Below are 576,716 nucleotides of genomic sequence, written 5' to 3'. Positions count from 1 at the left end.
GCAGCTTCCCCACAAATTCCACTAGCAACCCAGAGGGCAGCTTCTCAACAGCATTTTCAAAGAACCCCGTGGGCAACTTCCTGAGTCCCATCAGCACCCCAGCAAGTAGCTTCCTAGTAAGTTCAGTTGGCATCTGGCCAGTGGCTTCCTGTTTGCTAGCCCCTGTCCAAAGCATCTCGGCAAATTTCTGCAACAACAAGTGGGCCACACCAACACCCTCTCCACTGAAGTCTGGTACTCTGCTTTACCTCTGGAGGTAGTGGCTGCTCCCTACATCAGCTAATCTGAATTATTTAGAATTACCCTTTACTCTTTAGTAGTTCATCCCCTTTGATTGGTTAATAATTCTTTATATTAAACTCCCCCTGTTCTAATTACTGTGTGGTTTTAGCTTCCTAACTGAAGACAGGCTGATACAAAAGATAAGAGAATATAAGTACAAAACTGGGGGATCACAGTAAGAAATCCTAGAGGCATTTAGAAATTGTAGAGTTCAATATGGACTGTTGTAGAGTCAAGGGAGGACTTCATGGAATGCTGTAACTTGAATTGGATACACTCTGGCAGAGAAAGAGAATTCTAAATTCAGAAAGGTTGTGTGTTGGATGTGTATGTGTATGAAAGAGAGAGAGAGAGAGACTGGAAGATAAAGAATAGAAAACATAGGACCATGGTTCAGATTAGTTGATTCATTTTAAGTGGTAGGAAGTAATTTCACAGGGCTAGAGTTGATTATGGACTAACTAACCAATTAATTAATTCAACAAATGTTTATTGAGTACATATTATGTATCAAGTTCTAAGTGCAGGTTTACACATGAGGATGCCTGCCCTTGTAGGGTTTATATTCTAGAGGGGGACAGAGAACAAGGCAAGAGAGAGACAGTAAACAATAGACAGGAAGAACATATTGTCTGACACAATAAAGGTTGATAAGTGATGTGAAAAAAAAGTAAAGTGGGGGGATATATTAGTCTACTCTTGCTGCTATAACAAATTACTGCAAGTAATGGCCTAAAACAAAACAAATTTATTATCTTATGGTTTAGAGGCCAGATGTTCTAAAATCAAGTTATAAGCAAGACTGCATTCTTTCTGGAAGTTTTTTAAAATATCTATTTGTTTATTTGACAGAGAGAGAGAAAGGACAAGCAGGGGGAGCAACAAGTAGAGGGAGAGGGAGTAGTAGGCTCCCTACTGAGTATGGAGCCTGATGCAGAACTCGATCCCAGGACCCTAGGATCATGACCTGAGCCAAATACAGATGCCTAACTGACTGAGCCACCCAGGTACCCCTCTTTCTGGGAGTTGTAAGGGAGATTCGTTTCCTTGTCTTTTCCAGCTTTTAGAGGACACCTGCAATTACTTGGCTCATCATCTCTCTCTATCTTCAAAGCTAGCAGAATAGCATCTGCCAACCTCTTTTCTCTCTTTTGTTTCCATGTTACATCTTCTCTGATCCTTAACTTAATCACATCTGTAAAGATCACATCTGTAAAGATCCTTAACTTAATCACACCTGTAAAGTCCCCTTTGTCATGTGAGGTAACATATTCACAAATTCTGGGGAATGAGATATGAATATTTGGGGGGAGAACACTATTCTGCCTACCAAAAGGGGGCTGCAATTTTAAATTGGTGGTCAGGCCTCATTAAAAAGGTAGGGTTTGAACAAAAATTTAAGTTACACATGGAGAATGTTACAGAAAGAGATAACAGTCAGTGCAAAGTACTTGAGGCTGAGAGTTTCCTAGTATGTTGAAAGAACAAGGCGGCCAGCACAGCTGGCACATAGTTAGTCAGGGAGAATGCCAGGAGATAAAGTAGGAGAGAGAAAGATCATTTGGGGTGAATGATTGGTGTGAGCACATTGATCAGAGGGGGGACAGTGATCTGCCTTGCTGGCCAAAGGTTCTCTGGCTGCCATATTGGAGTAGATTGTAGGGAAGTAAATGATCCATTGGTAACAACTGCTTGGAATGCTGCACAAAGAATGCTGAGACTGAATTCACCATGTATGTGAGAGGAAGAAAAAACACAACCAGGGTCTTGGTCCAGTATTTTCTACCTCTAGAGTGGATATGGGGTTCCTAGAATGTTAGACTAATGGAACATATTTCATGTATTTTATAGAGAATCATAAAAAATATTTTAGCAGAACAGAGATATGTTAATACATGTCTAAAACTTTCCATTGAGGCAGCATTAAGGAAAGTTGTTTCACTGAACTAAAATTCAAATTTGCACATTCCTCATATTCTGGATACCTCTTGCAATATATTTGGCAGAATCTGAAATGTCTGTCATGCGCAGGATTTATGATAATGGTTTCTTGGCTGTGCATTTTTATATTTAATTGCAAACACCTGACAGTTCAGATGGTCCCTTTCTTCAGTCAACCTAATGCTATTTAAATCTACAGATGTGATGCTTGTGATAAAAAGAGATGATTTTCAGCTAGTCTCAAGCTGATCCGCATTACAGACCTGCCTCTTATGGGGGGAGGGTCATTAAAGGTTTGATTTCTCCTCTGCAGGTCTGAAAACCCAGAAAATTAACTTTACCAAATATTAAAGATGTTCAGTCCTGGGGAGGCAAGACAGGGGGAGTACATTTGATTGACTTGAACTGTGAGATTTAGGACAGCCAGTTTTTTACAGAGAAAACTTACTCCTGGCAATAACCACTTGAAAGGCTCAATTACAGGTTACAGAAAATCATTTAACAAAAGTTTAAATTTATATATTTCTTCATGCCAAGCACTGTTTGAAGCAAATTTTTATTAGTTTACTCAACAAATAATTATTGAGCACCTACTTTATGCCAAACATCATCCTTGGTACTTGGAAATCATCAGTTTAAAAAAAGGTTCATGAGACTTTCCAGGAAGACAGTAGAGTAGGAGGAACCTAAGCTCACCTCATCCCACAGATACAACTAAACAACACCCATATCCATGAAAATAACTCAGAAAATGACCTGAAGACTGGCAGAATAGACTCTCCACAGCTAAATGTAGGGAAGAGGCCATGTCAAAGAGGGTAGGAAGGGTGGCCACACAGTCTAGAGGCAAACAGACCCAGAGGACTGTCCATGGAAGGGAGAGAGATAATGGATGTGGAGAGGGGAGAGGAACAGATCCCCACCCCAGGCACAGGAGATACATATGGGGCAGATAAATCCCCATAACATTGGCTTTGAAAACCAGAGGGCCCCCATAATCAGTGGGTCTTAATATCTGGAATTTAAAGAAATCAATGGGCTTGGTTCTGGGAGAATCTGGAGGGTGATAGGAAACTGAGTCCCTACCCTTAAAGAGACAGCACAACAAACAGCCCTGCTGAGACACAGCTTAGAAGCAGCAGTTCAAAAAATGCCTGAGGTATACAGGAGGGAGATGTATTTACTAATATCAGAGCATGTGCTAGAGTGGCAGGGAGACCTCTTTAAGAACAAAAGAGCTAGCAGGAGCCATTTGCCTCTCCCACCACCTTGCCTAGACACTCGGACACCTGCCATAACCAGTACAGTGGAAAACTCTTCACCTGGCTTGTTAGCAGTGCACCCCATTCTTGCATTCTCCTGCAGCAATATCCCCTTTATCCAAGCCTGGGCAGGAGTTTTCTTGGGGACTGCAATCCCTCTCCTGCAGCTGACCAGCTTGGACCTTGCTAATATCAAGTGACCTGCCCCAGCATGCTCTTATGGACCCACCCCCCTCCAATACGTCCTTGGTAGAGCCCATCTAGAGTAGTGCCATAAATCTGGCAGTGTGAAACCAGCCCCTGTAAGGACCAGCACCACTCCAAAGTGACTCCTATCCAGGGAGAGGAGAAGATAACCACACACACCATCCAAGACATCTGGTCTGACTACAGGCCCCACCCACCAATGAAAGCTTCTCAGGGGGCAATACAGGGAAAGTGCCCTGCAGTTTGGTGCTACTATATCTCTGGTCTGATGCAGCCACCTGGTCTGACTCAACTCAAGACCAAGACAGCCCAAACTGTCCCACTAAAAACACAGGGACCAAACCTTGTTCACAACATGCAAAGAGAGCCATTGCAGATGACTGGACTGCAAGCAAATGCAGCTCAGTCATGACAGTAGGGTGCATGCAACACACATAGGAAACACCCCTGAAAAGTCAGGTTCTGGTGAACAGGGAACATTACACTGCAGGGCACTACAGGACCTCTTGTTCATAAGGGCACTACTTTCAAGAGCAGGAGATGTAACTGACTTTCCTAACACACAGAAACAGACACAAAGAGGTATACAAAATGAGGAGACAGAGTAAGGTGTCCCAAATGAAAGAACAGGACAAAAATCACAGTAAGTGAGCTAAATGAAGTGGAGATAAGTAACATGCCTGATAAAGAATGTAAGGTAGTATGAGAAAAGAGTGGAGTTTTCAATGAGACACTCAACAAAGAAATAGAACACATAAAAAAGAACCAATCTAAGGTGAAAAACTCAAAAACTGAAATTAAAAATAGACAAGAAGGAATGAACAGTAGACTAGAGGAAGCAAATGAACAGGTCAATGACCTGGAGGACAGAGTAACAAAGCAACTGAGCTGAAGAGCAGAGAGAGAAAGAAAATAATAATAATAAATGAGAATAGACTAAGGGAACACCATCAAACATAATAACATTCACATTATAGGGAACCAAGAAGGAGAAGAGAGAGATAACAGGGACAGAACATTTATTTAAAGAAATAATAGCTGAAAATCTCCTGAATCTATGGAAAGAAACAGAAATCCAAATCCAGGAGACACAGAGATTCCCCCAACAAAATCAACACAAGGAAGTGCACACAAATACACAGAATAATTAAAATGGCAAAAAGGGATAATAAAGAGAATTTTAAGAGTGGGAAGAGAAAAGAAAACCATTATGTACCAGGGAAAACCCATGACTATCAGCTGATCTTTCAACATAAATATTGCAGGCTAGAAAACAGTGGCATGATATCTTCAAAGTGCTGAAAGGGTAAAAACTACACTAATCAGCAAGACTACCATTCAGAATAGAAGGAGAGATCAAAAGTTTCCCAGACAAACAAAACTTAAAGGAATTCATGACCACTAAACTAGTCTTAACAAGAAATGTTAAAGGGGACTCCTTGAGTGGAAAGGAAAGACCATAAGTAGGAGTAAGAAAATTAGGAAGCAAAAAAAGCAATAAAATTAAGTGTCTGTCTAAAAATCAGTCAAAGGGGGGGTGCCTGGGTGGCTCAGTGGGTTAGGCCGCTGCCTTCAGCTCAGGTCATGATCTCGGGGTCCTGGGATCGAGTCCTGCATCAGGCTCTCTGCTCAGCAGGGAGCCTGCTTCTCTCTCTCTCTCTCTCTCTCTCTCTCTCTCCCTGCCTGCCTCTCCATCTACTTGTGATCTCTCTCTGTCAAATAAATAAATAAAATCTTTAAGAAAAATAAAAAAATAAAAATCAATCAAAGGATTCACAATACAAAAGGCTGTAAAGTATGATACCATATACCTTAAATGTGGGAGTGAGAGAAGAATGGGTTCAAACTTAGGCAACCATCAACTTAATATAAACTGCTATATGCAGAAAATGTTATATACAAACCAAGTGGTAATCACAAACCAAAAACCAGTAATAGATATGCAAAAAATAAAGAGAAATGAATCCAAGCATATCACTAAAAGAAGCCAGCCAACCAATAGAGAAGAGAGCAAGAGAAAAAATAGAACAAAGCAACCATAAAACAAGTAACAAAATGGCAATAATTACATAGCTATCAATAATTGGTTTGAATATAAATATATATACAAATATATATGCCACATCTTCTATTTATATATATATACATATACATCTTCATTCTGTACACACATACACACACCTACATACACAATAGAATATTACTCAGCTATAAAAATGAATAAAATCTTGCCATTTGTAACAACATGGATGGATTGAGAGAGTATAATGCTAAGTGAAATAAGTCAGTCAGAGAAAGGCAAATAGCATATCATTTCACTCATATGTGAAATAAAGAAACAAAAAAAGAACATAGAAGAAAGAGACAAACCAAAAAACACTCTTAGTTATAAAGAGGAAAATAATGGTTACCAGAGGGGAGGTGGGTAGGAGGATGGATGAAATAGGTGAAGGGGATTAAGAATATACTTATGCGGGGTTTTTTTTTTATTTTTTATTAACATATAATGTATCACTTATTTCAGGGGTACAGGTCTGTGATTCATCAGTCTAACACAATTCACGGGGTTCACCATAGCACATACCCTCCCTTATATCCATCACCCTGCGACCCCATCCCTCCCAGCCCCCTCCAATCCAGCTACCCTCAGTTTGTTTCCTGAGATTAAGAGTGTCTTATGGTTTGTCTCCCTCCCCAGCCCCATCTTGTTTCACTTTTCCCTCCCTTCCCCTATGATCCTCTGTCTTGTTTCTCAAAGTCCTCATATCAGTGAGATCACATGATGATTGTCTTTCTCTGATTGACTTATTTTACTTAGCATAATATTCTCTAGTTCCATCCATGTCATTGCAAATGGCAAGATTTCAGGTTTTTGATGACTGCATCATATTCCATTGTGTATATATACACCACATCTTCTTTATCCATTCATCTGTTGATGGACATCTAGTCTCTTTCCATAGTTAAGCTATTGTGGACATTGCTGCTATAAACATCGGGGTGCACGTGACCCTTTAGATCACAACATTTTTATCTTTGGGGTAAATACCCAGTAATGAAATTGCTGGGTTGTAGGGTAGCTCTATTTTCAACTTTTTGAGTAACCTCCATGTTGTTTTCCAGAGTGGCTGCACCAGCTTGCATTCCCACCAACAGTGTAGGAGGGTTCCCCTTTCTCCACAACCCCTCCAACATCTGTCGTTTCCTGGCTTGTTCATTTTAGCCATTCTGACTAGTATGAGGTGGTATCTCATTGTGGTTTTGATCTGTATTTCCCTGATGCCAAGTGACATGGAGCACTTTTTCATGTGTCTATTGGCCATTTGTACATCTTCTTTGCAGAAATGTCTGTTCATGTCTTCTACCCATTTCTTGATTGGATTCTTTGTTCTTTGGGTGTCGAGTCTGATAAGTTCTTTATAGATTTTGGATCCTAGCCCTTCAGCTGATAGGTCATCTGCGAATATCTTCTCCCAATCTGTCAGTTGTCTTTTGGTTTTGTTGACCATTTCTTTTGCTATTTCAAAAACTTTTGATCTTGATGAAATCCCAATAGTTCATTTTTGCCCTTGTTTCCCTTTCCTTTGGTGATATTCCTAGGAAAAAAATAAAATTAAAAAAAAAAGAATACACTTATGGTGATGAGCACTGAGTAATGTATAGAATTGTTGAATCACTGTATTGCGCACCTGAAGCAAATATAACAGTGTATGTTAACTATACTGGAATTAAAATTTTTAAAAATAAAATTTTTTTAAAGTTCATGCTTTATAGGGGCACCTGGGTGGCTTGGTGGGTTAAAGCCTCTGCCTTCGGCTCAAGTCATGGTCTCAGGGTCCTAGGATCGAGCCCCGCATCGGGCTCTCTGCTCAGCGGGGAGCCTGCTTCCTCCTCTCTCCCTGTCTGCCTCTCTGCCTACTTGTGATCTCTCTCTCTCTGTGTCAAATAATAAATAAAATCTTTAAAAAAATAAATAAAGTTCATGCTTTATACATTTTGAAGGTAAAGCCAAGAGAATTACCTGATGGATTGGATATGAAGAGTAATATAAAGAGAACTTAGGGCAGAAGCCAAGTTTGGGGAAAGGGAAAGTGGCCAGTAAGGAGTTCTCCATGAAGAGAGTACTCCTGTTCTGGGCAATGCCCTGGGCTCCCTTGGTTGTCTCCAAATATTCTATCACAATCTATTGCACTCAACAGCCCTGTTTTAGTGATGTGTGAAGGTAATTAAGGTAAAAATGGAGGTGTCTATCCATGGGATAAGTTGTAAGAGACAACATGGTGAGAACAGATCGAGGATTTGCAAGGAGGACGAATTCAGTTGCTCAGGAAATTGTAAGTCTCCCCACCTCAAGAATCTTTATAAATGCTGTGACAGATCCTGGGCATTCCACAGCATAAAGATGAGAGCTTGAGAAGTTTGAGAAAGTTTGCTTGGCACTTATATAAAAAGAGGGGCTCAAGAAAGTTAGAAGACTTGAAAGTATTGAGTCATTCAGAATGTAATACCTTTTATTGAATAATTACAAATATTATTATTCTGAGTTAGTAACTAAGATAAATATATTAACCCTCATCACAACCTTGTAATATAGGTACTCAGATTATTCTCACTTTATAAGTGAAAAAATTGGGACCTAGAGAGGATAAGCAAACTGCTCACCCTCATCCAGTAAGGAAGAGGGAGAGGTCTTAGACCATAAGCCTATACCTGGGTCTTTTGGACCCCATGAAATGTACTCTCTTTGGACTGACAGCAAACAAAGACCCTGCGTATGTGTGATATACTTGTATACATTTTAGCCATTGTAGTGTTTTGATAAATCTCAACAGATTTTTTTCTTCACTTATAAAACTGTAAATAAAAAAGCCTTGAGCTGTAGTGTATTAAGTGTCATTAACATGATATAAGTTTCAAACAGCAGGGATTTTCTCTGCCTTATGATGCCTCCTTAGCACCTAGAACAGCTCCTGGCCCATAGTAGGTACTCAACAAGTGTTTGTGGAGTGAAAAATTGGCAGATCCATCCAACGATCTGGTTTGGTAGGGATGGCCACAGAATGTCATCCTTAACTGGGATGGTGGGTCAAACAGTACCCAAAAGGGACCTTTCTCATTTAGAAGTGCTCAAGGAGATGCCAAGATAAACAAGTTTGAATCTCAGAGGACATGTTCTGGGAACCAATGTTTTCTGTGTAATTGACAATTCCACCTTCTAAATGAGTACTAAGTCCTATTCAAGAGCCTGGCAAGGATCTCTGCCACTTTCTGAATTGGGAAGAAGAGACCCACTCCTACTTCCTCTGATGCCCAGATCTATGCTAATTCCTGCTGCACACATTTTAGCAATAGTCTATGATCCGGGCAAACTTGGCTCCTGGTTGGCTTTCTGTTTTAACTCCCTTTGAGTTCTAGCATCCTGATTCACAATCCCTCTCCCCACCATTATCTACCATTTCTATCTCCCCTCCAGCCCTCTTAGACTTTTCTCCAGAAACTCTGGCTACTGACATGGTCAAGCCCATTTAATGTACCCTCTTGCCATTTCAGGTTACATTTTCCTAACCTGGCCTTCACCATGGTTTACCTTCCTGATACCCTGGACCACCTTCATAAACTACGTGTTTGGGTTTTTCGTTTGTTTGTTATTTTTCATTGAAAAATACATCAAGAAAAATGCACTGATAATAAGTACATAATGATAAAGTTTCACAAACTAAACATGCCTATGTTATCAGCAAACAGATCAGAAAGAGAACATTACCAGCTTTGCAAAAGCTGTCAGTACACTGTTTTCCATCACTGCCATCACCTCACTGCTGTTCTGCCCCCTTTCCCTTTAATCTCTCATTGATTGACATGTTCTAGCAAGAGATTTTGTTTTGGAGGATTTTTAAACTCTTCTCTGAAGCTTCTGCTTTAGAGACCTGACTGAAAACGGGATTTTCTAATCTCGTATGTCTTATGAAACAGGTTCAAAAGATAGAAATGACCACTGTTATTTATTATTACTATTATTGCTACTACTACTACTACTATTGTTTATTTAAAACCCCATATTCAAATGACAGTTTAGTCTGTGGCAATGTCAAATGGACAAAACAGGTAAAGAACCCCTAGAAAAGAGGTTATTAAAATCATGACTAGTTGACATGCCACAACTTGGGCATATTCAACCCAGATTTCTGTTATTTCAGAAAGGTTTCAATAAGATTTATCCACACTACCTATCCTATGTAAAGATGAGCATGCATCTTGCTCACAACCACTCAACAGCAATAAAGATAATTTCTCTATAAACCAGATTTCATACTGGCTCTAAGACAGATGTCTCTATTTCCATACCTATACCCACGACTCCCCCAAGGTCTGAGTTTGCATATTGAAAGATAAATGTGTGTGTGTGTGTGTGTGTGTGTGTGTGTGTGTAGATAGATATCAATGGATTTCTGAGATTACCTTTGAGAGAATTTTATTTGGCTTAGAGCCTCTGAGAAGTTTTAAGTCAGGAAGAGTTAATTAAATACAATGCATCCTGGGGCCCAAGAGCTGAAAGCCTAATGAGATCCAATGTTTCATGAGAGACTACTTAAATTGAAACAGTAGCAGAATTATCTAGAAGCTCCTGGTAAACCTTTAAGCTTGATATGTTCTTCATTTCATTTTTGGTCTGATACAACACACATCCCATTGCAGTGCACATTTCTGCGTTTATGGGTGCCAGAATATCCTCAATTCACTTCAGGAAGGCAATTTGAGAGGAGATTTATTTTGGTGGTATTTTAGATGTTGTTGTGTCTAATAATGATAATGACAGTATATAGAAGCTGCCACAATAGAAGTACGTAATCTGCTGGGGAGAGAAAGGCCCCAAATTTCATAAGAAAATGCTCATTATCCTTCACCAGTGGCAGATAAACTTGAAATTTATTTCTTCTAGTGGCTTGCAGCCCAAAACACCCGACCATTTCCAAGGCACATAGATTACAGAACTTTGGAAATCACCCAATATAGAAGGGCATAGGAATGTTTTTGTTTTCTTGTTAGAAAGCATGAGTTCTTTATCTACCTCAAGTTTTACAGTTCTATCAAGTTTTCTGGGATCTACTTGGTTTCAGTAGGCAGCAGGAATGAAAGGCTAGGGAGAGTTGGCAGGAGCTACAGAGGGAAAAGTGACAGTGACAATAAATTTGGCAAGCAAGCATGAATATGTACTTTACATCACTTGCACACCTCACCTTCTGGCCTTCTTGCCAGAAAACTAGATACCCACCCTTTTCTCCTTCCCTTGGGGTGGGGACAGGATGAAAAATGGGAGGAATGAAAATCAGAGGCAGTCATCTGATGATGGCTCAAATGCTCCTGAGATAGCATAGGAGCAGTCTCCACTTTTGCTCCTCATGCTTGGGTTTCTGAGGGAAACAGGGTTTGCTATCTCCTGGTCTACAGGTCCAATTGATTGATTGATTGATTGATTGATTGATATTAACATATAATGTATTCTTTGCCCCAGGGGTACAGTTCTATGAATTGTCAGGCTTACACACTTCACAACACTCACCATATCACATACCCTCCCCAATGTCCACAATCCAACCACCGTCTCCACATACCCCTACCCCCAGCAACCCTCAGTTTGCTTTGTGAGATTAAGAGGGTCTTATGGCTTGTCTGTCTCCCAATCTCATCTTGTTTATCATATAATCTCCCTGATATGTGGAACTTGAGAGGCAGAGTGGGGGTTTTGGGGAGCAGGGAAGGAAAAAATTAACCAATTTTTTAATAAGGAAGTGCACTTAATTGAAATGTGTCCTCCTCTAACACCATTCAATTTTATTGTAACTTCACTTTCAGTCTCAGCCTGTGAATGTCAGCTAAGTGTATAAAACATTAGAGTTATCATATCTAGATATATGTAAATAAATATATATTATAGATATCAGAACTATAGTATGCCATAGCTAAGATTGCAAGTGTGTTCTCCCCCTGTCTGTAAGTTACAAAGGGGGTGGAACACACTTTATTACTTTTTCAAAGCACTGATACTCTTCATTCTTAACTTGTAAATTGCAAATATGATACAAATCATTAACCATAACATCAGTTTAATGAAAAGATCATATATTATAAAATCAGATCATTTGAGAAACTATAAATAAACTCAATGATATGTAAATTACTTAAAGGAAAGGGAAATAGATTTCTCATTGATTAAACATGCTTCCCTCTGTCACCTTTTTAGCCTATTAATAGACCCATTTCTGATTTAAAAAGGTGAGCTTCTAATGTGCCAGGGACAGAGAGAACATTCCAGCACTTCTCAAATCTTAATGTGCATATGAATCACCTAGAGATCTTGTTAAAATACAGATCCTAATTCAGCAGGCCCAGAGTGGGGCCTGAGATTCTGCCTTTTTAACAAGCTCTGGGTGGTGTTGCTGGCCTGTGGGCTATACTATGAGTACTGAAGACAGAAAACCTTCCACCTTGTAAAGAGATTTCATAAAGGACTAAAGTACCCCCAGAAATTTCGACACACATAAAAATTTTTTGGTTGTTGTTGAGATTCCCTCTTGTGATTTTTTTTTTTTTGCAATCGCATGAAACAGAATAAATATATTTGAAGTATCAACTGATGGAGTTTCTCTCCATTAGTTCACCTTTTCCTTCCCTCACCTCTATATCTATTCAAATAACTGACACTGTGTCCTCTGGCACATAAAAGGAAGGAGACAAGTAAGAATGGAAGTGGTTTCTTTCTAGATTTGAGTGCTTCAAGGACTTAAGGCCAGTTCTATGCTACCCTATTAGCCCATTACTATTTTCTGCCTGTCATTGAAGCCAGTTGTTGACTTGAAATTGCTACCATACTTGCTCTCTTGCACTTGGAATAGAGGAAGAAGGATCAGTAAATATTTCTTAAACCTGATGTAAGAAAGATGTTAGGATTCAAAGCTGATGGCCAAGAAAGAATTCTTAAGGCATCTTTGTTCCAAAAAGGTAGTTTTATGATAGCACAGGGACAGGATCATGGGCAAAAAGAGCTCTACGGGGTCATGAGGAATGGCCCATTATATACTTTCCAGTCAGGAGGGGGTTAGGAATAGCATATGCCTCCCAGGTATTTCGGAAACAAGTGTTCCAGGATCCTCAGGGGGTCTAGCTATTGTTAGGAAAGGTCATTTATTACTGTTTAGTAAAAACTCAGTCACAAGACCCTTTCAGTGTATATCAGTGGGTCATATGCTTGGAGGATGATTGCCAACATGTTTGGGGGGTAGAGATAAAGGAAGTTTCCAAAGGAATTTTTATATGTTAAAGTAGACTTACAGGGTCCTGGGGGTTGGGCTAAGATTGTCTTTTTCCCTTAACAAAGTATTAACATTCAGGCAGCTGAGTTCCTAGAGGAATGTCACTCTGCCTGTTTCAAGGACTTGTCAATGGGCTGTAGGTAGTAAGGAAATTTAATAATTTTTCTTTTACCTTTGTTTCCACATCAGTACCCACTATCTCTACAAAAGATTAAGAGGGTAGCCTATTGCAAGACAAATGAGAGAGTATATTTCTCTGTGGAAATTAAGACTGTAACTTTTTTATTTTGTAAAGAAAGTATACCTGTGTCAACAGTATACAGTTGATTAATTATATGTCCATTAAAAAAAGAAAAAAGCATATAGCTAAAGACATAATTATGAAACAGAACATAGTAAGAACTGTCAATAATATACAACAGGGTTTCTCAACCTTGGTATTATTGGTGTTTAGGGCCAAATAATTCTTTGTTGTGGGGCCTGTCCTGAGCGCACACACACACACACACACACACACACACACACACCTGTCTCTAAACATTGCTAAATGTCTCTGAAGGGTGAAATAACTCCCACTGAAAAGCACTAGCACACAATATTAGTAGCACAGACTTGTGGAGTGTATATCATACACCTGGCAAGGTTCTAGGTATTTACATATATTCACACTTTTGATATTCAATGCAATTATGAGATAAGTACTATCATTTTTCTTATTATATAGATGAGGAAGGTGGAATGCAAGGCAGTTAAGTAACTGGCTCAAAGTCACAGAGCCAGCAGGTAGAAGAGCTAGGATTTCTAAGCATTCTAGCTTTAGAATCTGCTCTTAACCAACATACTACATGATGAAACATTTAGTAAACTTGAAAGGGAGTACAAGGTCATTAGAATTTATTTTGAATGTGAATAAAATTAGCAATGCTGCTATGAAATACATATTACTTTAATTGCCTGACACCAAATTATTTACATTTAGAGATTTTATGAAAGAATATGTATTAAATATAAAAGGCCCTGAGCATTAGGGCTGCCTACCCGGAAATTTTTTAAGTTCCCCTCTAGCACCAGTGCTGGACCAACAAGCAATGTTTCCCAGGCAGTGTATGCTTTGCTCAGAATGCAACCAGGATGTGATCCAATCACCGGGTGTCATTCTTCCTTCCAGATGTTTTTTTTTTAATTATTTTTATTAACATATAATGTATTATTTGCCCCAGGGGTACAGGTCTATGAATCGTCAGACTTACACACTTCACAGCACTCACCATATCACATAACATCCTCAATGTACATTCCAGTTGCTTTCTGAACCGCTACCCTACCCCTTGCATGAGGTTAACCACATGCCCCCAAAGAGCTCCAGGAATCATATCTATGGGCTGGTCTTGAGGTTCTAGTTGCAGGAGGCCAGCCTGGTGAGCCCAAGGTTCCCACCATCCAGTATGGTATTCCTTTCATGAAATTGCATAAGACTAGTTAGTGCTGACTTGCTGATTTGGAATGGCTCTCACTCATATCATACAGAGGATAAGTATCTCTAACCTATGAATGGTTCATTACTGACCCTTGGGCCCCTCATCTATCCTCCACTCCCCTCCCCACTGGTGGCTGTGAGTACAGAACAAGGGTATAGTCAACACTGAGAGATCAAATTCTAGGAATGCAGTGGTGAAGGCCTAATGAGTTCAAGAGAAGATATGGTTGACTGATGAGCTGTTCTGCCTTTGTGCTATAAAATTCTGAGTGATTAATTTAACCTGACCAGAAAGTGGCTTATTTACATTTTTCTGCATACTCTGAATAACACTTGCATTTGTGATGATCATCAACAAAACACAGTTACAAAGTCTGAGTCATAGGCAGCAGGATGAATGATGCATTGTTAATATATAATTATGTCACTAGCATTATGTAAATGTTATTAGGGAACTGCAGGGGCAAAAAGATCTATATTGCTTCAATAATTTCCTATTTTGCTGGGAGGTTTTTTTTTAAATCATGAATGGATGTTGAATGATTTTTTTTAACAGTTATATAAACATGTAATAACTACATAGAAGATAAATGAGTCCATGAACCTTATTTATAGTAGTTACAAGCTAGATACATATTTAAGGATAAACAAAAGGAGAAATGTTCAAAGCCATTATGCCAAAAACTATAAAATACCCCTAGAGACAAAGCTGACTTGAATAGCTATGTTCTCTCTTATTGAATGATTTTTTTAAATGATGAGATCCTCTGATTCATGTTACTCAAGGAAAAATGCCCATCACAACTTAGCAGCAAAAATCGGATCAAAGACTTAACATTATGACCCCTATAAATATTTTGAATATTTTGCATTAAGGACATTAGCAAAGAGCAATTTTTTATTCATTAATCACAAAAAAAGTGGATCTTTAGAAATTCCATTTGTCAGAAAGTAATCTTACCTATTTTCCTTTATTAAAAGATGTGAAAGCCACAGCCAATTTTACATTTCCAAGAATGTGAAATTGAATCCCAAATTCCAAGTATATTTTCTTGATCTGCAACTTTATGGAGAATAAACTAGCATTATTCAGTTCATCTTCCTCATCTATCACTGGCAGTATGAATTGGGAGCTCCAAATAGAAGTTATTGAACTACAGTGTTATATAATACTAAAAGTGAAATAATGATATTTATTTATCCTAAATATAAAAACACTCTGCCATGATCATTTCCATGTTTAAAATGAACTATCAATTTATGAAGAGCTTCTTTCTGTTTTGAAACTGAATTCAATTGAATATCAAAATCAGATAGAAGACTCAAGGATGAATTCTACCCTGTACCTCACACGATGAAATACAAGACCTGACACTTCATGTTCTCGTAGAAGTATCTGTTTTCCAGTTCTGAATCAAAAGAGTATTAAACATGAAAGAATATAGTTAATAATTTATTATATCTATTTTCAATTTGCATTTACCCATATATGTGGTAAAATATGATCTCCATCAGTTTATCTGTGTTTGTTATGTTGTACCTTCACACTACATTTCAGTAAAAACAAAGGAATTTTAACTATATTTTTGGCAACTGATTTTCCATACACCTGCCCTGCTTCACTAATTTATCTGCTTGGTCTATAGATGCACTTAAATTCATGACTCATACATACAGTAAGTATTCACCAAATGATGACTGAACTGGATACACTGCAAACACTACTGATGTTATGCTTTTTCATTGAATTTTCTTTTGATTTCTGTGTTGCTTCAATCCATAAGTAGAGCAATGGCAAAAAATTAGGTGCAAAGCAAGCACTGAATAAAGATTCATATGACAGAATTTCAAATGTTGGTACAGAGCATTAAAATAATACTGGATTCAGAGGTAATATTTAGAATATTTAGAATGCTAATTCTCAGAAAGCTAATAAAAATATTACCAATTGATCTATATAAAATAAGTAAATAAAAATACCTAAAACTCCATTGAAAGGCCCAATATTTCTCAAGCATTTTTTTTAATCAGTCTACTACAATCATGGCTTAATGTATAAGAACATAAATAGATATATTTCTATCATTGTCTTTCTCCATGATTAAAACACCCAAATGTAACTTTTGCAATTAAAAAAATATTCCTATTGCAAACTTCTCTTTTTTCACATTTTAATGTAACAACTGGCATATTTCTATGGGGGTGAGGGAATATTTACTTCACTTTTTGGAACCTTATTTTTGCCTTGCCACAATTTACTAATTTTCTCCAATTATGAATATAGTCTGCTTCAAATCCTTTTCTGGAATGAAGTAGGATATAAATGTACACATTCTTTCCTAGTATTCTTCAGGTAAGAAAAAGCATTTGCTATAACAGGGCCTAAGGCAACTTAAGTAAAACTAACATAGTCTTATGTAAGCAATTTCTGTAAGGTTTCATTTTTGTAAATATATTTCTAGTGAAAAATTTAAGAGTCATTTTCAGGTTTTTACTTTGGCACATAGAAAACAGAAACTATTATCTAGCCTGGGCTTAATAAATAGGCACACACACACACACACACACACATACACACACAGAGTGCCAAAAAAAAAAATCAAAGACCAGAGAAATGAACCCTCAAATCTAGTATTTGTCCAAAAGTTTAATGATTGCATCAAAAGGCTTTCAAAATCAAATGACTGCCAGTTGATAGAGTCACCATTGGTAGAAAATTACCCCCAAAGACAAGAGACTAGAAATGCATTTTCTCTTCAGAGTGAAATGAAAAAGAAGGATTATAAATGGGAATGGAAAACATGGAAGTGAATTCAATCACTCATTTAACAGGAATGATGGAGCAGCTTTATGTGTTGGTTTCTATTCAAGGTGCTAGAGACACAATTGAACACATCACTCCAAGTTCTTGTCCTTATAATACCTATATACTGATGAGTGAGACACTGATAGGCAGCTTAAAAGGTAAATAAATGTGATACAGGGTTGGGTGTGTCTGTAAAGAAAATAAGAGGGTAAGAAGATGAAATCATTGAGGGGAGGGTACTATTTATTTCAGACCACTATTTCAGAGTGGCCAGGGAAGGCTCTAACAGAAGGGAACATTTGACCAGAGACCTGAATGAAATGAAGGAGTAAGGTATGCAAGGATCGGAAGGAAAAGCATTCAAGACAGAGAAAACTGCAAGAGCAAAGGCTCTAAGGCACAAGAAAGATTGGAGTGTTCCAGTGTGACTCAAACAGAGTGAACAAAGCAGAGAGAAGCTGGAGATGAGGTGAGTAATATCATAGGAGCTAGGCTATGCATGGCAATGGCAGTTTTTTTTTAATAGCCACAAAATCTTTGACATTCCTCTTATCAAGAAGTGGGCTCTAAATTACCTCCTCTTGGATCTAGTAGGCTTTGGACTGCTTCAACCAATAGAGAACTATGACACTAAACACCTTCCAAGACAGGGTCTCAAAATGACCTTGAAGATTTCACTTGGTTTCTTGGATACTTGCTTCAACTATCCTGAGATTGTCATGCTGGGGAGGTCACAGTCAAGAGTTCCAGCTAAACCGAGATTTCCCTTCATCCCACCAAGGAGCCAGACATGTGAATGAAACTTAGACCGTGGAGATCAGCCTATTCACTGGCTGAGTCCCCTGAGTGACTTCAATTGACTCCATCATGAGGCAGGAGAACCAACCAGTCAACACCTGCCCCGAGTTTCTAAAGTATCATAAAATAGTTGTGTTTTACGTCACTTAGTTTTGAAGTGATTTATTATACAGCAGTAGTAACTGAAACCAAGGTCCTTGGGCCACAGTAAGAATTTGTTTTCTATTCTGATTATGACAGCAAGCCTTTGAAGTTTTGAGCAAGGAAACAATGTGAATAGATTTACAGTTTTAAAAAGTCATTTTGGCTAATTAGTAAAAGATGAGCTATAGGATTGTAATGGTGAATGCAGGAATACCATTATGAGGTTCCTGCAGAATCCTGGCAAGAGAAGAAGAGGTCTTGAACTAGGGAGATCACAGCAGAGTAGTGAGAGATAGTTGGATTTAGATTATATTTGGAAAGTGGAGCCCAGAGGATTTGCCGATGTGGGATGTGAAAGAGGGAAGTAAGGACTGCATCTTAGTTTTTGGCACAAGCTACTGGGAGAATGATGGTAGACTAGGGCAGAGGCATATTGGCACATAAGTAGAGTCATAAGTTAATTTTTGGACATGTTAACAGACTTTTTAAAATTTAAGTATAGTTGACATATTAGTTTCAGGTGTACAACATAGTGATTTGACAGTTCTATACATTAGACAGTGCTCACTATAATAATGTAGTTACCAACTGTCACCATACAAAGTTATTATAATCTTATTGACTATATACCATCTGCTATACTTTTCATCTCCATGACATTTATTTTATAACTGCAAGTTTGTACCTCAAAATCCCCTTTATCTATTTCACCTATCACTCTATACCTCTCCCCTCTGGCAACCACCAGTTTGTTCTCTGTATCTATGAGTCTGCTTTTGGTTTTTATTATTGCTCATTTGTCTTGTTTTGTTTTATCTTATTCCACATATAAGTGAAATCATTGGTATTTGTCTTTCTCTGACTTACTTAGTGTATTATCTTCTAGGTCCATCCTTGTTGTCAAAAATGGCAAGATTTCATTTTTTATAGCTGAGCAATATTCCATATTGTATGTATATCGCATCTTTATCCATTCGTCTATTAAGGACACTCAGGTTGCTTCTATATCTTTGCTGTTGTAAATAATGCTGCAATAAACATAGGGATACATATGTCTTTTTGAATTAGTGTTTTGGTTTCTTTAGATAAATGCTCAGAAGTAGAATTGCTGGATCACATGTCATTTCCATTTTAATTTCTTGAGGACACTCTATACTATTTTCCATCATGGCCACACCAATTTATATTTCCACCAAAAGTGCACAATGGTTCCCTTTTCTCCACATCCTCACCAACACTTGTTAGTTCTGATCTTTTTGATATTAGCCATTCTGACTGGTGTGAAGTGATATCTCCTTATGGTTTAGATTTGAATTTCCCTGGTGATGAGGGATGTTGAGAATATTTTCATGTGTCTGTTGGCCATCTGTATGTCTTATTTGGAAAAATTTCTATTCAGGTCTTCTGCCAATTTTGTAACCAGATAATTTGGGGTTTTTTTAGTGTTGAGTTGTATGAGTTCTTGATATATATTGGATATTAACCCCTTATTGGATATAGCATTTACAAATATATTCTCCCATTCAGTAGGCTACTTTTTGTTTTGCTGATGGGTTTCCTTTGTTGTGCAAAAGGTTTTTAGTTTGATGTAGTGCTAGCAGGTTGGTTTTTTGTTTGATTGTTTGTTTGTTTTGTTTTGTTTTGTTTTGCCTTTGTCTCCTTTGCCTGGGGAGAAACATATCCAGAGAAATACCGCTAAGCCAATGTTCAAGAATTTACTGCCTATGTTTTCTTTTAAGAACACCATGGTTTCAGGTCTTACATTTTGGTCTTTAATCCACTTTGATTTTCTTTTTGTGTTTGATGTAAGAAAGTGAACACATTAAGAATTACTATGCCCAAACTAGAAGTGTAGAATTTGTATATGAGTCTAGACTTGTAGGGGATAATATGTGTAACAACTGAGATGTATGAATCTGGAGTTCAAGAGAAGAGATCTAGGTTGGGGATATAATCCAAGAAATGCCAGTATGCAGGTGCTTTTAAAGCCATAAGACTGAATGAGATCACTAAGGGAGGTCATCTAGATATCAAGGATATAGAGGAACAGTGGATCAAATAATCCATGCTGTAATATTTTTAAAATATTAAATTAAATTAAAAATATTTAAAAAATCAAAAAGATGCTGGTAAAACTGAATATCCACATGTAAAAGAATGAAGTAGGATGCTTACCTTATACCATAAACAAAAGTTAACTCAAAATTGATCAATGACCTAAACTTAAGAGGTAGAACCATAAAACACTTAGAAGAAAACATAGGGGGGAAACTTTACGGCATTGGATCTGACAATGATTTCTTGGATAGGACACCAAATGTACAAGCAATAAAAGATAAAATTGGACTTAATCAAATTAAAAACTTTTGTGCACTGAAGGACACTATCAAGAGAGTGAAAAGACAACCCACAGAAAGGAAAAAATATTTACAAATCATGCATCTGATAAGATTAATATCCAGGGGGAAAAAAGAACTCCTACAACTCAATAACCAAAAAACAACCAAATTTTCAAAAATGGGCAAAGGACTTGAATAAACATTTCTCCAAAGGAAATATAAAATAACCAGTAAGTACATGAAAAATTCTGAATGTTATTAGTCATTGGGGAATACAAATCAAAACTACAATGAGATACCACTTTACACCTATTAGGTGGCTATATTTTAAAAGTGGGAAAATAACAAGTGTTGACAATAATGTGGAGAAGATGAAAACCTCGTGCATTGGTGTTGGGAATGAAATGTAAAATGGTGCAGCCATTGTGGAAAACCATTGGTCAGTTCCTCAAGAAGTTATGCAAAGTGTTATTATATGATCCAACAATTTGACTCTTGGGCATATACTCAAACAAATTGAAAGAAGAGACTCAAATAGATATTTATAAACCAATATTCATAGCAGTGGTTTTCATAATAGCCCAAAGGTAGGAACAACTCAAATGCAAATGTCCATCAACAGATGAATGAGTAAACAAAATGTGATGAATGGATAAACAAAATATATAGTGGTGAAATATTTGACCGTAAAAAGGAATGAAACTCTTGATACATGCTACAACATGGATGAAGCTTAAAGACATTATGCTTAAGTGAAAGAAGCCAGACACAAGAAGACAAATACTGTATGATTCCACTTATATGAGGTACCCAGAATAGGCAAATTCATGTGGACAGAAAGTAGATTAGAAGGTACCAGGGGTAGGGGGAAGCAGAAATGAGGAGTTAGCTCTTAATGAGCACAAAATTTCTGTTTAGAATGATAAAAAATGTTCTGGAAATGGATAGTGGTGATGGTTGCACAACACTGTGAACATATATAATGTCACTGAATTGTACACTTTAAAATGGTAAATTTTATGTTGTATATATTTTACCATGATTTTTTTAAAGTCATGAAGTGGAGGAGAACAAATGAGACTGAGGGGGGGCACCTGGTGGCTCAGTGGGTTAAGTGTCTGCCTTTGGCTCAGGTCATGATCCCAGGGTCCTGGGATTGAGCGCTGCATAGGGCTTCCTACTCTGCAGGGAGTCTGCTGGTTCCTCTTCTTCTACCCCTACCCCCACCCCCGCTTGTACTCTCTCTCTCTCTCTCTCTCTCACTCACACTCTCTCTCTCAAGTAAATAAATAAAATCTTAAAGAAACTGAGAAGGACTAGCAAGGGAGAGTGGGCAGGACAAAATCTAGAAGAGTGTGTGGCACACTTGAAGCAACTGAGAAGGAAAGAATGACCACAGTTTTCAGTGCCACTGAAACAGTGGGTAGCATGAGTAGGATGAGGGCTGAAAATTGACCACTGGGTTCAACAGTGTGGAGGTGATGGGGTCCTTGATAAGAACAGGTTCAGTAGCATGATGGGGATTAAAGATTTAACCCAGACTTAAGTGGGTTAAAGAGAACATATGAGCTAAAAAAGTGGAGACAGGGTAAAAACTAAATTTTGAGAAGTTTTGTTGTGAAGGGCTCTATCTCAGGGCTCTAGACTTGTGTCTCCTGCATCAGGATCTTCTACTCGGGCCCTCCTACCCTGTTCAGAGCCAGCTGGGTGCTCACAAGAAGCACTGTGTGGCACTTGGCAGATGGGAGAAGCCGATCTGGGCTCCGGACCCCCAGGGAAGCTGGAAGGAGATGCTGACAGAATCGTTTTCCTTGCAACCACCAGCAAGATATCAGGACAATCTCCCCAGTTCGTGTTCTGCCTCCCATGGGCCTGCTCTCCACATGTCATCCTGAGCCCCTGCGGGGCAGGTTCTGTGCCAGAGCTGCTTCCAGGACCCCTTTCTACCTCAGGAGGCCACCCGCCCCGGGGGTGTCCATTGGCGTGACCAAAAACAAACACGAACTTTCTCCACAATCCAGAAATTGGGTACAACGTACCAGAGAGGGAAGCAGACGCAGCTGCGGGCCAGCCCCACAGCACGCCACCCAAAGAAGAAGTGGGGTAAGAGAGGGTCAGTAGGTCTAAGGAGGCCTTTTTGGTAATGAGCTGTTTACTACTGGGAAGTAAATATCAGTTGAACCACTTGTATATTTTATGTCAGATAGAGACCTAATTTCCATAACAAAAGGCTGAGCACTGCACACTAGAAAGCAAAATACTAAAATTATAACTAATAAGAAATGTGAACCCGTCCTTCCAATTACTCACAACATTCAACCTCTTTCTAAAAGTTGGAGTCTACATCCGCATTCCATAATTTAAAAACAAATAAGAAAATCTGGAAATGGCCCAGGGAAAATCACAACTATGAGAAGTTTCAATAAACAAGAAATAGAGAAGTAAGAGGAAAAAGAAGAGAAAAATGAGGAAATATTTTCATATGACTGTAGGGCTTTTTCACAGAAAACTTGTGAATATTTTTCACCATATACTCAAAAGAATAATAAAGTTAGCAAAATGACATAAACAACATGATTGGCCTTGGGAAAGGCAAAACAACATATTACCTATTACATACTTATTACATATTACAGCATAAAATTTGAAACATTGGAATGAGTTTCTGTTTATAAAACCTCCTTGCTATTGCTTGTAAAACCAGAAAAGTCCCATCTGACATTGTTCTAGAATTTCTGGCCAATACAATAAGACATTAAACAAAAAAAAAGAGATACAATTATTGGCAGGCAGAAGAAAGAATTCTTATTATTTTCAGACGTTAAGATTGCACAACTAGTTAAGGCAAGAGAATCAATAGGAAAACTATTAGAATTGATAAGCACATTTTAAGAAGTGGCTGGATGCAGGGTAATTATCAAGAAATCAATAGTTTAGGTAATAAGCAGCTAGAAATATAATGAAAACACAATAACACAGTCTTTAAAAACACCCTAAAAGTAACTTATAAAAAATATTTGGATCCTGTATATATAAAAGCTTCTTTTATTAAAAGAAATAAAAGAAGATTTGAATATCTATCATATTCCTGGTTGGGCAGACTTAATCTTGTAAAGATATCAATTCTTGGGGCACCTGGGTGGCTCAGTGGGTTAAGCTGCTGCCTTTGGCTCAGGTCATGATCTCAGGGTCCTGGGATCGAGTCCCGCATCGGGCTCTCTGCTCTGCAAGGAGCCTGCTTCCTCTTCTTTCTCTCTGCTTGCCTCTCTGCCCACTTGTGATCTCTCTCTGTCAAATAAATAAATAAAATCTTAAAAAAAAAAGCTAGAAGAATAGGCATTTGATTTTTGAGTAAAGAAAGGTTTCCCAAGTTTCAACATAATTTTAAAATGACAAAGAAAAGGATATACAACATGAAAAGTAAATCAAATTGAGAAAAATATTTGCAACAAATATGATACACTAAAATTAATATCTGTAAGATATAAGTTCTTTCTTTTTGCATTTTTTTATTTTTTTAATTTCTTTTCAGTGTACCAGAATTCATTGTTTATGTACCACACCCAGTGTTCCGTGCAATACATGCCCTCTATAATACCCACCACCAGGCTCCCCCAACCTCCTACCCTCACCCCTTCAAAACCCTCAGATTGTTTTTCAGAGTCCATAGTCTCTCATGGTTCATCTCCCCCTCCAATTTCCCCCAACTCCCTTCTCCTCCCCATCTCCCCATGTCCTCTGTGTTATTTCTCATGCTCCACAAATAAGTGAAATCATATGATAATTGACTCTCTCTGCTTGACTTATTTCACTCAGCATAATCTTTTCCAGTCCTGTCCATGTTGATACAAAGGTTGGGTATTCATCCTTTCTGATGGAGGCATAATACTCCATTGTATAAATGGACCACATCTTCCTTATCCATTCGTCCGTTGAAGGGCATCTTGGTTCTTTCCACAGTTTGGAGACCATGGCCATTGCTGCTATGAACATTGGGGTACAGATGGCCCTTCTTTTCACTACATCTGTATCTTTAGGGTAAATACCCAGTAGTGCAATTGCAGGGTCATAGGGAAGCTCTATTTTTAATTTCTTAAGGAATCTCCACACTGTTCCCCGAAGTGGCTATACCAACTTGCATTCCCACCAATAGTGTAAGAGAGTTCCCCTTTCTCCACATCCTCTTCAACACACATTATTTACTGTCTTGTTAATTTTGGCCATTCTAACTGGAGTAAGGTGGTATCTCTATGTGGTTTTTATTTGAATCTCCCTGATGGCTAGTGATGATGAACTTTTTTCCATGTGTCTGTTAGCCATTTGTGTATCTTCATTGGAGAATTGCCTGTTCATGTCTTCTGCCCATTTTTTTGACATGATTATCTTTTTTGTGTGTGTTGAGTTTAAGGAGTTCTTTATAGATCCTGGGTATCAGCCTTTTGTCTGTACTGTCATTTGCGAATATCTTCTCCCATTCCATGGTTGCCTCTTTGTTTTGTTGACTGTTTCCTTTGCTGTGCAGAAGCTTTTGATTTTGATGAAGTCCCAAAAGTTCATTTTCACTTTTGTTTCCTTTGCCTTTGGAGACATATCTTGAAAGAAGTTGCTGTGGCTGATATTGAAGAGGTTACTGCTTATGTTCTCCTCTATGATTCTGATGGATTCCTGCCTCATGTTGAGGTCTTTTATCCATTTCGAGTTTATCTTTGTGTATGGTGTAAGATATAAGTTCTTAAAATTGGTAGGATAACTCTAAGCATGATATAAAAATGTCCAAAGGACAATCTAAAAAAGAAGAAATGCAAATGGCTAGAAAAATAACCTTGTTCACAATTGAAAATAATCAAATTGAATAACAATGATGATAGAGAGTAATAATAATGGCCCCCCCAATGAATCACAAATGCCCCGTTTGCAATGTGGTTTTGATACTCTTTTCATGAAGAAATGAAATCTATGTCTTTATCCCTTGAAGCTGGGATGGCCTTATGGTTTGCTTAGACCAAAGGAATCTGATAGAAATTACTCGGTGCTAGTTCTGGAGCTTAGGCTTTATGGGGCCTTGCTTCTCTATATTGCCATTGATTTGGAGCACTGAGACTGTGAAGAAGCTCAGTCTAACATGTATTTCAGGACTAGAAACCATGATGGGAAGAAAAAAGGTGATTCAGCCAACAGCTAGAAATAACTTCCACATATTTAAGTAAAGCCGTCCTAGCCTCTTCAGCCCAAGTTGAGCTGTCACAGAACTGCAGATGCATAAATGATCTAAGACGAGGAGAAGAAACACATAGCCTTGGATTGCTGGCCCATAGAATCAAAAGACATAATAAGTCATTGTTTAAATTACTATGCTTTGGAGTAGTTTACTGATAAAACAAGTGTCCATTTTTATCTACCAAATTAGCAAGGAATTGAAAGGAAAAGGGAGACACTAATTACTAATGAAGGAACAGTTAGCAAAATATAATACTGGAGCATAAATCGGAATCTGTATATATATTTTCTTTGATCAGGTAATTCTCCTTCTAGAGTTTTATCCTCCAGAAAAGATTAAAACTGAACAAGATTTATACCTAAAGATGTTTATCTATAATTTTTTAAAAATCAGGACAAATGTCTAATAAACAATAGAATGATATAGTTGAGAAATTAAAGTATATCCATGTAATGAACTATCATTTCATGGAACCTGATCCCTGTTGTCAGAAATCATGGATATAGACCTAAATAAACAGTGTGATCTGTCTGGTTTTGTGTTTGGGTGAGGCAAGTAACAGAGTCTAAAAGGAAGTATATACTAAAACCATTATTATTTTCATCTTTAGTTGTCCTCTTATTTCCCAAATTCTCAACAATAAGAATGTGTACCTTTTGTTATAAGAAAAAATACATATTTCTTTGAAACTCGGACAAGTTCTTTATTGTCTAAGAAGATTAAATCATGGTCCTGCCTTAAAGAGATAATAAATTAACAAGCGGTTATTTATCACCTGCCCTGTGTCAAATGTTGAGGTGGGCTAATTGAAAGGGTCTTAAAATCATAAACTTGTAACAGATAAGTCTCCAAAGACCAACTAACTTAAAACTGTCTCTACCATTAGTTTACAGATTGTGTCAGGTCAATCAGAACAACCAGGGGAAACTGCAGATGTACTAATCTATGGTCATTATAAGCATGAGCTATCTTAGAAGCAAGCTTTAGCCATCAGAGCAGATTCAACACCCCCACTGGCAGGCTCTTATAAACTGCCTATAATCCAGTGGGATTGGCATGTCTTCAGGACCCTGCAGTAACCGTGGTCCACAAATTCCTTTTTACTGCCTATTCCTATGCTGGAGTTTCCAGCACTAGATGAAGAGAATGTTTTCTCTTAAATACCTTCATCCAGCAATCAGAGCCCAGGCTCAATTTCAAATGGACGATTCCAACTACAGTGTTAAAGAGGCTCTAGATGTGTGGATTGTTTAAAGGCTAGGAATTGAAAGAGAATCCCATACTCTCTAACATTATGACTCAATCTCTGTTCACCAGGCAAAAAAGATTCTAGATGATATAGATCAGGAACAATTTTAGTGAACTGTTGTTTATTTCAGTCCCAGAGACACCATCATCAATTATCCTCCACCAAAGATCTCTGTGGGTTAAGCCATTCTGACAAGCATTGGGTTTGTTGCCTATTTTGGTAGCCACACCCAGTGGCATCTAGCAGCAAAGTGCTATTATCACTCACCACTCTGCCTCAACCACTCCATTTCAATGGTTGCATCTCCTGTCTTTGTCCCCTGCCTATAGAGAACCTACAGAAAAGTAATACAGTGCTTTTCAAGGATGCTGTTTTCACCTTCACCAATTTATTTTTTATTGCCATGATGAACAGAATATTTTCTAGGCCTCCTCAGAGGACAGAGTTGGTAAATCCTCTCCAACATTCTTATTTCTCTAAGCCTTTGAATTCCTTACTTCACATTATGCCAAGGTATTTCTGGTATCCCAACTTCAATTCAGATAGGCTGCTGTTAAGAACAAATTTTGGTCAAACAACTGAGCAAACAGAACCAGCTGCTTGAATCCCTGTTAATTAATTCAGCTCAAATTAAAATTACTTTGGTGCCTATTTTGTTGTTGCCTTTTTTCTGCTTTTGGTTATTGTTGTTATTCCTATTCCCCCCAAAAATCAGGGCACACTCAATCAGTCACCTTATTAATGACTTCAGGAATTATAAGAAGGATCTCAGGACTGCTACACAATCTTCCACTATTCTCCTGCCCTCCCCTTTATACTCCAGATATTTTCCAGAAACCTATGTTCCCAGAAATTAGATAAATAAAATAGACAAACTCCTATAAAAACTCAGGAAAGAAAATCTGAACAGACATATAACAAGAAAAGAGGGGCGCCTGGGTGGCTCAGTGGGTTAAGCCGCTGCCTTCGGCTCAGGTCATGATCTCGGAGTCCTGGGATGGAGCCCCGCATCGGGCTCTCTGCTCGGCGGGGAGCCTGCTTCCTCCTCTCTCTCTGCCTGCCTCTCTGCCTGCTTGTGATCTCTCTATCAAATAAATAAATAAAATCTTAAAAAAAAAAAAGAGAGAGACTGAGTTAGTAATCAAAATACTACCTACATTCCGCACAAGAACTTATACACAAATTTTCATAGCAACATTATTCATAATAGCCAAAAGTACAAACAATACAAATGTCCATGAAACAGTGAATAGATAAATAAAATGTGGATATCTATTCAGTGTAATATTATTCAGCAGTATTAATATTAATATACTAGTGAATAAAATGAATAATGATATTCAGCAATAAAAGTGCCTGTAGCCCTCATACATTCTACATCGTAGATGAGCCTTGAAAACATTATGCTAAATGAAAGAAGCCAGTCACAACGGACCACATATTGTATGGTTCCATTCATATGATATTTCCAGAATAGGCAAATCTATAGAGTGTTGACATAGAGGTGGAAGAATTGGGGGAAATGGAGGTTGATTGCTAAGAGTATGGGGTTTATATTTAAAGTGATTAAAATGTTCTAAAATTTATTATGGTGGTAGTTGTACAATTCTCTGGCTATACTAAGATCTCTTGAATTATTTGCTTTAAATGGGTGAATTGCATGGTATGTGAATTACATCTCAATTAAGTTATTACAGAAAAAGAGTGCATGTTCCCACAGATGACTTTTTCAGCTTCAGTCAGCCTCTGAGGAAGTATAATCCTGACCTCTGTTCTAATTGCTACTCTTGCTCCTTCCAATATTATTAAAATGTCAAATGTCAGAGAGATAAATATATTGGTCATAAGAATGAGATAGAGGTAAAACTGACAGCCAGAGGAAATACTAAGTCTATGTAAAACATAAGACTTTCTTGACACAATATTTATGTCAATTTTAAAAATAAAATCAGCTGGACTTGAGAAAAACCTCAACTTGAGAAATACCACAAGCATTTCAATATTAGATATATAGGAACTTAGTAATTGAAACATATAACTTAAAATTTTTGAAAATATTCCTTTATTATTCAAGTTACACAACTTCATTGTACACTAAATAGGTAATACAGATAAACAAAAAGAAAACTTTTTAAGGGGCGCCTGGGTGGCTCAGTTGGTTAAGCGTCTGCCTTCGGCTCACATCATGATCTCTGGGTCCTGGGAGCAGCCCCAAGTCGGGCTCCTTGCTCAGTGCAGAGTCTGCTTCTCCCTTTGCCCCTCCCCCTGCTCCTGTGTACTCTCTCTCTCTCCTTCCCTCTGAAATAAATAAAGTATTTTGTTTTTTTAAAAATCACACATAGTTACATAACTCAGGAAGAATATCATTCCCATTTTATCACTTTTTCTATGCAAGTATATACACGTAAACACATGGGATTGTACTGCAATCCGCTCCACAATCCCACTCCACAAATTGGAGATTTGTGAGTTGTATCTTCTACTCACATTATATAAAGAAAACTTTTCATATAATATACACCTTTATCATATTCTTAATTACTGCATAGTATCCCATTTTAAAGGCACCTTAATTTATGTGTCATTTTATTGCTAGACATTTAGATTATTCCCTGTTTCTATTCAGCATAAACAGTATAAAAATAACATTCTTGTCTACCCATCTTTATGTGTATATTGAATCATTGCCTCGGGGTAATGATTAGAAGTGGAATTTTTGAGCTAAATAATATATACGTGGATATGACGTATATTGCCAAATTTCTCAGCAGGATAGTTCTACCAGTAACAACCTTCGGTATGTGAAAAAGTGCCTGCTTTCCCACATCTCAGCCAAGACCCATGTGTCTGCAATCTTTTTATCCTTGCTATTCTAAGAAAGGATATCTCATTATTATTTTAATTTGCATTTATTTGTTTTCACATGTTTTAATGTTTCATCTGTCTCTTCATTAGTAAGTTTACTATTCACAACCTTAATCCATTTTTATTAGTTTTTATTTTTCTTATTTATTTATAAGAAAGCTCTTTAAATGCTAAGAATATTAATCTTTTCTCTATCATGGATATTACAAATATATTTTTCCAATTTTACAGATATCTTTACAGTCCTTTTGCCATAGAAAACTTCTAAACCTCTTTATGATCAAATTTTTTTTGTCTTTTTCCTTCTGGTTTCTCCTGAGGTAATGCTTAGAAAGTCCTTTCTAGCCTAAGATATGTACCTATAGTTTCTCCAATACTTTTTACTTCAAATATTCAAATATTTAATCTATCTATATTTAAATAGAGCTCCAAATGAATTTTTCTACATCGTTAACCAAGTATCTTAGCATCATTTAATTATTTCTTCTTTCACACAAATTTGAGATGTCATTTTTCTCATATATTCCAATTCCTATAAACACAGCAGTCTGTTTCTCCACTCTTATTTCTCCCCTGGGTTATCTGATTCTTTTTTTAAAAAAAGATTTTTATTGGGCGCCTGGGTGGCTCAGTTGTTTAAGCCTCTGCCTTCAACTCAGGTCATGATCCCAGGGTCCTGGGATCGAGTCCCACATCGGGCTCTCTGCTCAGTGGGGAGTCTGCTTCTCTCTCTGCCCTTCTACCTCTTCCCCTACTTGTGCTGTCTCTTGTTCTCTCTCTCTCTCAAGTAAATAAATAAAATCTTTAAAAAAAAGATTTTTATTTATTTATTTGACACAGAGAGAGAGAGATCACAAGTAGGCAGAGAGGCAGGCAGAAGGAGAGGGGGAAGCAGGCTCCCTGCTGAGCAGAGAGCCCAATGTGGGGCTTGATCCCAGGACCCTGAGACCATGACCTGAGCCAAAGGCAGAGGCTTAACCCATTGAGCCACCCAGGTGCCCCAGGGTTATCTGATTCTTTATGCAACAAGATCCATGCATTTACTGGGCTGGTCCTCTACAAAAGACTGTTTCTGTTTTTGTTTCGGCCAATTATCACAGTCCTCTGTTCTTTCTAGAATAGACTATATTCATTCATTCAACAAAAGACCACAAGGGTACTTGGATCAGGACATTGTCAAGTAAGGGCTACCATGCCATCTATACCTAAACTCACTGCTCCTCACCCAAACTTTAAAGGTTGTAGCGTCCGATTTTCCATGTCTCTTGTTGTAGAAAGCAATGTTCTTACAATGCCATAAGAGGCCTAGAAGGCCACACATGACCTGGCCCACCTTTTTCTATTTAATCTCATTTCCTACAACTCCCTTGACAATCCCCACTTCACTCACACTGACGTCCTCACTATTTCTTCAGTGCTCCTGTCAGGGCAGTCAGGTCCTGTCAGGACATTTGTAGTAGTTGTTCCTTCCCCCTGGAATTGTCTTCCCTCAGTTATCCACATAGATAACTTGCTCACTTCCTTCACATTTTTGCTGACACGTCACCTTATAAAAGATGTACAGTCAAACTACCTGTTATGGACTGAATTATGACCACCTAAATTCATCTGTTGAAGCCTTAACCCCCAATGTGACTATATTTGAAGAGAGGGACTATAAGAAAGTAATAAATGTTAAAGGAGGTCATAAGGGTGGGACTTTAATGTGACAGGGCTTGTGTTCCTTAGAAAAAGAGGAAGAGAGGGGCTCCTGGGTGGCTCAGTGGGTTAAAGCCTCTGCCTTCGGCTCAGGTCATGATCTCAGGGTCCTGGGATCGAGCCCCACATCAGGCTCTCTGCTCAGCAGGGAACCTGCTTCCTCCCACCCCCTCCCCGCCCACCCCGCCTCTCTGCCTGCCTCTCTGCCTACTTGTGATCTGTCTGTCAAATAAATAAGTAAAATCTTTAAAAAAAAAAAAAAGAAGAGGAAGAGAGCACAGCTCACTCATGTGCTCTTGCTCGTCCTCTCTCCTCTCTCTCTCTCTCACCACCCATGTGCAAAGAGTAAAGGTCATATGAGGACATAGCAAAAAGATAGCCATTATTCAACAGGAAAAGAGTTCTCATTAGAAACCAAATGTTCCAGCACCTTGATCATGGATTTTTGGCTTCCATAACTGTGAGAAAATAAATATCTATTGTTTAAGCCACCCAGTGTGTGGTATTTTGTTATGACAGCCCAAGCAGACCAAGCTACCACCCCACCCATATGTTAACACCATCACCGTTTGCGTATACTGTTTATCTCTCTTACTTATCCTACCTTAGCCCTTAAGATCTCCTAAAATAATCTAAAATTCACTTTTTATTATTTTAATTGTTTATTGTCTATCTTTTCCTACTAGAGTATAAATTTATGGGTGCAAATAGTTCTATTCTTTTTATTCATTGATGTATCCCTAGCATATAGAACTGTACCTACAAAATAAAAGACTCTCAACAAATATCCACTGAATAAATAAATTAATTAGACCAGACTCCTTCTTTTAAGGTAAATTTTCTCTCAGAAGCCCTATTCCCTATCCCGGTCTATCAGATGTCATTGCAGTAAGACCATCCTACCTTGAGGACACAATTTGATTCTTTGCTCAGGTGGGTCCTCACCTCCCATGACAACTAGAGCAAGGCAATAGATACTAGGGTTGGAATGAGGGGACTTCTTCCCTGGAGGACATCTGAATTTCAGGTTTAACTCAGCCAGGACACTTGGTGTTTTAATTTGGGGCTCCCTCAAAGCAGAACCTGAAAAAAAAGATATGGACTCACTTGGGAGGTGATCCCAGGGATCAGGAATGAAGGAGCAGGGAGGTTAAGGCAGAGAAGAAGGGAAGCTAATGAAGGGTATGTTACTGAACTGATTACTGCTGTAGGCAACTGGAATTGACCCTGCCTAAGTCCCACTGGAAACCAGCATGGAATGTGCCTTGGAATTATTCCTCCATTAGACAAGAAGCATTTATGGGTCCACTCCTGTACCTCTTTGTTTCAGAGTAACATCCAGAGATGTTAACTTCCATGCCCCACTCTGTGCCATACTCTCAGGTTGCCATATGTGTGGACTGAGCAAGACTTAACAGTAACTTGAGATAATCCTTCAACATCCACAGGAAATGGCCATGACTGCTACTACTGAAATCACAGGAAGGCAGAGGGAATGGGTTTGGGGACACAAAAGCATCAACTACATTTGGTTTTAAGAACAGCTGTAGTATTTCAAGGTCAAATTATCTCTACATATTATATTACTAACTTTTCACTTTTCATTATGTAAAATGAACTTTGCTAGAAGGATGTGATCTACAATATGCCACACAGAACCCATAACTAAAAAGAATACAGTCATTCCATGGACAGAAAGTTTGCAGTTCTCAATCCACCTTTTCATCAGCAATGTCACTTGTTGAATTGTGAGAATTCTCCTTCATCCACACTGTCTCTTCCTCCTGGTAATCTTCAGTATATATGTAAAGGTATTACCCAGGGTTGCTGTTCCTTGGGGCAAGATATGTGTGATATTACACCATGAAGTGTTTTCTGTCATATCTGACTCTCTTGAGAGCCTCCTCAGAAGACTCATCCTTCTCTTTTATTAATTAAAAGCTGTTGTACCAACCCACCAAAATGGTACGGTATCCAGAAACCACTGTTACTTGCTCAGAGAAAAACATCTCCAAATGAGGACGTCACCTGAGCACAGAGAGTTCATAACTTTTCCAGAAAATTTTAACTAAATCAATCCCATATTTTAAGGATACAAGAAGCTTAATAGATGCAAAAATGGAAAAAATAAAATACCTGCAAAAGGTGCAGAGAGAGGAAGAACTCAAGAATGCACAAAGAAATCTTCAAAAGTTCATTTCTGGACAGTATTTATGGTTGGAGGAAGGAGAAGATGCTTAGAAAATATTTGTGTCCATAACCATCTAAAATATCATGTCTGATATTTTTAGATGCAAGTCTAAATCTTGAATAAGGAACATTCCTGGTTAGGGGGAAATATCTGGCATGAAGTAGATATTTAACAGGTGTGTCTTTGTTAAAAGTACAATATAATCCCTGATTCTACGCCTGAGAAAATAACCCTTACTTTAGACTTGGTATTCTCCAAGATTTCTTCAGATTTAGACTCAAGCAATATTGAACATATCATGTTCTAGGCAATGTGCTAGATGCTTCAGTATAAGTTTATCACGTTTAGCCCTCACCTAAACCTACTATTTGGTAGATGAGAATATTAGAGGTCAGAGAAGTTTAGTCTTTTACTCAAGGTCACATAGCTAGAAAATGTACAGCCAAGATGTCAACTGCAAGTTCAGGGAGTGAGTGTTCATTTGTTTGTTAAGGCCTTAAGTTCTTTTACACTCCTTCCATCAAGAGGGGGCTGCTCTAAAACTCCTTGCCTTGAATCAAGGCAGACTTTTAACTGCTTTGACCACAGGAGAAAGATGAAAATGATGCTGTGTTATTATTTCTGAGGCTAGATCATAAATGCAGCTTTCCCTGGCTCTCTGGGAGCACTTGTATCATTCAGAGGCTCCCTCTTGGGACTATCCCTCTCAGGACTCAGCTATTATATTGTGAGAAGCCCAAGCCACATGGAGAGCCATGTGTTGGTCCTCTGGTCAACAATCCTGCTGAACTGAGTCATTGAGTCACCCTAGCCCAAACCCCAGATATATAAGGGAAGAAACTTCCAGATGATTCCAGCCCCCAGCCACTCAAGTTACCCCAAGCTAGCTGAGGACCCACACATCATGTATCAGAGACAAGCCATCCCTACTGTCCCTTGTTGGAATTCCTGAACCCCAGAAGCTGTGAGCATAATAAAATAGTGGTTGTTATTTACACCACTAATTTGGGATGGTTTGTTAAGTGGCAATACTAACTGTAACAGAAACATTTCCCCAAACTTTAAATATTCAGTGTCCTTATAATGATACACAACCCCATAGAGTCTCACAAACTCATGGAAAAGCCATGACTGCCACCCAGATCCCTCTAAGCTATTGGGGAACAGAAAGCAAGGTTTGCAGCCGAACTTTGATCTGGGTTTTGTTTCTAAAACTCTGGCCCAGCAATTTCTCCCTCACTCCTTCTTAGACTTTTCTAGTGTCTTTTTCTACCTGGTACTTTGTCTTGGTCACAGAAAGCTTCTTCTTTCCCAGTGACCCTTCCTAGGACTGAGACTTCTATGTTCTTCACATTTCTCCTTCTATGTCCTTAAAAGCAGGGTATCCCCCCTAGTTTCTCTTGCTGTCAGTCTCAAGACCAGATTACCAACCCTACTTCATTTGAAATCACTATTTTCTACACACATCTAAGCCTACTCACCTTGGAGGTCTGCCTCACATTCTCTCAACACTCAGCACGAGGCCAGGAAGGCATCCATCTTCTCTCCTCTAGGGTCTTCTTCCCTAAAGAAAGCATAAGTGCCAGAGCAAGGGTTTGTCCAGAGAATAAAAGCAGACCATCCTTAGTAATTACTGAGGTTAGTAAAATTTTGATTTTTATTAAGCCCTTACATTAAATACAAGTCATTTTTAAAAATGAAGTATGTATGGATTGCATTAGAATCTCGATCAGATCAAAACAATTAATTGGCCATAGAAAACACAATTCAAGATAACTATTCTAACACTTTCCCAAAATAAAAGCAAGGATTTGGGAGGATCTTTCTGTTTTAGAGACTCTGATTAGGAACATCACTTTCCCAAGCACAGCTGGGGCTGAGCCAGGTGGATTTAAGCTTCACATTGGGAGTGTGTGGTTTCTTATCTAAGCAGGCTCCAACTTAAACACAGACAGAGCAGGCATGTATTCTATATAGCGAGAGCTGAGAGGCAATAGAATTTCTCATCCGTAGACACAGAGACTAAGTACACAGTACCTAAGACCTGAAATTCTCCTATCCGAGGTTTATTTTTTTGACTTAAGGCTTTGTTCCTTTTTAAAATGCAAATATCTTATGAGTTACTTACAACTCAGTGATAGTAGTAGGCCTTGCTAACTGCCCACCTAATATCCATTTTCCCCTTCTTTCATAGTTATAAAATCCCAATTTGGATGTCAGGGGTAGCAGTGTGCCCACGTTCCATTTCATCTAGGGGTGGTCATGTGACCCATCGCTGGTTTCTGAGTTGTGAGTGGAAATCATTGGGAGGGGCTACCCAGATAACTTGCTAAAAAAGGAAGACTTCTTTAAAAAACGGCTCTTTGCCTTTTCCATTCTTCCTTCATAAAAGATAAATACAATTAGTGGAGGCACAGCAGCCATACTGTAAACCCAAATACAAGATATATACATTACAAATGGCAGAGCAAGAAGATAGGAGTCTTATTTGTTGAGGGCATTACAAAGCCACCATACTGGTGCTGTAGTCAACCTACCCCATCCCAGATGGGGGGAACCCTTTTGGGTTATGGCTCTAGCGATAGGTTTCTTTCTCTAATGGATGCAATGTTACAAAGGTTTAGGAAATCATACAGGGAGTGAGTTTTGAAATAAGCAAGAAGGCACAGAGAAGTTATCAGCTCTAAGAACTGAAAAGGTGTCCTTGAAGGAGAAAACCATGGAAGTGGAATGTATAGAGCCCTGAAGATCACCTTATCATGAAAAACTTGGGTTTTACCCTGCAACAAAACTAAATGGAGAGATAATTCCATGATCTTCTATTAGTGGGAGAAAAGAAAGTATTTCTTTATAGTATCTTTATGAAACAATAACCTGAATGCTCAACATGCTTATGCTTAAGAATGAGTTTTCTGGGACAAATTAAGGTGAATCACAATTCTAGTCAAGGGACTTTCATAAACAACATAGAAGGTCAAAATTTTCCCTGGTGTCTCCACATGAACAGGTGCAAGGAATGAGTTCACTAATAAAAATGATGTTGAATTGCTACTTTTCTTCTCCTGAAATGCAGTTGTTATTGGCTGGATATTGGCAGTGCATAAGTTGGTAGAAACATTACCTAGGACCACTTAAATTTTTTGCCAAGCGCTTTGTTATTTAAGAGCTAAGACATCAAATCACTCTAAAGAGAAGAATATGGTCCAATTTTAATCTTTAACCTAAAATACTCAAGCAATCTTGACTACTTTCATGAGGATTTCATCCATAAAATTAAAGACAAGCCAAGGTTCAAAATGTTGGACAGTTTCCTTTAACTTGGAATTATCTGTACTATTTACTACATCTCTTTTAGGAAAACACTGGTGAAAGTTGTAGGTCTCTTTTTTTGAAATCCCACCAGCCAATCACTCAGTGGGAATCAAGTAAGTCAGTGTTTTCACTTTAACTCCACAAAGAGTTTTCCCATTCTACGGCACTGGAGTTGAGCAGTGCTTCTCAAACTCTAATGTACAATACAACTCATCCAGGGATCTTGCTAAAAATACAGGTTCTGATTCAGTACATCCAGAGTGAGGCCTGAGATTCTGTATTTCTAACAGGCAATGATGATGATACTGATGCTGGTCCATGAACCACACGTTGAGTATCCAGGAAGTAGAGCATGGGCTAACCTGGTTGCTCCTCAGGCCCATTTAGGGATCTTGTTTTAAAAACATAAAACAAACCCAAAGTCTTGGGCCACATCCGGCTTTACAAAATCAGAATCTCTGGGAATGAGGTACAGGAGTTTGTATTATTAACCATCTCCCCAGGTGATTCCTATTCAGCCATAAGCTGCACCTGGTCTGCAATGAGTAGAGCAGCATGTCTCAAAGAGGAGCTGTGCACCCCCTAAATCAGAATGGCCTGAGGAGCTTGATGATTGTGCAGATACCTCTCTGCAAATACCTCCCTTCTGCTGCCTAGGAAGGAGGCAAAGGGTGGAGAGAGTATAGAAAATAAGGAGATGGTATAAAAAGGGAAATTGACGTCATTTCAACTCCCACCTGGCAGGAGTAGAGAGGGCCAATTCTCCTGGAAGTGACAGCATGGAACGCGTCTCCTGCTGCCTGACCACCTGCACCTCCTTCCTTCTCTTCCTCTCCCTGGCAACTGCCCCAGCCAAAGCTGCCCCCCAGGGGCTGCTGGGAGGCCTGGTTAGAGAGGAAGGAGAGGAATGAAGAGGAAAGAAATAGGGGAGAGTGCCTTGAAAAATAAGGTGAAAGTAAAGGAATTACAAATAGCCTTTAGCTTCTGTTCATATTGCAATTCAATCCAATGCAAATAAATACCTATTTCAATATCTGTACTTGCTGAAATGATAACAATGTATTATCTGGCCAAAAGAGCACATTCCAGTTGCATAAAATTGTGTCCATATGTAGAAAAAGGTCTGGAAGATTGTGAACTATATTAATCTCCAAGTGGTAGAATTCAAGGTACTCTTTTCCTTCAGTATACTAATCTGTCTTATTTGAATGTTTTACACTAAGCATGAATTATTTTTATACTGACATAAATAATAAAGCCATTTTCATTTGGGGAAACAAAAACAAGGGTTCACCATGCCAACATAGCAAAGGAGAGAAATCGAGGAGAATACAGGTCCTTTCTTTGGGAAGCTCACAAACTCAGTAGTCTGACTCCTGAATTTTCTTTCTGAGTCGCAGAGATATGCAGCTGGGTGGCCCCACAATAGACATCAGGGCTGGACCCTCTTGTAAAATGTGGCATTTTCCCCCAAAGTCCAAGATGGATTCCAAATGTATGTTATTGGATGCAGATCTGAGTAGGAGTTTTAATGTATTAAAGGAGAAAAACGAATCAAGGTTAATTAGTGTAAGTAAAGTAGCCTGGGGGGGGGCGGGGAATGTGTGGGTCAGAGGGTTCTAGAAAAAGCAACAGAAAGATTGCACTCTTGTGGCTTTTACAATAAGATGAGCCAAGAACTTCATTGGAGATTAAGCAAGTAAACCTGAGACCTTATCAAAGACGGAACCACTCCTGATTGCCCTGGGACTTAATCTTCATGGTACTGATATTATAATAGGATTGCCACATGAAAATGAATTAAACAGCAACTAGGCAGGGAACAGTGATCTCAGCATTAGTTTCATGCATCAGATAAAAGATGAGCTCATGAGGAGAAGAACTGGGCTTGAGCTGGGTCTGCTCACTTGGGAATTCATTGGGTACTGCAGCACTGTGGTACCTCCCACTGGCTTAACCATGGTGATAGAAAATAATAAACCAAATGTTTGTGTGTCCAGATTACCCCAGTCTCCTGCTTAAAGCATGGGGAGAAAAAGAAAAACAGAAAGCAGCCTGGAGGGAGAGGAGAAGGTAAAGAATTAAATCACCCCTAGGATTTTGAAAGCTGGGTCAGCAAAACTCCCTGAAACTCCAAGTTTCTGAACTTGTGCTTTAGCTTTCCACTACCTACAGAGATTTTTCTCTCTTCATTCGCTGTACCTATTGCTTTCTGTGAGTTCAAGCGTCAGCAGGGAGCACTAGTTCATTAAATGATAAGTATGAATCTAAATATGAGAACAAAAATGTTTACACCATTCCAAGGCATCTCTTAACAGGAGTAGATAATGCAGAAAAAACAGGGAGGACGTTCCACTTTGGGGCTGCAAAATACACTTTCACGTCAGAACATCTTAGTCACCTTCATCAGTGAGTTGGGAGGAAAAGCTATCTGCTAAGTCTCAGGATGAAAGAGAAATGTTTCTGGAACTTGGGAACAGAATGAGGAAAGTGGGAGGAGGCAGATCAATGTTGAGACAATTGCTTATAATACAACGTCATGACAGATGGGCCCTGTGGCCATCTCTGGGTCATTTTCTGCCTTCTCCTGATGTTCCCATTGCTTTATCCTGAATATTCAGCAGGTAGAGGGTTGCAAAGACAGTTATGCCTAAGGCTAATTTTCCTGCTAGAAAAAGGTAGGATTGGGGCGCCTGGGTGGCTCAGTGGGTTAAGCCGCTGCCTTCGGCTCAGGTCATGATCTCAGGGTCCTGGGATCGAGTCCCACATCGGGCTCTCTGCTCAGCAGGGAGCCTGCTTCTCTCTCTCTCTGCCTGCCTCTCTGTCTACTTGTGATCTCTCTCTGTCAAATAAATAAATAAAATCTTAAAAAAAAAAAAAAGGTAGGATTTACTAGGTTCTCTGCTGTGACTTTGAAAATATCTGTGATACAGCATCAACAGGTGAAATCAAAAGAAGTATCTCCAGGTGGGGGGAAATGAGTGATCAAAAATAGGAGATGAGAAATAGTCACTGCCTTGTTTGCCACCAGTGTTAATTACACAGGGACTTTTATGGTTTGAAAGAATGCTGCATTTCAGAAGGTTCAACTGGTATTAATTACTTCTGTATCTCACAGGGTCTCAGATCCAGAACACCTAAATGCCTCCCGTGAGAAAGCTGCTAGTTCAGCTCTAACTCTCCAGGCAACCATCAACCTAAAGTGCCCGTGCAGACAAAAATAGTTCCGGATCAAGATTGTGATCGTCTTTCCTCATTCTCAAAGTCATCAGAAGAGATCTCTGAGAAGATGGGCAAGGAAATTTGCCACTTGACCATTATCTGCTTGCAGATCCAAAGATATACCAGATACCTTCTGAAATGAGGTATGTAGGGTATCCGTGCTTGTGGAAAATCCTGGGTGTTAAATGCAACCGTCGTAAACTGAATTATTGTTCATTAATCATGGCGGCAAAGTCTGACATCAAAAGACACGTATATCCTGGTTCTTGAACCAGCAGCAGCAGCATCTGGGGTCTAAATGGAAATGCCATCTCGGGCCCCAACCCAGACCTACTAAATCAGAATCTGCATTTTTTAAATTATTTATTTATTTATTTGACAGAGATCACAAGTAGACAGAGAGGTAAGCAGAGAGAGAGAGGAGGAAGCAGGCTCCCGGCTGAGCAGAGAGCCTGATGCAGGGCTCGATCCCAGGACCCTGGGATCATGACCTGAGCTGAAGGCAGAGGCTTAACCCACTGAGCCACCCAGGGGCCCAGAATCTGCATTTTAACAAAACCCTCAGGAGCTCTATGTGGGTTGCTAAGTGTGAGAAGCACTACTAAATGTTCTCTCTTGAGGTAATATTCACCAGGTCCTAATAGGAAACAGGTTGAGAAGTAAATATTCAGCAGAGCTACAAATACTAACAAGGCAAAAAAAAGTTTTTAGCCAATATTGAAAGCAAGCCAGCAATGCCAGTTATAAAAGCTAATCAACCCTGCGCTGAGAGGTCAAAAGGCAGGTGCTACAGGAGAGTGGCTGGAATTATGAAACTGGGTATTTCAACATGGCCGGTCATACACACTACCGCCTTCCTCTCATGCTGCCAGTCTTTCACTAAAATGCCACATGGCTCTTTTGGCAGAATTAGCTCCCAGATTTGCAGTGGGAACTAGACAAGAACATCTTCTCCTTTCTTTCCTTCGAGATGCAGGGTTGGGGGCTAGAGCAGGCGACAGGAAGCATTTTGGAGGGCAATAGTAAGCAAAACTGAAACTGGAAAAGGGGTGCCAGGAAATCAATGCCACTGGGAACACAAAGGCACGAAACTACAAGAGGGGGAGGACAGTGATGCATTGCCAGCTCTCTGGGACCAGAGAGGCAAGAAGTGGTGGGGACTTGATAAGAAACTAAGAGTGAGGTGGGGTGGGTAGCTGCTCTAGATTAAAGCCACTATTTTTGTTTTTATTAGCCAGTGCCGTATAGATGGGCCCAGCTAAAGAACCGGGGGAACATCACAGTTAACATGGGAATGAACTGATGAAAAGGTTTGAAAGAAATATGGAGATAAACCAGTCCAACATCTCTGGACAGGCTGATGGACTTATTTGAAAGGATAGAAGGATGTGATCTTGAAAAGGACAAGTCGGGGTGGAAGGTTACACAAGGAACTAGACCTCATCAAAATAGTGAAATAGATATTTTGCTACCAATATCCTATCTCTGCTCCTACCTTTCTTCTTCCTGTTCCCTCCACCAACCTACATTCGAACTTCTGTTTTAGTATCTGTCCAAGCAATTCCTTTAAGCCTGGAGGTGTCAAGCAATAGATTTGGCATCCTCTTTCAAGGAGATTGAATTGTGCATTAGTGAAGATCAAACCACCTCCCAAACCCAAAATTATGTCCCCTGAACTCTTTAAAGCCGTGTTAATAGATATCTTTTCAAAGGCCAGATCTGTTTACATGACATTTTGAAGGAATAAGAAAGAGGACCTCCATTACTAGATAGAGGGGTTAAAAGAGATGGATAACTTCAGAATTTCAACCCTGAGTTCTTGAGAAATGGACAAGGTCACTAATAGACTGGGGGCAAAGGAGATAATGGATTTTTACTAAATGTAGTGTTTTATCAAAATTCTTTAACAATATTTTAATTTATTTTAGGTCTAGTCTTATATTTCTCTTTCAAACTTCTTAGTCTTTCCTTATTAAGATATTTATAATTTTTCCCAGATAATTATCATACCTCCTTTCATCCTCCTTGAAATCATGCCATTCAGATGCCCACCAGTTACCCCCAGTTGGTTCAAATGCCTTGAATTCCAAGAGAACAGAATTGGCCAGAAACAGACATCTCCGTATTTGAGATCAGAGGGTGAAGTTTGTTTTTTTTAAACAATGGTAATTAGAATTCCATTCTCCTTGTGGATACGGTACTTTAACCAATTATACCGAACTATCAATTTGATGGGAGAAGGTGAGAAATACTACTCTCTCATTATTTTCTGAAAATCTGTCATCTTCATAAGGTTTTGTTTGGCACACACAGATGGTCTTGGTGGCAGTGTGAAACTGAACTCTGCAGCAGGGGACGTATTGGCCAAATGGTACAACTCCCGTTTCATGTATGCCCTCTACGTTAGTTGTCAAATTAAACATGCTAGCAACATCCATAATTACATGTTGCAAGCAGCTGAGTTGTAGTTTGAAGTGTACTTAGATGCTAATCAGACTTCAGGGAATCCCTACGAACCATGCATTCAAGCCTCCTCTAGCCTCCGGCTTGGATGCCAGGCATAGGTGCTTTTATAATGCCAACATTTTACCCATAATTTCTAATTGCCCCTGATAGTTTAGAATGCTTCTTGAAAGAAAAATAGCAGAAAGCTAATCCACAGGAGGTCTGGAAAACCATTTTCCAGTATTGCCAAGTTTATTTTATGTTACTGGTGTCTGTGCAGGCCACACCAAACATAGCAGGGTGGGGGGTGTGCAGTTAGATAAAACTTAGACAAAACCTAAGCTATCCTCAAAAATCCATGTACCTCAACTTTCCATCCAGCCTTTCTGAGACTCCGTTTCAGCCACTCCCCTTCCCAATCCCAACTACTTCCCTTTGTGTCGTCCTCACCTGTCTCCTCTCTTAAGCTTTTAACCTATACATGTTTATTGAGCATCTGTTGTGTGCCTGGAACTGTACTGCAAGGACGAATGATTCCTATCCTCAAGGTGATCACAGCAAAAGGAAGGACACTGATACGTGAAGAAATGATTCTAAAACCTGGCGTAACAGCACTGATGGTGATAAAGCCCATATAGAAATCTGAAGAGGGGAACCCAAACCAGCATGAAGGGTGTGTGTTGTGTGATGTGTGTGCGTGTATGTGTGTGCACACACGCACAAGCATGTATCCCCTTATATATGTGTATGTGTGTTTTGCACTGTGGGAGAGATGACAGGCACTGCCAGTGCCCCCACCCATATCTCCTGGAACACCTTTGCCATTTTCGTGCACATCAGTTTCAGGCTGCTTTCACTCCTAGAAGCCAGCACTGTGTCTCTTTGTTGAAGGACAGTTCTCAGGCTGTAGGAGCCCATATTGCCTGCGTGCATGCACAGGGAGCTGAACTGTCTGGGAATTTAATTCCCCAGAGGCAGCCCTGTGACCAGCAGGAGTGGGGATACAAGTATACCAGCCCCTTGCGCCTGATCAAGATAACTCTGATGTGTACCCTAACTTGTCTCCAAAAGTCCCCTGTGGGATGGAGCCAAAGTTAATCTCCATGGTGATTTTGCAGACTTCTTTGTCCTCCTTCCCTTCCTAGTCCCCCTTCCCTATCCCTCTATTAGTTTTTCCTGGGAACCTACTAATAAATGATCATGACACTTCATCTCTTGGCCTATACCTGGGATACCTAGATTAAGACAGAAAGAGTAGAGAAGTCCTCCTTGAGGGTCCGTGTAAACCAGTCCTGAAGGAATGGAAGAATTTAGCAAGATGAAAGAGATAAGAGTTTCACCCCAAGAGAGGGTAAAAAGGTGGCACCATGGAAGGACTTTGAAGACAACATGAATGAAAGAATGCACATGGAAAACAGCCTGGAATACACAGGCAACTACAACCACAACCCAGAGCATAAAGTTTTAGCAAAGAACAGGGCAGTAGCAAGTTGGCAAGCGGCACATATTCAAGAGTCTGATGCCCTTGGGGTGGTAGAGCCAACTAGCAACCACTTGTCAAATATTCAGAAATTTTCTGATCAGGGTGTTAAACTCTGATAACTTGAAAGTGGTCGTGATAGGAGTATTTACACTAGAGAAATTGCAATCACTATGAATCATGGCTTGTTTATTTATTTATTTTAGAGGTGTAGGGAAGGGGAGAGCAAGAGAGAGAGAGAGAATCTTAATCAGGCTCCACACCCACCACAGAGCTCAATGGCAGGGCTTGAGCTCATGACCCTGAGCCAAAATCAAGAGGCAGATGCTTAACTGACTGAGCCATCGAGGCACCAGAGTGTTTTTGTTTGTTTGTTTTTAAATAGAACTGGTTTACCAACCCACTACTTTGCTATGCAAAGGAGACTGCTTTTTACTACATAGGCAGTAATGGGGAGGCCACTGACTTTTTAAGGGTTGAGTAATATAGTCAGATTTGTATAGCTCTGTAGACTTTAGAGAAAGAAAAGGGCCTGACCCTAGGCAGCAGTAACAGACATGGAGTCTGGGGAATGGAAAGATTAAGGAGTTGGTCCGATTGGATGCAAGAACTGATAGACAGGTTGACTGGGCAGATGGCTGAGCTAGCCTCCGACAGAGCTGGAGAATACAGAAAGAAAAGTTAATTTGGGCAACAAGTTCATTTCTGGAAATGTTGAATTTCAGAATTCTGAGAGATGAGGCATTCGTATATATGGATGTGGAGCACCGGCATGCGGCCCAGACAGATCTGGGAATCTCCACGGCTGCATTCACTTAAGTGAGCCCTGTCTAGGCGCTGCTGGCCAAATCTATTCTCTGCTCCTAGATGAGGCAGTCTCTGGTGCTCAGCCCCTATTCTGTCAGTTTTTACCCACGCTCATAATGCCTTATGCCTCGAGTAGAAAGATACCTCCTCTGAAGGCAGGGCTGCTCTGGCCAGCAGGCCCTAGGCGATTCCACCTCTTCTGGATTTCTCTCTCTCTCTCTGTCAGGACTTCAAGCTAAGGGTCTTAAGATGTCACCTGGAATGCTATTCATGTGGCCCAGCTTGTCTCCTTAGTTGATGACCCTCCTTCCCCAAACACGAGCTTGGGTCATAGAGTCACACATTTATTTTTCAACTCTCGCCCCACTCAGGTGAATTTTCACACCTGGCGCAACAGAGGGAAGGCAACTTTAGTCTCCCTTCTTCAAGTGAGGGGTATGATAATTCCACGGTCTGGAGCATTAACCTCCATCTCCCAAGTACCTAAGCTGTTTCCTTTCTAGGACCTAGGGAATCTAAGGAAAATGGTACTCTTGGAGGCTGACCATGACATTCCAGTTTCCTGAGGAAGCTTTGACCTTTACCAACTTCCTTCAGTTCACAACAGGTTATTAACATTTGTTCACAGATGTAGATTTCAACCAAATTCCATAGACATTTCAAGTCATTTTCAAATGAAGTAGCATACTAATATGCTTAATTCCTGTCGGGTCTATCACCTCCAGGCCCCTACCTCAAAAGAATAGGAAATTATAAACCAAACACAGACATTTTGAGAATGGATTTTTAAGGCAAGCTTTAGTGCCTGCTTACTCTAAATATATTCATCAAAAGACTTCTGGAACCTGTCATAAATTGATGCTGTTATACTTACGTATGAAATTGATCAATTTTCCTAAACTAATAGAGTCCAGACACATTATCATTTGTTAGACAGAATAAAAATGTGAGTTTGCAAAAGTATGTAGGTGACTAGATAAGTTCCAATAATGGTTTCACTGTAAATCTTGAGTTTTATCTTTAATGCTCCTTTTCAGTGTAGCACTGACATTAGGTCGACCGAAGTAAAGCATAAAGGGAAAAATACTCTAAGAAATGCTTTGTAATGTAGAAAGCTTTCAATTAAAAATCCAAAATCCTCTCACTAAGCATATCTATATAAAGAATTTTTCCATTTGAATTTCTACATTGTTTTTAAACATCTAGAGAAAATATTTTTAAAAATTCAACACCTAGCTAGCTTTCAAATGGTAGACATTGTTTACTTTCATCTCCATACTTAGCTCTAAAATAACTGGATTATTTTTTGCCAACATTTCTCAATACTCTTACATGGGAGCTAAGATAAATCAAGGCAGATTTAATCTCAAAGGGTTCTTCTGGCATTTAGAAGTGGTGAGGAGACTTATTTATGAATCATTATCAACATAAATGCAGATTGCTCTTGGGATACAATCACCTACACAGGATTCACTTAGATAAACATGAAAACTTCAACATATTTGGAGTTTTTCTATATAAGTATACATTACATTAATTTCTAGACTTGTAATATAAGAAGGTAACTTGGATTGGAATGATTCTCAAAAATATAATAGCTAAATATTTGAACTTGAATGAAAGGAACTTATTGATCAACTACAAACTGACTTTGGCTTTAGCTTAAGAATGTTTATTTTAAGTAAGGAATAAATTACTGTTTTATCATCACATTATATATACCAGCTTGATGAAGATGTAAGTCTCCTTTTATTCAAAAATAAAATGAAAAGTCACAAACCAATCCAATACATAAGGTGAATCATTTCACATTGGGTAAATTATATCTTATTTTTTCATATGTAGAGAATGTTTGAAGAAAAGTGGTAGCTGTGGCATAGTAAAAAGATCATTGGTTTCAGAGCAAACATAGCTGGACTTGAGGGCTGGCACGTTCATTTGTTAAATAAATGGACAAATTAATCTTGCATTTAATTTTGAGCAAGTTTCTTTATATTATCTTTAAAATTTTTTATATGTAAAATCTGTGAAGTTTAATATTTATGTTAATATATTTAAAGTTTCTGGCATGATGCCTAAAACATAGTAGATGCTTAATAAACAGTAGCTTCCCTGCTTGAACAAAACCATGGCTCCCCATTGCACTCAAATTAATTAGCATGGCTCCAAAGATCTTTCATGATCTGGTGCCTCTTATATCTGATGGCTTTATCTTATAACAAGTCCCTTTTATACACTTTACCAGTGGTCTCCAAAGGAAGGTACACATACACCAGGGGAGATATAATAGACCATTTTTGTGGCCTACCTATATCCTTCAGACCTTACTACTTTAGTGTACACTAGCCAATTCTAAAAGGCAGTGTCTACCCCTCTTTGGGTACTTTCTCCAAAGTTGCAGGTCACTCAGCCCATTCATGCAAAAAGCTGGAAATGAAGATTTATTGCCTCCTTGGAGCAGTCTTCAACCAGTGACTGAAGGTTGTTAAATACCCCAGCTTCATCCTCCCTTAGGAGCAACTAGTCTGAGACACCTGTCAAGGACTGTGAAGGGTCTGAGATTTTATCCTGCCTGCAAGCTAGCAGGTTAGCCTGCCACAGTTTCCTGGATGCTAAGAGAAGACGTGAGTCTGTTGGGCCAGAGACAAATGACTTTATGACAGCACAGCAGGCAGCTTGAGCTTCATGTTTCCATTGGTTTCCCTTGATACCCAAATCCCATGAGGGTGATGTGGAGTGTTCCAGGTAGATGCTATGCACAAAATGTGTCTGTGTTGTAGCTGAAGGACCCCAAGCTTAGGAACCCCCAATCTTGTAAGGGGTTGCTAGCAAGCCTGCCAAGAGAAAGACATTTTCTTTGTTATCCAGTCAGGAAAAAAATGTGTCCTGTATCCCTGGACTAAGACATTATCTCTATATTCCAAGGCTGTTTGCAATGCAAGCATCCTTGAAGACCTAGAACAGGACAAAAGTTGTTACAAGATGTGTAGAAAATCATGGAGAATTGTCTCCCAACATCATGCTCAAATCATCACACTGCCCCAGCAGGACTGAGCTCCATAGTGGAGCTTGATAATGTTCCCTTGATTGGCTTCCTTCCCTCTTATAATTTCTCCACTAACACTGTTTTCTGAGATTGCCTTCCAAACAAATGATTTGCAGATACCTGAACAAAATTAGAATGCTACTGGGAAGGAAGAAAAGAGAAAATGGATGATGGATCCATCACCAACAGAACCCACTAAGCCTTACTTAAATTTCTCCTTCAGGTGTTAGAAGCATTTGCTTTAGGCATTGTAGTTGAGCTATCTTAAGAAAGCAAACAGAACCATCTTGCATTAATTCAAGATACACAGTTTTAATTGAAATGCATCTTCCAAAGTTGCCTGAGCAACTGATTAAATTACCTCATTGGCATAAAATTGTGAGGGAATTCATTTGTCCCAATCATTACCCAGTGAGAGGACCCTGTCAGGGAAGAGAGTAGACTTTATGACATATTCTATTTTATATGTTCAGAATAGAATTCAGTGACCCTGCCATCCCTCAAGAGAAAAGATTTATTTATTCATTCTAAACAGTAGGATGTTCTTTATTTTTGAGCCACAGTGGTAGGTTCACTTAAATTGCACCTATGTAAAATCCAGAAACACCATATTTTTAGGGGATAGCTCTACTTGTAGCCACAACGAAAATAAGGATGCTTTCAGTTTGTTTCCCCAGAAGACATCTACCTTTCTCAACTTCCAGTTTTCATCCCTTTTACAATCTTCAGGTTTAGTCGAGGCGTTCTAAATGAAAGTTGTCTGGGAAGAGCTGCATTACTGCATCTATAAAATTACTGGAGGACAATGGTCTTCTAGTTCATTCTTTCTCCAAGTGTGGTATCTTAACCAGCAGCATGAGCATCACCTGGAGGGAGATCCACAGGTCCCACCCGAGACCTACAAATTTGGAAGCTCTGGCGGTGAGGCTCAGCCTCTCTTTAACAAGTCTTCCAGATGATTCTAAGACACACTGAAGTGTGAGAACCACTGCTTTAGAGTCTACCCCCAAATCCTAATTCCAGTTAGGAATTCCATAACTTCTAAGTCAAGGAAAACAGGTACCAGCAGCTTGGTCATACAAAACCAGACTTCCATTGTGGAGAGGGTAGTTTATCTCAGAGATTATATATTAAAGTCTGTGAACTAGAACATGGACATTGAATCATCCAGTTTTTACTTACTCCTTTTAGCAAGCACTTCAAGTTGTTTTATTTTGAGTTTTTGCTGTTTTGGGGGGCCTTTTTTGTATTTTAGAAAAGTGACATTATTCTCATTTCATAAAGTGACATTCACATCTTCAAAAAGGTCTTTCCTGATTAACCCCATTCTGCTTTGATGTGACATTTTACTCTTACCTGATCTCCTTTTAAGATTTGCATATCTGTTTTGCATGGCATTATTCTTCATTCAAACCACATGCTTTGAAAATCTCTCTGAGTAGGTTACATCCATCTGTCAGGCTAGAGCTCATGGGCACAGACCATGATTTTGTCTCATCTCCTTGGAATTTATTTGGTCTCCCTGCCTATGTAGGTCAATGCTATGCCAACCAAACAGTGATGTGTGTGTGTGTGTGTGTGTGTTGGCACTACAAGTCTTAAAAAAGGAAAGAAAAAGAATGAAGATAAACTATCCAAGCTGTCCTTAAGGCATGCATTCAGGATCAAGTTGCTCTGAATTTCCCACCATCTTCACAGTGCCCAGCCCTCATCATCAGCAATGAATGAAATACACTTAAGGAGTCAATGAGGCAAATTATCTTCCAACTGACCAGCCAGAAGAAATAGCCAGCTCCTGTGTCATGACCACACACACCAATATCTGAATCATGGCTGCATTGGTGAGGCTAGGGTGATGCTCATGTGCACCCAGGCATGAGCACTTTTCTGGGATGCATGCAGGCCTTTTAGTGCTAAAACTGGGCAGTTCCGGGTAAACCGGGATAGTTGGTCACCTTAGCTGAGGCATCTAAGTCAGAGAACAATTACAGTTAGTAGGCACAACTTTCACATCATACTCTCCCCACTACTCAGGCCAACTATCCAAAAAGACAAGACCATGGTAAGACTTCCTCAGTCCTCTAATGCCAATACCATCCAGGGTAGCCCTGGAAAAAAACTGTACAGTGTATAAAATATTCAGCCTCCTTACCATCCCCATTTTATAGCTTTCCTCACATTGCAGCCCTTCAAGTGGCCTCCAGCTCTCTGAGCCTTCCACCTGCTGCTTCCTTGCCCCCTGCTACCACCAATCTTGCCCATAAGAGATTTCATCCACATGAAGTTACAAAGACTGATTAACAGAGCAGTGGTTCTCAAACCTCACCACAGGTTAAAAACATTCAGGGTGTTTTTTGAAAGCACTAATGCCTGAATCCTACCGAGTAAAATGTAGATTAAATTGATCTTGGGCAGATCCAGGCATTGGTATTTTTTAAAAGTTCCCTTGATGACTTCAATCAGCAGCTAGGGTCCAGAACCACTGGTTTGAAACAGGTGTTCGCAAATGTGGCTGTACATTGGAATCACCTGGGAAGGGTTAAAAACTGTATCTGGGTCCCACCCCCAGAGACTCTTATTTAACTGGTCTTGGGCGTGGTATAGACTTCTGGATTGGTAATACAAAACAAAACAAAACAAAACAAAAACTCTCCAGGAGATTCTAATGTGCAGCCAAGTTTGAGAACCACTGATCTGGCCTTGCCACTCTAAGTGTGGACTACCCACCAGCCACTCTACCTGGAATCTAACTAGAATGTTGACCCATGTCGGGGTGCCTGGGTGGCTCGGTCAGCTGAGCCTCTGACTCTTGATTTTGGCTCAGGTCATGGTCTCAGGGTTGTAGGATCCAGCCCTGCATTGGGCTCCATGCTTGTCCCTCTCCCTCTGCTCCTTCCCCTGCTCGAGCTTGCTCTTTCTCTCTCTCTCTCTACTAAAAAAAAAAAATTTTAAAGAATTCAGACCCATGGGCCCCACCCTAGGTCTCTTGAAACCAAATCTGCAGTTTCACAAGATCCCAGGTAATTCATGCACATGTTAAAGTTTGAGAAGCTCTGGTTTGGAGCGTTACCCTCTCCCAGAGCATTTCACAAGAAACTAGACTCTTAACCAAAAGAATTCTCCTGCAAGAATTTCAGGCATCAGACAAAAGGTAGAAAAGCATTTTGGTGAAAGGAGGGTTTCCCCAGTCCTCTGAGTCATGTCCCCAGAAGCAGATACCTACTCCTCCTCCTCCTAAGAACATTCTGGTATTATTAAATGTCAGCTGCAGATATACATCTGGCTATGAATCAACCAAGGGGAAAATAGACACTGTGGAGGGTTGTCGCTGGTCTGTGTGCTTCCTGGAAATGGCCAGCAGAGTTCAGGAACTGGAACCGATATGAAAGTTATCCAGGAGCACTGTTACTTTAAAAAGAAAGAAAGAAAGATTTGAGGAGAATGGGCCCTGTGCCCTATGGAAAGCAAAGAGTATGAGTGCGAGGAGGTGGTAGGGGGTGTGACATGAAGGAATAACATTATAGAGATGGAAATTAACCCAAATTTGAAATTTTATGTGTATCAGTGGGCAAGTTAGCAAACGCTTCTAACACTAAATACTACAAAGGATACTAAAACAAGAACCAAAGCAGAAAATGGTAGTGACCCTACTTAAATAATGATTAAACATTATTTAATGTAATTCCTTTGTTTCGTGCTGAGCAGTCGGAGTTGAAGGGTTCCCAAACGTCTAAGCTGCACCTCCATTATAATGCGCTCCCATTCACTCCCTCTCTGTTTGGACATATTCAGAATTACAGCCCATTACCCATATGGACTGGTGAGGGGTGAAAATGAAGAGGACTGCTCTGAATCACCCCCCAGTAGCTTTTGTCTAAAAGACCCCATTAAGAAGCAAGGGGTAGCCAAAGTCCTCTACAGAACCAGGAGCTGGGAAGGAGATGTCTACACAACTGGATACACCCCGTTTGGTCTTCTGCAGAGGCCTTCTTCTGGGCCAAGTATACCAATTCTTATACCCAAGATCCAATCACAGGATAGTTAACACAATTCATTCCAGGTTCTTAAGTATCTCAGTAATAGCCAAGAAGAAAAGGCTGCCTCTGAGACAATTAGTCAAACAGGAGGCCAGCATACTGAATCCCAGCAGTGTGGGCAGTGAGTTTCACAAGGATCAAGAGCAAAATCAACTTTGTGTATGCAAGAATCCAAAGGAGAGTAGACACCACACTGGAGCTACCACTGATAACCCATCAATTTAAACATATCTGAGAAAGCAATACTTCTGACTAGCCCCATCACCTAGGTACTCAGCCGTTACTATGAATTTTTATAGCAACACAATAATGCAATCATTTTATAGTAGCATGGGCATCCCTAGGGAGCTCGTTAGCAATGTACACTCTAGGCCCTACCCCATACCCGCTGAATCAGAATCTGCATTTTACCAAAGTCCCTAGGTGATTCATTTGCTCGTGGATGTTTAAGAAACACAGATCTTAAAAAAGGAAAGAAAGGAAGGAAGGAAGGAAGGAAGGAAGGAAGGAAGGAAGGAAGGAAGGAAGGAAGGAAGGAAGGAAGATCTAGAACAGTGAGTATCACTTCCAGCTGTGCATTTGAATTACCTAGGGAGGTTCTCAAAGGTGTAGCTCTCCAGGCCCTACCCTAAACTAATTAAAGCCGCCTTTGGGAGTGGAACTGAGCGGTGCCTCCACCTTGTGTTTTAAAAAGCTCCCCAGTTGGGTGCCTGGGTGGCTTAGTTGGTTAAAGCCTCTGCCTTGGGCTTAGGTCATTATCCCAGCTCCTAGGATCCAGCCCCACATCCTGCTTCCCCCTCTCTCTCTGCCTGCCTCTCTGCCTACTTGTGATCGCTGTCAAGTAAATAAATAAAATCTTAAAAAAAAAAAAAAAGCTCCCCAGTTGTCTCTGATAGTTTTAAAAGCTGTTGACGGGATATGTAGGTTAAGGAGCAGGGCCTGTTTCAAGGTCTCTCTTTCTCCACTTCCTCCCTCCCTCCCTTCCTCCTTCTCTTCTCTTTCTTCCCATAAAATATTGGCCTCATAAGTATGTTAATTAAATTCACAATTAAAAATTAAAATGTTTTTCCTTAAGCAGCCACATGGGTATGACATGAACCTGTGTCCCTGCACATTATTGCTTCATGCCCCTTCAGTAGATAGAAACAAAAAACTGTCTTATTGGCTCTACCCAGAAATCCCCTGTTTCTTCCCTTCTAGAAATATATATATAATACACACACACAGTCAGCCATAAAAAAGAAATCTTTCATTTTGGGACAACATTGATGGACCTAGAGGGCCTTACGCTTAGAGAAATAAGTCAGACATAGAAAGACAAATAACATGATTTTCCTTATATCTGGGATCTAAAAAAACAAAATGAATAAACAAACAAAATAAACTCATGGATACAGAGAATAGAACGATAGTTGCCAGAGGGGAGGGTTATTGAGGGGTGAGCTAAATGGGCAAAAGGGTTAAGAGGTGCAAAGTTCCTATCATAAAACACCTAAGTAATGGGGATGTAATGTACCACAAGGTGACTACAGTCAATAATATCGTTGTGCATATTCAGACTTGTCAAGAGAGTAAATCTTTAAAGATCTCATCACAAGAAAAAAATTGTATGGTAAGGGATGGTAACTAGATTTATTGTGGTGATCATTTCACAATGTACACAAATATCAAATCATTATATTATATACCTGAAACTAATAAAATGTTGTATGAAAATTTTTTATATTTAATTTTTTCATCATGGTAAGTGTACTTTTTAAAAAATGTATTCACTCTTTTTTTTCTTTATTTTTTTCTATTTTTTTATTTATTTGACAGACAGAGATCACAAGTAGGCAGAGAGGCAGGCAGAGAGAGGAGGAAGAAGGCTCCCTGCTGAGCAGAGAGCCGGATGCAGGGCTTGATCCCAGGACCCTGGGATCATGACCTGAGCTGAAGGCAGAGTCTTTAACCCACTGAGCCACCCAAGCGCCCATAAGTGTACTTTTTAATAACCATCCTCAGTTTGTTTTCTACAGTTAAGAATCTCTCTTTTGGTTTGTCTCTTTTTTTTTTCTTTGCTCATTTGTTTTGTTTCTTAAATTCCACATATAAATGAGACCCTATGATATTTGTCTATTTATGACTGACTTACTTCACACAGCGTTATATTCCTTACCTCTATCCAAGTTGTTGCAAATGGCAAGATTTCCTTCTTTTTTATGGCTGAATAATATTCTAATTGTATATAAGCCACTTCTTATTCATCCATTCACCTATTGATGAACACTTGGGCTGCTTCATAGTTTAGCTATTATAAATAATGCTGCAGTAAACATAGCAGAGCATGTATCCCTTTGAATAACTGTTTTTGTATTCTTTGGATAAATACTCAGTGGTAAGATTGCTGTATCGTGGGGTAGCTCTATTTTTAACTTATTGAGGAACCTCTATACTGTTTTCCACAGTGGGCTGCACCAGTTTGCATTCCCACCAACAGTACATCTATATTCATGAGAGATATTGGCCTGTAGTTCTTTTTTTGTTGTTGTATCTTTATCTGCTTTTGGTCTCAAGGTAATACTGGCCTCACAGAATGAATTTGGAAGTTTTCCTTCCTCTTCTATTTTTTGGAATCCTTTGAGAAGACTATGTATTAACTCTTCTTCAAATGTCTAGTAGAATTCACTTGTGAAACCGTCTGGTCCTGGACTTTTGTTTTCTAGGAATTTTTATTTGCTGATTCAATTTCATTGCTAGTGATTGGTCTGTTCAAATTCTCTGTGTCTTCCTGCTTTAATTTTGGTAGGCTATATGGTTCTAGGAATTTATCCATTTCTTCTAGGTTGTCCAGTTTGTTGGCATATAGGTTTTCATAATATTCTGTGACAATCATTTGTATTTCTGCGGTATTTGTTGTTATTTCTCCTCTTTCATTAGTAATTTTGTTTGAGCCCTCTTTCTTTTTTATGAGTCTTGATAGAGGTTTATCAATGTTCTTGAGCTTTTCAAAGAACCAGCTCCAGGTTTCATTGATCTGTTCTATTGGTTTTTAGTTTCTCTATCATTTATTTCTGTTCTAATCTTTATTATTTCATTCCTTTTGCTAGGTTTGGGTTTTGGGTTTTGTTCTTCTTTTTTTAGTTCCTTAGGTATAAGGTTAAGTTGTTTATTTGAAGTTTTTCTTGTTTCTTGAGGAAGGCATGTGCTGTTCTAAACTTCTGTCTTAGAACTGCATTTGCTTCTTCCCAAAGATTTTGGATAGTTGTGTTTTCATTTTCATTTGTTTCCAAGTAACTTTTTATTTCTTCTTTAATTTCTTGGTTGACCCATTCATCGTTTAATACCATGTTATTTAGCTTCCATGTATTTGTGCTCTTTCCAGATTTTTTCTTGTGGCTAAGTCCTAGTTTCATAGCGTTGTGGTGGGAAGAAGATGCATGGTATGACTTTGGTTTTTTAATTTGTTGAGACTTGTTTTGTGTCCTAACGCGATCTATTCTGGAAATTGTTCCATGTGCACTTGAAAGGAATGTGTGTTCTGCTGTTTTAGGATGGAAAGTTCTGATTACGTCTGTTAAATCCATCTGGTCCAGTGTGTCGTTCAAAGCCACTGTTTCCTTGTTGACTTTCTGTTTGGATGCTCTGTCCATCAATGTAAGTGGGGTGATAAAGTCCCCTACTATTATTGTATTCCTATGGATTATTTATGTTTGTTATTAACTGTTCTATGTATTTGGGTGCTCCCACGCAGGGTGCACAAATATTTACAACTGTTGTATCCTCTTGTTGGATTGTCCCATTTATTATTATATAGTGTCCTTCTTTTCCCTTATTACAGTCTTTGTTTTAAAGTGCATTTTGTTCACTGGTATTGTTACCCTGGCTTTCTTTTGGCATCCATTTACATGATAGATGCTTCTCCAACCCCTCACTTTCAATCTGTAGGTGTCTTTTGGTATGAAATAAACCTCTTGTAGGCAGCATATAGATAGGTCTTATTTTTTATCCACTCTGTCACTTTTATCTTTTGAGTGAAACAATTAATCCATTTACATTCAAATTACTTATTGATAGGTATGTATTTATTCCCACTTTTTCTCCTTTTTTTAAGATTTTATTTATTTATTTGACACACACACACACAGAGAGAGAGAGAGAGAGGGAGAAAGCAAGCACAAGCAGGGGGAACAGCAGGCAGGGGAGAAGCAGACTCCCCTCTGAGCAAGGACCCTGATGTGGGGCTCCATCCCTGGACCCTGGGATCATGACCAGAGCTGAAGGCAGACACTTTACCAACTGAGCCAGCCAGGCACTCTCCCGCCCCATTTTGTTACTTGTTTTGTGGTTGTTTCTATACATTGTCCCTGATCCTTTATTTTTGCTTTTGTGTTTTTTACTTTTCATACTCTCCCTTATGGCCTTCCTTTCCAGTCCCCTTTAATATTTCTTCTGAGGCTGATTTAATGGCCATGAATTCTTTAACTTTTATTTGTCTGAGAAACCCTTTATCTTTCCTCCTATTCTGAATGAACGATAGCCTTGCTGGACAGAATAATTTTGCCTATAGATTCTTCCCTCTCAGCACTTTGACTATGTCATGCCATTCTCTTGTGACCTGCAAAGTTTCTGCTGAAAAATCAGCTAATAGTCTTATGGGGGAGTGGGATTTCCTTTGTATGTGCCTATCTTATTTACTTTTGCTACTTTTGAAATTTTCTTTGTTGCTACTTTTTGCCATTTTAATTATTATGTGACTTGGTGTGGATATCCTTGGGCTGAATTGGTCAGGGCGGGGGGTGGGTTCTCTGGATCTAGATATTTGTTTCTTTCCCCAGGTTAGAGAAATTTTGAGCTATTATTTCTTCAAATAAATTTTCTGAGATCCCTATAATGTGGATGTCAATATATTTGATGAAGTCACTGAGTTCCCTAAGACTATTCTAAATCTGCCTAATTTTCTTTCCTCTCCTTTTCTCAGCTTGGTTACTTTCCATCACTCTGTCTTCCAGGTCATTAATTCATTCCTCTTCATCTAGCATGCTATTTATTCCATCGAGTGTATTTTTTATTTCATTTATTGTGTTCTTGATCTCTGATTAGTTCTTTTTTTATCTCTGTGTTAAAAGATTCACTGGTGTCCTCCGCTCTTTTATCCAGTCCAGTGAGTATCTTCATGATCATTACTTTAAATTCTCCATCAGACATGTTACTTATATCTGTTTTTACTTTGGTCTCTTGCTGTGGTTTGGTCCTATTCCTTCATTCGGGAGATGTTTCTCTGTCTCTTCATTTTGTCTGACCTTGTATATCTGTTTCTGTGTGTTAGAAAAGTCAGCTACTTCTCTTGCTCTTAAGATTAATAGGCTTATGAAGAAGAGCTCCTATAGTGCCCTGCATTACAGTGTCCCTTATTTCCCAGGATCTATTGCTTCAAGGAGTGTCTTCTAGAGAGTGTGTTGCATGTGCTCTACTGTTGAGTCTTGGCCTCTTTCTCCTTCAGTCCAGTTGTTTGCAGAGTCTCTCTTTGCCTATTGTGGGCAGCAAGGTGTAGGGTGGTCAGCTTGTGAATGGAGACCTGCCCCCATAGCTTTTGGAACTGAGGTCTCACAAAATGCACAAGTCAGGAGATGTGGTGTTGGCAAGGTTTGCACCAGCCTTCTGGGGAAGGGGCCCAAAGAGCTGGGACTCAGGACAGCATGACTAGGAAGGACAGATTCACCGAATCACAGGGGCAGGGCTTGGTATAAGCAAGTTAAGAAAGGAGTGTGGCTGCCCCACTGGTTCCCACAGGTGGCCTTTTCTTACGCTGGAACAGGGAGGGAAATCGTGCCTGTCAGTTCCTTTGTTCCTGGAGGAGTCTCGCCATGATCCCTGTCTCTCCTGGCCAGGTTCTGGGATGAGCAAATCATTCTCCCTCCTGTCTGCCCCCTGGTGTTTTCCAAACTACTGGTTCTACACTGTATCTACATGGGCTGTTTTTCATGTCTCTTAAGGGCATGGACTCTGCTTCCTAAGGCCTTCCAGGCTCTCCCAGAGCAGAGCTGACTGATTTTTAAAATTCCAGGGTTTTAGTCCTCCTGGTTTTAAGAACTCATGGAATTCAGCCCCTCTCACTTTCAAAGGCAAATATTACAGAGAATCATCCTCCTCATTCATGGGCTACCAAGTATGAAATTCTGTTTTCCACCTTTTCTACACCACAGTCTCCCACCCCACCATGGATAGCCATAGTCTATTCTGCTCCCAGGCTCCATCTTCACCCTTCCTACTTTCTTCAGTGTGGCCTCTTCCCCGTCTTTAGTTGTGAAGTTTGTTCTGCCAGTTTGGGGACCATTCCTGGTTTATTTATGCTGGTATGAGTGTTATCTAGTTGTATCTATGGGATGAAGCAAACTTAGGGTGATCCTACTCTGTCATCTTCCCTGTTACGTGGCAATTATACCTCAAAAAAATTAAGAGTTATGCTGCCAAAAGCTAAGGAACTACCAGAAGCTAGGAGAGAAGCCCTAGAGCAAATCCTTCCCTAGCATTGTCACAGGGAGCATGGCTTTGCCAGCACCTTGATCTTAGACTTCCAGTCTTCAGACAATAAATTCCTGTTGAAGCCACCCAGTTTGTGGTACATTGTTATAGCAGCCCTAGTAAATGAATACATATTTATAATTATTTTTGGCAGCCTCATTCCTGACAACCATGCAGTTAACTTAGTGGTATGACTAAATAAATGATAGGAATAGAACCATGGGAGGCACCCAAACTGGAAACATTCTGTCACATGTCCACACAGGAATTATGGGGTTATATTTCTGGCAAATCATCACCTTCAAAAAGCTTACACTTCCTGTTTTGGTCAGCCTCTATGCACAGTATTGACTACCCCATAGGTTTTCAATAAATCCGTATTGGCTACCTGCACAGCCATGCCCACAGCAATTGCAAAAAACTGAAGAACAAGCCAGGATAGGGACTGTGTAAGAATGACTCAAGTTACAAATTGCTGTCAATTAAAAGTATGAGTAAAGGTACAGCAAAGTAATGTTCATATACTCCCCACCTTTTGGTGTTATTATATAATCATAGACTTTTAGACCATACTTCCAAAATATTTGTTACAGTCCTACAAAAGCTTCAGGTGAACCCAGGTCCAAGCAATTTAACCACAATTATTCTGTAGTGAATTAAGCTCCTTGAAGATTTGTTTGTGATAAGTCAAAAGAATATAATTTTACAGCCATTTATACCTACCTGCCAGAATTCATTCTTTCATGTGCTTTAATAATAAATTAAAATTATTTTAAAAGCTATTTGAGCTACCCATTTTTAAATGACAACTAGCTAACAATCCTCTCTAGAGACAGCATTCTCTAGGCTCCCATGAAAATGTCTGTGAAGACAAAATATACACTCAATCCTTTCTTAGTTGTTTTTTCCCCTTTTTCCTAGCCTGCTTCCCTCACTTCCTTTCTATATAAATTGTGTAAAGAACCGTGCCTGTCACAGTTCAATAATTCCTGTGAAGAACAATCTACAGTGAGCGTATATTATTTTAATGATACTTGCATTTCAAAAGTTAAGGCTTATCTTTTCAGAAAGGATAGAGCACCAAATATGGAAGGCAAGAGGATAGACAGACACAAAAGTACCCCTGAAATAATAATAATAAGTACTGGCTAGACCTAAACTGTCCTCTTTGTCTTATTAAAATTCAAAAATTCATGAATATCTAAAGGACTTGTGTTAACAACTCATGCTTAAATTTTAATTGAATTAACAGTGGAAAAAAAAAACAGTTCATTCCCACCACCCCAAATAGTTGTTTTTAATAAATATCAATTCACTGATTGTTTTCACAATTCCAAAACATAAAAACTACATAAAATTGTTGAAGATAACAGCAGCCCAGTAGGATGTGTTTGAGAAGCTTCTCCTTGGGTCTGCCCATGTTGTTTTTCTGGCTTTTGCCAAAGTCACTAAGGAGATTCTCTTGTCATCTCAGCAGCAGCCAGGGTCTCGTAAGATTTTAATTTTAAAACACCTGTATGGAAAAGAATAAAATAAAATCCAGACACCTTAATTAGGTTTACATTTGCAAAACTCCCTTGTTAGTTTTCCATTTAAAAACTTTGTGGAAATATTTTTAGTCATGTACAAAATGAAAAGAACTAGGAGAGTAATTAGCATGAAATTCCAGGTTGTCTCTAGGTTGAATACAAGGTGACTTGATCTAAAGCAATTCAAAAGAAGGTCATCCAGTGTTATGCAGGCTGTCTTTATCAGACATTCTGTCCTATATTTCCATCATTCTATTTCCAAAAGATATTTTATAAAATAATCATAAAAGGGTGGTATCTAGGGAAACAATATTGCATCTGTTTTTAAAAATATGAGAATGAGCAAACTCATTTCAATTAGTTTGGAGAACAAATGCATTGAAATTATATTCACTTAAGTTTGACTTTAGGGGGACACCTAGGTGGCTCAGTCAGTTAAGCATCTGCCTTTGGCTCAGGTCATGGTCCCAGGGTCCTGGGATCAACTCCCACATCGGGCTCCTTGCTCAGCAGAGAGTATGCTTCTCCCTCTGCCTGCCATTCCCCCTGCTTGTGCTCTCTCTCTCTCCAACAAATAAATAAATAAAATCTTTTTTAAAAAGTTTGACTTTAGAACCATGTATATATTCTATAAAACAAAATTAAATTTAAAAGCAATTCCTTTAAAATTTTCAAAAGTAAAATGACATGAATGAACATAACTATGTACCCAATTGGTATTATAACTGAACAAAAAAGAAATATTTCAAGTAAATTTAAGGCACAATAATCTGATTCTACATCCCTAGCTAGATAGAGCTTAATTCCCCCCCCAAAAAAAACCTAGTTAAATTCAAATTTCAGATAAGCAACATATCATTTGTAGTATAAGTCTGTCCCAAATATTGGATCGGACATACATACACTAAAAATACTTATACTAATATAAATAATCATTGTTTTTCTGAATTTCCAATGTAACTGGGCATCCTGTTTATTTATCTTGCAACCCTACCAACATTGGGGGAAACTGGGTAAAGGATATGCAGGATTTCTCTGCACCACTTTTGCAACTCCTGTGAATCTATAAAAATTTCGAATTTTTTTAATTTAGAGAATAGAGTTTGAGAAATAGTTAATTCATGAAATGGAAATCTACATCATCTCAAACTACCTATAGCTGAAAAAAAAATGATACCTAGAATATTTTTTTAAAGAGTAAATACAAAGAGACAGTAGTCCCAGGGTAAGACCTGACATGAAATTATTTAACATAAAGGTAAGATGAACTGTGAGCTTAAGAAACTGTTATTTACAGGTGAATGTGCCACTGCTAGCTAACTGAGAAAGTGGGGAGAGAGAAAGAAGTCATTTCTCTGTCCCTGGTGCTAAATTAACAATAAAGAAAACTTTATTTCAATCCAATACAAATATATCTTAGTTTAAATCACACCTTACATCATTGTGAAAAGCATGAATTGATCATTTTTTTTTCCTGTAGAAAATCCTACAGACCTAAATTGCATAAAAGCCAGTAACAGCAGAAAGTGAAAGTTGGGAATATAAAAAAAAAAAATCTCTTCCAGGAAAACAAACATTGTTTCTTATCATTGATATGGTTTTTTCTTCAATTGAGGAGTTGTTTTTACAGAATATCAGGCTGTTTACTCTGAGTCATTTTGACACCAACCTGAAGTGGAGAAGAAAAAATAGCAATGCCCTCATTCCTAGTCTCAGTCACATTTTCAATTTGTGAAAAAAAAAAAAAAGAAGAATCAACTTTCTTTTTCGAGGGTTTGGGGGAGGGAGATAAGGTAAGAAGGAGAGAGTACTATGAGAGTGGACAAAAATATCACAGCACCAGAACACATGGTGAGTGGGTAGAGTGGGAGAACACTACAGAAATGGATATGTATGACCTCACCATGAGCATCCCTAAAATATCATGTAAAGATGGAAGGATTAACAGCTTATTCAACACTGTGTGTACAGATGCACAGACCAGACAAGAGCTCAGTAATCATTCCTTGCCTGTCAGATTCTTCATTGAAAACTGGTGCTTAAAATTTAAGATAGTTTTGCTCAGATAATTAAGTATATGTTTTTAAAGTATATGTTCCACTTAGCAATATGCCTTAAACACTTAAACAATAGGCCTTTAAAAATATGCCTAAAACAGGTTTCTCCTCTTGAAACCAATGTAGCCAAATCCCCCACTGCATATATGGGTACTACTTTGCAGAAAACCAGCAGAGAGGGAAAGAGTCAACAGCTTTCATGGTAAACATCATGCAAAAATTTAAACCATAAAAGTTTATGGTAAAGAACGCACACCTCAGCTACAAAAACCTTATACTCAATTTGGAGAGAAGAGAAAATCATACAAAATTAAAAACTTCATTTAAGAACTTTGAGATCTGAAAGTTGATATCTTCATGAACATTTGCTCTATACTTTCAAATGTACATAGCAATTCTACATGCTGCATTTGATCTGCACAGTAGCCCTGTGAGGGAAGGGATTTTTTTTAACCCTTGAAACCTATGGGAATTCAGCTCTGGAGAAGAAACCAACACATTCTTAAACAATTCTTCAAACTGGTGTTAAATGATTTGATCTGCTGACTTATAGGGGCATGGAAAGTAATTTACTTCTTTGGGGGCATATTCATATACCCAAAATTAAATTGCCAAATCTGTGATATACATTAGATGCTCAATAAATGCCACTGAAGACAAGTTGCATCCATGCATTAACAAATGTTACCTTTAAGGAAACTGTGAGAATAGCATATCCTTCCCTGTGATAACTACTGCACAAGCCCAGTGCTTGACAAAGTTAGGAATTCAGTGTACAGAATTAAGCCAAACTGGTAGGAGATTGACCCTACTAATAGTGTTTACTATATGCCAGATAAAGTTCTAAGTATTCTGCATTTCTTGCTCCATCTAAATCTCATGACAGTTTTATGAGGCATGGGCTATTGTTATGCCCTTTTTTCAGGAAAAGCAAAGTGACCTCAGGGAGGCTAAGTAATCTATCCAAAGTAACACAGGTATTAAGAGCTTAGGGTCTTTTCATTATTCACCCAGTAGACCATAAAGCTAATAGTCACTTCAGAAATTTGGAGACAGAGATTGCCTCAAGCTCAGATGGTCAGAAAAAAATAGAAAACAGGTCATCAAAGTACCTGTCAAACTTGATAAAGTGAGAAGAGGACACTCCAAGAGAGTGAGTGAGGCAGAATGAAAAATCACACAATGAATATGTATTAGTTAGAGTCAGTAACATCAGCAACTGTAACAAACAGACCCCAAAAGCTTAATGGCTTATTAAGTTGATTTCTTGCTCATGTGAAGTTCAAAGAGTGCATTTTTAGGAATAAGATTTCCTTCCACATTGTCTTCAGAAACCCGGACTCCTTTCATCTCATGGATATACCAGCTCCAAAATCTTGGCAGGTACTGTTGGATCCTGAGCACCTTTCTGGAATGTGAGGAAAAAGAGACCATAGAGAAGCATTCTAGAAGTTTTTAGAGGTCAAGCCTGGAAGTTGCTCATTTGACTTCTATTTTTTTTTAAGTTTTTATATAAATTCTAATTAGGTAACGGACAGTGTAATATTAGTTTCAGGTGTATAATTTGGTACTTCAACATTGCCATACAACACCCACTCCTCATAAGTGCCCTCCTTAATCCCCATCATCTATTTAACCCATCCCCTACCCCTCCCCTCTGGTAACCATCAGTTTGTTCTCTAGGGTTAAGAGTCTGTTTCTTGGTTTGCCTCTCTTTTTTCCCCCTTTGATAATTTGCTTTATTTCCTAAATTCCACATATAAGTGAAATCATATGGTATTTGCCTTTCTCTGACTGACTTATTTTGCCTAGGATAATACTCTCTAGTTCCATCCATGCAAATGGCAAGATTTCATTCTTTTTTATGGCTGAGTAATATTCCATTGTGTGTGCGTGTGTGTGTGTGTGTGTGTGTGTGTGTGTATGCCACATCTTCTTTATCCATTCATCACTTCTACTCTTATTCCACTGGCCTAAATTCAGTGCCATGGCCACATACAGCTGCAAGGGAGACTTAGTTATGTAATCCAGAAGTGTTCCTGGGAAGATGAGAAGGCATAGCAATCTCAACTACATTATGCAAACTGTACTTTCCTCCATGTCCCACAGAATGCTCTATTCACTTCTTACAGTCTGATCTAGTCTTAGATGTCATTTATCACTGACCATAATAATAAGAGTTAACTGAAAGGAAACCAATCAAACATAATACTCACTCTAGAGTTAGCAACCACCTACAATCTGTTCCATGAATATCTACCTTCTTCCAGGACTGTGTTCTCATTTGGGGAAAATGTGACCATTTTAGCAATATAATGGACATGCAAAAATTACCTAGCCAAAGTAACTATGTACAAAACCCAAGAGAAAAAAAAGGCAGGAAAAGAAAAAGTAATGGGCACATGGGATATAACTACAAAAAAGAGAATGTCATTTAGGTTTATGAAAGGAGAGGAAAATGGAAGAACTAAAAGGCAATATGTTAGTTGTGTATGGAGCACATACAGAATGAACACGCAAACAAATATTTCCTTCGAGGGAGAAATGGGAAAAATTAGGAGAGAAGAGAGACAAGGGTTAAAGACAAGATTCACCTGTCACCCTAAAAACAAAGTCAAGAGACCACCTAATACAAATATATTGACAAAGACACTTGAATTAGTGTTTTATGAAAAATACTGCTCAAATAGAGAACACAAATTCTTCCATTCCTCCATACTGTTGCCCATCCCCAGGATTGCTCCGAGGCAATCCAACAAACTTTAAATAGATAATGACACTAAGGCTGCAAAAGCCAAAACTGGTGTCTATATCTGTTTACCTCGTTTCTTCCTCTCCCATTCACTCTTTTACAAAGTGGTTTCTTTCCCCACCACATCACTGGAACCACTCCAGCCAAATTCACCAACCAGCTCCATCTTACCAGAGCCAATGGTCCCCTCTCTGTCCTCAAATCTAATGTCCTCCCAGCTGCACTCAACACAGTTGATCACTCCCTCCTTTTTGAATAATTTTTTTGTGGTTTTGGTGACCTAACTGGTTCCTCCTTCACCAACTGATCTCTGGAAGTTTATAAGCCCCAGAATCCTCTTCTCTGTCTTACATCAGTGGGCTCATTCGGTCCAATAGCTTGAAATACCATTGATATTCTAATACTCCTAAAGTGTATCTCCTGCTAACAAGACATATCCCCTTGGAAATTAGATAGGCTGCTCTAAAAGGTCCTCTAAATTACTGACTTAGACCAAAAATCCATAACATTCTCCCTCTACAAAATCCATTTCTCCATCTGTCTTTCTCATTTTGGTAGATGGCACCATCAGTCACGCCGCTGGTCAAGCCAAACCTTAGGATCACCTAAGTTTCTTTTCTCTCCTTCAACCCCCCAGCCAATCTGACAACTTCTCCTTCCAACCCTACCTCTAAAACATCCCAAATCTGTCCATCAGCATTGTTCCCCATGGTCCATGCCATCATCACCTCTCATGATGAACATTTCCTAAAAGATCTCCCTTCTAACATTCTGGGCCTCTTCTAAAAATTCAGAAGTCAGAGTAATCTTTAAACCATAAATCAAACCATGTATTGCCATCATTAAAAACCCTCTCATGATTTCCCATTGTTCTTAAAATCTAAAGTCCTAAGTATCACTGAAAAGTGTCTACCTCCGTAAACTCATTTAATGAAAGCCTGCCCCACCTTGCCATGTTCCTGTCACACTAGCCTTCTTGTATTCCTCAACCACACCAAGTCCCCACTTCTTCTAAACTAGCTCTTATTACATTCTGCCTTGGTATCCTGTTTATTTCATTCTTAGTACTTATGGTAAACTTAATTATCTAATTTACATATTAGTTTCCTTATTTACTATTTGTCTCTTTCTCTAAACCATAAGATTCAGAAGGCAGAAGCTATATCTTGGTTGTTCATTGCTCTATCTTTAATGTCTAGCACCAATAGCTTACTGAAATGGTCCTCGGTTAAAAAAAATTGTTAAGTGAATGATTCAAAGGAAGAAATGTGTCTCCTTTGCCACCTGAATCTTCCACCAGTACCATCTTCTGACCAAGGTTTGAAATCTGCTGAGATTTGATCAGGGAAAATAGCACAATAGTATTCTAAATCGCTGTTATGCAGTGGTGATGCAAATAAAAGTTTAAATACAGCTGTTTTGGTGTGGGGAGGGGGTATGGGAGGAGAAGTGGAAGGAAGCAGAAAATTGTTGTTATGTGCCTCTGGGGCTCAGGGAAGCCAGAGGGGGTGAGGCATGGAAATCACAAAGTAAAAGTTTCAGAACCACCACTCTTGGCTTTCACTTTCCAGCCCACAATAACTACCAAAGTACAGTCATTCTATTTCCAGGTTTCTATTTCTAAGCTGTAAGAATAGAGCAAATTTTAGAGTATTACAGACTTTCACGGGGGGAAAAAAAAGATTACCTAAAAATATTTTCACCTTTGCCAAGAACTGCTTCCAAACACAAACCTTAGCTTGTCACACCTGCCCCATTTCCCCCTTTTCCCTTCCTTGCTACTACCTATTCCCTCACCATGCCAGATACATCTGCTACCATTAAGAATTAGCTAACATGTCCCAAGTAATTTGAGCTTTTCAAATGGAAAGCGTTCCAGAAATAAAAATAAGGTGTTAAATAGTTACAAGTCGTTTCTACCAGAATTATTGTTGAGATTTTCCATTTTTCTATTTTTAAGTCTTCACCCTTATGTTTTACCGAAGATAATGCCAAAGCATGTGATATTTCACCATATGATTAGTTCTCAAATAAGGGACACAAAGCTAGTATTAGCTGAAGCCACATTTCCTATTTTCTCTTAAAAATATGCACCAGCCTAAAAGAAGAATAAAAACTTACCCTCTGGAATTTGAGAAACAAGAGAGGATCATAGGAGAAGGGAGGGGAAAATGAAACAAGACAAAACCAGAGAAGGAGACAAACCATAAGAGACTCTTAACAAACTGAGGGTTGCTGGAGGGGAGAGGGTGGGAGGGATGGGGTGGCTGGGTGATGGGCATTGGGGAGGGTATGTGTTATGGTGAGTGCTGTGAATTGTTTAAGACGGATGATTCACAGACCTGTACCCCTGAAACAAATAATGCATTATATGTTAATTTTTTTAAAATTTCCCTTTGTCCAGAGTCTGACAAGTTGGATTCGAGCTCTCTTCAGTGTACAGGTTTCAGATATTAGATTTAAGTTTTCTTTAATACCAGATTTATTTTTTAGAGAAGTTTTAGGTTTACATAGAAAGTGAAGAGCAAATAGGACAGAGTTCCCAAGTACCTCTTCCTTCTACCTCAGCATGGCCCTCCTCCCACTTTCCTCTATTGTTAACATGTTGCATGAGCAAGGTATACTGGTTAAAGTTAAAATTGATCAATCCAAGTTGACACACTATAAATTTTCATTCAGCTGACATTTATGAAGTACCTACTATATGCCAGGTAGGGTGGTAAATGCTTGCACACTCACTCATTATTTAATCTTGATAACCATCATCCCAGTGAGAGATTGTCCCATTTTTAGGATGGAAAGTTTGTGAATTAGACTTTAACTTGACCATGTTTGTAAGGGCCATGGCCAGTGATAGACAAATAAATAAAAATAAAGACCATGGCAATTGTTGTGTGCTTATAATATGTGGCAGGCAGAATAATGACCCCCTTAAAATGCCCACATCTTAATCCCTGGAACCTCTGAATGTGTTGCCTGAATGGTAAAAGAGACTTTCCAGATGTGACTGATTAAAGAATATTCTAGACTATCCAAGTGAGTCCAGTATAATACCAAGGGCCTTTATATAAGAGAGAGGCAGGGGAGACCATCAGAGTAAAAGATGTGATGATGGGAGAAAAGATTGCAGTGATATAATGGCCAAAAGGGGGCCACAGCCAAAGAAGGCAGGAAACCTCTAGAATCTGGAAAAGGCAAGGAAACAGATTCTCCCCTAGAGCTTCCAGAAAGAATGCAACCCTGCCAACAACTTAATATTATTCACTGAGACCCATTCTAGACTTCTGACATCCAGAACTGTGTGTCTGAAGCCGCCAAGCCTGTAGTAAGTTTTTACAGCAGCAATACAGAGCTGATATATTATACACCCTTTAAACATCTACATGTGCTGTTATGTTTAAGTATGGTACGTGTCATGTTCGCTTCCACATCTTCAGCATCCGTCACAGTGCCTGTTGTGTGTAGTGGTTATTAATGATAATTTAAATCCCACAGAAAGCGTAACAGTAATTCAAACCATATCTGACATCATTCATTTTCATGACAAAAGAAGGAATTGAACTATTATTACTCGAATCAATTAAGCTGTTTTCTTTAATCACCTATGTAAATATTTCTACCACTTTTTCCAAAACTGGAGATTCGTAACATCTTTTATTTTTCAAAAGTCAGATGATTTAGCTGGGATTAGAAACTGATTCCAAGATGTTAGCAGGCCTTTCTCAAAGCTCTTCCAGTTCCGTCGTTCGGTTAAGCTAACTCATCAGAAAACCTACGTGCTTAGCCTACTTTCCCCTCACTCGAGAACTGTCTTTACCAAACAGTATTTTAACACTAAACATTGGCTTTCACTGAGGGCCAAGAAGAGAGAACTCCAGAAATCCTAGTACTTTTTCTGGTAAAGCACTTAAACAAATGTTTCCAATGTTACTAAAAACCCCTAACACAAAGAACTCAGTCAACAGTTTCTCTAGGGTGTCCTCATAAAGATGTTGTTAGTTTCTCTAGAGAAGCTGAGTGATTATAGCTGGAGAAAATGCAAGTTACAAAGACTGTTCAGTTTCTCTCAATCTTGTTTCCCCCCCTAGCCGCCAAGTAGGTAGAATCTGTGGCTTCTTAGAGCGAGGAGCTCTGGCTTGAGTGTTTCTCCATTTGAGAATTATTTTTATTTTGTGGTCCTTGTTTTATAATATCACTTGCCCTGCCTCAAAGCGGTTTTGAAAATTGGAAGAATGAACATGAATCCATAAATAATACGTTGAGCCACATTCTACCTTTAGTATTTATTAATACTAAATTAACATGCAAGGGTTTCAGGAGACATGCCTGCCAAATGCTGTGCAACGATCAGCTAGCAAACCCCACACACCCGCAAAGGGGACCATTTGCTGTTCAAAATCCTGGGGCTAAGCATGGAGAAGATGACTTCTACACAGTACGAAAGACTTTTTCAGGTAACACTCGACCCAGAAGATGTCCATTTTCTGCTGCGAAGCAGGATAGCTTGAAAACTATTTGGGAAGAACCATGGAGATCTAATAAGAACAAATGCTTGAAACAAAATCAAGGATTCTGTCCCTTAAAGTTTGGACTTTGAGCAATTCAGACAGGAACTGAGAGATCTCCAGAGCTTTAACATCAGGCCGGGTAGGAGGCACTGGCCAGGCTGTAATGTCATTACACGACAGACAGTGAGGGATAGTAATTAGCCAGTTGTATAAAAGGAGGCAATCAAACACACAGAAACCTGAGACATTTCAAGTGGCCATTCGTACATAAGGGCCTCACTGAGTCTCCTGAGATGAGACAGACCAGGCAGGAACCTCAGCAGCAAATCAGACTTTCAGTCACCCTTGTTCTTGTAGCCCCAACTCATTTTGGCCCAAGAAACGTTTCTCTGATGCCTCTTTGGTGCTAAATACTGCCGCAGGCAGCTGGAAATAAAAAAGATGAATGATACACGGTCGGGGCCCAAAAAAGTCTCGCATTCTAGCAAAGCAAACAGACATAGGAACAAATAATTATAAGGTTGCTTGAGAGTTACAGTTAAAATAGTGTGTATGAAATAAGAGGCCAAACACAAAGAGAGTCTGAGGAAGGAGATAAAACAGAACTCAGGTTATGAAGGAAAGAGATGTTTTTGAGGCGGGAGGAGTGGCGAAGGGGGCAGGGACAGAAGAGAACAGCAGGCAGAGGGCAAAATATAGGAAACTCATGGAAGCATAAGACCGGTTCAGGAAGAAAAAGCGAAAATAAAGGAAGGAGTGGGGAGTGGGTAGAGATTAGGATATAATAAAGGTTTCTGGGGAGAGACAAGGTACAATCAGGCTTCTATTCTTTAAAGTTTCCTCTGGAGCAATAGCTGACTAGATCGTTTTGCACCAACAATCCCGCTGAAAACAATTAGAAAAGCTTGGCGGGTGGGCAGTGGGGAATGATTTGAAAAACAAACGAACAAACAAACCTAAGCTTGAACGAGTCAAAAGGACTACTAAGGCAGTGAGGATCTGCAGAGTCAGGATCCAGAAGATGGTGGAAGCCAAGAGACTTGAGAAGGGCATTTGGGAATACATCCCCTCCCTACCCCAGGCGATTGCCAATTACAATCCTGAAAGCAGCAACCGAGAGGCTGAAAAGCCAAGCATACCAGAGCATAAGGGGACAGAATTTGGCCCAGAAAAAGGGGCCCAGCAAATATCTCAACTGCCAGTCAGGACCACAAAGGGCTACACTGTAGGAGGAAGGATGAACTGGAAATAAAACAGCGCTCGAAAAGATTAAAACACGGCTTTAAGTCACTTTGATTCCTAACTGGGAAAAGGTGATCATCCTCAAACCTAGTTACCTAACAAAAGTGAAAATAAATCCTCTCTGGAGCGAGTTTGTATGATGTACAGCATCAAAACACCCAGAACATTTTTAGTGCAGATATGTGGCTTTCAGTCAGAAATAATCGGACAGGGGTGTCTAGGTGGCTCTGTCCGTTGCGTGTCTGCCTTTGGCTCAGGTCATGATCCCAGGGTCCTGGGATCGAGCCCCATGTTGGGTTCTCTCCTTGGCAGGGAGTCTTCTTCTCCCTCTTCCTCTGTGATCCCTCTCTCTCTTGTTCTCTCTCAAATAAATAAAGAAAATCATTTTAAAAATTTGAAAAAAATAATCAGACATTTAAGGAGGTAATATATAACTGAAAACCATGATTTTTAACAAAGACAGAAAAAGACCCACAGGGAATCCAGAGTTCTAAGACACAGATTTTGAAATGGCCCAGATAACATGTTTAAGAAATCAAATTACAAATGGAAAATTTGGGCAGAAAACTGGAAACTAGAGAAAAGAAACTATATACTACACTCTGCATAAATTGGACTACATTACAATGAAGAGCTTGTGTGGCATTAAAAAAGAGAAGAGAAATCCCACATAACAGGGGAAAATATTTCAACATGTATAAACAGGAAGGATTTATACCCAGAGTATATTGTTAAAGGAAGAAGAAACTCCAAGGAAGGGTGGAGGGGAGAAAGAAAGAAAGAGAAATAGAGAAAAATGATCCAATGAAAAATGGGCCAAAAGATTTAAATTAGCATTTCTAAGAAGTAGATATTCAAATCGGCAATAAACATAAAAAGGTACTCAGTTGTACTGGTCACCAGGAAAATACAAGTTAAAACCCCAGTGGGATACAGCTACATACCTAATAAAAAGGCTGAAGTATAAAAGACTAACAATATCAAGTACTGGCAAAAATGTGAGTAACTAAAACTCTCATACATTGCTGGCAAAAATATCGATTGGTACAGTGACTTTGGGAAACTATTTGGTATCTACTGTTGCTAAGCATATGTATTCCTATAACCCAGAGCTCTCACCTTTAGGTATATAACCAACGGAAGTGTGCATGTATGTGCATCAAAAGACAGCTCAAGAATAGTTATAATAGCACTGTTTTTTAATCACCAAAAACTGGAAATAACCCAAATATTCATCAACATTAGAAGGATAAACTGTACTGTGCTCATACAGTGGAATCCAATACAGTAATAGGAAATTAGTGAACTATATCTACCCAAGTGACACAGAAAAATCTCACAAACATAATGTCTAATGAAAGAAACCAGACAGAAAAGAAGAGTCTGTATTGTTTGGTCCCATTTATTTGAAGTTCAGAAATAGGCAAAACGAATCCAAGGTTTAAAAAGTTGGTTGGGATACTGGCCACCTTGACAAGAGGACTAAGTGAACGGGGCGGGGGAGGGGGTGTCATGTGGGGGACCCTTTTATGGTGTTAGTAAAGCCTATTTCATGATCTACTGGGTGATTACTCATGGATCTATTTACTCTGAAAATTCATCAAGCTGTGTGCTTATGAATTGTGCACTTTTAAAAATGTTATATTTCCATTAAAAATTTAATTCTAAAAAACTACATTTAAAAGCACAGTAGCAATAAGATTAAAATAATCAACAAGTTTAGAAAATTCTCAGAATTTAGAAAAGTAGATGTGTCAATATTAGCAGTTAATGCATAAATAAATCACCACTTTTATGCATTTTTGCTTTCTTTTCTTTATTGATTTATGAATTTAATTTCACTTCAAGTACTAAAGCAATTTAAAGATAGCTTAGTGTTCTCAAATCTGTACTCAGGATGTTGAGCGTGAGGGCATATTAAAAACCCACAAACAGTAGATCTGTCTAAACTTGTTGGAGTTCTGAATTTAAAGCAATTTTCTCAGAAGCCCAACTTAAAATATTTAAGATAGCTATTCCAACAACCCTGGGTTTGAAATTTAGATTAGGAGTGGTGAAGCACAAAATTAAAAAGTAAATAATAAATCTTTCAGACTTATGATTAAAAATAATTGAGTGAACACAGACATTTACCTCTCCTTCTTACAAAACCATTGAAGAAAATGTGTAAAAATAATCATTCCACAGTCTATTGGGAGTCTGTGATCAGTGTCAGCAACAGACCAGAAAAGAAAGAAATATCTGGTAGCTATAAATTCAATCGGATCAGCCTGACAGTGACACCCAAAAGAGCTGAGAAGTGAAGGAAATCCTACCCTTTCACAATACAGGCAAAAGCAAGGACATTTCAAAGAGACTTTTTCCCAGCAAAAGCTCAGCATTGCAACGTCAGTGAGGCTGAGAGAAGATGGCAGTGGGCATTCAGCAAAGGACGCTGGGTGGCAGAAGATTGAGTTCATTATCCCCTTTGTGACATGTTGTCTTCATTGGTCCATGCAAGGTCTTGCTCTTGTTGTATTATATTGATTCTTCCAGTCCCGTCCCTCATTCTCATTTACATGCCCTCAGTGTTTTTCCTCACTCAGCGCTATGTTTTTAAGTTATCCGTGTGCCTGTGTACAACTGGTCAGATGCTTCTGATTACTGCCCGGGGTTCCATGAGCTGCACCTTTGACGTGTGATTAAGGGCTTTCCAGTGGTGTGCATCTGGATGACGCCTGACTCCCCACTCCCACAAATAACACTGTGATGAGCACGTCTCAATGCAACCATCTTACAGACCTCTATGAGAACTCTCTGGGACATGAAACCAAAAAAGTGCAACTTCTGGTTGTAAGATATACAGATTTCTAATTTGCTTAAGAGGTGCCCTATTTCTCCCTAGAAGAGCTGCGGCAATCTATACCCCATACTCCCTCCAGCAATGTATAATGGTTCTTATTTTCCCATAGGCTGTTATCCACTCTTCTGATGTTTGCCAAACTGATAGGTGCAAAATGATAGTTCTTGTTTTAATATGCATTTCTCTAATTACTAATTACTAATGATTTAGAGCATATGTTCATATCCCTTATACTCATTTGCTTTCTTCTGTGAATTCCTAGTTCTCCAGCCCCCCCCCTTTTTTTTTTTTTCTAACCAAGGAACATTTTCTTATTTGCAGGAGTTTCTTGTAGTTTGACACTGCAAATATTTTTCTCCCGGTTTGTCATCTGACTGTTTACTTTGTCCACATTTTCTTCATTGGACAGAAATCCTTAACTTTTATAAAATCAAATTTCTCTCTCTCCCCCGCACCTTTTCTCCCCCTCTGCTTTTGTTTTTGATTTGGAGATTTATTTAAGAAGTCCCATTCCCTGTGGACACAAATCTCCAACATTATTGTAGTTTAGTTTTATAGCTTTATCTTTCACCTTTAGTTGTTTTATGCACCTGCAATCCACTTTTGAACATGGTACTATGTAGGGTTCTCTTCTTCTCCATACAGTGAGTTTGTTTTCCCAGTACCCTGTCTCCTTTTCCCATTGATTTCTGGGGCCACTTTGATCATGTATTAAATTCCCTTATACACAATGTCTGTCCCTGAATTCTCTGTTCCATTCCATTGATTTGTTCTTACACCAGTATCACATATATTTTTCTTGCGATGACTTTGTAATCTGCCTTATTATCTAAATGGGTAACTCTCCTCTTTGTTCCTCCTTTTCAAAATTTAGATATTTGCAGAAATTTCTTCCTTATTAATTTTAGAGTAAAATTATTGAGTATCTCAAAAAACCCAAATTGTATATACGGACCACATCTTTATCCATTCATCTGTTGAAGGCCATCTTGGCTCTTTCTACGGTTTGGTGATTATGGACATTGCTGCTATGAACTTTGGGATACATAAGGCCTTTCTTTTCCCTGCATCTGTATCTTTAGGGTAAATACCCAGTAGTACAATTCCCAGGTCATAGGGTAGTTCTATTTTCAACTTTTTGAGGAACCTCCACACTGTTTTCCAAACTGGCTACACCAACCTGCATTCCCACCAACAGTGCAAAAGGGTTCCCCTTTCTCCACATCCTCTCCAACATTTGTTGTTTCTTGCCTTGTTTTTTTGCCATTCTAACTGGTGTAAGGTAGCAGAGAAAGTAGATCATCATATGGTTTCACTTATTTGTGAAACATAAGGAATAGCATGGAGGACATTATAAGAATGAAGGGGAAAATGAAGGGGGGGAAATCGGAGGGGGAGATGAACCATGAGAGACTGTGGACTCTGAGAAACAAATTGAGGGTTTCAGAGAGGAGGGGCCTGGGGGGATGGATGAGCCAGGTGATGGGTCTAAGGGGGTCAAGAATTGCATGGAGCAGTGGGTGTCATAGGTAAACAATGAATCTTGAAACACTGCATCAAAAACTAATGACATACTGTATGGTGACTAACATAATATAATAAAAATAAAAATAATCAAAAAGAAATCCAAATTGATTTTGGATTTGGGTTACATTTTGTAATTATTTTAAACAATTGTCTCACATCAATTAAATGATTGACTTAAACTAACTTAGAGGTAATGACATTTTAATAAAATTTAGTCATCTATTTTAAGAGCACGGAATGTTTCTCTGTTTATTATGATCTTTTCTGTCCTTTAATAGAGCTTAAACTTCTTTCCCATACAGGTGTGGTATACCTTTGGTTATTTTAATTCCTGGATACACTGGAGCAGGGGTCAGCAAATTTGTAAAGGACCAGATAGCAAATACTTTAGGCTTTGTGGGCCATATAGTTTTGTTGAAAACCACACAACTCTCCCACCATTGCATGAAAGCAGCCATAAAGAATATTTAATGTGTGTGTCTCTGTTCCAATAAAATTTTATTTATAAAAACAGGTGGTTGGCTGGAGTAGCCCATAAGCCATAGTTTGTCAGCCCCAGCTTTAGAGGTATTTTGGGGGTTCTTGTTTTGTTGTGTTGTGCATTTTTGGAATTTTGTTTTTGAGTTTGTTTTGGTTTTGCTGTTCTAAGTGGTATCTTTTTATGAAAGTTATTTTGAGACACTTATTGCTACTGTAGAGAAACACTATTGATTTCATAAGTTGACCTTGTGTTTAGCAAGCTTGTTTCCTGATTCTATTGGATTTTCTAGGTAGATGTTTCTATCATCTGCAGATACTGGTAGCCTCATGGCTTACCTTCCAGTTTTGATAAACTGATATTTTCTTTCTTACAACTTCGTCGGTCCAAAGTTGTTGGATGGAGGCATCTTTGCCTTGTTCCTGATTTTTAAGGTTTCTCCAAGATTTCTCAATTAAATATAGTATTTGCTTTAGGGATTTGGCATATAACCTTTCCCATAATAGAGAAAATTCTTTTTTATTCCTGGTTTGTGGGGACTTGTAAAAGATTTCTGAATTATCAAATGCATTTTCTGCATCAATTGAGAAAAGAGTATTATTTTCCTCCATTAGAATTTTGGCATTGACATTCATAAGTGAGCCTGTAAAGAATTTTTATTTTCCTCTGTTGCCCATGTCCAGTTTTGGAAACCAGGGTTCATTAGCCTCATAATATAAAATGGACATATTTTTTATCTTCCAGAACAACTTATCTAAATAAAAATGAACTATTCCTTTAAGACTTTGGTAGAAATTACCTATAAAAACATATAGTCCTGGAAACGTATAGGGAGTTTTTAATTGCCATAAGTTTTTTAATTTTTTTTAAGATTTTATTTATTTGTTTGACAGAGATCACAAGTAGACAGAGAAGCAGGCAGAGAGAGAGAGAAGCAGGCAGAGAGAGGGAGAAGCAGGCTCCCCGCCGAGCAGAGAGCTCGATGCAGGGCTCGATCCCAGGACCCTGAGATCATGACCTGAGCAGAAGGCAGAGGCTTAACCCTCTGAGCCACCCAGGTCCCCCTGCCATAAGGTTTTTTAATGCTTCCTGTTCTTTTTCACCAATCTTTTAGGTGAATTTTAGCATTTTAAAATTTTTTTTCAGAAAATAATCTAGTCATTTAGGTTTTCAAATTTAATTGCTAAGAGTTATTCATTATGCTCTTTTATTTTTAGCCTCTATTTTATCCATAGTTTTAAACCTTTTTGACTTAACAGTGTAGCTCATTTCATTTCAACATTTCTTGTTTCTAGATAAATGCATTGAAAGCTATAAATTTCCCTCTAAGTAAGGACATTGCTCTGTGTCCCACAAAATTTGACAAGTAGTGTTTTCATTGTAATTCATTTGAATTTCATTTCAATCCTTTACTTATTAACCAAGGAGGTTTTAGTATGCTATTCAGTTTCTAGTCTCACAGGAATTTTAAGCAATTATTTTATTTTATATTCTCATTTTATTATATTATTGTAGGTGAACATGGGTTTTTAATATTGATACTTTGAAATTTATTGAAGCTTCCTTTGTGGCCTATTACAATGTCAGTTTTTGAAAATGTGCTCAAAAAGAATGTGTCGAGTTGAATTTAATTAATATCTAATGGCTGAAGATTATTAGTTTGTATATTTAGACCTCCCATGTCTCAGGTTGTTTTTATTGCTTGGTCTATAAATTTTAGAAAGGGGTGTATTTAAACAAATTATTGCTAAATAACTTATTTTCCACCATAATGTTATGAGTAGTTTGTGGCTATATTCTTAGATACAAATATATTCATGATTTCTTTTTCCTTCTGATTCTGTTTTAATTTTTGCATCTATACAAAGACTTTTTATCCCCTAGACTTTTTGCTTAATTCTGTTTTATAAGATATTGAGAATGCTGTCCCAGATTCTGTTGGCTCATAGCTACTTGGTATGTCTTTCCATTTTTTAAATTTTCAGTCTTTCTGTACCCTTTTGTTTTGTTTTAGGTAGGTCCTATATTGTTTAATCTTATTTTTAAATTCAATTTAATGTTCTCTGGGTTTTTTTAATTGAAGTATAGTTGACACTCAATGTTACATTAGTTTCAGGTGTACAACAGAGTGATTCAACAAATCCCTACATGTCTCAGCATTCACTATGGTAAGTGTAGTCACCATCTGTCAATACAATGTTATTACAATATTATTGACTACAGTTTTCATCTCTGTGACTTATTTATTTTGTAACTGAAAGTTTGTAACTCTTAATCCCCTTCATCTATTTTGCCCATCCCCTACCCCCACCCCTCTGGCAACCACCAGTTTGTTCTCTGGATTTATGAGTCTGTTTCTGATTTGTTTGTTTTGTTTTGTTTTGTTTTGTTTTGTTTTGTTTTGTTTTAGATTCCACATATAAGTGAAATCATATGGAATTTGTCTTTCTTTGCGTGACTTATTTCACTTAGCATAATATCCTCCAGCTCCATCCACGTTTTGCAAATGGCAAGATCTCATTCTTTCTGGGAAAAAAATGAAAATGTTGTTTTGAAAAAAACAATGTTCTTTAGCTTTTAATAGTGACTGTAGAACATTTACATTGATTACAATTACTCTTGTATTAAGACTTAACTTCTGCTATCATATCTTATGTTATCCCTCTAGGACCTTTCTTTCCTTTTCCCCTTTTTTCCTTCTCAGTTACCAACGATAGGTCAAGTTTTCTTCTGGAGGAGGGACTAATGTAGCTATTACACATCCCTTAATTGATTATTTAGCCAAACAGGTCTTTAAGTGAGTATAAAAGTTAGCTTCAGAGAGGTTTTGGTCATTGACAAGGTGAACAGCTAACAGGCTGCTGGCCCCATGCCCTGACAGTCAACCACTGAGAAACCTCACAAATGATAGGAAAGGATGGAACTAAGGACTTAACAACAACAAAATCCTCTTCGGACTGCTTTGGGAGGCTAGAAACGGTCATGAATCTGTGCCTCAGGAATGGTGGCAGCCTGGGTCAGTGGACAGCAGGAATTAGATTGAGGAAGAGCCTTTAAGTTATCCTAACCTTTTTCCACATTTTCCCAATATGATCATATCCCTTTACACAGAAAAGGTAGAAACAGCCTAGAATGCCAATGTCAATGGGGTTCTCTCGAGGTAGCCCAAAAGCATTCTTGCAATCAGGAGTTGATAAACAGGTATGGATTGGCCAGGGCCACACAGGGAGTTACTCCTCTCCTCTTCCGCCCTAAATTCCCAGGCCCAGTATTTTAGGAGACCATCACCTCCCAGTGTGGCTTCCTTAAGTATTTCTTAAAGGATTTAGAAGGATTAAAAGAGTTGCCTTGTGGAGTGGTAGCAAATGGAGGTGATCAGCATTAGTTCTGTGGTTTCTGAGGTTTTCCAGACTTGGGCTCATCTACTTTTCTCTCTTTATGGTGATCACAAGGGACATAAACACCTCGAGCCTGGGCTTCATCTATTCCAAATATACATTACTAGACACAGTAGCTGGCACCAAAGGAACATGAGCACATTGGTCAAAATAATTTTATCTCTGAGTAACACAACATTTACAAAAGAAAGAGCAAATTAAACAATGTATACCATATGAACCAAGACTACTGGAACAGACAGCTTATTAAATATCTTCGAATAGATAAGGAAGGTTATTTGAATTATGAAGCAATAAAAGAAGACTTTAAAAAGAACCAAGTGAAAATGTTAAGTGTCAAAAATATAATCATAGCAATAAAGATCTTAATAGCTAGGATATGTAACGGATGGACCCAGCCAAAGACCAAATTACTAAGCTAGAAATCAGATTGGAGTACTTTGCCATAAAACAACAGGAAAGGACAAGGAAAAAAAATTGTGAAATAAAAGTCAAGTGATATTGAGACTTAAAGTGACAGAATCCTGATAACAGGAGTCTCAGAATAGAAAGCAAAATGTGTGTGGAGGCAGCAAACTATAGCTTGTAGGAAAAATTGAGCCTGTTTTTTAAATAAAGTTTATTGGCAAATAGCCACACCCATTACATGTGGTCTATGGCTGCTTTCATGCTATCGTGGCATATTGAGTAGTTGCTACAGAAACCACATGGCCCACAAAACTTCAATATTAACTATCTGACCTTTTGCAGAAAAGTTTGCTGACCTTCTCTGACTACGTAGGAATTAACACCCTAACTGGTGGAATGAGACAGGATCACCGTAATAGACATTCTCATTCAGAAAGAGGAAGAATGAAAAATACATGGCATTTACCAGTCCATAGCAACCCTGAAACTCCTAGGACTGTGAGGGTCACCTGCTTTGGACATGCTCATGGCAGGGAATGGGTGTCAATCTCATCTAAATCTGAAAGGTAGCAGGGAAACTCCATCTAATCTGGTAATTATTTTGGGAAACATTTCTGTGGCATCTGATTTCATAATTAAGGAACCTAGATTATGAAGCTATCTGAATGATTCTGAAGCTGATTGATACTTGCATACTCTATTAAGAGAATGTGGGGTGGGGGGGCCTGGGTGGCTCAGTGGGTTAAAGCCTCTGCCTTCAGCTCAGGTCATGATCTCAGAGTCCTGGGATCGAGCCCTGCATCGGGCTCTTGCTCAGTAGGGAGCCTGCTTCCCTCTCTCTCTCAGCCTGCCTCTCTGCCTACTTGTGATCTCTATTGTCAAATAAATAAAATCTTTAAAAAAGAGAGAGAATGTGGGTGAAGGAAGTTTGAGAAGAGACTAGGACTAAAGAGAAAGAAGAGAGAGAGCTGTAGAAGAGAGGCATGGCAGGAAACAAAAACAGTGAGCGCATTCCAGGGACCTGGGGCTGGGTTCCGTCTGACATCACAGGGTAGGGACTTAAAGGCAAACATGACACCAGTAGGCTCTAGATTGTTCCTTACAGGCCTTTGTGCAAGGTGCACTAGATATCTTGTTGCTCCCAATTCCTTACCCTGATGATTTTAGGAACACTGGGTCCCCACACCCCACCTCAGGTTTTTCACCTACTATGAAACCCACAAAACCAGAAGTTCATTACTAACTGGTGAACATTCAGAGCCCTGAACTGTCTAAACTGGTGCATTTGTCAGATTCTTGCTTTATAAGTATTCAGTAAGTATTCACCAGAACACACAACCACCTCATTCATTAGCATTTGGGACTACAGGGGTGACAATAGGCTGTCTTGAAAGACAACTTACAAAATTATAGCTCCTTAAATATATGCTTGTGACTAACAACAAAATCCAAAGCTATATTTTGGGGCACAAGTCTGGTAAGCTTTGGAAATTTCAGGAAAGAGTAAAAAATAATTGAAGTCTCTCCTACTTTATCTAAAATGAAGTAAATCAATGTGAGTTTCCTAAGTGTTTTTAAATCAGCTGCAGTTTTCCTTTTCTGAATGGAGGAACAGTTGCCTTCCATCAGCGTTGAGTCCTTGACCTAAGAACTATCGAGTTCGAGCTTTCTGGGTGTGGAAGAACTGGAAGGAAAAGAGAAGGCATGCACACTTGCAAATTGACTCTACACTTGCAAAGCTCCTCTGCCTTCTCTAATGGCTTCCGGAACTTTCCAGACTCCTAGAAGTTCGTTCAAGATTTTGGCACTCTACAAATTTATCCCAGATCCCAGAAAAGGAAATCTAACTTCAGCTGAATTTTTGATGAAACTAATTCTGCCTTCAAGGGGTGTGTGTGTGTGTGTTTTCAAGAAAGAGACAAAGAATAGTAAATTGTGAGGGAAACTCCATATCCCCCAAAGTAATGTCAGTCAAACTAAGAAATGAGGGCAGAATTCCACAGAGTCACTCAGGACACCATTCTTTTTCCTTCTGCCATTCCTACAATCTGAGTACAAAAGCAGGCAGTTAGCTCTGAGTTTCCAACTGGAGAAATATTATACTAGAGAATCACATTAGCATCTCAAATTAGAATCAGTTAAAAGAATTACAGATGTAGAAAAATTCGTGTTTGTCTGCATTTTTTTAGCATAAATATTTAGTAACCTAGGGTCTGGAAAGATTCTTCTACATGGCATTTTAAAAAGAACCAGCCATTTTATTTTCAGAGCAAAATCTGAAAAAAAAAGAAGGGAAATAACAATTTAAAAAAAAAAATTCCTACCTATAGATTCCCCACCGTTTAACAAGAAAAACTTCATGTGCATTATTTATGGTATAAAATTTTTCCACCAAGATCTGTTTTTACTTTAAGGGGGAGGATGAGTGCTTGCTTTCAGTTTAATGTAAATTTTCTCTCCAATTATAGCTCACTTATGGAGACTTTGTCCTATGGCTGAGCTGACATGCTGACTCATTTCACCAACAGTGACTTAATCCCCAAATAAGCTGCCCCTTCTCTCTCTGTCTTCCTTTCTCTCCTAGCCCTGGAGAACAAGGGAGAATTCACCCATAGCACGGTAAGTTAACAAGGTAGTCAACCAAAGTTCAGAGCAAGTTTTCCCACTCCCAGCTGGCGGTCAGCCACTCCATTCTGCTAGTGCTCAAAGTTGGCTTCTCAGAAAATCTATTCCAAAACTGGCACTTTACCTCAGGAGAATTTAGTCAAAGCATTTGGCACATCAGACTGTCTAAAACACAAGGTTAAGAGCTCAAAATAGCCACCCTATTCCAAGACTATCTTAAATTAAGGAACAAAATTATTAAAAGATTCTGCTACCATTGGACATGAAAACCAGACCCTTCCACGAGGTAGCTAGGCAAGACTGCATTTCTTCTTGATACGTGAACAAATATTTAATAAGTACACACGCTATTCCTCCACTGCAGGAATACAGAGAAAAACAGGACATGGTCATCCCTATCAAAGATCTTAAAATTTAATTAGAGAAACAAGACATAAGCACATAAAATTAAACCCATTTAGAAAGTACAATATAAGGCTTAGATTGTGGCTGCATTAATTATTCCACACACTCAATGTCCAGTTTGCAAAATGTGAAAAGTTACCTATGTTCCTTCTTTAAAATGTTCATCAAGGGCTCCTGGGTGGCTCAGTGGGTTAAAGCCTCTGTCTTCAGCTCAGGTCATGATCCCAGGGTCCTGGGATCGAGCCCTGCATCGGGCTCTCTGCTCAGCAGGGAGCCTGCTCCCCCCTCTCTCTGCATGCCTCCTCTGCCTAATTGTGATCTCTGTCTGTCAAATGAATGAATAATTTAAAAAAAATGTTTGTCGAAGTCTAATATAAATATAGAAAAGTACACATATCGTACGCATATTGCTCCAAGAATTTTCACAAACTGAACACACCCCAGGAACCAACACCTAGGTCAAGGACAAGGATATTACCAGCATTCTGGAAGCCTTTCCTTTTGTTCCTGTCAGTCACTAGTCTCCTCTGAGGGTAACCTTTATCCTGACTCACAGCGTGATAGATTCGCTTGCCTGTTTTTATACTTCATCTAAATGGAATAATGCAGGATGTATTCTTGTGTGTCTGGCTTCTTTTGCTCAACATAATGTTTGTTACAGATATTGTGGTGCCGAGTTGTAGTTCATTCTCATCACTCTTTGGTATTCCCTTGTATGAATATTATAAAATGCATTTATCCACTTCCCAGTTCACAGGCATCTGGGTATAATGAGTGGTATTGTCATGAACATTCAAGTTCATGACTTTTAGTGACCCCATGTACACATTTCTGTCGGAAGCATAGACACCCGTGAGTGGGATTGCTGGCCTACAGGACAGGCATCTGCTCAGCTTTAGCAGAGGCTACCAGACAGGTTCACAAAGTGGTTGTACCATTTGACCCTCCCCCACAGCAGTGTATGAGTGTTCCAGCCAGCCCACACTTTGGCCAGCTTTCAGTATTTTCCACAGGACAACCCTCTGACAACACACTGATAAAGAAGAGCGTGTCTAGAGCAGAGGCTAACAGAGATTTGCGACACAGCCTCCAGATGGCTGAGAGAGAGAGAGCACACTGGAACTGTGGGGGCTCAAGTCTGACTCCAGAAACATAATTCCCCTCCTTATCCCCCATGCCCCATCTTGCATGAAGTTAGCAGCAGCATACACATCTGCAATCTTCTCCATTGCAAAAGAAGTTACTTTTATCCTAAAGCAAAGAAACAAATAAGCCAACAAAGAAACACAGATATCCTTTAACACAGAGACCAGGTAACAAAAGCACAAATTCTTTCTGGGTGAGGCCAGTTGTATCAAGGAAAGACACAGGGTTTCTCTCTCAATTTATCTACTGATCTATCTAATACATAGGTTCTTACAATATACCAGGCCCTCTTACAAGAACATTTGAGATAAACGTTATTATTATTATTATTATTATTATTTTACAGGTGAGGACATTGAGGCATGAGGAAATTGAGTAAGATACCCAACCTCATAGAGCTGGTAAGTGACAAAGCAGAGATTCCAACCCAACCAAGCCTGTCCTGAAATCCATGCTCTTGACCTCACATTATGCTGTCTTTGTTTTTCTAGAATACTCAGGCCTTGAATAACTGCTCATCTCAACTAGTGTCCTGTGTTCCTTTATATCTTCCCCTTAATATACCAAGATGTTTCCTTACTTCATATGCCCAAATGTAAAGCAATTCCCTAGTATTCCAAAGAGAAAATTCTGTCTCCCACAGATTGGAGCCTATCTAAATAACAAACTTGTAGCCCCGTAGATTAAGTAATCGGATTGTCTACTTATAATACTGTACTTTTATAATTTCATACACACATTTAACATAACAAATTAAATAAAATAATGTATTGTTAAAATAGTGCTTTTTTTCTGAACTCATGAGTCAGGAAATTATTTCTCTTGGGCAGGCTCATTTAGCTGTACCTTAGTGTCTACACTCTCACTGTAGTTATTTTTTTTACTTTTATTTATTTATTTTATTTTATTTAAATTCAGTTAATTAATATATAGTATATTATTAGTTTCAGGGGTAAAGTCCAGTTATTCTTCAGTTGTATATAGCACCCAGTGCTCATTATGTCCCATACCCTCCCTAATGTACATCAACCAATTACCCCATCCCCCCACCTCCCTCCCCTCCAGCAACCCTCAGTTTGTTTCCTATGATTAAGAGTCTCTTAAGCTTTGTCTCCCTCTCTGATTTTGCCTGTTTTAGTTTTCTTTCCCTTCCCCTATGATCCTCTGTTTTGTTTCTTAAATTCTACATATAAAGTGAGATCATATGATAACTGTCTTTCTCTGATTGACCTGCTTCACTCAGCATAATACCCTCCAGTTCCAGCCACATAGTTACAAATGTCAAGATTTCATTTTTTTGATGGCTGAGTAGTATTCCATTGTGTGTGTGTGTGCATGTGTGTGTATATATATATATATGTATATGTATATGTGTGTGTGTGTGTGTGTATATATATATGTATATGTATATGTGTGTGTGTGTGTGTGTGTGTATATATATATATATATATACCACAACTTCTTTATCCATTTGTCTGTCAGTGGAAATCTGGGCTCTTTTTTGGCTATTGCAGACATTGCTGCTATAAACATTGGGGTGCAGGTGCCCCCTTTGGATCACTGCATTTGTATCTTTGGGGTAAATCCCTAGTAGTGCAATTGCTGGGTCATGGGGTAGCTCTATTTTCACCTTTCTGAGGAACCTCCATACTGTTTTCCAAGGTGGCAGCACCAGTTTGCATTCCCACCAACAGTGTAAAAGGGTTCCCCTTTCTCCACATCCTTGCCAACATCTGTCATTTCCTGAGTGGTTAATTTTAGGCATTCTGACCTGTGTGAGGTGGTACCTCATTTTGGTCTTGTTTTGTATTTCCCTGATGCCGAGTGATGTGGAGCACTTTTTCATGTGTCTGTTGGCCACCTGGATGTCTTCTTTGGAGAAATGTCTGTTCATGTCTTCTGCCCATTTCTTGATTGGATTATTTGTTCTTTAGGTGTTGAGTTTGATAAGTTCTTTATAGATTTTGGATACTAGCCCTGTAACTGATAAGACATTTGCAAATATCTTCTCTCATTTTGTCAGTTGTCTTTTGGTTTTGTCAACTGGTTCCTTTGCTTACAAAAATGTTTATCTTGATGAAGTCCCAGTGGTTCATTTTTGCCTTTGTTTCCCTCGCCTTTGGAGACCTGTCTAGCAAGAGATTGCTATGGCTGAAGTCACAAGAGTTGCTACATGTGTTCTCCACTAGGATTTTGATGGATTCCTGTCTCACATTGAGGTCTTTCATCCATTTTGAGTCTATTTTTGTGTGTGATGTAAGGAAATGGTCCAGTTTCATTTTTTCGCATGTGGCTGTCTAATTTTCCCAGTACCATTTGTTGAAGAGGCTGTCTTTTTTGCACTGGACATTCTTTCCTGCTTTGTCGAAGGTTAGTTGACCACAGAGTTGAGGGTCCATTTCTCGGTTCTCTATTCTGTTCCATTGATCTATGTGTCTGTTTTTGTGCCTACACCATACTATCTTGATGATTACAGCTTTTTAATATAGCCTGAAGTCCAAAATTGTGATGCCACCAGTTTTGGGTCTCTTTTTCAACATTCCTATGGCTATTTGGGGTCTGTTCTAGTTCCTAAATCCTAAAATACAAATTTTAGGATTATTTGTCCCAGCTCTGTGAAAAAAGTTGATGGTATTTTGATAGGGATTGCATTGAATGTATAGACTGCTCTATGTAGCATAGACATTTTAACTCTTTAGTTATTTTTTGCAACATCAGCTTCAATTCACACTGAGCTACTGATGTACAGCATCTTTTGATTTCAGATATGATGAGATTGTTGGAAATTTTATCCCAAATCAAAGTACTCATTTGTACACTTTTTAAAAAGTTTTATTTATCCTATGGGTATTATAATCAGTACCTCTTCAGTGGTGCATGTTAAAGATGTATTTTCTTATTTATTTATTTATTTATTTGAGAGAGAGAGAGAATGCACAAGTGGGGGAAAGGGGCAGAGGGAAAGAGAGGACAGAAGCAGACTCCCCACTGAGCATGGAGCCTAATGCAAGGCTTCATCTCTCGACCCTGAGACCATGACCTAAGCAGAAATCAAGAGCAGATGCTTAACTGATGGAGCCGCTCAGGTGCCTCCAATGGAGCATCTTAATATATTTCTCTATAAAACAATGACTAAAATATTTATTTATTACAATCTCAAGTGATTGCAATGGAGTCATAACCCCAGTTATAATTGCTAAATCTGTGTTATATATCTTTTCTTTCACTTTACTCAATCTGTAAAGAGACCTGTATAAACTTCTCAAATTAATATTGATTTAGGTTGTTTTAATGTTCCTCCTCAAATAGCACTTTATCATTCAAACTGAATGAATTCAGACTATATAAAGACTCAAATGGTGGCAGCTGGGTGGCTCAGTTGGTTAAGTGACTGCCTTTGGCTCAGGTTATGATCCCAGGCTCCTCTAGTCCCACATCAGTCTGCTCAGTGGGGAGTCTGCTTCTCCCTCTCCCTCTGCCTGCTGCTCCTCCTGCTCGTGCTCTCTCTCTCTCTCTCTCTCTCTCTAATAAATAAATAAATAAATAAAATCTTTAAAAAAATAAAGACTCAAATAGAGGGTGGCAGTTCCTACTTTCCTAAGGAATAGCTTAGAAAGAAGGGAGAGAACTTCACCTCTGAATTGGCTCTCTTTGGCTAAATCCAAATCCACGATGTTAGTGAACTACGCTTTTTAAAATTAACCTTTCTCTTAAATTTATCTTCATCCTTTCCCCTCTTCACTTCCCCCAACCCTGTCCTCCATCCCCAGACCTGACATCTGGCCATTTGGCTCTTTACACAGAGAGAGTTCTCAAACTTAAAGTCATTGGCCAGAAGCCAAGGAAATAACAAACAGAATACTAAAGAGTAACACTAAAGCCAACAAGGGCAGCCATATATTGAGTTCATACTATGTGTTTGGTGCCATGCTGTGTCCTTTCAGCTTCACAACAATAATGCACTAGACTGTTGTCTCCATTATACAGATAAACTGACTAAACCCCAGAAAAGTTTAATACTTTGCTCAAGGCCATAGACCTATTAAGTTGTCTGTATTAACCAGACCTGTCTAATTCCAAAGCCCCCATTCTAAACTCTGTCATTGCCACCAGGCACATTTTATACAGGATCACTCTAATGAGAACATACTAGATTTATTCTATAAACATAAGTATGTAAAATGTTGTCACAGATTCAAATGCAGGTGATGGGGGACAATTTTGCACAACAGAGGTACCCAGTATCTTGATAATTCTGTACCCATTTAGATCTGGCCAGATTTCCAAAGGCTGGACACTGTGAGCAGACCACCAACTCACAAGTTTCTCCAGAGGAGTGAGCCGCATCCTGGGATAAGGACAAGTTTGGAAAATTCACATCCGAAGGGCAAGCTATGTGTGCTATGTGTGCACCAGACAGAACTTCTGGAGGCTTCTGGCCAAAGAGCCAGGGTCCGTACTGAAATAGCATTTGGAGAACTCATAAATAATATAAAGTAGAAAAATGAGAACAACGGTGACCTGAATCTGTTGGATTGTCATCATCAGAAGTCCTAAGATATAGAAAAGAAAGGGTAAGAGGCATATGGTGTTGTAGTAAAGAGCAAAAGCTTTGGAGTTTAGAAACCTGGCTCTGCCACCAGCAGTATGGCCCTGCACAGAACACTTGTCCTCTTCAAGTGTATTAGATGTTAATAATAATAACTGTCATAATATCTACAGAGTTTTGAGAGGAATGAACTAGACTCTATGTGTAAAATATTTAGCACATTCTAGTGTGTGGGAAATCACTTAATAAATGATCATCATTACTATTATTTTGTAAACATCTTCAGCCCAAGATTAAGTGGCTGGAATGTCCCTTCTCACTGTATTTAAAGGATCTAATGGTCTCCCAGGAAAAGGGGGTGAGAGGAAGGAAGAGTATCCTCCCTTCTCCTCATACTCCCTGTTTCTGAGTTTGTTTTGTCATACAGTAACACTGCTCTCAGCCCACTCAATGCCAAAATTCACATCACCATCTGAAGTAACATCTTCAAGATGAAAGGAAAAACAGATAAAAGGATGCCAGTGATGTCTCAATTCAAGCCATGGGAAATGCAGTTAAGTTTGTCATCCTTCCCATCCCATGTGAGGAAATGTGCCTTCTACCTGCCACATAGTAGCTCTATAACTAGTATGTTGATTGGGAAAATGGTCTAAATTTAATCATCTTGAATGATGCTAGACCTATTTTTCTTTAAAAACTTTTTACTATGGAAAATTTTTAAACAAACAGAAGTTAAAAGGTACCCCCCTGCACCTATAACCTAGTTTAAAAAGTTATCAACTCATGTGTTTCATACCCCTATTCATATCCTCTCTCCTTTTAGATTATTTTGAAATAAATAACACTAAAAACTTAATAATTATTCCTTAATATGATCAAATATCCAATAAATATTCAAATTCCCCCATCTTGTATTTTTTTTTACAATTTTCGTTAGTATCAAAATAAGGTCCATACTTTGTAATTAGTAGTGTCAAAAGTTCAAAAATAACAAAAGCAAAAGCAGTAAATCACTGAGGTAGCAATTAGTAAAAGATTATCGTGCACACACCAAAAAGTTTGTAAACTGGGAACACTCAAACCAGAACATGGAATGAGGTTCTGGGGTATATTGTTACAAAGCAGATTATATAGTGAGAAAGCAGACTACTCTTCACAGTGATTGCTTATGAGACTAGAATTTTCTTGAATGATAGGGGAACTTGTCAGTGGTTACCTCGTATCAACTTGGGAAATAGTTTAAGCTTTGCTTATGGTTTCCAGAGGCATAAGCAAGAAATGAGTGGGGTCAAGTTCACCTTGCAAAATAAGCTAAATTAAGCTTTGTTTATATGAATGAACTGCTTTTGTCTGCTCAGGGAATTCTCAAGGCTGGTCTCCATTTCTTTTTTATTTTAACAATAGATAGGTCTTTTGAGACATAATTTCTAGCTTCTAATTCTGTCTCTCTCTTCCCCTCTCCCTCTCTCTCTCTCTCTCTCACACACACACACACACACACACATTTTTCAATGCACTTTTGTTGTTGAAGAAAGCCTGTTGCTTGTCCTTAGAGATTTGATATTCTGGATTTTGCTAATTGCATCCCTATGGTATCATTTAATGGGTTTCTCTGTCCCCTGTAAATTGGTAGTTAAATCTAGAGGCTTGATCAGATTCTGGTTTGATATTTGACAAGGAAACTGCATATATGGTATTTTGTACTCTCATCAGGGGTGGCATATAGCCAGTTGCTGCTCTTTTTGCTGTGCTAGCCATTGATTATCATTGTCCAGGTGCAATTTTTTTAAGACAAGATTTGACCTTGATTTATTCCAAGACTTTTTAGAAACTAGATTTGACTTGATTAGGACCTAGACATCAAGGGCAAGGATCTATCCATTTTAGAAAAGAGACTGTATCTTATTCTTCTTTATGCCCCTGGTGTTAATAACATGGTGACATCACAGGCACCCTAAAACTGTGGGTCAAATTAAATATATTATAAATAAATAAATAAATATATATATATATATATATATATATATAAAATAAATATATTAACCAATATTTCCTCTAGAATGTAATGTATCCAAAGAAGTGTGTACTTTTCTACTCTCATCATTAGCTCTTAAAGAGTCAAAGACTTCCCTACTACCCCAACACCTAACCCGCCTGTTTTTTAAAATTTAGTCATTAAATTCTCTTCACATATATAAAAGAAGAAATTGCCACACCTGCAATTGAGTGATTGCAAAAGGCTAACATGAGTTTCAATTCTTTCATCACATCTGCTTAAATTTCCTCATTAAGGCTTCAGGTGTAATTTTCCCAGCAGCATTACCTGGGCTGTGTATGCAAATGACATCCCTGCTCACACAATTGAGCATTTTGGACAAGATTATATTTTCTTCCCCTCTGTGATGAGAAAAAAAAAAGGAAATGTGGTTCACACAATGTAGATTGGATTCTCTTGTTCTGCTTGTTTAAGCAATTCATTGTAACAGTACCTGGTAGGACTCATGTCTGGGGGGTTCTTGATCCTATTTTTGCCACACTCCAGCCTCTCTCTGGATCTTGCCAGATTTAGACAAAAGGACCACATCAGCATTTAGCAAAGGTCAAAATAGAAGCTGGTTCTACACATAGAAGCAATCCTGGTTTGTTTCTAGCTTGGGTTCAGCTGTGACCCCTCATTATCAAAGTCCTCTGACAGGTTGTTCACTCCACTCTCTCCCCCTTCTCCCATTGCATCCCCTCTTTAGCCTTCTGCAATCTGATTTCTACACTGACCCCTACCCAGCCACTCTTGCTGGTAACCAACACGTCACCTCCAGTAGGCTTTCACGACTGGTTCTTATCTCACGTGATGGTTTTGCCATTCTTGTGCTGTTCAGCAGCTCTTTCCTTTTAAAACACCTCTTCTCTGAGTCTACACCCATTCTCTTTCGACCTCTCAGAGTGCTTCTCAGTCTCATCTGCAGCCTTTTAAATACTGGATTTTCCTATTGATTTTGCCAAAACCTCTCCTTTTCTTACTCACTCCCTCTCCCAACAATTTCATTACCAAGTCTAGGGGGAAGACTACCAGATCTACAGCACTTCCTCTGTCCTTGTCTGGAAGTTCAGACTCACATCTCTGGTTGTACACTGGGATAGCTGAAAAAAATGGCCAAGTGGCACACATCCAGATAGAATTATTACCTCTTCCACCCCCACTCCTTGCTTTCTATTTCTGCCCTCTGTAATCTGTGGCCATCTCAAGCCCCTCAGGGTAACACTTACCCTCTCTTCTTCCCATTCCCCACATCCAACTGGTGATCGGGTTCTCTCAAGTTAGTACTGCAGACATCTCTGAGTCATCCCTTCTGCCCCTGTGCCTCTACTGTGCCTAGTTTATATTCTGGCCTACTTGCACCTAAGCTATCACAGCAGCTTGGGCCAGTTTCTTCTCTGAATCTGTCATTCACAGTGATGCCACTGTTAAAATATAATAATAATATCTTCCTGAGACAAACAGTATGTAATATGACTGTCCTCCTGAAAGACTCCCACTGACTTCTTCTATAGGCTGTAAAGACAATAACATCAAAAGCACTTGGTAATGTGGACCCAATTTCTCTTTCTAGCCCCAGAAGTCAAAGTAAAGAGTTTCTGGGGCTTCCAGTAGTAGAAGAAATAATTCCTCCTCCTTCCTGCAGGAGGAAAGTAAGCAGAAAAAATGCTACTCTATTAAAGGGAAGCCAAAGAAGAGACAAGCAAGGAAGGCTGGTAGTGTCATGTAAGGGGGTGATACGGTTCAATCAATAGGATGGAGAAAAATCATTAGTACGAGTTAAGACAAAATTAAACATGAATTTAATAACAATGCTATGTTATTTTCCATGTATATTACCTATCCTTGCATACGGCTTCTCTAAACCTAACATTCTACAGCAGACCCAACAAAATCGTCCCAAGTTGGCTAAGTGTTCTTATTTCTATTTTAGGCTTTCAATCCCAATTGTTAACAACTCTATTAAATATAAGACTTCCTTTCAGAGCTACTTGGAAATGTGTTACGGAAATGCTGCATATTTCCCCTCTTACTTCTTCCCCAGCATTTCTCCAGCTTCTAAAAATAACACCTCAGATGCTGCTTTGTTCACTGTTCTAGTTCCCACTTGAACACCTATCATGTTCAGAGCCCAACTGGGACATATCATTTTCACTGGTACTGTGTGTGTGGGTCTCCATTTCTTCCTGCTCATGTAGCATTTTTTTTAAATGAAGCTTAATGGTCCTGAGGAAATTCTTTTCTGCCATGAGAATGAAAAGGCTACAAATCATTTTTCTCCTCTGATTTCCACAGTAGCCTTAGGAGACATCTTTGGCAGCCAGCGTAAGAGCTCTCTTATGTACACGAGGAGGGAAAATGAGAACAATAACAGTCAGCGGTTGACAATATTTCTTTGAAAACTAAGACTTGCTGTGTGCCAGGCACTTCATGTGCATAATCAAATCCATCATCAGATCACTCCACCAACGAGGCATTCTTACACTCCTCATTTTTCAGACAAGCAAATCAAAACTTGAAGGGGTTAAAGAACTTGAACTGAGGTAACAAAATCAGCAAAAGGACCCACTTTCAGAGCTAGAGGTGCATGGCACCATAACGCATGTTCTGTATGCAGAAAATCCCACATAAATTTTGAAATAGAAGCCCATACCTGGTATAGTAGGTTGGGTTCTCTCAGAAGCAGACCCAGAAACAAGGATTAGAGTGCCAGTGCTCTTATACAGGGAAGGGAAGGAAGCCAATGAGAGATGTGCATCCTCTGAGGAACTCTAGGAGACAGCCTAGAGCATGCCTCAGACTTAATCCAACCAGTAGGCAAGGCAACTGAGACGTTTCTGCACAAACTCTTACATTAGTTATTGGTTAAGAGCTGCTGTCGGCAGTACTCGTAGATTGCTCTGAGCACAGACAAAGCATGCTCCCCAGTCAGAAAAAGCCTTCAGACAGAGTCACAGATGTTCAACAGAAAGCAGCCTATAGCAGGCAGAGGAAAGTACTGAAGGATGTGGGCAGGACACCAAGAGCCTACATGCATATGGCCCTGGGGCCAAAAAAAAGGGGGGGGGAGAGCAAAAACCCCATTCCCTGGACGCATTCTTTCAGTTACACTGCTTTCACCATCCTCCGGACCTAGCTTAACCAACTGGGATTTCTCAGCCCTGGTTTTCACCATTTTTTTCTCAGTAATTCTCTCTTTTCTATCTCCAGCTGAGCACTATGAACTTTCAAGGAGATACAGAAATGACCCCTTTGGGGCCACTACTTCCAGAAACAATGGGACCCACCATGGCACACCAGAACTTTCTACCTGCCAGCACTACCCCACACTATGGAAATCTGTAACCTGCCCCAAGATAAAAGATTTTTCATACTATCTCCCTAGGAGTTCAGAAACTAGATACTCAGTCTCCAGATTCCAACTTTTGGAGACCAACATGAGGTCATTTTCAAAGGCAGGATCCTACGTCTGAAAAGAAAGAAAAAAAAAACCTTGAGGAGGGAAAATAAGAATAATAGTCAGTGGTTGACAATATTTCTTTGCAAGCTAAGATTTTGAATCTTCATTCAAGATTTTGCAATTCTAAATTCCTAAATGAAAAAACATAACCAAGACTGCTAAAAACCCCCTAGTTCTTTGGGGTTAATAACTCTCTAAATAATGTTATAGGTTGGATGTTTTAGTAGTGATGATAAATAGTAATAACAGTCAAGAGTTCCAGTGTGTTAATGGAACACAGTATACCCAGCCATCAGGCTAGCTCAGTAGTTCTCACTATAACCCTAAGAGAGTCTTGCAGATTAAAAATCAAAAGCCCATGGGTATGTCCATCAGCATTGCAGAAGCACCCATTCTTACATGTCCCAAGTTTTACAGGCTTTAGACACCACTCACACAGATAGAATGGCAAGTGGCTCAGATTGACAATAGCCAGGTCTGGGAAAGAGGGTTCTAGACTGGCTCAGACAGGTAGGGGAGATTCAAATTAGTTCTCTTCTCTTTCCTGTAACTCCCAAGTTATTGTCACATCAGCTTTCATCATTTTCTTCAAAATTGCCTTCCAACGTTTTTCCTCCTTCCATCCATTTGCCCCCCCCCCAATAAGAAAAAAAATCAAAAGCCTACATGGTTAAACAACTTGTCCAAGGTCACAACGCAACTAAAAAGCCAACCCAGGACCCAAACCTAAGCCTGGTGCCTTTCTAGCATTCCCAATGCCCCAGGACCCATTGCCATATAAACAGTAAAGAAATTCTTGGTAAATAATAGGCTACTTTCATAAATGTGAAATAGAGGGTACTTCAGAAAGCCTGATATATGAAAATACCATGCAAAATGGTTGATTTATTAGTGGGTGCTGCTGTATTTGCCATCAGAAGGCAAACTGATAATGTCATCTATAATTGTTCTTAGAAGGATATCTGGTTAGAATGGAAGGAAATCTGAGATCATCTAATCACCAGCTTGCAGAACTGGGGTCCGGAGAAGTGCAGTAACTAACTTAAGGACACTCGGCTCACTAGTTAGCCACCAGCTATGATGAGATCCTGGTTTCTCTGACTTTAGATCCGTAGCTTTTTCACTCACCCCACCAGACTGCGTCCTTTCATTCAAACTGCCCCCTTGGGCAATCACAGCTGGTCACAGTTTTTAGCACTGATGCAGATTTTGATCAGTTCCACTGTGCTGCATTTCTGACAATTCTCAGAAATGTTTTTCTCACAGGCATTTAGGAGAGTGCTATAATAACAGTTTTTTTTTTTTTTAATGTCTTTCTCCGAAAGAAATAACAAGCCAAAGCTCCAGGCTCTGTTTCATCATTACATAATACTTGTCTGGGATGGCAAATCACTTGCAAAAGGACAAGGCCTGGGGGAGGCGAGGGTGGGTGTGAATCTTCTGTGGCTTCTTGAGTAACATGAGGCGATTTGTCATTTTACTGAGGCCAGTGCCTATGCTCTCAGATCCATACCCAGTCAGGCTCATTTTGATTGTCTTTGAAAACTTACCGTTTCTGAGGCTATCCCCGAATTGGGGTGGAACACAATGGTTGCAGACAGACCTGTTTTTCTCTCTTCCCTTCCACCCAAGTAAGAGAACAGTCTAATAATAAACCAAAGTTCTAGAACTTGAATTTGAACTGAAAAAACCTCCGAATATAAAACCAGCTTCTTAGTCCTGCAAATGGGAGGGGAAGGGAGAAGTCAGAGCAGGGGACTGGTGTATTTTCTGTGAAAGTGCGCCCTCTGGTGATAGAGTTAGGTAAAGATGGGCTCTCAGGGGAAGTAAACAAAATTTATCATACCAAAAAGAATTTTTTATTGGAGGGAGAGCAGGTCTATAGATAACTCATTAATGTTCAACTTTATAGTCATAAGTTAGCGGTTATGGAGGACCCACTGAGAGATGTTACTTATGTTACAAGAGAGATTGAAAATACTTCTGTTACTCGGGGAGCTCTCCAAATACCTTGTTGCTGGGCATATTTATGGAGAGGCGAAAATAAAGCAACTCCACAGGGCAGTAGTGTAAAGATTCGGGCTATGTATGTTAAGCTCTTAACAAAATAGTCAAAAGTAGCGTGAGGCCCCTTTAATTTGGAAAAATGGACAAGAATTCCAGAACAAATAGAGATACTTCTAAAAAGTGATTTGACTAAATACGAATGAGGAATTTTTTTTTTTTAAGACAGCACAATAAGCTATGCCTTACTGTGGAAAATCCTCCATTGAAGAGTCTTGTCTTTCTGCCTTTTTGCCTCCTTGTAAAAGCCTGCAATCTGGTGCGTATCTTTCCTTCCGTATTTAGATGGAAAGGGCAGGAGAGAAAGCCAACTCCTTTATTAGGCATTCCACTCAGCAATATTCTGTCCCCTGGCTCCTGCTTGCATTTGATAAGGAACGAATTCCAATGATCTATGGTTAGCTGCTGGTAGCAAGAGAATTTTCCCTCACAATTCCCTTTCTTCCTTCTTACTCTCCCCACCGACCCACCCACTCCTAATTCAGACCACCTCAACTGCCTCCATTATTCATGCAAATCATTCCTCACCACGCTGTGCACCAGCACCCACGTTTATTTCCTTAGCGATGCTCAGTTTAACCTCTTGGTGCAGGAGAAATACAAAATCAGATCAGCTGCCTGAGTCTAGCGCTCACGGGGCTGCACCCAGGTTTTGCAGTTCCCACTCTGAGCCAATCCAGCAGGAGCCCATCAGCAAACAGACCATATTACATAAGGCAGCAGCCAGGCCAGCAATGAGACCAGGAAGGAAGATCACACCACCACTTCACCCACCTCCCTGGAGAATCTCCACCAGCCCCTTGGGAGAAGCAAAGGTAGCCGTCTGTAGCTGTGCGTCCATTTTGAGCCAGGCGGTGAGAACACGGCTAGGGAATAGAATCTGTCTCTCCGTCTCTGTATTCTGAAACCGAAATACGTCGCAGAATTCATGTTGCCTCAGGGGAATACAGAAACGTGCTTTGCCCTCCTTTGAGATTCATTAAACTCTTCCTTAAGGATAACCGTGTGCTGGGGATGGCTTCAGCTCATTTGTCTTACTACCTGGTCAGCGCGTGTTTGTTCAGTGACTGGGGCGAACAGAACAGCTGTGATCACAGGAGGGTAACCCAAATTCGTTCTTTCTGCTCCTTGCCTGAGCGTTTCTCGGTTGGCCGCTCTGTGGGAAGAAAAGAGGGCATCGCGAGAAATGGAATTCCTCTGCGATAACCTGAATCCTAGCTTGCTAAGGCTCTGCGCTACATTTAGGGAAGTCTAATCTCGGACAGAGATCCGGTTTGAGAAATGAGCGGGCCGGTGCAACCTCTTTGCACTTGGAAAGAGACTGTGATAAGAAAAATAGAGACCAGAACCGAAGCCGTTTTTTCATCCCTGTGATTTGAGCGGATCCTAAGTGGGTCTTTGCTCTTTGTCTCTGCTGTGCAATCGGCTGATGCTCATTCAATTTGGGGCGGGTGATAGCAATAACAGAGCTTTGCTTTGAAGTAGAAATAATATTTTCCTACAAAGATATCACACATTTAGTATGCAACAAAACTCCCTTCTCTCACTTTTGAGATCAATTTATATTCTAAGGATGTTCTCTCGTTAGATGTTTAAGATAGTACTGCGTCGTAGCACAGACATCATTTGAATTTTAAGGCGGAGAGGAAACAGGGATGAGAGAGAACGGGAGATGGGGAAGGGAGGACAAGGAAAGGGGAGGGGGGGAAGAAAAGTAGGAAAGTGAAAGAGTCCAGGAATATTTACAAGTATGTGGGAGAGCAAGTCCTTCTCTAAGAGAGTATCAGTTCATTACTGCTAATGGGCCGTGAGACAGGGCTAATTAGAGAAAGCTAAGGGCTCATGGGATCTCAACAGAATCTGAGGTTAGGGCCATTTCATCTATGCACAGCCCCCTCCCCACTGAAAATCTGAGCTGACAATAATGTAATGACAATAATGACTGATGTAATGGGAGATGTCACTGATGGGACGATGTCATACATGACAATTGTGTGGGAAGAGAAAAGGCTGAGGACCCCTGGAAATAAGCAGGGGAGAAAGAAATGAAATCCCTTCACTGCAAATGAAAGCAGATCCTTATGTGAAGATGAAATACAGAAACCCTCGAAGAAGAAAGTAAATCCAGTAATTGCCATTGTATACCCACAATCCCTCCATCCCAAACAAGATAGTAAGACAACAACTCTTTGTTCATCCACGGCGTTGTGTCATTCACAGGGACAGTTGGTCATTATGCGGCTGTCACTGGGCACAGAGGTGGCAGTCTACATCTTTCCCCTGATGAGCCTTCAGAGAGTCTTACTATGTAAGTGTGGCTGGATGGAAGCTGGCTTTGGTTCAGTGATGATATCTTCAGCATTTTTTGACTAATAATATCTAAATTCTGCAGCAAAGGTTTTCCAAAATCTTAATTCTAAGTTGAGTTCACTTTACAAAGTTTTGGACCTTTTTATTAGCAACACTTGTTGCAGCTCTTGTTATCCAGGAGGAAGAGGATGGTATTTTGTTGTTGGCAACAATGAGGTCGTGCAAATAAGGAGATAAAAGGGGTAGATCTTCGTACACTGCAGCAATTTTTGGTTAAGAATTGATTTTATAAAAGGTTTTGCTTCCATCTAGTGGTTATTGTGTACAACTGTCTTATTCTGACAAGTGAAATTAATTGAACTAGATTTTGAAATGCCCCTATTCTGTGCAGAGAGCTAGTAATTAAAATACTAAAAACACTGCTAATGGTGATAGGACTCTGCTGTTGATGAGCGCCCAGCATAGTGCAGGAATCCGCCACTTAAAGTGCTGTAAACAAAAGCAATACCAATAAAAATAATAGTAGTTAAAAATTCTTCTGGTTGCTCACTACTAGATATTGATCTAAGCGCTTTACGTGTTTTATCTCACATAATGTTCTCAATAACCCTATGAGGTGCTCTTTTTAACCTCATTTTATAGAAGAGGGAGCTGAGGCTCAGAGAGGTCACATAACTCTTAGAGAGTCACACAGTGAGTGTGGGAGCTAGGTTTTGAATGAGGCCAACTGGCTGCAGCCCATTCTCTTACCATCATATGTTCACATGACAAGCACAATAGAAGAGATATGCGGTCAAGTAACTATAGGAATTGAGCCATGACACTGAAGATGGGAGTAAAAATTGAGAGCAGGGGAGAAATCTAAAATGTGTCTAGGGAGTAGAACTAATGGATGTGGTGGACAATTGGATGGGGAGGAGAGAAGGAAGGAAGGTGGTAGAGTTTCTGGCTAAGAAAAATGGGAGACAGTAATTCATCAAAACGGAATTTTGAAGTAGACATAAGTGGGAGGAGAAGGGATCAAGTTAAGACTCTCATTTATTATTTAGAACCTTAGAAGTGATGTGAAGCAAACATATTTCAACCAAAAAAAAAGAACTTTAGGAAAAGACCTGTGCATAATTAGGAAAATTATTCCTTCATATCATGAATCACTGACCTGAAGAAAACATACAAGAATACAGTCATCCAATATGACCTTGTAAAACTTTTGACATTTCTGCAATTGAAAACCTCTATTGTGAACTATACCTACATATAACTATTCAAATGTTTTACTATAGAGTATATTAAAAAAAAACACTTCCTGTAGCACCCCACATGATATGTTCCCGTGGAATTTTTCATAAAACATTATTAAAGCTGGACACAGCCTGAATTCAAGTATTCCCACCTCCTCGTTTCACAAATAAAGTTATATTAAGAGAAATTAATAAATATTTTTGAGCACCTTCACTATAATAAGGAACTGAAGTAGTCATTGTGTGAGATAAAAAGAAGTACAACACAGAGCTCTTATTCTCAAGGTATTTACACTTTAGTTGGGGAAATAACAAAATAGTGTACAAAATAGGGGCTCCACTGGTCTGCTCAGGATCCATTCCCCTTCCTTTGGTCACAGCACCCTGAATTTCTTTGGGGGCGGTCACTTCTCCTCCACTTTCAGGGATTTGTTGTGGGGCTGACCCCAACCCTGGTGCCATGTGATACAGTCTTGCCAGTAAGAATAGTAGCCTACTTATATGGTGATGATAATTGATCCAGTGATGAATGGGCTCATTCATTAGTCCAGCCAACAAAAGCAAATGAGGATCAGGCCTAGTGTTTTTCTGAAATGCTTTGCAGAAAAAGCATCTTCTTGCCACAGAGGTTGCCAAGCTGGTAGAAGGTCAGTCTAGAGCTTCTGGAGGTCACAATGTGAAGAAATTGTCCTGAGGTCGATGCTACCAGTGGAAGGTAGACTGAGAGAGGAAGAGACTTTGAAAGTGGATGGCAATGTGTGATCTGCTAAATCAAACTGCCTTAGAACTTTCCAGATTCAGCATTCTTTTTACTGTGGCTTCTCTATTCCCAAGTTCTTTATTTTGATCATCCACGTGGTTAACAGAATTTCCTCATTGAGTAGTTCTATTCCCTGATTGTCTCAAATCTGCCTGTTGCCTATTTAATTGAATGATCAGCTAGCTGGGTATAATAGTCTTGAGAACCATTTTCTTTCCTGCAGAAATTTGCAGACATTGTTCCATTGTTTTCTGACATTAAACACGGCTTATGACTATCAGATAAAATTACAGGATACCCAGTTAAATTTGAATTTTAGATGAACAATGAATTTTTTAGAAGTCTGTTCCAAATGTTGCATCTAAAATTTAAAATTTAACTGGGCATTCTGTTTTTTGTTTTTTGTGTTTGTTTTGTTTTTTGTTTGTTTGGGGTTTTTTTGTTGTTTTATTTTGTTGGTGGTGGTTTGTTTTTTGTTTTTTGTTTTTTTGCTGCATTTGGGCAACCCTAATGAAGCTATAGAAAAGTGAAGGAAAATCTGATTACTCTCCCCTCTCCTTACTGTGTAGAAGACTGGCTTTTTAAAAAAAAAAATTATCTGCATACCTGAAATTTCTTCTTTAAACTTGAAATTTAAGATTGGATATTAGTTCTGTGTCTTTTTCCCATGGTACAAAGGAATCCCTTTTGATCTTAAAATTTCCTTTTACCCTCATTTACCTTCATTTTAAAAAATACATTTCCCTTATTCTAACTCTGTCTTTCTACACTTCAGGAACACAGTTGTCTAGCATGTTTAATTATCTTGTCTGTCTTCCATATCTATCATCTCTCTTATTCATCTTTTTACCTTTGCATATTCTGAGACTCTCTCAAATATTTTTCCATGCTTATTTTTAGCCCTAAATATTCTTCTCTTTGCTGTCTCAAATTGATTTGTTTAAAGTACAAGGATAAGCAAATTTCTTAGCCTCTACGATCTCCCTTCTCTGTCGTCTTATCATCTTGTCTCCTACTTGTTTTGTTGAATTTATATTCTTTAGTCTTTTATAACTTTTAGTACACTTGAGAATTATCTTCCTTGTTTTTCCAGATTTAAGGGGTCTTCTGCCTTTTATTCATTCATTCATTTGTTACTGTGTTGCTTTGTTTCTAGCTACCTTCCTTCTATTATTTATGTATCCACCCACTTACTTAGCTATAATATGATTGCATTATTTCCCTGCCATTTAATTTCATCTTGCTAATGCTGAATGTGAGTAGCTTTTTGCAAATCTGTCTGCTCAGAAGTTGTGTGGATAAATTTTAATTGACATGTTACCCACTTTGTGTAGGGTAAATCTCTTTCTCCCTGTTGCAGGGCTAGGTGATGCCTTCTGTTGTATAGGTGGAAGCCAGGTGAAGAGGGCAATGGAGATAATTTACCTGGAACGGAGTTTCTCCTTTGCTAGGGAATCTGAAATTTGCTTTTTCCTCTGAGGCCTTATTAAATTTCCACTGCTGGGATCCACTTTACCATCACATTTGAAAGGGATTTAAAGATAACAAAGCCTTCTATACTTCAGAGGATTAATTTAAGGAGATAACATAAAGCCTTTTTTTTTTTTTTAAGAGAAAAAGTGTTATAGACTGCTTAGCACCATTCTCAGCCTGGCACAGCTACGGTTTTCATGGACTTTCTCTTTTCATTCAGATTGAAACCTTGAAAGCTTTTGAAATGTACCTCTGTGTGGAGTGAGGGAAGGCAAGGAGGAAGGTAAGTTCAGGACCCCTCCATTTTAAGTAATTATGCACAACACATGCTCAATGGAGGGAGGCTAGCCAAGCTGGCATGTTTCATGTCAAAAGGACCATGATGTCAGCATAGCATATATTACATGTCTGCTTTGGTCTTAAACAAATTAATATTATGTAATTATTGCCATATTTTCTGTGTGGTTTTAGAAATGGGCCCTAACTTTCCAAGTCAGCCCTTATCTCTTTCGACCTCCCTATACAAACTCTCCCTTTCAGCCAAAGTGGCCAACCCACTGTGACCTAAATAAGTTTCGAATGTAGTCTCTGAAATGTGGCTCATGCCATGCCACTCCCATGAAATACCTTCATTTGCCTAACCCTACATGGCCTTTGAGATTCAGCTAAAATTCTATCTCCTTCACAGTGCTTCCTCTGATTATGCCAATCTAAAGTGATTGCACCCACACTCCCAGAACACGTTATATTCTGAGTAAATTCTTCAGCTCTTTCATTTCACTAATTTACTATTTAGTTCTGTCTAATCTGTGATTTAATCTATCCACTGTGTATTTTAAGACTACATTTTTCATTTCAAAGCAGATCTTTGGATTTATTTTTAAGCCTTCCTGGTCATTTTGGTATTATCATATTTCATTATATTTTTCTCCTTTTTTAAATATGTTTGGTCATACCTCAAAGCACATCTTTAATAATCTCATCATTTGAAGGACGTGAGGGTCTAATCAAAGTGTTGATTGTGTTGGCTGCCAATGTATCTCAATGCCTTTTTATTTTGTCCTTGGAGGTGAGCTCATGTTTAGTGGGGCTTTATCTTCAGGAGTCCCTTGTGGTCTGGGTGGAGGGTGTGACTGTCCAGACATGATTGGCATTTATTTCTAACGGGGAATGACTGGATGGGCACCACTTTTTCCTTTCATTTTATGGGTCTGGGTTTACTGAATTACACAGGAAATATGTATTTGAACCAGAAATTTAACTGAGGGAAAACCTAAGTTCCCACCTTTTGAGGGGTGAGGGGACCTGGAGAACGGGATGGTTGTCTTGCTGGCAGTGCATAGATTTTGTTTCTGCTCTATCCTTTCATTGTGGCATAGCCCTTTGAGAATTATAGCTTAATGTGGTCATTCCTTTCTGGTTTGTTCTAGCCTGAAGTGTTCCCACCTGGTAGTTAAAACCTGATCCCCTTAGTTATGGAAACCAGCAAACTGCCCCCCAAGCACTGAGCAGCAAGTGCTCCAAGCCCCCATATAACTTTGCTTTTTCAGTTTTCCTCTTCAGTTTCAATTCTTTCAATTCTTTGGGAGAATTCTCTTAGTTTCCTGTTATCTCAGCTAGTATAAAAAAAAGGATATTTATTATGTTTCACTCATTATTTCTTAGTGCTTTGTATCATCATGGTACTAACACCTATACATCACATAAGAAACAGAAGTTTACAAATGATTCAATAATTAATCGTAGAGAGCCTTGTCACAAGTTCCCTACTGGTGTCTTGATGTATTATTTAAATCTTAAGAAATTTTTTCATATGTTTTCTCCTCAAATAAATTACAAAAATGAAGCTAGGAATTATATCTTATGGTCCTTTTCATTTATGATACTATGTTGCCTAGTTATTTGATAGTAAATTGGTTGAAAATGTCGGCATTGAGCACAATTAGTCAAAGAAACAAATTGATTAAAATTAAACTGAATATTCCAAGTTCGTATCTTTAAATATTGATAATTTAGATACACCATTAATAATTACAGAAATGCTTATCACGTAGAGATAGACTATTGAACAAGACAGTGTGGGGTGGGTTTACAGCTCTTTAAGTGTTTTAAGTATATTTATCCACTTTCTCTCCAGAAGTTTGAATCCTCATGCAAACACTACTCTTTTTGTTTTTTATTTATAAATCATTCTCCTCCACTTATTCCTGCTCAGCTGGTTTGTAAATACTTTAATAAACTGTTATGTTTGCCTCTAGCTCTAAATGAATTGTCCAAGCAAATTCATGTGAGAGTTAATATTTGCAATATCCAGTTCATGTTTTTATAATTTCTGTGCCACCTAGGATAATTGCACAAATCTTAAACACACTTATAAAAGTAATTTTGTCTACCTTCTTCTTTGCCTTTTCATCCTTTCCATTTTCAACCATCTCTGTTCACTTAGTTTTTGCTTTCTTTGCATAAACATTTTATTTTATATTTTAAATTTTAAATTTTATTCACTGGATTTGACATTATGTGGCCAGCATTTGTACAGTGCTTGCTGTCAGGATGGAAACTGTAAGACAAAGCACATTCAACCACAATGTGAATGCAAGGACAAGCTTAAGGTTGCTTACACTGCTGGCCTGAAGGCAGATTGATCTGACATTTGCCTTGCTGTTGCACAAAAGACAGAAATCTTTTCCCAGATTTGAAGAAAGATTGGAAAAAAAAAACTCTATCTAAACATTGATCCTCATATAATTTTCATGGGCTTTGGACCACCAGGAATCAATGTAGCTAGTTGTATTTTGAGTTCAATGAAAAATAAACCTTAACGTCTTTGATAGAAGGCCACCTTTTTAGCTGACAGCTGAGGCCCTCAAATAATTAGAAATTTTTAAAAAAGAGTAAAAATCACTCTAATTCTGGAAAGTGAACAAAAATGCTTAAAGGCATATAAAAGTTGAAAATATCATCCCATGGTGCTTTAAAATGTTCAAAAAGCGAAAAATCAATCATTGGGAATAATTATTTCAACAATTTGCATTTTATAAAACAGTCTAGGACTTCCTTTTTTTAAAGATTTTATTTATTAGATTGAGAGAGACAGAGAGTAAGCACAAGCAGGGGGAACAGCAAGCAGAGAGACAAGCAGACTTTCTGCTGAGCAGGGAGCCTGAGGCAGGGCTGGACCCCAGGACCTTGGGATCATGACCTGAGCCGAAGGCAGACACATAACTGACTGAGCCACCCCGGTGCCCCTAGGACTTCCTATTGATAACAGCTAGTGTTTATGAGTAACAATAATATTGCCCATCCCACATACTCCTTTTATGATGTGCCCTTGACATGCCTCTCATTGAGAAGTGGGGAATCTGTGTTCCTTCCCTTGAATCTGGGACAGCTTGTTTCTACAGCATAAGTGATACTTTTTGACCTCTGAGGCTAGGACGTAAAAGAGCTTCTACCTAGTTCTCTTGAGTTGCTCATGTTGTGAGGAAACAGACCACTGTACACTGAGAGACCACATGGGGAGGCCATGTCTAGATGTTCTAGCCAATTGCCTGGATGTGATCCCACCAATAGCCACCAGAAACCATGGGACATATAAGTGAAGATGGCCTCAAAAGATTATAGACCCCAACTGTGGAGTCAACTCCAACCTTTGAGTATTCTAAGTGAGGCCCCAGACATTGCGGTGCCATCTTGGCTGTCCCCATCTGAATTCCTGACCCACAAAATCCATAAGCAGGATAATGTAGTCGTTTGACACTGCTGTTTGGGATCATTTGTTACACATCAATAGATAACCAGAACATTGCCTCACTCAATTATAGCCCAAAAAGATGGTGAAAAAGAGAAATCTTCTCACAGTAGAATATCAAGCATCGTCTCTTTGTCTGCTTTGTCTGGAAAGGGAGGTCAGCGTCTACCCGAATTCCTTGGCAGTGGCTAAAGATCTGAGTGGGTAAACATGACCTAAAGGAAATTAAAATCAGAAGATTGGTGACAAGGTTTGGGGAAATGATATGCGGATGAATTTCTCTGAGGGAACTAAGAGATTGAGAATATTTCTATCCAGGGTGAATGGACACTGGAAGACCCCCCCACACAGCCTTATTCGTTGCTGTCTGCTATACTTCCTTTCCATCCCAGAGCTTGCTCAGAGGACCCATAATGGTCAGGATGGAGACTATGGATGGATGGGGACAAGAACAAGAGCAAGCTCCTTTCACCAAGGCTAAGTGCCTTATTTTCCAGAAATATGTTTATTTTGGAACCCATAAACCTTGCTTCTTTTTTAAGGAATTGATTGTTTTCTGAAGGGAGGAAGAAACTAATTATATTTAATTTGAATATGAAACATAATAAACATAAAAAATGGTTAAAAAGATAAATAATTTAAAAAGAAAAGAAATATTCAATTTACTAGCAAAAAAAGAAATTGCTGTTTTGTAAATCAAACTGGTTGAATGACTATTTGGCTTAATATTTAAGAAAGAGATTAGTTTTTTGAGGATAGAGGAATAGAAAACACAATAAAGATTCAAGGCAATCTATTGATCTTTATGCATATCGCCCAAGATCAATTCAAGACCTAAATCAGTGAAGAAGTTAGCTTGTGTCATTATTCAATGGTATAATTCTAGTTATATAAAAATGCTGACTCTAATGTCAGTCAAACAATGCCTGGTTAAAGGTTGGTACCGTAGGAGGATTGAGAAAAATGAAGGGAGAAGGAGGATAAAGTGACTGATAGAATTAAAAGGGAATCAACTGCCATCATAAAAGACACACCTAACTGCTTTACTAAATTTGAAGACAATGAAGTACAGAGGAAGCACTTACCTGTCTGAGTCATGGGTGACATGGAAGACAGTAATTGCAAATACGATTTTTTATTTCCTTCCTGAAACTTGCCTCTGAAGACAATGGCAAGTTTATTAGAAAAAGATAACATTTTATTTCAGCCCATCTGGAAATAAAGGGAAACATGAAATGTCTCAAGCCCAACATGCTTTGCTGCATTTTGACCAAGAAAAGTCTTTGGAATGTGCCAAGCAATATTTCATATGTGTATGCCACACCCTAAGCAAAATGCACTTGGGGGAAAGTGGGGGCTGTACAGTCATGCCACATTATCTTAATTTCTTCTTCTCCCTCGCCCACCACATTCAAATTCAAAATTCAAATAGTATTTGTTGGCAGCTGTTTTAGACTCTTGGGGGACATTAGTGAACACAACACACAAAGAGGGGGCTCCTTAAGAACTGGCTTTAGGTGATTGGGGGAAGCTAAATAACAAAATAAGGAATACAATACATGAGTAAATTTTTAAAGTGTGTTAAAAGGTCATAAAATCTATGCAAAAGACAAAACAAAGGACAGAAGAGTGAGATAAAGGTTTCAGGAGTGCAGGACCCAGGGTTGGAAACGACAGAGGACAGGTTGCAATATTAAATCTGGTGTTCAGGGTGAAGCCCACTGAAAAGGTGAGAATGGAGTGAAGATGTGAAGAAAGAAAGTGAGAGTCCAACAAGTGGATGTCTAGGGCAAAAGCATTCCAGGCAAAAGGAAGAGCTAATGCACAGGCCCTAAGGCAAGAGAACATTTCTGTCATGTTCTTTGAGCAGAAGAGTGGCCAGTAGGGTTGGAGTTGGAACAGCAAGGAGAACAGGAACAGGTGATGGGAAGCCAGACCAAGGAGAGCCTCACTACTCAGAGAGGAACCCAAGGACCAGCAGCACCAGCTTCACTTGCACGTTGGGTAGAAATGGAAAATCTTAGTCCCAGTCCCCAACTCGTTGGATCATGGTTTGCTTTTAAACAAGATCCCCGGGGTAATTCATGTGCACATGAAAGTTTGAGAAGTACTGAGGTCAAGCTTTAAAGACCCTTATGAGCCCTTGGATTTTGACTGCCAGGGAGATGGGAATCATCACAGGGTTTTGAGCAGAGGAGTCCCATGATCTACCTTATGTTTAAAAGTATCGCTGTGGCCTGTCTGTTGGGAAGGGCCTGTAGGATGGAAGCAGAGCGAGCAGTCAGGAGGTGATCGCTGTGATCTAGGGGTAAGTTGATGGGGCTGGGACCAGCCTATGCTAGGCAGAGGCGGGGAGCCCTGGGCAAATCACGTGGTCCTGCTACCTTTCCATCTCCCTGGCTTCTGCTTCTATCAGACACATGGGTCAATTACATATCTAAGGTTTAGAACATGCTTCAGAAGGAAATGACTTTCAAATCAACTACCTTAAAGAGAGCCCTGGGTGCCACAGGGTCAAACAAGGGTGGCCTAACTCAGTCCCCACTGTGGCCAGAGGAGACTTCGAGAAAGAAGAGATGCTTGCACTGAGCTTAGGAGTAGGAATTAAGCCAGGAGAGGAAAAAATAAAAGAGGAAAAGGACATTCTGGGATGAAACAACAACATATGTGAAGACGCAGATGTGAGGAACCGTATGACACACTTTGCCTGAACAAAGTAGGGGGGCGGGTCACTGGCAGGAAGTAAAACCAGAGAACTAACCAGATCCTCAAGTGCCTGATGCACTGCAGTAAGGAGATCAAAATATCCAGAAGACTCTGAAGACATCATGTCAGATTGCAAGGCAGGAGTAGAGCATTTGCAAAAACAATGGGAATGATAGATGAGAAGGGGATGAGTCTAGAATCAGGGAGAGCGTCCCCAACCAACAAAGGAAGAGTAATTCATTCCAGGACCCAAAGCTCAGGATTGGTAGTCAGAAACGTTGAGCCCAGATCTATCTGCCACCCACAACCTTTACAATGGAGGCAAGTTTCCAAACTTCGTGAACCTCAATTTTTCCTCCATGAAACTGGGCATTCCTCATTTTTGTAATGAGGTCTCCAACTACTGTTGAGAGACTCAAACGAGATGCTGTCCAGAAAGCACTTGGCATACAGTAAATATTCAACAGGATTAATTACATTCTAGCTATTGTTATTAGCTATGCTCTGACTCTCAGATCAGCATTCTTTTCATATCTCTGCCAGATCGTATAAACCTCTCATGAATTTTAATCATTGTTTGCCTCATCCCTCATAGCGACGCTCACGGGAATAGATTTTTAGATATTGAACTGGAAAAAAAAATTAAAGAGTTGCCTGGAGTTTTAATCACAGGAACCAAATATAACTGTGTACCAAACCCCCGTGCTCACGCATCAGCCCGGGCCAGGTGCTTCTGTGCTGTCTCTGGGGTTTTGATGTCACTGTTTCCTGTGTGTAATCAGTAATCGACACCAAAGCTCTGACAAAATGACCATTTTTAGAGCACCATTAGCTGTCTCCCTGGGCTTGGCTGGAAATGTAACATAAGTAGGATCTTTAGCACAGCAATTTCTTACTGCAGTCGTGTGTATCTTCCTGAAGTAAAGAGCTCCGGGAAGGGCTGAGTGGGTGGGTATTTGACTTGTTTTTCTGGTAAAGGATGGCTTTGATGTTCCTTTACTATTACTTGAAATCTGGGTGCTATTGCAGAAAGTGTTCTTCTCAGGGGAAGAACACGGGCACTGCCGGTACTCAAGTACTGGCTTTGTCATGTTCTGAAAGAGACAATAGGTTTATATACTTTCTTCTCAAAGAGACGTTGCCCTTGCGATTTGTTTTGTAGTATTTCTAAATATCCTAACCCCTAAATAAACACTATAGGCCATCTTTCACTTGTTTCCTATAGAACACAGAGCTTTCAAATTTGAGCAGTAGGAGAAAAATGTGTCTTTTGTATATATAAAAATTGTAATTGCCACCAGAAGCAAGGTAGTTCTGTAATTGCCAGTGCCAAAACAAGATGTTTCTGAAGTTGTGTTAATTAGAGTTTGTTTCACAATGTTTCTTATGAAAGTGAAAATACCAACCCTGAAAACTCTCTGTGGATAAGCTTTCTTCATGTTTTGTTACATGCTTTGGTAAAGATTTTTGTAAACCAAAATTATAGATTCAATAGAATTATTGATTTAAGAAATATAAACTCACTAATTTGAATGACCATGAGGGAAACTGACTTAAACAAGAAAAAGATCAGTTAAAACATTTCAAAGATTTTGGTTATCATGTGTTTCTGACTGAACAAATTCTGAAGTCTGTAGAAAAGCTAATCCAGTTAATTTACCAATTAGGACTTTGCAAGGTTTGGGATTTCAAGCTATACCCATTTCTTTGCACAAGTAAGTTAATTTCTTTTGCATTACCCAGTGTGGGGGAGGAGGGAGTGGGAGGAATGCAATACAAAAACAGGTCCCTCTTTGATCTCTCTTAAGATGCATTTACTTGAACATAGCAAATTTTAGTGTCCACCATTGTGATCCTCCCAGAAATTGTAAGGACTTAATGAATGAGCATTTGGAGAAAATGAGTACATTGCAACTAACGTCATTCAAAAAGTCGTTCTCACTTTCACATCAACAGAGTTATTTCTCTGTGGTCAAATTTTCCACGTTCTCAGAAATTGTAATTCTGATGAAGTGCGTTATTAGCTCTAAGTTTTCATTCCTCCCTGTAGCATACCTTTTGTCATGTGACTTTGGAATTCCTTCATAAAGGTGGAGTATATATATAGCCACCCCCTTGTCTTTGAGCTAGGCCATGTAACATCCTTTGGTCAAAGGATGTGGACAGAAGTGTCAGGGTAGCCGTCAAAACCTCAGCCTTAAGAGACTTGCATTTTTCTGCTTGCCCGCTTGTGGGTCTGCCATTCCGTAAGAACGTGCCTGAGGATGAGAGACTTTTGGAGCTGAGCCTGCCAAGCAGAACCCAGCTCAAATCAGCCAGCCACCAGGCAGCTGCGGACTTTTGCACAATAAATACTTGCTGTTTAAACCACAGTCGTAGTTAAGTAGATGTAGTTAAGTCACATAATACCGGGACAAGCTACTGACGTAAGCTGCTCTGGGCTGTCATCTGTAAATACATAAAATATAGGGACGCCTGGGTGGCTCAGTTGGTTGGGCGGCTGCCTTCGGCTCAGGTCATGATCCCAGCGTCCTGGGATCGAGTCCCACATCGGGCTCCTTGCTCGGCGGGGAGCCTGCTTCTCCCTCTGCCTCTGCCTGCCACTCTGTCTGCCTGTGCTCATGCTCTCTCGCTCTCTCTCTCTCTCTCTCTCTCTAACAAGTAAATAAATAAAATCTTTAAAAAAATACATAAAATATAGAGCTGGTCTAGTTTCTAAGATGAGGAAGTTCTTATCCAACTATTACCTGAATGACGGATTATCAAAAAATAGTTTACCAACTATCTGTGGTGGGCTCGAGACTGCTGGGTGCTGATACATAAGACAGAATACAGAGCCGTAGTCCCCTACATCTCAGACATTGGCGTATGCCTTCTAGTAAATGAAAACCCAGAACCACAGCTCCAAAGGCCAAACTGGAGGCTAAAAAATTTTCCCTTTTCAGGGTTCACTTTCCTATAGCCAGGTATTGTAACATCTGCGCCTTTGTTTGAACACTGAACCTGATGTGGCAAGTGCTCTCTCTGGCCTGATTCACTGGAAGTCCAGGAAGTACCTCTTGTCCTGATTGCTATGGAGGTAACTTGTTTAACCGAGGTGTGTGACCCAAGGAGGAATTGGGGAATTCCCACAGGCCATAAGCCTCTCAGTATGTATAAATGTGAGAGAGAGACTGGACTAGCGTGTAGTCAGATGGTAGGCTGGGAGTAGAACTTGGAAGCAAGCACTCACCATTAGAATGACAGAGGTATGATCCCGGCGAACAGGGTCCCCTGGGCAGATGTGACAAAGAGGAGATCAAGGGGAAAGGAGGAGGAAAGGTGGAACGCCAAGCTGGAATTGAGACAACAACCAGGACTGTTTCTCACAGGACCTTTATATGTTTGTTTGTTTGGCTGTATTTTAGCTCCCAAGTGGGAGACATTATCTTGTGGGGACTTTCAGCTCTGGCATCTTGGATGTTCTTTATTCTGCAGTTCCCTTTCTCTGACATCAGGGACCAGAGCCGTTTGGGGAGAATACTGAGCCTCTAGATTGGAAGTGAGATCTTTTTCTGCCCATGAAGTCTTCATGTTTGTCAAAAGACTCATACCTCCTTTGGACACATGGGAACCTCATTCAGGGGACAAATGGAAGTTGAGTTCTCTGCAAACCAGGGATGTTGCTTTCTGGGTCCTTCTCCTGGGTCCTGGGTTGCAGATCTTGGCCCCTAGGTGCTGCCCTGTTGCACCAGAGGAAGCCCTTGGCCTCTCTGCCTTCTCCTTATCAACCCCTACAGGGTGTTCTGGCCCATCCAGATAGCAGCAGAGGCTGACTCATCAGTGGCCTGCCTCTGAATCATGGCTTGGTCGTGATGTGGAAGGGCAGGGTGAACGCAGCGCTTGAAAATTAATGCGAATTAGGATTCATGTGGGATTTGTACTTAAATATTAGTGTAATTTGATTCAATGTTAACCCTCCTTTGAGTTTAATGAAATAATGATGGCAGGACATTCAAAGCTGCTCTGATGACTTCATTCCTGATTCAGAATCAGCCTGAATACCCAGCATTTTTTATATTGAACATTAATTTCAAATTAGCTGCTGATCCCAAATGATGACTAGCTGAATTGATGAGATTCCATAATTCTTGATGCCAAAAAGTCTTCAAAATCAGTGCTATTGACCATTTTCTTTTAGAGAAAGGAGCAGATCTACTCATGGGATCAGCCTCTAAAGTTACTGCTAGTTTCAACATATTGATCATTCTGATTGATCTCTCCTATTCTGCTAGTTTGTCAGTGATTTGCCTACTCCTCAACTTGTTCCATAAATTATTTCAGATGACAAAATAATCACTTTATCCTGTGAACAACAAAGTGGCCAGCTCTTAAACATAATTTGTTTTAGCTCTTTCCTTGCTGAATTGTGTCCCTTCATAAAGATCTAAAGTCACATCATCTATTTATTTCATTTAATTCTTGCAATACCTCCCTATTGCCCTCCCTATTTCTCCTGTGAGGAATTTACATCAGCATTTCAGAGAGATCCAGTAACTCAACTGTGATATAAAGTTGTAGAGTCAGGATTTGAACCCGGGCAGACTGACTCCAAAGTCCTTGCTCTTAGAATATAATATGGAGATAGAGTCTTTCTTTCAGATATATTCTAGAAGGGTCAGTGTTTTCAAACACCTTTGAATCCTTATTGTCAATATTTACTACAACTTGCATTGTAGTTGTAGTAAGTACAGCTTTTATCCTTGGTGAATTGAGGTTCTTGTGTTAATACTATATTTATCTTGGAGAATTAAGGTTCCCATATTAACTCTACAATTTAAAAGCAGCATTTTCCTGTTATATAAACAAGCTTCAACTTTTCCTTCTGATCTGTCTGCCTCATGGTTATATATAGTAACCATCAATTAACAGTAATGTCAATAAAATAAGCTTAGCAAAGTGATGGTGGGGGAAGCAGAATGAAGAACATTATGCCAGGAAATACTTTAATGTAAGTGGAGTCCTGCCAACTTTTATTATTATAAGAAAACAAAGCAACTTTATTAACCCAACAGACATTATACTTTGGCTTCTATTTTTATGTTACTTTTGAGCATGCAGTAGCATTCTTTGCCCTTGGTTTTTCCTTATTGTTGTGTGCTGCTTGGTTCATATAGAAGGAAGTTTATTTTAGTGGCAAGATATGTATGTCTTTCCATTTGTATTCATTCATTCTTCTCAAATATCTGCAAAATTCTCTTATCTGTGATGTCTGAGAAGCAGAAAGTCTACTGAAGTAGAACCAATCTGGCTCCTTGCTTCCTTTGGCTAGGGCAAAATCTGTTGCAGAAGAAATATTTGCTTCCTGAGCTACCTCCAGAGTGACAAAATCCTCTGAAAGGATTATGAACAGTGACCATTTTTATATATAAATTTGCTCCATTAATAATACCTGTTGCCAGAGAAAGTCAAAACAAAACAAAGAGGAAGCTCCGAGCAGTAAGAGATTCTGTCGCTGAGATTGCAGCTCGGCTCCAGAGAGCACACAAGACGCAGGCTGCAGGAACTCGAGCTTAGGATTTGTGGCCCTTCAGGGCCCTCCACTTTCCCCAGACCCTCTTCACTGTCCCTCCCTCTGCAGATGCTCATGGGTAGATTGACAGAATGTGGCGACTCTCTGAACACCTAAAGAGGAAAAAAAATCATATCCAATAAAAGTATGCAGCTTTCTCATCAATTCTTCTCCACAGGAAAAGAATAAAGTGTAGGAACATCGTTATTTTGCCATGCTTTCAACATACCCTTAAAGTCCTCATTTGCTGCAAATCCAGATTTTGTGCATCTGTCTCTCAAATGAAAAACTGCAAACAAGATCTCATCTAAGAAAGAAATAAGAGATATTGGTTTCTCTGGTTTAACATCCTGTTATAGAAATTTTCAGTTGTTCTGACAATCAAGAAACTAGTATCATGAACCTTCATGTACACCTCACCCTGTTCCAGTCATCAACAATTGGATAACCTTGTTTCATCTACCCACCTCCACTTTTTTCTTCCCTCCTCCCTCCCCACTGACCCACTCTCCAGTGCAGTATGTTTAAAACAATTCACAGGCATATTATTTCCTCAATTAATTCTTCAGTATGTATAAGTAGTAAGGGTTTTTTTGTTGTTGTTACATAACCACTATGCCATTAACACACCTCATAAAATTAACAATGACTCATTAATAGCTTTTAGTATTTACTTCCTATTCAAAATTTCTCCATTGTCTCCAAAGTAAGTGATTTGCTCCAATGAGGATCTGTATGGATCCCATCAAGACACAGCACTCTCAGATTAGGATGATTCTGGAGAGTTTATTTATAAAAGCACTGTGGGGTATGGAGGGATCACAGAGGATGGTGCAGTCATCTTTGTAATGGCAGAGCTGTTACCACTACTAGGTGTGAAGGAGTAAGGGGGACAAGGTCAAGTTGACTGAACCTGGAAGGAAAGAGGCTGTAAAGAAGGCCTCCTTGAGAGCAATAGTGTCCTTCTGTGGAAGGATCCAGCCAGCCCAGGTGACCTCACAGACAGAAAGCCAGTGGAATACAGCCCCAGACGCCCTTTCTTCCCCCACTCTGATCTCCTACTGGGGCTTCCCATTGGCCAAATCTGCCAGAAGCCAGAGCCCAAGAGAGCCCAAAGTCACAGCCCCTACAGATCAACTTCCCAGGCCAGAAAGAAGGGTAGAGTCATCTGGAGGAGAAAAGAAAAGACCTCTGGCCTATGATCCAACAAGGTCTACACATTGGATTTGATTGTTATGTTTCTTAAGGTTCTTCAAGTCTTTAACAGTCCCCACCTTTCTTTTTTTGGGTGTCTTTATATGGCATTAATGGAGAAACAGAATTTTCGGGCTCGTAGAATGTCACACATTTGGGATTTGGTTGATTATTTTGGTGCCATTTGAGTTGTTCCTTTACCTGCTATATAATTTATGTATAACAATGATTCACATATCTACAGATGCTTTTAAATGCTATTTGTGATTTCTATTAGACTGCTATTTCTGGTAAAATGGGAGTTCTAGCTAGAGACTTGATTAGATTTAGGTTCAATAATGTTTCATCAGGAAGACTTCCTATGTGGTGCTGGAAACATTCCACTGCACCACTTTGTGAGACATATAATCTAACATACAACCTATTTACCTAACCTTGGCTACACTATACATTAGAATCACATGTGGGTGGGACACCTGGCCAGTTTAGTCAGTAGAGCATATGACTCTTTTTTTTTAAGATTTTATTTATTTATTTGACAGACAGAGGTCACAAGTAGGCAGAGAGGCAGGCAGAGAGAGAGAGGGAAGCAGGCTCCCCGCTGAGCAGAGAGCCTGACTCGATCCCAGGACCCTGAGACCACGACCTGAGCAGAAGGCAGAGGCTTAACCCACTGAGCCACCCAGGTGCCCCAAGCATGTGACTCTTGATCTCAGGATCATTGAGTTTGAGCCAGACGTTGGGTGTAGACATTACTCTAAAAACAAAAAATCACCTGTGAAGATTTATAAAACCGTGGTGCCACACCCATAACCATCACATTTAAATCAGAATCACTGGGAGTGTGATATGGACCTTCATTTTTTTTTTTAATCTTCAAAGTAATTCCAGTGAGCAACCAAAGTTGAGAACCTCGGACCTAAAGGTTTCAGCATCCATTGATTGTCATTTTTTCTAGATCCGTTTTTTCATTTGAATTTGAAAATTGGTAACTTTCTCATTCTATTCTTTCTGCATTTATCATCTATGAAACAGTGCAGCATAAACTTGCACTCAATAAAGGGGTGGCTGATTTGATCTGGAGTTCATATTTAATGACTAATTTTCATCAAAAAGTTTTATGAAATTTCTCTCTTAAAAAAGTTAAGTATTTACAAATGGATTTAAATAGAATTTCATTATTTCTATTGGGTTTATGTTTATTTATACAAATGATAATTCTGGATCATGTCTAAAGTTAAAATCTCCCTCAAAAAGGTTTTCCCTCTAAAATCCCAACTAGATGTATCTGTTACATATTATTCATGGTATGTTTAATTGTTGTCTCACACAAAGACCATATGACATAAATATATCATGAGGGTTTTCTTTTTTTTTTTTTTTAAGATTTGTTTGAGAGAGAGAGAGAGATCACAAGCAGGCAGAGAGGCAGGCAGAGAGAGGGGGAAGCAGGATCCCCACCAAGCAGAGAGCCCGATGCGGGGCTCGATCCCAGGACCCTGAGATCATGACCTGAGCAGAAGGCAGAGGCTTAACCCACTGAGCCACCCAGGCGCCCCTCATGAGGGTTTTCGAAGGAAAACTTACATCAGAGAAGTAGAGAGTACACACAATTCCTAAACCTCTCATTACCCCGTAGAGAGACTCATGGGTTGGCCATTGCAGGATTGGACAGACAGGATTCCATCTCCCATTATACTGTATGCATCTGTAAAACATGGGGAGTTGGGAATTCTCAGAAACTAGGCAACAACAGAAGGTTGAGTCCAGGGAAGTGGCCTAGTTAGAAAGGTAGAGCCTCCGGAACTTAACAACTAACATTTGTTGACTCAGACATGCTGGGCTAGCTCTCTGCTAAACTACCAAAAGGGTGAAGGGTTTCTGGATTTGTCTCCTTTCAATAATATAAATATATAAGATAAATATCTTAACTATATAATGAACATAAATCTATAAGATAAGCATGATATATATCATAAATAGAAAGGACTACAATTTATAAATATATAAGGTTATACTCACTGACACTCACTAGGTGTCAGTCAACTTAATCAATGACACTATTGTTTCTTTGCTCTGTGGGAAACCCTCCTCCTCCACCCCCCCAGCCCTCCCCTCCCATCCCCCAACCCTGCTCCCTAGCACTTTTGGAAAACCTCAGTTCTTCTTTGATTTCTTTTTCCTCCAGAATCCACTTGGTAATTATCTCTTGTTATGTTCTTTTGATGTGCATGTATTTATTCATCTATGACTTCATTTAGTCAATTGTTCAGGCATTTGCACATAATAGCCCTTTTTTGAGGCATGATATGGGCTCCAGTGGCTCCAGTGATGACCAAGGCACAGTACAGGAGGCCTATACTAAAAGATGTAATAAGGCAAACCTAATATACAAAATATAAAAAGTCCCTTGTCTGTCCCTTCCCTCCATTCTCCCCTAACCTGGTCTGAGCTTGATTCTCATCCCTACTCAGCTAGGGATCTATGAGGTGCTAGGTGACCTCTTCGTTTTCTTTTCCAAAACATGCTGCACACCTTTTTCAAATTACTTTATCCAAGATACTGCTTTTCACTCTGTTCACAAACTCAAAATGGCTCCTTTTTTTGCATACTAAGTGAACTCCAAGTTTTTAAATTTAGTTAACATTCAAACCCCTTCCAGATCTGTTGTTACCAATGTCTACCTCTCTCTTAAGTTTCCCCCTTTGAACCCTTCTCCCCAGTGAGTTTTTCTGCCAAATCATCCATACCACAAACCCAAGAAGCTTTCCCCGCCTGTCGTATCTTCCTCTGAATCACTAAAGTAATTAACTACCCCTCTTGTATTATCATCATCATGGCCTTATATTTTTAATAACCTTTTCATATGTTGATATGTCACTTCCCCTACTAGAGTCTCATTTCTTTGAGGTCAAGAATTTTGTCTTATACTTCTTTGTTTTCAGTATTGAGCAGAGCTGTTCAAACAGTAGGTGCTCAATAAAAAGGGTGCTGATGAAGATGAGAATATATATATTTTTTAAGATTTTATTTATTTATTTGACAGAGAGAGCACACAAGCAGGGGGAATGGCAAAGGGAGAGGGAGAGGGAGAAACAGGCTCCCCACTTAAGCAGAGAGCCTGTTGTGGAGCTTGATTCCAGAATCCCAAGATCTGACCTGAGCCGAAGGCAGACACTTAACCAACTGAGCCACGCAGATGCCCCGAAGATGGCAATATTGGGAAACTCTTGGAATATGGTGATGGTTAAAGCATTATACCAAGAATGATATGGTTTTTCAACTACATTTCAGTTGATTCTTTTTCTCTCACCATCAAACTAGAGTATACCCAAGTTCTCCATCTTAAAGATGGGAGATTTCTTTCTGTGTCTCTAGTTATCTACCCCCATCTCTTTCTCCCCCACCCCCCTTCACAGCCTAAATGAATAGCCTACACTTGCTGCCTCTGCTTTTCACCTCCCATTCACTTCCTCAACCCACTGCCATCTGGTTTCTTCCACCACTATACCAAAAATCTCCTGGCAGAGGTCACCTAGCACCTCATAGATGCCAACTCAGATGGACAGTTTCCAGTTCTTTTTACATCTCATCTCCATAGTGTTTGATGCTTTCCTCCTACCTCACTTGGGAGATTCTCCTTTACTTTGGGTTTTTAGACCATACTTTCCAAAGTTTTCCAGTGCCTCTCCCAACCTATTCCTTCTCTAGTTTTGTCATGGGCTTCTCTTCTGCTGATCACCCCTTCAGTGTTTTTGTAGACCAGGTTTCATCCTTGGCTGTCCTGATTTTAGTTCTCCCAGAAGCAGACCCTGAGACAAAGATTTACATGCAAATAATTCATTAGGGAGATGATCCTAGTAGGGGCGTAGGGAGGTGATATGAACGGGTAAGGGAAGACTGCCAACAAAGAGAGCCCTATCAAGTCAGTTACCACCGTGGGCAACGGGGGCATAATCCCACTGTGGAACACATGCCCTGTTTGTAGAGTGAGAGAGCTAAAGCTCTATCTACCTATCCCATCAGTTATTGGTTGAGGGCCATACTAATTCCATGGCACCTCTCGAGTGCCTGCCAGCAAAGAGTTGCAGGTGCCAATAGGGGGGAGTCAGGCTGGTATTCGCAGGATGTGAAAGGCTGAGGGATATGGGCAGGACAGCGACAGCAGCTGCTACCTTCTTTCCTCACCTTACCCATTATCTCAGGGTTACTCTCATCAGTGAGAATAAAATTAGCATTGATTATAACAAACATTTATGTCCCAGGTTAGGTGGTATACCTCTATTAGCTCATTTCATCCTTACAACAACCCCATTATTGTCTACATTTTATTGAAGAGGAAACAGAATCAGAGGAGCTAAATTGTTTAAGGTTACATGTATATGCTGTCTCTGCCCTTATTTACAATCCATGTTTCTCCTCCAAGCTCTAACTAGTATTTCTATTTGCCAGCTGGCTGTGCTCCCCAAGCTTCTACTAGCATCTCAAATGCAACATGTTCAAATGAACCTGTCAGAAAGTGTGAAAAACCTTGATACGTTATGATTCTTATCATTTTCCTTTTGACAGCTTTTTAAATCATTGAAAAATAATACTTATCTTAAAATATTTTCTGATAATAAGAAATAAATATATGAATTGTAAGGATTTTGGAAAAAATGTGGAAATATAAAGATTGCAACAAAATACTCAATAGTTCTGCTACACTATTGACAGAGTTGACACTGTGGGCATCTTTTGCCTAATTGTCTATGTCATTTTAAGATGTTTGAAAATATACTCTGTGTCTATATATATTAATTTGCATCTCGTTTTTCTTTTACATTATAAGCATTTCCCTACACCATTAAAAAAATCTTTATAAACACATTTTAAAGGCTACATAATGTTCCTGTCATATGGATGTACAAAAATTTGCTTAACTCTTCCCTTGTTATTGAACAAGGGAATTATTGCTTCCTTTCTTTACCCTTAGGATGGATGCTGAAATCAATACTTCTTTACCTAAGTCTGGGGCAGCTGGGTGCCTCAGTCGGTTAAGCTTCTCCCTTTGGCACAGGTCATGATCTCAGGGTTGTGGGATCCCTGCTCAGTGAGGAGTCAGCTTCTCCCTCTACTTCTGCCCCTCCCCCGATTGTGCTCTCTCATTTGCTCTCTTTCTCTCTCTCTCAAATAAATAAATAAAATCTTTTAAAAAATACTTCTGTACCTAACTCTTTATCTGCATTTTGGACTGTTTCTAGAAGAAGAATCACTTTTTCAAAGGACAACAACATTTTTAGGGTTTTAATATGTCTTGTTTCCAGAAAGGTTCTACATACTCATAGCAGGAGAATGCAAGAGTGTTGGACAACACTCTACACCCTTCCACTACACCCTTGCTGACAACGAGTATTTTCATCCTTTTAGAAACTTGTTAAATCCCTAGAGAAAATTGCACTTACTGGTTCCATTTTCATTACCCTCAATTTCCAGCGAGGTTAACTTTTTCTACCTCTTTGCTGACCGCTTCTCTTGCCTTTTTGTAAACTCTCCACACCATTTACCACTTTTTCTTCTGGTTCTTGTGGTATTTCTTATCACTTTAATAAATTAACAAATCTGATAAGTCTCTTATTATATTTATGAGAAAAATTCTCATCCTGCCATCTGTCTTTTCAATTTTTGACCTAAAACAGCTTAAATGATGTAGCAGAGCAGCTCCCTTGTTGTGAGCTATTGAATGTCAGCTCCCCACACAAGGGTTTTAAAAAATGAGAAAAGAAAAAAAAAAAAACAGTTTCCATGTTTTCTGAAATCAAATCTAAACTTTCTCCCTTTGAGATTATTCCTGTTACATTTGAGCTTTGAAAGTCTTTCCCCATCTACGGATTAGGTATTTCCCCATCTAAATTTTCTTCTACGGCAAATTAAAAAAAAAAATAATAAAATCTCTCAATTTTCTTCTAGTATCTTATGGTTTGTATTCCTGCATTACATTTCTTTTTTTATTGTGCTATATTAGTCACCATAAAACACATCATTAGTTTTTTTTTGAATTTTCTTTTTTTGAATTTTCTTTTTTTTTCAGTGTTCCAAAATTAGTTGTTTACGCACCTCACCCAGTGCTCCATGCAATATGTGCTCTCCTTAACACCAACCACCAGGCTCACCCAACCCCCCCATTTCACTCCCTTCCAAAACCCTCAGTTTGTTTCTCAGAGTCCATAGTCTCTCATGGTTCATCTACCCCTCCAATTTCCCCCAACTGACTTCTCCTCTCCATCTCACAGTGTCCTCTGTGTTATTCCTTATGCTCCACAAGTAAGTGAAACCATACACATCATTAGTTTTTGATGCGGTGTTCCAAGATTCATTATTTATGTTCCACACCCAGTGCTCCATGCAATACATGCCCTCCTTAGTACCCACCACCAGGCTCACCCAACCTCCCACCCCTCCAAGACCCTCAGTTTGTTTCTCGGAGTCCACAGCCTCTCGTGGCTCATCGCCCCCTCCAATTTCCCCCAATTCACTTTTCCTTTCCTTCTCCTAATGTCCTCAATCCAGTAAAGTATGACATGAAACTGATGTCCCCACTTCCCCAAATGCAGTCTCTATTAGCCAACTTTTTTATTTATGGAGTTCCTTTCCCCATTGTCATATGATGTCTTGTTTGTAACGGATCACAATGTTTTAAGTAATTGAAGCTTTGCAATAGGTTTTAACACTGTCATGGGTATGGTACTATAATCCTGCCCCTCGAATATTTTCTCAGCTCTTCTCATCATTTATTATTCTGTGTGAGCTTTAGAATCACCTTATCAGATTACAAAAAAAATTCCAATGTGTGTTTATTGTGTTTATATCAAATTTAAATATTAATTAGAAAAGATATGTTTAAAATATTTAGTGTTTAAGATGATGGTCTCTCAATTCATTAATCTCTTCTTTTATATCCTACAAAATCTCCTAAACTTTTCTTAAGTTTATGCTAGTATTTATATTCTTCCTATTTCTTTTTTTTTTTAAAGATTTTTTATTTATTTATTTGACACAGAGAGAGAGATCACAAGCAGGCAGAGAGGCAGGCAGAGAGAGAGGAGGAAGCAGGCTCCCTGTTGAGCAGAGAGCCCGATGCGGGCCTCCATCCCAGGACCCTGAGATCATGACCTGAGCTGAAGGCAGAGGCTTAACCCACTGAGCCACCCAGGTGTCCCTATTCTTCCTATTTCGAGTGAATTCTTTTGTTCCATAATCTCTTCTGACTGGTTATTTCTGTTTGAGAGTAGATCTATTTATTTTTGCACATTTGTGCTTTTATCTAGCCATTATGCTGATTATAGTAATTTTTAGTTGATTCATTTGGGTTCTTCCTTTCTTTCACATCGATTTCTACTACCTTTCTTTTGTATTTGTTGTTTTGGGGGTTTTGGTTTTGGTTTTCCAGCTTACTAAAACAAAGTTAAATAATAACTCTTTTAGTACCACAATTAACAGGATATTTACTGCTATTTTCAGATAGTATTGTTATGAACACTATGTTAGTTTTTCTTTCAAGTTTTTTTTTAAATCAGAGATGGCTATTGAATTATCAACTCCTTTTTCCAGCATCTATTATAATAGTCAAGTGAGTTTCTTATTTGTCATCCTGATATGATGCATTATATTAATATATTTGCTAATATCATATTACCCTTATATCCCTGAGATAATGTTACCTGGTAAATTATTCTTTTACTATGCTATTAAATTTGGTTTACTACTTTATTATTTTGTTGCATTATATTCATACTGGGGTGAGGCTATAATTTTTGTTTTTGAGTTTTTGTCAGGTTTTAGTATCAGTTTAATGCTAACTTCATAAAATAAATTTGGTAATAATAAATGGGAAAGATTTTCTCTTTTGTTTTCTATTCCTGAACAGTTTATATAACATGAAAATGATCTGTTTCTTGCTAGATAGAAAGAACTCACCAGAAAAGCCATATGGCAAGAATTTGTTTGTTTGTTTGTTTGTTTTTAGGTAGGCCTATACCCAGCATGGAGCCCAGTGCAGGGCTTGAACTCATGACGCTGAGATCAAGACCTGAGCTGAGATCAAGAGTCAGATGCTGGGTACCTGGGTTGTTCAGTGGGTTAAATGTCTGCTTTGGGGTCCTGGGTTTGAGCCCCACACTAGGCTCCCTGCTCCCTCTCTCTCTCCCCTCCACCCCCCAGCTTATGCTCTTACTCACCCTCTCTCTAATAAATAAGTAAATAAAATCTTTCAAAAAAAAAAGTGTTTATCTTCAAACCAGTTTAATAGCTGGAGTACTGTTTCTTATGTCTTCTAGTAGCTTCTCCCAAACCATAATTCTAACCCTCAAAGCCATACAGTGAGTCTGATTCCTTTTATGTGAGATAGTCCCTCAGAGTTTTGAAGACCGCTGTAACCATACCCTCCCAAACCCACTATAAGTCCTTTCAACCCAGACAAGAATCTCCAGTTCTTTCCAGTGTCTTCATATAACAGACCTGAACAACCACCATTGCAAACCCTTTCCTCTGTATGTTCAGTTTGTGTTGCTTCAGAATTCCATCCAATACTCTACATGTGCTCTAAGCAAAACAGGCTAGAGAAGAAATACTACTTTTTCATTTGGACATTACATTTATTACTATAGTCCTATATCAGCTTGGTTTCTTTGGTAGTATGACTGTCAACTGACATTGAAGCTATTATCCACTGAAAATTTCAATTTTTTTTTTACACATATGCTACTGAGTCACGTTTCCTTCACTCTGAATTTGGACAGTTTTTTCTTGGCAATCATAACCACTACCTCCCATTTATCCCTGTCAAATTTAATTTTAGTTGTTTAAAAGCATTACTTACTCATCATAAGATTTTTCTGGAGCCTGAATCTGCTATTGATGAGCTAATCCTTCTAGCTTCACAGAATTATATAAATTTTATGATCCTGGACCTATAAGTCATGATGAGAATACTGAATACAAGAATGCTGAGGATAGAACCCTGTGCCATAGCAGAAACCTCTCGTTGTGTTGGGATTAACCCATTAATTAGCACTCTCTAAGTATAGTCACTTGCAAAGTGAGTACACACACACACACACACAATTCTTATACTTGGCTCACATATCTCTGTCTTCTTCACAGTTGCATATAAGACCTGTTAAAATGTCTTTGGCATTGAGATCATTGCTTACTAAGAGAAATTAAAACATACATCCACGCAAAACTTACAGATGAATGTTCTTGGTAGCTTTATTCATAATACCTCAAAATGAAAAACAATCTCAAATGTCCATCAACAGGTGAATAGATGTTGGTGTATCCACACAATGGACAATGACTTGAAATAAAAGTAACTTCCAAAAGCGTGGACAAATCTCAAAAACAATAGGGTGAGTAATGGAAGCCTGACACAAAAATTCATATACCATGGAGTTATGTTTATATGTAATTCTAGAAAAAATGAAACCAATCTGTAGTGATAAAAACAGATTAATGTTTGCCTTGGACAAGAGTTAGGGGAGATTTGACTGCAAAGAGACACAAAGGAACCTTTGGAGGATAGAATGTTCTATATCTTGATCATGGTGATGGCTACAAGGGGATACACATTTGTCAAAATTCATCAGACTATATACTTTATTATTTTTTCATTTTGTTTTTATTTTAATTCCAGTTAGTTAGTATACAGCCTTATATTAGTTTCAGGTGTACACTCTCGTGATTCAATACTTCCATACATCCATCACCCAGTGCTCATCTGACAAGGGCCCTCCTTAGTCCCCATCACCTGTTTCACCCATCCCCCAACCCACCTCCCATCTGGTAACCAGCAGTTTGTTCTCTAGAGTTAGGAGTCTGTTTCTTGGTTACTCTCCCCCTCCCCCTTATTTTTTCCCTTTGCTCGTATGTCATGCACCCTTATACTAATAGCAACATTATTTACAAGAGCCGAGATATAGAAGCAGCCCAATCATCCATCAATTGATGAATGGATAAAGAAGATGTGGTATACACACACACACAGGAATATTATTCAGCCATTAAAAAAGAACGAAATCTTAAAAAACTAAAAAAAAAAAAAAGAATGAAATCTTGCTATTTGCAATGACATGGATGGAGCTAGAGAATATAATGCCAAGCAAAATAAGTCAGTCAGAGAAAGACAAATAAATACCATATAATTTCACTCATGTGGAATTTAACAGGCTATATACTTGAAAAGGGTGTGGTTTATTTTATGTAAATTATACCTCCATAGAAATGTGTTTTTAAAAATATGGATTTTTGCTTATCTCATTCCTTGCTTTATCATTCTGACTTGATTAAAGAAAGAATTAAATTTGTCTCACTCGACTTCTTCATGACCCCCTGCTTGGTCCTAGGAACTGTTACATCATTTTCTAAGTACATACAGATTATCCTTTTAATAATGTGTTCTAGAACGTTCCTGCAAATCAGTATCAAGTTCACCCAACCATACTGTGTGAAAGCTATCCTCTTCCGTCCTTTGAAAATGGGAACTCTTCATTCCTGTCTTAGTTTTCTGTGACTTTTTATGTTGCCAATTCCCCAAAGAAATAAACAATGATTCTGTCATCTCATTTGCATGCTCTTAGTTCTCAGGAATGTAATTCACCCAAATCAGGGAATTTAAAACTTGTTTGGAAATATTGAGTGTTCCTTCATCTCAGGCTTCCTCTGCAAAGGGGCTTCTGAGCTGGAGATATTGTGGGAGAATTTAGGCTACAATTTAAGGAGCCATTCACCGCTTATGAGCCATTATGTTAGCCTGTGTCAGGATGTCTGGCTCCAAGTCTGGTGCGGGCGAGGTCTGAGGAGCTTTCTGTGTGAGAGTGCCACGATTTCCTGCCTGAGAGTTCAGTATTGATCTGTCTCAGACCACTAAAGGATTTTTAGCCTCCTTCACTTCTTGGGTGGCAGGAGACAAGGTTACTTAGGCCTTTGATATTGTGCTGATTCCATAAACTCACATGCAACAATTACACATCAAAGACCTGTTGTGCTTGACATTCTATGTTAATGTTACAGATAAGATGTATAGTTTCCGTTTCTGCAAAAATATTTGGAGCCTGGAGGAGAAGGGAGAGTCAGGCCTCAGTCTGGATCCTGAGCTGACAGCCTCTGGCCCCTGTTTCATCCAGTCCTTCCTGGCCCATTGTAGATCAAGTTGTAGATCAGAAGGGAACGCCATACATCTGTGACAGGGAGGTATGAGCCAGGCAGTAAGATATGGAAACCCTCTTCAGAGCACAGAGCAGCAGGCAGAAAAGTGCACATGGCAAAGTGAGTGGTGGATGGAAGAAATCCTGGGTTTCTTGGCATGCACGCCTTTGGAACTGTGACTTTGACCTTGATGTCTCTGGATCGCATAATAAAGAGGAACACTTACCAAAAACTCATCAAAACAGAGTAGCCCTTCTTAAAGGGCTCTGGGTACTTCAGTAAGAGAGCTTATTTGTGCTACTAGAATACAATAACCCTGACAGTAATCCTCTAAAATCCTCAAAGCCTGAAATGTACAAAAAACAAAGGCATATCATTATGGCTTCTAGCTCGGATTTAGATTTAGAGATGTTTTCTTTCTGAATTTGGAAAGTCAGACTCACCCAGCGCTGTGAGTGTTAGAATCAATCCAGGGCTGGAAGAGATGTTTAGATTAATCTATTCTATCCTCCCACCTAATGCAATATCCCTGACAGATGATCACCATGCCTCGAGATGGATATTTAATACACAGGAATTCATTTCTTGTGAGGCTGCTCATTTCCTTGTTGGAACAGTTTCTTCTTACTCTGAACTGAATGCCCTCCCTGGGCAACTTGTATTCATTGGTCTTACTTCTGACCTTTGAAGCAATGTACAGTAAAACCGTTTCTTTTGAGCCTGAGAGCCATTTAACTCTCTGAAGACAGTGATCGTATTTCCTGTTAGTTTCTGCTTCCCTAGTTTAAACATCCCTACTTTCTTCAAACACTGCTTCTTGATGCAGTTTTTGGATCCTGCTCTGGATACATTCAAAATGACCCACCCAACCCTCAAAGACAGTGTAATTTATTGGCGTGACAGACACATGGAACAGAACATGCACTCTAATGACACTTCCATTAGAGCAGCTTAACGGTGTTTAGCTTGTGGCTGACCACAGATAGCAGCTCTGGCATACTTGTTCTTTACCGTGGAAGGATTATGTAGTTCACAGCCCAGAGATGCAATTCTTTAGCCATGGGAAACTTTGTCAAGACTGTTCAAAATTATAAATCTATTTTAATCATTTAACAACAACACCATCAGCGAATATTTGTCCCTTAAAATGCATAGCAAGCTTATCTCCTGAACTGTGATATGGAATAAGATTACATTAATAGAGGGGTGCCTTAGTGGCTCAGCCCATTAAGCATCTGCCTTTGGGTGGGGTCTCAATCCCAAGGGCCTGGGATGGAGTCCTGTGTTGGGTTCCCCACTGAGGGAAGTGCTTCTCCCTCTTCTTCTCCCCCTCCCCCTTGTTTGTGTGTGCTCTCTCTCTCAGATGAATAAATCTTTTTAAAAGATTAGTGGAAATGTAAAAATACATGGAACTTAGAAATGGTCAAGTATCTTACTAAGCAGTCTAGGTAAGTTTTCATGTGCATTTAAGTATAGAACACATTGCTGAGGATCAAAGCCTTTGGGGCCATTTCAAAGCTCATGTTAATTTTTTGGTTTGCCTAGACAGTGTTCTTCTGTCAATCCATTCATCGTCATTCTCAAAAATGCATAGAAGCTGCTCAGGATTGTTTGTTGCCTTAACTTGGGTACTATATTTTGTCATATTTGTTAGACCCAGTTTTGTTAGAAACTGAGGTCTATATCATTTGCTGGAAATTTCTGAACTTCACAGAAGTTCTCTGAGCCCATTTGGGGTCAGCACATTCATCACCATCAGGTGAACAGTTTCTACATGTCATCAAAACACACAGAGACCAGACATTGCGGGAGAGATGCTATTGCCATTTCGTTATGTCTCATTACTTAATTGACTTCACACGACATGAAAATGTAAACTAAGAGGTGAATTGCTTTGCTTTATCTAAATTGTCTCTTGTTTATGGGCTGCTGATAAATTTGCTCTCCACTTTGAAAGCATGAGAGTGTGCCTGCTGGGGTCTGTGTGCTGGGATTTGTAATGTAGCGGAATGGAGGAAAGGCATTGTAAAAACATGATTTCATTTGATCCTTAAATAGCCTTCTCCTGTAGGCATGAGAAATGTACTCCAGAGAAAACAGAAACAAAATGATCTATTCAAGGTCACAGTTGATAACAAGCCAAGCTAAGATTCAAATATACATGTTCCATAGTCTAAAGCCTTAGTTCTAGACATGATGCATTATACTGCTCTGCATGTCTCCCCAGAGTTGTAGCGAATGTGTCCAAGGTCTCTCTTTTGACCTTCCTAATTTGTAGACATAGGACAGATACTGTCTTAACTTTTTTGCCAGATGCTGATAGCTGTCGTTCCACTCTGTGTGTTTTTTTACAGATGGGAGTCTGTTGTTGTTCGGGGCTATAATGTGTCCCATTAAAAATACCTCCCTAGACTCCTTACAGCTAGTGTCCATGTATCCCAGTTTTGTCCAGGGAAATGTAAGCAGATGTCAACTGAGTGAGTCTTCTCCAAAAGCTATTGCTCTTCTGATAGATAGGGGTGAACTCAGTGCCTTCCCCTCACCCTTCACATTCTTCCTCCCTGGAATGGGGACATGATGTCTGCAGGTGGAACAGCCATCTTGCAGCCTTCAAGATGGCAGCTACAGAGCAAGGATGGCAGAATGGAGAGATAAAAGAAACCTGTGTTCCTGGGGACACCTTGCTCTGCTGCTTCTAGAGTTACTATTTTTCTTACATTATAAAAAGTTACTATTATGTACAGTCCAATGTAGTCCTAACTGATACAACTATTTTCTCCTTATTTCCCTTTAATTTGTCTATAAGCTCCGGGCCATGGTTAAGAAGAGTGCATTCGCTGGCTAATTGAACATAATAAAAATTTTTTTAAAAGGGTGGATTCAAAACCTTAATTTGGGAATTCACAACAGAGTTACTCACAAGATACTATAAATTAAGATAGTTGCCCTGGGTCTTGTGCTTTCCCTTTACCCACTCAATACAAAATGAAATTGTGCCTCCCACCACCCCAGTGCTGTGGGTGACCATGTGCCTGAGCTGGAGAAAGGCAAACTGGGATGAGTGAAGATGAGGATGGGATCCTGTACTCGTGATTATTGAGCAAGAGTGATATTTCTGGAGCCTCGGGTGGAATGCCCTGATGTCTCCTATTATCTCATCTGTATTAGATTTTAGTAGAAAAAAGGTATGTAGTATGATTTGTTCCAAAATCTCATTCTTATGGTGCTGACCCTGGATAGCTTAGTGCATTTTTTCAGGTGGATCTATTTAAGTCAAATTTATTTTAGTGTCCCTCCATTCTAGGAAGAGCAAGCGTATCCTATTTTCAACCACAGGGGAATTATCACATTAAAATGAATGTAGAATATGTAGAATAAATCCACAAAAATAGATCAGAATAAAGCTTCTTGACAGACTCTTATCCAGTGTGACCCTCCTATAAGAGGGAATATTTATTCAGCATATTTATGTACCAAGAGGGGATATTTACATGCCTTATAAACTCTAAGAAAATGTTATCAGAGATGAGTAATACTTGAAGTTGCATATAAAAGGAAAGTTATCCATTATGGTCTTTTAAAATGTTTTCTTGCTTTAGGACTAAAGATGAGCAAATGATACAGAGAAGCATGTCTTCTTTGAAAATTAAAATAGAAATTGCTGCTACATTATCTTTGGTTCCTCTTATATCGCAATGATAAAGGAAGTTAATGAAATATTCTGTTTGAAGATGAAGGAGAAAAGGAAATCACAGAAAGTAGGCCTTTCTTTTCTTTTCTTTCTTTCTTTCTTTCTTTCTTTCTTTCTTTCTTTTTGAGATATAGTTTAGAAGATAACTGAGAGTAATAAACAGCTTAGTGGCATAAAGTTAGTCAGCCACGTGTCCGCCAGCTGGGCTTGATATGGTTACATGAACTCATCCATGAGCTAGGATGTGGAGGGAAGACTAGAAAAGAAAGATGGCGAAGATAGCGCACCAGAAGTACGATCCCATTCATGTTTCTGTCTGGGGGCCGGGGGAGAATCTCTTTTCCCCAATGGGAATGAAATAAAATACCCCTCTCTTCCCTGCTCCTGAAGGAGAGCATGCGCCTGGTGCACAGTGGCAGGAAGCTGTGGGGCAGAGCACAGTGACTGACCCACGGTCTCCATCTTTTCTCAACTCTCCTTACTTCCGGGCTCTCTTCTTCTTTCCGGAAGGAAGCAGTCCCATCCTTGCCACTTCCTCTTCACCCCCAGTTGCCCCCTTGTCTCTTTCCTCCCCGATAATGAAACAATTTTTTCATTTACTATAAAAGTTAATACAGAAAGAAGGAAATCCTGCCATTTATGACAACATGGATGGACCTCAAGGGTATCAGGCTATGTGAAGTCAGGCAGAGAGAGATAGATACTGCTTGACATCACTTACGTGTGCAATCTAAGAAACGTCAAACTCATAGGAATGGAATAGAAAAGTGGCTTCCAGGGGCTGGGGGATGAGGGAAATAGGGAGAGGTTGGTCAAAGGATACAAACTTTCAGCTATAAAATGAAATCTGAGGATCTAATGTGAGACACAGTAACTGTCACTGATAACACTGTATCCTATAACTGTGATTAGCCAAGAGAGGAGAACGTACATGCCCTCACCAAGAAAGAAAAAAGATAAATACGTGAGGTGATGGATGTGATACTTAACAAGATGAAGGGAATCCTTCCACTATGTTCAGGTATATCAAATCACCATGTGAAAAAAAGAAAAAACTTATTTTTAAAAGGTGAACACAACTGTACTGTAGTTTTGGAAGACACACCATCAAGGAAATTAGGTGAAGGGCACACAGGATTTCTGTATTATTTCATGCAATGCATGTGAATCTGCAATTATCTCAAAATAATAAGTTCAATTTAAAAAAAAATTTTATTTATTTGACAGAGAGAGACACAACGAGAGAGGGAACACAAGCAGAGGGAATGGGAGAGGGAGAAGCAGGCTCCCGCTGGGCAGGGAGCCCGATGTGGAGCTCGATCCCAGGACCCCAGAATCCTGACCTGAGCCGAAGGCAGATGCCCAATGACTGAGCCACCCAGGCACCCCAATAAATTCAATTAAAAAAAAATATGTGTTCAGGGTAAAAAAAATTTAAACACTACCTACTTCTAGAGCATGTAGTGTCCCACTGTCTATGGCATGGTTTACCTATATTGAAGAAAAACCCAGAGATATTTCATTCTTTTGCATGCAGATTATTTTCTTACGTGTGAGGAAATCTGTTGGTGTTCAGAGCCAAGAAGTCCTCGACAGGATTTATAAGCGATTGGAGGGAGGGGTGCCTGGGTGGCTCAGTGGGTTAAGCCTCTGCCTTCGTTTGGCTCAGGTCATGATCTCAGGGTCCTGGGATCGAGCCCGGCATCGGGCTTTCTGCTCAGCTGGGAGCCTGCTTCCACCCTCTCTCTGCCTGCCTCTCTGCCTACTTGTGATCTCTCTGTGTCAAATGAATGAATAAAATCTTTTTTAAAAAAAGAGAGATTGGAGGGACAGGAGGAAAAAAACTGTGGCTGGTCTGGGACTGGTGGGGGGGGTCTCATTTGCACGTGGACGGGGTAAATCCATTGGCTAGCCCTAAGAGAGCAGCCACTCCAGGCATCTGGCCTTGGTAAGGGCTTCAAAGAAAGCAACATCCTTAGTTTATGGACTCTGTAACGTTTTGAAGCTTGAGTTGAGGAGCACGCAGGCTGGGCTCTCTGGGTCTGCCCATGGCCTTCACCAGCGCCGGCACCAAAATCAGGCCTGGTCTGCAGCCCTGCCCACAGTAGAATCTGTCCCCCCGCGTGGAAGAGCAGCCCAGGGCTGGCGTGGAGTCGGGAGTAAGACTCGGATCGCAGCCTGCTTCTCCCACCCATTTACCCAGAGACTCGGCCAAATCGGCCTCCTCGAGGCCCTGTTTCCCCACCTCTCCAAGAAGCACAGCATGGTTGTGAGACGTGAGCGGCAGCGTCATGATGCGTCAAGCACTCTCTGCCCGGGCTCCCCACTCGGGCTGCTGGAGTGTGCGTATTTGGCGTGAGAGAGACAAACGCACACGTGGCCAAGCTCTGCTTTATCTTCCCACAAGGAAGTTGTCAAGTTAACATAGCTCCTACCTCTTTAATGCAGGCCCCATAATGAGATCTATATTATTGATTACAAAGAGCTTTCAGGGGCTGTTTTAAACCCCAGCTGAAGAGGATATTACTTTTACTTTTTTTTTTTTTTTTTTTTTTTTTTTTTGCTAGAACACCATGCATCATTTTTTAGAAGGAAGCAAAAAAACCTGCTTTTCCTAGCCTCGAGACCTTTGACTCTGCAGCAAGAGCTAGCATCAGAGGCACCAGCTGGGTTTCTGGGCTCTGTTGGCAGAGCTGACAAAATGTCAGTGCCCATCATTTCTTCTGGGAGCTCTTGAGAGCTGACTGAGCAGATAGCTCGGTCTTTTCCAGAAGCGGTTCTCCCCTACTGCTTTATTGATCCCTGCCAGGTACCTCATTTTTGATCCTTTAGCTTGATGTGGCCAATTCTCTGCTGAGTTACAGTGAAGAACTGTTGTGTTAAATTGTCCAGCTGGAAACACTCCCGGTCCCACTCCCTTCGCCTCCCCAGCTTGCTTTCAGCTGGCTCCAAAACAGGTCTCAAAAATAAAGAATTGTCTGTGGTGTACAGATAACATTTCTTTAAATCCTGGTGTCTCAAGATTAAATTAGCTATTTTGATGGCCTCATATTCTGAGAACACTGTGTTTTTGAAAAGTAACCTTTTATCATGCTGGGAGCCATTTGAAAGCTTTGAGGGAATCTTTGCCAGGCCTAAGTATTGATCTTTGTGGCAAGGGCAGGTGGTAGAGAAAGAAATAGAGCAGACAAGGCAAATGAATGGGAACTAAGAGGTCAGAGAACACCGCGGCGTTCCTCTGTGTGAGGAGAGTGCTGTTGTGAGAAGCAAAATGGTCAAGGGGAGTGAAACAGGAAACCCTGGGCTTCCTTGGCTTTCTCAAGAACAGCCCTGATGACTCTGTGACCACCATGGAAGGGACCTTGGAAATATTAGAAAAAAATTTCTCTTTGCTGACTTCAGCTGACAGTGATACACAGTCTGAACTGAGCTTTGTCTTCAAAGGCTGATTTAATTCAGAGTGATCGGCTCCTTTGATGTTTTGGTCAATGATGTCACATCTGCATTGTGTTATTGGGGCATCTTAATAATAATTCCCTCCGTAATGGTTAACAATCCTGTTATCTAGAATAAGGGCCAGCAAACAATGGCTCACCACCCCTTTGCACAGTGCCATTAAATAAGAATGGTTTTATACATTCAAACAGTTGGGGAGAAAAAAAAACAAAGGAAGAATAATATATATCGTGATGTGTGAAAACTGCATGAAATTCAAATTTCAGGGTCCATAAAGTTCTTTTGGGACACAGCCATGCTCATTCATTTACATGTTGTCTGTGGCTACTTTCACACTACAAGAGCAGAGTTGAGTAGTTGTATTGGAGATCCTATAACTAACAACGTCTAACATGCTATCTGGCCCTTTACAGAAAAACTTTTCCACACCAGTGCTGCCCAGTAGAACTTTCTGCAATGATGACAGTGTTCCATGATCTGCACTGTCCAGTGCAGTAGCCACTAGCCATGTATGGCTGTTTAAATGTAAGCTAATTAAAATGAAATAAAATTTTAAATTTATTTCCTAAGTTGCTCTAGCTACATCTCAAGTGCTCAGCGGCCACGTGTGGCTAAGGGCCGCCATATTGGACAGCACAAGTCTAGAATAATAAATCATCTCTGGCATGGAGCTCCATTGTTTATTCCATGGAAGACCCATGGAAGACACAGACTCTGTCATTGCTTCTTCCTTCTTTTGCTAACTTTTTGGGAGTAATTTCTCTGCTTCATCGTATGATTCGAAAAGAACAGATTTCTCAGTTGGGTACTTCTGAAAGCAGACCCTGAGACAAGGATTTGGGTGTGAGGGGTTTATTTGGAAGGTGATCCCAGGAAGCATCACTGGGAGGGTAGGGAAGTGAGAGAAACAAGGGAAGAAAGCAAGTTAATGGTGTGTTAACAAGCCAGTTGCCACTGTGGGCAACCGGAGTTCAGTCCTACTGGGAAACTCTAGACAACCATGTAAAATATGCTTCAGGGTCCGTCCCCTTGAGGGTTAAGGAAGCTGGGGCACTTCACCACCACGTCCACAATAGTTGTGGGTTGCAGGCTACTTTGGGGCTCATTAACCCTTAAGCATTTCAGACTGTGTTTGCCTTGCAACCATAAAATGTGCCCTCGGGCAGGGAGTCACAGGTGTTCACAGTGAAAAGCAGCAGCACCAAGGTGATATGGGCAGGGCACCAGGAGCATCTGCTAGAGCAATGCATGGTAAGGCTTCACACGGGACACTTGAACTGCGGCTCTGCTCATCTGTAATAGCATCGGTAAAGGCGGGTGATGGCTGCTGGCTAAAGTTAGGAGCCAAAATTGAGACCTGGGCCTATCTGTAAACAACAAGTGTCCTGTACACTGCAATGTAGCTCGGGTCGCACAGCCTGACCATGCTCTTCAAGCTTATGGTAACCAGAATCACTGCCATATGTTCTGCTGTGACCACGTAGAAACATCCCTACTGGCCAGTCCATGTTCTGACTTGGACAGTTGAATATTAGCTGACAATTGAGCATTATCTTAGGATCGTGCCAGAGGCCAGGAGCATAGTCAATGACCAACCCAAGACAGCTAGGGAGAGAGTGGGAACTGAGAAATTAAATTTAAAAGTGATCAAGAAACCAAGAAAACGGATGAGGAGGTATGATAGACCAATCTCAGTGGCCTGAAGAAGTTCCAAAAGGGCTATAGATGCCTTGGGTATCTGCTGATGCCATTCATAGCAGCTGGCCTTGACCTGCTGGCTCCCTGAAGCAGGATGGACAAGTGAGTCTGAATCCCACGGTTCAGAGCTGCGGACTCCAGTTTGTCACAGATGGTGTGAGATGTAGAAATATACTATATACCAGAAACTTCCTGGGAATCCAATACAAAGCCTCAGTACTAAATATCAGCCTAATTTTGGAGAAGATCAGTCAAGATCATATGTTTCTAATTATGTACCTTTTAAAAGACCTTTTTAAAAATATATGTTTTTCAGGCTTTCTAAACATAGGCCACTTCAGTTGGGAATGGGGAATGATCTTTTTAAAAATTTTAAGAAGTTACCACCCTTTCTTCCCACATCTCAGTAATCAGGAGAAATGAGGTCATCTTTTGTCTTCTTTCTTTCTGGCATGTTTCTGTGCTCAAAGGAACTCTGCCCATTCTTCAGGTGCTTAGGCTCTGGGCCTAGCCTGTGTCTGAAATCCCGTCTTCCTGGGGAGTCATAAGTCTTTAAAATGATGTCATCACAGTGGAAAACTAGGGGAAAAAAATCTAAACAGGTGTACAAGGAAATGTGAATAATAATTTCAACAGCCATACAGAAGTGTTTCTTCTATTATGTTGAATTCTGCCCCCATTAAGTTCAAGCTAGTTCTTATAATAGATCAACCCCATGATCCGGATGGCTTTAAAACACAGAAGTTTATTTCTTAATCATAAAAAGTACAGTCAGTACAGGAAGTCGGGGTGGGGGCCTCTGTCCTCACCACCATTCAGGACCTGAAGCAGAAAAGACTAAAAATCTTCAAAATGTGGCTTCCAAGAGTACTCTGAGCACCAATTTGATCAGCAGATGGTGGGGAGGGGTAAAATAGAAGGAGAGAAAAAGAGAGTAACAGAAATTGCTTACACAGGAGGTTTCAAAAAGCCCAGACGTGGAAGTGACATATGTGGCTTTTCTACCCACATTGCATTGGCCAGAACTCAGTCACATGGCATGACCTAACTGCAGAGGAGGCTGGGAAATGTAGTCTAGTAAGGGGCCAGGAGAAGAAGAAGAAGGTCTGTTGCACAGCTAGTTAGTTTCTGCTGCAAATGCCCATTTAAGGTCCACTTCTTTTCCTCTTCTCTATGGACCTTTCTCCACCACAACTAAAGTATGGAGAAGTCCCTGTGACCTGGTTGAGGCACTGTGTCCTGAATGGATCCCTTTAAGACCCAAGTTCTAATCTCTTTGCCTTTTCTCTTGCTTTTTTAATTCTGCCAATCTCTCTGGCTTCTGGGAAGAGCCTGAAGACAGGCCAATGATAAGGAACAGAAAGCAAACCCTGTGGATCCTACCCACGGTCCTGCTACCAGAGCCTTTCGTGATCCCGAGCATTGTACTCAAAAGCACAGATTCCCATGGGCCCAAGACCTCAAGCCTGTATTGATGTGTACTTCCTGTTCCTGGCATCCTTGAAAGAACTGGAGGTTTTGTCTGAAATGACCTGCTCCACTGATAATGCACCTCCTCTTGCAGAGATGGGAAGAAGATTCATTCTTCAGAGGGCACCAACAGCAAATTCTTTTTTCATCTCCTACGATACAGAGTAGGAGTGCTGTAAATGCCAAGCAGTATGGATTTTTAGAATGATGAGTCATTGCTTCTGTTTTTTCAAGGCAATTATTCATCCCGTCTGAATCTCTTAAAGATGAGCCAGTAAGTCTGTTCTATAGATGAAGAGAATGGCTGAGATCCCCAAAATCCAGAAGATTGATTTAGGTCAAATAGTAAAGCTGGGGCAAATGGCTTAGAAATAGTGTATCTGTTTTAAGAAAAGCAACAAAATTCAGAACTCCTTTTCAAGGGCTGAAACTGCTTACCAGTGTAACCCTGGCTTTGCTGATCCTCTGGTGCCCAGAGGTCTGGGTTATTTTTGTGGGAGAAGGAGTCTAGCTTATGCTTTACTTTCTCCAGACAGGTGCCCAGCTCCCAGAAAATGCCTCTTCAGTTCCAAGCTACTGAGAGAGTTAATTCACAGACAAAAATATCATAAACTTTAAATCTGCAAATTGTCTAAGGATCAGATCCCTTCACCCCCAGTCTTGTAAATACCTCCACCTCTTACAGTTTTCCCATCTGTTGTACACCCCCTCCCCCACTCCCACCCTCACCCTAGTTTCCTGCCTGCAGCATTCCTCTGCCTTGAACCACCATCTTTTGGCTCCAAACTTATGACTCCAAGCTTAAGCGGTTCCCTTAGCTTCTTGAAATGCTCAGAAAATTACTGCTTATTGCCCTGTCCACACCCTTAATCCTGGTGGGAAGAAATTCTCCTCTTTTACTTCTAAACACTCAGATTGCTTCCATTTTTCAACTCCATTTGTCAAAGATGTAATGATAAGCTGGCTCGCCACTGGAAGGAGAGGACAAAACTTTCCCATCCTAATTCCTCTGGAGGCAGGCCTGTTGGCTAGCTCACCCGAAGGTGTGGGCCATGCCAGCCACCCAAAACTATCATGGCCTCATGTGGATCTGTGAGACCAGGAGACTGAACTTCTTTCATGAGGTACTCTATGCTGATTTGGGTGTTAGGAAGTCTGGGATACTTTATATTTTGGGGGCCTACTGTGTGCCGGGTGGCACAATCCTAAATTCTAGTCTGCGTGCATCCAAGGGAAACGTTATTCTGCACAGATAGTTTGGATCACTGATGCCTTTATTTTGTAACGATCAAGAAGAAAATGTGTTGCAATGAAGGAATTGTAGAAAATGTCAATTTTAAATCTCCAGCATCATCTTTTGAAGACTTCAGAAATATTAAATATTCCATTTTGCAAGGATAAACTAATTTAGAAAATGAGTTTGGGAAAGACAAAACAACAATTGCACAGATGTTGCAATTCCAGTTACATAGTTAATACTTTGCCAATCAGGGTTACCAACTGAAGGTCTAACCCCAAGATTGGCAGGATATATCCAGGCTGGGCACACATGTGGAGGAGAGGGGGTGGGAGAACATGACATCCTAATGTCATGGCATCAAGTACTTGCCTGCCTTGCAGATCAGTGGGTCAAGTGTTGGCCCACCGAGCCTGGGTTTTGAGTCCAGGAGGCTTGGAATCAGTCTCATTCTTCATTCCAGTAGTACTTAGCCAGATGTCATCTGTCAATAAACATCTAGCTCCAGAATTCCACACTGTGAATCAACTTCTTTAAGTCATGGAGCGTTTCTCATCCTGCATACTAAGCACTGACTTACATTCAAAGCTTGGTTAAAAATGGCTTCATGGGCTATCTTCTCAGACATTGATTCATGCCACACTTCTCCATGCAGGTTTCACTTTCGGTATACTAAAAATGAGCAGAAGTTCTTCGTTTATAAAGCATATGGAGTGTCTGGGGTTTGGAGGAACAAAGCATCTTAGAAGGGCTATTTTATGCCTCCTCTAACACCTAGGGAATGCTTCTTTCCCCTCTAATTTTTCAGTACTTTTTTTTTCCTGTATAAGTAAGCAAAAGCTTTAAAGTCAAAACATCATTTGCCTTGGATTTCAAAACCATAATTTCTGTTTTGCTCTATTGTGCCTAGCTAAAACCCTGTGGGTTAGTCTTTGTTTTGCTGTTAAAAAAAAAAAAGAACACTTTGATAAATATGATGAGGAGAGCACCCAACTGTAAATTCTAACATTGCTTTTGGGTAAGAAGTTTTCCCTATTCTGCCCTTCCTCTCCTATTTAAAGCAGGAGTCACCTTCATCTAGATATTTATTGGCAGATAACAACTTAGTAAGTACTGTTGAAACAAAGATAATTAGACAGATTCCAAGCCTTCTGGACTCACAGTCCAGGCTTTGTGGCCCACTGAACTGGAAGGTGGGCAAACACTTGATGACATGCTTTTGTTGGCTCCTGAGGTGTTCAACGCATCTCTACTGAATCACAGCTTTGTGGGCTAGGAACCTGAAACTGAAGACGCTGAAGACAACTAAAATTATTCACAGTTCCAATGGCCAGAATTTTTGGAAGCATCTATGGGAGAATTGTGCAATGAAAACTCCCATGGATACATTTCAGTAAATGATTATGGGTTTAAGGCAAAGCAAAAGGACTGTTGCAACACTGTGGTATTGAGTGGCCACCAGTGGGCTTATTTGGACTGCTAATATCTTTGATAGGGTCCAGGAGTGGTGCTTTCCTATTACACAGGACTCTAAATAACCACTTCCAGTCTTTCCCTGCCTCACCCTAGATACCCTGTTACACCCCTAGATCTTGTGTTTTTATTTTTGTTTATTTTTGTTGTTACTGTTCTATCTGCACAGGTTTGCCCACCCAGCTGGGAGAACCCAGCAGGTTTCCCACACCAGCCAGGATGATCATTCAAAAATACCAACAGGAAATTGAAAAGGATGGAACCCTTCCAGACTCTTACCAGGTCAGCAGTACCCTGATACCAAAGTCAGACAAGGCCACTACAAGAAAAGAAAATGATAGGTCACTATCCGTATTGAACATTGATATGAAAATCCTCAACAAAATATTAACAAACTGAATGCGACAGTACATTATAAGGCTCATACACCATGATCAAATGAGACTTATTCCTGGGATGCAAGGACAGTTCAACATATGCACAGTGAATATGATATGCCACATTAACAAAATGAAAGATAAAAATCTTAAGACTGCCTCAACAGATGCAGAAAAAGCATTTGACAAAATTCAACACCCTTTCTTGATTAAAAAAAAAAACTCAACAAATTAGGTTTAGATGGAATGTACCTCAACATAATAAAAGCTACACATGAGGGGCGCCTGGGTGGCTCAGTGGGTTTATGCTCAACACCTGCTTTCTTTCTGAGAGTCTGATATTTGCATATGTACCTGGCACAGGGTACCAATGTGACCAGCCTCCAGTAAAAAGTCTGGGCACTGGGGTGCCTGGGTGGCTCAGTGGGTTAAGCCTCTGCCTTCAGCTCAGGTCATGATCTCAGGGTCCTGGGATTTGAGCCCCACATCAGGCTCTCTGCTCAGCTGGGAGCCTGCTTCCCCCTCTCTCTCTGCCTGCCTCTCTGCTTACTTGTGATCTCTCTCTGTCAAATAAATAAATAAAATCTTTTTTTAAAAAAAGGCCACACATGACAAGCCCACAGCTAACATCATACATGATAGTGAAAAGATGAAAGTTTTTCCGCTAAGGTCAAGAACAAAACAGGCATGCCTATTCTCACCATTTTTATTCAACATAGTACTTCAAGTCCAAACAAGAACAATTAAACAAGAAAAGGAAATAAAAAGCATCTAAATTGGAAAGGAAGAAGTAAAATTGTCTCTGTTTGCAGATGACATGATTTTATATATAGAAAATCCTAAAAATTCCACACCAAAAAAAAAAAAACCACACACGAATTAATAAATGAATTTAGCAAAGTTGCAGGATACAAGATCAGCAGAGAAAAACATGTTGCATTCCTATACACTAACAATGAACTATCGAAGGGAAATTAAGAAAACAATCCCATTTACAGTAGCATCAAAAAGAATAAAATATTTAGGGATAAATTTAACCAAGACAAAAGATCTGTACATTGAAAACTATAAGACAATGATGAAAGAAATTGAAACGGAAACAAATAAATGGAAGACTATTCTGTGTTCATGAACTGGAAGAATTAATTCTTTTAAAATGTCCATACTCTCCAAAGCCATCTATAGATTCAATGTAATCATGATCAAAATTCCAGTGGCATTTTTCACAGAAATAGAAAATGTGTATAGAACCACAAAAGATCACAAGTAACCAATGCAATCTTGGAAAGACAAAGCTGGAGGCATCCATAACATTTCCAAATTTCAAGCTATATTACAAAGCTATAATAATAATTAAAGCAACATGGTATTGGCATTAAAAACAGGCACATAGATCAGTGGAACAGAACTGTGAGCCCAGAAGTATACCTATGCATAAAATCTTTTTTAAGATTGATTGGTTGATTGATTGATTGATTTTAGGGTGGGGGAGCATGTGCAAGGAGAGGGGCAGAGGGAGAGGGAGAAGAGAAGCAGACTACCCACTGAGCAGGGAGCCCAATGTGGAGCTCAATCTCATGACTTTGAGATCATGACCTGAGTGGAAATTAAGAGTCAGATGCTTAGCCGACTGAGCAATATACCCATACATGGTCAATTAATTTTCAACAAAAAAGTGCCAAGAACATACAGTATGGAAAGGATAGTGTCTTCAATAAATAATGCTGGGAAAACTGGACCCGTCTTATACCATACACAAAAATCAACTCAAAATTGATTACAGACTTGGACATAAGACCTAAAACCATAAAACTCCTATAAGAAAACATAGGGGAAAAGCTCCTTGACATTGGTCTTGGCAATGATTTTTTGAATCCGACGTCAAAGGTAACAAAAGCAAAAATAAGTTGGGCTACATCAAACCGAAAAGCTTTTGCACAGCAAAGGAAACCATCAACAAAATAAAAAGGCAACCTATGGAATGTGAGAACATAGTTGCAAGCCACATATCCAATAAAGGGTTAATATAAAAAATATACAACAAACTCCTACAACTCAAAAGCAAAACAACAATAACCACAAGCCAACAAATAACCCAAATTTTAAAATGGACAAAGGACCTGAATAGACGTTTTTCCAAAGAAGATATACAGATGGCAACAGGTATATGAAAAGGTATTCAACATCACCAGCCATTAGGGAAATGCAAATCAAAATCATTATGAGTTATAACTTCACACCTGTTAGGATGGCTATTATCAAAATGACAAGAGATTAGTGTTGGCAAGACTGTGGAGAAAAAGGAATCCTTGTACTCTGTCGGTGGGAAGGTAAATTGGTGCAGCTACTGTGGAAAACATTATGGAGATGCCTCAAGAATTAAAAAATAGAACAACCATGTGATCCAGCAAGTCCACTTTGGGGTATATATTCAAAGAAAAAAAAATAAATCATTATCTTGAAGAGATATCTGCCCTCCATGTTCATTGAAGTATTATTTGTAATAGCCAAGGTATGGAAAAAGCCAAAGTGTCTGTTGGTGGATGAATGGATAAAGAAGATGTGATACATACATATATCTTGTTATTTGCAACACAGATGAAACTAGAGGGCATTATGCAAAATGAAATAAGCCAGTCAGAGAAAAGTCAAATACTGCATGGTATCATTTATAAGTGAAATCTATAAAAATAAAATGTCAAACTCATAGAAACAAAGAGTAGAATGGTGGCGGCCAGAGGCTGGATGCTGGGGGAGAAATGAGGTGAGGTTGGTAAAATGATACAAACTTTCGGTTATAAGATGGAAAAGGTCTGAGTGTTTAATGTACAGAATGGTGATTACAGTTGATAATACCTTATTGTGTGGGTTTTTTATTGAGATGTAATTGACACATAACATTGTGCAAGTTTAAGGTGTACAGTGCATTGATGTGACACATTTATATGTTGCATTAAGATTACCACCAAAGCGTTAGCCTCCACCTCTATCATGTCACATAATTATCTTTTTTTTCTTTTTGTGGAAAGAACATATATTTAAGATCCAGTCTCAGCAATTTTGAAGTATATGCCAAAATAGAGTGTTCTCACCAAAAAAAAAAAAAAAAAAAAAAAAAAGGTAAATACGTGAGGTGATAGATGTGTTTGTTAACTCAATTTTGGGAGTTCTTTCACAATGTATACATAGTATACATATATCAAATCACCACATTGTACATTAAATGTATTTCAAGTTTATCTGTTAATTATATCTCAGTAAAACTGACGAAATACAAATAGGACCACAACAGTCACAGCATCCCCTTGCTTAAAACCTTTCAATGACTTCCTATTGATCCCAGAATAAAGTCCAAACTCCCCTAGCTCATGAGCACAGGGATCAGGTCCCTGCTTATTCTTTGCTACTTTATTTGTATGCTGCACTCACACCATACCAATTACAGGCACGTTCTTTTATGATTTACCCATTGAAAATTCCTCCCTCTAAGATCTTTCTTTGCGCCCTTCCCTGCCTGGCTAATGCCTATGCAATCTTTAAGAGGTGGCTCAAGCATCACCTCTTACTGGAAGCCTTCTGTGACCCCTCCCATCTCCAGAATGAGAGAAGTACCCACCTCTACCATCTGAGAACCCTCTGCTTCTGTCATGCACCCTGTGTCAGAGCCACTCCCTCATCATACCTTGAGATCTTGAGGACAGTCTCTTTCTCAGCTTAACATTCCCAGTGTCTAGCATCTTTCCTGGATCTGAACAACTAACCAAATTCATTTGCAAAGTAGAGAAAATGCTATTGAAAATAGAGATTTCATATTACACAGGGTATTAAAAATATTGATTGTAGGGTAGTGTTTAGAAAAATACTCAAATAGACCTAAAATTCAAGAAATAGAGAAATAGCAGCTCTCCAGAACAGGCTTGGTGTGCCCGCTCTCGGGCATGACTGACCCAAGATAAACACTACCCTGTCACTATAAATTATTTTTGCCTGTTTTTGAACTTTAAATGAATGAAAGCAAATCATATGTTGTCTTTGTCTGGCTTCTTTCTCTCAACATTTTATTTATGAGCTCCAGCTATGCTATTGTCTCTGTAGTTTGTTCATTCTCATTTCCGTGGAATAATCCACTGTGTAATTACGCCACAGTATATTCAAACTACCATCGTCATGCACTATTTGGATAGTTTCCGGTTTGGGGCTTTTGTAGAGTGCTGTGATTTGTATTCATATTTTAACGTTCTTCTGTGAAGTCACTTATTTTGTTGGCGGAATCACTTTTCCCGAGGAATGCCTTCAGCTAAGGCCTTACTTCAAGCTAATTGCACAATCTCCTTTTTACTTGTCGAGTTAATTAGAGCTGAATCGGTGAGGTCAAAAATGGCAGATCAATTATCAAAGGTTTGAGGAGTAAAATCAACCATCTAGGAAAAATGTAGTTTACAAGTTGAAGCAAACAAGTACAATTTTCTACCCCAAACGTTCTAACAGGCAGTTTCCTGTCATAAACATTCCGTCTCAGAGTTACAAGTCAACGGTCTTTAGAGTTAGTAAAACCAACATTGCAAGAGTATAGAAATGTTCTTTGCTCTTCCTTAGTCAATAGCCTTAGAAGTTCACCTTTATACTGACAATATATAGAAGTCAAGATTTAGCTTTAAGGTTGTGAAAACTGATAAGTAAATATTTGCTAAATTTCTTATCTGTCTAAGCAAAGGGTTATGGTTAATCCAATGAAATACATTGTCAAAGTGCTTGTGTCAGCGTCGGAACCTTTGTCCCCAGGTTTTTCCACATACAGCTATTTGCAGCTCCAAGCCTCTGGTTTCAATGTTTATGTTAGCTGAGGCTGAATCAAATCAAAGATACTCATGACTTATTTTACTGTCCATCATGGTGTATATCTAAATTCATCTGATAATTACTAAAAGTTTCACCAAATTGAACTGAATGAAATAATGTTTTAGAAAATAGTTAAGAAGTAAATACACCACTGGGTGGGTGTTCTGGTGGCTTCATTGTATTCCCTCTTTTACATTTCTGTATTTTGGAGATGTAAACTGGGGAAAAGTGGTATGATTAATAATGACTTGACTGTTAAATTAAGGTCAAGTCATGCATGTCCTCGAGATAGCTTGAGCAAGCACCCTTACGTAGAAGAGATAGAGACAAAAAGTATGGAAAAAAAAAACAAGTGATGTTTCTCTAACATGTTGAATTACAGACAAGTAGCTAGACAAGCCACCACCAATAAACAACTTAGGAAAATTAGCAGCATATTTGAGAAACCCTGAAAGGATCCCGAGTTAAAACAGGGACAATGGGAAGGAACTCTATGAACAGGAACATATTAAAAACAAATAATTAGGGGCACCTGGATGGCTCAGTGGGTTAAAGCCTCTGCCTTCGGCTCCAGTCATGATCCCAGGGTTCTGGGATCGAGCCCCACGTTGGGTTCTCTGCTTGGCAGGGAGCCTGCTTCACGCCCATCCCCCTCCCCCGCAACCCCTGCCTGCCTCTCTGTCTACTTGTGATCTCTGTCAAATACATAAGTAAAATCTTTTAAAAAAAACAAATAAGTAAACATTTCTGTAGTGCACGTGCGTGGAGGAGAGACATGAATCTGTGAAAAGATGCCTACTTTCATTAAAAAAAAAAAAGGGGGGAAGAAAAACCAATTTACGACAAATGGTGAGGAGCTAAGGGCCCAGATGAAGCTTGTTGTAGATTGGGTTTCCCAGATGTAAACCCTGAGGTGAGAATTCACGTGAAAGTGTTTTATGAGGAGGTATTCCCAAGCAGGAGGGTCAGAAGGAGGCCTGGGAAGGAAAGAAAACCAGGCAGGGGTGCGGCAGCCAGCAGAGCCCCAGAGAGGGTAACTTGGTCTCCATCCTGAGGATGCTCTGGGGATAGTGCAGGACACACCTCAGAGTGGTCCCCATCGGGAGCGCGGGGACTGGAGAGTTGGCCACTCCTGGACTGTCAGTCATTGGTCAAGGGCTACCCGTGAGGGTCCCTCCAGCTCTTTCTCTGCACAAGCAAACCAAGAGCCAGCAGGCTGGGTGGTCCGCCCGCAAGGAGGTGCACCCTGGGAGCGGGCATGCGCAGCAATGCTGAGGCAACCCAGGCGGGTGAGAGGCCGCGCTCCAACAGCGTGCGCTACGGGGCCTGGAAGCGTCATGACTAAAACTGGGGCGACATCTCCACAATTGACAGAGCAAGCAGGATCAGAGAGTGACAAATGAGATGCACCGCAGCTGCGGCCCGGAGCAGAGACACAGAGAGAAACCCTTCTCCCTCTGGATGTGCAGCTGAGACGAGGTAAACTGAAGCGTCAAAGGCGCCATGATGGGCAACATCAAGAGAACGAAAGGGACGTGGGTCCCTCATTCTAGTTATTCCTCTGTTTTGCTATGATTTTAGATTCAGACGCCAGTTGATTTTCCTTTTGGCTTTATTCTACAAACACTTCCGGAGCATCCACTGTATACCAAGCCCTCCTGCTCGAGGGCTGAGGCGGTGGAAGTTAATAGGACAAAGCCCTCTGCCCTTCCGCAGCTTACAGTCCCGCGGGGCCGACCGCCAGCTCTATTTGCGAATTCCTCATCTCCCTCGCGCTAGACTGTACGCTCCATTTTTAACATATATGTAAAAAAAAATGCACTGTCCCATAAGGACAAGTGCTAGGGTGGGAAAAAAAAAAAAAAAAAAGCAAATCTGAGTAAGCAGTGTGAAGAGTGGGGAGATGTCTGTAGTAATAGGACTGACAAGGGAGGCCTTTCTGCAGGGGGGCCTTTGAGCCGAGACCTGAATGACCCGAGGGTGTGGGCAAGGCAAGGACCCGGGCAGCAGTGGAATTTCTGTCGGTCACGACCGAAAGAGTCTTGAAATCAAAATGTCTCTTTTGAAAACATCGTGTTTCGTGGGATTGTGTTTGAGCAGACCTTACCACGGCCCCCGTGGTGTGTCTCCCCTCGCCCAGAAGGTTCTAGCGGAGGGCCCTCGTATTGTGCTTTGCCTCGCCAGTCAGGGCCATGTGTGCACGGAGCTGTGGCCGATTCCCCGGGGCTAAAGTGTGGTGGGCCAGGGGAGTCTCCTTTGTGCGAGTTTCGATTACCACGCCGCAGCTTTTCTTTCCTGATTCACTCATAAAATGAAGGGTTTTTTAATTTGCTTCTGTGCCGTCTTCAGACTTTGTGTCCTAGGGGATGTTCTTTGTTTTGGCTTTTGTTGAAATCAGGTTTATGGAGGTATCATTCTCACCGAGTAAAATGCACCCTTTCTCCATGTACAGTTTTTGCTTTTTAACAAACGCAGTCGGGCTACCTCCACCACCATCAGCACCCAGATCGTTTCTTTTACCACAAAGATGCGTCCTTGAGAACTCCTTATTAGATCCTTTTTTCTCTCTTTGCTGGCCAGTCAGGGATGCTGAGATACCCAAGCATGAGAATAAAGTCAATACTTGAAAACTGAAACTGAATCTTTGCCGGGGAGTTTCAGTTATAGTAGATAAATCAACTACTATATAATGATCGTTATCAAACATAATGTCTCGATATTAACTGAGTGGTTTCCTGTAGGTACAAAACCAAAAAAATGGCTAATATTTGAAAATTGCAATCTTTACCTGGAAGTTTGAACTGCCGGGGATTGACAAATTTTATTACATAATAATCTGAACACACACGTTTTAACAATAACTGTTTCTTCTTGGTAAACAACTGCTATTTAGTTAAGGTGGGCTATTCCTTCAGAAGTCATCTTTTTCATAGTGCATTCAGGATGCTAGCTTTAAGATGGAACGTGGAAACCTTGTTCCTTCCATCACGCCAGACTGCCTCCTGCAGCTTCCATCCATGACCTTTGCTACCCGAAGTGATATTTCTTCATTTCTATTTTCAACATGCCAGGTCTCACCTATCTGGGGGAAAAATTTATTGAATCCTTTTTTTCTTAAATCCAGCTGGGTTCCCAGTAGCTAACATTGGTTGAGTGCCAGCAAATTGATAGTTGCTTTATGGTGATTATCCCATTTTATTCTCACAAACCCTAGGATGCAGGCCCCCCATCAAATCAGAAGGACATTAGCAAACTTGTTTGGTGCATTCGCCATGAGACATTCACTAGAAAATCCATTAGAATGAGAGCTCCATGAAGCAAAGACACACTTTGTTACACCTGTGCCCTTAGCAGCTAGAACCAGCCCTGACACATGGTAGACACTTGTTAGATACTCTCTGAAAAAATTTTAAAAGCCTAAGAAAAAGTGCCACAGTACAAATGGGTGGAATACAGACGGTGATTCACTGGCTCACCATGCTGTGATGCTTGACCTTGCTTCAGTAGACAATGCTGTAAAGATGCACTCCATGGGAATTCACTAGTTAGGATGGACTAACTGCCAACCAGATAGGCGTGAAACTGGACAGTGGCTCAAATACAGTGGTACTGTATTTCTTGCTCACTTACTAGCACTCTGCAGGTAAACAGATCAATAGGGTGTTGTCCTCCATGCAGTCATTCAAGACCCAGGCTGATGGAGGCATTACTGCCTTCAACATGTGAGTCCCAGGTTGCCCTTGGAGTCATTCTCTTTCAGCCAGCTGGAAGGGGAAAGAGACTGAAGGGGCACTTAGGAGTCTTGCCTGTACCCAGTGTGAAAGTAGCAGGCCTCAGTTTCCATGGTAGCAAGCCTCCAGGATAACACCGACTGGCCCTGCCACCTGGTAGTCATGATCAGGGGTAGCCCCCTCCCACACTGAAGGGGGTTGATCTATGTAACAAATAAGATACTGCAGAAACAACAGTGTGTGACTTCCAAAGTTGAGTCTTACTCTGTTGACTCACTCATTCTGAAGGAAGCTAGCTGCCATATTAAGAGGCCATTCATGTATGCCCGTGGAAAGGCCCATGGGTCTCCCACCAACAGCCATGTGAGTGAGCCAGCTTGGAACTGGAAACCAGCCTTGAGCAAGCCTTCAGATGGCTTTAGTCCCAGCCCATATCTCCACTGCAGCCTTGCAAGAAAGCCAGAGTCAGACCACCTAATTAATATGCTCCTGACTGCTTGACCCTCAAGAACTATGAGATAACAAATGTCTCTTGTTTATAGCTGCTAAGTTTCAGGGTAATTTGTTAAGCAATAACAGATTATGAATACATTTCCTCTTGTTAGCTAGAAATCAGCCACATGCAAAGGAAGATGGGAAATGTACTCTAGACCATCAAGAAGAGAAGAACATGGATTTTGCTAAGCAGTCAGCAGACCATTCCACAGGAATAGATAGACCAATAACCGAGTAAAATCAAGCAGAAATAGAATTGAGAACCCAGGTTCAAAGCATAGTGCTACTGGACATACTTGTTCTTCTTTCCATCTTTGCCAAGTTCACCCACCCTAATGGGCCATCTCTCGTCCTTGCCTCCCTCATGACATTGTCTCTGTGCCCCTCAGGCCACGTCCCCCCCCCCCTCTGAACACCTGTATGCTTCCTGGCTTGATCTCTTCTGTATGCAGCAGTAAATGTCACTGTTCAGAAACAGGAAGCATCATTTCATATTGAATCGTGTATTTCCTTTTGATGGCTCTTAGATCACTGTCTAGGATGATTATTTGACTTTTCATGATCTATATATTTTGTCTTCCCAATTATATTTAAGATCCTGAAGGGCAGAGACCGGTGGAGGTAGATGATATGTGATTTGTGACCACATTAGCTCAATAATATGTAAAGTGATTTATTGGAACTACCAAATTAATCTTAATGGAAATTTTAATTTTAATAGGAACTCAGTCCCTTCCCTAGATCACTAAATCTGGGATCCCAGTCGTGTGTTTAAGATTCTCTTTGTGAAGCATTAGATCATATCCTCAGTGGTACCTAGCACAAGGGTAGTCAATGAATATTATTATTATTATTAGAATATCATTTTAACAGCAACTGTAAAACATTGATAACATTTTGTATAAAAGATAGATAATACGTACAAAAAATTTAGTAAAAATCATTTTTAATGTGGATTTATTTTGACATCACTTGCTCACCTCTGGTTTAGTAGATCTCAAGCAACTTCAAATTTTAACCACTTCTTGCTTTGATAAAAGCAGCTATCATATTGCCAGCAAATCTTTATTCCATTTACTCTCATTAACTGCTCCTCATGATATATATTAGTCATTTAAAATAATTGCAGAGGCTCTATGTTCACCTTCCATTTGAGTCTTAGCTTGATGTTGAAAGTAATGGCTCAAAGACTGGCAAGTAGATATTGCTTATAAAAATTTATGAAGAGTTTATGAAGTGTGTACACTGTTCTTCGTCAGGCATCTTGTAGCTAAACATAGCAAGCAGCCCATTTAAAGTAACAATGCTCACAGTAGAAGCTTCTAAGAGTGATCACAGAAAGCAACTCCTCGAAAAGGCCGTGATTAAAAAGTCTCCTTGTATCCAATTATTTCTGCTAACAAATACTTTGGTGACAACTTTGATATTTTCTGTTCTTAAACAAAACATGATTTTCACATCATATGTTAAGTGTTTTTCAGACCTCTGAACTATTAGATGCATATTGGCTGAACTCAAGAAATACATCGTCTAACTGTATACATCCTTGAAATCAATTATTTACACGCTATATAAGGATTGTTCAAGGAAATTCAGGAATTTAGATTTTAATATGCTGGACCTTTCGTTATGAAAAGAAAGGAACATTACTATGGGCTTTTTCACAAAGACGGATGTTCTAATCTGACTTGAATCCCCACAATGTTAACCACACATTTTTCCTCTTTGCTGATTTAAATTATGGAATTGATTTGTTTTACAAATTCCATGGAAATCGCAATGGCTTTGAGCACCAGGCAAACTTACTGAAAGTACAGAGATCATTGGTTAAAAGAAAAGATTCTTTGTGCTGTGGCTTCATGTGTTCAGATCCCAGAGTCCCTGAAGCAATATTAGCTAAGTAGGCCTCACTCTGATCTTGTAAATAAAACATGACAAGCTGAAGGTCAGAAACTGTTTTACTAGGGGGCTGTAACTACTAAAAGTGGGACCAGTGATTGACATACATCTTCTATACAATTGTGTCCTTTATTCTGATGAGTCACCAGAGTTCATTGTATAACCCCTTTTTATATGTTCCTATCCAGAGAATTTTTAAAAATATGTCCATGGACTCTTAGCAGTTTGAACTGTTTATAAAACACTACAGGTACCACAGTATTAGTTAATTTGCTCATGTCCTATAAATTTACCATGATCGCATCATTAAAAGGTTAATAGAGACTAGAAATCTGGTTAGAAAGGATTATAATGAAAACATACCCTGCAAAATTAGACTGTTATCATTCATAAGAAACAATAAATAAATCGTATACTACTTTCAGAAAAATGTCTATTTTGAAATAATGCTATTATCACTGATAAAAGCTAATTCCGTGTCAATTGATCATCAATTTTTTTAGTTAAGAAACATACATGTTGGGGCGCCTGGGTAGCTCAGTCATTAAGCATCTGCCTTCAGTTCAGATCATGATCCCAGGGTCCTGGGATCCAGCCCTACATCAGGCTCCCTGCTCAGCGGGAGGCCTGCTTCTCCCTCTCCCACTCCCCCAGCTTGTGTTCCCTCTCACACTGTCTCTCTCTCTCTGTGTCAAATAAGTAAATAAATCTTAGGAAGAAAGAAAGAAAAAAAAAGAAAGGAACATAGGTGTTTAGTTAGAAAACACTGAAGGGACTAATAGGTTTACAAGGGGAGGGATCACCCCCCTCAGACCAGACAGGGACAAGGATTGAAGGTGAGTGGGGATTGAAGAAGGGGTGGTTGTGGCTTCTGGATAATGCCCTACAATGGGTTCCAGGTCAAGAAATACCCCTACAGGGGTGCCTGGGTGGCTCAGTCAGTTAAGTGTCCAACTCGTGATTTTGGTTCAGGTCATGACCTCAGGGTCATGAGATCGAACACCCTGTTGGACTCTGCACTCAGTGCGGAGTCTGCCTAAGATTCTCTGTCTCTCCCTCTGCCCCTCCCCCTTCTCACGCATGTTCTCTACCTCTCTCAAATAAATAAATAAAATCTTTAAAAAAGAGAGAGCAAAGAAAAGAAAGAAAGAAAAAAAGAAATACTCCTCCATGCACAGAACCTGATTGCTTACTTTCAATAATAACAAACAGAAAGCCAGGGAGACCCCATTCAACCCCTCAGCTAGTTTGGGAGAGACCCCCTCAAAAGGCTGCTAGCTTTATAAAAAAAAGTCCTTTAAAAGAAGAAGTGGGATGAGGTATTGTGTCCCTTAGAAGTGGCCCAGAGGTAGAACTAGCAGAGGATCCATGGCCTTGCTAGGCATCTTCGTAATTGGAGGAGAACCACCACAGGGCTTGCTGTGACCCAGTGGCCTGTGGGTGAGCCATTTTCCTCAGCCTCCGCCCTGGATTGGCCCTCTCACTGACAGAACAGCACAGCAGCCAAGAATTCTAGAATTTTATGAAAAGAAAAATGGTTGATGCTAGGCCCTTCAATGGTGCAGATATTTTAGAACAACATCTGAGATTTTTAACCTAATAAGGGACCACTTGGCTATGGGTTGAAATAAACATTTGAAATCAAATTCTCTGTTACAGTTGAGCAGCAAGGGGGCCTCATTTGTGGAAACTGAGATCATTCATTGGTACATGAGAAATTAGAGAAGTAAATACGAAGTATGTATAGGCAGACTTGAGATAAAAATAAAAATCATTTTACAAATTTAAGGGAAATGTACTAACACATTCAAGGCATTTAACAAAGAGCTGTTTAAGAGTCAGAATATTCAAGTATTACTATACTTTTTTTTCTACTTTTATAAAGTATTTTTATTTTCTGTTTTTTATAACCTTAAAATAGTTGAATTTATTCTATACACATTACACCACAATAAAGCTTTTTAAAACTTGTGAGTTTTCTGGGTTGAAAAGTTTAGCTTTGTTTTTTTGTTTGGTTTGGTTGGGCTGGGTTGGGTGTTTTGTTTAGGTTTTTTGTTGTTGTTGTTTCAAGTTTTTATTTAAATTCTAGTTAGTTAACGTATAGTATATTATTGGTTTCAGGAGTAGAATTTAGCAATTCATCATTTACATATAACCCCGAAGGCTCATCCCAACAAGTGCCCTCTTTAATCCCTGTCACTCATTTAGCCCATCCCCCCCCATCCACCTCCCCTCAAGCTACCCTCACTTTGTTCCCTTTGTTCCCTATAGTTAAGACTCTCTTGTGGTTTGCTTCCTCTCCTTTTTTTTCCCTTCCCATATGTTCATCTGTTTTGTTTCTTAAATTCCACATATGAGTGAAATCATATGGTATTTGTCTTTCTCTGACTGATTTATTTCACTTAGTATAATACATTCTAGCTCTATCCACATCGTTGCCAATGGCAAGATTTCATTCTTTTTGATGCCTGAGCAGTATTCCAGTGTGTGTGTGTGTGTGTGTGTGTGTGTATGTGTATACATACCACAACTTCTTTATCCATTCACCAGTCGATGGACACTTGGGGGTCTTTCCATAGTTTGGCTATTATTAATGCTGCTGTAAACATTGGGGTGCATGTGCTCCCTTGTCATCTATACTTTTATATCCTTTGGGTAAATACTGAGTTGTGAAATTGCTGGGTCATAGGGTAGCTCTATTTTTAACTTTTCGAGGACCCTACATGCTGTTCTCCAGAGTGGTTGCGGCAGTTTGCATTCCCACCAACAGTATAAGAGGGTTCCCCTCTCTCTGCAGCCTTGCCAACACCTGTAGTTTCCTGTGTTGTTAATTTTACCCATTCTGACAGGTGTGAAGGGATAGCTCATTGTAGTTTTTTTTTTTTAAAGATTTTATTTATTTATTTGACAGATCACAAGTAGGCAGAGAGGCAGGCAGAGAGAGAGAGGAGGAAGCAGGCTCCCCGCTGAGCAGAGAGCCCAATGCGGGGCTCGATCCCAAGACCCCGGGATCATGACCTGAGCTGAAGGCAGAGGCTTTAACCCACTGAGCCACCCAGGCGCCCCCTCATTGTAGTTTTGATGTGCGTTTCCCTGATGGTGAGTGATGTTGAGTTTCTTTTCATTTGTTTGTTTGCCATCTGTAGGTCTTCTTTGGAAAAATATCTCTTGAGGTCTCCTGCCCATTTCTTAACTAGGGTTATTTGGTTTTTGGGTGTTGAGTTTGATAAGTTGTTTTTTTTTTTAATAGATTTTGGATACTAGCCCTTTATCAGATATGTCATTTGCAAATATCTTCTCCCATTCTGTGGGCTGCCTTTTAGTTGTGTTGATTGTTTCCTTTGCTGTGCAGAAGCTTTTTATCTTGATGAAGTCCTGATAGTTTATTTTTTTATTTTGTTTCCCTTGCAAGTATTATTGTATTTCTTAAATTAAAGCTATCATGACTCTATCCATTAAAATATGCACAGAGCTGTTACTTCTCTTTTCTGAAACACACTGAGCCACCCATAGAGTACCAATTTACCTATCATGGCTGTACTTGTTTATCACTGAAAACTGAATCAATCAACAAAAAAGTGTATAAGATCCCTCATTTTTCTTAAAAGAATAAAGTAAACTAACCATTAAAAGCAAAATGAAAGAACAAAAATTCAAACAGAAGCCAAGCATGTTCCTACAGTTTAACGTGCACTAGAACTGAACTTAATATCCTCTTAATTTACCTGTTACCTAGATCATTGCTTGTCAAGTTATTATTACCACAGACCAACACCTTTATAAAACACAATGAAAATAAATTATTTGAAAAAAATGTAAAACCATACAAAATGCAAGCCCACTGATCATATGACATTACAGTAGTGTCAAATTTTTGTAGACATTTCTCTGTGCTTATTGTCAATCCCTGTACTTAATACAGACCGGTGACAGCTTGTGGACTCGGGATGCTCTAGGGACCACACAATGAGTACCCATGGTTGGTCTAAGTCACACTTACTGCACATGCCATAGGCAAAATTATTTTTTATTTAAATTTTGTGGCAAATGTTCCTTGAAATAAGAGAGCCATTGGCAGTGACTTAGAAGTCACCACCCCTTTTCCATTAACCTGTACAATATCATCTAAGGTATGTTCAAAATTGGACATGTCATTCTGCACTAAATAACTTCAGTGAAATGAAAGCTGTCTTCTCTCATTTGCCTACGTATGTTTCTTAAACCACCAGCCCCTATCTAGTTGCTTCAAGAATTTAAGAAAGGGGGGCGCCTGGGTGGCTCAGTGGGTTAAGCCTCTGCCTTCAGCTCAGGTCATGATCTCAGGGTCCTGGGATCGAGCCCTGCATTGGGCTCTCTGCTCAGCAGGGAGCCTGCTTCCTCCTCTCTCTCTCCCTCTGCCTGCCTCTCTGCCTACCTCTCTGCCTACTTGTGATCTCTCTCTGTCAAATATATACAATCTTTAAAAAAAAAAAAAAGAATTTAAGAAAGGAAGTATTGGACGTGGCATATACCTGTGTGTGTGAGTTTTCTTCTGCCCTTATTTGCAGACGTGGCACGCTCATCCTTGGTGCCAGGTCAGCTCTGCAGATTGGTTCAGTTTCACCTCAGTGGTGTTCTTAAAGCATCAGACTTTAGATGCCTTTAGGTGAGGCATTGACACCAGCCCAGCCCCAGATATCCTTTACCCAGCTCTCTGCCTTCCCCTTCTTCCCCAGAGCAGCCTGCCATAATGGAAGACGGGGTACTGGAGACCAGGTCCACCTTGGTTAGAATTTTGAATCTGCAGCAGATTCTCCTGATGCCTCCTGTGTGACCTAGACAAAGTGTTTAAGTGCTCTGAGACTCATTTCCCTCATCTGTAAAATGTAGATAATATCTAGGTGCCAGGGTCTTGGGAAGACTAAACTGGGCAAAGGAAATGCAATGCCTGGTGTCTAGAGTTGAGCCCACAGTAATCTTACTTCCCCTCCATGTTTCCTGCCCAGGCCTTGGTTCCCCTCACCCCACCTCTGCTCCTGCTCTTTGCACCTTTGCTGTTTTCCCTTTGGTGCATCTCCGGCTTCACTCTGCTGAAGAGAAGGATAAACTCCGCAAAAACACACATGCACTACGCAGAGAGAAAAGGCGATGCTGGTATTTAGCTTTGCCACCTGGAAAAAAAAAAAGGATGACTCAAAATTGCTATGAAGTGAAAAGGAAAGCTCTGAGGAGCAGTGCTGTTTGAAAGCAACTCTCTCAGAATATCCAAAAAGGCAGCAAAACTGAGCAGTGTGGGCTCATCCATGGGTAGTGCCACCGCGCCCCATTCCCTCCCTATCTCGCTGTCAAGCATCATTGCCTGAACCACGCTGCACTTTCAGGGGACTGTTTGGTCTCTGCATTATTTCTGATTCTTCTTTGGAAAACTATTTGCTTGTCTATTAAATTTGAAGGTCTCAATGATCTTGGGAAATTCTTTTAGTGGAAGTTTGCTTTCTTGGGTGTTTTGTTTTCTGTGAAAACTGATTGGTAAGATAATAAATAGCTCAGTACTAGAACAATTCCGCTCATAATCATTTAATTTAAATGTGTGTTTGAGAGAATACATTTAACAAATCAAATCAGTGTGCTCAGAGTGCCTTATTACCTATTGTAAGGCACAGTCTGTGCTTTCTGAGCAATTGCCTACACCATTACTGCCATGCTAAACCCAGTACAATCATTCTGTCCCACACTGTGGGTCTGCTGGGTTCACAAGTTCATGTATATTTTTCAGTCCATTTCATTAAATAGGACTACTAAGTGTTTAATTAACTTCAGTTATAAAATTAATGTAGATCATTACTAGAAGTCTCAAACAATTTAGAAGTAAATGAAAATAAAAATTAAAATTGTCCATTCCTTGGTATCTACCCAGAAGGGTTGAAAACTGAGGTCCACAACTAACCCTGCCCACGTACATTTATAGCAGCTTTATTTATAGCTGCCAGGACTTGGATGCAACAGACACGTAGGTGAATGGATAAATAGATAGTGGTTTATCCAGACAATGGATTACTCAGCACTAAAAACAAATGAGCTATCAAGCCATGAAGAGACATGGGGGAACCTTAAGTGTACACTACTAAGTGAAAGAAGACATCTAAAAAGGCCACACGCTGTATGGTTCCAACTATATGACAGTATGGAAAAGGCAAAACTCTGAAGGTGATAAAACAGGTCAGTGGTTGCCAGGGGCTGCAGCTGGGGTGGGAGGCACTGGGGAGGGGTGACTAGGCAAGAGGATTTTTAGGGCAGTGAAAATTCTCTATGATACCATAATGATGGATACATGTCACTATTTATTTTTCTGAGTCCATAATATGTACAACACCAAGAGTGAACCTTATTATAAACTCTGGATTCTGGATGACAATGTGTCAGTATAGGTCCATCATTTATAACCAACATTCCACTCTTATAGGGAATATTGGTAATGGAGGAGGCTGTGAATGTGTGGGGACGGGATGGGAAATCTCGTTTTTGCTGTGAACCAAAAACTGCTCTTAAAAGCTGTCTTAATTTAAAAAATTAAAGTTGCCCCTACCCCACACCACATCCCCAGTCATACCCACAAACACAACACTCTCCTACATCTCCACCAAGGTCTTTCCAGCCCTTAAGTTGTTTCCATGTCTTGACTCTTGTAGATAACGCTGCAGTGAACGTGGGGGCGTGGATATCTGTTCCAGTTAGTGTTTTCTCTTTCTTCAGATACTGAAAGGTAGAATTGCTGGGTCATAAGGTAGTTCAATTTTTAATATTTTTTAGAAACTTCCATACTGTTTTCTAACGGCTATACCAATTTACATTCCCACCAGCAGGGCACCAGGGTTCCCTTTTCTTCACATCCTCACCAATCCTTGTTATTTCTTGCTTTTTAATAATAGCCATTCTAATGGGTGTGAAGTGCTATCTCATTGTGGTTTTGGTTTGCATTTCCCTGGTTTGTGATGTTGAGCATCTTGTAATAGACCCATTGGCCATCTATATGACCTCTTTGGAAAAATGTCTAGTCAGATTTACCCATTTTTAATTGGATTTTTTTTTCTTGCTATTGAGTTGTATGAGTTCTTTATATATTTTGGATGTTAACACCTTATCAGATACATGGTCTGCAAATATTTTCTCCCATTCAGTAGGCTGCATTTTCATTTTGGTCATAGTTTCCTTTGCTGCACCAAAGCTTTTTAGTTTGAAATAGTGCCATCTGTTTGTTTTTGCTTTCGTTACCTTTGTGTTTGGTGTCCAATTCAAAAAATGATCACCAAGACTCATGTCAGGGGGCTGTGTAAGATTTCTTTTCAGAGTTTTATGATTTCAGGTCTTACATTCAAGTCTTTAATCCTTTCTAATTTTTATGTGTGGTTTTAGAGGGTGGTCCATTTTCATTCTCCTGCATGTGGCTGTCCAGTTTTCCCCACACCATTTATTCAAGAGACCGCCCTCCCCCTGCATTATATACTCACGGCTCCTTTGTCAGAAATTAATTGACCATATATGCGTGGGTTTATTTCTGGGATCGCTCCTCTGTTTCATTGGTCTGCATGTCTGTTTTTATGCCAATACTATACTGTTTTGATTATAATAGGTTTGTAATATAGTTTGAAATCAGGGAGCATGGTACTTCCAACTTTGTTCTTCTTTCTTAGGAATGCTTTAGATCTTCAGTCTTTTGTGGTTCTATACAAATTTTAGGATCGTTTGTTCTGTTTCTGTGAAAAATGCCTTTGGAATTTTGATAAGGATTGCATTGAAACTGTGTATTGCTTTGGGTAGTATGGATATTTTAACAATATTAATTCTTTATTTCCATGAGGATGGAATGTCTTTCCATTCATTTGTGTCATCTTCAGTTTCTTAATGTTTTGAATTACTGCTCTGACACATGTAGAATTGTATCACAATTGCTTTATATTATATCCAAGCATGAGTACAGCTAAGGGCACAGTTTGCCTCCAAAGTGAAGGTAGATTAGAAGTTCACTTACAAGTCTTCTGCTTAACAGATGAATTGACCCTATCGTTTCCTCTGTGAAACAAGGCAACCAAAGCTCATGACACTTGGAATACCTACAGATACCAGGCTCCCTTCCAGTCCACCCACACAACTCAGCTTCTGTCTTTTAAGTTGTATGCTTTAAAAATATCATTTGGGTTTTTGTTCTCAAATATGATTATTCCCGTTGGAATTGTAGGTATGTTAGTTAATTTTACATATTACACAAACTAATGAGATGTGATTCCTAGGGAGAGAAGGAAGCAGAATTAGAGAGAAAAGTTGAATGATAAGGAGATTATCACAAGGACACTACTTAATAAATATCTTGCCCCCTAAACTCCATCTCAGGATCTGCTTCCTGGGAATCCCAACCTGCAATAGTGGTGCTATGCATTACAGCACTTCACATAAGGAAATAAAACTGTTTATGCCCATTCAGCTTAAGTATGATTTCATCTGAGCACGGTCAGACCTTAGGCTCAGGGAGATTTAATCCAAAATACCCACTAGCCAAGAAGAGCACAATGGCCTTTATGATTATAACCATATAATAACCACCTCTTCTCATTGGCTACACTGTCTGATAACCAGAAAAGATGGGAAAACTGGATTTAAAAAAAAAACAAACATAAAATCCTAACAATCAAATCTTCTAAGAAAGGATGGTCAATGTAGTAAACATATTTAGGTTTAGAAAATCTAGACCTTCCCATTTAATGTTAAGATTAGAGTTTCTGACTAAATTAGAAACTGGGAAATGTCAAAAAGAAGAAGAGAATAAGATACCAGGAACTCATTGCAACACAAATCTCTACATCTTTTTCCAAGATGATAAATTTAGGCAAAGTAAGGATCATTTCTCATTACTGATGAAAAAAGAAATATGCTTGACAATAGCTGTGGGTGGACTTGTGACTTGGTCCCCAAAGCATTCAAGACTGAAAAAGAAAAAATTGTCATTATTTGAAATATTCCGTAGTGGTGACAGCTATCACACTGTGCTGTCTTTGGACCTAACAATCCAATCTAGCTGATCTGCTGCTAGAAGAGTTTTACTGATGACTAAAATGTTTATTTAGCTGCTAAAATTATTCAACTCACTAGATATAATGATAGAGATATATTTTAATGTGAAGAGTGACAAGAAAAGTGTCATCAATGGTTTCATTTGCAAGGAGAGGCAAACAAAGAGAATAGACAGGAAATAAAAACACTGTAATGCATCACATGTCAAGAATTTTTGAGTCCCTTTATTTTTCCTCATTGTGTGTAGGGACTTCAGATATATTCATTTCCCATATTCTATCAAGGTGAAAAATGACATCTTTCCTATCTATAAATAGAAAATTATGGCCTGCTAAAATTACACTATATATCCAAATTCTACATGAAAGGAATTATAAATAGAAGGAAAGTTATGAATCGAAATGCTGTTGTGCTGAGAAATCTTTCTAACCAAGAATAAAGAGGTTAACTCTTTTCCCCTCCATCTGCTCTGTACCATCCACACTTCTTTTATCAGAATTCTCTGATGGTGAGTTCTGATTGCTTTCCTCCTCTGGGTCTAGGATCTAGCACTAGCTTTGATGATTTCTCATCAGAACCATTTAAATCAAGCATCCCTAAATCTTTTCTAAGGTTTTTTTTTTAATTTATTTTTTTGACAGAGAGAGAGATCACAAGTAGACAGAGAGGCAGGCAGAGAGAGAGGAAGGAAAGCAGGCTCTCTGCTGAGCAGAGAGCCCGATGCAGGACTCGATTCCAGGACCCTGGGATCATGACCTGAGCCAAAGGCAGAGGCTTTAACCCACTGAGCCACCCAGGCGCCCCTCTAAGGTATGTTTTTAATGAATTCTAATGAAAAGGTGGGAAGGCATTGATTCTGAAAAGGAATGCAAATTTCTGGTGGGATGGATAGGGCAGTCATGGCAGAAGCAAAAATCTGTATGCTCCATACTCCTAGTGCTTCTTGGGAAGAAAGAGGATGTGCCATTTAATTATGGCTTGCAATAATGATGTGTAACAACCAATCACAAAATCCCATTGGTAAACAACAATAAGCATTTATTTAGCCTGTGGGCCCAAGAGTCAACAAGAGTCCAGCTGATAGAGGCAGGGTTTTGGCTGAGTGGTTCTGGTGATCTCTGCTGGGCTTACTCATATATCTCTAAGGGTTCACTGAAGATCAGTGGATCTAGTCTGGGCTTGACTTGTGGAGCAGAGCCAAGTCACTCATGTTTCTCATCCTCTTTTGGGGACCAGTGGGCTAGCCTGGGCACATGATTCTCAAGGTGTTGCCAGAGGTATAAGAGGGCAAGCCGAGTCATGCAAGTGCTTCTTTTGGGTCATCTCACATTTTTTAACATTCTGTTGGCCAAAGGTCATGACATAGCCAAACTCAAAGTCAAGCATCAGAGAAATTAAGTCCTCCTCTTTAGTGGGAAGAACTGAAAAGTCATATGGCAAAGGGTGTGAGTACAGGAAGAAGTTAAAGAAAATAAACAACAGGGTCATTAATTCAGTCTCCCACAGGGAAGGAGCGTATGTAGTTGCTCTGATATCAGGACTGCCACGAATCAATGCCCGGATGTATCATGCACAATGGTACATGGTGAAAGGTGTGGTAGGGGCTAGAATCCAGCCCACAGTGCACTGCCCACAGCCATGCACCCTGCCATGGGGCTGTAGCCTTTTTTAACAGAACTGCTGCAGGGATTAGTAGAGCCCTGTTAGCAATTCACCATTGAAGTCTTCAAAACCTGTATCACTGTACTCCCACTGGAGGCAATTTTAAATTTTCTTATCAGGTTTCTCAATTCCATGCTCTTTCACTTCAGTTACCCACTTCCACTCCAAAACCACCTCCTCCAGATAGCATTCCAAACACATGAAGTATGTAGGATCTCAGGACACAAACCCAAGTTGAAAAGTATTTAACTTATTTTCTATAGTTAAACTTAATTTCCTTTTTTAGGCCCCTGTTCAGTCAGTGGCAGAAAATCCCTGTCTGTTCCACACAGCCCCTTCCCCACATTTGAGTCAAAAGCATGGGGGACCTACATACTATCACGTGGCCCATGGAAGATCGGGTGTACAGTCATCATAGACCCAGTGAAATGTGATAATGATGTCCCCCAACACATGATCCTCCCTGCTCCTTCCCCAAGCTGCAACCTTGACAAGCAAGAGACAAAGATGGCAAGGTGACAAGAGGGTGAGAGTCTGGGCTCCCTGAACCATCACCTAGAGTTAGAGCCACCTGCCGATCAGGAATACTCATTCGGGATTCAGGTCAGAAGAAAGAAAGAAACTGTTAACGGATTAAGCCAGTGCTGTCAGGAGTTATCTTTTCAATAGGTGAATAACATAAATGAGGATAGTCAATTCAGATAGCAAGTGTGCTGGGCGATGTAGTGAGATGGCCAGGCTGCATGCAGAATTGACAGGACTTTTGCGATCACTCACTCAAAGTGCACATCATTGGTGATACTGGGTTTCTTTCCAACCGTGTTCAGCTTCTCAGTGCAGATGTGGAGTAAACAGAGTCCTGTTTTGAGCCTCAGGTCTCTTGGCCTCAGCCTCAGTGATTATAATACCCAGGTAACTGTCTTTGCCTCCAGCGTGACTCCTGTCATAATTCTTGGAAGTTTCAGTATCCACGTGGATGATGGCTCTCCCACCCTGTCGTGCCAGCTCATTTAGTCAGAAGCGTGGGGCTTAGGTTGGTTTCTTTAGAAACAGAACATGAAATGGAGATTTTTGTACAAGTGAGTTCCTGAAGAAGGATTCTCATGAGTAAGGAGGAGAGGGAAACAGGAAAGGACAAAAAAAGCCAAGCAGAGGTGTAGTTTCAGCTGAAGTCTGGCCTCCACTTGAAAATGGTTTCCTATAGTTGTCCCAATTTGTGGCAAGTCGGGGGACAGAATTTTGTACCCTCCCCCTGAAGCAGACTATGTAAACCCTCAGAGGAAGGGCATAATCTCCCAGGCAGTTCCCAGGAAAGCAGCTCCAGCTGACCAACGATAATTCTTCAAGGAAGAGTTCAGCTATGAGCCATTAAGCAGCGACTTCTCACAGTACACCACCCCAGCCTGGCAAAAAGCATCTGAGTGGAGTACCAACAGCCTGTCACAGCGTGCCACCTGGACTCATCCTCCAATAAGAAAAGCTGCTTTTCTGCATGTGGCTTACCACTTCTCTCCAGGACGGTTTGGCCACCTGCCTGGCATAGCTCCCCATGAAGCCTCACCAACAGTCTAAGGTCATTATCATACCAATGTCTGAATCGTAGCAAGCCACCCGGGAAGACTGCTAAAAGCTAAATCTCCACCTAAAAGGTTACTGCTCCCACCTCCTTTCAGCCGAAATAATTTGACATAGCCCTTAGCACTTTTAACTCATTAGGAATTTTGTGAACTTGTTCTGCAAAATAAAACTGAAGGCAATTTGATTTGCACTGCTAGCCTCACTGGGGTCCGTAGTTTTCATGCAGCGTTTCCCATGTAGGGAGCTTTTCCGTCACTTTATAGAGTGGTTTCAAGTTATGGTCACAGGATTACTTTTGCAATTTGAAAAGCTATTTTATGAAGACATTTGGCTCAATGTATGGTCAGAGAGCTCTTGAAATCGAGCTAACAGAGTGAGTTGGGGCCCTTGTCTTTAAAAACTGATCAAAGACCTGCTTCGCTTCTATAATAAAATATTCCAAAACTTTTTCTCTTGCTGATGATTTATCAGCCCAATAAAAAATAAAAAATCCACCTGCCCAGTCTGTACAACTCCAGGGAAGATCTTTGTTTTTGTTCAGTTATACCATCTATGAATATGAATATGAATATATATTTATTCATATATATGTATTTGTGATATAGATATCACATATATATCACATTTGTGATATCTATATCACAAATACATACATGCATATATAAATACATGAAAAACCTGAAGTGGGGGTGCCTGGGTGGCTCAGTCAGTTAAGCATCTGCCTCCAGCTCAGATAATGATCCCAACATCCTGGGATCAAGCCCCACATCGGGCTCCTGTTCGGGGTGGGGGGGGCTGCTTCTCCCTTTCCCACTCACCCTGCTTATGTTCCCTCTCTCGCTGTGTCTCTCTCTGTCAAGTAAATAAATAAAATCTTAAAAAAAGAAAAGCTGAGGGGCACCTGGGTGGCTCAGTGGGTTAAAGCCTCTGCCTTCAGCTCAGGTCATGATCCCAGGGTCCTGGGATCAAGCCCCGCATGGGGCTCTCTGCTCAGCGGGGAGCCTGCTTCCTCCTCTCTCTCTCTCTCTGCCTGCCTCTCTGCCTACTTGTGATCTCTGTCAAATAAATAAATAAAATCTTTTTTAAAAAAAGCTAAAATGGTAGCTATGGTTATCATTATAGCTCAGGTATCTTACTCAATGTGACAGATACTTATTTAGCACAAATGTGCCAGACACTGTGCTAAATGCTGAGATTGCAAAGAAGAATGAGACATGGGTCCTGTTCTCAAGTTGCTCACAGACCGTTGGCAGAGATAGATCTACCAGTATGTCAAAAGTGACAATAGAACTGTGGCATGTGGCTAACAGAACAATTTTGCATGGGGCGGTGTGGGATAATGTCATTGAGAAAGTGGCATTTTATCTGGAGTTGAAAGGATGAGTATGCATTTTCTGCTAACTGGAGTAGTTAACATCCCAACTTATAGAATAATTGGTGAATTCATCTTTGAAAATTCAGAGGGGTCACTCTTTCCTAGACAAATGAGTTCTGAAGTTTCCAATATAAAAACATAGTTAATAAGCATTTTTTGACATCTAAAGCCAATTCTTGCTCAGAAAAAAAAAAGTTTGATACAGTATAGTGATAAAAGTAGGAAGAAAATTATTATGTAGACCTTATTGTTGCCCATCAAATTATTTTCTCATTCAATTCAACAAACAGTACCAAACAGTTAACATAAGCCACACGTGGTGATTATATTTAAGATGAAGAATAGTTTCATGTGTAAATTCTGGATTTTAGGGGCACCTGGGTGGCTCAGTTGGTTAAGCATCTGCCTTCAGCTCAGGTCATGATCCCAGATTCCTGGGATCGAGTCCCACATCTGGCTCTCTGCTCAGCAGGGAGCCTGCTTCTTCCTCTCCCTCTGCCTGCCACTCCCCCTGCTTGTGCTCTCTCTCTCTATCAAATAAATAAAATCTTTTTTTAAAAAATCTGAATTTTAGGGCTTTACAACAAAACTGCTGGCAGTGAAAGCTATTTTTAAAAAAAGAAAAATAAAGAATTGCTTGATGCATTGCTTTTCTTTCAGCAAAGATTTCTTGCAGCAAAAATTAAAATTAAATAATTCTCGAGGATATACAAACTGTAGCCCCCCCAAGGATGGCAGGTACATTAGTGAACACAAGGGGCACTCCCACCTCCAGGGAGTCTGCCGCTTGAGTAGCTCCAGACTATGGAAGATGGGTTAGGCATTGCTGACAACCATGAAATTGATGTAGCTAGAGAATGATTCAAGCATAAGAGTTGCAGTCATAGTCACGGGATTTAGAGATGGAAGGAAATCCACTCATCAGGAACAGACGGTTGTTTGTCAAACAGTCATCCAATTTAAATAGCTCTTCCTCTATGATACCATAGGTCAGGATTAAAGCATTTGGAAGCAAAATTGGCATGTCGACCCACAAGTACAATGTGGACAAGAAGAGGCTACCCATCTGAGCTAACATGATTTTGGGGCTCCCAACCTTTTACATGCCCAGCGTGTGCACTCACACACTCATATACACTCACTCATTCACATACACAGTCTTACTCTAAATCTCAAAATCACAGCCTGAAATCCCACACTTAAAGAATTATTGCGGGACACCTGGGTGGCTCTGTTGTTTAAGCGTCTGCCTTCGGCTCAGGTCGTGATCGTAGGGTCCTGGGATCTAGCGCCACGTTGGCCTCCCTGCTCAGCGGCAAGTCTGCTTCTCCCTCGCCCTCTGTGATCTCCCTTGCTCACACTCTCTCAAATAAATAAAAATCTGGTTTTTTTTTAAAGAATTATTACAATTTAAATGTGGAATTCATTCCTGAACCCAATTAAAGTAAAAATTCCACTAGAAAATAAAAAGACCTATTTACTGTATGATCCAGCAGTGCCATTCTTAGAGAAATGAAAAAGACCTATATAGGAATGTTTATAGCAGGTCTACTCATAACTGCCAAGAGCTCAAACAACCCAAATTTTCTCCAACAGCTGAATGGATAAACAGGTTATAATTCATCTACCGCATGGAATACTACCCAGCAAGAAAAAGAAATTACTAACAATGCAAACAAGAGCATGGCTGAATCTCAGGGTTGTTATCCTGAGTGAAAGTAGTCGCTCTAAAAGGTCACATCATGTATAATTCTATTTACGTGACCTTCTGGAAAAGGAAAAGTATAGTGATGGATAACAGGTCTGTGATTGCCAGGGTTCAGGAGTGAGGGCAGAGTTTTTGCAAAGGAACAGTTCAGAGGTGGTTTTTGTTGTTGTGTTGGTGGGGGGGGTTGTTTTTTAAGTGATGGAACTGTTCTATATCCTGACTGAGGTGGTGGTTACACAAACCTATACCCATGTTAAGACTCAGAACTGTGTATCAAATAAATTTACAATCAATTTTAAAAAAAAAAGACCATGCATGCCAGTCTCAAAATGAAAAACCGAGGTTATATTTAGCTACAATGTGGAAGGTAATCCACTCCTCCCCCCTAGATCTGATGTATATAGAGTGAGAAGGAAGGAGATTAAGAAGGCATTTAGGGCACCCTGTGGCGAATTTGCACAGGATGTAATGTGCTGGATGAGTGCTGAAGGAAAGGAGCGGGCAAAGAAGGAAGGGTAAAGGACAAAGAACATGGAGTCTAGGAAACTACGTCCGTAGGACTCAGACCCCTAACAGTACCAATTCCAAAAGTGGAGCAGGGAAAGTAAGACCTCTTAAATCTGATTGCACAGCCCCCAATATTTGTTCTTCAAGAGATAGAGGCTGAAAAGAAGACAGAGGTGACTGAAAATGGGAGGTGGGGGAGATGAACAAATGGAAAAGAGACTTTATTCCCCTAAGTACTTCCACCCTGAACTCAGCTTTCTGCCTGGAGCCTGGAGCAGAGGGGAGTTTGTACTCTCTTAAAGGGTTTGATCACCTGCTTAACCAAATGACGTCCAGCCCTTGCGAACCATATGGCGTTTTGTCAATTCTCAGCCCTTGAAAAAAAATCGTCTATTTACTGACACTTTGGCAAGAAGCTGGTTTTGGCAAAGACAAGTGATCATCGGTTAACAAGCCTTCCAAACTCCACGTCTGTCAGGTGACTCATTGCCTTTGGGAGCACACATTTATTCCATATCAAATCTAAATCCGTAGTTCTCAACCAGGGACAGTTATACCCTCCGCGGGACACTGGAGATAGTTTTGGTTGTCACAACTCGGGATTGTCACAGCTGGGGGGGGAGCGTGTGTGGAGGCCCGGGTTGCTGCTAAACACCCTGCATCGCCCAAAACAGCCCCCCACAACAAAGAAGTACCCAGTCCCAAATGTCCCAAGTGCCAGGATTGAAACACCCTGTTCCAAATGTTCTAATAATACTTGAAATTTTCCATTACTTAATTTACATACCACCTTTGCCTGAAATAACTTTTACTCATCAGAAGTTTTTTTTTTCTAACACATGTGTGTTGTGGCTGGGATCTGGTTGGGCTTCTTGACTTCACAAATGAGGCTGCCGATCACCACAGGAAGCCATGAACCAGATACGGTTGCTCTGACTGGAAAACCAAGGCCCTGCAAGACAGGCATGCTTATCCGCATATGCTAAGTACATTCTCCACATTTGGTACTTTTTATGGGGCAAATAAAACCCACGCTGCTTTCTCAAGATCACACAAAGATCAATCAGTGTTCTCCATGGAAACATCACCCAGCTCGAGGCAAAGCAGAGCAAATGTGCCATCTCTCTGAAGGGACAGGACTTCTTGCTTCAAAGGCTAATGACAGGTTAAGATGAGGAGTATTTGCATGCCTCCTCAATGTTTAAAAAGTATGATTTTTTTTTCCTTTTCAGTGTAATAGCCAGAAAAGTCTATTAATTTTCACTTTTTCTCTATAGAGCAGAATTTGAACAGATCCATCTAAATCATCAAGCCCCACTTGTACTCACCCCACCCCCAGCAAATTCCCTGCATACTCTGACACAAGGAACAGAAAGCCAAGTAAGCCCAAGTCACATCTCTTTCAGTGAAGGTTTAATAGAAACGTTAAGTTGGCATTTGTGCTCAAGTGAATTCTCCCTATACATGCAGAACCTTCTTTCTTACATCACAGACACTTGGGTTTTTCAGACATTTGACTCCTGTCTCTCATCTCCTGCCCCATCCAGGCTCAAAGCTTCAGCACAAAGGTATATTATGCTGCTGTCTTGGTTCATTGTTCAGCTTCTTGTGAAGAAAGCAAGCAGTGAGCGGTGTCACACATAAAAGGAGGCAGGTGTACCACACCTTGCCTTCTAGCTCGTGTCTGACATTTTCAAACACCTAATAGAAAAATCGTGCACTAGCAGGCCGCAATTTGTTGCCATTTCTAAAATGCCTAGAGCATTAAATGGATGACTAAGAGCATTCACCCATTTTTTCCATTTCCGCATTATTATGAAAGCAATACATTCACTGGGGATGACAAGGACATTTATTCAAAGACCACCTGCCCCAAAGGCCTAATTTTCTGCACAGAGATTGTTTTCTGTAAAAGGAGTAACAATTCAGCCTGTACTTAATAGCCACCTTACTCTGATGAGCTCAGTACGCTGCTTTCGTATGTCCTAGCAAAGTTTCATCAGGAGGCAGTGACTGCCTAAAACACAGATCTGGCTGGAAATTTCACTCACTGAGGATTTGTGGATGGAGCGTAGGGACTGAAAAATATACATATTATATCAGTAAACAATTAATCTACCATTCTAGATTTCATGGCAGGTCCAAAATGACCCACCTTCAAGGAGTTTAAGATTTAACTGAAAACACAAGACAAATATATTTTAAAAAATAAAAAACCACCAAAACTAAATAAGGACACTACTGATGTTCATATTCTACTTACAGCAAATTCTGTATGATGGTGGTTAGCCCTCAAATCATAAAAAGCCCAACTTCCTTTTGGATGATTCAAAGAATATGATATCATACGATATCCAGATGACATCAAACACAAATCAAGTGTGGATTTTTCTGAAGACATCAAGGTATGGCAGCCATATGTGGACAATTTCTAGAGTAGTCCCAATTTCAAATTTTTTTTATCATCTTGCCAGATCCGGTGCTGATTTTTCATTGAGGAAATATGGTCACAATACGTAGCGAAGTGTTGGATGGAGTCTCAGCTGTAGGTCATGTCCAAATCTCACTGCACGATGGGTTTCCTGAAGAAATCGGGAATCCACCGTGAGTGGATCGGGAGATCAGGAATTCCACCTTGAGTGAACAATTGTCTCAAGGAAAGAAGGAAGTCAAGGTAGCACTCAGTCTTTTTCTACCCTTACATTTTGACAGATGCCTGTCATTTTGAGCCTTTGGACCTGGGAAAGTGGACTGCATCACCTGCCAGCAAACTATGGACTCAGAAAGCATGAAGACAGAGTTCCTACCTTTGACAAGTAATAAAGACATTGTTTAAAAAAAAAAAAAAAAGCAATGGGTATTTTTATCCTTGAAAGGCTCTGACATTTATGCCAGGATACGTAACATGAATTCTTCTTCTCCAATTAGCCACATGGCTCCTGACCCAAGGTTATGCTCATAAAGGAGGCGAAGAGAGTTGAACTTTGCAGAGCGATGGATGCTTCAAGCCCGCAAATCCACAAAAAGCATCCCGATGTGAAAGAGCCTCTGTATTGACTCCATGAACAATTTCTTTTTCGTGTCTCCCTATTTTCTCTTGCTGTGTGGAGGGTTTTCAAAAGAACCATCGGGTCAATAATAAATTGACCAAAAAAATGCCTCAAGCCATTTGTCCTGTCAGCTGGTATAGACTCCTTTAATTCCCAAATGAGTGTCTTCGGTAACCTTCCTATTGTTAGGAGTGAGGAGTACTGATGTGTGATGAATAAATTGCACCCATTGGTTATTGTCAGGAACAGAGTTAAATTACATGTTTCAATTGGCATTTCTTTCTCAAACTTCATCGCCAAATGAAGCATGTGTGATATGACTATGAAAGTCTTCCCTGACTCAGAACAGAGTAAAATAAAAAACAATTTCTAGGGGCACCTGAGTGGCTCAGTGGGTTAAGCCTCTGCTTTCAGCTCAGGTCACGATCTCAGGGTCCTGGAATCGAGCCCCGCATCGGGCTCTCTGCTCAGCCGGGAGCCTGGTTCCCTGCTCTCTCCCTCTGCCTGCCTCTCTGCCTACTCGTGATCTCTGTCTGTCAAATAAATAAAACCTTAAAAAAAAACAATTTCTAGATTACTGACCCCTTCTAGGATAGGAAGAAAAATCCCCAACAGCCCAGCAGTATCAGAAGAGCTCCTGGAGATTTTTTTTTCTCATAAGGCCATTTCTCTCTGCTTCTTGTCTATCACATGCAAGCCAATATTTCAGTGTAAGGCTACTGATGAAATGCTTGAAATCCATTTGAGAGGAGGGTGAAGATGAGAATGAACTCATTTTTTTTTAAAGAATTGCATTTATTTATTTGACAGAGACACAGTGAGAGAGGGAACATAAGCAGGGGGAGTGGGAGAAGGAGAAGCAGGCTGTCTGCTGAGCAGGGAGCCAGATGCAGGGCTCCATCCCAGGATCCTGGGATCACGACCTGAGCTGAAGGCACACACGTAATGACTGAGCCACCCAGGCGCCCCAAGAGTGAACTCATTTCTGAGGTCACAGAAGGATAACTGAAGCATATGCAGGCTGGGCATCATTCACAACATTAATACTTTGATGAGGCAAACCCCACCCTAATCTTTCACAACCTCCCATGATTCCCTGCTCTTTTCCTCCTGACTTTTAATGGTAACAGAAAAGAGGAAGAAAAAAATCCTAATAATGAGGATTTGGCCCAAATTCAGGACTCTATATAAACCATCTTCTTAAATTCCATCCATGTATTTGAAATGGGAAATGCAAATTTTATGCAAACAGGATCATGGATTTTAAATAGCTACTGATTACTTACCAAATGAACTTGACTTTAAAAACTCTATTACAAAGCCATAATCATCAAGACAGTATGGTATTGGCACAAAAACAGACATATAGATCCATGGAACAGAATAGAGAGCCCAGAAAGGGACCCTCAACTCTATGGCCAACTAATCTTCAACAAAGCAGGAAAGAATGTCCAATGGAAAAAAGACAGTCTCTTCAACAAGTGGTGTCAGAAAAATTGGACAGCCGCATGCAGAAGAATGAAACTGGACCATTTCCTTACACCACACACAAAAATAGACTCAAAATGGATGGAAGACCTCAATGTGATACAGGAATTCATCAGAATCCTTGAGGACAACACAGGCAGCAACCTCTTCTATCTCAGCCACAGCAACTTCTTCCTAGAAACATTGCCAAAGGCAAGGGAAGCAAGGGCAAAAATGAACTATTGGGACTTCATCAAGATCAAAAGCTTTTGCACAGCAAAGGAAATAGCAAAACCAAAAGACAACTGACAGAATGGGAGAAGATAATTGCAAATGACATATCAGATAAAGGGCTAGTATCCAAAATCTATAAAGAACTTCTCAAACTCAACACCCAAAGAACAAATAATCCAATAAAGAAATGGGCAGAAGACATGAACAGGCATTTCGGCAAAGAAGATGGCCAGATGGCCAACAGACACATGAAAAAGTGCTCCACATCACTCGGCATCAGGGAAATACAAATCAAAACCACAGTGAGATACCACCTTACACCAGTCAGAACCACTAAAATTAACAAGTCAGGAAATGACAGATGCTGGCGAGGATACAGAGAAAGAGGAACCCTCCTACACTGTTGGTGGGAATGCAAGGTGGTGCAGCCACTCTGAAAAACAGCATGGAGGTTCCTCAAAGAGTTGGAAATAGATCTACCCTACGACCTAGCCATCACACCACTGGGTATTTACCCTAAAGATACAAATGTAGGGATCCGGAGGGGCACAAGCACCTGAATGTTTATACTAGCAATGTCCACAACAGCCAAACTATGGAAAAAGCCTAGATGTCCATCAACAGATGAATGGATAAAGAAGATGTGTGTGTGTGTGTGTGTGTGTGTGTGTGTGTGTATACACATATATACATACATATACACAATGGAATACTATGCAGCCATCAAAAGAAACGAAATCTTGCCATTTGCAATGACGTGAATGGAACCAGAGTGTATTATGCTGAGCAAAATAACTCAATCAGAGAAAGACAATTATCATATGATCTCTTTGATATGAGGAATTTGAGATGCTGGGCTGGAGGTCATGGTGGGTAGGGAAAGAAAAAATGAAAAGAGATTGGGAGGGAGAAAAACCATAAAAGACTCTTAATCTCATGAAACAAACTGAGGGTTGCTGGGGGCTGGGGGGTAGGGATAGGGTGGCTGGGTTATGGACATTGGGGAGGGAATGTGCTATGGTGAGTGCTGTGAAATGTGTAAGCCTGATGATTCACAGACATGTACCCCTGGGGCAAATAATACATTATATGTTAATTAAAAAAATAAGTCCACTTAATAACTCACCTGTGTCCTCCCACATTTTGTTCTATTGTATGGAATATTACAAGAATTGAAACTTTTTTTTCTTTTACTCAATAAGCTATTTTTTCAAGTAACATTTACAGAGTTTATAATATCTAACTAAGATGTGGCTTTTAGTCTTGAACTTAGTTTAACGCAGAAATTTTTATCTTAAGTGATAAAGAAATTTTAAATCCGTAATATTGTTATACATAATAGAGGTATCCTTATTCAGAAACCATTTTTTAAATATTGTAAGATAAAACAAGTAATGATATTAAGAATCAAGATTTTGAGAATAAAAGAATTATAAAATCAAAAGAAATTAAGTAAAAATAGTGATGTTAAAATTAATTGACAATATCAATATGAAGTCATTGATTTGAAAAAGTATATATATATTTATACAAATATATATATAAATTTTTTTCTAGCTCTGATTTAAAATGCCCTAGAAACAATGTCACCCCAATCATAATATATAACCTTGAATTTTTTTTCCTCTGATACTTCGCATTCCATGGAACCAGGGCTCCTTGGAAAATGGCAGATTCCAGGCCTGGGGCAGAGAAGGTACAATTACAGTCAGAGACACCTTGTGGGCAAGAAAATAAGGGAGCCTTTCAAGATTAATTGGGTCATGTCAAAAGGATACAGGAGCCAGATTAAAAGTGCCCCTCCTACTGGTCAAAATTGTGACAAACGAACATCAAAAAGAACAGTGTAGTTTTTTGAAATGTATTACATCTCTGAAAATCCATAAATTAAAAAAAAAAAAAAGAAAACCAGGGAAAACTCACTTGGCACTATTCAGGGCAGCTCTTAAAGTGACTCCTTCCTTTGCAAGTTGGTGATTAAAGGAAAAGAGTTAAATATTTATCCCGGAAAGGTAACCAAATAGCTCTTCATTCCAGAACAATGCCAGTTAGTAACTATAAAAAGAATGGTAGAATTATACAGTCATCATTTTGCAACCCCCAGAGAAATTATTGATGCAGGCCAGGATTATCAGTCAGTGAAGAAAGAAAAGAAAAGAAAGGGAAGGGAAGAGGGAAGGGGGAAAAGAAGGATACAACTGCTAGGGGAATTGTAGATGAAGAATGAGGCATTCACAGTGGGTCCAAAGAAAAACCAGTCTTAGAACTGTGGTCTCAAAGACTCAAACTCAAGTGTATGGCAGAGAGGTCAAGCTGTTACCACCCTAATCCAGGGCTCAATCTTTGCATCACTAATGGTAGAACAAGCAGATATCACATGTCACCCGTTGTAACGCATTATAATGTATCCAACATCTGTGACCAATTCTAGTGGCAAATATTTAATGAGTACCCATCAAGCTTTTAGAGCCAACTTCCAGTTTACAGGCAATCGAACTAAATATAGCAAAGGGACACCACAAGGAATCAACCACACAAATCTAGAAAGTGAAATAATTTTTTTTATGGATGATTTGCCTATCTGTAAGTCAGGGTCATGAAAAAGACACTCTTTTGGAAGAAAAGGGACTTAAGGGAAATAACCACCTGCAGTCGATGGTCCTAGAGCACATTCTGGTTTATTAGGGGCATTTTGGAAACAATTGGGGAAATCTGAATACCAACTGGATATTAGATCTTATCTTAAATAAGCATAATGGTAACTTCAAGTGTGATAATGTTATTTTGCCAAAGGCATTTTTTAAAGGTGCATAGTTGGTAGCTTCTTTTGAGTGGTGTGCAGCAGAAGCCAAGCTTAGAACTAAATGTGCTCCATGGACCAGCAACTCTTGTCAGCATCATCTGGGAACGTGTCGGAGATACAGAATCTGTCAACACCCCAGACCTACTGAATCACAGTGTGCGTGTCCATGAGATCCCCTTGGGATTCCTCTGTACACGCAGTTTGAGAAGCATGGTTGTAGGGCTGGATCTTGCAACAAGGAAACACTGAAGAATGTTGTAACAAAGTTGTCAATTGCTTCTGCCTCCAGCTCCCTGTGTGCCCTGGGATGTGCATGATTGTGCCCCAAAATGGATTGAGACTTAACCCCTGAGCCCAGAGGATGCAGCCTCTATTTAGTCCATCTGCCATCATCACTCCCCTAACTGCTCCTGGCAGTTCCCAATTTTCAACTCCAGAGTTGAACAGCCCCTCTAAATATGCACAGTTCTCCTGGAGGGGAGGAAGAGAGATAGTGCCCCCTGGGACCCATCCCAGCTGCATCCCTTCTTGACCAGATTCTGCCTTGTTCAGAGTGAACTCTTAATCTTTTGCAGGACTTTGTACCTGCCCATACCAGGTATACTGGTGTAGATAGTGTCCCTCCAAAGTTCATGTCCACCCAGAACCTCAAAATCCAACCATATTTAGAAATAGGGTCTTTGCAGATGCCATCAGGTTAAAAATAGAAGTCATGCTGGAATAGGGTGAACCCCAAACCCATTAGGACTGGTGTCCCTGTAAGGCCAGAGAACTGTGGACACAGACCTGCACCCAGGGAGAGGGCCTTGTGAAGATGAAGGCAGAGATAGGAGTGAGGTGTCTACAAGCCAAAAGCTAGGAAGAGATCAGGAGGGATTCTCCTCTAGAGCTTTCAGAGCCTCACCAATACCTTGATTTCAGAATTTTAACCTTCAGAAATATGCAAGAATAAATTTTTATTGTTTTAAAATACCAAGTCTGTGGAGCTTTGTTATAACAGTCCTGAGAAAGTACTCTACTGGGCAGCCCTCCCATCCTAAATTCAAAAGGAATAACATGATGATGATGATTAGTTCATATTTCTCGAGTATTACGTGTGAGTCGCTGGACTGAGGACTTTGCAAGACTTTTAGGACTTAATCCAGTCCTAAAACAATCCTCTAAATTAGATAACTTCATCCCCCCACTCTACAGATCAAAAACTGAAGCACAGGAACATAAATTGTATAAATTGATCAAGTTAGTAAGTAGCAGAGTGGGACAAATGCCTCTGTCTGATTCCATAGCCAGGCACTTAGACTCCATGCTACAAAGCTCAGGATGAAAGTAGCATCATATTTTGACCAGAATTTTCACTGGTGCATGTCCCACTGTCACTGCTCATGTGGACTTATATCATTTCCCAGCCAGAAGGCAGCAGAAGCCGGGACCAATTGGAAGTCCACAACTCACTCACTGGTATCTTGTCATTGTCTCTGGATGCAGCTCACATCCCAGGAGAACGTAAAATAGCTTGGAGTCAGCTCTATCCCATTAGATATTCAACATTCTCAGTCTTTCATCCTTATGAGGACAGATAGAAGGCCAAAAAATAGGATCCAAAACACACAGTTCTATTGCCCAGGTGAAGAATGGCTGAGGTAAATGGTCATTAGCCACCTGTACTAGCTGCAGGCCAGAAAGCTTGCTTGAAAGTATGTCAAGGAGTTTTACTCAATTGTCTCTTTGGATCTCCTGCAAAACCCAGAGCCAAAACCTTCATTGTACATCCCCCTCATGGTCCATCAGGGGAAAGAGATGGCAAAGGAACAGGTCAGGAGTTAACTCTGAGTGCTTAGCAACCTAAATGTGAATTGAGTATTTCAGGAGTCTCAATCTCTTATGAGGTGTTTAGGCATTGGAATTGTTGCTATTTAAAATAACCAGTTGACTTATTCTCTGAAATCCTCAAATGATTCAAGTGGTTTCTTTGAGGGGCAGCCATGCTAAAGTCCAGTGAGGGAAGTAGATTAGTCAGAACGCAAAGGAGGAAGTACTTGGGTTTTCCTTTCTTTAATTCATTTCTTTTTACCATTTTAACAACTATCTTATTAACCTCAAGTTCCTGCCACTTCTCTATTTTGTTTTCAATCCCTGCGTTGTATCTCAAGTAGCCCGTGAAAGCAGTCGTGGTGAGGGCAGAAGCCGGTGGGATAAGAGAGTCCTCACCTGTGTTGTTTTCTCTGTATTTCTTTCCACTTACACAGAGCTACTGAGTGTCAGGTCTATGACTGTATTTTATTTGTGCCATACTTACAAGAGGTGGGCAGAAAGGGCATTCCTGTGGTGGTCCCTCGTGAAAGAGAGCTGGCTTGAGGTTCCAGCAAGCATGCGTCAGGACTCAGATACTCCTGACCAAAGAAGAGGAAGACGCCATTCCACCCACAGGCTTTGGGAGGGACTGACATAAGGAGGAAAGGGACTCCCACTTAGCCAGTCAGATCAGTGGAAACAATCCTGGCAACCAGTTCAGTAACAGATGCTCTGGCCAGATGGCCCTCTCATTCATTTTACACATGAGGAAACTGAGTCCCTTCACTCAAATATTTATTGAACACTGTGCTTGCACTGCAGTATCGAGAGTTGCATTCTAATGAGGAATTAGACAATAACCATGTAACTGCTCTGAAGAAAAACAAAGAAAGGGGATAGGGAGGGATAGGGGCGCTGTTTTAGAGACAGCAGTGAAGGAAGACATCTGTAGGATGCCTTCAGCTAGCCCAGGAGGTGGGGAGGGAGTTAGCTCATGGATACCCCGGGAAAATATAATCCAGTTAGAGGGAGCCGCAAGTGCAAAGGCTCTGAGGCAGGAACTCACTGGCACTAGCAGAGGTAGGCAGCAGGGAGACTGGATGGCTGAGCAGAGATAAGGGAAGAGTGGAAGGAGATGAGTCACGTAATGGGGGCAGGCTGGGGACCGGGCAAATAATGTAGGGCCTTGGAGGCCACGCTACGAATTCTCTCCATCTCATTCTGAATTCAGTGGGCAGCCATCTTAGGCTTTAGACAAGACAGTGACACAGTTTGGCATTTTTAAAGGCTCACTCTACCTGCTATGTTGAGAACAGACTGGAAACAAGGCAAAACTAAAAGCTGACCTACTGATCCAGGCAAGGGATGAAGGAGGAAATGAGAGCTGACGGTGACTTGGACGAGTGGTGATAATGAGAAGACACCAGAATCTTTCTCTAGGAGAGAGCGGCGAGGATGGTGTGTGTGTGTGTGAGAGAGAGAGAGAGAGAGATAAAGAGAAGAGTCAGGGATGGCTCTGGTTTGGGGCCTGAATAATTGAGTGGACTGTCATCCCATTAACTGAGATCAGGGGCCAGTACACTTTTTATGTAAAGGGCCAAATGATAAAATATCTTCAACTTTACAGGCCAGACAATCTCTTAAAACCACTCAGCTCTGCTGGTGGCGTGTAAAAGCAGCTATCAATAATAAGTAGACGAATGGGGCATGCCTGTGTTCCTATAAAACTTTATTTAGAAAACCGGATTTGCTCATGTTCACATTGCTGATAGGGAGCCAGGATGAGAATTAGCCTCTCCTAATACAATTCCTCCTACTGTTGACAGTATGTGAGGATCACAGTGCCCAAGGCCACCATTAGCTTCAGTGCCACCAGGTGCTCAGTGAGTGCCATCCCCAGGGCATCCGCCAAGGGCTGCAGAGAGGTTCGGCAATGCACATCCTGGGGAGGGGACAGAGGCTCACGTTACATCCCTGCTCTAAGTGGTATGTTTGCTTGTGGGCTTTTCTAAGGTGTTCCGTCTTGTCCTACTTACATCAACCTTCAGTAAGGTTACTGCGGTGAACTTGGGGCGTGCTCTTCTTTGTCAGAGGAAATTTGCAAAATACTGCCAGTTATGTCTTCCAGAAGCAAGAAAGAAGAAAAATACCCTACTGCATCATTTCAATAGCTCTAACAAGACGAATCTAAAATCGGGTTTTGGTTTTCCTTTTTGTCTTGTGCCAAGAAATAAAAAAGGAAGAGAGGGATCCTGGCTGTATTCACTGTAATAACCTTTAATTACCGTGGTGATTAACAGCCGCCAGTTTTTCAGTTACCTCAGGTCTTTCTGTTAGTTCTCGATTATGGGTCCTAGAGGTTAGCAGCCTTGTGGCTTTAAGAGGAGGTAAGTGATTGTCAACTGTTCCTGGCTTTTGTCCTTGTTGGCACCCTCCACATTTGCATCTGTAGCCCGTTTCTCTGTCCGCAACAGCAACAACAATCAGTCATTCAAAGCTCTCCATGACTTTCTCATCCTAACCTCAAGGCCCCTTGAGCTCTTCCAGCCTATGTCCAGCCACTTCCATAACACTCTCAGCGGTATAGGAAAGTCTTGTTCTCTCTTGCCACCAGGAGGTGACAGGAAACATGGGAGCTGGTCTTCTGTTCTTGCTACCTAGACCGTCCTGGATATGTTCCTGTTTCTACTCTAGATGACACATTCTGGGGAAACCTTAGGCTCTTTCTCCTCATTTCTGGTTCGAGTCTAGAAATAAAGCACGTGACTCTCTGACCTCAGATCCCCAAACTTATATGAAGGATTTCTCACACTCCTCGCCTCTTGGCTAACATGCTGAAGTCAGCTCATATACACTCGCTAGAGCCAGGGGTATATATCTCTTTCCAACTCCACCAGCAGTGATGCTGTGTGTGTTGGTGACTTGAACTTGGCCATGTATGGTGGGAATATTGGTACCACAGAAAGTGGCAGACACTAAGAATCAGGGCTTCTTTTCTTGGAGAGCCATCTGTTCAACCTTTAGCAGCACATCACTGGCCATTACACTTTGCACCTTGATGGGAATGGGGGTGTAGGGCACACATGTCACAGAGCCCCTTCTCAAGGACACACCACCGGCTCAGCTCCTCTCTGTCTCCTCTTTACCTCCCTTCTCACTTGCCAGTCTGTGTAAACTTCCAGGTAAAATGCACTAGAACTCTCAACAGGAATTCTTCCCAAATCTGCTATGGAAGGCACCAAATTCCCACCTCCACACATTGTAATTTCATTGGTATGAGTGCGCCCTCGGCATTGGGGATTTTAAAAGCTCCCTAGGTAATTTTCACAGGCAGAAAAGTTTGGGAACGACTATTTTAATGCTTTTGTTCTCCACCTGCTTGCACGTTAGTGTTATTAGAAGTTTGTGTGTAGACATACGTGTGTGTGTATGTAAAATAAATGAATGCCACCAAAAATCAACTAAAACCGAGTCTTCGCAGGGAAGGTCCAGACACTGGTAGGTTTTAAAACACCCCAAGGTGGCGGTGATACAAGGAGGAGTTTGAGAACTACTAGTTTACATCCTAACTTTTGGCTCTACTAGTGTTAAAAGCTATGCTGGTGAACCTCAAAGCCTTTTCTCTGAGTCTGTGTAGAAACTCAAAATCTGTAACATGCATGTCTTTCTCTCTCTTTTCCTGCTATACCCGTCCTCCCTTGTGGCAATCTGTATAGGAAGGTTTCACTGCTGCCTGAATGGTGGGAGATACAGAGAGGGAAATGGGCGTTCCTGTGGAAGAATAACACAGAGGTTACTATGTAAATAATACTTCGCTATAAGGATTTTAAAAAAGCCTTAAAAACCAGTCACTAGTTTTCTTCAAGAGAAAAGGGGAAACGGGTAACACCTAGGTGTGTTAGTTCAGACTTCTAGAACAGAATACCATAGCTTGGGAGGCTTAAAAACAGCACACACTTATTTCTCACAGCTCTGGAGACTGGGAAGTCTAAGGTCAAGGCACCAGTAGATTCTGTGTCTGATAAGGACCCATTTCCTGGGTCATATAGGGGGATCCTCTCGCTGTATCATCACATGGATGAAAGGGTGAGGGAGCTGTCTGGGTCTCTCTTATAAGGGCATAAATCCCATTCGTAAGGATGCCACCGACATGACCCAAGCCCTTCCCAGAGGTCTCATCTCCTAATACCATGACATTAGGTGTTAGGATTCCAACGTAGGAATGTGTGGGGGGGGGGCATAAACATCCAGACCATAGCACTTGACTTCTGTTCTTGTTAGTACTGGTGGCGGTAGTGGTGACAGTTTGTTTTTATAGAGTTCAGGTTGATTTTTTATTCTTCTTTTTTTCTCCCAGAAGCTCAGATCACCATAGCAGTGGTGTGGCAATGAGTCTCTCTGTGGAGGTTAGTACAGTTACTCTGTAGCCACAATATTGCACATTCTGGAAGCTCGAACCTCTAGGAATGCACAATTAAATCCTGTCCTATGTTTTTTTAATTAAAAATCCAGTTAGATACTTTATAGTTCTCATTATTTTTATAATCTCACGGCCCATTGAATTATCAAATGACTTCTCCCTGCAAGCCATCTCCCCCTTCCACTGAGGCTCATTCAAGAGTTCATCCCCCAGGGGCGCCTGGGTGGCTCAGTGGGTTAAGCCACTCACTGCCTTCAGCTCAGGTCATGATCTCAGAGTCCTGGGATCGAGTCCTGCATTGGGCTCTCTGCTCAGCAGGGAGCCTGCTTCTCTCTCTCTCTCTCTCTGCCTGCCTCTCGATCTACTTGTGATCTCTGTCAAATAAATAAATAAAATCTTTAAAAAAAAAAAGAGTTCATCCCCCAGATCCATATACCCAGGGATGACGGTGATGGTAACAATACTGAATTCATGGCCAGCTCCACCGGGTCAGTTTGATATTGAGATGAATCCCATAAATACATCAACATTCTCACCTCAGCGAAGTCATTTGGCAGGTATAACAAGCTGGAAGGCAACACAGAAAGAGGCCCTTTCCACTCAGATGGACATGGATTTGGATCCCACCTCTGTCGTCAAAAAGACATACTGCTTTGGCAAGTTAGTCCTGCTCTCTGAGCAGGTTTCCTCATCTGTTAACCAGCGATAATCATACTTTCTTCTTTTTTCTTTTTTTAGTTAACATATAATGTATTATTTGTTTCAGGGGTATAGGTCTGTGAATCATCAGTCTTATACAATTCACAACACTCACCATAGCACATACCCTCCCCAGTGTCTATCACCCAGCTCCCCATCCCTCCTAACCCCCTCTCCCCTGCAGCAACCCTCAGTTTGTTTCCTGAGGATAATCATACTTCCTTAGAGGGTGTTACAAGGATCACAGTTAATGTATTTAGAGCTAGAAACTGAATACATTAAGTGGTTCCTTTATATTGTTATTTTCAGGTAGGCTTAGCCATAAGACCACAGCGCATACTGTAATAAGGGGTTTGTTTTGTTTTGTTTTTCACAAGCAGAGAGAAACAACAAGCTTTCATTTTCCTTTTTCATTTTAATAAGTTAGCAACCGCTAACCCGTCTGTAGCATTCAGCATACTCTGTATGTGTATAAAGAAAGGACAAGGAGGCCAGAAGGAGGAGTAGGGAGTGTACTGCACAAATGGTCAACTCTCATTTTCAAATCCCCAGAGTCAGATTAATACAGATTAATACAGATTAATACAGATTAATCTGCAGAGGAGAATTTGTTCCATCAGAAAGCAATTCAGAGGCCACCCTTGTACTTTTTTTTCTTTTATTATGTTACATTAGTCACCATACAGTACATTATTAGTTTTTGATGTAGTGTTCCATGATTCACTGCGTATAACACCCAATGCTCCATGCAACACGTGCCCTCCTTAATACCCATCACCCTCATTCTTATCTCCAGAGTTCTCCGTTTGTGGGTGCTCTTCTAGCTCTGATGACGTGAAGAGCAGCTCTTGTGTGTGAGAAGTAGCTTCTTCTCCTCTGCGTTCCTCCAGCTGCACTCTGTTTGTATCTCTTCAGAACACTTGTCATGTTTTCATCTAAAATTTTCTTTACAGATTGGCCTCTCTCCCCCTTCTCTAGTGTTTCTTAGCTTCAGCTATCTGGGATCAACTTGGGAGTTTTTAAAGATCTGAAGTTTGGGTTCTACCCCCCCAGACATCCCGATTTTATGGACCTTGGTGCAACGTGGGCATTTTTAAAAGCTCTTCTGGTGACTGTAATCTGAAACCAAGGTTCAGACCCTTGGGCCGACTCCCTCCCTAGACTGTGAACACTATGAAGGCAGTGTCTTCCTCGCTCTCATGTCCTGGGTGCATAGCACGGTGGCTGGCACGAGACTTGCTCAATACGTGTAGGTAGGTATTTAAGATCTTGTCATTTCCGATTCTCTCCTAACTCAGGAAGGAAATGGTCAGGATATCCCTAACATCTGATCCTAAAGTCTTGGTCTGGTGATCGCAGAGGCTCTTGTAATTAGATTCCCATGATCAACAGTTGGGTCAGTCACTGGACGACAATGATGTTCATGGTGGTCCCCCGAGCCCTTCCTTTAGAAATTGAAAAGCCATCAAATAATTACATGTCATTCGGTAGCCTGGGGGACAGTGCTCACCAATCCTGTTTACAAAGGAAAATAACTCCCTCTCAGGAAATGCTTAATGGAAACAAAAAGAATACTGCAGCAGGATTTCCTTCTCTGTCTGACTTGAGACACACCAGCCCATCAATACATATGGCAGCCTGAGATCTTATTCTATAATCCCCACTGCAACTCTCATGTCTAATCATTTGTTTCATTTGGGACATGTTTATTGAATGGATATTTTGTATAAGGTTCTGAAATAAGTGCTATGAAAAATGCTAGGAAGGTTTGGTGTAATAATAATACGTCAAAATTGCATAGAGCAAAATTGCATGGAGTGTTAAAGTTGACCACGTGCATGGTACGTTCTAAACTTGATACTTCAAAAGAGTCTTGTTCAGCCCAGTGATATGCCAGTGAACTCACAAAGGTATCCAGTCTCCCCTTCACTCTCTTTGCCATGGTTACAGCAAATTCTAACACTTCAGTTTCCACATCTAAAGCCAGCCTCACAGGAAAATAAGTTATTACTTGCCCAGGAATAATTTAAGAAGTTCTAGAAATACCTCACAGCCAAAAACACCTACCTACCTCCCCCACATCTGAAATTCCAGCATTTGCGATTCTTCCCTTCCTGGTATCCTGCTAGGAGGAGCAAGAGAAAACTCTCACAACTTAATGAATTTATCAGCTGCTTCCCTTATCCCAAGAAGCATGGAAGAAGAAGGGCGGGATCAGTGAAAGTCTGGAGGAGAGTAAAGAAAAAATGTTGGGGAGGCTGGAATACCAATCTCTCCACCTCCATATCCCGCTTAAGGTCATTGCTCACTACTGCTCCTCTTCCGCTTTAGATAAAGTGGTCATACAGTCAGAATGTCCAAAACCAGACAGCTCCAGTCCTTCTGTCTCCATAAGCTCCTTAAGTCTGCTAACTTTCACTTACTTGACATATTTTGTTTGTGTTGTTAAACCTTCTGAATATAAATTGCACATAAACGTCTCCAGATCGCCTGAGGGGGAAAGAAAAAGTATTTCTCAGCAGGGGCCCTAGTGGCATGTTGGATGGGACAACTCTTCCTCGTGCTAGACATTTTCGTTCTCTCCCCCACTTCAGCAAATGGAAGTAGCACGCCCCCCAGTCATTGTGACAATCAAAAATGCTCCCACACACTTCCAAATGCTCGCTGGAAGCGTGGTACTGGCGTGGGTTCAGAATCGCTCATTTTACACCCTGAGCCAGCAAGACACAAAAGGCTCACAGCCATCTTGTAGAGGCATTTTGCCTACAGAATTTTGAAGATGAAGTTGTCATCTTACCTTACCACCTTCATTAACAAAGCAAAAATTAGAACTCATCCAATCACGTGATGCCCTTCTACCAGAAACAAGAAAGAAAAACCAGAGAGGATTTGTTCTCACCTTCATGAGAGCTTAAACATTATATATGTTCCTCTTAAGCCTTCTCTGAATTGTATTGCTCCCAATAAATCCCCAGTATACTTTACATTTATTTCAAAACCTACGAAGAGGGTTACTGAGGTAGTGATGTCTGAGACATTATTCAACACAACTCGAACTTGACCTCAGCCGGGGAAGTTATGTCCTGTAAGGAGGAACATTTCAGTGTCCCTCAGGGGGGCGCCATAACCCCTTCGCAGGCCTACCAGCTCTCTCTTCTGTGGTCAGGCTGGTCTGCAACCCAGTTCCATTATCAGAGGATTGGTAACAAAGAGTAACCCTCAAATGTGATTCCATGGGGAGCAACCAGGACAACTCTGGTAGCCCCATAGCCCTTTGTCTCTACTGAGGTCTCATAATCCAACCTGCTTAAATTCCTTCCCCCAACACAGTTTGATTATCTACAGCCATGGGTGATTCCAAGGTGAACCAAACTATCCTGTTTCCAGGCAGTGAGTCCCAACTTAACCCAATTTCCAAGGTACTAAGCAGTCCTTTGCAAGGGCTCCTGGACACTTCGATCTATTCAGACACACAGGACCTGTATTCATCTCACCAAGAAAGAATCTGAGTTCTTTTTCTCCAATTCCCTATAGCTAAGCCATCACTTGAAGTGTTCCAAGCCTAATTGCTGAAATAATGCCATCAGACAGTACAAGATTGTGTCCTCACTTTGCTGAGAACAGATATTAAGCAAATAGTCACTTTCTCTGCACTCTTCTGATTGGGGTGTGTGGGTGTGTGTGTGATTTTTTTGGTAAATTCTGAAGACAGACCCAGCAGTGCTACCCTTAGGTACATATCCAAGAGGAATAAGTGCCCAAAACAGCCCTTTTGTTGTACGTTGTCCTCAAAAATACCTATATAAGAATGTTTATATCAGCTTTTCTCATAGGAGGCAAAAAGTGCAGAGAAACTCACCAAAAAGATATTGGGTAAACAAACTGTGGCTCGCCCATGCGATCGGCTACTCCCTAGCAGTACAACAGAATGAAGGGTTGATGTGTTCTGCAGCCTTCTCAGATGTATTGCGCGGAGCAAAAGAAGCCAGACCAGAAAAAAAGAATCCATCTAATTGGATGGATTTCAGGAACAGGTGAAACTAATGTGTGGTGTAGGAAATCAGAATAGTGGTTACCTCTGGGAGAGGGTATCGCTTGTGTGGGAGCATGAGGGGATTTTCCAGGGTGATGGAATTATTCTGTATCTTTATTTGGGTGGTAGTTATACAAGTATATAGGTAAAAATTCACGGGGCAGCCTGGGTTGAGCATCTGATTCTTGGTTTTGGCTCAGGTCATGATCTCTAGGTCATGGGATGGAGCCCTGTGTACAGCTCCACGCTCAGTGGGGAGTCTGCTTGAGATTCTCCCTCTCTCTCTACCCCTCCCCCTGACTCATGCACATGTGCGCATGTGCTCTCTCTCTCTTTCTCTCTCTGAAATAGATAAATAAATCTTTTAAAAAATTTATCAGATGGTACACTTAAGATTTGTGTATTCTAGTGTAGGCAAATTATTCCTCAAAAAAACTCCTAGGGCAAATGCAAAATGATGTATTTAGAAGTCTCAGTGAAGAATTTCTCTTGTATGCCATAATACGTGTGATGCCCAGTGTTTATACTAATATTTCTCTCACCTATGTCATACTTTGTGCTATCATGTTATTATACTTTCCTCTAAAATTATGTAAGTGAGCACAAGTTGATGGGAACTCTTTCTTCTCTGGGGCTGTTTGAGCCAGAGCAGTGTCCAAGAGAGGAAGCAAAAGCCCTCCAGTCAGTGAGTGGTCTCAGTTTAAAAGCAGATTTGCTAGGAAGGCACTTCATCCTTATCCCCAAAACCTTGCCAGGAATCTTCGAGACAGGCTTCCTTTCATGCGGCCTACTGAACTCTCCAATGACTGTTGGAACAATAAGAGCCCTATGCCCCAAGTTTCTTCCTTTTCAAATTCACTCTTTGCCCGTGTGAATAATTTATGACAAGTCTGGTTTAGAAGACAAACACACAGGCTCTACCTGATTGAATGGCCCTTTCAGCTTTTCAGAATGCAGTAAAGCAATTCAGTGATCTAAAATTGTTTTCCCAAGCAAGCATTTAATTACTGCACAATTACTAGACCATGCATCTGAACTGGCACTTGCTAACTCCAGAGCAAGAATAATTCGAAAATAAAGAAACTATTTAGAAAATCATATTCCAGTTGTAGACAACAGCACAGTGGACTTCTTGACTACTTATCACATTTTTTTATCATGGTAAAACGAATTAGAATTTCAAAGGAAGTTGTTGCAGCATTGCTTATAGGGTGTTTGTTTCCCAACAGGCTAAGAAGAACTTGATGAAAGCTTGATTTATTATTGCATGTCAGAGTTCAGGGCCACAAGCCGAGCTCAGCAGAGGCAAACCCACCAACCAGCTAGGCTGAGTAAAGGACATTCCAGTAATCCAGTCGGTTTTATCAGAATGTGAATGCGTTAAGCACCTAAGTTGCAACTGTAAAACCCAGAGAACTTTTCATTCACACCTGTTTACAGGTTCTGAGAACATAAAAATGGAAGGATAAAACTAGAGATCATTGCCTTCTTAAGGAGGAGTTAGAACCAGAAAATCAAGACCTACTAATAGCTCTTGGGGACCAGTCTGAGATACCCACACACTCATCGCTGACCCCATGACTTTCTTCTCAGGTTTTTCGGGTGTATGTACACAGGATGATGTATCAAGGAAGAGCTCCCTGGAGAAACCAGTAAGGGCAAGAGGAAAGCACAACAGGGAAGGGGAGGAAGCCTAACAAGGGTATGACTGCAGGGATCTGGAGATCTCACTTCTGTGGATCCTCTCCCACCCCACCCCACCCCCGACCGAGGGAGCTCTGGAATATAAATGCCACTTCAAGCCATAAGAGCACCAGTCAGTCATTGGCTAGGCTAAGGGCCCTGGGGTGGAGGTAGGAGAAACAAAATTCCTAACAACTTGCTTCCCTCCTGGTACCTGAGAGTTGGCTCCAGCAGCACAAAGATAGGTCCCTAAAGAATGTTGAAGGCAGTTGTGTTCTGGTGAATGTTTAACAACTGGTTGGGGGCTGAGGTGGGGGAGCCTTGATTTGTAGCATTTGCTGATCTCTGTCGTGTAAATACTCCCACCGTGGTCAATGTCCAACTACCAGCTTGTCATCACTGACCATGTACCCTCCACTGTATCATATTTCTACTCTGCAATTATAATACACATAAATAATCTCAAGAACATAGGTGATAGTAATATGTAGCAAAATAATTAGAAAGTAAGGATTTTTGAGTCTTTAATGCCTTTTGTGTAATAGAACTCATTTTTATTATAAGTGTATATAGTCAATTCTCATTATTCACGATAGTAATGTTCTGTAAAGTTGTTGCAAACACTCAATTAGCAAATATTGAATTGTTGCTTCTAGAGGAAGTACAGGGTTAGTTACCTGCAAGCCTTTGGTCAAAATATTTTGCCAACTAATCAATGCATGACCTTGTTTTATGTATGTTTCTGTTTAAAGACAACTTACTTATTATATGCTGCTGATTCATTAGTGTTGAACTTGTGACCAACAGCACTACAAATCATGCCTGGACAAAGCTTATTTAACACATGTATTTTCTCCATAAAGCACATCATAACCCTTTTGTGCAAGGAACAGGAGTCAGCATTTGAATACTACACTTAGGAGTCATTTTCAACAGTGAAATCACCCACAAAAAGCACAAAAATGTGAAAAACCTGGCACTAAATATACCACGAAGAAGAAACTCATTTACAGTATGAGAGCTGGAACAAGAAGGTCTTGTTTGACCTCAGTTGGGAGAGTGTACATTGGGCAACTTGAATTTTTCCAACTCTGCACGTGCACATGTTTGCAAATGACCACAAAACTTTCCCCACTATTGATTTGGGGCTTACAAATAAATTTTAGCGAGAAAGCGAATTCACGAATATGGAATCCGTGAATAATGGGAGTCAACTATATATGTAATTTTAAGCAATGACTGTGTTTAACAGCCCACTCACAGAATTCCTGAGAATTTAGCAGTCTGAATGAGCTAGCTTCAACACAACCGTGACTGGACTGGACTGGACTGGACGTTATCTTGACCGTCATCTCCTCTGATCTGTAAACCACAACCCAGGAACCAAGTCCTGTTTATTTCATCATTCTGGCACTTAGCTTAATGCCTGGCTCATGGAAGGTAATCAGAAACTGCTGATGGTTGGATGGATGGATGCAGTTCCCCTCTTTATGTTATTATGGCAAAATAAAAAAAAAATTCACATTGGAAGAGCATTTTTATGTTTAGAGTACCTTCCCATCCAAAGGTTTTTTTTGGTGTTCACAAAATTCAGTGGCCAGCATTAATAATTTTATAAGTAAGAAAATGAAGCTCTACGATTTAGGTGACTTCCCCAAAGTGACAATCCATTAGGAAGAAAGGACTCAAATCAATTCTTCCTGCTTCAAATCCCATGTTCCTGCTTCTTATGTGTCCCTCTGATTAATGAGCAGCAACAGCAAGTTCACCCATGCTACATATGGGCAGGGGACCCACATTTGTTTCAAAGGTTTCACCTCAACAAGTCACCAGTCTACCCAACAAACCAGAACAGAAATGACCTGCAGTAATAACGACTGAGTCACTCATGGTACAAAATTTAGTGTCCTCGATTTTGAAAGGCTTCAGATAACTGACATGCAAATCATCTAAGCACAACTGTTCCTGTAGGAATGGCTTTTAATAAAATGTGTCAAACACGTATGCTAAGGCAATTTCTAAATTCTCAAATGACAAGAGGGTACGAGCTCCTAGATATCTCATAAATCATATTTCCTTTAAGAGTAGTGTATTTCGGGGCACCTGGGTGGCTCAGTGGGTTAAGCCTCTGCTTAAGCTTCGGCTTAGGTCATGATCTCAGGGTCCTGGGATCCAGCCCCACATCGGGTTCTCTGCTCAGCAGTGAGCCTGCTTCCTCCTCTCTCTGCCTGCCTCTCTGCCTACTTGTGATCTATCTCTCTCTCTCTCTGTCAAATAAATAAATAAAATCTTTAAAAAAAAAAAAAGAGTAGTATATTTCCTGTGCATGTCCACACACAAATTATCTGCTTTTTCAACTTTTGCTAATGTTTTCTCTTTCAGTTACAGCTATATCTAACAAAGCAACATTTCTAACTGCCTGTGTACCTGCTCTAAGTGGAGAACATAAGAACCACACTGGGGTTCAGAGACCAGTCAGCTAAACTTAGCGGTTTAGGAAGTTCTATAACCCAGCCCTCATGAAGCTCACAGTTCAAGTCTCACACACACACACACACACACACACACACACACACACACACAATCTGGAACTGTAAATGCCCTCCTCGACTATACTGCCATATCAGAAATTTAACTCATCCTTAGAGATTCCAGATTATAATACTAGGCAGTAAGGCCAAAAACAAGAGCCTTTTTCATAGGAGGTACTCAGCAAATGGCTCAGTGACAAGCTGGAGTCTGTTTTCCACCTAAATCTTCAGGAAAAAGAGAAAATGTAAAGTCATTGAATGAAAGATCTTAGCTCTTGTCCTGGCCAGTGAGCCACCTATCAGCTCAGCTACATTAAGGAAGAAGTTTGCTAATTAGGGGCGCTTAGGTGGCTCAGTCAGTTAAACATCTGCCTTTGGCTCAGGTCATGATCCCACGGTCCTGGAATCAAGCCCCACATCGGGCTCCCTGCTCAGTGGGGAGCCTGCTTCTCCACCTTCCCCACCTCATTCTCTCTCTCTCTTTCTCAAATAACATCTTTTTTAAAAAGTATGCTAATTCTACGTAAGGTACTTTGGCACAGCTGGACACCAGTAGCCGTAGAACGTATTAGTGTACAGTTCTCCTTTTTTATTTCCTCTATACAGGGAGCTTGTGTAGTGAGGAAGAACGATACTCAACTTATCAATGTGGCAGGATGAGTCCCTTCCAAGAGTACAATCTGCAGGAAGACTGGAGAAATCCTTTGACCTAGCAATTCCACATCTGGGAATTTAGCTTTAGGAAACAGCAAAAGATTGATATGTGATGAGCTCCCCCAAATATTTAGCGAAAACATAAAGAGCATACTTTTTTACTTGGCAAATGACTTTAACAGAAGATGTTTCAGAGGAAGAAATAAAAGGAATAAGTAGTTTTAGGAATGAAGTGCAATGGTAAGATAACATTTTCATCCTTCCATCAGCCTGGAAAAATGAAAAACAGTAACAGCCTGCGTCATCAAGGTTAAGGGAAAATACTGGAGGAGTGCGCTCTACATTTTGAGGGTCAGCTCTCTACATCTGTTGAAATTGTAAGCACCCATACTCTGACCCAGCTCTTCCACTTCCAGGCATCTACCTTATAAAGACATGTGCACATGTGCAGAAAGGTATATATGCAAGAATAGTTATTTCAATTCCACTTACTGTCATTGGAAAACAATTACAAACAGCTAAAGGTCCATTACCAGGGGAGTTATTGTGTTAATTATGCCATGTCATTCCAATGAACTAATACACAGCAGGTTCAAAGAAATAAGTGGGTCAATAAATGAATATAGAACCATCACCATGACATATTGTTAGATGGAAAAAGCAACTTACAGAATAACACATAGTATTAGATCTCATTTAAGGAACAAAACACTCTTAGTCAACATACATATACTTGAATATATATGTATGGACAGGGTATAAAGAGAAGCACAATGAACTGTAGTTGCTACTTGTCCAGAAGTGAGTAGATGGAGAGTCAAAGTAAAGGAGTGTTTTTGTGTTTTACTGTGTGTGCTATAGTATTGTCATAAATTTGCAGGTGAAAATGTAATTATGTACCGCTTCAGTGTTGTTTATAAAACGAAAAATACACCATAGAAGATTTTTTAAAACACTTCATCTAGAAAGAACTAGGTGTTGGAAGGCAGAAGAGCAAAATGGAAGTTCTGAGAAATGAAAAGACTGAGCAGTTGTGTGTGACTGAAGGTTCAAAGACCACTCGTGGACTCTCTACCCCAAAGTTAAAAATTGGCCAGTGGGAGGAGGCCAGGAATCACAGCGACTTCTGTTAGCTGCTTGGGCTTGACTTAATCTGATCAGAACCTGGATAGAACATTAATTAAAAAATGTTCTTTCCACTTCTCTCTCTGTGGTAGACTAAAGATAGCCACAAATTATTTGCTGTTGCTCCCATCCAAGAAATGGAGTCTCTGTCCCATCTTGAATCTAGGCATGTCCTATGACTTGCTTAGATGAGTAGAACATGGCAGAAACGACAGAGGGCTTCCTCTAGGCCAAGACTTGGAGAAGGCTGGCACCTCCCACCATGTAAGGGGAAGGCAGCTAGCAGTGAAGAAGTCTAACTATTCTGAGACTCCCATGCGAGGGACCCAGCTAGCCATGTGGACAAGCCACCTGTCAAAGAACTGAGGGCCCAAACGTATGAGCCCAACTGACGGTCCCCACCAATATTCCCAGTCATTTCAAGCCACCCAGCTAAGCACCCAGACACTGTGGAGCGGACAAGCCCTCCCCACTGTGCCTCTCCAAATTCCTGTATCACAAAATCGTAAGCAAGTAAAATAGTCATTGCTTCAAATCACGAAGTTCTGGGGTAGTTTCTTTCTCAGCACTAGGTAACCAAAACTCTCTACGCTGTTCTTTTTCTCCCATTCTCTCAACTGTAAGAAGATGTAAAAGAGATTATAGTCTGACAGAGCTGGTTTTTATTACAAATCCTGTAGCCACAGTGCTGACCATGCAAACTAACATTCTGACCCAAAAGACACACTGTGCCAAACACTCAGAAAGCTATCTTCCTAGAAACTTCCAACTAAGTTTTGTCAGAGAGCCAGTAGTGCATGGGTGTTTTTGAGCTGGAAATAATCAGGTCACTGTTGAATTTGGAAAACCAAATTGCCAGCCCCTGACATCACAAAAGGATTGCTCTTCTCTGGAACTTGCTCTGCATGAGTTCATCCAGAGGCTTGACCCTCCGAGGGATACATCCTGGGTTATCCACCTGGTCCTTCTGTATGCCCATCTCAGCCCTGACTACCACGAATAGGGAGCGGAGTGTCTAGGAGTCACTGAAGGTCTGATGGAGCTGGCAAGTGAGAGGGGCCACAGGTGTGAGTGGGAAAAAAGCCACAGATGTGACCTTTAGAGATCATCTGGGTGGGCCCTGGGACTGAGTGTGCAGCAGGAGTGAGACCCAAGGAAATCTGGCTACTTGACTTCTCCCAGCAGGAAATGGGCAGTCCCTGTCAACCCTGGCCCACAGCTTCTCCAAATGCAGCCTTTCTGGCACACTGAGGCAGGAAGTTTCTTGGTTTCCCTAAACCTTACAGTTAGTTTGTCCCTACGAATCATGGCTTCTGACATGCTCGTCTCCACTGGTCACCACAGCCCAGCAATTAGAAAACACTGTATTCATCCAAATGAATGTGCACAGATGTTTCTGACTTCACTGTCACATGAAAAACGTCACTGAATTGCTCTTTCTCATCTTGGGATGCTCTGGCTTAGTTTACTGGGACTTTTTTCCAGCCAATATGCAGTCAAAGTTTTGAAACATCCCAAGACTGACCATTTTTAGTTGTTTTGGGTAAACCTAGAACTTCACTTCTACGCGGACCAGCATCATTAGCAGCACCTGGGACTTTGCTAGAAATGCAGACTGTCAGGCCCCACCCCAGATCTACTGCACCAGCACCTGGTGTGTAATGAGATCCTCAAGGGATATGTATGCACCATAACACTTGAAAAGTGCTGGGCTGGGGGACCACATCCTTTGGCGGCTGCTCCAGAAACATCCAGTTCTTCCCCCTCATCCTCCTCCTCCAGATTCCTTGCAAGCAGAATCATTTTTCAAGAAAGAGGCAAGTGGCTTGAAGAAGAAAAGCAGGCCCAAATAGACCAACACACCACTTTGTATAGCAAGAACTCGATTAAGTAGCTGTAAGCCTTGCCTAGATAGGGATTCTTGAGGCTTGAATTGTGTCCCTCAAATGGATATGTTGAAGTCCTAACCCCCCCACCGGTACCTCAGAACGTGATCGTAGGTGGAAATAGGGTCCTTGCAGTTGTAATTTGTTAAGATGAGGGCCTAGTGGAGTGGAGTAGGCCCTTAGTCCGATATGACTGGTGCCCCTATAGGAAGAGAAGACACGTTGAGGGAGAAGATGGCCACATGACTATGGCGAAAGAGATTGAAGTGAGGCTTCTACAAGCCAAGGAATGCTGAGGACTGCTGACAACCACCAGAAACTGGAAGAGGCAAGGGAGGATTCTCCGCCACAGGTTGCAGAGGGAGCACGGCCCTGCCAACACCTCAGCTTTGAGCTTTAGCCTCCACAACTGTGAGACAATAAGACTTCTGTCGCTTCAGCACCACCCCCGCCCCCGTTTGTGGCGCTTGTTTATGGCAGCCCTAGGAAACTACTAAGATGGGGAAGGGGGTGGATGGGGCTTGCCAACTGTCTGTCCGAGTCATCCCCAGCCTCCTTTCTTAGCCCCAGGCCAGGGCCTGCCAGCGTCTCCTGCAAGCGATTCCCTCCCTGCTGATTTGTAACTGAAGATTGTCTGAGCGCAATGGCTGTCTTGGGTGATACCACCATGGAAGCAACTTTCTAGCAATAAGAAGGGGACAAAAGTAAAGTATTTTAAAGTGCCTGGCACACCATGTCCTGTTCTGTTTTAAGCACCTTAAGAATTCAAAGGAAGTGAAAGCACAAATGCCCTTCAGAACCTAACTCTTCATCAGAAACTCAGCGATCCAGCTGGCTGGATTGTTGAGGAGGACACTGCAGAAAATATCCTTCCTCTGGCCTCTTCTTAGCTCTGTTCCTTTCACCATAGCGAGAACTCTTATCTGGCTTTGGCTTATCCTGCTCAGTGCCACATGGAACCTTCTGTTGTTCTTCAGCAACTTCACTGATGCTTTGTAACCCTGAACCTCAGGGTGAGAGGGGAAATCCTGCCCAGCACCCTTTCTCAAGATACCGAATGTATGTTATTTATTTTCTCTTATCCCTCCCTGTGGTTTACCAAGCATTTCGAAAGATCTTAGAACCAAAAAGAACCTCAGTAAACATCTGGTCCGACTGTCTTACACATGATGAAATGGAGGTTCAGAAAGGTCAAATGTTGGGCAGCAAAGCCAACATAAAAAAAAAAAAAAACAAACAAAACAAAAAACTCAGGCTGTCCAACTCCCAGGCTCTGCAAGCCTCGTGGCCACAATGGAAACACTGCCTTTTGACCTTTTTTTATCTGAGGTGAGGTTGAAGAGACCAAGCAACAACTGGAGCACAGCCTTTGAAGTCAAACAGAGCTCAGTCCGAGCTCTAAATCCTCCATCTACATGGTGGGTGACCCTAAGCAATTACACCTATTGGTTTCCTCAACCCATGTAACGGGGTCACAACCACTACCTCAAAGACAGCTGTGATGATTTCTGTGATAACATATGGGAAGTTCTGTGTCAGTGGGGGTGGTTTCAGCTCACAAATTCTGCAACTCCACTCCCCAGCTTCCCACCCACGTCCACCCCTTAGCATCTCTGTTCCTCACTGTTGGCCCCAGCGTCAGGCAAGCAGCAAATGGTGGCAACTGTTCCAGGTATCTCCTCTGGGCACAGCAACTCCAAGGAAGAAGAGGGACTGTCTCTTTTTGTGGCTCTCTCTTGGGAATGAGAAAACATTTTCCAGAAGCCTCCCAGGAGATTGTCCTAGTCTCACTGGCCAGATTAGGTCACATGGCCATTTAAGAGGAATGGGAATAATCTTAAACCAACCAGGCTATCCCTGAAGATGGGATCAGCTTCCTCTGGGATGCATGGCTGAAAAAATATAGGGTTCTCTTAGAAAAGAAAGTAGACTAGATGCTAAGGTAGCCAAGAAGCAGTGGCAATTAAAGTGGATGTTTCCCATTAACTTATTTTATTGTGAGTGAAGAAGACACTTCTGAAATATTCTAGATAACCCTTCTGACAAGATTTGAATGGTAAATTACGTCCCCTCCCCCGCCATGCCATTTCGCCCAAAGGGAGTTTCCTGACATTCCTGCTACAGCATCCCCCACCCCCACCCCTCTGGGAAGTATGTCAACTCTTAGCTGTTCCTCTCCAGTGACTCACCAAATATGTGGGCTGCCCCTCACAGTTGTACTGGAATTGAGTATCTAAGGATAAAACCATCCATATGAGTAGTGCTCTCAAGTTTACAAAGCTTTTTGATACATATTATCTCATGTGAGCCTCTACATCTGAGAAAAATGAGCAACAGGGAGAGGTGGTACAACTTGCCCACAGTCCTTAACTAATAAGTAGCGGTACTATCTAGAAAGAGACCACAAATGCAATGGGCTTTCTGCTGTTCTGCTTTGCCACTAGCAATTCCCGGTAGAAATTCAGCCTACATGGCAGTGGTGAGAGGTTATTGGAGCCAGCTGAATGGTGGGGTTCTGCATTCTACATCCTGTATACCCTTTCTTTCAAGATCCACCCATTTTCTTTTTTTTTTTTTTTAATAAATGTGATTTGGTTCCGTTCCATTATTTTTTTTTTAGATTTTATTTATTTATTTGACAGAGAGAGAGATCACAAGTAGGCAGAGAGTCAGGCAGAGAGAGAGGGGGAAGCAGGCTCCCAGGACACTGAGATCATGACCTGAGCCGAAGGCAGCAGCTTAATCCACTGAGCCACCCAGGCACCCCAAGATCCACCCATTTTCTAACCCAAAATCTTCCTAGAAGCACAAATGAAACCTTCCTTAGTTCAAAGTAGAGCTTCTCATTTATCACTGATACAGCACGTGCTGTGTACCAGGCATTATGCAACATGCTTTACAGATATTAATTCATTTAATCCCACTTAGTTCTGTCTGCTTAGTGAAGTCCAATGTCCTTAGGTCATACCTGTTTCACAAAAGCCCTGTACGATTTATTCTGTTGGAAATCCACTGAAGGATGAGACCCCAAAATGGCCCAGAATTCAGGAACAGATCAAACTTCTGGACAAAGATCTTTCCAGAGCTAGCCATCTTTCCTCTTACTCTTGTGTTAGAAGTGACCTATGCCCAAATTACCCAGTCAGAGCTGGATATGTAAACAAATCATGCTACAGTCCGCAATTGCTTGAGGAAAAATCTGGATTGTCCTAAACTTATTATAGAACATAATCCTTTCATAACCTCCTTTTCTATCTTGGCAGATTATAATCTTCCTTAAAAGGCAAGGGAACTTTCTGGTTCAAGTTTGAAAGGGCCAAAGGGCATTCGTTGGTGCTGCTTTTCTGTCGACACATTCTTAATCTTTCTGTTGGCGTTTTAAAATAACAGCTCACCCATGGAAATTATAAACTGTACCTTATAAAAGTCCCTGTGAAGTGCTGCCATTTGCAAGAAGGGCTTTCTGACAGCCCAAGAAGTCGCAATATGTCTCCTGCTTTTCATGTGACAGTAATTACTATCTCAGCTCTGAAGTGTTTACTCCCGCCGCCCAGAAGACAACATTTATAAGAGGTTCCAGCCGTGAACCATTACTGTTTGCAATATGGGAGGATAAAGCCTTCAAAGTATAAAAGGAGAAAACCCAAGATATTTTGTCTCCTTTAACAGTTTGGGATAAGCCTTTTAAGGAGGAGATGGTCAACAGCCTCACGTGTACAACTGTGACTTGTGTTTGCAGGCACACACACACACACACACACAAAAAAAAAAAAAAAAAAAAAAACTTTGCACACAAAGTACCAGCAGCTGTCAGGTGTGATTTTTTCCTCTTACACTATTTTTCTTTTTTAAATTAAAGTTTGCTGCAGAAAAAAAATAAACCAATAAAAATTACTGCTTCTCACACCTTGGGGAACTAGAGAAAACACTTTCAGATTCTAAGAAATTTGCTTATTTGAAAACATGGTTCACTTTGCTAGAAATAAATTGCCTTTGGTTGAACAGGCTGGATAGGTATTCCTCTTGTAAAATGTCAAATGAACAAAATGAAGATTTCCTCCTTCAAATATCTACACCAGGGCTTCCTAGACCTTAGCATGTGTAAGACTTCAGCAGCTTGTCGAAATGCAAATTCCTACCTACCCACCCACCACCAGCGAATCTGATTCAGTAGATCTGGGGTGGAGACCAAGATGCTTGAACCGCAACAAGTGACCAGTATGTACGGATACTGCTGGTCTGGAAACCAACCAACCAACCACCCTTTGACCAGCACTGGTCTCCACCAGTAGCCTCTTCAGTGAAGGCTGGCATTTCACCTTTGGAGATTTCTTTCCTCGGGTAAAGAAATGTACAAATTAAATATACCAGCCCATGTGACCAACTAAAGAAAGCTGTGTTATTATTTTGGGTTTCATTTCATTTCGGCCAACTTACTTGCACTCTGCCTGCTGAAGACATCAGTTTTACTCTTAAGAAGATTCCTATCTCTACATGTACATAAATGCCAAGGTAAATTATAATGAGACTGTGATATGACAAATACCAAAAATGAAGCCCACACTCCTGTTAGATGCTAGCATTCAGGGAATGTCAAAGGAAAGAGGATTAGGTAGGCAGTGGTCAAAGAGAGCTTACAGAGAAGGTTTGCAAGATGCTTTGTACTTTGCCATAGAGCTTTTGTATAAGCTCACGTATCCTGTAGAACTGGAACAATCCTGGTGAAGCACATATGACTTTCTCCAATTTGTAGATGAAGAAATGAAGGCCAAGAGATCTAACATAATTTGCCAAAGTTACATTAAAAACAAATGAGTAACATTTTAAATGGTAGAACGAAGGTGAAGCATATCCCCGTATGGAGAAGCAGCAAGAAAAGAGCAAGAAAATTAGAAGATTCTAATTGTCACAAAAATATTAGTAGTAAATAGCAGACATTTCTTGACCACTTAATAGTGCCAGACACAATCCTTAGAGCTCAGTATACATTATCTCACATAATCCTAAAGAGCAATCCCATAAAATAAGTATTATTATTTTCCCCTTTTACAAAGGAGAAGAACTGAAGCACAGAGAGGTTAAGTAACATGTCGAAGGTCACATAACTAAAAAGTGGTTCTGTCAGAATTTGAGCCTAGGTTTCTTAGAGTTTTAGTAGAGAGCAAGGGGTGGGCTGTATGACTAGAACTTTGGTGCTGGAGGTGAAGGGCAGAGGAGGTCAGGAAAAACTCTTGAATGTCCACCTAAGAACAGTTGGACTTGATGTAGTAAGAAAAAGGGAATTAATGCAAGTTTTATTTTAAATATGGGAGTGAAAAAAATCAAAGATCTATTTTAGAATGGTATCTGTAGCAGCGGTGTCTAGGATGGTCTGGAGGGGGACAGAGAAGGGAGGCAGGTAAATCAGTTATGGCTGTCAGGATTCACCTGAGAGCCAGAGCCAAATGAGTGTGGTAAGCCCAGGTGAGTGTTGAGTCACAGAAAGGTGAAGAAATGGCTCCATGACTGGAACTCTGCCCAAGAGGGTCTGCTGCAGAGAAGCATCCAGAACAACCTTCAGAGTTAGGGACCTCAAACAGACCTTTGAGAAGCCTGGGTTCTTTATGTTTGTAGGGTACTTTACTGTTTGCCACAGAGTTTTCATGCTATCTCATTTAGTCTTTAGAATAAGTCTGTGAAGTAGATATAACTTGTCCCATTTTGTAGATGAAGAAATAAAGGCTCAGAGAGTGAAAAAGAATTTGCCAAAGTTAGAAAGCAAGGAAAGCTGGAGCCAAAGAATCAAATTCAGAGCTAACATTATGCTTCTGTGAAAGAACATTTGGAAAATGTGGCTGGGATGGCTCTCATGGTGACTTCCCATGGCAGCATAGGGCCCCTAGCTATCAGTGAAAAGAGACTTCCGGGATGAAAAAAGATGAGGTGAACTTGGGCTGCCTCCTGCAGAACTTTTCAAAAACTCTAATGTATGTGTGCCCTGCAGAGGCTCAAAGAGAGGCTGGCTAGCATGGTGGCTACAGGGAATGATACTCTGTTGTATACTTGCAAGTTGCTAAGACCGGAGATCTTAAAATTTCTCACCGCAGAAACAGATGATAACTATGTGAGGATGGATATGTTGACTAACTTTTTTGTGGTCATCAGTTTGCAATATGCATGTGTACCACATCATTGCGCTGCATATGTATCTTACACAATGTTGTGTATCAGTTATATCTCAGTAAACTGGAGAAAACAGAATCAGTACAAAGGCCGTGAAGTAGGCTGGGATCTATGCCATTTACCAAAAAGAAAGTATTGACCCATAGAAAGTTTGTTTTTTGGTAGAATACATATTAACCGTAGGGTACAGTATGTAAAACCCTTCTCTAAGGAAATTCTTCTCAAGAGGGCTATCACAGGATTGCTTGCTGGACCTAGAAGGGGATCCAGTCGGTGTCTTTGGCACTTCCATGCTTCTGTGTATGACGCTTGATACTTAGCATTTAATAAAGACTGGTCACTAAAAAAAAAAGTTATCCCCCTCACTATCTGGACTTGTTATCCAAACTCACTATCTGAACTCAATACCCGAATAGATTTGGGAAAGCAAGAAATACTTGTATTTACTTCTCTGAAATGAGACATACGCCCTAACTTCCATGGGGAAGAAATACAAGGAAATACTTCATGGAAATACTTTATGTTAATAATAACATAACAGGTTGTGGCCCCTCAGTTCCCTGATTGCACCATTCCCACCCTTCTGGCTACCTGCTAACCACCTTTCCCAGACTCCCTTGCATGTTGGCTTCTAGTTGGGTTCTGCTGATGGGAGACAATGACAGGAGACTGGAAGGGGGAAGAAAGGGAGAAGACATTTTTCCCCAGCTTCTGTTGGTGTCTGTGGCACAGAGCTGGCCTTCTATCTTTCCAGCCCTTGTAGTGATGGGCAGTGGGTGGTAGCTGCCAGCAAGTGAGGGCGACCGTGATGGTAGCAGCTCTGGCGTCACGTGCAGCTGCAGTCTCTGGTGGCCTTTGGTGTTTTCGGGAGTGACAGGATTCTCGAAGCACCAGCAGCGTGGGGACAATTTCTGTGAAGAGCACGCTCCTTGGCTTTGGGAACAGCACCTCTTCCCTTTGGCTCCTCCAGTCCTAGCAGTGGTTTCTCCAGTCTCTCAAGTAGCTTCCAGCCATTACTACTCTTGGGGTCTCCTCCCTGCCCTTTGTGCTCCCTGGGTGTGACCAACACTCTTGTAAACCATTTCCTGGTTTCAGTTCCCTCTGAAAGACTTACAGTGCCTGTGCCTTCCTGACTGATACCTCCGCCACTGAGTTTTCTCACCCTCCTGCAGTATTTCTGAAGCTTTCCTACAGAAGCCCTCCTAAAGGTAGAAAAGGATGGATGTGATTGCTTTTTTCTGTGTACCTGGCATCTGACGGTTCAGCCCCAAGCAGTTTCCCAAAGCAGGAGATATATTTTCAGTATCTTGTTTCAAGTTAACATTTTTATTTTTATAAAAATATGCATCATGAATGACTTGACATTAAAGACTCATCTAGTTTATCACGTGGTTCAGCTTACCCTGGAATGTCACCACTTATGCCTTTGTGGTGCAAATAACTCAGTTTGAAAAGCAAGAAACCCAGGTGCTATCTGAAACTATCTTAACAGTAGGTTACCAAAGCACTAGCACCTGTCCTTGGAGAGCAAATCTTGGGAGGTCGCTCGGCTAAGTGGAGAACATGACCTTGGAGGTAGGCAGGCTGGATTCCAATCCTACGAGTCATCTGCAAGCTGTGTGACTTAGAGCCAATTTCTTAACTTCTCTGAGCCTTTCCCTGTTTATAAATTAAACCTAGGAATCTCTAACATACCAGGTTGTTATGAGGGTGTGCTATAATATAGTTAAAGTGCTTGGGACCACCTAGATGCTTAATAAATGCTAAGTTGTTGGTGTCATTATCTGCTAATGGGCATGCAGCCTTTCCTGGTTGGTATCCAAGTGCATCCTCTCTGTAGCTCTTGGGAATGAAGAGAAGTTAATAGCCCACTCCCATATGCGTCAGCCGAAAGAGAACTTGATAGAAATCGATTGTTGCTTCTCATCAGGAAGAGCATAGGACTCCTTGATCCAGTGACTGACTTGTAGTCAGCCTTCATCTCACCTGCCAGGGACCTGCTTCATAGAACGGGGTCACTAACGACGACACCTCTACTATGTGTGCCGCCTCTCTCATTCTCTCCTATCCCACAGCGCCAAGTAACGTCTGGAAATCTAGGCACAGCTTCTGCCCAGTAACTTATAGTATAAATACATTTTTCTATAATTGTAGGTTGTATAAATCCAATGCTGAAATCACCCTGGATGTGCCACATTTAACTCAAGACAAAAAATTTCATAAGATGGGTGGCCTGAGCTTTAAATTTGGGGGAGGGAGGTGTCCTTTGAGACGAATGATGTTTATTTCTATCCCTAAGTGAAACCTCCATGTATTATTAGAAGCTCTAATAGTCATAAGAAGCTGTGTCACTATCAAGAAATGGATAAGTCTAAGATACTGTATTTAAAGGACATTTTCTGTAAGGTGTTTGCATTTGTGAGACAGTGTGGTTCCTAGCTGTTAGCATCGCAGTCCTGTCACTCCTTTTCTCTTCTTGCTGTCCCCAAGCTTCTCTCTTCAACATGAATGCTAACTGGACTGGTGTAAACAGACCCTGTTTTAAATTTTAAATGAATGATACTAAACCAGAAGAAATTTGATCTTAGATCTTAAAGCTTTATTTTAAAGAATTATGGGGGCATTTGGCTGGCTCATTCGGAAGAGCACATGACTCTTGATCTCAGGGTGGTGAGTTCGAGCCCCACACTGGGTGTAGAGATTACCTGAATATTTTAAAAAAGAATTATGAAGTGGGCAGCCAACTGATTTGAAAAGAGGGCTTGGGGGTACCTGGGTGGCTCAGTCGGTTGAGTGGCTGCCTTCAGCTCATGATCCCAGGGTCCTGGAATCGAACCCCTCATCTCGGGCTCCTTACTCAGTGGGGAGCCTGCCTCTCCCTCTCCCTCTGCTTGTCTCTCTGCCTGCTTGTGTGCTAATCTTATATTCTCTCTCTCTCGCTCTCTCCCCCTCTCCCCCTCTCTCTGCCAAATAAATAAACCTTTAAAAAAAAAAAGAGGGGTTGGTACATTTACAAAGTAGCAGGTACTTACTTTGCAGAGCAATAGAATTTTTTATATAGATGAATGAATTCTGTTTACTAAAAATGTGATCAGCTTATCTACATCAGCCTGTCAGTAATCCAACACTACCATTAGAGACTACACAGAGGATCCACTTATCCTTTCAAAGCATAAATATTTGTTGAGGATCCACTGTAAGTGCGGAATTGCAATAGGCAAAGACTGATACAATTTCTGCCATTGTGAAACTTAGAGTCTAGTGTGGCAAGTAGATCCACGGGGTCGAATAGCGGTCCCCAAAAGCTATGTCCCCCTGAAACTTGTGAATATGTCCTAAATCCAATAAGTGTTCTTCTGAGAGACCAGAGGGAGACTCTGAGACACAGGGAAGAAGGCATGTGAAGACAGAGGCAGAGATTGGAACAATGCAGCCATAGGCCAATGAAGGCCAGGAGCCACCAGAAGCTGGAAGCAGCAAGGAAGGGCTCTCTCTTAGAACCTTCGGAGGGCGCATGGTCCTGCCAACACCTTGCTTGGACTTCTGGCCTCCAGAGCTATGAGAGAATACAATTCCATACAATTCCACTGTTTTAAGCCCCCAAAATTGTGGTAATTTGTTCAGCAGTCCTAGGAAACTAATACAGCAGACTCTGGTCAAGTAACCATAAAATAAATATAAAATTGCAACTGCGATAAAAGCTATGATGAAAAATTAAGTGATGTAGCCAAAGCACTCACCTCGGGGATTTGATCTTGTTGGGGAGGGAATGATCTGAGGCATGAAGAGTGGAGGGAACAGCACATGGGAAGTCCCTGCAAGAAAAGGCAGCACCAGCTAGTACCAGGTGCAGGGAGTGAGAAGGGACTTCCAAGATGACCTTCAGGTTTTAAGATGAGGTCAGCCCAGTTCGCCCCAGTCAGACCTCACTGGCCATTTTAAGGACTTCGGTGTATAATGTAAGAACAACAGAGAAGAATCCGCATATATTAAGTTCAAAGTACGGTATGTAACCCAACAGAAAAGTGGGCAGTTGATTGAAAAAGCTCCAGAAAATGAAAATCATCAAAAATGACACATAGATACCTTTAACATTCTAAATTGAAATGTGCCTTCATGCCCCAGTCCCTCCATGTAGATTTAAGACGTCGTCTTCAAGTATGGGTTAGATGAGTGTCTTTGTTTGGCCTCTTTCTTGTATGTAAGATGTTGTCTATGGCTTTCCATTTCAGTTTCTTCTACGAAAGAACTAAAAGACACTGGCAAAGCGTTCTGAGCACAGGTTCCTTCTAGAGTTTTATTTTATGAGATCTTTTGCAGATTTCTCATTCATACTTAATTAAACAACATTCTTTATAACCATCTGCCTTTAGTGAGTCTTCCCAAAGCGTTCAACCTGGTTTTCAGAGGAAAACATTCTCTGGACTATAAATGTGTTCATGTTTCATCAACTTACATAATACTTCATTAAATTGGGTCATTATTTCACAAATTGACAAAAACAGGTTAGAGACTCTTAGTAAACACAATAAAACATCTCAACGGGTAGGAGCAGAAATATGTGAGCATCCTGGAGAGTAGTCTACTAGCGATGAGTAATCAGTACGCGTGGGCATGGATTGTGTATTTTTACAGAGGGCATAAATGGGGCACACTGGTCACTCCAGCTGATTGATTAAGTGGATTTCAGTTAGAAGAATAAACTGAATCTGGATTTTATGAAGAATGGATTTAATGGAGCAAAGAATAGGTGGTTGCAGGCCAATTGGCTAACAATAGTCTATGTGAGGTATTTATAACTTTGTTCTCTAGAATGGTAATGGAAAGATATGCCCACCTTTGGGAGAGGTTTGGGAGAGATTTGAATAAAATTGGGAGAGATTTGAATAAAATTGGCAAGATGGTAGGTTAGATATGAGAGAGAGGGAAGAGTCAAGGATGACTCCAAGTTCCTAGTTTGCAAAACTGGACAGATAATGATACATCCACTGAGTTGGGTTGTGCTGGAATTGGACCAAGGTTGAGATGAGTTTGGGATACTTTGAGTTTGAGGTACCTTTAACGTTCAAAAGGGGTCTAGAGCTGGGAGGAGATATCTGGGCAAAAGTTCAACATTTAAATACAATCATTTTAACCAGTATGTTAATGTCATGGCAACTTTCAATCAGCAGTAATTGTGTTTTGATTAAAATCTCATTAGGGGTAATATTGCCTCTGCACAAAAATTGTCAGGGCTATTTTGCATTACACTTGTACATTATAAAGCCACATATTGCCAATATTAAACAGCCTGCTTGGAAAAAAGAAAAGGAAACCACACATACCATTCCATAGGAATGAACTTTCAAAGGAAAATCCGATCCATTACAGTTTTTCTCTATCCCTCATCAGTAGTAACATATATTGTCTGCTTTCTGTAAGCGTCTTCCTAAGTGTTCACATATCATTTTAATTCTTTCAGTCTTTGAAGAGATTCTTCAAGGTAGATACTGATACTTGTTTAAGGTAGATATTTCTTTAAGGTAGATACTGATATTGTCCACACCATTGGCAGAGCTGTGAATCAAGCCATGGGGGTCTGTCTCCAAAGCCAGTGTCCATAACCCCCGGGCCTTGCTGCCCCTGGTGAAAGGAGGCATCAACAGCCATAGGACTTCCAGGCACATGGCATGTTCCAGAATTCTAACGCCAAATGGGGAGAATAGCGCGACCATCATCAAGTCCTCTTTGGTTCACCTCGCTGTCCATAGTCATGCAGCTTCCCAGCCCCCAGCTACCTGTGTTTTTAGAAAAACACATTCTCTAAAGTAACAACACGAATTGCTTCTTCAAGTGTTTTTAAGTCTTTGTGCTCCTGGCTCAGATAGCTTTCTTACTGGCACAGGAAAACAATAAAGCCAATAAGGAATCTATGAAGAAGAAAGCTCCTTTTAAAGCTGATCTGAAATCAGCTTTCAAAGTATGTACAAGGAGGATATGTTTGCAAAACAGTAAGAACTGTCTCCAAGACTTTCTGAGAGCTTTAGCAATACTGGGCACTTGACATCTGCAAAAAAGAAAAAAGAAAAAAAAAACCTTTTTATCTCTGAAATAGTAAAGATATCATAAAATCAGATCAGCGTATTAATAACAAAGGAGTTGTTTTGCTATCGGCCAGCTAAAACATATGTCTTTGCTAGGAAATATTTTCTAGATTTCATCATGCCTGGTCATAAATTATGTATTCCTAAATTGTTGTTAGCCAGCTAACAGTCAGTTGGACAATCCTTTTTATAGAGACGTAAGTTGACAGTGATTTAATATTGCAAACTTCATTGTGCCTGCTTTGCTTAAGTTTGTCGATTGAAAATAAAATGGTTTGAGGGAAATAAATTCGTCTTACACAGAAAAACTATGATAAAATTTCATTGGCTTTCCCACAGCTCTGGGTGAGGCTCAAATGCACTTTTATTTTATCATACTGATCTCCAAAAATCGAAGTTGTTTTAATAGCTATCCCTTCTTTTTGTCCTTCTTTTCAGTGGTTGTGTCCTTCCATCGACTTTATCTATCTGTGTCCCATTCCTTCTTCTCACCTGGCTCTCCTATCCCCACTTGCCTGTGTCTCCCCAGCACTTCCCTCTTCCTTTCTGTTTTATATTCTTAACCCTTCTCTATTCCTATGAGTTAAATGTTTTCCACTTTTGCCATTGGCCCAAAACAGGAGTTGAAAACATACAGCTTTCTGGCCCAATCTAACCCTCTCTGCCTGTTTTCATAAATAAAGTTTTGATGGAACACGCCCAAATGTATGTGTTGCACACTGTCTATGGCTGTCCTCCTGCCACGGTGGTGGAGTTGAGTGATTGCAACTGAAGCCATGTGGCCCACAAAGGCAAAAATACTTACACTCTTTGGCCCTTTACAGAACAAGTTTGCTGAGCCCGGGTTTAAAGGATAGGCCCTAGAATTGAGCAGCTGTATCTCCAGGATCTTCAGAGTTGAGCACTTACGTCTCCAGGCCTGGGGACTATATCACAATTTTTTGCTACCTTGGGACCCTGGAAAGTCATTGACATCTCGGCCAGTTCTCTCATTTTGCAAAATCAACCCCACGAAAAGTCCCTGTGCTCCTATTTCACAAGTCTGTGCGGGTCATCTGTAAAATCATATTGCTGATATATGAATGGGGAAAGGTACTGAAACCCAGGAACTTAAGATGCCGTGACGAAGGCTTTCCTGGGGACACCATCGTGAAGAGCATAAATGACCTCCATGAAAAATGGCTTCTCTTTTGCAGCTTGAGTTATGTGAATCGCAGTATTTATCTTCAACTGCCTGCTCACCTTTGTATCCACTCTCCTGTGGAAGCTCATTTGCAGTAAGGAAGCCAAAGGCCAGCTTCAGATACCTGCCATAGAGGGAACTGGGGAGCCAGGTGCTCCCGTAGAGCCGCTAACTTGCCGCCAACCCGAGCTCCCTTAGCAGGCTGCCAGGAGCCCGTGCTGGCCCGGCTGCTCTGAGTTCATCCTTTGGCTCCTGTTTGCGCAGGATGTTCCCAGATTCCCATTTGTTTTGCCTGAGGCCACCACCCTGTTTGTCATACCTTCAATTTATGAAGCATGGCCTTGTAATGCAAGCTGTTCGAGGACAATCTGCTTTCTCCTCAAACTAATTTGGCAACATGATCTCCTTAGAAAAACACAGATATGGAACTGAGAGGCTGTATAGAGACAGTGTGTGTGTGTGTGTGTGTGTGTGTTGGGGCTTCTTCCTTACCTCCTCAACAGATAAGAGAGCTCCAGAGCAAGCAAGGCGAGGAAGGAGGGCCTGCCGCAGGCCACACCACTGGGGCCCACTAGTTTTCACTGTTGAGCTTCCTCCTCAGCATCTCTGTGCCTCCATCGAGTCACTCTCTGAGAGAAGAGGCCCCGCCTTCAGCAAAAAGAAAACTCCCTTCTTGGGATGGAGTTGAGAGGACTCCCCCAACAATGGCAGGCATTTCAAACAAGGAGCTGAAGGGGGAGGCTGTGCATTATGCCAGAGCAGAGGTGGGCAAGGCGGAGAGTGCAGCCCCCCAACACACACATACTCGCATGCGCTCTCACACACACGCACACACACACACAAAGATAGGAAGGCACAGGGTTGTTTCTGGCAGTGTGTCACCTCAGCATGAAGTCACGGTTCCTTCCTATGGTAGAGGCACACCTGAAATGATAGACTTGACTTGCTCCTCTCAGCTCTTCAAAAGCAAGACATTGTCAGGAATATTTCATTAAAAGGAGACCCAGAAAACCAAAACAAAACAAAGAAGAACCAGAGTGTTTAAATGGCAAAAGCCATTTGCAAAAACAGAATGTAACAACAATACAGAAAAAATAACAATCGACAATAAACACCAAATGGAGCAAGAATCCTGCAACGTGCCGTAAGCCGGCATAATGAGGAGCAATGGAATAAAACACAAGAAAATACAGACTTATAAGGAAATCAGAACCAAAGTTTAGAATACTTTATTTCCTCCTAAGTTCTGAAACTACTTTAAAGTATTCTGACTATAAGTCATCTCGCTACACGTTATTTAGATAAAGAGAAAGAAGAGACCACATTGTATTGTCTAACCCCTACTACATGCCCGGAACTGTAGTGCTTGTATGGAGCACTTCCGAGAATTTTTTCCCCACTGTCAAATAAACCTGTAGCTATGACTATCCCCATTTTAGGAGAAAAATGGAGCCCAGCGGTCCTGAATCGTACTGAAATCTGGGTATGTGGACAAATGGAATTGGGCCACAGGCTTGATGTTCTGTCTTCCCTACCATGTGGGTCCCTCTCAACAATCCACTTGTGGATTGTTGAAGTCTCTCCTTGTCTTGGTATGTTTGGGCCACTATAACAAAACACCAGAGACCTGGCGGCTTATAAATGACACAAATTTATTTTTCACAATTCCTCTGGGAAGTCCAAGATCAAGGCACCAACAGATTTGGTGTCTGATGAGAACCAGCTTCCGGGTTCATAGGTGGCACCTTGAAGCTGTAACCTCACTCAGGCTTTTTCTAGAAGGGCATTAATCCCTTTGGTGGGATTAAGCTCTGCCTTCATGACCTCATCACCTCCCAAAGGCCCCACCGCCCTAACCACCGTTAGGTTTCAACTTATGAATTTGGTGAAGGGGACACAAACATTCAGATCCTAGCACCCATTTTTGGTTGCCTGCCCTCATTGTTTCTTGAGTTTTGAAGAAAATATTCAGCTTTGCTGGAGTCAGTTATTTAGGTGGTCCTTTACATATCACTGCTACGTTTCTAGCATTTAGATATGGCACTTCTAGCCACCAAGAATCTATAGTTCTTTTCTCATCATAAAGGGAACTTCATTCATGATCTGCTTTGCTTTATTTGTACAATGGAGCTTATTACTTGATAAAATTCCATGCAGTCTCAAGATGAACACAACAAAATGAATTGTACTTAGAGACTGCCCACCTTGTTTTTCAAAGCCTCCTATTTCATGATTGATACTAAAGACAACCAGTTGTTCTTGTAAACAAATTAGGTTTTATTAACACATCCGTATGAATGTCAGGTAAACTGTCTTCTGAAGCACTGACACTTGAACCTGCATTAGAATCCCCGGAGAGCTTGCTCACACATCACCAAGCTCCATCCCGAGTTTCTGAGCCAGTAGGTCTGGAGGGGGGACCTGATCATTTGCCTTTGTAACCAGTTCCCAGGTGATGCTGATGCTGATGGTCAGGAGGCCAGACTTTGAGAAAAGTCTGTAGAAAGGCTATAGAAAATGATCTAATCACCCCCCCCTTTCTTCTTTAGTATTGAAACTCTGATTTTAATTCAGGATAGAAATGCATCTAGCTGAAGGATTGTATTTCTTATCTCTCTTGTACCTCGATGTGGCGCCATGACCAAATCTCAGCTTTATGAGCTATAAGAAAAAGTGGTGTGTGGGACCTCAAGGAAGGTGGCTTGAAGGAAGCTGGATCCCCAGGAAGGGCCTGGAGTAGGCAGCCTCTCAGATGGCCCAGCGATGACCTACTTCCTGGTATGCAGGCCCTCGTGCAGGTCCCCCTGCCTGAGTGTGAGCCGGACTTCTAAGGGGAGAAGCCAGCTTCAGAGCATGAGGCACCCCTGTGGAGAAGTCCACGCAAGCAAGTTTGGAAGGGGACCTTCTCAACCCCTCCCACAGCCCTGTGAGTGGGCTCAGAAGGAAGTTCTCCTGAGCGGAGCCTAGAGATGACTGCCACCCCCAGCTGATGCCTTAGTTACAGCCTGAGAGCCCCTGAGCCACAACCACACAGCTAAGCCTCTCCCTGGTATGGCTCACAGAGATTCTGAGATAATAAATGTTGGTTGTCTCCAGCTCCCAAGTTTTGGGGCAACTTGTTATAAAGTGATGCAGAATGAATACAGAGCCCCTTTTTCATTCTCTTGCCCTGGTGCAGGGGGATGTGAGCTACAGCCACAGGAGCTATCCCCCTACCCCCCACCCCCCTACCCCTACCCCCGTGAGGGCAGAATCTACATGATGACGATGGCAAAGCAAAACGATGGGCATCTGGGTCCTGACAGTACCAGAAAACCAACACGGGGCTGCGTACTTCCCAATTTCCCTTATGTGAAAGAGAAATGGACTTCTTTCTTGTTGACGTTTAAAAATGCCATGTGTGCCTGGATTTCCTCCTTTCACCAAGTCTATAAAATAACATTATAACGTCTTAACAGACACTTGGCTGTTACTGTATGCCAGCCACTGTCTAAATGCTTTAGAAATGGGAACCCGTGAAATCGCCATCACAACCCTCTTGCTATTCTATTTCCACTTGGTGGATGAGGAATCTGGCAGTGAGGTTAAGTGACTTGTGAAAGGTCACACAGCTAGGAGTTATAAACCCAGGCAGTCTGGACGCAGAATCTGCGCTTTTAATCCCTAAACTCTGCTATGCTAACATTTATGGAGCACTTCCTGTGCTCTGGACCGCCTGCTGAATGCTTTACACGTTTTACAGAAGAGGAAGCTGAAGCTCAGAGAGGCTTAAGTGACTTCCTGAAAGCCACAAGGTTGGGAGCGGCATGTTGATACGCAAATCCCGGTTTTCTTCGCTTCTGGGGCCAGCACTCTTACCGCTTGTGAAATGACTCTTCTGTTCTGGGCCTCATTCGTCTTCAAGTATTCCCGGTGGCCGTGGCGGTGGCCGTGAGCCCAGCGCTCCCAAACTTGGCTGTGCATACAGATCACCTGGGGGGGGGGTGGGCTGGGGTTGATAAATGCAGATTGTGTTTCAGAAGTTCTGGACAGGAGCCCAGGAATCTGCATTTCTCACACATGCCCAGATGACATTGAGGCTGCGGGTCCAGCGACCACACTTGATGCAGGAAGGGTCCAGACTGCAGATGGACATTCTCCTTAGCAAGGCTTGACCTTCAGTGGCTGGGCAACCTGTTTCCTTTTCTGTAAAACAAGAGGGAGCTGGAGGAGATGTTTGATCAAGTTCCTTCTAGCTCTAAAAGTTTTTAATTTCTGAGCGGAGTATAATTTTCCGCCACTCTTCACACCTCTGTACTTATCTGACAGAGAAACAAAGCAACCCGAGCTACTGCAAGCATAATGAAATGCGTCTGATGGAACATCGGAGAGACCGGTTTGTCCAGTGCCCCCGCTTTACAGATGAGAAAGCAAAGAAGTGAAGTGACCCGCCCCAGCCACAGAGCTGGGGGCTATAGGGGACTGTGACCAGATGCTGCCTCCGCTCCAACTGGCTTCTCAGCCTTGGCTGGTCCTCCAGGGGTCTGGGTAAAATGCAGAGTGTGCTTCAGGAGAATCTGCATTGTTAACCACCGCTTAGGAAACCCGGTCCCCACGTCTCCCCCAGCTGCAGGTCCAGTATCAATTTGAGGTGCACGGACCCAGGGTACTTTGCTCACAGTACCACTCTCCTGTCCAGCCGTGCACTGTGGGGTCAGAAATGCAGCATGGCCAGGGAGGGAAGCCGACACCAGGCTCTCGGGCCCCCACAGTCAGAAGAGACAGGAAGCCCACAGTGAGACAGGAAGGAATGAGCTGAGTGGCCCGAATTTAGGAAGATCACTACCACAAGAGAGGCGAGGTTCGCGTATGGCCCGAAGTTCAAGGGAAGTGGTTAGAGTTCTCACAAGGGTTGAGAACACAACAAGAGCACAGAAGTGTGCACACTGGAGCTTTTCTGGCATTCCTCTGACGCAAGAGCCAACCCTCCTGGAGCTGATCTGGGCCCCATAGCTGGGCACACACTGAGGTGGGAACACCTGGCTGGCCCCCTGGGGACAGTCTGACCTGGGGTCCTGGTTCCCATGTATCTAATGAGACTTCTGACCTCAATTAATTAGTCTCTAGTAAATTCCCCTGTGTGCCTAGCACTATGCTAGGTGGTCTGGAAGATATAAACAAAGTCTAAAATATGGTGTCTACCCTCAAAGGATTTGGCATTTGACTGGGGGAGCCAGGATGAAGCAAGCTGAGAATTCATGAGAGTTCCAGAGAACACTCAGCTGTGAGCAGAAACTGGAATGGGTCTGTGGAAGTCAGGAAAGGATTCATGGAATTGCTGATACCCAACCTGAGACCTGAAGGTGTGGTCTCTTATTCAAGTGATCCCAATTCTTTCCCCTCCTTGTAGCCTCACCCTTTGGTGTGTGACTTTGTAGTGGGTCCCCTGCCCCGCAAAATGGCCCCGGGCCATTTTGATTCTGACCTCAGCCCTGAGGCTGGTTTTGGACACTGGAGTGCCAGAAGATTTGACAAAGCAGGGGTCTGAAAATGTGCCCACATAGTTCCACTTGCCTTTTACTCCTCCGTCACCCCCAGGGGCGTATGCCCAGGCTAGCCTGCTGGAGATGGAGAAATGAACAGGGCAAAGCCAATTTGCCCCAGGCGTCCCAGCCAAGAGCCAGGCAGACCCCAGACAACTGAGCCGGGTCAGCCAGGATCACCAGGGCCACCTCCTGGCCAGCCACCCTGGATACGCCAGCATGAAGCACATTTATTGTATGCCACTGTGGTTTTGGGACTGTCTTTATACAGCATTATTATGAAAATAAGTAACTGATACAATAGGTAAAGAGGTTGGAAGAATGTAACACTTGAGCATTTCCTGCAGAGACTCCTTTAGAAAACTAGCTTTGCATGATATTAATAACGCCTACTTAAAACAAGCCTCCCCTGGTTAAACACATTTGGGAAATGCTAAATAAATGAGAACAGGTTTCTTGATGTCGGGCTTCCCAGGGCCTTGGCTGTGAAATTGTACATTGTGAATCTCTAGCAGGAGAGAGCATTCAAGGCGCAACATCTCCCGAACATTGCCTGAGGTGCCTCATGGGACAAGGGTGCCCTTGGACACATCTGCGACATGCTGGTCTCCGCACATCTCAGGCCATCCCTCACTAGCAGATCAGTTGCCCTAGGATGGGGCGATTCTCTCTCTCTTCACTGCTGTGTCTAGAGCCTAGAGCAGGGCGTACCCCATCCTGGGCACTTGGTAAATATATGTGGAAGGAGAGAGGGAGGGAGGGAGGGAGGGGAAATGTTTCTTACCCTTGGTCTTCCATGTGTGCTCTTGCCTCTGCCAACAATAACTGTTTGGGCTTTGTCTGCCTGGTGAGCCCTTCACACTCAGGGTCCAAGTCACCATGTCCCTCAGTATTTCACTGATGCCCTCAAGCAAAGTTAAGTGATTCATCCACCAGTGTAAATACTCTGAGTACTGCTGTTTCTGTCCATCTGTCCCACAGTGCTAGGAGCTGCACTGATGATCACATCTTTCCTACCATGCCAAGCCCAGAGTCCGTTGTACTACAAAAGTGCCCTATGAGTATGCTCTGGAAAGATGCAAGGGGGAGAAGGAGGGAGGAAGAGAAAAAGGGAAAGGAGAGAGGAAAGAAGCATTGAAGGAGAGGAAAGAGTGGGGGAAGGAAAGGAAGGAGGGAGGTAAAAATTAATGTTCAGGGATCATTTCATAATGATAATGATTAGTGATGAGATGGGAGAGGTTTCCCGGGACAGGGGAGAGAGAAACAGTAATCTATGAAAATGAGTTCACTCTCTATTCTGTAAGCCACAAGGCATCACAGATGAATATTTTAAGCAAGAAGTTACATCAGCTAAGCTTTCTCTGGAAATTGTTTTTTTTTTTTTGTCAGCAGGCAAAACACTATTATGCTACATTATTACAAGGTGACCTGAATGATGCAAGTCATCTACTTAATAGAGAAAATAGGATGCAGCAAAAGAGAGGAAAAAATTTACACAAGTCCCTCAACCTTTGTAAACCAAAACAACAACCTCTGTTGAATGGACATGCTGCATTCAAGTGGGGCCTGGTGACCAGAAGTGGTCACCCATGAGACTGAACCATGTGTTTGCCCTTTAAATATTGAATCAAATCTTCCCTGTGTCGATGGAGACATGCACAAGTCCCAAGAAGCGTAGTCTACAATCAGAATGGAACTAAATATTTTCTTCTTCTGAAAGCCAATGATAGTACATACAAGCATTTAATCAAGATTTGTTTATCATCAACCTTTATCCGTGGGGCAAAAAGAGGTTGTCAAATTTATGGGTTCCATTTTCTACCCTTTAAATTTTCAAGCAGATGCTGACAGTTTACTCATGGCTATCATGCCTGCCACAGTTGAAGGAATAGTTTATATTTTTCTGAAAGCTGCCCAGCATCATAGGCGTTTTAAATGTTCTCTGCTAAGTAAGAAAAAGTCAGAACATAATAAGTGTGCCTGTTGTGTATATACTTGTAGTCCTACCTAATTCAAAGCTGGCTGGGAGTGTAAAGGAAGCTAAATCTTATTTGTACTGGCATTTGATAAAAGGCAAAAGTCATTTCTGCCCAGATCTAAACAAGCCAAAAGAGTTACAGAAGTAAGAGAAGTATCCAGAAGGTTCCAGAAATGTAAGAAACTCTGGATGTGCGCGCGCACGTGCGTATGTAAGAGAGTGTGTGCCTATTTATGGAGGGATGACACTTAGGTACATCCAGAAAGGGATGAGGCTAAGTAACAGATATGAGTAGCATTCAACAAAATAATCTCTATGTGCCCTGTAAACTTGTGACTGAAAATATTTGAGGACATTCAAATCCTACCAAAAAGATTTTGAGAATGAGCTCAAGGAATATGACTGGAATATGACAGGAATTTTAAAAAGTTGATTGGATTAGGTTTAAAAAAAAGATTTTAATGGCGGAAGAGGGATGCTCCTATTGGGGCTAGAAAAAGAAAGATCAGTTGAGGTCTCTTTCACCATCCATGCACAGGTAAACGGGCCCTGAATTGCCAAAATGGGCATTCTGTCTTACTCGAGAGATCTACCCCTGTGTTAGGCTAGAAAATACCCCCCACGAAAATAGCCAAGTCCCAACCCCTGGAGCCTGAATGTTACCTTATATGACAAAATTGACTTTGTAGATGTGATTAAGTTATGGATCTTGAAATGGGGAGATTAACTTGGGTTATTGAGATGGGCCTAACCACCACCACATGTATCTTTATAAGAAGGAAGCAGAGGGAGATTTGACATAGAGGAGAAAGTGGTGTGAAGGTGGAGACAGAGAGTAGAGTGATGTGACCGCCAGCCGGGGAACATGGGAGCCACTAGAGGCTGGGAAAGGCAAGGAATAGATTCTCCCCTACAGCCTCTGGAGGGAGTGTGGCCCTGCCAACATCTTGATTTTGGCCCGGTGAAACTGACTGTGGACTTCTAGCTTCCATAACTGTGAGAGAGTTACTCTTGTTTGAAGTCACCCAGTTTGTGGTGATTTGTTACAGCAGCCACAGGGAGCTAATACAACCCCCACTTCAGATGAGTGCCTCAGGCAAGTGCGGCTCCGAGACACTCACTATTACACTCACATAAAGGACCCTCTCTTCCTTACCCCCAGGCCTGCATTGTCTGCTGTCTGGCTCTAATCCCTTGCCCTCCAATTAGGCTTCTGGATAATAATTTGGTGGGGTTTTTTTTAACAGATTTGCCAGAAGAGAGAGACCACACCAACCAGAGACAAACTTTTTGATCTGCTCAGCAGTGAGATTTTCTATTGTGAATTTACTTTGGACTTTTGCCTTAGTCTCTGTGAGACTGGCTAGTGGAAGCCAACTGCCCCAAACTTGGTTAGCTTCTATCATACTAACAGAATCAGTTTTCTAGACCTGCACTGTTAAAGTCCCAGTGTGCAAATTTATGATGATGTCACCAGCCTACTGACCCCCAGCCTGGGCAGCCAGCCATCTTTCCTTGGTAACATCTTCATCTCCTCTGTCAAAATAGAACAGTTGTCTGTATCGGTTGAACTCATTTCAAGTTACCAGTATAGGTGCAATCTTTTCTTCCAAAGATAGAAGAACATTATGAAAATAGGCCCCTGATACATTTGTCAAGACTTACTCAGTTACAAGCAAAATAAACTCCAACTCAAATTAGCTTAGATACACAAATCAAAAAGAAATTTATTTCCTCTCATGAATGGGATGTTCCAAGAGAAGGCTTCAGATTCAGGCATAGCTGCATCCAGGAGCACTATGATATAACCAGAAATTTGTTCCTTTCTATTCATCTCCCAATTCTGTCGTCTTCTTGTTGACTTTTGGTATCTGGTAAGCTTTCTTCTCTGGGTGGAAGATACAGCCATGAGAAGTTCAAGACTTACTTACCCTTATATCTAGCAATCACAGCAACAAGAACAGCAAAAAAGTTGTCTCTTTACTATTTGTCCTAGCAAAAACTCCTACGAAAGCTCTGTTGGGTCTAAGGTTTTAGATCCATTTTGAATCAGTCACTGTTGCCAAAAGTTTTGTGTTAAATTGTGTGACAATTTTTTTTTCAAATGTACCAGTATGAACAATATGAAGTATGTGTATAAATCAAGTCTGATCTCTACCCTGAGAGTAGTTAGCATTTAAAATCCTCTTATCAGAATCAACACTCCAGGAGAGACTAACTAGCATAGAAGTACTCTAATCACAAATCAGTACCTTCCCAAGTTCCCAGCAGGAAAAAGCTCACTCAAATTAGGATAAATCAGAGAGGGTTTAATAAACCTATGATTTATAAAGGTCTGGAAAGGATGTAGTATAGTGTTGAGGAGCTAGTCACAACAGGGCTCTTCCATCCCTCAACCCAAAGGGATGCAAGAATCAGTTACAAAAACCTAGAAGGAGAAAGTCATTTAGACTGCTGCCTTGACCTTCGAGATGGGTCACAGCCAACTTGGGGCAGCCCTGCAAGGATGAATTGGGGAAATAAATATCCTAACCTCATCCTCCTCCCTCTTCCCAATCACCTGCTGGGCTGGCTCACTGTTAGTCAAAACCAACTGGTAGCCAGAGGGTAAGGAAGCCCATTGATCAAGTCCCAGCAGGTCAGTTTCCCAGGCCAGAAAGCAGGGACAGAAAGCACAGAGAGAGCAATCTGGACAGGTAAACAGAAAATCTTTAGCACAAGTTGAGGTGATATAGCACTTAGCCTATATTATCAAAACCTACACATAGAATTTTTCCTAATTAATATAAAGAAGGTTGGAAAAATGGTATAGGTAAGACAAATAACGTTCAAATTAGTAAATGGCTAGGAAGACTGTAGAAGCCCCACCACCCTTGCCTGAGAATCTACCTGCTGTCACAGGTAGCATTGGAAGGGTGAAACTCCATATCCTGCATTGCTCCATTGCAAGGAGAACTCTGTCTCCAGGCACACTTACAGGGCTGACCTGTCCTTGTTGGCATATTGAGGCATCCACAAAAGACTGTCATGCTAGGTGCTATTTTAAGTGTCCCCATCAGAACAGAACTTCCCTGAACTACACAACCGACTAAATAGCGTGTTTGGAGCTGCTTGCTAATATATACTTGCAGTTTTTGTAAGGTTTAGTCTAAGACTTGCTTTCACTGTAGGATGCTATCTGGGAGTTGGGTTATAAGGGAGAAGATACAGGACTTCCACAAACAGCTAACCACCAAAGACTCCCAACATTTTCCAAGGGCAGAATGGCCAGCTCGGACCACATGCCCAGCCCTATGGCAAGGGGGAAGTATCATCTCAACCCAGTCCATCCAGAATGGATTTTCCATAAGCAAAAACAAACTCTGCTACAAGAAGAAAGTTGGGGAGGGAAGGACAGAATATTGGTAGATAATAACTTCACCTACCCTGGTTTATTACAGTTTCCATTTGTGGATTTATCACTCATGATTTCAGCTATTCCTGAATCACCCTGAATATCCATGACATTCATAATTGACACTTTCACTAAGGGACAAAATTGCATCGCCCGTGCTACAAGCCAGAGAGCAGTGGAAGGGTATTCAGCTAGTGAGTAAGCCTGGCTGGCCGCCTGTCAACCACATCTCCAAGTGGCTTTGTTCTTCTCTCCCGCATCTGCACAAGAAGCTTTAATAAGAGGGAAACTTTGTCCTTAGTCAAGGTTTCCCTCAGGTGATGGCAACTGTGGATATTGGTGCTGAAGTGAAGAAGTGAAGAAGACATTCACCTTATGAATGACAGGGTTACTGTATTTTAAAAATCTGTATGACATTCATGATCCCTGTTGCAGTTACCTATTCTTATGTAACAAACTACCCCAAGCTGAGTGTCTGAAAGCAACAAATATTTTCATGGCTCACAATTCCGCAGTCCAAGCTGGGTTCCGCGAGGCAATTCTCCTGCTGGTCTTCCCAGCCATCACTCACGTATCTGCATTCAGCTGGCAGGTAGGTTGAGGGCTGGGCTCAGCTAGGACACTACGATGCTTGGATCTCCCTGTCTCTCCCTCCACATAGCCTCTGCACATGCTCTCTCCATTTCAGATAGCCGGATTCTTATATAATGGCTCAGAACTTCCAAGAGCACAAATGCAGAAACTACCAGGTCTTCCTATGGCCGAGGCACTGGACACCCTCCATTAATTAAAGTGATTCACAAAGCCAGCCCAGCTAAGGGCAGTAATATGGGGAGACATGGGGGCTATGGTTGTAATGGACAACCACGGCTCCCCTATACTATAGTCCTAGGTACTCTTTAGTACTTTTGTACTTTAGTACTTTTGCTAAAAAAAAAAAATCCAGATACATCCTCACTTTGTAGATTATGAAACTGGGGCTTATAGAGGTTAAGAAGCTATTCCAAAGTTACCCAGATAGATTTGAATCCAAAGGCCGTACTTGATCTACTAACCATAGGGTATCATACTATGTTTGGAATATACAGTTAAGTTACATTCCTGCAAACATGTTCATTGGATGGTCCTTGGTAGAGTTGCAAAACAACACATGCTTTCATCTCCCCTTCTCTCCTCTTTAGCCTCTACCCCAATATTATCATCATCTACTCTAGGACTTCCAACAACTCAGATTCCAGAGGTAATTCCCATCTGGTTTTCTCCAGGCACAAAATTAATGGCACTCACGACTACACCCACAAGAGCACTCGTTTAACAGCTCAGGCTGGGCTCAAACGCATCCATACTTAGGATTACCGTGTCCCCGATTCCCCAACCCTCCCTAGCCCAAGGTGAATGCTGTCCATATGCCTCAAAGGTACTACTGTGCTGCCGTTCCCCATCTTGGGGTACTTGTATCAGCTTTCAGACAAAGCAGTAGCGTCAAGGAGTTCTTGAGGCTGTGGATTCTGGGACACTGAGCTACAGATGATAAGACTAAACAGGCAGTCCCAGAAAGAGAGGGAAGGCATGTCAGGGTGCCGTGAGTAGACGCTTTAGATTTGTTTTGTTTTGCTTTTTTTTAAACTATTATTAATTGACATCCCCCAAAACTTAATCAGAGACTTAAGGTGCCCACAAATAACTGTTAAAGCATACTGACATCAATATTTGACTTTGAGGGCACCTGGGTGGCTCCATCGTTAAGTGTCTGCCTGTGGCTCAGGTCATGATCCCAGGGTCCTGGGATTGAGACCCATATCGGGCTCCCTGCTCCGCGGGAAGCCTGCTTCTCCCTCTCCCACTCCCCCTGCTTGTATTCCTTCTCTCACTATGTCTCTCTCTGTTAAATAGATAAATAAAATCTTTTAAAAAATATTTGACTTTGGCAGATTTTCGGAGCAGTCTGATGCCAAACAAGTGCACTGAAGGTTCAATTTTATTTTGTGTTTTCCCCACACTGGGCTCCAAGATGGTTTGGGGAGAGACTGAACAAAGAAGGAGCGGGAGAAGCGAGGGCCTACTTGAGCCACTCTTGGGCCCACTGTCGCTCACATTTCAGGTTCTCCTTTCTCTTAGGAATCTACCCCACACCCCAGGGTACACCCTCCTCACCACACCATCACACTCACTGGATTGATGCTACAAGCCAGGCTGACAGCTGATACAAGGACCCCGAGGTGGGGAGTGGCATCATAGGAGCCTCTACCTTGGGGCCCAGAGGGTTGATGAATGAACGACAATAGAACCCCGCATGTTGATACATTTCAGCCCAGCCTCAGCTTTAAGTGGGTGCCATTTTCTCTGTGTGTGTGACACAATTTAAAGATGAGAGCAAACTGTCAGCCTTAATTCTCCAAGATCTATAATCTGCATCAGAGCAAGAAGAGAAAAGCACAAAAATTAATTCAACTCTGTGAATATAATACTAATTATATCCTTTAAGTGATCTATTTACCGTTTAGGCTATATCACTACTCAGCACACTAGCAATTATGTGCATATCATTAAAATGTGTCCTGTTGATATGGTTTCAAGTTATATTTGATTATGACAGTAATCCATGAGACTCACTGTAAGCAATATATGAAAATCAGTCTTCACACTTTATAATTATATCATGAATTTTCAGTCTTTGTAATTTGCTGCTCATAAAATACAGTCACAGCTTAAACAATTAAAGAAAATGTTAACTATTACTCAAATCATATATTGCTTTTTCTCCATTTAATTGTTTATGAAAATTCTTTGATTTCACATTTAAATAATTCAATGATCCTTGACTGTGGCACCATGAAACGTTTGTTTTCTTCTCTCAGACACACTTTTAATATGCTTAGTACATCTAACGTGTTGTGTTTCCTGGGGCCAGAGCCATAAAAGGAAAATGTAGTAGAACGTTCTACCTTTAGCTTTCATCTATATGTAATTTTTTAATTTACATGTGCTTTATTGCTGAATGTTGGGGAGGCAATATATGGGAACAAGTTATCAAAGTGTTGGAATACCTAGTCCATGAGGACAATTTCTTCCCAGTTCTTTGAGGCAAGGGCTATATTTACAAGATGCTAAGGGCCAAAGGATGATAGAATTACTGGGTGAGATCTCCTTGACAAGCAGGCAAGTGTATCCAAATTGGGACGAAGATTACATAGGCAGGTTTACTCTCCCGTTTGTTTCCAGTAAATCACCTACCACAAACTGACCTGAGCAGACTGGTGAGTCACAGACTTTAGGATGTTTTTTGGATGGATAGGAGTAGTCTTCAATAGTTACAAGTAAGTGAGGGCAATAGGTCTCCTTTCCAACAACCTCGCTGTCAGCTAGTATGTTATGATAAAAGTGAATGTCAGATCAAATTCTGACCCTCATACGAACATTCATAGCAAAGAGACCCCCAGATGGCCGTATAATCTGTCCTGGAAGTTGAATGAAGTCCCAGTTTGGTGACCCTCCAGCTGCTCCTCCTGCCTCTTGCATGAAAGGTTTACATGACACCCACGTGCAGAACTGGAACTGTTGAATTTAGTAAAATGTCTAGTCAGATTCAGACAACTAACTCCCCCCTGAAGTGGCCAGACAAGTGACCAGTCTGGAATCCTAAGCCTAGAGTGCCATTCTGAAGGGCTGTGGGCGATTGGCTTCAGCAGATTCTTAGACCCCTATCATGCAAGGGGCAGGACTTCCTCAGCAGCATTTCTAGCCAATGCACACTGTTTCAATACCATACATTTCACCAATGAGAAATTATTTCTAACGTCCATTAGGCTAATTAACAGATCCTATGATATCAATCTGAGATAAAGATATTTGCAGGCTTATAGTAGTTGCTTTGGGAATGTTGGTGTCTGATTAGAGTCTTTCAAGGGAGAATAATCCCTAGAATGAGTATCCTCAATTAGAAAACTTTGAATGTTAACCACTGCCCTAGGGTATAGATTAAAAGTAATGTGCACAGATATAGATCATACTATCTTTGCTGAAGTATTTTAAAATAAACTACACTGCAGTGACCATATGCAGTGAGATACGATGTTGTTATGGCAATGACTGTAATAAAAGCTGGATTTCAATATTTTGTTTGTTTTACCTGTAAAAGCTTTTGACAAAATGAATGCCTTTGAGCTAGGCTTAAAACATAATTGCTAGAATTGCCATATGATCCAGCAGTTCTCCTACAGGGTAGATACTCAAAGGAATTGAAAGAAAGGCCTTAAAGAGATATTTGTTCATAGCGGTATTATTTACAATGTTAAAACCCAAGTGTCCATAGACAGATGAATGGATTTAAAGATGCGATATATACATATAATGGAATATTATTCAGCCTTAACAAAAGAAGGAAATTCTAACATCTAATATGGTTGAATCTTGAGGACATTATGCTAAGTTTAATAAGTGAGCCACAAAGAGACAAATATTTTATGACTCTACTTATATGAGGTACCTAAAGTAGTCAAAATCATAAAGACAGAAAGTAGAATGGTGGTTGCCTGCAGCTAGGGGATGGGGAAATATGAGGTATTATTGTTTAATAGGTATAGAGTCTTAGTTTTACAAGATGAAAAGAGTTCTGGAACTGGATGGTGGTGATGATTATACAACAATATGAATGTATTCAAGAGTACACTTTATGGGGCACCGGGGTGGCTCAGTGGGTTAAAGCCTCTGCCTTCGGCTCAGGTCATGATCTCAGGGTCCTGGGATCAAGCCCTGCATGGGGCTCTCTGCTCAGCGGGGAGTCTGCTTCCCCCTCTCTCTCTGCCTGCCTCTCTGCCTACTTGTGATCTCTCTCTCTGTCAAATAAATAAAATCTTTAAAAAAAAAGATATGAGAAGAAATGTTAGTACAACAAGGGATAAAACCTTGTCAGAAGTTTCCACACTTTTTATTTCTGTCAAAAAATGGGGACGGGGGGCACCTGGGTGGCTCAGTGGGTTAAAGCCTCTGCGTTCGGCTCAGGCCATGATCTCAGGGTCCTGGGATCGAGCCCCACATGGGGCTCTCTGCTCAGTGGGGAGCCTGCTTCCTCCTCTCTCTCTGCCTGCCTCTCTGCCTCCTTGTGATCTCTCTCTGAGTCGAATATAGAAATAAAAAAATCTTTAAAAAAAGAGCACACTTTATCGTAAGTTCTATCTCATGTGTATTTTATCGCAGTAAAATACTGAAAAAGAATCATATTTGCTGCTATTTTGCTGTTTGAAATTCATCATGAGACCAATATTTTCTGAGTTTCTGTCACTCTATCATTACCTGAAGCCTCAGGAAGAATCCACTGGTAAGAATAAGGTGAGGGGACCACAAGCAGCCCACTCAATTAGAAATGAAGACTTGAGTGGCATGGGATGAGAGATGAGAACAGAGAGTACCAGGGCCAGTGCAAAGGCACAGCAAAGAGGCCTGGGCAAGGGAACCACCAAGGGAGTAAAAATTAAGGTGGTATTCATTGTCAAGTGCCAACTGTGCATTTGCCCGATCATTGAGAATAAGTGTCTCCTTAAATTTTGTTCCCAAGGTATCTTGCTTGCCTCCCCCTACTTCCAGTCCCACACAAGGGGTCTTGTTTTCAAAGTAGGGAGCTTAGATTGCATCCTAATGGCTATGGGGAAGCTTCCAAAGAACCTATTCCAGTTTTTCCGAAAGACAATCCTTACCATTGTGTAGAGAACTGGTTGGAAGGAAGGATGACTGGAGTCAGGGAGAGGAATCCAGACAAAAGATGGTGAGGGCTTTATCTAAGGCAGTGAGTGGTCTTGGGGTTGGAGAACAGAGGATGCTGGGATGGAGTGGAGTGTTTAGAAGGTTCAGGAGACAAGTGAGGTTGAAAGAGTCTGAAGAGGAGAAGTTGAGTCTGAGGCAGAAGGAGCTTCTATAGCCCATTGAATAAAACCCGGGGGGGGGGGGGGGAATTATATTTCCATCCTTAAAACATTAGCATTTCTGCTATGATTTCTTAGAAAACTCCTGCTGGAAGCTATTGCTGGAAATAAAACATCTGGAGCAGACTCTACTAGTTGCCTACCCTAAATTCCTTCCACTAACGACTGGTTTATATAAAAAGGGCACAAGCCTCCTTACCTCCCGTCGTCCAACCTCCACCTCAGAATGGCCAGTCCAGAGTTGTTTCAGTGATGGCTTTAGGCTACAGCTGGAGAGACTCAGCAAATCCTTGCTCTTCAGCAGAAACAGGAAGACAGGAAGAGAGGGGAGTACTGCAGAAACTTCCATGGAGAAGTATGTAAAAAGTCTTGCCAGAACAATGCAGCTGGGCAACATCTTGCCTTCCTTTTTCCTTTGAAACTCTGTTCAGAGCGGGTGGGCGCGTGCAGACACACACACACACACACACACACACACACACAAACACATACACACAAATCACAAACATAAATACAACAAAAATGCACACACACACTAAATGGAATTTGCCAGTTTTGCTAACCAGGGTTAGTTTTGCAATCAGCTCTACACTCCAGCAGGACAAGCTTCTTTTGTGCCATATTGGGGGAACTCAGGCATCTGAACCAATTGGCCAAAATACTACTCAGTCGGCAAACAACTTTGTTTTGCCAAACCAAGAGTGAGGTTCGAGAATGGGCTGCAACCCCCAGGAGTGAGGTTCAAGAGAGGGAAATTTTGGAGTTTCTTCAAGAGGGAAAACGCAACAGTTTCTCTTACTGTTCAGCTGTAAATATTTCTCGAGACCCTTCTTTGTTCATAGTTCTGCGTTCAGTGCTAGAAGAGGAACGCTGTGAAGTATAGAAACCCAGTCCTCACTTTCTGTGAGAGAAAAAGCTCTTCTCTCATTTCCTGCTTGGCCCTTAAATAGAAAGTTCTCCTAACACTTCTATGTCCTTACAGACGTGGTGGACAGAAGCTTTCACCCTTTGGTCCTCTCTTCGTGAGACACAAAAATCGACAAAAATCTGACATACGTTAATCTTGCATCACGTGGTATAAATGTCACTGGCACAAATGGTCCCTTCTCTTGCATTTGACTTTCTGGAGACATCCTGCCTGTGGGAGGAATCCCTAGGGCTTACTGTCTACCCCATTATAAGCGCACCACGGTGGGGCTTCCTTGCCCTGCAGGAGAGACCTGCAGCTGTCCACTTGCTCCCCCTTTGCTTAGGCAACTCAAAGGTAGAAACAGTAGGGGAGAGAAAAGTGAGCTGGGCCTTGGTTCTAACGGGAGGCCCTCTTTCTTGCTTTCTGTTATTGCCGTGTGAAGAACAGGGCCATGACTAAGCCAATAATTCAGGGAGGATGAGGAACCTGGGGAGCAGACCTGACCCCAGCCTATAGTTAGAGCTGTCCTTCTGAGCCCAGCCAAAATCAGCAAAGCCATGCCAGCCAACCTGCAGACATGTGGAAACGAAATGCTTATTGTTATTTGCCGCGGAGATTTTGTGGTTGTTTGCAGCAATCGCTAATTGGTACAGAAACTGGTGATTCCAAGTAATTAAACAGCCAGACTCTGGATTCCAGTCGCCTGGATTCAATGGCAAACTCTCCAACCCAAAAGCTGATAAAGCCAGACAAGTTATTTGCCTGCTATGTCTGCGTGTGCATAAAATGGGGATAACGCTCTTCTACCTCCCTTAGAGAGTTTTGGTGACAATTTGATTTCTTAATACACTCAAAGTATGTGAAACAATACGTAGAATATTGTAAACATTCAATCTATCAATGTTTTCCAGCATTTTATCTAGCAATAAAAAGCTGCTATAGTCTTTTGCACATAAATACATGTGTTGGAATCAACTTGCAAACTTCTATCAAAAATCCTTTGGCGGGGGGGCGCCCAGTCATTAGCCACCGGGGGTGGCTCAGTCATTAGGCGTCTGCCTTCAGCTCAGGCCATAATCCCAGAGTCCTGGGATCGAGCCCCCCATCTGGCTCCCCGCTCAGTGGGAAGCCTGCTTCTCCCTCTCCCACTCCCCCTGCTTATGTTCCCTCTCTCGCTGTGTCTGTCAAATAAAAAATAAAAGCTTAAAAAAAAATCCTTCAGGGATTTTGGTTGGGATTGCATTGAATCTATAGATCATGTCAGAGAGAATTGGCATTTTAATATGGAGTTTTCCAATCCACAAATATGATACATCTCTCCATTTAGTAGGTCTTATTTAATTTTTCTTAGCAATGTTTTATGATTTTCAGTGTTAAAATTTTTCACATATTTTGTTAAATTTGTGCCTAAGTATTTCATGTTTTGTGATAGTGTAAATAATATCATTTACTTCAGTTTCCAGTTCTGCATTGCTAGTGTATTGCATTTTTCAAGCATGCAACCTTGCTAAGCTCAGTTTTAGTAGCTTTTTGGTAGATTCTTTGGATTTTCTACGTAGATGAACATTCCAACTCCTCATAAAGACAGTTTTGTTTCTTCCTATCCAATCAGTATGCCTTTTTAAATTTTTTTTTTTTGCCTTCCTGCTATAAGCTGGGACCTCCAGTACAATGTTGAATAGAAATAATCAGAGAAAGTATACTTGTGTTGTTCTTAGTGTGAGGGGGAAAGCACTCAGTCTTTCATCATTAAGTTTAGCTGTAAAGGAAATTCCCTTCTATTCCTAGTTTTCTGATAGATTTTATTAAAAATTCGTGTTGAATTTTGTCAAAAATTGTTTGCAACTATTGAAATGATCATTTTTTCCTTTTTAAATTGGTTAATAAGGTAAATTACATTGATTGATTGCTAAATATTAAAACAGCCTTACATTCCTGGGATAAACCCCACTTCTTCATTATGTAATATTGTTTTCATGTTACTGGATTTGATGTGCTACTTTTTGTTGAAGATTTTTGCATCTATGTTTTTGAGAAATATGAGTCTATATGTTTCTTGTTATATCTTTGTGTGGTTTTAGTGTCAGGATAATGTTGGCTTCATCAAATGTGCTGAGAAAATTTTGCTCCTCTTTTATTTGAGGAGTCTGTATAGTATTGGTATTATTGCTTCCTTGAATGCTTAGTAGAATTCACCTGTAGTTTTTTGGGAGAAAGAGTGTGCACTATAAAAGCAGTGTACTTCATAGCTATAAAGTTATCTTGATTATCTGTATCTTCTTCAGTGAACTCTTGGTAATTTGTGTCTTTCAAAATTTTCCATCTAATTTATCAAACTTATTGGCATAAAACTGTCCACAATATTCCCCTTATCTTCTTCATGTCTGTATGATCTTTAGTGATGTCTCCTCTTGCATTCCTGGTATTGATAATTTGCCTTTTATCTCTCTTTCCTGATCAGTCTGACTAAAGGTTTATGAATTTTATTGATGGTTTCAAAAAACCAGCTTCTAGTTGATTTTCTTTATTTTTTTCCGTTTTCTATTTCATTGATTTCAGCTCTGTTATTATGTCCTCCCTTCCCCTTGCTGTGGGTTTCATTTACTCTTCTTTTACTAGTTTCATAAGGTAGAAGCATGGCCCATTGATTTGTGAATCTATTTCAAATACAAGTGTTTAATGCCATACATTTTCATCTAGGCACTGTGTTATGAGCATCCTACAAGTCAACACTAAGTAGTGTCTGATTTGCTTTGTGGTTTCTTCTTTGACCAGTGATGCTATTCTTTAATTGGCACATGGATCCTGCCTCTATGTCTTAGTTGATTCAGAATGGGTATGACAAAGGCGTGTGTTTAATTAAGATCCTCCACCCAGTTACCTACCAGGATCAAACTGTGAGGTCAGACATGAAGAAAAGCATCTAAGCGCTTATGGCCAGTGGATCCTATAGACCTTATGCATCTGACTCACCTAACTACTTTTTAAAAATACAGGTCCCTGAAAAAAAATAAAGTATAGGTCCCTGAATTCTACCCTCAGAGATTCTAATTCAGGATATTTGAAGTGGTAGTAAAGGAGTCTGCATTTTACAATCTACATTTAAAAATTACTCAAGAATAACTCCCTAGGGGGACACCTGGGTGACATAACAAGCTAAGCATGGGACTTTTGGTTTTGGTTTTGGCTCAGGGGGTCATCTCCGGCTCCAGGCTCAGTGCAATGCCTGCTTAAGATTCTCTCTCTCTCTCTGCCCCTTCTACCCCACCATGCTCTTTCTCTATCAAATAAATACATAAATCTTTTTCAAAAAAGAAGAAGAAGAAGAGGAAGAAGAAGAATTTTCTAGGGCACTATGATATTGAGTTAGATTTCAAAGCCCATGTTAGGGTGTAGAGAGAAAGTATTTTCTGCAGGGCCTGGACTAGAGTGAGGAGAAAAAGCACCTAAAGTGTAACATTTATGGAGACTCTCACTCCTGGGGTCTCTCGGGTAGACTTGCACACAGCTGAGAGTGAATGTGGCCTTAAATTTTGTTTCCTTCACAGCCCTCTTGCCTGACCACAACCCTGGTTTTCAGCATTCAGAAAAAGTGCAAATGTAGACAGGAGCATCTGCTCTGCCTGATTCCCCCTATCCCACCTCACTCCCAGGGTGGCCCTCCAAACCATCTTAATAGAACACTGGGTCACTTGCTGGCTGACCTTGAATGAACTTTTGCTGCCGGCCCTACATTCCTAGCCAATCCCAGCACCCACATTCCTAGCTTATGCCTCCTTGGTGACCACATCTCAGCCTTATATCAACATCTCCTAAAAAGTAAATACCCAACTCTTTGCCCTAACTTGAGAATGGGTTTCTTCCAACTCTGTTTATAAGTCACTTATTTGGGATTTGAAGGATTTCAGTCTTAATTCGAAGGATAACGGTAAGCCTATTGGGAAATCATGAAAGAGTTGTAAGCAGGCATCTTAAATTCCACACGTTTGTTTAGTTCCTCTTTTGTTTTGAATAGCTTAATCTCACTGTTTTTCTCTTTGCAAGCTTTGTTTGCACTGACTTTATTTTTCTAAAATCTTCAAATGTGAACATTCTTTGAATGCTTTGATTAAAGATTTCCAAGTGATCTCGAGAAAACAATGAAATAAAATTTAGAGGACTCACTCACAACAGTGTGCAATGACAATGTAGGACACTTAGACTGATTTACAAAGTAGTTCTTTTGACAACTGCATCTTCTTTTTTCATTGGTAAAATATTGCAGTTTGTTTATACACGATTGTAACTTATGCATGAGCTCTGACTAGTGCCAAGTATATTTCAGTTCCATGAATTTCTTAATTTTAGCAAGAACATTGTTTTCACCGTGATGTCATGCTGGCCCCAAATTTGTATTTTATCCATCACCCTGAAAACAAGTAATTTTATCTGCAAATGCTGAACTTTTTAAATTAATTTACTATGACTTTACTAACAATAATGGCAGACCTTCAAAAACTTTATTTGATTCCAGGGATTGAACGTAAATATCAAACTATAATTGGAACGAACTCGGTTTTTTACTTGAGGCAGCTGATGACACCAATATAAAACGTATTCTTTAACTCTCTGTGAACTTCTGTGTCTGCTGGAGCAACACATTGACAGGAATGGCTTCACTTTTTGTATGTGCACAAGAGAACTTGGAATTGAGTTCAGCCAAATTAAGCTCAGCACAAAGCGAGATAGAAATACCCTTAGATGTGGACAGGGAGGATCCCTGCCCTGGGCCCTGAATTTTAGGGGGCATTTGTAGTTACCAAGTTTTGCCTTTTTGTCAGCTTTCATAAAGTTAGTTCTTACATGAGGTAAAGTGAAATGTTCTAAACATGCAATTATTTACATATATTATTCCCTTCATTAAACATTTTATCCAAAATTAATATATCCCTAGGCATCAGAAGTTTTTCTAACTAAAAAGTGTTCCATATTCGGGAATGTAATTTTGTTTACCATCTTATTTAGTTTTTTTCAGAATATATCACCCATTTGGATAATGAGCATATTTAAATGTCATGTGTTCCTGGACCAATAAATGCCCATACATTCTAATCGTGAATATCTCTAAACTGTCATATTCTTCCTCTTTCTTCTCTAAATAAACAATTCTGAAAATCCACATACATTTAGTGTTCATCTATAAACAAAGTATACATTTTTTTCCAATCAGTTGTGAGGCTTTCCTGGAAAAGCATGGAGAAGGCAGTGTTCACTTAGTAAGCATTTTACCTAATGGAGCTTCATGAATATAAATGCTTACTAAATGATTTGCAGCCCTATTGTTTAAATTGATCTCTAAGTTTATATTATTCCATGTTTTATTCAGCCATATGTAAACAAACACACAAAAAAGATTTTTTTAAAAGGAAGACAGAAGAAGTATAATTTTGTCAGGCCACGAGGAGGCAACAACTGGCAGGTCAGTGACAGAGACTAATTCTGGGGCCTCTCACGGGCCCCTAAATTCCCTCAGCATGTCTGCAGTTTCTCTCAGCTACCACATTTGAGAGCCGGCTGTGCATAACTCTTCAATTCAAGAGGCCACCACAGAGTCTCCCTCTAGATTTTTCTGTTTCAGTTCTCAAGAGAGATGGTCTGATTAAGCCAGCCCAGCTTATGATTCGCTGTCCGGGATCAGTTGTCTACGCCCAGCCTAGTCAGCTGAGGCCAAAGGTTACACAGTACTAACATGGCCGTGTGGGCCCTCCCCTTCCAAAAGGGCGATTTCAAAGAAGGGTGAGTTCAGTTAGCATCCTAAAATGGGCCTGACACATATGCATAAATAAATACAGAATGAAAGGCCAAAACTGTAAGCCCTATTTTCTTTGGATGACTTCTGAACAGGTGACTAAGTCCCAGAGACTTGGAGAAAAGACGAACTTTTACAGCACCTCTTCGAAGTCAAGGATATTGGGGCAATAATAAGCAACTCCTAATATAATTACTCACCTTGGTTGACGCGTAAAGCAGCTTGATGAGAGAGTATTGACGGGTGTGGAGGGAAAAAAGAGAAAGTGGGATACAAACAGAGAAGAACAGAAAAGGTAAGGGGAAGGAGAAGACTAATTGTTGAATAGCTGTTCTGTGCCAGGCAATATGCCGGGCGCTCACCACAGGTTTTCTGGGGTGTTGGTTTGACAAGAAGAAGAGAGAAGTAAAAGCTTAAGAAAGAGTAAGAAAGTTTGTATGGATTTACTCTCCCCACCAACAGTGAATGCGGCTGCCTGTTTTCCCACAGCTTGGATTTTCTTTGAGAACCCACTACTTTTATATTATCTGCAGAGCAAATCTCAGTTACCAGAAAACCTTAGGTGATGAGCAAGTTTTTCCAGTTTTAAGCACAAAGAATTTTTAAAATTTTAATCAGTTCACACAGATGCATCTCAAGCATTCTGACAAGCAGAAGGAGCCAGACTCGAAGGGCTACGTACTGCAGTGACACAGCTGTGTACGTTCTTCCAAAGTCACATAACTGCGCTCCTAAAAAAGATAAGTTTCACCGTATGGAAATTATGCCTACACTTTTTTCATCAATTCCGGTTAAAATACTTTGAAATCATACTACCTACTGTCTTGCATTTTCTACCTCTAAACGTAATAAGCTGAACTTTATTGATTTGGGATTTGAAAAGAACTGTGAATTCTTACAGTTGTTCTCTTTTTTATTTAAAGACTTTATTTATTTATTTATGAGAGAGAGAGAGCGCGCACACAAGTAGGCAGAGGCAGAGAGAGAAGCAGTCTTCCTGCTGAGCAAGGACCCCAAAGTGGGACTCGATGCCAGGACCCCGGGATCATGACCTGAGCCAAAGGCAGGGGCTTAACCACTGAGCCACTCAGGTATCCCAACTGTTCTCTTCTGTATAAAATTGATGCCTTTGGAGTCTATTAGCCTGACACTAAACGGTCCCAGATTGCTGGCCCTTTTTAATCCCGTGGCTGCTTCATAGTTTTTTTTGTCCTCCCCTTCCTCTGAGTTCTCAGCAGTGACACACCTTGTTCCCCTACTCCTGTCCTATCCCCCCACCCCGTGAATGTGCTCCCCCAAAACAACACTTCTTATTCGCTGCCTCTCATCTGTCATAAACTATGAGGGGTAGGAGTAAGGGCAGATAACCATGTGGATAAGAATTGTGTGTTAAGTACAAATTAAAAAGCGCTGAATAAACTGGGAAGGTTCCTATACTAAAATGCATGAGCTTTTGTGCACCGACTGAGTGATATACCGAGTTGAGCCATTCAGACTCCTGTTTTACTTATTTATTCATTCTCGACCAAGTTCCTGAAAGGTTGGGTTGCTACAGTACTGCATTCATTTGAGGTGAAGTGTTATCATAGTATTTTGTTCATACACATACTCATACATACATATTTATACACAACAAACTACTTAAGCAACAAGGAGAAAGGAAGGAGCCAAAAGAAACATTCCATTCTGGATAATTCAGAACAGGTACAACATAGAATACTACAGAGTTAACTAGCCAAAATGACCCTAAGGGGGAAATTATGTATATTATATATATATGTATACGAATTTTTAATATGTGTAATTTATATATATCTACACATATAGCTAGCTCTCAAGTTAGCTAGAAAGGAATTGGTTCATTGCCCACAGCATAAGGTCACATTTTGAGGCAACCAACCGATAATGCCAGGAAAGCATGTTGAAGAAGCACAAGCCGGCTGTTTTCTATCTCTTTCTCAAACAGAGCATTGGATTAACCTTTTTTCTAAGAGAGGAGAATCAATTACATGAATATCCTGCTGCATGTGTACCTACTCACAATGTAACCATTTAAAATCTTTATAAAAAATAAGATGATTTCTACACTCATGAGTCTAGACGTAATTTTGTTAATTCATTCTCAGAGGACATAGTAATTAGTGCAATATTTAAAGCGACAGGAAATAGTAATGAAGCCTTGGAGTTCTGGCATAAAAACAGCAGAATGACTAGAATATAAAATTTCAAGTCTTGGCTTCCCTTCCCTGTGCTAAAATCTCCACGATTGAGTTTATAGATGACTTTAGTTACATTAGGCAGACGTCCTCAGTTTACATCTCTATCCGTTCGTAATTGGTGTTATTTTCAGAAGAGCCTTTGTAAAAATGAAGACATTCATTTCAGATTTATACTCCTCTAATATTTTTGAGCTTCGATTTTGTGTCATGTACTGTACAGGTACTTTAGTCCACAGCGACTATAGGCACGAATACCATCTCCATTTTACAGCTGAACAGACTAAGGCTCGAAGACGTTTCAGTCGATTTCCCAAAGACACAAAGCCAATAAATTGGGAACTGGAACCTGAAGCGAGGGTGTCCTTGAGCTCCGTGACATTCCTCTTACTAAAGAAAAACTAGAAAGAAGCCTGCATTTCCTTTATGTTGTTATGGCAGAGTCTCTACTAAGGCTTTATCTCTATATACTTTTAAAAATCAATGCCTCCTCTTGTGCCTTTGTGCATCTGAATTATTATTCTCTCATCATTTTATTTGGGCCAACAAAGTACTTTTAGTAAACATGAGCCACGATCTGCTAGATCCAAGAATTTATAATTTTCTCTGCGATGTGCCAAGCTCTTCAGAATCTTCCTCTCGTTGTAAAAGCGTCGGTTTTACCCTTTCCCAGTATAAGGATGGTCATCCCAAGACTGAACTTTATAACTCACAAAAAGAAAATTGACTGAGTCTTCATTTTCTGAAGTACTGAGAAACCCTGCCTCCCCTCGTCAGTTCATGTGATCATCAAATCTTACTGTGAAAGAAGCTGACTGTTTTAACGATTTCATCTGATTAAAACAATCAGATGATAGGAACATCTAATACAATCCCTTTGCTTCATCTCTTATGCTTTTATACAATTTTAAATTTTTTAAGAAAATTTCTTTGAGTATGGTGATACACAATGTAACGTTAGTTTCAGGCATATGACAGTGTTGCGACAAGTTTTTATGTTCTGTTGTGCTCACCTCCAGGGTAGCTACCACCTGTCACCACACTGTGCTGTTGTCACTGACTGTATTCCTGATGCCGGGCCCTTTATTCCCATGACAGTATTTAAAATTTGGTGTCTGGATCATTACCATGCCTCCCTTTCCAAGTGACTCTCTCTAGAAACAAAGAGCTTTGAGGAACCTCGACAGAAAAAGCAGCCAAAGCCCTAACAGCTGTCTTTGGTCTCACAAGTCAAATGTGAAAGCCAGTCCTGAAGTCCACACCAGTCCTCTCCCCTGCTCCGTCCCCACTGGTTTTCTCCTGGTATCTGGCTTTCTTCACTCTCCCTGTCAACATGCTCACATAGAAAATTGTGTTCGCCATTTTCCGCGCAGAAATGCCTTCCAGAGTTCTCATAGGTACAATTTGCTTCTCTTAATGATACTGAAGCACCGCCCTGCCGGTGTTAACTTTCCAGATCATCAGATAACAAATTGAGTCACCTCTGTGTTCCGTGTGGCTGGGACAGCCAGTTGCTGACTAATGAGAAATTCAATGAAGGGCAGGGAAGCAATTCAGGGCAACAAGTCAGAGGAGCAGATGTCGAGCCTTTGGTACAATCGTGCTTGCACCAAATAATCAGGTCAACGCAACGCACCCCACTGCAAACATCTTAACAGGAAGAGAGAAATGAGAATTGCTTCTAGCTCCCACCAGTCTTGTTTCAACTTACACATCTTTACAAAATTATAAACTAAAATGAAAGAGGGGATGAGAGCAAGGAGAGAAGAGTGATTACCTGAGAGTATAAAAGGAAGTTAAGACCAGAACGTCAAGCCCCAACTTTGGACCCTCCCTGGTAAAGAGCGGGCTTGCTTTCTCTCCCTAGGCGGGCAGGCTGCTCTCCGAGTGGTTGGCCACCTGTAAAACGTTGCCCCATGCTGGGTTTTCATCAGGAAAAAAACACAGGCCGAGTTTCCTCATGTGTAAAATGTAAAACACAACCTGTACTTCAGAGTTCTGTAAGAATTGTGTGATACAACAAACGCCAACACGCCTTGAAGGTGCTTTTCGAATGTCAGCCCTGTGGTGGACATGGAGCCGCACTGCCCAGAGCTGCCTTCAGTGAAGGGCTGGTTGCCCCCACTTCAGGGAGTGCTGTTGTCCCCCCGCCAGGGACCACCTCAGCTGCAGAGGCCCACACCTTGGAAAGCCTTTGAGCCCAACACAGGACAACTTTGATGGGCCATTTTAGTCACACAGGAATCTGAGGGGTTGCCCTAAGCTGCCACTGGGCCTGCTTCACAGGTCAGCTTCTCCCTCTGCCCACTCCTGCTCCCCCACTCCCCTTCCACAGGTGTTCACTCCAAGGACACACTTAATAAGCATCCTGCCCACTAACCTCTGTCTCAGAACCTACTTCCCGGACAATCCAAGCTACAAAGGAAAGTTTAGGGGGAAAAATGAATAGTTGGAATTCAGAGTTTAAAATGGTGATTAGCTCTGGCTGGTACTAATACAGCTTGTCCAAATTTATTACTAAAAGATTTCTGGAACACCAGAAAAATACCCCTAAAAAGTATTCACATTTTAAAAAACTAACTCAAGTTAATATTACTTGGCAAATGGGCCTAGGAAAGTAGGAACTAGGAAAATTAACAATTTGGAAAAATAAATTTCCTGATATAAGCTTCACTTCCTGTATCTACCAATTAATTTTCAGATATATTTGAGAGTTAAATGCATCTTTTTAAAATATAGGAAAATATATCTGTGACTAGCCAGTTTCTGCTTTTTATGAATTTTCAATTTTCACATGATTTTTAAATTTTAAATTTTTCTCTTTTTCAGAAACTTAGAAGTTACAAAAATACAAATAAAACTATAACAAACTCCTGTAGCTCCATCATGCAGGAGTAATAACTCTTGATAGTTTATGTTTGCTTCCAGTCATTTGTTAAAAATTCATGTGCATGATGTTTTTATCAGTTTGAGTACTTGAATGCAAGTAAGCAGAAAAAGGATATCTTGGTCATTAGGTCATTAAAGTATAAAAGGAACGTCTGGAGACAGTCTCATAAAATAGGCAAGAACAAGGGCACCAGACAGTAGGGAACACCGCCAAGTTATGGCACAAGAACAGTGTTACTCAGTGCCGCCACTGGTCCTACCACTTCAGCACATCAGGCACCCCCAGTTCTGGACTCCCCCTGTGGCAGTTTCAACCATAAGTAATTATTCAACTCTTCCTCAGTCTTGATGTCACTTTCTCGAGATTCATAGTCCATTCACATGGCCTGGGTCACACTCCAGCTGCCAGGTCGAGGAGGAGATATATCTGACCCCCTTGCAGATGCAAGACGCCAACTTCCAAAAAGACTCACAAAGCTGGGGAGTGTCAGTTATTGAGTTATTTTGTTCTCGGCTTCAAGCCCTGTCTCCCGTGAACCACTTTATGATATGGAGGTTGAGACTGTAAACCAAGTTTCTCCTCGGTCAACTGCTCCTATATTGGCCCTGCCGGTAGAACACTCTAGAAGAAAACTACAAATCTGGGGAAGAAGGAAAAGTCAGTGCTTCTTCGTATTTACATCCTGTGCCTGTCAGCATTAATCTAGTCATGCTTCTTCACCCCAGCAGCGGTGATTCATGCCAGTAATAGACTCCAGCTTGCAGTTTTTCCAACGCTCCCAGAACAAGCTTATCAGACTCTTTGAGATCAAAAACACCAGTATCAGCCTATAATAAGCTCCCACCTCCTCAGAAGTGTTAAGTCCAAGCCCCATGGGGTTTCTTCTCCTAAACATTCAGTTTTTAAAGCTCCAAACTCTTCCTCTTGTTCTTTCATCCCTGGGGCGGGGGGTAGTCCTCAGTTTTCCCTCCTCTGTAAATTGCCTAGCCATATTGGTTATTCATTACTATTGCATTATTTGTCCTTTATTGACTTATAAGACCTCTTTGTACATCATGGGTACTAATCTTTATCAGTTTTGTTTTGTTTTATTTTCATTGTAATTCCAGTGTAGTAAACATACAGTGTTCTATTAATTTCAGGTGTACCGGAGAGTGATTCAGTGATTCCATGTATTACTCAGTGCTCACCAAGATGAGTGCGCTCGTAATCTCCTTCACCTGTTTCACCCATTCCCCACCCACCTTCCTTCTGGTAAACATCTGTTTGTTCCCTATAGTTAAGAGTCTTTTTTTTGGCTTATCTCCTTTTTTTTTCCTTTGTTCATCTGCTTTCTTAAATTCCACATGAGTGGAATCATATGGTATCCATCTTTCTCGGACTGGCTTATTCCACTTAGCATTATCCTCTTTAGATCTATCCATGTTGTTGCAAATGGCAACATTTCATTCTTTTTTATGACTGAGTAATACTCCATGAAATAGTAATACTCCATGATATATATACATTATATATATATACATTATATATATATATATTATATATATATGTTATATATCGACAGATGAATGGGTAAAGAAGTGATATATATGGGGCGCCTGGGTGGCTCAGTGGGTTAAGCCTCTGCCTTCAGCTCAGGTCATGATCTTGGGGTCTTGGATCGAGCCCCGCATCGGACTCTGCTTGGCAGGGAGCCTGCTTCTCCCTCTCCCTCTGCCTGCCTCTCTGCCTACTTGTGATCTCTCTCTCTATCAAATAAACAAATAAAATCTTTAAAAAAAGAAGTGATATATATCATACGTGATATATATCACTTCATATATATATATATATATATATATATATATTCCTCAGTCTTGATGTCACTCTCCCAAGTTTCATAGTCCATTCACCTGTCCTGGGTCATACTCCAGCTGCCAGGGTTGAGGGTTGATAGATATTATAGATTCAAATTAGTGTTTTCATATTCTTCGGGTGAATACCCAGTAGTATAATTACTGGATTATATGGTAGTTCTTTTTTAAACTTTTTGTGGAACCTCCATACTGTTTTCCATAGTGGCTGCACCGGTTTGCATTCCCACCAACAGTGCACAAGAGTTCTTTTTCCTCCACATCCTTCCCAACACTTGTTGTTTCTTGTGTATTTGATTTTAGCCATCCTGACAGGTGTGAGGTGATACCTCATTGCAGTGTTGATTTGCATTTCCGTGATGCTGAGCATCTTTTCATATGTCTGTTGGCCATCTGGGTGTCTTCTTTGCAGAAATGTCTATTTATGTGTCTGCCCATTTTTAATTGGATTATTTGGGGTTTTGGTGTTGAGCTGTAGAAGTTCCTTATATATTTTGGATACTAACCCTTTATCAGATATGTCATTTGCAAAGATCTTCTCCCATTCATTAGTTTGTCTTTTCGTTTTGTTGACTGTTCCTTTTGCTGTGCAGAAGCCTTTTATTTTGATGTGATCCCAATAGTTTATTTTTGCTTTTGTTTCCCTTACTTCAGGAGACATATCTAGAAAGATGTTGCTACAGCCCATGTCAGAAAAATTACTGCCTGTGCTCTCCTCTAGGATTTTTATGGTTTCAGGTCTCCCATTTAGGTCCTTAATCCATTTTGAATTTATTTTTGTGTGTGGTATAAGAAAATGGTCCAGTTGCATTCTTTTGCATGTAGCTGTCCGGTTTTCCCAGCACCATTTGTTGAAGAGGCTATCTTTTCCCCCACTGAATATTCTTTTCTGCTCTGTGGAAGATTAATTGACCATATAATCATGGGTTTATTTCTGGGCTTTCTATTCTGTTTTGAATGCCTACTATTGTTCATCATATGGCTTTTAACATTTTTGTGATATCATGTGCCAGATACTTTACGTTTTGGATATTTTATTTACTTACTTATTTTGAAGGGTAGGAGGGGCAAGGTGAAAGAATTAATCTCAGGGAGACTCCTTGCTGAGCTTGGAGCCCAACGGGGTCTCAATCCCACGACCCTGAGATCACGACCTGAGCCAAAATCAAGAGTTGGATGCTCCTTGAGCAACCTAGGCACCCCCAGATGCCGTACACTTTGTTACACCAATTTATTAATCTCTTCTTTTATGATTTGTGCATTTTATGTCTTCTTGAAAGAAAGAGAGAAGGGAGGAAAAGAGGGAAAGTGGAGGGTGGTAGAGAGAAGGAAAGAAGGAAGGAATCTAACCTAAGATCATTTGTTCATTCATTCATTGAACAAATGTTTATTAAATGTCTGCTTTGTTCTTTGTTCTATTATTACTTAAAGTAATAAATCAGACAAGACCCCTGCCCTTGTGGAGCTTACGTAACTGTGGAAGTTACTGTCAGGGAATGAAGGGGACATGAAGAAAAGTAAACAAGTTTGAGTGGATAGAGAAGGACAAGGGAGCTACGCTACTTAGGGAATGCAGAGACCCAGGAGGAGTGAGGAAATAAGCTATGCACACAGCAGGGGCAAAAGCATTCCAGACCAAGGGAAAAGCCAGAGAAGAGGCTCTGGGGTATAAGGATTTTGAAATGTTTGTGGAACAATCAGCAGATCAGTGGGGCCAGAATTCAGTGAACAGGGGCAAGAGGTAAGAAATGAAGCCAGAGAGGTAGGCAGGGGAGGAGCCACCCCTGGGCCACAGCAGAGAGGCAGGAGAGACCTGATCTTGGCTACAATTTAGAAGGGGTCACTGTGTTCTCCAGTGCAGAGAACAGGTGGAAAGAGGCCTAGAGGAAACCAGGGAGAGAAGTTGGAAAGGACGGCATCGTCCTGGCAAGAGCTAGTAACTGCACACACAGAGGTCATCAAGACACTCTTCTTACATTTTCTTCTCTTTTAGAGCACATTTATGTTTGTTTCGTTGTTGTTGCTGTTGTTTTAACTTTTAGGACTTCAATGTAGCAAAATTTATTTCAGGATATGATGTAGGGATCTACTTTTAACATTTTTCCATATGGAGAGCCAATTGTCCCAACTCTGTTTATTGAATATAGTCAGTCTTTTCCCAGTTGATTTGTGAAGCAGGCCATTTCATACATCACTGACTCTTTTGGTGGGGGGTGGGGTGGAGTCTCTCCTCTGTTTCTTATATTAGTTTGTCCCTTCCTGTGTCAGAATACCATTTGTTTCAGATTGTTGGAAATTTGAAATATGTCTTGATATCTGGTAGAATGTTTCTCCATCCCCCCAAAAATCCTTTGTTCTCTTCAAAATTACTTAAGACTTACATGCGCTGTCATTGTTTCCTATTAATTTCAGAACCAGTTGTTGAGTTCCAATAATAATCCTGTGGAGATTTTTATTGTTAATTATACTGAATTTATAACTTACTGTGGGGAGAATTTGCGTCTATAGACTACTGAGGCCTCCTAAGTGTAAACGTAGCAAGCTTTCCATGTATTCAAATCCTTCAATAAAGTTTAAAACTTTTCTTTGTAAAATCCTCCCAGGAGCTTTCTCATTTGTACTGCTAGTATGAACATCCCTCTTATGGAGTTCTCCGTTGGTTCTACTGGTGACAAAGGACATAATTTTAGCATCAAAAAAAAAAAAAAAAAACAAAACCTCTTATCAAGCATAAATAAGGCAAACAAACAAATGGGGGGAAAAAGTGGGTAAAGAATGGGAAGACAATTTTCAGGAGGACCACAAATAACCAATCACCATATTGAAGTGTTTCAGGCTAACTAGCAATCAAAGAAATGCAAATTCAAACAACCCTAAGATAATCATTTTACACCTGCCAAAGTGGAAAAATTTGTTTTTGCATTCTTGTGCTTACTCTGTGTTGAAGACAAAACAGCCACTCTCCTGCTTTGCTGGCTAGAGTGTAACTGAGGGGAGGGAACGCAGTACAATGTTCTAAGAAGCTTAAAAAGTATTCATTCCCTGTCCTTGGGTTTCTGACCTGAGAAGGGCAAAGATCAGTGGAAAACAAAAGCCCATCAAAGAGCCCTTTCTGATAACAAAAGCTTGAAAGAACCCAAATGTCTAACACCAGGGAAGAGTATGGCCACAGGCCGAAATGATGCAGCCATTATCATAACCACATTTGAAAAATCTTTAATGACTGAGAAAAATGCTTGGGATTAAATGTTAAATGAAAAAGGAAGATGAAAAACTGCCCACCTCCATTTTTTTACATATATAGCAATCTGGACTAGAGAAAATACATCAGAATGGAACAATATTCTAACTCTGAATAGTGGATTACCAGTCATTCATTTTTTTTGTTGTTACACCTATCTGTATACCTACAATTTCTACAAGACGTGCGTGTTATTTTTTAGAATTGAGACATGAAAATGTTAAATAAATACTAAAATGATCAAAATAACCCACCTTGAGTTTTCAGTTCACTTTTAAAAGTTGGCTTATTATATGGAATAGCAGATAGACACTGCCCGTGTCTATCTCTGCTGTTCTCTGCTCAAGAGCGCAAAAACGTTTCTTGTAACAATTTAGCTCCTAACAAGGGGTCCATGTCCTAAGCCCCTAATTAAAGCCAATGCAGTGGTGAGGGTTGAGAGCAAAACCGTGGGGCCAGGCGATTTGGGTCTGCATCTTAAAACGCATAGGATGTCTTTAAACTGGGAACTCTTTATAGTTCCTGAGTATCTATATTGTTCACTCATCCACTCCATAAATATTTACATGCATATTTGGATCTAGATTTTAACATAATGTTGGCATTTTAAGAGAGATGAGTTTGTCGTGATTTTTGCAAAAACAAAGGCGTTATTTCTAATGTTTATGTTGTGATTCGGTCTGGTGTCCAAGCCCAGTGTATCCCTGAATATAATCACACCCACAACCTTTCTGGGTAATGTAATCCACTGCTGCTTGCCCTTGCAGCCAGGAAAGATTTCAGAGTATCCTTTTACACTTACGTGGAATTGCCTACCAAGATATTTTTATCGTATCCTCAAAACCACTCATCTCCTTTTCATTTGCCTTTCATACTTATAATAACTTTGACTCTTTCCTCTTTCTGAAAACAAGGAAGTTCCCTTGATATTTGTGTATTTATTTTGCTAGGAAACAAATTGGAATTAAGCCCACGTTTCTATTCAGTGTCAACAGAGCTCCGAAAGAGACCAGTCTCCCCCTCGGTTTAGGCCTCTTGGTCAAATTTACTCAGCTTCCCACTTGCCAATCCATTCCACTCACAAGCGCTGGGCTTCTCCAGAGAATAAATAACCTAGGCCCGGAGCTCTGTGACTAATCATGTTTGCCCAGCCCTCACCGTTCCCTCATTAAACAGCTTTTAAAATTCAACTTCCTCTGTCTACCAGTGAGTAACTGAAATGCAGAGACTCTCCTCCCAAAGTCCAATCTAAAATGGCAGCTTCCTCCTTCCCCCACAACACCCCCTCGCCTGTCCCCTTGGACACGTGTGCATGTTGTCCTTGGGCTATGAGTCCTCACTGAGCATTTGCCTGACTGGACAGACACCCTCACGTCTGTCCCCATCAGTAGTGGCAGACAGTAGTGTCTACATTCAAATGAAAGGCCCCAGCCAGCAAATACACAGCAAATAGGGCCATGAAGGACTTTGATGCTCTCCAAAAATGACTGCTTACATGAAGCACCCAGAAACACCCACCACAGGGTGGCTGGCAGGGGTTGGGGGCATGGGTAGCTACTGTTTAGTGCGGACAGAGTTGCAGTTTGGGAAGATGAAAAATTTCTGGAAATGCATGATGGTGATGGTTCCACAACAAAGCAAATGTTCTTAAAACCACAGAACTATATACATAAAAATGGTTAAAATGGTAGACTTACATTCTGTGTATTTTACAATTTCTTTTTAAAAACCAAGTTGATCGAAGGTTAAAAAAAAAAAAAAGGCAGCTCTGTTTCTCTCATGTAATCCAAACCCTCTTATCTAGATGCTGCCTCTTAACATTCCAGATGGGTGAGCTCTTAGATTTTCAGAGTTCCACACCAGGTCAACTGGTGAAAGGGGCCCGTGAAGAAAGGGAGAGAACGGAGAGAACCTGCAAGGAAACTGCATAAAAAGTACGCGCGGGATCCCAAATTCCTGTAGGCTGACTCCCCCCCCCCCACTTCCGCCACTGGCTTCCTAAGTCCTTATTAGGCAGATGGCCTTGTTTCTGTACTTCGTCTTGTTTAGGGGCGAGTGCCTCCCTCCCCAACTCCCACAGAGTTGATTCTGTTTGTGCGTTGGCCTCATACACTGTAACCTCGGGTGAAACAGTAATCCCCATCCCCCCACACCCCCCACACCCCTGTCCAGCCCCTAGCGCTGCCCTCCCAGCTATACCCTTCCTTAGCCCAGATTTTGGGGTGGGGAACGGATGGGACAAGTAAGTAGCAGCGAACATTCCACTCTGCATTCTTCTGAGCTTTCTCCCCAATTCCTTAGTAAAATTCCTAAAGTAAAAATGGAATTTTTGCTGGAAGATTTTTTAAGTCAAGCAAATCTGCCACATTCCTTAAACGACAGCTGCGGTAAGCACAGCTACTGTGTTGTTATGCAACATTCAGCCAATATTGGCACAACCGAGCACATGGATAAAACATGAAATGCTTTCCCTGTTTTCCATGTTTTGCCACAGAATCCTGCTCAGAAATGTCTTTGACTCTTCACTGTCTGTCATTTCCGTGGGCTCATCCGGAAATTTAGAAAGTGCCCTTTCAGTTCAAATTCCTTCCCTGTGTAATGAGAGCCCTCTCTCTCTCTGTCCCCGCTCTCCCTCCTCCTCGCCCTGCTTACCTGTATATACCCAAAGCGGTAACAACTACTATTTTTATTTTGCTTTTTCAGGGGATAATCATCCATTCTCAGGGCTGAGGATTTTTAAATCCCAATTTTCAAGATAACCGAGATAAGATCCGCTAATGTGTAAAGACCAAATTCTTCCATTCAATTAACATTTTGCAACTTTCCTGCTCTGTGGAAACAGTATTGGTAACACTTCCCTGTATTCACAATCTGTTTAGGTGTAACATTGGTGGAAATTAACAGTAAAGTGTTACTTTAAGTGAACAAAAACAACAAATTTTGAACATGAAATGGTAATTTATGCCATATAGGTCTGATACATCAAAACAGAGAGAAAATGTGTAGAAAACTACTTGTCACAAGAGGAGCTCTAATTTAATTAGGCTTTCCTCAACCATTGGAAATCAATTTTTTAAATATTCAGAATGCCTCCTTTCTTTCTTGGAGACAATGTTAATTATTGTCTTAACTATAGGATTCTAATAAATGAAGGAGAAAACTGGTAAAGAGAGTTTACAAATCTTTCAGATTAAAGATAAAATATCTACAATGTTAAGCCAAAATGTTTTCCAAAGCTAGGTTCTAAGAAGTGAGCTACATTTTCAAGATCCCCAACTATCATTTCAGATTGAATTTTATAAAAATAAATACCATTTTGACAAAAATGTTTATTCAACAGTGGGATTGCCAAACCCTAACCAATATCCATTCACTATAACAAAATTTCAGCACAGGAATACTAATGCTGAGATGGTCTTTGTGAATTCCATGTACAGTATGTGATAAATATAAAACAATACAGGAGCAGCTTGCTTTATTTAATACAGCAGGTATATTTCTACAAAGATGAAGGTAATTTAAATTTTGTAGGATTAAATCGCATTTTTAAGATGTAGCAACTCTCCATCTAAAGGAACACTTGAGTAAACCCCCTATTGAAAGAAGGATTTCTAAAAGAAAATCATCACCTCTTAAGTTATGTGCTTTTTTCCCATATCATTTCATACATTGAGTTTTTGGAAAGGGGTAATTCCTCCATAATACACCTCTCATACCTTGAACATGGCCCCCTAGGAATGGGGTGTTATCCCTCCTGAACCCTAGGACACCCACATTGTGGAGAATCACACTTATACAGGCATCTTCATATGGCTCAATAGTTTTCAAAAGTCAGATTGAGGCCAAAGATTAAAATAACCTAGGTGGCTATGTACAGAGGTGCTGGTTACAAAAACCATGGTATGCCCCCACAATGGAATCCTGTGAAAACTGAATGAGGATACTCTCTATGTACATATAGGGGAAGTCCTTCAAAATATAGTGTAAATGGGACAGAGGCAAGATGCAGAGCACCGTATATAGAAATGTATCCTTTGTGGCAAAGGGACAGGGAAAGAATATAAATCTGTATTTGCCAGTGTATACATTTTTAAGTCCCTGGAATAATATGGAAGTGATTAACCACTATGGTGACCTGTGAATGGGCAGACAGGGCATGGGTTAGGAGAGAGACTTTTTACTACATGTCATTTTATACCTTTTGATTTGTGAAAAGTGTAAATGTATTCCTGTTTGAAAAAAACGATGTTTTTCAACTCCACATCGGACTGGGTGATTGTAAGTCATGTATTCTCTACATATTCACTGCCATCATGGAAGCCTTTTCTCAACTTCCCAACATTAGAGCCATCTGCTTTGCCTAGAAGCAGAGCCTGAGACAGGGATTCAGATGCTTGTGGTTGAGTGAAAAAGGGCTCGAACCAAAAGCCTGTTGGGCAATGAGGGAGGCAGAAGAGGGCAGGGAAAGAGACAAGCGAAGATGAGGCCTCAGGTAAAGTTCAGAGCATAAATCACACCCCAAATTGCCCCTCCTCAAGATTAAAGGGACAGCTTTTTGTACTCCAATATCAGGCTCTGGACCCTGGGGTCGGGGTAGAGTGTTGTATCCTCTCGGGCCATGTGGCTCCATGTGTCCCAGCCCTAGAGTTTCTGACTGAGTAGGTAGAGAAGGGCTCAGTGACTTCTCACAAGTTCCCAGGCGATGCTATGCTGCTTTAAGAACCAGGGCCCTACCTCATTTTTGCCTCTTGCCTCTCCTTTTCCTCTATAGCCACTCTCAGTACCCTCTTACTTCCCTTGAATCCTCTCCAATGTCCTTTCTCTCCATTCCCATTGCTGACATTCCAGTGCAGGTCCTTATTCCATCAAGACCTAGATTAAGGGTAATTATTACCTAGACAAAAAAATGGCAGGTCATTTTGTGAATTACCTTCATTGGCTGTGTCTACACTGATTAAAACCACAGGGTAATTATCCAGCTCACTTTAATTGTCCACAAGTAGAACAGAGAAGTCTGGCCATGTGTTCAGACAGTGACAGAACTGCTGCAGTTCTTTGCCAATGATCCCCATGCAAACTCTGTTCTTTTCTAGAAGGACTTACAGAGATCATCTACTTCATTGGTTTTCATGGGTGGTGGCACGGTGGTGGGGAGGAACAGCTTTCACACCTGGGTGAGGGTGGGTCGCTGGTCTCCAAGCTTTTCGTTTTGTAGATGAGTAAACAGAGGCCCCTCTCCCAGGCATATGCCTTAGCATGCTGCAGATCGCCTTGTCCTGGGAACATCCTGTTCTGGGATCCAGAGTGAGGCCTGCAGCTGGGGGTCTTTCATAGCCCAAGACCTTCAGCAGCAGCCGGTGTGCCAGCTCCAGCTTCACCTCCTGCTCGCCAGGTTCCCCATCCCCAAGAAACAATTTGAGCCTCTAGTGTGTTCAAGACAATGCACCGGGCTTAGTCTATGTTCTACCTCTTGATCATCTCACCAAGGCCAATGTCAGGACTAGGACGAAGCAAAAAGAGCGCCAAATCCACCACCTTCAGGGCAGGAACAACAACCCTCTGGAGATGCCCCAATCCCAGTGTCCCTGAGAGTCACATCATCTCAAGTGACATTGTGCATGCGACTGTGACTGAAGAGTGCACCCTGGTAAGCGACAGTGTTGTGCCATAATAGTTACAGATTACCCTGTGTTCTAACAAACACAAACTCCCTTGTAAAAAGCAGAGTGATTACCACCACCCGGAAAAGCCATCTGTAGCCTCATTTTCATCTACCCGACCCTTTCCTTAAGGTCACTTGGGAGTGGAGTCTTTTTTCTTCCCAAAGGAAATGGTGTCTCTTTCCAACAGGAAGATTTCTAGCTCCTTTGATGAAGTGGCTTCCTTCAGGCAGTTCCTTTGTCTAGAACTGCGCCATCCAGTATGGTCACCGCTAGTCGTGTGTGTTAGTGCTATTTCAGATTAAATTTAAATCAAACAATAACATTTACAACTCCATTACTCCATCTCACTAACCTCATTCCAAGTGCTCACTAGCCACTCGTGGCTGTGGCTACAGTATTGGACAGCACAGATATGAACATTCCCATCACTGCAGAAACTTCTATCAAACAGTGCTGGTCTAGCTTTCCCTATATTTGACTTACCCAAAATCTTATTTCTCAAGGTCACTTCCTCGATAATCACCTCCTTGATTATACAAAATCTGGTTTTGCCTTTAGTACCATCTCGTTGTTCCTTTATGATTTTTAACTGCCTGAGTTTACTTTAAAAATAAGTTCGTCTATGTCAGCCATTCTCAAAGTGCAGCCCAGAGATCCCCGAGGGTCCCCAAGACCCTTTCAGGGGGTCTGTGAGGTCAAAACTATTTTCATAATAATACTAAGACATTATCTTTCCTACTTTGATTCCCTCCAAATGTGCATTAGAGTTTTCCAGAAGCTACATCATGATGATATCACAGAAGCAGATATGATAATCCATGCATCTTCTCTTAAGCTAGACCCGAAAGAGATTTTGCAAAATTGTGAAAACAATGCTTTCTCATGAAGTGTTTTTTTTAAATAGTTATTTTTTATTTTAAAAAATATTATTTATAACATACAGTGGTTTATTTATATTATCTTTGAATGAATTAATTTTAAATATCTGTCTTAATATTTTATATGGTAAATTTTGATAGTTATAACCCACAAAAACAATAGCACTTTGGGGTCCTCAGTTATTTTTAAGTGTGAAGGGGTCCTGAGATGAGAAAGTTGGAAAACTGCCAAGCTCTGTTATTAAGTGTTAATGACAGCATTGCTCACCTTTGTTTTCATTCTTGTTTCTGACATATACCCATCACTAGATAAGAAAGACTGGTTCCAGCTCAGATTCTCCCATTGTTCTCAGCTTGTCTGTGGCAGCATTAAGGAAACAATAATCTCAAATCCCTTACAGAATGAAACTGGCGTGAACAGGAGAACAAGGGCTCTGTTGTCTCCCTGGTAGATTAGCAAAATGAACATCTTTCCAGGAAGTGGAGCAGCAAGCAATGAGAACGAGCCACAGGAATGCCCCTCCCGTCCCTATCCCAGCCCTTTTCTCTGTCAGCCTGCCCCTACCCTCTTGGAAAAGAATCCAAAGCTGAGACAAAAAAAAAAAAAAAAAAAAGCCAAACCCAAAGGGTCTGATGCCAAGGGAACGCTGACTTGAGCAAGATTTGCATTCAAATCAGTGGCTGCTACTAGGATTGGTATTAAAATAAACTATTAAGAAATAAATTAAAGAGTGGCAAAATATGCACTTTTATATTTTAGGGTCAATTTAAGAAAAAAGTCAAAAGAAGTATCTGTGTCATGTTGTTTAAGCTTTGTATGTTTTTTTTTCTTTTTCTTTTTTTTTTGTTTGTTTTTTACTAAAGGGTCAGAATTATACTGTAGGAAGCCATGTGTAAATACATTTTAAACTGTCCTGTTCTTGTGAGTCTTGTAAGTCAGGAATGGAGGAGAGGCAATGCCTCCTTAAAAAAAAAAACAAAGTTGGTATCTGAACAGATACTAAAACTGAAAAGCATAACAAAATTGTGACTACTGATGACATAGAAAAGAGAAACTTAGAGCCGGGACCCAGCATGGTGATCTGAGGGAAATTATCAAAAGGATGGATAAAGTTATTTTCTGCTTGTTTTTCTCTGTTGAGTGGGAGTAAGAAAAAAGAACAAAGGAAGCTGGGAGGTGGGAGGGATATTCTCCCAGTGAACAAGGTTCTCTGAAATCCTAAGTTCTGCCCCTTCTTCCCCCTCCTTCCTCCCTTTACTTTACCCCTTCCCACGCCCTAAACCTCACTGCATGGGTCAGGCATCTAAAGCACACAATGGTAAATTGGTTGCCCAGGGTCTTTGTACTTCCGAGCCTAAGAGTTCTAAGGTGAGGGGAAGGCACAGGTTTTAGTGGAACAAATCATGGTTGCAGTTTGCTATTAGAAAAATGTGCCATTTGAACCTAAGATTTGTCCTTCTTTGAAAATTACTCTTTGGTACATATAAAAAAATAATTACAGTCAAATCATTTAATGTTTATACTATAACATTTTCATTAAAAAGGCTTAAACAAAAAGGACAGAGAATAGTATTTGTATTTCTCTTTACTGCCCACATTGAATAGTAGCCTGACTGCCAGTACTCGGTTTCCTATTCCATAAAGTGGGGATAAAAAACCAACCTCTTAAGGTTGCTAGGAAGATTTTGACAAAAGTAAAAACAGTGCCTAACACCACTGTATTGTACTCCTGAAACTAATACTACAGTATATGTTAACTTACTGAAATTTAAATAAAAACTTTCAGTGCCTCCCTTGCAAGATGTGCAGAAAAGTGAAAGACTTACGGAGACTTGTCTCCCAACACAGAATTCCAGAATCGAGTTTCATTGATTTGCCTTGAGTCACATGCTCGCCGCTGAATCAATCACGGTGTTAAGAAGGAAGGATTTTGTTGACCGGCCAGGCCTGAGTCATTTCCCAGAACTGGGTAGAGGGTTGGTGGCAACGCAAAAACCATACAGTAGCACCACACCTCCCATTTCCAAATGTGACAGATGATGGCAGCCATCACTCAGTGGCTACAAATCTGTGAAAACGCCTCTTGACTGATATTGAAATATTCTATTTTGGCACTAGAACCACAGTTTTGTAACACATAACTGATGTGCATCAACCCTAAGGGCAGTGTGGTAATAATTCCAGAAGAATGGAAGGTTCAAACTAACTAATATGAGATGACAGCTTGAGGGCAGTAATGTTTGACTGTAAGATAGTCTGATGAAAATTATATGGATACAGTGCCGGGTGGCTTAGTCGGTTGAACATCTGCCTTCAGCTCAGGTTATGATCCCAGGGTCTTGGGATCGAGTCCAACATCGGGCTCTCTGCTCAGCAGGGAGTCTTCTTCTCCCTCTCTCTCTCGCTCTCTTGCTCTCTCCCTCTCTCAAATAAATAAATAAATAAAACCTTTTTAAAAATAGAAAAAAGTTACATGGATAAACTGCTAACATCATGTTTTAGCTCATCAAATTATTCCTTTGTGACTTAACAGTTCAGGTGAGTTTTCTCTTTGAAGGTTCCAATGTAATAAGGAGTCACTGTGTTCACCTCAGCACCGGGGTCTACTTATTTAGTGCTTTCTTTGAATTTGCCAAAGTAACCCATCAGACAAAACCTGGATGACCATATGTCTGGCAAGAATGTTACAAATGGGGTAGGAGGCTATGATAGATGCGTTCCCCAAACTTTTTGGAACTATTTTTAAAATAGAGATAGAGAGAACAGGAGCCAAGGGTGGGGAGGGGCAGAGGGAGAGAGAGAATCCCAAGCAGACTCCATGCTAGGCATGGAGACTGACTAGTGAGTCCATCTCAAAACCCTGAGATCATGACATGAGTTGAAATCAAGAGTCAGACGCTTAACCGACTGAGTCACCTGGGCACCTCAAACTATATGGAACCTTTGATTATCTCATTATGTCAACATGTTCTTATAAAAAACAAACAAATGAAAATAAATTTCAAGATCAAATTTAAGAAGCGCACTACAAAGTTAAACAGCTTTCTTTACCATAAAACTTCTTGGTGCTTTTAAGGTATTAACACACTCTTTGAATCCCCCCAAGAGAGACACAGAATGTAGAATTTCTCAGACTTCTTTGACCTCAGAACCACCTTTTTTCTCACGGAAAATCTAATAATAATTCAATGCAACACTGCAAAAGATGAACATGAACAATCCTCACCAAACCAGAGATTTTATAATTCTGTTACTTCATCCTCCACTGAAGGCCTACTAGAAATGTGACAGTGATTTTTACATTTTGATATAATGAAGTGACAGGGTGCATAGGACTGAATTTTCCCCCATCGATTACACAATTCTTCAACAAATTACTGAAATTTCAGTTTAGCTCCAAGTTCTTTTACTGTAACAGAGCATTTAGGGTTTCAGGATGTCTAACTAAACGTGTCAAAATTAAACATGATTATTACAGACCAAGAGAGACAAAGTAAAGTCAAAACTATCTGAACACTGGCATTTTCTTCAAGTTAAAATACACTTTTTACAGAGTATGCAGCCATAAAACTAGCATTTATGTCAAGCTAGGATTAGTATTATCATATTCCAGATACACTGAGGTGCTTTTAGCAATTTCTAAAGGCAGTCTCGTATTCCCAGCTGTAATAGAGTGCCTGAGAAATCACACCCATCTTGCTAAAACCAGTGTAATTATGAGAGTAAAAACAACTAAATATCTTTGACACAGCCCTTTGGCTGTCTCGTAATACTGAGACATTAAGTTAATACAGTCTGCTGCTCTGAAGAAATGTGGATTCTGCCCTTCCATTCTAGTTTGAAACAAAAATTGGTAGCATAAAATTGAGAAGTAAATGAACAAGAAAGATGTCCATATTTTTTGTAATAGCCTTGCCCTGGAGACTAAATCCCCCACTGAAAAAGTAGTTAGCTATAGAACATGAGCAAATCATAGCCTCTCCCAGGCAAAAAGGACCTTAGAGATCCTGTGACATTATGTAGACCAAGCTGTGTAATTTATTTTTTGAAAGAAATGTTTGGGGGCGCCTGGGTGGCTCAGTGGGTTAAGCCGCTGCCTTCGGCTCAGGTCATGATATCAGGGTCCTGGGATCGAGTCCCGCATCGGGCTCTCTGCTCAGCAGGGAGCCTGCTTCCCTCTCTCTCTCTCTGCCTGCCTCTCTGTCTACTTGTGATCTCTGTCTGTCAAATAAATAAATAAAATCTTTAAAAAAAAAAAAGAAAAGAAAGAAATGTTTGGCAATGGGGAAAAGACGCCTCAAGATGGATAATGTCTTTTTTACACTTATTATTTCACATTACCTGCCAGTCTGAGAGTACTTTAACAATTGCTCACGCTCTTCCAGACTTGCAGTTGAGAGATAGCAAAAGAAAGAAAAAGGGACAATGGAGAATCCATCTTAGTGGTGGTGACCGCAACAGCAGTGACAACAGTGGCCTGAGCCGTGGCATCCAGGGTTCACTGAACTTGAGTCCAGCTGTCCTGGAGAGGTGTCATGAGCCACCCCAAATCTTTTTATTCAACCTTCTCCCACTTCAGTCATCCAGAGTTTTTGGTTTATTCTTCCATAGAGAGGAAGTCTGGGAGATGGTCTGAGAGGTGGTCCCATCGAGGTGCACTAGCCTGATGTACCCATGACCAGTGCCCCTCCTGGACACCAGGCTTCTGATCAGATTTCTGCGACACTGCTGCCCTTCTTGTTTGCTTTATAATTACCACCAATTCTATGAGGGCCATGCTGTCCCTTCATATACTGCTCACAAGAAGGAAGGCTAGAAAGGTCTGTGACACCAGGCCTGAAAGCACTGTGAATGTCAGGAATCGATTTTGGAATTTTCCCCACAGAGGCATAGTAGGACTATAGCTGTGCTTTTATCAGCTAATGGAGTGTAGAATGAATTAAGAAGAAAAAAATCCCAAGAAGACCAGTTGGGAGGCCATCACAGCAATACACATTAACATGTTACTTCTGGAACATCCTTCCCACACTCAGCTGAACAGCTAGAATTCATCCTCCAAGTCTCAGCTCAGATGCCAGATCTCCCAGGAAGCCATCTCTGACCACTGCCTGGATCAGGTGCCTGTTCTCTCTGCCATCAGACATACCTGTGCACTCCCCTACTAGCTTGTAACACTTAGCTTGAAAGTATTGATTTATTTGATACTCTCTCCCATAAACCTTAGTTTCTCTTCCCCCTCTAAGTGCCTAGAAGTTCATGGCATAGCCAAAAAGGACACTTGAATCTGCCCTCCCAAATCTAGTGTAATTCCAAACTTTCCCAAACTTTGCTCTTTTAGCAAAAAGTTCTGGCTCAAACTGAAAACCTGAAAGTCCTCTTTTTATTATTATTTTTTAAAGATTTTATTTATTTATTTATTTGACAGAGATCACAAGTAGGCAGAGAGGTGGGGGACGGAGCAGGTTCCCTGCCAAACAGAGAGCCAGATGCGGGGCTCGATCCCAGGACTCTGGGATCATGACCTGAGCCAAAGGCAGAGGCTCTAACCTGCTGAGCCACCCAGGCGTCCCCCTGGAAGTCATTCTTAACTAACACATGTCTCTCCTTACCACTGCCCACTTCCTGTCCCCTTCTCTATCCAGTCCATCACCAAGTCATACCTCATCTACCTTCAAGATGGACCTATGGACCTAGAAAGAATTCACTCTTCTCCATTTCCCCTGCCACTATTTTGACCCACATGACCATCATCTTTCACCTGGATGATTCCTGTGAACTTACAACTTATCTCTGCTTTTACACTCTTGCGTGTTTCCCATCTGTTCTCCACAGAGCAACCAGAGGAAACTCCTTTAAAGCATATCCAGATACAGTTGATTGTTGTTCTTCACAGTGGTTGTGTCCTTTTTTTTTTTTTTTGGAGAGCAGAGAGGGAGAGAGAGAAATACTTTTTTTTTTAATTTTTTATTTCTTTTCAGTGTAACAGTATTCATTGTTTTTGCACCACACCCAGTGCTCCGTGCAATCCGTGCCCTCTCTAATACCCACCACCTGGTTCCCCCAACGTCCCACCCCCCGCCCCTTCAAAACCCTCAGATTGTTTTTCAGAGTCCGTAGTCTCTCATGGTTCACCTCCCCTTCCAATTTCCCTCAACTCCCTTCTCCTCTCCATCTCCCCTTGTCCTCCATGCTGTTTGTTATGCTCCACAAATAAGTGAAACCATATGATAATTGACTCTCTGTGCTTGACTTATTTCACTCAGCATAATCTCTTCCAGTCCCATCCATGTTGCTACAAAAGTTGGGGATTCATCCTTTCTGACGGAGGCGTTAATACTCCATAGTGTATATGGACCACATCTTCCTTATCCATTCGTCCGTTGAAGGGCATCTTGGTTCTTTCCACAGTTTGGCCATTGCTGCTATAAACATTGGGGTACAGATGGCGCTTCTTTTCACTACATCTGTATCTTTGGGGTAAATACCCAGTAGTGCAATTGCAGGGTCATAGGGAAGCTCTGTTTTTAAGAGAGAAATACTTTTTAAGAGAGAGAGAGGTGGTGGGGAAGAGGGACAGTGGGAAAGGAGAGAGAGAATCTTAAGCAGGCTCCACACCCAGTGCGGATTCCACAATCCTGGGATTATGACCTGAGTCAAAATCAAGAGTCAGGTGCTTAACTGACTGTACCACCGAGGTGCCCCACACAGTAGTTATGTTTTAAAAGTTGCTTGAACCCTGGGTTGGCAAATACTGAAGCATTGCTCCTAGGGGAAATATAGACTTAGGTTCCTGTGAGCCTCTGGTCCCATTTCCATCAACCAAGCAATACATAATCTTGTTTTGTGTGTGTTTATGTTGAAAGAATCTTGTTTAATATATATTGCTCATCCATTAACATTAATCTCACAGCCAACAGCACTATAACTCATGCCTGAACAAAGCTTATCTGACACATATTTTCATCATAAAGCATATCACGGCCTTTTTGCACTTATGGACAATGGACAACACCTCAGGACCAGCTTGGAAGCTATTTTAAACAAAAAAAAAAATCATCAACCAAAAAAAAAAATCACAGAAATGTGAAAAACACGGCACTAAATACACCGCAAAAAGTCACTTGTTTACAGTATGAGAGCTGGAACAAGAAGGAACAAATAAGTTGTCTTATTTAACCTTAGCTGAGAACCCGACAGGCAACTCACCCTTTTTGCTACTCTGCACATACACACGAAGGAGCCGTTAAGTGCTGAGAGTACTGATCTGGGGATTACAAATACATTTTGGACCCTATTGGAATTAGAAAACATGGAACCTATGAATAATGAGGACTGTGTGTTGTTCCCCTGACTAAAACTCTTTCAGCGGTTGCCAATATGCTTAGGGGAAAAAAGCAAAAATTTTAATGCTCTCTGCAAAGCCCTGCATGATTGGCCTTTATCATCTTGCCCTCACTCCCCATTGCATCAGTCGCTTTCCTTATGGCAATACCATAATTTGTAATTCAATGTGCTCAGTATTTGTTTAACATTTCCCTCCTTCAGCAGCTCTAAGTTTCATGAGAGGTAGGACTACAGAGTTTTGTTCTTTATTGTGTATCCAGAGCCTGTCACAGAGTCTGGTACATAGCAGGCAACAATAATCAAAGACCAAGGGGCTAAGAAGAGGTGGCTGTGGCAGACCCTTTTTGTGCTCTGTACCACGTCTCCTCGGTCCACCTCTGATTTCCGCTTCAGCTGTGTGGACAGTTACCATGCATGCTACAAGCATGCCGCCTCATGACCTTCCATGTCCATCTGCCTCTCTTTTTTAAAGATTGTATTTCATTTTATTTTTGAGAGAGAGCGCGCACGCCCGAGTTGCGGGGAGGGGCAGAGGGAGAAGCAGGCTTCCCGCTGAGCAGGGAGCCCAATGTGGGGATCAATCCCGGGACCCCGAGATCATGACCTGAGCCAAAGGCAGAAGCTTAACTGACTGAGCCACCCAGGTGCCTCGTCCTTCTGCTCTTTTGTCTCAGGACTTTTTCCAAAGCTTTTTCCAAAACTTTTTCCAGGACTCCAAGGGCAGTCCAGAAGCACAACTAGGGTGGGGCCGATGGAGTCACTGTCCTCAAGAAAACACTCAACCAATGGGGAATGAGAGTAGATAAACGTTCCGGCATCCCCCCGACACTGGGAAGACATTTCTGAATACATTCTGTATCATTCTTCAAAGGGTCCTCAGAGGCATTGGGCCTCTGCTCACAGGGATAACCGTATAACTGGTTCTTCCTTCTTCCTAGGACCATCTTCTAAATAAGCTGCTTGAATCCAAGTCCGTTTTTCAGGGTCTGCCTTTAAGGGAACCCAAACTAAGAGAGTGGTGGACATATGTTCTTCCTGGCATCTTTTGAACAACTTCCTTATATTCGGGGAATTCTTGTGTTAGGTTCCCTTACCCTACCTTGCTTTCTGAGCCTCCCTTGGGTTTCTCTTATGTTAATCCTCTGAGATGTTGGAGTTTATCTGTTACAGCAGCCAGTATTTCCCTAATGATACAGTTGGGTTCTCTTGTTTGCAGCAGAGCTGAAACAGGTTGTGGCAAATTCAGGACACTGAAGATGGTTCGTTAAGCTGAAGAGCAGAGAGCAAAGGGAACTGGAGCAACAGATGAGACTGGGGAGAGAGGCAGAGGTCAGAGGAAGGGACGAAGTCTGGTAGGGTTTGCTTTAGTAACTGCAAACTCCCAACACCACCAGCCTCCAGAGAGTGCAGTGAGAAAGGCACCGAATACGCTTGTCGTATCCATGGTGATTATTCCTCGTCAACTACTGATTATGCTTTTTGGCCAAATAAATTGATAAGAGAGTCTTGGAGAAGTTGATGTAACTTCAGAGAGAAGTTCCAGAAACAGATAATGAGTACGTGACCGAGATAAGCAAAATGAGGATATATTATTTAATGTGAAGAGGAAGAAACCTCCAGGGAAACTTCCATGGCTTTGTGAGGGAATGCCTAAGCTAAGGACATAAAAGGATGCCATGAGGCCCCTTCCATGCATTTAGGGAAGGACGGGGAGGAGAAGTTCCAAGCAGGTTTGCTAAACCCAGGCATTCCTATAGGTACCCAACTGGGAAATTAGAGGAGGAAAGTGCTTAAAATAAGCTAGAATTGCTCGACAGGAAGTTAGGAAATCTGTGTAAATCAACACAGACTTGCTTCCCTACACTCCGGGAGATGTATAGGCAGTGCTAAATAATACAAAAGGCTAGTTTTCACCAAGTAAAATCTTGTTGTTGGGAAGCTCTTACTTATAAGCCCAGGACAGGTACCTAGAGTTCCAACTTTTTTTTTTTAAGATTTTATTTATTTTACAAAGAGAAAGAGAGAGATCACAAGTAGGCAGGCAGAGACGGGGGTGGGGAAGCAGGCTCCCTGCTGAGCAGAGAGCCCAATGCGGGGCTCCATCCCAGGACCCTGAGATCATGACCTGAGCTGAAGGCAGAGGCTTAACCCCCTGAGCCACCCAGGTGCCCCAAGTTCCAACTTTTGATTGCACGAGTTACTGCATCCTCTCCAATTGGCAAACTCCAATACCTCCTCCTCGTCTCTGAGAATAATCCAAATGGCAATGGTAATTTACCAGTCAGGAATGGAGTGGGGGAAACTAGTAAATGATGGAAAAATAACCAGCAAATAGAAAGTGAGGCGTAACAGAATTTTGCATAAGGCAAGGGAGAAATCTGCTGAAGTCGGGGTAATTCTACTTAAAGAGACTATTTGTAAAATACTAGATATGTCCTTCCTGTTCCCAGAATTGGGGGCTTCCCAGATAGACCCACTATGATATTTTTATCTTACTTGACTCCAATAAAATGGTGTTATTACATTCTATGTTACCACAAGCAACATCCTCCCTCATTAGTTCATTCACTGTTTTTTTTTTTTTTTTTAACAACACTGTTGCCCCACATTTAGAAAATTCCAGTGTATGGGCTGAACCATGAAGTCAAGCCTTTATATTTTGCAAGACTCTCACAGAATGCCTTCCATTAAACAGTGTTCACCAAAAAGTACACCATTATCAAGATCCCTTGAGGAAAATGATATTAGACATCCTGGTGAAAATGGCAGCCGTCTTCCAGATGCTGAGACAACCCTCTTACTTCCCCTTTGTGACAAGTCACGTTGACACCAGGAGCATTTCTACTCAGCAAGAGCCACTGCGAGGATTATCTCAGTTTGTGTACAAGGGTGACTGATTAGTTCTACCCTTATATCTCCTCTGGCAACAAAAAAATCAGACCTCTACTTTAGGGGAAACTTCATATCTAGTTGATACCAGGTTAAAGAACTGTAATTGGGATGACTGATTTGTGGAATGTAAATGAAAACAGTGTTTGGATTGTATTCACTCCTTTTACCATGCAAGTTCTCATTTAAAAAAAAATCTGAAATCTTCATCTCCCACCTCAGCCCAGCACCCTCCCTCCAGGTGACCGGTGTCACCTGTCCAACAGTGTTGCTCAGGATGGCCTTTGTTGGTCTCAGTGGGAGTACTAACTGTCTGTTCCTTGCTGCCAGAAACAACTGCTGTTTGTCCTTTCTACACACCTTCTACCACAGTCAGATGTTTATAACCCAGTGTTCAAGCTTGGTTGGTTACCTGACATTGGCTTTTGCCTTCATGGAAGTCACACGAAGCCCCTTTGCTAGAGACAGAAAAATTGTTTTAGAATTAAACTTCTTCCCAATTTGTTCCTCACCATCTTGTTCCCTTTGATGATTCTATGATGTCACACAGGTTTCTAAGAGCTTCTTATAAATTATTTCACTGGTTCCTCTCTACAGTCTGTAAGCACATAAGGTAGATTTCACTTGTGAGGAAACCGAGGTACGGAAAGGTCCAATAATGTGACCAGGGACTCAGAGAAAGAACACAATAGAGAAAGGAGTCGGACCCAGAACTTCCGTTACTGACCTGACTCAGTAGCTCCTTGTTGTTTGTCTGAACTTTCTTGGGCCTGCTGTCTTTGAGGTTGGTGTCCCCTTGGTTCTACCTGTCTCATCTCTTACCACCATGTACAAGTGTGTAGCGCATGCGATCGGAGGCTTGCCTATATCTCCTTGGAATTTACCATTCCTCTATGTGCTGATCCAGCAATTCCCAGCTACAAGAACTGCTGGAGTTCTTTCAGCCTCTATGTATGGATCTGATGCTCCCCTTCCCCAGCACACCCAGAAACAACCCCCAACCAATGCCAGATGGGAATTGGTGGATAAACTCCCCAACTCCCTTACCTCTTTGGTAGACTATGAAGCGTGTTCTGCATTATCTCCCATTGTCTCCCAAGGGGAATTGAGCCCCAGTTGCCCACAGCAGGATGCTGTTCAGTAACATCTCCTGTATAGGCTTCTTTTCCTTTGCTGCCTCTCTTAGTACTCCCCTACCAGTGCTTCCTAGGATCGCCTCCCACGCAAACTACTTGCACTCCAATCCTTGATTCAAAGTCTGCTTTTGAGGGACCCCAAACTAAGACAACATGTGTGTGTCATCCCCTCATTCCAACTAGACTTCCTTGTTGGGACTGTCAGCCTTGGGTATGGAGAAGAAGTTCTATTAAAAAACATTCCCTGGGGCACCTGGGTGACACAGTCAGTTAAGTGTCTGTCTCATGGTTTCAGCTCAGGTCATGATCTCAGGGTTGTGAGATGGAACCCTGTGTCAGGCTCCGTGCTCAGTGGAGTCTGCTTAAGACTCTCTGTGCCCCTCCCCTGCTACTAACTCACGTGTGTGCACTCTCTCCCAAATAAATAAATCTTTTTTAGAGATTTTATTTATTTATTTGACAGACAGAGATTACAAGTAGGCAGAGAGGCAGTCAGAGAGAGGAGGAAGCAGGCTCTCTGCCAAGCAGAGAGCCCAACGCGGGGCTCGATCCCAGGACCCTGGGATCATGACCCAAGCCGAAGGCAGAGGCTTTAACCCACTGAGCCACCCAGGCGCCCCTAAATCTTTTTTAAAAAAGAAAAATAAAATTCCCCAGGCCTCAAACAAACTGCTTCCACCTTGACTACCAAGTTCCTAGTTGACCCTAAGTCCAACTATTTCCATGGCTTCCCCATATCCTGGATATAGATGCTCTAAACACATCTCTTGTCCCTATAACCTCGGCCAGTTGTGCCTCACCGCTCCGTTACCAATATCATAGCCCCATAAATTATTCTGAGTTTGACTGATAGATGGATGTTGTGGTCTAGATAGATGGGGGAGGAACAGGCAGAGGGAACAGCATAAACAGAAGGCACAGATGCCTATGTGAAAGTAGAACTAGCAAGGGGGTCTATATGTCTAGAAAGTTCCCTATGTCTAAAGAGAAGAGAGGGCAGGGGATCACCAAAGGAGGAGCAGAAATTATGTGTAGTAGGACTAAGCCAATGGGCTCTGCACTAGATGGAGAGTCTGCTTGAGGATTCTCTCACTCTGTCCCCTCATCAAATAAATAAACAAATCTTTAAAAAAAGGACTGAGCCTGCCCTGTGAAGAAGTTGAAATTCTTTCTGTAGTCAGCCAGTCAGCCCTGAAAGATTTCAAGCAGGAAATTGCCAAGTTTAGTTTCATCTTAAGAAAAATTACTCTGAAGGCTCTGTGGAGAATAGATTCGAGTAAAATCTTATCTTAAATCAAGTTACCAATGTGAAAGTACAGTGTAAATTGTGGAGGTGATTAGCTAGTGAAATATTTTCAGTCCTGAGGTAAATTATCCTAGAAGTCCTCATTTGCACAAAGGAATGCACGCCTCTATTCCCTCCTCCAGCCCAGTCTGGAATCCCTGATGGCAGGAGGCAGCGGTGGATTTATTCCATCAACATTCATTCAGCACCTGCTTGCTATAGCCAGGCACAGGGATTGTGCTGGGGATGAAGAATACACAGCCCCTTCTCTGGTAGAACTCACTGTGAAGCTTCCAGAACTTGCAACCCCTTGAACCACCTACATGTCCCATTACAGGTCTAATTGCAGGATTCTGTAGAGGCCGTGTTAAGGCCATTTCCAGGCTCTTATTACACTGCACCCACTGATGGAAACTGCTGTGAAACCAAGAGGGGACAGAAGATGGGGACAGTCCCAGATGCAGAGAATATACGTGACTACAGCAAGTGAGAAGAAATGAGAAATGAGAAGAGTGACAGGAAGTGGCATTAAAGAGTGGCCCACTGCACACCCACAAGCACTCTCCATACCTTACCTTATCTTGATGCACACAACCACCCTGACAGTGAGGTCCCGTTAGCCCCAGTATAGAGAACACATCTGGAAAGTGACAGCTGGGATTTGAACCCAGAGCGTCCACCATCGAAGCAAATGCCGGTAACCACTAAGGCTAACGGGAGATTCAAGTGGGCTTCTGTTCCTGGATGGGGAAGGCCCAGAGAGAGGGGCATGTACAAAGAAAAAGGACTGATTGGAAAAGCTGAGGAAGGAGGGGTCTTGGGGCAGCTAACTGCAGGGAGGAAACGTGGGCTGGGGAAGGGGATGGACTTCTGTAGACTCTGCACATGACAACAACATACTCGAGTGTGAGTTACCCAACTGGCATCCTGCAACATATCAAAATTCCCAAGACAACACACAACACTGGTGCCTATCAGTTCAGACTAAAATCATTCTTATTCCTTGAATTTTGCTATACATTCTAGATTACTAATTCCATAATCCTAGTAAATTGTTGAAAAGCAGACATACACAACTAATTTTTGCATGGTTTTGTATTAACAATACTTGAGGATTTTATCATTTGAAACAAAATGTTTACTGTGCTTGTGTTTCTTTTTTTTCTTCTAAGATAAAAGCATAATGCAGCTGAACCTAAATGAGATATATTTAAAAATTCAGTGACAGTTTTACCAACAGTATGAATAATAACTAAATGATGCATTGCCTTGAATGAAACAAGAACATCTGCTAACTTTAATAATATAAAAAGTTATTTTTTCCATGGATTATACTAATTCTATAAATATAACATAATGGTTTTGCATTGTAATATTCTGTGTAAGAGCTACTTTATGGCTGATATTAATTCTCTAAATATGACTCAACACACAGCAGCTCTGAGCTTCAATATTCTTGGTAATGGTTGGTTTATGTCAGAGAGAATAAAGGTTATTATTTGATATAATCTCTGCATTATCTTTCTACATACTATTTTTGATTAAATGTTCCCTTCCAATATCAGAACTGACCTTTTACAGAAATCTCTACACCAGAGCAGAAATTTGATCTCATAAAGCAAAGGGATATTAAATAACAGAGCTTGTTGGGGATGGACTATTGCATCCAGGTCTAGCATTTTGCTGCTTGTGGATGTTCCTGCTTTCCAAAAATCATAATTAACGTTCAAATGTGAACTCATTAGAACCACTATAGGAAACACGAGTCAGTGAGGTCAATGAAAACCTAGATATTTATCAATAATCCTCTTGGCACACTATACAGAGTGTCCAAACATAAAAATCAAAAATCATACCCAAAAAATCAGCAAGAGAGAGCTTCAAACATAATCTTTGGTTATACATTTTTAATTCCCCCTCCTACCTTCACCCTAAAATGGGTTTGCTCTTTTAAAAATACAGAAATGGAGAATGGACTTGCACTGGGTGTTGTTTCTGTGCATTTTTCTCTTCCATCAGTCTCTGCAGACCTTCATTTCTGGCGTGTTTCCCCAGGCTTTAGAATGTTGACATGGCTCTTTTCATTTTTCTTACTCTAAGGGGGGGGTTGAGAGGTAGACTCACTAATTTTAGAAGGGATAAGAATGTTGTAAAAAATGTAGAAAATTAGTGTATTTATAACTTTTCTAAAGAAAAAAATCTGAAAAACCAAATTTAGATCTCATATTGTAAAGAGTTTTAGCTAAAAAGCAAGAATATTTTTCATAACCTCCAGAGTGACAAAGAGGGAAGGAAAGTCTTGAGGAAAGGTTCATATTTTTTTTAAGATAGAGATAGTATTGGGAAGGGAAAAAACTATAGATTCTATAGTAAATATAAATTGAGAGCATTGATGACATCATCCCTGTGGGTTTCCCTCACCACTGACTCATCATGGGAGTAGTAAATTTCCACCATGCTTGTCTTTCCATCTTTGTCATGAGAATTAAGCCTTGTATTGGCCATCTATACAATAGTAATGTTTTGATTCTTCAAGTGAGCCCAGTCATCTTTGAACCCTCAAATGACTAAAGTCAGAAGGTCAGTTAAATCTTGCTCTGAACTGCAAATAAAGTATTCTTTTCCCCCAACCCCTCCCCCCCAAAAAAAACCCATCTTCTATTTTACAGTGCTTTACATAACCTGGTAACTGATGACTAATGTTCTTAAATTAGAGACATGTCCAGATCAGTTTACAAATTACTAAGCATTCCCAAGCTGCTAATAGGCTCAGAGCCTTGAACAGTAAGGTGGAATCTTGTTACTTGAAGTCAGTCCACTGACCAGAGGTGGATGCTGATACCAGAGGTGATGCTCATTAGAAATGCAGAGTCAGGCCCCTCCCCGACCTACTGAATCAGAATCCAAATTTTTAGAAGATCCCCAGGAGATTTCCATGCACATTAAAGTCTGAGAAGCACTGGGGTGCCTGGAGGACTCAGTCCGTTAAGCACCTGACTCTTGATCATGAGGTCATGGGTTGTAGGATCAAGCCCCACATCAGGCTGCTCACTCAGCAGGGAACCTGCTTGAAAGATTCTCTCCCTCTATACCTCCCCATCCTCTTCCCCCTCCTCCTGCTGATGCATGTTCTCTCTCTCTCTCCCTTTCTCAAAATAAATAAATAAATCTTTAAAAGAAAACAAAGTCTGAGTAGCACTGATACAAAATGCTGAAGAAAAATAGTTCCCACCTGGGCATCAGTGATGGGGTCTTTCTGGAAGGAATTCAGTGGGCTCAGAGAAAGACCCCCCAAAATACAGCCATTTGCACGTAGATATCTTAAATATGGGTCATACCATTTCACTCCACAATCAGAGGTAACTTTTAAGAAAAGACAGCTCAAAACTTGCTTGTTCTGGCTTCATATGTCAGGTTTGTCCCCATCCCCTGGGCTTATCTTCCCAGGGGGAAGAAGCACTCATACTGGGCAAATAGGGATGAATGAAGGGCCTGAGCATTAGGTACCAGGGGTTGGGCCTGAGGTGGCTACGTCACGTACCTGCCAACTCATACTCTAGGCCCTTTTGAATCACATACCCCAAAACAGCGACCTGGTATGGAAAAAATAAAAATACTACTTCCTGGAGCCAGGATTTCTTTTATTTGTTGTTTTTTTTTTAATTTTTTAAAGACTTTATTTATTTATTTGACAGACAGAGATCACAGTAGGCAGAGAGGCAGGCAGAGAGAGAGAGAGGAGGAAGCAGGCTCCCTGCTGAGCAGAGAACCCGATGTGGGGCTCGATCCCAGGACCCTGAGATCATGATCTGAGCTAAAGGCAGAGGCTTAACCCATTGAGCCACCCAGGTGCCCCTGGAGCCAGGATTTCTATAGCAGAATTCTGAATCTATCTTCTAACACCTATCTATCTTCTAACTCATCCTCAGCAGGACTGAGCATGCTTGCTGAGAGGACAGGCTCTGGGTTCAAGTGCTAGCTCCATCACTTACTGTGTGGCCTTAGACAAATAATTGAACTGCTCAAGCCCTCGCTTTCCACATCTGTAAACCCAGCCCTAGTAACAGTTCCTATCTCATGGAGTGACTATGAGGTTAATTGGCTAATATGAGGAAAGCATTGCTAACAATGCCTGGCGCGTACTAAGAACTCAGGAAGTAACAGCTACTGTTCCCTTCTTCATTGCTAGAATTGCTAGTATTATTACCAGCGATCTGCTTTTGATTTAACATTCATTAGCACTCTCTGAGGAGAGCCGGTCAACCAGTTCCATATGGACACCATCCCCAACTGGTTTTCATCCCATCCGTGATTCCCCATCTTATCAGGAAATGGGAGTTTTATGACAAAGAGGATGAAAACCCAGTTGTAAAGCCTCCATGCCGTCACAGCCTGAAGCTGCCAGGGCACTCACTCACCCGGTGGGACTCAGTGGCTCCACACTGCTTGCTGGCCAACTCTTCTTTCCTGTCTAAGTACCCAGAAACCACTCGATTTAATAATTCATTCTAGAATGTTTGAGTGAATTCAATTTCGAGTTTGAGGTTAGAGTTTTTGGGAAATTCGGACATTTTCCCTTTTCCAGTCTTTGAGCTCTCCTCTTCCCATAATTCCTCAGAATTACCAGCGGTTGCTCAGCAATTTCATCTGCATTAGTCTAAATCCTCTCGGATCGTCATTTTTCTATGTCAGAAGACATAAATCCATTTATAGCAGCTTGTGGCTCTCTGATGATCTCCTCACTTATCTTTGCTTTCAATTCCTCTTAACCAAATGTGTTCCGACCTTTCTGTGCTCTCTCTATCGCCCACCAACATGACCCCATCAGACCCAGGCAGCCAGGCTAATTCCATTTGCATTCTTGGTGAGTCAGGGATAAATTGAAAGACTGATCCCCAAAAGAGTTAGCTTTTCTTGACCAAACCTGGATTCATCTGGGGTTGAAATAGTTCTGATAATAATTTTACAGGTTTGTATTTGTTCTTTTATAAACTAGAGAATGTTGGATAGAGCCTTGGGCCTAAAGCTGAGGACAGAGAAGTTGGAAGTAGCTCCACATTCTGAAGAAAGCTGTGAACTCCTGAGACCAGTCAGCCCACCAAATGGGCCCCACTCCCGTGGCACAAGTCCCTCCAGCCTCTATAAGTTGAGTACTGGGAATGAGCCACACAAGTTATGGGGTAATCAGCCTGTGAGGGATCACGGAGTGATAAGTGCATTCTCTTTCACTTCCACTGGGCAAGGCAAAGATTAAACACAGAATTACCCCATGACTCAGCATTTCCACTCCTGGGTGTATACGCAAAAGAAATGAAAACACGTGCTCACGCCAAACTTATACATGAACTCTCATGGCAGCATTATTCACAGCAGCCAGAAAGTAGAAAGAAACTGAATGTCCATCAGCAGATGAGATAAATACAATGTGGTACGCCCATGCAAGGGAATATTGTTTGGCCATGAGAAGGAAGGAAGTGCTGACACCTGCTACAACATGGATAAACTTGAAAACGTCATGCTAAGCGAAAGAAGCCAGGCACAAAGGATCACATATTGTGTGATTACATTTCTCTCTTTTTTAAGATTTTTATTTATTTATTAGACAGAGATCACAAGTAGGCAGACAGGCAGGCAGAGAAAGAGATTGGATGAAGCAGGCTCCTCACTGAGCAGAGAGCCCGATGCAGGGCTCGATCCCAGAACCCTGGGATCATGACCCGAGCCGAAGGCAGAGGCTTTAACCCACTGAGCCACCCAGGCGCCCCTGTGTGATTACATTTCTATGAAATGGTCAGAAAAGGCAACTGCATAAAGACAGAAAACAGATTCGTGCTTGCCAGAGGCTGGGGGGGGCAGGGAGGGAATGGTGGGAGGACTGAAGAGATGATGGCTAAACAGTATAGGGTTTCTTTTTAGGGTGATGAAAACGTTCTAAAATTGAGTGTGGCGATGGTTGCCCAAGTCTGTGAACATATTAAAAGCCACTAAATTGTACACGTTAAATGAGAGAACTGTATGGTATCTCAGTAAAGCTGTTACCAAAAAAGAAGACGAAAAGGAGGAGGAGGCATGGATCGCCCCCCCTTCTCCAGCTGGATACTCGCTAAAGGGCAGAAACTGCAGACCCATCCTAGTGCGCACAGCAGAGCGTGGTGAGGGATGGGTGGGATTTCGGGGGCTTCTGCGAACAGAGAAGCTGGTGCCTGCTTCTAGCCTGGCAGTATAGAAAGGGGTAAGGCAGGGAACATGCTGAACAGCACACCTAAAATGACAATGAAGGGGGCTATGGCAGACGTGCCTGCGTGCCACAATCTGGCAAAGCAAGAATGTGTGTATTTCCTACAGGCCGAGGAGACACTGAGGAAGAAGGTATCTGGGCTTAAGCAACTGTGCCAGCATCCCACTCAAGAGGGCTGCCCGCTAGACATAGGCACCCCCAGCAGCAGGAGGTGTGGGGCATGCACCTAAGTAGCAGCCAAGGGAGAGGGAAGGAAAAGAAGCTGAGCCAGCGCTCCCCCATTGGGGACCTATATAGTGGGGAGGCCTGTGGGGCTCTCTACTACAATACTTCTCAGCCTTGCTGTGCCCTTGTGGGTCATCCGGGCATTAGTATGCAAGTTCTGATTCAGCGAGTCTGAGATAGGGCTCTGCCTTTCTTTTTCTTTTTTTTTCTTTTTTCTTTTTTTTAAGATTTATTTATTTGTCAGACAGAGAGAGAGAGCACAAGGGGGGTGGCAGGCAGAGGGAAATGCAGGCTCCCTGCTCAGCAAGGAGCCTGATGTGGGACTTCATCCCAGGACCTTGGGATCATGACCTGAGCCCAAGGCAGGTGCTTAATCCACTGAACCACCCAGACATCCCAAGGGGGCTTTGCATTTCTAACAGGATCCCTGGTGCTTTGGGTTCTGTTGGTTGTGGACCACCCTGGAGTGGCAAAGCTCTTAATCTCTAGTTCTCAGATTCTTTGGTCTCAGGATCCTTTCACACTCTTAAAAATTATTGAGATCCCAGAGAGCTTTTGTTCATATGACTTATAGTTATTGAGAATTACTGTACTCAAATTTGAAACTGAGAATTTTTTATATTTATTTACAGCTTCATTTAAAAGTAACATTAAAGCCCGTTACATGCTTGCATAAATAACACATTTTTTAATAAAAATTAGCTCTACCTTCCAAAAAAAAAGTGACTGGCATTGTTTTTAATTTTTGCAAATCTCTGACTTAACAGAAGACAACTGGGTCCTCATATCAGCCTTTGCATTCACTTTGTTGTCTCATGCAGATATGTAGTTAGAAAAGGGATAAGTTTTTGTATCCTGTAGATAAATACCTAGTAGTGCAATTGCTGCTGTAGGAAACAAACTGAGGGTTGCTGGAGGAGAGGTCAGTGGGGGGATGGGGTAACTGGGGGATGGGCATTAAGGAGGGCATGTGATGTAGTGAGCACTGGGTGTTACATGCAACTGATGAATCACTAAATTCTATCTCTGAAACCAATAATACACTATATGTTAACTAAATTGAATTTAAATTAAAAATTGTTTAAATTTAGGGGCACCTGGGTGGCTCAGTGGGTTAAGCCGCTGCCTTCAGCTCAGGTCGTGATCTCAGGGTCCTGGGATTGAGTCCTGCATCGGGCTCTTGCTCAGCAGGGAGCCTGCTTCCCCCTCTCCCTATGCCTACTTGTGATCTCTCTCTCTCTCTCTCTCTCTCTCTGTGTGTGTCAAATAAATAAATAAAATCTTAAAAAAAAATTTTTAATTATAAACTAAATTGTTTTTTAAAAAGGATGAGATTTAATGACCTTCTCAGGTAATTATAAATGTTTTTCTTTGATACTACACTAAAACTTGATAGATATTTTCTTAAAGGTTTGTCACAATGTGAAATTCCAAGTCATAACAACTAAATTTTTATATTCTGTCACATTAAAACCCATTGGTCCGCCTTGTACTTTTCATAGATCTTTTCCCCATACACAATGTTACAAAATCATGCATTGACAATTCCAAAATATTGGTTCATTGAATTATACAGATGTTCCAAATGTTCACACATTTTGTTGTATAATTTCAAAAAGTCAGGTGTTAATATCACCACTGATCTCACCAGTCAGCACACCAGAAGAGTTTTCAAAAACTCAGAAGCTTTCATGCTCACAATGGTGAATGCAAGTTTTACAGAACTTTCATTTTTGCTTGCAACGTCAAGTTTTATCATTGACAATAGTTTGTTGTTCTTTTTTGTTTTTGTAGCAGTTGTAATGGTGGGCTTACTTCAATCATTCACAAGAAAATGGTGCTAAATAATCATAGTGTGTCTGTCAGGAATTATTCTAAGTGAAAATGATTTTCCATGAAAATTTTCCACAGCTAGTTGAGCTCGCAACTCAGACACATAATTTTTCTCAAAACAATCATCATATTTCAGTGTGCAGCAGAAGTGCTTTATGCATACTTACCATTTTATCACACAGAATATTCAAAAGGCATATACTCAAAGGTCAAGACCTAACATAATTAGTAATTTTTACTGTCCCATCAAGGCCAATCATAGATTGGATTCCATTTCGTTTTGTTACCAAAAGTGACAGCAATGCAGAATACTATGGCTGGGGTGCCTGGGTGGTTCAGTAAGTTAAGTGTCTACCTTTGGCTTAGGTCATGATCCCAGGGTTCTGGGATCAAGTCCTGCATCAGGCTCCCTGCTCAGTGGGGAGACCACTTCTCCCTCTGCCCTTCCCCCCAACTCATGCTCACACTCTCTTGCTCTCTCCCTCTCTCTCTCATGCACTTGTGACCAAAAGTAAATAAAATCTTTTTAAAACAATAGCACAGCTGTTAGTACAGTTTGGTGCTACTGTTTTGGTCCATGCTAAGGCTCAGGAAGTTTTACCAAACATTGCTTGTGAACTATCATTATAAATACCAACACAGTGAAAAAGACAAATTAGATCTCAGTATTAGTATGAAAACAGTTTTGATCTTGCAGGCCAAAGAAAGGGTCTCTGAGAACCACTACCCTAAAAGGAACTCACTATGTGTCCCATAATGTCAGCATTTGGAAGGCTGCCACCAGAGGTTACAGAGACCCAGCAGTGGGTACCAAAGAAGCCACAGCAACCAAGAGAAAGAGCAACAATCATAGCCCATTTAGTAAAGAGACCCTTGTTTCCTTTTCTTCTCCCACCACCCCTTAGCCAACATATTCGGTGAGCTAGGCCTTGAAGAGAGGGGAGGATAGCTTTTAGAGCTAGACCAGACCACTCCAACACAGCTCAACCTTAGGCTTGGACAGGGAGAGGAAACGAGATTGAGATCAAAGTTGAGATTGAAATTTTAAAATGGACTGGACTTCTAAAAATCAGAAGTGACCAGAAAGTTATGGAATTTGCCCAAGATGTTATTAAGAAAACAGGAAGAGCAATAAGACAGGGCACAGTTGGAAGCAGAGATTAAAGCTAAATGAAACACTTTCATGTTTCTATCCCCACTGAGTCGAAACTCTTCATGAAACAGTTATGTCGAGTCCCCCTTCCACTTATAATACATACATATTTGAGCTAATTGAAAAGCTCTCTGTGTGACATGCCATATCCCTTTTCTTCCTTGTCAACATCATATCATTCATCTGTTCACCAATTTGACTGACTGCCTACTGCGCCAGGCACTGTTCAAAGGGCTTGGAAAACACAGATGGATATTGTTGGTGGAGCTTACATTTGTAATTGTTACTTTTTAAAGCTTCTCTTCAATTAGCCATGCAGGTTCAGCTGCAAAGAATGCTGGGATCTAGGAGCAAAATAACAGGGTTCAGTAGAGTTTGGCTAAATAGTCTAAGTGGTCCAGTAAGGCTGGTCCCAAGGAGCATGACCAGCAATCTATATTACAGTGTTCCAGTGCCTGTACAGCAGGCTCCAAGGGTTAGTTATCTGATAATCTAGTGGGCAGGAACCCAAGAGCAGAAATCTCTGGGCAAGATAACTAAGAGTGGCAATGTCTTGATTTCAGTGGGATCTAGGAGAAATCCAATCTCAGCTGGGAGCTGGAAGCACAAGAGACAAAGTCCTACTCCTTCACAAAAGGGGACCTGATGAGGGCTTCCCAGGAGTTGGGTCTTTCTTGGTCAGATGAGCTGCTGTTCACCTGGGAACTTCCGTAGTAGGAACAACAACTAGCTAGAATGGACACTCTGGATTGGATTCGGAACAAAGAGCATCAGTTCAATGGGTATGTGGCTGCTACCTGCTGAGCTCTTTGAAGGGTGTGTTCCAAGTCCAATTTAAAACCATTAAAGTCTCTATACTCTGAAAAGACATGTAATGTAGAGTAAAAAGAACACTAAAGTAAAAAATAATTATAACAGAAAAATAAGTATAAAGAACAAAGTTCTGCTCTACCCATTATTTCTTCTTCAAAGTTGTCTCAATATCCAAGTCCTTCAAATGAGTGTGTGTGTGTGTGTGTGTGTGTGTGTGTACAGGTATGTGTGTGTGTGCACACACCATAATTTCATGTTTCATCTGCCTCAGGGGTCATGTATACTGGCCTGTCCCCAGCTCTACAGAGAATGTCAAGGGCATGAGATTAAAAACTCTGGCATGAACCACTGGAAATCATGTGATTAACCCCGAATGGGCCTTCAGTCTCATTACCCCCTCTCATCATGCCCTCAGCCTGTTCCTTCACCTCTCTGACTTTATTTTGGTTCCACACTTCCAGTTTGTGACCCAAAAACTGCAGCTCAACACTCACTGGTCCAATTTCATTCCTTGACTTTTATTTCTCCACTCATGGTACTCTCTTGAGACAGCTCTTTGAGGAATGGGCCCCTTCAGTGCCTCCAAATCCCCTTCATACCCACCCTGACTTCCAAGGGAGACCTAGCTGGGCACCATCTGGCTTCCCACCCCCACCCCTGCTGGACCCTGGAGGAAAGAGGTCAAGCAGATAAAACCTCCCTCTCATTCTCCGTCTCTCTCCCCAAGCAATAGTCATAAGACTTGAGGGCAATGGAAAGTCTCTGGAAAATGGTAGAAAAATTTAAAAAAAAAAAGAATGGTAATAGCCTTTCATTTAATTATCATTAGATTCTCAGAACAGAACTTCTCAAAACTTTGGATATTGTGCCGTGTGCACCAAGTCATTTTAGGGTGCTTGTTAAAAATGCAGATTGCGGGGCGCCTGGGTGGCTCAGTGGGTAAAAGCCTCTGCCTTCGGCTTGGGTCATGATCCCAGGGTCCTGGGATCGAGCCCCGCATCGGGCTCTCTGCTCAGCAGGGAGCCTGCTTCCTCCCTCTCTCTCTGCCTGCCTCTCTGCCCACTTGTGATCTGTCTGTCAAATAAATAAATAAAATCTTTTAAAAAAATGCAGATTGCTGGGCTCAACTCCAGACCAACTGTCCTAGTTTGAGTTCCCCCAGAGGCAGACCCTGGGATGAGGATTCAATTGCTGAAAGTTGATTTGGGAGGTGGTCCTAGGAAACACAAGTAGGGGAGAGTGGGGAAGTGAGACAGGGAAGGGAAGACAGCCAATAAAAGGTGTACTCTCATGCCATTTACCACTGTGAGCAACTTGAATTTAATCCCTCTAGGGAACTTTGGGAACAGTATAGTACATGCTTCTCAGAATTAGGCCACTGAGGAAGAGAGGGAGTTCTGTTTGGATACCACTTCCCCTCAGTCATCAACTGAAGCTACACTTGGGTGGCCTTAATTCCCTGATACTTCCAATCTGCAAAAATCAGAGCCCTGTGGCAAAAAGATGAAGTTCCCAGGAGTTGATGGTCAGGTTTGGGTACACCATAATGATAAGGGTTGAAAAAAATGAACAGGGGCCCGACATCATCTGCTACACCAACTAAATCAACATGTCTGTGTGGGGTGCTAGAATATACATCTTGAATAAAATCCTCATGCTACATTTGGAGAACACAGGATGTTAAGAAAATGTATAAGTGGAACTGGATTTCTAATTTCTTAATGGTTTCTGTGAATAAGAAGACACTTCTACCTTATCATCCCTCCTCCAGCAAAAAAAAAAAAAATCTAATTTTAGTAAGCCTTCTTTTTCTTATGATGAAAGCACAAAATTTGAGTCTACCACTCACCATTATAATCCCTGGGCTAAATTTCCATTTTGTACCAAGGGAGCTATTTTAGACAAACCCTGTGAACTTAAATAGAGAAAGTGATTCATTGGCATGTAAGGTCCATTTCATGTTGATGTCAGGATGGAGAAATCAGATGGTGCTAAATGTTCTCTCAGGTCAATACTTGATGACTTCATGGCTTTCACCAGAGTTTTTAATGGTTCGACATTTAGCACTCAAGTCCAGGGGCTTTTTGCCAGCTCTTTGTGAAGGGGGAAGCAGGGGGAGATGCTATTGAAAGGTTTTTTTCTAAAGGTTAGTTAATGCACTAGGGCATGGATTTCATTACATGCTCACATAACACTGAGTGGCAGGACATATAGTAGGCAATCTAAAAATAATTACTGCTCAGATGTCGATTAACCAAGGGTTGGCCATTAGCCGGACTTTGGAAATGCGAAGCTAGAGATTGAGAGAGTAGGTTCTTGGGACACCAATCTTCGATCTTCGACAAGGCTGCAGGTTGGGAGGGAAGAAAATCAAATTTCTGCTCCTGAAGTTCTCACTCACTTTCCCTTTTATCCATAATCTCAAGCTACCCCACATCCACAGGAGTTGCAAAGCGCTAATAGAAGGCTGTCATAGTCCTTCTTCGCTACGGTCAGGAGCCATTTTATGTACAATAAACATCAATGTAGATTACCATTATCACTTATCTGTGGGAGCTGCTCTGCTCTTGCTGTAATACTCCTCTGCCTGAAAAAGTGCAACAGTTGAGCAGAGACCAAGGGAAAGAAAAACTAGCTCAGGGTGTGGAGCTGAAAAGAATCAATCAGAAATGCTCAGGAGAGGCAGAGAAGTGAGTACATATAACTGGGGCGAGCATCCTGAGTTTCCACCCTCTGCCAAAGTATTCTCCATACTCTCTTTTCTTACCTGTTTCTCCTTCCTTCTGCCCACTTCCCCACCCTACCCTTGAGAGTTCCTGGAGGGCAGATCTGAGATCTGCTCATTCTTGAATTCTCTCTGCCTGGTATACTGGAAGCTCAGACTGCATTTTGGTTGGCTGACGATCTGAACAAGAATTCTTTTTCAAAAGAGACTAGTAATGCCAGGAAGTAAGGAAGTGCCAAGAGAAAAGAAAAGAGAGAGAAAGGGAAAAAGAAAGAAAGAGAAGAAAAGAAGGAGGAAGGGAGGATGGGGGAAGGAAGAAAGGAACTGAACGAGCTCCCAGTGGCCAAAGCTGGAACAATGTGAAAAACACAATCAATAAAATAGTACTGGATTGGGGCGCCTGGGTGGCTCAGTGGGTTAAAGCCTCTGCCTTCGGCTCAGGTCATGATCCCAGGGTCCTGGGATCGAGCCCCGCATTGGGCTCTCTGCTTAGTGGGGAGCCTGCTTCCACCTCTCTCTCTCTCCCTGCCTCTCAGCCTACTTGTGATCTCTGTCTGTCAAATAAATAAATAACATCTTAAAAAAAAAAATAGTACTGGATTATAAGTCAAAATAGAAAATAAATATCCACGAGTCCATACTGACACAAATGAATGATTGAACAAATTAGTAAATGGGGAGAAGAAAGAAATCTTCCATGCAGAAGAATTGAAATTAAATTTTGTAAACACTCCATCCTCAAGGAAATGGACCATAGCTTCCCACGCTTGAAATGTGAGCTGCGGGGGCGCCTGGGTGGCTCAGTGGGTTAAGCCTCTGCCTTCGGCTCAGGTCATGATCTCAGGGACCTGGGATCGAGCCCCATGTCGGGCTCTCCGCTCAGCGGGGAGCCTGCTTCCGCCTCTCTCTCTGCCTGCTTGTGATCTCTCTCTCCGTCAAATAAATAAACAAAATCTTTAAAAAAAAAATGTGAGCTGTGTAGAGTGACTTCCATTCAAAGAGGGCAGTATGGGAAAAGGGGCAGAGTAACCTTGCAGTGGAGAGAGCTGACAAACACTATCTTGACCGAGATTAACATCAGAAGTCATCAGTCATGTTGTTAGCATGTACCCTTGATATGTGATGAAAATGGCACTTTGCCTCTGTGGCCTTCCTCCCCAAACCCACAATCCCAGTTCAATTGTGAGAAAAAAAATCAGACAAATCCCAGTAGTGGGGCATCCTATAAAGTACCTGGCCAGTACCCTTCAAGCCTGTCAGGGTGGTCAAGAAACAAGGATGATCTGAGAAACTGTCCCAGCCAAGAGGAGCCTAAGGAGATATAACAATGAAATGTCATGTAGTATCCTGGATGGGATCCTGGAAAAAGGGCCATTAGGGGTAAACTAAGGAAATCTGAAGAAAATATGGGCTTTAGTTAATAAAAATGTATCCATTTTGGTTCGTGAATCTTAACAAATGTGTCATGCTAATGTGAGGTGTTAACAATAGGGGAAACTGTGCAAGGTAGTGGGGCCAGGGAGGGTATGTGGGAACTATCTGTGTATCTGTACTATCTGATCACTTTCTCTGCAATAAAAAGTGTTCAAAAACATATAATCTATTAAAAACAGAGAGCGAACAGGAAAGAAGGGAGGGAGAAAAGAAGGGAAGGAAAGGAGAAAGGAAAGGGAAGGGAAGGGAAGGGAAGATACAGGGTTTAACTCTGTAATGTAAGCCACAGGCAGGCCTGCTACAGAAAACCTGGAAAGAACCATCAGTGAAAAACTCCTAGGCAAAGCTAAGAGGCAGTTGCTCCTGTGGTGCTCCAGCAAGAATTTGGGGGACCAAACCTAGACTTTAGGCTTGAGTGAAGGGGCTTGCTGAGTACCAGAATACTGCCTTATATGGTTGTACAAGTTTCTGCATGGTTCTGTGGCTGGAGTTCCAACAGCAATGGGCTTACAACTCTGGGCAACTCTGGCCTGGGGGACATCTCACTGTTTTCAGGCTTCCGGGATCACTAAAAAAAAAAAGGAAGACAAGTGACAGGGAGTTGCATCTATGTCCCTGCCTTCTTATCTTGTATATATCATTTGCACAGCTTTTTAGCTGCTTTGGGGGAAAAAAACAAGTTAAAGCAACTTTGATATGAGCTCAGGTCATCAATCTCACCCATCTCTGCCACCCAGACCAGAATCTGGCCCAGGGCCTCTGTAATCATGGGCTAGTTTAGACCTGGGGTGGCCCTATCCAGTAAATACTTCTGTCTTCTTCTATGTCGAAAATCTGGCCTGCCCAGTTAGCTAATTTATCCAGAACCTTCTGGGTGCTGGCGTGCGATACATGTTATTGCGGTAATGCTTCTATTCTCTTTCCCACCTGGAGTTGAGAATTGAAAGTTCTAGGAGGCGTTGTGATCACACCATTAAGGGCAGAGTTGATATTTACAATTCCTGCCTGGGGGCACAGCAGAGTGGACAAGTAGTGATGACAAGAGACCTCAAGGCCCTGGTAGTCTCACAACTTCTACTCACAGTTCTACTCCTTTCTGCTCCACCACACTGGGGAAAAACCCAGGTCAGCAAATTAGCCTCACACAGTAGTTAGCATATCTATGATCAGGAGTTGGAGGCTTTCAGTTTTATTCCAGTTCTGCCACTGACTGTTTAGAACATCCCTCTGTTGTTGATACTGACCGACACTCCATGGTGGTAACAGCACAGAAAACACTGACAAATTGTTCATGTCTCTTTGTTCCATTCATTTTCATCATAACTAACATTTATATGGCAGTGTTCACATAAAGCCTTATCTCACTGGATTTTCAAAAGAATTCTCTGAGATAACCAGAACAGTTTCACTGTCTCTGTGTCACAGAGGGCAGAGCCAAGGCTCAGAGAAATTCAGCAACTGGTTACAAACTACTGTGGCAAGCAAGGCAGTAAGGGTGAGGGGAGCTTTGCAAATGGTGCAATAGTGTTTCCTATGGCATCCTTCCTGCTCCTCTTAAGAGTTTCATAGATTGGATTTCTTTACATCTCAGATTCTCATAAGTCTATGAATCGGGGCCATTGTTAAAAATAAAGAAACAGGTTCAAAGTTACTTGCCCGCGATCACATGGCTAAGAAGATCTCAGCAGATGAAGAATGAGACCTAACGAGACAACAGAACTCCTGTTCTTCATGGTCATTCATGGTCCTTTCCTAAAGTCACACTCTCCCTGGGCAATGGCCTTCACACCTCCAACACGTTAACCATCAAATCCGCCTCCAGCCCAGACTTCCCCTGAGCTTCAGATCTGTGTAGACAACCGCCTGCTGGAAACTTCCACTTGAGTGGCCCATACGCACCTTCAGACCAACATATCCTAACTCGACCTTATTATACATCTCCAAACCTGCTCCTCCTTCTGGACTTTCAGCTGCATTTAGCACCACAGTCCAGTCCATTGCCCAAGTTAGAAACACGGGAGTCCCATTACAGCCTACCCTCTCCCTTAGCCCCAGTCTCAGCTGGTAAACCTTCTCAGTCTTTCTCCTAAACATGCCTCCAACTGCTCTGCTGCCTTGTGTCCCCTGCATCTCTCAATCCTTTATCTTCTCCAAAAGATTCTCCAATTCTCCAATTGCCCAGAGTCCCACCCCACCCCTCAAAGTCCTCTCTGCCTGGCCAAGCGGTGGTCCAAGATTGGGCTCTGCCCTACCACAGCTCCAGCTTCACTGCCCTCACTTCATTGATCCTAGCCAACGCCCGGCACACAGTAGGCGCACCATAGATGTGCAGTGAAGTACGCTGGAGTTCCTCATCACGGAATGGTAGACGCACGGACAGGAACTTAGAGCCAGTCGGGTCCACTCCAAACCTTCATTTCACAGATAATGATATCAAGACTCAGGGAGGATATAACTTGCTGAGCTACGTAACTACTTGGTGGCCATGGTAATAGATTCAAATCTCCTGAACTGAATAGAATCACTCCTTTATCAGCTCTTTCCATGATTCCTCACTGCCTCTCAGACTCAAAGTAGAAAAGCCATCGCACCTGTCATTGTCTCTGTTTCCACTCATAGACAACGGAAATTACTAAGGCCTTCCCTTTCTACAACATAGGGATTTTATTGAACTATGGTTGACTGTTGTCTGTAAAAACGCTTTGAGTTCAGAGGAGAGATACGCCACAGGCAAGACTCAACAGCCCACCACTTAGATTCAGCTTCTCATTTTGCTCTCTCACTTCCTCTATTGACTTTTCCTCGCTGGCAGACTGCAGACTGGCGGAAGCTGGAGGAGAAAGAGATCTGCCATTTCCTCTTGCACTCCGACTCCACTTAAGTAAGGAGAAAGGTACTGTAAATAGAATAAGTTAAAGGTTCCTATATAGCAGAATGAAAAATATTGTCATTGATTATAAATTCAAAATGGGAAGACGAGGAGGCTCAAGTCTGCAGTCTTGCTTGCGGTGATTTCTGGCACTACTCAGGAAGCACACACCCATCTATAAAACCTAAATGTTTTCAAATTCTGACATACTTTAAAAAGGGGGAGAAGGGTTAGTTTGAAAAATAGCAGTGCCTTAAAAGACAAAGAAAGGCTACAGAAATGTTCCCAGATCAAAGGAGTCTAAGGTGACATGACAACTAAATGCAGTATCTGACCCTATATTGGATCCTGTAGGCGAGGGGAAAATGCCATTAAGGACATTATTGGGTCAATTGACAAAAGTGGGATGAGAACAAATTACTGATCCAAATATGTTGTATTAGTACTAAGTTGCCTGAAGTTGATCACTTTTTTGTGGTTAGGTAACAGACTATCTCTATTCTTAGGAAACACACACTGAAGTATTTGAGGGTAAAGTCTCAGGGCCTATGTAAGTTACCTTTAAATGGCTCAGGAAATCATCGTGCGTGTATGTGCCTATGCATGTGCATGTGTGCGTGTGCGTGTGTGTGTGTGTGTGTGTACAGATAAAGAGAAAATCATGATAGATAGATAAATATAGAGGAAATGAGGTAAAATATTTATAATGAACAAGTGAATCTAGGCAAAGCATTTGCAGATATTATTTACACTATTTTTATTCCTGCAACTTTTCTGTAAGTTCAAAATTATTTCTGAATAAGATTTTTAGATTTTCTTTTAAAAAGATTTTATTTTTAAGCAATCTCTACACCCAGTGTGGGGCTGGAACTTACAACCCCAAGATCAAGAGTTGCATGCTGTACTGACTGAGCCAGCCAGGTGCCCCTAAATATGTTTTTTAAAATTACCTGTGAACAAGGGGCCCCTGGGTGGCTCAGTTGGTTAAGCATCTGACTGTTGATTTTGGCTCAGGTCATGATCTCAGGGTCGTAGAGTCGAGCCCCGTGCTGAATGTGGAATCTGTTTGGGATTCTCTCTCTCCCTCTCCCTCTGCCCCTCTCTCTGCTTGTGTACACACCCTCTCTCTCTCTCCCACTCTCTCTCTCAAAAAAAAATTGTGTATGAACAAGACTTTGCATTTGCGATATTTATGAAATTCAATTTGTTAACTATCTATCCTCAGTAATCATGTTCCTGGCACTATGTTAATAGCTATAGGGATTAAAAAGAGAAATAAGCATAATTTGTCCTTTAAATGGTTCATTTGTAGCTCAGAAGAGAGGACATAAACACATGAAAAGAGAGAAATAATAATAAATAGCAAATGCTGAGGGCCAAATGAATAGCAGCAAGAGAAGGAAAAATGGGATTTCAGGGCTCTAAAGAGGAGGCAAAATTTGAGTCAGGCCTGTGCATTGGGGCTAGGACTGGAAAGAAACAGAGGAGAGGAAATGACACTCCAGGCGGAGGGTAGACTGGAGCCAAGATGCACAGGTGGGAAAGCATACCCTGTCCCGAGTAGTAGGATTTGAGAGGTTTCATAGGAAGGAGGGCAAAGATCAGGGGAGGAATGTAGGTTAGGGTCACTTGGGGCGCCAGGAAATGCCAGATTAACGACTCTGGACTTTATCCCAGGAGTCAGAGGCCAGCAATTTCTTAGAAATGGTTGACCCCTCTTTCTTCTGAACAACACCAGTAGAGCGGGGAGTGGACCATGCCAACAATCACGCAAAGACCTCAAGAGGGTCCCGATATTTAGGTAAATTGCCCTCATAGACCCTACAAAACAGGAATCCATTTGAAAACAGAACTATCTTTCAGTAGCTAATTTGGTCCTTATTGTTCATAATTGAGTGTACTTTAATCAGATAATCATATGCCTTGCCTTTAACACATGGCTGTTTTCAGCTATGTTGTCAGCCACACTGAGGGAATGGACATTTTTAAAGGAGGGTGGAAAGCAGTCATTTTGGAGAATTGAATAAAGCAAGTCTGAGAGAGCAGGTATGTGAGTCATGGTAATTAGTGCTAGCTTTTGTAACAAACAAATCTCAGCGATTTGACATAGGGAAGTTCTATTTCTCATTCATTCATGTCACACTTGGTACAGGAGGGACAGCTCTCCTTAGTAGGTTCCCTCCAAACAATGACCACCAGGTCACTTCCACCTTGTGGTGCTGCCATCTTAAATGCATGGCCTCTGAAGTCACCATGGCAGGAAAGATTGAGATGGATGACCAACCAGGAGTTTTGTGGCCAGACCTGGATGCGTGGCCAGAAGTGGATGCGTACCACTTCTGCCCATGGGTCAGAGCCTAGTCCCATGGGCTCAACCAGACTGTGAGGGCCACTGAAGTATGTAGTTTTTCTGTGTGCCCACGAAGATGAAATGAGATGGTGAGCTTTGGATTCGCCCAGGAGCCACCTCTGAGACCAAGAAATATGTACTAATAGTGTAGGTGAAAGGTGAGCTTGGAATACCAATAGAGAAGTAGGGAAGTGAGACACAGGGAAGGAAGCCAAATGCAGAGTATGTTAATGAGCATGCTTCTGGGCACCTCAGACTCCATCCTACTGGGGACTACTGAGAGATTGGATAAAACACCCCCCCCCACAATTCCCACTGAGAGGCGAGGAAGCTGAAATATTTATCAACCAACTTCTGTCCTTCAAGGGTTGAGGGCTGCTCCCTGGGAAATGAATTTTTTGACATTTCTGGCAAGCAGGCAAGCATGCTCCAGTGGCCAGAGAAAGTCCTCAGGCAGAGAGTCTGACATGCTGTGTATGACACCAACAGTGTATACTGAGTGGCATGTGAAAGGGACATCAATAGCGTCTGCCACAGTGAGCACCTACCCGTAGCGTCCAGCCTCTCTCTGCTACACAGAGAATCCTGAGAGAAGTGCTCCCGGGAGGCCAGAGTATAGCCAGTGGCAGTGGCTCTCGAGGGGTCTGAGGCAAGCCATTTACAGACCAGCATTTGGAAATACCTCCCATTCTGTACACAAACTTCCTTCATCTCACTTCTCTTGTGAACTGCTAGTGAAAGCACTTCCCAGAGGGTCACCACGGGCCTCCCACTCATATCCCATTGTCCCCTCAAGTCCTCAACTTACTCAGTCATTTGACAAATGTTATTTAGTTCCTTCCTGAAACGTTCTTCTTCCTTCTGGGACCCTACCACCTGCACTCCCGTGCTACTCCTGCCTTCTTGGGGGTTCTCTCTGCACCTAAGCATCAGAGCAGCTCACTAGTCCTTCAAGACCCACAGTTGGTCCTGTTCACCATGCCCAGACTTTGAGAAGAAATCAGGAATGGTATGTGCATTTGCTGGTAATGGCTGCCTGAAGCCATGTGTTAAGAATTTTGAGGCCGTATGTTCAGTGAGCTATGTCTGCCATGGGTGTTGGCATAGGGAGTAGCAGACTAGGTTCAGAAATGAGTCAGCTCTGTGCAGCTCTTTCTCAAGATCGCATCTTACGTGCTCTCGCTCGACAATCTCATCTACTCTAGAAGCGTTAACTATCATTTCTCTATAGACTCCACCTAAACAGAGATGTCCATCCATGACCTCTCTCAGGAGTTCCAAATCCCTATCTCTAAGTCGTTCAAGGATGTTCTACTTTCATCTCCATTCTGCGTGTCACGCGCATCTTTCAAGATGCCTCGGCTTCAAGCCTTAGCAGCATCTTCCCTCCCATTCTATTTCCACATCGCTTTTCCCTGCCGCTTACCATGGTTTGCAGCAAACTGTATTAGAATTCGTCACTTACTCTCTGTCTGGCCCAAAACGCGGTGGATTCGCTGAACAAAAGCCCCAGATCTCATTCATCTTGCACCTTCAGTTTCCAGAACGGTTTCTGGTACCAAGTAGACACCGAGTCAGTGCCAGAGGCTGTCTTACGTATTTACATATATAGAAACGTGTCTCAGTGTCTATATAAATTTAATGTATAAATTTTATATAGATAGGTAGATAAATGTTTGTTTTGCTCCTTCTCTTTAACGCTCCCACCATTCCCATGCCACATCTTGAAATGATCACCAAGTTCTGTCCACTCAATTGCTCCACAAAGACATGGACATGTGCCAGCTCCGTTTCCATCCTCACTGTTTGCCACAGGCCGGGTCTCCTGGGAAACAGACTCTGAGACCAAGATAGGAGCGCAGGACGTTTGTTAGGAACAGTACCTGTGGAGGAGTGAAGGGCGAGATGGGGCAGCGGGAAGAAATGGGTGAAAATACTACATCACAATAAAAGCCTCAGCTTTTAGGGAGCTCTGGAGCTGGGACGGGCCTTCAGAGGCCGTCCCAAATGGGACACTTCCCCAAACTGGGGAAGGTGTCTGGCCTTTTATAACCACCCCAGCCCCCAGCATCGACCAATCTTTGCAGGTAAGCTGCCAGAGAGAAAGAGTGTGATCTTGGGCTAGCAAGCTCTCTTCACATTCGAGAGTCAACACAGCTTACTGTGTGAATGGAGGGAGAAGCAAAAAAAAAAGAAAAAAACCAGAGATATATATATATATATATATATATATATATACACACACACACATATATATATGATATATGTATGTATGTATATATTTGCACATATACACATAGAAAAACATCTCTGGGAATATCCACAGAGACAGAACGTAGAATAAGTGTTGGCCAGGGGTTGGAAGGAAAGGAAAATAGGGAGGATGAGTACAATGAGTTTGGGAGTTTCTTTTTGAGGTGATGAAAATGTTGAGGTGTTTCTTTTTGAGGTGATGAAAATGAGGGTGGCAAAACCTTATGGATATGCTAAAATCCACTGAACTGTGCACTTCAAATGGTAAATCTTATGGTATATGAACCATATCTCAGTTTTCTCAAGTCTCTCAGAGTTGCCACGTGAAAGCCACAATGCTGATTCTATCAGATTTTTGTCCTTTGCGTCGAAATGGCTTTTCAGATTCTTCTGTAAGTGAACTTATTTTTTAACATTAATTTAGAGAGGATAACAATTCTCCCTTCAAAATCACTCTTTTGATTTAGAACCTTTGAAACTTTATCCCTATGAATGGAGCAAAAGCCAAACTCATTACAAAGTAGTCTAGGCACTTTCTGAGCAGGGCGCCAAGCAGCGTGGACAGACGTTCATCTTTCCCTCCCCCATGACTCCCCACCCCTGACTGCAGGTTTCACCATTTCCCTGGGCTTCCTGTCTCTGAGTCTTTGTTCCCTGCCACTCGTACCCACCCCCTTCTTTGTTTCCTCTCCCACTCAGCCCTACCTGCAGAAAGATTTCCAGGGCCAGATCAAATCTCATTTCCCCAAAGCTACAATTGAAATACCTTTCTCTTTCTAGCCCCGCTAACACTTTGTTTGGCGTCTATTTTTATAGTATTTATCATATGCTGCCATTTTTTATAATCAATTGTGTATTTCGCATTTGGCCAACTCATTGCTGGTTCCTCTACTTATCTACAGCATGTGGAATAGATACTCGCTAAAACCGGGCTTGATGTTTGGTTTAAAGTTTTTTTAAATAAGGCAAATCCACATTCTTTCATTCACTTGCTCAGTCAAGAAGTACTTACTGCTGGCATACTGTGTCAGGCAGTAAGTGTGTAAGTAAAAAAAATGCTCTTGCTGTCATGGAAACTATTTTTTAATTTTTCATTTCATTCACGTATAACGTACATAGAGCGTGTACAAATCTTAAGTACGCACCTCACTGACCTTTTACATATAGACATACCCATGTAACTACCAGCCACATCAAGAAAGGGAATATTTCCAGCACCTCAGCCTCCCTCTCATTCAATATCCTCCTGCCCAGAGGTAAGCACTAGTCTACCTCCTACCCCCATATATTAGTTTTGCCCGTTCATGAATGTCATCGAAATGGAATCATATGCTGTGTTCTCTTTTGTGCCTGGCTTCTCTTGTTCATTGTGATTTCTGTGAGATTCAACCATGTGGTATGTGTAGAAGCAGCTTGTCCTTTTCATTGCTGTATACTATTCCACTGTAGAACGTTCCGTTTACTGTCCCACAATTTATTTATCCATTCTCCTATTGAGAGGCTTCTGGTTTGGTTTCAGTTTGGGGCTGTTATGAATAAAGCTGTGACGAATGTCCTGACATATGTACCTAGGGATGCAATTGCTGGGTCGTAGGTGGCTTTAGTACACCCTGCCGAATGACCTTCCTTAAAGGGTTTTTACAAGCTTAGGCTTTTACCGATAAACATTTAAAAACAAACAAATAAGTGAGAAAAACATCTGATAGTAAAAGAAGTGACACTGAGAATTAACATCAATCAGATGGGGAAGCTCCATTTGATCTGCTGGCCAAGCATGGTTTCCTCAACAAGGTGAGATTTAACCTGAGACCTACAGGACCAGAAGCCAGCAGTCATACACCTGTCAGGGGAAGAGTAGTTCAGGCAGAGAGAACAGCAACCACAAGGGCTTTGGGGCAGGAAGAGGAGCAGAAGGGAGGCCAGCGGCCTTGGAGTGAGTAGGGAAGTGAGACAGGGAAGGGACAGGAAAGCAGAGAATAAAGGGCATGTTGTTAAGCCAGCTGCCACAATTGGTGACTGGAGCTTAGTTCTGTGGGCAAATGATGGGGAAAGTATAAAATACCTGCTTCAAAACTCTCCCACCCGAGCCGAGAGAGCCGGGGTATTTATATACCAACTGCCATAGTCGTTGGCTGAGGATTGCTGCTGACATGTTGTCGGGGGAGCATAGATGTCAGTTACCCAACATTTCTGGCCTGTAAAATCACCTTCCACAATTCTGGGAAAAGCCTTTAGATATAGGGAAGCAGGGAGATAGTGGCAGCTGAAAACAGTCCAGAACCCATTAGACTGGAGAGTGGTGAGGTGGGGGGATGTACTGATGACTTTGCTGTGCCTTCTTATGTTAATTTGACCTATTTTCTATTTAAATACTTAATCACACATAGACACCTCTAATATAGGTATTTCCTTCATAACTGACATTCAATACCTTCCTCTTTATCTCGGCTTTTAACTTCATCCCATTGTTATTGTTTTTCTCTTTGATCCTTGGCCCCACAGCCAGTTCCTTGAATTCACCCTTCTCTACCACCCTAAATATCATCCGCCATTTGACCAACTCCATTCCCATGGCCAGCATCTCTGGATCATGTTTATCATTTACTTATGCTTCTCTTGGGCTCCCAGTCACTGGGCATTCCATTTAGCATAGGGTCTTACCAATAATAGACTCACTTTGTGTGTGTAGAATAAGTGTGTGGGGTGGGGCAGAGAATCCAAAACCATGCTGATTTGGAAAGACTTCAAATATACATTAAATCTCAGTTTGATTCTTGGTATTTTTTTTTAAGATTTTATTTATTTATTTGACAGAGAAAGAAATCACAAGTAGGCAGAGAGGCAGACAGAGAGAGAGGGGGGAGCAGGCTCCCTGCTGAGCAGAGAGCCCGATGTGGGGCTCGATCCCAGGACCCTGAGATCATGACCTGAGCTGAAGGTAGAGGCTTAACCCACTGAGCCACCCAGGCGCCCTGATTCTTGGTACTTCTCGAATGTTTTCCGGACAACTAAAGTCTCATTTTCTGTATCAGCTACCATTGCCACATACTACTGGGTAACAAAACACCCCAAGGCTCAATGTCTTTAAACAATAAGCGTTTATTTAGGTCATAAACCTGTGGGTCAGCAATTCAGACTGGATCATGCTTCTGATCTCTACTTGGACTCACTAAGGGGTCTTTCCGTCAGGTGCAGCTCAGCTCTGTTCTTCACGTCACGTCTGCTGGCAGGATAACCAGGCTGTGTTCTCCTGGCAAACTCAGGAAAAGAGCAAGCAAATGAAAACACTCCAGGTTCCTTGAAGCCTAGACTTGGAACTGACCCACCATCACTTCCACCACATTCCACTGGCGCAAAGTTACAAGGCCAACTCAAATTGAAAGGGAGGGGGAATAAATTCTGACCCTTTAGTGAAAGAAATCACAGGGTCACATGGGAAAGGATGTGGCTATAGGAAGAGGTAAAGAATCAAGGTCATTAATGTAATCCACCATATTTTACTGTCTGCCTTTTGACCTAGCAGGCTGAGTGTTTCTTTTGCTTTCTTTCTTGTGTTTGTGTCATAAGACATCCAAATAAATATAAGCAGCAGTGTTTTTTTTTTTTTGGCTGGAATTATTAGATATTGCTTCAGTTCTCCATTTCTATATATGTAACCATCAGAGAAAGAACTACAGAAAGTGTGATCTCAGTCATAAATATCCCTATAGACTTTAAAAACAGGATTATCGGTCACTGACTGAAGATCAGTTTTGAGCGGAAGTTAGAGAAATCACCTGCAACCTCACAGTTTAGTTTATTTGTGTTAGAGAGAGGAATGCTCCTCCTACATCTGATGTCTTCTCCAGAAGAGAAGCAGCACAAGAAGGTGCTTAAACTGTGGGTAATTTATGAAGGCAAACAAAGGAGCCGCCACTATTACTGCCGTTGCCATGGCCATATCATATTAAATCAAGAGACAGGAGGTTACTGAATTGGCTTTTCAAACAGGGTGTCTCCTCATGAGACATCTCTGCCAGTGACATCAGTGGGAACATGAAGTACAGAGTGTTCACTAGAGAGACATACAAAATATTCAAGACGCCAGTGATCCTGTGAATCAAATGGCCCTGCTGTGCCCTGCTTGACACTATTTCTGGCCTGTGTGAGGTGTGTGTCCTGAATTTGATTTACTATCTTTAATGCCATTCACCCACAGCGTAGTGTGTAGATGCGGTGAAGGGTTCCAGTTAGGGTCTGAAAATCCAGTACAGTGCAATGGAAGCATAAGGGTTTGAAACAGATACATAGCTGTGGAGAGGGGGAAGGATGTGATCCTTCCTGCTTAGGGAGGAGGGATAACGTGGACGGGTGGTTAAGAAGCCAGGTTTCTTGTTTTCTTTCTTTCTTTTTTTTTTCCAAAGATTTTATTTTATTTATTTGAGAGAGAGAGCAAGAGAGCAAGAGAGCACGAACGGGGTGAGGGGTAGAGGGAGAAGCAGGCTGACTGCTGAGCAAGGGGCCCTATGCAGAGTTGATCCAGGGACTCCAAGGTCATGACCTGAGCCAAAGGCAGATGCTTAACCGACTGAGCCACCCAGGCTCCCAAAGCCACGTTTCTGAGACAGCCTCTGATCTGAGTCCAGGCTCTACCTTCGCTCGCTGTGTGACTTGAGGCAGGTCTCTTATGGTCTTTCAGCCTCAGTTTCTTAATCTGCAAAATGGGTCTACTGTTGAAACCACCTTGAAGATGGAAAGGAAGAGAAATAGCCATGTGTCGTGTGCTCCTCGAGTTGCCTGCCACGAGGTAGGTGCTCAATGAATGTGGACTCTACATTTTGAAACTGGAATGTGCTTAGGATATCATTCAATCCAAGCGCCCCTTTTGGAAGATGAAAAAAGAGCCCCAGAGAAGCTGGTGGAGGCCCCCTTGGTTACACTGCTAGTGGCCCAATCAGGGCCAAAAACCTCGGATGCCTGTGCCTCTGTGTTATCCTTTCACTTGGTCACCCTGCTGCAGCTTGCGGCCCTGCCTACCCTCTTCCAAGAAGTGGAGCTTCAACAAATAGCGGGGGGGGGGGGTGCCCTTTCCCCTGGAGAGCCACACCTCAGGCTCAGGAAACTCTGAACGGTATGCAATTTTCTAATGTGGCACTCACCGCCTGCTCACTTTAATCTGCTGCAAGTGTCTCTGGGAAATAAAATATTGGCAGGTTTGTCCAACAGCTGCTCAGCCTAGAGACCACAGCTTATTTTGGTCCATTTATGTTAACTCATCTGTCTTAAACTCTTTGTTACTGACTCACCGCATACTGCTACCAAAAATATACACCAAAATCCAAGAATCATTCATAGGAAGGGCAAACCTCTTCCTTAAAATACCACATTTTTGTCTTGTTTTTATGAAGTTTTTCCTTCCTCCTGCCTGCACATCACATTTTTCTTGTTTCTTTCTTCATCTTTGATCTCCTTTGGGGGCATGGAAGCTACATGGTGTGGTCAAGAGAATTCTAGAATGGACATCAGAAAGCCTGGTTTGGGTACTAGTCTGGCATTCTTTAGCTGTGAAAACCTACCACCTCACAACTGTTGTGTATCAGTTTCCTAATCTGTAAGGTGGGAGGGTCTTATTAGCTCTATGGTTCGTACCAGTGAAACTGCCAAGAACTTCATAACGCTTCCCTTCAAGGATTCCTTTTCTTCCTTCCTTTACTTTTTATAGACCATCTACAGAACAGAAACGTTCTATCTCCTCCCTCACCACAGTTCAAACCCTAAGTCTATAGGGAATAGCCTCCTTGTTCTTCCATAAGCACAAGTCAAGGTATGTACCACCCTTAAGTCCTGGCAAAACAGACCACTGCCCTGAGGCCCCCAATTTGCTCTGACCCTCCCCTAGCCTCACCTTCCCCACAGGGCAGATTCAGTGAGGTCAACACGCAGTACCCATCCAGAGCCTGTGCCCCATCTAGACCACATTCTGGACACAGAACCCCAGAATACACTTCCCAAGGGGCCAAGAGCTGGTTTCCAGAGCCAGCATGGGCCCCTTGCCTGGTTCATCTTCCCAAGAGCTGACCGGCCCACAAGTGTGCACATCCCTTATTCAAAGAGCCATCAGAGGGTAGCTGTCTGGGGCAGTGTGGACAGAACTTGGACATACAGGCAGCGGTGGCCACCTGAACTGTGCAAGATCCTTCGTGATGGGAGGATCATGGGGTGGACGAGAAAGGGGTCTTGACCTCTGGCTGGGACCAGGCCCTTGTTGTAGCCACCAGGTTCTATTGCAAAGCCCTGAGCAGTCCAAGAGTACTAAAACTAAACCTGACCTGCTGGGCCAATATCGAGGTATAGTACTCAAGTTTGGATGGCAGAATATGTTTTATAACTTTTACCATCTAAAATAAAGATCATGGGCCCCATTTGCGCTTTTGCCCTGGGCTGTACAAATGTTAGGGACAGGCTTGACTTCACACTTGCTGTTTTTATGCTTAGAACATCTTTCCCCAGCTATCTGCTTGTCTTCCTCCTCTGTTTCTTTCATGTTCCCCCTCCCATCTCCCCTCTTCACTTCTCTGACCGCCGTGTTTGAAATAGCCCCCCACCCCTTGTGCTTCTATGCCCTTGCTATAATTTTTATCTTACCACAATTTGGTATTTTATTCAAGTGTCTGACTCCTCCATTAGAGTATAAACTCCAAACCATCAAAAAAATTTCTGACGCACTCCCCCTGCTTTTCTGCATGCTCTATCTCTTTCTCTCTCTCTCTCTCTCTCTCTCTCTCCCTGACAAATAAAATCTTCTTTAAAAATTTCTGCCTCATTCACTGCTGTATTCCCAGCCCCTAAAATAGTGCCTAGATAGGAGGGGCTTAGCAAGGTATTTGTTGAATGCATTGTTCTCTGTTCTGGGCCTAATGTTTTACAATATAAAAACCAAACCAACACAAAGAAGAACTTTTTAAATAGGCCAACTCGCTTGCATTTCAGACTTTATTTCAGTTTTATTTCAGTTTTAATAAATCTGCTCAACACAACCCTCCATTCTTCCAGTTCTCTTGCTCTATTTTTACCCTTATGTCTGTTCTTATTACAGAGATCTCCAGCCCCTCCATATCTCCTACTCTGTCTTCATCTGTCAGCTTTCCCCTGTCTCTGTCTCCTTGCCTCTTCTATCTAGAATTCATGGCACATCATTTCAACCATTCTTTTGCCGATACCCTCAAGTACCTTGCCCTTTAACCTGGCAAAACCCTAATTCTGGATCAAATGAAGGAACTTTTCCATTTCTACACTTCGGCTACATCAAAGGATAATAAATTTACAGAGGTAGCAAAATGATCTAAAAATATAGCCATTTCTTTCCTGGCCAAAACTCTTGCCTACCAACTATTGCACATTCTTTATATGACTAAAATTAAATACGCAAAGTCTTCCATGGCATTTAATTAGCAATCTGGCAGAAAGCAAATGCTGCTCTACTTTCATTCACAAATTTGAGTTTGATTACATTCCATACCCTTTTCCAACCCAAGATGATTGGGTTCAAATCTCTGATGAAGAAAATCTAAGGTAAATGTTGCACCATTTTTTAAAAAGCTTGAAACCCATACAATCAACACGTTTCCTTCTTCTTTTTTTCTTTTTTTTTTTTCAGCTAGAGTGGCATAGCTTCCTTAGTTGTGTTTTGCGATCTCCTTCTAAAATTCCAGATCTCTCTTCAAAAGAGAGTTGACAATAAAAAAGCAGAATATAATATTGTGCACATATATGATTGCTACTGTGTTTAAAAATATAAATGCCTATGGGCAAAGAATAGAAGGCAACAAATAAAAACGTACTGGTCCTACTAGAAATTCTGTTTCTTTTCTCTTGATACTCTTAGATTTTACAATTCTGTTTTTACAATCAACATTGAGGACAGGGTAGGGAAGAAGGAGACAGTGCCAATTTAACTGCAGAGAGGATAGAATATCATTGCAACATTCAAATTTCTTTCAAATTTCAAGCCAGCATTGGTTCTCTTGACACCTAGAAGTGGCCATCTGTCTGACCTTTAATAAATATCCTAAATAAATTAAAGTGGCCATAGTAGGACAAGTATAGTCCTGTGGTTTTAATGTCACATGCATCCTACTTATTACAAATGTCTTACCAGCCATATTTGTAATCCCAGAATACAGAGAATTTCTGCTATTTTGCATGATCGCAGAGCGTGGATCAAGTTGCAAGAGAAAATCACTATAAACCCTCATGAACAGATAACTATATTTTAAAGATTATAAATAATAAATGTATTCCTAAAATTACCTCATAATATATACATATTGCTTTTCCAAGGGCAAGTAAAATGGAAGCACAGGGCCAAGAGACTCAATTCTTGCAGGAAAATAAAATATCATTAAAACTAGGATAAGTCTCTAAACTTGGAGAAAAATGAGGAAAGGGGCTTACCATTGCCTTCAAGTCCAGATCCACAAAAAACTCAGTGTTTCAGTAAACAAAGTGAGGTGAATAATCCATTTATAATAGCATAAATTTCTTGAGGTTACTTTCTAATCAGGACAAAGTAAACGCTAGGCATAAATGCATCTTGCTAGTGGCTTCTCCATAAATAACATTGTGATTCAATAATTGTGCTCATTTCCTTAGAAATACCTTAATTATTATTCCACATTCTTGCATAGAAATGTGAGCAAAAGCAAACAGAATTAAATAGAGAACATTCCAGCATCCCACTAGATTCATTTTGGATCTATCTTTCTTAGCAATTCTGCTTCTTTTATTTAAAATCCTTTTCCAACATACCTGCTTGTTTATCTCAAGGGATCCTGCAAAGAGGGGCAAGAAGACTAAATTGGTATAGTTTAATAACCCCTGTGCTTTTTAATAAAGAATGATGGTAAACTATAAACATTTTCGTTAAATTATCAATGATAACATGCCTTCAGTAGCATTCAGTTTACCCCACGAGCATGTTGCTTATTGGTTTATTTATTGATTGTATTCCTTTATTTGCTACCAAAATTTGTCTACAGAAATAATGGGAAAAGACTGAAATAAAAATTAAGTGCATAGATCACGGAGCAATATTTATAGGAACAACAACAACTGAATGTACAGAATCATGCACGCGAAAGAGGTACCACATTCGGTTGCTGTACTACCTCTTTAGCATGACACTGTAATCATTTCTCGGGCTCTCCGTGCAAAGCTGCGTTATTAAGTCACAGAGCATGAGCAGGGTGAAGGATGAGGGAATCACTCACACTTTCCACTTCGTGTTGGTGGACCTCAAGTCAAGGGGCATCACTGCCACTAAACGTGTTTTATTAAGCAACATTCTCATTTTTTTTTAAAGATTTTATTTATTTATTTGACAGACAGAGATCACAAGTAGGCAGAGAGGCAGGCAGAGAGAGAGGAGGAAGCAGGCTCCCTGCTGAGCAGAGGGCCCGATGCGGGACTCAATCCCAGGACCCTGGGATCATGACCTGACCCGAAGGCAGGGGCTTAACCCACTGAGCCATCCAGGCGCCCCCTCTTTTTTTTTTATTTGACAGACAGAGATCACAAGTAAGCAGAGAGGCAGGCAGAGAGAGAGGAGGAAGCAGGCTCCCTGCTGAGCAGAGAGCCCAATGTGGGGGCTCGATCCTAGGACCCTGGGACCATGACCTGAGCCGAAGGCAGAGGCTTTAACCCACTAAGCCAACATTCTCATTTTTAAAGAAGAACCAAAGAAAAGGAACCATTTCTGGGGCGCGTGGGTGGCTCAGTGTGTTAAGCCTCAGCCTCCGGCTCAGGTCGTGGTCCCAGGGTCCTGGGATCGGGCCCCGAGTAGAGCTCTCTGCTCAGCATGGACCCTGCTTCCTCCTGTCTCTCCGCCTGCCTCTCTGCCTACTTGTGGTCTCTGTCTGTCAAATAAATAAATAAATAAGTCTTTAAAAAAGAAAAGAAAAAGAACCATTTCTAAGAACAGACAAATCCACTGGTACTTTTTAAGTATATGCGTCTTTTTAAAAAAGGTAAATCACACTCTAGGGAAAGAAGTTCATTCTGGGGGAATCATGGCTATTCCTCCACAACCCACGGCACGTGCTGAGGGCGCTGAGCTTTACTGTGAGCTGGCGTGTTGCTCTTGGGTCTCTGCTACTTTTTAGGTACCTGTATTTGGAGGGTAATAAAGAGAGTATAACCTAAAGTGCTTTTTGTCAGACTTCACCTGAATCGTTGAAGATAATATACAGTACCTCACGGGTAAGTGAGGGGAAGAAAAAGGCGGAAGGCTGCCAGTTAAAACAGTTCCAAGTGCAATATGATTCAGTCTCTTAAACCAGTGTTTCTTTCTTTCTTTCTTTCTTTCTTTCTTTCTTTCTTTCTTTCTTTCTTTCTTTTTTAAAGATTTTATTTATTTATTTGACAAACAGAGACCACAAGTAGGCAGAGAGGCAGGCGGAGAGACAGGAGGAAGCAGGGTCCATGCTGAGCAGAGAGCTCTACTCGGGGCCCGATCCCAGGACCCTGGGACCATGACCCGAGCCAAAGGCAGAGGCTTCAACCCACTGAGCCACCCAGGCGCCCCTAAACCAGTGTTTCTTAACTGACCAGCAACGTTACTTTAAAGGCAGAGGACGGGCAGCTGGGTGGCTCAGTGAGTTAAAGTCTCTGTCTTGGGCTCAGACCATGATCCCAGGGTCCTGGAATCAAGTCCCACATCGGGCTTTCTGCTCCGTTGGGGAACCTGCTTCCCTTCCTCTCTCTCTGCCTGCCTCTCTGCCTACTCCTGATTTCTGTCAAATAAATAAATAAAACCTTTAAAAACAATAAAGGCAGAGGATATATTCTCTGGGCTCAGACCTAGTTTGCGGCAGTGTGGGTAAATATGGGCTCTGTTATGGAGCCTCCCTCAGGAAAATGGTGAAGAAGATTGAGATAAGCCAAGTACAACTGCTCCTCCTGTAGCAAAACCAAGTGAAAAGACAAGCTGTGGGGATCTGGCATTGTGGCTCCAGCATGAAAACCATCACTGGCAGTGCCTGGACCTACAACACCATTTCTGCCATCATAGTAAAGTCTGCCATCAGAAGACTAAAGGAGTTGAAAGACCAGTAGAAGCTCCACCATTTGAAACACTGCTAACCTATAATAAATAGGGTTAACTACATAAATAAATAAATAAATAAAGGCAGAGGATATAAACCCCTAAAGTTCCACCATCATCCCACCAACCATAGAGTCTGGGGGCTTGGTTCAGACCAGATTCAGGGGTTTGGCCAAGTTGTCCCCCAAAAGCAGACCTAGAGACTAGAATTTGAGTGGCTTATTTGAGAGGCAATCCTAAGAAGCACCCATAGGAGAGTGGGGGATGTGAGCCAAAAAGGTAAGGAAGTCAAGAGCGCCTGTGTGGCTCAGTCAAGTTACGCGTCTGCCTTTAGCTCAGGTCATGATCTCAGGATGGAGTTCTGCATCAGGCTCCATGCTCAGCAGAGAGGCCACTTGTCTCTCTCCCTCTTGCTCTACCTCTTCCCCCCACTCATGCTCACTCACTCGCTCTCTCTCTCATTCTAGATCTCAAATAAATAAAATCTTTTTTAAAAAAAAGATAAGGAAGCCAATCCAGGGTTCTTCAGTGAACATGGGGCTTAATCCCACTGGGGACTTTTGGGAGATACTATGGAACATAAATCAAAGTTTCCTCCCCCCCCCCCCCCACCCAATGTCAAGGAAGCTGGAGTATTTAAATTCCAGCTCTCATTCATTATTGACTGAGGACAAATCCCTGGATTATTAGCTGTCTACTCCTCAAACCAATAGAAAGCCCTCAGGCAGAGAGTTGCAGGTGTTTGCAGTAAGACACCAGTTGGCTTATAAATGAATGATGAGTGTCAAAGGGACATGGGTGGGACCCAAACAGCCGACTGAACTCTACAAGCATGAAATTTCTCCCAAGTCTTACAATTTATCATAAAAATTCACAAACTTTGTATCCAATTCCATTATAATCTCCATGTAAAAGTGTGCTCTAGAAATATGGACTATATTTATCTGGTGGCTCCAAGCACCCATCCCTGACGTGCCTTTAAGAACCTAGGGTTGTGACACCCCAGGTTTAAGGAAATAGGGAGCAAAGATAATTGGCTTCTGGCTATACCCGTTTGGGCAGGGAACAGGAGCAGGCAATCTTGGCAAAACTTTTCTATACTGGCTTCTCTAAGGAGCATACTGAGTCAATGCCTCCCACTTCGGTTTTCCATTTCATGTGCAATTTTCCGGTTCTTCATGGAGTCCCATGGAGTCTCAATCTTTGCTGGCCTCTCTCTCCCAGAAGTTGAGACCTCCTCTTGACTATGCCCACAGGCTTAGACAGCTGAATCTAGCTCAGCTTTCATTAGTTCTTGTACGTCAATTCAGGTACCTGAGCATCCATCAGCCTTGGCTCCAGACTCCAGTTCTGGTAATTATGTTATTTCCAAGGTTTGGCCCACCATCTGCCCCATCTCAAATAATCCAAGTTCTGTCTTGGTTTCTGTGTCTCATTCCCGAGTCCCCTCACAGCACTAGGGCTTCATCTTGAGTTCCTCAATCCTTATGGGTTGAATCATGCCCCACCCTAGCCACACACACACACCCAAAAATTCATGTTGACGGGTGCCTGGGTGGCTCAATCAGTTGAGTCTGACTCTTGATTTTGGCTCAGGTCAAGATCTCAGTGGGGGAGGGGGAGGCGTGAGATGGAGCCTCCACCCCCCCAATGGCTTGGCGCTGAGCAGGAAGTCTGTTTCAGGATTCTGTCTCTCCCTCTGTCTCTCCTCCCCCCACTCATGCTCTCGTCCTCTCTCTCCTTCTCTAAAACAAATAAATCTTTTTTTTTAAATTTTCATGTTGAAGTCCTAACCCTCGGTACCTCAGAATGTGACCTTATTTGGGATATGGGTCTTTACAGAGATAATCAAGGTAAATAAGATCATTAGAGCAGGCCCTATTCCTGTCTGACTGGTGTCCTTATGAAAACGGGAAATTGGGGCACAGAGACACCCATAGAGGGAAGATGATATGAAGGCACAGGAAGATGACAACCAGCTTCAAGCCTCAGAGATAAGCCTGGAATGAATTTTTCCCTCAGAGCCCTCAAGAAGATCCCTGCTGCCTTCTTGATCTTGGACTTCTAGCCTCCAGAACTGTGAAACAATAAGTCTGTGTTGCTTAAGCCCCCCAGTCTGCAGTGCTTTGTTAGAGCAAACTAATACAGTTCTGCTCCTAAGTTCCAGCAGGCTGCCATACCACCTGTTTCCCCTGCCTGTCTACCTGCATTCACCCATCTCCCCTCCTCAGGTTCCTTCAAAATGCATTCAGCCGAAAATAGAACTACCCTATGACCCAGCAATTGCACTACTGGGTATTTATCCTAAAGATACAAACGTAGTGATCCGAAGGGGCACGTGCACCCGAATGTTTATAGCAGCAATGTCTACAATAGCCAAACGATGGAAAGAACCTAGATGTCCATCAACAGATGAATGGATAAAGAAGATGTGGTATATATACACAATGGAATACTATGCAGCCATCAAAAGAAATGAAATCTTGCCATTTGCGACGACGTGGATGGAACTAGAGGGTATCATGCTTAGCGAAATAAGTCAATCGGAGAAAGACAACTATCATATGATCTCCCTGATATGAGGGAGAGGAGATGCAACAAGGGAGTTTAAGGGGGTAGGAGAAGAGTAAATGAAACAAGATGGGATTGGGAGGGAGACAAACCATAAGTGACTCTTAATCTGACAAAACAAACTGAGGGTTGATGGGGGGAGGGGGGTTGGGAGAGGGGGTGTGGGGTTATGGACATTGGGGAGGGTAAGTGCTGTGGTGAGTGCTGTGAAGTGTGTAAACCTGGCGATTCACAGACCTGTACCCCTGGGGATAAAAATATATGTTTAAAAAAATAAAATTAATTAAAAAAATGCATTCAACCTCTTTATTACAACTCCCAGAACCTCTTAACTTCCTGTGCGTGTTGTTTACCTGAAATTACAACAGGGTTTTACCACCCCCTATGGATGCTGTACTTTATCTGCTAAATTCAACCCCTCTTTTCCCAACACCCACTGCCCTGACCCTAGCAGATGGGCCACACCCCAACTTGATCTTTCCCCATACAACACTAACAGCCTACACCATATTCTATCAAAGAACATCTTCCTCTAGGCAACATTGACTGATTAGCATAGAATAGTGGCTTTCTAGTCTTCTAGCTATTACTGCCTACTACCAGAGGCTTTTATCTCTAAAGTTACTCATATTTAGATACTGACAGATTACAAGCCACTTCCACCTTTGCCCTGTTTGAGGGACCCTCTCCTTTCTTTATTGTTAATATGAATTAATCAAGTAGACCTAAACCAGTGTTGCTCTAAAATTAAGAGAGACTCTGTGGGTGCCTGGATGGCTCAGTTGGTTGGGCGACTGCCTTTGGCCCAGGTCATGGTCCCAGAGTCCCAGGATCAAGTCCTGCATTGGGATCCCAGCTTCATGGGGAGGCTGCTTCTCCCTCTGACCTTCTCCCCTCTCATGGTCTCTCTCACTGCCTCTCTCTCAAATAAATAAATAGAATCTTAAAAAAATAATAATAAATAATAAAATTAAGAGAGTCTCTGGTAGCAAGTACCATCATCAAAAGATCTTTATAGATATCACTGCTTTTGTCCTCCAGTCATGACAGAGAGAGAATCAATTTATAAAAATGATCCAAGAACATTTGATATATATGAAAATAGAGAGTAAAGAAAGAGTCAAACTGCAACTTCCATTGCTGCTTTCTCGGCATACCACAGCAATGTGACTGTTTTCATACCCATTCATGTAATTCTGAGGTAGCCTTAACATAGGTACTCCCTTTGCTAAACAGAAAGGGATACAATAGGCCATAGTATACATGATTCCATCTTCGTACTTTTCCCGTTTCTTTTACATTCTTAGCAGTATTGTTTTTCTGAGATTTCTGTATGATACTACAAGAAGTAGACTGTAGATGTTTCAGTGATTTTCATCTGTAATTCAATCTACTAAAACCAGATTATCTCTCTGGATGCCTGGGTGGCTCAATTGTTAGGTGTCTGCCTTCGGCGGCTTGGGTTGTGATCCCAGGGTCCTGGGATCAAGCCCCGCATCGGGCTCCCTGCTTGGCGGGAAGCCTGTTTCTCCCTCTCCCACTCCACCTGCTGTGTTCCCTCTCTTGATGTCTCTCTCTGTCACATAAATGAACAAAATCTTTTAAAAAAAACCTAAAATTTAAAAAAAATTATCTCCTGATTTTTGCTATCTCTTCCTAAAGTACTCTATTGTCATTACCCAATAATAGTGTTCCATATGGATATAATTCTTTGAACTTGGTGTTCATCGAACAGGGAGGTTTATTGTCTCTTTGTGGCCTGCTGAATTCTATAATGAGGAAAAATAGGGTAAAATTAGAAGTTGCTTGAAATCATAATTTTAATTAGACTCTTGTCCTAAAGACTCTGAACTATTTTTTTTTACTCAACTTTAAGGTTTTAATCAAGTCATTCTTAAGATTTCTGTTTGAGGGGCATCTGGCTGGCTCAGTCAGTGGAGCCTGCGACTCTCGATCTTGGGGTTGTGAGTTTGAACCCCACATTGGATGTGGAGATCACATAAAAATAAAACCTTTAAGGGACACTTGGGTGGCTCAGTTGGTTAAGCCGCTGTCTTTGGCTCAGGTCATGATCCCAGGGTACTGGGATCGAGTCCGACATCGGGCTCCTTGCTCAGCAGTGAGCCTGCTTCTCTCTCTGCCTCTGCCTGCCACTCTGCCTGCTGGTGCACTCTCACTTTCTCTCTCTCTCTCTCTCTGACAAATAAATAAATAAGTAAAATCTTTTAAAACAATAAAACCTTTAGAAAAATATCTGTTTGAGTGAAATAAAAGCATCATAGAACATAGAACTGGATGGAAGCTTAGATCTTTAGCCCTACCCTTTTATGTGGAGAATGAAACAAGCTCAGAGAGGAGAAATGATTTACCCAAAATGACAGAACCAAGTAGTAGCAGAGATCCAAACCCAGATATCCTAACACCTAGACAAATGATCTTTGATCTACATATAGAGTACATACATCTGAACCTAACCAACTTTAGACAAAATGGTTATATTAGTGAAATTTATTTTCTGAACTTCATCCCTTATGTCCTGAGATTTTTCCTTCCTCCTTGAGAAAACCTAAATTTTTCATTCTCTCTTCTCCTTCCCAGCTCCCATCAGAGTTCACTTGTTCTGGGTCTTAAACTCAGGAGCTTCTCTTCTGTGTTTTGGGTGGCATCTAACCACTTTAACTATATCATATGATAGCTAGTGTCATATGGCTCCATGCTAAGATTTTCAAGTATGGGTTCCCATTAGTATAAGGCCAAGGTCATGGGATAACTGAAGCCATGGATTAAATATTATGATTGATCTCTACCAACCATCAAGTTATCTAAAGAAACTGGTTGTAAAAAAGAGTGATGAGGGGCGCCTGGGTGGCTCAGCGGGTTAAAGCCTCTGCCTTTGGCTCAGGTCATGATCCCAGGGTCCTGGGATCGAGCCCCGTGTCGAGCTCTTTGCTCAGCGGGGAGCCTGCTTCCCTTCCTCTCTCTGCCTGCCTCTCTGCCTACTTGTGATCTATCTGTCAAATAAATAAATAAAATCTTTTTAAAAAAAAGAGTGATGAAGTCTTTGCGCCTTCAGATCCACTCTCCATCCCCTTCTACCCAGTTCTGTGCTCCTGGAGGGTGAGCTGTTTGGATTGCATCAAGGCTCCCTTGTCTTCTGGCCTCCAGTTTAGTACGAAGAATGGGGAGCATCAACAGGTCAGAGGGTGGGAAGAGCAGGAGGCTGGGATATTGAGTCCCTCAGTTCTGTTTCCACAGGATCCACAGGCTGGCTGAACCTGTCTATTGAAGGCCACAGCGACTCTCAGACAGTCCACTCCACACAGCTGGGTCCCAATAGCCACTCCCTCCTCTTGCTCCAGCAGGTCCAGGCATGGCAACAGCTTCTCAATATTACTACTTCCAGAGTAATGCAGTCTCCCTTCCTGACCCCCTAACCCCTGCTGGTGCTTTTGTAAGTACTCCTTCTGTCAAATCCTCTTCTGGTACCCAGTTTGGGTGTGCCCTCTGTTTCCAGGAAAGACCCTACCTGCTAGTCAGACAGGATATTAAATACTTTGGCTAAAGCATTTAAATATTTTTATATTATCACAAGCATGGATGTATTAAAGAGAAAAATGCAAAATATAAATTTACTGTTTTCTGCTAAAAGGCATCTCCACAGAAAATTTGGGGCCATACTAGCAAATGTGATTCTCTTTCTTTAGGGAAAATTTATGATAACCAGAACTCAATTAGAACTTGTGCATTACCACTTCTTTTCTGGTCTTTGGCTCATAGTGAAAAAGGAAAAGGAAAGGAGAAAAATGAAAAGAATTTCATGGCAAGAATTCACCTTACAAAAATGTTTTCAAATTATGCCCTGGGTTCAGAGCACTTACTTTTCTTTAAAAAAAAAAAAATCTGGTATTTGCATTCAAAATTTTTTCCTTTTTACATTTCTACTCACAAATATAATTTTACAAAAATGCATACATGTGATCATATCATACACATTTGGAGTTTGGGTGCAGTCTTTTTTAATTCTCTTCCTGTTCAGCTTGGCTTCCCTCTCCCCTTCTTGCCTCCCTCTCTGGCATATATCCCCTTTCCAAATAATCCATGACAGCAGTTTCATCTCTATTCATACATATTTTCTCCAAGCTCATATTTTGTACACACACACCTCTGTACATATACAGTTAAGGGGTTATTTTGGTCTTATTTTAGAAAAATAAGATTATACTGTACATGCTTTTTTGCACCTTTTCTCCATAAGAAATACCATTTAGAGGGAAGCCTGGGTGGCTCAGTGGGTTAAGCCTCTGCCTTTAGATCAGGTCATGATCCCAGGGTGCTGGGATCGAGCCCCACATCGGGCTCCCTGCTTGGTGGGGAGCCTGCTTCTCTGCCTGCCTCTGCCCGCCGCGATCAACCTGCTTGTGCGCGCACGGGCTCTCTCTCTCTCTCTCTCTGACAGATAACTAGATAAAAATCTTTTAAAAAAAAGGAAAGAAATGCCATTTGGAAATTTCCAAGTAAACCTGTATACCCTAATTTGATTACCTATTCTCTATTGATAGTCATTTACTTTGATAACCATCTTCTGCCACTACAAGCAGTGTGTGTGTGTGTTCATTATTGTTGTTTTTTAATTTCTAAGACTCAGATACCCTGAAAAGGGATAACTGGGTCAAGTGGCCTGGAGATTTTTAGTTTTAAAAGGTGCTGCCAGGTTGTCTTGCAAAAAACTGTAGCAGGTCAGATATTATCCGGCAATGAAAGAGAGTACATTTTGCCGTGCATTCAACCAGAAAAAGTTATAGATCCTTTTACACGTTATGCCTGTTTCTTCGGCAATGTCTTACCGTTACCTTAATTTGCATTTCCCTTTGCTAAGAGCATCTTTTCACATGTTGTTGACCATCTGGATTTGCATTTTGGCCTGTTTTTTTTTCTATTGGTAGAGAAATTATTTGTAGAAAATAGAAATGTAGGAAGCTTATTAAGACCTTGTATGTATGTATGTATGTATGTGTTTTACAGAGAATGAGAAAGCGTGAGCATGGGGAGAAGCAGAGGGGAAGGGTCTCTCAAGCAGACTCCACACTGAGTGCGGAGCCTGACACAGGACTTGATCCCACACCCTGAGATCATGTCAGAACAGAAACCAAGAGTCTGATGCTTAACCACCTGAGCCACCCAGTAGCCTCTGATAAAGATTTTTAAATGTTTTTCAGTTGTTCAATAAAAATGTGTTCTCCTTCAAGAACTTAGATTGAAAAAATATTTTCACGAGCGAGTTTTGAAATAATTGCCTCTTTAAATCTTTTGCCCATTTTTACCCTGAGTTAAAAAGTTCTTTTGTGGGGGGATTTTTTTTTAAGATTTTAAGATTGATTTTATTTATTTATTTATTTATTTGAGAGAGAGAGAGAGAGAGAATGAGAGAGCATGAGAAGGGGGAGGGTCAGAGGGAGAAGCGGACTCCCTGCTAAGCAGGGAGCCCCGATGCAGGACTCGATCCTAGGACTCCAGGATCATGACCTGAGGTGAAGGCAGTCGCTTAACCAACTGAGCCACCCAGGCACCCTAAAAAGTTTTTTCTTATAAAATATATAATGTCTGCCTGCTGTTGCTTAAGTTTTTTTTTTGTTTTGTTTTTTGGTTTTTTTTTTAAGATTTTATTTATTTATTTGACAGAGATCACAAGTAGGCAAAGAGGCAGGCAGAGAGAGAGAGAGAGAGGAGGAAGCAGGCTCCCCACTGAGCAGAGAGCCGGACGCGAGACTCGATCCCAGGGCCCTGAAATCATGACCTGAGCTGAAGGCAGAGGCTTTAACCCGCTGAGCCACCCAGGCACCTCTGTTGCTTAAGTTTTTTCAAGTATATTGTTCATTGATTAACGTTATGGACATTTGGGACAGCTGGGTGGCTCAGTCGGTTAGGTCGCTGCCTTCGGCTCAGGTCATGATCCCGGGGTCCTGGGATCGAGTCCCACATCGTGCTCCTTGTCCAGTGGGGAGCCTGCTTCTCTCTCTGCCTCTGCCTGCCACTGTGCCTGCTTGTGCTCTCTCTGTGACAAATAAATAAAATCTTTTTAAAAAAAATTATGGACATTTTTGTAATTTTATAAAGGTATATATAGCCTGGTCCAGTTCTGGTTACAAAAGTCTAAGCTATTCCACCTGCTATGTGTAGTTTCCTAGATTTTCTAACAGGGTGCTTATTATTTCATTTTTAATATGTAAGTGTTTAATCCATCTAAAATGTATTTGTATGTATAAGGTCCAATTTTGTTTTCATTGTTATGTCTGCCCTGTGCATTAAATAGTCCATCTTGGGGTGGTTGGGTGGCTCAGAGGTTAAGTGTATGCTTTCAGCTTGGGTCATGATCCCGAGGTCCTGGGATTGAGCCTCACATCAAGCTCCCTGCTCAATGGGGAGCCTGCTTCTCCCTCTCCCTCTTCTCCCCCTGCTTGTGCACTCTCTCAAGTAAATAAATAAAATCTTTTAAAAATAAAAATAAATAAAACAAAAATAATAGTCCATCTTTATCCCACACTTCTCCCTTCTCTTACAATTCTCCCTTATCTCCCACAATTCCCTGTCTCTCCCAAAATTCTCTAGTTGCTATCACAATTCTATATTTCTCCCCCACTTCTCTGATTTCTTCCACAATTCCTTGCCTCTCCTACAATTTTCATTCTCACTCACAATTCCTTGTCTCTCACGCAATTCTGTCTCTCTGTCTCTCTTAAAACTTTCTGTCTTTGCTGTAATTCTCAATTGTCCCCCACACTTCCCTGGTTTCCTTACAGTTCCTTATGTCTCCTACAGTTCCTTATGTCTATACCACAGTTACCTCTCTCCCACAATTCCTTATATTCCCCCCAAACTCCATTCTCTCATAATTCTCCATTTTCTCCCCCAATTCCTTGTCTTTCCCACAATTCTCTGGTTCCTTCCATAATTCCTTAATTCTCCCCCAGTTCTCAAATTTCTTCCACAATTCTTTGTCCCTCTCACAATTCCTTATGTGGCCCACAGCTCTTTACCTCGCACAATTCTCACACAGTTCCTTATTTCTCCCAAAATCTCCATTCTCTCCAATTCCCCCATTCTCTCTCGCAGTTCCCTGTGGCTCCCACATTTCTCCATTTGCTCCCATAATTCTCTAGGTTTTCCCACAATTTTTTGACTCTTCCAAATTCCTTATGCTTCCCACAGTTTTTGTTGCACTCACAATTTCGCCACAATTGTGTCTCTCCTTGCCTCTCCTCAATTCTATGTCCTTTCCCACAATTCCGTCTCTTCCATAATTCTATGTTCTCAAAATTCTCACATAATTTTTGTTTCTCTTGCAATTCTCAGTTCTCTCCCACAATTCTCTCTCTCCCACAATTATTGTCAGTACTAAATTCTTATATATGTTGAAAACTTTCTGGACTCCATGTTTTCCCACTGAACTATTTGTTTATTCTTATCTGTTACTATATTGATCAGACCTTACAATATGTTCTCTCATTTTGGAAAATATTGTTCCTGCTATTCTAATACTTCAAAAGAAAAAATGCCTGACTCTCCTCAGACCTTTATTTTCTCATCTAATAAAAAAAGAATATTTTATTTTTTTTAAAGACACAAAAATTCAGGGTGCCTGGGTGGTTCAGTCAGTTAAACATCTGCCTTTGTTTGACTCAGGTCACGATCCCAGGATTCTGGGATCGAGCCCCGCATTAGTTTCTTCACTCAGTGGGGAAACCTGCCTCTCCCTCTTCCTCTGTCTGCTGGTCCCCCTGCCTGTGCATGCTCTCTCTCTCTAAAATGAACAAATAAGCTCTTTAAAAATAAATAAATAAATAAATAAATAAATAAATAAATTCGCCTATTGGCATTCTAACTAGAATTAATTGGACTAATATATTAATTTGGAGAGAATCGAGCTTGTTATGTTGTCTCTCCAAGATTCGAAATGTCTTTACATTTGGTAAGATTTTGTTTTATAACCTTCAGTTTGAGTTTACAAGCCTTTTCATGGCAGTTCTGAACCTTTCTTATTAGCTTTCTTTTATGAACCTCATGTGTTTTTTTCCCCCAATATTATGAATGGAATAGATGTTTTCAATTTTCTTTTCTGGCATTTATTGCTAGAAAAGAGAAAAACTATTGATTTTTAAAATATATATCTTCTTGTTTCCACATGAGTTATTTGAAGGAGTGAATTATGTAGAGATATGTGGAAGGAGCACTCCAAATAAGAGTAACAGTAAGAACACAAGCTCTGAGACCCGGACATGCTTACTGAGTCAATACATAGTAAAACAGTCCCTGTAGTTGGAGGGAATGGACAATAGGAACAGTGGTAGAAGATGGAATCAGAACAGTAGCCTTGGGCAAGATTACATAGTACCTTATAGGCTTTATCAATTATCATTGCTTTATAACAAATGACCTCAAAATTAACAACTTAAAGGAGCAATAAACATTTATTATCTTATAATCTCTGTGAGTCAGGGATTTGTCAGTCATTTAGCCAGGAGGTCCTTGCTCCTGGCCTCTCTTGAGGTTGCAGTCAAGCTGTTCATCACAGTTACAGTCATCTGAAGGCTTGATTGGGGCTGGAAGATCCACTTCTAAGATGGTTTACTCACAAGAACCATGCTGCAGACATTTTTTTATTTCAATCAGTTCAATTCCTACTTAAGACCTGAAGTAAAACCACGAAGGGGGTGCATAGTCACTTTTCTCTGATTTTATTTCCCTGTTTTATATGATACTTTTGAAGGATGTGTTTTGAATATGAACCCATCTAAATGTCAGAGCCTGGCTACAAATGTCATAACCCGTGTACATTTCTAAAGCCTGTAAGTGTTCTCCTTTGGAAACACAATAGCATTTATGGGATCAAAAGTACATAAGAAAGGAAGCATGAATATTTTAAAGCAGGAAATATGGAGAGCCTCTAGATTTTGACACTCTTTGATGAAATACTGTGTGTAGCTCTTACTCTATTACAGATATAATAAAAGGCAATATCTCTCATCATGGAGGCCTCATGTAAATGAAATGGAAGCAGATTTAGCTGAAGAGAATTATTCCATCTTCCAAAAGCTTAGTCTCTCCTTTCAGAGAGAATTTATTCTCAGGCTGTGTGACCCTATAGTTTGCATAAGTTGTTGTTCCATGTTTTTCTTTTAGTTTTATTAAGTTTATTCTTATGATTAGAAGTGGAATTGCTCTCAGTACTCAACTTTCTATAGACCTTCTCCTGGTCAAATCTGCTGTTAATAATAAAGAGCTCCTAGTCCAGGAAGTAGAGGCAAAAGCCAGGAGCTACATAAACAGTGAATCAATCAAAAGTCAGAGAGAAGGTAATGTCTCTGATGAAAATTTTAAAAATTCAAGAAGATACCCAGGATCCATCCAGCAGAACAGATGCCAAAAAATAATTGTCAGTGCAACGAGAAAGATATCTATAACTTTCCAATTGACTACAATTCTGTTTTTCAGAAGAGTAGTTCATTAGGATTGTGCAAAGCCTGGATACTATATCTCTTATCATCTGATTTCTTCTCTCTCCAATTCCATCTTCCTCAGCATGACCTTCCAATAAATAAAATGGTTTCTAGGTATATCATGAAGGGGGTGCCTTAGAGAAAAGACTCTGTGGTTCAAATCACTAGGAAAGTCTACACCCCTGTATATAAATTAATAAAATTTTCATTCTGATTCACCAACTGAACTCCTATAAATTTTATTTTTATGGTTTATTGGGTCCTGATTGCTTCCTAGAACAGGAGAAAATAAAGTGGCATGTTTTTCTTCTCTCGTTTTATATTCAAAAGGAAAATCAATACAATAATGTTAAAAGCACTTAAATTTTTTTTTTTTTACATCTTGAGAGTATGGATGGAGATGTCTGAAATAGGGGAAAGTACATATTGTAGGACACTGCTAATGAAACAAAATTTGTTTCATACATATGGACAATAAACTGCAAACAGATTTTTGTAAATATAAGACATGTTGAATTTATTTAATAGGTGATTCATGTCTAATTAGCAAAATCCATTTGATTGTGAGTAATCACACTAATACCATGGAGTTCTTAACCCCTGGCAAATCCCCTAATATTGAAGGGACAGTTTCATGTACATCTGTGTGCTATAGGTAGTACTCTCTCTTTTGCAAGTAAAAAATACACAAACTAAACTTGTTTCAGGAGAAAGAGGATGTTAGTATAAAGATTTCTCACAGAATCCCAAGTCATAAGTATGATTGGCTGAGCCCTCAAAACCACTAGAATAAGAGACACAGTTGATGAACTCTATCATACTTCTCTCTGCACACTGGCTTTATTCTTCTTCCCTTGGTGAAAACTGACTTTTTCCAGGTGATGGAAAACATGACTAACAAATACTTAAGAGCTTTAACTCTCACTTTTAAAAGTATCTGTTGACAGATTGGCCATCTTTCTCCTTTTTTGTTCTAAAGTCTTGGGCTCAGACTCTGATTGGCTTGACTTGGGTCAGGTGGTCATCTACTGACCAATGAGATGTAGGCAGGGCTGAGCTCATCTTGTACCAGCGTTGGGTCTCCTATGATAACTAAGTGGTTAGTTATCTAGCCATAACATAGTTATCTCCTATGATAACTAGGTGGCTAAGAAAATTTTCAAAATTTTCTAAAGGCAATTCTGTGAAGAAAGGTGTTAGGGAGATAATCCCAATTAAGTCTGCTACCCTGAATATAGGTATTTTCTTGGGATAGATCCAAAAATTGCATCAAATTCTTAAGGGATTATGACCTCAAAATATTTATGAACTACTGCCTTAGTGCAACTTATGTCCCTTAACATTCTCCCACAGTAGGGCAGATAAATATATACTCCGTTCAGTGTTCCTGTATTACATTACTACTTAAAAATTTTTAAGGATTGTACAAAGTAAATGCAGTAAAATTACCACAAATGCTAAATTATTGGAATCAAACTAACTTTATCATGACAGAAAGATTCTACAGTCAATCTCCTAGCAGTGTTTGGTTGTTTTTCAAGTTATATGTTGTTCAGTTTTGGTTAGAAAAAAAAAATCACCATTAAATATGTGATCTTTGATTAATGTCTGGCAATGATAGTTTCAAGATTTGTACTAGAAAAAAATGGAAAATGAACTATTTAAGACTGAGAACCAGAGCTCAGCCAGAGAAGTCCCTGCCTCTGGCCTTGGTTACTCTTAATATATTTTATAGTTAAGGATTTCTCCCAACACCTAAGCTTCTTTGAAAGGTAGTAACTTCTGGAAACTGCATTAACATTCATGATCTCTTTATTCAGCTTTTATTATATAGTCCACAAAAAAGGATATCTTATTGATAAACATGGCATAAAGACTTGATAAAATAACTAGGCATTTTTTTGTATCAAGCTAAAATTTTGTCCAAAGAATATTCAAGTTAGGGTAGATCATGTTGTACATTGTTCACCAGTTGTGAAGCATTATCTTATAATCCATCTACATTAGCCTAATTTAATATCCTCATAAATAGACAAAATTCTGAGAGTTTCAAGCAGATAGCTGAGGGATTAGTAGATATGAAAGAAACGCCATCTTTTCCACCAAAATATTCAAATCTATTCACTGAAAGATTATTTACTTGTGACTGGTTACACCATAATATTTTAACTAAAGTCAATGGAAAAATAAGAATGAAGTTACAGACTATTTTTTAACAGATGTGTTTCATCAAATAGGCAACATGGAGTAGGAAAAAGTGATCTGAAGTGAACTGGATTTTAGATCCAGCTTTACCTTTGTTCCACTTTTGTGACCTGAGTATATGATTTAACCTCTTTGGTCATCAACTGTCAAATGAGAGTGGTGAGCTCCAACCAAGCCATCTTCCAACAGTAGCATCCTGAAATCTTGTTTCCGTCTATCGCTTGGGTTAGATTTGGTAGCCAATAGCAAGACCCAAAACAACTGCGCCCTAAATAAATATAAATTTATTTTTCTCTCACATAAAACCTTGTGGTGGGTTAGGGGACACTAAAGAAGTAAGCAATCGGGGGCTGGTATAGTAGCCCTGCTTCACAAAGTCCTCAAGAACCCAAGCTCCTTACAACCCCAGGGTGTGGCCCTTGTTCTTGTGGTCTAAAATAGCAGCTAGAGCTCTAGTCTTCATACCTGTGCCTTGGACAGAAAGATGAAAAAGGGGAAAATAAGGTTAGAAACAAAAAGCACACATTGGCCATCTTTTAAGGAAGATTCTTGGAAACTGTCACACATCGTTTCTGCTAATATCCCATTAGCCACACTGAGTTGCAAGGGAAACTGGGAAACATAGTCTTCATTTTGGGTGGCCATGTTCCCAACTAAGGATGAAAAGAATGGTTACTGGGGAGCACCTTGCAGTGTCAGCCAAGGTGACACTAAAAAATCAATACTTCTAATAGGGTACCAGGACATCTCATCCAATGTTCAGCAGTAGAGTTACCCATATCCGTAAGGAGTTAAGCCCATTTCTATTTCAACTTACTTCAACAAATATTTCACTGTTTCCCCTTTGCTAGTCACTGTGCCAAGCAAGCCCTAGGGACACAAAAATATATAAGACAGGCTTAGTCCTTCTTCTCATGGGGCTTATATTAGAATAGGGATGATCAGAACTAAGAAATACTAAGTGTGATAATTGTTACATAAAAGAAAGAACGAGGTGTGCTTACATTTGTGACGATTTATCCACCAATGCCTCTAGACTACCTAGACAAGGGAAGAACATGATATCTATTACCCATATTCTTCTCAAAAACCAAAAAGAAGTTTAAGATACCAGATCCTGTCTTCTTTCCTGCTCTTTCTAGCAGTGCTGCTAAGTGGTCTGAGTTCACTAATTTTCTATGGTACTCTGATAAATTCCTGGCCAGTTTTTACCCTGAGGGCTCAGAATGTTAAAATCTACATTTACCTTAACATCTAAGGGTAGAGCAATAATAGTGCCAGAGATATTTAAGAATGAGTTTCTTTGAATTTCTACTTATGAAAGGAAGAAGTCTTGGGAAAGATAACATCAAGAACTTTACAACTGATTGGACATACTTGGGGAAATTATATTGAGAATCTTTCTTTGTTAAATACTATCCAATCAGTATTTGTTGTTTCTGTTTTTGCTTTATTTTAATTTTCTTGAAACCTCATCAAATGTGTATTTGCCATTAATCATTCACTACAAAGCAAGCTGTCTGCTACCTATAGTATTCACATAGTCTTGTACATGTATACATATCTTTGCATGAATGTTATAGAAAGAGTTGCTTAATACCTATAATGTATTCAGAGAATAGAGAAGGAGCTCTTCAAAAATAAAATAGTAGTTTTTAGAGGTGTATGTATAGGAATGTGGTAAACACTTATACATGGGAGTATAACTATTTAATAATGAGAGAAGTTTATTACACTGTTCTTCATATCACTTTCCTTCACACAGGCTACTGATTTTCCTTTGGAAAAACTCTTCTTTCTTTCCCATCAAGTTATCAAGGGTCACAAGGATCTAGAAAGCATTTCACTACTGTCCTGGGTTGAATAGTATCCCCCCAAAATTCATGTTCACCTGGATCCTCAGAATGTGACTTTACTTGGAAATGGGGTCTTTACAGATGTAATTAGTTAAGATGAGATCATACTGGATTAAGTAAGCCCCTAAACCAGTATCTGGTGTCCTTATAAGAAAGCCAGGCAAGGACACAGAGACACACAGAGGAGAGCTCCATGTTAAGACAGAGACATATATTGGAGGAATGCATCTACAAGCCAAAGAATGCCAAGGATTGTTGGCAACCAGCAAAAACTAGGGGAGAAGCATGAAGCAGATTCTCCCTCAGAACCCCCAGAAGGAACCAACTCTGTTGACAACTGATTTTGAGCTTAGAGCCAACAGAGCTATAAGAGAATAAATTTCTGTTGTCTGCATATGACAGTAGAAGCTGTTATAAACATCTTGCAGCCGTGATGAGACAAGCCTGAGGACCAAACCAATTCTGAGAATGGCAGAGAAAAATAAGAAAAAAGCCCCAGCTTTTAATAACATTAGCAAGCCTCTGAATTACATAACCTTGCAACCATTCTATCCTCAGTTTTCTTGTTAAATAAGATAACAATTTCTTTATTCCTTAAGCTTCTTTCAGTTGGGTCTTCAGCTCTTTGCAGTCCAAAACATCCTAACTGATAAGCCACTTCTGGTATAAATACAAAAGGCCAATACTTAGCTTCATTTCATGTTAACTACACTTGTGTGCATTACTCTAAAAGCTTAGCCACTGGGATAAAAAGATGACTAGAATCAAAACCTTGTATATGAAGGGGAACTCTCTTATACAAGATAACCTGGAGACAGAAAAGACTGTCTTCAGTTAAATGTTTTTGTGCAGATAACAATGACATCAGTGGTCTTGAATTATTTAATACTTTGTTCCACAGTGTCATTTATGGGCAATATCTTTTGCAGTTCAAGATTAGAAGCCTCTTAACTTTGCATTTCATTTACCTTAGTCACATAGTCTTCAATCATCTGTTTTTTTCATGTTGGCTATGCTTCAGTTTCTCTTTTCAACTTATTAAAACTCTTCTTTGTTGAACCTGAGCAAACTGTAGCAGAATCCATGCAAAATGCAAAAGCAGAGAATATTGAAAAGTAAACAATCACCCCCAAATAAATAGTCCACAATCTAAAGTATTGATTTTGCTATACAAAAAGTTAATAAAGCAAGTAAAAAAAAGAAAAAAAAAGAGCTGAAGATGACCAGCAACCAATGACAATAAAACTTGTGAATAGTCCTATGAGATGAAAAAAATATATTTAAAAGTATTTCTCTCTGAAGTGAAGGTGGCATGACATTAATGGGCTTGGTGAATGAGTGTAGATGCTGAGTAGGAGCTTGAAATAGTACCAGGGAAAACCATAGTTCAGCTGCAAAGGCTGGAAAACTAGGAAGAGTAAGTAAAATGGAGCTAAGGAAGATGAGATCATAAAAAGCAGTCTATTTGAAATTCAGCTCTAAGATTTGTATAATCAAAGTGAAAATTTTTCCATTTCAGGGACTGGAATGATGTTGAAATGGATTTTGATAAAACTCATCATTCAAACTTTATAAGTACGACCCCATAATTGCTACCTATCCATTATATAGAATGTACCCACAGAATTCTGTTGGCTGAATTAGTCGTGACTCATTGTTATGTTTTTAGAACATTTAGATATATTGGTTGCTTGAACATTTCAGGCAGTGTTGTCCAAATGTACCTCAATCAGAATACTTCAGTCGTTTCTGCCATTTCTAATCAGCACTAAAACATGACAAACCACTTAAAACACTTCACCAAAAAATGGGCGTTTAGTAAATTTCGTTTCATTAATTTCAAAGGAATTTAGCAATAGCCTAAGAAAGTTGTTAGTGCTGTTTTTAATGTTAATGATACTCCCCTTCAAGAGAAACAAATAGTGACTTGGCTATGTATTCATTCAGTCAACATTTATCAGCATTGCTCCATGCAAAGCCCTGTAGTATGCCACATGGGGAATATTTAGATGAATCAGACAGGGATTCTGCTCATTCTGATATCAACAGTTAATTTGGCAACATAAAACACATACACAAACAGCTATAATAAGAGGTAGGAAGTAGTAAATGCTAAAGGAGATGTGGACATAAAATTCAAGGACTGAGAGAGAATATTGCCATCGGAGAAGTACAGGAAAGGCTTTGTGGAGAAAGTGCATCAATGCTGCATTCATTTCTTCTTTCAAGAAAAATCTACTGGAGGGGCACCTGGGTGGCTCAGTGGGTTAAGCGTCTGCCTTCAGCTCAGGTCATGATCTCAGGGTTCTGTGATCGAGCCCCGCATGGAGCTCTCTGCTTAGCAGGGAGCCTGCTTTCTCCTCTCTCTGCCTGCCTCTCTGCCTACTTGTGATCTCTTTCTGTCAAATGAATAAATTTTAAAAAAAAAATTACTGGAAAGGTACTAGCCTTCACAGAAAGTACAATCCAATGGGGAAGACGGCTGACAAGAAGGTAGTGATTTGAGGGGTGCCCGGATGGCTCAGTGGGTTAAAGCCTCTGCCTTCAGCTCAGGTCATGATCCTGGGGTCCCGGGATCAAGCGCCGCGTTGGGCTCTCTGCTCGGCGGGGAGCCTGCTTCCCCCTCTCTCTGTCTCTGCCTGCCTCTCTGCCTACTTGTGATCTCTCTCTGTCTGTCAAATAAATAAATTTTTTAAAAAAGTTAGTGATTTGAAAGTGGAGTGCTCCAGGGAAAGGGAGAGAGTTTAGAGAAATCAAGAAATACCAGTAAGGGGGCACCTCAGTTGGTTAAGCATCCAACTCTTGATTTTGGCTCAGGTTGTGATCTCCGGGTTGTGATCTCGGGTCGTTAGACAGAGGCCCATGCCACGCTCCATGCTGATTGTGGAGCCTACTTAGGATTCTCGCTCTCCCTCTGCCCCTCCCTCACCAGCTCCCAGCTCATGCACACACCTCTGCTCTCCCTCAAAAAAAGAAGAAAGAAAAAAAATAGGGCCAGTGTGAGCAGAGTGTAATAAGGAAAGGGGAGAATGATAGGAGATGAAGTCAAAGGGGTAGGTGGGGCTCAAATCAGGTAAGACCATGTAGGCTATAGGAAGGAGTTTGGAGTTTATTCTAAGTGCTCTGGGAAACCCCGAAGGGTTGAGCAGGAAGGTAACATGATCTGGTTTGCGTTTTTAAAAGATCCCTGTGGTTGCAGGATGGAGGAGGGATTGTAGGGAAGTACGATTAGGAGCAAGAACACCTCTGAGTAAGCAAATGAAAAAGTCCAGGTGAGAGTTCATGGTGACTTAAAGTCCACTGGCAACCAGAGAGAGAAGTGGCTAGATTCAAGATCTGTTCTGAAGATAGAGCCCAAAGACTTCCTGCTGGAGCCTTGTGAAGTATAAAGGAAGTAGAGGAATTAAAGGTGACTGGGGATACCTGGGTGGCTCAGTCATGATCCCAGGGTCCTGGGATTGCGTCCTGCATCAGCTCTGCAGCTCCTTGCTCAGCGGGGAGCCTGCTTTTTCTCTGCCTCTGCCTGCCACTCTGCCTGCTTGTGCTCTCTGTCTCTGTCTCTCTCCCTCTGACAAATAAATAAACAAATAAATAAATAAAATCTTAAAAACAGAATTAAAGGTGACTCTTAGGATTTCTGCTCATAAACGGTGATGACATTTGTGGAAGTCGAGAAGGCCTGCAGTGGGAGTAAGGCGGAGGGAAGAGGTAAACGAAAATCCTAATTTAACCACGTTACATTTGAGATACCTTCTGGACCTCCACAGGGAGATAAGTAGACACATACACAAATCTGGAGATCTTTGGAGACAAAAGGGCTGAAGATATAGATTTGTGACTCATTAGCATATAGATGGTCTTTAAAGTTGTGGACCTGGATAAGATCAGCAGGGAGAAAGTGTTGATAAACTATGACTTAGACCTAGGACCAAGCCCTGGGGCACTTGAGAGATGGATAACATTCTGATAGGCAGAGATCAGAGAGGTGTTTAATAGGACGGAGCAAAATGAACAAAATATCAGAGACAGCAAACCGCTGAGCAGAAGTAGGGGAACACGACTAATCCATGGGAGAGTCTATAATACATACCAAGTCCCAGATTTGGTCTAGACTTTAATGGAAATCGTGGAAGGTTTTCAAATCAGTGGAGTGATTCTGCCCCTGATAAAGTCAGAGTAACTTCTTTCTGACCACCCTTCTTTAGATAAGAACTACAAACCCTTGACAAGATTGTTTTTTAAATCCCGCCTGAAGGCAATCGCAGAGCCAAACAAAAACAGGCAGATAACGGAGCGATCAGCGCTTGAAGAACAGCAGCAGCTCTTTGTAAGTTTCCCATATTTAGTTTACAGCCTCTTGCCTGAAGACAAGTCCCACTCTTCACCTGCCAGGGCAGCTAAACCCTATTTTCTTGGTTTGACAAACCCAAGGACAGAGTTGAGACTGAGGTGGGGGACGGGCTAGAAATATGAACCGAGAGAGGCAGAAAGGGAGCTTTTGTTTTTTTAAGTTTCATTTATTTAAGTAATCTCTACACCAACCATGGGGCTCACCCTGAGATCAAAAGTCACGCTCCTCTGACTGAGCCAGCTAGGCGTCCCCAGGAAGGGAGTACTTAAAGTCTGTGTTGAAACTTTGCCTAAATCTCTGACTGATCCTGGAAGTACACAAATAGAGGGCAGAATCCAAGAAGTCCAGGTAAGGTTAAAAAAAAAACACTGAGATTTTAGCTACTGCCCACCATGGGGGAGACGGTTTGGAATTTGAGCTCAGCCAAGTTAACCGCCTACAAAAACAAACAAAAAGTTCCTTTGCAGGAGCAGAACAGAATCCAGAATCTCTAAAACATGTCATTTACAATATCCGGGATACAATTCAAAATTATTGGACATAGGAAGAAATAGAAAAACATGACCTATACTCAAGAGAAAAAAACGATCAATGGAGAAAATCAATGGAGATGACCCAGATGTTGAAATAAGCAGACATAAAGAAAATGTGCTTGTAGTGGATAAAGCTGAGGAGTGAACTCATTCCTCTGTATCTTAGAAAAGTAGAATTTAAATTGGTGTATGAGATTAATTTGAAGATGCAGGGGCCAGAGATGGGAGAACAGTAAGGAAGCCTTGATGAGTGAGCAGTACTATGAATATAAAGATAGGAAAAATGACAAAAAAAATTACTCTGAACAATATCATCTGACTATGAGAAGAAGTGAGGAATCAAAGACGACACGGAGGTTTCAAGTATGGCTGACTGAAAGAATGATAGCACCACCGGCGGAAATAGAAACATCTACAGAGGATGTAAAGCTTGGATATTAGATGACAAATTCAGCTTTCAAAGCATTGAGCTTGAAGTGTTAACAAGATATCCAGTTGGAGTATGCAACATAGAGTTCCAAGTTCAAGATAAAGCTGTGCAAAAGGTCAGAGTCAAGGCCAGGGAGAGTGATTTGGCGTCATTTAATAAAGAAGTGATCATTGAAGTTCCTAAAAAGTTGGATTAATTTTTCAAGGAAGAATGCATGTAGTTAAAAGACAAGTAATATGTAGTATTTACCAGTTGCTGCATAGCAAATCAAAAATACTTAAAACAATGGCCATTTGTTTAGCTCATAATTCTGTGGGGTAGCAATTGGGTTGGGTTCAGCTGGATATTCATACTGGTCTCTTGCAGGCTCACTTATGTATCTGCAAGGAGCTGCCAGGTCAGGTTTGCTGACAGCTGTTAGAATTAGGTTGAAATGGATATTGATAAAACTCACCACTCAAACTTTATGAATATGACTCTGTAATTGCTACCTATCCATGATGTGGAAAGCACATCTTTCAGACCTCATCTGAGATGGTTCGCCTCTGCTCCATATGCACTCTCATCCTCTTGTAATCTAACCTGGGCTTGTTCACATGAATTCCAAGAGAGCAAGCAGAAGTGTGCAAAACCTTTTAAGGTTCGGACTTAGAACCAGCAACACACTGCTTCCATCTCATTCTGCTGGCTAAAGCTAGTCATCAGGCTGTCCCAGATTCAAGCACTAGGAAAGTAAACTCCACACTCTAACGGGAGAAATTGCAAAGTCACATCACAAAGGGGCATGGATACAGAAAGGGGAATAATTTCTGGCCATTTTGCTGTCTACCAACATAGTCAAAGGACTTTGAATTTGCACACCCATGTTCATAAAAGCATTATTCCCAATAGCCAAGAGGTGGAAGCAACCCTAAGTGTCCATCAACAGAAGAATAGATAAACAAATTGTGGTATATACGTGCAGTGGAATATTATTCAGCCTTAAAAAGGAAGGAAATGTGCACATGCTACTCATGGATGGACCTTGCAGACATTATGCTGAGTGAAATAAGCCAGTCACCAAAAAGATAAAAACCATATGATTCCACTTATATGAGGCATTTAAAATAATGAAATTCATAGAAACAGAAAGTAGAATGGTGGTGGCCCGAGAGGGGAGGGGGAAATGGAAATTGTTTAACTAGTACAGAGTTTCAGTTTTGCAAGACGAAAAAGTTCTGGAGATCCATTGCACAATAGTGTAAATATACTTAACGCAACTGACCTATACCCTTAAGTGGATAAGATGGTTAATTTTACATGATGTGTTTGTTATCACAGTTAAAAACAAAATACCTGTTAAAAGATAGAACTTTGGATATGACCCCTATCTGGGGGAGAGGAGGAAAAGAAGAACCAAAGGAAGCAAACCGTGCCCAGTCCGGAACTAATGGAAACCAGTCCTAGCAAGTGGGATTTGAAAACGGTTCTCTACCCTTTTGTCTTTAAAGGACCCCTGTAAGATAAAGGATTCTGGAATTGAGCCTTTCCTCAGTCAAGGAAAGGGGAGAGCAATCTGCTTATGGGGGCCTCACATGATTTCTCCAATCATCCAGGCTTATAATATCATGGTGGAAATTTCCTACCCCAGATCCACCTTCTTTTCTCATTCCTGCCAGCCCCATCTCCTAGTTCTGGACCTCAATTCTGTTCTCTTGGCTTCACATCAAATTGATTATTCCCTGTAAACGACATAGTCGGCCTCCACTGCCTCCCAGAACCACAGCCCCATCTTGTTCCCAGAGAGCAGACATCTCTGGGACAGTGATACATACCTTAGAATGGTTCTAAAGTTCTGCTGCACTCAGGGATTTGATTGTACTGGGCTATCCTTTCACTGACACAGAAGGGACAACTCTCCTGCTATCACGGATGGACATATTTGCTTGGTTCTGCCTTGTTCCCTACTTGCTCACTACAGTCAGGATGGCTTGTGGCCAGACCTGGAGTCCTCCTTCTCACTTGAAGCTGCTGCAGATGGTAAACTCAGGGAGGTGGGGATCCATCCTAACAGTCAAATGGGATACCAAAGTTTAGTAAAAACGTTAAAACCACTGAAATTCTATTTATAATCAAAATGTCATGATTGTCTCAAAAAACATATTTACAGTTTGTGTGTTCAAATCAAGATCTGGACAAGGTCCATGCATTACATCTGGTTGTTCCTTTTAATATAAAGCATTACTCCCTACCCTCTTTTTACTCATTCCATTGACTTGTTACAGTACCCGACTAACTAAACCTAAAGACTACATCACATTCTTTATATTAGCCTACTTTCTCTTTTGTTTTGTTAAAGTTCATGATTTAATAGTGATACTTTACTTTTTAATTGAAGTGTAATTGACACACAACATTACGTTAGTTTCAGGTATATGATGTGGTGATTCGACAACTCTATATTACTATGCTGTGATCACCACAAGTGTAGCTCCCATCTGTCACCATACAGTGCTGTTACAACACCATTGATTATATTTACTATGCTGTGCCTTTTATCCCTGTAACTTACTCATTCTGTAACTGAAAGCTCCACTCCCCTTCACCTATTTTGATCATCCCCCAGCCTCCCTCCCCTCTGGCAACCACCAGTCCTCCATATTTATGGGTCTGTTTCTGCTTTTCTGTTTGACTTTGTTTTTTAGATTCCACATACAAGTGAAATAATTTGGTATTTGTCTTTATCTGTCTTATTTCACTTAACATAATATCCTTTAGATTCATCCGTGTTATCGCCAATAGCAAGATCTCATTCTTTATTATTACTGAGTAATATTCCATTGTACATATATACCTCGTCTTCTTTGTCCATTCACCTATTGATGGACACTTAAGTTGCTGCCATCTTCGGATATTGTAAACAGTGCTGCAATAAAAATGGGGGTGTGTATATCTTTTTGAATCAGCTTTTGTTTTCTTTGGGTAAATATACAGTTGTGAAATTACTGGATCATATGGTATATCTATTTTTAATCTTTTAAGAAATCTCCATAACTGTTTTCCACAATGGTTGCACCAATTTGCATTCCCACCAATGCGGGGAGTTCCCTTTTTTCCACTTCCTCACCAACACTTGTTGTTTCTGTGTTTTTTATACTAGCCATTCTGACTGATGTGAGGCGATATCTCATTGTGGTTTTGATTTACGCTTCCCTGATGATGAGTGATGTTGAGCATCTTTTCATGTGTCTGTTGGCCATCTGTAGTCTTTGGAAAAATGCCTATTCAGGTCCTCTGTCCACTTTTCAATCAAGTTATTTGTGGGGGTTTTGGTGTTGAGTTTTGAAAGCTCTTTACATATTTTGGATATCAACCCCTTATTGGTTGTGTCATTTATAATTATCCTCTCCCATTCAGTAACTTGCCTTTTCATTGATGCTTTCCTGCAAAAGCTTTTAAGTTTGGTATAGTCCCAATCTTTTGTTTCCCTTGCCTTAGGAGACATGTCTAGGAAAGTGTTGAGAAGGCCCATGTCAAAGAAGTTATCACCTGTGCTTCCTTCTAGGAGTTTAATGGTCTCAAGTCTCACAATTAGTTGTTAATCCATTCTGAGTTAATTTTTCTGTATGGTGTAATAAAGTGGTCAGGTTTCAGTCTTTCGCATATGGCTGTCCAGCATCTTTTAGGTAACTACCTCTTCCCCGTTGTATATTCTTGCCTCCTTTATCATAAGTTAATTGATTATATAAGTATGGATTTATTTCTGGCCTCTCTATTCTGTTCTTTTGATCTATGTGTCTATTTTTTGTGCCGGTGGTGTACTGTTTTAACTACTACCGCTTTGTAGTATATCTTGAAATTTGGGATCGTGATACTTTCAGCTTTGTTCTTCTTTCCCAATATTGCTTCATGTATTTGTCTATTTTTTGCTTCTGGTATCATTTAATTTCTTTCTTTAGCCCCCTTTTTCCTGAAAACAAAAGTTAGCTCTAGAGCAGTTCACAGTTCACTGGAACTCTCTGCCAGAGTGGAACTGTCTTATGATGCGCACTGATACCATAGCCACTAGCCAAAGGTGAAGATTGACACTTGAAATGTGGTTAGTGGGATTGAGGAGATTAATTTTAAATTTTTATTTTATTTGACTTAAATTTAAATAGCCATATGTGGCAAGTGGCTACCCCAATGGACAGCACAGCTCTAGATGCTTAATTGAATTCCACTTCAAGTTCCTAGAAACAAAACTTAATAGGTAGTACTCTATGCTTCCCATTGCATAACACAAGAGGCTTAGAGGGTGTGGTTCTGCCTCCTTTTGTGGTGTTAAGACTGATCAGTGAGTTCAAGTGGTGATAGCCTGATCCTTCTAGTTCAAGTTCCCCATCCAGTTTTTAACTAAGGGCTCCATTCACTTACAATTTTTGCTTAAATCAGTTCTTTCATTATGGATTTCAAAACAGTGCTTTTCTAAGTCTATCGCCCTGTCTACATTTATTTACAAGCCAAATTTCTTCTATAAAGAATTTTCATCGACCAATTTTTATGGTTGGTCTGAAATGCAGTTTATACAAGAAAAGGCATGATAAATCCTTAATTACTTCTCTTAATTGCCATTAATGGCTGGAGAGAAATGCAGGTGTCTTTCATCTATGCAAAGCTTTGGGGATTTTATCCTGAGCTGTGGAAAGCCATTGTGAGTTTTAAGCAGGGGATCAACAAAATGAGATTTTCATTTCAGGAAGCACCCTTTAGTCATAGTGTGGAGAATGGGTTAAAAGTCAGAAGATTCTAGAGGGAGCCAGTCATAATACAGGCCAGAGATGGTAAGGACCTGAACTCTAGTGGGGGTGGTAGAGTAGGAGAGTTTGACACATTCCAGATTAGAAAGCAAAATCAACAAAATATAGCTGTCAAATAATGTGGTGGGCAGGGCGAGAGACAGTATGGTAGGATGACAGGATGAACTCTAGATTTATAATTTGGTGAACTAAGTAGCTGGTCGTGCCACAAACCACCTTGAGAAGTACAGGAAGAGAAGTAGAGAGAAGTTAGTTTCCAAATGAAAAATGAAATCAGCCCAAATACAGACCTCCTGGACAGAAGGGATGATTTATGAAGCTGCAGCATAATTCTTTTCACTTGAATCTAACAAATAATAGTGAGTGCATACTATACTATACTTGGGGGAAATTGCTGATATAGAATAATCTGAATTCCAGAGATCTATAAATAAAAATCAGGGGTTATTTTGTTAGCATTAAGAGTTTAATCCGAAGAAATTAAATTCCAGGCTCTATTCCTAATCCATTTTTAAACATGTTCCAAATTCCAATCTATCATTTTTTCCCTATTGCTTACAAAGATGTACCTATGATTTTAAGAAATCCTCAATAGTAGGTATAATGTTTTCAGAAGTGAAAAATACTATACAAGTGTATAAGCAAAAATCTTCTCAGTGGTTGTATTAGTTTGCTAGGGCTGCCATAATGAATACCATAAACTGGGGGGAGGGGGAAGTGTGCTTAAAACAGTAAAACTTTATTGCCCAGAGTTCTAGGGGCTATAACTCCAAAATCAAGGTGGCAGCAAGGTCATGCTCTCTCTGGAAGCTCTAGGGGAATCTTTCTTTGCCTCTTCCCAGCTTCCAGTGGTTTGCCAACAATCTTTGGTGTTTCTTGGCTTATAGATATATCATTCCAATTCTCTGTCTTCACATGACATTCTCCCTGTGTCTCTGTCTTCACAGGGATATCTTCTTATAAATTCACCACTCACATTGCTTAGGAGCCCACTGCACTCAAGTGTGACCTCATCTCAACTAATTATATCTACAACAATCCCATTTCCAAATAAGGTCACATTCTGAGGTATTGGGTGTTAGGACTTCAATATATCATTGTTGGGGGGACACAATTCAAGCCAGTAGAGTGGTCTAAAGACCCATGCTGAATTATGAAAGAAAAGTTTTTATTTGAAAATTATCTCCTTTAGCATTATTTCAAAAGCATTTACTGATTGCTCTTTGGAAAAACTGAAACTTAGTTTCATTGTTTTCAAAATGACATTCACAGAACCTTGCTGTCTCTAGCAAGGTGGAAAAAAAAAGAATAAGAAAGCGATATGACATGCAAATGTATTTAATAAAGATCCTTCTAAGTAGTTATATACTTGTATTTTATGACACATTTTCCCCAAACATTTTCCTGAACATTTTCTGAAAAAATTATAGTACAAAACATGCAGTCTTTATCAAATTGATACACTAATTTTTGCTAACACTATCTATTGTTAGAACAAAACAAGATAATGTATGTAAACAATTTAACAGTTTGCAATAGCTGCTAGCTGCTATTAACATATATATTTAGTATTCTTAGAATTGCAATGAGTATTAAAGAAGTTAATACCTGTGAACCACTTATAATAGTGCCTGACACATAGTATGTATGCAATAAAAGTCTAGCTTTACTGTCAACATCACCATCATTATATAAGATGGCAAAGTATCCAGGCTTCTGGGTGGCTCAATCAGTTGAGCAACCGACTCTTGATTTTAGCTCAGGTCATGCATGATCTCAGGGTCCTGGGGTTGAGCCCCAAGTCCTGAGTCCCTGAACTCTGCTCCAAGCTCAGTGGGGGGTCTGCTGGAGCTTTTCTCTCCTCCCTCTCCCCTTCCTCCTGCTCACTGGCTCTCTTGCTCTCTTTCTCTCTAAAATAAGTAAATCTTTAAAAATATATATATAAGACAGTAGAGTGTCCAAAACTGTAAACACTACTTGAACTCAACATTTTCATATAGTTTCATTAGGTAGGGTTTCTTTAAACTTCATTTAATCTATAGAATTCATCCTTTATTTAGTAGACAAGTGTAAGTTATTTAAATTTAATTTTTTTGAAATTGTACCAATTTCTTTTTTAATAAAGTGATTCCTTAATATTTATATGCCCCCAAAGTATCTATTTTATTTACTAGTTAACAGGAACATGACTTAAAAATAAGCTACTGAAGTCATAATCAGTGTGTTGTTTGATAAAAATATACTTCATACAAGTATGGCATTATTAATCTACAGCCAGTTTTTCCTACAACAGACTTGATTTGACACTCCTTTATTCATTCAGTTTTTGTGACTAAAGCTGCATATTTCCAAAGAATATAGTTTGGAGCTCAGTAGGTGGTCGAAGAATAGAGTTCCATTTAATTCTATAGCTTTCCTCCAAGTCACTTCCCCAGCTAAGGTCCTGTTGTAGGGCTAGTCTTACATCCAAGTCACTAAAAAAGTCAGAACATTTTTTAAAGTATATTTTCTAGTTGCAGACTCAAATATACATTCAAAAACACAAATATAAGCTTTTATTTTAAAAATATAACCATAATAAAACAGCCATGATCTAAAATAACAGTTCCATAATGTTTTGGGGATTTTTTCATAGTGATGAGTACAAACCGGTGGTCCTCGGGTTTTTGCTTTAAAATGGTTTGTGGACTGAAAAAATTTGAGAACCACTGCTCTGACCAACCAAACTAAATTGATAGTTATAAAACAGGAATGTTTATCCTCTGAAGGAATACTTCATGCAGCAATTTTTGGTTAATGTTAAAGCAGCCGTTTTTAATATCAGCTTGAAAATGAAATTTTAATGCATTATCTCCCTCTTATGAATTAGTGTTCATAAACAAGAACGTTTAGTGGGTTTTTTCTGTTCTAGTAAAATGTAAACTGAAGGAAAATAGTAGCTTATTAAAGCTCCAAGAATGGCTTCTCAGTACCCTGTCAAGTCTCAAAGTCCCATAATTCTTTCCCTTCAAACAACTCTGAAGCAAAATGACACCTCTAAGGATTAAGCATTTTGGAAACCAATAAAAGAAAACATTAAAGCATGTCTGACACAGACCTCTCCTCCATACTTCCCTGTTCCTCCCATCCTCCCTACATGAGTCAGGTAATGTTAACTTTGAATCATACATTCGTTAGTTTCTTTTGAGCATTACATAAACAAAGTTTGGATCATAGTCTATGAGGCAACTGACCTGTAATCATTTGCATTTCAACACATGTGGCTTGAAAAACAGAGCAGTAAGTTACCCTACATGCTCTTTTATTTGAATTCCGCAGGAGGTCACTCACTGTATCATTTTTTGTGATCCAAGAGTCCACTAACGAAATAGATTATACCATAATAAAATGCTCACACAACAATAACTTTTGAGTGAAGTATTTGAATTACATTATGTATGCAGGAATACTCCCTTTCTGAAGCTGATAACAATACCTCCATTTATTGAGTGGTTCCCTATGTGGCAGGCTGTGTGCTCAATTCATGACAGACATTGTTTCCACTCAATCTTCCCATCAATCCTACCAGGTATGCATTATTATCCTTATTTTCAAATGAGGAAAACAAAGGTTAGGCCACAAATGTTTATTGAGCAACTACTATGTGCCAGACCCTATTCTAGGCCATCAAAGTTGAAGCTTAGAGACATAAAGCAACCTTCAGTTTGGGCACAGGCCTGTCTCAGCTCTTATCATGATCCCATGTCGCCTTACTGGGAAGAATATTCAAGAAATATTTCAAGTATTTGTATCACAGAATGTCTTCCTCTTAGTTCTTTATAGATTTTATTACCATCTTTCATCATAGGAAACTCTCAAATCGTTGAAGTTTATATCTGGAGGGGAACCTAGAGACGATCCTTACATTTTCCAAAATTTGAATTCTCTCAACTAAAATGTTCAAATAGATGTAGAAATTCCTGTTGTCTCTTAAGATGTGTGTCAATCAGGGGCGTCTGGGTGGCTCAGTGGGTTAAGCCTCTGCCTTTGCCTCAGGTCGTGGTATTGGGGTCCTGGGATCAAGCCGGCATCGAGCTTGCATCGAGCCCTGCATCGGGCTCTCGGGGAGCCTGCTTCTCCCTCTCTCTCTGCCTGCTTCTCTACTTATGATCTCTCTCTCTGTGTCAAATAAATAAATAAAATCTTTTAAAAAAATGTGTGTCAATCAAGAAAATATTGTTAATTTTTATTTAGGAACTTCAAAAATCATGGAAGATATGTCACCCTGCATTTTGTTTGATTATTATCTTATGTGAGATAAGATTTGAGCCTAAGTCTTATCTTTCTTTCTCTCTATAAAGAAGTAGTGTCTAGCAATTATTTTTTCTTTTTTGTGAAAAATTTACTTCAGATAATGTAAAGGGAGGAGACTTTTCAGAAAGGTGATGATGATTACACTCCAAGAGCTTTCTTTTTCTTTTTTTTTTTTTAAGACTTTATTTATTTATTTGAGAGAGACAGCGGGAAAAAGATTGAGAGAACGAGTAGGGGAGAAGCAGACTCCCTGCAGAGCAGGGAGCCCGACATGGGACTGGATCCCACAACCTGGGATCATGACCTAAGCTTAAGGCAGACGCTCTGACTGAGCCACCCAGGCACCCTAAGAGCTTTCTATATCAATAGCAAAGCTATATGTAATAGAGCTGTGAATTTGGGATGTGTGTAAGGTAGAGATTGTGCCATGTGGGATGTGTGTAAGGTAGAGATTGTGCCATGAGCTGTCCTTAGTCATCTTTCCAGACTGATGGAACTCCATTTTTGAGCAAATGTTATTTTGTTAAGTAAAATGCCCATTTAAACTCCTATACAAAGGTTATAATTATAGCAGGAAATTGTTGGGGATAGAGGAAGTTAAATTTGGTTGTCTTGTCATACATCAGGAATGATTTCTTGGAAATCTAGTCCAGATTTTTGACTGAGGTTTGCTGTTTCCCTTTGCTGTAGTTTCAAGTAATAACTTTCCAATATTTTGGTTCTGACTGGGAGATTTATGCAGGAGGTGGGGCATAGAATCAGCCCTTTGTGCTGGTTTTGCACCAAGGAACCCAAAACAACAGTAGAATGTGAGGCTATCACTTAACATTATATTAGGACATGAAAGGCTCAATGTGAACATTCTAAAGCAGTGCTGTCCTCTAGAACTATAATGCTAATCTTGACAAGTAAGCCCTGTATATAAGTCTACATTTTATAGTAGTCATATGAAGATGTAAAAAGAAACAGGTAAATTAATTTTAATGAAATATTTTATTTAACTCGACATATTCAAAATATTATTTCAACATGTAGTCAATATAAAAATTATTAGAGCTACTTTACATTCTTTTTTTGTACTAAGTCTTTGAAATCTGGTGTGAACTTTACACTTACAGCCCATCTCATTTGCGATCAGCCAATCTTATTTTAAGTATTTCAAGAGCCATATGTGGCTAGTAGCTACTATATTAGCCTGTGCAGGGTGATCTCTAGAGGCAGCTGTTCTCTGAATAACTACACTTAGAGTTTTCCTTTCTTAAGCAGGAAAGAAAAAAGTAATCCTGCTCAGGGTAATATCAGCTTCTATGTTCAAATAACTCTTTTTTGCAGCCACCTACAAGAAACATCCCCCAGCCTCATTTGATTTTTTTTCAAATTCTCCCACCCAAAGAGAGTGGTTGCACCACTTTTGGAATTATAAAAGAAATAAATGAAAGAAGTTTGTTAACTAAAAGAATTCACTTTTCTCTTTGGAGAATAAGGAGAATGCTGTTTTTCTAAATCAGTTCACAAATACTTAATCAAGCGGATCCTATGTGGAAGACAGCTGTGCTAGTGGTACCTAGCGCATTATTAACAGTTCATTTCATTCCTAATTCCTGCAATGTGACCACTGTTCACAGTAACTTTGTTTTAGAAGTTATTCTTCTACTTCTTGAGGTAAAAAGAATAAAAGTTGATACTGAAATCAACTTTTCAGTATACAACTTGATTTATTACAGTGGAGTAATTCGCACGGGGCAGTGTTAGACACATAATAACTGTCTCCTTAAATATAAGGTATGTTTTTTCCTAAAGCAAGAATGTTAGTTGGAATAACTGATCACTGTTTGGTGGGCTAATTTACCTTAAACTAACCAAATTGACCAACTCCTTTTCGCTGCAAGGAATGGTAATGTGGCTTTGCAATGTAAATGAAAGATAAATTAGGTACTTTCTACATAAATGCAAAACAACGCACAACTCCTTATCCTCAAACTGGTTTTACCGTCAGGAATTACGGAGATGGTGCTGCCAAATTAGTTGAGGTTGGGTCCAGACTGGATTTGCAGCACTAGAGTCAAGCATGTAGGGGGAGGTGACAAAATCACGAACTAAGTCCTCCTCACCCCCCCACCGCACAGACCACGCTGAGCCTGCCCAGATGTTGCTCAACCCCGAGCTGTCCCCCTGAGTCCAAGGCTGTGAGAGAGGGCGCGCAGTGAGGACTTCCGGCCACCTCCTCGGGCTCCCTAAACAGATGGAGCCTCTTCTGGTGGCCACGAGGCTCCCGGGCCTCGAGCTTGTGCCAGAGAGCGCGCAGGCAAAGGCGGCGGAAAGATTTCAACACCTGCCTCTCTCGGGCCCAGCGAGAAACCTTGCACCGCCCGAGCAGACCTGGCTGGCCAGAACTGGGGCTCTAATCTCAACCTAACACCTGCGTTAGGGAGGAAGCCAAGGGCTCTCCAGGTGTCTGGGTCCCAGGATGATGAAAGCGAGCTGTTAAAAGGCGTGCACCGGAAACGCAGCGGGGGACGCGCTGTGGCCGCCGGGCGTGGGAGGACCGGGACGCCTTGGCCGAGGCCTGAAGGGATGAAGGCACTGGCTGTCCTGGAGATTTCCCTTTACTTTTTTCCCTTCTCCTTCTAGAGGGGGTTGGCCAGTGGCTGCAGTAGCTTTCCACTCAGCCCCGCGACCTTTACACAATTTTGCCCAGGCGCACTAAGCTCGCTAGGCACCTGGCGTTGGGAACACGAGGTAGAACCCACACCCCCACCCCCGGCGGGACTCAGTCCAGACGCCCAGGCCTCTCCCCACAAACTCTTCATCCTCTTGTCTTCCGTTGCCGTCTGGGAATTGGGTTTTCTTAACCCAGGGCTTCCCTGTCTTGGGCTGGAGGAGGAGTTAGAACCCCTCCCTCGCTTTCCCTCCTCCACCTTCGGCCAGCCTGATTTTTTAATCTAATCTTTTATTTAAAGTCAACAGAGAAGCAGGAACCCCAGGTTTCTGCCAACATGATATTTTAAAAGAATTCCCCAACTTCTGCTGAGAGGGGCAGCCTCAAGGAACCTCCTTGTTTCCTTCTTCGTGCAGGGAGTGGGGGACTTCGAGAGTCAAGACTGAAGCCTGAGGGCTCTCCAGACTTTGGGTGGGGGGCGACTCAAGCAGGACAAATGCAGTACAAATATTAAAAAGATGACACGAGAGCTTCGATTTGGAGAGCGTTGAATCATAACCGAGAGCCGAACCTCCAGGGGGCACCAGGGCACAAAGCCTTACGTGCCCCGTCGCGGGGGACTTTACGGAGTGGGGGGGAGGGCAGGTGAATGCCTACCGTGTGAGCCTGGATAGGGCAGGTTTTGGTCCATTAAAGGATATGCCCATAGACACGACGCGCCCACAAACACCCGCCGAGGAGTGAGACCGAAAAGACACCCCACGCCCACTCCCCAGGTCTTTGGCACTGGACTGTGCCCACTGCGCCTCGCCCATCTCCCTCCTCAGCTAAGCGGGGACCACTGTTCTCTATCCTTAAGTAGCCTCCGACCTGCTCAGACCCTTAGCAGTTCAAGGTTCCCAGCCTTTCGCTCCTCTTGCCCTTCCCTTCTTCTTTCCCCCGCCGCCCGCCGACGCCCCCAGATCTCTTGGGCTCGCCCTTCCTGAAAGTAGGCGAGGCCCAGAAGCAGAGGCTGGGGCGAGGAAGGAGGGAGGAGCGAAGCGCGGTGGCCGGGGGCGTGTCTTCACAAGCCCCGCCCCCGGGTGCGCGCGGCGGCGGCGGCGGCAGCCGAGCCTCGCTCTGAGAGACAGGTATCGCTTAGGCGCCATGTTGTGAGCGGAAGTCGGGGAGCGCGCGGCCGCCGCTGTTCTGCTGGGAGCGGGCGCGGGAACCGGCGGGGGGGGGGGGGGGCGGAGCTGTAGTCCCGGCGGCGGAAGGAGGAGAGGAAGAAAGGGGCGAGACCGGGTGCCGGGCAGCGGCGCGAGGCTCTCGCTCGGCGTGCGGACATCTCCAGCTAGGCGCGCGGCGTTCGAGGGTCGGTGTAGGCGCCGAGCCCTCTCCCGGGCAGCCGGCGCTGGTGCTGCTACTGCCGCCGCCGCCGCTGCTGCTGTCGTGGGGCTCGGGCGGCGACAGAGCGGGGCCGGCCGTGGGGCGGGCGGGGAGGGAGGAGGCGGTGAAGGCGGCGGGCCGGGGGGGAAGATGCCGCTGGCGCAGCTGGCGGACCCGTGGCAGAAGATGGCTGTGGAGAGCCCGTCCGACAGCGCTGAGGTGAGTGCAGCCGGGCGGCCGGGGGCCGGCGCGCCCCTCCCCTCGCCCCCGCCGGCCAGCTCCCCTCCCTGGAGCTGGCCACTTGGCCCCTTCTTCTGCTCGCGTTTCCCCTCTGTCTGGGATTCCGGTTTGGGTAGTTGGGGTTGGTCTGTTTGCTCTTCTGTTCCACCCGCACCCTCACCTCCCCTCCCTCGCTCGGGGGGCTGTGGTGTGGTGGCGCGTGGGGTTTGGAGTGGGCGCTGGGGCTTTGCAAGAAGCCGATTTTAATCAACTTTGCGTGGGGGGGGAGCGGGAAGTGGAGCGGGGGCCGGAGAGGAGTTGAGAAGTTTGGCCCTGCCTGGTTGGGGGCTTCCCTGGACCCTGGCGACTTTGGGGTGTAAGAGAGGGATATGGATTGGGTTCAGTGGGGAGTAGGGACTCTCGAGTCCGGCCAGGGGCGGGAGTTGGTGCTGTGAGTCGGGTGCGTGGGGGCTGGAACGGCCCAAGGCAGGACTGGCGACCTGCAGGGGTTTCGGGAAGGGGTGCAGGACAGCCAGTGGTTTTTGCCAACCCCCAGTTTGTCTGCCGCAGCGGTTTCTGGTGGTGCAAAGGAGAAAGTGGAGGCTTGAGGTCCTCCCCCTCCCCCATTTCTTAGGTCGCTGAGCTCGAGGACCCGGTCCGTAGGAGCTTTAACTTGAGTTTCCTGTCCTTGGAGGTGAGAGGGTGATTTTCAAGGCCATCAGTAGCTGCCCTGAAAGGCTTTCAGGTTTTATTCCCCCAGGATCTATTAGGTGACCATCCCTGAGACACCTAATCAAGTGCCAAAAACCCAAACAGTATACCCAAAGACGGCAAAACAATTTCCCCGGGCACGGCACAGCATCGAGCTTTCGCAGCCGCCCCTGTCCCAGCACCAACTCGGGGTCTGCGAAAATAATCCAGGCAAGACCCATGCTAGGGCATCAGCGCTCCTCTCCGGAGTGGAAAATCAATTCCTGATGGTGGCATGTCCGTGATTCTCCCTTCTTGACTTTTTGCTGTCTTCTGTTCCCGCAGCGGACTTTGGGGGATTACAGGATGATAGGTTGCGTGTGTGTAATAGTGAGTGACCCCATTTCTGGAAAGCATGACTGAAACGCGGGGGTGGAATGGGGCAGGCTCTGATGAGTGGTGTACTTGGCGGCAGCCGCTGCCCTGCCGGCCTCCGCAGTGTGAGAGGTGGATAGGGTTACTGGTTACGTCAGTAAGACCGAGGCTCAGTTTGATCTGAGATGCGGGACACTTGCATTCCCGGGTATAATGGAGGGGGAGGGGGATCAGTTCAAATAGCTTTTCAGTTTTTTTCCTAGTCACCTCTACTGCTGTATAAAAATGTTTACTTGCTCTCCTTAACGTGAGCAGAGTTGTAATAGTGCTTACGGCTGGTACTTAGTATTTTGTGACTTGGATCATATTTTAAAAATCTAAACTAAACGGTACTGTATAATAGAAAAGATATTGATAGATTTTTTTTTCTAAATATTTTAAAAAGGAAATCACGGTTTTAAGACTAGCAGAATTACGTTTAAAATTGTGTTAGCCTGTTTAATAGTATAGATGTTTTATAAGAAAATTGAATTTAGAATGTTTAATCATCCTTTGAATGGATAGTGTGAAAATTAGTTTGCACATGGGCTCTTTCATTCATCTTTTTCTTCAGATTTTATTTGCATTAAATAATATAGCTAAAAGGTTTATAAAATAGGTTTTCAAATTGCTGACCTTGTGAAAAGAAATTGAATTTGCTTTGAGCCTGATTGTTACATGCAAACGGTAACATTTGCTACTCATAATCAGTCCACATTTCTGCTTGGCACGTATCAGTGTGTTAAAAAATCATTTTAAATTCCACCTTATCCTTTTTCTACATAGCATACATTTGAATAGGGAAGGCACAAAACTGATATTTATTTAGCACTTACTATATGCCAGATACTGTGGTACATGCTATTTCATTTTATCCTTTCTATGACCCAACGGAGTAGGATTGTGATCCTCATTATTACAGATTAAGAAACTGAATCTCCGAAGTTAAGGGCACAAAGATTATAAATAGTAAATGGCAGAGGCACAATTCAAAGCCGGGTGGGTATAATTCATGTGCTTTGCTTTATATTAGGGTAGCTGCTTCAAATCCTTTGTGGAAAAATTCACAGTATAAATAAATAAGCCAGTAGTTAGAGGTCGTGTATTTTTCAGAAACAGTTACAGTATTATAAGCAGTCTCACTTGTTAAAGCCTAGTTATTTCAGTTACTGTCATGGTTTCCAGAACCTGGCAGATAGGATTCCACAACTTGCCATTTTCAAAGAATTTTCTTGATATTTTGGTATAAGATATGTCACACAGAGCTGGTGTTGCGTGGATTAATTTTAAAAAGATCTTTTTAAATTACTTTTGGATATTTTGTTGCCTTTGGTGGTTCATCTGTTTCAAGTAAATTACTTCTGATACAATTTTGGAATTGAAGCTAGTAAGGAAAAGGTTGAGAATTTTCATTCAGAAGTCTAATATTGGACTTAGTATTATGCCTGCTATTATGCCATCTCCTCTCCAGTAAGGCCTTATCAGAAAGTAATTATATTTTACCAGAGTAAAATCATTTTTTGAAGGACATTTCCTTGAGTAAATACATCAAAATTTTTTCTCCCCAGACTAAAAGGTTTCAGAATTGGTCTCGATAGGAATTTTCATTTGTGGTCTCGTTCCTAGTAGATTGTGAAATCTTGAAAGTAGAGTCCTTTTTTCTCTGTGTTCTCAGCGCTTAACACAGTGCCTGGCGCATATATATCTTGGACCCAGTAGATGTCCACTGAATGAATTATGGTCAGGAATAGGGTGATTATCAATGTTATTTCTGTTCTTATCATTTTAATCTTACACTGAAATACGAGCAGTCTTTAAAAGACCTGAGTACCTCCCTGAAAGTACAGGCAGTTTCTTCATTCCTTTACATAGCCTTTCTGCTTTAAGACCTCACATGGGTCTCATGGTGCTCAAAACAAAAAACCCTTGTGGTTAACTCAAACATGGATCAGAACATGATAGGCTAGAACTAGGCCAAATGTTTAAAGAAGCAAATTTAGGATAATAAAGGAAGTACTATGTAAGCAGTCAAGGTTAGTACAAGATTAAAAACAAAATAGCGTGCTAAATTGTCCAGGTGAATTCACAACTCTTTAAGGAGTTATTTAAAGATGCTAATATGTTTTTGAGTAACTGACTGTTTAGAAAACAGGTATCAAGGAATTGTGACTATTCTGTAAATTTCTCGCCACTGCATTTACTGGATCATAAGCCTGACCTAAAATGACACTTTTTCTCAGTTTTCAGTAAAGGATAAATGATGGTAAATGTAAATAAGAACAATATTAATTGATTTAACCTTAATAAAATCGAGGTTATTTTTTGCTTTATAGAAATGTGCTGTATAAAAATAGCTACCTTGAATTCTTTTAAATAGCAAGTACCCATAATATATTAAAATATTAACTATGTAAATTTTTTTATAAAAAATGAGACCCTTGTGTTGGAAACCATCTTTAGTGGATATGCATCCATTTTTATCTTCAAAGATTATATTGGATTCTGTACTGTTTCTACAATATTGATATGAGGTTTCTTATTTTTATCTGCAGGGAAAAACATTTTGTTAAAGTATGATCATTGATTTTGAAAAAATGTTTTATTAAGTTTCTTCCTTTTCCTGTTTCATTTCTGCCACCTTTCAGGTTTTTTTCTTTCCCCCAAGTGAAGATCTGAGGAGAGGACAGGTATTGTTACATGTCAACTGTCAATAGTAACTGTGACACATTACTGAACACTTCACTGTTAGTGATTATGATATAAGATGTCAGTTTTTGTTAAACTAAAATTTAGGGAAGTTTGCTTTATTTTGGCAGCTCTTCCTGTACGTACTGGATTGATCCAAAATGTGAAACTTCTTTGGTACATTTAAATTAAGATAAAGGGATAAACTTAAAGAAACGAGTATAGGCAGACTCTGCCTTTTCTTTAGTATGTTTCTGGAAATCACAATGAGTATATTCTACTTTTATTTAAGGAGAGTGGCATAACTGGGATGTGCACTCTCAACCAAGGATGCGATAATCAGTAATTATAGATCAAAAATATAGCAGATCATTTATCAGAAGTCTGAATTGCAGAACTGTAAAGATTTTTTTAAAAATGTATCACACATTGAAACATTCATACCATTGTGATCATTGACAAGATTTGCTCTAGAGTTCCATACTCAGGGACATGTGATATAACAGGCTGTGAATGTTGGATGATGTCAAGGGCACCAGTTTCCCAATGCAGACTGGATTCTTTAGACCCAGTGATTCAGATTACAGTGTACAACAGTGACATCTTGGTGGTCTCTTGGTAATGCATGAGTGTGATAGAGCTCAGTTGTTTATGTGTTTTGGTGGATAACAAGTTTTAAAGCATTGGAATGCAATTGTGCAAATCTATATATTATATATGCAGTTCCCCAATTCACATAATAGAAAATAAAAACAACCAACTGCATTTTTATACTTGGCATTAAATATCTCCCTCTACCCCACTTCAGATTTGATATAGTTTCCTATATCATTATCTGGAACAATTAGCAGATCTCATATATTCCAGTTTATCAATTTAATACCAAACAACATAAAACCAAAGTAAAACAGCTGTAAATGTTAGTTGTTGTAAAATGTGTAGAGTTAAAAACAACAACAACAACAAATATATGCATTTTCTGAAGCAGATTCAGGATGAAATGTATCCATATAAGACATAACTATTATTTTATACATTTGGCCTATTTTAAGCAAATACATTAGTTACTACCAATCAAATATTTCAGTTTTACTTATCTTCTTAAAATTTAGAAGGTACTTTTTTAGATAATTTTGATGTATGGGGAAGTGTTAAAGAATATAAGCTTTGGAGCCATAAAGACCTGTGTTTGAGTCCTGGCTCTGCCACTTAATAACTTAGTAATCTTATACAAGTTGTTTAATGTCTCTATGCTTCAACATTCTAATCTGTAAAATAGGAATGAAATAGTATCTACCTCATAGGGTTGTGGTGAGAATTAAGTGAAATGATAATATATGTAAAGTATGTGGTTTGCTGCATGGTTTCAGTGTCTAATAAATAATATAATGAATCATCTCTCTAATAGAATTGTCTGGGGGAAGCTCTGTGTTTTTCCTCTGGAGTAATTTTTTTCAGAATCAAGCAGAACAATTAAAAATTACTTGTTTGATCTGTTTAAACAGAGCCATTATTATATCTGAATATAATTGTAAGGGTAAGGTGAATGCAGATCTCTTGAATCTTGTCTCCCTTTTTGTATTGTTCCCCTCTTCAATATCATCTATAAAGGGGAAAACAGATAAAGAACATTTGAAGAATACGTGTGGAAGAAGGAAGAAAGGAAACATTGGTCAATTTGGGAGGCATCTCACAGTCCATAGCATGTGATTATTTAGCAGTGTTTTTTTTCCTCTTAGTGGTATATAAGATAGTATATTTCATACATGATAGCATCTTACGATTGATGAAACCTGATGTATCCTGGATGTCAACTTCTTGAAGGAAGTCTCCCCTTGAAGAAATGGATAAAATCAATATATAGTGTTAATAAGTAGAATTTTAATTTACTTTCTAAAACATACCAAAACAAAATGTGCACACCTTTTTATATTTTAGGATCAGTTCTATTAATTTCACTTTTAGAGACAGAAATTAGTATGGCACACCCTCCCCATTACTCTAAACACATTTGTTTTGCTTATTTGAATATGCCACGAGTAACTGGATTTTCCTGTCCAAAAATAGACTCCTTTGGATTTGATATTTTATGTGGTATTTGTACTTCAAGAATTTGAAATAGGATATACAGTATTTTTAACAGAGAAGTCTCTGGACATGTTAAAGGTGTATCTATCTATGCCCCAGGAACCATTTCTGCCATGCAAAAAAAAAAAAAAAAAAACAAAGGAGCATGACATAATCAAATAAATTTGGGAATTACAGAGTTAAACAGTATTTGACCAATGTCTTTACCTCATAACTTCTTAGCATTTTTAAGGCGATATTATACATGATGAATCTGCAAAAAGGATATAGCCCACAGCATTTGAGACTTGATGTCAGAACCCTTTTTTCGGGGCACCTGGGTGGCTCAGTGGGTTAAAGCCTCTGCCTTCGGCTCAGGTCATGATCCCAGGGTCCTGGGATCGAGCCCCACATCGGGCTCTCTGCTCCGCAGGGAACCTGCTCCCTCTCTCTCTCTCTGCCTGCCTCTCTGCCTACTTGTGATCTCTGTCTATCAAATAAATAAATAAAATCTTAGAAAAAAAAAAAGAATCCTTTTTTCATGAACCATCTATTGAAGTCTCAAAGGACACAAGTGTTTTGCAGAACAGTTTGAGCAGTCTGATAACTATAGTAACATGATCCAGTATTGCCTGCAATTGAGCTGTTACATTTAATTGACTGTATCAAAGCTTTTTTTTTTTTTTTTGACAGAGAGAGAGATCATAGGTAGGTAGAGAGAGGAGGAAGCAGGCTCCCCACTGAGCAGAGAGCCTGATATGGGGCTCAATCCTAGGACCCTGGGATCATGACCTGAGCCAAAGGCAGAGGCTTTAACCCACTGAGCCACCCAGGTGCCCCAAAGCTTTTTTCTTTATCAAGAGTTTTTGTTTCATTTTGAATTGAAATCTTTTAAAATGTATGATTTTCCATCTTATAATAGACTAAACCTTTAAATATAATTTAAATGAAAGTTTTAGATAACTTTTTATCCCATATTCTGAAAATTAATTGTTGTATTCTACCTTAATATCAAACTATTTGCCCCTATTAAGTGGCCCCTGCATTGACTTGCTCTGTAACTTACATTTCAAATTCATAATTATTACAAACTCTCTTATCATTTGGCGATTTGATGCTGCCATCAGTCTGTCTGTCTCTCTCCCACTCTCCTTTTTAAACTAATTGCTTCTAACTTGCAGTTACTAGAAAACAACTAGGGTGAGTGATATATTGATGCAGTCATTTTTAACTTGGGAACCTTGTTACTCCATCTTAAAAAACAGTTTCCATTTGCAGCCTACCAAATAATGCAAAATAGCATCCTCACCCTTTTTGTGATCTCTGCCCATCATATACACATACCTCTGGGGTCAGGGGTATTTGGACATATTACCTACTAATAAACAGTGTTTTATGCTTCAGCATAACATTGACCAAATCGCTCAGTCACTGGCATTACCTGCTGTGCATATTTACCTTCCTTTCTGGAAGGTGTCAACTAGAAAGGAATGTGAATAAGCTAAAGAACAGGGGGCTATAAGACAGAAAGCTAGCCTACTGTCCCACCTGGAGTCAGGTCTCCACATTGTCTTTTGGAGTTTTTTGGTGGGATTTTTTTTTCCCATGAGATAGGTCTAGTTTCCTGACTGTTAGCTACCCTATATTTATATGTAAATCCAAAAGCTCTTTCATACCTCCTGTCATTCTTTTCCTCTATTAGTATAAATAGAATTACAGCGGTAGCATAACTTAAATCAGATTTCCTGACCTTAGCTAATATACCCATGGTATCTTACATACCTAGTTATGTTTAATCCACCATGTAAATTGATTTTTATAATCTTCTGTATAAAATGATCTTGTCTTCAAACTTGACCTGGTCATCTAGGTTTCTGTGAGCTTGCCTCTAATCCTGTGGTCCACAAAGCTTGTTATAGGAAACTTGGTTCAGTTATTTGACATGTGTTAGAAGCAGATGTCAAATGATAGCCTGAAGCAAAAGATGATATTGATGTAATAGGTTGAAGTGCATCCCACATACAGTGTTTTGGGAGAAAACTTCTCTCCAGAAATCTTGTAGGACCTGTACTAAAAACCTCAGTTACTCAGAATGTTGTTTCAATTTTTACATTTAGGAGCCTGAAAACAATATAAAATAATAGGAAAGGTTGACTTTAAAATAAAAACCAAACACCATAACTTCTAAATCGGCATCATTCAGTAACCACTAGCTACATGTGGCTATGAAGCACTAGAAATGTGATTAGTTTGAATGAGGAACTGAATTTTAAATTTAATTTTAATTATTTTATATTTAAAAAGTCACCTGTGGCTATTGGCTACCACATTGAACAGCACAGTTCTAAAGGTTATAGGATTATTATAATTTGGACTTTTTCTATACCAGTGTTTTTCAGCTCTACCTTCTATTATTTGTATTTTTAAATCAATAGGCTAAAGCCTTTTCTAAATGAAAAAAATACTGTGTTTTTTCAAATTAAATGTAAATTAGCTTTGTCTTGTTCCTCACCTACCCTGAAGATTTTTTATAAGCCCTACTACATGGTATGTGCCCTTCAAATCACCATTCTGCACTTTCTATAGTTTTGCTAGTTTTATAGTAACATTCCTCATTCAAGTGATAACCCCAAGCACTGGGGAAATTTAGCTATCAAAAAATGTTGCATTTTGTTAATTATAATGCGCTAATTAATACTAGAAAAATGGATTGCTGCATCTTGTAGATAAACATTTACTGAATGCCCTCTCTGACTAGATACTGCTATAATCAACTTGAGTGAGGTAGACATAATTCTTCTCAACCTACAGATGAGGAAACTGAAGCCTAGAAAGGTTAAAGAAGCTGTTCATGGTTGTACCACTAGTTATTAGAGGATGTAGGATTCAAACCCAAGTCTCAGATTGCAAATTCCATTGACTTTCTGCTAGACTGCCATGCTTGAGTTGAGAACAGCATGTGGGTGACTCATTCTAGATGAAATCTCCTACAGGGGAAAAGGTTCTCAGTGGTTTGCATGAGAATATATTTTTATGGGAATGTACAGGTAGATTTAGAAAAGTGAAATTGATTCAACTCTTTCCAAATACATTGAGTTAAATAGGCTTTTGTGAGCGAGCCTGAAAAACAGCATTTGTGACATTGTATGAGAAAATGTTTTGGAATTTCTAAACGGCTGTCTTACAAATATTTGAAACAAAAACTATAGTATTTAGAAAAGGGGTGGGGGTGCTGTCCAGATATTAGTTAACATCTCTTCATATAGAAGTCCCTAGGTATGTGTTTGGGTAACTGTGCTCTGTTTTTGAATTGCTCCTCATTAAATCATTACCTCTTTATATTTGCATCTCTTCAGAAAACTCTATTTGATACTCCCTCAAAGTGTCAGAGAATAGGATCTTACTCAACCTGAAAAAGTTACCATTTATCTTGCTATAGTATAAGAAAAGGAAATTGTTGAAAGTTTACATGATCCTTGGTGGGATTTTTCCCTCTTTTTTTTTTTTTTACCTGTTAGGTTAAATAGCCCTAATCTTTTTTAAAAAATTGAGATATGATTTACATACCACAAATTCCCTCTTATAAAGTATACAATTTAGTGGGTTTTAGTATATTCACAAGGTTCTGCAACCATCACCACTATCTAATTCCAGAACATTTTCATCACCCCAAAAATAAATCCCATCCTCATTAGCAGTCAGTCCCTATTCCTTCTTTCCCCCAGCCCCTGGCAACCAATAATATACCTTCTCTCTATATTTGCCTATTCTGGACATTGGATATTAATGGAATCATATAATATATGGCCTTTGTGTGTGATATCATTCATTTAACAATGTTTTCAAAGTTCATCCATGTTATAGCATGTATTAGTGCTTCCTTTTTATGGCTGAGGAATAATCTGATGTATGGATGTACCACATTTTGTTTATACATTTGTCAGTTCGTGGACATTGGGGTTGTTTCTACTTTTTGACTATGGTGAATAATGCTGCTATGAAAATTTTGTATCAAGTTTTTTTGAACATAAGTTTTCAGTTTTCTTGGGTATACACCTAGGTGTGGAATTGCTGTGTCATGGTAAGTCTATGTTTAATATTTAATATTTTGAATTACCGACAAATTGTTTTCCAACTTGCTTAAACCGTTTTATATTCCCACCAGCAATGTATGAGGGTTCCAGTTTCTCCATATTCTCATCAACATTTGTTACTGTCCTTTTCATTATAGCCATTGTAGTGTGTGTAAGAAGTGGTATCTCATTGTTATTTTGATTTGCGTTTCCCTTATATCTAAGGATGTTAAGGAACTTTTCGTGTTCTTATTGTCTATTTGTATACATAATTAATTCTTGTGCTTATTTTTTACTGATTTGGAGACTTAAGTGGAGTTTTTGCATTAATGCTTTTAATAGAAGATCCTTTCTATGTTATATTGTGTACAAATCTTCCTTGACTTAAATAGGATTATGTTCCATCATAAGTTGGAAATGCATTTATTACACCTAACATACCGAACATCATGGCTTAGCATAGCTTACCTTTAACATGCTCAGCATTTACGTTAGCCTATAGTCAGGCAAAATCATCTAACACGAAGTATATTTTATAACAAAGTATTGGATATCACATGGAATTTATTGCATACTGTACTGAAAGTGAAAAACAGAATGGCTTTAAGTGTATTGGTTGTTTATCCTCATGGTCACATGGCTGACTGTGAACTGCCATTCCTTGCCACTGCCCAGAATCATGACAGTGTATCATACCAACATATTGCTAGCCTAAGAAAAGATAAAAATTCAAAGTGTGGTTTTTACAGGATGAAATTAAATAATCACTTTTGCACCATTGTCAGATCGAAAAATTTTAAGTTAAACCATCATAAGTCAGGGACTGTCTACATAGTTCTTCAGAAAACTTAGTTTTAATCTGTGCTTTCAAAAGATTTTTTTCTTTTTATATGTGATAAATTTAAAGCTTTTCCTAGAACACTGATTTTCCAACTGGGTCAGAAGAGCCCTGTGTTCTATGGAGATACGTTATGTTACCTCATCACCCGGACCACCTCTTTCCCCAGCCAGAGCGGAGTTTCTAGAGGAACACAACAAAGAAGTAATGTTAATTATAGAAAATTATAGCAAGAAAGCAAAAATCAAAGCAATGATATTTTTCATTACAGTCTCCTCAGTGTTAGACTATTCTATAGTTTATTTAAAGCAAGTGTACAGGAAATAATTGAAAATCAATCAAAACCACAGGTATCGATTCTCAGAAATTAAATACTAGTCAATAGATAAATGAATTCTTTTCAAGAATCCATTTCTTAAGTGAGATATACAGGTGTTTCATTTAAAGAAGTAGGAAGATGCAAAACAAAGTATGTTTGCCTCCTTTCCTTCAAGTTCCTGCTGGCTATTGGTATAAGCAGTAAGGGGGGAATTACTTGAAGAGAGAAATGTCACAGACAAATTAAAAATAAGATTTCCCGGGGCACCTGGCTGGCTAAGTCAGTGGAACATGTGACTCTTGATCTCAAGGTCATGAGCTCAAGCCCCATGTTGGGTGTGGAGCCTACTTTAAAAAAAGAAAAAAAGGATTTCCTTTGGATTATAAAAAAAAAAGCTCATAAATGAGGGTTTTTTTTTAAAGATTTTATTTATTTATTAGAGGGAGAGAGAATGTGAGCGAGTGTGAGAAAGAGCGCACTGGGAGGGGGGAGGGGAGAGGGAAAGGGAGGAGCAGGCTGTCTTCTGAGCAGGGAGCCCAACATAGGGCTCCATCCCAAGACCCTGGTATCATGCATGACCTGAGCTGAAGGCAAATGTTCAATTGACTGAGCCACCCAGGCACCCCTGTAAATGAGTTTTAAAGTGGACTTTTCCCCCTGGCTGTTCTGAGCATGTAAAGTATATTACTAGGTGATGATGAATGAAATAGGATTATTTCCTTTGGAATATTATAGTTTAAAAGTACTGAGGTAGACAGGCAGTTAAAATAACATGAAGCAAGCTAAATTAGCCAGGAATGTTACAAACAGATATAATTGGAACTTTAGAAGAAAATTATGATCTATAATGTTATAGCATTTTCCATAGTGCATTTTTAAGCATAGTGTGGAAGATTAGAAAGTAAATATTACTACCCTGACACCCAGTAAAGTTCCCTTTAAAACACACATACACACAGAAAGCAAATAAATGTTATTTTCTTCCTTTTTAAAAAAGATTTTATTTATTTGACAGAGGGCAAGCACAAGTAGGGGGAACAGCAGGCAGAGGGAGAAGTGGGCTCCACCCTGAATAGGCAGCCTGATGTGGGGCTTGATCCCAGGACCCCAGGATCATGACCTGAGCCAAAGGCAGATGCTTAATGACTGAGCCACCCAGGCACTCCTAAATGTTATTTTCTTTTTTTTTTAAGGTTTTTATTTATTTAATTGAGAGAGAATGAGAGCGAGAGAGAGCATGAGAGGGAAGAGGGTCAGAGAAGCAGGCTCCCCACCAAGTAGGGAGCCTGATGCATGACTCAATCCTAGGACTCTAGGATCGTGACCTGAGACGAAGACAGTTGCTTACCCAACTGAGCCACCCAGGCTCCCCCTAAATGTTATTTTCAACATAAAAATTAATCACTTGGAGGAGATCTCTGGTTTTGTCAAGTTGGAGGAGCCCTATTCCTCCTAGGTCCTCTTTTACAACTAAAACTCCTTAGACAAAAACGCATCAAACAGGTACAGGAACATTGTGAAAGATGGAAAGAAGAAGGGAGACTCCCTACAGACTTTGGGACTCAAGGAATGACACAAATAGTGAGTTCCTTGGTGGTTTTTTTTTTATTGCCTCCCATATATCTTTGTCAGGTCCTGTAAAAGCCTCCAAGCTGAACCACCAATAGACACAGTGAATGAGGAAAGGGTAGCCTAACAATAGTAAATTTTTTTGACGTACTCACCCTACTGTAGCCAAGCACCATAGAAAAACCCCACCTTACTCCAAAGAAGCAAGTGGCAGTGTTTGAATTCCTCCACTCACTGATGTTGGCTGTGCAGATCAAGGCCCTAATCTCCCATTGCCTGCCTAGCAAAAGCAGAGAGCACTTTGATTTTCCCCTGCTGGGTGGTTTTGGCAGGTTGAGCAGAAATCTGATCTTTCCATCCCTCACCCCATGCCACCACCTGCAGAAGGAGGTGATGATCTCACTAAGGTAGTGTCAGTGCGGTCCAGGAGACAGTTGAGTGTCCATCCCAATCTGGAAGCAGTGAAACTTACCAAGGTGGTGTGAGGCTGGGGTAGTCTCCACTAAACCTCACCTTGCCCTCTGTCAGTTAGGAGCTGAGCTTACACCTTCACTTAAAATAACAAGGCAGAGCAAGATTGGTTAGAGGTGGGCTAGTCAACTCTGCTTCACTTCTTTACTGATGTCATTGGGGCCCAGTGGGCAGCTGAGCCTCACTGCCTCGCATCTGGCATCTGCAAGGTAGAACAAAATGTTGGATGGCAGGGCTGGTTGGCAGTCCACTTCCCCTTCTTCCCTTCCCTGTTTGTTGGACCCTTAAGGAAGCTGAGCTTTCCACTGTACCTTATAGCAGCAAAGCAGTACAAGTCAGCCCTCTGCTTTCTCTCTCCCTATTGGCAGTGTGATTGATCAGGTAGATGAGCTTGTACCCCTACTCAGAGGCAGTGTGATGGTGCAGCTTGGTGTCCCACTTCCACTGATACCAAAAGTGGAGCTGAACTTCCATCTCAGTGCTGTTCAAAAAAGCAAGAGTAATTGTTCCACTTTTGCCAGGATGGTGTCAGTGGGCCCAGCAGGAAGCTGAACATACATTCACCTTGCTCTTATACTACATTTCACCGAGTAGACTGCCTGCTAAAAAATGATTAGGGGCGCCTGGGTGGCTCAGTGGGTTAAAGCCTCTGCCTTCGGCTCAGGTCATGATCCCAGGGTCCTGGGATCGAGCCCCACATTGGGCTCTCTGCTCAGTGGGGAGCCTGCCTCCTCCTCTCTCTCTCTCTCTCTCTCTCTCTGCCTGCCTCTCTGCCTACTGGTGATCTCTGTCTGTCAAATAAATAAAATCTTAAAAAAATGATTAAACAGGATCCAGGGTTTTCTCTCCAAAATTGTCCATTATACAGTTGAAGATCACTGTGTTAGGAACCTGGAAAATGACAACATGAATGAGAAAAAAGTCAACAGCTACCAACACAAAGATGCTTCGGATGTTGGAATTATCTGACAAGGGTTTTAAAGCATCCATCACAAAAATGCTTCCATGAGCAATCATAAACACATTTGAAACAAATTAAAAAATTATCTTAGAAAAGATATAAAACAGAATATGGAAACTTTTAGAACTGAAAGATACAGTAACTGAAATAAATTTACTTAATGGGCTTACTAGAAGAGTGGGGATAACAGGAAAGAGTAGTTTTGAAGATAGAGCAACAGAAATTACCTAATTTGAACAACAGAGGGGAAAAAATGAAATGACAAAAAAAAAGAGCCCTAGGAGCCTGGGGAATATTAAGAAGAGATTTAACATCAATGTCACCATAGTCCAGAAAGTGGAGAAAAAGGGTGGGCCTGAAGAAATAATGGCCTAAACATGCCCCGTTTGACAAAAGACAAAATCTACAGATTCATGAAACTGAACCCCAAACAAGATAAACCCAAAGTAATCCAGGCCCAGACACCTCAGAATCAAACCTTTGAAAATGAGAACTTGTTTAATGGGTTTGGAGTTTCAATTTTGCAAGATGAAAATGTTTTGGTGATTGATTACTCAATAGTGTCAATATATTTGACACACTGAACTGTACACTAAAAAGTGTTTAAATTGGCAAATTTTATGTTGTATTATACCACAATTTTTTAAAAATTTGTAATTAAACTAAAAGCAAAGCAAAGAATCTTGAAAGCAGCTGAAGAGAAATGAACTATTACGTATAAGGGAACAATGATTCAAATGACAGCAGATACTACATTAGAAACTATGGAAGCCAGAAGCAAATGGCACCATTTTTCCGAATGCTAAAAGAAAAGAACTGTCAACCCAGAATTCTATACCCACCAAAAATATTCTTCAGGAATGAAGGTGCATTCAAAATAGTCTCAAATTTGTCTATATATTTGTCAGAGTCTTTTCAGACCCTGAAATAATTACTACAGATAGTTCTTCAAGCAAAAAAGTAATTTTAGAAGAAGGATCTGGAATATCAAGAATAAAGGAATAGTATGAATTATACAGTCTTTTCCAGAAAATAGAAGAGGAAACACTTCATAACTCACTTTATGAGGTCAGTATTACCCTGAAACAAAGACCTAAAGACTATAGAAAAGAAGGCTATAGACCAGTATCCCTCAAGAGCATAAACATAGAATCTTCAACAAAATATTAGCAAAAGAAATCAAGCAATGTATGAAAAGAACTATACACTGTGACCAAATGGATTTTATTCCAAGGATGTAAGACTGGTTCAGTATTCAAAAATCATTCAATATACTCCACCATATTAAAAAGGAAGAAAAATCACATCATGTTAATAGTGCAGAAAATGCATTAAACTGAATTAAACATTCATAATAAAAGCTCATCAAACTGAAACACCTGGGTGGCTCAATCATGAAGCATCTGCCTTCAGCTCAGGTCATGATCCCAGGGTCCTGGGATTGAGCCCCACATTGGGTTCCCTACTCAGCAGGAAATCTGCTCCCACCCCCCCTGCTTGTGTTCCTCTCTTGCTGTTGCTCTCTCTCTCTCTCTCTCTCTGTCAAATAAATAAGATTAAAAAAACTGATCAAACTAAGAATAAAAGGGAACTTCCTCAGTTTGATAAATAATATTTATACACAAAAACCCCATAAATAACATCATACTTAATGGTGAAAGACTGAATGCTTTCCTCTTAAAATCAGGAACAAGTCAAGGATGTCCATTCTCACCATGGCTATTCAACCTAGTACTGGAAATTCAAAAGGTAAAGAAACTAAAATATCTAATACAAGATAAAAATAAAGTGGAAGGATCCACCCAATTTTAAGCTTCAGTAATCAAAATTCTGTGGTATTGGTAAAAGGATAAACACATAGGGGCTCCTGGGTGACTCAGTCAGGTTGGGTGTCCAAGTCTTGATCTCAGCTCAGGTCTTGATATCAGGGTCGTGAGTTCAATATAGAATGTGTAATTAGACCCATATAAGTACAGCCAGTTGATTTTTATCAAAGATGCAAAAGTAGTTCCATGGAAAAAGGATAGATGGCCTTTCCAACAGTGGTGCTTAGAGCAGTTACACATCCATGGGTAAAACAGTGCACCTCAACATCACACATTATACAGAAAATAATTCAAATGTGTCATGAGGGAATTAAGAATATACTTACCTTTATGAGCAATGAGTAATGTATAGAATTGTTGAACCACAATATTGTACACCTGAAACTGATAGAACACTGTATATTAACTATACTGGATTTAACACATTTTTTTTTAGATTTTGTTTATTGAGAAACAGATCACAAGTAGAGAGGCAGACAGAGAGAGGGGGAGAAGGTTCCCCGCTGAGGAGAGAGCCCGATGTGGGACTTGATCCCAGGATCCTGAGACCATGACCTGAGCCGAAGGCAGAGGCTTAACCCACTGAGCCACCAGGTGCCCGATACTGGATTTAAAATTTAAAAAGAAAAAAACCCCATCTCATAAAGGGACACACACAAAAAAACCCTTAAAAAGTATCATGGATTTAAATGTAAAATACAGAATTTTTAGAATTTAGACTTAGAAGAAACTTTTCAAGACTTTGGGTTAAATGAAGAATTCTTAGACCAGACACTAAAAACAAAATCCATAAAAGGGAAAAAATTAGACTTTTCAGAACATTTGCTTTATGAAAACAACTTTATTAGGTCAATGAAAAGACAAGTTACAGATTGGGTAAAAATATTTGCAAACTTGTATCTGAGACAGGGCTTGTATCTAAAATATGTAAAGAACTCTCTAAACTTAACAGTAACTTAGGCTGAACAATCCATTTAGAAATCTGACAAAAGAGGTAAATGACATTTCAGTGAAGAGGATATATGGATAGTAAATAAGCATATGAAAAGATGTTAACATGGTTGGCTCTCAGGGAAATTAAAATTAAAATCATGATGAAGTATCAGTACACACCTATTAGAACAGCCAAAATAAAGAATAGTGGCAATATTGAATGTTGATGAGGATCTGGACAGACCGGCTCTCTCATGCATTGCTAGTGGAAGTGTAAAGTGATACAGCCTTTATGGAAAAGAGAGTTCAGCTGCTCTTTAAAAACTAAACATAAACTTACTGTATGACCCAACAGCCATACTCCTGGGCATTGATCCCAGAGAAATAAAAACGAATGTCCGCACAGAAGTCTGTACACAAATTTTCATAGCTCTGTTTGTAATATCCAAAACTTAGAAACCAAATGTCATTCAGTGGGTGAATGGTTAAACAAGCTGTGGTACATCCACACTGGGATGCTACTCAGCAACTAAAAGGGATGGATTATTGATCACATGTAGCAATTTGGATGAATCTCAAGGGAATTCATATTCCATAAATAATGTTAAATACTATATGATTCCATTAACATAACATTCTTAAAATGACAAAATTGTAGAAATGGAAACAAGATCAGGCAACCACTGATCTTGTTAGAAAGGGGCAGGGGACCTGTACCCCTGGGGCAAATAATACATTATATGTTAATAAAAAGAAAGGGGCGGGGGGGGGGGGGGGGGTGTGGTTATTCAGGAGCAGCACACAAGGTCCTGGTGGTGATGAACTAACTGTTCAGTATCTTTATAGTGGTGGTCGCTATAGGAGCCTATCATGTGATATATTTCATAGAACACACACGAGAACCTGTAAAACTAGTGAAATCTGAATAAGGTCTGAGCTTTGTACTAGTGCAAATTTCCTGGTTTTGACAGGAAGTTATGTAAGATGTAATCACTGGGTTAAAGTTATATGTGGCCTCTTATTTTTCCAACCTCCTATAAATCTGTAATCATTACTAATTTAAAAGATAAAAGAAAGAGTGCCTGGGTGGCTCAGTGGGTTAAGGCTCTGCCTTCAGCTCAGGTCATGATCTCGGGGTCCTGGGATCGAGCCCCGCATCAGGCTCTCTGCTCAGCGGGGAGCCTGCTTCCCCCTTTCCCTCTGCCTGCATCTCTGTCTACTTGTGATCTCTCTGTGTCAAATAAATAAAATCTTTAAAAAATTTTTTTTAAATAAAAATAAAGATAAAAGAAGTCAGCACTAGATAAAATTCAATGTCTATTCCCAGTTAAAAACAGTAAAACAGGAATAGAAGGGCGTGTCTTTAATGTTATTAAAAGCAGTCTCAGACCAAGAGCCAGCATCATGCTTGATGGGGACATATTTTTAAGTTAATCTCATTAAAACTTTGCCTGCTGTTTTCACCTCTCTTTTACACTCTAGAAGGAGTTTGCTAATGCAATTAGACAAAACCAGAGTATTCAAGAGAATAGTAAAAGATTACTATTCATAAATGATATAATCATCTGCTTAGGTAATCTAAGGATGCCACTAAAAAGATTCTTTAAAACTACTGATAGTCTCGGGGCGCCTGGGTGGCTCAGTGGGTTAAGCCGCTGCCTTCAGCTCAGGTCATGATCTCAGGGTCCTGGGATCGAGCCCCACATCGGGCTCTCTGCTCAGCAGGGAGCCTGCTTCCTCCTCTCTCTCTGCCTGCCTCTCTGCCTGCTTGTGATCTCTTTCTGTCGGATAAATAAATAAAATCTTTAAAAAAAAAAAAAAACTACTGATAGTCTCATAAGGTGGTATTATACAAAATATATTCAGAAATCAGCTAGTTAGAAATGGTAGGGGCACCTGGGTGGCTCATTTGGTTACGTGTCTGCCTTTGGCTCAGGTCCAGAGCCAGGATCAAGAATTGCATCAGACTCCTTGCTCAGCGGGGAGTCTGCCTCTCCCTCTGCCCCTCCCACTGCTCATGTTCTCTCTCTCTCAAGGAAATAAATAAAATCTTTAAAAAATGGTAATGGAAAAAAATCTTATTCAAAATAGTAAATTTTGGGAAATTAACATAATCAAAGGGCAGGAAGTAAATTTAAAAATTAGTTGCATTAAAGAAAAATTTGAACAAATTGAGAGAAAAGCTATGGTTCTTTAAATTACTTCAAATAAGATTTAAGGTTTCTTTTTTTTCTTGTTTATATTTAAGAATTGAGGGTAACCTGTCTTAAATGAACGTTCCCAGATTTTTAGTTTTTTTAAAATTTCTTAAGCTTCTTTTAGTTATATTATAGTTTATCTGGACAGTTATTACTGCCAATTTTTAGTAAAGTGCACTTATTAATAGTATTTATGCTTTTAATACATGTGCAGCTAGGATTAATCATGGAGCTATAATTAGGAACTTTATCTTTCACTATTTTTTTCAGAAATAAATCTTGTTGCCAGGTTGTGTTTATACCTTTGGTAATTTTTAAATATGTATACACATGTTTTTTTTAATGAGTGAGTCATTTGGATTGTGCTTTTCTAAGTAAATTCAACTCCAAACTTGTCTAAAACGCTTTGTGTTAAGATCCAGTTGATACTGCACAAATAGGAATTTTGCTTGATGTTAAGCTCTGATTTGTTGTGTATTTGAGCAGATCCCATTCTGTCTCAGCTTACTACTTGTGGGCTATTATTGCTGTCTTCTTTTTGTTCATAAGGGTCTTTATTTTTTTTTAAGATTTTATTTATTTATTTGACAGAGATCACAAGTAGGCAGAGAGAGAGGGGGAAGCCAGCTTCTTGCAGAGCAGAGAGCCCAATGTGGGGCTCGATCCCAGGACCCTGGGGTCATGACCTGAGCTGAAGGCAGAGGCTTAACCCACTGAGCCACACAGGCGCCCCCATAAGGATCTTTAGAAGACTATATAACTTTAAGTGATTGTTGACCATTACATTATCAGTAACATGTTGGGTTCAGTTCAGCAGACATGCAAGCACCACTTGTTCTACCAGTGAGGAAACAAGAGATTCAGGTCATTTTGCCACAGTCACAACAAAAGCTTTGGCTTTGAAGCCTATCATCATAGTATATCTGTTTTAGGTAGGAGGGCTTCAGTAAGCCCCTGGAAACCAGAAGAAATCATTAGACTTGTTCTTTAGACTCTTAAATTAGCCAAACCAATTAATGCATTAAAGAGTTATCTAGTACTCAGATTTTTTAGCTCTCAAAATGGAAGTGGACCCATTAGGATAAGAGACTCATCAGAATCCCCTCAAGTATTTGTATTCGTCATTTCCTCTGGCAAGGCGAGCAGGAGAAAAGAGAAACTAACACTGAACACCCAAGACAATGAACTTTACCACAGCCTCCGACATAACTAGTATCCAAATCTTGTAGGTTAGAAAACTGAGGCTCGTGTTAAGTAACTTGCCCAAAGTCACACCTGTAATAAAGGGCAAAGTCAGGTTTTGAAGCTTAATATGTCAGACTCCAAAGCCCATGATCTTTATACTGTGATTTTCCAGACTTGTCTAATCACAGGAATCATCTAAAGTACCTGTTTAAAAAATGAAATAGTACCATGGGGCTTCTGGGACTTCTGATTCAGTTTTGGATAAGGCCCCGTAATGTATCACTACCAGGAATCTTAGGTGATTCTGATAATCAGACAGGTTTGGAAAATACTACCAACTCCATTAGAGTACTAAGAGCTGGGACTTACCAGTATTAGGAAGGTAGGAACAGGTTTGGGAGTATATAGAGGAGCTTTAAAAAAAAAAAAAAACAAGTTGACGCTTAGTTTTCAAAACTGGTGGAGTAGAAATAGTAAAGTTGGAGGCACCTTGCTGGCTCTGTCAGTGGAGCATGCAACCCTTGATCTTGTGGTTGTAAGTTTTGAGCCCCATGTTGGATATAGAAATTACTTAAAATTTTAAAAGAATAGTAAAATTGGATTGGAAAATGATAAAATTGCTTTAGGTTCCTTACTCTTCACAGAAAAACAATGTTTTATTCTCTTTATCTTAATTCTCTTTCAGGTAACAACATTTATATAATCATTCTTTGACATTAACCTTGTTTACACTTGGGTACGCAGGCACCGCTGAAGGATATAGGTAAAACTGTATTTTGAATGCAGATAGGAAAGAAGAAATTAGAAATAACATAAAAGGGGTGCCTGATGGCTCAGTTAAGTGTCCAGCTCTTGATTTCTGCTCAGGTCATGATCTCAGGGTTTTGAGATCGAGCCCTGCATCCTTGAGCTCTGCCCTGAGGTGTGGACCCTGCTTGAGATTCTGTCCTTCCCTTTGTGTGTCGCCATGCGTGTGTGTGCGTGCACCTACACAAACACACACACTCTCTCCTAAAAAAGAAAAAACACAAAAACAGCTTCAAATACAGAATCATTAATTTCCTTGGGCGTGAAAACCCTAGAAAATCTTTAATAACTTTAATCCTTAAAGTTTAAGATTATAACAAGATTATAACATTCGCAAGCTGGAAGAGCTCTTAGATAACCACATATTTTATGCATGAAGAAACCACAACTCAAGAGAGGCTTAAGGACTTGCCCACAGTCCTGTGGCAAACTTTCAAATCCATGCTGCCCAAGGTTCCATCTAACTCTTATGGATTGCAGATAAGTACCAGAAAATAGTGACTTTTCCACAGTCACACTGCTTTTTAGAAATAAATTTACTGGCAAATCATGTTTACCTTATATTCCCTACTTTGTTTATCTAATTTTATGGTTTCTTCCTTCTTTAAATGCCTGATTGAGTGCTCGCTTCGGCAGCACATATACTAAATGCTGATTGAGAGTGTGAATATATTCAGAAGGATTGCTTTTAGGAGATTATGCAATTTGAAATACTGTGTCTGAGCAAGAATATGTTAGAAAAATGAACCATTACCCTCTTAGAGTAGTGTATTTAACAAATGGACACTTTCAGAACATGTTCTGTTATGGAGGACTCTAGCTTTCTCTACTTTTGATTACAAAATTTTAGAAAATGAACAAAGGTAGATGTCTATACATGAATTCTAACAGCATTTCTGTGTAGGAGTATGAGCTTTGGATTCAGACATGGATTCGGTTATCTTATCTGCAAACCTAATAGCTCTGTGATCTTGGAAAAATTACTCCTTTTTTTTTCCCTGCTATACATAATAACACACCTCATGGTTTATTAATGATTAATTGGGATTAAATGAAGGAATATATGTAACATGGCTAACCCTGTATTTTGAACAAAATAAGCATTGCATAAGTGATGGCTGTGGTTATTAGTTCCTTGAGCTAGTGGGGTTTTTATAAGAATATTAATTTCTGAATGAGTGCTTTATTTCTTTATTCATGTTCTTTATCATAATCAGAAAATATGATCTGTACAATTCCTGCTTTGAAGACTTGGATTTACTTTATGGTCTAGACATACTCTTTATAATTTTTCATAGATACTTGGAAAGAACCTATATTCTTTTTACATTATAAATTCAATATCTACCTGATCTAGTATAAATTACTTCACATGCTTTGTCCTTGTTTCATTCATCGTGCTAACTGATACTGGTGTACTTAAGTTTCCCTTCCTGTTTTGTGTTTGTTCATTTCATGTTATAGTCCCCAAAACATCTTTTGTGTTTTGTGGTTAGTCTGTGATTAAATGTTTTTAATGACTTTTTTGAAAAAATAACATGTTAATTGTAGATCTGAAAAATAGTGAAACATAGAAGGAAAAAAACATTTTTACTCTAAGAAATATCATTATTAAAAGATTTAAATATGACCAAGAGTGGGGGTTTTAGATTCAGACTTGGGTTTGAATTTAGGCCCTGTTTATTAGCCTTAAGCACAATATTAGACACTTTTATTTACTTGACAAATATTTATTGAGCACCTACTTTGTGCTAGGCATTTTGCTAGGGGCTGAGGATATAGTGCTTAAAAGGATTGACATACCCATCTTGGCTTAACTTCCTCATTTGTAAATTAGTGATAAGGCCTCACAGAGTTGTTAGAGGCATCAAAGGTGATCTATAGTACTTAACACTTGCCTGGTATGTGGTAATTGCTTAGTAAGTGGTAGCAATTATTGTCACTATATGTATTAAGTACTAATTACATTTTTAGTCCAAATCAGATGACCTTTTTAATTGGCTTTAGGTTTTTGCCTCTCATTTTATTTTTGGCCTTACTATTACAAACTCTCTTTTTCTTTATGCTTTTCTAGTCTTAACCTGTTTTGGGTTTCTCTTCAAAACAGTAAATAATTGTATGGGCTTTTTAACCTTTTAAAAAATATAACCTATGACTCTTGAAGTTTTTAATATCAAGTATTTCAAACACATAGTATAGAATAATATAGAGAGAATAGTATAATGAACTACCATATTCCCATTACCCAGCCTCAAAGATTGTCAACTCATGGCCAATCTTGTTTTATCTGTACTCCCCTCGTTCCCATACATACATTCTCTCCCCCACCCTCCAGTGGATTATTTTGAAGCTAATCCTAGATACATATATTCAGATGTGAATATTTCATTTATATTTCTTAAAAGATGAAGACTTAAAAACACATAACCACCATAACATCATCCCTCATAAAAATGTCAGTAATTCTGTAATAGCATCAAATTCCAGTAAAACACTTTATTTATATTAGATACTTTAAACTTTACATTTCTTACATTATTTCTTTTGAAATGATTTCTATTATCTTAAGTTTTTAATTCTTTGTGGTTTGTTTCTTTTTTTCTTCTGACATATGGGTTGTTTTTGTTTGAGGAGGTTATGAAATACCAAAGAAAGAATTACAGAGCTAGAAAGACCTGGTTTTGAGTTTCGCTCTTGCCATTCACTAACTTAGCTGAGCCTTGGTTTCCTCATCTGTAAAATAGGGGTGATTATACCTACCTCATGTTCTTAAGGTTGAATGTGATGCTGTCAAAAAGTAGTTTTTACAGTCTTTGCAAGTTATTATCTTTTCTAGTGATTTGGACTGCAATAAATAAATACAATTTTTGGTTATCATATGGTTTCTCAAAACATTCCAAAATTTATATTTATTAGCTAACTACAAAAATAGTGGTTTTTAAATAAACCTTTCAGGAAAGAGAGAATTGAGAATCTTTTCTCCCTTCTTCCACTACGTCTTCTATTTGGGTCTACATTAATTTAGGCTGAGATTACAAATCTTACCTTTAACTTCCTAAGTTTTATATTGTTTATATACTTATATCAACTACTTACTCTTCATTATTGACCCTTTCTCCATTAGTGGGGTTAATTATTTTATTCATTTGTTTGTAGATACTAGCTTGATTTCAGTATACTTCACCTGTTCTTCCCTACCTCAGTATTCTTAAGTTCTTATTTTGATTCTCTTTCAATGGTCTAGGACATACCTTTGAACAATTTATGAAAAAAGATACTACCAGGATGGTGAACTTTTATAAGACTTTGCTGATCTAAGAATAATTTCCTGTGACCTTTGTACATGAAAAACTAGGACAAGGTATACATTTCTTAGATCATAACTTTTCCCTTTCAACTCTCTGTAAGTCATTACTTCATTGTCTTCTGGCATTTTATTGTTGCAGAGGAAAAATCTGAGGTCATTCTGATTTTAGTTCCTTTTGAAAATAACCTATTTTTTTCTGCTTGTATGCTTATAGGATTATATCTTTATCCTTGAAATTTAAAAACATTTGCCAGGACATGTCTTGGTGTTGATGATCTCTGTTGAACCTTCTCAGTCTCCAGTCTCAGGTATTTTTTTTTTCAGAACTGGAAAGTTTTCTTATACTTTTGATTGATTAAAATGCTCTGTTTTTTTTTTTTCTTTAGGAACATCTGTTATTCATAGATTATTTCTGTGTCTGTCCTCCATAGTTTTTTAATCTTTTCTTTCATTTTTTTTCATTTATTCAAGTTTGTCCTCTGTGGCATGATTCCGTTTTCTGCAGTGTCGATTCTAATACTTGCTATTCACAATGCAGATTTAATTTTGGCTACTGTGTTTTCATTTCTTTATTCTTACCTCAACATATTCCTGTTTCATAAGCAGAATTCCCCTTAGGGGTACACTCCAAAAAAACATAAGGTGGATTCAGGCCTAAAATGTATCTGTTTTCTGAGGCCACAATCACAGGACCATACAGGCAAAAAAAAGCTTCTGAAAGGGTCCTCTAAAACTTAAAAACATAGATATAACCAGAGGTCATTTCTACCCTAGTCTAGAAAATAGAACAGTCTTGAGTACTAGCAGGCCTTTAGTTGCTTGAGGAATAGCAAAGCAACCCATAAGGGCAACTTAACTAGAAGTAATGGATTTTTCCTATTATATCGATTATACTTTTTCCTCATTATAAAAATAAAAAATAATAAATGCATGTAATTTTGAAAATATAAGAAGAAAATCCTATGACCCAGGTAACTGCTGATAAGATTTGATATATGTTTTGCCAGTTACATACACACATGTTGGGGGGGGCACAAAATTGGGTCACGCTATATAGTTTTGTATCCTTTTTAATTTAATATAGTACAAGCATATTTTTGCATCATTAATTTTTTGAGGCCCTTATTTTAACCATTGCATAGTATTCCTACATATGAATAGATGTGTTATGATTTATTTAACCAGTCCCCTGTTGGTCATTTAGATTGTTTTCTATTTTTCAGTATAATGAGTATGATGAATATCACTGTACATAAGTCTTTATGCACATCTCTGATATTTCCTTAGGATAAATGAGGAGCTGATTCTTAATCCTGTCATATTGGTAAGGATTATATACATTCCTTATTAAGAATATAAAATGCTTGTTTCTTATTGTTTCAATGTGATTTGCATAGAAGATTCTTTGGATTCTGAACAATTTGATGGTATCTGAACTAAAATTCAAGAGAGGTTTCTCATGCCTCATCCTCAGCAGCTTCATGGGACTCCTATATGCTTTGGGCAGGAGAACCACTGCTGATTTCAGGGAGTTTGGAAGGCAAATATACTTGTGGGAACTTGAGGGTGGTTAGAAAAAAAAATACAGTCCTTGCTCATTCCTACAGCCTGGTCTCCAAATTAGTACACCAGGCCTCTGGACCCTTTCTTTTCCTCCTCCTTTCCTGTTATTTCAGGCTCTTATTCTCTGTGAGGAATTCTTTTCTCCCAGTGTTCATATGTATATTTCATTTCTGTGTAGGAAGATGTCAGTAGATGTTATTTCCTAGTAATCTCAAGGTAGCATATCGTCAGTCACAGATAATTTGTTTTAGTTCTAGTGTACTTGTACATGATGATCTCCTGCTGGACTCAAAGCATTTTTTTAATGTATTTTATATTTTCTTCAAAGGTATCAAACAGCAACCTGGAAATGTACATTGTTGTAACATACCATTACAACAAAACAATCTGTTAAATAAAGTTGCTTAAAATGAAATTTTTATTTAGTAAAATAGTCTTATTTTTAACATTTGAGAATTTCCCTTAAAATACTTGCAAATACTCTAGAAATCATGAAATCTTGTTTCAGAATTACTGGTTTGAATTGTTCATCCTTTTTAAACCAGAAAGATGATTTTAGTGATAATCTCATACCAGAACCTTAGACGTTATTTTGAAAACAATTCCTGCTGAAATGCAAGCTAACAGTCTCCTTTGTCTGATTTGTTCTGATGAGATCCATATTGTACGTTATTCTTATTTTTGACTTTTACACATTTCAGACTAAGAGAGTAAAGCATGATTAGCATTTCCTAACCTTTTCCAGTATTTCACATAATATTTGCATATGTACAATCTGCCAAGCTCTGCAGTTTTTTGGCTGGAAGGCATAATGGTGGGATGAGAGAGGATAAATACATTTGCCTCACTTTTAAACTATTCTTTTTTGTCTGTACTCATTCTTTGGCCACATTGTATAAAAATATACTACACTTATGAATGATCTCTTTCACCCTGCGTGGTGGGCAATTGGCTGTATTAAGTAGCAGAACAAGTATCTCAGCACTCTCCTGTACTTCTTTATTGCATTATGTCTTTAGAAGTTAACTGTAGAAATGTGTATATTACACAATTCAGGCAAAAGAGAGGGGACAGAAAGTAGTATTTACTGAGCATCTGGTATCCCTTGGTAGGTCCATTTAAGTACAACATCCCTGTGAAGTAGATATTATATGCATCTTACAGATGAAGAGACTGAGGCTCAAAATGTTGAGTAACTTACCCAAGGCCAGGTAACTATAGCAGTAAGTAACAGAGCTGGGGTTTAAACCTGATACTAGTGACATGCAGATCACATGTTTTTTTCTGTTTCTTTAAGTTAAAGAAGTAAGTTTTCTTGTTTAATAGGTACTGTTCCTTGAACTTTAGAAACTATAGAAATTGCATATTGAGTCAGACTAATGGCCCATGTAACCTAATCTCTAGTGAAGCTCAGGGTCATTTTTCAAAAAGGAAACTTACTAGCTGCATGAGTGATTATGCTAATTTCTAACAGGTAATATTTGAATCATTGTTTTGATGAAACAATACAAAAGGATTGTTGAGGTAAAAGTGCTTTTTAAAGTAGATTTTTTTAAAGCCTCACCAATATGTAGGATAATGTTGGCTTTTATAGTTTCCTTAAATTGTCCAAAATTTTCAATATTTCCTAAACTCAGAAAGGAAGTAGATATTTTTGCAAAAGACAAGAGCATAAACTACCTTTAGATCATGTTTCACTTCATTTTTTTTTTCAGATGGCTTTGTTAGTATATTACTGTTAATTGGCTGGGTGAATTGTTTAGAAAAGAAATACAAGATTTGTGGATTACATGAAGATAGAAATAGCAAAGAGGCTGATTAGCAGATTCAGAATCCTTTTCATAGAGGCTGTAGCAATCCTATAGAGGATCAGAACTAGAAAGAGATGAGTCAGAAAGTTAAAATTTAAGGCTTTATTCATGAGACTAAGTGTACCAACAAGTACACAGGGCTTAGTTGCAGTATAAAGAAGACTAGGATTTAACCAATAGAAAATTTTGTATGCCTCAGCAGTGTGTTTTGGGCATTTCAAAAACGATGCATATGTGAACTGCATTAGTATAAGTTTATTATCTAGGACAAGGGAGGTGATACGCTCTTTACTCTGCATTGGTCGTATCAAGGCTGGAATATTAATTGAATGTAGTTCTGTATACGACCCTTTAAGATGAATTGGGTGCATGCTCAGAAAAGAAGGTGGTCTCATCTGTCTGAAAGGAATGTTTAAAGGAACTTGAGTTGCCTAGTAAAAAACAGACTCAGGATGTTTTACAGTCATAGGTGTAGATTTACTTCCTGTTATTTTGCAGATATAATACAGGCAAGTTAGTCATGTATCAGTAATCTTATTAAAGGGAGTTTGTAGCTAAGGAAAATTATAATGAAGAATTTTATCTAGGCTGCCTGGTAAGGTAGTACATTCTTGTCCTGATAGTGTTCAAATCTAGGTGAGAATGGCAAAGAAAGAATCGAAGCATATGATGTTTACTTGGAACAAAAGACTTTTAAGATCCCTTACCAATCATAAATGTTTTGATTCTCAGATTAAAAAGACTTTATGGAGTATTTTATCCTCATGAAGCTACCTCACCTTAGTAATAATAATTTGTATTGGTATAGCACTTTATGGTTTATAAAGTACTTTCTTATAAGTTATCTCAGTTTTGAGTCTAACATTAACCCTTTAGGTGAACAGGGCAATTATCATCATTGTGAACAGATAAGATAATAGGCTAGGAGACAGTCTGAATTGCCCAGAATAATAAAGCTTCTAAGTGGCAAATCTAGGACTCTATCCCTTGTCTACCATTCCAAGTTTAGTGTTGTTTCTACTATAACAGTTGGCCTTAAAAGTAAGTTATAGGTCCTAATTCTTGCTTTGTTGCATTGAAAATTGCAAGGAGCAGATGGTTATCAAATTATACTCCCATGGAAAGTGTAATTGTAGCTCAGTTAGATGAAGGGTTCTAAAAGTTAAATAATTGGGAGCCATTTAGCAGATCTTTGTTATAGAAAGAGAACTCTGTACAATTAATGAGAAAAACAGTTTGTGCTACTGGATGAATGATGGTACCATTCACTAAGATAGCAAGTATAGAAGTAGAAGATTGGTGAGCCATAAATGGGGTGACTGAATTTTGGGTATAATTAAAATGGCTACCATTGGTTGTTCGTATTAAGCGTCAGGCACTGTGATTAGAGTTCTACATCACTTATCTCACTTAGTCTTTACCACAACTCTCTGAAGATGAGACTTTTTTCATCTCTACTTCTCATATGAAGAAACTGCAGCTTAGTTTGAATAACTTGTCCAAGGCTTCATACTTAGTTTAAGAGAAGAAATTTCAGTCTAGGTGTCTGACTCCAAAGCTAGTGTTCTTAAGAGCTACTTTAAGGTTTGTCTGTGATGTTTGGAGAAAAATGATCAGTTCAATTGAATTAAATGGTTGTGGCTTTTGGGAGAAAGATGTCTCCTGGAGTTATCTGAGTCCTTACCGTAGAAGTGGGCAATACTATAGCCTCTGAAAGTGTCTTAGGATAATAAAGATTTTATACCTGCATTTTAGCACCATTTTTGTGCTTTGTAATATTGTATAGGCATTCCCTAACCTAGGAACATACTCTTTGAGTGTTTGAAAATGAAAGGTACTCTTTTTATAAGTCAGTGGATCTGTAAGATCCTCTAGGATAGATCTCTAGGTTGGGGGCCATGTTTTATTAACCATTCATGTACAGCTTGGTGCCTAGAACATAGCATGAATGAAAGAAGTGGGTGGATGAATGGATGGATAAATAAGGATTTGGAGAGTAGAGAGAGTTCAAATTCAGAGCATCTGCCTCATGTGGGATGTAGGGTAATGGGTGGGCTGCCTTTTATTTCTCAATTGATAGTGCTCCAAAGATGGTTAGCTTAGATCCTTCTACATTTGTTGAATTGACAAGTGATCAGGGGCATTTACACCTTTTTCCATTGAAGTAACTAGGGAAGACCCTATGTTCCTGACTTCTGGTTTTGTTTTGTTTTGTTACTAATTGCACAAATATCCATTGTAGACACATTAGAAAATTCAAATATGCAAAAACAAACATATTTTAAATTGTCTAAAATTCTACCACCCAGAAATAGCCACTGTTAACATTTTGGTGTATATCCTTCCAGAGTTTTTCCCATGCAAATATATACATTGAAATATGTATATATTTATTTAAAATGGGATCATTACAATCCATATTTTTTGTAAACTGCTTTTTCACTTATTACATGTGACTGTCTTTCCATGTCAATAAATTTACGTCTTTATTATCATTTTTAATGACTGTATAGTATTCCATTATATGGACGTACCATCATATATTTAACTAGTTCTCTATTGTTAAGAATTTAGGTTTCCAATTTGGAGTTCTTTTTGGAAAAAGTTATGGTGAGCATTCTTGTATGTACATCTTTGCACACTTGTTTTAATACAGACTTAGATTACCTTCCTGAAAGGTTGTGCTGATTTATACTTTCTCCAGCAGTATATCCTGAGTGCTCTTTTCCCCATACTCATATTGGTGCTGGGTGTTATTTTTTCTGTTAATCATTACCAGTTTGAAAGGCAAAGTTATCTTTCGGTTAAATGCATTTATTCGATTAGTACTAAGGCTGAACTCTTTCTTTCCTTATTGCTCATTTCTGTTGAGGTTCATCATTTTTTCTTACAGGTTTGTAAAACAAAGTTCTTTATGTATTGAGAATACCAACCCTTTGTCATATGTTGCTTTTTTTGTAATCAATTTGTCTTATCTTTTTCGTGTCTGACAGATGACATTTTAAACTTCTATCAATTCAAATGTCATTTTTTTCCTTTATGATTTCCACCCTCCTTACCCCATAAGTATTATTTACCTATATTTTCTTCTAATATTTATATAATTTTGTTTTTGACATTTAAATGTTTTATACACCTGGGATCGATTTTAATATAGAAATCTAGCTTACTTTCCCCCCAGAATAATCAGTTGTCCTGAGTAATCAATGGAGTTGGAATTTAGAGTATCTTCTGCCAAGGAAAGTATTATAAATGATGTTCAGTGAGGTTTGAATGACACCATTTGTAATGCATTTAACTATTAAAATAACCTCAAGGGCTCACCTGGAAAGGTAATCATCATTTATTATATCATTTTCATGGAAAATGTTTTTATAGTTAACTTTTAAAGCACAACCTGTTGCATACTGGCAACTACATACTTATATGGTGGTTTGGTACTTCATTAGAACCCTGTAGGGGTAAAAATATTCCTATGTGATTTTGTTTTGTCTGCCTTCATTTAACTTTAACTGATCTGAGATCTGTGTTGGTAACTTTCTACTTGCTATGCTTTTCACAGAATGGACAGCAAATTATGGATGAACCTATGGGAGAGGAGGAGATTAATCCACAAACTGTAAGTAAAATATTGTATCATAAGGGATTATACATAAATCAGATACCATATAGTTTAAGGATTCTTATTTTTCAACCAAGCAAAGTAATGATCTTATGGTATTAGAAACTTGTTGATGCATTCACATTAATTTTACCAAAATATAGTCTTGAATATGCTAGTGCCATTTTTAAAAACTGTTTAATAAGACTGATTTTAAAAGAATGACAAAACAAATTGCTTTATATTGTTAAAAGTTTTCCATTGGTACCTTAAAGCTTATTTTTTTAAGACTCCATTGACTTATTTGAGAGAGAACACAAGTGCGGGGTGGGGAGGGAGAGGGACAAGCAGATTCCCTACTGAGCAGGTAGCCCCATTAGGGGCTCAATCCCAGAACCCTGGGATCATGATCTGAGCCAAAGACCTATCCTTAATGAACTGAGCCACCCAGGTGCCCCCTTAAATCTTTTTTTTAAATGAAACTAAACTTTGCTTTCTTAGAGACAAAAATATAAAGGTGTGATACTTTATAGAACTATTTAACATAGAAGATGAATGGTCACCATTTCCTCATCTTGTTTTTTTATTCCCTTTTAAGTCCCCAGGACCTAGACCAGTGACTGGCACATAATAAACACTCATTAAATATTACATAAATGAATTAATAAATGTTCCTACCTTTAAGAAACCATTGTTACCAGCGCAGTTAGTATCTTCATTTTTTTCTGTACATAAGATAGTTATTACTGATATTTATAAAATATATATATTTTCCAACTTGCTCTTTTCACTTACTAAGCCTGGAACATCTTTTTATCATAATACATGTAGATCTTTTTTTTTAATTAAGATTTTATTTATTTATTTGAGAGAGAGACAGTGAGAGAGAGCATGAGCAAGGAGAAGGTCAGAGGGAGAAGCAGACTCCCCATGGAGCTGGGAGCCTGATGCGGGACTCGATCCCGGGACTCCGGGATCATGACCTGAGCCGAAGGCAGTCATCCAACCAACTGAGCCACCCAGGCGTCCCTAGATCTTCTTTTTTAAATTGTTGCATGATATTCTATTTTTTTGAGATTTTATTTATTTGAGAGAGAGCAGTGAAGGTAGTGGGGAGGAGCAGAGGGAGAGGGACCAGCAGACTCCATGCTGAGCATGGGGCTCCATCTCAGGACCCTGAGGTCATGATCTGAGCCAAAACCAAGAGTCGGACACTTAACCAACTGAGCCATCCAGGCACCCCTGTTGCATGATGCTCTGTATTTTATGCATGTCCTACACTTAATGGAATTTTCCCCCTATTTATTTTTGTGAACTTGTGTTTCAGTAGGATATAGTCTTAGAGAAGGATGTGCTAGAACAAAGGATATGAACATTTAAATCTCAATAGACATTGGAGCGCCCGCCTGGCTCAGTCAGAAGAGCATGCAACTCTTAATCTCGAGATCATGAGTTCAAGCCCCACATTGGGTATAGAGATTACTTAAGTAAATATTTTTTTAAAAAATAAATAAATCTCAGTAGACATTGCCAAATTGCTGTCTAAACCAAAAGGGTTGTAAAAATATTACTGTATGAGAGTACCTGTTCAACCATACCCTACTCAACACTGGGTATTATTAGAAATTATTTTTCATTTGAGCCACTCTAAATAAATAATACTTTCTCATTTCACTTTGCATCTCATTTGATTATTACTGAAGTTGCATATCCATGTATTATTGGCCTTTTGTGGTTTTGGTTGATTATCTCCTTATGGTCTATGTGATCATATATATTCTGGATATTTACTCCACGTCTTTACTGTATCTTGCAAATATTTTCTCCCTGTTTTTTAACATTGATTATGTTGTCTTTCGTTGTATGTAGACAGAAGTTTTCATTTTTAAATTATCATATCTGGCTTCTGGGTTTTGTATTTTGGTAAGAAGATCTTTCCCTTTCACAGACCTGTACCCCTGGGCTGATAATACATTATATTTTAATAAAAATTTTTAAAAAGAAGATCTTTCCCTGCACCAAGGTTATAAAAATAATCCCTTATCTTTTCATCTACCACCTCTCTGGTTTTGTGTTTAACATTTAGATCTGTGGTCTATTTGGAATTGTAGTACACATTATGACATAGAACTCTGACTTTTTCCAAATACCCTATTGTCCTAATCCCTTACTCACTGAACAAATAAAACCATTCAACTTATTTGAGATTTCTCTTTTACCATATATAAATTGCTGTATTCTCCTTGTATTGGATTTCTAGGGCTTCCCTAATAAAATACCACAAACTGGGTGGCTTAAAATAATAAAAAAAATTTTTTTTAAGATTTTATTTATTTATTTGACAGAGATCACAAGTAGGCAGAGAGGCAGGCAGAGAAAGAGGAGGAAGCAGGCTCCCTGCAGAGCAGAGAGGCCGATGTGGGGCTCAATCCCAGGACCCTGGGACCATGACCCAAGCCGAAGGCAGAGGCTTTAACCCACTGAGCCACCCAGGCAGTCGGGAGGACACTAGAATCTATGTGTCAACAGAGCAATGCTCTTTGAAGGCTCTGAGAGGGGATCTTTCCTTGCTTTTTCCAGCTTCTGGTGACTGCCAGTAGTTCTTGGGATTCCTTAGCCCTATCACTCCATTCTTAACTTCCATTGTCACATAGCATTTTCCCTATGTGTCTCCATGTCCAAATTCCTTCTTCCCATAAGGATGCCAGTCATTGGATTAGGGCCCACCTTAATCCAGTATGACTTTATCTTAATATTATTGAATCCACAAAGACCCTGTGTTCAAAAAAGATCACATTCACAGGTACTGGGATTAGAAATTGAACATATCTTTTTGGAAGACACAGTTCAACCCATAGCATCTCTGAACGTCTTGACTTCACATACATTTTCAATTACTTTATTTTTATCATATGTTTTTTGTATATGTCAAGGCAAGCCATCCCACCTTTTTTATTTTTTCCCAAAATTGTGGTCTTACTCATCTTCCAGATAAACTTAACGATCAATTTATCAAGCACTTCTGAAAAAGTTACTGGAATTTTTATAAAAATTATGTTAAACTTGCTAATTAACATGAAGTAAATTATTTTAATAATGTTGAGTCTTCACATCCCCAAAACATTTATTCTGATATTCTTTTATATTCTTTATCAAAATTTTATGGTTTCTTACATATGGTTTTATACATTAATTTATTAAGATAATTCATGGGTATTTTGAGTTTTTGTTACATCGCAATGGGATTTCTTTTCTGCTGTCTTACATCTAATTATTGTTAATACATAAAAATGTTAAATGTTGGGGCACCTGGGTGGCTCACTTGGTTAAGCATCTGTCTTTGGCTCAGGTCATAACCCATATAGGTCTCCCTGCTCAGCGGGAAGTCTACTGCTCCCTCTCTCTCTGCCCCTCTCCCTGCTCATGTGCGCACTCTCTCTTTCTCTCAAGTAAATAAAGATCAAATAAATCATCTCTTAAAAAAAGTTAAATGTTGGGGCACTTGGGTGGCTCAGTGGGTTCAGCCTCTGCCTTTGGCTCAGGTCATGATCTCAGGGTCCTGGGATCGAGCCCCGCATGGGGCTCTCTGCTCAGCGGGGAGCCTGCTTCCCTCCCACTCTCTGCCTGCCTCTCTGCCTACTTGTAATCTCTGACTGTCAAATAAATAAATAAAATCTTTTTTAAAAAAAGTTAAATGTTAATTAAATGAATGCATAAAAGGGCCCAGACATGGGACCTGTGCCTGAGGTTACCTTCACGTTTAGTCTAGATATCTGTACCTCCCAGGCCATTTGAGGCATTCCGTTTCATTCATCTGCAGTATATATTTATTAGCATTTAAGCAAACATAAAAACAAACAGTAAGCATTAATACTGTTTTTTCTGCCACAAGTTACCTGTTTTTCTTAGGTAACAATTTCTTTAGAAGGAAAACCTTCAAATTTTTTATTCTTTCTATAGTCTAAAAACATTTTCCATTGTGATATTATGTGGTTCATACTTCCCCTGAGAGTACTCATGGCATTAGTAACATTATATCTGTAAGAAAATTGCATTTTATAGCCTGGTTTGTAAAGGTGCCTGACAGGGTTGTGGTATCAAGCCCTACATCGCGCTCCACAGTAGGAGCTCCTCTCCCTCTCGCTCCTCCTCACCCCCACTCACTCATGGGCTCACACTGTCTCTCAAAAAAAAAAAAAAGGAAAGAAAGAAAGAAAAGCTGCAGGACTACGGTATTACTAACAATGTGGGTAAAGTTTTTGAGCAGATCATTCCAGATAATAGGAATTAGGATTGAGTATAAAAAGCCTAATATTTACTATTTCACTGATGGTATTAAATCCAAAAGATTGTCAAAATATATATGAGCCTTATACTTTTAAATTGTATATTTGCCTTTAATGTACAACTAAAAGATTTCATTTTGTCAAGTACTGATAATTTAAATAACAAAAGTTGAGATGTTGGACTAGTTATCTATTTGATGCATATCAAATTAGCTCAGACTTAGTAGCTTAAAACAACATACATTTCTCACCTCACAGTGTCTGTGGGTCATTAATCTGAGCACAGTTTAAGGGGGTCCTTTGGTTCAGGGTCTCTCGCTGCAGTGAAGGAGTTAACCAGGGCTAGATTCTCATCCGAATCTTGATGGGGAAAGGTTCTTCTTCTAAGCTCACATGTTTGTTAGCCCAGATTCTTGGCCCATAGAAACTGTGAGAAGATAATTGTATGTATGGAGCTTGTCAACTGGTAGGCTTTCTTGTAGGTTTATTGGCCCCCTTTTAATGGGCTAGAACACAGAGTATGATGAGTAGCCAGTTTTGACCACAAGACTGTAGGATGGGTGGAGAGTAACAAGAGAGAAGGAACCTGGGTCCTTTTTTGACCTGATGATCTTATGATTCCTCTTCACCCTAATTTACCCTTTTCCCTATGGACTGCTTCACGAGAGAAAAATAGGCACTTACCTTGTTTGAGCCATTGCCTTTTGGCGTCTTTTTGTTATAGCAGTGTAGTCTGACTACAGCTAATCATTCATTAACCAAGTACTTAATGAATTTCTCTGCCATGCCAAGAACTCTGCTAGGTTATTAGAGACTCAAAAGCAAATGAGGGAAACTTGCAGTCTTCAGATGGCAAAATAAAGTTGTTCTTGTCTTCTTCTCTTCTCACCCAAGACATCAAGGAGAATAAGAAACAGAAATATGGTCTTTAAATTAGAAGACTTGTATAATTTGAACCACAACATATGAATATGAAAAGTAGATAAAACCATCATAACAAGAGGAAGTTAAAGGACCTAAGTTAAGTGCTTTTAGAGAGGTGTAGCAGCAGGAAACATGCCTTATTTACTGCCCTCACAGCTCCAGAAGAGCTCAAGAATGAAGTCACCAGGTACCATGGAAAGTAGAGGAATGGCATGGGGCTAAAAACTGAGATTGGTTGAGTATCAATATAAACAGCCTCCACTGTCTCCTCTCTCTTACCTCTGGAAGAGACAGAAGGTATTTTTTTTAAGATTTTATTTATTTGACAGAGTGGGGAAGCAGGCTCCCTGCTGAGCAGAGAGCCTGATGCGGGGCTCGATCCCAGGACCCTGGGATTATGACCTGAGCCGAAGGCAGAGGCTTTAACCCACTGAGCCACCCAGGCGCCCTGAGACAGAAGGTATTTTATAGAGAAAAATAAATCAGAATGGCTCCAGACTTGGGGAACCCCAGGTATAGTAGGAAGTGGGGTGAGGCACTGGGCTAGAAACAAGGAGATTAGGTAAAAGCCGAGTAAATGGTGTTATGGTCCCCTTCCTTACCTGTTACACAAACCAGGACTGACTGGAAAGTAAAACCTTTCCTGAAGAAATTACATGGTCCCTGATAAAAGACCTTCAGACACAGTTAGGAGATCTCAAATTTAAAGGCTGATTATTTGGCCAGTTAACCTAGCGAAAAAGCCTAACAGTTGACAAGCTCCAGAACATCTAGTCCACTTCTTAGTGTCTCACTCTGAAATATGACTGAAAAGCCAAATATCGCTGGACATTTGAGAAAGGCTTCCAAATGAAAGAGTAAGCTCTTGAAGGAACAGACAATGCAGTAAAAAGGAAAAAGAGAAGTTAAATTAATACTTTCTGCATGTTAAAAGACAAAACTGATATGCTAAAACAAGAGTAGGATGCTACTTTTTTAATCAGAAGAATAAATTCTTAGAATTAAAAATGGGATAGGAATGTTTTACATTTTAGTAGAATATTTAAAAGCTAATGTTAAGGAAATCTCCAAAAAAAAACAGAATAAGGGAAAGAGATAGAAAATAGGAGAGAAAAAGAAAGAAGCAATCTAACATCTACTTAATAGGAATTCCAGAGACAACAGGGAAATGGAAAGGAAGAAATTAGGAAAGAAATATCCTAAGAAATTTGTTTTTTCCCACATTTTAATATCTCTGAAATCGAAATCCTTGTTAAAGTCAGTGGTGTGACACACTTTAATTGGCAGCACTTTCTTCTATAATGGTATAGTGATAATCATGCTCTTAGATTAAATGGAGTACTAAAATACCAAAAAAAAATTTTTTTCCTTAGTGTGAGGACTGTGAGTTGCTGGATTAAAACAACCTACTGAAAGCCTCTTAATAAAAACAAATAAACAAAAACACCGACTCTCAAGAAGAATCATTATTGTGAATTATCAAACACCAGTGATAGAAAATCCTAGAAGTTTTGTTGGACTGAATGTGTCCCCCTGCAAAATTTGTATGTTGGAGCCTAATCCCTGATGTAATGGTGTTTGGAAGTGGGGCTTTCGGGAGGTAGTTAGGTAGTGAGGGCAGATAGCTCCTAAGTAGGATTAGTGCCCTTATAAAAGAGACCCCAGAGAGCTCCCTTGCCCCTTCTGCCATGTGAAGACTCAGAAAGAAGGTGGCTGTCTAGAAACCAGGAAACAGATTCTCACCAGACACTGAATCTGCTGGTGATTTGGATTTAGACTTCCTAGCCTCCGAAACTCTGAAGAATAAATTTCTGCTCTTTATCGTAAGTGACTTAGTATATGGTATTCTGTTATAGCAGCCCAAATGGGCTAAGATAAGCTTTTAGAGATTTTTAAAATATATAAAGGATGGGATATGAGAATAATATCAAATATTTCAACATTGGAAGTTAGAAGACAAGGAACAATGCCTTTGAAGTGCTTAGCGAAAATGATTTTCAACCAAGATATTTTCAGACTTATACCTATTTTTAGGAAGGTGTTGGAATGTAGGCTCCGCCAACACAAGATGGTTGTTAACAAGAAAAAGACAGGAGATTCAGGCAACAAAGGATCCAACATTTAGAAGCACAATGAAGAAAGTTCCTTCACATTGTGATGAATAAAGGGTGCTTCAGAAGACTAGTTCATTCAGTAGGCTTAGAGAGTACTCAGTCCAGATTGAAGCAGACAGATGATTCCAGGAAAGCTGTCTCCAGGGGAAAAAATAGAAGTGATGAATTATCCAATAGGTTGGAGTACTGAAAATTCTCTTAAGAGGCAGAGTGAGAAGAATTTGAGATAGGCAGAAAGAAAGCAAATTTTAAAACCCAACTGCAGACTTAAGAAGAATACAGAAGTTATACACAAGAAATGTAACTAGAATATATTCCTTACCTTGGCAGTGAACAACATTTGCGTCGTCATAATAATGTAAAAACTAAATACTGATTTAACCAAAATTTGTGATATGTGTTGTTATCTCTAATAGGATGTCTAAAGATAATATCTGAAATTGATGAGTCAAGAGGAAGTAGTATAAGGTTAAATTTTTCCTTTTTCAAGTTTTTATTTAAATTCCAATTAATTAACATACAGTCTAATATTAGTTTCAAATATACTGTAGGGATTCAGCACTTCCATACATCACCTGGTGCTCATCAGGACAAGTGCCCTCCTTAATCCCCATCACCTGTTTCACCCATGCCCCCTCCCCCCACCTCCCCTCTTGTAACCAGTAGTTTGTTCCCTATAATTAAGAACAGTGGTGGGCCCCTTTCTTTCTTTTTTTCTCCTTTGCTTGTTTGTTTTGTTCCTTGAATTCCACATATGAGTGAAATCATATGGATTTTGTCCTTTTTTTAAAAAAGATTTTATTTATTTGACAGAGATCACAAGTAGGCAGAGAGGCAGGCGAGGGGGTGGGGGGAAGCAGGCTCCCTGCTAAGCAGAGAGCCCGATGTGGGGCTCAATCCCAGGACCCTGGGATCATGACCTGAGCCGAAGGCAGAGGCTTTAACTGCTGAGCCACCCAGGTGCCCCGGATTTTGTCCTTTTCTAATGGACTTAGTTAGCATACTACTCTCTAGCTCTATCCATGTCGTTGCAAATGACGAGTTCATTCTTTTTGATGCCTGAGTAATATTCCATTGTATGTATGTACCACTTCTTTATCTCTTCATCAGTTGATGGACACTTGGGCTGTTTCCGTAATTTGGCTGTTGTAGATAATGCTGCTGTAAACATTGGGGTTCGTGAATCCCTTTGAATTAGTGTTTTTGTATTCTTTGGGTAAATACCTAGTATTGCGATTGCTGGACCATAAGATAGTTCTATTTTTAACTTTCTGAGGAACCTCCATACTGTTTTCCAGAATAACTGAACCAGTTTGCATTGCCACCGGTAGTGCAAGAGTGTTCCTGGTTCTCTACATCCTCACCAACACCTGTTGTTTCTTGTGTTTTTGATTAGAGATAAATAACAGAGGGAACAATGAAAAGAGCTGAAAGGGTACCAGGAGCACTAGGTACTGTTCCTTTTTGGTCATATAAGCCTTACAGCACTATTTGTTCATTTAAACATTGATAAAAATTTAAGTTAACTAGAATATAAAGTAAAACTAGTTATAACTAGTATAATCAGGTAAAAATTTACAAAAGACAGAAAATTTTGGTAGAGGTTTTTAGAAGTAAATGCCAGTATTTGGGTGAAGGCATTCTCATAGGAAAGTGGTATAAACAAAAGCCAAAGGGGAAAAAATGTGAGAGGTTGCTAAGTCAGTTTGACTAAAATGATAATCATAAAGGAAAGACAAATTTCTCCTAAACAAAACTAAAATAACATAAACATAACATAAAATACCTTCACTCAGATCTTCTTGACATACAGAGCTGCCTCTGTGTTGTATCTTGAATATGTCCCTTGGTTTCTGTTTGTAGCAGAGCTATTTCATTCTGGCTGGATTGTTTCCTCCTTTACACCTCATCTCTTCTCTCTTCCCTTTGTTCTTTGCTGTGCATTCTGCCTTCTTCCCAGATCCTAGATCCACTTCTCTTCCATCTCCTGAAATTTTAATGCTTTTCCTTTATTCTGGCTTTTTAAAAGTTCAATCCTTTCTTGTCTTTACTCTCCTGAAGTAAAAACTTATATTTTCCATGTATCTCATAAAATATAAGAACATGTGTCCAAATAAATTGATTCATACCAGAATATAACAGGCAGTTGTCACCTTCCTCTATCTCCCTTCCCCAGGGATATTTGCATGTTAATCCATATTTATGCATAATTCATTGAATTTTTCACCAATTAACTTGTTCTAGCTGGTGTCGTTTGTTCTCCCTCCCCTGCTGGAGAGACTTGATTATTCTTAGCCTTTATTCTGGTGGGACTGGGGAAAGACTACCTTCACAGCAAAAGATAAGAGTGCTATAAAGTACTTCAAGCCAAGATATCTTTCTGGACTCTAGAATTCCCCATCTTTTCTCAGCTGGCTAGAAGACTCCATGTTCTGCGTGATCCATGCTGAAGAAATAGGGAGTCTTGACCGTTTACATCTCTATAGTCATCCAAGAACGATCATTAAAGCAATTTCTTGCTTAGTTGGGAAATAATTCTCTTAGTGGTTCTTACAGTACCGGGCAAAGGTTCTTCTGAGGCTTCAGAATTAAAGGAGATAAATAAGTACCTAGCACAAAGTGTTCATTTGCCTGTCATCTTCCTTCCAGAGTCTGTTCTTTTCTTTCAGACTATTCACACGGAATAAAGTATGTCTCTTAGGAACTACGGTGGTATCCAGTAATTTTGTGGCTGACAGTAGGTCTGTGAGTGAAGTGACTTGTGAAGTGAGTTAATTATCTCTTAACTTGGTCCTCTGGCCTATTTATCTTATTTATTTCTAGTGACCATGCACACATCAATTATTTATGACATCAAATTTGTAAATATTATATGACTACAGTCTTAAACACTGTATTTATCAACTCAGTCTTTGTAGCCGTTGTGTCATAGTCACATGCACAATTGTCAAGAATTAGAGAAAGCTTTTAAAAGTAATGGTGATTAAAAATGGCTTAAAAAGGTATAGTGAAGATAGTTCATAGATGACCTTAAATGTCAGGTTAAGGAGTAGCACTCCTATGAAGGACACAGGTAGTACACTGACAGTGCCCGCATTCTTTACAAATCCCCTAAAGTCATGATAGGCCTTTAGTAGTAATTTCTTCCAACTTGCACACATGCTGTTACTCTAGCAGCTGTTCATATAGTAACCTTAAGGCTACAGTAATGTATATGATGGCCTCCACAGTATCCAGGCAACTTCACCCGTTCCAAGTTGTCTACCGTTTTCCTCCATTTCCTTGAAGGTTCCCTCAGGCTGCCTTAAACCTTGCCTTTGAGCATCCAAAGGGATACTCATAGCCCTGAGTCCAGCACATACTTGCACACATCATGGGTTCAACACAAAATAAACTATAGAAGGAGAAGCCCTAGTGTAGTAGACAATAGACAGTTAAGAATCCACTCAACACAGGAGAGTACAATAGAGGGCTCATTGGTAGGGAACATTTGTGGAGTGGTACATTGACAGCACTTACTGATTAATTGTGTATTGTCTGTTGTTCTAACTCTCATTGGCTGAGAGTATATTTTAGCACTTATAGCATGGGAAAAATATAGTCTAGTACATGTAAGTATATACCACTTAGGAAAATTTCTGAGATAAATAGCAATATAATTAGCAGTGCATGGTGGCATTAAATGAGTACGTGTATAACTGGCAAATTTTACAAACATGCAAGGTTTCCCTTTGCTACATTTTTGGCTCTCTTTCAAGGCTGTTTTTTCTACTTCCTAGTGTCCCTTCATCCACCCATAAGAGCTTTAAAAAAAAAATACTCCCCCCTTTTTTTCATGGTTTGCCTACCTCATATGGTGCTTCTGATCCAAAATTGCTTCTCTTCTGCTGCAGCCAACACACTTTTTCAGTTTGATCTAATCCACAACTGGAAAGAGAGCAAACTGATTTAAATTCTGTTAAAGTATGACTAGTTTATAGAATCAGTCTGAAATAATGAGAGTTGTAACCTCTTTACTTACATGAAGCGGGGGGAAGAGTGTGGATAGATTGATGAGCAATACCACCTAGGATGTATCACTGCTTACTGCAATAGGCCTACGTGGGACATTGGTATAGCTGCCCCCTTGCCCTCTCCCCATGCTTATGGGAAATGTTGCACATGATCATTGAGACGAGACCTTAGAAGGAACCCATCTCAGTGCTCTAGGAATCCACTACCATTTGCTTAAGATTGGTGATATTTCCTATCTCTGATTTAAAACCATAGAACTTTAGCACTTTGTAACATTACCTACTGATGGACGTGTAGTAGAGAGTAATTCTTTTGTACTTAAATGGAAACCCCTAGATATTAAACCCTTCAGTACTGAAAAACTGATCCATACAAAACATCATATACAAAGGAATCATTTCAGAAAACATTTTTGTTTTAAATTTCTATCCTCAGGTTGATTTTTCTCCAGCATGGTTCTACTTTCATGAGCTTATGCAAATGGATGATAATTGGGTTTGACCAGGGTTGGAGTTTTGCCAGACAAATATAATGTATGGTGTAGAAAGGTGTTCAGGAACTCTGCTATGGATCCTCTACTGAACTGTCTTTCTTCTGGGTCTTACCACAAGTTTTAGCACTTTCTGGTTTCTGACCTAAGTCAGCCACTGGCCATATGTAAATACACACTCCTTCCCCAGATAGAATTGCCTGGTTATGCTCCCACCAACATCACAGCCATTCCGACTTTCTTCAAGAAAGTATGAACTTGAGCAACAGGTTCCTTAACTGCTCTTTTCCCCTCAGTTTCTGCATCTGTAGGATGAATAGTACTCATCTCAGTGTAGTGAGAATTAACTGAAATAATTTCATGTACGCACAGTGCTTAGAATGTACTATCTTAAATGATATTGTTAGAATTATACTTTAAAGAAAGACAAATTTATTAATGAATGAGAATTCAAATAAAGGAACTAAGGACTCGGTTGAAAGAAGCTAGAAAAAGAACCATAAAGTAAACTTCTAGAAAGCCAGAAGAAGGAATTAAATACAAATTCCAAAATCAGTGAAGGAGAAAATGGGGAGTGGGGAAGCAAATATGTAACATTCAGAAAACAAAACACGATACAACCACAGATAGGAAAGAGTTTAAAACATCTTAACAAAAATATTTATAGATGAAGTGATATAATATCTGGGATTTGCTTCAAAATATTATGGGAATGAATTATGGGAATAATTAGTTTTGGGGGAAGTGAGTGTATGAAGTAAGAGTGTGTGTGAAGTAAGATTGGCCATGAGTTGGTAATCATTAAAGGTGAGTAATAGGTACATGAGGGTTTATTACACTAGTCTGTCTACTTTAGATATGCTTGACATGTTCCTTAAATTCAAGGTTAAAAACAGAATACTAAGTATAACTGTATACTAATATAAAAGTCTTGCTGAAACTTGGTTTTCTAGGAAAATCTAAATGATATCATTTAGAAAGGGATAGAAAAACTGAATATAGCAATAGCAAGGGAGAAATTTAAGGTGTTAAACTCTCTGCCTCCTAATTACGGGCAGGCCCCTATGATTTGATGGAGAAATCTTTGAGACTTTCAAAAAACAGATCATTCCTGTAGTCTTTAAAATGTCCCAAAGCATAGGAAAAAAATGTACATTGCCTTCTAGTTTGTTTTATAAAGTTAGCATAGCCCTGAAAATGAAAGTTAATACACAAAAGGAAACTGCCAATTTAACTTATGAATATAGATGCAAAAATCTTTTTAAATAATTACAAATCAGATACATATATTAAAACAATGGATTTGGGGGCGCCTGGATGGCTCAGTGGGTTAAAGCCTCTGCCTTCAGCTCAGGTCATGATCCCAGGGTTCTGGGATCGAGCCCCGCATCGGGCTCTCTGCTCAGCAGGGAGCCCCCTTCCTCCTCTTTCTCTCTGCCTGCTTGAGAGCTCTGTCTGTCAAATGAATAAATAAAATCTTTACCAAAAAAAAAAAAAAAACAATGGATTTTTCCCAGGAATGCGAACATATCAGGACACGGTTGATCTACATTATCAAATCATTAGGTCAAAGGAGATAGATGAGGTGACTGTATTAATAGATAATAAGACATTTTATAAAATTGACTATTCATTCCTCTTTTAGTAAAGAGTATTCTGACCTTAACATGATAAAATAATGTCTAAAACCAAATATCAGGGCATCTGGGTGGCTCAGTGGGTTAAAGCCCCTGTCTTCGGCTCAGGTCATCATCCCAGGGTCCTGGGATCGAGCCCCACATTAGGCTCTCTGCTCAGCGGGGAGCCTTCTTCCTCCTCTCTCTCTGTCTGCCTCTCTGCCTACTTGTGATCTCTGTCTAATAAATAAGTAAAATCTTAAAATAAAATAAAACCAAATATCAATATCGTGTCAGAAAGATTTAGTGAGTGTATTCCCAAGTCATGATCAAGTAGTGTTTATCATTGCCTGTTTTATGGTCCATAGCCTGAGGAATTTGGGTTTTGTTCTGTGATGGGAAACCATTGAAGAATTTGATGTAGGGGCATGACCCAGTCTGATTTCTGTTTTAAGATTATTCTGGCTATAAAGCCTCACCCATTCCTTTTCCCACTGCAGTAGCAGAGTTGACAGAAACCATATGGCCTACAAAGCCAAAAACATTTACTGTCTGGCCCTTTACAGAAAAAAGTGATAAAATGTATAGTATGGTTCAAGTGTGTACATGGTGTGTATCCAGAAAAAGACTATAAAGATAAGCACCAAAATAGTGATTTTTTTCCTTTGTTTTTCTCCTTATTATTCAAGTTTTCTGTAATGGACATGCATACTTTTTATAATAAAATTTACTTCTTAAATAATAAGGTAAGCACTAAAACCAGTAAGGTACAAGAATAAAGGGAAATTAGCTGAAATTTTAATAAGATTAATTTAGAGAAAGTCAAAAGAAGCAAGAAGAATATAAATAATAATATCTAGTTTCATGCACACAAGTAGTATCCATTTCAGATTTCAGCATATGACACTTTTTACTCCAGCAGCCATTATTTGAATTCCTATTGTATGCTCTTTGCTATGGGAATACAAAGATAAGTATGGTGCCTGCTCTGAAGATTAATCTGGTAGGGGCAGTGGCATGAACTTAAACAGTAATCAGTGTCTTAAGCAATGTACCAAAGGGCCTTAAGCGCTTTCATTTTTGGTTAGGAGATAACTAACACCCAAAAAAAGCTGTTGCTTAGTGGTGAGTTGTAATATGATTATAAGGGATTCCAATCATGTGAACTAGTCTTTTTAACTTTATTTATGGTGCCTTTTGATACAGAGAAGTTTTTGAATTTTATAATCAAATCTATACCAATATTTTCCTTTATGACTTCTGCCTTTCCCAGACAAGTACCCAAATGTCCTAACATCTCTGTCAGATGTAAAATGTCAACATTTATCCTTTTATTCTTTTCTGTCCCTCTGTTTATCTTTTATACAGCAGTACCACACTGTTTTAATTTAGGTATCATTTCATCTCAAGGAGACTTATTTTGGGTTTTGGTATCTGAAATATTGATTCATTTTCTTAGTGCTTTTATTAAAAAGCACAGCACACAACAAAATGTGACTGTTAACCTGAGCATCAGTAGTCATTAAAGCCAATTCAAACTAATCCTTCAAATTCAAAAAAGGTTATTTGGTTGCTTCTTAAATATTACTTGAATAAAGTTGATGAGTGCTGTATACAGAGACAATCCTATTTTGTTTTGTACATCTTTTCATCAGTTGTACAGTAACCATGCTATCTGCTGCCTCTTGACAGCCTTAAAAGGCATCTCATGTTCAGACTGCAATTTTTATGTTAGGTGGTCATCCTAACCATGCTGCATTATAAGGAGACTTAAATAATTCCTTCTGGGAGATGGGCGGGTTCGTGTTCTGATGGAAATTTTCTTAGGTGCTTTTCTTGCTGAAAAATTGAGGCATGCATTTTTAATCAAGAGGACTGCACAATTCCCTAGCAGAATTCAAAATTTTATCTTGGACATTTATTTGGGTCCCGGCTGATTCTAATGTACCTGGTTAAGTAAGATAATTTTTTAAATTGAGCAATTTTGTTTTTATTCTTCAACTTCTGTTAGGTCACTTATAAAACATTGCCATAAAAGGTAAATGCAGCAAGAACATATATAGAACATTATAGAACATAGCTGCAAAAATTTGATAGGGTGAGAAGAGCCTTGGCCTTTCCTATGGCACGTGTAACACCTAATGGATACTTCAGTGTTTGCTCCATAAAGTAGTGCTGAACTGAGCTCTCATTATAGATAACTCCATTATCAAATCTGTGCCTGCCTTGACTATGTTTCCTTCATCCAGAAAACTAACTGACCATTTCTGGTGTTTTCAGAAGACTTTTCAGCTTTTGTGTTTGTTTGTTTTTTTTCATTAATTAACATGTAGTGTATTATTAGTTTCAGAGGTGGAGTTTAGTGATTCATCAGTTGCATATAACACGCAGGGCTCATTACATCTAATGCCCTCCTTAATGCCCATCACCCATTTACCCCATCCCCCCACCCATCTCCCTTCCAGCAACCCTCAGTTTGTTTCCTATAGTTAAGAGTCTCTTACGGTTTGTCTTCCTCTCTGATTTCATCTTATTTTATTTTTTCCTCTCTTCCCCTGTGTTCATCTGTTCTGTTTCTTAAATTCCACATATGAGTGAAATCATACGATAATTGTCTTCAGGTTTTGAAAATTCAGTTATTTTCTTAAATTTGTATAGGTTATATATATATTAATGATCGATGTGTTTGTTGGTTCCGCATAGGTTAGTTAAATGCACATCAAGTAGAGCATTTTCCCACAGCTCTCGATGTTTCTGTCCTTGGGTTTTGTTTAAATGCCACTATCTCAGTGATCATATTCTGATTATTGGCATATTTTAAAAACTATTTTCCAAAATAAAAATACCTTAGAAGAACTTCTAGAGGCTGTTAGAGAATGAAATGGAGTAAGGGATTATCCAGTAACTTAACCTCTCCTTTTCTAGTTTGGCTTATATCAGTAAGTGTTCTGTTTGCTCACTAATAACCCAGGGGTTGGTCTTTCTTCTAATTTAGATTTTATCAACTAGGATTTTTAGCTCTGGACCTTGAAGTCTTTAACCTGGCCAATAATTGATGCCTATAACCAGTGTGAATTTAAATATAATTTACTTCCATTTAAGACAGGAAGAATTTGTCCTTCTATCACATGCAAAATGTTTCTTGCATATAGTCATTTTCTTCCCATAGTTACGAAACAATGCCTCATTGACAGGGAACACCCATGACTTGTCTATATATAACCTTAAAATAGTCTTGAGACTATCCTTTAGAGTGTATGTGTGTAAACATAGCAAAGGGTAAAATTCCACATGTGCATCAATGACTTATTTTAATAGTGCTGACTAGTTTCATTTGCTTTTAAAGAGTCATATAGTTAAGAAATACTGGCATTCCTCAGGATTCTAAAATAAAATAACGTTCATTTCACTAGTTGTAAAATTGTCTGGATTGCTAGGAACCAGGAGTTAAGAACATTTCAACAGGATTTTGCTATCAGCAAATCTGTTTTGGTTTCCTGTTCTGGCCTCCCTACCTATCAGCTAGCTACATAGTGCCCTCGCCATTACGTTTCTCCTTTCTTTTACCACAGGAAAATTGTCAGGCCTCTTTTTCTAGCATTTCAGGACCCGCCTGACAGGAAATTTTCTAATTGCCGGAACAGCTGGTAGGAGAAAACTTTGCAGGGGCTTGGCCTTCCCTTTCCAACCTAAGTTTTACAGTCAGAAATTCTTTTATCACCATCATGGTTTCGTAGCCATGTTTAAATTTTTGTCTTTTCGTGTTCGCTCTATACAGGTAAGCTTTGTTCAACTTCTGTAAAAACTAAAATGTTTTAGTTGGAGCTCAGTATAATTATACTAATTAAATAATTATTTAGTTTTATATGTTCTTTTAAGAAGGTTTTCAAAATTCAAAACCAGTTTTTAAAGAGCTTTTAAAGGATAATATTTATGTTTGCTAAAAGTAAGCCACCTGTGTGTATTATTCGTTTCAATTGTATATTTTGTAAACTATTTTTAAACTTAAACTTATTTGGCTTTTTAGTGGTAGAATAATAGTTTTTTATTTTGCTCATGTTTGTAATTTTGTGTAATAAAACAGATGACAGTAACTTTCAGTATTAAACCAGGCATGAAGAAAATTGTGAACTTATTGATAGTTAGGAGATTACTATAATGTAAGCAATATTTTGATGGGTTAGAGAATATATTATTTTTAAATAGTCAAGACCTTCAAGTCAGACTTTTGTTGAAATTGGTTCCTTTCAAACTTTGAAGTTTTTAATCAACTGTATTTAAGTAATTTTAAGTAATTTCATCTAACTTAGAGTAGACACAGTTTTCAAAGTATTACTTTGTTAAAATGTGCTTAGCAAATGATAATTTGCATTTTGTTTCATTTAAGTTCTGCCAAATTAACTTGATACTTTGCCGTGAGAATTGTGCTATTCTGCTGTTCTCCAAAGAGAACTTAATTTTTTGATTGGGATTCCCGATTGGGAGAAAACTGCTCCTCTGCAGCAGTGATTAGGAATATTAGTCTGGAGAATAGCAATGCTATTTTCTCAAACATAGAAGAAGCTGGTTTGGAATACTCTTAGAGATCTTGGTTTAATGAAAAATGCTGAACATATTTATCATCCATTAGCAAATAAGTAAATTGGATTTGGTCAAATTGTAATCTAGAATACCTTAAATTGTTTTTTTCAGCATGACTTGGATAAACAGCCTAATTATGTATTACAGCCAAATTTTTATGTTTATCAGTCATCTAAAAATTTAACGTATCTTTTTTTTTTAATTTTATTTTTTCAGTGTTCCAGGATTCATTGTTTATGCACCACACCCAGTGCTCCATGCAATATGTGCCCTCCTTAATATCTTTTTAAAATTAAAAACTATATTCTAGAACCTCAGGTTTCTGTATAGAGAATAATACTTGAATTTTGAATTACATTCAAGAGGCAAATGAAGTATAGATTTTTTATTTGTAACGTCTTCTTTATGTTAAGCCAAAAAACAGTTACATATCGACAGTAAAGATTTATTTATTAGTTTTTACCAAGGAACATTTAAATAATTTACTTCAAGTTTCATCCATATTTTCTGACATTCAAAACAATTTAGAAAATACAAATGCCTTAAGAACACACTTCCTGACCCAAGGGAGGGCAGGAAAAAGGAAATTATGTATTCAAGTCAGGGCATAATGCCAAAAGTTGAATCATTCTTTAAAATCAATTAATATCACACAGTTTGTTTACTTAATGGTAGTATGTTACAATATTAGGTTTTGTGTCTTAAATAGACAGCATCACTTTTTGTTCCTTCTCTTTAATACTTTCACATTTTAAGAACAAAATTATATCTTTTTCCTCTCAAATTAAAAAAAGAAACATTCGGGGCGCCTGGGTGGCTCAGTGGGTTAAGCCGCTGTCTTCGGCTCGGGTCATGATCTCAGGGTCCTGGGATCGAGCCCCGCATCGGGCTCTCTGCTCAGCAGGGAGCCTGCTTCCTCCTCTCTCTCTGCCTGCCTCTCTGCCTGCTTTGCGATCTCTCTCTGTCAAATAAATAAATAAAATCTTTAAAAAAAAAAAAAAAGAAACATTCATTTTTTTTTCCCATTAAAGGGCAAATCTTAAGGACCATTTTAGAAGGAACCTACAGATCTTTTGGTGCTCCTGGAAAACAAATGAGGTGGCTTTCTGTGTGATTGGAGGAACACCAGAAGATCCACCTGTCCATGAATTTTCTTTTGCCATTTTTCTGTGATGTCTAAAATGACATCCTTTATAGAATTCCTAAAATTATATATTTGTTAACTGAATTGACCTTGTTTTTTTCTATCATAGGTCACATATCAACAAGTATTTATCCAGTAATAAATCTTTGAAGTCCTAAGTAAATTCCTAGAGGGCAGAGACTCTTCTTTATCTTAGTATCTCTAACATCTGGCCCATTACATGGCTCATAATCTGAATTGCCTTCTAATAAAAAGGAATGGGCCTAAGAGAATATGTTATAGATCAGAAACATTTCCATTAGGACCAGGCAATTCGGAAGAAGCAGAAGCACCATAGTCTCCCTGAAGTTAGCCCCCTCTTGGACCTGATTCCTCTCTGATCCAAACACTGGTCTCCATGTGTGCTCCCACACTGGCCTTTGCACTGGCTTGTCTCTGCTTGAAATGCTCTTCCCTAGATGGCTGACTCCGTCTCATCTTTTTGGTCTTACTCAAATAGCACTTTTTCAGTAAAACCTGCAATGATGGTTTTATTTAAAATTGCAAGCTCTCCTTTTCATCCATGCACTTCTGATCCCTCTTACCCAACTTAGTAACTTTTTCCCGTGGTATTTATCTTGTTCTAACATGAATATACCTATATTGTTTGGTTTCTCCCCAAAACGCCAGAAATTTTCATCTGTTTCATTTATTGTATATCTCAGGCATCTAAAAGAATGCTTGGATGTATGAGGTACTCAATAAATAAACGTTTAAATGGATGAATGGATGAATTCCCATACATAGCTTGAGGGTATTGAACATCTAGGCTGGGGGTGGCAAATATCTGAAAGTGATAGGGGTGTAGACAGATGATACAGGGTTGTGATGGAGACCAGCTTTTAGAAATACACAGTATAAGTTTTTTTATGATGATTAATGGACATATATCCATGTATAATTTAAAATATACCAGAGAATATAAAAATATGTGAACCTCACAAGGGGAAAAAGGATATAAATTAAATCTGTGCTTGACTTCACTGACAAAATTCTTCTTCCATAAAATTATAGTTGCTTTCCTGTGCACTTATAGGCAAAAACTCAATTTTACAAACTGTAATTCTGTGTTTTCATTATGTAAAATTTCATATAACAGTTTTATTTCAGTAACAGGTGATTTATTCACATGATATGTTTATCACATGCAAATCCCTATACTTGGATTATCAGTGCCTTTGGAAATTTGATATTCCTCTCTTCATCTGTCTCATTAGATTCTAGGTATGAGCTAGAAGAGCACATTGTTGCTTTTCTACCTATTGTCCAAGATTGCCCAAGAATTAGTATTATATCTTAGTTGAACCTCATTTTCATTTCTAAAATACCATGGTCCCATAACTTGGAGAAACTGGTGACATTAAGCACAATCTGAGCATTGAGATACCAGCCAAGGGTATTTTGCTTATGATACTGCTATGACCGTATTATAACATAAACGTAGATAAAAGGTAGCTTGCCAATGTGACTCGTTAAAAATTTAAACTTGGAAGGAACAAAAAAAAGTGTTGAAGATATAATAGTGACAAGTCTTTAGAACTTGGGCCATAGGCCTCGATCTTTTCTCTCCATCCCCATGCACACTTTTTTGCACTTTCTGGGCCCAATGTAGAAAAAGACTTTTGAAATTCTAGTTTATATCCTAAAGAGGTTTGGAATGATTGCATCCATTTTGGGGTAAGAGGGTAGGGAGTGGAGGAAGTTGCTATTTTTTTTAAAGAAACATTGACAAAAGGAGCACTTGCAAATTTATTTTAAAATAAGATTTGCCAGAATAAGAAATTCAGTATGAGGGTGGGAAAATAAAACCAAGGAAGTCTCTTGGAAAATAGGAGAAAAAAGATAAGTGACATACAGGATTCAATCCCAGACATACAATACCTAACTAGTAGCGTTACAAAAAGATAAACCCTGAAAAACTGATGGAAGGAAATTATTTTTTAAAAAAATGTTAGAGTTCCTTCAGAGGCAAAGAATTCAGGTCTTAAAATTATAAAGGCTCACCAACCATCTAGCATTCTGAAGGAAAGAAGACCCATATTTATCTCACTAGTGTGGAATTTCAGAAGTACAAGGACAGAGCAAATTCTTACAGCTTCTGGAAAGCAAACAGTACATCTTCCCAAATATGTGTATCAGGCTAGCATCACCCATCTCAGTAGCAGTCCTGGCTGCTAGAGGGCAATGGGCCATTAATGTCAGTGTTCAAGGCCAGACTGTTTTTATTCTATAGAATTTGGTACCAAGCCAAACTATACAAATGTGAAGACAAAATAAAGACATCTTCGGATGTGCAAGGTTCAGAAAATTTTTTTCCACATCACTTTTCTTAGGAAGTTAACAGGGTAGTAATCTAAGAAAGAGAAGGGTATGGGAAACTGAGAATAGTGGGTTTAACCAGGAAAGCCCAGAAGAGATACCTGGAGGTAATAGCTGTACAGCAAGGCCTAGAAAACAATCGTTCCTGTTGGGGGGGGGGTAGGAGAGGGCTCTCAGAAGAATGGGAAGTGTGGTAAAGAGTTAAGGAAAAATTAAGACTAATGGTCAAATTAACCTTTCCCTCCCCCCAGGAATGACGGGGCTGTTAGAAACAGGAAATAAAGAAAAACATGTAAAAAAAATTCATAGTCCCAGGGTGCCTGGGTGGCTTAGAGGGTTAAGCCTCTGCCTTCAGCCCAGGTCATGATCTCAGGGTCCTGGGATCGAGCCCCACATTGGGCTCTCCACTCAGCAGGGAGCCTGCTTCCTCCTCTCTCTCTGCCTGCTTCTCTGCCTAGTTGTGATCTCTCTTCCTGTGTGTCAAATAAATAAATAAATAAATAAAATCTTTTTAAAAAATTCGTGGTCCCAATAGAACTCAAAGTAAAATGTATCATGAATTTAAGCATTTGATGAAGTGTTGTTTTGTTTTCTTTTTTAAGTCCCCTCAGATTGTCTTGGAAGTCACTATTATGGGCCTGTATAAAAGGAAATTTAATGTACTTTCTAGCCTGCATTTAAACAATATATTGTCATAAAAATGTGAATGCTGGTATATGGGACTTCTGCTTTTAAAATCAGGTGGTGGAGATAATATGAAGGGTTTGGTTGTGGTTACAGGAGATAATTAATTTTCTCAATATTAATAAAAACGTAAAAATATAGCTAGCAGGTTAGGGAAATACAGGCACTATTTTTTGTTAAAGATTCTTTTTATTCATTTATTTGTCAGATAGCACAAGCAGGGGGAGCAGCAGGCAGGGGGAGAAGCAACCTCCCCACTGAGCAAGAAGCCTGATACGGGACTCAATTCCAAGACTCTAGGATCATGACCTGAACCAAAGGCAGAGACGCTTAACTGACTGAGCCACCCAAGTGTGTCCGTATAGGCACTGTTAACCTCCTTTTATAAAGTGAGGAGTTAGGGGGTACCTAAGTGGCTCAGTAGGTTAAGTGTCCAACTCTTGGTTTCAGCTCAGGTCATAATCTCAGAGTCATGAGACTGAGCCTCACATCAGACTCTGTTCTTGGAGGGGGATCTGCTTGAGATTCTCTCTCCCCCTCTGCCTGTGCCCCCTCCTCCGTTGCACACATAGTTTCTCAAATAAATAATAAATCTTGAAAACCAAATGAGGTGAGAAGTTAGGATTCTATCCAAAACTAATAGAAAAGATGAGAAATTCATGTAAAAGCAATACAGTTATCAAATAGTGGGGAAGAAGATGATGAAAGAGGTATGAGTGAATCCTTCATCTTATTTTTAAATCAGCAGGCATTGTCTTAAAGTTAATAAACCAAGAAATTATCAAATGCAGAAAGAACTTTTTTAAAAAGCCTAGGTTTGGGGGTGAGAGGAGACTTGCTTTTCATAATAGGGTATTTTGTCACTATTTGATTTGGTCATCCATGTGCACATATTTAATTTTAAAAACAAAATGTTTAAGGAACAGGAAATAACCCAGTGGACAAAAGATTACATGTAAGGCAATGTTGGGAGATAATACCATAAAACTAAGTTGCAGCCTTATTGTAGAGGGCTTTACATGCCAAGGGGAAGCAGTGCATTTAATTTAGGAAAACTTAGAAGGAGTTTTTGGGCAGTCTGGTCATATGACTGGAGCTATCTCCTTTCAGAAAATGAATTTGTCAGGAGGATGAAGTGGACTGGCAGTGGCACAAAGGGGCATTACAAGTAACCAAGCTAGTTTCAGTTTTCCACAGGAAAGGTAATGAAGAATTTTACCTGGTGATGCTGCTGGAAATGGTGGGGGCGTGGGGAGGAAAGAAAGGACATTCCCATTACCATGTTTGATACATAGTAGATGTTTTAGTATATGTTTGTTGAATGAAGGGATCAAAGGGAGATTCTGTTTTTTGGTAACTTGTTTGACGTGAGAGGAAAAGAAGGGTAGTCATCCAAGATGAAATCTTTCTTGAATAGTTACTGCTGTTTATTTTGAGATCTGTGACCTGATTGTAGCTCTCCTTATGAGAGTAAGACTTGATCCTGTATGACTGCTGCAAAATGCAAAACATTTTATAATTCAGTGATCGTTCCCTGCCTGTGTTGCATATTTGTGACAATTAATTATAGTATTCTTATGAAATAAAAGATGAAACAATATTGCAGCCTAAAATTACATCCCACTTACCCAAAAAAGAAAACTGATAAGACATATGGAATGTTATATAGAGTATAGTTCTTCACAGCCTCATGATTTAAAGGCATAAATGGCTGTTAGATTCCAGTTAGGCTCTTGAACAGATAGTTTTTTCCATAGTAGGCTGACTGGCACATGCTAGAATCCAACCCATGACCTTGGCCTTTTGAGTTTAAGTCTGTAATCTACTAGTCTTTTAAGTGCGACGTGACAGCACTTTGGGTTACAGAAAAGAAAGAGGAGAACTTCCTTTTAGTTTCATTTCCATGTATAATGTATATAATTCAGTAATACAAAAAAGTATATATAATTTCAAAATCAATAAGCATATAAATATTGGGTATATGCTAGTTTTTTTTTAACTGATGAAGATATGCTACCAAAAGTTCAAAAACATTTCTCTAATCACTGTAGCTAACTGACCCAAGAGAAACAGACCAGTTAAAAGGATCAAGGGAATAAGTTTGTATGTTCCTGTCATTGATCTTGGATGGGGAACCACAGAAGCCTCTGACAGTCTCAGAATGGTGTAATGCTAAGACCCTTGTTTTAGAAGTCATTAGAAGTCAGAACCTGGAATTGATCCATAAGTCTGCCAGTTATTGGCTTGTGATCTGTACTTAATCTCTTTAAACTTCAAACTGTATTCAGACCATTTGGCCTTTAAAAGGTCTGTCAAATTTCTAGTGATGAATGGGGGAGTCTGTAGAGAATTCTGAGATGTTTTTGCTTGCTCTGAGGTATACCCCACCCTGTTGTTACCAGCCCTCTCTAACAAGGTTTGTTATGAAGCAGGAAATATAAAAGGTGAAAAAGCACCTAACCCAGGCTTGGTACATGGTAGGTACTTAATAAATGTTTGCTGGATATAACCATTTTCACACATACATTATTCTTTGAAAGTTTTCTTTAAAGAATTTGGTAATTTGCTTCCTGCCTTTCCTAATATAGGTACAAATAGCTGTCACTCTGAAGCCCTTGTACACCCACCAACCGGTCTCATTTGCAGAGAAGGGGTGCACAGGAAGGGGGGTAGAGTCTCAGAGTCAGGTAATGCTTGATTCTACCCTAACACCTGCACAGGATGGTTGTGAAAAATAAAGGAGATAGTACACATGAAATTACAAAATAAAGGACTAAACCATATTGAGGGATTGTTTTGTTGTTGCCACAGTTCTGAGAGCCTCCAAAATGTTGAAGCTGCTTGAGTATTAATTATCACAGTCTATAAACGTCTGTCTTACAGAGTAAAATAGTGGGCCTAGATTCCTTTTTTTGTCCTACAAGAGATTTTCTTTCACTCCTCATTTTTCAGAACCTGCCATATTAGTAGACCAGTGTATCTTTTTGAGAAATCTTTGTAATTCCATATATAGCCAACATTCTATCTCAGAAAATGTTAATTGAGCTCAAACATGCATGTGGAAAACAACAATAAATAAAAACAATGAATTATTTTTGTACAACATATTTTGATTCTACTAATAATACTTAGACACTAGGAAAAAATAACATAGGCAAAAAAGAAAAATGGTCTTTGACAGGCATATATTTCTGGTTTTGTTTTATTGTAGTTTTTGGCTATAACATAGTATATAGTTCTTGATTAAATAAGGTGTACTTTATCTACTAATCCCAGAGGGAATAAGTAATTGAAATTCTGTGTATACATACATATATTTTCAACCTTTCTCCCTTTCTGATGCTTTCCCTCAGGTTTACTGACACATCCACTGTCTAAAAATCCTTCCCTTAACCCTAAGACCTTCCATTGTTCCATTATGCTGAGTAGTAACTTTTTTGTGTCTAATTCTCCATTCCAAATGTTAAATCTTTTTTCATTTTGTGTCTTAGAGTTAACTCTTTCTCCCTGTTTAGTTCTCAAGTAGTTGTAGAAACAAAGTAACTTACATATTTCCAACAGAATAGCATACGGATCCAAATGGCCTTGCTGAGGGTAGAAATCTCCATGTTTGCCTTGGAATATTTTTCAACCCCACTCCCCAGTAAACACAACTCTGTGTGTGTGTGTGTGTGTGTGTGTGTGTGTGTGTGTGTGTGTGTGATTGGTTTTACCTAATACAAGCACATGTCAGAACACAGCAGATTACTCTGTTGTGTTTTCAGACTTCTTTACATCCTCTGCCTTCACCCCATGAAGCTATTTTAATTATCTCCAGTAGGAAGAATTGAAGACTTGGAAATACTCAGTGCTAATGTTAAGTAGAGGTTAAAGTGGTCTATGCAGTGGGCTGGTATCATTCTCTTTGACATTTAACTTGAAAGTATATTTGCAGGGTTTTGTGGCTGGCTCTGTTGGTAGAGCATGTAACCTTTGATCTTGGGGTCACAAGTTCAAGTCCCACACTGGACATAGAGCTTACTTTGAAAAACCAAATAATAATTTGAGGATTTCTAATATGATAATGCTAAATTTATGTTTCTTGGTTTATAGCTGGAGAAAGTGTCTCTAACTCTCTTTTTTCTGTTTATATTTGCTTCGACAGGAAGAAGGCAGTATCAAAGAAATTGCAATCACACATCATGTAAAAGAAGGACATGAAAAGGCAGATCCTTCCCAATTTGAACTTTTAAAAGTATTAGGGCAGGGATCATTTGGAAAGGTAAGTCATGAGTGTTTGTTTTTTAAAAGTTGTTTCTTGGAATTTGTGTGTATTTCAGACAGACGGAGAATGGTACTATTTTATGAAATATTACCAATCTCCGTACAAGCAGTGTTTCTGTTTGTTTGTTTTTTTAAGATTTTATTTATTTATTTATTTATTTGACAGCGAGATTACAAGTAGGCAGAGAGGGAGGCAGAGAGAGCGGGGGAAGCAGGCTCTCTGCTGAGCAGAGAGCCCGATGCGGGGCTCGATCCCAGGACCCTGAGACCATGACTGAGCCGAAGGTAGAGGCTTTAACTCACTGAGCCACCCAGGCGCCCCTGTTTCTGTTTTTACATTTCTCACTGTCAATAAGTGTGAGAAAGTGAATAAAATCATTCAAAAGTACACTGGAAACTTCTGTAAATTGGCACTAATCACTTCATATTTGTTTTCTCTTCAAGAGCATGTGACTTGTACACTTTGCAAATGATTAAAAATCAAAAATTATTCCCCTGGTACACTTTTTTATACTCTTTTTGAGTCCTCATGTAGATACGGAAGGTGATCTTGCCAAGTACATTATAACAGTGTATTTTAATCTTTCCTCCAGAATATCCCTACTACCAGCAGAAAGTGAATGGTTACTCCCAAGGAATTAGGGGAGGAGGATTACCGCTATGAGTATAAAATTTTGGAGATTTACAACTTGTCTTGAAACTGAATATAAAAGGGATGCCTGGGTGGCTCAGTCAGTCAAGCGTTTGCCTTCAGCTCAGGTCATGATCCCAGGGTCCTGGGATCAAGTCCCACGTTGGACTCCTTTGCTTAGCAGAGACCCTGCTTTTCCCTCTGCCTGCCACTCACCCTGCTTGTGCTCCCGCATGCTCTCTTGCTCTCTCTCTAACAAATAAATAAATAATTTTATTAATTAATTAAAATGAATGTCGAGGTTACATTCTAATCAATGATACCCATGTTTGTCTTTAACATCAAAAATGTTTCACAAAGCCACCAACTAAAAGTGCTCCTGAAGATGCAACATCTTCATCATTTTGCTTCAAATATTCCTTATCCCCCTGCTGCATACCTTAGGAGCATTTTCTCTCCTCCATTTCGAGAAGTACAATATTATGATTACTATTATTTGATCTAACTATTCTGTTTCTCAGTAAGAGGAAGATTCTGAGATTGCATTCAACTTTCACATTGCAGTGCTTGCTTACCACCTCCCCGTGAGGAAATATCTGAAGATAATACGGTCTGCAAGCTCCAAAACAACACCACTTTAGCTTCCTTGTGTGTTTTAGGGGGACTATTTAGCAGTTCCTGGCTAATATAGGTAATTTATTATAACTGTTAACCTCCTTTAAACCCAAAGTGATGCTTTTATTTCAAATATTGGTTAAGTAGACAGTAGAATGTGATGGTTGCAAGTTTGGGCTCTCGGTCAGCCAGATATGGATTTGATTTTTTTTTCTTCTACTTGTTACATGTGCTTGAGCAAGTTACTTAACCTCTCCAAGCCCCATTTTCCTCTTCCAGCCAGTCATTAAGTATTGAAATCCCTCAAGATTCCATTCTAGGCTGCCTTCTCCTACTACTAACTACTACTCCTCCTCCCACTAATTATTTTCTCTATGCCCACTATCATAATTATAACCCATATACAGCTGTCCTGACAGATTTCTCTCTCCAATCTAGATCATGCCTCTAACCTCTGAACTCTATGCACAGCTGCATATTTTGTTCTCTTCACATGATTCAAAGGCAGTTTAAACTCAACATCTCTACAACCAAAGTCAGGATTTTCCCCTGCACCTGCCAACCTGTCCTGTTTCATTTTTCTCTGCAACTCTGAATGGCATCCAGTTAAGCAAGCCAGGAACTTGGGAGACATTTTTGACCTACCTTCTACTGCCTGTCTTTTCTCTTGCCTCTCCCCACCAAGTATGAACTATCAGCAAGTCCTATTGATTTAGTAAAGATTTCTCAAATCGTGCCTGTCCTCTCCTTCTCCACTGCTACTCCTGAAGTCTTTGCCACCCCCATTTCTCCTTCGGGTGTTGAAGGAGGCCCCTAACTAGAACTAAATTTGTTCTTTCCTCAAGCCACTATTTACGTGACAGCCACCAAGAGCTAATCTTACACTTCAGTAGCTTCCTTTAAGCCTTTAGGATAAAAACATACTGTTAAGATGGCTGAGGAACCCCTTGTTCTGGTGCCTAGTTACCTGAAAAGCACCACTTTATGTATTTTTCACTATCCATGTTCTGGCTACCTTGGCCCTTTTTTTTCCAGTCTTTAAGCACCTGGCTCCATCCCAATAGAAAGCCTTTGCACATGCGATTTCCACTTCGTGAAACACCTCACCCCACCCTTTCCTCATCTTAACTAGCACCTCTCATGTTTATGATCTCAAAGAAGTCTTCTCTGCCACTCTAAGTCAAATTCTGTTTTACCCTGTCAGAACATTATATACCTCATCTTCGCAGCACTCACCACAATTGCAGTTTTTCATGTGTGTAACTGCTCAATGGCTATTTCCTCCACTAGACTCTGTGTTCTTTCCATGAGTGCAGGAGACATGCTTTGTACCATGTCTTAGCATTGAGCTAGTAGCACAGTACCTAGCATATAATTCTGGAAAGAAGTAATGAGTAAATAATAGTCCTGACCTCATAGGTTAGGAGTGAGAATCAAATAATAAAAGACCAAGCACATAATATCTGCTATGAAATTGTATTATCATGCAGTCATATTATGGATAAACCCAAATAGACTGGTTTCTTTTTATACGTTAGATTTTTAGGGAACACAATATTTAAAGTTGCCAGGAGTTAGCATGCATCTCCCTTTATTTCTTTAAAAGTAACTTAAATACCTTACTATAAATAGCAAACATTAAAAATAGGGCGTCTCCTTTCTTACTCATCCTAAAAAGCCCATGTAAGCCAAGGAAACAGGGATGACCTGTCAGAGCTTAGAATAGCTTCATGGGGGGTTCGAAAGGTCATGAATGCTCTGGCTGGGGAAGATCCAATGGCATCTTGGACCACTGCTGCTTCTGCTTCCCTTAACTGGTGACCTGCCAGAGGGAACAGATGAAGAGTGCCTGAGCAAGGGCACAGAACTGGGTGGTGGCCCGATTCTTGTTCAGTACCTCCACTGTGACACTAGTCAAATTATTTAACCTCTCTAAGCCCTAGCTTGGGCAGCTATAAATAGGCATTCCTTAGTCCACCTGTCTCCCAAAATTATCATGATGATGTATTACAAATGCTTGTGAAGGTCCTTTGCAAACCAAGAAGTGCTGAAAAGTGTTAAGGTACTTTCAAAGAAGGGTGAAAAAGGTTTGGAATCCACAGGGAGAATTTCTCTTGTGGAATGGCACAAAGAAGCTTGATTAGGGAATCTTAAGAATAAATACCAAATAAATCCTAATTATCTCCACCTAATTAGAATTTATTTATGTTCAAAAATATTAATAGGGGCACCTGGGTGGCTCAGTGGGTTAAAGCCTCTGCCTTCGGCTTGGGTCATGATCCCAGGGTTCTGGGATTGAGCCCCACATCGGGCTCTCTGCTCAGCAGGGAGCCTGCTTCCTCCTCTCTTCTCTGCCTGCCTCTCTGCCTACTTGTGATCTGTCAAATAAATAAATAAAATCTTTTAAAAAAATATTAATAATCTGATTACCTTTAACATGTGAACATCATTCCATCTTAGGAACCTGATTAAGAATGCTTTTTTCTCCCTAGTTTAGCTCACTGCTAACTGGCTAAAAGGAACTAAAGGGTGGGGCATCATAGAAGGACAAGAGGGAGTGATTTGGGGAGAGGAACACACAGTGCATCCAGGTTTCTGTGCAGGTTGTGGTGCTCTTCACTAAACTTTGGAGGTCATTGCCAATCACCTTTGGCACAGTTTCTCAAAATGAGAATGCCTCGCCCTAGAATCTGTTGGATGTAGCATTTTTTGATTTTTGCTAATAGCCTGGCATGCTAAGGCAGATAATTGAGAGCTGACCTGAAAGTTAAATTCTTGATTATAATTGCTTCTCTTCCCATCTGTGGCAACTCAATAGCAACTGCTGGGAAAGAATAGTTAGAAGAAAAAAAGTTGAAATTCAGGTCCATTTAGTGAGTATGTTTAAGATTGAATGAAAAAGATCATGAGTCCCTATACTGTATACCGGACACTAGTATTACACTGTATGTTAACTAACTGGAATTGAAATAAAAACTTTAAAAAAGGATCACAGACCTAATGGTCAAAATGAACAGGAAAGATGTATAGTTTTGTATTAGCCATGTTATAGCATGACTGTGAATTATGTAGAGCAGGCTTTATTCATTTTGCATAAATTTCACACTAGATTTTGAAAGCAGCTAAAAATAATTTGGAAAATCAAGAGGCTCAGTAACATACGTAGGAACTGTGTTCTTCATATTTAGGTATATGTAATAATTTGATTTTTCAAAGATCGAATTGTAGGGTTCTGTCTTGAGTCACATTAAATAGTTGTGAATAGGCTTTTTCAGTGTGTTTTAAATTGTTCTTCCCAGCTATGAGAAATTTATGTGCAGTTTTCATACATAGAAAAGACCAGTTATCAGTGATTAATTGTATCAATGGAAAATTGTGGTCCAGGGGCACTCCTGTATGACAATTTTTATCAGATCAAAAGAATTTTTATTTTGTTAAAAGCAGAGCAATGACCACTTATGTTATACCTTAAACATGTTGGACTTTTATCTGATTACACAATTCAAAGATTTTTGTGTCTTATAGTTACGTGCTTTTTGGGAATTGGCAGACAACAAAAAGAAAGAAATCAATATGTTCACTTATGTTGACACCCCAAATTATTACCACTGTTTACGACTCATTGTATTTATAATTGATATATGAGAAAAATAAGCATCTACGGCATAACGGAATCTCTTTAGTAATACACAGTATTACTGGAAGGGTTTTACTTTTAACAGTGGCATAGTTTGTGATACTTTGTAAAACTTATTTTCTCTCTCATTTAAATACAGGTTTTTTTAGTCAAAAAAATCTCAGGCTCTGATGCTAGACAGCTTTATGCCATGAAAGTATTGAAGAAGGCCACATTGAAAGGTAAGTGCTGTAACTGTTTATACTGTTTGCATAGTCTAAGCAAACTGGAAGGTCTCAACAGATCTCCAGTGACTCCTAGGCCAGTTACTTACATTCTGAATCTGTTCCTGTTACTATCTTTAAGTTTAAACTTTATTTTAATGAATTTTTCCTACTGGGCTAGGAATCACATGACTAGTGAGAATGGGCATTGCCATGTTAAAGAAGAAGTTTTATAAATTCATCTTGGGCTCATGCAAATAAATGTTTAGAATATTCAGACTGGGTTTGATTCATCTTCAAATTAATGTGATTATTTTAATGTTTTGAAAACCTACTGATTTATCAAATGAAAAATAGCTTTTATTTTAAGGACTTTATCATCTTGACTTCTGGTCTCCAGGTTTTTTATTTTAAGCCTCTGATTTTGAACAATCTTATATAGGATTTGACTCTTTTAGGTAAATAGTCATTTAGAAGAAATTATACATAATTTCTAAAATACTTAAATCTATTTTTTTAAAGATTTCTTTATTTATTGACAGAGAGAGAGTACAAGTAGATAGAGTGGCAGGCAGAAGGAGAGGGAGAAGCAGGCTCCCTCCAAGCAGGGAGCCTGATGCGGGGCTCAATTCCAGGACCCTGGGATCATGACCTGATCCAAAGGCAGCTGCTCAACCTACTGAGCCACCCAGGCACCCCTTAAATCTTCTATTTAGTAGTTTTATTTTACCCCATAACCTCAGGTTGTAAATGTATTGATTCCCAGCATCTTTTTTTCCTCTTCAATTTACATGTAATTTTATTTATTTTATTTTATTTTTTTAGATTTTATTTATTTGACAGAGACACAGCGAAAGAGGGAACACAAGCAGGGGGAGTGGGAGAGGGAGAAGCAGGCTTCCCACAGAGCGAGGAGCGTGATGTGGGGCTCTATCCCAGGACTCTGGGATCATGACCTGAGCCGAAGGCAGACGCTTGATGACTGAGCCACCTAGGCACCCTACATGTAATTTTAAAGCTTTTAAAATATTTAGGAAGGAATATTTGTGATGATCATTTATTATTTCTGATGTTATTCTTTCTAGTTAGTGACCTAAGCTGGATATCATCATTCCAAGAAATTCTACAATTCTCTATAAACACCATCCTTTGCTTTCTTTCTCTTGCTCCCTTCCTGAATGTATTTTCTTTCCTAGCTAGTCTCTACAACTGGCACACTACTTACTTGATTCTTGCTAGGACCAGAAAATTAAATTATGTCCTCAGTGCCCTACTTTATATCACTACTTGTATAACTTTATGCTTACTCCCAAGTTATAAAACTACATCAGTGGAACTTAAACAAAAGAGGTCATTCACAAAAACAACAAAAGTAGGTTTCATATATTTGATTAGCTCTGTGTTGTAAATAATATACATAAACTATAAAGCTGAAAAATCTAAAAGAAATCAGGAAAGGAAATAAATGCCCAATTCCTTTTAGAGAAGGCTAACTGTTGTTAAGAATCTTAGTATTCATCCAGCCATCCAATTAGCTCCATATCCTCAAGATTCCAGTTGAATTTTCCTTTAAATATTTAAAATTTTATTTGAAAAGCATACACCTCAAAGAGAATAGGTGCTGTGCTGTATGGCAAACCAGGTGTACAGAACAATGAGAAATAATGATTTCACAAATTTTGTTTGAAAGACTCCTTAGCAACCTGGAAAAATTAGTCTTAAATAAACCCTATGCCATAAAAAAATCTAACAATCTAACTGAACAATCTAACTGAATTTTACAACTTAACACATCTAGGAAACTTGTAAAGAGATATTGAGCAAATTACAAGTTATAAACAGATTGACACTGCAAAAATATTTAGCCTTTCACACAATGAAAAATAGTATAAATAAGAAATCATGAAATTATACACCTCAAATATTAGAAAATAATAATATAAGGAATGAGTACAGGGCTCCTACGGGCCAAACCTAGAACAATTTGAACATTACAATAATTATAGTGATGGATTACAAACCACTGAGTCAAACAAAAATCCATGGATTGACACATAAATTAAGTAATATGGAACAAGGGAGAGCTCTTCCTTACAGTAGAATTCCAAATAATATATATAAAAGGAATAATTAAATTAGGAGGTCTTGAAAAGTAGTATTACAACCTCTACCTAAAAGATTTCAAAATTTTATGAAGGGGGATAAAACTATGTTTGGAAAAATGTTCCATTTTGCTGATAAAGAAATACATGGAAAATAATGTTAACATTTCATACAATGGAAGCATAAACTGGAAAGTGGTTTTGCAATAAATTCAGAGAAGCATTATTGCTGCTAAATTAACCTGAGGAAATAATCTCAGAGAAAGAATTCATGCACTTGAAAATTCTCATAGCAATATTAATTTATAATGTTGAGAATTTGGAAATCACACAAATATTGAAAAATAGAGGAATGTTTAAAAATTATACTATTTAGGGGCGCCTGGGTGGCTCAGTGGGTTAAGCCGCTGCCTTCGGCTCAGGTCATGATCTCAGAATCCTGGGATCGAGCCCCGCATCGGGCTCTCTGCTCAGCAGGGAGCCTGCTTCCTCCTCTCTCTCTCTGCCTGCCTCTCTGCCTGCTTGTGATCTCTCTGTCAAATAAATAAAATATATATATACTATTTAATAGGATATTATTTAAAAAGAAATATTTCAAATATAATCCCCAAAGTGAACTTAATGAAAATATGTAAGTCAACAGTTATAACAAATTTGGCTACCACAAGTATGTAAAATTACATGGATATAAGCTATAGAAGAAACCCTAGAAAAATGAAAATATTTGACATATTGGAATTGTAAGCGGTCAGATAATTTTTAGCGCATTCTTAAGTTCAATTTTAATTTTTACCAAAGTAATATGTATATAGAATCTTACAAAATAATATTGCTTTGCCAACTCTCCTCCCTATCTCAGTTCTCAAACCTCAGAGACAATGACTTTTGTCTCCTTAACTGCTATTTCTGTCATTTATATCCACATTCAGTACTCTTAATTGCAGTTCTTTGATTATTTTCATTTGGTGACAATTTACTGACTTCCTAACATAGCAGATTAGGATTTAGTTCTCTCATACTACCACCCACACATAATTCTGCCTTTCATGTCTGCCCAGTAATGTTTTCATTATTACAGCTTGGTTGGTTGGTTGGTTGGTTGGTTGATTTATTTATCAGAGAGAGAAAGAGAACACACAAGCAGGAAGAACAGCAGGTAGAGGGAGAAGCAGGCTCCCCACTGAGCAAGGAACCAGATGCTGGGTTCCATCCCAGTACCACTGTGATCATGACCAGAGCTGAAAGCAGACACTGACTGAGCCACCCATGTGTCCCACATTATTACAGCTTCGTAAGAACTGTTCCTAACTGAGCCAGATAGTATACTGGAGTCACATTACCTTCACATCTTTGCTGTATGAGATCTCATTTTCTGAATTCTAGGTCTACCTCTTTCTCAGTTCACTTTCCAGTCTGGGTAGAACACATCTCCTAGTAGCTACCTCAGAAAGGGTGAATGGATGCTAAAATTTTTGTGACCTTGAATGTCTTAAAATGCCCTTATTCTACCTTGTCAGTTAATTTATAATTTGGCTGAGTATAAAATTCTAGGTGAGAAATAATTTTCCCTCAGATATTTGAAGGCATAGTTTCCATTGTCTTCCAGTTTCCTGTGTTGCAATTATGAGGTTTATTGCAGTACTGACTTCCATTCCTTTGTACGTAAGCTGCTTTTCCTCTTTGGAAGTTTTTAGAACCACTCAATTCTTTATCCCTGCTGTTCTGGAATTTGTACAATGGTATTTCTTTAGTGTGAACTTTTGAAATTTACCATATCAGGTATGGGATGGTCTCTTTTAATCTAGAAATTCACTTCTTCAGTTTTGGCCAAGTATTTTGTCATTTCTTCCCCATTTTGTAACTCCTGCTCTTTGAATATGTTGGATTTCGTGGATCGTTTAATTTTTTTCCTTGCTGTTTTTTAGTTTTGTCTTTTTCCCCCTATTTTCTAGGAAATATACCAATTATCTTTCAAATTTCTATAGACATTTTTGTTTCTACCATCATTTTTAATTTCCTAGATTTTCCTTGTTCTCTTCTATTTTCCAGTATGGAAAGTGTCAGACATTTACAGAAAGAAACAAAAGAAATGGAGAACCCCCATATAACCTCCTTGCTGCCTCAGCATTTCTCAACTCATGGTCAATTTTTTTTTGTGTTTGTGTCCTTTCTTTTCCCCTCTCTTGATACTATGATGCAAATCCTAGACATTGTACAATTTCTTCCATAAATATTTTAGTATATATCTCTAAAAGATAAAGATTCTTGAATAATATAACTATATTACTATACCTAAAAAATTAATATACAGATATCTAATCAGTGTTTGAATTTCCACTTTTTCCTATTGTTATAATTCATCTTTCTTTTTGCAATTTGTTTGAATCGAGATCTATATCTCTATTTTGTAGTTGGTTGATTCTCTGTAAGTCTTTTAATCTATGAACTCTGTCTCCATTTTTTTTTTGGTAGGTTATCTGTTGAAGATACTGGTTCCTTCCACCCCGACCCTTTTTAAAGCTTCTTATTTCATGGGCGCCATATAGTCTTTGCTCTTTTGGGGTATATAAATTATTATGGCATTGATTTTTAAGTTTTCTTCTTTTTTTCTTCTTTACATTGTCTCTGTTACCCTTTATTCCTTTTTTTCCTGTTTATTTTTATAACTGTTTTTCATCTTTAGAGCCATTCCTCAAATGCTTGGGGATCCTTTGCTGTCTTTTTCACATTTAAGAGTGAGATACCAGGGCACCTGGGTGGCTCAGTTGGTTGAGTGTCCATCTCTTGCTTTCAGCTCAGGTCATGATCTCAGGGTTGTGAGATCAAGCCCCACTTTGGGCTCCATGCTCAGTTGGGAGTACACTTGAGATTCTCCCCTTCTCTCTCTGCACCTCTCCTCTCTCTCTCTCTCTCTCTCTCTGTCTCTGTCAGTCTCTTTCTCAAATAAATAAATCTTTAAAAAAGAGTAAGTTACCAAATAGCCAACTGGAAAGAGTTCTCTGGCAAGAATTTCCTTATTTCTCATTGGCTTCATTCCCTCAGGCTTAGCTTTTAGCTTTCTCTTATCTACTGTATAAGTTACCACTTACTCATCTTCTGCTCTTGCTTTCTCATCCTGTTCTTTGTCCTTGTGAGCTTATGCATAATTTTTCCATTATCGTAATTTCATTGGGGCTTTGGAAGAATGTAGAAAGTAAAACATTTATGTTTAACCAGAAGTCTCTTTCCATTTCAGAGTTCCTATTAATACAATAAATGGGGTCAAGTAGAAGTCATTAGTGTTAAGTTGAGTTTGTAGGGACTTTTGTCCTAATACAGTAGTCTGTGGGCCTCAAAGTTTCTTAATACATAATCCTAGAAACATAAACAGCATTTCTTCTTGTTCACTCTTACATTCAAGTCAAGGAGGATTTAAAATCTAATAGCTACTATATGAGAAAAATTATTTCAGAGGAATGTGGTTGCTTTGCCAGCATGAGTCATTATTAACAAATTCTATTTTAGGGTTTAGAGTTTAGCCAATATAAAACATGCCTTCTTCTAAACCAGTATATCCTAATCAAAATTCTTGATTTTAGGATGATTTATATTTGTCAGTGGGACTTTACATGATAAAAGAAACCAGATTAGAATTATTACACAGTCCTACCTCAGACAAAATGAAGGAATTCTTGAGTAAGTAAATCTCGCTGCTCATTTTCAACTAAACAAGTTTTCATCAGCGTTACATGTAAGGAAACCACCTCACAAGATAATCATAATCATAACAGGAAAAAAATCATCTTTTTCTAGCCTCTCATTTTATAGAGAAGGAAGCAGGAAGTCCCTGAGCAGTGTAAGAATTTGAGCAGGTAATTCATCTAGTTACTAGCAGGGCCACTGAAACCTGTAGTTCCTGACTCCCAAATAATTGTTCTTTTCATCGTGATAGAATAATAGATGAGGGATATGCAGTAAATATAATGATGGTTATTTTTGCTGCTCACTGAGCAGAGAGGTGTGTTTTAAATGATAAGCTTTGTAATCTTTGTATAATTATCGAAAGATAGAAATTTGGAATCCAGCTTTAAGGTAATAGAAACTGAATCCAAGATCATATGGGTAGCAGTATAAAAGCACAAATGTGGGCTAGACTGGAACAGAGTTATCAGCAGACCTAGGTGATGAACCTCATTTATATAAATAATAGAAACGGTCTGTTGGATAGAAGACACCAGTTGTTGTGATAGGATGAGATAATGAAATCAGAGAGTGATACTGAATTTGATATACTTGTTGCTGGACAAGTCATTTAAAAGAGCTTTGTAGATCTCAAGAGCAAAATGATTTCTATATCTGGTTTGCCCATTTTCAGTCACTGGCACTGAAATCTCCCAATTGAAAGTGGAAAATTGGTAGAATGGGAATCATAGGATTTTGTTTTAGATTCTTTGTTTCTTTTTTTCCAGGGGTCTTATTTCTGTTTTTAAATATCTGGTCACTTTATATTGAATACCAGTTCATCTTTCTCTCTGTCCCTATCCTCCTCCCCCTACAGAAGACTCTTTTCCTGGTTCTTTCTGCTTAATCTTTGACATAACCATTCACTCCTTCTGGCCTGAAGAATGCAAGTCATTTCTGATTTATCCTTATTATGCAACAGAATAAAATAATAAAATTTTAATGAATGATCATGTTCACTTCTTAAATCCATTGAGCTACCAACACAGAATACTTACCAGAATGTATTCTATTTAGTTAGTTGTCTGTCATTCCCATCAGATTATGAGCTTCCTGAAGAATATTTTGTTTGTATTTGTGTCTCATGGTACTGGTTACATAGAATTTGCTCAGGGAATCATTGATCGGTAAAAGAGAGCTTTACCTATAAGACGAAACGTAAATTTATCTGCCATTCCAGATTGTCAAGAATCTGGGTCTTCCCAGTTTAACCTCCCCAATTTCCATACCAATTTGGTTCCTTTCTCTTCCTTATGCATGCCTCCATGTCCTTGCTTGCTCTGGTACTCCATACCTGGACTTCTCTTCTTTAGGTCTGACCTTCCCATCCATCTAAATTCCACTCCAAAAGTGCCTAACTCCACCTCTTCCTTCATGCTTTCCTACTCATCTTTTCCTTCCCTGAATTTCTTTCTGTACTACTTATTGCTAGTAATAAGTCATTTTATCCCTTTATCATATTCATGGTGCTATAGCTACCATTTAATTGACTATCTCCTATATACCAGGCTCTGGGATGTACAGACCTTATCTCAGATGGTCACACAGCCTACAAAGGTACAGTGGTGTTATCTCTACTTCATAGATGAGAGGCAGTGGAGGCTCAAAGAGTTTGAGTAGGTAACTTGCTTAAGATTACACAGATCTGAATCTGATTTAACTCCAAAAAGCCTTTGCTCTTTCAGCTGTACCACGTTATTTCATCTCCCCTTTCTCTCCTCTTTCCCCCAAAATAGACCTTTTTGGGTATACCCATCATTCACCATGTCTGTCACATTTTACAGTTGCTTAATGAATGCTTGTTAAATCGAGTTGATAAGATTGGTAGGGGTTAGTAAAACCTATTCCATTTTCTTGGGTGTTTGAGTATTTCATTGGGATGCTTCATTTTTTAAAAAGTTACTCTTTTTTGGTCATTTTTTATAACTTTGATTAAAATACTTATATATTTGATGTTAAAGCCAACATCTGATTAAAATTCTGATATGTTCTCTGTATGTATTTTTAAATGTAAAGCACAGATTTTATAAACATGAACAATTTGTCTAGCTATATAATTTAGTAAAAAATACATTAATTTTAAAAATTTGAGACTAGTAGTTTTATTTGTACATATAAATTTTTATTGGTATGTATGAAAATATGAATTCATACTTTACCATAATTTAATTTAAAATAGGCACCAAAGAGATTTTGTTTTAAAGATTGTCTCTGAAAGCTATTGTAATACAGCCATATGTACAATATTTTGTAGTTCGAGATCGTGTTCGGACAAAAATGGAACGTGATATCTTGGTAGAAGTTAATCATCCTTTTATTGTCAAGTTACATTATGGTAAGTTCAAAACCACTTGGAACTTCATCCCTCCACCTGATCCTCCACTCCCTAAGTGCATTCAGATGTATTAATGTACATAAATATTTGCTTGTGTATATTTACATGTATTTAACAGATAAATTATATCATGGAAATTAAACCATTACTTCTTAAACTTTAGAAGCCTTTATTGCATTTATACTTATGTTTCTGAGTGGTAACCATAGGAATAGGTAATAATAATCATTGTTCTTTATTATAATAAGGAGTTTATTATATATTTATATATTTGTATTATATTATATAATTAGTAACAGTGTACCAGCAGTTTATAGTCCATATGTGTTAGCCCAACTTTTCTTAAAAGCAAGAAAGATCCCTAATGTCAACATTAGAGCAGAGAGCCTGGTGGGATCCCAGGACCCTGAGCCAAAGGCAGTGGCTTAACCCACTGAGCCACCCATGTGATTGATCACATGTTTTTTATCATCTTTTTTTAAGGTTTTTTTTTTTTTTTTTATTTGACAGAGGGAGAGATCACAAGTAGGCAGGAAGGCAGGCAGAGAGAGAGAGGAAGGGAAGCAGGCTCCCCACGGAGCAGAGAGCCCGATGCGGGGCTCGATCCCAGGACCCTGGGATCATGACCTGAGCCGAAGGCAGAGGCTTTAACCTCTGAGCCACCCAGGCGCCCCTGATCACATGTTTTAAAACAACTGTATTCCTGGGAGACTGTGGCCTGAAGAAAATGCAACAAATGTTCTAGTGGTTCCATAATAAAAAACTCAGCCTTTAACATTTCCACATGGACACTAAGAGAAATCAGTGGTTATCTTCTCATAAAAAATAAATTTAGATCTATGATATAATCATTAATTTGCTTAAAATAATATTCATTATTCAATAATAATAATTTGTGAATGAGTTGACCTAATGTAAGCCAAAAAAATAAACTGGCGGATTAAACAGAAATTCTCATTTCTTCATTCAGCTTTTCAAACTGAAGGGAAGTTGTATCTTATTTTGGATTTTCTCAGGGGAGGAGATTTGTTTACACGCTTATCCAAAGAGGTATGTAATTAATCTTTATTTTTAATCTATCTATACGCATCCTGTTTTACCAAAAACTTTGTTATATTTCAATATTATGTTTATCGTGTTTTCTCTAGTGGCACAAGAATCTTAATTAGAGCCAAAAAGAGTTCTTTTCCTACCTTTTGAAATTATTCTGAAAGTGGGACTTTAAATTGATAAAATGTCTTTGTCCTTTGTCCTGCATCTTTTAGTTCCAGTTTTCAGAAGCAATAAATAATATATCAAGGTATCCTTAAACAATACTGGAAATTCAGCATGCAATTAAAAGATCACTTTTCATTTCTAAGATGTTACTGTGGTAGGGCAACAATGGCACAATCTGAATATAGATGTTACTTAATAAAATGTAAAATTATTTCCCCCACAGTGCACATTTAGCATTTAGAAAGTGATTAGTTGACTGATTTGATCAGTCAGGGATTTTCGCAAATTTCCTTTCATTAGTAAAGTGGATAAAACTACATGTGATTAGCGTGTTTATAACTTTTTAAATATTTAAACTCTAGGATGGAATTTTAAATAAAAGCTACAGATACAGAAAATAAGACAAAAAATTATTATTTTATTTTAGGTGATGTTCACAGAAGAAGATGTCAAATTCTACTTGGCCGAACTTGCACTTGCTTTAGACCATCTACATAGCCTGGGAATAATCTATAGAGACTTAAAACCAGAAAAGTAAGGAATTATGCTACTAAGTTGAATACAATGTAATAAAATTATCTAAGAGGTAATAAAAAATAAAATTACTTTGTAGAACTACCACAAGAATTATATTAGAGTACCTGTGCTTCACATTTGTGATAACACTATGTAATCTTATACTTCTAAAAATCTGCCAGTTATAATATGTTATTGTTATCTTGTTTTCATTTGCATTTTTTTTTAAGATTTTATTTATTCATTGGACAGAGAGATACACAACAAGAGAGGGAGCACAAGCAGGGGGAGTGGGAGAGGAAGCAGACTCCCTGTCCAGCAGGGAGCCCGATGTGGGGCTCGATCCCAGAATCCTGGGATCGTGACCTGAGCCGAAGGCAGACGCTTAACAACTGAGCCACTCAGGCTCCACTGCATATTTTTATTTTTAATGAGATTGAAATCCATGTGCATATGTTTATTGACAGTTTTTATTTTTGTGTGATTTTCTGTTCGTGGCCTTCATTTATCTTGGAATATTTTTTTCCTGTTGTTTTATAAGATACCTTTAGAAATTAAGAATTTAACCATTTGACATATATTGCAAATAGTCTTTTTAGTTTGTATTTTAATTTTAACTTATTCTATTTTTACCTATACAAGTATTTTTTTCTTAGTCAGATCTTACCAGACTTTTGTTATCTCTTCCATGACTTTTAGTCTTAGAAAGCCTTTTCCAATCCCATAATCAGATACTTACATTCTCATTTTATGGTTTCTTTTTTAACTTTTAACTCCATCTGGAAATTTTTTGGTATGAAGGATAGCATAGAGTTAATGCTTTCCTTCAAATACCATTTATTGAATTTTTCGAGGGAGGTGGGGAGAGAGAAAGAGAGCATGCATGAGCAGGGGGCAGAGGGAGAGGCAGAGAGAGAATCTTAAGCAGGCTCCACACCAGGTGTGGAGCCTGATGTGGGGCTCAGTCTCACAACCTCAAGATCATGACCTGAGCCCCTGAAAATTTTCTTCTCCACATCATTTCAAATTCTTAGTGTGAGTTGAGCAAATTTCCCATTGTTTTTGTAGTAGCAAGTATCAAGAAGCTAGTATTTGGGGCGCCTGGGTGGCTCAGTCAGTTAAGTGTCCAACTCTTGATTTCAGCTCAGGTCATGATCTCAGGGTTGTGACATGGAGCCCTTTATCAGGCTCTGTGCTAGGCATAGAGCCTACTTAAGATTCTCTCCTTCTCCCTCTGTCCCCCACCCCTGACTCACACTCACACTCTCTCTGTCTCTCTCAAATAAATCTTTAAAAAGAAAAAAGAATTTGGATATTACTTACATTAAAATGTTACATGCAAAATTTAAATTATATATTACAACAGGAAATGATCCTTTGGGATCCTATTTACATGATCATTTAGAAATTATTATACTTTCACATTTTACTTTCATTTTTCATTTTGGTTTTAGATAAGTTTTATATGCATCCATTGTTATTCCCCAGATAATTACTAAGTTTTGTTTTTTCTCATCATTTTCCTGATTTCGCACTATAAAGACACAAAATATAATTCCTAGTGAGAATAAATATTCAAGTATATGGTCCTTAGAAGAAAAAAATTACTATAAACATATGATTAAACATAATAAAAATATGTGTTAGTGTTTTATATCATTTAGTTGAATGTATTTATTGCAAACCATTGGATTAGCATTGGTCATAAAATTATGTATACAGCATGGGGCTTTCTTAAGAGTCAAATAAGATCTAATGTAAGTAAGAAGTTAGATCTTTCACAAAGATGCCTAGATGACACTATTAGTTGAAGTAACATTTAGTTGTTAAGTAATCCAACTATATACCATCATATAGAACTTGGAAGAAATTTCAGTTTTTAGACCAGTTGCTTTATGCACTGTAAGGGGTTTCCCACATTCTTTTAAACCAGAACTCTGTTATAATAAATATGGTTGAAAATGATTATTAGTAGTTGAAAAGGAACTTTGCCTATTGAAAGTAATACAGTTGGCTTTTTCTTTCAAAGGTAAAGAGTGGGGACGCCTGGGTGGCTCAGTTGGTTAAGCCACTGCCTTCGGCTCAGGTCATGATCCCAGCGTCCTGGGATCAAGTCCCGCATCGGGCTCCTTGCTCAGTGGGGAGCCTGCTTCTCTCTCTGCCTCTGCCTGCTGCTCTGCCTGCTTGTGCTCGCTCTCTCTCTCTGACAAATAAATAAATAAAATCTTTTGAAAAAATTAAAAATTAAAAAAATTTAGAAAAAAAAGACCTTTGTCTTTTTTTTAAAGGGTGGACATGGTTATCTTAAAAAAATGCATTTGCTGGGAGAGGGGGTTGGGGTTATGGACATTGGGGAGGGTATGTGCTATGGTGAGTGCTGTGAAGTTGTAAACCTGGCGATTCACAGACCTGTACCCCTGGGATAAAAATATATTATATGGTTTTAAAAAATATATAATTATTAAAAAAAAATGCATTTGCTATAGAAGGAATAAGTAATGTTCTGTTAGCTTAGCTATGTTCTCTCTCTCTCTTTTGTTTTTTTCAAAATTACCAAGAGTGATTTGAAGTTTTGTTTTTAGAATTGTCTTTCATGTATTTATTAGACGGAAGATAATTTCCAGCATACCTAATAATTTGCTTTATATTCTGGAAATGGTTAGTCTGCTTTGTAATTGAGCATAATTAAGCTTGTATTTTTTTATAAGTCCCTTATGAAGACATGAAAAATAAGTCCCTACTGAATTATCCACAGTGGTAAACTTTATTGTAATCCTATTTGAATTGATGACATAGAAAGGTTGGTAGTATTTTTGACACAGTAAAATTTTATTATAGCAAAATTTGGCTTTCACTTTTTTTTAGTTAGAATTAAAAGTGAAGAAATGCCTATTTTATAGAATGGCTTTGAATAAGTGAAACAGTTTATTAATTGGCATTTCAAGTCAATATACTAAAATGCCTATCCAGAAATAGAATTATTGGCCTACAGCCTAGTACTTATCCCTTCCTATAGCTTGTTAATTAATGACATTATTCTCCACTCAAGTATCTCCTAAAGCCGGAAACCTAGTGTCTTCTCCATTTGTTCTTTATCATGATCCATATTTAAGACCTCACTAAATACCCTTTATTTTCCCCTCTGAACTGTTTTATGAAAATGCAGATCTGATTATCTCTGCGTTTCATGCATATAAACTTTATATGATCTTCAGTGCCCTTGGGAAGAAGCCCAAACTATTTGGAATGCCTTATTGGCCTTTTGTAGACTGGCCCCATGCATTCAACATATGTTTCTTACTTGTCTCTACTCTACCAGGCACTGAGCAACAAGATGAATAAGGTCAAACCTAGAAGCTCAGAGTTTACTAAGAGAGAAAACACTGGAGAACTTACACAGATTGGATAGGGGGCACCTGGCTGGCTCAGTTGGTTAAGTGTCCAACTCTTGATTTGGGCTCAGATCATGATCACTGGATTCTGAGATCAAGCCCTGTGTCTAGCATCGAGGCTGCTTAAGATTCTCTCTCCTTCCACTCCCCGACTCTAAAAAAAAAAAAAAAAAAGAAAAGAAAAAGAGGATTGGATAGAGAAACTAGGAGAGAATGGTTGAGTCACATACCTAAAAAATGACCCAAAAAATGACAGCTTTAATGCAGTTGACTTAAATATGTGGACCCTCTGTCTATTGTGCAAGCACTAAGGATTTTAGTTAGGCCACCTCTGCAGAAAAGCATTACAAAGAGCAACTAGAAATTAGAATATAGGTTTTAGTTCTTTTCCTTATAGTTTTCAAATGCCCTTAATACACGTTTATAAGGCTTTGCCTTTGGGTTTTGTTATGTATGTGTGTCCAAAAAAAATTTTCTCCTTTTTTACCTTTCCCTTATCACAGTCTAAAACAATATTTTAGAAGAAATGTGGTGATCTGGTGCTTAACACAGTAGTTTCAGTTCTAGGTTCTATAAGTATCTAGTGGTTTGAAAGATTTTCTGAATTTGTTTTCTTTCAGCATACTTCTTGATGAAGAAGGTCACATCAAGTTAACAGGTAAAAAATCCTCATTTTATTAAAATATTCTCTTCTACTCTATATAACTTCTTTTAAATTTGATTGTGGTTCAAATATTGAGTAACACATTGCCTTGAAAACTTGGATTAGAATTTTTAATAAATGTAAATATTGGAACTCAAAGCTTAAACTTTAAGTGTGGAAATTATTGTAGGACAGTTATGAATTATGTATTTATTTTGGCAGATTTTGGCCTAAGTAAAGAGTCTATTGACCATGAAAAGAAGGCCTATTCTTTCTGTGGAACTGTGGAATACATGGCTCCCGAAGTAGTTAATCGTCGAGGTCACACTCAAAGTGCGGACTGGTGGTCTTTTGGTGTGTTAATGGTAAGGATTGGGGTGTTTTTTGAGTTCAGTAATATGGTGGAAGTATAAATCACTTGTTTTATTATATAGCAATTTTACAAGGTTTGGTTTGAAGTAAGATGATGCTTTTTTATTTTCTGGCCTTGAGATTTTATACTTCTTGACTAATACCCCTGATGATGTTGCCTTTTTGTAGTTTGAAATGCTCACTGGTACACTACCTTTCCAAGGAAAAGATCGAAAAGAAACAATGACTATGATTCTTAAGTAAGTACTCCTTAAGTACTCCCTAGTGAATATGTTTTGATGAGATTTAGAAATAAATGCTTCAAACTGAAATATGAAATTTTATTCATTGATATTATGGCGTTAATGTTAATGTGTTTCAAATATGAACCAGCCCTGTAGATTTAGAGTATTCATGTTCCTTTTTTTCAATTCTGGGCACACAAATGTTGGAGCTTTTGGCCCTTATTCATGCCCTTCACCAAGTACAGCCAGAGACAAGGCCCCTGCCCCAAGCAGAAACACCAGGGATCCAGGGCTCTGGGTTACATCTCCAAAGGAGTACTCATATAATCTTCATGTTAATGTTATTATAGTGAAAGCTCCACCTTTTAAATTGGGCATACGACAAGGACATCGATTATTCCACTTCTCTTCATGTTGTCCTAGAGATACTAGCAAGTATAATAAGGCCAGGAAATGAAATAAGGTTTAAGGTTTAAAAAGAAGAAATAAGGTTGTCCTTATTTATACAACATGACTGTGTCCGTAGAAAATCCAAATCTTCATATATATTCTTAGAATTAATAAGAGGTTAGCAAAGTTGTTGGATCAGAGGTGAATAAATAAAATCTATTTTATATCTACATAGTAGCAACAGAAAATGAAATTTTTTAAAAAGATAATATTTACAATAGTATAAAAAACTCAAATAATTAGGGATAAATCTAGCAAAAGTTATGTAAAAACTCTATGCAGAAAACTAGGAAATTTTATTTAAAGAAAATTTAATGGGTGCCTGGGTGGCTCAGTGGGTTAAAGTAAAGCCTCTGCCTTTGGCTCAGTCATGATCCTAGGGTCCTGGGATCGAGCCCCGCATCAGGCTCGCTGCTCGGTGGGGAGCCTGCTTCCTCCTTCTCTCTCTGCCTGCCTTTCCGCCTGCTTGTGATCTCTGTCTGTCAAATAAATAAATAAAGGAAAAAAGTAAAAATTTAAAGGATTGTTTTGTAAGGTTGTACCATATTCACATTATGACAGACACAGTATTGTAAAGATGTGGGTTTGTATAGATGAGCATTTTCCAATAGAAATGTAATGTAAAATTACTGTGTAATTTTAAATTTTTAGTAGAAACATTTAAAAAGTAAAAAAATTTAGTATGGATTATAATATATTTTATTTAACCCAGTATAGCCAAGATGTCATTTCAACATGTAATCAACAATAGAAAATGATTCATGAGATATGATACATTTTTTCCATACTTATTTGAAACTCAATGTGCATTTTATTTTATTTTTTCCAGGGTGCACTTTATACTTAGAATTTGGGCTAACCATATTTCAAGTGCTTGGTGGCTGTTTGTTGCTAGTAGCTACCATATTTTTTTTTAAAGATTTTTTATTTATTTATTTGACAGAGATCACAAGTAGGCAGAGAGGCAGGCAGAGAGAGAGGAGGAAGCAGGCTCCCTGCTAAGCAGAGAGCCTGATGGGGGGCTCCATCCCAGGACCCTGGGATCATGACCTGAGCTGAAAGCAGAGGCTTTAATCCACTGAGCCACCCAGGCGCCCCTAGTGGCTACCATATTATACAGCGTATAATAATAATGCAGATGGAATTTAAATTTTAAGAAGTTTTTTGTGTGAAACTTGATAAACTGATTCTAATATGTAAATCAGAAAATGTAAATTACAACCACAATGGGCTACAATTGCATACCCACCAGAATGGCTAAACAATATCAAGTGCTGACAGGATGTGGAGCAGTGGCAACTTTCATCCATAGCTAGAAGGTTCTTACAACCTTTGGCAAGCAGTTTTTGACATTATCTTCTAAAGCCAAATACATGTATACCCTCATCCAGTAATCCCACTCGTACGCATGCACCCAGTTTACATGCATTGAGGTACTTGCACATCAAGAAACTAGAACAAAGATGTTCATAGCAGCATTATTTGTAATGGCCAAAAAGTGGAAAATGGATCACTCGCAGTAGAGTAGATTAATAAATTATGATATATTCATAAATGAGATAGAGCAGGGGTTGACATATGATCTGTAAATATTTTAGGCTTTGCAAGCCACACACACTGTTTGTCACATATTCTTATTCTTTATTGTTTATTTCCAACACTTTAAAAATGTTAAAAGCCGGGTCCCTGGGCACCTGGATGGCCCAGTCAGTTAAGCCTCGGAGTCTAGATTTCAGCTCAGGTCCTGGTCTCAGGGTCGTGGGATCAAACCCCATGTTGGACTCCACCCTCAGCGCGCAGTCTGCTTGTTCCTGCCCTTTGTTCTTCCCTGCCGCTCATGCTCGCTTGCTCTCAAATAAAATCCTAAAAATAATGTAAAAACCATTCTTAGCTCGAAAGCCTTTCAAAAACAGACTGAGGCCTTTGGCCCAGGGGTGCAGTGTACCATACAGCAAAGAAAATGAACAAACCAGTTATACGCAGGTACTTGGATTAATTGTGTAAGGATGTTGAGCAAAAACAGTTCAGACACAAAAGAATAAATAACTATATGGTTCTATTTATAAAGTTTTTTTGGTTTTTCTTTTCCCAAAGATTTTATTTATTTATTTGAGAGAGAGAGAGCATGAGCCAGGGGCAGGGAGAGGTAGTAGCAAGCTCTATGTGGGGCTTGATCCTAGGGCCCCAGGATCATGACGTGAGCTGAAGGCAGACGCTTAACTGACTGACCACCCAGTTGCCCCTCTGTTGATAAAGTTTTAAAGCAGACAAACTAAAGCATAGTTTTTAAGGCCCATATGTAGATGGCAACAGCCAAGGCAAAATAAGAAAAGTGGTTAACATTGAATGACAGGTTACAGTGTTACATTTCTTGGCCACATGACTGTTCACTTTTTGGTAAATCCATAAACTGTATAAGTTGGTGATGTTGGGGTTGTGTAGGGTTTGTTTGTTTTGCACTTTGTTATTCTCCACGATAAAAAATACTTGCTATATAAGTGACTCTTCCCTGAACCTTCATTACTCCATCGATCCTGGCCCCTTCTTTTCAGCTAACGAATATACTCTAATTTCAAAACAAACAAACAAAAAACAACCCTCTCTTGACCTGGCTTCCTTTCAGCTTTCTGCACCATCTCTCTGCATCCTTTCAACAGAAAGCCTCTTTAAAGAATTGTCTGTGCTTTCTGGTACCATTTCTTGGCTGCTTGTATTCAGCAGCCCATTGGTGGTTTGTTCCCACCAATCTCCTGAAACTTCTCTCATTCTGGTCAGCAGTGATCTGGTTGCTTAACCCAGTGGCACATTGTTAGAAAGGTGACTCTCTGCACGATTTGTTCACACAATTCATTCAACAGATGATTGGGGTCTTGCTACCTCTGTGTAGGATGCAGTGTGAACAAGACTGACAGGATCGTCTGTCATCTCACAGTGCTTGCATCCTAGGGGGAGACAAGGAATTAATATTTAAACAAGTGAATATAATAACTTCAGATAATAATAGGAGCAATAGACATAATGAACCAGATTATTCTTGAAGTGTGAGGGAAGGAGTAGGGGCAGGAGCCATTTTAGAGAAGACAGGTAAGAAAGTTGCCTCTGGGAGTATCTGACACTGTTGGCCACTTTCTCCCCATTTAGATCTTCCTACTCCCATCTGCTGCTGCTGCCTCCCTAACAGTTCCTCTTTTGGTCTCCTGCTTGACCATTCCTTCTTTGCTTGCTTTTCTCTGTTTAATTATGAAAAATTTCTAATGTAATTCATAAAAATAGTGTTAATACAGTGAACACATAGATCAGTCATGCAGATTCAGCAGTCATGAAGATTTTGCCACATGTGCTTCCTCTCTTCACTGAAATATTTTAAGCATTCCACACATGCCATTTCTCACCTACTGCAGGTTACATCACTAGAAAGTATGGATGTTTTCTTATATGACCACACCTAACAAGACACTGCTGAGGTATACACTAACACCAGTTCTTAAACAGATTTTTCAGGTTTTCTCCAAAGCTGTGTCTCTGTAGTCCCAAATCACATCTGAACCTTTCATTTGGTTGTATTTCTCAAACTTCTGTTTTTCCAGAACACTCTACCCTGTTTTTGCCTACCATTTGCTTGGGGAAGAAACCAAGACAGTTTTACAGAATTCCACCTTCAGAATTTATCTTGTCAAAAGACGACCCTAAGTACATGAAACAAAAAGCATTGAAGCCAGTCCTACTGCTTACTATAGTAAGGGAGAGTGATGCTAATCTTGATAGCATCTAAGAAGTGTAGACCACTGTTCTTACATAGACTTCCGGGGGGAAGGGTAGAGTTCAAACCTTGGCAGATTTTCAGGGCCATAAGTGGGTTGACATCATCTCTAAGAGTGGTTACTTGGGTGGGTCTGTTGTTGATCACTTGGGACTCAGGTGTGGTTGTTGGAGTCAGTCCATTCTTGTTTGATTTTCACAGATGAAGAGCAGTTATTGATGGGTTGGTTTGGGAAAAAACAGAAACAAACAAACAGTGTTTACCTAGGCAAGTTGTTTTGATCAGTTAAATGACTTTAAAGCCAGTTCTTGTGGCTCTCATTAACATGGTTACACAACAATTCGTCTTTTCCTAGGAGGGTTGAAATTGTTTTATTTTCCTTGTAATATTGTTTAACTTGTTCCTTTATCGCATTTCTCTTTAAACTTTTTTTTGGCAAGATCATTTCATAGCTCATGGTGCACCCTATTGCGTCACGTCAGAAGGCTTAGAACACCTTGTTGGCCCACTTTAAGTGATGAGTTCCTATAGTTACAGCTGGTCCCTCTCTTGCGAATTTCCCTGGCAGGGTTTCATCTCGTGTTTTCAACCATTGATAATCATTAGTTGAAACAGTTATTTTATTAGGGATTCAAAAATCATGATTTTTCTATTGCTATTATTCCTTCTTCATTTATTAGTTGGTATTTCCCAAAACACTGAACTTTCTCTAATCAATGAGGGCTCTTCAGTTACCTTGAAATAAGGTTCAAACAAGAAAGGCAGAATAAATGTTTGATTCTTTTTTTTTAGATTTTATTTATTTATTTGACAGAGCTCACAAGCAAGCAGAGAGGTAGGCAGAGAGAGAGGAAGGGAAGCAGGCTCCCCGCTGAGCAGAGAGGTCAATGCGGGGCTGGATCCCAGGACCCTGGGATCATGACCTGAGCCTAAGGCAGAGGCTTTAACCCACCGAGCCACCCAGGCGCCCCTAAATGTTTGATTCTTAATTTCCAGTTGTCAGAGCCCTAATTACCTCCAGTGGTGATGATGTCCAGTGAGTTGGGTTTTATGTTAGTTTTGACCTTTTCGTATTTTACTATAATGAATCTATGGGATATAATAATCAGTGTGATTCAGCATTTACAAACAATTGCATTCATTATTTTTAATGCTCAAATTGTTCTTTTTCTGACTACTGTTTAAATGTTCTTGTTCCCCAGGGTTTCATCTTTGATATGCTTTTCTTCCCTTCTGTGCTCATTTTCCTGGCTGACTTCAGTCTTTCCTCTAACTACTCTCAGCATTTTAGTTACTCTCAAATTACTCTTTCTTACTTTAAGTTAACCAGGCATCAGACCTGTTATTGGCATTTAATCACCAGCATAGCTCTCCAAAAACATGATATGTATGACTTAACATTTTTAATTTAAATTTATCTGTTTGGTGTTCTTTTTTTCTTCTTGTATTTTCAATTACCCTCATTTTTTTAAAAAGACTTACTTACTTATTTATTTATTTATTTATTTATTTGACAGAGAAACACAGCAAAAGAGGAAACACAAGAATCGGTGTGGGAGAGGGAGAAGCAGGCTACCCGCTAATCAGGGAGCCTGATGCAGGGCTCGATCACAGGACCCTGGGATCATTACCTGAGCCAAAAGCAGATGCTTTACTGACTGAGCCACCCAGACACCCCAATTAGCCTCATTTCTAAGCACCCTATTTCCCTAGCCAGAAACCTGAAAACCATTCTTGATTTCTTCCCCTCTCTTGCACTTGCAGGTATTGACCAAATTTGCTCTCGAAAGTTTCTCGGTGTCCCAGGCTTTCCTTTACACTGCACTGCTTATAGTTCTCAGACTGTGGTAGTCTCCTACATACACTACTGAGTAAAGCTCCGAAGTAAAATGCCTACAACTACCACCACTTCCTACTCCAGATCAATCTATACTAACCTCTGGAGTTACCTTGTTGAAAATAAATTTGGTCATGTTAGTCCACCATTGAAAGACCTCTGCTATATCCTTATTACCTAATATGGCAGTATTTTCCCAGATTTGTTCAGTAGAACCCTAATTCTACAAGATGTGAATAGGTATTCTCTGAAAAAGACATACTAGCAGCAAATATTTAGAAAAATACTGATTCTTTACTTTAGATTTCTCAGTGTTTTGTATGCAGTGTATTTTATTCTGTGTCTCCAAGAGGGATATTATAGATAGCATTCCACAAATTCATTAGATCATGTATTTTTTGGTTGTTGCTGAGTATCTAGAGAAATTAAAGTTATTTAGTAAAATGTTGGGAGAATGCTGGCCAGGTGAATAAATTCTCAATCTTTAACTGCATTTAAGGCCCTTCATTCTCTCATGTTAAATTAGATATCCCCTGCTATTCTCTTAGCAGTCTTTCCATATGTCCTTCTGAATTTGCCTCTTCACATATCAGGATTATCCTCAGGTTGTCCATCTCTATCTTCTCCTATCTTTATCCCTGTACCCTCAGCACTAAGGAATAGCTGGCACATTGTAGCACACTAACAACTCTTTGAATAATAAATGGATCTGTTTCTGAAGTAGAAATTTCTCTGCTAGCCATTTCCCCAGCTGTTATCGTTTTTGTACTTAGAGAGAGTTTCATTAATGTATAAGTTAGGGGAAAAAATAAAATTATATATAAAAGCTGAAACTGACCTTCAAGCTCATTCAAGCTAGTGGGTTTCAGACTGTGTGCTATAGACTCTTAGAAGTTCCACAGACCCCTTTCCTACCAGCTCTTCTTCCCTGTAGGATTGTTAAAGGGAATGGGAGGAAAACATAAGCATATGAAGCACATGTTCTTTTAGCAGTTTTAAGTAGTGGATTTCTTAAATTCCTTTTGAAAAAAAGGTTCCAAGGTTATAGTTTGGGAGCCATTGATCTAACGGTCAGTCCCTTGCTTATAAAGAAGTAGTAACAGACCCAAGGGGATTGTCTTTTCCCAAGGTCACAAAGTTCTTAGTAACAGTGCCAGAACTAAAACTTAGATATCTTACTCTCACAGCAGTGCTTGTTGCAAAATTTATAAAAATGGAAAAGTTTGTTAGAAAATTATGGACTGAGGTGCCTGGGTGGCTCAGTCAGTTAAGTGTCTGCCTTCGGCTCAGGTCATGATCCCGGGGTCCTGAGATCAAGCCCCCTGTCGGGCTCCCTGCTTATCGGGGAGCCTGCTTCTCCCTCTCCCTCTGCCCCTTTCCCTGCTTGTAGTCTGTCTCTCTCTCTCTCTCTCTCTCTCAAATAAATAAATAAAATCTTTAAAAAAAAGATTATGAACTAAAATTCTATTAAGTGTCCACGCAAAAAAACTATACACAAATGTTCATAGCATCTTTATTTGTAGTAACCCAAATGACACAATCCAGATACCCTTCAACAGGGAAATAGATAAACAAATTGTGGTACAACTATACTGTGGAATATTACTCAACAACTTGGATGAATCTCAGAGGAATTTATACTGAGTAAAAAAAAAAAGATTACACACTTTATGATTACACTTACATAACATTCTTAAAATGACGAAGTTACAGAAATGTAGAATAGATTTGTGATTGCCAGAGGTTAGGAACTGGAGAGGGAAGGAGGCAGGTGTGGTTATAAAGGGACGTGAGGTATGCTGATGGTAATGAACTGTTCAGTATCTTTACTGTGGTGATGGCTGCAGCAACCTATACATACGGTAAAATGGCATAGGACTAAGCTTACACACACAGTGAGTGCAGTTAAAACTGGAGACGTCTGAAGGAGATCAGTGGATTGTACCAAAGTCAGTATTCTGGTTTTGATAGTGTATTATGATTTTGTCAGATGTGACCATTGGAGAAAACTGGGTAAAGTGTACACAGGATCTATATTATTTCTTACAACTTAGTATAAATCCACAATTATCTCAAAATAGAAAGGATTAACAATTTTAAAATAGAACACAAATACTTCCAAAAAATAAAACGTTATTATGTGGATTTATTATTTAGAGCCAAGCTTGGGATGCCACAGTTTTTGAGTCCTGAAGCCCAGAGTCTTTTACGAATGCTTTTCAAACGAAATCCTGCGAACAGATTGGGTAAAATTTGTAATAAATTTGTTTCTTTTGTGTGTTTGTTGGTCTTTGGGATTTTTTAGTGGGGGGAGGTGGGTATTTGTTTTGTTGTGGAATTATGACATAGTAGTACATATATTAAAAACAAACACTAAATTACCTATTCCTCCTTGAAATAAAATTACCATTTAATCAAAAGTTTTAAACCATTTAATTTTTGATAGGTGCAGGACCAGATGGAGTTGAGGAAATTAAAAGACATTCATTTTTCTCAACAATAGACTGGAATGTGAGTATACAATGAAAATTTTCTTGAATTTTTTTGTATTTAATGCATGTCTAAATCTCTCTTTTTTTCCACCAGAAACTGTACAGAAGAGAAATTCATCCACCTTTTAAACCTGCAACTGGCAGGCCTGAAGATACATTCTATTTTGATCCTGAGTTTACTGCAAAAACTCCCAAAGGTAAGGAGAAAATGTGAAAACCTAAATGTAACACATATATATGACTCCTAATTTTATCTTCATATCTGCCCTGTGTACCGTATCCCTGCTTCAATAACTAGAAAATTAGTAACTCCTTTACAACATTTTATAGCAGTTAAGATCCTTGTTAAATCTTTTAGCAAATTAGGTGGTACCTTAAACTTTGATACTCTTTATGTGGAAAAATTCTTTGGTTGTGCGTTCATTTACCTGTAGCTATTTTTACATGAAATATTCTTCAGTATAGGTAGTACTCTTTAAAACTCTGATATTAGGTAGAATTCTGGAAGTACTTGTGAAGTTCAAATCCAAAACATAAACTTTACATGAGGTGTGATCATTTCAAAATGATTCATATCCTGTGTCATGCTTTATCCTAAAATTGCATAAACAATGACTCTTCTAGAGAAGTTATCTTTGAAATGATAATCTGTATTTTATTAAATTAGTATGTGTATGCATATAATTTTGTGTTCTGCACTCTAGTACTCTCTCATTTAGGTGTACCAGACCCCAGGTTTATCATTGACAAGCAAATAAATAAAAAGTGTATTTGCATATATTTTCTATAGAGTATATCATTTAAACCTCACTATAAAGCTTTCTAGTCACTATCCTCATAATTTGGTTAAACATCAATGGATTTTATTATTTTTTGGTAAGACAGTCTTAGAAATTTAGATTAATATGTAAAATTTTATCAAATACATGAACAGTGATATGCATAGAATTGATGATATATGGTAATGTTTTACTTTGCTTTCTCATTACAATTTGGCCTGATAGAGGAAAAATGTCAAAAGAGAGCAGTTCTGTATTGTATTCTACCCAGATTGGTTCTCTTAGCATAGTTCTTCAGTATAATACTGTCACATTGATTTAAAATGCACTAAACAGTATTTGTTGCTGAGAATGTCAAGCTGATGTTAAAAAAGAACTTTATGTGGAGTTGATGTTTAAGTATATTGCCTGTTTGGTTTTTGCTTGTGCCTAGATTTTATAGTGTAATTATAAATATTAGTATGCTTAGTTGTGTGTTTATATTTATGAATAGCACATTTGTTATATCTTGTTTGTTTTTGTAATTAAATTTTTAAAATATTTTTCTATTTTTGTTAATGCCAGTAGATTCCACACAAATAATTTGAGTAACCATACGTGTCATGTCATAAAATATATTCTAAGGTCTGCATACCATGATTAGAAATTACTTTTATTCCTTATATATATATATAAATATAGTAATTTTTAACTTGTAGTTTAGATTTCTAGATTCTGATGTTATATACTGAGATCACCAGACTAAATTTCTTTCTCCTAAATTATCTGTAGAGGAATCTTGTATCTCCCCCTCACCAGGAGCCATAGCATTGTTAGGTTATCATGTAGGGTTGTACTGTTTAATATGGTAGCCAGTAGTCACATGTGGTTATTTGAATTTAAATTAATTAAAATTTAAAATTTTGTTTCTCAGGGCACCTGGGTGGCTCAGAGGGTTAAGCCTCTGCCTTCGGCTCAGGGTCCTGGGATGGAGCTCTCTGCTCAACAGGAAGCCTCCTTCCCCGCCTCTCTCTGCCTGTCTCTCTGCCTACTTGTGATCTCTCTCTGTATGTCAAATAAATAAAAAATCTTTAAAAAAATAAAAATAAAAGTTTGTTTCTCAGTCACACTAAACCACATTTCAGATGCTTGAGAGCTGCATGTGGCTACTGGCTACCATATTGGACAGCACAGGTAAAGAAAATTTCCATCACTACAGGGAATTCTATGAGACAGTGCTAATTTAGAATAACATTAACCTAGTAATTCACTGATTTATTATATTCTTCAATGTATTAGCTATTTTCTGGGCTCAGAGGAGATAGGATGTTAGAGTTGTGATACCAATAAGCCATAAGGACAAAGCTGAGAGAGTGTTTCACTGAGTTATCCTGGAAGCCCTGGATGCCTAAGAAGTGGAATTCCAGAATAAGTGAGAAAGGTCATACTGTCAACAATTCTTCCTTTAATTAGCTTTCAGAGTATTACCTTCTTAGTAACATATTATTCTTTTCAGATTCACCTGGCATTCCACCCAGTGCAAATGCACATCAGCTTTTTCGGGGATTTAGTTTTGTTGCTATCACCTCAGATGATGAAAGCCAAGCTATGCAGACAGTTGGTGTGCATTCAATTGTGCAGGTGAGTGAATGTATAATTTAAAATTTGAACTGTTTTAAGATCTAGTTCACTGTGTGAATAATTAGATTTATCGGCTGATTTTAAGTGGGCGGCTTAAAATACATTTTATATCATTGATCTTGAAAATTCCTTTCATATGCCTCTAAAGAGATTAAAAAAAGAAAACCGTGCCTGGGTGACTTAGTTGGTTAAGCATCCAACTCTTGCTTTCAACTCATGACATCAAGGTCACGGGATTGGGCCACTGGCAGGCTGTGTGCCCAGTGCAGAGTCAGCTTGAGAGTCTCCCTCCACTCCCCACCTGCCCCAGTTTGCACACACCCATGCTTTCTCTCTCTTGCTCTTTTTCTTTGTCTCTCTCTCTCTCTCAGTAAAATAAATAAGTAATAAATCTTTAAAAAAAAAAAAAAAAGATTGCCTGCTCCAGAGTCCTGGATACCTTTCTGACTAGAAGGGGGAAGGAGGGTGCCTGGGTGGCTCAGTTGGTTAAGCCTCTGCCTTTGGCTTAGGTCATGATCCTGGGGTCCTGGCATTGAGCACCACATCGGGCTCCCTGCTCAGTGGGGAGTCTGCTTCTCCCTCTCCTTCTGCCCTTCCTCCTGCTCATGCTCTCCCTTACTCTATACTCTCTCTCAAATAAATAAATAAAATATTCAAAAGAATAAAAGAGAGTTGAGATAGATATTACCATCTTGTCTCTATCCTCTCCTCCTATGCCTCATAATGTTTATCAGCCCTAACTTGTTTCTTCTTCTGCTTCTGTCAGGTCAGCTGTGATGACCTAAGGTCTTCTGATTCCCTGATGGCTTGGAACAGGGCTCAGTAGACTTGTTCTGTAAAGGGCCAGTTAATAAATATTTGAGGCTTTGGAGGCTTTGTGATCTCTGTTACAACTCAGCTCTGTCACTGTAGCACAAAAGCAGCCATGGACTATAGCTAAATAAATGAGCATGGCTGGGTGCCGATAAAACTTTATAAAAGAAATAAAAGTGAGGGCGCCTGGATGGCTCAGTGGGTTAAGCCGCTGCCTTCAGCTCAGGTCATAATCTCAGGGTCCTGGGATCGAGCCCCGCATCGGGCTCTCTGCTCAGCGGGGAGCCTGCTTCCTCCTCTCTCTCCCTCTCTCTGCCTGCCTCTCTGACTACTTGTGATCTCTATCAAATAAATAAAATCTTAAAAAAAAAAGAAATAAAAGTGAATTTCAGTCTTATATTTTCCAAATTTTGTGCCCTTGTTCTTTTGGATCCCCAATTACTATTTAAAAGAAATGGTTATAGGTACTATCTTAGGGCGTCCCCCACCTCATTATCCCATCTGTTTATCAGAGTTGGAACACAGGGTAAAAACCACAGAAGCAGGATTCCAGATGTCTGTGTGTTTGTAACAGGAGACTGGACTAATAAATGTTATTAGAGGAACACAAGTAGTACAAACCATTAGATTTATTTCTTCCCATCCTAGTATCATAGAAAGATAACTTTAATTCATCTTCCAAGTCATAGAGGGAACTAGATATATCTTTTGAAGCACTGATTGTTTTTAGGACAGTAATTAGTGCTTGAATTTGCTTGATGATGAAGTTGCTTTTGCTCTAATTTTTTTTTTCATGAGTTAGTCATCCTTCTTTCCACCTTCTAGAAAACCAGTTTAAACACTGGTTTTTAGATAAAGTTCATGGTTGAAGCAGTTTGTTCAGTTTACTATAGCAAGCATGTGATACATATTAAGTTTTCAAGTTATAACTTCTGTACCTAACATAGAAATCACAAACATATATTCTACAGATTTCAATTTTTAACCCAAACACAGTTCATAGGCATTGGTCAGGGGGGAGGTCTCCTTTCAATATAGCCACGGACAGCACAACTTCCCCCAGCCTGCTTATGGAACTACTAATTTGTTAGCCATCATCCTACCACGTGTTATTCGTCTTTAACTCATTAACAGCTTCTCTAGCAGAAGTTGTATTGAAACTTTGACTTGAGGGTGGAAACGGAGGGCATGGCTACTGGTAGTCCACAATGATGATAATAGGTATCACCTTCAAATACATTATTTTTATTTAATATTCACCATTAACCTCTGAGAAAACACATGTTCAGGGTTGCACGGCCTGCCAGAGGGACCTCTGAGACAAGAATCCAGATGTTCTAATTCTAAATCCTCCTAAATATTTTTCTTCTGTACCAGAAGCTTCAAACTTCTCCCTATTTGCAAAAGTACTTCAAAGACCTAGTACCATGTGGGGAATGGAACAGGGCTCAGGCACAGGCAAGACTTTCCACCCTTTGTCAAGTAACTAATTTTCTGTTGTACATATTCAATTTTTTCTTTTTAACATGAGCTTTTAAAAAAGCCTATTTCTTGCTATACATTTTATGGTAGACACCTCTAAAATACACAGTTGTGGGGGTGCCTGGGTGGCTCAGTTGGTTAAGCAGCTGCCTTCGGCTCAGCTCATGATCCCAGGGTCCTGGGATTGGGCCCCAAATTGGGCTCCCTGCTTAGTGGGAGGCCTGCTTCTCACTCTTGCATTCCCCCTGCTTGTGTTCCATCTCTTGCTGTGTCTCTCTCTGTCAAATGAATAAACAAAATATTTTTTTAAAAATACATAGTTGTGGAAGAATAAATGCTGTAAAGATTCATTTTTATTTTGTTTATATTCATTTATATTTGTTGTTAACATCAACAATGTATAATGGGTAGCATATTCCCCTATAATGATTTATACTGTAGTCATTATAAAACTGTCAATTTGTAATTGTGTTTGTAGCAGTTGCACAGAAACAGTATTCAGTTTACCGATGGATATGAAGTAAAGGAAGATATTGGAGTTGGCTCCTACTCTGTTTGCAAGAGATGCATACATAAAGCTACAAACATGGAATTTGCAGTGAAGGTAAATCTTTTCAGATTTAAAAATGCGACTCTGGGGTGCCTGGGTGGCTCAGTCAGTTGTGCATCTGACTCATCATTTCAGCTCTGGTCTTGAACTCAGGTTCATGAGTTCAAACCCCACATTGGGCTCTACGCCCAGCATGGAACCTATTTTAAAAAGTTAAATCAAAATATAAAATACAATTCTAATAGTTATTATTCACACATGTCAGTACCAGTTAAAATTAAACACTTCTTCTTTGGTAAATGTGCCTTTTTGTTTTGTTGTGTTGTGTTGTGTTGTGTTGTCTTTTGCTTTAAAGGTAAGGTAAATTTAAGTATCTGCCTAGCAACCCTCAGGGGTCTTAATCTGGAACCACAGATTCACCTGTAAACTAAAGGCAAGGTAGCATACCTCCAGTTTGCTGAAGGCATTAGTACAGTTTACATCTGACCTGATTTTTAGTAACATCCCTTTACCCTAAAAAGTCCCCCATTTATGGTCTGTCAGGGAATTCCTCAAGATTGTATGCCAAATTTTAAGTGTTTACATTTTTCTGGCAAAAATATTCATACTGTCCTTTACATATAAAGGGATCTGTGAACCAGTAAAAGTAAACCACTACTGTTACAAAATTTGTTATCTTTAGCTGTTTTAATTTCATCAGGTGTCAAAGACAGTAAGAATTTTCTAAGCCAAAAACCAAATCACATGGCTCTGTGATAAAGTTTGTGTTACAAACCTGTAGTTGTAAGTGAAAAAATACTATATTCAAGTCTCTGCCTTTTCATTTCTTGAAATGGTAGTCACTGCTCTCCCAATATAAGCAATTTAAGTAATATCTAAATCTTTCAACCTATTTTGGACCTTAGAACTGGTCAATAAGTGTGGGTAGCTCATTTTTAGTTAGTAGGAGAGTGGCATTAATTGTTATTATTTCCGTACATCCATCTGTCTATCATCTGATATGATTTCACTGTGTAAAAATAAATGTATTTTATATATATATAGCTAATATCTGGGAAGACACACACCTACATAAAAAATGGTAATTACTATTCTAAACTTAGATGTAATTGTTTTAAAAACTATCAGTGTCCGGCTTTCTATCAGATGTAGGATGAACCATAGAAATGCATGTTAATTTGCTCTTCTCCCACTCATTGCTCATAGTGAAATCTGGGGTACATAGGAATTTTCACATTGCTTACATGAAAGGAGAGAAGGTGAGTAATGTACATGATGGGCAGTTTAAGGAGGTATCTTGCCTTCATAAATGCATCAGAAGAAAAGCAGAAATGCCTTGAGGCCCCATTTGAATTACAGAAACCAGAGGCAGTATACCAAAACCTTGAGAATATCTTCAAGCTATTTGTGGATTCTTGTGACTTAAATTTAATTCATAAAACCAATCCCAGCACAACTTCATTCTACTGAAATTACTACAAATCTAAGATCTACAAACGCAAGTCTGAATGTGACATCACCTCTGCTCAGATTAGCGGATCAAAGAGAATGTTGCTGGGAATAACACCTCCCAGTGTGTTCTAGTTTTCAAAAGACTAGTCCTGGATCATCTCCCTTGAATTAGGATGTCTATTCCATATACATTTCCTTTTAATCATCCATTTGCTATGGTAGTCCACAACTTGCTGTGGTAATTCCACACTGTCATTTGCATTTGATTACAGTGTACACCTAATGTTTGTATTCCCTCTTCTCCTTATACAGAACTGTTTTACAACTAAATCTATTTCAGATAGCAGATTTGGCTTGTACTGTGAGTTGCAAGCTCTTTCCTCAACTGCTGGAGCATTTGAGTATTTATTGCACACATGAATTACTAATCTTTTTTAAAATTGAAAATATAAAGGTCACAAAATTTGTTTCAGACTACCCTTTGGACAAAATGAAAGCCAAACTTGTCCTTTTAAAAATAGATATATTACTTTAACAGATTAAAACATTAAGAGGTATATTTTTAAGAAGCTGCTGACATAAAAGGGTTGGAAGGCTACATTAGTATTTTAAAGGGCTTTATTATAATAATTAAACTTAACTCTAGTCAAGTAAAATTCTAGGTGTGGTTTTCTGCTTAGCTTTCTGCATAGCTTCAAAAATAAGCTTGTTCTACTTAGCTGTTAATTAATTTTTTATAAGTAGCTTACAACTAATGGGTTTTTCCACTGAAGCATTTTCTTAAAGGAAGTAAAGTTAATTCAATAAACAGATGCTAGTGGTAGTATTGTAGATACACCTTGTTCTTAATTATCTGTATTGATTGGGCTTAGAAGATGACTGATTTTCCAGGGTTTAAAGACATTCAAGGAGGGAAGAAGGATATGTTCTTGGTACCTCTTCTTGAGGCTTTTGAGTGTTTAGAAAGTCCTAAACTTAGACTGGCTTTCAAACTTTGATAAAACAGTCTGGCCAAGTACTTGAATAAAACTGATTGATAAATGGCTCATATGTCCAGTATTTATATAAAATAATACCTAAAGTCTGTAGCTATTTGTGACCTTAATAGTTCATGAGATTTTATGATAAATATTTGCCTTTTAGATTATTGATAAAAGCAAGAGAGACCCAACAGAAGAAATTGAAATTCTTCTTCGTTATGGACAGCATCCAAACATCATTACTCTAAAGGATGTAAGTAGTAGCTTCTTGAACTTCGATCATTGGAATCAGTTGTCCAGCTCACATTTGGAATGTTTTCAAATATAATGTGTTAGACAAATAATAAGAGTAAGTTTAAAAAAAAATTGAAGGACAACATATAGAGCATAATTTAAGTTAATAAAAAAAACCTGTTTCTGTAGTTAATTCTTATACTTTCGCTTTAAGAAAAGTGTTACTGACATTATTGCTTTCAATATCTTTATTGGAACATTTGTGTATTAAATAGTATTAGGGATTGACTAGTCTCATGCTCCATGGACTCCCCAGACTCTTCCACAGTACTGTCAGAGAGAGCAAAACTCGTATGTAACCACGTTACTCCTCTGCCTACAGTTCATACCCCCTCACCTCCAGTCCTTGCCTTCCTCTGTCTGCAGTGGTTTTCACACTTCCTCTCCCACCCCATCCCCCAACCATGCTCGACTATGTGCGCATCTTTAAACTTTCCTCCTTTTCTCATGCTGTTCTGTCTTTGAATTTATGGTTTCCTCATTTAATACTACCACTTCCCTTCTTTGCCTGGCTTACTACCATGCATCTAAAACTTTGCTAAAACATTACTTCCTCCAGGAAGCCTGTCCTGAGCATCACCATACCCCAGACAAGTAAGGTATCCCCTCCTTGCTACCTCTGGTTTTTATCATAACAGAGCTGTTGGCAAAAGGTGTGAACTCCCCAGACAGCATTAAATCTTCTCTCGCTGATAGTGCCCAAAGGCTGCATCTGGGTTGTAGACCTGACATGTCCTATGGCCAGCTCAGCCAGAGGACTTTTAAGGTACCTTTCGCCTTTCATCTCTGAGATTTTGTGAATTCCAGAGTTTACTCTCCCTTCTTCATAACCAAAACTCCTAATTTCCTCAGATTAATTTATTGCTGCTCACTGTTAGAAGAATGTTAGCTTAGTCCCATTAAATGTGAAGCTGTGTAACTTAAGTGACTCTTTGATATAACCTGCAAGAATCCAAGTAAATCAAAAAGAAGGTATAGAAAATATTTTCATCTTTGCCTTACAAACTCCCTAAGCTGTCACTGTTTTTCACATCTTTCCTCCTTCCTTCATTTCAAATTCCAAAGTCTCTAAAATTTTCCCGACTTCTATTATAGCATCTCTGACTTTTTAACTCTTGTTTCTATCTTTCTCTCTACTAGAATACAAACATTGAGGAGGGTACCTTGTTTTCTCCATTTTGGGGGGCCCCAGCACATGGTACCTCTTATGGAACTAAATGAAAGTGTGCAGTAACCCTGTGGTGAAGGGGAATAAAAGGAACTGAAGTTTAATGAAGGGTCATTTCAGTTTGGGATTGCCTGGAGTACAAATCAAAATTACAAGGAGCTTTCTATTTCTACATGAGGAATAAATGGCATGCTTCTGTGTGGTTAGATGGAATTTTTGCTACTTAATCTTCCTACTTAATTCTTGCCACAACTTGTCTTTCAGTTTAATCAAAACCAGGATAATTCATTGTACTGCATATGTAAATACAGTTCTACAATTGTAGGAGTTCAGGAAAGTTACAGGCATGTGTCTTTATACCAATCCCTGCTATCATCAGTAGATAGAAAGATCAAGAGAAACAAACCCTGAGAGAAAAAATTCAGTGCCCTTTGATATACGTTGCCCATAGTAACTTTGATTGCCATGACTTATGTTTCATAGAAGGAAATTACAGCTTATTTTTCTGACATCCAGTCTAATCAATTTGTATTTTAATATTCTTATATGTATAAAATGGTTTGCAGATTTTATACCATCTATTGGTTGTGATAAGTAAAATTTTCCTTGACTATAAAATGAGTTTTAATTTCTCTTGAATATGCTAAACTTTATTCTGAGCACATATAAAGCTTCAAATAATTTTTTATATTTTGATGTTGAATTTTACAGGTATATGATGATGGAAAATATGTGTATGTAGTGACAGAACTTATGAAAGGGGGTGAATTGCTGGATAAAATTCTTAGACAGAAATTTTTCTCTGAAAGAGAGGCCAGTGCTGTCCTGTTTACTATAACCAAAACTGTTGAATATCTTCACGCACAAGGGGTAAGTCTTTTTAACATTTTATACACACACACACACACACACACACACACACACACGCGTATATATACACACACACACACACCTTTTCCTTTAACTTTTTTTTAAACCTTTTCTTAATGTTTGAACTAAAATTACAAAGGTTGATGTTACTTATGCATTAATGGAGAATAACTGTTACTAGCTTATTCTGCTATTACTCCTCTACATAAATTTCTCCCACTGAGCTTGAAGTGATACTTCGAAATCCTGACTTGTTTATATTAAATTCTTATGCTTCCCAAGAAAAAGTAAGCAAGGTCCTCTGACCTGGAAGACCTATCACTGTTTTTGCTAGGCCACTCCGGACTCTTGAGAACTGGGTCCATTGCAAATTTAGACGCAGAACCAGAGAATCATGGGTTGTATTCAATTATAAAAGGAAATTAAGAGCTTACTTCTTAAGGAATTTATTTTCAATACATTATTCTTACTTTGTTTGTCCTTGCTCTCAGAAGCTAACAAGTGGAAGGTAATCATTTCATCCTAGAGCTTCTTGACTTCTAGCTTTGACTGCTCAATTGGACAAAGAGGAGGGATGTACATACTGTTTTTTTTTCCTCCTGTCCTTGCCCCAGTTCTGTGCTAGAGAGTTAAACTTACATTATCAGCATTTTAAAATGAGATAATTTAAAGGTCAGCAGTCGTCTTGTTAAGTACGTCACTTGACATTTTGCGAATAAAGAGTTTTCGTAATGGAAATGTATTGTTAATGTACCTCTTTAATTTGTATTTCAATTAGGTGGTTCACAGAGACTTGAAACCTAGCAACATTCTTTATGTGGATGAATCTGGCAATCCAGAATCTATTCGAATTTGTGATTTTGGCTTTGCCAAACAGCTAAGAGCAGAAAACGGTCTTCTCATGACTCCTTGTTATACTGCAAATTTTGTTGCACCAGAGGTAATTGTGAATTATTTGCTTCCAATATTTCAGTATATTTAAAAACTCATTTGCTGTGTTTATTTAATTTTTTAAAGATTTTATTTATTTATTTGACAGAAAGAGACACAGCTAGAGAGGGAACACAAGCAGGGGAAGTGGGAGAGGGAGAAGCAGGCTTCCCACCAAGCAGGGAGCCTGATGCGGGGCTCGATCCCAGGACTCTGAGGTCATGACCTGAGCCAAAGGCAGACAGACGGCTTGATGACTGAGCTACCCAGGCACCCCTGCTGTGTTTAATATAGAGTGGTTAATAGTTGTTTCATTGAAGACCTCCTGAACAAATAATTAAAATGTCAGCTCTTTTTCTTCTGATGGTAATAAATCCTGTCTTCAGTCCCCTACTACTTAGTCCACTACAGTCCTTTTTTTGCTCTGCCTTCTGTCTTTCTACATAATCACACATATGTAGCGGTCTGCTATCATTGATACTTTGGGGCCTGTGAGCACATGGAATTAAATGGAAACTAGTTTATTCTCATCCTTTCCTAATATTCTTCTAATTTCCTGGTTTTGTTATCATCTTCCTGTATTTCTGAGGCTAAAACATCATGGTCTCTTCTTGTCTTTAGCTACATAACTAGGTACCATCTCTGTTATCCCCTAAAACCAGTTCGAGGTTCTTCCTTTCACAGAACTGCCATCCTAGCCCCGCTTCTTTCACCACAGCCCAAATGACTGCCACAGCCTAGCTGCACCCTGCTCCCTCTCTCCTGTGATCCTTCTACGGAAGAGCTGTAGAGTTACTGAAGTCTTCAAGCACTGCTTTGATCAAGTTGCTTCTTTTCCTAAGAAATTTTGGTTCCCCATTGTAGCAAATCTAAAATCCACTGCTTTGCCCTCAAGATTTCATGCATGTTTATTATCACCGTGTTTAAAAAAAAATGTAATTGTGGGGCCACCTGGGTGGCTCAGTCATTAAGTGTCTGCCTTCTGCTTGGGTCATGATCCCACGGTCCTTGGATGAGTCCTGCATCGGGCTCCCTGCTCAGCGGGAAGCCTGCTTCTCCCTCTCCCACTTACCCCTGCTTGTGTTCCCTCTCGCTATCTCTCTCTCTCTGTCAAATAAATAAATAAAATCTTTTTTTAAAAATGTGACTGAACTATGTAATAAAAAGTAAGAGTTAACTCTAATATAGGGCTTATGTGCCAATCACATGTATTAGCTGATTTCATCCTCACAAATAGCATTTACATATAATAATTTTTTCTCTTACGTGAAATGAGACCTTTTACTTGAATTTTACAAGAAACCAGGTGCACAATGAGAGGTTATGTCATTGGAGGTCAGATTGAGATTTGAGCCCAGGCAACATGGCTACAAAGTCTATGCTTTTATCATTAGATACTTCACCAAACAATGGTAACAGTTGGTAAGGTTAGGATGTCATTGGATTGTAGAGCTCCATTGCCCCTCTATTTTCCAAACTTTTTGTAATCTTGTTACTTCTGAGATACAAAATAATACTTTTTAAAAGAGTACTTGCACCTGTTCTGGTGGGTCTAGAACTAATGAGGGACAGACTTTTTGCTTCTTTGTCCACATATCCACAGCTTCTGACACATACTGATGTCCAAGCATGGTCACTTCATCTAGCCATCTCATTATTCCTCAAGAGGACTTCTTGCTTCAGACAAGCAATCTGCTTCTGGAAATCGCCATGTAGCTGTTTTGCCTTGGCATGTTGGAATGTTTCTTGCTTCAAAACCTAATGTTTTTTGTTTCAAATTTTTTTGCTTCAAGACCTTTTTTGCTTCAGAGCCTCTAAATTCATATTCTTCAGGAACTCTTCTATGATTAAACTCTCCCTAGACTTGACCTTTTAACTCTTTGTCTGAGATTCACCACTTAGTCATTCAAATTAAAACTTGGAAGTCCTCCTGAAATGCTCCTTCTCCATCATTTCTCTACATCCTGTCAGTCACCAAACCCTTTCCATTCTGATTCCTGAATAGTTTAGACCCCCTTTCCCTTACCCATACATCCCATCTCTAAGTCCTTCCTGTTTTATCATGACATCTTTTCCTTTCCATGTCCTGCCTTAGTGTGGTTCCTCATAGCCTTTCACTTAGTTTGCTACAAATTGCATCCTATCAGACGACCTTGTTTCCAGTCTGTCTGCTTGCCAGCATTTCCTCTATACCTGGAGTTACTCTTTTGGTGTACATATCTACCTATTTTATTTCCCTGTTTAATGTATCAGTGACCACAGACTGCCTACAGAAAAAACATTTTAAATCCTTAAGATATCTGTAAAAGCCCTTCTTCGTTCTCTCTGGTATCCCCTACCTGGACATCTGGCCACACTGAATCCTTGCCTGTCTTTAAGCATGCTCTGCTCTCTTGCCTCTGCCCTTTGAGTGTCCCCTGCTCTCCTCCACCTCCTCCCTTTGCTTCCTGAATTCTTACTTATAGGCCCAGTACCATCAGGCTGCCCCGTAGTCTTCCTTCTCTCCCCATATCAAAAATGAATTGTTCGGGGGCACCTGGGCAGCTCAGTCGGTTAAGCGTCTGACTGTTGACTTCAATTCAGGTCATTTTCTCAAGGTCATAGGATCAAGCCCCACGTCAGGCTCCATGTTCAGCGGGCAGTCTGCTTGAGATTCTCTCACTCTCCCTCTCATTCTAAAATAAATAAATAAATCTTTAAAAACAAAAATGAATGAATGGTTTCCTCATCTTTATACCTATAACACTTTAGGCATAATTTTGTTATAATACTTACCATGTTGAATTATTAACTATATGTATGTTTATTCCCCCTGCCATATTCTAATTTTCTTGAGGAAACAAGAGTGTTTTGTATTTATCACTCTTCATGCCGGATAATAATTGGTGATTACTAAATGCTCGAGTGAATCATATTTTTTATATGTAAAAGTATAATTTTGCATTATATTATTTGTACTTTTATATATATTCCTAAAAGTAATGTTTTATGTAACCACTCCTGCAGCCTCATACAAAAATGAATATAAATTCATTTAAAGAAGAAACTTAGAGGGAGGCAGTGGGGAGAAAAAGAAACTTAATTTCATTTTATTTTATAGTCTTCTATATGCTATAGCATCACTCAACGAATGCTAATTCAAATACCAAAATCAAATATATATGTATGTAAATATATATTCATATATATATATATGAATGAATTATTAGTTGTAGAATAGTATTAATATATTGCCTTGCTTGTTAATCATGTTCTGTTGAGGTTTTTCTTAAATACATTGATTTAGAAACTAGTACAGTTCACAGCCTATTCAGTTCTCTAACCAGTAGTGTGTTAATACTAATTTTTGCTTTTTTTAGGTTTTAAAACGACAAGGCTACGATGCTGCTTGTGATATATGGAGTCTTGGTGTCCTCCTCTATACAATGCTTACTGGGTGAGTCGACCATATGTTGTAATCAGCATTTATTCATCAATATTCTGTTCTATTTTTTTAATCTCTCTGTTGTAGTATCTTTCTTTTCATGTTTTCTCATGTTATCTAATAATCCTGTGTGTGTATATCTCTCTATGTATATGTACCACATTTGTAACTGTATCATTACTGGCTTTCTTTAATGTACCATTTGTTAATGTCTTAAGGTCTTAACTTGATTTTTTCCATACCTCTTTTGTACTCTTATGTTATAAACATACACTATTCTTAGATAGTCTATTCTAATGTGTCATATCTTAAAATATTTATATTATCATACATTAAGTCTAATTAATATTTCATAGCTTATACCTTGACCTGTGCTTTATGGTGCTTCATGATGTTGATATTTTTCACTTTAGGAAATTTTAATGAAATATTACATTAATTAAATTAACTGGAGTAATCTTGAACACTGCAAATAAATGTGAAGATTACCAACCAAAATAGAAATTTTATTCATTAACATTTTAATTTCATTATAAATTAGTTACACTCCATTTGCAAATGGCCCTGATGATACACCAGAGGAGATATTAGCACGGATAGGCAGCGGAAAATTCTCACTCAGTGGTGGTTACTGGAATTCTGTTTCAGACACAGCAAAGGTAAGTATGGCTTCCTATTAGAAGCTTCTTAGAAAATAATTTCTCATAATCCCTGGTAAGAAAAAATAATAATCAGTTACAAACTTTTGTTTATAAAGTATTATTTTGAGGCGATGTTACCAAATAACTTGAACTCAAAAATGGACCTATTAATTTTGTTTCCCAGAAGGTATTGGTTTGGCTTTATTATCTATACATCTAAAACTACTTACTGACAAGCATGATGAATAATAATGGTAGTATAAGAGACTCTTTTTTGTTGTTATGTTAGTTACCGTACAGTACATCATTAGTTTTTGATGTAGTTTTCCATGATTCGTTGTTTGCCTATAACATCCAGTCCTCCATTAACACGTGCCCTCCTTAGTACCTATCACCAGGCTGACCCATCCCCGACCCCCCTCCCCTCTGAAACCCTCAGTTTCTTTCCTGGAGTCCATAGTCTCTCATGCTTCGTCTCCCCCTCTGATTTCCCCCCTTCATTTTTCCCTTCCTTCTCCTAATGTCCTCCATGCTATTCCTTATGTTCCACAAATAAGTGAAACCATATGATGATTGACTTTCTCTGCCTGACTTATTTCGCTTAGCATAATCTCCACCAGTTCCATCCATGTTGATGGAAAAGTTGAGTATTCATCCTTTCTGATGGCTGAGTAATACTCCACTGTATATGTGGACCACATCTTCTTTATCCATTCACCTGTTGAAGGGCATCTCGACTCTTTCCACAATATAAGAGACTCTTTTTTTTTTAAGATTTTATTTATTTATTTGACAGACAGAAATCACAAGTAGACAGAGAGGCAGACAGAGAGAGAGGAGGAAGCAGGCCTCCCGCTGAGCAGAGAGCCCGATGCGGGGCTCGATCCCAGGACCCTGAGATCATGACCTGAGCTGAAGGCAGAGGCTTTAACCCACTGAGCCACCCAGGCGCCCCATATAAGAGACTCTTAATGATAGAGAACAAACTCAGGGTTGATGGAGGGATGGGTGGTGGGTATTAAGGAGTGCATTTGTTGTAGTGAGCACTGGGTATTATATGTAAGTGATGAATTGCTGAATTCTACTCCTGAAACCAATATTACTCTGTATGTTGTGAACTAGAATTTAAATAAAAATTTGGAATAAAAAAATAATAAACCTGTTAACCAAAATAATAGTAATAAGAAGTAGAATGATGGGATGCCCAGGTGGGTCAGTTGGTTGAGCAGCTGCCTTCGGCTCAGGTCATGATCCCAGTATCCTGGGATTGAATCCTGCATCAGGCTTCTTGCTTCATGGGGAGCCTGCTTCTCCCTCTGCCTCTGCCTGCCACTCTGCCTGACTGTGCTCTCTCTCTCTCACTCTCACTCTAACAAATAAATAAAATTTTAAAAAAGAAGAAGAATGATGATAATGGTGGTAATCTTCATGATTTTTGTGGCTTTTTTGTGCCTCACACTGCACCTCACCTAAATCATCCCATTTAATCCTCTTCCAAACCCTGTAAAATAGGTGGTAGTATCCCCATTTCACAGAAGAAAACCAAGGCTAGAATTTTTGTGTGAATTTGTCCATAGTTACATACCGGGAGCATGTGGATGCTTTGAACTAAGCAGTTGGTCCCAAAGCCCTTATTCCCTAGAATAACTGCACCATGTTCTATTTTTGGTTCATATTATATAGAAAAGGGTCTCATCTTTTTCATAATAAACAGTAGTATGGTTTTAAGGTGTCTGCTTGAAATCCATTTGAAAAGCCTTTCTCACTGGAAGATCTGCCATACTCTGGCAGACTTGCTTTCCAACTCTGCTCTAGTTTTACTTTATTCATGGAAAATGCTCTTTTAAAATCAAGAGTGAAAATTTTAAAAATTAGAAAGAAAAAGAAGAGCAGTTTTCCTCTTCCGAATAAGAAAAACATGGAGGAGATAAAGAAGATACATATTGGTAAATGCGCTTGCTGATTTCTCTTAGAGGTGGAAGCCTGAGTTGAGATGATTGCAAAAGTAAATAGGGTATGTCAAAAATGTAGGTTGATTATTTTGGCATAGAGATGAAGCCTTTGTTAACTAATTTAATGTCTGCATAGATGATACTTGGCTTTATAACTGATTTAAAATGAAGTGTTAGCCTTTCCCTTTTTTTAACAATTATTTCTTAAACCAGATGATTCATTTTTTTTCTGGGATTTCTTTTTAATCCATGTGTTCAACACTTACAGCATGCTTAAAATGTGAAGGTCCAGGGATCAAAGATGTGACTGAGATAGAATTCCTGATCTCAGGAAGCTCATGGTCTAGTTGGGAGATGGCCAGAAGTATACAGCACACTGTCACGTGTGCTGTTACAGTGGTACATTTTTGTGTGTTAAAGAAGTTTACAGATGGTGCTCAGAAAGATTTCCAAGAAAGCTTTCCAGAAGCAGTGAGGGGATTTTCCTGGCAGCTTTAGGGAGCAGAAGGATGTATTCCATCCCAGGCTGAGGGAGCAGCGTGTGCTATTTGTGGTCAGGCCAGCCTGAAAATGGCAGAATGCTTCCAGGTTGCTGTGCACAGTTTGTTGTGACTAGCACGGGGTACACGTGAGAAGGTAGCTGATGAACCCAGATTATAAAAGGCTTGGCAGATTATGCTCAGGATTTCAGGTTTATTCTAGGTATTGGAGGACTGCTGAAAAGTATTAAGCGTTGTAATGATGAGAGTTTCCTTTTTCAAGTTTGTTCTATAGAGCAGTAATTCTTCTCTCTGGAGTCTGCCAGAAATTGTCATGATCCATTGTGAGACATATTAAATAATACAGTATTAAAAAATACTGTATAAAGTATCAGAGCTTACCCATTGCCTCCTTTTAAAATAAATTATAGAGATAACCTTGACTTGCTTTAATTTCGATAATTTGGCTCTCATTGACTTGATTCCAGTATGTTTTTTTTTAATGAAAGAGAAAGGTGAGGATGAGATAAAAAATAGAGCACAAAAAATTGGATCTAACTCACGGCGTTTCTTATAAATATCACGTTATTACTGATAACTTCTGCAAATTTGTCCAGTTAAGACTTGAGATAAGCATTATATGGTACAGTGAATACGCAGTCAGAAGTGAGGGTTTTATCAGTCTGATGTGTTCCCGCAAGAGCAAGTTGCACGTGAATGTCATTAGTCATATGGGCCATATGTTTCATATGTGGCTTTGAGAAGAGCAGGACCATCACTACAATTCACTGGGCACTTACGTGCCAAGGTCTATGCTAACACTTAATACCTATATTATTTCATTCAGTCCTCACTGACCTAATGTTAAGGGTTTTACTTATAAGGTTTTACAGTATTTCAGGTCACAAATGATGAAGACCTAGACTAGAGCAGGAGTAGCAGGATTTGAGCTAAATTAAAGAGAAATTTAGGGGGCAAAATAGACTCAGTGGTTAAATGGACATAAGAAGCAGGGGAAGGGCACCTGAGTGGCACAGTTGATTAAGCGTCTGACTCTTGGTTTCGGCTTCGGTCATGATCTCAGGGTTGTCAGATCAAGCCCCACACTGGGCTCAATGCTGAGCATGGAGTCTGCTTGAGATTCTGTGTGTGTGTGTGTGTGTGTGTGTGTGTGTGTGTGTCTCAAAATAATAAATCTTTAAAGAAAAAAAGAAGCAAGGGGGAAGCAGACAGTAAGCATGTAGTCCACATATCCACCGTAGGCAAATGAGTTGTAGTGGTGTTCTTTCACCAAGATGTGGGATACAAAAGAAGTAGTTTTGAGAGGCATGATAATTACAGATTTGGACATTACGAATTTGAAATGCGACTGTGATATATAAGTAAGAGATGTATGTCCATTAGGCAACTGGCTGTATTGATGCAGATATTAGGAGAGAAGTTTTGGGTGGACAGTGGAGTTAGGAGTCACCATCTGTAGACGCTAAAGCCATGAATACGAATGAGTTTATCTGAACAGAGTGATGAAACTTATGGAAGGAAGAGAGTTTTGTTGTGCCCCTGGGCAGTTTTGCAACTTTTTTTGTACTTGAAGCATATTTTCTCACTTTAGGAATTTGGAAGGGGAGTTCCTAATTGTTTCACTTTTTATTTCTAATTCTGTTCAGTAGCTTATTCCTGTTCTTTGCTGTTAATGAAAACTAAAAATAAGAAACTAAATAATAGCAAAGGAGTACTTGGAATAACATCTCTTCAGTTCCCAGTACCAGTCAGCCACCAGGTTCTGTTGCTTCTTTCTCTTAAGTAGCTCAGACCATCCATATTTCTCCATCTCTTATACTAGCCTGAAGCCATCATCTCTTGCCAGTCTCAAATTGGAGTCTTCAGGCTTGCACCCTCCAATCCATTTTCCTCCACACTTAGTGAGGGTAAGCTCTCTAAAGTACAAACCTGACTGTGTCATTCCCTTGCTTTAAATAATTTCTTACCTCCAGACAAAGACCAGATTTGCTAATGTAGTTTACAGGGGCCTTCATGGTCTAGTCCCTTCTCACCTTCCCATTTATCTGCTGCCATGTTCTACTTGTTTTTATTACAGCCTCACTGCACTCCTTTCAGTTCCTTAATTGTGACACGTTCTCATCCCTGACGGCTTTCCTCTAATCACACTCCGCTCTAGCTCCCCGAATTGCTCTGTTTCCTCCTCCCCTTCTCTATAATCTATCTACAGCTCATCCTTCAGGTCTCACATTCCTCTAAAGAAGTCACTTCTAAGCCACCCCATCCTGTTCAGGTCAGGTGTCTCTTTGTGCTCCTCTAGCTATATGTCTTTATTCATCCCATCAAAGACTTACAGTTTGCTTTGTAATTGATTCTTTGTTTCTCCCTCACTGGGCTGAAAGCTTCATGAGGTCAGAGTTCATTTCTATCTTGTTCACTGCTGAATACCCGATGTCTAGCAGAATACTTGGCCTTTAATAGATACTCAAATAGATATATTTTGAATGAAAAATTAAACAAGTGGTAGATGGCTCTTTTAAGTCACAACTGTTCTTATTGTGGAGAGTATAAAACTATCTAGCAATTATATGGATCTGTGTTCCATGCATAGGAAAGCATTTGGATAGATAGAAGGCATTTTCTCTGGAAGAATGGTATTCTGGGAGTTCTTGTTCTTTTATTTCTCTGTATTTATTTTTTTAAGTAATGCCTGTGCAATGCCCATGAAGTGGGGAAAATAAAAATAACTCTAATCTGGGGCACCCGGCTGGCTCAGTTGGTGGAGCATGTGACTCTTGATCTTGGGGTTGTGAGTTCAAACCCCACGTTGGGCGTGGAGCCTACTTAAAAAAAAATAACTCTAATCTTTTGGAGGGGGCATTTGGAGCTCTCCAATTAAATTCCTATTATTGGACAGTTATGTTCTGCTTTTCATTATTACCAGCAGCACAAAAAAGTCTTCAGCTGAAAATTACTTAGAAATAAAACTACAAAAGTATAGAAAAGTCAGAATATCTCAGTGAATAAAAGAGCCAAAGTACTTAAAGATACATAAATGTGGTAAATTTACTCTTTGTAGTACACCAAAGTTACTGTTACTCAGGAAGGAGAAAACAGAGACTTGGGTTTTTTGCCCCCCCCTTTTTTTTTTTTTTAAAGAAATTGCCATGTTGGGGGCACCGAGGTGGCTCAGTCAGTTAAGCATCCAACTCTTGATTTCACCTCAGGTCATGATCTCAGAGTCATGGGGTCCAGCCCCATGTTGGGGAGTCTGCTTAAGATTCTCTCCCTCTCCCTCTCCCACTCTCCCTTGCCCTGCTCATGCTCACTTCTGTTCTCTCTCTGTCGCTTTTTTTTTTATAAAGATCTATTTATTTGTTTGTTTATTTATTTATTTGACAGAGAGAGAGAGAGAGAGAGAGATGAAAGCAGGCCCCCTGCTGAGCAGAGAGCCTGATGTGGGACTCAATCCCAGGACCCCGAGATCATGAGCTGCGTTGAAGGCAGAGGCTTAACCCACTGAGCCACCCAGGCACCCTCTCTGTCGCTTTCTTTAAAGTAAATCTTAAAAAAAAAAAAAAGAAATTGTTATATTGACCAAATTGCTTTGAACCCCAAGGTTTAATACCAGGAAAAAATAGTGTCATAGAAGCTAAAGAAGAATGCTGACCAGTATCAAGTGCTATAGAAAAACAAAAGTTTAAACTTGTTTTATTACTCCTCTTCTTCCCATTACAGGACCTGGTGTCAAAGATGCTTCATGTGGATCCTCATCAGAGACTGACTGCTGCCCTTGTGCTCAGACATCCTTGGATCGTCCACTGGGACCAACTGCCACAGTACCAACTAAACAGACAGGATGCACCCCATCTAGTCAAGGTGAGCTGCCCCATTCAGGCACTGCTTTTTGCATGACTTCCAGGAAACTGTGAGTCCCCTGTCCATGCCCACAGCACCTTTCCCTTTCGCTCAGCCTGCATCGATTTCTAAAGTGAGATTCTCTTAAAACGAGCGGTTTGGAAAAGAGAAAATCAAAGCATGCCAAAATATAATAAAACCAGTTTAAGAATGACTTCTGAGTTTATCTGTCACACAGGCTTATGGATTTCCTAACTTTTGTTTATACTTTTCTTTCTTATGCAAAACCCAGAGCAAATTTTTTGAGGTTGTCAGCAGTGGCAAAACAAGTTCCAGAAGAGCATGTTTTGCTGCCCATGGTATTAAAGAATTGCAAAGAAACAAAAAGCTGAATAGTCCTAAGTAAAGTGAGGGCTGCTTGTTATAAGCCCATCCCTGTCCTTTCTCATCCGTAAGTTCAGCCTCCCATATCTGCCTCTTTAATTTTAGTTAAATCAGAGGGTTTGACCAGTATGGTTATTTTCATTATAAGCCCAATTAAATCTATATAAATTTTCATATGAAGAAATTATCTAGGGGGGAATATCTGTATTTCGTATTCTACGTACTTGTGACTACCCATTGTCATTTGTGTTGTGACCTCTCTTTCCTATTTTCAGGGTGCTATGGCAGCTACATATTCTGCTTTAAACCGTAATCAGTCGCCAGTTTTGGAACCAGTAGGCCGCTCTACTCTTGCTCAGCGGAGAGGTATTAAAAAAATCACCTCCACAGCTCTGTGAAGTGACCTCAGTGAGATATTTGGTACCATGGTGTAAGCTGATAGCACAAGTTCTGGCGACAGGTAGCACATATCTGAGAGACACCTGCAAGCACACACTGTCCCAGCTGGTACCCACAATGCTGCTGCTCCTCCTGCTGCTCCTGCTTCCGTCTCTTCTCGCTTTAAATGATTGTTAGCAAGTTAGATTTTCCTGGAGCTTCGGATGAAATGAAAATGGAAACATGATGAAGACATATTCACTGAATCAACAAGAGTAATGAACATACGAATACCACCTAAAAATACACTGAATAAAGTACTCTACACCATATAGCATTATTTTTATAGGAAATATTTCATGTCCCTGAAATATTCTTTGTTAGTTATAGGGATGGACAGTTTATGTTAAGCACTTAGCTTAAACAATCCGTTTCTATTAGCACTGTATCCCTTGTGCCATCCAACATTTTGTATGTTTTTGTAAACAGTTCATATACAGTACATTTCTGTACTGCTTTCTTTAATGTATACATGCTTTGTTTAACTTGGAATCTATTATTATTAATCAATTGACTATTAAATCTGGTTAAATAGTTCACCTGGATTAACAGTATTGTTGGACAGCCCTAAAAATGGCCAGATTGTGGAACAGCTGTTGAATGTAATACTTCCAAAATGTACATATATTTCCCCATGTCTGTTTCACTGGTTCGTTCATTTGTTTGTTTCTTAAAGTCAGGTGCTTTGTCAGACTAACCTAGAGAGCTGTTATGGTAGAGAAAGTTATCACGTGTGTGTGGCATGACATCAAGAGTACACCTATGAAGTTAGTCCATATACGTTGCAACTCCTTAGGGTTCTTTTTTCCTTAATTAAGGAGGTAGTTCTTGCACTTTTGATCTTGAATAGTATCCATATTTAGTATTTGGCATATAATTTGGGATTTTGCCAATATACATCAAAGGCCTTTAAGAGTTCTGGTGAAGAGATTGGTGAAGGAAAATTTAACAACAGGTCATTCAAGTCCCATTAGTTCTTTCATGTTTAAATAGATCAAATTGCAGAATTTAGCATATGAATAACAGGATACCTGTTCTTGTATACCTGCAAGAAAAGTATGCTTTTTGGAAAAAAGGTAAATCATAATGAGTTCTATCCCATTACGATGCTCTATAGTAAACACTAATTTGAATGTAATAAAGGCCACCAGCCTCTCTATGAAATTGGATTTAAACTTTCTTATTCGAGGGAATAAAACATTCTTGATCAAACAGTATTTGTTCTCACCTGAAATTATAGCTCAAGTAGGCTAAGTGAATGTTCACCATTGAGTGTTTTCTGAATTCCTTCTGATGACTTATAGCCATATAATGCTTCCTTTAATTTCAGAAATGATCAGCTTTCATTTACTGGGTCTGCTTAGATTACAGTATTCATTGTCTACATCTAATTTGGGTAGTTTCCACAATTCTGTTTGATTAAAGAAACTTTTGTATCCATTATTACCTGTATTTTGGTTAAGCTACCTAGCGTACATCAATATATAACATGAAAAACATGAACTAGGAAAAGTGATTAAACTTAACCTCATCAAGAATGTGCCCAACAGATCTCTTAGCCATGTACTGAGCCATTTACATCAGAAGTCTTTTTACCTGCCCAAAGCTTTAAATCTTTCTTTGAGAGTACAAAGCCAAGAAAGTGTAGTTTAGTTAAATGGCTTAGAAGCCACTTACTATTACTTTAAGTTCTCCCCCACACAGCTAAAGAGAAAGGGGAAATCTGTAACATTCATTTTGCTTAAATGACACAAAATGATTATTGCATAGAAATCAAATGTAAGTTTATCTTCTAAATTTAAAAAAATGTACAATAAGAGGGATTCAGAAGATCTAGATGGAGAAAGTTTTTTTTTTAATTCTTGAGTATATAAATGCTGACTATCAAAAACTGCTTCCCATTGCCCAGAAAGAAATTTTTTTTCTTTCTTTCTCTCTCTCTCTATTCAGTGTTTCAAACCACACCCATCCCAAATCTTGTCGCTTTTAAAATGTTAGTGTAACTCTAGGCAAAAAAAAAAAAAAAAAGACATTTTCAAATTTTGGACACCAATGCTATTTCATAAGTGCTTAGGTGTGTTGTCCATCGTAGTCTTAGAACCAGAAGTAAATGTGTAAATCCTTATAAATTATCTAGTTCAACATTCTCATATTGCATGTAAAGTAACTAAGACCCAAAACAAAGACTAGAATCCTTAACTTCTTACTCAGTTTTTTTCCCCTCATGACACCATGCTACCTTCCCTTCATATTATCACCCAACCAGGAGCAGAGTTGTTAAAAAAAAAAAGTATTTCTTGGGGCATTACTCCACTGGTAGATGAATGGCAAGTTTTTTGCTTTCAAAGATAATGCCTTCTTCGCCTACTTCAACTGTCAGTTTTATTGGAGAAAAGCAAGTCATGTGTTCACAAAACTGAAGACTTTTGCCTAAAATGCAGTTCATGAGCTTGATTTATTTCATCTGTGGTCCTGGTGTTCCTATTGCCTTTGATTTACAGCAGACAGCTCTAAATGTAATGCTTGCCCTGGGTTTACTTTTCTATTAATTACTGAGTCCAGTTCCTCTGGGCCCTTAACCAGTTAGTTCTCCTAGTTACCAGGGCTTCTCCCAGAAGATTTTAGTTTAGTCTTAAAGATTATTTCAGTGTGAAAGAAGGAACTAAACCATCAGGCCACTTTTACAAACTTCCTCTTAGCCTATAATCCAAAATAATATCTAGAATGGTAGATTGCATTTAACTTTTCCAAGCATATGCTGAAAAATATGGATTACACTACCACGTGTTTTGTATCTTCCCTTTCAAGTGATGATGTTAAGGTAAGTTTTTGTCCTTTTAATTTTTTATGTAAGTCATTTCAACTCCTTCTAATTTATAGAGATGTCTTTTTTCCTAAGTACAGTAGACCTTTAACTTTCATTTATTCACAAGCAACCCCAAAAGTCCAAAAATGTAATATTTTGACAAGGCACAGAATCAAGATGCTGCAAGGCTGATGTGTGGGGAAAAGTCACTTAGGGTCTGGAGGGGGTGTGGTGTGTATGCAGTAGAGATTCACATTTCACTGTGGTAGGCTGCAAAGTATGGATTTGGATCAACCATTTCCCACCTAATTTTAAGAAGTGGGGACATTATGAGAGGTGGGGCTGGCCTGTTTGCTGTGCCCTGCACCCTCAGCCCAGGAAAGATTTGAAGAGGGAGAAGGGTGCAAAGGCTTCATGAGTAAGAGAATGGATTGGGTTGGAAAGGGACTGGGGTGGGTCCAGCCTGGGATGAAAGCAGAAAAACATCCAAGATTTGGGAGCCTTTGTACAGATGTACTTAATCACCATGGAAGTCAGCAATACATATCTCGACATGGCTTTGATAGTCTCTACTTCCCGGCCTTTATAAATGACTGAAAAATACTCAGCTTGCTTTACCGTATTTTATAGATAAAATTCTCATGGTGGTATTGAGGATTTATGAGATTTTTGAAGGCATTAGGACAGGTATCTCAGGAATGTAAAGAGTTAGAAAAGGTCTGTTTTCTGTGCTTAAGAAATATGATGGGTTCCATGGTTGACCCTTGGTGCTTAAACCAAGGGGTTCCAATCTAGTCATAGAGTTCTGTCTCTCTGAAAGGTCCAGCTCCATGTTACTCACACTAGATGTATACATTGAGTTTTATTTAATTCACAGATAAGTTGACTTAACTCATTATTTATATTTCAATTAGTGAAAATAGTCCTCTTTTCGCCTCCAGATTGCTTACATTTTGCTGGTTTCCCCAAGTGACCATTGGTGGAGACCAATTAAAGAAGGAATGAAATTTGCTTTCTTGGGACTGTGGTATTCTACAGAGCCACGCTTAACCACTTTTTCTAGTGAAGAATCTACAGAATGATAATACCTAAATATGGATGGCCAAGAAGAATTTTTATCTACAGTGTGCTTTATGTACTTCTGACACTGCTGTATTTTGTGTGGTCAAGTGACTTGTAACTGGTTCCAGTGTGATTGAGTGTTCTCAATTCTAGTAATGAAGTCAAGTTAATTTTCTTAAGCCTTGTATTACTAACAGTCTCACATTTACCACTTTATTCTAGTCTTTTAACTGTTCATACAGGGCATAGCAAGGGTTGGGATGAGAGTCTACTTCCTACCTCTTAAGGCACTTTCCTCATTATTTTGCCATATAACCTTGAAGTGCATGATAAGCTGTTTAAATGTCCATGACTTCTCCCAGAGCAACTAGCAAAGTATATGACATTGAATAGAGATTAGTGAAAAGGAAAATTTAGAGACTTAAGTTCAGAGATGCAGACCTCAAGAAAACCTAGAGCACATACCGTTTGAGTACAATATGTGTAAACACATGTGAGAGGAGAGTCTCCGTAATAGTCTAAGTAGATTAGTTCAATATCTAATGGAAGTGAAAATTTTTACTCCTAGTATCACTATAGTACTGAATGAGCTGTATACTGAGTTTTCAAACAAGTATGTAAAGTAGGACTTTTAAATACAAAGCAAGGGCATAAGGATAAAGGTTTTGGTTTGTGTATCTAGTTTATCATCTAAAGCTTTTTTTCTTTAATTGCCATTCCTTAGCATCCTTAATAATTATGGGTGATGAGTTTCTAATTCTTAAAATTATGTACATGTATTAGGTTTATCTTAACTCTTACCCAAGCAAAAGGGAAGGTATACACCTAAGGGATGTAATTATTTTGCATTTTTGACCTTGGGTGGGAATAGGGTGGGCAACTACTTAAAACAGTTTTTAAAAAAGAAAAAAAAAAACAAATATTTTTCTACTATTATACCTGATCTTACTTTATACTAGTTTCTCTCTAGTAAGGCATGCTGGAAGCCCAAGGTACCATATCATGAGTTCCTATGTATTGTACCTTTTATTGGTGGTTAAATCACATCAGATGCTTGGCACTGCTGCCATAATTATGAAATGCTTGTAAAGGATTAATTATCACTGAATACTTTAAATTGTTTTACTTAAGAGTTTAATCTGGGAAGTTTTCAAATCATACTATTAATGCGTAATCTAAGCTCTTTCAGATGTATCCATGAATAATCCTGGAACAATATTGCTTGTATTCCTGTCACAGAACAGGTTTTGTAATCTTTAAAAGAAATGAAAATTTATATAATAAAGTTTCAAATAAATGCATGTATGTCATTTATCAGGTTATTTCAGTTATATAATAATCCTTCATAATGTCAAATTCTATCCAAATTATAAATTTTTTTCCAAAGTATAAATTTATCAAATTGGATTGATAGAACTTAAAACAAGAACATTTCTGAGTTAATAAGAAGTGCAAGATAATTTTTGTATGCAAAGTCTTGGTTAGCCCAAAGAGAGTCCCATCAGGCACATGAATCATAGATCTTAACCCAATACCAAACGTGATTAATGATTCGAAGGATACAGAGCGATCACCAGGCACAGGTGAAATAATCTGTTCTTCGAGAAGTCCAAAATCATCAGACTTAGCTCCAAAATACCCTTTCTCTTCCTCATTACTGTACACTTTGGACTCAGGATTAAAGGACAGTTTTCTTCTGAGCTATCTGGAAACAGCTTAAACAAGGGGAGTTATTTGGTTTTGCAACCTCCCCTTTTTATACCTCATTGATTACACAAATGATGAACCCCCATTCTCCAGCCAACCATGCTTCATCAGTCCATAAATTCCATGTTTTACAATAAGCCATCTCTAGAGACAAAATGTATCTTGCTAAAAGCGTTTTATTTTATTTTTTTTTAAAGATTTTATTTATTTATTTGACAGGCAGAGATCACAAGTAGGCAGAGATCACAAGTAGGCAGAGAGAAAGGGAAGCAGGCTCCCCGCTGAGCAGAGAGCCTGATGCGGGGCTCAATCCCAGGACCCTGGGATCATGACCTGAGCCAAAGGCAGAGGCTTTAACCCACTGAGCCACTCAGGTGCCCCTAAAAGCATTTTAGACATAATAACTTTTTGTTTTCTTTCTGCTAATATTGCATATTTAAGGAAATTTGATTGAGGTCATTGATTTCTGGTAGAGTGGGAATGGGTTATAGGCCTACAGTTAGCCCTTACCTTCCCCATTGACATTCTTAGTAATTTTATATTATGATGGTGTATTTATTCATCATTTCAGGTTGCCATAACAAAATACCACAGACTGGGTGGCTTCAACAACAGAAACTTATTTTCTCATACTTCTGGAGTCTGGAAGTCAACTAGGGTTGGGTTCTTCTGAGGCCTCTTCCCTTGACTTGCAGATGGCCACCCTCTTGCTGCCTCTTCAAGTAGCCATTCTGCCCCTTCTGTCTCTTCCTCTTAAAGGGATACAAGTCCTATTGCATTAGGGTCTCACCCTTAACAGCTTTGTCTTAACTGCAATTCAGGCCAAAACAGTTTGGGGACTATCCACATGGATTAATTTGGCTATTCAGGTTAAGATGGAGAGCTTCAAGGTCTAGTTGGTATTATACAGAGGCAACGTAGGACTGTTACTGTGCTTGTTTTCTGCTGCTGTAACAAATCACCACAAACTTGGCAGTTCAGAACAACACAGATTTATTCTCACAGTTCTGTAGGTGAGAAGAAGAAGACCCAATATGGGTCTCACTGGACTAAGACCAAGGTGTTGGACAGGCTGAATTCCTTTCTGAAAGTGCTAGGAGAGAATTGTTTCCTTGCCTTTTCCAGTTTCTGAAGGCTAGCTGCATTCCTTGGGTCATGGCCACCCTCTTCCATCTTCAAAACTAGCAACGGTGGGTAGAGTCCTTGTCACACGAATCTGACTCCTCTCTTCGACCTTTTCTTCCACTCTTAAAGACTCATGTGATTGGCCCACTCAGGTAATCCAGGAAAGTCTCCACATCTCTAGGTTAACTAACTAGCAACATTAATTGCATCTGCAATTTTTTTTAAGACTTTGTATTTATTTCCTTGACAGAGACAGATCACAAGTAGGCAGAGAGGGAGGCAGAGGGAGAGGGGGAAGCAGGCTCCCTGCCGAGCAGGGAGCCCGATGCGGGGCTTGATCCCAGGACCCTGAGATCATGACCTGAGCCGAAGGCAGAGGCTTTAACCCACTGAGCCACCCAGGCGCCCCTGCATCTGCAATCTTAATTCTTTCTGCCACATAGGATAATATATTCACAGGGTCCAGGGATTAGGACATGAACATTTTTGGGGTCCATTAGCCAGCCTACCATGGTTATCTAGAAAAACATCTGGCTCCTCAGACAAGCCAACATGAAGGAGCAATTTTTGCCATGATCACTCTTCTGCAGCTTTGAAGATCCAGATACTGAATTTTGCTAATCCACCCTAAATTGATAGAATTGATTGACTTTAGCAAAATTAGGTAAAGGAAGTGCAGGATGCTATAGGAATATATAGCAGAGCTGCCTACGGGTCAGGGCAGGGTAGGCCTTCTAAGAAAACAATGATTATGCTGCAACCTAAAAGGGGAAGGAAGGGTAGAGAACAGAATGTACAGAAAGAGTTAGAGGCACTCAAGAAAATAAATCATGAAACTGGGGAAAGAGCCAAGATGCCCTTCAACAGATGAATGGGTAAAGAAGATGTGATCCATATATACAATGGAATATTACTCAGCCATCAGAAAGGATGAATACCCAGCTTTTTTATCAACATGGACGAGACTGGAGGAGATTATGCTGAGTGAAATTGTCAAGCAGAGAAAGTCAATTATCATATGGTTTCACTTACTTGTGGAGTATAAGGAATAACATGGAGGACATCAGGAGAAGGAAAGGAAAAGTGAATTGGGGGAAATCGGAGGGGGGGACAAAGCATGAGAGACTGCGGACTCTGAGAAACAAACTGAAAGTTTTGGAAGGGACGGGGGTGAGGGGATGGGTGAGCCTGGTGGTGGGCATTAAGGAGGGCACGTATTGCATGGAGCACTGGGTGTGGTGCATAAACAATGAATCTTGGAACACTGAAAAGTAAAATTAAGATGTTAAAAAAAAAGTAAATCCAATACTGCATAAGAAATTTTGAGCACATGGTTAAAACCAGTAGAACAAATATAAAATTGAAATATTAAAAAAATAATTTAAAAATAACTTAACAGCCAACTGACACATACTTGAGACAGGTAGAGTGATCGTCCCTCAGGAACTTAACTGCCTCAATGTGAATGCTTTGCTAAAGGCAAAAGACAGCCTTAGCTTGACATTAACCAGACCTCCAAGATCCTTCCAAAAATCCCTTTGGAAACTTCCTTTTCTCTACCCATCCCCACCAAGATATATGTTAGCAATCATCCTCCCAACATATGGCCCACTGATATACTTTTAAAGGGTCTCATGACTAAGGTTTTACTAGATAGTGGTAAATGACCTTTTCCTAACAACAGCTAGCCCATCAAGGTCCTGGAAACCTTGCTGACTTAATGCTATCTTGAACCCCCTCCCAACTTGAAATTATATAATTAGCCATTCCTCACAACCCCAGTGCAGCTCTTTCTGCCCACAGGTACTGTTCCCATGCTTTAACAAAATCGCCCTTTTTGCACTGAAGACATCTCAAGAATTTTTCCTTGACCACTCATTCCTGAACCCCAACATTTCACATCATTCTAAGCATGCTCCTGCTCCAGGTCTGTATGCTCTGCCCGGTAGTCATTTCCCTCAGATGTCCCCATGACTCACCTCTTTCCAAATGATTCTGATGGTCAGTCAAATGTGAGAACCATCCTATGATAGACAAATGAAGCCTGATTTTTTCTTTCCTTTGGGGTTTTATACTGAGTAATTGGCAGAGACTTTTGGTTTTTAAATATTTGAACTTCAGACACTTGGAGTCTGACTTGCCAGGTGCTAGGCACAACTGCTAAACAATAAAGGTATTATATTGATTTAATTCCCACAATAACCCAATATGATATGTATTATTCCTATACCCAATTTATAGCTGAGGTAACTGAGACTTATAAATAGGTTAAGTAACTTGTCCATAGTTATAGAGTGAAAAGTTGCTGCAGAGCTGAATTTGAGCCCAGCTCTCTCTAACTTCAAAGTCCCAAGTTCATAATCATTTGGCCTGAAAGCAAAATTTAAATAAATTTCATAGATGTCCTTCATCCTCAATTGTGAATATTACAAGTTATTGCAAATGGAAAAAGAAACCCAGAACTTTAAGTCCCCATCATCTTTCAGTCTCTGTCTAAGAAATGCCTGTCATTGGTTTCTCATCCTCAGCTATTTTAGTGTTTTGGTCTGGATGATGCTTTGTTTGCGGGTGGGTGGGTTTGTACTGTGCGCTGTACGATGTTTACCAGCATCCCTGGCCTCTGTCCACTAGGTGCCAGCAGCAGCATCCTTCCTTCCCAGTTGTGACAATTAGAAATATCTCCAGAGACTGTCAGATGTCTCTGGTATAAAACCACTATTTTCAACAATAGTACTTTATTTCTCTGCCACTTAGGTATGTCCATTTCCTTGGAAAGATAATGCTTACACCCTAATATTTTCAGAAAAGTGATTTATTTAAAATAAGTTTACTGGGGCACATGGGCAGCTCAGTCGGTTAAGCGTCTGTCTTCGGCTCAGGTCATGATCTTGGGGTCCTGGGATGGAGCCCTGCATCGGGCTCCCTGCTCAGTGGGAAGCTTGCTTGCTTCTTCCTTTCCCTCTGCTTGCTGCTCCTCCTGTTTATGCTCTCTCTCAAATAAATAAATAAAATCTAATAAAAAAACAAACCAAAAAATAAAGTTTACTTAAAAGTGAAGCTGTATGTCCTGTATAGCCTGCTGTATAAGTTGACTGGGATTGCTATAACAAAATACCAGAAACTGAGTGGCTTAAACAGTAAAAATTTATTTTCTCACAGTGTCAGAGGCCGTAAGTCTGAGATCAAGAGGTCTGCAGTGTTGGGTTCTTGTATGGATTCTCTCTTTGGCTTGTAAAGGCTGACACCTTGTTCACACGGTGTTCCCCTCTGTGCCTGCATCTTAACCTCCTCTTCCTCTTCTCATAAAGACACCAGTCAATATTGCATTCCAGCCCACCATAATGAACTCTTTTCAACTTAATTACTTCTAAAGGCCCTACTTTTTTTTTCATTTTTTTAAAGATTTTTATTTATTTGACAGGCAGATCACAAGTAGGCAGAGGCAGGCAGAGAGAGAGAGGAGGAGGAGGCAGGCTCTCCGCTGAGCAGAGAGCCGGATGTGGGACTCGATTCCAGGACTCTGGGATCATGACCTGAGCTGAAGGCAGAGGCTTTAACCACTGAGGCACCCAGGCGCCCCCCCGCCCTTTTTTTCATTCTTAAAGGACTTTTTTATTTATTTGAGAGAGCGAGCGAGCACATGCGAGGGGTCGGGGAGAGAGAGAAGCAGACTCCCAGCTGAGCAGGGAGCCCTAAACAGGGCTCCATCCCAGACCGTGGGATCAAGACTTGTGCCAAAGGTGCCCCTAAAGACCCTATTTCTAAATACAGTCACATTCTTAAATGTTAGGGGTCAAGAATTCAATGTATGAATTTTGGGAGGGCACAGTTCAGCCCATAACACCGAGTTTATGTCTTTTCTCCTCCTTCCCTCCCGGTGTATATACTGAGCATCTACTATGTGTGAGACATTCTGCTAACTGATGGTAATAGCAAGCAACAGATGTAGCCTTTATTATAAAGAAAAAACAAATGTCAAGCAAATATTATGCCTTGGTAATGGAGATCACCGGAGAGCCTTGCCCTTCTGCTCAGTCTCCCGACCACGTCGGGCGGGTGAAAGGGCCTAGTTAAAACGAGCTGTGAGATTAATGAGTCAGCAGCAGCGCAAACCCCAAGACGCGGCTTGTCAAAAAGCAGCAGAGAGGTCTGATGTCAGCCAGCAGCGGGCGCCACCTGAATCCGTCCTTTATTGTGACGCCTAGGCCCCGCCCACTCCCCTGACTCCTGCTCCTCCTGGCTCACGGTCCCGTCCCCCGCCCGTTCCAGAAAACTACCGTGAACGCTTCAAAAGCGCGTCACCATCGCTCTAACAATAGAGGGCGGGGGGAGGAAGCGGGTGTCCGTCGCCCACGCCTGCGCCGTAGGGCCCGGGAGGGGTGGGCGGGCCAGCCGCCGTCCGGAGGCGGGGAAAAGAGACGCAAGCAGCGGCGACGCCATTTGCTGCGGCTGAACGTGAGCGCCGGCCGATCTCGGAAGAACTCGGTCGCTAGGCTCTCCCGCGCACGCGACCCGGCCTCTTTTGCCTGCTTGGTACCGCGCGGTGCCACGCGTCGCCCCTGGGGCCCCTCGGAGGAGTCGCCGCTGCCGCCGCCGCCACCACCACCCCCAGGATAGGAGTCGGAAACGCCGGGAGGCTTCCGTCACCGCCATGCCCAAGAATAAAGGTAATGCTGCCCGGCCTCCGGGACCACGACTCCGCTCGGCCGGGTCTCTCCGGCCCTGCCCGCGGCCTCCGGGTTACCCAGGCCGCAGTGACCTTCCATTCCGCTGTGCCCGCACACGGTTGCAGGATACGCTCGCGGTTTGGGGCTTGGGAGAGGAGCTGGGAAGTTACTACTGTCTTCCAGTTTGGTCACATTGGGGTGGAGCCGACGCCATTTTTGTAGGGCCTCCTGCGGGAGAATGTGGGCTTTTGCTCCCGATTCGCGCCAGACTGACCGCGGCGCGTTATGGACCTGTGGGGGAGACCTCCCTGAGGCGGCCCGGGTTTCGCAAATGAGTGCCTTTGGCTTCCTGGGCAAAGAGTTAAGCCCTGAAAGCAGTTCTTAACTTGAAAAATGTAATGCCTGCTTTAGTGACCAGGTACTCCTGTATGGGTTTTTTCATGGACAGTTGTTGAGTATTGTTGAGACTGCTCCCTCTCCCTTGTGAACAGTGGACGAAACCTTGATGTATATTTACTTATTTAAGGTTCATTTCTAGATTTACTCTTTCCCATCCTTTACGGGATTTAACTTTTTTTTTTAATGGAACACTTGTTTCATATTTTCCCAAGTTTTCTACTTTTGCCTCATATCTTGTATGTAAGTGGTGGGAGTAAAGACCTTTTAATTTTTTTAAGTTCCCTCCATTTTGAGGCTCAAAGTCCACAAATTCTTCGTCTCGGAGATAAATTTATTTGGAATTTCCAAAATGGAAAGTCTAATTTACCTGAAAGCAGAGGAGTTCTAAAGTAATTACCCTTTTTTACACTTAAGGGGATTTCTATCTTTTAAGTATTTTTATAAGCTCTCAAGGAAATTGTATCTTTATAAATATTTCTCAAGGTAATTGTGTCAATAGAAACAGGGAAACATTGTATTTCCTTCAGGAGAGGAGCATATTACACAAACCACAGGAAGTTTCGTTTGGTTATTCATCCTTGAGACCCCTGCCCTAATCCAGGCTTATTTCTGTTCTCTCTGTAGCTGTCACTACTCATTTTATCCTGTGGGGTACTTGGTTGAGGTTCTTTGCAAGATTTGGTGCCGTTCCCTTAGGGCATTCCCCTGTCCTCAGAAATCTAACTTGCCGGTCCTTTTTGTAGCATTTTATTGCTGATTATTCTGGGTGAAACAGAGTTCTAAAAGTTTTCTTGTAACCTGTCCAATCCTTTATTCCTAAATATCTTATTCTCACCTTTATTTCTAGTGATGAAATTTCCAGTTCCCTCACTAAACTCTAAGCTCTAATGGGCAATAATGCTATCTTTCTTAATCACATTGAATTACTAGCATTTGACACTTAGTAGATGCTCAATAAATATTTGTTGGATTAAGTCATCTTCCTTTTGGTTGACTCCACTCTCAGATGAATAATAGGTACCCTTTGGTTTCCAGGAAACAGGACTTCTATGTTAAATCACATCTAGTTCACTAGCCTCTTTTAAGGTTCTATTCCCATGACATGGCAGTAAAACAGAGAGGGGAGTGATAAAGGGTATGGTTAATTCTGGTAAATTGGCAAGCAGTGAATCGTTCTTCTATAAATAATATTTGAAGCATACAAAAAATATAGATAATACAATGAACACCTGGGAGTCTATTACTCTGAACTTGAAAATTAAAACACAGAATCATCTAAAGCCCTTTGTGTCCCCCTCTGCAATCCCCTTTCCCGTGTCTTCCTCTGTTTTTGGAGGTAGTCATCATTCTGAATTTGTCGGTTATCATTTCAGTACTTGTAAAATCAATCTGTTATGTTAGTGCTTTCCATGACCCCTGGATTTTACGAGATGAGGTTTACTAATGTAGAGTTAAATTCATGTTTGTTGTTTTTCTTCATTGGAAAAGCCAGAAGCCCTGTGAATATAATTTTAGTGATGGTTTCACAAAGATATAAATTGCCACAAACTGTGTGTTGAATGACTTTTGCTTTGGACTGATTCTTACTAGCATATGTCCTCTGGAAGCCTCTAGATATTTTTAGCTTATTACCTCAGGAAAAAGAGTATCTTTTGGTCAACTCAAGAAGACTGGGGTAAGGTGCTCCCACACTTAAGAGGAAATTACTGCCTTTACTTTTAAAATTGCCACTCCTTTGGGAATGTATGGACTACTCTTGATTGATTCAAAGATTGCCCAAGTCAGGTATATAACTCAGTAAATAAAGTTGGTAGGATCCTTGCCCTAATGGAACTTTCACTCTGGTTTGAAGATCTGGCATGAATGGCGTGGAGCAGAAATACTTTCTCTGGGAAATTCGTTTTGGTGTCCCCTAGGAATGCCTCACTTACTGAACTCTAAGGACTTCTGTGTAGGTCAGGAAATTATAGAGGCCCATCTGACAATAGTACAGAACATTGTGAGACTGCCCCCAGGACAGACAAAATGTACTTGATTCTAGAAGTTATGTGTCTGACTTTGCAGTGGCCTGGTGCACACTCTTTATTCTGTTTGGGCTTTGAACCTTTTGCTGCTTCCAGGTTCTTCCCATGAGTTCTTTAATATCCCTACCACTTACAGCCTTCCACATTTTGAAAATGGGCACCAGTGTGGTTTTAGGTTCTGGAATGGGAACAGAATGCTGTGGAGAGATACCCTAATGTGAGGGCCATGAACAACAACAACAACAAAGATTAGGTTTGAATCTGTTCACCCCCGCACACTGAAATATGTAAAGTGAGTTAGTTAATTCTCTGAGCTTCAGTGAACTCCCTGGTAACCTGGGGATAAATGACCTATTACTTCATAGGGTGATTGTGACAAGTAAATGGGTGGCTTTATTGCATAGTGGCTAAGAGTATAGTGAACTGGGGTGGTGTCTTACTGCTCACTTCAAATCCCAGATCTCACATTTTATGATATAGCTTTGGATAAGTCACTTAACCTTTCAAAGACTATTATCTCTTGGGAAATGAAGACAAAATAGTACCTATCTCATAGGCATAGGCTTGTTAAGGGTGAGTTACTGGGACAGTGAGAAGTCTCCTTGGATTAAAGCACAAGATAGCGGAAGGTAGATTGTGTGTTCATAGGATGAGAGAGAGAGATTCTTTTTTTTTTTTTTTTTAAGATTTTATTATTTTGAAAGTAAGCAAGTGAGAGAGAGAGAGAAAGCAAGCGAGCACACAAGCCAGGGTAGGGAGAAGCAGACTCCCCGCTGAGCCAGGAGCCCAATGTGGGGCTTGATCCCAGGACCTTGGTATCATGACTCAAGCTGAAGGCAGATGCTTGAGAGATATATTCTTTAAGGCGGTTATGTTGCCACTAACAGAAACAAGGGTGTTGATTTAGGACCAACTTTGTAAAAAAAAAAAAAAAAGTTTTGAATAAAATTGAGCTTAAGAGGACAGAGGACAGTATTCACTGGAGCCATTAGAAATAGGAGACCCTTGTTTGGTTGAAATAGTGGGCTTAGATGTAAAACTACTAGCTTAGAAGGGATAGGTGAGAGAAAAATTAATTTCCTTAGAAAGTGGGTTAACAGAAGGTGGGAATTTGGAATTAATGAAGCTCCAGAGGAACAGGCATAATGGGGAGGGGTTTAGCTGGTAAAAGTCAAGAATAGTGCAAGTGGCCCTTTAAAAATCAGAAAAAAGGGGCACCTAGGTGGCTCAGTTGGTTAAGTGACTGCCTTCTGCTCAGGTCATGATCCTGGAGTCCCGGGATGGAGTCCCGCATTGGGCTCCCTGCTCGGTGGGGAGTCTTCTTCTCCCACTGTCCTCTCTCCTCTCATGCTCTCACTCGCTCTCTCTCTCTCTCTAATAAAATCTTTAAAGAAAAGTCAGAAAAACAAGAGTTGGGAAATGATCATTAGTGTCATTTAAAGTGAAAAACAAGGAGAGGTGGAGAATTCGTTTTTTAAGGACACCAGTAGATCAAATTCTAGAATCCTAAATAGTAGAAGGAATGTAGAGGTATTTGGATCTACTGTTTTAACTCCTTCATTTTACATAGTCTGTAATTGAGATCCTGGGAGGTTTTTGTGAAAGTTCCTTTTATCCTTCTCCCTTCCTCTATATCTGGTCATAATTCTCGTTTCCATCTCAGAAATATTCCTCCTGTTTATCTCTTTTCTTCATGGCTAGTCTAGGTCTGTTGCATGGTAAGATTTTTGTTGAAGTATATATTTTTTTTGGACAGTATTTACAATTCAAATTTCAAAAAGTATGAAAAGTGAAATCTCTTTCCTAAGCATGTCCCATTATAAACCAGTTCTCCTTCTCACAGGCAGTCATTGTTAACTTTTTTTATATATGCCTTTCCAGAGGTATTTTATGTATATATAAGCAAATGTGAATATGCAGCTTTCTTTCTTTTGAGAGAGAACAGGCAGAAAAGCAGGGGTGGGGTAGGGCCGAGGGGGAGACTCTTAAGCAGGCTTCACGCTGCTGACACAGGACTGCTTAGTGTCCGGACACTGAGATCATGAGCTGAGCTGAAATCAAAAGTCAGACTCTTAAGAGCCACCTGGGTACCCCTTCATTTTTCTTTTTTACACCGGTGATAGCTTCATACCCTTACTCACCTTGCTGTATTCATTTCTAAATGTACATAAAGAATTTTAAATAAATACAAAAGTAGACTATATAAGGAACCTTTAGGTACTCGCTTTCTGGCCCCAGACACAATCACTTCACATCTAAACTTGACCACCATCCACACCAAATCAGAATCCAGATTTGGGGGGCACCTACCTGAGTGGCTTAGTCAGTTAGGCTCAGGTCATGATCCCAGACTCCTGGGATTGAGCCCCACATTAAGCTCTCTGCTCAGCAGAGTCTTTGAAAAAGAAAAAACAAAAAACAAACAGATTTGGTCTACACATTGCCACTGGTTGACAAATCTTTTAAGTCTCTTTTAAGAAATCTGTAGGGTGCCGGCGTGGCCCAGTTGGTTAAATGTCTGCCTTCAACACAGGTCATGATCCCAGGGTCCCGGGATTGAGTCCTGCATCAGTCTACCTGCTCAGTGGGGAGTCTGCTTCTCCCTCTCCCTCTGTCCCCACCCCTGCTTTTGTTCATTCTCTCTCTCATACTTTCTCTTCCAAATAAGTAATCTTAAAAAAAAAAAAGAAGAAGAAATCTGTAAGTTCCCCATCCATCTGGTCTTTTGACCCCTCATAGTGTAATCTATTGAAGAAAACAAATTGTCTTGTTGAATCACCCCCACAGTCAAGATTTTGCTGATTGCATCTGGTTTGCACATTGCTTTTTATTGTTTTTTTTCCTGCATCCCACTATTTATTATTATCGTTAACATATTATGTATTGCTGCTTTCAGAGGTAGAGGTCAGTGATTGATCAGCCTTACACAACACCCAGCACTCTCCACAACACATACCCTCCGCAGTGTCCATTGCCCAGTCACCCCATCCCCCTTACCCCCCTCTTCTCCAGCAGCCCTTAGTTTGTTTCCTGAGATTGAGAGCCTCTTATGATTTGTTTCCCTCTCTGGTTTTTGTCTTGTTTCATTTTTTTCCTCTCTTTCCCTATGCTCCTCTGCCTTGTTTTTCAAATTCCACATATCCATGAGATCATATGATAACTGTCTTTCTCTGATTGGCTTATTTCATTTAGCATAATACCCTCTAGTTCCATCCACATTGTTGCAAATGGCAAGATTTCCCTTTTTGATGGCCGCATAGTATTCCTGTGTGTGTGTGTCTGTGTGTGTGTGTATGTGCGCGCGCGCGCACACACACACACACACACATTTGTATCTTTGGGGTAGATACCCAATAGTGCGATTGCTGGGTTGTAGGGTAGCTGCTTTTTATTGTTCGGTTTTTTTTTAATGGACTTTATTTGTTTTAATTTTTTATTTTTTTAATTTTATTATTTTATTCATTTATTTATTTTTTTAAAAGATTTTATTTATTTATTTGACAGACGGAGATCACAAGTAGGCAGAGAAGCAGGCAGAGAGAGATGGAGAAGCAGGCTCCTGCTGAGCAGAGAGCCCAATGCGGGGCTCAATCCCAGGACCCTGAGACCATGACCCGAGCCGAAGGCAGAGACTCAATCCACTGAGCCACCCAGGCACCCCTATTTTTTATTTTTAAGATTTTATTAATTTGAAGAGAGTGTGCATGAGCTGGGGCAGGGTCGGGGTCAGGGGGCCCACTGTGGGGCTCTATCCCAGGACCTGGAGATCAAGACAGCCTAAGGCATACTAACTCATTGAGCCACCCAGGCGCCCCTGGACTTTGTTTTTTAGATTAGTTACATTTGTAGGGAAATGAGTAGAAACTAGAATTCTCTTATTACCCCAGCATGTTGTTAACATCTTACATGAGCCAGTATAGATACATTATTACTAACAAGTCCATAGGTTACTTAAGGTTCATTCTTCATGTATACATTGTGTGGGTTTTGACAAATGTATAATGACATGTATCCACCATTACAGTATCCTACAGAATAATAATATAACTGCCCTGAAAATCCTCTGTGTTCTACATATTCATCTGCCCTCTCCTCCCCAACTCATGGCAACTACTGATTTTTTTTTTAATACTATTTGTATAGTTTTGCCTTTTCCAAAATGTTGTGTGATTGGAGGCATACTATTCAGCCTTTATAGGTTCCTTCTTTCCCTAAACAGTTTGCATTTAAGATTCTTTAGTGTTTTTTAGGAACTCAGTAGCTCATTTCTTGTTATTGCTGAATAATATACTCCCCTGTGTCAAACCACAGTTTATTCCTGCACCTACTGAAGGACATCTTGGTTGCTTCCAAGTTCAGGAATTAGTGCCTTGTGTTTTTAACTTCAAATACTTTGCTCAGTGAATCTTTCTTACAGGTATAAGATAAAACTCTCAGATCAGCTGGAGTTGTTTTTCCCTCCACCACAAAATCCGTGTATCCCATTCCAGGAGCTATAACTTTACCCGCACCCCACACCCCAACTCATCCTACTTGATTGAACTCAGACTTTTCATGGGGAGGTCCAATAAAAGAGGGAGCTTATTTATTTGGAAATTTATTGGTAACCCATATATCTCCCACCCTGGCCCTTGTGGGCCACTGTAGGACAGGTTCACCGAGAAATGTGCTCAACCAAGTGGTCATTATGGTCCAGAAACTTTGACCATTGAACACAGATATTCTCAGGGATCTATATAATTCTATGTAATACTTTCTTTTAGTTTGTTGGTATTTTATGGGAGAAATAACCCAAAAGGAATTTCCCAAGAAGAGTAGGGAAGTGATGTGTTTGATATGACTGGAAATTGTGAACTTAATATGAGTGTGTGACCACATTAGGTGAATTTTTAAGTTTAAATGATTTTTTAAAGGCATGCTGTGAGTCATTTATTTCTTTAATACTGTTGTACAGATAATTAACATCTTTTTTTTTTTCTTTAAAACCATCAGGTAAAGGAGGTAAAAATAGACGCAGAGGTAAGAATGAGAATGAATCTGAAAAAAGAGAGTTGGTGTTCAAAGAAGATGGACAAGGTAAGCGTTTCTGTGAATTTTTTTTTTTAAGTAATAGTTTTTTTTAACATGGAATTTCAATGTCAAAACATAAAAGGTTAGAACTATTCATAACCCTGAGTGATTACATCCTGTGCCCCTCTTTGCCCTTCTCTGTTCCTCAGCCCTCCACACCTCTCTAGAGTGCCTCTAATCATTCCCTGGTGTCCTGTGTGCAATGAGGATTGGAGGCGTTTCTGTAAATGTCTGGGTTTCATTGTTTTGCATGAACACTCATAATTAAGAATGAATTATACAGTTCAGAGAGAACTAAGCCTCAAAAGCTGAGGTTAACAGTTGGCATGATTTAGTAGACCTTTTTTTTTTTAAAGATTTTATTTATTTATTTATTTGTCAGAGAGAGAGAGAGAGAGACAGGCAGACAGAATGGCAGGCAGAGGCAGAGGGAGAAGCAGGCTCCCCGCCAAGCAAGGAGCCCGATGTGGGACTCGATCCCAGGATGCTGGGATCATGACCTGAGCCGAAGGCAGCTGCTTAACCAACTGAGCCACCCAGGCGTCCCTTAGTAGACCTTTTTTGCTAGGAAATGGTGCTACATAGTAATTTCATTAGACTGTGGATTTTTGAGGGATGAATTAGAGGCCTTTTCCACACTTCTCCAGTGCCATTAGCATATAATTTCAGGACATAGAATAGAGTGAAACTGAACAATTGACTTTTCTAAACGAAGATGCATATCACTAGTTTCCCATATTTTTGAGCAATTTCAAACCTTTGGAAAAGTTGCAGTGTTCATACAATGAACTCCCTTAAACCCGTCACATATTTGTGTGTGTGTGTGTGTTTCTTAAATGATTTTTTTTTTTTAAGATTTTATTTATTTGACAGAGAGATCACATAGAGAGGCAGGCAGAGAGAGAGGGGTAAGCAGGCTCCCTTCTGAGCAGAGAGCCTGATGTGGGGCTCGATCCCAGGACCCTGAGATCATGACCTGAGCTGAAAGCAGAGGCTTAACCCACTGAGCCACCCAGGCGCCCCTCTTGAATGATTTTCAGGCTTGTTACAGACATGGTAGTTTTTTACCTTACCTGCTGCATTATGTTTCTTAAGAAGAATATTCTCTTATATAATCACAATAGAATTATCACACTCAGATAATTTAACATGAATATATTATATATCTAGTATATAATCTATTTTTGAAATTTTCCAGTTATCCTAGTACCTCCCGGCATATTTTAACAAAGAACCTTTTTTGATTGTCTTTTTGTAAGAACTTTGGTGGATTTTGTTCATGGCTATGTGTATATAAGCCACTAAAAATGAGGCATGTTTTGTGGCTAAAAGACCTTTTTGTTTCTTAGCCGTAGTTAGGCCTGCCTCCTTCATTATGACCACCACTACGTTTTTCATGTTTTTTTTCCCTCACTTTGGAAGAGAGGCTGCCTTTGAATTGACCCACCATGTTGAGGCTCTGGGTGCAGTATAGTCTGAGCAATCACTTCAGCATGTTAACTCCATGGTTGAGCCTTTCAGAGTTAGGTCTCAGTGTACTTACAGACCGGTGGGTATTCTCTGTGGGTCAGTCTTATGTACAACTTGAGTAAGCTAAAGGTTCTGAGGTAACATCCACCTCCAGTCTTCTGTCATTTAATGACAAGAGAAGAATAGACAGGCCCACGTGCAAGCTAATGCTCATCATCTTAGTTTTCCAAATGTCAATAAAACCAGGGGGCTTCTTGGGTTTCCTTTTGGAAGGGTTTTGTTTAAAAGTTCGGCATTTTGCCTGAGAACATCTTTCTGGCTTTACAAAAACTTTGAATGATGACTTATAATAAAGACATTGGGGCACCAGGGTGGCTCAGTCAGTTAAGCATCTGCCTTCAGCTCAGGTCACAGTCCCAGGGTCCTGGGAACGAGACCCGCATCAGGCACCCTGCTCACCTGGGAGCCTGCTTCTCTCTGTCCCTCCCCCACTCGTGCTCGCTTGCTCGCTCTCTCACTCTCTTGTGCTTGTTCTCTCTCTCTCAAATTAAAAAAAAAAAATCTTAAAAAAAAAAAAACAAACTAACATTAAGCTACTTGTATTTGCCAAATTGTTGAAATTAGCCTTTATAGGATCTGAGGGAAAGGAGATCCAAATTTGGGAGACATTCCAAATGAGAGAGATCGAAGAGATGTAATATGCATTTTGGGACATGCCACCTTGGTCTCCAAAAGTAAAGCCTACAGTTACGAAGACAGTAGTCATTCTGTTTACTCAAAATGAATAGATGTAATTAAAGCATTTCTGATAAGAGATAGCTTGTTATAGAAAGGACATTATGGAGTCTAGATTCTGGTTCTACCAATAACTAGCTTAGTGTTTATTACTCCCTAGTCTTTATTTTACTACACATATTTATTCCTAACCATTATACCTATGTGTTCTAGTCTGTTTTGTTTCATTTTCAATTTATTTATTTATCTTAGAGCAAGGAGGAGGGGCAGGGGGAGAGGGAGGGAGAATCTGAAGCTGACTCTGGGCTGACATTGGACTGTGAGGCGGGGCTTGATCCCAGAACCCTGAGATCATGACCCGAACCAAAACCAAGAGTTTGACTGCAACACCCAGCTGTCCCTGTTCTAGTAAATTTTTTTTTTTAAGATTTACCTATTCACTTAAGAGAGAGGGAGAGTGGGGAAAGACAGAGAGAGGGAGAGAGAAACTCCAGCAGACTCCTTGCTGAGCTCAGAGCCCAACACGGGGCTTGATCTCAAGACCCTGAGACCATAACCTGAGCTAAAACCGAGAGTCGGACGCCTAATGGACCGTGCCCCAGTTCTAGTCAGTTTTGTGTGGATTTTTAAGTTGCTGTTCTGAAAAGTTGAACAGTATCCTATACACTTCTGTTTTCCCTCCCCCAGAGTATGCTCAAGTAATCAAAATGTTGGGAAATGGACGATTAGAAGCAATGTGTTTTGATGGTGTAAAGAGGTTATGTCACATCAGAGGGAAATTGAGAAAAAAGGTAGGTGTGGAAATTTGTTTTACTTTAAAATTGTGATTAAGGGGGGAGATGGCTCCATAGTTTTTATGGGTCAGGTACCTCATTTTTGGAAGTTCCCCAAAGATTTCAGTAGAACAGTGATTTATTACCTATGATAAAACAGCCAACTCCTTGATGGTAATTTTTTATGGATTCCATTTAAAGACACATTTGCATCACCTATTTTTTTCTGCTCAAAATGTTTAACTGGAATCTAATAATGAATAAACAGTCAACAAATCCACATTGAGAGAAACCCACAAAACAAATGGCCTGGCTCTTAATGCAATGTTAATGACCTTAAAGGGGTGGGGAACTATTCTAATTGAATGGAGATCAAAGAGACCTAATGGTTAAATGGGGTATATGGCCCATGTTTGGATTCTGGTTTCAGGGTGGGGGAAATAGTTGTAAAGGGTGTTAAGAAAGTTTGAATAGGAATTACAGTTAGTGTTATGGTGATACTAAATTTCTTCAATGGGCTGCCTTGGAAGGAATGATTAATATCCCATCATAGTGGGCTTTGAGGCAGATATATTAATCAAGTTGGGTAAAAGTCCCTCAAACTCTGATTTTATATGGTTATTATTTAATCTCGTTACCAAACTATAAAGAGGTTTTGCCAGCTTCTTGTTATGTGGGTTGGTGAAATGAAGAGAGGGAAGGTGATAAAAGTACATTTCTAACTTTGTATTCTCACATGTAATGGATGGATAACTAACCACTTGGAGTAATTCACTATTCCTTAATTTCTAATCTAGTCATTATTCTTCTGGAATTAATAAACAGGCAGTTAAATAAGATTTTAACACCCCAAATTATAGAAGATTTGAAACATCTCAGCTGCTTACTGTAGTATTTTTTTCCTATTCTAAATATAGGTAATTTACCCACAGTTGGGTGAATAGTGTTTTATGGAAAGACTAACTCAGTGTTGCTTTGGTTCTTTATTTTTAAATATGACATGCAGTGACTTTTCTTTCATAGGTTTGGATAAATACTTCAGACATTATATTGGTTGGTCTCCGAGACTACCAGGTAAAAATATATATATGTATATATTTTTTTCTCATTTGTTCACTTGGTTGAATTTTGTGAGCCATTAGTGCTTAGAACTTCAGTCATGACTGTATTTGACCAGTTCCACCCCAGCATGCTGCTCACCATTGTGTCAACAAACATTTTATAAGGGCCAGTTATATTTTTTTAGGTATTATGCTAGATACCCTAGGCATCATGGTTCCCAAGTGGCCATTTTGTGGAGTCCGTGTTTCCACTATGGAAAAAATAACAGGCAGCGTGAATTTTTCATAAAGTTAAATGGTCTTTTTTTTTTTTTTTTTTTTTACCTTTTTTGATATTTAAAAAGTTCCCTTGTTTGGAATGAGTGATGTTAGTGGTGGTTTTATTTGTGTTCTTATTTGTTAAAATAAAAATTTAATCTTATGGTGGACCTCCTGTGGCAATTTTTCTTTTCTTTTTAATTCATATTTGTTGAAATAAAAATCTGGGAACTGTTACCGTAGTGGATACACCTGAATGAGCCAAGCTCCCATCCCAAAATGCTTATGGCCTGATAGTGAAAAGAGTGAGACAGGCACACAAGTAACTGTGGTAGAAATCATGATAGAAGTATGTGATCTAAATTTGAATGAGCACCCAGAAGAAAAAATGGTAGTTACCCTTCATAATCTCAACTTGAAGACTACTCATTGTGGGTCTCTGTAGGCCATTTGGTTTCTCCCTGTTGGAACTCATCACCATATATTTAATCACATTGTGAGTGATGTTTCTGTTTTTATAGCCTTGATCCTACCTTGATTTTTTTTAAATATATGTTCCAGAATAAAGAATTAAAATCTTTACTTTAAATGATTGGTTCTCAACCATGAGTGAATTGTTTCCTCCAGGGGGCTATTTGGCAGTGTCTGGAGACATTTCTGGTTGTCACAACTGGGGGAGTCAGTGTCGCTGTCATGTAATGGATAGTGACAAGGGGTGGTGCCAAATATCCTACATTGCAAAGGACAGTCCCTACAACAAAGAATTGCCCAGCCCAAAATGTGAATAATGCTGAGGTACAAAAAAGCCTGCTTTAATTAATATCATTTTGGGATGCCTGGGTGGCTCAGTCGGTTAAGGGTCCAACTCTTGATTTCCTCTCAGGTCACAATCGCACCTTGCCTTGGGCTCCTTGCTGGGTGTGGAGCCAGCTTAAGATTCTCACTCTCCTTACTTTGGCCCCCTCCCCCGCAAGTGTGTACTGTCCCTCTAACAAAACAAAATACCATTCTAATGTCCAGTTTCTTCTCTTGATCTTAAAAATAACCCCAGAAGTAGGAAGAATAGTTCTCTGTTTGATGGATAAGGAAACCCAAGATATGAAAACATGTACAATTCTGACTATAAAATGACAGCCAAGACCAACCTTTTCTGATTCTTAATCTTCCACAAACCACCTTCTCTACCCCTGCCACTTAAAGGGTGGTCCAGGGATCAGTGGCATCACTGGCTTTTAGGAACTTGTCAGAGATAATAGGTTTTTGGACCCCACTCCAGTCCTCCTGAATTGGAATATGCGTTTTAGCAATTTACCTTTGAACTTCTATAAACATCACAGTTCAAGAAGGACTGGTTTGAATCACGCTGCCTTTGCATCACTGATCCTCTTTGAAGCCCTTCGGTCCTGCTTTTAGGTCCAAAGAACTTCTTGAAGTTGAAACAATCAGTTTCAACACTTTTTTTCTTCCTTAACTGAGTGGGATTCTTTTCAAATGGGAAAGTGTGAACATTCTATGGCAGTAGTTTTCAGTGGGACATTTACATCAGAAACACTTAAAAGGGCTTTTAAAAATACAAATTCATTAACTTCACTCTGCCTCTACTGATCTAGCTCCACGAAATATAAAGGCTCCATTGGAGATTTCATTCGGTTCATATTCTAAGAACCACTAATTCATGGAAAGGCATATTAATTTCCTTAGGTCATTACACAATACACATTTTTTTAGTTTGTTTAATCAACCCGTAAATTATGGTCCCAGGGAATTTTTGTATTCCAGAAGACTTCTAATCAAAGGATAATAGTAAACACTTAAAAGATTGGGTTTAGGGGCGCCTGGGTGGCTCAGTGGGTTGGGCCGCTGCCTTCGGCTCAGGTCATGATCGCAGGGTCCTGGGATCGAGCCCCGTATCGGGCTCTCTGCTCGGTGGGGAGCCTGCTTCTTCCTCTTTCTCTGCCTGCCTCTCTACCTACTTGTGATCTCTCTCTGTCAAATAAATAAATAAAATCTTTAAAAAAAAAAAAAGATTGGGTTTGCACAGTTCTGCCCTTTTTAAAGTGAGATCTGTAAATATCTTCCTTAAGCTTGTTGATCACTATTCATTTATGCATGTAAGCAGCTTTATACTATATAATCCTGAGGATGTTTTTTAGAAGGTAGGAGAAAACTTTATTTTTTAAAAGTTTTGTTTCTGGGGCGCCTGGGTGGTCAGTGGGTTAAGCCTCTGCCTTCCGCTCAGGTCATGATCTCAGTCAGGGTTCTGAGATCGGCTCCTCATCTGGCTCCCTGCTCAGCAGGAAGTCTGCTTCCCCCTCTCCCTCTGTCTGCCTCTGCCTACTTGTGATCTCTTCTTCTCTGTCAAATAAGTAAATAAAATCTTTTAAAAAGTTTTGTTTGTTTTGATACTTTTTTTTTTTTTAACATTTATTTGAGAGAGTGAGAGCACAAGCAGGGTTAGAGGCAGAAGGGGAGGAAGAGGAACAGACTCCCTGCTGAGCAGGAAGCCAGATGCAGGGGCCCCATCCCAAGACCCTGAGATCATGACCTAAGCTGAAGTCAGATGCTTAACGGACTGAGCCACCCAGGTGCCCCTAATACTTTTTTTTTTTTTAATTTTAATTCCAGTATAATTAACAGTATAGTCATTCAGCATTTCCATATGTCATCCAGTGCTTATGACAACAAGCGCACTAGGTAGGAGAAAACTTTAAAATGTGAAAAAAGGATTGTAACCACAGTGAGATTTAATTTTTTTATCCAGTTTGAAAATAATTTGGGAAATAATATTTTGGCATAATCAGTTCTAAAAGTTACTTGTCTTTTTTAGGATAATAAAGCCGATGTAATTTTAAAATACAATGCAGATGAAGCTAGAAGTCTGAAGGCATATGGCGAGCTTCCAGAGCATGGTAATGTCTGAGTTACTTTATTAACCTGTCATATGGTGTTCGTACTTGGTTCGTGCTTCACTTAGGTGAAGGAATTTTGGTAGAATTTTGCATATTTACTTTTGTGTTTACATGGTTCGTTTTAAGTATGCCTGCTTCATAATACTGGATACCTTAAGAAAAAAGTAACTGGGATTCTGTCCTTAATAAATACACTTTCTGGTGTGGAGTTATATTTTATACTCTGAACTTCTGCATAATACTAATCAGAGGATTACTTTTGTTTCCGTATTTATTTCAGTATTCACAATAACTTTCTCAAGAGATTGTCATTGTTCATCTACTTTAAATATGAAGCAGGGATAGTACTTAGGTACTGTTGTCAATTTTTATAAAGTCAGTTTTCAGTTCTTATCCTAGTATTAAAGGATCCTGTAGGATTTTTTAAAACCAATGTTGTCTCTCTGTTACCAATACAAAAGTTGTGTATTTTTTTTTAAGATTTTATTTATTTCAGAGAGGGGGAGAGAGCAAGCATGAATGGGCGGGGGTGGGGGAGCAGGTTCCCTGCTGAGCAGAGAGCCCAATGTGGGGATCCATCCCAGGACACTGGGATCATGACCTGAGCCAAAGGCAGATGCTTAACTGACTGAGCCACCCAGGCACCTCAAAAGTTACGCATTCATAGGCGGTAAACTTAAATAAGTCCTTAGTAACCTCACCAAAGGGGAAATGTACTTTACATACTATTTTGTAAGCCTAAGTATCTATTTCATTTGGTGTTTTTGTTTCATTTTGTTGTGTTTTTTCTTCGTTTGGGCTTTCTTGCATATTATTATGAAAACAATATAATTTTACTTAAGCACAAAAATCCTCCAAAATTATTTACTTAACATTTCCAGTGTAGGGAATGCTAGTATATTGGGGAATGGAACCAGCACTTCCCAGTTCATTTTCATTGCTTAGGGATAATCATGATTTGACTCAAGTTTCTGATTGATGAGTCTGTCTGGTGATTGGTAGTTGTTAGCATGTGCTCTAACCAGTTTGAGGCATAGTTAGAAGTTGTAAAGGTTTCAGAATTTGTGTAACTAGAGCCCGCTTTACTAAAAATATCTTTATGAAATAAATACTTGGGACTATGTCAACCCAAAAAGCTTTTGGACCATGAAGGAAACTAACAAAACAAAGTGGCAACCTATTGAATGAGAGAAGATATTTGCAAATGATTTATCTAATAAATGGTTAATATCCAAAATATGTTTAAAAAAAAAAAAGGCAAACAAACCTCCTATAGCTTGGGGCACCTGGGTGATTAAGCGTCTTCTTTCAGGTCCTGGGATCAAGCTGTGCATAGGGCTCCCTGCTCAGCAGGGGATTCTGCCTTTGCCCCTCCCCCTGCTCCTGCACATGTGCGTGTTCTCTCTCTCAAATAAATAAATTAAATCTTTTTTTTTTCTTTTACGATTTTATTTATTTGAGAGCGAAAGGGAGAGATACTAAGCCACACAGGTGCCCCTAAATAAAATCTTAAAAACAAGACAAAAAAAACTCCTACAACTGAATGCCTAAAAATCCTCCCAAATAATCCAATTAAAAATGGACAGAAGACCTGAATGGACACTTTACATAGAAGATGTAGAAATGGCCAATAGGCCTTGAAAAGATGCTTAGCATCACTAATCAGGGAAATGCAAATCACAACCACAGTGAGATGCCCCTCATACCAGTCAGAATATCTAGTATCAAAAAGACAAGAAATAACAAGTGTTGGCGAAGATGGGGAGAAAAAGGAACCCTTGTGCACTGTTGGTAGGAATACAAACTGGTACAGACATTGTGGAAAACAGTATGGAGGTTCCTCGAAAAGTTAAAAAAGTTCCTCAAAAAGTTAAACATAAAAATACCATTCCGTCCAGTAATTTCAGTACTGGATATATACACAAAGAAAATGAAAGCACTTATTTGAAAAAGTGTATGTACCCCCTATGTTTATTGCAGCATTATTTACAATAGCCAAGATAACAGAAGCAACTCACGTATCCACTGATAGATAAATGGATAAAGGATATGTGATTGATACACACATACAACTGAGTATTACTCAGACATAAAAGCAAGTGAAATCTTTCCATTTGTAGTAACATGAATAGACTTAGAGGGTATTATGCCAGGTGAAATAAATCAGAGAGACAATACCATATGATATCACTTAGACTTAAGGAATCTAAAAAAAAAACAACGAACAAACGAGAGAAAGACTCGTAAATATAGAGAAGATATCCAGTGGTTGTTGGGGGGCGGGGAGGTGGGTGAAGTAGGTGAAGGGGATTAAGCGGTACAAACTACCAGTTCTAACATAAATCATGGGGATGAAAAGTATAGTATGGGGAATATAGTTAATAATATTGTAGTAACTTTGGTGACATGGTAACCATGCTTATTCTCGTGAACATATTGTAGTGTATATAATTGTCAAAATCAACCATGTGCGCTTGAAATTAATATATATGTCAACTATACTTGAATTGGTATAACTTTGACTCATAAGAGTCTTTTTATACGTCAACATTTGATATCAGACCATTTTAATATTATCTTGGTTATATGAGTGTATTTGTTATTGTTTCTTTAGCTAAAATCAATGAAACTGATACATTTGGTCCTGGAGATGATGATGAAATTCAGTTCGATGACATTGGAGATGATGATGAAGACATCGATGATGTGAGTAGATGGATCTTATATTTTCCAACTTTTGTTTCTGAGTTATCCACAGAGAATACCAGCTTTTTCTCCTGTCTTCCTTTAAACTAAAAATGTTGAATACTTGAATTAGGGTATATTTCAAGACTTGTCCATGAATTAAAATACTCAGTATTATTTAGAAGACAACTAGTCAAACTTATACTTTGAGAATTCTTATAATCTTTTCAACATTTCTTCCAGAAAAGATCAGTATTTGCTTTGGTGATATGAATGCTAGGCATTGGAATCATAACTCGTTTAAAAGTATCTTAAGAGATAGCTGTGTCTGAATTTAGCAGATAGTTGTAAGAAATAGAAGATCTTCTCAAAGAAACATGCCTTAATTGAAATACTGGTATATTAGAAGAATCTTTTTTAAGTAGCTTGATATGGAACATTGGAATTACAACATTTTTTAAAATGTTTAGTTTTGTTTTAGAGAGAGCACGTGCGAGAGGGAGAGAGAGAATCTCAAGTAGACTCTGCCCTGAGCATGGAGCCCAATGTGCGGGCCTCAATCCCGCAACCCTGAGATCATGAACTGAGCTGAAACCCAAGAGTCAGATGCTTGACCCACATGCCCCAGAAGGTTTCAGTTTTAACAAGGCTTTTAACATATGTTGTAATTCCAGGGGCCTCTGGGTGGCTCAGTCAGTTGAGCATCCAACTCTTGATTTCAGCTCAGATCATGATCTCAGGGTGGTGGGATCGAGCCCCCAGTTGGCTGCCACGCTCAGTTCTGCTTAAGACTCTCTCCCCCTCTCTCTGCCTCTTCTCCACGTGGGACCTCTCTTTTCTAAAATAAATCTTTAGAGACCTTTCGCCAATTATGTTACTTCATCTATTGGATATGCGTTGTTGGCAAACTCTTGGTTTGGCGTTGGTGTGTTTTAGGAAAATGTATTATTTTTCTGAAAGGTAAAGCAGTGATGCTCACAAGAATAAATGCCTTTTTTTTTTTAAGATTATTTATTTATTTGACAGAGAGAGAGATCACAAACAGGCAGAGAGGCAGGCAAAGAGATAGTGGGTAGCAGGATTCCTGCTGAGCAGAGAGCCCGATGCAGGGCTTGATCCCAGGACCCGATCACGACCCGAGCAGAAGACAGAGGCTCAACCCACCCAGGCGCCCCAGAATAAATGCCCTTCTGCTGTTACAGTATTTAAGTGAAATTCATACTTAGTTTCTGGCAATATAAATTTATTAAATAATTGGGGTAGTATTATAAGTTACTCTTAACTCCAGTTTGGGCTCTTTTTCAACTCCTTAAAATAAAAATGTAGTTGAGAGCCCACCTATGTATATAAATCTAAAAATAATTATGCTAATGTTTGGTTTGATTCAAAAATGAAATTTCATTGTCTCTGGGGTATTTTTTCCTGACTCAGACTGTGTGACATGATTACCAGGGCCTTTCAAAAATACAAAGGCTGATCTGCGGGGAGTCTGAATTAGGCATCACAAGTGATACCCACTACCCAGGTTCTATAATTAATATTTTTTTTACCGGATTTATCATATATCTAACTATATCTTTATTCATCCATCAACCCATCTTATATTTTGATGCATCTTCAGACCATTTAGAATAATCAGGGTGAGTTAAGAATTTGAGTACATATCCTCCATGTGTATATGCATTTCTGAATTTTTACATAAATACGTCATTGTTTTTTTAATGTATCTCCCTTTAGAGACCCTGAGCCACAGAATTCTTGTGACTGACTTGTTAATGATACTTTGACAGTAGATTTATTGATTATATTCTGTGACCAGAACCTGACATGGAATTGTGTTGGAAATAAAGGGGCAATCCAGACATTTTTAGAGCTGGGGTAGGTCTCTTTTGGAAATAAGAACCAAATCAGAGAACACTTTTGAGTATGAATTTGAATTTGAATACACAGAGGTAATAGGTTGAGGATCTAAACAAAGTTAAGATTTTCTAAAAAAAAAAAAACAATCTGTGCCAGTGATTCATTAGGACTGGACCCAGTACGCTGGCAGGGAAAGAGATGGTAAAAGATGGTGGATACCAAAGGAATTTGAGTTATCTTGAACATTAAGATAAAGCAAGGGTTGCTTTATCACCTGAGAACCCTACGTTTCCAAGACATTTCTTCAGATCATTTATAGGTAATGCTAGTTGTTTCTAAAACCAGGTTGAGAGGAGAATTTGGTTACTGCCAGACCCCTCTCTTTCTCAGATAATACTCCTGTGTGTCTGCTTCCACCCCAGAACAAAAAAATCTCTTATCACTAACAAAAAAGGGAAGAGGTACTAAACTTTATTAAGAATATTTTGCATGGGGGCGCCTGGGTGGCTCAGTGGGTTAAAGCCTCTGCCTTCGGCTCAGGTCATGATCCCAGAGTCCTGGGATCGAGCCCCGCGTCAGGCTCTCTGCTCAACAGGGAGCCTGCTCCCCCCGCCCCCTCTGCCTGCCTCTCTGCCTACTTGTGATCTCTGTCTGTCAAATAAATAAATAAATAAAATCTTAAAAAAAAAAAAAGAATATTTTGCATGGCATGACATTCTGAAGGAGGTTGTAAAGATTTACTGGCAACAAACCAATGGCGAGAAACCCAGTGTATAGAATTTCCTCTTCAAAGGTAGCTTAGGGTGTGCAAGGCTCCATTATGTGGTAGACTGCTGGAAGATAAGAATTCTTTTGTTTGATCTGATGTTCTTTTCTCTTCCAGATCTAAATTGAATTCAACATTTTACATTCCAATTTCTCTGAGGATTGTTCCCACAATTTGGATTTTGGCTGTGACCTGTTAAGGAAGATTAAAATTTCATTAGCATTAATACAGTTTGTTAAAGCAGACTGATTTGTTTCTAAAGTATTTCTTTAAAAACTGGTAATGCTAAAGTATTTCTTTAAAAACTGGTAATTTCTTTAAAAACTGGTAACTCTTAAGTGAAAAGTTAAGCCCCCTTTGTTCTTTTGATGTTTTGGAGCTTATGGGTAAAAGACCACATCTACTATTTTTAAAAAGTGGGGGGAAATGCATTACTCCTTTTCCTACTTTGGCCGCTTCCCATAAGTAAATGAATCTTTTGAATAAACCATTTGCCCTACACTCATGGATTATGATTAAGCCCTAACTTTGACTAGCCTGTCAACTGTACAGTGACTTTCTGTATATTCCAGTTACTTCGATGTTCCCTTGAGATTTTGATACAATTTAAAAGAAGCAGAACTCTGCATTTGAAGTAAAAAATGATTAGGTCAGTTTTTCATATTTAAGTAGCATGTGGCTATTTTTGTACTAATTTTGATATCATGTACATTCTTTTCATGATCTTATTTTGCCACTATATAAATGTATCAACAAAAAAGCATTTCCAAAATGCAGGTTTTAGAACCTAGGTTTTAATAGCAATTTTTAATTTGTAAGGTTAGTAGTTCTAGGAATTGAACAGTAGGTGGCACCCAGTTATCCTGACATTGAAACGTTGATATAGTTGTCAGGTTTTTTTTCTTACTGTGCATAGGAAATTTCCCAAACAAGAAGACTGTTTTTGATCATATGCATGTATGTAGAATATTTTTAAAGAACAAAAATATTGTTAAAAGTGTCATTCTATTTCAGACATCATATACATATAAGCTACAATTTTGAGTGGTTTATAAACTCTTGAATTATGTATAAATGAAAATTTAATTTCCTAACAACTGTACAATTTAAGTCTTTTTCAAACTATCCCTAAGCTGTAAAAAGAGAAGGGAATAACAATTTACTGAAAAGATGGTTTCTCATTTCTAAATGGAAGAAGTACTGCTGAGAAATAAAGACAGTGTCATGCTGCAGAGTATATTATACCTTTACTTTGTGTTTAGGATATATTTTATTGTGTGTAAAGATTTGTTTTGCTTATATTTTATTGGGAATTTGGATTTTTCCATTACTCAGTTTTTGTTCTCAACTCTACCAAGATGAAATTAAGGGCGGGGCTATTTAGACCTCACTAGCCACATTGAAATCTTATGCAATGAAGAGTTCCATCATTAAGGTTGTGAAGCTTTTATTCTGCTGGTCTCCAGAGATGTTTTCAATGATGAAAAGTACTACAAAGGGAAATAAACCTTCATGTGGCTTCAAAAAATAAGCAAATCTTCTCTAATCTCATGTTTATTTGTAAGTGTGCAAACTGTGGAATCAGAATCTGAGGTACTATAAAACATTAAATCAGAGAATAGAAATGAGTAGACAGTTGGAATTCATGTTTCTTATTCTCTGGAGTTCTGAAGACTTACCTAGGTGGAATGCATCCGAGTCCATGGGCTGGTTTTTAAGACTTGTAAGAAACTATCCTTGAAAAATCAACTTAGTGATTATCTTCATCAAAATCTAAACTTCCTAAGATATTTAGGCTTCTGTATAAAAAGTGTTTTACTAAATTTGTGGTGTATATGTAGATCCTTTTCCCCTGTTGTTTTACCAAGAATGTTGTAACTCTGTGTCTGTGGTACAGTTCATGGTAGGGATGGTACAACTCACACATTACTTTGTCTGCTTAGCTTCTCTAACAAATATGGTTCGTCCAAAGAGTCTGAAAATTACAAGTATGGTCCCCATTCATGTGGGTGTTAGTGACAGTTTTTTTCCTTGCCTATGTAGTAAGAGCTTAATCTAGTGCCATTGCATCCTGGAAAATCTCAAATCATAATGATTATAAAATGGTAAAGTTCTAGGTCATATGCAACACTCCTTGGAGGGATTGTTTTACTAACTTTAATGTGGAATTTGTATAGTTTCATTGATTACATTTCATATGAGAAATGGAAGTGGTCCTTAGTTGGTGTTTTTGTTTTGTTTTTTGGTGTGTGTATGTGTGTTGTTCTGTTGAGTTTTTGTTTAAGGTTTTCTGTGGTTTTTTGTTGTTTTGGGGTTTTTTTTGGCTTTGGGGTTTCTTTGGTTATATTCTTTGATTTCACTAACACAAGGCTATAAGGTATGCCCTGAAAGAAAATAAAATGTTTGAAATCCAAGAATAATTGTTCTTCCTGCTAAGCAGGTATAGTAATTATTACTAATGAATTTGATGGGCTTGCATTTTTCATGCAGTATTGATTCTACTTCCAGTTAGAGTATAAATAAATTGTATTACTAAGGTGGCTCAAAAACCAAACCAAGCATTTGTGTGAAAAAATACTTGCCAAGATTTAATTGCTTGACTGTTGAACCTTTTCTGAACTTTCAGCCTCTTAAGAGACCACCTCTTAAGGAACCTGTAAACTATGCATGATGAAAATTCTTGTATTTTATTAAGGAATGGCCGTTGGTTTACTCACCACAGTTACAGAATCATGGCTGTGAATATAGTTGGTTGCAAAACTCCTTGTGACTTGTAGTTTAACTTAATCTCATCTATCTTATGTAAATACTAAATCATAGGATGGTGAATAACATCTTTAGTAAATATAAACTGTCAGTACTGACTTCAGAACAACAGAGTAATCAAGTTAGGTAAAAGCATGTTTGAAATAAAAATAGCTATCTGGATTTATACTTTATTTCCTACAGATTTTAAAATAGCCAGTATTAACCGTAGCTTGACAGCATCAGAATGAAAGTGAGGTTCTTTATGTTACTTGTCCTAAAAATTAAGACTCATATTGGTAGGAGATGTTTAGATCTTTATCCTGCTTAGCAAGAGGAGTTTCATTTATACGGTTTGGACTCCCATGAACTTTTACACACCACTTTTGTGTTTTTGATTTACCATAAACTTGTTCTCTTTATCCTTGCTTTTTTTATCTTTGCTCATTTCTTCCTACTCAGAAAAGAACAAAATATTCATACAGCTGCATTGAGATAACTCCTCAGGGACAGAGTGAACAACCCAGGAATTTGGAAAGTATTGGAGTGGGTCTTCTCTCCCCCCACGGCTGCTGGGAGCTTAGGAGGCAGTGTGATAGAGAGTAAGAGAGCATGGGCCCTGTGGTCAGGAGGCCTGTGCCCCAACCCCCACTTTGCCCTTCACCTGCAGGTGACCACGGGCACCTTCTCTCACTTGTGTGAATTTCAGGCTCCTTACCGTAAGAATGGAGGTGATGAGAATCGTACCTACAGAATTGGCAGGGGACTAATTATGTCTCTGTATGTGTATTGCACCTAGTGCAGTGTCTGCTGCTTTTCACTCAGTACCCAGGACTGTATAAGATCAAATATGCACATCTTTTATATTCTCTATTTACCATTTCACTTACAGTCTTTAGTTCCTATAATAAAAGAAACTTGTAGAACATATATATTCATACATTCATGTTGGTACAATATTTAAAATAATTGTTACCCTCATTTAATTCAGCATTAGACTAACAAGTCTTTAAATTGCTTAAAGATGGATGTTTTGCAAAATACCAACTACTCTATATTTCTTTAGAGAAAATTTGTAGTTATTAATATTGATAGCTCTGGTCATATTTCATTTCTTAAGTCTAATGAGTCCTTTTACTATATAGATTCATGACAGCTAATTAGTATTGACTGATTTGGAGGTTTGGACTTATGTAAAAAAATGGATGCAAACTATTACAATTAGAAAATAAAATATGAAATAACTTTTAACCGTATGCAGTTGATTCTTTACGAATTGTCTGAACTTTTTTTTTTTTTAACTATTTAAACTTAAGTTCATGAAGATGCTCTTCTGAAAACCAGTCGTGATTGAGGGAAAATGTATACTTCATGTTTTATTTTTCTGTTTTTGGTTGTTTGATTTGAATGAATACATTCAGACTTCAAATATGGGGTTGCATTTTGTGGGTGACTGAGTTTGTTACAAACCTATGCAGAAGATGTTTTCGAATGGTAGATCACTTCTCCTTAATGACCTCAAATTGCCAAAATCACATTCAACAGACTTTAATTTTTGTACTACAGAGACCCATGGATGAAGCAGATACTCTCTGGTCAATTTGTTTACACCCCCCCCCCCCAGCTTGCTCACTTCTTAAAAAATGTCTTTTCAGGGTGTCTGGGTGGCTCAGTCAGTTAAGCATCTACCTTCAGCTCAGGTGATGATCCCCGGGTCCTGGGATCAAGTCCTGCATCTCCTGCATCATTCTCCCTGCTCAAGAGGGAATTCTCCCTGCTCATGCCCTCTCTCTGTCAAATAAATAAAATATTTTAAAAATAAATTAATTAAAAATAAAAATGTCTTTTTTAGGGCGCCTGGGTGGCTCAGTGGGTTAAAGCCTCTGCCTTCGGCTCAGGTCATGATCTCAGGGTCCTGGGATCAAGCCCTGCATCGGGCTCTCTGCTCAGTGGGGAGCCTGCTTCCTCCTCTCTCTGTCTCTGCCTGCCTCTCTGCCTACTTGTCTGTCAAATAAATAAATAAAACCTTTAAAAAAAAAAAATGTCTTTTTTGTTTGAATCCAGGCTTTGTTCAGTTTACAACTTGATAATGAGCAGATCAAAAAGTAGAGACAAAATCTGAGTTAAGTCCCTATACCTGATACTCCATTGCTCATTTGATCCACTGGAATATCAGGTATAGAATTAGTTGGATTTTTGCAAATTTAATAGAAATCAATGCATAGTTTTTATTTTAAATACCTTAGAAATGTAAGAATAACTTTTGTTAAGAAAGGTTCTCTACCAGAAGCAAATACAGAAACTCAAGTCTTTTTAAAAAGCCAACTTTTTAAAAAAGATTTTATTTTTATTTGACAGAGATCACAAGTAGGTAGAGGGCGGGGTTGGGGGGGGAGCAGGCTCCCTACTGAGCAGAGAGCCTGATGCAGGGCTTGATCCCAGGACCCTGAGACCATGACCTGAGCCAAAGGTGGAGGCTTAACTCTCTTAGCCACCCAGGTGCCCCTAAAAAGCTAATTTTATAGGGCACCTGGGTGGCACAGTTGATTAACCGTCCGAATCTTGGTTTTGGCCCAGGTCATGGTCTTAGGGTTGTTAGCTCAAGCCCTGCATTGGGCTCTGTAGTCTGAGTCTGCTTCAGGTTCTCTATCCCTCTGCCCCCTCACTTGTGCTTGCTTGTATGCACGCTCTAAAATCTTTTTAAAGCCAGTTTTACTTAAGAATGCCCCTGAGTAGCAATAAATTTTATTAATCTCATTAAATCCAGCCGTTGAGTACACACCTTTTTAATATTGCATGTGACAAAGTAGAAAGTGCTACATAAAGCACTTCTACATACTGTGAACAGTGTAATAGTTGTCTTGAGGAAAAACCCTTGTGTGATTGAGTTGCAAGCTGTATTAGCCACTATTTTTCATGGAACACTATTTTTACTTGACTGACAAACCTGGGTTTGTGGTTAACATTTTCTCCAAAATGAATGAGATGAGGCTGTTGCCCCAAGGGAACTGGCAGAATTTGTTGGTGTTGATAAGATTTAAGCTTTTTAAACAAAAATTAGAAGTTTTGAAAAACTAGGATCAATAGCTTTACAACTTCACAGTAAAGATTTTAGAGATTAGTGATGGTATTGATGAATGACTTTAATATTAAAGGTGTTGACATTTGGAAGATCTTCATAGCTGAATCAACCAGTATTTTCTAAGTGATCAGGGGATTTTAATGTAACAGAATGGAATGAATATTGATTCAGTCTTATATTCCACATTGCTGCTAACCTTGAAGAAATTACCATAAGTCAAGATTGGGTGTAGTATCAAAAGAACATACAGTTACCTGAAGGGGCTATGAGAATGTTTCTCCCTTTTCCAACTACATTCCTGTTTTAACCAAAAGAACATACTACAACACATTAAAAAGAAAAGTAGATCTGAGACTCCACTATTAAGCCAAACTGTAAAGAGATTTGCAGAAATGTGAAAATGCCACTGTTAATATTTTTGTTGTTACTTTTCTTTAGAAGTATGTTATATTACAGCATCAGGTTAGTGAATTAATACTAAATATTTCTTAAATTTCTAATACAGCAATATCCGTGGATATAACCCACAAGTGAACTTGTCTTTTCAAGGAAAACTGTTGCCTATATTACATTTGCACTAGGAAGTAAAAATGTAAAAAGTTCTGGAAATCTTGGGGGTGCCTGGCTGGTTCAGTTGGTAGAGCATGCCACTCTTGATCTTGGGGTCATGAATTCAAGCCCCAGGTTGGGTGTAGAGGTTATTTTTAAAACAAGTTTTGGGGGACACCTGGGTGGCTCGGTTGGTTAAGCGACTGCCTTCAGCTCAGGTCATGATTCTGGAGTCCCAGGATCGAGTCCCATATCAGGCTCCCTGCTCGGCAGTGAGTCTGCTTCTCCCTCTGACCCTTCCACTTCTCATGCTCATTCTCTCTCTCTCTCTCTCTCTCAAATAAATTAAATAAATCTTTTTTTAAAAAAAGTTTTGGAAGGACACCTGGGTGGCTCAGTCATTAAGCGTCTGCCTTTGGCTCAGGTCATGATCCTGGGGTCCTGGGATCAAGTCCCACATTGGGCTCCCCGTACTCTGCGGGGAGCCTGCTTCCCTTCCCTCTACCTGCCACTCCCCCTGCTTGTGCACTCTCTCTCCCTCTGTCAAATAAATAAAATCCTAAAAAAAAAAAAGAAATCAACAGGAAAAAGATAAGTAGACCAATAAAAAGATGGACAAGGATTGAATAGGCAACCAAGGAGCATGTGGGTGGCTCAGTCGGTTAAGCTGCCTGCTCTGGACTTCGGCTCTGTCCTCTGCCAGGAGTCTGCTGAAGGATTCTCCCTCTCCCTTTGTCCCTCCCCCTGCTTGTGGGCACTCTTTCTCTATATATAATAAATAAATACATTTTAAAAAAGTAAACCAGAATGAATGACTAATCTATTTCTGATTTGTATACAGCTGCAATGAATAGATGTTGACGATTCCAAGCAAGAAAATACAGTGATAGCTATTGTGCAATATCATTTATATAAATTAAAACCATGCATATCTTCACAACACTATATATTTAGAAAATAGAGCTACAAAAATAAAATAGTGAAGTGCCTATGACTGGAGGAATGGAAGTGGGAATAGAAAGGAAAAAATAGAATGAAACCAAGATGAAATGCTATTCCGGCATGTCAGCAAGACAAAAGCTGAAGAGTTGGATTAATAATGAACTACTACCCAAGGTCTCTAAGGGAAAACGGGGGTGGGGGGCCAGTGAAGATGGCTCCCATGCCCTAATTAACTTGGCTCAATCTTACTTGGGTTAGAAACTTTTTTTTTTTTAATAGCCAAGGGACCAGCTTGCACTTGCCCGCTTTCCTGCTCATTTCTGTCTAAAGTCCCCTTCTGGCTTTCTCACCACAGTCACACCCTATTCCCTGTGCACCTTTGGGAGTACCACCAACACGTTCATCATGTTTTTCTGCCACAAAGGGACTCTCCAAGTTTTCACTACTAATTCAGATGCAGGTTCCTGAGGGTTCGACTTTGGTGGGTTTTTAAAAATTCGTATAACTTACATATTGTGAAGTTCACCCATTTAAAATGTAAAATTTAGTGGTTTTTAGTATACTTATGGAGTTAACCATCACATAATCTAATTCTAGAATGTTTTTATCATCCCCAATAAAAATCTTGTACTCTTATTCAGCTTAATTCTGTGTTTTAATCAGGCATTTCTCCCTCCCCCAGGGGTAGGAGTTAAAACCTCAGAGGGCTGGTCACTGTCCAACAGAGAAATGTGCAGCCTGGGGCCCCACTGAGATCAGTTATCACTTGGCAGGCTGTACCTGGGTAAACACCTGGAAGCTTGAACTGGCGTAATGCAGACATCTTTTTCAGTATATATGTCTTTGAGAAGGTGAGATGCTCATGACCTCCACTCCTGAGGCTACTACACGTTTAACAGTTTCTTCAAAGAGAGGTTGTCCTGGGGCGCCTGGGTGGCTCAGTGGGTTGGAGCTTCTTCAGCTCAGGTCATGGTCCCAGGGTCCTGGGATCGAGCCCTGCATGGGGCTCTCTGCTCGGCGGGGAGCCTGCTTCCTCCTCTCTGACTGCCTCTCTGCCTACTTGTGATCTCTGTCAAATAAATAAATAAAATCTTAAAAAAGAGAGAGAGAGAGAGAGAGAGAGAGGTCCTCGGAGAGATTTCTCAACTGAGCATTATTTTCCCCCCAGGAAAAAAGGAACCATAGTTCCTACGACTACATGCCCCTTGCCTTGCCTGGGAGGTTGACCAGTGAGCTTACCGTAGTCCTGTCCGGTGTGGTGCAAGTCTTGGCTGGGCTGAGGGAGAACCTAGCACCGGCTGCCCATCCACCTTGAGAACTAGAACCTGAATGTGCTTGGTGGGAGGGTCCATCAGATGTCTACACCAGTGGCGCCTGCCTGAGGCCCTAGCTAGGAACTGTTTCCAGAGCTGCAGGACTGAGCTTGAATGTGTGTGGACACCTCGTGTGTGTGAACGTACACAGGCTGTGTGAGGACGTGTGCCCACGGTGTATGAGAACACGTGCGCGCTGGGTGAACACGTGTGTGCACGTGGTATATGTGCACTGTGTTCGCAGCTCTTTGAGGATGCGTGCACAATGTGAGAAACTGCATCCTATGTATACAGTGCTTTGAGGGTGCACACACTGTGGGGAGGTGCGTTTAACACTGGTGTGTACACACTACGTGTAAGCAGTCTATGAGGAATTATGTACACGCCGTGTATGCTCGGAGGACCGGTGTGCACATCGAAAGTGCGCGCAGTTCGTGCGCGTGCTGTGAGAACTAGTGCGCATGCTGCATGTACACGCCGCCTGCCTGTGCGCTGTGAGGGACAGTGTGCCCCTCACAGGTGCGCGTGCGCGGCGTGAGAACCGGCGCTCACTTCGCACGTGCACGCCGTGTGCGCACGCTGTGTGAGGAGGACGCGTGCGCGTGCGGGTGCGCGCGGGTCCGTTGCGGCGCGGCGGTTCCGGCAGTGCGCCTGTGCAGCCCGCGCGTCCGGATGGAACGCGGTGGCGGCTGCGGGGCTGGAAGCGGGACGGAGGGGGCTACGCGAGGATTCCCACTCCCCGGGAAGATGGCCGAGTCAGGCGCCGTGCGGACTTCCCCGCCCAACCACCGACCTTCAGGTAGGGCGCCCGAGGTGCGGCGGGCGCGTGGGGGCTTCAGGTACCCCCCGGGGGGGCGGGGCGGACCCTCCGTGGGCCGCGCAGGGCACCGGCTCTGGAGCGCGCGGGGCGGGGACGCAGCGCGGTGCTGGGCTAAACGCCCTTCTCCCGGCTCATGGTCAACTAGGCAAGGTATCCAGGGCCGCGGCGCTCGCGGTGCCGGTGGCAGGGGCCCCTCTCAGGTGGCCTGAGTGAGTGGGTGCAGTTGGGGGTGGCTTAGGGGGGGTGGCAAGTATGTTTGGTGTGGGGAGTCTGGGCCCACGCTGGATGCCCTAGGGGATCCGGGGGACCGGCCCCCTCTCAGGGAGCAGCCGGCGTGGGGGGCACTGGGGAAGGCTGAGCGGGCTCCAGGGGGTCGCCGGGGCCTGCGCACTCGCCCACTCTGCGTCTTGGGAAATGCGCGCGAGCGGCAGCTGCAGCCGGCCCTGAAGGTGGCCCGGCTTCATGCTTCGCGGCATCCTGGGGCAGATCCGGCACTTCACCTACTGGCAGGGGCGGAAGGAGTGCCGGCGGGCGCGAGCCCCGGGCCGGGTTCTCCCACAACCCGCGGGCGCTCCCGCAGGCCTCGGTTGCGCTGCCCAGGGCTCTGGAGGGGCCGCAGGCCCCCTCAAGTGGCAGCGCGACCCTCGCGTCTCCCAGCCGGCGAGGCTGCAACTGCTAGGAGCTTTGGAGTGCCGGTGCTCAGACGGGCTGCCCAAAAATGAGCGAAGCAGGGAGAAATTTTGAGGACATTTGGCAGAATTTTCGATAAGCAGGTCTCGCGTCTTCGACGTTCTGTAAAGTGGTTGCAGGTAGTGCGGGGGTGCAGGCAGCTGGGAAACCGATTTCCTGCTGTTTTTCCTGGCAACACCTTTTTTTTTTTTAAGTTAATGTGACCTATTTTTAAACATTTTTTACTGTAGTATAACGTGCATGCTACAAAGGCGCAGATCTTAATTTAAGTATATGATTCGAAGAATTAACGCATAGTGAAGATATGAATATTTTATATGAAGTGAACCAAGGAAGGGAAAGAAATCAAGAGAAATAGTCATTATTCACTTAAAACGTGCTTTTCGTGGTGGGTGGGAGGTATTTTCTGATTGGGCCTTCATTTACATCGTTCATAGGAGGAGGTGGCTTAAGTCTTTCCCATTATGCGTTTTTCATCATGCATTTTTTAAGGCAGATTTTAACCAATATCACACGTTAGTGATATAAATACTATAAACATGTACACTTCTGTTTTCATTCTTTTTGCTTACTTTGAGAAACTCAGATATGTCTGCTAGGGAAGAACCCAGAACCCACTAACCAACCCACCCATCAGAATCAGCCTTGAGGGAGGGAGACCTAGCAGAAGAAAATATCAAGGTTGTTGAAGTTTGCAGTTTTATTTGGGACTTTAAATAATAGGTTATTTCTACGTTTTAAGGGCAGGGAAGAGCTTTTTGGTCGGGCATGCTGTTTATCTGTGAGATTTAAATTTCTTTGAAGGAACTTAATAAAGGGGCATTCTAAGCTCTAGTGGGGAACTTTATTGTAGAACCATTTAATGCATTCTCTACTGATTTTAAGATTAGCTTAAAGCTGTTTTCCTTTACTTGAAATTGGAACCATAGAAAGACATGTGAAGGTTTAAAATACTACACTTATGGGGCGCCTGGATGGCTCAGTGGGTTAAAGCCTCTGCCTTCTCAGGTCATGATCGCAGAACCCTGGGATCGAGCTCTGCATCAGGCTCTCTTGCTCAGCAGGGGGTCTGCTTCCTCCTCTCTCTGCCTGCCTCTCTGCCTACTTGTGATCTCTGTCTGTCAAATAAATAAAATCTTTGAAAATAAAATAAAATACTACACTTACATGCATTACGGTTGGTGTGGAAAAATTGGGAGTGTTCAATTTAGGGACCAGGTAGTACCATGGTTTGTTCTTTTGAGGGCTAGTGAGGCCAGATACTTGGAAAAATAATGTCATTCTCAGTAAAATCTGGATTATTGAGGTTTTATTATAATCCATCTGGGATGCTGATCATTCTTGGTTACCCAGAGGCCTTGTCATTTGGGATCCATTCTTAATGAGATTCAGCCCGCACATCTAGGTGATACGAATTGATGAGTGCTTTTCAGAGCTGATGTAGAAGGTGACTAGGGAATACCTCTGGTGGTTTCCTTTAACAACAGGTTCTTCCAATATTGAAATCCTGTGCATTCCCATTACCCACCGGTGATGCCTTTTTTTCTTTCCCTTTATTCACCCGCAGGATGGAAATTAGCAAATGTACTGTTCTTTCTAGGGCTTTGTTGTAGGCACTGTTTAGTGACGAGCAAGCCCCCTGTTGCTTGGATCTGCTTAAATACCTTTAGCCAATAGATAGAATCACTGGATCTCAGCTGTCAGACGGTCTCAATGTTACACAGATCCTGTGCTCCCCTCAGCCTGAAATGCCCCCTTCTTACCTTTTCCCATTCCAGGGTTCACTTCCTCTAGGCTCCTCTTAGTCAGAATTAAGGAACTTCCTCTTGTCTGTGCCTGTGGCACCTTCAGCGAAACACTCTCATTCTGCCTCTTACATTAACCAGCCAGCTCCTCTCAGCAGGCATCCCTGAGTGCCCCCTGTAAGCCAGACCCAGTGCTGGTGGCTACTGCTGCTGCTGGAGCTGAGCAGATCGAGCCGCAGAAGGCCTGGGGGTGAATGCCACCTCGCCACTTTCCTCAGTCTCACGTCAGGAAAATTATTTGACATCTTGAGCTTCAGTTTTCTCACCTTTAAGATGGGCTTAAGAATAACGTGGGAGACAGAAGCACTGCTCTGAGGAAGGAATTAGTATCTGTAAAGCAGTGGCTGACGTACAGTAAGTACTCAAGCCGGTTAGCAGTTACTTCCTATTATAACATCGGCTTGAAAACAAGGTCTGGGTCTAGGTTATAGGTGCCTCTCTCAGTGCCACCTGGTACAGGTACACAGTAAGTCTAAAACTGATGTTTAACAATTGCATTACGCTGGGAGCAGCTACACTGGGTCCAGCTTGCAGTAAATATTCATGAATTGGACTGAAGCCGTGTGTTGGTGGAGTTTGTGGTAGTGGAATTACAAAACATGTTTCTTAAGACCTCTTGAGTTTTCTGGTACATTTGATTGGTGAATGTTGTTTATTGAGTTGAACTCATTTCCCCATTGTTCCGTGGTAAGGAGAGCATTGCTCTGACAAAGAATGAGGTTCCCTTTTGTCCTTCCACTTGGAAATTTTCCATCCCCTGCCCTAGATCAGGAGAAAGTAGGGGTGCACACTGGAAGGTCAGGAGACCCTCCTGCAGGGGCCAAAATAGGGTGGGGCTGCTTAGGAAAGGCTGGGAGTAGGTACCCAAGAAATCAGAATTCTTCATCTTTTTCCAAAATTATATTTAAGACTAGAATGCTCAGTTCTTTTTTTATAAAAGACTTTTCTGTAATCTCTACACCCAATATGGGACTTGAACTCACAACTCTAAGACCAAGAGTTGCATGTTCCACCAACTGAGCCAGCCAGGCACCCTGAACACTTGGATTCTAAAACTGCTTGGACCTCATCTGCCTTTGGCACAGGTCATGATCTCAGGGTCCTGGGATTGAGTCCCACATCTGGCTCCCTGTTCAGCGGGAAGTCTGCTTCTCCCTCTGTCTGCCATTCCCCCTGCTTGTGTGCGCTACTGCGCACGCTCTCTCTCTCTCTCTGTCAAATAAATAAAATCTTAAAAAAAAATAAAACTGTTTGGACCTAAGAAGAGCAAGTTGAGTTTGTGCATGCATATTAAACATCTCAGGTCCTTTCAGCATTAGGAAGGATCCACAGGTCATGAGGGAAAGACACAAAGTTGTGTTTGATCTGGGGCTTCTGGCCTTGTTTAGTGATGGCACTGTGGGACTTGGACTTGGTAGGACCTTCAAGGCAAATCACTGAAAGTCTGCTTGACCATCAGCAGTTTCTCTACTGATGTCCCAACACTGGTGACACAAGTAGTCAGTCTTTCATTTCTATTTCTAGCCCTTCTTCCTCTCCAGGATTAAAAGATGTTATCCTCTTATTCAGCTGCCCCATCTTCTGGAGTAGTTTTTTTTTTTTTTAAAGAACATCTCATCTTTTGTAGGAATTATATGGATTGACTTATAAAACAAGGATATTCAGGGTTGATTTGAGCAAGAAGAGATGGGGACTTCTGGGAGATGTTGGTGCACAGTCTGGTGGTCCTTGTTGGGAAGATTTAACAGGATATAACTCAGAATGTGCTCAGCTCCTAGGATAATGCTGAAGATGATACTGCCTGGTTTGAGGGGACTGCTGGTGCGCTGCATTAGCTCTGGCAGCAGTCCGAGGATTTGAAAACTTGCCCAGGAAGTGGCTGTGGTTGGGGGTAGCTGCTTTTGGGAGACTGTGGCCTGGAAGAGATTGCCCACTGCCCATCTCACATCTCAGGGGACCTCCTTCAAATGTGGAGTTGGCACCTGAGGCTCTGGGGTAGGCTAAGCTTTGGGATCCCCCTCATTCACCTCTGGCGTCTGTCCGAATGTAGGCCTTTATTTGCTTTTCTTTCAGGAAGCATTTTGTTATCATATTGCCGAGGAAGTTTTCCTCTTTTTAAAAGCCGTGTGATTAGCAGAGTTCAGGATGTGGCCTAAGCAGAAGGAAGCCAGATATGACTGAGCTGCACAGCCATCAGACAGCCATGCCGAATTCCCATGATCCTTTGGAAGAGCAGGATCTGTCTTCAGGGTCCACAGCTCCTGGCTGGTGCTGAGTTCATTCACTGTCTGCAAATACCTGCTTTTCCTCTTGATGCCGAATAGGCTGGCATCTTTTAGCGCCAAACAACCCTATGGAATGCTTCTTGCTCCTTTGTCATCTCCACCCTCTTCATTTTTACTTTACTATATAGTAGTAACTTTGTGAGACATTGTTTATATACTATACATTTCACCCTTTTAAAATTCACAATTCAGGGGCACCTGGGTGGCTCAGAGGGCTAAGCCTCTGCCTTTGGCTCAGGTCTTGATCCCAGAGTCCTGGGATCGAGCCCCGCATCGGGCTCTCTGCTCAGCAGGGAGCCTGCTTCCCTCTCTCTCTCTGCCTGCCTCTCTGTCTACTTGTGATCTCTGTCTGTCAAATAAATAAATAAAATCTTTAAAAAATAAAATAAAATGCACAATTCTGTGATTTTCTGTATTTTCACAGAGTTGTACAGCTATCATCACAGCCAAATTTAGAACATTTTCATCACCCCACAGAGAAGCCCATACCCATCGGCGGTCATTCCCCATTCCCCCTCACCGCCCTCCCCCCAGGTGCGGGCAGCCACCTGTCTACTCTGTCTCTGTAGAGACCTCTGCGGTTGTGCCACGGCAGTCTTCAGCCTTTGGTGCAGACACATACGGTTCTCTTGCAGCAGTCCTTGGGTGGGTGTCCGTGTGTCAGAGGTTTAGAAACCATCATTCTGCGATCTCCATCTTTCAGGTCCAATACTTGTTTCACCACAAAGTCTTGCTTTTCCACCTTCTGTGCATTCTGCTGCTCAGGGCCTGCAAGGCGGTAGAACCTGACTGTAACCCCCCTCCCAGACAGCCTGCAGTTATACACCGCACATGTATTCATTTTAGCTCCTCAAAGGCTAACAGCTGCTAATTGTTGAGCACTTAGGTGCCAAGCACCATTATAAGCACTTGTCATACATTATTTTACTTTATTCCTTACAGCCACTCTTTACACTTTTTTTTTCTATTTCTATCCTCATTTTATTTTTTTTAAGATTTTATTTATTTATTTATTTGTCAGAGAGAGAGAGAGAGAGAGAGAGAGAGCGCGCGAGTGCACAAGCAGGAAGAGTGGCAGGCAGAGGCAGAGAGAGAAGCAGGCTCCCTGACAAGCAAGGAGCCCAGTGCGGGACTCGATCCCAGGGCCCTGGGATCATGACCTGAGCCAAAGGCAGAGGCTTAACCCACTGAGCCACCCAGGCACCCCTATCCTCATTTTAGAGATGTTTCAATTCTCTATTGCTGTGTAGCAAATCATTTCAAACTTACTATTTCTCACGATTCTGGGGGTAGGTTGGGCTCAGTTGAGTGGTTTTTCTGTTCCATGTGGTGTCAGCTGGAGTTTCTGTCAGCTGGGAGCTCACTCGGGCAACATAGCCTGTCACGGGCCTGGTAGCTAATCTCAGGGAGTCAGTCCTGGACTTCTCACAGCATCGCAGCTGGGCTTCAGCATCGAGGAAGCAGAAGTTGCCAGTTCTCTTAAGGCTTGGGCTTGGAAGTCCCAGAATGTCACTTTTCCTGCATTCAGTGGTGAAAGCAAGTCACAGGGCCAGCCAGATTCAAGGGGAGGGAGCCAGACTCCACCTCGTGATGTGAGGAGTAGCAAGCACCCGCTGGTAGAGGCTGAATCCCCCTTTTTGGAGATTCTCTACTGCAACAGGTGAGTATGCTGAATGTAAGAGAGCGCAAGCAAGTCGCTCAGGGTCATACAGTTAGGTGGCAAGGCAGTGCGATTGACTCCAGAGTTAAGTATTTTTTACCTTCGTGCCACACGTGCCTTCCCAGGTAGATGAAAACAAACTCTCCTCGCAAACACTCCAAGCGAGCTCCCGGCTTGCTGCAACTCCAGCTGACACATCTTCTGTACCCGTCTCGAGATCTAACTCAGTACTCTAGGTCCACGTTTTATAAGGATTTTGTGTGCCTTTTCCTTAGTATACAGTTTTTCTCCTCAAAGGTAATGACCCACATTTCTTAGAATTACAGCAAAAATTTTATAGATTAAAATGCTTAGAGGAAGAAAGTTTCCATTTAACAGGATTTCTGACCTGCCAGGAATTAACTTCCTACTCTCTCTACGCCAGCCTTCATTGTTGGGCTCTGAAAAATCACCTTAGTACACTTTTCTGCCTTAGGACACTGTTGGGTATGACTGAGGACTGCAGTTCTTGGGTCATCACTGCAGAAGGCCTGTGGAAGATTCTCTTACACTCTAGGCCAGTGTGTCTCAAACTAATTCTGGTGATCAGTTTGTTTTTTGTTTTTTGTTTCTGATTCCCAATTTGTTATTGACCAATATCTTGGCAAAATAAAATAAAAAAGACTTACTAGAAAAATAGAATGTAAAGGAAGGACATGGAAGATATGACTCCTGATTTTTAAATATTAGATAAGATATTCGATTCCACGGTATCAATGGATATTAGATTAGATATTAGATTAGTCTGTCAAATTGCTATGAATGTTTCTAAATGCATGCTCTCAATTTATGTCCTTATTTTAAACGATAACAGAAAATAAGGAGACTGGCACCCATCCGTGGGCCACACTCTGAGTAGCTCTGCCCTGGGCCAGCATTTCCCAAAGCGTGTGATACACAAGAGGGTTTTAGGTTACATATGGACAGATTTATCTTTTCAATTTTAGGCTAATAGTTGTGTGGATTTTTTAAGTGGTATTATAAAAATATAACTAGTACATCAAACTGTAATTTCATGACTATTTTTCAGAATGAGTAGAAAATGAAAAGAACTCAGTTTAAAGAAAAAATAATAGTATGGGTTGGTGCTGGATGATACAAATAGAATGCTAGCGGTATATATAATCTTAAATTTTCTAACAGCTACATTTGAAAAAGTAAAAAAGAGAAAGGTGAAATTAATATAATACAGTTTATTCAGGGGCACCTGGGGGGCTCAGTCAGTTAAGCATCTGCCTTTGGCTCAGGTCATGATCCCAGGGTCCTGGGATTGAGCCCCATGTCAGGCTCCCTGCTTCTCCCTCTGCCTCTCTCCCTCTCTCAAATAAATAAATAAAATCTTTCTGAAAAAATAGCACTAAGAAGGAAGTTAAGCCAGTATATCTACCATAGCAGCCCAGGTTCCACACTGGTGGACTTGCTAAGCCAAGAGTAAATTATTTTTAGGACTTATTTATTTATTTATTTATTTGAGAGAGAATGAGAATACAAGTGCGGGGAGGGCCAGAGAGACAGAGAGAGAATCCTCAAGCAGGCTCCCCACTGAGCAGGGAACCTGATGCAGGGCTCTATCACAGGACCCTGAGATCATGACCCAAGCTGAAATCCAGAGTAGGCCACTTAACTGACTGAGCCACCCAGACTAACCAACCAGGAGTTAAAGACTTGATGTCAAAAACAGAGAAGGACCAGCTGCTCAGGAAGAAGACAGCTTAGTCTGGGCAGGGATTTGTCCTGCAGGCCCTGAAAGTGAGTGCTGGCTAACCAGCCCTGCCCAGCAAAGTCCCTTTATAGCCAGTGCCAGCTCTCTCACATAATCAAACCCAGGACATAGGGATGGGACCAGCCTGTGAATTCACTGGAACTGCCCAGTAATGTGGTCTCCAGAGTCTGTCCTGTCAACCAGTAGGAACTTGTTGATGATAACGAGCAAGTGACTTCTGTAAACTGGTACTGGGAAGACACAATACCAACTCTGGGTGTAAATGACCAGACCTGACCTCACGGAGCCCATCCTAACCCAGTGGATTCCCCACAGGACCCTGACATTGAACTTGGGAGATCCTGAGCTAGTTAATATTGCTGTCTCCTCCCATCTTTCTAGCAATGTCCTACCATGCTTAATAATTATCATAAAGTCAGGCCCACTCTCTCTCCACCGCCTGTCAAGTCACCAAGACAACATTTTGTGTGAGGACCTTACCACTTGGCCACGTTGGAGAAAGAAAATGCTGCTGCTTCTTTCAGGAGCCTGGGGATTAAGCCTGTTGTGCCTTATTGTAGGGGAGACCATTTTATCAAAGCAACTTTCCATTTCCATTATGCCTACCCACGTTGGACTGAATACCACAACACACATTCATACCATTCTCGACAGCACTCAATACCATTGTACCTTTTGGGACCATGGTGTCATTCCTGCAGCAGAAGAACTTTCTGCCATGATGGAAATAGTCTAAATCAGTGAGTCCTGTCCAGTATGCTAGCCGCTGGTCACGCTTGGCTCCTGAGTACTTGAAATGTGACCAGCCCAAACGTGCTGAAAGCATAAAATATATACTGGTTTTGGAAGACTCAGTGCAAAGAATACATTGTGAGATCTCTTATGCATAGTTCTTTATATTAATTACCTGTTGAAATAAGCGTATTTTGGGTAAACTGGGTTAAATACATTTTTAAAAAATATTTGTTAGAGAGAGGGTGCACCTGTGCACACAAGCAGAAGCAGCAGCAGGCAGAGGGAGGAGCAAGATCCCAGATGAGCAAGGAGCCCGAAGCTTAACCGGCTGAGGCACCCAGGTGCCCCTTAGCTCTATTTTTCTATTTATTTTTGCTCTATTTTATATAAGCAAAAAGAGGGCATAAATGAGTGCCTGAAATTAATAAATACAGAGCAGGAAATGCCCCTGTAGCTTGAGTCTTTTATCAGGCACCTAAAGTCCTTAATTAAACAGTGCTTTGTGTCCTTGTTTCAGAACACCTTAATGTGTGCTCTTAACTCACAATAACCATCCGAACTGTAAACTGGACAGAATGGGATTCTCCTGGGCTTATTTTTTAACCACCTGCCCGCCCCCTCCCAAGATTCCTGTCCTCTTCCTTGAGCACTTGGGTCTGCTCTCCACTTACCAGAGAAGGAACTGTCCTTGTGCCTGGGAGTGGTGTCGCCTCTTAGGAGTTTTTGCTCTCTTCTACCTTAATTGTTTGTGTTGGGTTCTCGGGAGCACTTATCAAGGGTGACAGTTGGTGGTGAAATATTATTATAGCCTTCAGTGGAAGCTTTCCTTCCCCTTGGATGACTTTTCCTCCAGTAGAGATACGTGTTATGAACAAAATTTAAGTCATCATTGTCATTAGCTAGGTAAGCAGTATTATTTAAGCTGTTTTAGTTGCATCTTCAGACTGTAAACTCTCTTCTTAAAATTACTAATTCTGCTTGTAGTTTTCTTACTGCAAAACATCTTTCTGCTTTCCTTTTTCCCCTCTCCTTGCCCACCTAAATTTCCACTTAGCTTGATTTTGTTTTTGTCAGTCATAAATTATTTCTGAAGAATAATTGATTCTTATTAATGGTCCATTAATTTCCACATATCCCTAATCTTCTGGGATGAGAGTAGCTCTTCTTATAGTAGAATGGTCAAGAAAGCAGAATGTGGACTGTTTAACTCTACCCTGTTAGCTTTAATTTCTTAGTTGTCTTTTACTTTCTCTCAGTTTTGACTGAGGAACTCCAGAAGACTTGGTGCCTTTCTATTAAGGAGTACTGAATGTCCTTTGTGGTACATAATTTCACCTTTATTAGTTAAAAATTAAAAGGATTCTTGCCACTTGGGAATGTGTAGAAGATTTCAAAGTGAAATCTTTTAAGGATGTATTTACTGTAGAGAGAGCTGGTGGGGAGGGACAGGAGAGAGAGCCTGACGCAAGGCAGTGTCTCCACTGCAAGATGTCAAAACCTAGCCAAAACGAAAAGTCAGATGCTTAACCACCAGCACCACCCAGACGCTCCTAGAGTGAATGCCTCTTATAATCAGGCCAGTTCAAGCAGGAGACACCACATGCGAGGACCAGGGCTATCTAATAGAACTTTCCATGAGGATGGAGATGTTCTACATCTGCTCCACATGGTAGCCATCAGCCACCATGTGGCTGTGGAGCACTGAGGAACTGAGTTTTTTATTGTATTTGATTTTAGATTATTTAAATTAAAATGTCCACATGTGGTAGTGGCTCCTGAATTGGACTGTGCAGTTAACTAAACGTTGACTAACATTGCCAGATGAGGATCAGAAATGAGGAATAGGTTTCAGGCCTTAAACGAGTTGCTTAAAACTCATCTATTCTTGGTTTCTCCTTTACAAATTGTGGTATTTGGTTGTTGTTATTCAGTCACTCTCAGATGTGCACAAGCCATCAAGTACAGAACCCAGAAGTTACCTCCTGTGTGGTTCATATCAGATCTGTAGGGCCATGATGGGATCTAGTACCCAAGACTTATTTCTGGCTCCTGGTGGCCCTGGGGTGCCCGTGATCAGCCAGCTCCTCTCTGTCCCTGCCACATTTTTGGCTATACAGATTGGTGGGAGGATAAATTGGATCGACTTAGAAGGCATTACCAAACCCTTAGCTATATAGGATTTGGGTGGCCTGTGGGGAGAACTTTTCCAGTGAGAGACTGGCAGGGACTGAGACCATAGGCTTAGGCCAGAGAACCCTGTGGTAGAAGGTGAGGTTGGTGAGGGCATTTGGAGGCATTGGGCAGCACACTGAATGAGTCATGTTCCCTCTTCTCTAGGATGTAATCAGTCAAGTAGATAAGCCTCACCTCTCTTGTTCCAGCTTGTTCCTTACAAACTGTGACCACAGGTGTTGGCCCATGAGAAAAAGTCAGTTGCTTGTCTGTAAGATGGTATGCTAGGAAATCTGATTGGTGCTTTCCAGCTCTTGAGAGAACTGTGTTCCTCCACTGCCAGCTCAGGAGGCAAGGGGAAGGGTAGGTTTGTCTTCGCCCTTTTTTTATGAGGATCACCAGCCAAGTAGGCTTGGAGCCAGCAGACTTACCACATTTCCCCTTAACCTCCCCCATTACAACCAAGTAGGGACTTCTGCCCCCTTTATCTCTTATGACCCCATCACTATTGACTGGGTTAGACCTGTCATCTGGGGCCTGACCATTATTACAAGAGCCTTAGATGTCTCTGTCCCTCTATCCAGGTCACCCTCCTGTCATGGATTCATCTTATCACTCTCTTACCTAACCTCCTCTGACATCTGCCTAGCATGAGCATAGTCTAGACTACTGATAAGACAGGTGTGTTTAAATGGGGCTCCCACCTACCCTTTCAGCCCCCTCTCTCTGGCCAGCACACTCTGTACACCACCACCACCACCCCCGCCCCCCGCACCTCACTGCTCATGGCCATGCTCTTCCCTGTGCCCAGAATTCCCTTCCTCTCTGTATCTGCCATGTTCATCCTTTAGTACTTGTCTCACATCTCACTTCCTCCCTGAAGCCTTCCCTGACCACATACTTCTGGTAGATTTTTCTTTTCTCCCCCATTTCCGTTTTGGTGTTGATAATGTTAATGCAGGTAAATCAGATCATGTGCAGATAAACTTGGGGTTGGCATTTGTAAACTAAAGTATACAGATCTTAGACATAGTTTGATGAGTGTTTTCTTATACACCTATATAACCAACCCAGATCAAAAAACATTTTCAGCACCTAGAAAGCTTCCTCATGCCCCCTCCTAGACAGTGGCCCCCAAAGGGAACTATTTTCCTCACCTCTTTTTTAGAGATTTATTTATTTATTTGAGAGACAGAGAGAACTGTGGTGGGGAGGAGGAGAGGGAGAGAGAAACTCAAGCAGACTCCACACTGAGCATGGCGTGCTACACAGGGCTCACTTTCACCACCTAGGAGGTCATGACCTGAGCTGAAATCATGAGTATCACGAGTCAGACGCTTAACTGACAGAGCCACTCAGGTGCCCCCTCACCTCTTTTCACTGTGGTTTAGTTTTGTTTATTTTTGAGCTTTGTTAAAATGGATTCATGTAGCATGCCCATTTTTATTATGGCAAAGTATACATAATCTAAAACTATTTTAGCAGTTTTTAATTTCGTTGGCATTAAGGACATTCACATTGTTGAGCATCCATCACTGCCATCCATCTCCAGAACCTTTTCATCAAGTATATACTTTTTTAAAAAAGATTTTATTCATTCATTTGAGGGGGCGAGAGAGAGAGAGAGAGAGAGAGAGAGAGAGCAAGAGCACCAGCAGGTGGAGGGCCAGAGAGAGAAGCAGACTCCCTGCTGAGCGAGGAACCCGACCTGGGGCTTGATCCCAGGACCCCAGGATCATGACCTTAGCCAAAGGCAGGCATTCAAGCGACTAAGCCACCCAGGCGCCCCAAGTATATGCTTTTGTGACGGGTTTTTTCATTCAGTGTTATGTCTATAAGATTCACCCATGTTGTATCTATCAGCAGTTCATTTACTTTTATTTCTGAGCAGTATTACATTGTGTGACTACTACTAGAGTTTGTTTTATCCATTCTTTTGCTCATAGACACATGGGTTATTTCCAGCTTCTTATTCTTTTGACTAAAACTGCAATGAACATGCTTGTGCACATTTCTTGGTGCCCATACAAAAGCATTTCTATTGCTCGTGTATGCCTAGAAGTGGAGTTGCTGGGTCATAAGGTAGGCATATGTCTAGCTTTAGCAGATAGTGTCAAACTGTTTTCAAAGAGTTGGAAGCAGTTTATTATTGTTGTTTTAATAAATTACCACAAATGTAATGGCTTGTAGCAACTAAATTTATTATCTTATAATTCTAGAAGTCAGAAGTCCTATAATACATGTCAGTAAAACCTTTCTGGGGGCTGTAAGGTGAGAACCCATTTCCTTGCCTTCTCCATCCAGCTTCTAGAGGCTGCCTGCATTCAATGGCTCCTCACTCCTTCCTCTGTTGTCAAGGGCAGCAGCAGGGCAGTATCTTCCAGTATCTCTCTCTCCAACTTCTGGTTTCATTGTCATATCTCCTCTCTCACCCTCACTCTTCTGCCTCTCCTGTGATTGCTTTGGGCCCACTTGGAAAATCCTGGTTAATCTCCCCATCTCAAGAACCGTTACTTTGTCACATCTGCAAAAGCCTTTTTGTCACATAAGGTAACATTTTCACAGATTCCAGGGATTAGGACTTAGACTTCTTGGCAGGGATGAGGGAGAAGGCATTATTCTACCTACCACATGGCTGTGCCATTTTGCATTCCCATCAGGAAAGCATCAGAGTTTCAGTTCCTCCACGTCTTTGTCAGCTTTTGGTATTGTCAGTCTTTTTAATTTTAGCCATTCTGATGGGAATGTGGGGGTACATCTACAGCTACCACCTTCAGACAGTATGTCCTTCTTTGGTGTGATACAACATTATTGCAACTTCACAGTATTATAAATATTTGTTTATGTGCTTCTGTCTTGCCCAAGCCATATATCCTTCATGCAGCAGGTCGTAGCTGGTTAAGTAGATGCTCCTTGGATGGTAAGTAATGACTGAGGGCATTTTTTATTAGAGAAGTGAACAGAGCTAAAGATGTAAATGAAAACCTGTGCTTATGGTCCCATCTGTGGCTTGAAGTAGAGTTTCTCCCAAATAAAAAGTAGTACCAGAGCAGATAATCTGGTTTCTAACTTTTGCATGCTGTTGTCTTTCCCAAGATAGATAATCTATAAGTGAGTAATGCTGTCGAAGGAGATGTGGGCCTCAACTCCTGAGGGCGTTGGTTGGAAATGACTTCACCTTATATGTAAATGAGAGGGGAATGCATTTCCAGCAGGCAGTCTTCTGGGGAGTCTGATCTTGGACCTTAGCAGTGTTTGGTTTTCCTTTTCCCTGGATTCTGCTCCAGTATAGCAACACACTGCAGCTTCTGGCTTGCAGAAGGACTGGAAGGTGAGTGGGGTTTCTTAATCTCAAGGAGTGTAATGTGTGTAGACTTAAACCCACCTTGAAGACTTGAGGCTGGAATTTCTGAGGAAGGTGAAGCCAGAGTAGAAACGAATTTCTAATGCCCCTGGACACAGAGCGGTGGGTACAAATGTCTTGACACTAGGGAGATAAACCTGGAAGGAGGGATTAGTATTAGACAAAAGGCAGACAGGATTGTGGCTTCCTTTGGGAAGATTCTAATACGAGTAACTGTTCTCTTGTTCTTGTTTGTTCCCAGTTTCCTTTGCTGGGCACACCCCTGGTTTCATGAGAGCTATAAGGTTTCAGGGCCTCAGCCTTATCTTTCCAGGCACCAACATGTTGGCAGCATTCCTACAGCTTGGCATTACTTTGACCCTGTGGGTGTGACGTGTATGAGAAAAATGTTGCTATGGATGTGGCAGAGGACTTCTTTGGCGCTCATGAGAAAACCTCTCTGTCACTAAGAAGACCTGATTTGTCAGAATTTAGATCATAAAGGAGTTGGTCGGGGCACCTGGGGGGCTCAGTGGGTTAGGCCTCTGCCTTCGGCTTGTGTCATGATCTCAGGGTCCTGGAATTGAGCCCCGCATTGGGCTCTCTGCTCGGCAGGGAGCCTGCTTCCCCCTCTCTCTCTGCCTGCCTCTCTGCCTGCTTGTGATCTCTCTCTCTCTGCCAAATGAATAAATAAAATCTTTTTAAAAAAAAGGAGTTTGTCTTTTGAGAAAAATACTAGCTCAGGGTAGGAGTTACTGTGTTGGGCCTATGCTGGGGTTATTGGTCCCTGTTGAGACATACTAACAATGTCACAGCTTTAGCTATTTGCGTAGGTACACATGTGATTCACAAGATAATCTTCAGTCAAGCCAGCCATGCCAGAATGGAGGCATGCCTGGGCCTTGGGTGGTGTGGACAACTCACATACCGGGAGGACTGGGATAGGCTGAACAGAGTCATGGCTATGTTTATGGAGTCCCTGTGACTTCCTCGATGTCTTTGCCTCTCTGCCTGATGTATCTGAATTTTGGAAAAGTCATGTGGCTGCATTCCTGCTGAGAACTGATCTTCCCACACTCAGACCAAGGCCTGGCCTTTTGGAGTTCCTCTCTGTTGACTCCAGGTTTGGAGGGGATCTTGAGAGAAAACATGGGGTACTGTAAGCAGTGCATGTTAAATTTTTCCAGGACAGACAGTAGATCTTTGTTTCACATGCTTTGAGGCTGGAGGGGCACCCCTTCCTTACCTCATACGTCAAGAAGTCCTTTATGTTCATATAGACCTCTCTCCTCTAAATGCCTCTTCTCTTGCTTTGCCCTCTGTGAACAGGCAGAACAACGACTCAGCATCCTTTTGACAAAACCTCCCAGTTTCCATAAGGAACCGGGGCTTTCTGTGGGGCCCAGTTCCCTAAACCTTCTTACATGATGTTTTGTTTGGTGTTTACTTCTGTGACATTGGTGTCTCCCTTCTCTAACTCTTTGCACAAATTACCCATTGTCTGGCCTCTTTACCGCTTTCTTCAGTTAAGAATTTACAGATGAGCTAGCACTTCATATCTGTTAAGATGGCCATTATCAAAAAACAAAAAACAAGTGCTGGTGAGGATGTGAAGAAATTGGAACTTTTGTGCACTGTTAGTGGGAATGCAAATGCAACAGTGCAGCTGCTGTGGAAAACAGTATGAAGTTTTCTCAAAAAAAAAGTAAAAATAGAACTATACCATATGGGGGCGCCTGGGTGGCTCAGTGGGTTAAAGCCTCTGCCTTCGGCTCAGGTCATGATCTCAGGGTCCTAGGATCGAGCCCCGCATCGGGCTCTCTGCTCAGCAGGGAGCCTGCTTCCCCCTCTCTCTATGCCTGCCTCTCTGCCTACTTGTGATCTCTGTTCGTCAAATAAATAAATAAAATCTTAAAAAAAAAACTATACCATATGATCCAGCAATCCCACTTTTGAATATACATCCAAAAGAATTAAAATCAGGATCTCAGGGATTTTAACACTGTTCACAAGGGCTAACATGTGGAAACAACCTAACATATCTATGTACAAAAGAATGGATAAAGAAAATGTTGTATATACATAGAGTGGTATATTATCTAGCCTTTTTTTTTTTTTTAAGATTCCATTTATTCATTTGGGAGATAGAGACAAAAAAACAGCATAAGCAGAGAGAAAGGCAGAGAGAGCAAGAGAAGCAGACTCCCTGCTGAGCTGGGAGCTGGACATAGGGCTTGATCCAGGACCCCGAGATCATGGCCTGAGCTGGAGGCAGATACTTGACTGACTGAGCCACCCAGGTGCCCCATATCTAGCCTTAAAAAGGAAGAAAATTCTGCAGTATGTGACAACGTGGATGGACTTTTGATGACATTATGAAATAAGCCAGTCATGGAAAGACAAATACTATATACATATATTCCACATATATGAAACATCTAAAATAGACAAATTCACAGAATCAAAGAGTAGATTGGTGGTTCCCAGGAGGTGGGCAGCAGGAAATGGGGAGTTACTAATCAATAGACATAAAGTTGCAGTTAAACAAGATGAGTAAGTTCTAGAGATCTTCTGTATAACACTGTACGTGGAGTCAACAATATTGTATTGTACATTTACAAGTTTATTAAGAGGGGTGCTGTGGCTCAGTCAGAGAATCATCTGCCTTCAGCTCAGGTCATGATCCCAGGGTCCTGGGGTCGAGTCCTGGATTGGACTACCTGCTCCTTGGGGAGCCTGCTTCTTCCTCTGCCTCTCTCTCTTTCTGTCTCTCATGAATAAATAAATAAAATCCTTAATGTAAAGAATGTAGGAGGGCACGTATTGCATGGAGCACTGGGTGTGGTGCATAAACAATGAATCCTGGAACACTGAAAAAATAAAATTAAATTTAAAAAAAGAATGTAGATATCATGTTAAGTGTTCTTACCACAATAAAATTTTAAAAATGCAAAAAAAATTGGGACACCTGGGTGTCTCAGTCGGTTAAGCGGCTGTGTTCAGCTCAGGTCATGATCCAGCATCCTGGGATCGAGTCCCGCATTGGGCTCCTTGCTCCGTGGGGAGCCTGCTTCTCCCTCTGCCTCTGCCTGCCACTCTGCCTGCCTGTACTCTCTCTGTCTCTCTGAAAAATAAATAAATAAAATCTTAAAAAAAATAAAAAATAAAAAAAATTTACAAAGAATTTACTATTTAAGACCTTAATATGATCAGTTACCGGTTTAGCCACTAAGTAGCTATGATGATGTGAGCTAGTTTCTTTTTTATTCTTAGCCTTAGTTTCTTTACTTATAAAATGGGGAAATAACAGAAATTCCTCACAGGGTTGACAGGAGGATTATATGAGGCAATGCATGGAAAGTGTTTAGTGCTGTGTCTCGCACATAGGTGCTCCGTGAGGTAGGTTGTGTGGCCATCATCTGTGCATTGAGTATAAGATCCCAGATCTTACGTCTTTGAATATAAAAAATAGATTTTTGGGGTCCCTGGCTGGCTTAGTCCATACCGCATGTGACTCTTGATCTCAGGGTTGTAAGTTTGAGCCCCATGTTGGGGGTAGAGATTACTTAAAATCTATAAAATACATATATACTATGTATCAGTGTACTTATATTGATATATTTGTATCCTGGCTTTGCCTTCCAAGGAGCTAGTCACCTGGTGAGATAGGCTTTCTCTAATTTAATATAATCCAAGTCTAATGCAGAAAAATACCATAAATGGAAATATAAAATGGACCATGAGGCCATAGATAAGCCCAGTTATTCTGGTGGAGGACCAAGGGACAGTGTCCGTGCATGTGTGAGTCTTCATAGTCACTTACATGTAGGTGTCCTGTGGTCAGCAGGACAACACTGTCAAGTATTCAGCATATTGTTACTGGGGGCCTGTCTGTGGCCGTACTTTCCAGTTTCTGCGTAGGAATGGTGGTTCTTTTTCTTCACTCAAGCTCGATGTATATATTGAAATTCTTGAAGGATACGGTTGTGCCTATGCAGGAGCTTATTCAGCCAGTGGCATTCCTTTTCCTCTTTCTCTAAGTATGTCTGAGACTTGTCCTAAGTCCATTTTCTCATTGTGCTAGAGGAACTTCCTCTTCTCTCTCTGTGTAGTTAGCATTTTCCACAGGGAACACAGGAGACTAGAGGAAAAATTCTTATTTTTTGTCCTCTGTCCCTCTTCGACACCCACCACTAGATGTTCTGCTCTACAAATTGGCCTGGAGATCAAGACACCATTCAGCTTTCTGGAACTGTGGAAATTGTCCTGGCTTTGGGCAAGATCAGAGAGTTGAGCAGTGTGCTATAAGTTTAGGATTTTAGACTCTGTGTTGACCAGTATGGTAGCCATTTGCCACATGTGGCGATTTAAATTAATTAAAATTAAATAAAATTTTAAAATTTACCTCCTCAGTTGCATTAGTCACATCTTAAGTACTCAGTAGTCCCATGTGTCTAATGGCTACTATATTGGACAACACAGATACAGAACATTCCTTTCATTGCATTAAGTTCCATGGGCCAGCACTGATTGAGAGGATTATCTTTTTTTTTAAGATTTTATTTTCATTTATTTATTTGACAGAGATCACAAGTAGGCAGAGAGGCAGGCAGAGAGAGAGGAGGAGGCAGGCTCCCCGCGGAGCAGAGAACCTGATGCGGGGCTCCATCCCAGGACCCTGAGATCATGATCCGAGCCGAAGGCAGAGGCTTTAACCCACTGAGCCACCCAGGAGCCCTGAGAGGATTATCTTAACAGTTGTAGGCTACTTAATAGAGAGAGGAAAACACAGATGTTTATCCATGGTGTGATGGTTTTGATCCTTCCTTCAAATGATCCAAGTTGGATGTATAAGCATTAAATGTAACTGCCTAATCAACTGAACATTGACTAATGCATGTAAAATATTCTGACCTCATATTTGTAATGCAAAAAAGGGTATTCGCTTTCTGAAGTTTTTTTTTTTTTTGTACTGACATATTACTCTGAAGCAGCTATCAAGTGTGGATTCATTGATTAGAGAGCCCTGAGTTTTTTAATTGTTTTTTTATTGTGGTAGATTATATATAACATAAACTTTACAATTTTAACCATTTTAAAGTGTTCAATTCAGTGGCATTAAGTGCATTCACAATGTTATGTGACAGTCAGCACTTTTTCCAGAACTTTATACCATCTCAAACAAAAACTACACCCATTAAATAGTAACTCCCCATTATGCCTTCCCCCTAATCCCTGTAACCAATATTCTATTTTCTGTCTCTTTGTTCTAGGTACCTCATATAAGTGGACTCATGCAACATTTATCCTTTTGTGACTGGCTTATTTCACTTTGCATAATGTCCTCAAGGTTCATCCATGTTGTGGCATATATCAGAATTTCATTTCTTTTTAGGGCTGAATAATATTCCATCCATTGTGTGGATAGACTACATTTGTTTATCCATTCCTCAGTTGATGGTCTCTTGGGTTGCTTCCACCTTTTGGCTATTGTGAACAGTGCTTCTATGAACTTGGGTGGCCAAGTACTGTTTGAGTCTCTGCTTTCAATTCTTTAGTATATATACACAGAAGTAGAATTGCTGGGTGATACAGTAATTCTATCTTTGGCTTTATTTTAGGAAACAGTTTAAAAGTTATTATTGACATATAATTCATATAACAAAAATGTCACCCTGGTGAAGTGTATATATAGTTCAGTGGTTTTTAGTATAATCATAAGGTTCTACGATCACCCCCAACTCGTTTTATAGCCTCTTAGGAACCAGAGTTGGGGAGAGAGGCAGAATCTTGAAGGCAGCTTAAGTAGAAGGAAGGGAGCTTTCAGGATTAGTATAAGACTCTTAAAAAAATAATTTGTGGGGCACCTGACTGGCTCATCTGGTGGAGCCTGAGACTCTTGATCTTGGGTCATGAGTTCGAGGCCTACACTGGGGGTAGAGATGACTTTAAAAAAAAAGATATTTCTATCAAATACTTGGAATGCTGTGCAGTCTTTAGCAAGAATACTCTGCTCACTGTGAGCCTTTTGGAGTGAAATTCAGAAAGGCTCCCCTGCTACCTGACATATTTTCAGCTACTTATGAGGCCTTGTTTTATGGAACGGGATGTTGAATAACCTCACAAATGGGTCAGACTCCTCAGGAATGCTCTGGAAGCTGTGGCTCCTTTCTTCTTTATTGCACTTCCTATGTTTGCTTTGTCAGATATCCTTCCCTGGCTCGAAAGTGGTTCTGTTCCTTCTCTGGTGCTGATCTCAAATTCTGCAATGACTTGGTTTCCAAACATCAGATTGTTTACAATAAATACCTTCAATATTGATTTTTAGATTTCAGATTGCTCTGCTTGGAAGCAAATAATAAAACTCATACACTTTTGTTACTGAACAACTTGGGGATTGGGGTGCTGACCCCCCCGTGCAGTTGAAAACCTGCATGTAATGTTTGACTCCTCCATAATTTACTGATAACCTACTATTGACCAGAAACTTTACTGATAACATACAAAGTCGATTAATACCTATTTTGTGTTATATGAATTATGTACTGTATTCTTACAATAGAGTATGCTAGGGAAAGTGTTATTAAGAAAATCATTAGGAAGAGAAAATACATTTACAGTAGTATACTTTATGTATTGGGAAAATGCTTATGTATGTGAACCCACATAATTTAAACCCGTGTTGTTCAAACCTGGATAGTTCCAGGGTCAAGTGTATATACCATTCATACATTACCAGAGTCCTCTGATTTTTGCTTGTTCTTGTCATGTAGTTGTGGTTTTAATATTTTATGGTTTGGGAATGGTTTTAATGCGGTCTTCTGATAATTAGCTAGCTTTCTTTACTTTTTTTTTTTTTTAAGATTTGTCTATTTATTTGAGAGAGAAGGAGTGTATGCACGCGAGTGGCAGTGAGGGGCAGAAGAAGAGACTGTTCAGACTCCATGCTGAGCGCAAAGCCTGATGCAGGGTTCAGTCTCACGACCCATGAAATCATGACCTGAGCCAGAAACCAAGAACCCTAACCGTATAGTTCCCTCACTCAGAGTGCATAATTCAGTGGTTTTTAGCATATTCAGAGTTGTGCAATGTATGGCCATTACCACAATCAATTCTAGAAAATTTTCTTCACCTCAAAAAGAAACCTCACACCCTTTAGCAGTCACTCCTCCTTTTCTCCCGACACCCAGCCCTAGGCAACCGGGTCACTAATCTACTCTTTCTCTATAGATTTGGCGCAAGCTGTCTTATATCCTTTTTTTTTTTTAAGATTTTATTTATTTATTTGACAGAGAGAGAGATGACAAGTAGGCAGAGAGGCAGGCTGCGGTGGGCGGGGGGGAGGGGGAAGCAGGCTCCCTGCTGAGCAGAGAGCCTGATGCGGGGCTCAATCCTAGGACCCTGAGATCATGACCTGAGCCGAAGGCAGATGCTTAACCCACTGACCCACCCAGGCGCCCTTAGCTGTCTTACATCCTTAACAGTGAATTTTTTCCTCCCCTAAATTGTACTATAAGCCACCCACCCATCTTGCCCTCCCTCTTGCACTCTTGTCATTGGCTGTTTCCTTTTCTTTTTTTAAAAAACTCTTGTAATAGTAGTAGGTTAGCTATAAATCCTCAAAGAGAATGGGGCACAGCTGCAGGAATTCATCCCCAAACAGCAAGAATAGACAGATGACCACTACTGAGCCCTGGAACACCCTTTTAAGGCACCTGCCTTTATTCTATACTCTGAAGCTGGCTTTCTTTTCACTCGCTGGGCTGCCAGGAACTCGAGAGCTAAATTAGTGAGAGCCCCTGGGCCAGAAGCTGCCTTGGCTTGATCCCTGATCCCGTGCAAGTTTCAGGACAAATCAAATACACAATTTCTTCAGTAACTTCTTCTCTAACAGAAACAATGTTTAATACTCTTTAATGGTAGAGGAGCTTCAGAATCTGCAAATATCTGTCTGTACTATGACCGTCGCTGTTCTTGGCAATGAGAAAAGTCTGGTGCACTTGGGCATAAATAGTTTATTCATTTAGTATAGTGTTTTTATTGCTTTTGAAGCCAGTTGCCCTGGGATTAAATCCTGGTTCTGCTCCTTTTCTTACCGAGGTGACCTTGAGAAACTCCCTCCACCTTTTTGGAAGATTCTTCTCCTCCTCTCTGAAAGGGGAGAATAATAAATCTGACTGCATGAGGTTGTTGTGAGATGTAAATAAGATAATACAAGCAAAGCACTTAATACAGTGCCTGGCCAAGAGTAAGAGATGAATAAATATTAACTGGTATTAAGGGACCATATTTTTTATGTGCCCGCCATATACAAGGTGCCAGGTTAGGTTCTATGAGGAATAAACCAGGGTCTCATGAATAGAATTCAAACCCTCTCGGTGTTATAGTTGTGCCTGGAGCTTGACAGTTAATGCTGGGGAAGCAGAGGCTAGGTGGCATCCACATTTTACTTGTTTCCTCAGAACTATAAGTTTTATTAAATAATTTTTATAAAACAATGTTGATTATAAACATCAACATGGGAAAGGTTTGGCTGAGGTTAGGTTTTTCCTGGGAATGATAGATACTGTCGTTTCTTGTGGGCAAATTAAAACATTTTATCATTTACTCTTGGCCACTGGTAGCTGTAATTAAGGCAAACCGTTTGTCAAAACAAACAAACTTGACAAAAAGGGTAGTCATGATTTTACTTAATGAATCCCCTATTTTTTGTGTGTGTTAAGAAGACATCAGTCATGTTCGTTTCCAGGCATGCTCCATATACATATCTCTTATTCTATTCATCTCCATATTGCTGCTGTCAGAACGAGTACCAGCAGGCTGTTTCTGTGGAATTTTCTGAGCCACGTGAGAGAGAAGCACAGTGTACGCTTAGAACAAGATCTGTCCTGCCTTTCCTTGTGTTCCAGAGTTGACTTTGGTTGAGAGAAATAGAATAAGCTTCTGTGTCGGGAGGAACTTTGGGTTTTTGTTTATTGCTTAGAACAGAAAATGGTGAGCATTCTGATAGTAGAAGTCATGTGTCAGTTTTAGCATGAGAGAACCATGTTTGACCTGATTGTAGGTGGTCGGAGTCAGCTGCAGTCTGGCACAGGCTAAGCCCTCTGACCCACGGGAGGATAGGGCGAGGGGCTGGGAGAGTGTCCCCCAAAGGCATCTTTAGATACAGCCTCAGCCCCTTAACTCAGTGTTGTTTCGGGGAAAAAAATCTTTTAGGACTTCACTTTCCCATCAGTAAAATGGTATTACTTCCTGCAGTTGTATTAAGGATTAGAAAAAAATACATCTGAAGCACACAGCCTGCTGCCTTTCAGGAGTTAGAGGTGTTGAGTAGTCTTTCTAGGCTTGGAAAAGAATGGAGAGTTTGCTTTGTGGCACCTTCAAATGAGCACAGAGACCAGGTCAGTCAGTTTCTTTTGGTCAATTAAACATCCCTCAGGGAGCGACAGGGTGGCTCATTCGGTTGAGCATCTCACTTGATCTCAGCTCAGGTCTTGGCCTCAGGGTTGTGAGTTCAAAGTCTGCATTGAACCTGTTTAAACAAACAAACAAAGCATCCCTCAGTTATTTTATCCAGGGCAGCACAAAGTGTGTGACGCGCACTGACAGTTCTTTATCCCACGCATCCCATGCTAGACTCAAGTCATCAGCTGGAAGCGGCCTCAACGTGCATCTGACACCATGTTCCAGGCAGCGGCTGCCCGTCACTCAAGGTCATCAGGAGAGATGCAGGCTGCTTGTCTCCCCTGCAGCATGTAGTGTGAGTGAGGGTGCTCACCTGCACCCCCACTCCTCCGTGGCGGTGTCTGTTGAACATCCTGTCTAAACATGAGCCTGGCTGAATCATAACCCTGTAACACTCTTCGCTCTAGTCTTTTCTGCTTCTCGTCTCTGTTAGTCCTCATTTCCTTCTAGCTTCTATTTCAGCAACATCTCCTTTAGTGCGAAAATGTCCAGAAGGCATTTCTATTAACAGCCTTGTCAGAGTCTAAGGACAGGTACTTAAACGAAGCTCTTGGTCCATTCTGAAAATGTTTACTGAGTGCCTGACATGTGCTGACCTGTGAAACGTGATAGAGTCAGCACAGTCCGTAGCTTTCCAGAGCTTAGTCTGGTAAAGATAAAAAGTGGACAAATTTATTCTCTTGTTTAGTTCTCCACTCTGTCCTGTGGCAAAGGCAGAACTAGCCTTCTACAAGGAGAAAGGAGGCCCAAAGAGCTGTTGAGTTCTGTTAAACAGCTATTGCATGGAGCCAGATTGCTTTTTAGCGGCGTGCTGGGGAAGCCCTTGCTTAGGGACAACCTCTTACTGGCTGGCAGTGGGGCATCCACACAAGAACATGAATGGCGGGGCAGGCTACTGGCTGCCTATCCCACAACCATCCTTCCCTTCCTACAGAGCCCAGGTACTGAGGTGGAGAGCAGTGGGGCCCGGCTGAGTCACTTCAAGCCCAAGTCTTTCTTGCACGTTGCATTCTCCTTTGCCATGTATTCCTTCTCCTGGTTTCCCTTGTAGCCATGGGACCTAGTACTTGCCAAGAAGATTTAAGGCGAAGACTAGAGATCTTTCTGGGATCAAAGAGAAATGAGCATGAGGAGACCTCGTGTTTTGCCTCCTACCATCTTCAATCCACTTCACCTGGTCTCCTGTGAGAATATGATAGTGGAGCTTTGGCGGCCATCTCGTGGTCATGAGGGAGAGATAGGCCGAAAGATGGCTGAGTGGAAAAACAAACAGATCTGCAGTTGTTCACCTTTTAACCATTGAAGGAACACCAAGCCTCCCTAAATGCCTCTTGATTAATGAAATCCCATATGTCTTTGTGGTTTAAGCCTGGGCTTCTCAAAGTGTGATTCATAGCCTGGCATCATGATTGTCACCTGGAAGCCTGTCAGAAATGTAAATTCATGGGTTGTACTCCAGCCCTTCTGAATCAGAATTTTGTGCTGTCCAGCTTGGCAATTGTACTTTTACAACCCTTTCAGGTGATTCTGATGCAAAATCAAGTTTTAGGAGCCTTGTTTAAGCCGTTGTAGCTTTTAAAATTGATGGTGTCAGGGTCGATAAGAAAAGAGCTGCCATTCTCCCGTCAGTTCTCTTTGTCCAGATGAGGACTAGGTTTCTCAACAGTGGAAGCCAAGTGACCCCAGTGGCTGGGATGCAGATCTGCCAGCTCAATTGGTTTGATGATGTTTCTCCCAGGGGGCCCCAGTCACACCTGCTTGGGTTTTGGGGTGTCAGTATCTGGGTCTGCAAACACCTGTCTGAGCCCAGCTTAGCCCCCATATCCTGCCGCTCCCAGTGGAGCTCTAGGAGTCCTTCACCCTCAGAAACAAATGTGACAGGTATAGATATTTGTTTCTCCTGTGGGAAAGAATTCTCCAGTAGGTAGAGGGCGGTGGAGGAGACACCAGACTTAATAGTTCCACAGGCCTGTGGATGAAGTTCTGTCCGTGGTGTTCAGACGGCCGGTCCCTGCTGAGAGCCTGCTCAGGGCTGGGCTCTGGGCTGAGTGCAGACAAGACAGTGGGAGACAAGGTAAAAGGACATGGTGGAGCTCAGGTATCACAACCGCAGTGATGAGGACAGATAAGGGCTGCGTGTGCACCTAGAATGCTCCCGTCTGGGTACCGGGGTAGAGCAGGGAATGCTTCCTGGAGGAAGTAGCTGCTTATCCAAGAGTATGGAAAGTATATGTTTTGGGGTACAGGTAGGGGTGTTCAGGCAGCGGCTGCAGCTTGTGCAGAGGCCTCGAGATAAGAGAGCCCCTGGCTTCTTCAGAGAAGGGACAAGCGCTCAGGGTGCCAGGAGGGCAGAGTGCCCTGGGAAATGGTTCTATTCAAGTTCTCGGACCCAGGGATGCATCTGAGAAGTAGGTTCAGATGTAGACAGAATGATATTTAAATGATTTATTAATGTGAACTGGGCTCTTGTTGTCTTCAATGGAAATACTTTTACTGCTTTTTATTAAGGCCCACTAAATGCTGCTTGGGCAGAGTAGGCATGTCATGGACGCTGCTTTCATCTCGCCTCCTGCGCTGCCCTGTTCCCTCTACATTTTGCTGCTTGGTAAAATAATGATACATACTCGTTCCCATGAACAGGGGCACTTGCTGTTTATCTGGGGCCTTCATAAAGTCACTTCATCTCACTAGGCTTTCCTTTTCTGCTTCTTTGAAGTGGACTAAAATAGTATTACCCTCACTTGTCTGATCCTGAGAACTATCTGGTCTGCTTGTTGGAAATTCAGATTCTCTGCCTCCTCTTTTTTCACCAGGTCTGAGAAGTTTGGGAATCTGTACATTTTAAATTAACGTGTGTGTGTGTGTATTTACATATAATTTATGTACAGGCCTACTTTTGTGTATATAATTTACATACAAGAAAATGCACCCATTTTGTTTTATTTTATTTTATTTTTAAAAGATTTTATTTATTTATTTGACAGACAGATCACAAGTAGGCAGAGACAGGCAGAGAGAGAGAGAGGGAGGGAGGCAGGCTCCCTGCTGAGCAGAGAGCCCGATGTGGGGCTCGATCCCAGGACCCTGAGATCACGACCTGAGCTGAAGGCAGAGGCTTTAACCCACCGAGCCACCCAGGCGCCCCTTGTTTTATTTTTTTAAGTATTTATTTGAGAGAGAGTTGAGAGAGAGTAAGCAAGGGGAGAAGGGAGAGGGAGAAAAGAATCTCAAGTAGCCTCCACGCCAAGCGTGGATCCCAACGTGGGGCTTGATGCCATGACCCTGACTGAGATCACAACCTGAGCCAAAACCAAGAATTGGATACTCAACCAGCCAAGCCACTCATGCGCCCTGAGAAGGCACCCATCTTAAGTGTACTGATGTATGTGCCCTGACAGACGCATACGTTCCAGGAATCACTCCCACGATCAAAATACAGACCAGTCGGTCCAAACACCTTGCAGACGCTCCCCACCCTCAGCCCTAGGCAATTATTGATCTGCTTTCTGTTACCATAGATCAGCTTTGCCATTTTTAACATTTCCTATAAATGGAATCTTACAGAATGTACTCTTTTCTCTCCGGCTTCTTTCATCTGGCATGTGTTTGAGATTCATATGTGGTGTGTGTGTGTGTGTGTGTGCGCGCGCGCGCGCAAGTAATCATTCCTTTTGTTGCTGAGAAGAACTAAGAATATAGAACGGTGTTTTTGCTGCATTGCCATTTTTCCCCTTCTCTTGCTGATAGACAGTTGGATTGTTTCCAGTTTGGGGCAATAGATACTGTGAGCATTCACATGCAAAACCGCTTGGTGGACATGCATTTGCATTTCTCTAGGGCAAATCCCTCAGAGTGGAGTTGCTGGGTCATGATAAGTATATGCTTTAACTGGAAAAGTAAAAGCCAAAAGTGATCGTACCAGTTTACAGTCTCACCTACAGTTCAGGAGAGATTTAGTTGCTTTGCATCCTTTCCAGCACTTGGTATGGTCAGATTTTTGTGAGATTTAAAAAAAAATTTTTTTTCTTTTTCTAGTGGTTGTATAATGACATCTCATTGTGGTTTTACTTCACATTTTCTTTTTTTTTAAGATTTTATTTATTTATTTGACAGAGAGCACACGCTCAAGTAGGCAGAGCAGCACACACATGCAGAGGGAGAAGCTCTCTGCTGAGCAGGGAGCCTGATGAGGGGCACAATCACAGGACCCTGGGATCACGACCTGAACCAAAGGCAGACGCTTAACCAACTAAGCCACCCAGGCACCCCCACTTCGCATTTTCTTGATGATTAAAGATATTGAGCGTTTTTTCAAGTGCTTCTTGGCATATGAAGTGTCTGTTCTCATATTTTGTCCATTTTTTTAAGCTGAGCTTGCGTATTTAGCTGTAAGACTTTTTTATTTGCTTCTATTTCAGAATTTTACATCTTTATTCACAGGTAATATTGGTCAATAGTTTTTTAACGTTAAGTTCAAGTGGTTTTCTTTTATAATTTTTATTATATCCTGGATACGAGTTCTTTGTCAGACATCAGTATTGTGAATATTTTCTACTTATCTGGCTTGCCTTTCATTTTCTTAATGGTGTCTTTTTGAAGAACAAAAGATTTAAACTTTGTTGAAGTAAAGTTTATCAATCTTTTTTTTCAATTTTTTCTTTTATAGTTTGAGCTTCTTGTGTTCTAAGAAGTCCTTGCCTACATCAAGGTCATGAAGATATTCTCCTAGGTTTTCTTCTAGAAGTTTTATAGGTCTGTTTTGAGTTAATTTTTATATATGATGCAAAGTACAGATTGAAGTTCACTTTTTGCATATGGATAGCCACTTGTTCCAGCACCATTTTTGAAAAGACCATTATATACCCATTGCACTACCTTGATGCCTTTGTTGAATATTCAGCTGCTCATATATGTGTCGCTCTATTTCTGGACTTTCCATTGTGTCCTCTTGTTTGGTGTGTCTGTTTTTATACCAGTACCATACCATCTTGATTATAGGAATCTGTATTTTTTTAAAGATTTTATTTATTTATTTGACAGAGATCACAAGTAGGCAGAGAGGCAGACAGAGAGAGAGAGGGAGGAGCAGGCTCCCCACTGAGCAGAGAGCCGGATGTGGGGCTCGATTTTAGGACCCTGGGATCATGACCTGAGTGGAAGGCAGAGGCTTTAACCCACTGAGCCACTCAGGCACCCCTATAGGAATCTGTATTTTTAGTAAGTACTCCTAGAAGGTTCTCATGATCATGTCCATTTGGGAAACACTGCATTAGAGTTTTCTAAGGATCCTTCCAATAATGACAATCTTAAGTCTCTGTATTCCTGCCAGTTCAGCTTCCGTTTGTACCTCAGCTCCTTGCTGCTTTAAGTGCGGTTCACAGACCAGCAACATCAGCAACATCCGAGAGCTTGTTCAGAATGCAGATTCTCACCTTTCCACAGACCTAGTGACTAGAACTTGGACTCATTATAATGAGATTACCCAAGCGATTCCCATCAGCGTTGCACAGCCCTCACCTAGATGTAATTCCCCTGAAACAGCTTTCTAGATTTTTGGATCATGAATAACTCCACAATTAGAAACACATACTACAATGTGCATATCGATGTAGGTGAAATAGATTTTTACAAAACAGTGGCTACCCTTCCTTTATTTCTGCTTGCTTTTCTATTCCCTTTGCTTTCCTCTCTTCCACCATATTCCTCCCTTCTTCCTTCCCTATTCCTTCCTGTTGAACTGTAAAGTTCACCCATACTTAGTGAACAGTTTGAATTTATATAGCTGTGCACCTAACTCCACAGCCAAATTCTCGAACGCCTCCATCATCCCCAAACTTTTCCCTTCTGGATCTTTACAATCAATCCTACACTATTTATTTAAAATACCGGTAGCTATCTACAGTTTGCAAAGAATTCCGGACTGGAGTTGGACCGGTTCTATAATAGCAATGCTCAGACTTGACTAAAAGTGATTCTGAACTGGGCCGAAGGCCCTGTGACATGACTTCCAAGCACAGAACTACTTTTTTTTTTTTAAGATTTTGTTTTTATTTATTTGACAGAGAGAGAGAGATCACAAGTAGGCAGAGAGGCAGGCAGAGAGAGGAGGAAGCAGACTCCCTGCTGAGCAGAGAGCCTGATGTAGGGCTCGATCCCAGGAACCTGAGACCATGACCTGAGCCGAAGGCAGAGGCTTAACCCACTGAGCCACCCAGGTGCCCCCCCCTTTTTAAAAGATTTTGTTTTTATTTCTTAGAACTACTTTTACACAGAAAGTTATTTGTGGTATATTTCTGTCACATAACAATGTATCATATATTTATAAGAACTTAAACCTATAGAAATTACTTGCCAAATCTGTAAAAGAATATTGACCATCTAAAACCCTTGAGTTGTTATATCTACATATTTTCAAATCTTGTTTGGTTGTTAGACCAACAGTTTGCAGAGAGGTAAAATGATTTCAGCTATTTTGTTCAGCAGTAGCCAGTCATATGTGTCTGAAATAGTACAATTTTCAAAAATATAGAGGGCTTGGGGCACCTGCGTGGCTCAGTGGGTTAAAGCCTCTGCCTTCAGCTCAGGTCATGATCCCAGGGTCCTGGGATCGAGCTCCGTAGAGAGCCTGCTTTCTCCTCTCTCTGCCTACCTGTGATCTCTCTCTGTCAAATAAATAAATAAAATCTTAAAAAAAATATAGAGAGGGCTTGATTTGGGAAGTTTTATTATCTATGACAGGTTCTAAAAGTCCAGTCCTTAAATGATTTAGAAACCCAGAGTTGAGTACAATATTGTAGATTTCTGTTGTCAGTGTGTAATACATTCTCCTTTGTAAGCAATGCCTTTAAGGCAAGGCCTCGCCTTTCATATCTAGGCAATACTTCCCACCCTGCCCCCTGCCAGTTTATAGTTCTAGAGTCAGAAGGCATGAGTTTGTACGTAGCTTATGCTCTTTACCTGTTGTGTGACCTTAGGAAAGTGTTTAACTTCTGAGTTTTCCCACGTGGAAAATGGAGATAACATTAGTACTTATCTCATAGATTTTTTGGGAAAATTAAGTGAGTATAGACATGTCAAGCATTTAGAACTGAGCCTGCCATGATCATTGTTGGTTATCATTGTCATCATTATTGTTATTGTTTTCTTTCTTTTCTTTTTTTTATTTTTATTTTCTAAACTGGCTATTGGCAGAATCTCCCATTTAGCTATTTTCTAGGCTCCCCAAATTCCTTAACAACTGAACTTAACTCATTGCTCATCACCTTCCCCCCCAAGTTCTCCTTATTTTTGTGGGTGGTGTCAAGCCACTCTTCTTCAGGCTGCCTAAACCCAGAACCTCAGCTTGCCTTTGGTTCTCTCCTTTCCACCTCCATTCAGTTGCCTATTTGTGTAGCATCTACCTCTCTGTGGTAGAATTTATCCTTTCCTTTGCATTCCATTCCAGTTTAAATCCTCATAAACTCTCATCTGGATTATTCATTCACTGTGGAGCTGACGTAGGAGGACAGGGTTTCTGTGGATCAGGCCCTGGACCCACGTAGGTGGGCTGGGAAGCCATAATGGGGTGCAGGGTAGGCCTCAGCAGTGTGAGGGACAGGGCAAAAGGCCAATAGGGAGAGGGCTCTGAGGAGGACCAAGTCACCCCCCTGTATTTGAATTGCCTTTAGCTTTTATGTTGTTCACGGACATCTCTTTGCATAAAGTCCTTAGATCAAATTGAACCAAATGGTTTGTTATCAGCTTGAATGATCACCTGGAGAAAAACTTCAGGCAATATTTTACCCCGATACCTGCTCTTTATCTTTGTTTCTGACATTTGGTGACCATTTTAGCTCTGGTGTGTGTAGGACCGTCATACCCTGTCCTGAGCAGAGAACTCCAGTTTTGAAACCACAGGAGATTGATACTATGCTTGGTAAAAGAACCCAGTGCTGTATTGATGAGTGAAACCTCAGGTTGCCTTGGGAACACAGACATCCTTCCTGTTACTATAAAAAGGGACACAGTGGCTGCAGTTATGAGGCAGCCTACATTTTACTGATTCTTTGTGGTATTAAAAAAAAAAAGTACCCACAGGGAAATGCTGTATTTTTTTAAAAACCCTGATCAAAAATGTAAAACTTCCTGTTAGTGCTCTGATCAAATCGAGTAAATCCAATTTTTTTTTAAAGATTTTATTTATTTACTTGACAGAGATCACAAGTAGGCAGAGGCAGAGAGAGAGAGGAGGAAGCAGGCTCCCCGCCAAGCAGAGAGCCCAATGTGGGGCTCGATCCTAGGACCCTGGGATCATGACCCGAGCTGAAGGCAGAGGCTCCAACCCACTGAGCCACCCAGGCGCCCCTCGAGTAAATCCAATTTTTAAATGCTTTTGGATTTTACAGGGACCAAAGCTGCTCCCATCCATCTTTCTTCTTACCCTCTTCCCTTGTGCTCCCAGGATAATTGTTGCAAGACAAAATATGAATTGTTTCCATCAGCAGGGGTTCTGATTAAGCATATAATTTGTACTGATGGTCTTAGGAGGGAATTCCTTTGCCCAGTAGGGCCTGTGAAGGTCACATAAAGGCAGAGGGAATATGTGTGCCTTCCCTGGAGTGGCCTGTTGGGGGGGGGTGTGACCTGACCGAGTAAGCTTTCTCACTCCAGGTCCCCAGGGCAGTGCATTATCTTTGCCCCTGTTGCAGGTTCACACCATAGTTTCACTGCACTGCCATCCAGGTAAGTGGATGCTAGGGGCAGTTTGTTCCATAAAGGATGTTATAAAACCCTTAACAATACTACCAATGCATTTAGTCACAGTTCTACCTAAGGAAACGAATTGTGCTTATTGATTCTGTCAAACACCAATAAGAATTTTATTGATTCTCTATTTTTGAAGAACTTTTTTTTAAAGATTTTATTTATTTATTTGACAGACAGAGATCACAAGTAGGCAGAGAAGCAGGCTCCCCTATGAGCAGAGAGCCCGATGCGGATGCCGGGGCTCAGCCCCAGGACCCTGGGATCATGACCTGAGCTGAAGGCAGAAGCTTTAACACACTGAGCCACCCAGGAGCCCCTGAAGTAGAACTTTTGAAACTACTCCAAATTACTACAGCTTTTAACAAAGCTGCCCAAATGGGAATAATGTTATTTTGTATTTATCATTTTCTAGCTTTGTTCTCACTGCTCTGTATTATTGTAGTGTGAACCAAGGTGTCTACAGTATGGAAAGGAAGTCTTTCCCCTTGTCACATGTAGGACAGCTTACTAAAGCAGGGTTTCTCAACCTTGGCACTACTGACTTTAAGGGTTGGAAGATTCGTGGTGGGGGGGGTGGCCTGTATCCACTATAGGATGTTAGCGTCCCTGGCCTCAACGCACTAGTTGTCAGTATCATCCCCCTCCACCCTAGCTGTGACAACCCAAAATGTCTTCAGACATTGTCAAGTGTCACTTGGGGGCACAATTACCTCTGGTTGAGAACCTCTTTATTAGAGTATAAGGTTTGTGGAGCATGCTGTTTTTGTTTTGTTTTGTTTTTAAGATTTTATTTATTTATTTGTCAGAAAGAGAGAGAGAGAAAGCACACAAGCAGGCGGAGAGGCAGGCAGAGGCGGAGAGAGAGGCAGGCTCCCTGCTGAGCAAGGAGCCCGATGTGGGACTCGATCCCAGGACCCTGGGATCATGACCTGAGCCGAAGGCAGCAGCTTAACCCACTGAGCCACCCAGGCGTCCTGAGCATGCTGTTTTTAAAGGCAGTGGTCATTTAAGCATTGGTTTGGGTCATCTTTAATAGAAATGTGTGTAGACCTTTCAGTATGACACTTTGGCTAATTTAAAATAATGTGGTGAATCCAAAACTGGATTGCTTTAATGGGCTAGCATACTTAAATAGCAACGGTATATTATTGTTCTCTGTTCATGCTTTTTGCAGGTGAAAGGCAACATGCAGGATTTAAAAATACATATATCATCAGTTTTTATCTTCCTGCAATGAAAAACAAGGAAGAAACAGTGACAGCCACCATAGGCAAGGCAGCCATGCTCTGATATAACTGTAGTGCACAAAAGGGTATTCCTTATGTGTTGTTCTGAATGTCAGGGGCTTTTTCTGTGAAAGAGCCAAAGAGAAGCCTTTACATGTCCATATACTTTGGGACTTCACTTCTCTGAAGGCCTTGTTTTACTTTATGAAAATCTTGCCCAGAAACAAATACCAAGATTTACAGTTTACTTTTTCTCTTGTCACTATCACATCTGTTATCTTACTGTTTTCAAAATAAGCTTTTGACCACTGGCAGCAATAAGTAGAACTTTAGGATTCTTGTGCCTTTTGTTCTTCCAAAGAGGTATTAGCGGGCCAGTTGGAGGGGAATGAGGTAGGGTAAATTTAATCAAGAAGCTGGAGATATCTGCAAGTCTGTTTAAAAAGACAAAGCAGCTTGCTTGGAATGACGCTGAGTGAGGGCACACATTTTGCTCTGCGCTTGCGGTTTAAGAAGAATCTGACCCAGGAAGCTGTTTCTACCTCAAGCCCTCAAAATGTCCTTGAAAACTGTCCTTGTTTAAGAATTTTATTGTGGCTTAGCTGACACTGTCAGATGCCAGGCATGTATATTGGGATGGAAGTGGAGCAACCCTCTTGCGTGTGCTTTTTATTTTTTATTTTATTTACTTTTTAAAAGAAATATTCATTCATTCATTCATTCATTTATTCATTTATTAAGATTTTATTTATTTGTCAGAGTGCACAAACAGGGGAGCAGCAGGTAGAGGGAGCAGGAAGCCAGATGCAGGCCTCTGATCCTAGGACCCTGAAATCATGACCTGAGCGGAGGGCAGGTGCTTAACTGACTGAGCCACCCATGTGTCCCTGGGTGTGCTTTTTAGGGGAAAAAGGAATAGGGGGTTATGACTCTGAAAAAAAATTTTTTTTGAAGATTTATTCATGTGAGGGAGAGGGTAGGGGCAGAGGGAGAAGGAGAAACAGTCACAAGTGAACTTCACACTGAGCATGGAGCGCATTTTGGGGCTCAGTCTCATGACTCTGAGATCATGACCTGAACCAAAACCAAGAGTCAGACACTTAACTGACTGTTCTACCTAGGCACCCCGACTTTGAAAATTCTTAATATGTCTCTAAATTGTTTGTAATACAAAGATTTTGTAATGCAAAGATTTTATTACACAAAGTTTTTTCCCTAACCTCTTTATTTCCCCTTTGTATTTTGTTTTAAAATTCAGGAATCTGAACTGCAGGCCTGACAACCACACTGATGACTTGGATTGGGTTTCCAAGGCCCTATCAGTGGTCCCTCAAAGTGCTGGTGTACCTGGGGACATATCTGACGTGGGGTTGTGCTGCCAGGAGTTGAAACTGGGAATAGAGGGGCTTGGAGCAGGGAGGATTCACTTTGAATAGCTGAGTTGTACAGCTCTGGTCGAAGTTCAGGTCTGGTGCCCAGTTAGCAGAGGGGAAGCAGGCAGCCTAGAAGCAGAGGGGCTGTCCACAGGGAGAGTGCTAAAGGCTCCTGCCAACTCCATAACATGAGGATGGAAGGACCTTAAATCCCTATGAGCATGTCAGTGTGTGAAAACACTGAGGAAACAAGGACAAAATAAGGGTCTCGGGACAAGGTACACTCTGGCCTGCCTAGCTCATGCTAAAGGGTGGGAGCTCTTCCCACCATGGGGACTCTGAGCCTTATGGGCAGCTAGGTCAGGAATGGCATGAAGATTGGCCGGAAGGGCCTCCAGTGATGCTCTGGGATCCTTGACTCATCTTTTACTTTCATGGTCATCAAACGTACATACCACCCTGAAGAGAACATCAAATGACAGTACTAATAATGGAATGCCTCAGTTAATGTCCCTTTACTGGCTGTTACCTGCTAGATTCCGTCCACAGTTTCAAAGAGACGTTTGTAAATCTCATACTTTGTTGCTGAAAACCAAGTAAGAATCATCCTTTTCCCCTGTGTTTAGCCCTTTTAACAGATGTTCAAGGACTTTCTGAATCTTAGGATGGTGAGTGGGGGGCTTGTCTCTTCACACATGACCCTCACTGTACACAACCACTTGTCCTGGTATGCAACCCCAGAATCTGCCCCGACCACACCCCTGGAGGACAGTCCCGGCTGGTTTAGACTTAGAAATATCGATGCCTAACATTTATTGAGCGATGACTGCAGCAGGCAGTGTTCTGAGCAGTACACACACACACATACTCATTCTCTCACTCAAAGCCTCCCCACGTCTTCTCTCCCTCTTGCTTTCCACCTCCCCCCTCTCCTCCTCCCTCTCCTTCTCCACTGATGCTCCTTGATCTCAGTGAGATTGGAACCAGGCCCACCTGGCTCCTGAGCTCTTCCTCCCAGACACTGTACCCAGCTGCCTTCTCCATACTTTCTGGGGGATGGGAGGGCTATTCCAGGGTCATTCTATCTGCAAATCAGAGCCTTACCCCCTTGCTTGGATCCCTGCATCAAGTGAGCCTCTGGGCATTCAAACCAAAGCCCCATGTGTCAGAGGCTCCCCACCTGTAAAGGACCTTGAGGCCAACTTCAGACACCTGGACTTGTATGCCTTGTCCATGATAGAAATCTGTACTTGCTCTGCTTTCCATGTTCACTCCCTTTTCTGGTGCCAGCTCCCACTTCTCTGGTTTTTTTTTTTGTGGTCACACTTGACAGGATGGGTGGAGTCTAACTTCTCGTGACTGCAAACAATTCTTTGATGACTAGAGACACTCATGGGGGAGTGGGCATGGATGTGGAGGAGAGGTGACTGTGTGGCCACCACACGGCACAGAAGGCCGGGAAGGTGGATCTTAGCATGAAACCACCCAGTTGCTTGGTGAGCCCTGTGCTTAGCTGTTGAAGGGTCCACCAAAAATATGCTTCTTTTACATAAGGATTATTTTGTAAGGGAAGTCCACATTTATTAAAAAAAAAATTTTTGCTATGGGGCACCTGGGTAGCTCAGTCAGTTGAATGCCTGACTCTTGGTTTTGGCTCAGGTCATGATCTCATGGGTTGTGGAATCGAGCCCAGCATCAGCAGGGAATCTGTTTGAAGATTCTCTCCCTCTGCCTCTTTCCCCTCTAAAATAAATAAATAAGTCTAATTTTTTTTTTTTTTTTTGCAATAGAAAGGGGGCCTATACCAGGGAGAGAACTATTACCAGAGCAAACTTTTTTACTTGCACAGCAGGGCAACTTTTGTTTAACTAATATTTCCTTCCCTCACCTTGCGTGAATTGCATCCCCCCACAACATCTTTCTTTTGTCCCTAGCTGAAGATGGAAGTTAAACTTGTCTTTGTATTACAGGTGGTCCCAGCCAAGAACTCAGATTGGCAGGGTTTGGGAAATGATGTAGGTTTCATTTAACTGGCAAATCATGCTGTGAATAGAGTATGCAGTGCATACTGGGTCCTTTTGAAATGATACATTCTTTTTTTTTTTTTTAAAGATTTTATTTATTTATTTGACAGAGAGATCACAAGCAGGCAGAGAGGCAGGCAGAGAGAGAGGAGGAAGCAGGCTCCCCGCCGAGCAGAGAGCCTGATGCGGGGCTCGATCCCAGGACTCCGAGATCATGACCTGAGCCGAAGGCAGCGGCTTAACCCACTGAGCCACCCAGGCGCCCCTGAAATGATACATTCTTATATTAAATTTATTGTGGAAACACAGGAATCCAGGTTAACTCCTGCCTCCATGATCAAGAGCCAGGGTGGGAGATAAGTTTGTGCATCACAGTGCTCAGTACTGAATCAAGTTGAATTTTTTAGCGGTTTGTTGTCTTCTTTTAGGCACCTTTGAATTTGTTCCTCTTTCTTTCTTTCTTTTTTTTTTTTTTTACAAATACTAATTTTTTTTTCATTTTTAAGTAATTTTTAAAAATTTATTTATTTGACAGAGAAAGATCACAAGTAGAGAGGCAGGCAGAGAGAGAGGAGGGAAGCAGGCTCCCCGCTGAGCAGAGAGCCCGATGTGGGGCTCTATCCCAGGACCCTGGGATCATGACCTGAACCGAAGGCAGAGGGTTTAACCTGCTGAGCCACCCAGGCGCCCCTGTTCCTCTTACTTTCTAAGTGAATGATCAGCAAGGCAGAATAAGTCTTAGAATGGAAACTGTGACTTCTTAGGAAGTTGTGGGGGATTTCCTAGGGGAATTTTGTGGGACTCTTGGGAAGACTGAAAAGTGGAGGTTATGATTACATGGCCCAGGGCTTGGGCCCAGTGAGCATCTGCCACAACTTGTTTAGTCTGTGTTCTCATATATCATCAAGGGAATGTGACCAACTGTGACTACTCCTGCTGCCAGGTGCTTTCACAAGAACCGCCATAACCCTGAAGGAGGTAGTGATGTTCCTGCTTTACAGAAGAGCAACTGGAAGCTCTGAGATATGAAGAGATTTACTCCAGTTCCTTTGGCAGGGGTACTTTTGGGCAGGCCACATGGATGCAACCGAGAAGCAGCCCCTGGGCCAGGCTTTACACATGAATGGGGAAGTGATCAACAAGAGAGTTTTCCTGGTGGCTGTAGAAAAGAACCAGGCCAGTTGGACATTGGTAGAAGATCTGGTGTGTTTGGAAACAGGTAAAGGTTTATAGTGAACCTGGAAAGAGGGTGATTTTCAAGGCAGGTTTCAGAACCAAGGAGCTGGCTTGTTAGACCTTCTTATCTCCTCAGTCATGAGGCATTTTTGAAGAGCCCTGCCTCTTGAGTCCCCCTGCCTGGGCCTTTGCGAGTGACTTCCATTTCCACACTGGCTCTGGTGAGGCATACCTCTTGTCTGCCATGCTGCCCTTAGGAGTCTCACTCCCCACACTTCTTCACAGGGTCACAGTGAGAATGTGGTTGCCTGGGAGATCCAGGGTTAGTCATGGCAGCCTGGGGGCACTAATGACGTATGGCAGGTCACCCAGCCCTAAATTTTGCCTTTTCCATTTGTTATCATAGTTGTTGTAGTGTTACAAATAGGTATCATACACAAAGTGCACACATTTTAAGTGTACCATCAGGTGATTTTTTCTGACAAGTGTGTACATTGCCTTCACCCAAGCTCCTCTCATTAGCTTAGTAGTCCTCTAACAGTCAGGGCCTTGGCAGGCAGGGGCAGGAGTTCCTGAGATGCCCGGTGGGTCAGCCACTAGAGGCCTGGTGCAAGCTGAAGACATCGCTGATTTGAAAGCAGGGTTTAAAGATGAGGAGGGGAGATCAGGGTCTAGTTCAAGACTATAGTAGTAGCCATTGTGGTGGTGGTAAGGGTGATAATAATGATTGATACTGATGAACACGAATGTAGTCTGAGAGCTTAATATGTCCTAAGCACTTGTATTTACATTCTTAAGGACCGCATTTAAACCAGTAATGATGATGAGGGTGATATCATTAGCTAATATTTACTGTGTGCTTTTAAAGATTTTATTTATTTGACAGAGAGGTCACAAGCAGGCAGAGAGGCAGGCAGAGAGAGAGGAAGAAGCAGGCTCCTTGCTGAGCAGAGAGCCCGATGCGGGGCTCGATCCCAGGACCCTGGGATCATGACCTGAGCTGAAAGCAGAGGCTTTAACCCACTGAGCCACCCAGGCACCCCTACTGTGTGCTTTTAATATGTGGTGAGAGCTTTACATATATTCTACTTCAAGCTTCACATTACTCTGCAAAACAGGTACTACTATTATTCCTATTTAACAGATGAGAAGACTAAGGCTTAGAAGCTTCCTTAGTTGTCACACTGTTAATGTATGCTGAGCAGGGATTCGAGTGAGCGCATTTTCTTAGGCTCCTTTGTGCATCCCAATAATAATATCTCCCAGTATGGGGGCACCTGGGTGGCTCAGTCCTTAAGTGTCTCAGCTCAGGTCGTGATCCCAGGGTCCTGGGATCGAGCCCCACATCCAGCTCCCTGCTCTGTGGGAAGCCTGCTTCTCCCTCTCCCACTCCCCCTGCTTGTGTTCCCTCTCTCACTCTGTCTATCTTTGTCAAATAAATAAGTAAATAATAAAAATAAATTAGAAAAAAAAAGAATAGCTCCCAGTATCTGGACATCTAGATCGCTAGGTCAGTATTCTTTCCTTTAGGTGGCCTTCCTTTCCTGTCAGTACTGAGTTGGTGCCTGTCAGCTTGGGAGTCAGCAAGACTGGCCTCACATCCAGGCTTTGCTACATAGCACCTGCTACATAGCACTTTGCTACATAGCACCTGCGACTTTGGACAGATTTCTTAACTTCGAGTCTTAAGTTTGAGTTTCCTCATCTGTAAAATAAGGGTAGCTTCCACCTCCTAGGATTATTGTGAGCGTTTGATAATGTTTGGAGACTTTCATGCCTGCTTAATAAATGGTGCCTTTAGAAAAAGATAGTCTGACCCATGAATATGTGTACAGTACATGAAACTGGGCACAGTTGCATTTTATAATGTGACACATTTTCACTTGATTCTGGGGAGCTGATTGGAGTTGCTGGAGTGGGTATTCTTGGGACAGCTGATTATGTGTACATGAATATAATTAGGAAATGTACTGCGGAAGTAGTGAAAGCGTCAGCGTCATCATATACAGCCTTCACAGTTGACGTTTGTGAAATGTCATCTACTTTTCTTTTTCTGGTAAGAAACTATTCATGCTGCTAAAGACAGGATCTCATTTCTACTTATTTCGCAGAAGGGGTGTGTGTCTCCATGTGTAGATACAAATGATGATGGATAACTGATACTCTTGACAGAAGATGAGGAATCATCTATATATATAATGTAATTTTTATGGAAGGAGAAGGTTTGCCCTGGTTTTAGCCTGGTGCTGTTGCGTGCACGCACTCTATCTAATTGCCCCTTTAGGAAAGGTAGCAGGACTGGTTTTCTGAAGACTTCAGTAGTAGAAAAGGAAGAGCACGGAAGAGGAACAGCCTGGCTAGCATGGCTAACAACGAACAGCTCAGTTTTTGGAGCTCCCATTAGGTGCTGGGCAGGGAAGCTGCCAGTGATCTTTCCTTTAACCCTCACTGTGAGTAAGAGAGGGACTACTTTTATCATCATTGTTTAGAAGAGGGGTCTGAAAGCAGTTGCTGTGGGCACTTGCCCTTGTGCCTTCTTCCAGTAACCCTCTGCAGAGAACTCTGGGGCATATCGGTGCTGAATATGTGCCAGGTTCCAGGGTGAAGAGATCCATTCTCGTCGCTCAGCCCTAATGTCAAAGTGCTCCGCTCTTTGTGACTGAACTTCACCCACGTCCACACTTAAAAAAAAACCCCACCTGTTCATTCTCTCTGTTGTATAATTCTTGTTTAAGAAAATCATTTAAGATGGTCACCTGGGTGGCTCAGTGGGTTAAGCCTGTACCTTCAGCTCAGGTCATGATCCCGGGGTCCTGGGATGGAGCCTCATGTCAGGCCCCTGCTCAGCAAGGAGTATGCTTCTCCTCCCTCTGCTCATCCCCTACCCATGCCCATGTGCTCTCTCGCTGTCTCATAAATAAAATCTTATTTTAAAAACAATCATTTAAGGGACGCCTGGGTGGCTCAGTTGGTTGAGCAGCTGCCTTCGGCTCAGGTCATGATCCCAGCGTCCTGGGATCGAGTCCCGCATCGGGCTCCTTGCTCGGCGGGGAGCCTGCTTCTCCCTCTGCCTCTGCCTGCCATTCTGTCTGCCTGTGCTTGCTCTCTCTCCCTCTCTCTCTCTGACAAATAAATAAAATCTTTAAAAAAAAAAAATCATTTAGGGATCACTTGAGTCATTCAGTAATACTCTTTTTTTTTAAAGATTTTATTTATTATTTATTTGACAGACAGAGATCACAAGTAGGCAGAGAGGCAGGCAGAGAGAGAGGAAGGGGAGCAGGCTCCCTGCTGAGCAGAGAGCCTGATGTGGGGCTCCATCCCAGGACCCCGGGATCATGACCTGAGCCGAAGGCAGGGCTTTAACCCACTGAGCCACCCAGGTGCCCCCATTCAGTAATACTCTTATCACATCTGCATTTTTCTGGAAAATGTGATTCATTTAGTTATTTTCAAGGAAACTTATAGGAACTTAGTATATTTTATAAAAACATAACAACTGCATAAGTTTGTATACATTCTTATGTCGTTCCCCCTGTTTCTCCACTTCTTTCTTTTCAAGGATATTTTAGTATCTGTATACATTTTTAAAAATTTATTTTGATACTTGGATATCTGTACCTTCATCCTAGTAAGTCAGTAGCTGTTGAACATAAAAGATAATTACAGCCCTGCCTCCTTCGAAAGTATAAATTATAACATCAATTTTTAAAAAGAGACCTGTTGAAAGTAGTTAACTGGGTAGTAATAGTGACTTTTTCTTACCATTGAAAATGGAATTTAAACCAGTTCAGAAGGTAATGGATTGCATCAGTGGTTCTCAAAGTGAGGTCCCCAAACCAGTGACATTAGCATCACCTTGGAACTTGTTAGAATTGCAGATACCTGGGCGCCTGGGTGGCTGGCTCAGGGGGTTAAGCCTCTGCCTTCGGCTGAAGTCATGATCTCAGGGTTCTGGGATCGAGCCCCGCATCAGGCTCTCTGCTCAGCGGGCAGCCTGCTTCCTCCACTCTCTCTGCCTGCCTCTGCCTCCTTGTGATCTCTCTCTCTGTCAAATAAATAATAAAATAAAAATCTTTAAAAGAACTGCAGATTCCCAGGCCCCTCAAGCCCTACTGAATCAGAAGCTCTGGAGGTGGAGCCCAGCAATTTGTTTTTCACAAGCCTTCTAGGGGATTCTTCTGGTGTGCTAAAGCTTGAAAATCACTGGATTAGTGTTTGCCCCAAAATTCTCAGGCGAATTATTAAGCTATGGGGAGAAGTGGTATCGTTCGAAGACACAAATTGCAGTGGAAGCCACCCAGTTCTGCTATTATCAGAGACTGAAAATGGAATTAATGGCCACCAAAGGATCTCTGTAACCCTTGATTCCCCTGAGGTTAGCTCCTCCCTAGGTATTTATTTGTAAACTAAATATCCCAGATAAATACCAGAAGCTCATGTGATAGCCAAAGAAAACTCAGTAACCAAAAGAGATTAAAAGTGATTCAGATGCGCGCTGGAGATTAGCAGGCTCTCACCTGTAGCTCTTTGCGTATTCCTCCGGCTCCCAGTGTCACACACACACACCACACCTTCCAGGAGGTTTTTTTTTTTTTTTTTTTTAAGATTTTATTTATTTGTCAGAGAGAGAGGGAAAGAGAGCGAGCCCAGGCAGACAGAATGGCAGGCAGAGGCAGGGAGAGAAGCAGGCTCCCCGCCGAGCAAGGAGCCCGATGTGGGACTCGATCCGAGGACGCTGGGATCATGACCTGAGCTGAAGGCAGCCGCTTAACCAACTGAGCCACCCAGGCGTCCCCCAGGAGTTTCTTGAAACCCTTCCTGTGTTCAGCTCCCAGGCAGAACTGTACCCAGAGGCAGCCTTAACAGAGCTTCTGGCTCCCCTGCCCACCTCTTATTTCCTTTTCTCTTTTGTTCCCTCTTATAGGTTTCCCTCTCTTTCCATTGTCTGATCATCAAAGCTGATTCACTTCTTAGACTCCTGAAACCCTTTTTATCTGCATTCTCCATTTGTATAACAAAAGCCTGAGAAATTCATCCAGCATGTCGGAAGGGTAGATGAAAGAAGCAAAGAGGATAAAGATAGTTCTTTTTCTGGTGGAGGAAAGGGACCAAACCCCCCATCTCTGTTGGCTCACTCCCTCTTTGCTCACAGCAAGTAGACTGTTGAATTGGGCCCCTGAGAGCTCTTTCACCCGAAATTCCATGATTTGGGATCTCGAACATGCCGTTCATACGTTATTAAATTTACTTTTTGGGGATTTTTTTTGTGCATTGTACACAGGTATGATTAAGCCCTGATTTTAACAGTGTAAGGGTTGATTTATTATTCTCAGAGTGCCTTTAATGGATATGAATTTCATTTTGGAAAAATATCTGGTTGCTAGACAAGAATCTTCAACTATTAGTGCTATTGGTCTTCATTACAGTCCACTGCATTAAAGCAGTCATCCTGAAGTATGGATGGATGCTGACAGGACCTACTGAGAATTGAGATTTAGTTCCACATTGAAAGAAATTTAAATAGAAAGTTTAGTGACCCTATGGGATTGTAATTATTTCTGAGATTTTAATTGAAAAATATAAACTAAGAATATGTGATGCTTTCTGGACAAAAACAATACCCTCATGCAAAGATGAAAAAGGTTCTAGATTCTGGCAACTGATTTTCAGTTTAGACTAGGAGGATTGAAATTCAATGAGATTTCAGGCTTTAACTATTATTTTCTAGCGTATTTTTGCATACACCATTACCCCTTCCTGGAATTTTCACCTTCCTGCCCTTCATTGATTTGAATCTGATCCTGCAGCAGAGTCTAGGAAAAATCACAGTGAATTAAGGGTCAGAGAGATAATGAGAATCCTCCTACTTAATGTGACATTGGGTGGTTCACTTAAATTTTTGAGTCTCCATTTCTTCGATCTCAAAAATAACTCCCCCTGAAAATAATAGCCACTAGTATTTAATGACCATTTATCATAATAGAAAGTTCTTCCTGTACATCACTTTATGTTATCATAACTGTTGATCATAACATTTATCATTTATTGGGTATTTTTTCATTCCCTCCCCCCCTTTTTTTTTAAGATTTTATTTATTTGACAGAGAGATCACAAGTAGGCAGAGAGGCCGGCAGAGAGAGAGGGGGGAAAGCAGGCTTCACGCCAAGGAGAGAGCCTGATGTAGGGCTCAATCCCAGGACCCTGAGATCATGACCTGAGCCGAAGGCAGAGGCTTAACCCACTGAGCCACCCAGGTGCCCATCCCTCCCCCCTTTTGAACAAATAGCAGGCATACTTCTTTTTCTTTCAACTTACAAACATTGATTTTTTTTCTCCCCAGTTTTATAAAACATAACAAAGATCTTGAGATTGTGCGACAGATACTTTACCACGATATGTATGCATGTATATGTATGTACATATGTATGTACATGTATGTACATACGTACATGTACGTACATACATAGATTTTTTTTTTTTTTTTTCATACATAGATTTTTTAAAAAGATTTTATTTATTTATTTGTCAGAGAGAGAGTGAGCACAGGCAGACAGAACATATATATGATTTTTACATACTCAAATGAACTACATTCGTTCTCATTGTATGGAAACTGCTTTGTTGGAACCAAATACATCATTTGGATATTTGAGAGGAAAAGGTAAAAGCAGTAACTTGGGAGACTTGAATGAAGGCCATAGATGAGATTAATTAGGCTCTGGATTTTATTTTAATTTTTGAAGATTTTATTTATTTATTTTGAGGGGGAAGAGAGAAAGAGTATGAGAAGGGCAGAGGGAGAGGGAGAAGCAGACCCCCTGCTGGGCAGAGATCCCAATGCAGAACTCGATCCCAGGACCCTGGAATCATGACCTGAGGTGAAGACAGATGCTTAACCAACTGAGCCACTCAGATGCTCCAGGCTGTGGATTTTAAATCTTGTTGTGGAGCCCTCCTTAATATGGTTTTAATTTTTTTTTTTCTTTTTGCAAAATTGTATTATTGCAATATAATTACCATAACAGTTATCATTTGGGAGTGTAAACTTTGGTGGGTTTTAGTACATTCAAAATATTGTACAACCATCATTACTATTTAATACTGGAACATTTCCATCACCCCTAAAAGAAATCCTGCACTCATTAACAGCCCATCATCTCCTTCCTTTTTTTATGACTGAATAATATTTCATTACGGACATACCGTGTTTTATTTATCCATTCAATAGTGATGGACATTTGGGTTGTTTCCACTTTGTAGCTATTATGAATAATGCTGCTATGAATATTCATGTACAGTTTCTCCTTCTCTTTTATACCTACCAGCACTTTATTGAGGAGTCTGCTCCCTGGGAACTAAGAGTGAGAGGAAGGGTATGTGAGCAAGGGAAGGGAAGGAAATAAAAGGTGACGCATCATCAAGCTGACCAAGGCCTTGCACCTGAACACAGCCGGTGGTGCTTCGATCCCAGGCCGTGTCCAGGGAGGTTATGAATCCCAGTGACTCAGAGCAGTCATTGGTGGAAAGAAGGGCGAACAGTTCATCCATTGTCGCCTTCCTGTCTCAGAGCGCATGCCACAGGGCCTTAACCACTTTGTCTTCTGGGTCATGTTTCCTGGCCTCTGCAGGACTGGCCTAGTCAATGTCAAGGTGCTAGTGTTCCTTTTCAGCTGGTGCTATGTATGGGCACTCTTCTGTCGGAGGCAGTGACAGGAGCAGCTTCCGGGGCTTATTGAGTGAGGGAACTACATGAGCCATCACTAAATTCTGCCTGAGAAGCGTGACATGTGGTCCTGAGGTCCAGGGTTGGTGAGCCCATGAGGCTGAGGAGTCTAGGACGGTGCATATAGTCTGGGTCCCATATACTGAGTGATCAGAAACTGCTGCTTGTTTGCTTTTGGTTGATCGGTGGACTGGTTTTCTGGATATATTGCTGTGAAACAAACTACACCAAGACTGAGCAGTTTATAATGTTGCCTTCTTTCTCGGGGTTCTGTGTGTTGCCTGGGGTTGACTGGGTGGTTTTCACTTGTTATCTTTACTGAGGGCCAAGATGGCACACTCAGAGGCTGACAGTTGGTGGTAGCTCTGCCGGTTGGAGCCTTCCCTGAGACCTGCTGTTTAATTTGGCCTTCTCACAGCACAGGGATGTGTTTTAAGAGGGTGAGTCCCCAGAGCTAACATTCCATATCCCTTTAAACTATGGGAAACTGAGACTTCGCAAGTTTAAATAAGTGGGTCATGTCATATAGAGGCCACAGGAGTGATGTCCTTGTCCTGATGCTGTCATAGGAACGTAGGAAATAAGGAAATGTTTGTTTTAATATACCCTCCAGGCTGGCACACTGTAGGTGCTTGTGAACTCAGCATTTATTAGTTTCTTAATATGTACGGAATACTATGCTAGGCCCTCGGGGCTACGGGAAGAAATGGGATGTGAGCCTTTCCCTTAAGAAGCTTGTATCAGGGGGCGCCTGTGTGGCTCAGTGGGTTAAAGCCTCTGCCTTGGGCTCAGGTCATAATCCCAGGGTCCTGGGATTGAGCCCCACATCAGGCTCTCTGCTCGGCAGGGGGCCTGCTTCCTCCTCTCTCTGCCTGCTTCTCTGCCTCCTTGTGATCTCTGTCAAATGAATAAATAAAAAATCTAAAAAAAAAAAGCTTGTATCGGTGTGTCTGGCTGGTTTAGTTGGTAGAACATGCAATTCTCAGGGTTTAAATTCAAGTCCCACATTGGGTGTAGAGATTACTTAAAAATAAAATTAGAAAAAAAGAAGAAAGTACCTTATATCCTGATAGATGGGCTGGAAAGGGGGGACGGTATGGAGGGTAGAGTTTCCTGCGTTTGAGGACCATGAATGAGAGAGGGACCCCAATTCAAATTAAAGAGGGAAAAGAACTGAGAGGTAGAGCGCTGATGGAATTCAGAGGAAAGATTTGTTTTAGCCTTTGGGGGAGCATGGGGAGCAGTGGGAAAAGTTGCTTTCCTTTCTTTAGCTTTGTACTCCTTGCCCCAACTCCAGCAGTATAACAACAGCTACATAGATGCTTCAAAATGTTACTGGTTTACACAGACAGTACTGATAAAAATGTGTGGGTTTTTTGGAGTTTGTTTATTTGACAGAGATCACAAGTAGGCAGAGAGGCAGGCAGAAAGTGAGAGGGAATCAGGCTTCCCGCTGAGCAGAGAGCCCGATGCGGGGCTCGATCCCAGAACCCTGGGATCATGACCTGAGCCAAAGGCAGAGGCTTTAACCCACTCAGCCACCCAGGTGCCCTGATAAAAAGGTTTAAGTGCTCTACAAATGGAGAGGTTTCGATCAGTGGGACATAATATTCATGGCCTATTCATTCAGTAAGTATTTGAGTACCATGTACAAGGTACTAGAGATTCAGAGATAAGAGCTTAGAGGGCAAGGGGCAAATGAACAAGCCCAGATCATAACATGTGGAGAGGAATGGGGGGAGGTGCAGTCAGGTCATCTCTCTGCATTCCTTCCATCCCACTTTGTGAGCCCCACATTCCTCTGGGTTCTGGACATCTGCAGAGGAGCCACAGGCAGGGCTCTGTCCTATAGAGTCCGTTTAGTCTAGAATAACGGTTCTCAAGTTGTGGACTGTGGACCAGCAGCATCAGCCTCACCTGGAACTGAGTCAGTGGTTCACCCTAGGCCTACTCAGTTATAAGCTCTGGGGGTGCCATCCAGCAGTAAGAGGTCACACGCCCTCCAGGTGGTTCTGATACATGCTCCAGTAGGAGGAGTAGTGGGGCAGGACATTTCTCAGTCCTGCCGCAGGTTAGAATCACATGGGAGCTTTTAAAGCACTGCCACCCCATTTACACCTGAGATGTTAGGTCAGCCTCTGGGAGGGAGATGCATGCATCTGTCATTTTAAAATCTCCCCAGGTGATTCCACTGTGTAGCCACAGTTGAGAACCACTGGTCTTCATGCACTTAGAAGACAGCACAAATGAGCACAAATGGAGGTGAATGTGTCCATGCCTGCCAGTCCACTGAGGGGAGGGGGCCCCAGAGGAGGGGGCTGGCTAGCACTGAACTTCTTATTTGATAAGCTCTTCATTTCTTTTCCCTTTCTTTTTTCTGGACACTGACTCGTTGTAGCCATATGAGTGTGATTGGGAAAGTTACTTTAAAATTCATTTAATATAATTAATTTTTTGAAGTCCAACATAGCTGGCTTCCCCTAAAAACTTTGTATTTTGATAATGGTTATTACCAGTACCATGAATCATTGACTGATACCAGCTTATTCATATTCTAGTGGGAGAGTGCTTGGGCTAATAAAATTCATTTTAAAATTAGTTTTTTAAAAAATGTGTTGCTATAGCCTAAGGATAACGGAAGTTACTCCAAGCAAGAGCACATTAGTGAAGAATGAAATCGTATGCTGTTCTGTTAACATAAAATAGTTGTTTAGATGCTTACTATCTCTGGTTCATTCTCATTTCCATGGGATGAGTTGTCCAGAAAAAGGCCTCCATTTCAGTAGCGCACGTTACCTGCATGCTGTTGTCCTGGGAAGCATTACTTCATCAGGAATGGGGCAGCTTGGCTCTGACATGTGTACCGCTTGTCCTTCTCCTGGGTGGGACACCTTTAGGAGGGTGTCTTCTGCTCTCTCTCTCTGTCTTTGGTTCTCCTCCAGGGCTTCACCCCAGGACCATATTGTGTGTGTGTGTGTTTTTAAGATTTTTATTTATTTGAGGGAGAGAGAGAGCGAGAGAGAACATGAGAGGGGAGAAGGTCAGAAGGAGAAGCAGACTCCCCATGGAGCTGTGAGCCTGATGCAGGACGCGATCCCAGGACTCCGGGATCATGACCTGAGCCGAAGGCAGTCACCCAACCAACTGAGCCACCCAGGTGCCCGACCATATTGTTTTTTAATTAAACTTTCTATTTTGAGGTCATTGTAGATTCACATGCACTTATAAGTGATACTATAGAAAGATCCCATGTACCCTTTACCCAGTTTCCCCCAACAGTACTAGCTTGCAGCACTGTCCCAGCCAGAGTGGTGACACTGATACAGTCAAGATAGAGGACATTTCCATTACCACAAGGATCCTTCATGCTGCCCTTTTATAGCCACCCACTTCCCTTCTGCCCCTCCTCCCTACTCCCTGACAAGCACAGATCTGTTCTCCATCTCTTCTCATGGAGTTCAAACATAAAATTGGGTCTCTGGTTTAATAAAAAAGAGACAAGGGTACGCATACAGTATGAAGTAAAATGGAAAAAGGATGATTGGTTGGGTAGGAAAACTAAATACTTGAGGATTTCAGGCCATACAGAAAGAAGACTAACTTTAGGAACAAAATTGAGCGTTAACCCTTAAGTATACTGGAAGTCTCTTGGTATTGTTAATGTTCATGTATTAATCATGGTCTACCTCGATTCCTCTGGCTGTGTTGCACTCGTGGTAATTAACTGGTTAAGTCCATAGCCCATAACAAATAGGGGTGGTCTGGTTTGTGCCCTACCCTGGGATAAGCCCAGTGCTTCTCAGCAGGGGCTGCTGGAGGATCATGGAAAGTCACAAGATGGAAGTTGGAGATATGAGTTAATTATTTGGCTTCTTTTCAAATGGATATTTTAGAAACAGTTGCCTGACTCTTCTTGTAATCAGAAGAGGCCAACTCTGTGTTGAGGAATGAGGCCCTACTTCAGCCTTACTCACCCAGCAAAACTCAACCTCGAGTGAACTATGACATCTTCCTTATCCACATGTGTCCCAGAGCAGCTAAGTGTGAAGGAAGAGAATCACAGAGGGAGCTGCCGGACTTCTCTTTCTCTTCCACTGCTCTGCAGTATGGTGGCCACCAGCCTCATGTGGCTAGTGGGTGTCTGAAATGTGGCCAGTGTGCTGAGGAACTGAACTTTTAATTGCATTTAATTTTTTAAATTTTATTTATTTATTTTAGTGATCTCTACACCCAGTGTGAGGCTTCAACTCACAATCCGTGCAATCAAGAGTCACATGCTCTTCCAACTGAGCCAGCCAGGCTCCCCTAATTCCATTTAATTTTGATTATCTTCAGTTGAAGTAGCGTACATGGCTCATGGCTGTGTGTGACGGTGCAGACACTCCGGGTTACCCAGGTTGGACTGTTTGAGTTGCTTCACACTCCTTAGTGAGGCCAAAGCAGAATTGCTTTTCGTGGTTGTTCCCAGCATTCTCTGGCTAACCTCCTTTCCCACCCAGCATCGGCCTCTCTAAAACATTTCCAAAGTATCAGTCTGAAGAGGAAGCAGATATTTACTAGGCCTGGGTAGTGGCCCTATCTGCGGCAAGCCAGCCGGTGTGTGGCTCACAGTAGTTCTTACTTGATCCCTCTCTAACGAATTGGACTTGGACCTCTCCCCACTTTCGCAGGCTTATTCCAGGGACAAGGGTGGGATTTGTTCCTTGTGTGTGATACTGGATTACAGCTTTTTGTTCATAGGCACTAAGAACAAGCTGTTACATTTCTTCCTTTGCAGGAGAGCAGTAATTAAGAGTGTGGATGCTGGAGTCATGTTCGTGGGTGGGATCTGGCTTTTCCACTTTCTGATGGTGTGACCTCAGACAAGTTAATTAACCTCTTAGTGCCTTCCTTTCTGTACCTGTGAGGGTCGAAATAGTACCTGCATCATAAAGTGATTGAGCCCAGTAAATCCGAGAAGCGCATTTGATCCATAGTAACAGGTCACCTCCTAGTTTGATGAAGCACGTGAGGACATCCCCGAGCACGATAATGAAGGGAAATTATTTGTATTTGTGACTCTTACAAGTGCCCACAAGGGGGCAGCCTAAAATCATGCAGATCCCTGGAACAGAGCAACTTGTGTTTGTAAAGCATGTGGGTAATGTGGCCAGTTCCAGATGTGCTTGGCCCTTTTCCCTCAGTTTTTTTCTTCTGTTTGAAGAACACTTTCATTGGTTCTCAGGCTGTATCTCAGGTAGAGGGCTGGCCCATTAATATCTGAAGGGTGGCATGGGCAATACAGAGTAAGGTTCCGGTCGTGCTGGGATGGATAGGTTGATATGGGTGCTGACACAAGCCAGCATCTGTCCAGAGAAGCTAAGCTACTCTTTGTAACTTTTCACAGAGTAAATTCTAATTAATCAAACTCTTGAGGCAGACAGTAGAGCCTGAAGGTGTTTTAGAGAAAAGAAAAACCTGGTTTTGTCTCCCTTCCACCACTGCATGCTTCCCTTTGAGCATTGTGTGTTCACCTAAGGGGCACTGTTGAGGGGCAGTGCCGGGAGCTGGGGTGACCTAGACATACATAAGCCACCCTTGCCTCTGTAGCCTCTCTCTCCTCCCAGGGAGACTGAAGCAGAGAACTCTGCAGCCAAGCAGAATGAAATTAATCTTCTGCTTACCGTATGGGAACCACAGAGCATCATGAGTTCTGGGGAACTGTGGAGTCTTGAAGGTGGGTGGGGTTTAAATAGGTGTTGGGGTGTGGGAGAAGGGGTATTTTGAACTGGAAGGTGTGTGGAAGAAACTCACCTGATGTCAAGTTGGGAAGAGAGTTTGGGGTCTCTTTGGGGTCAGACTCTAGGGAGCCAGCACTGAGCTAAGAAGTTGGGCCTTCAAATTCTTGGTGATGTTTATGTTGGTAGTATCGTGGTTAAGAGTTAACTAAAACAAACGTGGGTAATGGCTTTTATAGTCCAGGTTGATTCTTTAGTACTTCTCTCTTGAACTTTAATATTCCTGATATGTAATCCAGGCTTCCAAAATCAGATGCCCATGGGGAGTTGTGACAATCCAGTGTTTATCACATCCGTCCTTATCTGCATTCCTGCTGCCTATACCAAGTCCAAGTCTCTGGTCTCTCTCCTGCACAGTTACAGGAACCTTCCCCAAAGGGGTGCAGGTAACTGTGGCAGTAGGGCACACAAAGAGGTCAGCACGTGATGCTACCAGAAAGGAGGGCCCAGGGACTATGAAAGTGAGTTTGGTCGTACTAACACAGAAGCTGATTTCTCCTAGATGTTGTGCTGGAACATTATATAAATAATGCTCATGAATGATTGATTGTGACTGAGTGCAGTAAATTATTTGTAATCCTAAAATGACCATGAAGATCATTTGATCTTTGATTTAGAAAGCCCTTCATGGTCCTGTAGAAGATGGGTGGAGATGTGGAGTTCCTGGGATGTTTCCTAGACATTTTGTGGTGGGGGGAGCTGCCATCTGTTTTGTTTTATTTGTTGTAGATATTAAAATGACAAACAGGAATATATTATCTTTCTTCTTCTTGATTCTAAAATACTAAGATTGACATTGGAGCAAATTTAGCAGAACCAAAATCAAACTTGAGTGTTGCGTTTCTCAGTACTTACCCAAGGAGTTTGTACATGTTGCTTAGCAGTTGGCTCCCTTCAGAAAGTAGAACATTGATTGTCTGTGTAATAATTGTATCCACTTTTGTGCTTCTCCTCTCCCCTGGGAACAAGGCTTGGGGAGGCCTGGTGGGCTTTTCTGTACCCTTCTAGGCCTCCCTGGCACTTTCTGACTCTAGGTCCAGTCTTGGGGACAGAGGGAAAGGGCATGGTTCTCCAGGATTGGCATTGGGGCCACAACAGCACAGCTTGGTGGGTGAGTGTGGAAGTTGTGGCTGGCACCCCTCAGCTCTCAGGGCCTGGCTGCAGGTGTGCACACGTGTGTGTGTGTGCGTGTGCGTGTGTGGTGGGGAATGGTTTATTAGGGTTCTGTGGGTAAAATGGTGGCTATGGATGATGTATGTGTGTGGCCAGACCCAGGGTGCAGGACCAGTGGCCCCTGGCACTCAGTAGGTAGGGAAAGAGAGAAGAGTTGTGTTTTTTTTTTTTAAGATTTTATTTATTTATTTGACAGAGACACAGTGAGAGAGACCACAAGCAGGGGGAGTGGGAGAGGGAGAAACAGCCTCCCCACCGAGCAGAGAGCCTGATGCGGCACTCGATCCCAGGATCCTGGGATCATGACCCAGGCTGAAGGCAGACGCTTAACAAATGAGCCACCCAGGTACCCCGGGGAAGAATTATTTTATCATGTTTTATTTTTTATAGGCATGGATGGATTTTTGAGATCTGATGAGAGACAAAGACTAGCTAAAGAAAGACGAGAAGAAAGAGAAAAATGTCTTGGTAAGTTCTGCCCTTTGGCTATTTAGGTCCAAGGGAGTAGAGATGTGGTGGTGTCTTTCCTGAAAGTCCTTAGAAATTGATGACTGGATGGAAAGAGAGCTAGAGTAATTGCTAGATGAACATAGAGCACTGGGGAGCAAATCGACGCTTTGGCATGTTCGCAATTGTTATTTAATTCTCAGAGTAGTTCATTTACTCACGTAGCAAACATGGTACCTCTGCTATGTTCTAGATACTCTGCTAAGGACTTTAGGTAAGATGGTGGATAACAAGAAACTGCTCCCACCTCCTCACAGCCCCCACCTCCTCAGGCGACCACTACGTGCACTCACTCAGGCTCTTTCCAGGGCATCTAGAAGGGCCAACCTCAGAACTCAGAAAATTAGCAATTAAGACATTTTCTCTTTTGGGACGGGAAACCCAGTTGAAAAAGGCTTTCTTAGCTCTTGCAAACTATAGATGGATAAGTACGATGTGTTCCCCACAGGATACTGTGATGTAGGTAAATAGTGGTTTCCCCTCTGAATTGACACAAGTGAGTTTTCGGGTTCTTCTTGACTGCCCACTGCCAGTTGGTTCACACGCTGTTTTATAGGTAACCCTTCCCTGTGACACCACCAGGTAGGTGGTCCTTAGGAAATGTCTTGAGGGGAATATCATGAGTTTGTGCCCTTGCAATGGTACGTGTACAGTCATTGTGATTTTCACTGGCTCTACTCTTTGAACTCATTGGCCAGCCTAGGGTATGGCTTAGCCATTGCGGCGGCTCTGACTCGGCGATAGCAACAGCAGTTGTGTGCCGTGTACTTTCCACGCATGGTCTCATTTAATCTTTACCACACTGTGAGTTTGCAGACGTGAGGGTCCCACCTACAGCAGAGGAAATCCAGGCAGAGAGATGATGTGGTTTGCATGGTCAGCATCACCCAGGTGGTGGCAGAGATGCCAGAGCCCTTCATCTCGGTCTCTGTGGCCTAGAATCCCACTGGGCTTTTCTGTCTCGCTCGTGTTTCTGCATTTTGGCTAACCCGAACCGCATGGGGTGCTCTGGTAATGATGCCTCTCTTCTGCTTTCCTTCCCCCAGCTGCCCGGGAGCAGCAGATCCTGGAAAAACAGAAAAGAGCGAAACTCCAGTATGAAAAGCAAATTGAGGAGCGATGGCGGAAACTGGAAGAGCAGCGGCAGCGAGAGGACCAGAAGAGGGCAGCTGTAGAGGAGAAGAGGAAGCAGAAGCTCCGGGAGGAGGAGGTAAGGTTCCAGGACCTTCAAGCCATCGCAGCAGCTCCCACACGGCTTGGTGCTCAAGGGCCACTGAGTGGCCTGCGCAGGTCTGGGATGTTAGAGAATTCTACTACTGAGCCTTCTCCCTGGTGCCTCAACCTGCCTTCTCTCGGCAGCAAGACCCAGTCTAGTGAAAGCAGCCCTGGACAAAGAATGAAGAGACTTACCCATTCACCTCAGGTGTTCATTTGCTCTGTGAGCTTGAACAAGCCATTTGGCCTGTGTGGGTATTTGCTTGATTTGTTTATCTCTGAAGTGAGGGGTTGAACTTGGCAGTCTCCAAGGTCTGTTCCAGACCTAACCCTCTCTGACTTTGAGACTCAGAGAGGCTGGTGGATAGAGGCCTGGTGATGTAGCCTGCACGAAGGGCTGGAGAAAGGGATGTGGGGGCAGATGGTATCTTGGCCCTCTTACTCACAGAAAACAGTCTGCTTTCAAATACAAACATGCTAGTATATTTAAATTTTAATGCAGTTCCTTGCTTTAATCATCCTTTCTCTACGGTTACCTTTTAAAAAAGAAACAGAATGTTATTACCACTGCAGAGTCCTTTATTACTAAACTTTGAAAATATATTTAGAAAGCATATTTGGGTATAGATTTTCTTAACAAATATATTTTAAGGATGTAATCATAGCCTTGTATCAGGTGATGATCATTTTTTATTCATAAGGTATAATGACTCATCATTTAAGATGAATAGTATAGACGTTTATTCATCACCAGCTCCATAAGAGTCAGAGACATTTGTATAGATTTGGTATCTTTTCAAATATCTGTATGGTTTATAACTATACATCTTTCACCCCTTCCTCTTTTTTAAATGAAAAAAAAATGAATATGTGCACATGTGTGCACACGTGAGCACACACACACAATTAGACCCATCTTTATCCACAAAGCACTCGTTTAAATGGTCATTGCTTTGTTCCTCTTGGCAAATGAAAGTCATTTCAAGGGTCTCAGCCCCATTTCACCGTTGCTGGCTATAGCCCGGCAGCTGCACGGATTCATCTGCTCTCTCTGCACGTCCCAGCTCTACTCCTGGGCAGTTGGTAGCCAGGAACAAGTCACCTAGTTCCTCATAACCCTCTAACTCAGTCTCTTCAGCCCAAAACAGAGGTGGCCACAAGGATGAAAGGAAGTGACTTCTGTAAAAGTTCAGGAAAACACCTTGCACAGAATAGTGTTCAGAAATGTTAGATTCTGGGGCTCCTGGGTGGCTTAGTGGGTTAAGCCTCTGCCTTCGGCTCAGATCCTGATCTCAGGGTTCTGGGATTGAGTCCCACATCGGGCTCTCTGCTCGGCAAGGGGCCCACTTCCCCCCCCCCCCGGTTCTCTGCCTACTTGTGATCTCTCCTCTCTCTCTTTCTGTCAAATAAATAAATAAAATCTTTAAATAAAAAAAATGTTAGATTCCCTTTAGTGACTTCGGCTGAATCTCTAATGGTTGCTCTTCAGGTAATTTTCTGTTTGCTTTGTGTGCTGCCTTTCACTCTTAACATGGATGATAATGGGGAATGGGAGATACTGCCTGACCTTTAGTCACTACACATACAAGCGGGACTTGCTTCTCTCTTCTCCCCAGACACAGCAGGGCAGGGCTGAGAGTCTGGGCCTCCTGTGGTTGTGTAGCGACACAAGGAAACGGCAGACTTCCTCTGCCACTGCTCCCACCTTGGGGGTCCCCAGAGTCCCAGGTGGAGGTTAGGGACTTTCCACACACCACATCGTGTCAGCAGTCTGCTAGTGATGAGACCTGTTTGGCATTCTTGTGTGTGATCTTTGGAGAGGACGGATAGGTCTACACCGCAGGGGAAAACCTGCATTTCCAAAGGAAAATCCTGCATTTGTCCTCCTGTTTCACTAGAAATCTTTGGCAGGGCTACTGACTGCTTGGCACGTGGCTGTGTAGATTCTCCAGTCTTTTCTTGTTCTTGTCATGTTCTGTCTCTGTCAACCAGATAGAAGCCTCTGTAGGATTGGTTCATTCCATGGCAGCCCATTTTGCTTCTGTAGCTTATTGGAAATTGTTTGGGTTGCCTGCCAAGTCATACCTCTCTGGGGCAGTTACTAGGATCTTATAAAAGACCTGTTGATTCCACACCTCCTTCCTTGCCCTGTCCTGATTCCATGTCCTTAGAGTTGCCATGATGTTGCTTTTTATAATTCCTCACATCTGTGTGAGTTAGCCCCAGACTTGAGCCAGGAGACTTCCTGTCTGCCAGTATAGAAGTGGCCACCACAAACAGCTTGGCTTCTAGAGATCTTGAGGACTGCCAGGGCTAGAAGCTGGTCAGGCCTGTTCTGGGGAAGGGGATGTCCAGTGTCTGCTTGAGATACTGATCTTGAGCTCATTCTCTCAGTAAAGGCTGCTTTTTCCTCAAGGTGGGTTCTTCTAATCCTTGCATGCCACACAGCTCCCAAGAATCAAACTTTTAGAATAAACCCTTGTCACTTGCTTCGGTTAGGACTGACAACACAATGTATTCACCCATTCTCCCATTGGGGGAGTATAGATTCCTGACTAGAGGCCCTGAGAAATGGGATTTGGTGAAGCCAACTTCACGTTCCTCACGCTAAACAGATAACCAGGAAAGGCCTCTTTCAAAGAGTAGCTTTATCTCATACTTATCAAACTCTTATTATTTGATACCTAACAAAACCCACCAGAATGAGTGTGAAAAGGAAAAATTTCTAAACTCACCTAAGCCAAAACTTCACTAAACTGAGAGCTAGCTGATCTCAGAGGGCATTGTCTGGCATGGGGCTGTGGTGACTATATGGCCTTCTGGCCAGGTGTCAACATCTGTTCGTAAAGAGAAAGACCTGCAGAGCCCTACTGAGAACCCCTTGGGGGCTTGTCACCACACTGTTTTTTCAAGAACACACGTAGTAACAGCAGAGGAAAAGGCACAGCCAGCTCTCCACTCTTACCAGAGATGGCTATCTGGGTCATCAACAGTGCCTAGGCTGGGCCCTCCTGGAGGCCTTTTATACTCCTTGACCAGTTCCATGAGTCACCTTGGTCTTGGTTCTTCTTCTCTGAGTTCATCCAGGCAGATCTAGGGCCAGAGCTAAAGGGTCAAGGGTGAGGTCCCCTCATTCTTTCCTTCCACTAAGCTGTACCCAATAGAGGACATTCTAAGGACAAGAATCTGCCTTGCCCTTTCCCCATCCTCTATTGATCATGTGATGATACTCAGGAGAGCAAGAATTTGGCAGGAATTTCAGAATGCAGTATGCAGCTCTAACATTTATTACTACTGTTCTGGTGTGGTTGAACTTTCTCGCATGCTCTCTCATGCTCAGCCTTTACGCTAACCAGTGGTTCTCACAGTGAGTTCCAGGACCAGCAGCATTCACATTGCCTGGGAACTTGTCAGAAATGCAAATTCTTAGCAGGTACCATCCCAGACCTATGGAATCAGAAACTCTGCATGTGGGGTCCAGCAATTGGTTTATTAACAAGCACTCCAGGGGATTCTGATGCGAACTCACTCAAATTTGAGAATCACTGCTTTAAACTGTTCTGTTAATAACTTTCCTTTACCAGTTTGGATTCAGTTAGTATTGGTTAAGGACTTACTATGCTAGTCGTTGTTTTACAGACTTGAGTGATCTGATGATACAGGTAATGTCATCCCCATTTTATTAAAGATTTTATTTATTTGAGAGAAAGAGACTGTGCTTCTGAGCATGAACAGGCAGAGGGACAGAGGGAGAGGGAAAGGGAAAGAATCTCATGCAGACTCTACACTTAAAACTGAGTGTGGAGCCTGATAAAGGGCTCAATCCCATGACCCTGAGATCATAACGTTAGTCAAAGCCAAAACCAGGATCAGAGATTTAACCAACTGAGCCACCCAGGTGCCCTCTTCCCCATTCCATCAAATGAAGTAATAGAAAAATTCCTTTCCTGCCTTTCTCTCTCTCTCTCTCTCTCTCTCTCTCACACACTCACACACACACACACACACACACACACACACACACAGAGTAATAGGGAGTTATATAGGACTAACCTCTAACAAGAGTGAAGTTGACGTGTTTTGTTTTTAAGATTTTACTTATTTATCTGAGAGGGAGAGAGACAGAGAGAGAGAGAGCGAGCGCGCACGAGCAAGCATGAGCAGGGGGAGGGGCAGAGGGAGAGGGAGAAGCAGACTTCCTGCTGAGCAGGGAGCCCAGTGTGGGGCTCGATCCCAGGACCTCCGATCATGACCTGAGCCAAAGCCAAGCACTTAACCAGCTGAGCCACCCAGGCACCCCTGGACCAGTTTTGTTTTTGACATGTTTGAATCACCCCATTCTGATGATTTGGGTTCCATAATTTTCCTTACTGTAGAGCTCGGTTACCACCTATTTTTCATCATCTCTGCGTGACACAGAGTGATTGTGTCCTCGCTCGGGGATAGCTTCATTTTCATAAGCCTGCTTATGATTCAAAGGAATGTATCTCAAACAATGGAATTTGGAGCAGCTCAGCGGGTTGGAGGTAGATGGTAGAAGTTTTGTTCGTTTGTTTGTTTTTAAGGTAACTGAACAGTCTAGTGGCAAGTCTGGATTTGGGTGAGCATTCCCTTGTAATTATACCCCTATATAGCTGCTCAGTGTTAAGTTTGGCTGGCAAGTCTTGGTGTTATTTGTTGTCATTGGTCTCCTGATAAATGAAAGACTTTCTTGTGAGGTCCTTTAAGCATGGAGGAAATCTCCCATAACCCACTCAATACTAAATTCACTCTGAGGTAAAAGGTTTTAACACTTAAATTAGGTCACTGGTTAAATATTTTATGTTAAATCCATATAATTGAAATACCTTTCAGCCCCTTTCTCAAGTGACTGTACTTCAAGTATCGAATAGTTAAAAAGTTCTAGTTCCTCCAAACCACCAACTTTTCTTGGGTAGGCCCCGGGGGTTGGGTGTCAGAATTTAATGGGCCAGGGTCATGAGGACAGGACTTTGCTAGGAAATGCACACTCATGATTGTAGAGTCTCAGCCAAAAACTAGAGCAAATAAAAACCTGAGATTTACAGGAGAAAAAAAAAATCCCCTTTCTACTCAGAGGTCCCTGGAGAGGCCATCTCTTAGCAAAGTGCTATTCAGAGAAAAATTATGCAGAGGAAGCCGAGATGTGGGTAATGCTCATCCCATTCCCTTGGTATAGACAAAAGAGGTAGATGCAGATACCTCCTAAGTGACCTTTCTGTGTTTCTTATAAGTGAAATAAAGGAGCAGTTCCCTGATTCTTAAGTTGTGAATCAACTTAATCAAATTAATTTTGCTTACTTTTTATTCACGCCATGAGAAAATATTTATCTTTTTGTTTTGGAGTTGGGCTAGGATGACCCCATTTCCTAGAGCACCTCAGGGTTGGGTTTTATGAAGTTTAGCAAAAGGGCATCATCGTGTACCTGTTTACCTTGCTTCAGGCCTTGTCCAGTAGAGGCAGGGAGAGGATTTGGTATTTGCAGTGTCATTGGGGTGGTGGGGAATGCAAAATTAGAACAGCTTCACTCCAGTGCCAAGGAAGTATTTGCCGGCATTCAGACCCAACTTTATGAAAACAACACTTTGATTAACACAGGAGAGTGCTTTTAATAAATGCTCTGGTAAGGGAGAAGCCTGGTTTTTGTTGTTTTCTCTTCTGGCTGAAAACTGTTTAGTTCCTCCTCCCCTCCCCTTGAGAATGTATAGATCCTTTATTTTATGGCCAGGCAGTTCTCTACTCTTGTCTCTTTTAAATCTTGAAATATGTTGCATTTTTCCCAGAAACTATGTAGCAAGAAAATGTTACAATGTAGAAAAAATGGATTCCCCTTTAAGAAGTTCTAAGATGAAAATGAGGCCTGGTAAAATAGATCTCAAAGCCATTTATTACCCCCAAAATTTGTGCTTAGGGCTATATAAATTCAAATTGTATTTTAATGTAAATTTTCTCAAATCTCAAAGGCTTCATGCCTTTCTACTAGAGAGAATGCCCTTGGTTCCAGAGCACAATTCCAGTTCTAGTCAATGAAGCAAAATGGTACTTGAGACAGGCCTGAAGGAGTTAATGCTTGTCTGGCATTATTCTTAAACAAATCAAGGCCTGGCTGCTGCAGCAGCCTATCCCCTGGGAGCCAGCCCTAGCTTCATTGTTTACTCTCCACCCACTAAGATCTCGCTAGTGTGGTGGAGAGCACGTGGGCCTGGGTTTTGGATGCTGAGCCCAGAGAGCCTCATTTGGTGACTCAGCCTGAGCCCCGAAGCACGGCAGCGCAGTGGGGCTGGGTGGTTATGTTGCTCTCCCTTGCGTGAACTGGGCAGGAGCGGCTGGAGGCGATGATGCGCCGGTCTCTGGAGCGCACGCAGCAACTGGAGCTGAAGAAGAAGTGCTCGTGGGGAGCTTCACTGGCCAACGGGCCTGGAGGTCGTGATGGTGAGTATAGGGCTGTCCCTGCATTGCAGGGCCCCCGAGGGAGATCATGGGGCGGGCGGCTGATCATGGGCACAGGCCGGTGTCCGTTGGATCTGGGGCAGGCTTTGTAGTCATCTGCAGGCACCTTTTTCAGATGTGATGCCAAGCTTCCTGTGTATGCATTTCTCATGAAGGGAGTCCATGCTTTCTTTTTGCTAGCAAATAGCAGTTAATACAGTAACTGGGCTTTAAGGGAAAGCAAAAGAAAAGTGAAGGAAATGAATGCAGAGCCTGGTTAACCAGATGCACCTGGCAAGCCTAGCGATAGTCTGATTTCAGGGAAGGTCAAACGGCAGTAGATTAAGTCACTGCTGTACTGCGGCCTGGAAAGGCTAAGCAGCGGTTACCCTCCCAAAGGGGCTAGGGGTTTTCCCTCCTCATCATTCATTTTTGTTGCTCTTTCAATTTTGTTTCAAGGTGACTTGTTTATTTCATTTTCCAGATCATACTCATCTTTAAATTTTCAAGTGTTTAATGTGCAGACTGCTACTAGTCTCTGGGTGGCCTTTCTCTTACTTCAATGTCTTCTTTTCTGTGATTTTTATCATTCTGTTAGATAGGAGTTGTATACTAGCTTTCTGAGAACAGATGGGTTCTGTTTGTAGTACAGTTGTTTGACTTTGCTGTATTGTGCTTTTAACCTTTTGTCAGTGAATATACTTTATTATTTTTTTTTCTTTTTGGGAAGTCTGTAACCCATTTCAGTTACTTTTTCTAATTTCCTAATTAGAAACTAAAGTCAACCAGAAATTGGGACTTTTTTCTTTTACCTCTCTTTGCTCTGATTTTTTGCTGTGTAGGTGAATCAGAAAATACCCCACCCCCTCCTCTAGGTTTAGCAGCCAGCGCCCTCCCTCTGGACCCAGGGACCACTGCCACCACTGCCGAGTCCACCAACGGTATATCTGAGCTTCACCGTGCCATGGCGTTTTGTGACGACTGTTTCTAATCATTCGCCTCCATCACTGTGTCTGTCTCAAGCGCTTTTACAATTGATTTCTTAGACTGACCTCTTAGAACTTTTTTTCTAGAAATGTGAATGATGTGCCCATATTTCTGTGTTCCTCTGTCATCATGGAGCTGTGCATGCCTTACCCCTTAGTGCCCTGGAGACATTTCATCTTTAACTCACTACCTTCTGCCTTGAAAATTTTGTCAGTGTTTGACTTTTGTGCATTTAGATCTTTAACACTCTCATTAATTATTGGTTTTAGGCATTATATAGTAGGGTGTTCGACTCACTTCTGATTACCAAAACCTGTACTCTTACAGAGTTCTGGGTCTTAATGTGCTGGATTCCCAGAAGAGGTGTTTGAGACAGAGTGGTAGGGAGTTTATCAGTACTAACACTGGGAATCCAAACAGAGATATGTTTGCTTTGTTTTTTTATTTTGTCTCTCTAATAGGCTCTTTGTTTCTGGATTCAGGCCTGGGAAATTCTTAGGGTCTAGAACAAGAACGGAATTAGTAAAACTTTTCTCCCAGTTAATAAAGACTTTAGAAATTCAATCTATCTTTGGCTGGCAAAGAAAAAACAAGATGTAAAAGGGATGTTACCAACAGTACAGGTCAAATTATAGCTGTAGGAATAAATACTTTTGGTTTCCAGCATTCCTTTGACAAAGAAAAATCCTTATTAGTGTTGCTGAGTAGCAGAGAATTTGCTCCATGGGCCAGATTGAATTTAGTGTGGTGTTGGTCTTCTCCTAAAAGAGAGGGGCAGTAGGTAGAGTTGATAATTACCCCTTGGGAATCCACCTAGGGCTTAGGGCCAGGCTGAGGCAACCAAGTACTTGACTTTGGCATACAGTTTAAGGGAACACCTTATCAAGATGAAATAATATTTGGATAAATCAAAATTAATGCAGAACAATCCATGATGAACAAAATACCAAGTTTCTAAAGACAAGTACCATACTGAGCCAGCCATTTTGGAGCATGAGACAAAAGGGTAGAATGTGTACCCGTTTACACATAGTTTCACATAATTTCTACTGATTTTTTTTCATTAAAGTAGTTGAAAAAATGCTGAAAAATTAAGTAGATATGTTAAAACTTACATTGTTGTAAATTTAAATGTTTTATTTAGACCAGAATAGAATGTATTATAATTTCACTTCAGCTTAAGAGAATTAAAACTTATTTAAGATTGCCACTTGGTCAGGACATATTGTAAAACACAGCAAATTTCTCATTCGGAAACAAGATGAGAGGAATAGATTTTGAACATTATTAGTGATGAGTTTGCTTCCTTTAAAGCCAAGGGTGTACATCTTTCCTTTTGCTTCAGGCTCTGATATGGCTTGACAGGGCATTTTCAGCACCTCTTCATTTGCTATAATGGTTTGATTTAGAAACCAGTCTAAAACAATGGCTGGAAGTAAAGAATACCAAACACAGGACCACATGTTAAAATCCTAACCAATGGTGGTCGCAGCATTAGAAAAAGGGCTATTGTGATCCCATTTCTTGAGAGGAGAAAGAAGTCAACTGTTAAAGGTTGTTCTGCTTTAAAAAAAAAAAAAGGTTGTTCTGCTCTAAATGCAGCTACTTGAATTCCATATTACTTCTTCACCCTGAGCCTGTAGATAACCTCCAGAGAAAGTCTGCTTTCAGCTCACACAGTCTCAGACCATAGAACATTTTCCAGTGGTGATTTGTCTCTGGGCCCGGATTGGTTTTGTTTTTGTGTAGTCTGAATATGCTTGAAAGTCCCTGGATACAGGAAATGATTTGCCAGTGGGATTAGCATGGTTTTAGTTGAACAGTTGAGTGAGGTTTAATATTTGAAATTGAAGAGAAGATCTTGCTTCACACTGGTGGCTGCGGTGGCCTGGGCATTTCCAGATAGGCTAAGTGCATCACAGGGTGATGGAAGCCAGGCGCTGTGCCACAGGAGTATAGGAGGCGTGTGGATGAGGACAGGAAGAACACTTTGGGATATGTGTTTCTCAGTCTACAGTGGTGTGAATACCAATATCTTTAATGCGTTTCTCTGCAGCATGTGACAAACTTTCAACATCAACCATGAATTTGCCAAAGCAGACGGAACCTCCCATGAGTAAGCGCCTGTCTTCATCCACCGTGGCAATATCCTATTCCCCAGACCGAGGCAAGTGAACGTGTAGACCTGGTCTCTGTGGTTTTCTTCTTTCTAGTGTGAGCATCTTAACTTCAGTCTTTGTGAGAGCCCCTCTTGAGTCTTCTGCAAATGCCTCCATTATTTGCATTCAGCCTTGTGGTCTGAATGTGGGAGCCCCCAGGGCCTCACTTAACTGGACTTTGGAAAGTGGCATCAGCTCTGCCAGTTTGTTGCTGAATAGGTACAGGAATTAATGATATTCTTTGTTTAGCGAGAAACATCAGAAGTGTTCGTGCAGAGATAGGTGGAAAACTTAGATGATGAAAAGAAAAAAAATGGGACTCTGCTATTGTCTGAGGCTTGTAGGCCTGCCCATTTCTGTTTTGAAAACTGAAGTTCAGAGCTAATATGAAGCCTTTAAAATAAGGCGAAAAGGATGGGTGGCCTGTTCCGGCACTCATTTTGAGGTGGAGGATGATATGTATAGGAGATGTGCCGGTTCCAGAATAGATTTAAATCTACTCGTGTTCTGATGGAGGCTCAGATGAGTTACTAAAAGTATGAATTTATACCTTTCAGAGAATGTGGGTTAAGGAAGAGAGGGAAACTCTCCATGCATTAAATGTGTGTTTTAAAACAACACTGGAGAAGTGTCAGCTGCCAGTGGACTATTTAACAGGTCAGGCATTACCAAGGGGCAAGCAGGAGAGTGTTTGTGACTTTGAAAAGGCCAGAGTGCCTATCTGGTTGTTTTTCACTGGCATTGACCTTGGCCTGTCATTTATGTCAGAGACCCCATAAGTGTCAGTGTTGCTGATCTCTGATGCAGTTCATGGTTGAACTGAATGCAAGAAACCTTGAATTAATTGAGAGCTAAATGAGAAAACATCTACTTGCTTTTAATTCTATATGGCTTTTCCATAGTGAGTACATTCCTTATGTTTTCATTAATTCACATGGTTATAAATTGAAGTTATATTTGCATTTATTACTACCTAAAGATACCAGTATGTTATTATATATTGTTGACAACTGAATTATCTGCTTGTGGATTATAAATTGAAAAATTTTAATTCCCAAACAATTTACTGGCTAATGGGTACCCAAGAAATTCAAAGTAATGGAAAAGTTAATCCATTACCATATAATACATTCCAAAACCATCAAAATGACATTTCAGTTACTGTATTTTAGGATTGTGATTACTGCTACTTCCATTAAAGCCGATAATTCGTTGGCTATTTTTGTTTTTGTGGTTCTTATTTAATTTTTGCCCTTATGTACATGGAAGAAGTATGAACAGATGCATATTTATACATTAACAAAATCATTGTATAATGAAATGTTTTTTAACAGAGGACCCTAAAGTGTTTCATAGGAATAATCTTTTTTCAATGTTAGATCTACTTGGTGAGTAAATGGTTTCTTGAGTCCATATTACATCTTGGGAAATGGGCTAATTCTTGTCAAGTGAAACAGATAATATTGTGATACTGTAAGAGCACATTGAATGAATTCTGGCACCCCAAAAGAATTAACGCACTGTCACAAACCCCAAATGACATATCATTTGTTTTATTTTACTATGACAAACTCCAAAGCCATCCTTTGCTAGAATATTTTTATTTTCCACTTTCATTCCGCCACCCAAAAGTTAATTTGCTTCATACACTGTGTTGTTTTAAACATTTTATTTTGTTTTAATTTTGCTTTTTAAAATTTTCATTTGATTCCATCCCCCAGCTCATCGTACAAACCTTAGTCCCATGGAAACCTTTCTTGTTATGCGACTCTTGACACCTACACAGGCTTCTTTAGCCAGAAGCAGAAGTGTACTCACGCTCTCTGAGCAGGCCAGTGACTCAGGTAAAAGAGGCCAAGCTGGTGACGCTGAGGAAAATGCCCAAAGTGGTGCTGGTTGACGTACAAGTTATTCCTGAGTTTTTGTATTTTGTTTCCCATCGTCTGACTTTGTGAAAGTCTTCAGGGGTTTATAACATTTTCTACCCACAAGTGTTTTGCTGTTACTATGGTTTTTTTTTTCTTTTCAGTGTCACAGAGGTGAGTAAATTATTTTTGATTGAGGGCATGTGGATTAGGAAAAGGAATCTATTTCATGAGCTGTGAAGGTCAGTAGACTTTCTTAAAGAGATGATTTGGCAAAGTTGCCTATAAACCAGTCTCTGGGGTTCCATAACCAGATATACCACTTACCAGTTCTGAACACTTTGGGTAAACTAATTAACCTCTCTAAGCCTTGGTTTCCTTTTTTAAGATGTATTTATTTGAGAGAGAGAACACAAGTACAAGTGTGTGCTTTGGGGAGGGGGAGAGGGAGAGAGAGAATCTTGAGCGAACTCCCTGCTGAGTGTAGAACCCAGCTTGGTGTTTGATCCCATGACCCTGAGATACATGGCCTGAGCCAAAATCAAGAGTTGGACACTCAACCAACAGAGCCACCCAGGTGCCCCTAAAGCCTCAGTTTCCTTATCTATAAAATTGAAATACTTTAAATTGTCATGATGATTAAATGAGATAGGACAATGACTGGCACAGTAAGGGCTCAACAGATATGTAGAGTCTTGCTACTCAAGGGGCGGCCCATGGACCACCAATATTGGTATCACCTGGGAACTTTGGGAAGACAGACTCTCAGTCCCCAGCAGACCTGCGCACTGAAGTATGAGAAACTCTTGGCCACACTATCAAAGCTTCTTCTTGGCTAAATCGATCAAGATTTGGCATGTCATGGCAAGATTAATGAGGGCTGACATTCTCTGTTTGCAGATTAGCAACACTGTATCCACATTAAAGCAGATCTGGCCTTAGTTCCCAAGATTGTGTGTTCACTAGATGACATAAATGACATATAATCCTCTACCTACTTCTGACTAGTTTTCAGAAACAGCCTGCTAGTCTGAGTGGTTGTGGTGTTTCCACGAAGATACACAGATGGCCAATAAGCATAGGACAAGATGCTCAACATTGTTAATCATTAGGGAAATGTTTATGAAAACCTCAATGAGATAGCACTTCACACTTACTAGAATGGCTAAAATTCAAGGAAAACAATAAGTGTTGGCAAGGCTTTGGAGAAATTATAACCCTCATACGTTGCTGGGGAGAATGTAAAATGATGTACTGACTTTGGAAAACAGCTTGGCAAGTTCCTCAAAAGGTTAGACATGGAGTTACCATGTGACCCAGCAGTTGCACTCTTACATAAAGAGCCAATAAAATTAAAAACACACAAAAGCTTAGTTCTTAGCAGCATTAGCCACAAAGTGGAAACAACCCAAATGTTCTTTAATAGACGAATGGATAAACAAAATGTGGTCTATCCACAAAGTGGAATATTACTCAGATATGAAGAAGAATGGATTACTGATACATGCTACACAATGAACCTTGAAAACATTAGGCTCAGTGAAAGAAGCCAGAAACAAAATGCCACAAGTTACATGAGTCCATTTATATGACTTGTCCAGAATAGGTGAATTCAGAAAGACAGTAAATTTGTGGTTGCTAGGGACTGGAGGAATGGAGAAAGGGAATGAATGCTTAATCGAGTACAGGGTTTGTTTTGGGAGTATTGAAAATGCTCTGGAATTAGACTATAGTTATGATTATAGAAATGTGAATTATTGAAAACCACTAAATTGTACAGTTTTTAAAGGGTAAATTTTATCATACATGAATTATCTCTTAACCAAAAAAATTCCTGGGAAGTAGGAAGTATCCTTTTGAGAACAAGGAATGTGTTAGGAAGTCCCCAAGATCATTTGCAGGACCACTGATTCTCTAGGAATCTAACTATGATTTATTACGGTGAAAGGCTACAGAGCAAAATCAGCAAAGGAAAAAAGCCATAGAATGAAGTCTGGGGAAGATCAGGAACAAACCTCCAGAGTCCTCTTCCAGTAGAACAATACAGAGCACTCTCCCTCAGCAATGAGTTGTGACATGTATGAAGTATTGCCTACCAAGGAAGCTTATTAGAGACTCAGTGCCCAGACTGACTTACTTACTTACTTATTTATTTATAAGATTTTATTTATTCATTTGACAGAGATCACAAGTAGGCAGAGAGGCAGGCAGAGAGAGAGAAGGGGAAGCAGGCTCCCCGCTGAGCAGAGAGCCCGATGTGGGGCTCCATCCCAGGACCCTGAGACCACGACCTGAGCCGAAGGCAGAAGCTTAACCCACTGAGCCACCCAGGCGCCCCAGTGCCCAGACTTTTTACTGGAGGCTGGTCACATTGGTACCCCATGTCAGGTACATATGCAAATTCCAGACTCTCAGAATGAAAGCAGGTGTTGAGCATAAATCATGTTGTTTATACAAACAACATGTTTATACAAAGCTTAGGCAGAGTGAGCCACTCTTATCAGTTAATGGTGGGAGCTCTCCAGAAAAACAAGTTCCCTGATGCCAGGGCCAACCTTGTAAGCTGGCCTTTCCAAAGACAGCAGTCACGCCTTCTATGTTCTTTTCTTTTCTTTTTAAGGATTTTATTTATTTATTTATTTATTTATTTGAGAGAGAGTATGCAAAAGCAAACACCAGCAGAGGGAGAGGCAGATTCCCTGCTGAGCATGGAGTCTGACTTGGGGCTCAGTCCCAGGACCCCGAGATCATGACCTGAGCCAAAGTTAGACGCTCAACCAGTTGAGCCACCCAGGTGCCCCTTCTCTTTTCTTTTCTGCACGGTCCATCCCCTTGGTCTTGGGCATCTTCACAGCAGAATTATCATCAGCAGGGTTTCACATAGCAGGTTGAGGCCAATCTACAGTATTGACCTCACTTACATTCTTTAGGCGTTCTGGACTTAGCCAGTTAAAACAGAGACCATTAGCCATAAAGATCTGTCTTAGAAAGCCAGGTGGCTTCCTTCATGACTTTGTGTCTGAACATTTTCTTTTTTTTTTTTTTTTTTAACCTGGCCCAAGGCATCAGTTCAGCCCAGCACAATCTGGTCAGTAAGATGAAGCTGTCCCCAAGCCTGCCAGGGCTGAGGCAGTGTCACAATAGTCGGAACATACACCCAGGGAGTATAATCCCCGAGGACACACATGCCCCCTGGAAACAGTTTCCACTGTTCCAGAACCCTGAGCAGGACATATATTGGTCATGCAGTACAGGCTAACAGGGCCCCCACTGTGTCTTTCCCCACATGGTTCCTCCCACCACAGGGGGCTCAGTCTGGCCTGAGGAATTCAGTTCAGTCCTTGCTTTCAGAGGGACTGCTTGAGGTGGGCAGTCCCAAAGAGTTCTGTCAACAACTTGAGTTCATTACTTGCTGTGTGCTGATGGCATATGGAGGTGGTCTTTAGAGACCGTGCAGGAACTGGCCCGCCTTGCAGCTTCAAGTCACGTTACCATCTATGACCTGGGGTCAGCAGTCCATGGGCATCTGAAGTGCTCACAGCAGCTGGCACAGGCAGCACAGTTTTTCTTCAGGAAGAGAACAGAGTTCCCAGGAACAGTTCTGGAAAACAAAGATCCTGAATGTCCTTCCCGTCCCCTGCGCCAGTTCAGGTGCTAGGTTTTGTTTTGTTTTGTTTTGTTTTGTTTTTCATTAGTGTGCCCATTCAGTAATTAAGACTTTACATTTTCTCAGTTATCCTCTACTTTTAAAATGACTGTTCATAAGGAAAAGCAAGAAGGACAAGAGCCTTTTTACAAAAAAAATTTAACAAAATCCTGAATTTTCAAAAAAATTTCGGGGTAGGTTTGCATCAGCTGCCATCTCTCTAGTCCCATTCATTTATCCAGTGAACAACCTAGGAAAAAAGTGACCCCTCTCTGGGGACAGGTGCATTGCCTTCCTGAGGTGTGTGTAGCAGGAGAAAGGTAAGGGAAGTAGAGTCAGGCTCCTAGTCCGTTGTTACAGACTGCACCCAACCCAGCAAGTCAAATACCGGACATCTTGTCAGCCGATGTTGAGTCTGATCATGAGGGGTGGGTGAAGGAATTCTGCTCCCTGAGAGTACCCTGTCCTAGCTCCCAGCTGTGGCAGGAATCACAGGTTAGGGATGTAATTAGACTCTGCATCAGAAATTAAGAGCTGACTAGCAGTTCCATGTCAGATGGTCCCATCAGGGAACGAGCTCTTTCCTGTGAGCATTTTTCTGTGACTCAGTGCAACCAGTATCGATGATAGTTTCATGGGTCACGGCCCCATGGAGGGGTGTTCTGTATCTGTAATAGACCTGGGTTTATTTTTTTAAAACTCCAAACGTATCTCTATCTGGAAATTGCCTCTTTTCGTGTCTCCCTTTTTGCAGAGACTCCGTTATGCAAAAGTCATAGCAAAAAGCATCGGGTATGGAGGGTTCTTCTGGTTCCAGGACTTAAGAGTTTTAAATTCCTGCCAAATCACTGATGGCACAAAACAAGGAGGTTGTGTCCCACTCCCACTTGGAGGAGAAAACAAAAACCAAAGACATTGCCTGGGCTGTACTTTCCCCCTCACTTTAGCCAGCATGGCCAAAACCAGCCAGGGGGTCCAACAAGCCTGCTCTAGGAGTTGGATGAGCTCTCTTCAAATACTGTAGGTATTTTGCCTCTTGCAACAGATGGCAGCTCAGTTGCTGTTTGATGCGGTGGCTGACTCCATAGCCAGCAGGCACCAGAAGGTCATCCTTCTCCATCCTTTAGCCTTTCTTTTTCAAACACTGTTTTTACCATTTGTCTGTGAAGCAGGGTCGTTCTTACAGTTCCTGCTTCTGGCACCAGTTGTGTGAGCGGTCCCCAGGTCCAGCCCCAGGTTTGGTGATTGGCTGGGAGCACTCAGGAGACTGAGCACACGGTGGTACTCACAGCTGTGATGTGTTAGAGTGGGAGCCGCACGGCACATCCGCAGAGGGAATTGGCGCGCAGGGGACGCCCAGAGGACACCAGGTGCAAGTTTCCCAGAGTCCTCTCCCTGTGGAGTCGCACAGGACGTGCTTAATTCCTCCCGCAACGCGCTGTGATAACACATGTGAAATGTTGCCAACCAGGAAAGCTCATTAGAGACTCAGTGAAACGGGGGTTTATTAAGGGCTGGTCACGTAGGCACCCTCGGCCAGTTACATGCCCAAATTCCAGACCCTGAAGGCACGAGGATAAGTGAAATGCTACTTGTCAGTTAATGGCAAGAACCCTTCTGATATCTAAGTTCTTAGGTGCTGACCAAGGGCCAGCCTTGTAAGCAGGCCTTTCTAGGACGGTTTTCAGGGCTGCAATATTAACTATCCCCTGCACAAGGAAATTGACACCCAGAGAGGTTGACGAGCCTGCCTGAGGTGATCCAGCTATTTGGTGACAGTGCCAGTTCTGTCTGGCTCCAAAGCCCAGACTTTGAACTCCTGAAATGAACTGGACTTGTGAGCATGGCGTATGGCAGTCTTTCCAGATGGTGTCTACTCTGCACATACTAGAAAAAGCATGCTGGTATTTAGAGAATGTGGATTGCCCATGTTATGTTTTAACAAAAATATGTTCTTCCCGATTCCCTTCTCTCTCTACTTTTTCCACCTGTGCTCCCTTGTCTCTTTGGCTATGATATTGTAACTCTCTAGTATCCCATGCCTGTCCTCGTGTAGCTCCTGCTGGCGCTCTTAAATCTTCTTACAAGTCTTCTCCTACTCGGAGTGCTGAGAGGAAGAAGACTCCGTCTACATCTGGTGCGGGAGATTCTGGGAAAGGAGCCCCTGCAGGAGCAGAGGCCTCTCCAGTAAGTTTAAACTCTCACCCCTTGGGATGGGTTTATTTGATAGTATGACTACTCCTTGTGCTTGACCGGGGTTTTCGTTTCCATCAGTCTCCAGAGAGAGACTGCCCAGCTGGTGGATTTGGTTTAAAAATTCACTCATCCTTTGAAAATCATTTAACTTTTTGCATCTTCCTAAGTCTAAGTGCCTTGGAGTAGATTCCTAAAGACCTTGTCCTTGGGGACAGGAACCAAAAGGAATATTCTTGGTGTCTTCTTTCTGCTTTTAAGGATGCCAGTCTCACCCCTACAGGCAACTAGAATTAAGGTTCTAAGTCAGACTTCAATCCATAACAATGGCCTTTAAACATTTTTGACATCATTTAGACACCACCAGTAAAACAAATATTGAATGGGTACTCCCAATTATGTGTATTTATTTAGAAATTATACACAGCATGCTACTTTTGTTAGTTTTCACTTGCTACATAATAAATCACCCCATACCTTAGCTGCTTAAAACAAATGTTTATTAACACACTGGTTCTTTGGGTCAGAAGTTGAGGATGGCTTAGCTGGGTAGTTCTGGTTCAGCGTCTCTCATGAGGCTGTGGTCAGGATGATGGCCAGAGCTATAGTCATAAGAAAGCATGGCTGGGGCTCTTCTAGAATGGCTCAATCACATGACTGCTGGCCTCAGTTCCTTATTATGTAGACCTCTCTAGAGCTGCTTGAATGTCCAAATGACTTGGCAGCTGGCTTCCTCCAGAGTGAGAGATCCAAGGATGATGGGTGCAAGCAGCAGGGGGAAAGCTGCAGCACCTTTTATGCTCTAATATTACATGTTACACACCATCGTTCTGCTGTGTGTTGTTCCTTAAAAATAGATCACTAAGACCAACCCACACTCAAAGGGAAGGGGGGAGAATCAAATGACATGTGGACTTGTTTTAAGACTGCCACACTACTGTACTATAGGACTTTCATTTTATAACAACATTTGTATTTTTTTAAGATTTTATTTATTTGACAGAGACACAGCGAGAGAGGGAACACAAACGGGGAGTGGGAGAGGGAGAAGCAGGCTTCCTGCTGAGCCGGGAGCACAATGCGGGGCTTGATCCCAGGACCCTGAGATCATGACCCGAGCTGAAGGAAGATGCCTGACAGTTGAGCCACCCAGGAGCCCCAACACCATATGTATTTTTAAAATCTGTTGTGGCCCTGAGGTTCTTAAATGAGAAGTGAATGTCAGACCATTGGGTTTTACTGTAGGATCAGTTACTGTGGAAGGGGGCTAAGGTATATGTGTGCATGGGGCAGGGGCAAAGGAAGGTTTGTTGTGGAAAAGTGCAATAAGGAGAGAGGGGAACGTGTGATAGGGAGAGAAGGAAAAGTGCAGTAGGGCTCCACCCTTGCGGAGCCCCCACCACATGCCACGTACAGAGGCTGGGCCTCCTGCCTCTTGCGGAGGGAGGCCATGGAGATGATGTACAGGGACAGGGGGTCCCTATGGAGCTGCAGTCCCTGTTACCTCACATCCACTGTTAAAAAAGAGTCCACAGCTCACTGTCTTGGTTAACCACATTTACACCCACCTGTAGTTTTTTTGAGTGATTATGTATTTTTGTACTCTTCGCAGTTTTTTTGTAAGTTGTTGTTTTTTTTTTAATTCCAGTACAGGCATACAGTGTTATATCACTTTCAGGTGTACAGTTTAGTGAATCAGCAATTCTGTACATTACTCAGTTCTCGTCATGACGAGTGTACTCTTACTCCCCTTCACTTCTCTGACCCATCTCCTCCCCTCTCCAGCAACCACCAGTTTGTTCTCTGTTAGAGTCTGTTTTTTTTTATCTTTTGCTTTCTTTGTTCATTTCTATTTCTTAAATTCCACTTATGAATGAAATCATACAGCATTTGTCTTTCTCTGACTTATTTCACTTAGCATAATATTCTCTAGATCTGTCCATGTTGTTGAATATGGCAAGATTTCATTCTTTTTTATGGCTGATATTCCATTGTATTTATATACACCACATTTTGTTTTTTGACATTTATGCCACATATTCTTTATTCATTCATTTATCAGTGAACATTTGGGCTGCTTACATAATTTGGCTGTTGTAAATAATCTGCAATAAACATAGGGGTGCATATATCCCTTTGAATTAGTGTTTTCATATCCTTTGGGTAAATACCCAGTAGTGTGATTGCTGGATCATAGGGTAGGTCTATTTATAACTTCTTGAGGAACCTCCATATTGTTTTCCATAGGGGCTGTGCCAGTTTGCATTCCCACCAACAGTGCATGAGGTTTCCTTTTCCTCCACATCCTTGCTGACACTTGCTGTTTTTTGTGTTGTTGATTTTAGCCATTCTGACAGATGTGAGGTGATAGCTCATGGTAGTTTTGATTTGCATTTCCCTGATGATGAGTGATGTAGTTTCTCTATGTCCAGAATCATAATATGGTTCTGTTGTTAGTGTTTTGCAAGATAGCAAAGAGTAGGAAATCTTTGCATTTTGAGGCTGAAGTGTTTTTGTTTTTGTTTTTAATTTGGATGACCTCAATATTAACCACCAAATTGATGACCTCATGGTGCTTTCCTGCGAAAGATTCCCATTGTGGGAAGCACTGTAACTTCATATGGGCCCTTCTGGAAGAAAGCTGTGCATCATTTCCATCTGGGTTTTTTTAAAGAAATTGTAGAAATATTGCCAGTGATGGGCCGTGGCTGACCTATTCTGTGTCCCCTTCAGACAGAGAAGATGAAGAGGAGTCCTCGAACAACTTCTGTTCCCAGTGTGGGCCTTGGGTCTCCTTTGAGAAGATGCGAATTTCCAGGAGGCATTTCTAAGAGGTCATCTTCTCCAGTGACATCCAGGTAAGCATCTTTTTGCTTTGCCACAGTCGGACAGTGCAAGTGATTTGGTGGGGCTCTGTACAGGGCAGTGTGTGCTTCCTGCTGCCGCATGAGTCGTGGCCAGCCCTAAGAGGCAAGCAGGAGGAATGCTAGACTTTGAGTTACCTCAGGTACTGTCTGTGTATCTTTTGGATAAATGGTGGGCTCTTCAGGGATTTGTTGCCTGGGAAGTATGGAACACCGATTTGCTGAGATGATCCATTCAACATTTTCTCTTTGGGTCCATCAGTTCCATTCCGCTTTTCTGGCATTCTCCTTCACCTGCATCTGGAGTGAAGTGATTGCATTGTGCTTGGGTGCTCAAGCTCATGTACGTGGGCACTCACTCTCTCCCTCCCTCATCTGTCTCTCCAACAGAGAGGCAGTAATAAGTTGTCAGTCACCACTGGCAGTATGTTGTTGTTGTTGTTGTTGTTTTAAATGAAGCCATTATACTTTTTTGTTAAGCATTGGGTAAACTCTCCAATGAGTTAATGGAATGACCTTTCTTTTCAGAGCCCTATGCATGCCATCCCTAGTGCAGGCAGGAAAAATAGTAAACTCTAACACAGCTGGACTTGTTGTATACTGTCAAAACTACCAGAATCATTCTCTCCTTAAGAAGTGCCCTGGGGACAGGAAATTGTTCCAGAATTACCAAGTTGAGAGGTCTAAGGAGAAGCAAACATTTCTTGATTTTGAGACATTCAAAAAGAAAGATAATTTCTCCCCAGGTAAAAATTAATGGATGAACCACAATGGGTATGAACCAGGTCTGAGAAATGTGGAAAGTCAGGTAGACTGTAAGTTCTGAAAATTCAGCCAAACTCTACAGCAGTGAAAAAGAATGGATCGCAGCTGCCCACAACCAGTGGGTGGATCTCAGGAACATAGAGTTGAGCAGCAAAAGGAAGTTGTAAAAGGATATCAACAGGGACATTTATATTGAGTTCCCGGATGTGTAAAACCAGCATGTTTTTAAGGATATAAATGTGGTAAAAATGTTTAGAAAGAGTAAGAAAATGGCAAATACAAAATGCAAAGTAATGATGACCTCTGAGTGGGAGGGGGAGGGGGTCAGGGAAGGGCAGAATAGAAATATTCTGGAATCAGAATATTTATGATATCTTTCTTTGGAACTAGTTTTTAGGTGTGTGGGTATTTGTTATGTCATTCTTCATACTTTGCCTATTTTATAAATATTTTTTTGTATGTTCAATGTTGAAGAAAGGAAAAAAGAAACCCTTGAGTTTTACAATGGTGTCACACACAAAATCCGAATCGGAGTGGCATTTTCAACCTCCCCTCTGTGCAGATCAAGTGTGTGTGTGATCTTTAAAGCACGCTGGAAGCGGTATGGCTTTGAACAGTGAATTAGTTCGTCCTTTTGAACCCCCATCCAGAAACTCAGACAGGTCATGTGATAAATGGTTCTGACACTGCATTGTTCTCCTCATGGATCTCAGATAAATTAAGCCACTGTTCCGTGGCAGTGCATATTAATGGCATTGCCCTTTTAAGCGTTCAAGTTTATTTCCATTGTTTGCATTGTTGGGTACTTGTATGGGTTTTAGAAAACTAGCTTCAGCAACACTCTCAAAGATGTGGATGGAGCATAGCTTTCTTCTTGTAACCTAGAGAGAGGAAATCAAGTGTGGTCATGTGTGTTTGCCCAGCCTGTCCCTGTCTCTGAGTGTTGGCGCTGCCTGTACTCCTAATTCTTCAGTGTGAAATGTTCTTTAATGGTTTCAGGGTTTTAGAAATATATTCTAAGTCACTTTGGTCATTATGATGGGGAATGTCTCGTTAACCTCTTGCTACTGTAATAACCCACCCCCCAAAATTTAGCAGCATAAAATAACAATTTGTTAACAATTCTCGCAGCTCTGACTTGGGCTTACCAGGAAGGTCTGTCTTGGGGTCTTTTGTGTGGTTTTTCTGAGGTTTGACTTGGGTTCACCTGGTGGTTCTCAATTGCAGTCTTCCACCATAGGTTCAGTGTCACCTGGGGCTGCAGTTACCTGTCTTGACTGAGCTGCAGGTTGGAGATAGCCCATTCCCCTGGCTGGCAGTTAACGCTGGGCATTGGCTGGAGCTCAGAGGGGCCTGGGAACCAGAATAGAATGCCTACACACAGCCTCTCCATAGTACTTCGGCATCTCACAGCGTGGCTCTGAGTTTTAAGAGAGTGTTCCCAAGAGCAAGTATCTCCCAGAACAGGAAGTAGAAGCTGCCACGCTAGTTAAATACTGTGCCATGCACTGGCACAGCCTCCCTTCTTTAAATTTAAATTTAAATCTTTCTTTAAAGATTTTATTTATTTGACAGAGAGAGACAGAGAGAATAGGGATACATGCAGGGGGAGTGGCAGAGGGAGAAGCAGGCTTCCCGCCAAGCAGGGAGCCCGATGTGGGGCTCCATCCCAGGACCCGGGGATCATGACCTGAGCGGAGGGCAGACGCTTAATGACAGCCACCCAGGCGCCCCTGATTAGTTTTCTCTTAAGCCTATGGTGATAAATGGGTCTTTTTTTGAGGTTCTTAAGATCTAAAAGGATCTCTCTTGCTACTGGAAAGATGTGAAAGCTGAGGACAAGTCTACTGTCACTCAGGGAAATATTGCTTTGGTAAAATGCAGGAGCCTGTCTTATATTGAAAAAAGGTCCATTATAATAAGTACACTGGTCTAGGCTTGGCTCCTGGTGAGTGCTAGGTGTTGAAGATACAGGTAACAGCCTAGCTTCAGAAGCTGAGTTTACCCAGATGGTTGCACAGGGAAGAGGCATTTGCAGAGTTACTTTAGGAAGAAGTAATCCATACATAAATTACAAATTCAAAATTACAAATCATCACTCTCAATCGTGTAGCAGACTGAACCATATGGAACTGCCAGTATTTAAATATGAAATATAACAATTTCATCCTTCAAGAGGAACAAGTGGAAAGCTTATTAGCACACCCAAAGTCCTTGAAGTACTATCACCCTAACAACAACATAGGAATCGCTACGATACCCCTGGTGGAAGGGACAAGACTTTAGGAAGCCCAGCTGCTGAGGCCATGTCCTAACTTCACTGAAGCTTGACTGACAATGTGAGGAATAATAAGACAACTCTAATGCCCACTTCTTGGCAGAGTTGGTTCCTCGGCACATAGAAAGGAACTGGATATCAATCATACTAAAGTAATGGTGAATTTAAAAAAAAAAAAAAGGAACCAGGGACCTTGAAGACATTATGTTGAGTGTAATTAGCCAGACACAAAAGGACATATACGATATGATTTCACTTCTGTGAGGAACCTGGAGTGGTCAGATTCCTACAGAGAGAAAGCAGAAAGGTGGTTGCCAAGGGCTGAGGGAGGCAGGAATAGGGAGTTTGTGTTTCATAGGTGTAGAGTTCTGGAGATGGATAGTGGAGATAGTTGGCACCACATTGTGAACATACTTAATGCCACTGAACTGTACACTTAATGGCTAAGCGGCAGTTGGGTGGTGCGGTCGATGAAATGTCCGATTCTTGGTTTCAGCTCAGGTCATGATCCCAGGGTCCTGGGATCAAGCTCTGCATCAGACTTCCTGCTCAGCGGGAAGGCTGCTTCTCCCTGTCCCACTCCCCCTGCTTGTGTTCCCTCTCTCGCTGTCTCTCTCTCTGTCAAATAAACAAATAAAATCTTTAAAAATTAAAAAAAAAAAAAGAAAAGAGGTAGGACAGTGCCTAACACTTTATCCTCACATTGTCAGTCAAACTTCAGTAAAGTTAGGACATGGCCTCAGCAGCTGGGCTTCCTAAAGTCTTGTCCCTTCCACCAGGGGTATCGTAGCGATTCCTATGTTCCTGTTAGGGTGATAGTACTTCAAGGACTTTGGATGTGCTAATAAGCTTTCCACTTGTTCCTCTTGAGGGATAAAATTGTTCAGCTTTTCAAAACCAAGCCCGCTAGGAACCGAGAGGTTGTGTGGTCAGGGTCTGGAATCCTCTTCAAGCATGCTTTTGGTTTTCCAGGGCAACATCTAAAGTGTATCCACAGTCTCCAAAGAATATGAAGCCACCATACCCAGGGTCTCCTGTGAAGTACCGCTGTCCCACCTTTCCCAGCCAGGAAACACCCAAGAAGAAAGCAGAGAAAGAGAAGAGCAATAAGGAAAGGGAAGGTGTCCTGGCTCAGCAGGCAGCTGGCCTGCATGGAGAGGAAGCCCCAGAGAAGCATGTAGTGGACAAGCATGTCACTGAGAAGCATCTTCTGGATAAGCATGTCACTGAGAAGCATGTGGTGGACAAGCATGTCACTGAGAAGCATCTTCTGGACAAGCATGTCACTGAGAAGCCTGTGGCCACAGGAGGGAAGGCTGAGAGCAGTGGAGGTAGGCCCTTCTTGTCAGTGCTACCCCAGGGCTTGGCTTTTACAAGCTCGTTCTCTCTCTGCCCAGATCCATGTGTGGGGGAAGGAAAGAGATTTTTCCCTGGGGTAACTTTATGCCCTCATGCTGTTTTCTCTAGCTTGCACATTGCCCCTGAGTCCTTCCTGTGGTCTCCTACGGGTCTCCTAGAGGATGAACTGATACATGTCATGGCTTTGGAAGCTCATGGGACTGTTGAGCTGCTTCCAGCCAGTATCAGCACTTCCCACCGAGAAGGTCTTTAGTCTTTCAAGCTTTTACAAGAGATACACTGTGTTCACCCAGATGGGCACTGCGGTGGTGGCTCTTGTGGGTCACGCTATCCCCCCATCTCTCCTCCCCACCTTTCTACTACCCTCCACTGGGAGATTCATTCACAGGGTCACAACCGTCTTGTTGCAGCTTCTCTGCTCAGTGGCCAGTTGTGCTCATCCCAGCAGCATTTCCTGTCACCCGCTGAGTTGAACTTTTTGTTTCCAGTGGCAGCTACCTGTGTGAGCGCCATCAGTATTTCATTTCCCATGATCTTTTCCTCTCATGCAGCCTCAGGAAAACCTACAGCAGGCACCACTGATGCAGGAGAGGCTGCGAAGATCCTGGCTGAAAAGAGACGACAGGCCCGGCTGCAGAAGGAGCAGGAGGAGCAGGAACGACTGGAGAAGGAAGAACAGGACAGGTGTGGGGCTGCTCAGAGTTTCATTGCCATCTCATGTAAAAGGCTGCGGTAGAAAGAGCAACTCACCTTTCTTTCTAGGGTTTGACTATTGACACAAACTGGGCAGAAGTACAGGTCTGCGTGGCAGGTGTTCGGGAGACTGCGTCTTCTAGTGGGTGTAATTAACAGCAGTGGAACATTGCCCTTTTACGACTACCTGGAAACTCCTAGCTCCTGGATCTAAATATTAACCAATAGCTTCCCATTCTCCCCTTGGACTCTAGGACCAGCGAGGCCTTATAGAGCTATCAGGGGAGTTTGAGCTCTGTTCATGGAATGAGATTCTCTCTGAAGATAGGAGGTTCCAGACGTAAAAATCTTGAGTCTGCTTCCCAAATCATGTTTTTTCCTTAAATTATCCTAACATGGACCCCCAGGTGAGAAGGAAGAAGGTTGAGTAAAGACCCCTAGATGGAGTGGAAGTTGATGTCATCGTCCACAAGCAGCAAGGTAGAGGGACTCCATTCCTGGAGCACAACAGAGGACATCATGGTAGTGGTCTTTAAATATGGGAGGGAGGGGTTGGAACCATCTGGCAAGTGCAATGAAAATATGCAGGCATAGGCCCTATCCTGTTTTAATAGCTCGCCAAAGAGTGAGAACCACTGTGGTGTTAATACCAGGGTGCTTTGGTCAAAGTACAGGCAGTCCGGCCTTTTCTGATCTTTGCATTCAGAAAAGAATGCACATTGAAGGACAAGGTGGATTTTATCACTAAATTGGTAAGGAAGCTTTTAGGGTAGTCACACAGTGCAGTCCAATATGTTTAGAGAATTAACTTGACAGAAAGCAAGCCATACCACGGCACTTTAAGACTGGTACTGAATTTTGAGTGATAAATAATAGAATAGCCTTAATTATTAAGTGACCTTGGCAAGTAGGTCTTATTTATCCCTTCTTCAAATTCTGTACCTTTTTTTGATGATTTTCCCATCTCCAGTGTTCTGGTCAACAGTGACACATCTTTTTGTTGAGTGGTGTGTTTGGGCTGGTTTGAGGCCCATAGGATTTGTGAAGAGAGGTCACAGGAGGTAAAGATGAATCATGGGACCTCAAATGACAGGTCTGGGTGATTGCAGGTTCTAAGCAGGTAAGTAACATAATTGTGGCTGTATGCTTAGGAAGAGGGAGTTCTTTACCTTCTAATAATCACCCTCTCTCTCTCACATTTCCTGCACAGCCCCTCTCCAAAAAGGATTGATTGTACTTCCTGTCTTTATTTCCTCAACTCATTTTCATACCTCACACTCACCATTCCTCCCAATTGCCAGACTCTTAATCCATTTCTTTGTTGACTTTGACCTTGTCAAGCTTGCCCTTGCTTCTTTGGCCCCTCCTCTCAGTCTCTTCTGTCCACCCCACATCCCCTCACATGTTGCCTGGACTCTCAACCCTCAGCCCTTGGGCAGCTTCACCAGACAAGCCCTCTGTGAGCAGTGGTACTCCATCCTGTTCGGCCACTTTCCTCTGGCTTCAAATGGTTTAGGGCCCACACTTCTCACAACAGTTTCATGTGAGCATTTGATGTGCTAAACCAACTCTGCTCTCATCTCCCCTTCTACCCTCATTTTCCCTTTGCCTCATTTAGCATCTGTTTCTGAAGCTAATTTCATCTTGTTTTGAAAACCTTCAGTACTTCTGGTACGAGGGAGGCAGTAAATAGCACATGTACACTGGTGACCTCTGACTCCGTGCTGTGACCTGTTCTCCTGCCAGGGCTATGCTGTCCACTGGTCCCATGTGGCTACCAAAACGCAAATGCACTAAAATTAAGTAAAATTCAGTTTCTCAGCTGTACCAGCTGCATTTCTAGTTCTCAATAGGTACCTGGTGAGTAGCTACCATATTGGATAGTACAAATATCTAAAACATTTCCCTCATCACAGAAAGTTCTCTTGGATACCACTGGTCTAGATCCTAGAGGCCATATCTCAGCGACATTATGCTTTCATTTGAGAGTGTCCCAAATGCATCTCAAATTCAGCATTTCCACAGCGGGTTAGGAGAGAAGGTGCTGAAAGACAGGGTGAAAACAGATCAAAGAAGCACAAGTTCAGGATGTCGAAGATTAAGCTTTTTTTTTTTAAGATTTTATTTAATTATTTGACAGAGAGAGAGAGATCACAAGTAGAGAGGCGGGCAAAGAGAGAGGGGAAAGCAGGCTCGCCACTGAGCAGAGAGCCCAATGCAGGGCTTGATCCCAGGACCCTGAGATCATGACCTGAGCCAAAGGCAGAGGCTTAACCCATTGAACCACCCAGGCACCCCTAAGCTTTTTTTTTTTTTAATGAAAACTTTTAAGCACACAAGGGAGAGAGAATCATGAAACCCACATCTAGTTCACAGATTGAATAGTTCAAGGCTGAGCATGTGTCAGGGATGTGGTGCAAGTGCAGGAGGGGCCAAAGGCTGGAGGATGAGAGATGGGGGGGTCATTACACAAAGACCCTCACCCGTGGCCATTGACAGGGATAAGGGATGCATATGCTAAATGCTGAATGATGACCACAGTGCATAGTTTTTTGGTACTTTCTACCTGGTAAGGAAAGTGGGTAAGTTTGGAGTAGATGACAGGAATTAAGACAGAGGAGTGATAGAACTGCATATGGGTCTTGTGAAGTCCAAACAGAACTTGGTCAAGATGTTAAGGGCAAGGGGATGGGTAGCCTGCAGGAGCAGGACATTGGAGAAATGGCCAAATCCATGTTCTCTGGTTTCTTAAGCAGGTAGAGAAAGAATATTTGTCCTTGGAGAGGATATTGAGGGACTCAGTTTCACATAGGAAGCTAGTTTTCACCTACTTTAGGAGAAGCAGAGTATGGTTAATGGAGGGTATTTTGTCTGTCACAGGAGGGACAAGCAAGGGCTAATGGGCCTGTGGGAAGGAATGTGTGTTGTACATGACAGTGAAGATTAGGGAGACTTAGGGGCCAAGAGGATGGTATCACTTACTGTGTGTGGGTGCAGTGGGCACCTCTGAATTCCTCATGGTAAAACAGAAGAAACAGCATGGCTTTTCAGACCCTGAAGATGAAGATAAAAATGAAGTGGCTTGTGCATTAATTCATACACAGTGTATTAACTTCTTCAGGACAGTCAAACTGTCTCATCAGATGAGGGATAAGAACTACAACTAAAACAGTGCTCCGAATTAATCTTTGGATAAATATTGTTAACAACACACCCATTTTGATACTCTTAATGTTAGACATATTTGGTCTTTCATTGAGGAATCTAAGAACTGGAGTTTCTTTCTGATTAGGTCCTGTAATGCTCTTGTCCAGAGTTCTCCAGAATGTTTGTTAATAATTTCAGTTGTTTTCAATAATTGTTGTTTAATAATTTCAGCAGTGCTTTTAGTGCTTTCAACACTGCACCTTTTGCTCATGTAGAGTATGTGTCTTTCAGTATTTCTTAACCTTTTAAAGTATTCCTTTGGTAATACATAGGCTAATTGCCTCCACATTTCCTGCAGGATAGGAGGACATTCTTTTTAAAGTCCTGATCTTTTGACAGGGGGAGGGCAGAGGGAGAGAGAGAATCTTTTTTTTTTTTTTTACATTTTGTTTATTTATTTATTTATTTATGAGAGAGAGAGAGAGAGAGAGAGAAAGAGAGCACGAGCAAGGGGAGGGGCAGAGAGAGAAGCAGACTCTCTGCTGAGCAGGGAGCCTGGCGCAGGGCTTGGTCCCAGGACTCTGGGATCATGACCTGAGCCGAAGGCAGACGCTTAACCAACTGAACCAGCCAGGCACCTCAGGTGCAGTCTTGTCCATATGTCACATTGCCATTCAGTAACATACTGTAAGATGAGTATGATTACTTACATTATTTTTATAGCTGAGGAATATGACACATTTGTGAACAGGAAGAACATTAGAAATCTAAAAACAGGGGTGCCCGGGTGGCTCAGTGGGTTAAGCCTCTGCCTTCGGCTCAGGTCATGATCCCAGGGTCCTGGGATTTGAGCCCCGCATTGGGCTCTCTGCTCGGCAGGGAGCCTGCTTCCCCCTCTCTCTCTGCCTGCCTCTCTGCCTACTTGTGATCTCTCCCTCTGTCAAATAAATAAAATCTTAAAAAAAAAAAGAAATCTAAAAACAAGCACTTAGACTTTATTTTTTTTTAAAGATTTTATTTATTTATTTGACAGATAGAGATCACAAGTAGGCAGAGAGGCAGGCAGAGAGAGTGTGGGAAGCAGGCTCCCTGCTAAGCAGAGCACCTGATGCGGGCCGATCCCAGGACCCTGGGATCATGACCCGAGCGGAAAGCACAGGCTCTAACCCACTGAGCTACCCAGGCACCCCACAAGCACTTGGACTTTATAGGATTTTCCCTCACTGCTTAGAGCTCTTTATCATTCTATTATCAACCATTCATCTGTGGATGAAAAATTTCTAAATGTCATTTAATTTTCATATAGCAAAGAAAGATAAAAGATTTTTTAACACTTTGTTTTTTAAAGAATTATTTACTTATTTTAGAGAGCATGAGTGGGGAGAGGGGCAGAGGGAGAGGGTGAAAGAAAATCACGAACAGACTCCCCACTGAGTGTGGTGTGTGTGCGGGGCTCAGTCTCATACCCTGAGATCATGATCTGGCCGAAATAAAGAGTCAGATGCTTAACTGACTGAGCCACACAGGCACCCCAAGCTAAAAGAGATTTTTAAAGATTGGTAAAACAAATGAGAAATAGGTGTTAATTTCTGTATTAAATATAAGGGTTCTGTTGAGTGTTTTCTTCTACTTGCTGCTTCAAAAAGTCATGTAGCAATTCGAACCCAAAGTAAACTTTTTGAGCTTGCCGTCACTGCTCTTAAATTGCTGACTGGCACAATTGTAGCCATCAAGACATTTCTAGTTTTTTTGGCTTTTTAGTTTTAAATATTTATTTCACTTAGTTTTTAAAGAATTGTCATTAAGTAAGAATGATGGAGCTGTAGTCATTTATAGTTTGACTAGGGAACATTTGTGTCTTCATTATGGTGTGTTCACAAGTCAGTACCTCATTACTCTTTATGTTAACAGAATTTAAAGTTAACCCTATATATATGAACCCAGACACACACAGACAGACAGACAGACACACACACATATATATGGACTGAAGTTGCTTCCCGGGAAATTTGAGTCATTTCCTTGAGTGGATACTAACTCAAGTGCACATGTCTGCGACTGTGTTGAACCTTGCGTGCTCCTCTCAGCACACAGTTCTTTGGTAGTTTGTCTTCTGAGAATGTCAACATCTCCTAACAACAGTTATGTTCTCAAAAGGCTGGAGAGAGAGGAATTGAAAAGAAAGGCAGAGGAAGAAAGACTTCACCTAGAAGAGGAAGCCCGTAAGCAAGAAGAGGAAAAGAAGCGTCAGGAAGAGGAAGAAAAAAGAAAGGCAGAAGAGGAGGCTAAGAGAAAGGCCAAGGAGGAGCTGTTATTAAAAGAAGAGCAAGAAAAAGAAAAACAAGAAAAAGAAAAGCAAGAAAAAGTCATGATTGAAAAGCAGGTACTGTGTGAGTCTTCATATGGACTCCCTTAAGGACTTTATATTAGGTAAAATGAGTTAAATTTGAATAACTTATAATACTTACTTGAAGTTTTTCCTTAAACTAACTGGGCTGGTTATTAAGTGTGAGTTACTTTGGACAATAAAAGTGAAGTTTGTAATGTTTGTTGTATGTCAGTTCACATCCCCCAAAAGGTAGATGCTAGGATGAGAATTTGGGTACCAGTAGTTTATTTGGGATAAGATCCCAGGAAGCTGGTAGGGAAGTGAGAGGAAAGCCCATGTAAGTGAACTAAGGAGTAGCTTACGGTGGACCAGTAGGGGTTAGTCCCTTTGGCATTCTCTAAGAGACCGTGCCATATGCCTTAGAATTGTCCCTCTGAGGGGTGAGGAAACTGGATTATTTATCTTTCAGCTCCTGCCTCTCATGGCTGTAGATCATTCCTTGTGGGAATTAAGTTTCTGAAACTCCTGGGGTGCCTGGGTGGCTCATTTCATTGGGCACCCACCTCTTAGTTTTGGTTCCAGTTGTGGTCTTGGGATCATGAGATCGAGCCCCACATCAGGCTGCATGTTCAGTGTGGAATCTGCTTGGGATTCTTTACCTTTTCCTCTCCTTCTCCTCTGCCCCCTTCCACTTGGGTCTGTGTGTACATGTCCTCTCCTTCTAATAAATAAATAAATCCTGAAATGAAAAAAAAAGTTTCTGAAGTTCCTGGCCACATGCACATGGCTGGAAACAGTCCTTCAGCACAGAAAGACCTTGGCAGGCAGTATGGAAAATATCTGTAGGTAATTTGCATGGTGGACTGAGGGTGTGTGAGTGAGGCCCAGCCACGTCTGCTCTGTCATAGAACAGGCTGTGTAAATCCACACTGAATATTGAAACAACATTCCCTTTGAGGTAGATGATAAGGTAGAAGGTTATGTGCATATCCCAAGGAATTCCACAACACTGTTTTCTCAGCTTAGTAAAGTCTGTGCCTTGGTTTTCCTGTTTCTGTCAGAAGGAAGCAGTAGAAGCAAAGGCCCAGGAGGCAGCTAAACAGATGCGTCTAGAAAGAGAACAAATCATGCTGCAGATTGAGCAGGAGCGACTGGAGAGGAAGAAGGTAAGAGCTAAGGATCAGGAGGAGTTAGGGTGAGGCAAGAACAGGAAATGAATCCAGTTCTCTTCTACAGTTGTTGGGTAGAGTGATCGGAAAATTACCTAATTAGGTCAAGTTTGTTGGTAGTGCTGTTCCAATCTTCTTTATCTCCATTGGTTTTCTTTCCTCTTGTTCTAGTAGTAACTAAGAGAAGAGTGTTAAAGGCTCTATCAGTGATTATGGATTTAGCCATTTCTTCTTCTAGTTCTGTCAACTTTTGTATGTTTTTGTAGCTTTGCTTTTAGGTGAATACATATTTCAGATTATTAAATTTTCCTATTGATTTGACCCCTTTATCACTAATACATCTTTATCTCCAGTAATAATTGTCTGAAAGTCCACTTTGTCAGCCTTTTTGGTGCTTAGTGTCTACATGGTAAATATTTTTCCATCCTTACACTTTGAACCTATGTATGTCCATATGTCTCTTATAAACAGCATATAGTTAAGACTTGTTATTTTAATCCAGTTTCATAGTCTTTGTCTTTTCATTGGAGAGTTTCATCCATTTACATTTAAATAGTTAGTGATAAAGTTGGATTTAAGGAGACTGATTATAAAGCTCCATTCCCAAGGTATCGTAGATCCAGCCCAGGCTTTGAACTACTTTAGGCCTGAGAGTTAGGAGACCAGTCTCTGGCCTCCCCTCCTGACCTGCACCTCAGCTTTACTTTCTCTAGGGTGGTCCTCTAGAATGGCAGGTGGTGATTTGTTGGTTTTTAGGTAACCTATGGAAAGGAAGGAAAAAAATGGAATCTAAACTGTTGATTTTAGGTACGAGTTCACTTCTCAAGTATTTGATCGTGTTTAGAGGGCCGAGGTGTTTATCTGCAAAACCAGTGGAAAACCAGTGGAAATTATTCTCTGCTGATGTTTCTCTTTTATAAGTTTTCTGACATATGAAATTGCATATAGACCCAACTGCTTTTACGTGTATTTGGTTTTATTGTCCTTTTACCTGGTTCTTTTTGGTTTCCAGAGAATTGATGAAATCATGAAGAGAACAAGAAAGAGTGATGTGTCTCCAGAAGTGAAGGTAGGTGTTCAGAGTGCCATTTTAATAATTTATTGGCTGAGGAGGAAAGAATGACATGGTATATTCAGTGGAATTGAAGGTCTTGGAGAGGAAAAGCCAGAAAAATTGAACTCTTCCTACTTTGTTCCTGGCTAGATTAAGGAGACTGTCAGTACCTGGAAGGAGAGCGAAGTCTAAGGAGTTTCAGACAGGGTGGTAATGAAAAATTTCCTCCGAGAAGTGGGGGTAGGAATGCAGTGAGAGGCATGGTAGTTCCTGAATAAATCAGGAAATGGTCACAGATTAATAAGGGAAACACAGCTGATTTGTAATAAGCTCAAAAGATTCCAGGAATTACCATGGAACAGGCAGATGGCTCAGTACAGTTCCAAATATCTTCTGATGCATTTCAGAAGCACTTGTCTTTCTGTGTAAAGTCATCCTTCCCTGTATCTGCTTTCAGAAAGAAGACCCAAAGGTGGAGCTTCAGTCTGCTGTGTGTGTGGAAAAAAAGATAAAACCAGTTGTCCCGAACAAAATAGGTAAGTGTGAGAACTGGTTCTTGAGTTCCTTTCAGCAGGTACGGGCTCATAGCACTTCCTGCTGGGGACAAGCACCTGTGGGTCTTAAGAGTATTACTGCTGGAAGGGGACTGTGTAGTTTCCCTTCTGGTGGAGTCCCCATCTCCACCAGAGGTCTGTCAGGTCCATTCAGAAAGTGGAACTCTACTAGTCCCACCACAGAAAACTGGCCACCTGCTGGCCCATGTTACCTTCCAGGGAGCTCAGCAGCTGGTCAGGTTCTATTCAGAATGGACTCTGCTATTCTATGGTAGTTTCTACTGTCTTCCACACTTCGGGCAGTCCAGCTCGTCTCTCTCGGGTATACTTAAAACTCTTTAGATGTGAATATTTCATGGCAACCAAAATCAGAAGGGTGTGTCCATCTCAGAAGCATTCTACATTTTTCCTTTGCATTGGGGCTCAAGTAAGCGCTCTACAGAGTGTGGGGACCTGCACAGTATGAGACAGCAAGCCTCCTGGGCGGGTCAGGAGCCCTGCACAGACACTGGTGATGTCATTAGTCCTTTCTTTTCCCTGTGTGAAGCTGATGACACAGGGGTTTTTTTGTTTGTTCGTTTGTTGTTGTGGGTTTTTTTGGCAAAAGATGTTGCACTGCTGGTAAAGTAGAGGATTAAATTAATTGCTTCAATGTATATTTCCTCTGTTAGCTCCTTGTTCTGGATATTTTATGGTTAACGAATGACTTTGTGTTCTCAATCAGAAATAAATGGATTAAACAACTGCCAGGAAGTTAATGGTGTGGGGCGCAGTGGCCCAGAAACTTTTCCCCGAGACATTTTCTCTAATGGGCTTAAACCAGTTGGGGGACTTGTTCATCTGGACACCCTTGATGGGAAATCAAACAGTCTGGATGATTCAACTGAGGAGGTTCAGTCTATGGATGTGAGGTAAGTTGATTTATTTTGCATGTGAGCTTCACCTCTTCTCCAAACACCTCCACTGCCTCTTCATTGACTTTTTTTTTTCTTTTAAACACCTGAATCGACTAAAGTAGGTTCCATTGACATTTAGGAAAGCTGTCAGTGGTTTATCAGTGTCTTAGGTCAGGTTCCCTAGGAGTAGAGCCTGGGAGGGGTTCCTGGGTAGCTCAATGGATTGAGCATCCAGCTCTTGGTTTTGGCTCAGGTCATGATCTCATGGGTCATGGGATTGAGCCCCACGTCTGGCTCTGCGGTCAGCGGGGAGTCTGCTTGAATATTTTTGCCCCTCACCCCACTTGTGTGCGTACTCTCGCTCTCTCGCCTAAAATAAATATTAAAAAAAGAAGTAGAGCGTGGGACAGGTATTCAAAGGCATGGGATTTACAGGGAAAGAGTTCTCTGGAGCAAGAGTTGGGTGGGAAGCAGGATGGGGCACGGGAAATCACTAAGCGAGGCTTCTGTCAGCTGGTCATAGGGGAGATCTGGAGGATAAATTTCTACCAGGGAGTGGTCTGATTAAGGGAAGCAGCTTCTGTGCCACCGTATCCATCAGTCATTGAGCGTGGTCACCCAAGGAAGGGGATGCAGTTATAACTTCAGTGGACATAGGGCTCCTTCAGCCAAGGCGGGTGTTCAGAGAAGAGGGGGCAGCTCTGAGCTGTTAGCAGCCTGCTCTCTCTGCAGCTGGGAGCCGGATGTACCTACAGCTAAAGGGGATCCGAGCGCAACACCAACAGGACTCACTGTGTCCACTGTCTTATGTTACATAGACTTGTCAGCGGGGACTTGATAAGGAATCTCATTTGCTTTCAGATGCTACAATCTTGAGGAATTCTTTAACTAGTGTGTTTGTAGGTGATATCACCTGGCAAATTAATCCCATTCAAAAGGAGAATTCAGTTAGCCTGTGGTTGGGGCAGAGACACTGCAAGAGAGAGCCTTGGGCAGGGCAGTTGAGTGGAGGCAGCTGAGTCAGGAGGCAGTGACAGTGTTTTGCAAAAGTTCTGTCAGCGCTCTAGCCCCCCAGAGCTTACCGTTCTCTCCTTGGCTGTGAATTCTCAGCTTTGTCTGGGAAAGATGGTCTTTCCTAGGGCACAGTGATTGTAAATATCCCAGCTTGTGCATCCTGGCTTTGAGCCAGGTATGTAAAAACCCAGGGTCCAGCACCCCGTCACCAGTAGAGCAAATTCTACAGAGACAGCCCTTGCCTCCTTTGGTTCCACTCCTCAGCCACCAGGGCAGAACAGCCGAGTCATCCTAAAAGTTAACACCACATCTCTGCCCCCGCCCCATGTTGAGCCTACCTCCGCTTACTCTTGATGTCTCTGGGAGTGGGGTATGGGATAAGACATAGCACCCGCCAGGGTTCAAGAAGTGAAGGGGCTTTGTGTGTGCTCCGAGTTCTCCTGCGGCCGTCTCTGCATTTAAAGAGAGATGACTCCTGGAAGTTGCACCCAAACTTGTGGCCTTTTCTCCTCTTCATGCTCTGACCAGCTCTGTAAACCCAGGGAGAGGAAGTAAAGTGAGGTGGAGATGGGGTGGGTTTTTCTGCTGATCGGGCAGTTTGCCCAGGTTCCAGCCACCAGAGGTGATGGTAGGTCCTCTACTACCCCTTAACTAGGCTGAGTATGAGGGAGATGGATTTTCTGAGTTTTTCAGTTCAACTGGTTTTTATAGATTCTTCTCTCAGATCTTATCAAGGAAGAAAAGAACAGTCGAACCTGGCAGCAGCCTTACTCTGGCTGTTAAGAAAGACTCTGAGTGACGGAACCTCACACGCCAGCCCACCACTCATCTGAGCTATGCCTGTGGTTGACACAGCTGTGAAACTCCTTCTTCCATCTCTAGGAGGTGGAGAGCCAGGCCTGGTGGGCAGGAGCTGGATAAGTCAGGGTAGAGTGGGGCCTTACTTGGGAAAGAACTGCTCTGCCGGTGGTGGGTGGATGGTGGGGTCCTTGCTAATAACGGCTCCCACCTAAACTGAACACTTGCTCCAGGTGGCTCCACACAGACTTCCTCGGTATGATCACATCACGCTCACAGGAGCCCTGGTATGAAGAAATGATTGCTCACCCCCATTGTACAGCAGAGAAACTGAGGCCAGGGGAGAAAAAGTAGCTCGTCAAAAGTAGCACCACTTGAGAAAAGCAGCGCCAGAAGCTCCAGTGCTGAGTAGAGCCCTTCCTCAGCTCAGTTTTAACTTCTAACATTGGCTTTCTTTCTTTCTTTCTTTTCTTTCTTTCTTTCTTTCTTTTTTTTTTTTTAAGCACTGGCTTTCTATTTGGTTTTTCCATTTTGAAGATTTTGGAAGTGCTTGGCTTCTCCACAGTGCTGGTGCCTTTAGTTTTTATTTTCTTTCTTCTTGTGGAAGTGTGAGCTTGGCCTTCACAACTCTGCTCAGTCCACTTCCCTTGTTCTCCATGGGGGCCTTTTCTATCAGAGTCTCAGAGTTGAACTAACTTGTATTTTGTTTAGTACATTTCATACCAACTCTAAGTCCATCTTCTCTAGAAAAGTAATATAACCAAATATTGCAAATACAATTAATTTTTGCCTTTCTCTCTCTTCTTCTGTCCTTCTCTTTCCCCTCCCCACATTCCAGTCCTGTTTCAAAGGAAGAGCTTATTTCTATCCCAGAATTTTCACCAGTAAGTGAAATGATTCCTGGGGTGTCTCTGGACCAAAATGGAACTGGTAATGCCCGAGCTCTTCAAGATCTCTTAGATTTCACTGGCCCCCCCATATACCCCAAGCGATCCAGTGAAAATCTCAGCCTGGATGACTGTAACAAAAATCTGATTGAAGGATTTAACAGTCCTGGCCAAGAAAATACTCTGAACACCTTCTGTTGACAAATACCTCTCTTTAATGAAAGGTACAGTACAGTCTTTTGCTTAGAGTCTAAATTTATACCTCTCCACCTGGGGTTTGTGAAGGTGGGGTTAACATCATTCCATCTCTTCGATGGTCAGTTTTATTTGAAAAATATAAATGTGAATATGAATACAGATATCACCTGTTTTGCCAAAAGTTCCACACTATGCGAAATGTAGTTTATGGAAGACCTACGTTAGTTACCTGTTTATAGTAACTGAAAGTAATCCAAAGAGGGTTCTTGCTTTTACAAAAAAAAAAAAAAAAAATAGAGGCAAAATGTGCAAATAGTATTCAGCGTTCACCTTGGAGCCAGCTGTTAGAGAGGCAGTGAGAGTGGCTCTGCCAGGCTCCTTCCTGACAGCCGCACTCAGCATTCAGCTGCCATAGCTTTGCACTATCAGTAAGCATCTGTGCTTTATCTCCGTTTATTTTGCACATCCATTGGCAAGAAGTGTCCTAAAGTATCAGAAAAGCCTAAGAGGTTATTTTCGGAGTCTGGAAGTGCTCAAAAATTTTTTTCATGTGAGTTAGTGGTAATTGCTTCTTCACCATATTCCATTACAAAAGGTTTCGTAGGAATGTTCTTTCAGATGCGGGGGAAACCTGTATATAGTATATACTGCAACACATACACAATAATTGAGATGGATTTTGAGATCCTTCATTGCTATTCGCCACCATGCCTGCCCCTGCTCTTCGGGGTTTGTGGATGGGTGTGTGTGTTGAGAAGCACTGCTAAAAGTTTGAGCAGCCATCTGTCTGGAGTAGCACCATTTTTAGAGGCAAAGAGAGAATGCTGTAATAGTGGTGCAAGGTGGTATTAATAAAATGAATGTCTCCCCTAGTTTCTCTCAGTGCCATCCCACATTCTAGCTACAATAATTTATATGCGGTGATGAGCTTTTGGCCAAATGATTTGCTGTTCTGTTGACCCATTCTGCAGTCTTTTAAAGTGAATATTTATTCTTGGATCACACCTGAGGGAGTGGGGGAATGGAGAACTGATGTTTGTGTCCTAAAGCTTTTGTTCACCACCTTTGGCCTTTTTTCTTGCCAAAATGAGTTCTAAATACTCTGCATTTGGGTGACTTAGTTATACATACCTCACATTGGATTTACTTCATTTTGGGGCTTATTTGTTTTGATGATGAAAACATAATTAGAATCTGTCATCAGTTCCTTTCATAACTTGATTCCAACCGTCCTCCCACTTCAGACTCTTCAAAACATTTCTATATTCTCATCACACTCTCACTTTCTTTTTTTAAAATTTCATTTTAATTCAATTAACATATAGTGTATCATTAGTTTCAGAGGTAGAGTTCAGTAATTCATCATTTGCATATAACACCCAGTGCTCATTGCATCATGTGCCCTACTTGATGCCCACCCCCTAGTCACTCCATCCCCCCACCCATTTCCCCTCCAGCGATCGTCAGTTTGTTTCCTAGAGTTAAATGTCCCTTAAGCTCCACTCCTATAACAGAACTTTAATGCCTGATAGGATACAGTCCAACCTTTCTGTTTCTCAAATGAGGAAACATGGGGTGCCTGGCTGGCTGTCAGTAGAGCATTCTCAGATCAGTAGAGCTCTTGATCATAGGGTTAGGAGCTCAAGCCCCGTGTTCGGCGTAGAGCCTACTAAAAAGAATATTAAAGTCTATTTTGGGGCTCCTGGCTGGGTCAGTCAGAGGAGTATGAGATTCTTGATCTCAGGGTTTTTGACCCCATGTTGAGCGCAGAGATTACTTAAGTAAAATCAAATGAGGAAACAGGTTGGGGAAGCCACATAATCAAGGTCATTGTATTTTGTATACATCTGCCTGTGCTCAACTTTTGGGTATACACGGTGCATCTCTTCTCTTGAGTTTTGGGAAAGAAGGTGTGGCCCTTTCACACATGAAAGGGAATGCATGACAGGTAATTTTTAGAATAAACCAGGTCCCTAGAGAGTATTATGCTAAGTGAAATCAATCAGCAAGAGAAAGAAAAATGCCATGTGATTTCATTCATACGTGGAATTTAAGAAACAAAACAAACAAGCAAAGGGGAGAGGGAAGAGGCAAAGAAGAAACAGACTCTTTACTGCAAGGAACAAACAGTTACCAGAGGGGAAGTAGGGAAGTGAAGGGTGAGACAGGTGATGGGAGTGAAGGAGGGCATTCGTCCTGATGAGCACCGGGTGACGTACAGAAGTGCTGACTCACTCTACTGTATCCTTGAAATGAACAGTATACTGTTAATAGGATTAAAATAAAAACTTTAAGAAATACAAAGAATGGGATAGAGATAAACATAAATAAGCATGTATTTTGTTTGTTTTGACTGCATTTGGCTTCTTAAAATAAGTTCTCTTCTGAAATCCTAAAATATGTTGGGGGGGGGGTCATTGTCACAGTAGCTGTGGGTAGCACTGCCATTTGGAAAGCAGGACGTTAGGCATCCTACAGGTTTTAGGACAGTCCCAACCGAAGAGAATTTGGCGACCTAGTAGAATAGTTCTACCCAAAATGCTGTAGCACCTCAGTTGAAAGATACTTTGTGAACCAAGGAAAATATAATCAAGAAGGTAGAAAGTCCCAGACAATGTGATCATTTTAGTGAGAGAGAATAGGTACAGCGTGGTCTCTTCATTCATCTCACCTGGTTTTGTTTTTGAATTGACACAGGTGGTGTTTGGAGAACCCATGAAGCTGCTGGTAGTCAAATCCGAGCTGCCGGTCCTCTGAAGAAGCTTCTGTTGTCCTAAATCCCTGGATTCCAAATTATTAGATCCAAATGTAACTGTATATTCCTAGTTAGTATGTCAAACTCAAACCCTGGCCACTCTTGGTAGAAACCTTGAAACGCTGGCCTTGTTGGGCTTTAGCAAAATTTCATGTTACAGATCTATTTATGGGCTTCAGCGGCTGATAAAGCGCTTCCTGTGCTACTTTATTATCGTAGTGCTCCTCCGAATAACCCAGGTGGTTCTGTGTTGGAAATTCACCTTATAACTGTTCTTATTCCCAAAGCTGGAGTACCTAAACATGTAGATGTCTTTTCCTGTAAATATTCTAGACGTTAACCCAGACTCTGCTTAAGCATATATACTGAACTTGGGCTGTTTATCTCCTTGTCTCTGTTTAGAAGAAGAAATTCCAGAGGGTTTTCTCCCTTCTCTGAGGTTTCTTTGTTGGAAGTTACTATCAAGAAGCTTTTTTTATTATTAAGCTTAGCCATCTGTAAAATGTGTTGCCCCACATTACTCCTTGGGGAACTAATAGAGTAAGTCTGGTTGATTATGGAAACAAGCAGGGCGGGATGATTTCTGTTCACTTACGCATTTTCTTATAGATGTGGGCACCTCAGTCTGGCAAGGATCTTGTCATTGTTGAACCTTAAAAAAATCTCCCAAGCCATCAAGCGGCTTTTGGACCGAAGGAAGTTTGAATGAATTTTGTGTCTCATGCACAGGTGGTTGGTTTTCATGTTGTTGCTATTGCTTTTCTCTTGGATCTTCAGGTCCTTGTTTGTTTGCTCCTGTGTTTGCTCAACTCTGATGAAGCCACACACAAATGAAAAGTATAGTGCTCTGGAATAAGGAGGCCCTGAACTGGACCCAGTATATCACTTTAATAGATTTCAGTATAAAAATATCCGAACGGGCGACAAATGACACTAGAATGTATACTCCATGTATTTCATGCACATTTTCAGAACACATATAATAATGTGTTTTCTTAATTTTATTTCTTGTGGTGAAATGTGACTTTCAGATTAAAATGACCTTCTCTGAAACTTATTTTGACTTGTATAATAAAGCGTTTGGAAAAGATCCATAATTTTGACTGAGGTTTGCAACAAGGAGATAAAAAGAAGTCTCAAAAGTAATCTTGTTCATGTGCTTTTAAAACCCGCTACAGTTTAAAACTTTATTAGTTATGGAAACTGTGTATGTTTGTGTATGTGTATATATTAAATAAAATACATGCCTCCAGTAATGCAGTGCCATTGATCTTGATGCATATCGGGGGAAAATCCCTTTTATGACAAGCACACAGAAAATGATAGCATGGTCTGACTTTCAAAAAATGCCTCACCATCTTTCCTATAGCTTTATTTTGCTAAATGTTTGTTTTGTTGTGATCTGTTGTACCTCACAGCACCATTGTGACCATGGTGATGCCTCATTTGCATGACGTGTACGTTGTGTTTAACGTGAAATACATTTTCATTGAGGAGTCTGATGGCTTGCTAGTGTTTTGTTTGTTTCTGTAGGCTCAGTGAAGAAATGCTCTGAAACCAAATTACATTTTTTAAAAGCTATGTAGAGAAAAACCGAAAATCCTGTGTTGGTGTCCTTTCCCTGTCAAATTCATTACAATTTCTCTGTTATCAGTTCCAAGTGCAGCCAACTATGGAAATAAGTGATGAGCTGTCCCCAGGACACAATGGACTTCTAGGTATATACAGTAGAGTTGCTGTACTTTCATACCACTGATGTGAAGCAATTCTAGCTAGTTAAGATGCGGTTAACCTTGGTGTGATCCAGGAAAACATTCCACATACCGATCTGGCATTTAAACAAAATTATAATGGGTATGGTGACCCTTACTTTCCAGTAAGTGAAAACCCAGACCAGCTTTTTTTTGGTATCTGATTCATGGCTTGTCTACAGCCTGGGAGACAGTCCCAGCAAAGACCGAAAGCCAGGAGGGCAGAAGTGGAATGGGAATGTTGGAACCCTCATGATAACTTTCTGGGCTGCCATCTCTGAAACCAAGGATCCAGTCAATGTAGCCCTCCTCAGCTCTGCTGACAAAGCATCTGTTGAGTGCACAGGAGTGGACATCTTCTTCCCCTATGCTGGTCTTTGACAGTGGCGTTACAAGTAGCTTCTGTCCTCTTCAACCTGGCCACAGGGTCACAGTGGTGGCGAGTCACTCCTAAGAGCAATTTTTAATTTGTGAACGTTCTACATTTTTCTTAGTATGTACAGGTTTTATATTAGTCAAATGCTTTGTAAACTAAATTTGGAAAGCAAATGTAAAGAACTATTTTGTTTCTAGAGGTGCTCTGGGGCACATTACCCATTACTTTGGGGGCACAACACGGAGTGACCTCCCTCCCCACTCTTCAGTATTGTTCAAGAAACACAATTATGTGAGAAAGTAGAGTGAGAACACTTAGAAAAGAGAAGCCTTTGCGGGTAGTATTTGGGGGTGGGGCAGACCCAAAGAGAAAGAAATGAAAAACTCTTACAATGTTTTCACAGGTGAGTCAATACTAAAGAAAAATCAGTAGTTTTCTTCCACATTAATAATTAGTAGGAAATCGATGCCAAGAAAACCCAGAAATTCTTAGAAATAATAAGCTATATCTAAAACTTGATAGGGGACATTAGATGTGAATGGAAAGACATGTCATGGCCCCAGGTGGGAAAACTTAATGTGTGTGAAGTAAACTAATAGTAGGAAGCCCTCACGTTTTTTCAGTATTTAGAAATTAAATCAAGTCCCAGTCAATGGAATTTCTTTTTTTGTAACTTATACAATACATGGAAAAAAAAATAAACATAAAGCTTAAGAAACTTTAAAAAATGAGCCTTTTAAAAGGGAGAATTTCCCTGAACAAACAGCTAAATATTATGGTAAACCTTGCATAACTAAGCGTAGTCTGATAAATAAAACTTGGAACAAAAAATCGGTATCAGTGACATACCCAAGAGACATAAGAATATAATGTATGGTGGGGCAGGGGTAGATTATTTCTTCCTGTGGGGAGAGAGCGTTTGGTTCAATGTCTCCTGAGGGTCAAGTGAGTTTAGTATGTCTGAAGGGATGTGAATAAGGGCCCAGAAGTCAATGAGGAAATTATAAAAACAGGATCAGGGCCCAAGGGGTGGGTACCAGTTTGGGTTCAAGGTTTAATTCAGGGGAAAATTTAGGCACAAGACTTGGCACGAACCCCTAAAGATCTTGAATGGATGATCTGCCATGGTCTCAGGAGGTGAGAAGCAGTGGCCTCTACTTGCCATGGTTTAAGCTTCTTCAGGACTGGACCTAAAGAGCAGTACCTTCTCAGTTCCTGCTGTATGTGAGGTGGTCCTAATACTTCTCCAGGTTATGAGGTAGGTAGGAGAGGGTTGCTTCCTTGAGAACACAGAGCTGGAACTTGACAAAACTGGGGTTGACTCCAGGGCCCCAGCTTTGGTACCGCCAGGAGAGTTGACAGGTTCTTCTGCCCCTGGGAGCAGCAGAAGTGCTTTTGGTAGAGCAGAAGCCTATAGCTTAGAAGAGCCAGGACCCCCATGGGGAATCCTAGTTCTGAGTGTGCTTAAAAAAAAAAAAAAACTATTGAGCTATCATTCGCATACTATCAAAATACCCCCTTTTGTACAACTCCATCTTTGATTCATTCACAAAATTGTGCAACCATCGCCACTATCTAATCTCCGTTTGAGTATGCTTTGGCCAGCATGTCTTAGCCATCCATCCACGTAAAGCAGCAGAGCTTGGCTGTATTATTAGCTCACGTCCCCTAGAAGCAAGAACATGGGATTTGAAAGTAGTATTCCCTAAATCAATCACTTCCCCATCTTTCCGTCCCAACAGACCAAATTAATGTGGTGTTTATGTAACCTGATTTATGTGGGCTGTTTTGTGTTGTTTCACATTCTCTGTGCATAAACACTAGATCAAATGCCAAACACGGGCTCAGATCCCCAGTATGGGCCTTCTAAGTCGAGAAACATGGAGTGCGTGAAACTGAATTAAAATGCTTGGAAAATTCTGAACCTTTGAGGACATGTCTTTCACAGTGACCATCAGATCTAGTAGGCATGGAGTGGCTCTACTTGCTCTTGTTTTCGGGACAGATGGCCCATGTTAACCAGGAGGGAAGTACTTTTCTTTTTTAATCCCAAGATCCAGGTCAGGGTCCAAGACCGTGCACTCCACACAGTGGAAAGAATCACCCTTGTTGCAGCCCAGAGCCTGAGAGTCACCTTGCAAAAGGCATAGGGAGCCGATAGGCTTCAGATATGACACCTAGAGAATTCACGCCCCAGCTCTCCCTTCAGCTGTGCAGTAAGTAAGAGAGAAGCTTCTGTGAAGCAGTTATGAAATGCCGAAGTTTAATCCCTCCAATTGGCGCTGAGGGATGGTTGATGGTAGGGGATAAAGTCTAAAGTGACCAGCCTTCTGGATTTCCAAGATCGTCTTAAGGCAGGCTTTCCCCATGTCTCCATACAAAATATGAGGACTAGAGTTCCAAGGAATTGAACCTACGTGTAAAATAACTTCTTTTTCAAATTAGAATCAACAGCCCTCTGTTGACTGTACTTGTCTTTTAACCACATTTTCCTAGCAATGTGTGTATGCTCGTCTTTGACCAGAAAGTTGTCAACAAAGAAGTGATAGCTAAGAAGGGGGTAGGTTATGCACAGTGGGCATATGGAGAGCTTGTTGGGATGAATGTGGTCCCCAGGGTGGGACGCAAAGGTTGTTTTAGAACAAAGAATCCTACTGGTACCACCAGAAGGAAAGAATGAATTTCATTTGCTCAGTGGACCTGACCTTTGAAAGAGTTCTCAGGGGTCGCTCCTGTGCAGTGACGGCCCTGATGGCTGGTATGGGGTGTTCAGTGTTCACTAATGGTAAGAAATTATCCAGAACGTGAAATAAGGCCAAAAGATAACTGCATGCCCTTTGAAAGACCTGCTAAAGCATGGTCTCCGCACAGCAGCCCAAGGGCTGCTGAGTCTCAGATGTAGCTTTGTATGACAGACCATGTGCTTGGACTAGGACCCAGGCTCTGGAGTAGACACTTGTAGACAGAAAGTTGCAGATGACTTTCGTCTTACAGAAAAGCTAGCTCCAAAGGTTATGTCTTTTTGTTCCTGCAGGGCACTGAGTAGCGTTGTATCTAATTTTGTGATCTCACGCCAGCATTTGTTTCCGCACTAAACTTGTGTCCTGTGGTGCTGTATGTACACCTACATCCATGTGACAAGCAGTCCCCATATCCTCCCCCGATCCAGTTTTGTCATCCTGCTCCCTAACGAAGTCAACACAGTTTTGACCCATGCTCTTGTATATTTGCATCACAATTATGCTTATAACCTTTAGGAAGTTATACTTTGACGATGAGGAAGCCTTAAGTACTCAGCAAGTTTGGGAAATTTTAAGCAGCTGCTATAATGGCTCTAATGGTTTACATTAAATGCTGATGTCATGGTGCAGCACCTGAACGGACCTCCTCTTTAAGACTGAGGTATTTGTCCTTCCAGATGTCTCCTTCTAGATGCTGGAAGTAGTTAGTGAGGCTTGTTGGTGGAGTTCTTCTCTAAGAATTGCCTTTGACTCAGGGAGGCGGCCTCACCAAGGTTAAACCCCCTCACTTGGGTAGCCTGTATCCAATGGATAATTTGGATGTACAAAAATCCTTGCCTCAAGGTGGGACAATTCAGAAGGGCTGTCTCAGCTTCAGAGCTGCTCCCTGTGGGTTCACCAGAGGCCTTTGTTGAGGCTACATTACAGCCCAAGTTCTCCCTCCTGCTACCTCCACTCCTCTCTGCACTACCCGTGGCCTCCTGCATGCCAACTGGTCTCAGACCCTGTTCCTGGAGAACCAGACCTGAGCCAGCGAGGTATTGTACTAGGAGCTTTCCACGTCCTCTCTCTCTCAACCTTAGGAATGAATTTCTGAGATAAGCACCGTTGTTGTCATGCTCACTTTACCACGGGGACCGAGACAGGTGAAGTTGCTCATGCAACGCCCCATACATCAGAAAGTACACAACTGGGCTCTAAATACAAGGTTTGCTTTTGAGCCCATGCTTGCCCTGGTCTGCTACGCCTCAAAGCTCCTGCTTAGGGAAATCACATAGACAACCCTTTAAGGCTCTTGCCCATCAACCCATCTCCTAGCTATATTTGCAAGTTTCCCAGTTATTATTGTAGTTGTGATGGGTAATGAGGTCAGGTCTGCTGTTACATATTTGTGTATTATTAAAGTTTGGGAATGAGATATTTATTTGTGTAATTCTTTGATTAATGTCTGTCTTCCTCACTGTTAGCTTCTTGACATCAGGGCTGCCTAATTGCCTAATATTCCTACTACCTAACACAGGAATTCAATAAATA

The 576,716-nt window shown here is 40.6% G+C and overlaps 3 protein-coding genes across 35 annotated transcripts; all 3 read left to right on the top strand.

The window, feature by feature from the left end:
* The first annotated feature begins 326,142 nt into the window (after positions 1 to 326,142).
* On the top strand, positions 326,143 to 436,598 carry RPS6KA3 (ribosomal protein S6 kinase A3). Of its 7 annotated transcripts, none has more exons than XM_032840818.1 (25): positions 326,433 to 326,517; positions 350,798 to 350,914; positions 351,075 to 351,168; positions 352,148 to 352,184; positions 357,797 to 357,853; positions 384,191 to 384,307; positions 389,332 to 389,413; positions 397,472 to 397,552; positions 398,523 to 398,602; positions 399,198 to 399,304; positions 403,299 to 403,336; positions 403,544 to 403,686; positions 403,862 to 403,932; positions 412,122 to 412,210; positions 412,411 to 412,475; positions 412,551 to 412,653; positions 414,731 to 414,855; positions 417,629 to 417,754; positions 420,296 to 420,385; positions 422,306 to 422,464; positions 423,243 to 423,404; positions 426,754 to 426,830; positions 427,360 to 427,477; positions 433,629 to 433,769; positions 434,408 to 436,598. In XM_032840818.1, exons 5-25 carry the CDS (start codon positions 357,812 to 357,814, stop codon positions 434,528 to 434,530), a joined length of 2,139 nt encoding a protein of 712 aa, XP_032696709.1. In that variant the 5' UTR covers positions 326,433 to 326,517; positions 350,798 to 350,914; positions 351,075 to 351,168; positions 352,148 to 352,184; positions 357,797 to 357,811; the 3' UTR covers positions 434,531 to 436,598. The 7 variants fall into 7 exon arrangements, with proteins under 7 accessions (XP_032696705.1, XP_032696706.1, XP_032696709.1 ...); XM_032840817.1 differs by having other exon boundaries at positions 352,084 to 352,184; XM_032840819.1 differs by lacking the exon at positions 352,148 to 352,184.
* A 9,084-nt stretch (positions 436,599 to 445,682) lies between these two features.
* Positions 445,683 to 466,192, top strand: EIF1AX (eukaryotic translation initiation factor 1A X-linked). Its single transcript, XM_032840769.1, has 7 exons — positions 445,683 to 445,937; positions 453,353 to 453,436; positions 456,323 to 456,426; positions 457,432 to 457,482; positions 460,555 to 460,636; positions 463,251 to 463,342; positions 466,065 to 466,192. Exons 1-7 carry the CDS (start codon positions 445,922 to 445,924, stop codon positions 466,068 to 466,070), a joined length of 435 nt encoding a protein of 144 aa, XP_032696660.1. The 5' UTR covers positions 445,683 to 445,921; the 3' UTR covers positions 466,071 to 466,192.
* Positions 466,193 to 475,198: 9,006 nt separating this feature from the next.
* On the top strand, positions 475,199 to 571,571 carry MAP7D2 (MAP7 domain containing 2). Of its 27 annotated transcripts, XM_032840777.1 has the most exons (19): positions 475,199 to 475,377; positions 528,926 to 529,003; positions 530,089 to 530,252; positions 536,597 to 536,708; positions 537,548 to 537,646; positions 539,749 to 539,859; positions 541,573 to 541,695; positions 547,395 to 547,549; positions 550,289 to 550,413; positions 554,435 to 554,639; positions 554,700 to 554,793; positions 555,373 to 555,505; positions 560,804 to 561,044; positions 562,052 to 562,156; positions 563,172 to 563,228; positions 563,671 to 563,749; positions 564,492 to 564,678; positions 567,314 to 567,586; positions 570,258 to 571,571. In XM_032840777.1, exons 1-18 carry the CDS (start codon positions 475,251 to 475,253, stop codon positions 567,561 to 567,563), a joined length of 2,445 nt encoding a protein of 814 aa, XP_032696668.1. In that variant the 5' UTR covers positions 475,199 to 475,250; the 3' UTR covers positions 567,564 to 567,586; positions 570,258 to 571,571. The 27 variants fall into 27 exon arrangements, with proteins under 27 accessions (XP_032696668.1, XP_032696662.1, XP_032696678.1 ...); XM_032840771.1 differs by having other exon boundaries at positions 475,200 to 475,377; positions 554,435 to 554,793; positions 562,055 to 562,156; XM_032840776.1 differs by having other exon boundaries at positions 475,201 to 475,377; positions 537,581 to 537,646; positions 554,435 to 554,793.
* Positions 571,572 to 576,716: the final 5,145 nt, after the last annotated feature.

The sequence above is a fragment of the Lontra canadensis genome, unplaced genomic scaffold, assembly GCF_010015895.1.
Source record: "Lontra canadensis isolate GAN:19392208 unplaced genomic scaffold, GSC_riverotter_1.0 scaffold116, whole genome shotgun sequence".
NCBI lineage: Eukaryota > Metazoa > Chordata > Mammalia > Carnivora > Mustelidae > Lontra > Lontra canadensis.
This window is presented reverse-complemented; position numbering and strand designations above follow the sequence as displayed.

Bases quoted from the DNA above. Each gene is read 5' to 3' on its own strand.
- EIF1AX (XM_032840769.1), top strand. The intron at 457,483-460,554 runs GTAAAAATATAT...TGTCTTTTTTAG, and splicing joins TTGGTCTCCGAGACTACCAG to GATAATAAAGCCGATGTAAT. The intron at 460,637-463,250 runs GTAATGTCTGAG...TTGTTTCTTTAG, and splicing joins TGGCGAGCTTCCAGAGCATG to CTAAAATCAATGAAACTGAT.
- RPS6KA3 (XM_032840814.1), top strand. From the start codon at position 326,449: ATGCCGCTGGCGCAGCTGGCGGACCCGTGGCAGAAGATGGCTGTGGAG. The intron at 412,654-414,730 runs GTAAGGAGAAAA...TATTCTTTTCAG, and splicing joins TACTGCAAAAACTCCCAAAG to ATTCACCTGGCATTCCACCC. The intron at 433,770-434,407 runs GTGAGCTGCCCC...TCCTATTTTCAG, and splicing joins ATGCACCCCATCTAGTCAAG to GGTGCTATGGCAGCTACATA.
- MAP7D2 (XM_032840770.1), top strand. From the start codon at position 475,251: ATGGAACGCGGTGGCGGCTGCGGGGCTGGAAGCGGGACGGAGGGGGCT. The intron at 530,253-536,596 runs GTAAGGTTCCAG...TGAACTGGGCAG, and splicing joins AGAAGCTCCGGGAGGAGGAG to GAGCGGCTGGAGGCGATGAT. The intron at 562,157-563,171 runs GTAAGAGCTAAG...TTTGGTTTCCAG, and splicing joins AGCGACTGGAGAGGAAGAAG to AGAATTGATGAAATCATGAA.